Source organism: Gorilla gorilla, chromosome 3 (genome assembly GCF_029281585.2).
Source record: "Gorilla gorilla gorilla isolate KB3781 chromosome 3, NHGRI_mGorGor1-v2.1_pri, whole genome shotgun sequence".
Taxonomy (NCBI): Eukaryota; Metazoa; Chordata; class Mammalia; order Primates; family Hominidae; genus Gorilla; species Gorilla gorilla.
The window spans coordinates 55,470,669-56,009,338 of record NC_073227.2 but is presented as its reverse complement, the minus strand read 5'-3'; the positions used below and the strand labels follow the sequence as shown (position 1 = coordinate 56,009,338).

The 538,670-nt window shown below is 38.1% G+C and overlaps 5 protein-coding genes and 2 long non-coding RNA genes across 21 annotated transcripts; 3 read left to right on the top strand and 4 right to left on the bottom strand.

Annotated features, from left to right (window-relative positions):
- Positions 1-43,203: 43,203 nt before the first annotated feature.
- CNGA1 (cyclic nucleotide gated channel subunit alpha 1) lies at positions 43,204-59,605 on the top strand. Its single transcript, XM_004038638.4, has 8 exons — positions 43,204-43,322; positions 44,437-44,553; positions 46,023-46,085; positions 52,483-52,524; positions 52,607-52,714; positions 53,740-53,847; positions 55,013-55,119; positions 58,082-59,605. Exons 1-8 carry the CDS (start codon positions 43,204-43,206, stop codon positions 59,488-59,490), a joined length of 2,073 nt encoding a protein of 690 aa, XP_004038686.4. The 3' UTR covers positions 59,491-59,605.
- Positions 59,606-81,259: 21,654 nt separating this feature from the next.
- Positions 81,260-149,272, top strand: NFXL1 (nuclear transcription factor, X-box binding like 1). 5 transcript variants are annotated; one of them, XM_019025860.4, is made up of 23 exons: positions 81,260-81,421; positions 81,760-81,996; positions 84,974-85,147; positions 90,571-90,680; positions 92,598-92,728; positions 96,376-96,554; positions 96,796-96,957; positions 97,059-97,159; positions 97,831-97,945; positions 99,260-99,384; positions 101,611-101,733; positions 105,203-105,293; positions 109,918-110,038; positions 110,260-110,419; positions 111,480-111,571; positions 116,788-116,809; positions 117,238-117,378; positions 120,617-120,783; positions 132,997-133,066; positions 140,724-140,828; positions 144,563-144,649; positions 145,357-145,410; positions 148,177-149,272. In XM_019025860.4, the coding sequence occupies exons 2-23, from the start codon at positions 81,762-81,764 to the stop codon at positions 148,348-148,350; spliced, it is 2,739 nt and encodes a 912-aa protein (XP_018881405.2). In that variant the 5' UTR covers positions 81,260-81,421; positions 81,760-81,761; the 3' UTR covers positions 148,351-149,272. The 5 variants fall into 5 exon arrangements, with proteins under 5 accessions (XP_018881405.2, XP_055241543.2, XP_055241539.2 ...); XM_055385564.2 differs by having other exon boundaries at positions 81,387-81,602; XM_063705260.1 differs by having other exon boundaries at positions 81,404-81,421; positions 81,760-82,168.
- LOC134758318 (uncharacterized) lies at positions 99,065-165,068 on the bottom strand. Its single transcript, XR_010133376.1, has 3 exons — positions 164,905-165,068; positions 120,579-120,733; positions 99,065-99,365 (listed from the first exon to the last, which is right to left on the bottom strand). It is a non-coding gene; the product is annotated as an uncharacterized lncRNA (long non-coding RNA).
- Positions 158,043-402,983, top strand: CORIN (corin, serine peptidase). 9 transcript variants are annotated; one of them, XM_004038637.5, is made up of 22 exons: positions 158,044-158,542; positions 189,336-189,480; positions 209,431-209,634; positions 232,485-232,692; positions 251,445-251,626; positions 302,928-303,041; positions 312,184-312,291; positions 315,764-315,874; positions 317,963-318,079; positions 321,520-321,627; positions 330,733-330,964; positions 334,123-334,268; positions 342,322-342,429; positions 350,755-350,868; positions 352,693-352,803; positions 353,898-354,027; positions 369,352-369,468; positions 371,922-371,971; positions 372,125-372,299; positions 392,256-392,527; positions 395,606-395,739; positions 400,061-402,983. In XM_004038637.5, exons 1-22 carry the CDS (start codon positions 158,480-158,482, stop codon positions 400,241-400,243), a joined length of 3,132 nt encoding a protein of 1,043 aa, XP_004038685.4. In that variant the 5' UTR covers positions 158,044-158,479; the 3' UTR covers positions 400,244-402,983. The 9 variants fall into 9 exon arrangements, with proteins under 9 accessions (XP_055241532.2, XP_055241534.2, XP_055241535.2 ...); XM_055385561.2 differs by lacking the exon at positions 158,044-158,542 and adding an exon at positions 158,877-159,054; XM_055385556.2 differs by lacking the exon at positions 158,044-158,542 and adding an exon at positions 184,044-184,149.
- LOC101135508 (large ribosomal subunit protein eL15-like) lies at positions 288,903-289,678 on the bottom strand. The gene has a single exon (XM_063705262.1). The coding sequence runs from the start codon at positions 289,643-289,645 to the stop codon at positions 289,031-289,033; it is 615 nt and encodes a 204-aa protein (XP_063561332.1). The 5' UTR covers positions 289,646-289,678; the 3' UTR covers positions 288,903-289,030.
- On the bottom strand, positions 367,912-376,190 carry LOC129533248 (uncharacterized). The gene is made up of 4 exons (XR_008679323.2): positions 376,076-376,190; positions 375,645-375,748; positions 372,099-372,525; positions 367,912-368,248 (listed from the first exon to the last, which is right to left on the bottom strand). It is a non-coding gene; the product is annotated as an uncharacterized lncRNA (long non-coding RNA).
- Positions 402,984-403,060: 77 nt separating the features above from the next.
- ATP10D (ATPase phospholipid transporting 10D (putative)) lies at positions 403,061-526,877 on the bottom strand. 3 transcript variants are annotated; one of them, XM_063705257.1, is made up of 24 exons: positions 525,513-526,877; positions 524,533-524,712; positions 493,296-493,622; positions 490,456-490,650; positions 482,902-483,106; positions 480,472-480,557; positions 470,545-470,651; positions 470,127-470,258; positions 469,586-469,713; positions 469,211-469,463; positions 459,287-459,525; positions 451,233-451,421; positions 447,867-448,476; positions 447,111-447,217; positions 445,057-445,183; positions 442,370-442,554; positions 436,991-437,300; positions 433,899-433,975; positions 433,147-433,272; positions 418,986-419,186; positions 415,465-415,545; positions 413,880-413,984; positions 408,739-408,926; positions 403,061-404,910 (listed from the first exon to the last, which is right to left on the bottom strand). In XM_063705257.1, the coding sequence occupies exons 2-24, from the start codon at positions 524,559-524,561 to the stop codon at positions 404,571-404,573; spliced, it is 4,347 nt and encodes a 1,448-aa protein (XP_063561327.1). In that variant the 5' UTR covers positions 524,562-524,712; positions 525,513-526,877; the 3' UTR covers positions 403,061-404,570. The 3 variants fall into 3 exon arrangements, with proteins under 3 accessions (XP_063561327.1, XP_063561329.1, XP_063561328.1); XM_063705259.1 differs by having other exon boundaries at positions 436,991-437,186; positions 525,513-526,191; XM_063705258.1 differs by lacking the exon at positions 525,513-526,877 and having other exon boundaries at positions 524,533-524,737.
- Between the last annotated feature and the right edge of the window lie 11,793 nt (positions 526,878-538,670).

Genomic DNA, 538,670 nt, shown 5'->3' with positions numbered 1-538,670 from the left:
TGGTGGAGAGGCAGGACTAGATTGCAGCTCCAACTCAGATAGACAGAGCAGTGTGTGGAGGCTTGCGTCATGAATTTTTGCACCAGAATGACTGTAGGAATAAATCAGGAAACCTGGGAGTACCCAGAGACCTCTCTGAAGGAAGTGGATTGCTCCTGCAGGACCCAGGAAACACTCCAAATACTGTACTGGTATCCCCAGATGAGAGACCCACAGATGGTTTATGTAACAGGACTCTGTGCAGACAACCCCTAGTACCAGCCCAGAGCCTGGTAGACTTGCTGGGTGGCTAGATCCAGAAGAGAGATAATAATCACTACAGCTTGGCTCTCAGGAAGCTACATCCATAGGAAAAGGGGGAGAGTACTACATCAAGGGAACACCCTGTGGGGCAAAAGAATCTGAGCAACAGCCTTCAGCCCTAGACCTTTCCTTTGATAGAGCCAACCTGAATGAGAAGGAACCAGAAAACCAACTCTGGTAATATAACAAAACAATGTTCTTTAACACCCCCCAAAAATCACACTAGCTCACCAGCAATGGATCCAAGCTGAGAAGAAACCCCTGATTTACCTGAAAATGAATTCAGGGGGTTAGTTATTAAGCTAATCAGGGAGGCACCACAGAAACCTGAAGCCCAATGTAAGGAAATAAAAAAAAATTATACAAGAAGTGAAGGGAGAAATAATGAAATAGATAGCAAGAATAAAAAGCAATCAAAACTTCAGGAAACAATGGACACACTTAGAGCAATGCAAAGTGCTCTGGAAAATCTCAGCAACATAATCAAACAAGTAGAAGAAAGAAATTTAGAGCTTGAAGACAGGGTCTTTGCATTAATCCAATCCAACAAAGACAAAAAAGAATAAGAAAATATGAACAAAGCCTCCAACAAGTCTGGCATTATGTTAACCAACCAAATCTAAGAATTCTAAAAGTTTGGAAAACATATTTGGGAGAATAATCTAGGAAAATTTCCATGGCCTTGCTAGAGACCTAGACATCCAAATACAAGAAGCACAAAGAACACCTAGGAAATTCATCACAAAAAGATCATCACCTAGGCACATTGTCATCAGGTTATCTAAAATTAAGACAAAGGAAAGAATCTTAAGAGCTGTGAGACAAAAGCACCAGGTAGCCTATAAAGGAAAGCCTATCAGATTAATAGCAGATTTCTCAGCAGAAACTGTACAAGCTAGAAGGGATTCTATCTATCTTCAGCCTCCTCAAACAAAACAATTGTCAGCCAAGAATTGTGTATCCAGTGAAGCCAAGCTTCATATATGAAGGAAAGATACAGTCTTTTTCAGATAAACAAAAGCTGAAAGAATTCACCACTACCAAGCCACCACTACAAGAACTGCTAAAAAGAGCTCTAAATATTGAAACAAATCCTGGGAACACATCAAACAGAACCTCTTTAAAGCATATATCTCACAGAACCTATAAAACAAAAATACAATTTAAAAAACAAAAAACCAAAGTATATGGGCAACAAGTAGTACAATGAATGGAATGGCACCTCACATCTCAATACTAACATTGAATGTAAATGGCCAAAATGCTCCACTTAAAAGATAAAGAATTACAGAATGGATAAGAATTCACCAACCAACTGTCTGCTGCCTTCAGGAGACTCACCTAACACATAAGGACTCACATAAACTTAAGGTAAAGGGGTGGAAAAAGACATTTCATGCAAAATGACACCAAAAGCAGGCAGGATTCTTACATCAGATAAAACAAACTTTAAAGCAACAGCAGTTAAAAAGACAAAGAGGAGCATTATATAATGATAAAAGGCCTTGTCCAACAGGAAACTATCACAATCCTAAACATATATGCACCTAACACTGGAGCTCCCAAATTTATAAAGCAATTACTAATAGACTTAAGAAATGAGATAGACAGCAACACCATAGTAGTGGGAGACTTCAGTACTCCCCTGACAGCACTAGACAGGTCATCAAGACACAAAGTCAACAAAGAAACAATGGATTTAAACTATACCCTGGCATAAATGGACTTAACAGATATATACAGAACATTCCTTCCAACAACTGCAGAATATACATTCTATTTGACAGTGCATGGAACTTTCTCCAAGATAGACAATATGATAGGCCACAAAATGAGCCTCAATAAATTTAAGAAAATTGAAATTATATCAGGCACTCTCAGACCACAGTGAAACAAAACTGGAAATCAACTCCAAAAGAAACCTTCAAAACCATGCAAATACATGGAAATTAAATAACCTGCTCCTGAATGATCACTGGGTCAAAAATGAAATCAAGATGGAAATTTGAAAATTCTTTGAACTGAATGACAGTAGTGACGCAATCTATCAAAACATCTGGGATACAGCAAAGGTGGTGCTAAGAGGAAATTCAAAGCCCCAAACACATCAGAAAGTCTGAAAGAGCACAAACAGACAATCTAAGGTCACACCTCAAGGAACTAGAGAAATAAGAAAAAAACCAAACCCAAAACCAGCAGAAGTAAGGAAATAAGCAAGATCAGAGCATAAATAAATGAAACTGAACCCCCAATACAAAAGATAAATGAAACAAAAAACTGATTCTTTGAAAAAATAAATAAAATTGGTAGACCATGAGCAAGATTAACCAAGAAAAGAAGAGAGAAAATCCAAAAAAGCTCAATAAGAAATGAAATGAGAGATATTACAACTGACATCACAGAAATACAAAAGATTATTCGAGGCTACTATGAACACCTTTACACACATAAACCAGGATACCTAGAAGAGATGGATAAATTCCTGGAAAGACAGAACCCTGCTAGCTTAAATCAGGAAGAATTAGATAACCTGAACAGACCAATAACAAGCAGTGAGATTGAAATGGTAACTTAAAAATTACCAACAACAAAAAAGTCCAGAACCAGACAGATTCACAGCAGATTCTTACCAAACATTCAAAGAATTGGTACCAATTCTACTGACACTATTCCACAAGATAGAGAATGAGGGAACCCTCCCTAAATCATTCTATGTAGCCAGCATCAACCTAATACCAAAACCAGGAAAGGATATAACCAAAAAAGAAAACTACAGACCAATATCCCTGATGAACGTAGATGCTAAAATTAATAAAATACTAGCTAACCGAATCCAACAACATATGAAAAAGATAATCCACCCTGATCAAGTTGGTTTCATACCAGGGATGCAGGGATGGTTTAACATATGCAAGTCAATAAATGTGATACACCACATAAAGAGAATTAAGAAAAAAAATCACATGATCATCTTAATAGACGCAGAAAAAGCATTCAATAAAATCCAACATCCTTTTACGATTAAAACTCTCAGCAAAATCAGCATACAAGGGAAATACCTCAAAGTAATAAAAGCCATCTATGACAAACCCACAGCCAACATAATACTGAATGGGGAAAAGTTGAAAGTATTCCCTCTGAGAACTGGAACAAGACAAGGATGCCCACTCTCACCACTCCTCTTCAACATAGCACTGGAACTCCTAGCCAGAGCAATCAGACAAAATAAATAAATAAATAAATAAATAATAAATGGCATCCAAATCAGTAAAGATGAAGTCAAACTGTCACTGTTTGCTGATGGTATGATTGTTTACCTAGAAAATCCTAAAGACTCCTCCAGAAAGCTCATAGAACTGATAAAAGAATTCAGCAAAGTTGCCAGATACAAAATCAATGTACACAAGTCAGTAGCTCTGCTATGCACCAACAGCAACCAAGCTGAGAATCAAATCAAGAACTCAACCTTTTTTTTACAATAGCTGCAAAAAACCCAAAATACTTAGGAGTATACCTAACCAAAGAGTTGAAAGAACTCTACAAGGAAAACTACAAAACACTGTTGAAAGAAATCATAGATGACACAAACAAATGGAAACACATCCCATGCTCATGGATGGGTAGAATCAATATTGTGAAAATGACCATACTATCAAAAGCAAGCTATAAATTTAATGCAATTCCCATCAAAATACCACTGTCATTCTTCATAGAACTATAAAAAAATTCTAAAATTCATATGGAACCAAAAAAGAGCCCTTATAGCCAAAGCAAGACTAAGCAAAAAAGAACAAGTCTAGAGGCAGCACATTACCTGATTTCAAACTATACTATAAAGCCATAGTCACCAAAACAGCATGATACTGGCATAAAAATAGGCACATAGACCAATGGAACAGAATAGAAAACCCAGAAATAAGCCTAAATACTTGCAGCCAACTGATCTTCAACAAAGCAAACAAAAACATAAAGTGGGGAAAGGGCATCCTTTTCAACAAATGGTGCTTGGATAATTGGCTAGCCACATGTAGGAGAATAAAAGTTCATCCTCATCTCTCACCTTATATAAAAATCAACTCAAGATGGATTAAAGACTTAAACCTAAGACCTGAAACTATACAAATTCTAGAACATAACATTGAAAAAACCCTTCTAGACATTGGCTTAGGCAGAGATTTCATGACCAAGAACCTAAAAGCAAATGCAATAAAAACAAAGATAAAAAGTTGGGACTTAATTAAACTAAAGTGCTTTTACCTGGCAAAAGGAACAGTCAGCAGAGTAAAGAGACAACCCACAGACTGGGAGGAAATCTTCACAATCTGTACATCTGACAAAGGACTAATATCCAGAATCTACAATGAAGTCAAACAAATCAGCAAGAAAAAAACAAACAATTCCATCAAAAAGTGGGCTAAGAACATGAATAGACAATTCTCAAAAGAAGATATACAAATGGCAAACAAACATATGAAAAAATGCTCAACATCACGAATGATCAGGGAAATGCAAATCAAAACCACAATGCGAAATGCAATACCATCTTACTCCTGCAAGAATGGCCATAATCAAAATATCAGAAAATAGTAGATGTTTGCATGGATGCGGTGAACAGGGAACATTCTACACTGCTGGTGGGAATGTAAATTAGTACAATCACTATGGAAGACAGTGTGGAGGTTCCTTAAAGAAATAAAAGTAGAACTGCCATTTGATCCAGCAATCCCAGTACTGGGTATCTACCCAGGGGAAAAGAAGTTGTTATACAAAAAGGATACTTGCACACTCATGCTTATAGCAGCACAATTTGCAATTGCAAAAAACATGGAATCAGTTCAAATGCCCATTAATCAATGAGTGGATAAAGAGATCATGGTGTATATACATATATATGTATATAATGGAATACTACTCAACCATAAAAAGGAATGAATTAATGACATTCATGGCTACCTAGATGAGATTAGTGACTATTATTCTAAGTGAAGTAACTCAGGAATGGGAAACCAAATATTGTATATTCTCGCTCGTAAGTGGGAGCTAAGCTATGAGGATGCAAAAGCATAAGAATGTTTTGGGGGAACCAGCCCCCAATATTTCAATGTAGGTTCTGTCTATTTTCCCTAAGTGTTGGCCAGTCTGAGAAATAAAGAGAAAGAGTACAAAGAGAGAAATTTTACAGCTGGGCCTCCGGGGGTGCCATCACGTATTGGTAGGACCGTGATGGTGACACCGAGCTGCAAAATCATTAAGTTTTTATTAGGGATTTTAGAAAGGGAGGGGGTGTACAAACAGGGAGTAGGTCACAAGGGTTACATGCTTCAAAGGGCAATAAAGATCACAAGGCAAGGCAAAATTAGAAATACTGATGAAGGTCTATGTCCCACTGTGCATGCATTGTCTTGATAAACATCTTAACAGGAAACAGGGTTCGAAAGCAGAGAACTGGTCTGACTAGAATTTACCAGGCTGGAATTTTCCAATCCCAGTAAGCCTGAGGGTACTGCAGGAGACCAGGGCATATTTCAGCCCTTATCTCAACCGCATAAGACAGACACTCCCAGAGTAGCCATCTGTAGACCTCCCCCCAAGAATGCATTCCTTCCCCAGGTTTATTCCTTGCTGGGAAAAGAATTCAGTGATATTTCTCCTGCTCGCTTTCTGCAGAAAGAAAAATATGGCTGTATTCTGCCCGACCCCACAGGCAGTCAGACCTTTATCCTCCCTCGTTCCCTGAAAATTGCTGTTATTCTGTTCTTTTTCAGGGTGCACTGATTTCATATTGTTCAAACACCCATGTTTTACAATCAGTTTCATATTATTCAAACACATATGTTTTACACACAATCTGTACTGTTAATGCAATCATCACAGGGTCCTGAGGCAACACACATCCTCAGCTTATGAAGATGATGGGATTAAGAGATTAAAGTAAGACAGGCATAAGAAATTATAAAAGTATTAATTCTGGGAACTAATAAATGTCCATGAAATCTTCACAATTTATGTTCTTCTGCTGCAGCTTCAGCTGGTCCCTCCGTTCGGGGTTCTTGACTTCCCGCAATAAGAATGACACAATGGACTTGGGGAATCAGGGGGAAAGGGTGGGAAGGGGGTGAGGGAGCAAAGACTACAAATAGGGTTCAGTGTATACTGCTTGGGTGATGGGTGCAATGAAATCTCACAAATCACCACAAAAGAACTTACTCATGTAACCAAACACCACCTGCTTCCCCAATAACCTACAGAAACAAAAAAAAATTTTTTTTTTAAATCAGGTGCTAAATTTTGATTATTTAACTTTTCCTAGATCTTTAAGACTGACCAAAATTTTATCAGTTTTCAAGGTCATTTAAATTCAGACACAATAATAAATAGTTTACTTATTTTATAATGCTTAGTAATTTATGGGGGGGCTTGAAATTTCAGTTACCGTAGAATGATGGTACCCTGGTAAGTGTACAACTCCCAGAGGTAGAATTGTGTGTGATCAAAATTTTATTTTATTTACTTGTTCAGTGATTAAGGGATTCTGGGGACGGATTTCATATAAAATTAACTTTCAAGGGTCTGGTTTTACAGATTGGATGCTCATGTTCTGTAACTAATGAGTTTCCCTGTAAACAAATCTACCTGAGAAGTTAAATTACAACCAAAGATAGTTTGCTCATTAGCAGGAATCTAACAATAGATGGAACACCTCATTTTTGGCAGTTTACACATTAGATTGATCATTTAATTAAGAAATCATGAAGGACATAACTTGACCTAAGTAACACAGCTAAGCAAGTAGAAAATTTGAGATTTTAACCAAAGTTTGTCTAATGTCCCAAGGTGATACTCTTGACTAGGCAAATTGCTTTTCACAGTAGGGGATCTAATGAATACTCCCTGGCCCAGTGTCTAGCATGTAATATCCTTTTTTTTTTTTTAAACTAAGAACAATAGCATTTTCTTAATCCTGTACATTCTATTTAAAGTTGACCCTTGAACAGCTTGGGCTTGAACTACATGGGTCCACTTATATGTGGATTTTTTTCAACCAAACCGATCACCACGTATACCTAGGGATGACTGTACTGTGGACTCAAATTGAGGTCTTTTAATGGGGAAGAGTTAATAGGTACTAAATAAATGTACACTGAATGAATGAATATATTGACTCACATTAGCTATTTTGAGGAGGCAATTTGATGAATTGTCTCAGAAAAGAACACATTGTATATATTTACTAAATTATGATATTATACTAAATTACAATATTATACTAAATATAATATCATTGAGTCCTGGATCCCCAGACTTTGCCAGTGAAATCTGTATGAGAACTTTTGCACTCAAAGAGCTGTGGAAGGCAGTGTTGTTTATTTCATTATTATTATTTTTTCCTCAACCCATTTAAGGTGGAGTTTATCTCATTATTAATGTTGCTACTCTGAGAGCTGTATAGCCTCCATTTCCTCTTGTTTGGAATCCTAAGTAAAAAAAATACAGAAGTGTTTAATTCATTCATTCCAATGAATATTACTGAGGCACTGACGTGTACAATGCCTTATTTTCCTTTTTCTTTCTTTTCTTGTTTTTTGTGAGAGAAAAAAGCCTACAATGCCTTATTTTTCAAATAGAACTCCTAATTCCCCTCTACCCCAAGCTTGCTTTTCCTTATGTCCTTCCTGTCTCATCAAATTGCAACCTCTTTTTTAGTAGCTTTAAGTAAGAAAATCTACAGTCATCCTTGACTTCACTGTTTCACACACACCCCACAAACAATCAATCACCAAATCTTATTGCCTCTGTCTTAAAAATATATCAAGAATCTGACCTGTTCTCACAGCTTCCACCTGTACCAACCTGGTCTGAACCATGCTCACCTCTCACTGAATGAATTACTACAGTTGCCTCCTGACTGTTCTCTACCTGATCTATCTTCTAAGACCTTAACTCTTTAAATCCCTCTTCCCCTTGCTTCCTCTAACTTAGCCACAGTGGCTTCTCTGCTTTTCATTAAACACACCAACACAGTTCTGTCTTTGCACATGTTGTTTTCTTTCTGGGCAAACTCTTCCCCTGGAAGTGGGCATGGCTACCTCTGTGTCTATATTCAGGTCTCTGCTAAATGAGGCCTTTCCTGAAAACCCCATCTAAGATAGTCCTGCCCCACCCCATATCATTTTCTATTTCTTTCCCTTGTTTTCTTCTTTATCATATCAATAATCAACATCTGAGTGCTTATATATTTATTACTTTATTTATTGTCTTTCCCATCTTATTAGAGTGTATGCTCCACAAGGGCAGAAATTAGTTTTGTTACCTATTGACTCTGCAATGCTTAGAAGAGAGCCTGTCATTTAATATTTACATATTTGTTGAATGAATGACTATGCATAGTATCAAACTGAATGCTAGAGATACGGTAATGGACAAGTAATGGGCAACATAGACACGGTTCCTGATCTCATGACATTTACAGTTCCTACAGGGGAAATAGATATAAACAATTAATTACATAACATTTAATTATTATGGTTATAAACATGAAGGCATCATTGACCACGCTGGCTGAAGGTCTTGGTGTGTAGGAAGACAGACTATCAAATATTTAATAACTTAGGATCAAGAGCCAGAATCCCTCAAATCATATAATTTTTGAAATAAAAATACAGAGAATCAGTGTCATGCAAATGAGCATCTATAGTTAGAGGTAGTTTAAATAGGATTATGAAGATTTAGAGGGAGCTGACAAAGCAAGACAGGGAACAAGATTAAAAGTAGCCTACTAAATAGATAATCCAATGCAGCTATGTTCTTTCTATCAGTCAAGGTTACTGCAGGTACCAGGAAAAGAAATCCAGTGATAGGTATACAGGGTCAAGCTAATCATGCTTTGGAGGGGAAAACACAACACAACACAACTCAACACAACACAACACAATACTCTTACCCTTTTAAACTTGGATAAATCAGAAAAATATTGTAGTATGTAAGTTTTATATATGCACATGAAATTCCAACTTACCTTCAATTTCAGCAAAAAGATAATCTTCCCAAAGCCTTCCGGTTCAGTTCCTTTCCTCCCCAAATTTTTGGGCTCCTTGTATGTAATCTCTCAGCCCTTTATCACACTGTTTTGTAATCATCTCTCTTTCTCTCTCTCTTTTTTTATTTTTTTGTTTGCCTGTGTCCTGCCTCTGTGGAGTCTCTGAGGAAGGAACTTTTCTTTGTGCCTCGTAGAAAAGTGCCCAGCACACCGTAGATACTCAAGAATTATATGTGAAATGAATGTACAAACATTTGAGCAAATTTTATGCCTTTATGAAGGATTATTATTTTGCATTTTTAAACACTCTACACACATGAAAACACAGATTCTCATTAAAAATGAAAATATTGAATGAAAATTGAAAATAAATTGAAATTACCTCACCTGGTTATATTTTGCTAGAATTATATAATAAATTACTTAGAAACAAGGTATAAAAATGGCTTTGTGTCTTTTTTTTTTTTTTTGAACTAGAGTCTCACTCTGTCACCCAGGCTGGCAGTGCTGCAATCTCGGCTTACTGCAACTCCGCCTCCTGGGTTTAAGTCATTCTCCTGCCTCAGCCTCCCAGATAGCTGGGATTATGGGCATGCACCATCATGCCTTGCTCATTTTTGTATTTTAGTAGAGATGGGGTTTCACCATAGTGACCAGGCTGGTCTCGAACTCCTGACCTCAAGTGATCCGCCCACCTCTGCCTCCCAAAGTGATTACAAGCGTGAGCCACTGTACCTGGCACAGGTTAATTACTTAACAGCCACAGATATCTGCTTATGAAAACTCCCATTGCAGCATAATGGGTACAGTTAAGCCCTCAGCAATATGCTGCAAAGCTCCAGTTTAGGTGCTCCACACTTTAGAAGGAAGGAAAAGGAAGAGAGAGCACAATTATGAAGTGTCCTCTTTATATACTGACAGTGTGTGAAATGCTAAATCCATTTAAGTCTCATAAAAACCTAATGAGGTAGGTGTTATTTCCATTTTACAAATAAGGAAATTGAACCTTGAAAAAGCTAAGTAATTTTCTCAAGACCACACAACTAATCCACATGATCCCAGGAATCCGTAATATTTAGTTCATTCTTAAATATGGTTTTTTTTGGGGGGTTGGGGGAAGATAGATGAAGGAAGTGTGAGAGGTAGTAAAGAAAGCAATAATTTGCTTTATTTTTGAGATAAATCAAATCAGTTATTTGGAATATGGAGAGAGAGTGTGTGTGTATGTGAGATTCAGTGTGGAAGAGCTGTTTTATAATGACAAGTTCTATGAAGTTTCATGATATTGACCAAGATTTAAGTTGGCTGGAGGAAGAAAGGTTTACTAGAATCATTACCCTGTTTTATTTAATTCATTAAAATCATTTAAGAAAGTTTCAAGTAACAAGCAAACCATGAAGAAAATAAACATTCATGGCTACCTATGGGAGTGAATTCTGGATCTTGTCATTTTGATTTCTTTTCAGATATGTTTATTATAATTACATCATCTGTGTATGAGGTAGGTAGGACTGCAAGAAGATTGCTCTAATTAACCCTGGTATATTTTCTAACCAGAAAATATATCTTCCACTTTTAAAAAGAAACCATGTAAATTTATTGCAATGCAATTATTGTAAAACAAAGTTTAACTTTGATATTTGTCTTTTTAAAATTGATAGCCTCTTCTCAAGTATTTACAATGCTTTAGGAACAGTAATAAATGCTTCATATTACTATGTCTCATTTAATCCTCACAACAAACCTACTAGATATTATGCTCATTTCATGAAAACTGCAACTGAGACCCAGCAGTTCATTATCATGCTACAAATCCCAGAGCTAGTGAACAGCAGAGCTGAGATTCAAACTCAGTCCTGGGACTACAAAACCCATATATTTAAGCCCAGTGTGATATCGTAGAAAACTCCCCCAAAGTGGATAACAACAGTTGGCATTAGAGAGGCTAAAGTAAAGTGAACACTGAATGTAAGAACAAAAAGGTCTTCCACATTCAACAACAGGCAGTCATTTTCTGAAGATCTTAACTCCCCAAGAAGCAATATTAAGTTGAAAATATTAAGGAGAGCCACAGAGGTCTGGTCTGAGTACTTTCATGAATGCTAGATGCAAATTGGGTAATTAAAAAACATTTCTTAGATGTGAGGGACAATTATATATATTAGATATATATATGTATGTGTGTGTGTGTATGTATATATATATATATTTTTTTATTTGTTTGTTTGTTTTTTTGAGATGGAGTCTCAATGCCTTGCCCAGGCTGGAGTACTGCAGTAGCACTATCTTGGCTCACTGCAACCTCTGCCTCCCGGGTTCAAGCAATTCTCCTGCCTCAGCCTCCCGAGTAGCTGGGATTACAGGCGTGCACCACCATGCCTGCCTAATTTTTGTATTTTTAGTAGAGACGGGGTTTCACCATGTTGGCCAGGCTGGTCTCAAAATTCTGACCTTGTGTGATTCACCTGCCTCCACCTCCCAAAGTGCCGTGATTACAGGTGTGAGCCACCACACCAGGGCTCAAGGGACAAGAATATTATAAAAAGCAATAGTGGGCATTATCAAATTTTGCATTTGTATGCAGGTAAAGTGCTAAGGGGTTTACAGGTGCATTCAATGTAAAGATGAGGAAATTGAATAACAGTTGGTGAAAAACGTTTTTCTGTAGAAGAATTCTTTGCTATCACTGTTAGAGGCAATTTGTTGAAATAGGCGACTTGACTAATTTTCCATGTTTTTACCTTCCAGATGTCAAAAGTACTGTGGTGCTCTGAAGTCAGATAGGCCTAGACATAGAGGTATCAGATAAAACATAGACTACCCAGTTAAATTTGAATTTCAGATTTAAAAAACCCAATTTTTAAAATAAGTTTGTCTCATGCAATATTTGATATATACTTATACTGTACTTTTAGTTGCCAAATCTAGTAACCCTCTCTGGGTGTGAATCACAGCTAACTCTGATATGGTAGCAGCCACTGTGACTCTGGACAAATGACCTCATCTCCCAGCCTTCATTTTCTTCTTCAAAAGATGAAGTAGATACCTTTTCTATTTCACAGAATTGTTTTAGGATTTGAAGAAAGTTAAGTTCATTCTCTTGATAATTTCTTTGTGTGTCTGTTGATTACTTCATGGGTTTCCAAATATTTACCATTAATTTCATAGAGATAGATTTAAGACACTGCCACGGTATTCAAGGCAAGGGGCTTATTCTCTTTTTCTTTTTCTTTTACTTTTTTTTGTTGTCGTTGTTTTTGAGACAAAGTCTCGCTCTGTTGCCCAGGCTGGAGTGCAGTGGCGTGATCTCGGCTCACTGCAACCTCTGCCTCCTGGGTTCAAGTGATTCTCCAACCTCAGCCTCCTGAGTAGCTGGGATTACAGGCACTGTACCACCACGCCCAGCTAGTTTTTGTATTTTTAGTAGAGACAGGGTTTCCTCATGTTGGTCAGGCTGGTCTCAAACTCCTGACTTTGTGATCCACCCGCCTCAGCCTCCCAAAGTGCTGGGATTACAGGCTTGAGCCACCACGCCCCGCCAAGGGGCTTATTTTCTTAAGCAGATTATGTAGTCTAGAGAGAAGCATGATATAAAAGGATGGACACAATAACATTTTAGCATAAAGCTAAATTGTGGCACAAGAGGCCACATGTGTTAATACACTTTTTTAGATTCAGTGATCTAATTCCTAAGTAAACACTAATCACAGAGGTACATAATGAAGAGTAAGAATATTCATTTTGAGGCTGGGCTCAGTGGCTCACGCCTGTAATCCTAACAGTTTGGGAGGCCCAGGTGGGCGGATCATTTGAGGCCAGGAGTTTGAGACCAGCCTGGCCAACATGGCGAAACCCCATCTCTACTAAAAATACAAAAATTTCTGGGCTTGGTAGCACACATCTGTAATCTCAGCTACTTGGGAGGCTGAGGCAGGAGAATTGCTTGAACCTGGGAGATGGAGGCTGCAGTGAGCCACGATGGCACCACTGCACTCCAGCCTGGGCGAAAGAGAGAGACTCCATCTCAAAAAAAAGAATATTCATTTTGAAATGTTTTAGACCAGAGGAAAAAATATCCAATAATAGGAAAATGAATCAATGAATTATGGTATAATGAAATACAATAGAAGATTATGTAATCTTAAAAAGAATGCATTAGATAGATATTTAGCAATATAAATATTATCATATTACATAAAATCAGAATAATTTTAATTTAAAAATATAATGGTAGGTATAAGGAAAATGTTAATATTGGTTATCCCAAAATAGTAAGACTATGTTTCCATTTTCTTTTCTTTCTTTCTTTCTGTAATATCTTTTTATGAAGCATGTTTTATATTAGAAATATGAATTTATTTTTACAATTCTGGAACTCAGAAGTCAATCTTCCTAAGGTACACAGTACTCCTCTAGTTTTCTCTGCTAGGCATCTTGAGGTGCCTCCTCTCTTGAGAGCCTCCTACGCTACTGGAGCTGAAACCATTCAACTGAGGCAATAAGTGTTACTCGGTTGTTCATTGTTCATCAGGAAAAATATTGCAAATACTGGAGAATGCATGATGTATTTTTGGAGCTAATCTATGGAAATAAAGGCAGTTTTGCTAAATGGAAACAGTATTTATTTCATGTCATTCTGATTTTCAGCCATAAGCAAAAGTTTTGTGAGTATGTAGCCTGTCATATATTGCATAAAACAGTTCTTAGGGAAATTTACTTTTAGGTTATTAGAGTAACACTGAGACACTAACTGAAATATTGTGATGATTTTTGTACATCTAAAGTATGAATTTTTCTTTCAGGCAAGCTCAGCTTTATCCTATTTTATTTCTTGACCAGGTATCTGTCAAATATGCAATTCCTCCATAAAATAGACAATTAAAAGATCAATGACTAATGAAGTGCATCCTACTAATATTTTAAGTAACTTTTAATATCATGGCACTATATTTGAAAATGTAATTATACTTTGTAAAAAACCTAGACACTATTTTCAAGATTATAACCCTGGGTGAAGTTGGAGGTATAATTTTAATAAAATTCATCAGGCAATAGTACATTTGGTTTACTTTCAAATTTGTTGAGAGATGTAGCTTTGAGAACCCCTCTTTTATTTCTAACTCTCATTCATATTAATAGGCTCAGACTCAAGCAAAGGATGATGATGTTGCTGTTATTTTCATCCATGTGTAAATCCGCAAATCCAATGCCGAGTCATGAAAATCCTACTTTGACAATGCGACGAACTGTTTATTTCCCTGGGAATAATTTTGGAAACTAGCCATTTGTGTATCTTTGAGGAAAGGGAAAAAATCAGCATGTTTATTATTTTTAAAAAATTAGGGCCTGGATTTTGACAATGTCAAGATTTACCGTATATCCCTGTTTGTTTGGATACACCAGTGACTTCCACTTCTAGAAGACAAAGTTATATTACTTAAACAACCAAAGGTAAGAACCCAGTGATAACGATAATTAGAGTTATATTTTTCACAAATGCTTATACTTCTGTTTTGACTCTTTAAAGTATCAGCTTTTGCTTTGCTTTTCGTGTGATGTGCTCTCTAGATACAGCTATGATTGTATTTTTATTAACTTCGCTGTCTTATTGACAGATAAGTGAATACTCTACCTGGCAATATGATTCTGCTAATCTGAATATCACAAAATAGTAAATGCTACCTGCTTTTCACAGATTTTAGTTTTATTTTTAGAAGTCAAAAACAATACCTTTGACAGGTATGTTTTTCCCCAAAGGAAGTGTCATATACTGATTTTTCTTTCTAAAATATTTGGAGATAGGACACTATCAAACTCATGTAAATCTTAAAGAATTCACTCCTAAAAATAAGAGCTCCAACTCACTGGAAACTTAAGTATCAGATACTTTATCAACATTATTATAACAACCTGCATATCCCCTTTCAGAGATGAATAAGTGGTCTGAAGAGATGAATAAGTGGTCTGAAGAGATTAAGTGCCTCACCCAAGGATACAATACTATTCTATGAAGGAGCTAGAATTTAAATCACCTTGCCTTCTTTTAAGTAACTGTGATAAGCGTGTATATTTTAATCAGAAAAAAACAGTTATTGGCTGGGCCTGGTAGCTCACACCTGTAATCCCAGCACTCTGGGAGGCTGGAGTAGGTAGATCCTTGAGCCCAACAGTTCGAGACCAGCCTGGGCAATATGGCAAAACCTTGTCTCTAAAAAAATGCAAAAATTAGCCCAGGTGTGGTGGCATGTGTTTGTAGTCCCAGCTACTCAGGAGGCTGAGGTGGGAGGATCACTTGAGCCCAGGAGGTTGAGGTTGCAGTGAGCCGAGATCACACCACTGCACTCCAGCCTGAGTGAAAGAGAGAGACGCTGCATCAAAAAAAAAAAAAAAAAAAAAGAAAGAAAGAAAGAAAAAGAAAAAACTGTTATCAATTACTGTCATGTTTTTCTTTAATTAAAAAATGCATACTGCATTCATCATGTAATAAGATTACATGTTTCAAAATATCAGTGATTACATTCTATATTGGAAAGTTGAACAGTCTTAAAACAAGATTTTAAAATGTTTCTATCAATAAAGATACCTCTTAAAACGGGCTTTTTACATTTTGACTTTTTGTTTATATATCCTTTAGTCAGTTTGTTCAATTACACTCATTCTTTCACTTGGCTAACACCCATAAACACCAATCACTCATTTCATTGTCATTTTCCCACTCAGCAAATAAAAGAGGGTGGGGAGTGAAGTATTAGGGTGTCAATGAAATTAAAAGGCCTATTATTTACCTGTTGTACCTTATGTCCCCTAGAGAATATGCCCTCTTTTCTCCATTCTGGAAACATTTACAAACATTGTTAACAAAAATAATCTCAGTAAAGCAAAAAAACTATACAGGCCACAGTCAAAGTTAGAAATTAATGAGGAAAGTGTAAATTACAGACCCTGGTCCTTAGAGAAAAAAATGTTTTCAAAAAGGAAAAGAAACCTCTTTAATTGAAGATATCAACAAAACAGCCATTGCAGATCACTCTGTTTTTCTTGGAGGTAATTTTTTAAGTTAGAAAGTTAATGTGTTGAAAACTAAAAAGTTTGGGTAAAATAAATTATTTTGTAGAAAAACAAATGTCAAATTTAAATTAAGAATCAAGAGTTAAGTTGACTAAAAATCATGAGCAAAATTTTAAAAAGTGTCCAAGAACTACCTCCAAAAAAGCTACTGCACCCTAAATATTTTTTACTTATTAATTTATTCAACAAATATTTATTTAGTTCCTACTCTAATGCTAGGCATTTTCCTAGGCAGAAACTTTCCTTTGTTTTCTACTATATCCCCATCAATAGGTCAAAGGAGTAAATCCATAGGATGCTACAGCCATTTACCTCAGGTGATAGTGTGTGGTATCTGGGCTACTATATTTTATAAGTTTTGGGTGTGGCATTAAGCAAAATTTCCACAGCTGGTCCTTTCTTACATATCCTTAAAGTAGAAATATAATGTCCTTTCCCATGAGCAGACAACCCTTGTGCCAAGATTTTTTTTTTTTTTTTTTTTTTTTTTGAGATGGAGTATTGCTCTGTTGCCCAGGCTGAAGTGCACTGGTGCGATCTTGGCTCACTGCAACCTCTGCCTCTTGGGCTCAAGCGATCCTCCCGCCTCAGCTTCCTGAGTATCTGGGATTACAGGCATGAGCCACCGCACTCAGCGAATTTTTGTATTTTTTGTGGAGACGGGGTTTTGCCATGTTGCCCAGGCTGGTCTCAAACTCCTGAGCTCAAGCTATCCTCCCATGTCTGCCTCCCAAAGTGCTGGGATTACAGGTGTGAGCCACCATGCCCAGCCTGTGCCAAGATTTTGAACAATGCTAATATAGCTACTTGATAGTCTGGGACAAGTGCTTACAGTTATAGGTAATGGTTCTCAAATGTTACCTTTCCAAAGTACAAATCAACTTGAGCTTTAACAATTTTTATAGCTTTAGTTGATAAAAAGGTAATTGATTAAATGCAATGATATAGTCTTGATAAAACAGAAAATTTTTTATAAAGAAATTTCTTTGACAAAATAAGAAAAATTTAACTGAAATTAATGGGCAAAATAGGAGAAATTCTAGAGACTGAAACAAGAAGTCAAGGAGTGCCTGATAGAATATCTATTATTTAACATTGTTCTATAAATTCTACCCAACACAATAAAGCAAGAAAAAAGAATAAGATATATACTTTGAAGAGAGAAAATTATCATTACCTGTGATTAATATGATTGTTTATCCAGAAAACCCAAATGGATCAATTTAAAACTATATTAAAACTGACAAGATACTTAGGAAGATGCTAGGCTACAAAATAAAGATATAAGTAGTTTTCCTCTAGACCAGTAATAATTATTAATAGCTAGACGGTATAATAAAACAGATTTTAGTTAGAAATAACAAATTTAAATACATAGAGTACATTTAATAAGAAATGTACCTAGCTTATTTAATAAAAATTACAAAGACATACAAGGTAAATTTTAAGAAGTAAATTAGTAAATGAGAAGACATCCCTTGTCATGTGATAAAAAAATTTAATATGTTAACATGTCGATTCTCCCAAAATTAATCCAAAAATTAATAAAATCTCTTTAAAGTACATTGTGAGAGTTTATTTTTAGGGGACTTGATAAAATTATTCTAAAGGCAACTGGCAATAATAAATGTATACACTGTACTGTCATAGGAATAAATAATCATTAAATAGGATAAAAATCACTTAGGGCTGGGCGCGGTGGCTCACGCCTGTAATCGCAGCACTTTGGGAGGCTGAGGTGGGCGGATCACCTGAGGTCGGGAGTTCGAGACCAGCCTGACCAACATGGAGAAACCCCATCTCTACTAAAAATACAAAATTAGCCGGGCGTAGTAACATATGCCTGTAATCCCAGCTACTTGGGAGGCTGAGGCAGGAGAATTGCTTGAACCAGGGAGGCAGAGGTTGCAGTGAGCCGAGATCGTGCCATTGCACTCCAGCCTGGGCAACAAGAGTGAAACTCTGTCTCAAGAAAAAAAAAAAAATCACTTAAATGCAGACATTAAAGAGATGAGTGTAGATGTATACTTTTTTATTAGACATGCAAGTAGTGTTTTGTGCAATAAAATACAATAATTAAAAAAATTTTGTTGCTTTTTGTGAACCTGTATAAGGCACTGTATAAAGTTCTGGAGACATTAAATGAACTGTAATAAAAATCAGAGCTCACTGTGACCTGTCCTCAAGTCTGGAGGAGAGACACTGACATAAATGGATCATGATAAAATAATAGGTCAGTGCACTGATGATAAGCTCTCTATATTATGTGAGTGTTGAGGAGAAACCATGAGCACTCAGACATCCTAATTCCAGCTGTATTAGTCTGTTACGGCTGCCATATCAGAATACCGCAGGCTGGTGGTCAATAGAAATTTATTTCTCATGCTTCTGGAGGCTGAAGTCCAAGATCAAGGTGCCAGCAGTTTTGGTTTCTTCTGAGGCCTCCCTCCTTAGCTTGCAGATGGTCATCTTTTCGCTCTGTCCTCCCATAGTCATTCCTTTGTGCATATCATCCTTCCTGTCTCTTTGTATGTCCACGTTTCCTCTTCTTATAAGGACACCAGTCAGATTGGGTTGGGTCCACCCTAATGGCCTCACTTTGACTTAATCATCTCTTTAAAGGCCTTGCCTCCAAAAACCGTCACATTCTGGGGTTAGAGCTTCAATATATGGATTTTGGGGGGACACAATTCAGCCTGTAACACCAGCCATTAGAAATATTTACCCTTTTCTTCATTCTTTACCTTTTACACATGCTGTTTCCTCTGCCAAGAAAGCTCATTTCCTCTACTGTCGCAAACTCCTATTCATCTTTCAAGATCCAATTACATATCCCCTGCTTTGGGAAGCTCTGTGATTCTCCCACCTCTAACAGAGCTGGCCTATGCACACGTGATATTGTCATATCAGATTTTTATCACTTACAGGTTTCTCTTACTAATTTCTCTAGGGCTGGAAGCCTGTCTTAATCAACATTCTATTTTCTTTTCTTTCTCACTTCCATACCTCAGCAACCTACACGATGCTGCTGTCATAGGGAGCGCTCAACAAATGTTGAGAAGCAAAAATATTAATGAAATACAGATTGGATTACATGCTATCTGTAAATTGTTTGCAAGTGAAAATATCAAAACTTTAAATGTACCCTTTTCAGGGAAAAGGTATAAACTTGCGAGAGAAGTAGGAAAAAAAGGTTATACAAAATGCTGAATGCTTACAGTGACTGACAAAATCTCCGTGGAATTACAGTCCAGGGAACCTCCCTTGCTGGGTTCTAAGTATCTGCCTTTTTATATGGTTATTTATCTTTATTGTTATTATCAAGAAATTTGCACTTGCCTTCTCTCAGGGGATATAAAGAGAAACGAAGTAAGTTTCTTGACCTTAAGAAGCTTACAGAATACTGGGAAAGTGAGACATTCACTTGTACCCATAATACAATACATATATATATGTATATATATATATATATATACACACATATGAAAGTAAATGCTTAGGGAGAAAGGAGTGATTTAAGATATAGGAAATGCATGCAATGGATGGTGCCATCACAATTGATTTCATGGACTTTTTTTTAAGACTTTCCAAAACACCTGTCATCAGCATGAATTTCTAGAGAAATTTCATTGTGAAACAGATATTGGGGTGAGGAACCCTAAGATAAAAGTCAGGAACTACTTCAGTTCATCAATATTTAATAATTTTTATAATTAAATATTCAGAATTCTGAATACTTTGTGATTCAATGAAGGTAGAGAAGTGGGAAGGATAACACATTAAGGTCTCCAACCATTGTGCAAAGTCTTTGTTCTTACTCTTGATTGTACAGCATATTGGTTTTAAAGTAAACTTTCTTTGATGATGAAGGATCTTGTGATGCCCCAGGATCATAATTAATATATATGACTTTATAGTTCTAATAACTTTTTAATGCTTATTTAACAAATATTTATTGACAAATATTCCCAGTTCTAGATACTGGGATTATAAAAGGGCACAAAAACAGAATTCTTGCTCTTAATTATGCTTACATGCTCTGGTGTTTAAAACACTCTTATATCACTTTGTGTTCTTATAAAATATTTTGCTTAAAGAAAGGAGTATTGGAAAATAAATTGGGTTATTTGTTTTAGTTAATTGACTTTTGATTAATTGAGCTTTTTATTGTATTGTAGATACTACTTTAACATTTTCTGTGAATTGTGAAGATGATGATAATGATTATGATAACAATGATCTCTTTGGTAAAATTGTTTCTTCCTGAGCAAGTACTGGATTTTCTTTATACGTTGATAACAATTTGACTTACCAAGTGTGGCAGGTCCCTGTGTGTGCTGGGGCAACATAGCAACAGTGTTTTGTCAGCTCTGTTTTAGTTTTTCATGAGAATTACAGCTGGCTTATGAGCCTATAAGGATAATTATTATTTTCTTTAATAGTTGCTTTGACAATTTTAAAGTCTCAAAGTGATATTTCAGGGGAAGAGATTAAAGAAAGATTAATCATTTTAAGTTTCTTTGTCTCTTTAACAAGTTGATGGTTCTCTCTTTCTGAACTTAGAGATCATATAAGAATATTATCAACTAGTATTTGTATAACTTTTCACAAACAGCCTTCAATATTGCCTTATACATGTTTTTCATTACCTCCCCATCGAGACTTATTACAATAGGCAGAGCAGGTATTATTATCTCCACTTTACAGAAGAGAGGACCCTGTAACTCAGAAAGATTTTTTTGTCAGGGTTTCACAGGTAATTTGCTAAAGAGCTAGGGCTAGAAACTAAGCCCTTGTGGAAGAAGCGATTGCTATTTTCAGGCACTGGCTGTTTCTCTTTTGCAGAGCAGGCACAACCCATTCTAGAAGTTACACAACTTGCTGAGCACTGTTAAATGTTAAAAAAAAAAAAACAACTTAGTTCTGCAATTAAATACTGAGATGGAACGAGTGAGATGAAAAACAGTATTATGGAAAATGTTTATTTTAAATTTATTTTTACCATGCTATATAACAGATCTCCAGACCTTATTCCTCCTAACTGAAACATTGTACCCTTTGACCAACATGGACCCTGCCCAATAATGGAAAACATTATTTTAAAGCAAAGGTGCTGACACAAATGATTTTTGATATTAAACAGACTCTTGTTTTAAACATATGACTTTTTTCATTTAGAAATATATTAGGAGAAAATATAGATAAAAACAAAGAAGAAAACAAAAATACCAATGATCCCACCACTAAAAACTTAATGTTTAACATTAAAGTGCTTATTAGTTCTATGGACACACACACAGTTTTAAAATAAAATGGTATGATACTATAAATATTACTTCACAATTTGCTTTTTCTTTTTAAAATTTTATTTTTAAAGTTTTATCTAGCTATCTATCATCTATCTACCTATCTATCTATTATCTATCTATCTATCTATCTATCTATCTATCTATCTATCTATCTATCTATCTAGAGACCAGGTTATGAGACTGACTAATTTTTGCATTTTTTGTATTGATGGGGTTTCGCCATGTTGCCCAGGCTGATCTCGAACTCTTGGGCTCAAAAGATCCGCCTGCCTCAACCACCCAAAGTGCTGGGATTACAGGTGTGAGCCACCACACCCGGCCACAGTTTGCTTTTTCTACTTAGCAATATATCATGAACATTTCTTCAAGTTGTTCAGAAGAATATGAGAAAAAATATTGAAATATTTTATTATAAAATTAATGTGTTCATTCTGTAAAATTGATATAAAACAGAAGTATATAATACTACTGTCCAGAGGTAGCTATGTAGTTTAGTGCCTACTCTTCTGCACTTTTTTTTTTTTTACACATCCAGAAGTTAACTGGTTGGTGGATTAGAATACCTTCTTCAGAAAAAGTTTGAACTAATGAAGAAGAGAGCATCATTTATTTTACAAAGGTATATATTTTATTTTAAATTTCAATATAGCAAATAATATGTAAATAACAAATGCATCATTTGTAATAATCTTTAGGGGCATTCACACAGAATGCTACTCTGGAAACCACTAGCATACAGGAAGCCTTCTACATGTTGAATAATCTTTGGCTGTCTTCAAGTAATACCTCGGTGGTGTGTGAGTGCTCTGAGCTGCATACTATATAACTATCCTTGTTTAAAGATGGTGCTTTAGACCGGGCGCGGTGGTTCACGCCTGTAATCCCAGCACTTTGGGAGGCTGAGGCGGGCGGATCACCTGAGGTCAGGAGTTCAAACCAGCCTGGCCAAAATGGTGAACCATCCCCACACCCCATCTCTACAAAAATATAAAAATTCGCTGGCCATGATGGTGGGTGCCTTTAATCCCAGGTACTCGGGAGGCTGAGGTGGGAGAATTGCTTGAACCGGGGAGGTGGAGGTTGCAGTGAGCTGAGATAGTGCTACTGCACTCCAGCCTGGGCGGCAGAGCAAGACTCCTTCTCAAAAAAAAAAAAAAAAAAAAGATGGTGCTTTAAAGTCTGTGTACTATATCAGCCTTTCAGACTGGATTTCTCAATTCAGCTTGTAATTTTATCCAAAAGTAGTTTACTGCTTGGGTGATGTAATACAACCTATGTGTGAGCCATAAATTGGTAAACAAATATTTGTTGTGAAATGATTGGAGGATTTACAGGTTAGTAAAGTACACAAATGACTTTAGTAGATGGCAAGATTTTATGCTTCAGAAAGGTAAAATTAAATTGTAGTTAATAGTCAGAGGACCATAGTCAGAGGTACATAGTTACTTGTGGGACAATAATAATGCTTGACACCTAGTAGGCATTTCTTAAATATGTGTTAAATGTTGAATGAATTAAAGAACCCAATTCAAAAAAGCAGACCAAGAATATAAACATGTAATTCACAGAGAATAAATCCAAATGATTAATAAACACATGAGAGTTTGTCTAACTTCACTAGTAAATGTGAATCAAAAACTGTAGGGTAAAAAATGCTCACCCATCGGATTGAGGAAAACTTTTAAATCTGACAATATTAAATGTTGGTCAGGGTATGGGAAAAAATGATATACTTCCATAGGTCTAGCAGAATGCAAAATGGTACAGCAACTTTGGGCAGCAATCTGGCTGGCTCTAGTGAACTGAAACTAGAACTAGCAGTTCCACTTCTGGAAACATACATGAGAACCACTCTTGCACATGTGACTAAGGAGACTTAGTCTCCTAAGACTAGGGACTTTTATTGCAGCATTGTTAGTAAGAGCAAAGAAACGGAAACAACCAATCCTTCATTAGTAGGAAAGAAATAAAAATAGAAAAGGGGATCAAAATATTATGTATTTATAGGCTGGAATATTAATAAACAATATTGTAAAATGAAACAGCTCTATGTATATTAGCATAGATAATTTCCAAAATGGTTTCAAGTGAAAAAAGCACAAGTTGCAGAATTATGCATAGAGGAAGACACTGCTTTGCAAACTTAAAATACATGTGCAAAACTATACATTGGTTATGGAAGCTTACATAGGTACGTAAAAGGATGAAGAATTACCCTGAAGGATATACCCCAAACTCACAGTAGTGACTGCTCCTAGGGAAATAGGGAAGGGACTGGGAGGTTACAGCAGTTTTTGTTGTTGTTGTTGTTTGTTTGTTTTTCAGAGAGTCTTGCTATGTTTGCCCAGGCTGGAGTGCAATGGCATGATCTCAGCTCACTGCAACCTCCACCTCCCAGGTTCGAGTGATTCTCCTGTCTCAGCCTCCCCAGTAGCTGGGACTATAGGCGCATGCCACCATGCCCGGCTAATTTTTGTACTTTTAGTAGAGACGGGATTTCACCATGTTGGCCAGGCTGGTCTGAAACTCCTGACCTCAAATGATCCGCCCGCCTTGGCCTCCCAAAGTTTGCTGGGATTGCAAGCGTGAGCCACCTTGCCTGGCCACGGTTTGTTAAAAGAACTTTAAATATAAAGTTTTATTTTTTTCACATGCCATAAAAGGACTGAGAGCCAATTCGACAGAAGTCAACAGTTGTTAATTCCTGGTGGCAGAAATATGAATGATATAATTCATATTTTATAGTTCATATAAAATGAATATATGAATATTTCATAATTCATACATAATGATATGCTGTTTTGCATTTTGAAATGGGGGTCACTATATATATTCACTAAGTAATTAATTTACATGATACAGCATTCAAAATGTATAAAATATATACAGTGAAAGATATTTTCCCTTCCACTCCAATTGCCCAGTCCCATACTTCCCCTTCCTCAGAGGCAATCACTGTTACCACTTTCTTGCTGCATTTTTCCAGAGAGATTCTCCCCACTCCTTTACGCACAGCACACACACACACACACACAAATATAGATATTTACATATATATGTATATTTCCTACAAATGGTAGCATACTGTATTTTTTTTTTAGACGGAGTCTCGCTCTTTGCCCAGGCTGGAGTGCAGTGGCGCGATCTCGGCTCACTGCAGCCTTCACCTCCCAGATTCAAGCGATTTCCAGCTAATTTTTGTATTTTTAGTAGAGATGGGATTTCACCATGTTGGCCAAGCTGGACTTGAACTCCTGATCTCAAGTGATCTGCCCCCCTCAGCCTCCCAAAGTGCTGGTATTACAGGTGTGAGCCACCACACTTGGCCTCATACTGTATTTTTGAAGGATTTCTGATACCTTTTTTTCTTCCAAAAAGAGGTCCCATAGATGAAATACTATATAGTATATAAAATATAAAAATAACAAGGTACCAGAGGTAGGAAGAAAGGCAGAGGGAGGGAGGAAGGGAGATTGAGACTGCGGCAGAAGAAAGGGCAATAATTCAGTAGACAACGGTGAAATCTTGTTTTCTTTTTTTTTTTTTAATGGAGTTTTGCTCTTGTTGCCCAGGCTGGAATGCAATGGCACAATCTCTGCCCACCACAACCTCCACTTCCCTGGTTCAAGCGGTTCTCCTGCCTCAGCCTCCCGAGTAGCTGGGATTACAGGCATGTGCCACCACGCCCGACTAATTTTGTATTTTTTTAGTAGAGACCGGGTTTCACCATGTTGGTCAGGCTGGCCTCGAAATCCCGACCTCAGGTGATCCACCTGCCTCAGTCTCCCAAAGTGCTGGGATTACAGGTGTGAGCAGTAATCCTAGCAGGAGATAATTTTGTCAGTTGTGGAGTTGGGGGAGGTGGTGGTGAGATCAGGGTATTGAGTACCCTAGCTATGCTGTTCCCGTGGGCTTGCCTTGTGCTGGCTGTGTTCTTCAACGTTAAGTCACTGTTCCTCATAGTTATTCTGCATAACTCCCCCTCTATCCAGGGCCACACTAAATTCCTCTTCTTGTCCTTGGATCCCAGTGGTATTAACAGTTTGGCTACTTCTAACCCGAGGTTACTGCACCATCCTTTGTGGTTTCCCTATACTAACATCTTTGTAAATAGTCTCTTTGGAAATAACCTCTTCCAGAATTATTTTGAGTGTGCCTTTCTTTTTGGTTGGGACCCTGACTGAGAACCTCCTTCAAAAGCATTACTTATCTATTACATATCCTTTTTGTCTTATTCACTGTAGTATTAATTTCTTGAAGGCATATATCATATATTTTGTTAATATCTGTATTCATACCATTGAGTACACTTCCTGTGGCTAGTAGGTATTGATAAATATTTTTGTCTTGAGAAGCAAGAATGGAAGGAACGATGGAAGATAGTAGGATTATAGTCACCAAGCAGTTTTTTTAAAATCTCAGTTTTGGCGGGGCGTGGTGGCTTATTCCTGTAATCTCAACACTTTGGGAGGCCAAAGCGGGCAGATCACCTGAGGTCAGGAGTTCAAGACCAGCCTGGCCAACATGGTGAAACCCTGTCTCTACTAAAAATACAAAACTTAGCTGGGCCTGGTGGTGCACACCTGTAATCCCAGCTACTAGGGAGGCTGAGGCAGGAGAATTGCTTGAACCCGGGAGGCGGAGGTTGCAGTGAGCTGAGATTGTGCCACTGAACTCCAGCCTGGGCGACAGAGCAAGACTCCATCTAAAAAAAACCAAAAAAACGAAAAAACAAAAAACAAACAAAAAACTTAGTTTAGTTTCCTAAAATTTTCTCATTTCTCCCAGTCTCCGAATCAGTTCAGTAACCATTTTCTCTGTGTTTCTGCTCTATGGAAATCACTTTACTAGGAGTGGGGTTCTGGCTAGTGATTCGGGCATGGCTCATGCCTCCAGAAATTTGTCTCGGTGAAGGGACCAGTGTGGCTAAAGTTTCTTAAAGCAGGAGGTGTCTGTCTCCTGGGGGTGGGAGATGGAAGTGGGATCTGACACTAATGGAGAAGGCATGGAAAAGCTTCTGTGGCTATAGGAAGAGGATTAACGAGCAGTATTAAGAGCCAAGTTGAAACTCCATAGCAGGAATTTATAGTGCATCTAATCCACTTTACCTTACACAAAAATACTATATTAGTCTTCCTAAAGTAGACATGGGATGATGTCATTCTCTTGCCTTAAAATCTTCAGTGAGTCTTCATTTCATGTAGAAAGAAGAATGAGCCTCTATTTTGATGCAGTGCTCTTACTTTCACAGACCTGTTTCTTACTTTTTCTCTCTGTGTAGAAATTAAACCAGTTTAATTTCTATTCTCCAGATGGGCTTCCACAGGAATTCCATAGAAATATCTCCTGCCTCTATATCTTTACTCATGAATTTCCATTTGCCTAGAATAGGAAGCCTTTCTCCTGCCCCATTTCCACCTGATAAATCCTACTTACCCAGGCCCCTTATTTTCTGTTTGCTCTTGAATTTATTGTTTCAGGAGGTGTCTCCCATGATGATTTCTCTTCCAACAGAGAGACTCTCCCTTTCTAGTCCCAGATCCTGTGGGCCATTCCTAACTTTAAGCAGCCTCTTGCATTTATGTCTCCTGCTCTTGGGGCAGTAGGAGTGTCCTATTATTGTTAATCTCTGGGTTTCCTCACTGTCCTCTGTTTGACATTACTAACACTTTCGTAGCTAATGCTCTGTATTAAATTCCCTCTATTGAACCACCTGATGTTAGCCGTTTTTCTGATTGGCTGATTTCTGATTCACTGTGTTAGATTCACTGTGTTAGCACAGCTGATTGAAAGACTGTGCTTCAATATCTTTGTACAACTCCATCTTCTTCATGGACCTCTTTTCATTATACGGCTGAAAAAGATTAAAAAAAACTCCCCTAGAATATTAAAAACATCTGCTATTTCAACAATCATATTTTTCTTATGACATTGTACAAATATCTACTAATTTCTAAACAAAATATCTCAGAAATTGGAGAAAGGATGATGGATAATTACAAATAATTATCTAAGTTCCCCTTGTAGATGCCAAATACTTGTTCATTTTAGTACTCTTGGCTTGTTCCCCTATAGTCCTCTACTACACTACTAGTTGGGGGGCATACTCATCTTTGGATTTGTTCCTTATCCAACTGGCAGAGAACTCTGTGCATTGTACATGTGTGCTATTTATTAAGTTGGGCACAGACTTATTGCTTGGCATGTGTATTTTTTTTTTTTGAGACGAAGTCTTGCTCTGTCACCGAGGCTGGAGTGCAGTGGTGTGATCTAGGCTCACTGCAACCTCCACCTCCCCGGTTCAAGTGATTTTCCTGCCTCAGCCTCCCAAGTAGCTGGGACCACAGGCACCCACCACCACACCCAGCTAATTTTTTGTATTTTTAGTAGAGACGGGGTTTCACTGTGTTAGCTGGGATGGTCTCAATCTCCTGACCTTGTGATCCGCCCGCCTCGGCCTCCCAAAGTGCTGGGATTACAGGTGTGAGCCACTGCACCCAGCGGTATTTTAAATTTTCATTTTATATTCTAGTTGTTCTTTGCTATTACATATAAGTAAAATTCATTTTTACATTGACTTTACAGTCCTGTGACCTTGCTAAATTCACTTATTTGTTCTAATCATTTTTTTCTAGATGCTGAAGAATTTATTTTATGGTTGACTACATACACTATTATGTCATCTACAAACAAATAGTTTTACTTCTTTTCCAATTCAGATGCTTTGTATTCTTTTTCCTGCCTTATTGCAAGCGCTAGAACCTCCAGTGCAATGTTGACTACTTCTAGAATATCCTTGTCTTATTCTTGACCTTAGGAGGAAAATGTTCAGTCTTTCATTATTAAGTATAATGTCAACTGTAGTTTCTTTTTTTTTGTTTTTTGAGACAGAATCTGGTTCTGTCGCCCAGGCAGGAGTGCAGTGGCAAGATCTTGGCTCATTGCAAACTCTGTCTCCTGGGTTCAAGTGATTCTCCTGCCTCAGCTTTCCAAGTAGCTGGGATTACAGGTGCTCGCCACCAAGCCTGGCTAATTTTTGTATTTTTAGTAGACACAGGGCTTCGCCATGTTGGCCAGGTTGGTCTCCAACTCCTGACCTCAAGTGATCCACCCGCCTCAGCCTCCCAAAGTGCTGGGATTACAGGTGTGAGCCACTACACCTGGCCAATGTTAACTGTAGATTATTTGATACTTGCTGTTTATCGGGTTGAGGAAGTTCCCTTCTATTCCTGGTTTGCTAAGAGTTCTAGTTATAAATGGGTGTTGAATTTTGGAAAATGCATTTTCTACATTTCTGCATTTCTACATTTGTTGAAATCAACATTTGGTTTCTCTCCTTATTTTTTGTCATTATTATTGTGAATCTTATTGATTACTTTTCAAATTTATACCTACATTTCTCATTTTAAGTTCCAAATATACTTATAATAGTTGCTTGTAAGTTTTGTTTGCAAGAATTGATCCTAAAGGTTTCAGATTTGTAGATCTGAAATATCAAGCAGTTAACAGCAACCTTGAAGCCTTTCCTAACCATTATTTTCTGTCTCCCACTTGTGGCATTCAGAAAAGGCCAAAGGCACTAAAGGCAAATAATGCAGAGTAATGTTTCACAAGGTGTGATTCAGGAATCCTTTGCAACAGAATTACTTATAGCGCTTGGTAAAACTGTAGATTTATGTGCCTTACCCATACCTTATTCAGACTCTGCAAATAGGGCCCTGTAATATGCATTTTAAACAAGCTTCACAAGTATATGCATGCTAAATTTAAAGAACCACTAATACATAGTTAATTATGTGTGGGTTTGTGTGTGTAAGTGAGTACACAGCATATCTTCTCTGCCCTTTTATATAAAGAAGGCATTATTATTCTGTTCACAAATGTGTAAACTGAGGTTCCATGAGGTTAAAAAAATCTCACTTGAGTTCATTCAGCTAATAAGTGGCAGAGCCAGGTTTTGAACCCAAGCTAGAGCATGATTTCAATCAGTAGAATATACTGCTTCCATGTATTCACAGTTCATGTTCCATATTTGTTTTGCCTGAATTACCCATAAGATTTTCTCAACCATTGCTTTGGTATATTTTTGTGTACTTTGTTATATCCTCGCTTAAGTGAGGAATTTTTGTGAGTCAGCTAAATATGAGAGCTGAATCTTGCTTTCCAAAGCAATTGTTTCTCTTTGATTCACAAATTTCAATTCAAAGACTCATGCATGGGAAAACCAGTAAAACAACGAAGTCCCTAAAGAATATTTTTTTTCTGTTCTTTTCAGATGTTTTGCCTATGATCCTATGATACCTAAAGAGTTGAAAAGTGTATGAAAAGAATAAGCAATTACTATTAAAATTTTTTTCTCAAACTACAGAGTAATTTTACCTTTAAAAACAGATGGAAAAATCCAAAATAAAATACTAGCAGCTGGGACCCAGTAGCATATAAAAAGAATAACTTATCAGGGCCAGGCATGGTGGCTCACACCTGTAATCCCAGTACTTTGGAAGGCTGAGGTGGGTGGATCACCTGAGGTCAGGAGTTTGAGACCAGCCTGGCCAACATGGTGAAACCTCATCTCTACTAAAAATACAAAAATTAGCCGGGCCTGGTGGCGGGCACCTGTAATCCCAGCTACTCGGGAGGCTGAGGCAGGAGAATCACTTGAACCAAGATGGTGGAGGTTGCAGTGAGCTGAGAACACACCACCGTACTCCAGTCTGGGTGACAGAGTGAGACTCTGTCTCAAAAAAAAAAAAAAAAAAAGAATAACTTATCATAACCAAGAAGTGTTTATCATAGAAGTGTTAAAATTATTTATATAGTTCACCATATTAATATTCACAGGAAAATATGATTATTTCTATGAGAGCAAAGGAGACTTTAATAAAACTCAACATTAATTCCCATTTCTAATATTTTAAAAATTGGCAACATAGGAAACTTCCTAACATGAATAAAACATCTACCTCAAACTAATGGTCAACACCATGCTTAAGAATGAAAATCAAGAGGCATTTTCATAAAGCCAAGGACCATACTGGATATCCGTTAAGATAGTTATAACAGAATATCAACATTATTATGTATTATCTTCTGGAAGTTTTAGTCAAGGCAATTAGACATTAAAACTAAATGCTTCGTAAAAAGAGGAAATAAAATAATTTTGTGTAAATAATATAATTGTATTGAAAAAACAGAAATTAATTAATACAAAAACTATTAGAAAAAAATTTTGTAAAGGCCAGTAAGGTGGTCAGTTTCAAAATAAATAAGAATAAATAATTTCCTGACGTAGCAAAAGTAAAGAGTTAATATACATCAAGGGAAAACCAAGCTAATGACAAAAGGAACACAAATATAAAACATGTAGGAATTAATAAAAATTTAGAATCTATACATTGAAACATTTTTGAAAATGTAAAGGAAAATAATTTCCTAATTTATTCTATGATTTTAATGCAAATTCCATCAAAATCTCTATAGTTGGAAAGGCAGTTTTAGAATAACATTTCAGATCAGTAGGGAAAAGATGGTCTATTGATTATTGATTAAATGCTAATTAGAATATCGACTATCCATTCAGAAAATATAAAGCTAAATCTCTACTGTATACTTTGCACCAAAATTAATTTGAGGTAGATTAAAAAGAAAACCATAAAACAAGTGGGGAAAATATTTATAAATAATTATAAATTTTAAATGTCTTTTTCTGTTTATAATTTCTATTTTTAAAAGTGATTATGTATGTTTAAAAGTGATTAATAAAAAAAATTCCAAGTAGAACACTTAGGCCAACAAGAAATTATAGGACAAGAGAAGGACTCATTTCTCTTTAGGGTTAAGCGAAGCCCAGGCTCAGTTTGTTCTGACAATCAGAATTATATTTTCTGTTCTTATTTAATATTTTACTCATATAATTTTTTCTGTGTATTATGATGAATGAAATAATCACATATTCTCCCTTCCCTAGTCATAAGGCATGAGGTCTCCAAAGAGAGTGTTCATTGATGACAATAGGGAGTTGGCATGTGGGGAAATATACCAGAATAGTCATGTCTTCATTCTGATGCTGAAAAGGAGTCAGCGAAGAATTTCTCATCTTAGAAAGCAGTTGTTTCTCAGTAAAAATTACTTTAATTATATTTTAAAATATATGTACACATTCATTCACAAACATTACAAAAATTCTTTATTTACTATTTATTGGCTACTGCCTGCTAGTTATTTTCATTAATTGTTTGGATACTGGAGTAAGATAGAAAGCATTATTTATTGTTGTCTTCACTTGAACATTTAACATTTTATAAAATTTAAGTCATTATTGATTTTACTTTCAATAATGAGGTATATTTTATACATTTTTCTATATCAAATGATTTTTCTTTCATTTTAATTTACTTAAGAGTCTTATGAATTGGCAAGAAAAGTTCTAAGAACAGATGGGGACAGTCCTGCCTTGGACTCTTTCAGGGCAGAGTATAAATGGGTGGACATGACTGACAGTTCATTGTAACTCAAAAGTATATGCTACCGTGAGGATTATGTTTATTAAACTGATAGAAGAAATTGTCATTTATTGGGCTCTTACTATGTGCCAGGCATAATGCTAAGCACTTAACTCATTTTATCCTCACCACAGTTTGTGAAGCAAATGTTATTCAGGAAAATAAGATGAATTTCCTAAAGAACAAAGTTGTCCAACAATGGAACAGGCTACTCATAAGGCAGGAAGTTCCCACAACCAGAAGTGTTCCAAAAGAGACCAGGTGATCATTTATCAGGAATATGATAGCGGCATTCCTGTTTGAGTGGAAGGTTGGCTCAAGTGACATTTGAAATTATAACTGCTTCTAGGTTTCTATGATTCTGCTTTGCAAAGGCCATCACACCTTGTAATATAAACCAAATAATACCAGCAAAATCACTCAATTTAAAATCCAGTTATTGGCTTGGCGTGATGGCCCATGCCTGTAATTCCAACACTTTGGGAGGCTAAGGTGGGAGGATCATTTGACGTCTGGAGTTCAAGACCAGCCTGAGCAATAAAGTGAGATCCCATTTCTACAAAAAAATTAGCCAAATGTGGTGGTACGTGCCTGTATTCCCACCTACCCAGAAGGTTGAGGCGGGAGGACTGCTTGAGCCCAGGAGTTTGAAGCTGTAGTGAGCCATGATCACACCACCGCATTCCAGCCTGGGTGACAGGGTAAGACCCTGTGTCAAAAAAAAAAAAAAAAATTCAGCTATTACGTTTTAAACATATCAATTCTTTCTGTCAGTCAAGACACAAAATTAGTGTTGTTTGCTTAAACAGATAATACACGTAGTCTTTGGTTTATTTTTTCTCTTTGAGGTTCAGTGGTCCTCAAATTTAAAAGTGGATTATTGAAATGGTATACTAGAATTATGACAACTTTAATATTAAAATTTAAATATGTTTTTGATTTCTCATCTGTAGTGCAAAAATTTGGGGGAAATTAGAAATCAGTGTAACGAGAAGTTAAAAGCATAGAGTTTTGGCATCATATGTACTTTGGTTCACATAACTACTATACTGAGTATATATTCTGGCTATATGTTCTTGGCAAATTAAGTACATTTTCTGAGTTCCAGATTCCTTATCTGTAAGAACCTGAGGAAATACTTACTTCACAGTTTGTAGTGAGAATTACCTGAATAGAGTGCTTTATGTCTGGCATATAGTAAGAACCCAGTAAATTGTCAAGTAAATTATTACATTAAAGAATGGCATCACTAAAAACGTATACTTTTTTTTCATTTTCAACAATATATTTATTCAACCTGGTACTTCCAACATATTATTCCAACATGTAATCAATTTTTTTTTTTTTGAGACAGAGTCTCGCTCTGTTGCCAGGCTGGAGTGCAAGTGGCATGATCTCGGCTCACTGCAACCTCCGACTCCCTGGTTCAAGCTATTCTCCTGTCTCAGCCTCCTGAGTAGCTGGGATTACAGGCACACACCACCACACCCAGCTAATTTTTGTATTTTTAGTAGAGACAGGGTTTCACTATGTTGGCCAGGATGGTCTCAATCTCCTGACCTCGTGATCCACCCGCCTTGGCCTCCCAAAGTTCTGGGATTACAGGCACGAGCCACCGCGCCCGGCCATAATTAATATTTTAAAAATCAGTAATGAGATATCTTGCATTCTTTTTTTACTCAGACACTTCCAGCACATTTCAATTCACATGTTAAATTTCCAAGTAAATGCTCAATCTATATATTTAGATTTATAAAATTCACAATTGAAATTGAAGGTTCACATAGTCAAGTTGTTCCAAACACACTTAAAAGTCTCCTAATAACTTTATTATCACTTCAAATAGTTAAAATTAAATAAAGTTTAAAATCCAGTCCTCAGTCTCACTAGCCACATTTCCAGTGCTCAGTAGCTACAAGAGCTGGTGGCCACCACTTTGGACAGTATTTTTATTTTTATTTTTGAAACAGAATCTTGCTCTGTCACCCAGGCTGGAGTGCACTGCAAACTTCACTCCGCCCCAGGCTCAAGCGATCCTCTCACCTCAGCCTCTTGAATAGCTGAGACCATAGGTATGCACTACCATGCCTGACTAATTTTTGTATTTTTAGTAGAGATGGGGATCTCACTATGTTGCCCAGGCTGGTCTGGAACTCTTGACCTCAAGTGATCTGCCCTCCTTGGCCTCCCAAAGTGCTGAGATTACTGGCATGAGCCATGGCACTTGGCCTGGACAGCATATTTAGTGTCTGATCATTGGTTCTCAGCTCTGACTACTCGGCAGAATCCAGAATCCACAGAAGAGGGTTTTAAAAGCACAGTTCCACAGCCCCCAACCCCAACCTTACTCAATGGGAGGCTAGAAGGGACTCTGGTTCCAAGAGGCAGCCTGTGTTTCTTGATGGAAGGATGTGACAGGGCTGTATCTTTAATGTTTCACCTTGAATGCTGAAGACAGCTTCAAGGAGGAGATAACTCAATGTATCTTAGTCCATTTTCTGTTGCTTAAAAGAAATACCTGAAACTGGGCAATTTACAAAGAAAAGGAATTTCTTTTTTTCCATTCTGGAGTCTGAGAAGTCCAAGGTCAAGGCATTTCTTAATATTTTTGATGCAAATATTTTTGTATTTAAGAATTGAGGTTAAAATTTTCATACTGTAAGTAAAATGCACATATATTAAAGGTACAATTTGATGACTTTTGATCTATGTATACACTCATGTAACCACCTTCCCCAATTTTCATTCCAGAAAGTTCCCTTTTGTCCTTTTCAGTAAATTTCACCCCCCTTAGACAACTACTATTTTTACTTCTATCACCAATGTTTTGCCTGTCCTTAAATTTTATATAAATGTAGTCATGCAGCATATACTCTTATATCTGGCTTCTTTCATGTTTTTGGGATTCATCCATGTTGTTGGAAGTATCAGGAGTTCATTTCTATTTATTGCTGAAAAGTATTTCATTGTTTTTTTAAACCAGATTGTTTATCCATTCCTCTATTGATGAAAATATGGGTTGCTTCCTGTTTGGGACTTCTATAAATATAGCTAATGAAAACATTCTTGTACAAGTGTTTTTATATACATATTATTTCATTTCATCATATGTGTTTTGATAAGCAAAAGATTGGAATTCTAATGATATCCAATGCATCAAAAATTTATTTTAGATTGAGTGTCTTTTTTGTGCCCTCTCTAAGAAGTGTTGCCTATCCCAAGGTCATGAGGATATTTTCCTATGTTTTCATCTAGAAGATTTGTAATTTTAGCTTCTATGTTTAGGTCAGTGATCCATCTTAAATTGAGTAAATACATATAGTGGAATTAGTGAGAAACAGAGTAGTCGTGTGTTTGTAGGTAACTGCCAGACAGTTTGCCAAAGAGGTTGTACAATCTTTTGTCCCACCAGTGACATGCGTGACATTTGGGGTGTTGGCCTTTTAAATTTTAGCCATTGTACTAGGTGTGAAAAAGTATCTTGTGGTTTTAATTTGCATTTATTTGTTGACTGATGAGTTAAGCACATTTTCATGTGCTTATTAGTTATTTTTATATCTTCTTTTAGGAAGGATTTGTTGATGATTTTTGTTTATATTTTTATTGGGTTGTTTTTATGGTTGATTTGCATAAAATTTCATAAATATTATGTATATAAGTCTTGTCAGATAAATGTACTGTGAATATGATTATCTGTGGCTTGCCTTTACATCTTCTTATATGTCTTTTGATAAGCAAAAGTTTATAATTTTTGATGATATCCAATGCATCGCGAATTTCTTTTAGAGCCGGACGTGGTGGCTCACAACTGTAATCCCAGCACTTTGGGAGGCCAAGGCGGGCAGGTCGCTTGAGGTCAGGAGTTTGAGAGCAACCTGGCCAACATGGTGAAACCCCGACTCTACTAAAAATACAAAAAAATTAGCCAGGCATGGTGGCAGGTGGCTGTAATCCCAGCTACTCAGGTGACTGAGGCAAGATAATTGAACTAAGGAAGCAGAGGTTGCAGTTAGCCGAGATGGCGCCACTGCACTCCAGCCTGGGTGACAGAGTGAGACTGTCTAAAAAAATTTTTTTTTCTTTTAGATTGAGTGTCTTTTTTGTGCCCTTTCTAAGAAACTTTGCCTACCTCAAAGTTATGAGACTATTTTCCTATGTTTTATTCTAGAAGCTTTATAATTTTAGCTTTTGTGTTTAGGTCTGTGATCCATATTGAATTAATTTTTGTGGTGGTGTGAGGCGGGGTGGAGTTTTCTTTTTTCCTCCATGTACTTTTAAAATGATAATTTACTTTATTTGCACACTCAGGCCACAAGGCTTTCAAGTTTCCAAAGTGAACATGGAATTAGTGGGACTAATTAAATCTGATATATTTTTGGTGGTCCAAAGGCTCTTAGATGAGTGTGTACCATTGGTTGTTGTTATTGATTTCTCATTTCTTTTGAGTTTCTATAATATTCCCTTTGCCTCTAATTAAGCATGATAGTTTTTGTGAGGCTGTTGGGCACCAGCACCCACATTTGCCACCAACTCTCTCCCCAGTGACTTATACCTGTCTTTCTCTATAGTTTCCTGACCTTTCTCAAAATCTCCATGCTTCATGTCTTTGTTGATTGATCACATAAAATCTTCTTCGCAAACATTTTCTTCTTTATGTTGTTAATTTCTCTATAAACAATCAAAGTAATTCTGTTATGGCAAGTGATTTTATTTCTGTAATAAAAATAAATTTATTTGTAGCTTTAACTTTATTACTTATGTTTCTGCATTACTTAAATGAAAAATGAAATAATTATAATGAATTATGTTTAAGGTACTCAGTTAAAAGTTGGTGCAGAATTGATTCCACTTTAATGCTAAAAAGCTTTAGTAAATATCAGGTATTACGTTCAAGAGCTCCTGTATGAACTTTTCCGAAGAGCTCACAATCTAGCAGGGGAGGTGGATGTATCAGTACCCATGTAGTAGCCAGTGTGTAGAGAGGTAGACGCACAGAACTATGGGAACAAAAAGGAGGGTGTGCTGGATTCTGTGCCCAAGTAATCATCTACGTCTATTTTTTTTTTTTTTTTGAGGCGGAGTCTTGCTTTGTTGCCCAGGTTGGTGCGCAATGGTGCGATCTCGGCTCACTGTAACCTCCACCTTCTGGGTTCCAATGATTCTCCTGCCTCAGTCTCCCAAGTAGCTGGGATTAGTCACCCGCCATCATGCCCTGCTAATTTTTGTATTTTTGTAGAGATGGAGTTTCACCATGTTGGCCAGGCTGCTCTTGAACTCTTGACCTCAGGTGATCAGCCTGCCTCGGCCTCCCAAAGTGCTAGGATTACAGGTGTGAGCCACCATGCCTGGCCTCATTGATGTCTTTACACAGGGAATATATGAACTGATTTTTGAAGGCCAAATAGGATTTTTCCTGGGAGAACAAAAAGGGTCAAGAATTCCATGCAAAATGAACAGCATGAGCAAAGTTATTGTTAAACAGAGGTGTATATAAAAATTACAAACACGGCCAGGCACGGTGGCTCACATCCTAACACTTTGGGAGGCTGAGGTGGGCGGATCACGAGGTCAGGAGATCAAGACCATCCTGACTAACACGGTGAAATATCATCTCTACTAAAAATACAAAAAATTAGCTGGGCACGGTGGCACGCGCCTGTAGTCCCAGCTACTCGGGAGGTTGAGGCAGGAGAATCACTTGAACCCGGGAGATGGAGGTTGCAGTGAGCTGAGATCCCGCCACTGCACTCCATCCTGGGTGACAGAGCAAGACTCCATCTCAAAAAAAAAAAAAAATTACAAACACATCTATCTGATACATTATCAAATGCTTACAACATAGGAGAATGGCCAAAGCTAATCAAGGTTTCTGAATTTTTGAAACCTTAATACTGTTTGTATCTGGTCAGTTCAGTTCTATATCTGGTGGGAGATCTTTTAAATAGCATAAAGATGTTTCTTATCATTGCTAAACTCACCTTTCTTCAAATTTCCTCTAGTGCTTGTGAACTTGAGGCATAAATATCAATGATTTTCTTATTTCCATTTTTAATTTTAATTTTATTTTTAGAGATGAGGTCACTCTCTGTCACCCAGGCTAGAGTGCAGTGGCACAATCACAGCTCACTGCAGCCTCGACCTCCAAAGCTCAAGTGATCCACCTGCCTCAGCCTGCCAAGTAGCTGGGACTACAGGTGCACATCACCACTCTGGGCTAATATTTTATTCTTATTTTTATTTTGTAGAGATGGAGATCTTGCTATGTTGCCCAGTCTTGAACTCCTGGCCTTAAGCAATCCTACCACCTCAGCATCCCAAAGTGCTTGGATTACAGGTTTGAGCCACCATGCTCAGTGTGTGATTTTTGCTCACTTCAGTAAAAGATCCATGAATATATTTAAGGAGACAATATTCTCATCATCTTGAAAGGTTAGACTAATGTAAAAATTTGCAGGCTGGTGGCAGTGGCTCACACCTGTAATCTCAGCACTTTGGGAGACTGAGGTGGGTGGATCACCTGAGGTCAGGAGTTCGAGACCAGCCTGGCCAACATGGTGAAACCTTGTCTCTACTAAAAATACAAAAAAATTAGCCAGGCATGGTGGCATGCACCTGTAATCCCAGCTACTTGGGAGACCGAGGCAGGAGAATCAGTTGAACCCGGGAGGCAGAGGTTGCAGTGAGCCAAGATTGTGCTACTGCACTCCAGCCTGGGTGACAGAGCAAGACTCGGTCTAAAAATAAATAAAAAAATAAAAAAATAAAAATTTGCAGTAAATTCTGGAATTTATTATAATGTAGATATTTAAATGCCAGCAAAAAAAGGCTGTTTGACCATTAATGTTTCTCCTAAATTTTCTTCAAAAAACAACAATAGCAACAAAAAGTCTGGGAATGTGCTCTGCTTTTCTCCTCTCTATCACCTCTCCCACACTCCCTCCTTCCCTTTTCCTTCCTCTTCTTTCACATTTCCCGTTCTGTCCTTTCCTTCCCCTTCCTTTCCCTCATTTTGGCAACCATTTCCAATGTTCTACAGCACTTCATGTATCTAAAATCAGGAAAAGAATGTGTTCATTTGCAGAAACCGAATTGTACACTGGCCTTTTTCAATAGAAAGAGCTTTAATTCTTGGAAATAGATGCAAAGAGTCATTAGAAGGGCTGGGGCTCTAGGCTGAACCATAGGCATAACCCCAGAACAATATCCCAGAATTAGCCAGCAGGGAAGTTTCTTCCTCTCTTGTAACCTGAAAGTGGGCAGTGAGGAAGCTCCCACTGGAACTGTTTATTCAAGAACGCACTTCCTTAGATGGGAGCCACTTCCACTGCACCTGGCACAACAGTCACCCTACTCCTGCTAGATGCATTCCAGCATAAACTGGATGCCCTTCCTTTGGCACCAGGAAAGCTAGTAACCAGACGGGGACAGCCGCCTCAGAATATCCAACGTGTCCCTGCCCGTTCTTGCTGGCAGCCATAGCAGAAATGGAAGATCCATTGTCTTCACCTCACTTCTACCTTCCAAATCTCATACAAATGCATTTAATTGACTAAACCTAAGTGCCGCAAATGCCATCCAGAATCTGAGCTGCAAAGCAGACTCGGTAATGTAGATTTTTAGCTCTTCCAGTTTTTGCAGATCATGAAAGCACACTAGAAGGAGAGAAGAATGGGTTATGTGGGCCAATTCACCATATCTGTCGCCCTAAGAACCATTTCAAAGTCGTTGTAAATTTAGTGAGTTTTCATAACTTCTAATGAAATGTCTCATGAGTATAGCTTTTTAAAACACAAAACAATATTTGTTCATGCCATAAGCATTTCTTGAGTACCTATCATGTGCAAGCACTGCTGTGGTTACAAAAGTCTCCCTTCCAGAGGAGGTTGTAGCCTTGTGAAGATGGTGTGTGTCACAATTTAGCAAGTGGAAAATAATTGAAATATGTACAAAATGCAGTGGCAGAGAAGAGAAGGAAGCAATTACCTAGGTCAAGGGCGAGGAGTCAGTGGCCTGGACTTGAGCAATGGATAACACCTATTTGGACTCAAGAGAAATGGACTTTTGAAGCCCAAGGAGAGCATATGCAAAGGCACAGAGGTGTGAAACAGCATGGCTCAGGCAGGGAACTGCAGCTGGAACACCGCTTTGTACCTTAGTAATAATCTGTTCTCATAGCATAGCCCAATCATTAAAAAAATTGTTATATGGGCCAGGCGTGGTGGCTCACACCTGTAATCCCAGCACTTTGAGAGGCTGAAGGGGGCAGATCACCTGAGGTCAGGAGTTGGAGACCAGCCTGACCAACATGGCGAAACCCTGTCTCTAGTAAAAATACAAAAATTAGCCGGGCGTGGTGGTGGGTGCCTGTAATCCCAGCTACTTGGGAGGCTGAGACAGGAGAACAGCTCAAAACCAGGAGGCAGAGGTTGCAGTGAGCTGATATCGCACCACTGCACTCCAGCCTAGGTGACAGAGTGAGACTCTGTCTCAAAAAAAAAAAAAAAAAAAAAAAAAAAAAAAAAAGAAAAGAAAAGAAAAAAGAAACAAAGAAAAAGAAATTTTATTGGATTCCAAGAATTCATATCCTAATTGAGTCACTGAGGCATGTACACAAAACTGTTAAGTAATAAAATTAGGAAAAAGTGATACTAAAATATTTAACAACTATTACAGTCGTTGAGCACTTAACTATCAGAAAAGGATGGTTATAAAGGATGGTTATAAACAACTGGTCTAGCTGTATCGGTGAGTACCTTTACATAGCAGCCCTGTTTGAATATAGCCTAAAGGTCCCTGGGCACATGGAGTCCTTGGATCCAAATAAATTTGCATAGTCATCAACGGCACAGAATTTCAGCTCCACCTACACCCAGAGGGCCTTCAGCTTTACCCCCCTTCAAAAAGGCTCGTAAGGTTTTCCAGGGAATCCCTGAAGGGGTGCCTCACATGTGCTCGTTTTGAACAGAAGAATGTTCTTTAAGTGGCTGGCTCTTTTAAGGGCAGGTATCAAACTCCACGCCTAGGTGATCAAGGCCAGTAGGGAATTAGGGGGAGGAACATTCACCACTCTGCAGTCAGAACCATTCTGGCACCGAGTATTGGAAGCCATGGAAGATGCAGGCGATGTCATCTTTCATGTGGTTATAAAATGGGAAGGTTTTCTGATTCCCCTTGCAGGACGTGCGGCAGGGGTGTGGCTCACCTGTTTGGTCCCCTCCCCCGCCGCTGCTCAAACCCCTGAGGGAAGGGGGAGCACGCAGACGGAAAGGTGCCAGAGCCCAAGTGGGCATGTGTTATAGTGAGCTCCTTTAGCCTTGCTGTCCGGGGACAGCTGAGTGTTAACCTCCCCACCTCCATTCTTTTCCAGAGTACCGGACAAATCAGATCATATGAACTGTTTGAAAGGTAATAAATGCTGAGACTTTGTTGAACAGTGGAGGTGACTTTCAGCGGGATGGGGAGCTGGAGTTCCGGGAAGGTGGAGGGGTGTGGGGATAATCTTCCCCTGGAGTTCCGCCGTTCTGGACGCAACTCCTCTTGATGTTCAGACGCCTCTTCCCTCCTTCTCTGCCGTGCTGCCCTGCTGCTCTCCACCACTCTCTGCCGCTCTCTGCCATTCTCTGCCACTTTGTTCCTCTCGACATTCAGCCGCTTGTGTGTGTGCCCGCTAAGGTCTCAGGTTTATATGGGCACAGGATGGGGGGGACGTGGCAGCTAGAGTGGTCTCAGAAAATGCAACATTGAGGCGAAAACAGGAGTGCCTGTTTTCACTTAGGTCCGAAGGCATAAGGCCCGAGTGTGGAGCCCTCGCCGGGGACCCCACTCTTCTCTACCCAGCACTTCCCTGTCCCCCTTCCCGTTATCAGTTACTGGCATTCTCAAGGTGGGTTCCCTCAAACTGGAGAGAGGATCCTTCCTGAGGACCATGAACAGAAATCATAGACAAATGGAAGCTGAAGCCAGTGAAGAAGGCAGAGTCTCAGACAGCAACCAAAGGGGCATGGCCTGTGCTGGGAGCAGCTGGAAAGTGAATTGAGATTCCACCCTGCCTCCTCTACCTGAGCTGAGGAAATAATATGTCCTGACTAGAGTTTAGGCCAGTGTTTTCAAAATATGTTGCTTGGGTATATATGCATCTGAATAATTTAGGGGACTTGCTAAAAATGTGATCAATTTTATCTCTATTTCCTCTAAAGTTTGAATACTACTCAAGACCCTTTTTGTCTAAATGCCTATGGAAATTCACAGCAGATTACCTCCATTACATCTACTGCTTTTTACTGTTATTTAATTGCTTGATGGGTATGCGAGGTCCCTATGGTTTTGTTCTACAGTTACATTGCTTGAGTATTTCAAAACTGGGATAAATCCAAATTTATAAATGTTTTATAAGTCTGGTACATTCTTAAATTAAAAAATTTTTTATAAAAAACTGGTCAATGGAAATTAGGGGAATAGGCCATGCCTGCATTCTATTAAAGAATAATTCCTATGTAAAACTGCAAACAGATGGTATTATATAGTCTTAGAAAAATGGTAGGGTTGATATGGTTTGGCTGTGTACCCACCCAAACTTCATCTTAAAGTGCGGCTCCCATAATCCCTATGTGTCATGGGAGGAACTCAGTGGGAGGCAGTGGAATCATGGGAGTGAGTTTTTCCCATGCTAGTCTCATGATAGTGAATAAGTCTTATGAGATCTGATGGTTTTATAAAGGGGAGTTCCGCTGCACAAGCTCTCTTGCCTGCTGCCATGTAAGATGTGCCTTTGCTTCTCCTTTGCTTTCTGCCATGATTGTGAGGCCCCCCCAGCCATGTGGAGCTACAAGTCCATTAAACCTCTTTCCTTTATAAATTACCCAGTCTCAGATATGTCTTTATTAGCAGCATGAGGACAGACTAATACACAGGGTGAAACTTTTGATTATATATGTAAATATATAAAAATAGCCTTTCCACTAATAAGACTTCTTTCTCCTCAGATATGAAACTATCCATGAAGAACAATATTATCAATACACGGCAGTCTTTTGTAACCATGCCCAATGTGATTGTACCAGATATTGAAAAGGAAATACGAAGGATGGAAAATGGAGCATGCAGGTAAATCCAAACATTTTCCCATGCATTTTTATTATTAGCTACAGTTCTTTAATTTAACTAGATTTAATTTCAATTTAGCTTTATAATTTGTAACCTTGAACTTTGTAATGTATTTAGCAAATTTATTTACACTTTGGAACTGCATAACTTGTCTAACAAATGAACATAGATTTTATTTATTTATTTATTTATTTATTTATTTATTTATTTATTTTGAGATGGAGTCTCACTCTGTTGCACAGGCTGGAACACAGTGGCACAATCTCAGCTCACTGCAACCTCTGCCTTCTGGGTTCAAGTGATTCTCTTGCCTCAGCCTCCCAGGTAGCTGGGACTACATGTGTGCACCACCACACCACGCCAATTTTTTTTTTTGTATTTTTAGTAGAGACAGGGTTTTGCCATATTGGCCAGGCTGGTCACGAATCCCTGACCTCAAGTGATCTGCCTGCCTTGGCCTCCCAAAGTGTTGGGATTACAGGCGTGAGCCACCATGCCCAGCCTGAACATAGATATTATTGTGGTCACTTTTTTGGAAGCATCTATTAAGCACCTATGCCAAACATTTCTTTAGTCAATGGCAGGGCTTTTCTTCAAGTGACATTTTGAATCTAAAGAGATGACATTGCCATAGATACATATGAAAAGTACTCAGAGTATGAAATGCTAGCAACGTAATTTAAAAGTATAATTTAAAGTGCTTACCCTATAAATGAATATAATGTATATGAATGTGGTTGAATTTACTTTTAGTGGGACGAAACATTAGTTAGAAAACTAGTTCACACAAAGGTATAATATGATCTTAGTCCCAGATATCACACTTGCTATTTGATAAATATTAACATCAACCAATGCATCAAACAATAGGAATGTGGAAAACCTAGAGACTAGTTTCTTAGTTAAATGCATTTTACTGAATTATGCATATATTTTATATAATTCTATGTATTTTGTATAGTTCTAACTTTATGCTAACTAAAAATTGTTATGTGTGTTAGTTTGAGAGGGAAGGAAAAGAGGTGAGGCAATTGTCCCCCTAGTGAGGAATGTTGCCTCTCTGCAGTGGTTGAAAACATTAACTCATCTCTCTCTGCCTCCTATTGGACTGTAGCTCCTTTTCTGAGGATGATGACAGTGCCTCTATATCTGAAGAATCAGAGAATGAAAACCCTCATGCAAGGGGTTCCTTTAGTTATAAGTCACTCAGAAAGGGAGGACCATCACAGAGGTGAGCAGTATGATCCATCCCTTGGTGCTTGTTTTTAACCATTTATGCTTAAGGTTGCAGTGTTTTGAATTTTTGCAATCAGATCATGGTGATGACCTTGAGCAGTAGGATAGAAATAACTCCCACATGCTTAGCGTTCCAATAATCAAACACTAGGCATAAATGGGTTTGTAAACTGTTGTTTCGGAGCAAGCTTGGCAAATGCCTCTGCTATCTATACACGATGTGGGATCTCAGGAGGAATTACTTCTGTTCCTTACCCATGCCATCTCTTGGGAAATATTGCCACTGCCCGATGATTATTTATGGCCATGGCATTCCAAGTTGTAAACACTCTTGCTTCATTTTCCCTGAGACCCACTGGGGTCTGTCCCTTAAGAAACCCAGTCGTTTCTGATTTCTTGTTTCTCTCTGATCCTTCTTTCAGGGTCCTGAAGCAAGTACATGTGAGAGGGTTGGCTGTTATTCTCTAAAATGCTCCATCCCATTTGGTCCTACTTTTAGGAAATAGAGCACTGGAGAGAGGTGCTAGAAGAGAAAAGCAAAAATATCCTTAGTAGGAAATAAAGAAGTTGTGAAAACTTCAGATACCGGACTTGAGATTGCAGAAGGGGTGTGGTGTGGTATTGGTGTTGGAGCTGGGGTTTCCACCTGTTTTACATAATTACTTGTTCTTTGCTTTTTTCCTCCCCTTTTTTTTCCTTTTTCTTATTTTTCTTCCCATTGACTACCTCCAGCCTTCCCATTGTTTTTATTTAGCTTTTCTCCTCATCTTACTTTCCCTAACAGTCTTAGGTCTCTTGTTGGGAGTTACTGGCATTGAGGTTGGTTCACTTAAGCTAATTCTTGGTATGAACATTGACCGATATGCATTTACTAACCATGTCCATTTTCATAATGTTATAAAGAAATACCCGAGACTGGTTAATTTATGAAGAAAAAGAGGCTTAACGGACTCACAGTTCCACATGGCTGGGGAGGCCTCACAATCATGGCAGAAGGCAAAGGAGGAGCAAAGTCATGTCTTACATGGTGGCAGGCAAGAGAGCATGTGCAGGGGAACTGCCCTTTATAAAACCATCAGATCTTGTGAGACTTATTTACTAGCACGAGAATGGCATGGGCAACACCCACTCCTATGATTCAATTACTTCCCACTGGGTCCCTCCGTGGCATGTGGGGATTATGGGAGCTATAATTCAAGATGAGATTTGGGTGGGGACACAGCCAAACCATATCACTATGTTTGTTCAAGACACTGGCATTTGGCAAGTCACGCTTCATGGAGGCTCAGGATATACTTTTATGCTTTATGCTTCATAATATGTTTTTGAAATATCTATCATCTACATAGTCTTTAGTAATGAGTAGAAACGGAAAAGAATATGTTTTTTCAGACCATTTGCCTACCATGGACATTATACAGATGGTGACTATTGTGATTTCACTGCATGTTTTTCATTTCCCAGGGAGCAGTACCTGCCTGGTGCCATTGCACTTTTTAATGTGAACAACAGCAGCAATAAGGACCAGTAAGTATATTTACAATAGAAAACCAAAGCTTTGGTTTTAAAGAAAACCAGTAAAAATGTAGGAATATATCTGAATCTGTTATAGAGGAAACATTTATTAATCAAATGATCTAATACAATGGCAATGATAGTCTTATCATTTTGTTGAAAAGTAGTGTTTATTCATTCATTTATTTGAATACATGTAGAAAAAATCATGTCTATAGTGTTCATGCAGTTGACTTTCTCTGTGAATAGAGTGACTGACAAAAATAAGTGAATTTTTGTCAGGAAATATTACTCCTTTCCAGTTTGAGCCAATGTGTCTTAGGTGAATTTCCTCAGGAGACAGTTTCTGAGATGGAGGCTTGTATGCAGAAGTTTGTTGGGAATGGTCTTGGGAACAATACCTGGAAGGGAGTTGGGGGTCAGTATTGGGCAGAGGGAGAAGTCGAACTTCAGAGAATAGAGCTGATGTACAATGTGATTCTATGGGGATCCCTGGAACAGGGATGACCTTTTAGAGTTGTCCCTATTTAGGTAATAGACTTGGGCCTTTGTTCCCATGCACAGTTATTGGAAAAAAGTTGGCCCTAGAAGATGGAGCATAACCATCTGGATGGAGCATGGTGGTTTCCTTCAGCCAAGGCCAGCCAAGGGAGAGGAAAAACTGAGCTGACGGCAACCAACACTCTTGGCAAGTGGGGAATGAGTGCCTGAATTTTGTGCACCACCTGCATAGCCACTGTACGGCCCAACCGTGTGCTGCCCAGATCCATTTTGTTTATACAGAAAATTCACCCCATGTGGGAATACCTACTCCAGGATCCTGGTTATTTTTTCCTGAGAAAGCTTATAAGAGTAAAGTTAATGGGATTAAACTAAGGTCTCTGGCAGTTGCAGGTGGTTTTGAGGCCTCAAATGAAACTCTTCACCCTCTCCGCTTCTATTCATTCTAGGGTCCCCTCACCCTTGGCCAGCACATCTGCTGGTCTAGATGACTTAGCTGGTGGAACAATACAGACACTCATCCCTGAAGAACTTGAGCCCTGGGTCACCATGCCCTTCTTGAGTCATGGCTACAGTACTTGCCCATTTACCACCAAAACTGGGCTGGAAAATACCAAAAGACCACCTAGGTGCAAATACATCTCCCCTCCCTGCATTGTATACAGCACTGCCTACTTCTGATGATCACGGTCAATAACTTTTGCCAGTGCGGTGACTCTCTTCCTTGCCTGTTGGGCATGAGGGGACCAAAGTGGCTGGGGAGTAGCCGTAGCTTAATGTTTAATGGAACTCTGGCATTCCCTGGCAGATGCATCACCCCTCTGGAAGCCAGGACCTCTAGATCCATAGATCCTTAAGTTGCAAGAATGGGAAACATACCTTTCCTACATTTGTCACCCCTACTTAGACCCTGTAGTTCCCAGACCAATGCATTCTATACAGGCATAGAGAACCATACAATGATCATTGTTTTAGCATATAGACAGTATCCTAGAGGATGGCACCTTTTCTTCCTAGAGTATAAACTCTGATAGCACTTCAGCTGTGGTTTCAAAAGGTCCCTCCTTAACTATCATGTCAGTAGCTGACAAAGGTGTGCAGCTTATGATAGGACCATTGGATCCCAAACTCAGGTTCCAATGCCACATTTTTTTTTTTTTTGCCTTAAAGTGGGTCCTTGGTCCAAAGTGACGTTAAGCAATATTTCATATTAGTGATCATGCTTCATATGCCCCTAAATAATGGCACTGGTCAAAGCCCTGTGGCAAAAAAGCAAATGAATAGTCATAATATATGTCAGTTCTTATCAATATATTTGATGCCCCTTCCATGGTGTCAGGAGTCCAATTTAGTTAACTTGCCATCAAGTGACTGATTACTTTCCTCAGGAGAAAGCACTGTTTTGGAGTCATAGCATTGGTCTCTGTAACAGGCACGTTCACTACGAGCAAAAAACAAACAAATAAAAACAAAGATTTTCAAACTTTGTGCTCACACTCATAATATGTCCATTCAGTCTGCCTCTTCTGAAATATTTTCCCTGATCTTTCCATCGTTTCCATCCAGGTCCCTGACCAACCAGTCAAGGCATTTGTGACTGCCCATGAGTCTTTTTACACGTGTATATTCTTAATTTGGGCTATTTCTTTTTCCCTTTTTTTTTCTTTTCTTTTTTGAGACAGGTACTCACTCAGTTTCCCGTGCTGGAGTGCAGTGGTGCAATCTCGGCTCACTGCAGCCTCCATCTCCCGGGATCAAATGATCCTCCTGCCTCAGCCTCCCAAGCAGCTGGGGTTACAGGCGTAAGCCACCACGCCTGGCTAATTTTTGTATTTTTAGTGGGGTTTCGCCATGTTGGCCAGGCTGGTCTCTAACTCCTTGGCCTCAAGTGATCCTCCCACCTCAGCGTCCCAAAGTGCTGGGATTACAGGCTTGAGCCATCGGACCCAGTCTGGGCTATTTCTTTTTCCATACAAACTAGATGCCTGTATACTGCTTGAAGCTGTGCCATTGGGGAAATTAACCTCACGCTTTCAAGACCACCTCTAAGTGAGGCTGTGGTGCAGATACAGACCATTTTGGCTTGCATCCACATTCTAAACTGATCCATCTATGCAACATGCTGTATCAGCCCCTTCTAAAGAACCCCACATATGGCCACAGGTGGGGGCTGATAAATAGGTGCTGAGTGGAAAATGACATAGTGGAAAACGAATGGAAATTTCCAACGTGGAAATGACATAAAGAAGGGTACTGAAGGCCAGGCATGGTGGCTCATACCCGTAATCCCAGCACTTTGGGAGGCCGAGGCAGGCAGACCACCTAAGGTCAGGAATCGAGACCAGCCTGGCCAACCTACATGGTGAAACCTCATTTCTACTAAAAATACAAAAATTAACCAGGTGTGGTGGTGCACGCCTTTAGTCCCAGCTACTTGGGAGGCTGAGGCAGGGGAATCACTTGAACCAGGAGGCAGAGGTTGCAGTGAGCCGAGATTGTGCCACCGCACTCCTGCCTGGGTGACAGAGCAAGACTCCTCAAAAAAAAGAAAGAAAGAAAGAAAAAAAAAGATGAAGGGTACCGAACCACCTGCCTGGGCAGCTTACTTATTCGTTCTGATTCGTGCTCAATCCCAGATATCTTACTTCATCATATGACGGATTGATACATTATGAATTGTTGTTTCTGACAGAATCCATCTCATAATGGGCATTCTTTTTATGTCCCATGGTTAGGTAATCCTATTTCAGGGTCTGACTAACAGAATGCCATTGATGCAGATATAGTGGACTAATGTGGTGCTCTGAGAAATGTCCATATGATCCAGGTCCCTCAAGGCTGTCATGACAGTAGGAAAGAAAGTTAATATAGCCTTGGAAAAGAGTGTATGTGTGTACAGTTTGTCATCCCATGTGAGTATGAGCTATGTCTGATCCTCTTTCCTGATAGTAATGAAAAATGACATTCACAATGACTGACCCAGAACCTTAGGTATGCAGTGTATATCAAGTGAATGCATTGTTTTCCACATATGACACAGCAGCTGCAATTGGGGCTACTACTTGGTTGATTTTGCAATTGTCTATTGCTGTCCATTAGGATCCATCTGGTTTTTGCAGGGGTCTGATGATGAATTATGTGGGGAAATGAAGAGCGATCACCACCCCTGCATGCATCAGGTCTTTAAGGATGGCATTTCTTTTTCTCCCCAGGATGCAATGTTGCTTTTGGCCAGAAGGTGGGAAGCAGCTTAAGGGCTTCTCCTCGGTCTTACACCTCTTTCCTCACAAGCCAAGGAACTAGTGGGGTAGGGGTGGGAGTTGTGCCGATGACCAACTATATACATTTCCCTTTTGTATTCAGGAATTATGTACATTTCACTTTTACATTTAGGAACTGGAGAAATGATCACAGAGTGGGTCTCTGTGTTATTTTCCACATAGGACATGTCAGCTGCAATTGGGGCTACTACTTGGTTGATTTTGCAGTAGTCTCTCTGCCATCCACTAGGATCTATTTGGTTTTTGTGGGAGTCAGATGATAAATTACATGGGGAAATTAAGAGAGACCACCACTCCTCCATACATGATTTTATACAATTATATACATTTCTCTTTTATATTCAGGAACTTATATACATTCTACTTTTATATTCAAGAATTACATACATTTCACTTTTACATTTAGGAACTGGAGAAATGATCACATAGTAGTGGGTCTGTGGACCCAGTGGAAACACCATAAGTCATATCTCATCCAGGAATCTATTATTACCAGTCCATCATATGCCCCTCAAGTTTAACAGGGGGCCACGATGATGCTTCAATCCCTAGGTGTCAACATCAACGTGGATCCTGTGCCAAACAGTCTTCAATGTATCTAAGTATTCTTTTTTCCCCCAGAGTATAGTGATCTAAGTAATGGCCATAGGTTCTTTAGGAGAAAGACCAGGGAAATCGTTACTGGAATATGTTTGTCATACTGTTGCAGAGTCTTTCTTCAAGGGTCTTGGCTTCTCCTCTAGTCATTGGTTTTAGGTCTAAGTACTGGCTTAGGTCTGGAACTGTTCAAAGGATTCTGATTTTTTTTTTAAATTTAAATTGTAATGAATCAATTTATTTTTTGAGATGGGGTCTTGCTATGTTGCCCGGGCTGGTCTTGAATTCCTGGGCTCAAGTGATCTTCCTGCCTCAACCTCCCAAAGTGCTGAGATTATAGCCATAAGCCACCATGCCCTACTAGGATTCTGATTTTTTTGGTGGAGTAAGTTGCCCTCAACCTCCTAATTATTCATTCCTGATTCGTTTTGGTTGTATACATTAAATAATACCCTAACTAGCTAACAGGCTTCCCATCTGTCTAGGAATACTATATTCTATTAACCTCCTCCATTAGCTGTCTATGGGTTAAGCCCCTTGGTTACCATCCCAACCTTAATGCTCCTTACAATTACTGGACCAACCTTACTTCTGATGGGTAAGCACTGCCATTAGTCTCAGTTATTTCTAGATCCTATTATCCCTATTGCTCTCAGAGAACTCAGTTCTGTAACGACATTTCCCACCATCAGCCCTGGCCTACAGAGGATAGTACCACTGAACTTCTCAAAGCTGCTAATATCCCTCTCACCAGCCCATTCCACATCACTTTTGCATCCTATGAGCCCTCTTTGGGAACATAATTAGCTGGTAGGCTATCTTCCAAACAGTGTATCCACTTTAAGATGCCACTTTTCTGAGTCTTTTGATACCTTCCTCCACCATCTGCCATGGTGTTAATGTTTATTTCATTTTGTGTGGGCCATTACCTTTTTCCAGGTTCCAAGAGCCATTTGAGTAGTGTGTCGACATCATCCTTCAGGATCCATGCTAGGCTGTCAAATCTTGAATAGAAGTGTACTCCCATAGCAGTAAATTCTTCCTTATCCAACTTTATTGTTCTGTCCCTGTTTGTGCGTGACCATCTTAGATGTTAAGCCTCACCTCACTTGTCAATCTTATCTTCCATTTCTTCTCAACAGAGGCTTTCCACTTCTGCTGGGTCATTCTTACCCAGATTGAGTCCATTGCACTTAGAAATTTTCCTGCTGTAACATCCTCTCTCTTCTTCTGAACTCCAAGTCTTAGTGATACTTTGAGGCCTAGCTTTAGAACTACTTCCCTTTAAAAGCCTTCTCTGACTATCCTAGTGGTAACAAGATGCCTGTTCATTCACGTCTGGCTAATGAAATTTCCTAAGACTTCTGAGCTGACAATGGCAGCCTGCTATAACCCTAGGTCTGTCTGACTTCAGAATCTATTCCCCTGCTGATAGAGAAAGCTAATCATAGAAAGAGGCACTAGCTATACAGTCTCCACTCAAGAACAAATTGTATGTGGAAAAAGGTGGCCTTAAATCTGGTAAATTATCCTAATAACTGAGATTCCACCATATTACCAGACAGCTTGTTGATTACTCATGAAAAATGACTTCAGTCAGGGCTATCCCCTCTAAAGAAAATTGATGGCATTTTCTTAAAATTCTCAATGATTTTATTCAAGGATAAATGTAAATGATGTCAAGAAGCTTAAATTTTAAATATTATTTTTAATACATTAACACTTTCGAAGAACACTCTTGGGGGGCTGTTGTTTCTTAAATTTTTCTCCTTGGTTTTATGCCTTTATTCATCTCCATTTGTTTCTATTTCCCAAATCTATTAGCTTAGAAGTTCCTGTTTATTATCTAGATAATTGTCTGCCCCACCCCCCACTTTTTGGGGTAGAAACCTCCAGTAAGAGACCAGATGGGTTTTGAGCACTGGAGCAGGTCTTTGAATGCAAGGCTGAGATTTTTGCTCAATGAAAAAGAAAGTAAATAAGAGTGGAAGACTGTGATTATGTGACAGATATATTATTTTTTTCTTTAGGGAACCAGAAGAAAAAAAGAAAAAGAAAAAAGAAAAGAAGAGGTAAGACTTTGGCAAGAATTACCCCACATTTTTCTGCCCATAACATTTCTGTATTTTAATATTACTTGCTTAATTTTTTCAGCAAGTCAGATGATAAAAACGAAAATAAAAACGACCCAGAGAAGAAAAAGAAGAAAAAGGACAAAGAGAAGAAAAAGAAAGAGGAGAAAAACAAAGATAAGAAAGAAGAGTAAGCACTTTTAGTGGCATTGAAATAGAAGGAAATTGTGATGGGTTTTAGATGCAGGGATGATTTTCCATAATACAAAGTAGAAAGAAACTTTATAGTAAAGAGCCCTGTGTAAAGACTAAATGTCTTTAAACATTGAAAAATAAACATTTACCATAAATTATCAGAAGTGAATTAAAACTTTTTCCAATTTCCCTAAAATTAGCAATGGTAGCATTATTCTTAATTCTGTCAAGAATTTTCACTGCTAGGGTTAATTCTCTTCCCTAAGCATTGGTGAAGATAACTTATCGCTGAGAAATATTTAGGTTCCAAGGAGGATTAGGTTTCTAGGATCCTACAATCATTTTAAAAACTGAAATAAAAATTTAATTTTTATTTTAATTACATTCTTATAAGGAGTGTGCAACCTAGATCCCTTGCACGCGCAGATCACAATAAGGTTTGTGCTCCTATGAGAATCTAATGCCGCTGCTGATCTGATAGGAGGCCGAGCTCAGGCAGTAAAGCTCCCTCGCCCTGCAGCTCACCTCCTGCTGTGTGGCCCGCTGGGTTCCTAACTGACCACAGACCAGTACCGGCCCACAGCCCGGGGGTTGGGGACCCCAGATCTATGCCACTATTCCCTCTCAGTGGCTGAGGTATACAACTGACTGCAGCATCGCAGTGAAACCAGGGCTTTAGTAAAAACCTAATGTATGCTTTAATATAAGACTGGTCTTAATGAGAAGAGTGGCATTGTTTTACATTTTTACAAATCTCTTTAACATTTAGCTTAATAAAACATAGCTGGCCTCTCAAAAAAAAAAAAAATCTGGTCGTTTTGTTATCTATCCACCCCTCACTAACCACTTTCTTATGACTAGTGCTCTTATGCCATACTAATCTTCACACTGCAGAGTGAGCTTCTCCAGCTTACTTCCATTTCATTAATTGTGGTTGATGGGCATAACGATGTTTAACATGGTAAATAAAAGTGTTCTTGTATCTTGGTAACTATCCCCTTTATTTCTAATTGCCGCTAGGGAGAAGAAAGAAGTTGTGGTTATTGATCCCTCGGGAAACACATATTACAACTGGCTGTTTTGCATCACATTACCTGTTATGTACAACTGGACAATGGTTATTGCCAGGTGTCTATAATTTTTTTGTGTGTGTGTGGATCTCACCCCATTTCTAGTTTCCAAGTTCACTGACTAAACAATTTGACTTAGAGCCCTTTAGGACACACCTCCTTTCTCTACTGCAGGTGGTAAAAAGAGGCTAGATTATTCTCAGTGTGTTTTCCTGGAATCAGGAGGAAGTGCTTCAGTTCTCAATACAATTGGGTCTGCAGTACTGGGATGCATGGAGGGGTCGGGGAAGACTTTTATTTTTTAATTTTTTTAACTTTTATTTTAGGTTCGCGGGTACATGTGCAGGCTTGTTTTATAGGTAAACTCGTGTCACAGGGGTTTGGTGCACAGATTATTTTCTCACCCAGGTGTTAAGCCCAGTACCCAATAGTTATTTTTTCTGCTTCTCTCCCTTTTCCCACCCGCCACTCTCAAATAGACCCCAGTGTCTGTTGTTGGAGGGGAAGACTTTTAAACTTTTCGTTGTATAATAACTTAATTAGAACATCGGGAGAAACCATTTTCTTTGACCTATGAGAAAAAAATGTTGCCAATAGTGGAAAAAGATCAAAGATTTAGTGTCTTTTAGATGGTAAACATCTCACTCATCCAAGACCAAGCACAATTTCCTAAAGCATTTTGGGTACAGATAGTCAATATGAACCTGGTGATCGATGTGTTTCACCCAACATATTTTGATTTTAGTTTTAGGCCATTTATTTTTTTAATTTATTTAAAGATTTTTTGTACAAATTTATGGGGTACATGTGAAATTTTGTTACTTGTATATAATGCATATAGTGATTAAGTCAGGGTATTTAGAGTGTCCATCACCCAAGTTCAATACATTTTTGTTAAGTACAGTCTGCTATCAAACATTGAATTTATTCCTTCTGTCTTACTGTATACTTGTACCCTTCAACCCACTTATTCTTATTGGATGTTTTTACTAAGCTGACTAGTATCATGGAAAGGATGTTGGAATTCAGAAGTGTGAGGATCGAAATCCAACCACTCAGGGAAAATATCGGGAGAGCCATGGTTAATTAAAGGACTCTAAGGACCTCTCCTAGCCTGAGTGTGCTGTGCTTCTCATCATGATAAAGAAAATATACAAAGAGAACTTTTACTTAAATTGGCCCCCATTTCTTTTTTATTTATACAAGTGTTTCTTCTTTTATAGAGCATGTTTTGATGAACTTCAATCTGATTACCTAGAATATTGGCTCATTTTGGATTACGTATCAGACATAGTCTATTTAATCGATATGTTTGTACGAACAAGGACAGGTAAATATGTTCAGTTTTGAATATTTTAAAATTTCATGCTTTTATCTCTAGCATTGTAATTTGACATTTCCTAATCCAAGTATTCTTCAAAGAAAACTCACAAAAATCTGTTCTAGAGAAAAAGGCACAGGTGAAGGCAAGAGTCACGATGTATAAACTTACAGGCTTAGATGACTCCAGCTGATTCAGAGGAAGTTACCAGGCAACTTTTTGACAAGTAGATGTGGCTTTCCTCCATTATCTTGTTCATTGGTTTTGTGCCAGGCGAGAGGAATAGAGAGAGCAGAAATATTCTGCCAGCTATAGGGGGAAGCTAACAGGGAGATAATGTAAAGAGTCGTGGGGAAAAATGTCATTGTCCTCAGCAGAGCCATATTCAAAATTTTATAAGAAGGAGGAAAAATGCACTTAACTCAGCTTGTTGGTTTATGGTGAGATATTATTGAGCAGAGGGGATAGCTTCTGAAGTATTTCTGTTAAGTAGGTAGAAGCTAATTGTTTCTACACCACTCTCACACGCAAATGTAACCGTTATACACAGACTATAACCTTTTAAGAATCATTACGTAAAATTGAACATTCTCTAAATACTAGTATCCTGGAACAATGCCCCACTTGCTCTGTCATATTTGTAGCTTTGGTAGCCAGTTTAGGAGAAGGAGCAAATCCCTTTCCTAGTGTAATGTATGAGAGGGCTGAAATGCTGGGTTTAAAACACACAAGCCCATGGTAACAGCAGAGGAGGGAAGATCCCAAGTGTCTAAGGGAGCAAGAATGAGAGATGAAAATGCAGCCTCAAAGGACACTTATGCTTCACATCGAAGGGGTAAGGCAAGAATATGCAAAATAGACAGCACAGGGCAGGTACCCAAGCGTCCACGATAGGGCTGGGATTCTGACAAGACACTGGCGTGGGCTATTAGGCACATTGCTAGCGTGTTCAGGAAACCTTCCATGAACTGTGTACGGTGGGGAAAAAAAACAACAATCCATTGTATGTTACTACGCTCTCAATACAACACAATTCTGGTGACCAATATGTATATGGCGTTTCCTCTACACACCAAGCAATTCTGTAACACCAGCTGGGTTAAAATTTAACTGAATTCGGACACTAACGGGAGTTAGAACAGGCCCAACAGGTTAAGGGCTCAGTCTCCCAAGATGATCCCCCACTTCAGATGCCAATCGTAAGTCTCAGGTTGTGGCTTGTGCTTCTGACTGACCAGCTATAAACTGGAGTTCCCACAGCTCCCTTGTGGGTCTAGTAATTTGCTAGCACAACTTACAGACCATAGGAAAACACTTATGCTTACTGCGCTATTATATTAATAAAGGGTATGATAATGAATACAGATGAAGAGATACATAGGGCAAAGTCGGGAAGAGTCATGAGAACAGGGGCTTTCGTCCCCATGGAACTGGGGTGTGGCACCCTCCTAGTTCATAGATGTGTTCACTAACCTGATAATGCTCCAACCCCCATAGTTCAGGGATTTTTATAGAGGTTTTATCATGGAGGCATGATGGACTATTAACTCAGTCTCCAGTGCTTCTCCCTTTCCTGGATGAAGGAGGTTGGGGTAAAAGTTCCAAGCTTCTAAACATAACTTAGTCTTCCTGGTGACCAGCCCCATCTTGGACCTCACCAAGGGCTGCTTCATTAGACCAAAAGACACTTTTCTTTTTCTTTCTTTCCTCTTTCTTTCTTTCCTTCTTTCTTTCTTTCTTTCTCTTTCTTTCTTTCTTCTTTCTCTTTCTTTCTTTCTTTCTTTCTTTCTTTCTTTCTTTCTTTCTTTTCTTTCTTTCTTTCTTTTCTTTCTTTCTTTCCCTCCCTCCCTCCCTCCATCCCTCTCTCTCTCTCTTTCTTTCTTTCTTTTTTTCTTTCAAATAATATCATAGAGACTTAAGCTGGTCTCAAACTCCTGCACTCAAGGGATCCTCCTGCCTCAGCCTTCCAAAGTGCTGGGATTACAGGTGTGAGCCACTGCACCTGGCCAGAACAAAAGACATTTCTATCACCCAGGAAATATCAAGGGATAAAGAGCTCTGTTTCAGGAACTGGGGTCAAGAACCAAATACCACAACAAAAGATGGACTTAGGGCCGCGCTCAGTGGCTCATGCCTATAATCCCAGCACTTTGGGAGGCCAAGGCAGGTGGATCACGAGGTCAGGAGATCAAGACCAGCCTGGCCAATATGGTGAAACCCTGTCTCTACTAAAAATACAAAAATTAGCTGGGCGTGGTGGCACGTGCCTATAGTCCTAGCTACTCAGGAGGCTGAGGTGGAAGAATTGCTTGAAGCCAGAGGCGGAGGTTGCAGCAAGACGAGATTGCACCACTGCACTCCAGCCTAGGTGACAGAGCAAGACTCTGACTCAAAAAAAAAAAAAAAAAAATGCACTTAGTAACCATATTGCTTAGGAAATTTCAAGAGTTTTAAGAGTTCTGTGCCAGGGACCAAATATATATATATATCTCACAATATCACAAGAATGCTACTCATGAAAGGAATGGCTTTACCTGGATGGAGATGACAGACCTTGAGAGATTTGTACACTCTCACTTTTGCACTTACAAAATTTTTCTTTTTTTCTTTTTCTTTTTTTTTTTTTGAGACAGGGTCTCGCTGTTGCCCAGGCTGGAATGCAGTAGTGCTATCATGGCTCACTGCAGCCTCGAACTCCCAGGCTCAAGTGATGCTGGGTCTCAGCCTCCCAAAGCACTGGGATTTACAGATGTGAGCTGTCTGGCCAAAATTTTACCTTTTATTTCTACAGCAGAATATTTTCTACAGCCATAGGTTTATTAGTATTTGTATTTTATTACATTGTTAAAGGCATATTTATTGAAAATGAATTTTTCTGTTGACCTCAACAAAGTTAATTGACAGTTATTCACAAAAATTCACAATGACATAAAAAGGAGAAACACTGAATTGATTTTATTTTCTATTTTAGGTTACCTAGAACAAGGACTGCTGGTAAAGGAAGAACTTAAACTCATAAATAAATACAAATCCAACTTGCAATTTAAACTTGATGTTCTGTCACTGATACCAACTGATTTGCTGTATTTTAAGTTAGGGTGGAACTATCCAGAAATTAGATTAAACAGGTTGTTACGGTTCTCTCGTATGTTTGAGTTCTTCCAGAGAACAGAAACAAGGACAAACTATCCAAACATCTTCAGGATTTCCAACCTTGTTATGTATATCGTCATCATTATCCACTGGAATGCATGTGTGTTCTACTCTATTTCTAAAGCTATTGGATTTGGAAATGATACATGGGTCTACCCTGATATTAATGATCCTGAATTTGGCCGTTTGGCTAGAAAATACGTATACAGCCTTTACTGGTCTACACTGACTTTGACTACCATTGGTGAAACACCCCCTCCCGTGAGGGATTCTGAGTATGTCTTTGTGGTGGTTGATTTCCTAATTGGAGTGTTAATTTTTGCTACCATCGTTGGTAACATAGGTTCTATGATTTCCAACATGAATGCAGCCAGAGCAGAATTTCAAGCAAGAATTGATGCTATCAAGCAATATATGCATTTTCGAAATGTAAGCAAAGATATGGAAAAGAGGGTTATTAAATGGTTTGACTACCTGTGGACCAACAAAAAAACAGTTGATGAGAAAGAAGTCTTAAAGTATCTACCTGATAAACTAAGAGCAGAAATTGCCATCAACGTTCACTTAGACACATTAAAAAAGGTACGCATTTTTGCTGATTGTGAAGCTGGTCTGTTGGTGGAGTTGGTCTTGAAATTGCAACCCCAAGTCTACAGTCCTGGAGATTATATTTGCAAGAAAGGGGATATCGGACGAGAGATGTACATTATCAAGGAAGGCAAACTCGCTGTGGTGGCAGATGATGGAGTCACTCAGTTTGTGGTATTGAGCGATGGCAGCTACTTCGGTGAGATCAGCATTCTCAACATTAAAGGGAGCAAAGCTGGCAATCGAAGAACGGCCAATATTAAGAGTATTGGCTACTCAGACCTGTTCTGTCTCTCAAAAGATGACCTCATGGAAGCTCTAACTGAGTACCCAGATGCCAAAACTATGCTGGAAGAGAAAGGGAAGCAGATTTTAATGAAAGATGGTCTGCTGGATCTAAACATTGCAAATGCTGGCAGTGATCCTAAAGATCTTGAAGAGAAGGTTACTCGAATGGAGGGGTCAGTAGACCTCCTGCAAACAAGGTTTGCCCGAATCTTGGCTGAGTATGAGTCCATGCAGCAGAAACTGAAACAAAGATTAACCAAGGTTGAGAAATTTCTGAAACCGCTTATTGACACAGAATTTTCAAGTATTGAGGGACCTGGAGCGGAAAGTGGGCCCATCGACTCTACATAGAACCGAAAAGCTGGTCATTAACAGGGACATGCCTCATGATCCTTTTGATCCTATGACTGACATCAACTAAAATTTAAAAGAAGAGGAAGACTCAGTTGGGAAATTTTTCCATGAGGAAAATGTGCTTTGGTGCAAGGTACAAGGCCCACACCCTCTCTGAGAGATACTATGATTAAAAAAGCTTTATATCTTGGGATTTTTCACAACTGATAATGTGCAAAGATATCAACTGATTAACTTGTCAGTGTCTGTATTTTCTGACTTTTTCACATATGCTCATTTTATGTAATAATCTTCATAAAAATGAATAAGTAGCCCTCACTTTCATGCCATTTCCATTGTTGAGTGAAGCGTATTTGAAGTAACTGAGAATTACCATGTACATCATATTTGGGATAACATTTTTTAAAAATTAGACTGCAATAAAGTAAAATTAATTATGCAACTGTAGTGAAAATGAGTTATTTGATAGTTTAGCAGGCAGTTTAGGATCTTGCAGAACTTCAGGGTCATTTTAAGGAAAATCAATCATTTTTGTAGTCTAGGACTGAGAAAGAGTGGTTGAGAGAAACTTTTTACCAATAAAGCATGATAAATCAGACTTTATGAATATATATATATATACACACACACATAAATATAGAGATATATTACATTGAAAATGATAAAATGTTTTAGGAATCTTTTATATTAAATTTTAATTTTTATCTGATTATTAAGACCTGACAGCAGTGGCTATTTTTTTACTTCTCTGCCTGGCCAGCAGTAAGAAAAAGGGATAAAGTAATAATATTTCTGGATGATTAACAAGGGAAATTGTTATAATGTTAAAAGAGGCGACTTGAAATTTCTGGAGACCAGCATGAGCATCACCAGGGAGCTTCTCAGAAATGCAGAATCCTGGGCTCTACCCCTACCTATTGCATCAGAATCTGCATCTTAGCAAGTGTTTCATATTCACGTTGAAGCTTGAGAAGCATGCATGTAGAGAACCAGGAAGGAGTTAATGAGAGGTTGGTCCTAGAAAAGAAAAGGAAACTATCTGGCAAGTGTGTGGATGTGGAAAACATTGCTGATCAATCAGCCATCTTCTGCCGAACCCAGATGTGGCTCAAAAAATCTTTCTTAACACAGATCACTAGAAGATTTCTATCCCCATCTATAATGACATGACTAAAAACGGCTTCTTGTTAATTTGACATTTCAGATACTTAAACAGACCTTGCTTGGGGTATGCCGATGGCATATTTTATTCTATTGTACCAGTAGAATATCCATTGAACTATACATTATGTCTTTGAAGTCCTGTGTTTCCATTCATCTTGGCTGTTCCTTCAATATCAGCTGGCAAGTATTTCTTCACTACAGAAATGTCTAGTCCTGGAGTGGGTGCGTCGTATATAATACCATAACGTATTTCTCTCTGACACAAGTTCTCCTTTTCCTTTCTTTTTCTTCTTGTTCTTGTTATTACTTCTTCATCTGCGTTTTGTTCTTTTTCTCTGTGCCATTTCTTGCCTGTTATAAAAACCTCTAAGACAGTGTAAAGAGGCTTAGTGGCTACCCATACCAGGTAGATATGGTAAGATAGGGAGAATGAGGGTTACATACCTGGCTTAGAGCTGGCTCCCAAGAAGAAGCACCCCTAATTACAGCATCCAGGACTAGGGTGAACACTTTGACTCTCATCTGGGCTAGAGATACAGCCAAGGATTCTGATTTGGTGACCCCTGGCCCAAGCTCTATAGTCTTGCTGATGCTTACACCGGACAGGTGGCTGATTCTTGGCTCAAAGTCTTGGGGTAAGGCGAATTTAGCCAACTATTCTTTTTTTCATGACTCCTCCATGTAGAGAGGAATCTGATGTGCTGAAATTGCACTGTGGGCTTTAGTTTACAGGCACCTGGGGTGCAACGCAGAGGTTCATAATTGGATTCCAGCTTCATCAGGGAGTTTTTTTTAAGACAGGAAACATATAGCTTTAGGGAAATTCATGATAAGAGTGTTGACTTGGGTACATGTGGATGCTAAAGCAGGAACTCACCTTTTAGCAACCCAGACACCAGCCATATTCCAAGTTGATTCTAGAAGCCAATTGGTCATCCAGAACTAGCATCTTAACATATGAGGACTAGAACAGGTTTGGCATAAGGACAGGAGTGAGGGTGGGGAGGTGGGTAGGATGAAATCTGAAGATCCTTAATACCTGTGTCTGAGAGGAGCTGGGACTCAGAGATGGTAGATCAGTGAGGGAATAGAAATTCAATCTCTAGTCTTGCCAATATGTCTGGTGAGTGTTTACCCTGTTCTTCTGCCAACTCTATTATAATATAGAGTTCTCATAGGAAGAGACTGCTTTAACATTTTGCATACATTAAAAAAAAAAAACCCGTTTCCAACTTAAAATATGGTGTGATTAAGCTTCCTACCATTAGGTGGCGATGTAGGTCTACAATTATAACCTTCAAAGCCCGAAGCTGTTTAGAGATTACAAGCGGTGTAATCAGTGCTCTTTGGCAATAAAGAGTAATATTTCTCTGACACAAATATTTCCAGAAGATTTTAGTATAGCAAACTATATACTAGTTTGAACTGAAAACATAATCAAATAAAATTTAAAATTTAAATTTAATTGATAAAGTAATAAGACACATTGAAGCATTTGAATATTTCTTAATTTCAGGAAGTTCACCAAGGGAATAATAATAATTACATTACAAAAAGCTTACTGATGTTTAAGACATGTACTAGAGATAAACAAAAGGGGACAAAATGGAGCAAACGGTGTTTATATTAAAATTAAGTTTACATTTTTATTTTTAAAAAGTCCATTGCTTTAAAAAGTCTTGAAACTACTGATTTAACAGTATTGGAAATAAGCCTACTTAGGACACTGTAAATTTAGGTAATGTTCTTCCTCGTGTTAACTGAAACTGTGTTATTGGATGCCCAGGTTTATAGACTGTTCAGAATACAAAATATGAATCAACAGGTGTGTGGACTCAAAAGAAATAGTTTGATATCCCCTAAACTAGTTTATCTCTAGGTGAAGAAGAAAGAAAGTGGGGAATTCAAGGAAAGGGAAAGGAGAATGTAGAAAGGCCTCAGAGATCATCTAGTCCATCCCTACCCATTTTACAAATACGAAAATCATGGCCAGGCAATAGTAAGATTGTTGAGAATGTAGAGTATTAGAAACTGAGTGAGAGTGGGAATTTTTTTTTTTAAACTGAGTCTCACTGAGGGAGGCAGGAGGCAGCCACATGCCTAGGCAGATAGGGGCAGGTCCCTGGTGAAACACCACCTCCAAGCTGAAGACAGTTTAAAGCCTGAAAGCCAAGCTACAAGTTAAATTCTCAGACCAGATTGAGAACTTGTCTTTCCGTTTGGCATGCTTTCCTCTGATTGATCCCCACCCTTCACCTACTTTACACATACCTACCCTTTTCTGTTGGTTTTCTACACTGTTGTGCCCACCTTTGAGTGATGTCTTCACTTTAATCTTTTTTGCATACTCACAAACCAATCAGCATGCACTTCCTATTCTGAGCCCATAAAAGGCCCCAAGCTCAGCCATACTGGGGGACTTTTTCCCGCCTTTGGGTAGGGGAACCACCCCCACGATCCCACGTCCCCTCTTTGCTGAGAGCTTTCCTTTTGCTTAATAAATTCTACTCCACTCACTCTCTAGTGTCCATGTGCCTAATTCTTCCTGGTCATGAGACAAGAACTTGGACCAACTTGGACCTACTTGGACCTACTTGGACCTACACACACGTGCCACCACGCCTGGCTAATTTTTGTATTTTTAGTGGAGACGGAGTTTCACCACGTTGGCCAGGCTGGTCTCAATTGCCTGACCTCGTGGTCCGCCCACCTCATCCTCCCAATGTGCTGGGATTACAGGGGTGAGCCACTGCACCCAGCTTTTTTTTTTTTTTTTTTAGTTAGGGTTTACTCCCCTCTCCCAGGCTGTAGTGTAGCGGCTACAATCTTGGCTTATTGCAACCTCTGCCTCCTGGGTTAAAACGATCCTCCTGCCTCAGCCTCCTGAGTAGCTGGGCCTACAGACAGGCATGTGCCACCAGGCCTAGCTACATTTTTTTTTTTTTCAGAGGGAGTCATGCTCTGTCACCCAGGCTGGAGTGCAGTGGCATGATCTCAGCTCATTGCAACCTCTGCCTCCCAGGTTCAAGCAATTCTCCTGCCTCAGCCTCCCAAGTCGCTGGGATTACAGGCATCTGCCACCACGCTGGGTTAATTTTTGTATTTTTTGTAGAGTTGGGGTTTCACAATGTTGCCCAGGCTGGTCTTACTTAACTCCTGAGCTCAAGCGATCTGCCAGCCTCGGCTTCCTAAAGTGCTGGGATTACAGGCATGAGCCACCGCACCTGGTCAGTGCTGACTTTTATGTGTACACACAATATCACCTATACAAAATTTACAAAAAAACACAAAGCATTAAATCGTGTTTATGAATCTGCACATATGATATAGACGTTTAATATCAGCCAGGAGAATGGCAGATGACAGAAATCAGAGTAGTGCTTACTTCTGTGGGGGATGAAGGACAATGAGATGGGAGGGAGGGTGAGAAATACCTAGCACTTCAGCTGTCTGTGCTGTTTCATATCTTTTAAAACAAATGGATCCAAATGTTAAGCAAATGGATCCAAATGTTAAGATTTGATAAAGCTAGCTACAGATATATGTATATTGCTCTCTATAATTTTTGGTATGTTTGAACTATTTCAAAACAATAAAAAGAGAAGAGTTCAGTATAAATTCACACAGCTAGTTCAGTGGCAAAGCCTGGACTTTTGACCCTGGGTTCAGTGCTTACTTCACTATGACATTGGACTTGATTGCTTTCTACACAGACCAAGTTGAATGCCTTATGGGGTTCTACTTGGTGATAACATGCCTGTTATCCATATGTTTCTACTTTAAGCTGGCCAGAGTGCATGTTGAGTGAATTTGGGACAATGCTTTATAGAATTACATTTTATGTCTGTCTTTTGATTTCCTGACTGGTTAGAGATGAACGAATGCATTTTTCATCAATGTATCCCTTTGGGATTCTGAAAATAGCAATTTACCACAAAATTACTCACCAGCCTGACAATGTTCGTTCTTAAAAGAGTTGATATTGGATTTCTTGTCAGATTGCCAATTTCTCCTCTTTCCAATCAGATTCATTTTTGTTTTATCTGGGCTGAGCTTCAGCCAGTCTTGGACTTGGTCCAATGAGCTACTTGGGTTATTTCTTCAGAGAGCAGGGAGCCTGTTTACCTGGGTTTCTCACAAAGATTCCAACTTCTCCTCTTTCCAATCAGGTTCATTTTTGTTTTATCTGGGCTGAGCTTCAGACAACCTTGGACTTGGTCCAAAGAGCTGCTTGAGTTATTTCTTCAGAGAGCAGGGAGCCTGTTTCCTGGATTTGTCACAAAGATTCATGATGCCAAGGAGTGCAGGTACTTTGGTGGCACCAAAGTCCATGGTGTTCCATGATCTCCCCCAGTGGTATCATTGCTTACTCTCCTCGGAAAGAATGATAGATGAGCCACCCAGTGGCACTCAAGGGATGAACATTTGCCCACTGTTATCAGGGGGTCTCTAGGATAGGAATATAATTTTCCCCACTCATTGTAAAATTTAATAAATCACTTCCAGCTCCTCAATTTACAAAAAAACAAAACAAAACAAAACAAAAAACCCTGATAATTAATTGATCTACATTACCAGTATTTCCATTGTTCCATTCACATGTAATTTCACAATGCCTAAAGAGGACAAATACCGGTGGATGGGCTTTACTTAGTATGGATAAACTCCACTGGATAAATTCAGTGTGAATAAATTCCACTGGAGTACACTTAGGGTAGAATAATTCAAATTATACTTTAAAAATGAGTGCAATCATTTTTAAGAATGCAATTCTTAAGAAATCAAATGCAATTGAGACCTACATAAGGAGTTTTGTAGCCAGTAAGGAATTGCAAAAATATGCCAAAGAGGTTTGGTTTCATTAGAAATAACTTTTAAGAAATATTTTCTTGCATTTGTAGAAAATGATGAGGCATCTGAGCATAGATAGTTGAACGAATTTCTGCTTCGTGAACCCTGAATATATTTTATCAGAAGGTCTACAGAATAGTTGCCATATGTGAATAAATAGTGATGGGGAGGGGACATGGGACTCTAGTCCAGAAACACAAAGGCTAAGAGAAATATGGACCCCAGACCTGAAGTTTCCAGTTTCCAAAAGAGTCTCATGCTCAAAACACAGCCCTGAACAAAGAGCCACTGCACCTGAAGGATCCATACCATATGGACATGTGGGCTCTGCACTCTGATGACAATAACTAGAAGCATTCTCCAGTGCAGTGGCGATCACATTAGATCTTAGTGACTTTCCACTACAGTATCCAGGATGGGAGCCTGGCTGAAGAATGTCTGAGATAAGTAAGACACGATGGACAAACACCGCAAGTTCCTATGGAAAGTTTACAACTTTCACTTGTGCACAAGTTTCTAGATCCTCTTTTCTACTACCTTCCACTCCACCTCCCATGTGTTATCACTTTTTCCTTCTCTATGGGATAGTCCCCATAGTGCACAATGCCTCAAATATTAATACCTGATGCTTGACCCCATTTCTGTTTCCTGTTAACACCCTTTTTCTTTGTTCTCCTTTCTTGTAAAACTATTTTGTAGCATTTGTTCTTGTAGAATTTTTTTCTTATTGTTCTTTCTTGAATCTGATAGAATTAAGACTTGCTACTACCACTCCACTGAAACCTCTCATCAAGGTCACCAGTGACCCCTATATGGCTAAATCTAATGGTCAGTTCTCAGTCCAAGACTTATTAGACCACTTGGTAACACTTGACAGCAATGATCACTCCCTCTTTCTTGAAACACTTTCTTCACTTGGCTTTTGGTCAGTTCTCTGCCTGAACTTCCATCTCCCTTGCTTTCTCCTAATCGTCAGGTCTTTAAATATCAAAGTATTGTGTAGCCATGATATTCACTCCATAAGTGAGCTCATATATCTTATGACACTTTATAATGTCTATGTGTTGAAGACTGCCAAATTTATATCTCCACCCTCTCCTCTGAACTCCAGACTTGCATATTCAACTACATACTTGATATATCCTTTGGTGAGAACTTGATGTGCCCTAAACAGAACTCATGATATTGTCCTCAAATCCGTTCCTTCCCTAATATTCTCCATCTTAGTAAATGGCACCTACCACTTCTTCAGGTGAAAAACTTTGGGTCATCTTTTCTTGCCTCTTAGTCTCATACCTAATATCTAATCTGTCAGTAAATGTTGTCAACTCAATCTTCAAAATATAACCTGAATCTGACCGTAACTCACCTTTTCTACTCCTAGTCCAAACCACCACCTTTCACCTAAACAAGTACAGTAGCCTCTTAACAGGTCTCTTTAATTTCACTCTTGCTTCCCTTCCAGCAATGGTCCATTTCCCTGTAGTAACCACTGTGATCATTTAAAAACATTATTAGATCATGTCACTCCCTTGCCTCAGCTTGCTAAAAATTAAATAAAAAATTCCCACCATAGTCCTACCTATTAAAGGACTTTTGATTACCTCTCCAGTTTAATTGCCTACAACTCTTCTGCCTGCTCATTCTCTTTCAGTGAGATCAGCCTGCCTGCTGTTCCTGAAATACACCAAATATATTACTTTTTCTTGGTCCTTATACTTTCCATTTCCTCATCTGGGGAAATTCTTCCCCCAGTGTCCAGTGGCTTATGCTGTCCCTTTATTCAGGTCTCTGTTCAAATGTCACCCTATTACAGTGGTTTCTGGAACTACCTGATATAAATTCAAACCGTCTTCACCTTATCTGCCTGCACAGATCATAATTTGACATTATATGTTTATTATCTGTCTTCTCTACTAAAACGAAAGTTCCATGAGTACAGGTCCTTTATTTTATGTATTGCTCATTTCCAGTGCCTGGAAAGTGCCTGGGATATACTAGGGGATCAATAAACATTTCTTGATTTAATTAATAAACAGGTAAATTTTCCAACCCATCCTGGAAAGATAAAACTCAAGAGCTCAAATTAAGTTGATTGAAAGACTAGAATTACTGAAGCATTATTATTTGCACATCTGAATTTGTAAACCGGGGGTCAGACCTACTACAATTTTAATTCTAGTTGGCCATTCTACCACAAGGCCCTCCGCATCTCAAAGCATCCTATCTCTACATTAGTTTTCCTGAAAAATATTGCTTTTATGATGTTACCTCCCTTCTCTTAAACCTCATAATGGTTATCTACCATCAACATTGAGAGCAAACTTTTCTACTTCTGTTTTCAAGGTCTTTGCTAACCCTATTTATCACCTTGGCTGTGGGATTCAACAGAATTTTCTCCATTCTGATCCCAAGCACGGGCTATGCTTATTTTCATATTTAAACCTTGACTCATGACATCCCTACCACTCAGAATGCCTCCTTCCATTCAAATCTCACCTTTCCCTTAATCATTTTCTTAGTTCTCAGCAACTTCATGACCTCTTTATCCTTACCTTTGTACTTTACATACAGTGAACCCTTCCCATCTCTGAGTATGTCTGTCCAGTGCCTGACAATACTGAATATCTGTTAGACTCCATTACTTATTGATTGACAAATTATTTAGCTGAGTATTTGAAAAAATGTATATTAAATATGGTGAGTGCTTAGTTTATTTTCTCTCTGTTATGAAGGTTATTCTAAAAAAGTAAAATGATAGTCCAGTTTTGTTCAAATTACTTTATTTTAATGAAATTCATATTATACGGTACTTTTTTAATCATTAAATTTGAGTATTACTAAGTAGTGCAAAAAAGGATTCAGTCCCCTAAAGTTAGGGCTGGCTAGGAAAGTCAATGTGATAATTTAATTTTTCTAATTTTCCTCTGCCCTACCCATGGCAGAACAGCTTTCTTATTTTGCCTGGTAAATTTGCACTTCATGATATTTTTTCCTTTTCCTTTTTCTTTTCATTCCTGAAGTTTGGTTGGGTCATATTAGTATTTCAAGTAAAATTGATATAAAATGTATACAGTGCCTGTGTCAGTCAGGGTCCAATTAACAACAAAAAGCACACATTGGGTTAAATTTAATACAAAGATTAATTAAACTTCGATAAAAGAACAACTACAAGGAAACTATGGTATTCTAGACCTGGGGGGGCAGGTACACAAGGAAGGACAATAAGAGTTCAGATCTTATTGGAGAAGGTGTAGTTCAGCACACTGGATAGCAAAGACGCTTGCTGGTCTGTTCTAGTCAGAGCTGGTCTGCAGTCCTGGGCAAGTAGGAAGTAACTCTTTGGAACGCATGTAGAACACAGTAATCAGTGATCAGGGTGCGCTTGCACAGAGAGATTAGGGGCTGGGATACAGGTGAGCTGTGCCTGGATCTGCAATGGGTGGGAGTGGAGGCAGGTGCTGGGACTTGCGGGAGGAAATGTCAGTAGCAAAATGAATGGTGGTTTAGGGCACCTGGGGTGAGCCGGAGGGCTTTGGGGCCCGTTTCCCCGTGCGAAAACTGCTCAGGAATGTTATCGCCAGTCCAGACCGAGGCTGCAAGATCGCAGACATTCTGTGTAGCAGTCAGAAACACTGGGAGACCACGGTCCTTCTCACAGTGCCTCTTCGGCGCCCTCTACTGCAAAAACAGAACATCGTGCTCTGTGGAGATGCTGAAAGGAGTGTCAATTGTTACACAGCATATACGTAAACATGAATTGGAGCAGAGAGGCAATACATTGGTAACTGGCACAATGTTTACCTAAGTATAGATGTACTTATCAAGTACAAGTGTATTTGAGAAGTTGCGTATGAATACTTTGGCAAAAACAATCCATATTAAGACAACATGTCAGTAATGAATAAATAAATACAATGACAGTCGTCCCTTGGTATACTCTGGGGAATGGTTTCAGGATCCCCATGTATACCCAAATCTAAGCATACTCAACTCCTCCAGTTGGCCCTGTGGAACCCGCATCTTTTTGCATAGTATTTTATTAATGTATCACAATTTACTTTTCTATTCTCCTGTTGATGACATTACAGTTGCTTCTGGGTTTTGGCTATCTTGAATATACCTGCTATAAACATGAGTTTCTGTGAAGCTATGCACTCATTTCGTGTGTGTGCATAAAAAGAAGTGGAATTGCTTGGTCATAGTGCTTTAGTAGTGGGCCATGTTTAGCTTTAGTAGATGCTGCTAAACATTTTTTGAGTGTTTGAACCAATATCCGCTCCTACCAGAAAGTATGAGAGTTCTAGTTTCTCCACATTCTTGCAAACAGTTGGTATTGTCAGTCTTTTTGTTTTTAGCTATTCTTGTGGATACTTTTTAAAAAAATTAAATTAAATACAAATGTACAATTGTAGTTCTCAATATTTAACCCGTCTGTTCTGATAAATACAAAAACCTGTTTCTCTCAAATGCTATCTGAAATTTCAAAGTAAAAATAACAGCAATGATATTTTAAAAATTTTTTATTTCCAAAGCTTTCGGGGTACAAGTGGTTTTTTTGTTACATGGATGAATTATATAGTGGTGAATTCTGAGATTTTAGCCCACCCATGGCCAGAGTAGTGTACATTGTTACCTAATGTGTAGTTTTTTTTATCCTCAGCTCCCTCCTGTCCTCCCTCGTCCGATTCTCTAAAGTCGATTGTATCACTCTGTATGTTTTTGCCTACTTGTAACTTAGCTTCCACTTATAAGTGTGAACATACAGTTTTTGGTTTTCCGTTCCTGTGTTACTTAGAGTAACGGCCTCTATCTCCATCCAAGTTTCTGCAAAAGGTATTATTTCATTCCTTTAATGGCTGAGTAGTATTCCATGGTGTATATACACCACATTTTCTTTGTCCACTCGTTAGTTGATGGGCACTTACATTGGTTCCCCATCTTTGCAATTGTGTATTGTGCTGCTGTCAACACACGTGTACAAGGGTCTTTTTCATATGATGATGTCTTTTCCTTTGGGTAGATATCTAGTAGTGGGATTGCTTGATCAAATGGTAGATCTACTTTTAGCTCTTTAAGGAATCTCCATACTGTTTCCCATAAAGGTTGTACTAATTTAAATTCCTACCGGCAGTGTGTAAGCATTCCCTTTCCCCACATCCATATAAACATCTATTGTTTTTTGATGTTTTAATAATGGCCATTCTTGCAGGAGTAGGGTGGTATCTCATTGCAGTTTTAATTTGCTTTTCCATGATGAGTGATGTTGAGCATTTTTTCATGTTTTTTGGCCATTGTAGATCATCTTTTGAGAAATGTCTATTCATGTCCTTTGCCCATTTTGTCCACTTGTTTTGTTTTTTTTTCAGAGGGAGCCTCATTTTGTTGCCCAGGCTGCAGTGCAGTGGTGCAATCTCGGCTCACTACAACCTCTGCCTCCTGGTTTCAAGTGATGCTTAAGCCTCAGTCTCTCAGTTGTAGCTGAGACTACAGGTGTGCACCACTATGCGTGGCTAATTTTTGTATTTTTAGTGGAGATGGGGGGTCTTACTATGTTGTCCAGGCTGGTCTCGAACTCCTGAGCTCAAGCGATTCGCCCACCTCAGCCTCCCAAAGTGCTGGGATTACAGATGTGAGCCACCAGGCCGGGTCTTTGCCAACTTTTTAATGGGATTATTTGTTTTCTTTTTCTTGCTGATTTGTTTGAGTTCCTTGCAGATTCTGGAAACTAGTCCTTTGTTGGATGCATCTTGCAAACATTTTCTCCCCTTCTGTGGGTTGTCTGTTTACTTTGCTGATTATTTCTTTTGCTGCGCAGAAACTTTTAAATTAGGTTCCATTTACTTATCTTTGTTTTTGTTGCATTTGCTTTTGGGGTCTTAGTCATGAATTATTTCCCTAGGCCAATGTCTAGAAGAGTTTTTCCAACGCCGTCTTCTAGAATTTTTAGTTTCAGGTCTTATATTTTAGTCCTCGGTCCATCTCGAAATGATTTTTGGATAGGATGAGAGATAGGGATCCAGTTTCATTCTTCTACATGTGGCTTTCCAGTTTTCTCAGCATCATTTATTAAATAGGGTGTCCATTCCCCAATTTATGTTTTTGTATGCTTTGCTGTAGATCAGTTGGCTGTATGTATTTGGCTTTATATCTGAATTCTCTATTCTGTTCCATTGGTCTATGCATCTACTTTTTTTTTTTCCCAGTACCATGTTGTTTTGATATCTATAGCCTTGTAGCATACTTTGAAGTCCAGTAATAGGATGTCTCCAGATTTGTTCTTTTTGCTTAGGATTGCTTTGGCTGTTCAGGCTCTTTTTGGTTCCACATGAATTTTAGGATTGTTTTTTCTACTTCTGAGAAAAAATGATGCTGGTAGTTTGATGGGAATTGCATTGAATCTGTAGATTGCTTTGGGCAGTATGTTCCTTTTCACAATGTTGATTATTCCAATCTATGAACATGGAATGTGTTTCCATTTGTTTATGTTGTCTATGATGGCTTTCAGCAATGTTTCGTAGCTCTCCTTGTAGAAGCAATGGTAATTTTTGAAAATGTGTTCTCAACTTACATATGCTTCCACTTTATGATATATACTAGCTCTCCCTGCAAAAATTTACAATGATAATACAACAAATGTTTGTTTTCTCACTCAGCGAGCACAAAAGATTATTTCTGATTCCAAAGTGATTATTGTGATTATCACTTTTAATTGTATAATATGGCAGGGGAAAAATCCTGATTATATGAGCCCTTTCCCTGTTTAGGTACTTTAAAAATAACTGGAATTTCTAGGTAAACATTAAATGCATATACACAGTCATCATTTGCCTGGTGGTTAAGAGTATAGGCCAGGAGTCACACTACCCATTTGCAATTCTAGCTCTGCTAGTATGTTGAATAAGAAATTGTTTTGATGGGGGAGTTGCTGAATAGGAACAGCTCTGGTCTACAGCTCCCAGCGAGATCAACACAGAAGGCAGGTGATTTCTGCAGAAAGGTGATTTCTGCAGAAAGGTGATTTCTGCAGAAAGGTGATTTCTGCAGAAAGGTGATTTCTGCAGAAAGGTGATTTCTGCAGAAAGGTGATTTCTGCAGAAAGGTGATTTCTGCAGAAAGGTGATTTCTGCAGAAAGGTGATTTCTGCAGAAAGGTGATTTCTGCAGAAAGGTGATTTCTGCAGAAAGGTGATTTCTGCAGAAAGGTGATTTCTGCAGAAAGGTGATTTCTGCATTTCTGCAGAAAGGTGATTTCTGCATTTCTGCAGAAAGGTGATTTCTGCATTTCTGCAGAAAGGTGATTTCTGCAGAAAGGTGATTTCTGCATTTCTGCAGAAAGGTGATTTCTGCAGGTGATTTCTGCATTTCCAAGTGAGGTACCTGGTTCATCTCGTTGGGACTGGCTGGAAAGTGGGTACAGCTGAAGCAGGGCGGGGCATCATCTCACCCGGGAAGCACAAGGGGTTGGGGGATTTCCCTTTCCTAGCCAAGGGAAGCCGTGAGTGACTGTACCTGGAGGAATGGTACACTGCTGCCCAAATATTGTGCTTTTCCCACAGTCTTCGCAACCGGCAGACCAGGAGATTCCCTCCTGTGCCTGGCTCAAAGGGTCCCATGCCCATGGAGCCTCACTCGCTACTAGTGCAGCAGTCTGAGATCAACCTGGAATGCTGGAGCTTGGTAGGGGAAGGGGCATCCACCATTGCTGAGGCTTGAGTAGGCAGTTCTATGCTCACAGTGTAAACAAAGTGGCAGGGAAGCTCGAACAGGGTGGAGCCCACCACAGCACAGCAAGGCCTACTGCCTCCCTAGATTCCACCTCTGGGGGCAGGGCATATCTGAACAAAAGGCAGCAGATAGCTCCTGCAGACTTAAATGTGACTGCCTGATAGCTCTGAAGAGAGCAGTGGTTCTCCCAGCATGGCGTTCAAGATCCGATAATGGACAGAGTGCCTCCTAAAGTGGGTCCCTGACCCCATGTAGCCTGACTGAGAGACACCTCCCAGTAGGGGCCACAGACACCTCATTCAGGCAGGTGCCCCTCTGGGATGAAGCTTCCAAAGGAAGGATCAGGGAGCAATATTTGCTGTTCTGCAGCCTTCGCTGGTGAAACCCAGGCAAACAGGGTCTGGAGTGGACCTCCAGCAAACTCCAATAGACCTGCAGCTGAGGGTCCTGTCTGTTAGAAGGAAAACTAACAAACAGAAAGGAATAGCATCAACATCAACAAAAAGGACATCCACACCAAAACCCCATCCGTAGGTCACCAACATCGAAGACCAAAGGTAGATTAGACCACAAAGATGGGGAGAAACCAGAGCAGAAAGGCTGAAAATTCCAAAAACCAGAATGCCTCTTCTCCTCCAAAGGAACACAACTCCTCGCCAGCAAGGAAACAAAACTGGATGGAGAATGAGTTTGATGAGTTGACAGAAGTAGGCTTCAGAAGATCAGTAATAACAAACTTCTCCACGCTAAAGGAGCATGTTCTAACCCATCGCAAGGAAGCTAAAAACCTTGAAAAAAGATTAGAGGAATGGCTAACTAGCATAACCAGTGTAGAGAAAAGCTTAAATGACCTGATGGAGCTGAAAACCACAGTACAAGAACTGCGTGAAGCATACACAAGCTTCATGAGTCAATTCGATCAAGCGGAAGAAAGGATATCAGTGATTGAAGATCAAATTAATGAAATAAAGTGAGAAGACAAGATTAGAGAAAAAAGAGTGAAAAGAAACAAACAAAGCCTCCCAGAAATATGGGACTATCTGACAAGACCAAATCTACATTTAATTGGCATACCTGAAAGTGATGGGGAAAATGGAAAGAAGTTAGAAAACATTGTTCAGGATATTATCCAGGAGAACTTCCCCAACCTAGCAAGGCAGGCCAACATTCAAATTCAGGAAATACAGAGAACACTACAAAGATACTCCTCAAGAAGAGCAACCCCAAGACACGTAATTGTCAGATGCACTGAGGTTGAAATGAAGGAAAAAATGTTAAGGGCAGCCAGAGAGAAAGGTCGGGTTACCCACAAAGGGAAGCCCATCAGACTAACAGTGGATCTCTTGGCAGAAACCCTACAAGCCAGAAGAGAGTGGGGGCCAATATTCAACATTCTTAAACAAAAGAATTTTCAATGCAGAATTTCATATCCAGCCAAACTAAGCTTCATAAGTGAAGGAGAAATAAAATCCTTTAGAGACAAGCAAATGCTGAGAGATTTTGTCACCACCAGGCCTACCTTACAACAGCTCCTGAAGGAAGCACTAAACGTGGAAAGGAACAACCAGTACCAGCCAGTGCAAAAACATGCCAAATTGTAAAGACCATCAATGCTATGAAGAAACTGCATCAATTAATGGGCAAAATAACCAGCTAACATCATAACGACAGGATCAAATTCACACATAACAATATCAACCTTAAATGTAAATGGACTAAATGCCCCAATTAAAAGACACAGACTGGCAAGTTGGATAAAGAGTCAAGACCCATCGGGGTGCGGTATTCAGGAGACCCATCTCATGTGCAAAAACACACATAGGCTCAAAATAAAGGGATGGAGGAAGATCTAACAAGCAAATGGAAAGCAAAAAAAAGCAGAGGTTGCAATCCTGGTCTCTGATAAAACAGACTTTAAACCAACAAAGATCAAAAGAGACAAAGAACGCCACTACATAATGGTAAAGGGATCAATTCAACAAGAAGAGCTAACTATCCTAAATATATATGCACCCAATACAGGAACACCCAGATTCATAAAGCAAGTTCTTAGAGACCTACAAAGAGACTTAGACTCCCACACAATAATAATGGGAGACTTTAACACTCCACTGTCAATATTAGACAGATCAACAAGACAGAAAATTAACAAGGATATCCAGGACTTGAACTTAGCTCTGCACCAAGTGGACCTAATAGACATCTACAGAACTCTCCACCCCAAATCAACAGAATATACATTCGTCTCAGCACCACCTCACACTTATTCTAAAATTGACCACATAATTGGAAGTAAAACACCCCTCAGCAATTGTAAAGAACAGAAATCACAACAAACTGTCTCTCAGACCACAGTGCAATCAAATTAGAACTCAGGATTAAGAAATTCACTCAAAACCACACAACTACATGAAAACTAAACAACGTGCTCCTGAATGACTACTGGGTAAATAACAAAATGAAGACAGAAATAAAGATGTTCTTTGAAACCAATGAGAACAAAGACACAACATACCAGAATCTCTGGGACACATTTAAAGCAGTGTGTAGAGGGAAATTTATAGGAGTAAATGCCCACAAGAGAAAGGAGGAAAGATCTAAAATCGACACCCTAACATCACAATTAAAAGAACTAGAGAAGCAAGAGCAAACACATTCAAAAGCTAGCAGAAGACAAGAAATAACTAAGATCAGAGCAGAACTGAAGGAGATAGAGACACAAAAAACCCTTCAAAAAATCAATGAATCCAGGAGCTGGTTTTTTGAAAAGATCAACAAAATAGACAGACTGCTAGCAAGACTAATAAAGAAGAAAAAGAGAAGAATCAAGTAGACACAATAAAAAATGATAAAGGGGATATCACCACTAATCCCACAGAAATACAAACTACCATCAGAGAATACTATAAACACCTCTATGCAAATAAACTAGAAAATCTAGAAGAAATGGATAAATTCCTGGACACATACACCCTCCCAAGACTGAACCAGGAGGAAGTTGAATCTCTGAATAGACCAATAACAGGTTCTGAAATTGAGGCAATAATTAATAGCCTACCAACCAAAAAATGTCCGGGATCAGATGAATTCACAGCTGAAATCTACCAAGGTACAAAAAGGAGCTGGTATCATTCCTTCTGAAACAATTTCAATCAATAGAAAAAGAGGGAATCCTCCCTAACTCATTTTATCAGGCCAGCATCATCCTGATACCAAAGCCTGGCAAAAACACAACAAAAAAAAGAGAATTTTAGGCCAATATCCCTGATGAACATCCATGTGAAAATCCTCAATAAAATACTGGCAAACCAAGTCCAGCAGCACATCAAAAAGCTTATCCACCATGATCAAGTTGGCTTCATCCCTGGAATGCAAGACTGGTTCAACATACGCAAATCAATAAACATATTCCATCACATAAATAGAACCAATGACAAAAACCACATGATTAACTCAATAGATGCAGAAAAGGCCTTCAACAAAATTCTACAGTCTTTCATTCTAAAAGCTTTCAATGAACTAGTTATTGATGGAACGCGTATCAAAATAATAAGAGCTATTTACGACAAACCCACAGCCTATATCATACTGAATGGGCAAAAACTGGAAGCATTCCCTTTGAAAACTGGCACAAGAAAAGGATGCCCTCTCTCACCACTCCTGTTCAATATAGTATTGGAAGTTCTGGCTAGGGCAATCAGGCAAGAGAAAGAAATAAAGGTGGGTATTCAATTAGGAAAAGAGGAAGTCAAATTGTCTCTGTTTGCAGATGGCATGATTGTATATTTACGAAACCCCATTGTCTCAGCCCAAAATTTCCTTAAGCTGATAAGCAACTTCAGGATACAAAATCAATGTGCAAAAATCAAAAGCATTCCTATACACCAAGAACAGACAAACAGAGAGCCAAATCATGAGTGAATTCCCATTCACAATTACTACAAAGAGAATAAAATACCTAGGAATACAACTTACAAGAGATGTGAAGGACCTCTTCAAGGACAACTACAAACCACTGCTCAGCGAAATAAAAGAGGACGCAAACAAATGGAAGAACCTTCCATGCTCATGGATAGGAATAATCAATATCGTGAAAATGGCCATACGGCCTAAGGTAATTTATAGATTCAATGCTATCCCCATCAAGCTACCACTGACTTTCCTCACAGAATTGGAAAAAACTACTTTAAAGTTCATATGGAACCAAAAAAGAGCCCACATAGCCAAGACAATCCTAAGCAAAAAGAACAAAGCTGGAGGCATCAGGCTACCAGACTTCAAACTATACTACAAGGCTACAGTAATCAAAACAGCATGGCATTGGTACCAAAACAGAGAGATAGACCAATAGAACAGAACAGAGGCCTCAGAAACACCACCACACATCTACAACCATCTGATCTTTGACAAACCTGACAAAAACAAGCAATGGGGAAAGGATTCCCTATTTAATAAATGGTGCTGGGAAAACTGGCTAGCCATATATAGAAAATTGAAACTGGATTCCTTCCTTACACCTTACACAAAGATTAACTCAAGATGGATTAAAGACTTAAATGTAAGACCTAAAACCATAAAAAACCCTAAAAGAATACCTAGACAATGCAATTCAGGACACAGGCATGGGCAAAGACTTCATAACTAAAACACCAAAAGCAACGGCAACAAAGGCCAAAATAGACACATGGGATCTAATTAAACTAAAGAGCTTCTGCACAGCAAAATAAACTATCATCGGAGTGAACAGGCAACCTACAGAATGGGCGAAAATTTTTGCAATCCATCCATCTGACAAAGGGCTAATATCCGGAATCTACAAAGAACTTAAACAAAAGTACAAGAAAAAACAACCCCATCAAAAAGTGGGCAAAATATATGGATAGACGCTTCTCAAAAGAAGACATTTATGCAGCCAGCAGACATATGAAAAAATGCTCATCATCACTGGTCATCAGAGAAATGCAAATCAAAACCACAATGAGATACCATCTCATGCCAGTTAGAATGGCAATCATTAAAAAGTCAGGAAACAACAGATGCTGGAGAGGATGTGGAGAAATAGGAATGCTTCCACACTGTTGTTGGGAGTGTAAATGATTTCAACCATTGTGGAAGACAGTGTGGTGATTCCTCAAGGATCTAGAACTAGAAATACCATTTGACCCAGCAATCCCATTACTGGGTATATACCCAAAGGATTATAAATCATGCTACTATAAAGACACATGCACAAGCATGTTTACTGAGGCACTATTCACAATAGCAAAGACTTAGAACCAACCCAAATGTCCATCAATAATAGACTGGATAAAGAAAATGTGCCATATATACACCATGGAATACTATGCAGCCATAAAAAAGGATGAGTTCATGTCCTTTGCAGGGACACGGATGAAGCTGGAAACCATCATTCTCAGCAAAATATCACAAGGACAGAAGACCAAACACCACATGTTCTCACTCATAAGTGGGAGTTGAACACTGAGAACACATGGACACATGGAGGGGAACATCGCACACCAGGGCCTGTTGCAGGGTGGGGGGCTGGTGGAGGGATAGCATTAGGAGAAATACCTAATGTAAATGACAAGTTGATGGGTGCAGCCAACCAACATGGCGCATGTATACCTATGTAAGAAACTTGCACATTGTGCACACGTACCCTAGAACTTAAAGTATAATAAAAAAAATTGTTTTGACGATAACAATACCTACTTCATGGTTGTTGTGAAGATTAGACGAGTAAAAGAAAAAAGGACCTAGAAGAATGCTGGCACACAGAAAGCACTCAAGGATTGCTGATCACTGTTATTAGCTATTGAATATTTGAGGGAACAGAAAAAATTTCTCAAGAAAGTTTGACATGGAAATTTAAATAATATGCTAGTCCAGCTCTCTGGCATATAACATAATTCTAAGAAGGATCTCTCTTTTTAGTAGCCACTCAATACTTCTTGGACATTACTCAGTGATAATTACTATATTCTCTCTCAGAGTATAACAGCTCCTTTCCTGTATGTGAAAACCCCACTGAAGAAAAGTCTCGCTTTAGGGTTTTCAAACTTTGAAAGCTGGTTGCAGCTTTAAACTTACAGTTCTTATACAAGTGCAGCATTAAGAGAGTTGCTGTGCACCTCTTAGTTTCTAGCCAATGAAGTTATATCATTCTCAGAGATGTTATTTCTTTTCTTCTTTTCATTTTTCTGAGACGGAGTTTTGCTCTTTTGCCCAGGCTGGAGTGAAGTGGCGCGATCTTGGCTCATTACAACCTCCGCCCCCTGGGTTCAAACAATTCTCCTGCCTCAGCCTCCCTAGTAGCTGTGATTATAGGCACCCACCACCATGCCCGGCTAATTTTTGTATGTTTAATAGAGACAGGGTTTCGCCATGTTGGCCAGGCTTGCCTCAAACTCCTGACCTAAGGTGATCCACCCGCCTTGGCATCCCAAAGTGCTAGGATTACAGGCGTGAGCCACCATGCCTGGCCATGGGATGTCATTTTTGAGTTTGGTTAATGTACAGGCAATTCTGCAATATCTATGTTTAAGACATTAAAAGCATGGTTTCTAATACTAGACTACTTAGCATTGAATCTTGGCTTCACTACTTCCTAGCTGTATGATCAAAGGCAAATTGCTTAATCTCTCTGTGCCTCAGTGTTCTCAGTTGTAAAACGGGGATAATAAACACGGTTACTGTGAGTACCAAATTAGTTAATACATAACGTAAAACACTTTAAACAGTGCCTGACATCTAATAAATGCTATCTAAATATTATAATAGAAATTTATCATTAAAATAGAAGAATTAACTAAATTGAAGGACTGTACGATAAGCCATCAATATGTTTCTCAATCCCAGACAGACCCCAGAATGAATTTTTGCAATCTACCTATCTGTATATATGCACATGTATCTTATTGGAAAACTCAGCAAAATCAAAAGATTTAGGTCCTGGCCCTCAACTATTTTCCTTAACAAAATCTACTTTAGGGAGATGCTGTGAAGGTAAAAATTAGCATGTTCCAGGGAAAGCTCATTGCACACTATAAAGGACTATGACAATAACAGGCTTTAGATTTATTTTCTACATTGCTCTAGCATTTTAGAAGGGTACTTTTACTATTCAAGCCACTTTCCTGCAACTCTCCCCCAAATTTCCCTCCTTCACACTGGCCAACCTCAAAGCGTTTTCAATGTAAGTGCCTTTCCTGTTAGTGAGACTTCCCTATGAAAATAAATAGTTTAAAGGTTGTTGGAGCCTAAAACTCACTAAGCCTGGAGAGAGATGTGACTGTCATCTGAGTTACACATGGTTACAACTTCTGTTTCTCAGATTATAGATTAACTTGCTTTCTTATTTTTCTTGTTCTATACAATGGCTAGAGAGAATTAAACGAAGTTAAGGACAAAAACTTCCTGCCTTCTTAATGATCCTTATAGATTAACTTCTGCTTTGTTGCCCCGGTTTGCTTAGACCAGATGACAGAAAATCCTTTATGAAAAATGTTAAACGTACACTTCCCAAAAAGAAACACTGTCTATAATCAAATTGTTGTAACTATTCTCTAACCTTGTATGATAAAATGCTGTAATCCTGCTAAAAAACCTCTCAGTTTCTGCCTATATAAATGAAATCTTAAATCTCTACTTCGGAAGGCTGACTCCTTCCTTGGAGTCGGTGTTTCTAGGTAGGCTATCCTCAAACTTCGCGCTTTTGATTATTTTACATTGAAACCTCCTGTCATCCGCAAGCTCAAAGGCAAGGCTAATAAAAGATGGCAGAGAGCCAATTAGGGACAGAGCCATGGAATCCTCATACCCAGGTGAGTTTAGGGCAGTCTTGCAGAAGCAGAAGCAAATTGTGGGGTCACGAAACCCTCCGGACCCGCCCGCCTCCACCACCACGCGCCCCTATGACCTTCGACCCCTCCCTAGCCCCAGAGCACGCCGGGAGTTGTAGTTCCCAAAGGCCTGTGCAGGCTAGCGCAGGCGCTTGGGGTTCCCCTCCCACCCAACCCCCGCACTTTACCGGATAAGGAAGCGGCCCGTGCTGCCACGCAGTCGCCGGAACGCGGGCGGGGTCTTCTGGGAGTTGTAGTCTGTTGGGGCGTGCGCCGTCGGTAAGGAGACGTAGCTTTCCGTGGGGTGTACCACTGCAGTTGGTTCCCGGCGGGAGACGCAGGGTCAGTATGTGACTCTTCCCCTACCACGCTCCCCCAGAGGCTGAGGAGGCGGTTTCGACTTCTCCTCCGGCTGTCTTCGGCACTGTGTGCTTCTTGCTCCGCGGTTTATTTCTGTACCTAGTCCTCCCTCCCGTCTTCGGTCCATCTCCAAAGCCCGGGCTTGGCGGGGACTCGCTCTCCGGTAAAGGCAGGGCCGCGACCTCCTAAAACCCGGCCCCCGCCGTGCAGGAACCTTCCTCACTCGGCCCCTCACACCGGGTTTCCGCACTGACCCTCCTTCGCCTCGGTCCTCGCCGCGCTCACCTCCTTCCACTCTTTTTTTTTTTTCTCCTTTGCAGGGATGGAAGCTTCCTGGCGCCAGGTGGCCGGTGGCCGAGGCCGATCCCGGGGACGGGCCACTGCCGCCCCCTCAGGAAATGGAGTCCATCTCCGCGGCGCCGGAGTAGGGCGAGAGAAGGGGTCGGTGGGCGCGGTTCTTTCTGGCACCAGTCCCGGAGGAGTCGCGACCACGGCGGCTGCAGGGAGCAGGCACAGCCCCGCGGGATCCCAAGCCCTGCAGACTACCGCAGCCAGCGGTGAGATTGGCTCCCGCCCGCGTGCTCACCTGGATGCCTCCTAAGGCAGTTACTAGTCAGGACCGCCTCTGCCCTCGCCTTCTTTCTTTCACTGCTTTTCCCCTCCTTCGGGAGTTTGTTATCGGGCCCACTTCTCCAGCCTTTCGGGTGGCTGCTCTTTTCGGCACTCTAGGTAGATTTCCATCGCACCTCTTTCATCTTAATTTTAGGTGGTATTACCTTTGTTACTTCCCTCCACTCTTGCCTACTTGAATCTCCAGACCATCAGTTGTAAATTGTGGCCCGGTGTTCTGATTTGGTCTAAAATGTTGTTTGGTTAACACAGAGTTTTAAATGTGGATTGATTGTCAGCGTTTGTTTGTCGTTTTTAAAAATCTGGTTAACAACCTTGTGGCTTTAGTTATCTTTGTGCCTGGCAACAGTCAGCTCGGCTGAGTCACAGAAATCCCATTTAGATTGGACTTGGGCATTCCATCTCACATTCTCTCTCATTTCTGGAGCCAGGTGTCATTTGTCATCTTTACCTTTGCCTTTGTTTCTTGACTTGTCTTATTCCTTGTAAGCACTTGAGCTTTTGATACCTTCCTTGACTGTAGTTCCTATTTACAAGTTCCATGTCCTTCTGTGGACATATCTGGTGTTGCCTCCGATATATCAATACTTTTCATCCAAGACCATGTTTTCGTGGAGCCAGGGAGCACTTACACACAATTGTGCATGGGGCCGAGGGAATAATCCCTGAAATCATTTTATTTTTGTGTTTGGAATGCATTTCAGGATACATTTTTTTGGGGGGTGTGGAGCAGAATTGAGTATCTTGAATGATTTTTCTCCTAGGCTAATTTGAAAGGTAGGTGGTATTCTCTTAGCACGCAGTTAATGGCAGTGATGATAAGGCATACAATATGGAGACGTGTGAACAGGTTTGGTAAACTTTTTTTTTTTTTTTTTTTTTTTTTTTTGAGACGGAGTCTCGCTGGTCGCCCAGGCTGGAGTGCAGTGGCGCAATCTCGGCTCACTGCAAGCTCCGCCTCCCGGGTACAGGCCATTATCCGGCCTCAGCCTCCCGAGTAGCTGGGACTACAGGAGCCCGCCACCACGCCTGGCTAATTTTTTGTTTTTTGTTTTTTTTTTTTTAAGTAGAGACGGGGTTTCACCGTGTTAGCCAGGATGGCCTCCATCTCGTGGGTAGAAGGAAAACAAGCATTCTGGCCGGGCGCGGTGGCTCAAGCCTGTAATCCCAGCACTTTGGGAGGCCGAGGCGGGCAGATCATGAGGTCAGGAGATGGAGACCATCCTGGCTAACAGGGTGAAACCCCGTCTCTACTAAAAATACAAAAAATTAGCCGGGCGGGGTGTCGGGCGCCTGTAGTCCCAGCTACTCGGGAGGCTGAGGAAGGAGAATGGCGTGAGCCCGGGAGGCGGAGCTTACGGTAGCCGAGATTGCCCCATTGCACTCCAGCCTGGGCGACAGAGCAAGACTCCGTCTCAAAAAAAAAAAAAAAAAAGAAAAGAAAAGAAAAAGAAAAGCATTCTCTACCTGGACAGTTGAGATTTGGCTGTAAGAAATAATACGTGAGAAGGTTGTCTTGTCATCTTCTCTTTACTTTGAGATGATGTTAGGTGAATACATTTATCAGGTTATGAATGTTCTCATTATCTCTGTCCGGTTCAGCCTTTTTTCTTATGTATCTTTTAAGTGCTAATTTCCCATATATTAATGACATTTATCATCTCTTTTGTGACAAGTTTTGAGTTATATATCTCATAGCCAGTTCTTTTTTCCCAGTACTCAAAGCTTGCTAGGTAAGCATGATACACATTTTCGTCGAGGTTTACTTGAAATACTCAATTTGTTTTGTTAATAACCCCTAACCAAACTGGCTGCAATAAGAAAAGGAAAATGTTTCATGAGGGAACATAATCAAGTACGAATATACCACCCAAGATAAGAGAGCTTATCTTGGTAGTGGCTTATCAGTTTTAAGTATAATGTTAATTTTAAAATAGTCAATCAGTAAATTTAAAATCCTCTCAAGATGGGAATTCATGAACTCAGATAAGTTCTGCAGGTTTGTGGCTCCTTTCTTAAACTATGTTTGCTGTCCATAAGAGCTTATTAACACTTAGTGCTTGAAGAAAATCCCTGTGGTCCTTGCTCTCAAGAAGTTTGAAGTTTCTTTGGGAGTATGTGCAGTGAAGTAATCTAATTTAGTTTTGCATGATTAATCAAGTAACAAAATGAGAATTACAGATAGTGCTAAATAGTGGAAGAACGAATCCAAAATTAACATTCTTTTTGGAATGAAGTTGGAAGAAACATGTTTTCCATGTTAATACTTTGTGTGGATTAATGTAAAATATGTTTTTTTGTGTGACCACAAGAAGTCCATAATAAAGGCAAAAAGTTCTTGACCTAAGAAGCCGATTATAAATATAGTGGGTGCATAGTGAGTACTGTTGGTACAAACTCTTTGGTAGGGCTGGACTGGACTGGACTGGGCTGGGCCGTCGTGTCCTATCCTACCTGTTGTTCAGAAGACGGTAGTTTGAAATACCTACCTTCCCTGATTCTTTATGTGCTCACTGTGGACATGTTCCCTCACTTCTTAAAAATTACTGTGCGCAATGTACTTTAAAACATCTTAATTTTTGTTAGTCCTTATTTTGAAGTTGATCACCAGTATTTTGATAGTTTTATTGTATTTTCGTATTTTTTTCTTGATTTGTTAATCACCGTTATCATAAAAATTTGCTGCATTTTAGCAGGATACTTAGAAAAGTGAAAGTTTTTGTTGTGGTATTCTCTTTAGTTGTGTGTCAAGGAATTTGAAAATACTTTTCTCATGGATTACAGGAAGATAGAATGCTCCAAAGGTGACTTTCAAATGTGTGTTGTAAAATGATATATTAGCACATTATGCTTTTCTTTTTGAGAGATTGTTTTGCAGAAATGAAACTTTTTTCTTTTAAACAGAGCTAATGTCTCAGAAAAAATTTGAAGAAATCAAGAAAGCTAACCAAGCTGCAGCCAGAAAACTTGTTGAAGAACAGTTTAGCTCTTCATCTGAAGAAGAAGGAGGTGAAGATTTTGAAGGAAAACAGGGAAAAATAGTTGCAAATACGTTTATAACATACACTACTCAGACAGGTACTGATCTTTTAAATTTTGACTTTTGACGTCAATGAAACTGTATTCCTGACATTTTTTTGGTAATGCCTTTGTTCTATATGGAATAGATTTTATATCTTAAGATGAGCACTCTATGTTATAGAGTTGAATTTTTGTACACTTTGCTATTTGAGTTGTATATTGTGTAACACTAATTTTTCTATAAAGCAAATAGAATGGCAGTGGCTCTTTTATAGCCTTAGGAGGCCTTTGTGTGTATTTAATTGGCATTTCAGTAGAATGCTTGGATGGGGCTGCTAAAGCTCCTGAGCGGTGGACTGGGGCAAGTTTTTTCTGGTTGTGATGATTTGATTGAACTAGAGTACTTTGTGTACCCCTTTCAATCTATTCATTTTTTTCATCATGTTAAATGCGTCTTGAAGTCTTTTTAATTCTTTATTTCCTTATTTTATATCTTATTTACAATATCTGATTTTCATGTATTTATTTTTAGCATTGGGGTCTTGTTCTGTTGCCCAGGCTGGAGCGCAGTGGTACGTAGTGGTGCGTAGTTCACTGCAACCTTCAACTCCTGGGCTTAAGTGATCCTCCTGCCTCAGCTTCCGGAGTAGCTGAGACTACAGGCATGTGCACTGCACCTAGCCATATTTTTTTTAAAAAACCTAAATTTCCTCAGGTTTGACATGTACATTCGTGTTATCTGTGGTTTATATCTGATTGCTCTAAAGCCACGATTGTTTATGTGAGAGAGGGCGAAAGTGATGTTGCTGTGTACCACTTTAGTATTAAGTGTAAATTAATACTAAATTAAAATTATTATTAGAAATTTTCTTGTATGTAGGCCAGGCATAGTGGCTCACGCCTATAACCCCAGCACTTTGGGAGGCCGAGGCCGGGGGATCACTTGAGGTCAGGAGTTTGAGACCAGCCTGGCCAACATGGTGAAACCCCGTCTCTACTAAAAATACAAAAAAATTAGCTGGGCATGGTGGCACACACCTGTAATCCCAGCTACTCAGGAGGCTGAGGCAGGAGAATTGCTTGAACTTGGGGGGTGAAGGTTGCGGTGAGCTGAGATTGCGCCACTGCACTCCAGCCTGGGAGACAGAGCAAGACTCTGTCTCAATTAAAAAAAAAAAAAAAAAAGAAAAATATTTTTGCATGTAATGTCAACATTTATTGATATATTTGTAGATATGTCATATTGTTTATATACCTTTTATTAGTAATATATATTTATACCCTTGCTTGGTTCTTTTTCTTACTTTAGTATACTGTTAAAACCAGGAAAAACCTTACAAATATTTTGGGAAACAATTCTACAGAGGAGCGGTGACTTTCCTAGAGTTAGACAATTAGTAATTGGCAGAGCTGGGTTTAAACCTCGTTGACTTAGCTTTAGAGTCATTACTGGGCTGATTTCATTTTCTCTGTAAAAGCAGGAAAATTCTGGGGAGATTAGACGGTTACTTTTGTACCTGTTTATGGGGAAAAAGCAGCATTGTGCAGCAGTTAAGAACATTGACACTTGAATCAGATTGCTACGGTTTGATTCTTGGCTTTGTTACTTGGCTGTAGGATGTTTGACATATTGCTTAGCATCTTAGGGGCTCAGTTTCTTTTGTAAAATGGGTATAATGATACTAAATACTGTAGAGTTGTTAGGATGAAATGAATCAGTATGTGTAAGTACTGTAGTGCTTACAGTAGTGCCTGTTGTGTAGTCTGTGCTGTATATCTGTTTGCTGGAATGTTTAATGTATTTTGTGGCTTGATTATTAGAGATTTTCTATCATAACTGGTGCTTTCTTTTAAAAAATTTGTTTCTTTTTTTTTTTGAGATGGAGTCTCACTCTGTCGCCCAGGCTGGAGTGCAGTGGCGCAATCTCAGCTCACTGCAAGCTCCACCTCCCGGGTTCATGCCAATCTCCTGCCTCAGCCTCCCGAGTAGCTGGGACTACAGGCGCCCGCCACCATGCCCGGCTAATTTTTTGTATTTTTAGTAGAGACGGGGTTTTACTGTGTGAGCCAGGATGGTCTTGATCTCCTGACCTCGTGATCCGCCCGCCTCGGCCTCCCAAAGTGCTGGGATTACAGGCGTGAGCCATCGCACCCGGCCAAAAATTTGTTTCTTTTTTCAGTCATGTCTTCCCTTGATCATAAGGCCCCACATCCTAAGCTCTCTCCATCTACACTATACTAATGTGTTCCTTAGTTATTATCTTGTGCTTTCATGAGGAGTATAAGGCCAGTGATGCCAGGATTCAGGTCTGTTAGTACAACAGAATCAGAAGCATAGCAGAGTTTGAGCATTAGTTAGCATAAAGGCAAATAAAGAGCATGAGAGTTAGTCTTTTTTTTTTTTGGAGACAGTCTTCTTCTATTGCCCAGGCTGGAGTGCAGTGATGTGATCATAGCTCCCTACAGTCTTGAACTACTGAGCTCAAGTGACCCTCCTGCTTTAGCCTCCCAAGTAGCTGGTACTGCAAGCACACACCACCATGCCTGGTTAATTTTTTTAGAATTTTTTTGTAGAGACAGTGTTTTCCTGTGTTGTCAAGGCTGGTCTTGAATTCCTGGCTACAGAGAATTCTCCCACCTCAGCTTCCCAAAGTGGCAGGCGTGAGCCACTGTGCCTGGCTGAGAGTTAATCAAGTCTTCAGACAGAAGGATTGATGTATTTCACCCTTCCCTTCCCAACACATAACCTTGGTGATTAGATAGTTGCCTGAGTATATTGATAGGATCATGAAGATAGTTGTACATCATCAAGTAGGTTTCTAAGGAATTTACCATATCTGCTAAGGAATTAAGATTAGGAAGTTTGGCTGAGAAGTCTAGGTCGGCAAGGTAAGAATTGATAAAAGGTAACTCTAAGGTTAGAGGGTTTCTTGTTTCTGAAGGACCTTATAGAAAATAATCTTAAGAAGTTTTCTGCTTTGAGAGGAACTCACTTAAACCATTATAGATAGAGTCATTTTATTTTAAAATAGAAAATGCAATAATGTCTTTCAGTCTAGTATGTAGAAAACATTTGTCATTTGTAAGTTTTATTAATTTTTAATCTGGTTTTAATCTTAAAAGTGTTATGGTAATTTTTTTATGCTGTGTTTTGTATAAAATCCATTAGTATTTGATTCCCATTCCTTTGCCTCTACCAATGTAAGAAAATCTGATCACTTGATTTAAGAACATACATTCCAGAGTAATGGGATGGTTCCCACCTTAACGTTAGTGAATTGAAGACCAGGACTTTACCAAAGGAGTTCATTTTTATTTGAGCACAGCCTTTGCATTTTTGTGATTCTTCTCTCAAATTTCAAACTTGCATGGCCAACTTCCTGATGAGTATCTCTATCTTGCTGGCACATGGACCCATCAAACTGCTGTTGAAAGAGAACTTATTTATTCTTTTGTTTTCTTAATCTTAATAGCACTACAGTTTTCTCAGTCACCCTCCCAAGCCAGACATCTGGGAGCAGAGATGGCATATGCATGTCATTTACTGCAATTCTCCCTCTGCCCATGTTAGCTCAGCAGACACAGCACTCTTTCCTTCTGAATCTTGACATGAACATCAGCTTTTAAAACTGACACAATCTCATTGTCTCCAAGTCCTCCTAAGTTTTACTTCCTAAATTTCTTAAATCTACCCTTACTCTGCCTGTGTACTGTCATTGCCTACTTCAAGCCTTTACAGCTGCTTAACATGTGGATTAAATCCATATGATAATTGTGAGGTAGATAACTGTTACTACTAATTTTACAGATGAGAAAACTGAGACACATTAGGTAACTTGCTCAAAGTCATTTTTTGCTTAATCTGCTGCAACTGTCTCTTAACTGGTACTTCCAACTTTCAGTCTTGGCCTCCACATACTCATTTTTCTTTAGTTGCCAGAGTCATCTTTTTAAAATGCATGACTTGAAATGCCATGCTATCCGCTGTGATGTGCTGGGCAGTACATTTTATTGATGCAGCCAAACTTTAATACATGTTTCAAAGAAATCTTACATAAATTTTTAAAATATAAGGTTAGTTTTTATTTTGTAAAAGCCTGTTCTATCTTCTTCTTAAATTCTGTTTTTTGAGTTAGCTGTTAAATTAGATGAAATTTAAAATGTTTTGTATCTGTTAATGCCAGCTTTGTTGAAAAGCAAAGTAGGCGCCCCATACTATTCTGCTTTTAAGGATTTTTTTAAAAACTTCAGTGTTTGTTTAAAATAAAGCAACTGTCTTTAATAATTTTATAATAATTTATAGTTTTGAGAGTATGTTTGTGTTTATTTTGCTTAATGTTCTAAATCATATTTATTTTATGGTAGGGCAAGCTTTTGTAAGTGCCGTGTTTACTCAGATGATTTTAGAAAGTAAAGAATTAGCCACGTGTCCTATTTATTTAATTTTTCTTTTTGGCAACTTAAATTTTGGCTTGAACCACGTTATTGCCATGGTAAGTTCTGTACTTATGGTAGTTTATGTTTTAATCTACTTTTTTTGAAGACTCAGTTAACCACTATTGAACAATCTTTATTGTTTTAAAGGCATGTAGGCTTATTTCTCTCATACTAAAGTGACTTAGATTATTGTCCTTTTGGTGTCATTTGTGCTTTAGGGGACTCATTCTGTTTTTCATTTTGCTGTTACTTGTTATTTGTTGGACCTTCCTGCAGTAACTGCTCACTGCAGTGCAGCATAGAGGTTAAGAGGGTTCACTTTGTAGGCAAACTGAAGTTAATTCTTTTGTGCCTCAGTTTTCTCATCTGTAAAATGAAGATAATAGCTCATTTAATCCTATTGAAGTACTAATAGTACGGTGTCTAGCAAATAAGCACTCAATAATTACTCAAAGAAAATAATGTCAGGTACTGTTTTTTCTAAAAAGCTTATGCTACCTTCTTAAGCAGAAATAGTGAACATGATTTCATGAGATGTGGCTATTGTACTGTAAAAACCTCAGGGTCTTTTCATTCAACAACTTTTTATTAAGAATACACCTACTAAATTCACACACACACACCCACCCCCACCCCCATTCACTCACATCTATGCTTATATTTATGCTCAGTGGCTCTACTAATTAGTTTAGGCTTTTCCTTTCACACTTTGCTTTTCCTTAAGACTTTACATCTTGCTGCTGTTGCTTATGGCTCTGCCTCCGCCAAATTTGTTGAGAATTCTAACAGCCAAAAAAGCAAGTATAACTGAGAGAGAGAGCTGAGGTACTGATTTCGAACCAAGTACACAAGATTTAATACACAGACTTCGTTACCTCTTGACAGCTCATTGGTTACTTTTTTAAAAAAAACTTCTTGTTTTACAGCTATATTTTGAGCAATTGATATAGCTAGACAGTTCTTACATAATATGGTGCTATTAGTGAGTTTGTGTTATTTTCAGATGTTGTTTAGGGTGAGATTTTCAATCTTTAAATTTCCAGATGGAGATACACGTGAATTAGAGCGAACAAAACAATATGTAAATGAAGCTTTTCAAGCAGCGGCTATGACATGCCTAATTTGTATTGCTTCGGTGAAGAGAAACCAAGCAGTAAGTTTTTCTCCTCATTTATATTAATGTATCTCCCCAAAATACCTTAGTTTGCACTTACAATACTTAACGATTTATTATTCTTTTGTTTACTTATGTTTAAAAATGCTTCATTTGAGAATTTTGTATATGAATTGATCTTCATTTTAAAATCTGTAATTAAAAAAAAATTACCACTAAATGAGTATCCAGTATTTTTAGCACTATTGATATAACTTAGTTGTCTTCAGTTTTAATGCAAATGTTGATTCGATAGAACATTTTTAGCATCTGTACTTTAGAGATTCCCACAAAAGTGAAATGTTAAATGTACTATATTTTATTACTTTTATTGGGTTTGGAAAAAGATACGGTCCCTATCTTCAAGAAAGTAGAACTTGGCAGTAACACGGCTTAATTAGTTAGCGTATCCTGTGTTAAAGGCATTTTGGGAAGTGGTGAGGGTCAGTCGGGAGAGAGATTCAGACAAAACTCATGTCCTTGGAGGAGATATGGCCTAGTGATAAAGATATATATGTGTAAATTTAAAAGGGCGTTAATGAAGCAATTAAGAAGTGATTACTGAATGTGAAAGACTCAACATTTAGACCTTAGATTAATTCACTGCTATTATAGCAGCATTGCCTAGAGAAAGCAAATCAAGTCAGAAGAAATAGTTTGGTCATGTAGAGTGAATCAGAAATTTAACATGCTCTGGTTGGATAGAAGAGTATAGCAGATACAGATGCCTTTTGTGCCTAGAGTCACATCTAGTTGGTTTACTCTGATTTCAGCTGCAGGGAATGCATAGTCTCTGCATGCAGATAGAAACCCACTTTAAACATTTGCTGTGTGTGTGCGTTTTTTCCGCCTCTTAATTTTCTTCTTGGAAATTGACTTAGCTAGTACATGGGTATAGTGCAGAAGCACTGGGGAGTTAAAGCCCCTTGCAGCAACATTGCACCACAGGGAGTTGGTAGGTGAATGCCCCAACCTCCTTTCCATTAGCGAGTGGGGCTGGGCAGTCCAAGGCGTGTTTTACATGCTTTTGCAGAGGGTCCCCTGTAGGATTGAGCTTTTGTGGTGCTTAGTGGTAATCAGCTCAACCATATGCCATTCATTGGTATTTCTTTTTCCCTGTCTAGTCCCCTTACTCTTGCATCCAAGTTCTTAGATACTGCTTTGGGGGTAACCCAAACTAAGAAGTCAGCTGTTTAGTGCTGTTGTTAGCTCATGCAATATGCTACATGTCTGATTTTATCAAACAGTTGTAAAATGTTATAAGGAAAGGGGAACTGATGTTTATCAGTTTTATCAAAGTGTTTGGCAGGTTTTAAAAATTAACTTAGTATTTCTTAAGCTTTTAAATTATGTATATTCTTGTTTTTTGATTACCTAATTTTTAGAATTTAGCATTAGTTAGGTGTTAGACTAATAGGTTTTATATAACAAAAGGGCTATGTAGAGATATATGTACATATTTATGTTTAAAGATTCTTTTGTAGTGTTATTTATACTTGGAAATAATCATCCAACAACAAGAAATTTAAGTACGTAAGTCTTCATGATGTAATGTATAGCTATAAATACGCTTATAGAAAAGACTAAAAAGTTACATTTCAGTTATTATAGTATGACCTCATTTTTTAAAAGTATGAAAAAATATATATATATAAATTTGGAGATTGTCCAGAATGTTAGCAGTAATTATTTCTAGCTGAATGAATCTGTTTGACTAATAATAATTTTCTTCAAAGTATCCTACATTTAAATGCATTTCCCATGAAACAGTTCTTCTGTTATACTGGAAGGAAAGACCTTTTTTCTTTAATCCTTAGGTAGCTCTTGAAAATAGTTTAGTGTGATACTCATTTTAAATTATTTTACAATTAACAAAGAAAAATTAACATATATTAACTTCTGATACATTTGTCTTAGGTTTGGAGCTGTTCGGGATGTTTCTGTATATTTCACATGCCCTGTATCCAGAAGTGGGCTAAAGACAGCCAGTTTCTTGTATCTTCTGTGACTGATGATGATTTTGGAAAGAGAGATTGTCCCTGGCCTTGGTAACTTTTTCTGATTAGTTGGATTATTATTATTATTTTCAGATGGAGTTTCACTCTTGTCACGCAGGCTGGAGTGCAGTGGCGATCTTGGCTCACCGCAACCTCCGCCTCCTGGGTTCAAGAGATTCTCCTGTCTCAGCCTCCTGAGTAGCTGGGATTATAGGCACCTGTCACTATGCCTGGCTAATTTTTTGTATTTTTAGTAGAGACAGGGTTTCACCATGTCTGCCAGGCTGGTCTTGAACTCCTGACCTCAGGTGACCCACCCCAAAAAATCACAAAGTGCCAACTAGGCTGGCACGCCACCGCGCCTGGCCTAATTGGATTATTAAATTGTAGAATAAATGAAGATTGTAGATTCTAAGTTGCTTTATTGGTGGTTTCAATATCCATGTTGGGCTTTTAATTAGTCATTTGGTGTGTGAAGATGTGGAATCTTGATAAAGGCTTGTTTTTTTCAATTTGAATTTCTATAACTACTAGTTCCTTTTGATAACTAATAAATCATCCAGACTTAATTTTTCCTGTGCAAAACAATTCCTTAATTATCCTTTGAAAGGACTTTCAATTTTCTGTAGGACTGAGAATCATTCATAATTTTGATCTTCTTGTCCAGAATTCTATGAGTATGCATTATTATTACATTGTACAAGACTATCATTTAATGTATTTTGATTATAAGATTCCCAGTTTTATCCTCCCAAATCTCAAAACTGCAGGTGTATATTATACAATATCATTTTTTTACATTTATTAGTTTTGCTTATTATTGATGATTATTTGATCTGGAGAACTTTTGTTATATTTCCAGAAAGAGTTGGAGAGTAGAATTTTATATCTCTGCTAAGTAAAGACAATAAGAAATTTATTCATATTGGCTGCCCAGAGAGGTAGATTGACTGTCAAAGTAATGAAGCATAAGCTTCATGGGCTCTGTGTGGTCACATTTTGTAACTTTAGTAACTAATTTTATGTTTAAATTTTTTTTTATTTTAATTTTAATTTTTTTTGAGACAGAGTTTTGCTGTATTGCCCAGGCTGGAGTGCAGTGGTGCGCTCTCGGCTCACTGTAGCCACTGCTTGTCGGGTTCAAGCGATTCTCCCGTCTCAGCCTCCAGAGTAGGTGGGATTACAGGTGCCTGCCACCATGCCTGGCTAAGTTTTGTATTTTTAGTAGAGATGGGGTTTCACCATGTTGGCCAGGCTGGTCTTGAACTTCTGGCCTCAAGTGATCCACCCACCTCGGCCCCTCAAAGTGCTGAGATTACAGGCATGAGCCACTGCGTCTGGCCAGTGGTGTAGTTTTTAAAAACATTTAGATGTGCTAGTTACTTTTAGAAGAGTATGTAAAAATAATTCTCAGCAATCTGTGAGAGATTTTATTCTCCTGTTACCAATGGGGATATTGAAGTTAATTGAAGGGAAATGACTTCTGGCTCCTCACTCTTAAGTAGTGGAGCCAAAATTTGAAACCTAGGATTTCTTACTTTTAAATTCAGTGCTTTTTCTATTCTTCCAGCTGAGTTATGTCTTATGACCTGGCTTTTAGAAATATTATTTTTCTTTTCATTGAATACACACTTTCTGGAAACTGTTTAACATTTCAAAGTATATTTGTTTTGCTCCTGCATATTATTTACTTGTAGTGGAGGAATTTTAGTGTCTAATAGGTACGGAATTAAGCCAGGTTTTAGTTTAGAGATTTAAACCTTATGTATATATTTTTTTACCCTCGCTCTTCTCACTTCTGTTTTAAGTAGTCATTTTGCCACAGAGGAGGAAAGGATCAGTTAAAAAAAATGTACTGTTACTTCTAATTTAAAAGGAACAACAGTTTAATCAGCTGTGCCATATACTTTGCATTCCATATTTCATATTTTTTTAAGAAAATAAATGACCATTCTGGTTAAGAACCCATTTTGTTTAATCCTCATCAAGATAGAGCTAGAACTTGGTAAAATGTTAATAATTTTAAGTTATTTTATGGAAATAAAAAATTTAAAATACAGGTTTCTACTAAGATACTGCTTTTTAATGAAGAAGATCTAGCATAATTACATTTCATTGTTGGCATCCCATTATTTAAAATAAAACTCATGCGTTTGCACATATTACCCTCACTGGGCCAGTTCAGTTTCAATGCTGATGGGCAGTGTTAAGGTATGTTGAGTTGCCTATTACTCATCCATACCCACGCTTCTTAAAAATACATATCCCCCTCCACACTAGCTTTTTCTTTTAATAAAAAAAAATTGAACTCTTCCAACAAAGCGCCAGTTACTTATTCCAGAGGCAGATGAACTTAGTATTTTGTTTTTGATTTTTCATTACAAGAACAAATATCTTTTGGTTATTCTGAGTATTTATGTGGCATTTATTTGGAAACAGAACATGTTCTCGTGACAATGAAAATATTTTGTATATGATACAAAAGAAATTTAAATGTTAATATGAAACTTGTTCTAGCATAATATACTAACTATACTCATTTGTCTGGGAGATAAGGTTAGAGCATCTTTTGAGAATGAACTGATCTATGATGATCTACAAGTACATTTTTGATACAGCTGAAGGTTAACACTTCTACTGCCAAAACTTATGTATTTTAATGATGGAAGTTTAAAGTCTTTCATGGTATTTGCACTTTTCTTTGACTTAGGCACATTTGAATTATATCTTTTTTTGGGCTGGGCACAGTGGCTCACGCCTGTAATCCCAGCACTTTGGGAGGCCAAGGCTGTTGAATCACTTGAGGTCAGGAGTTAAGACCAGCCTGGCCAACATGGCATAACCCCGGATCTACTAAAAATACAAAAAATTAGCTGGGCGTGGTGGCGTGTACCTGTATTCACAGCTACTTGGGACACTGAGGCACGAGAATTTCTTGTACCTAGGAGGCAGAGGTTGCAGTGAGCTGAGATTGCGCCACTATACTCCAGCCTGGGTGACAGAGTGAGACTTTTTCTCAAAAAAGAAAAAAAAAAGAATTATGTCTTTTTGTGCTAGATGTTGAGAATTATGAAATTCTTTATTTTCAAGTTTATTCCCCCTTAATTCTAAATTGTAGTCATGTTTCTTGCGGTATTGCATGTCTATAACCTGACTTCTTTCTTCTGTTTGCTGTTGCTAATATATTTTGTTTATTTGTAAACCACAAAACAAAACTTAAAAAGTTGAGCTTTATGAAAAGCAGAGTGAATTCCTCAATAAAGTTCAGGTGGTTAGTAGAAAACTAATGTTACTTTCTTTTTGTAGCTGTATTCTAGATATGTGCTGTTTAATTCATGGTAACTAGCCGCATGTAGCTGTTTCAATATTTAGAAATTATAAGAAATTTGATTCCTTCCTCAGTTGTAAGCACTAGTGACGTTTCAAGTGCTCACAGTATGTGGCTAATTGCTACTGTATTGGACAATCCCAGTATAAAACTGTTCCATCATCTCAGCACATTGTATTGTGCAGTGCTGTTTTATATGGTTGAAATAGATTTTAATAAGATCTTGTTTTTTCACTAACACAAAGATGGAGCAGAGTTCCTTAACATAAAACTAATTTAACAGAATATACTCTGTTACTAAGTATATTTCTGTCTCTCATGTTGCTTTTAAAGGTGAAGTTAGCTTTAATAATTTTCTTCTTCTTTGTAGTCCAAAATGTAGGTTTGAATACAAACGATCTGAAACACCTAGTAGGTACTATTGCTATTGTGGAAAAGTAGAAGATCCACCTTTAGACCCGTGGCTTGTGCCTCATTCATGTGGCCAAGTATGTGAACGTGAATTTAAACCTCCTTGTGGCCATAAATGTTTACTCCTCTGTCATCCAGGTGAGTTATATATTGCATTTTAAATTGTTTGTGGGTGATTATTTCTTCTTATGTTGAGGCAAAAAAAAATTGTAAAAGTTGAATTCACAGTTTAGTTTGCCATGAGAAAATATTGAAAGTTATTGCCTTTTGTAAAGTATCAGTAAAGAAAGTTCTAGAAATTATTGATAGGTGTAGAAATTGAAAGTTTTAGTTTCTGACTTTAGATTTTTTTTTTTTTTTTGCTTTTACTGAATTCTAGGTCCCTGCCCTCCTTGTCCAAAGATGGTCACAACTACTTGTTACTGTAAGAAAGCAAAACCTATCCCTCGTAGATGCAGTGCCAAGGAATGGTCTTGTCAGCTGCCATGTGGACAGAAGTTGCTTTGTGGGCAACATAAGTGTGAAAATCCTTGTCATGCAGGTAAAAGGCCATACCCATTAGATTTTTCTGACTTTAAGCAAAAGTCAAAGCAATCTTTATTGCTTTTATGTTTCTGTGCTAATTTATCATTCTGGTTTTAGGAAGCTGTCAGCCTTGTCCAAGAGTCAGTAGACAAAAGTGTGTCTGTGGCAAAAAAGTAGCTGAAAGAAGTTGTGCAAGTCCACTATGGCACTGTGATCAAGTAAGTTTATATGCATTTCGAGGGGTGGGTATTAAAGAATACAGAAAGCGTAGACAACCTAGAAAGCAGCAAGGCTAATCAGGTTTAGTTGGATAAAAGGCAAGGAAGAATAGCAACTCAGATGAATTATATCATGTTTTAAGAAACTACTTTTAAATTTAATATCATTTTTAATTATTGGAGGAAAAATTTTTTGCAAAGTAACAGCTATTTGTTGAATTTTGGATTCACTACATTTGTACTCTTTCTTGCTAACTCTTGTCCCCTTCTTCTCTTTCCCCTCTCTTCAACCAGCACCCCTCCCCGCTTCTTGAATTAATCCAATTGAGGAAGTAAGATTGATTTTATAGGTTGCTTGTCCTAGAATTGGCATGGTTTTAATGCCACTTAGAACTCCTTGGTGAATGGCCATATGGAGCTGCGTGTAGTTTTTTTCCATATTGTATTTTTAAAATATACTTTTTGGTGCATAGGAAATATATGTGTGTGTATACATATGTATATATGTATCTATATATACATATGTATGACACCTGTATAAAATATAAAGTAAAATAATATGAGGGACATAAAGCAGTTGTTTATTTGTGATTGAAAAATGTATTGGGTCTTGTATGAAGTCTTTGTTAACTTTTAAATCCTTCATTAGTGTTTATTGCATTTTATTTTAGGTATGTGGAAAAACACTGCCATGTGGTAATCACACATGTGAGCAAGTTTGCCATGTTGGTGCTTGTGGAGAATGTCCTCGATCTGGGAAAAGGTTCTGTCCATGTCAGAAATCAAGTAAGACTTGTTTTTTTTTATATTTATATAGGAAATGATCTGTCAAGCCATGAAAAGACATTCAAAAGACGTCCTCCAGGAAACTTAAGTGCATATTACTAAATGAAAGAAGCCAGTCTGAAAAAGCTACAAAATTTAAGCCCCCAACTATATGACATTCTGGAAGGGTCCAAACTGTGGTGATCAATGGCTTCCAGGGGTTGGGGAGAGAGAGAGAGAGATGAATAGGAGAGACATAGAAGATTTTCAGGGCAGGGAAACTCCTCCGTGTGATACTATAATGGTGGATATATGTCATTATACATTTGTCCAAACCTATAAAATATACAACACCATGAGTGAACCTTTATATAACTATGACCTTTGGGTGATTATGATGTGTCAATGTAAGTACATCAGTTATAACAAATGTACCAGTCTGGTGGGGTTTGATAATAGGGGAGGCTGTGCTATTGTCATTATTATGTAATAGGTTATAGGTGAGTTTATTTTAGGCTGCTTTGAGATAAAGGCATAGTAGGATAGCACTTTGAGTAAGCTTTTTTGACTCTCCACAAATAACAGCATCATATGTATAAGACTACTTCTAATACTTGTCACAATATGTTTATGTTAAAGGTGAGTTTTATAATTTTGTAGTTGTTACAGTTTTTTAAGAGAGGTGGTTTTATCCTGTCGCCCAGGCTGGAGTGCAGTGGTGTGATCCTAGCTCACTGCAGCCTCAGACTCCTGGGCTCAAGTGATCCTCCTGCCTCAGCCGTCTCAGTAGCTGGGAATACAGGCACCTGTCACCATGCCTGGCTCATTTAAAAAAATTTTTTGTAGAGATGGGCTCTCCCTATGTTTCCCAGGCTGGCCTCGAACTCCTGGCCTCAAGTAATCCTCCTGTCTCGGCCTCCCAAAGTGCTGAGATTATAAGTGTCAGCCAGGTGGTGTTTTAAAGACTAAACCTTTCTTTTTGTCTTTGTGAGGTAGTTCAGAGCAAGGTTTTTAAAACAAATTTTTACATTAGGAAAATTCATGAATGGTTTATGTAGTCTTTACTCATTTCTTTAGATAACTATTTCTGAAGTAGATAGCCCATAAAAATGTGTTTCTTGAGGATGGTAACTTGTGTCAAATTTCTTTTTAAGAACCATAAACGTCACAAATATTAGGGATTATTTTCATTAATTTTTCCCAATGATTATGTGGATACAAAAATTTGTAGTCTGAAAGTGCTAGCATTCCTTAGGGAGCCTGAAGAACATGGCACTTTGTTGATGTCTAATAATAATGTCTCATTATTAACATTGACTTTTTGTATGTTTTTAGAGTTTTCTTTGCCTTGTACAGAAGATGTACCAACTTGTGGAGACAGTTGTGACAAAGTACTTGAATGCGGAATCCATAGATGTTCACAGCGTTGTCACCGAGGTCCCTGTGAAACCTGTAGACAAGTTAGTCATCTCCTGTAATAATTACTTTTAAGAGCTACCTATCATAATATATCAAATGAGATTGTCCTGTGGTTGTTTTCTATTACTTATTTTCATATACATCTGTGTCATGATGTATATGAATTTAGTGACCTAATATCAGGATAAGAAGCAGGAGAGTACAGGCATACCACGTTTTATTGCATTTCACTTTATTGTGCTTTGCCAATACTGCGTTTTTAATAAATTGAAGGTTTATGGTAAGCCTTTGTAAAACAAGTCTTTCAGCTCCGTTTTTCCAACAGTATGTGCTCATGTATCTGTCACATTTGGTAATTCTTGCACTATTTCAGACTTTTTCATTATCATTATATCTGTTATGATAACCTGTGATCAGTGATCTTTGATGTTACTATTGTGATTGTTTGGGGGTGCCACAAACCATGCCTCTATTAGACAGTGAATTTAATGGTTAAATGTTGTGCGTGTGTTCTGACTGCTCTACTGACCAGTCGTTCCCCATTCTCTTTCCCTCTCCTTGGGCCTTCCTATTCCCTGAGAGACAACAATATTGAAATTAGGCCAATTGATAACTCTACAATGGCTTTTGTAAATGTTCAAGTGAAAGGAAGAGTCATACATTTCTCATTTAAATCAAAAGCTAGAGATGATTAAGCTAGTGAGGAAGGCAAGTTGAAAGCTGAAATAGGCTGAAAGTTCTCTTGCATCAATTAGCATGTTGTGAATGCAAAGGAAGAGTTCCTGAAGGAAATTAAAATTGCTACTGCAGTGAATACAGGAATGTTAAGAAAGTGAAACAGCCTTATTGATGATAAGGAGGAAGATTTAGAGGTCTGCAAACAAGATCAAAGTAACTATAATATTACCTTAAACCAAACACTCCAAAGCAAGGCCCTAACTTCAATTCTGTGAAGGCTGAGAGAGGCGAGGAAGCTGCACAAGAAAAGTTTGAAACTAGCAGAGGTTGGTTCATGAAGTTTAAGGAAGGAAGCCCTCTTCATAATATAAAGATGCGAGGTGAAACAGCAAGTGTTGATGTAGAAGCTGTTGGGTTATCCAGATGATCTAGCTAAGGTAATTGATGAAGGTGGCTATATTGAACAAAAGATTTTCAACTGAGATGAAATAGCCTTCTACTGGAAGAAGATACAATATAGGACTTTGACAGTTAAAGCTTCAAACCGTCAAAGAATAGGCTGACTTTCTTCTTAAGGGCTAATGTAGCTGATGACTTTAAATCGAAGCCAGTGCTCATTTACCATTTCAAAAATCCTAGGGATCTTATGAATTTTGCTAAATCTAGTCTGCCTATGCTCTGCAAATGGAACAACAAAGCCTAGATGACGGCACATCTATGGACAGCACATCTTTATGGCATGGTTATAAGCCCACTCTTGAGACTGACTGATCAGGAAATATTCCTTTCAAAATATTACTGCTCATTGACAATGCACGTGGTCACCCAAGAGCTCTGATTGAGGTGTACAAAGAGATGAATGTTTTTATGCCGTGTCTGCCAACACAGTATCCATTCTGCAGCCCATGGATCAAGGAATAATTTTGACTTTCAAGTTCTATTTTTTAAGAAATACATTTCCTAAGGCTATAGCTGCCATAGATAGTGATTCCTCTGATGAATCTTGGCAATGTAAATTGAAAACCTTCTGGAAAGGATTCCTCATTTTAGATGCCATTCAGAACATTCATTATAACGAGAGTAGGTCAAAATATCAACATTAACTGGAGTTCATAAGAAGTTGATCCCAGCCCTCATGGGTGACTTCGAGTGTTCAAGACTTCAGTAGAGGCCTAGACTTGAGACTTTAAAGTTGTATGTGTCATTCTGGTTTTGACCACAGTACCAAGTCCACAAGTTAGCTTACTAGATAATCTAGTTTTTTTGGCTTTACTGAGACAAGAGTTGCAGATGTTATGGTTGTAATGAAATGTAAGTGGTTTTATTATGTGATTTTTTTTTTCTTTTTTTTTTTACTATTCAATACAGTTTTCTGAATTTAATAACAAATTTATATGAAGTCCTTTTTGGAACAAAGTAAGATATAAGCAAATGTTTCAGGAAATTCAAATTGGTTTTTGGTAAAGTTTGTTATACAAATTTAGTGTTAAAATTTTTGTTCATTATGTTTTAATAATTGTAGAAGTTGCAATGTGAGGAAAAAATATTAACAAAAATCAATTTTAATAGCATTTCTTTTATTCTTCCAGGAAGTGGAAAAGCATTGTCGCTGTGGAAAGCATACAAAACGAATGCCTTGTCATAAACCTTATCTGTGTGAAACTAAGTGTGTTAAGATGCGTGACTGTCAGAAGCATCAATGTAGAAGAAAGGTTTGTGTATTAACCTTGGAAACCTCTGATTTAAAGACTATATTGAATTTCTCCATTTTGGGCCCAAATAAGTGCTGTCTTGAATTGTTTCTCAAATGTTCAGGCATATGCTTTGCTTTAATATATTAATAAATATTCTAGATTAAGCTTAATCTAGGTAATTTTTGTACTAGTGGGAATTGTACCAATTTTTTCAAATGAGAATAGTTTCTTGTCCTGTGCATTGTCCTCTCAGCTTGATATTTCTGATCACTGACTATTTCTGATCACTGAAATGTATGATTTTCATACATTTTATATTTGTGTATTTTATAAACCCCAAATACATTGTCTTTACTTTTGCTTTAAATAATCAGTTATCTTTTAAAGAGCTTGAAAAAATAAGAAAAAGTAATTTTTGATATTTATCATCATACTTACTTAGGTGCTTTTCATCTTTTTGTATAGATTCACATTTCCATCACGTTTCATTTTTTTTTTTTCTATTCTGAAGGATTTCCTTTAACATTTCTAGTAGTGCTGGCCATGAATTCTTTCAGCTTTGTATGTCTGAATATACCTTGCTTTAGTCTTTGTGAAAAATATTTTTACTTTAGAGTTCTAGTTTGGCAGTTTTTAACCCCCATACTTAAAAGGTATTGCTCTACTATCTTTTAGCTTGCATTTTTTCCAATAAGTAGTATGCTGTGATTGTTGTATCTGTTGCTCTGTACTGATTGTTTCTCTTTTTTTCTGGCTGGTTATTAAGATCTTTCTCTTTATCACCAGTTTACAGCAGTTTGTTTCTGGTGTTCCTTGGTATGGTGTTCTTTATGTTTCTTAACCTAGTTTTCATCGAGCTGCTTAGATCTGTAGGTTTATAGTTTTTATTATATTTGTGAAATTTTTGTTTTTTATTTCTTCAGATTTTTTTTTCTGTTTTCCCCTACCCGTCACCTTCTGAGACTTTGAGGACATGTATGTTATATGCTGCTTGAATTTCTAAGTTCACTGATACTATATTTATTTTTCAGTCTGTTTCTGTTTTAGTTTATATAGTTTTGTCTTCAACATTGCTAATTTTCTTCTGCATTGTCTAATCTGCTTTGTATCCCATCCTGTGTTTTTCATCTGAGAAGTTGTGTATTTTCATCTCTAGAAGTTGGATTTGGGTCTTTTTTATATCTTCCGTGTTTCTCCTTAGCATGTTCATGCTTCCTCTATCTACTTGAATGTGAGATAGGCTATATTTGTAATGTCTGTTTTAATATCCCTGTGTACTAATTCTGTCATCTCTCATTTCTGAGTCTGTTTCTGTTTATTGACTTTTCTGCTTTTTTGGGGTTATGTTTTCCTGCTTCTTTGTCTGCTAGATGATTTTTGATTGTTTCTAGACATGAACTTTACATTTTTGGGTGCTGGTTCTTTTTGTTTGTTTATTTGTATTTCTTTAAATATTTTTAAGCCTTATTCTGGGGCAAAGTTAAGTTACTCACAAACTGTTTGTTCTTTCAGAGGCTTGATATTTTTAAGTGTGACCAGAACACTCTTTTGTTTAGGGCTAATTTGGCCCCATTACTGAGGCAGTAAGTCTTCTAAGTACTCTACTTGATGCCCAGGTATTAGAAGGTCCTTCTATTCTGGCTGTAAGGAACACAGACTTTTTCCCAGCCTTGTGTGATCTCTTGAAATTATTCTGCCTTCTCCTTCCAGTGGTTCTTTCTCAGCTTTTGGATTGTTTCCTCTCACACACATACAGACCAGTACTCAGCCAAAGACCCAAGAAGTTCTTTCTGGAGTTCTTCAGAGCTTTTTCTGTACTGCTGCCTTCTCTGCACAAATTCTAGCCTCACTGGCCTCTCTGAACTACGAATTTTGCCTACTCAACTTTATGAGACAGCCAGATTCTGCTTATGATCTTCCTCCTTGTGCTATAGCCAGAAGTCTTCATGTGTAAGCTGATAGCATTGCAAGACTTACCTAGTTTGTTTCCCTTCTGTTAGGGACTGCCATCTGTGCTGCCTCATTATCTAATACCTGAAAACTGTAGCTTCATATCTTTTATGTGGTTTTCTAGTGGTTTGAGACAGGAGTGTAAATCTGGTTGTTGTTACTCCATCATAACTCAAAACAGAAGTGTCTATTGGCTTATTCAAGTGATGGACCACATAATCTTTTCCCCCACTGGCAAAGTGATAGGATAGGCACATAGTATTACTCAATAAACACTTGTCTAATTGAATAAACTATATTGCCTCTTTTTTTTTTTTGAGATGGAGTTTTGCTCTGTCGTCCAGACTGGAGTGCAGTGGTGTGATCTCGGCTCACTGCAACCTCCGCCTCCCATGTTCAAGCAATTCTCCTGCCTCAGGCTCCGCGAGTAGCTGGGACTACAGGCACGCACTACCATGCCTGGCTAATTTTTGAGAATAAACTATATTGACTTAATTGCTTTTTAATAATGTACATTTTGTTTTTAGCTATTTTTATATAATGAAACTTACTCTTATATACAATCCTGAGTTTCTTTAAGACAATTGTAGTCTGTATTTCCTTTCCAAAGTTAGGTAAGTAAGAAGTTAAGGAAAGAGTTAAGATGGCAATATAGACTTGAAGTAGTTGACTGGTGTCCATGATTGAAAAATTAGGACAGGTCATAGATAGCTATATTTCTCACAGACACGGAAGTGTCTGTGAAACCAGGGAAGTGACAAAGAAAGCTGGATGCAAGTAGCCTATCTCTGCTTCTCTTCTTTAATCTCTTAATCTATGGTTTGAAAATAACTGCCAAACGAAGCCAGGAGCAGTGGCTTATGTCTATAATCCAAGTACTTTGGGAGGCCAAGGCAGGCAGATCGCTTGAGCTCAGGAGTTTGAGAGCAGCCTGGGCAACATGGCAAAACTCCATCTCTACCAAAAATACACAAACTACTGAGGTGTGGTGGGGAGAGCATGTAGAACTAGGTACTCAGGAGACTGAGGTGTGAGGATGGCTTAAGCCTGGGAGGTGGAGGTTGCAGTCAATCAAGACTGTGCCATTACACTCTAACCTGGGCAACAGAGCCAGACTCTGTCTCAAGAAAAAAAAGAAAAAGAAAATAAATAACTGCCAAATGAATCTATACCTTGAATTTGATTTTAATTAAATTTTTTTAAAAACCAGACTAATTGTTTTCCTGAATTGACATTCCTTTGGTTAATGTTGTTAGTCTCTGCATAGATAAAGGAATGAAATTATCTGATGGAAATGTTTTGAATCATAGAATAATTAACTGAAAGTCAGGAAAATTTAGCTTGATTTGTTAAATTAGGTCATCATAAGTTCTTAGTGAAGTATGTTTACTTACCAGAAGAATGTTGATATTCTTGAATACTTCTTTTAGTGAAAAGTGTATCTTTTGCTTTCCATAAGTTCTGTAACTAGTAATGACATGCCTATTATTCATGGGTTTTTGAATTACCTGTTCTTTATATATTGCTTTCTCTTCAGTGTTGCCCTGGAAACTGTCCACCTTGTGATCAAAACTGTGGACGGACTTTAGGATGTAGAAACCATAAGTGTCCATCTGTCTGTCACAGAGGTAAACTTTAATAATAGCTATGATTTTATGTTTGTAGTGATGTAGTGGTTTTTTTTCATTGTCAATATTCAATATAATGTATTGAAATAGTGTTTTATAGTCATTATCTCACTTGACTCTCTTAACCTGGAGAAGAAGGTAAGGCAGTTTGCCAGTGTCTCTATTTTATAGGCAAAGAGGTTGAAGCTTAAGAGGGTTCAGTAACTTACTCAGGGAAATGTCTAGTACATTTGAACCCAGGATTTCTGTATATAAAAGTATTGTCCTTTCTATAACACCATATTGTTTTCCCACTTCCTGACTTTCCCCACATAATTTTTTAATCAATGAAGGTGTTCATAGCGTTTTGAACACCTTATTTATTCTGAATTTTATATACTTATTTGTAGTTAAATCTAGTAAAGGATTAGATATGGCTGAAACTGGTGATTTTTAAACATTTTGATGTCATGACCCCTTTACACTCCTTTGGTCCCCAAAGGGCTTTTGTTAATGTGAGTTTTATTCATTGACATTTATTGTATTTGAAATTAAAATAAAATGTAATAATATTTATTATTTTTTTAAAATAGCAGTAATAAACCCATTATATCTTAATACAAATAATATGTTTTATGAAAAATAACTATTTTCTGAAAAAAGTAGAAAATTTTACATTTTTACAAATGTCTTTAATGTCTAGCTTAACAGAAAATAGCTGGATTCACATATATGCTTCTGTATTCAGTCTGCTATGGATATCACTTTTCACTAGCTTCTGGAAAACTTATGCATGTGAGACCTTGCAGACCTCCTGAAAGGGTCTCAAGAACCACTAGGGTTCCTGGACTATACTTTGAGAATTATGTTATAAGTTATTACTAGACATTAAAAACTGAGTTAACTTCACTCATTTGGATTATGTTGATATGAACTGGAATCTACTGAGATATGGTATACAGTATTGGAAAGATCGTGGACTTAGAGTAAGAAATCCTGGATTTAAGCCTAGACTCTGCCATTTAGTAGTTTAATACCTAGAACAAACTACTGAACTGTTTCTCAGTTGATCTCCCTATCCTTTCAGAAATCCTGCAGCGTATAGGGAACTACTACTATTTTATATGTGGAACAGGCCGGGAGACTATTGGCCCAAGGTTAATAGAACTAGTCACAGAGTCAGGATGTGAACCCAGTGTTTATGTTATTTCCATTATACTACATTCCTTCCCCATTAGGAAAAGTGTCAGATTCTATTTACCCTGTAGACATTTCCTGTAGGTGTTCTTTGATTTGTCAGTGAAGTTTAGAAATAGTTTTTCAGGTATGCTCTCACCAACACTAGAAAGATTTTATTTTCTTTTATAGTCATTACATCACTGACCCATTGAGTTTTTGCAGATTTTTGCAAACTACATCTCTGTGATATAACTGGTTTAACAGTAGTAAATCTAATATTATGTAATTTACCACATTAAAAGACCAAAGGAGGAATGAGATCATCTTGATAAATGTCTAACATCTATATAAGATAAAAATTTAATTGGAAATAGACATATCCTTAACCTGATAAAGAGTATCTGCAAAAAGTTTAGAGCAAATATCATACTTACTGGAGAAGTGTTGGAAGCATTTCCCTGTCTCACATTTTTGTGAAGCAAAGCCCCTAAATATTTCAGTATTTGTCTCTAAAAGATGGATTCTTAACCTAACTGTAGTTAACATATTTCTTCATATCAGCAAATATCTGGTTTTCAAATTTCTTGTTGTCTCATAAGTAACTTCATTTTTTACATCAGTTTATAGACTCAAAAACCTAATAAAATTGACATGTTGTAATTGGTTTTGTCTCTAAAGTCTTTTAGTTTATAATTTCCATCCTCTATCTCCTTTTTTCCCCTTATGACTTATTTGTTGAAGAAACTAGGTTGCATTATTTAGTTTCTCAGAGTCTGGGTTTTGCAGATTGCATCTCTGTGGTATTATTTAACATGTTCCTCTGTCCTCTATATTTTCGATAACCTGTTAATTGGATCTAGAGGTTTGATCGATTCAGGTTTTGATATTTTTTGGTAGAGTGGTGTTTTTTTGTTTTTGTTTTTATAGATTTCTATTAACCCTTAGAAAAGCTTATTAGTCACAACAAAATTTTCCCTGATGTAAAGTATGTGGAAGATGCTGTTGTGCAACTGTCAATATTTGTTTCATCTACAGTTATAAAAGAATGTGGAATCATAATTTCATACCATTTTTCCATCATTCTAGAATCCTTCATAATCAGAATTATACAGTAATTTATAGGGGGAATATACTAACTGCATGTTTGTGTTGTGGGTATATGAAAATTTGATTTATAGTTTTGTTTTGTTTTGTTCTTTGAGACGGAGTCTCTCTCTGTCACCAGGCTGGAGTGCAGTGGCGCAATCCCGGCTCACTGCAACCTCTGACTCCCCATTTCAGGTGATTCTCCTGCCTCAGCCTCCCGAGCAGCTGGGATCACAGGCATATGCCACCATGTCCAGCTAATTTTTGTATTTTTAGTAGAGCCAGGGTTTCACCATGTTGGCTAGGATGGTCTCGATCTCCTGACCTCGCGATCTGCCTGCCTCGGCCTCCCAAAGTGCTGGGATTACAGGCATGAGCCACAGCGCCCAGCCGATTTATAGTTTTTTTTTAAGTTCAGAATCATCTGTGTTTATAGTTTTAGAACTACCTGAATCATGCCTATTTTGGCTATTAACTGGTATTGGTCAGTATAGTTATAGTCTCCCTATGCTATTTTTTCATTTTGCAAGTATTATGGAAGCTCTTTTAATTATAATAAATTCTGTTGGTCAGTAGGGAGACTGTTTAGAGAAATTATCCCTTATTTTCAAGATTTAATTTAAAAAAATGTGATACTGTTGTTTAGAATAACAAAAAGGTTATGTTTGATAACAAAAAGGTTCCTCTGCTGAAGATGAACGAAAAATTGTCATTGTTAAGTATAGAAACTGATATAATATGCCGAATGAGAACCGACTTAAATATCACTATCAACTTTAAAAATACAACTTGTAGTCATTCTTTAGGTAAAATAAAAATAAAACTTGATATGTGGGTTAGGATAACTGGACTTGCATTAACATCAAGAATATATGTGTCAAAACACATTTGGTGTTTTGTATAATAAATGTTATGTTTGACCCTATGATGTTTTACCTCTAATTTTCTCTTTTTCTATGTTCATTATTTGAATTATAATTCTTAATTTTTGTTTTCGGGAACTATTTTGAACTTCTAGAGGCACTTAAGCCAGGATATTGTCCATCTTTAATCTTTTTTTTATCAGGTTAACTCCCGGTCCATGTTTTGCTTGGTCCTGACACCTAGGCAACAGTCTCTTTAAGATATTCATTTCTTTGTTGAAAACTCTTCTTCCTTTATTATTTCATTTCTGATAGAGTTCCTTACTGGGAAAACTAGAGTGGAAGAAAGCCCTTAAGATGATGACAGAACCTCTTGGAGCGAACTTTATAGCCTGCTTTAAAGATTTCTTTGATTTTGTTTTTTTGCCAACCCATAACAAAAGAGTGTAAAAAGCTGAAACCAAAATAACATTTTTTTTTTTATGTTTAGAAGAGATATATTTGGGATTATATCCTAAAATGGTGGCTTAGTACTTAGTCTTTCACAAAGTACAATTAATGGAAAATTGACTGTACTTGCTACTAACCAATATCAGGTCATGAGAAAGAAGTTATGGGAATTCATCTAAAAATTGTGTACTTGGATGGATGTATGAAAGTAGGCCAACGATATTATTGTTAATGTTAAATTTTCCAAAGACTTAAATCCATTTTTGCTTGTTTTAGTTTTGAATGAGTAATGTGTTAAATTTGTTATTTAGAACAGAAGTTTTAGCACATTTTAGAGAAATGTCTAAAACTTTATTGAGGTACCAGTGTACAGAGAAAAAAGTGTTATAAATCAGAGGCTGGGTGCAGTGGCTCACGCCTGTAATCCCAGCATTTGGGAAGCTGAGGTGGGAAGATTGCTTGAGTCCAGGAGTTTGAGACCAGCCTGGACGACATAGTGAGACCCCTCCATCTCTATAAATAATCAAAAATTAGCTGGGCATGGTGGTGTGTGTCTGTAGTCCCAGCTACTTGGAAGGCTGACGTGGGAGGATTGCTTGAGCCCAGAAAGTGGAGGCTGCACTGAGCTGTGATCATGCGACAGCACTCAGCTTGAGCTACAGGTTGAGACCCTGTTACAAAAAAAAAAAAGAGTAAAGTATTACAAATAAAAAGTATACAGCTTGTTGAATTTTTACAAACTGAACATAGCCAGGTAACCAAAACTTACATCATTAAACAGAACATGACCAGAATTTTCAACACCTTCCTTGCATCCTTCATAACTGTCACTCTGATTTTGAACAGTACATTTTTTTCTTGTTTACTTTATATAAATGGAATCATGCACTATGTACTCCTTGTGTCTGGCTCAATGTTTTGTGGTAAGATTCATTCATGTTGTTGTAGTTTCTTCATTCTTGTTGTAGAGTATCCCATTGTGTGAATATACTATATTTATGTATTTTACCATTGATAGGCATTTGGGTAGTTAAGGAAACTTTTTAATTGTCAGACTTTTTTTTCAGGCAGTTGCTATCCCTGCCCAGAAACTGTAGATGTGAAGTGTAATTGTGGCAATACAAAGGTGACAGTGCCCTGTGGCCGAGAACGTACCACGAGACCACCCAAGTGCAAGGAGCAATGCAGGTGAGTTTGAAGCTTTGCACAAGCTTCCATCTGATGTTGTACAAATTTAAATTCATATTGGCTTTTAATAATTTAATTTTGCTTTAGTGTTTTAAAATATTAATATTCACAGTATACTCATTCTATGTGGAATCAGAAGATATGTAAATAGATAATTGTCCTTTAGATGTAATTATTCAATGACTAAAAGTAATTTTTGAAAATTGTACTTTATGATTTAGTCGACCACCAACTTGTCATCATACAAGTCAAGAAAAACATCGCTGTCACTTTGGTTCTTGTCCACCGTGTCATCAACCTTGCCAAAAAGTTCTGGAGAAATGTGGTCACTTGTGTCCCGCTCCGTGTCATGATCAAGCATTAATAAAGCAGACTGGCAGGGTAAGGGAATAATACTATTAGAGAAATAGTGCATTGCTGTGGGTTGTACTTTCTTGCTTTTACTTAGTTTTTCAACGAGCAATGATTAAGCACTTATTGGGAAGCACTGTGCTTGGAGCAGGGTACAAGGTAATCAAGACTTGATTTTGTTTTAAGCAACTCACAGTATAGAAAAGGAGTGAAACCATTGTTTGCAAATACAGTGTGATAGTTACATTATGATCATGATACAGGTGAATTTGGCAGTCCTCCTTCATATATTGTGGTTTAGGGTTATAGATATCTCCTATAACCTTATTTTAAAGATTTGTTCACTTTTTAATATTTTATTTAATATTTATTTATTTTTAGTTATTTAATTTTTTTTTTTTTTGAGACGGAGTCTCACTCTGTTGCCCAGGCTGGAGTGCAGTGGTGTGATCTGGGTCACTGCAACCTCCACCTCCCGGGTTCAGTGATTCTCGTGCCTTAGCCTCCTGAGTAGCTGGGATTATAGGTGCCTGCTACCATGCCCAGCTAATTTTTGTATTTTTAGTAGAGATGGGGTTTCACCTTGTTGATCAGGCTGGTCTCGAACTACTGACCTCAAGTGATCTGCCCACCTCCGCCTCCCAAACTGCTGGGATTACAGGTGTGAGGCACCACGTCCAGCCCAGCCTCATGAACATTTATTGAGCCCTTACTAAATATCAAGCATTTTTTTAGGTGCTGAGGAACAACAGTCAGTAAAATAGTGGAGATTATATTCAATTGCTAGATGTTGGAGTTTCCAGTTGTTCTTCTCATTTCCTTATTGGAAGTAAAGGAGGCGACACTGCCTTTGTTCTACCATTTATAAACTGGATTCTGTCTCAGTTATTAATATCAAATGTCTGTGGAGAGGAACAATTTCATTTAATACAGATAAAATGAAATATTTCAGTAAGCACAATTTATTGATTATTTGAAAAAGTTTCAACCTGCTTGAGCAGAGGATACATGGAACTATTTTCTTAGATTCTTAAAATGGCCATATGATTTAATCCCTCTGACTTAAAATTCTTATGTATTTTATTTGTAGCACCAGCCTACAGGCCCTTGGGAACAGCCTTCTGAGCCAGCATTTATTCAGACTGCATTACCGTGTCCTCCATGTCAAGTTCCTATTCCTACGTAAGTATTAGAATTTCAATTAAAAAAAAAACCAAAAAACTTTTGACATAGCTTAAAGGGTATCTGAAGTCAATCTCCCTTTTTTCTTAGTTCAGTTCGTTATTATTTCAGGCGTAGCCTATCAACTAGTCTGTCTGTCTTAACCTTCATTCTTTTCTAACATGTTTGTCATACTTGCATATAAACCTACTATAGATATCTTTTTTTGAGTCTTTACCCCCAGTTGGAGTTTGATGCCCTTCTTAGCTTTCCATAGCAAGTGCATGCAATTACAAAAACAAATCCAAGGAACATCATTTGTTAGTTTTCCCGATGATTCCCATACTGGATTGTAAGCTCCCTGAAGACAGAAGAAAGCCAGGTTTTAGATAAGGCAAACTTGGGGAATATTTGAAGGAAGCCTTGGAAATGAGAGGAAGTAGTTTCCTGGATGGGCCAGTGAATGACTGGGACTGAGCTCTAAGGAGCTGAATCTACAGTAATACGGAATCCTGGAATTTTTTATACTTCCAGCAGAGGTTATGGAGTATAGGGAAAAAAGTGCAGAATGCTGAGAAGCAACATAAAGTTAGAAAAGGGCCTGTTGTCTACAACTGAGGTGCCAAATTAAACATTGGTATTTCTGGTGTATTGGTCTTTTAAAGAGAGGATTGTTTTTGATTTTTAATTCTAAAAGCTTTCATTTCCACAACATTCCTCCCAGTTGAAATAGCATGTATATTTTTGTGTATTGGTCACACAGTCAAGTTGGGAGGCAAAGTGTTGTTAGGAGATATATGCACAAATGGGGTAATTTTAGTCTGTAGATTTAATGGAGGTGGGCTGTGTAGTTAGCAGAGAGGTTTTTCATGTAGGTATTCAGTTATTTGAGACTATTCTTTTACTGAGGACTTAAGTTATAATCATGAGGAACCAAGTTGTTGCTAATATCTCTAAGTTAGAATTATTAGTGGCCTAAAATTTTTCCTTGAGAGAAACAGAAGAAACATTGATATTATAATTCATAGGCACGAAAATCTTGTCATAATTACCTAAGTAATTAGGTCATAAGTACCTAATTACCATTGAGTTCCTTAGTCTGTTTTTTTTTGTTTTTTTTTTTTTTTTTTGAGACGGAGTCTCCATCACCCAGGCTAGAGTGCAGTGGTTCAATGTCGGCTCACTGCAACCTTCTCTTTCCAGGTTCAAGATGTAGCACAGCATTTGACAGAATCTGACACACTTTCTTGATAAAAACACTCAAAAAACGTGGAAGAAAAGATAATTTTCTTAACCTGATAAAGGGCATCTGTGAAAAGCCCACACAGTTCACATAATACATCGTGGTGAAAGATTAAAAGTTTTCTCCCTAATAACAGGAACAAGACTAGGATGCCTGCTCCTGCCACTTCTTTCAAGATTGTACTAGAATTTTTAGCCAGAACAATTAGGCTAGAAAAAGAAATTAAAAATGTCTTTTTACTTGGAGCAAAGAACTATTTGTATTTTCAGATGACATGATCTTGTGTGTGAAAAGTCTTAAGGAGTCCTCAAAAATGCTATTAGAGTTACTTAATGAGTTCATTACTGTTGTAGAAAACATCACTATACAAAGCCAGTGGAATTTCTGTACGCTGGAAACAATCTGAAAATGAAATTAAGAAAACAATTCCACTTATATAGTCTGAGGAGAACATTTTGTTTAAGAAATTCAATAAAAGAATATAAGATTTGTACAGTAGAAACTACAAAATCTAAATGAAAACCTAAAGAAAAAGTGCATTAACATTTATCCCTCACATAATTAGACTGGAAGTAGAGCAGCTCTATAGTTGTTTAATTTGGTTCATTCAGTCACACATCATCAAGAGCTCAGATTGTCTTTCCATTTTGTTATCCTCAGCGTGTCATCTTTGACCTCAGGCTGTTTGCCTTTCTGTTAACTTCTCAACCCAGACATGAAAGTTTCCAAAGGGAGAAATGGAAATGTGTATGCCTTCTGTGTGTCATCATCATCGCCTTTTCCTTTTCTTCTTTTCTTTTTTTAAAGGGCAAGGAAACTTCTCCGAAGCTCCACAGGAGAACTCTTTTGACATTTCATTAGACCATTTTTAAGCCAGTCCCTGGAAAGGGAAATGATGTGTTTATTTTCTTAAATAGGCTTTATTTTTTAAGAATGTGTTCACATTTACAGAGAAAATTGCACAGAAAGTATAGAGAGTTCCTATGTGTGCCCCCATACCACAGTTTTCTCTATTACCAACTTTCATTAGTGATACAATTTTTATAGTTGAGGAACCAATATTGGTACTTTATTATTAGCTAAAGTCCATAGATTACATTAGGATTTACTTTCTGTGTTGTATGGTTCTGTGGGTTTTAACAAATGCGTAGTGTCATGTATTTACTATTATAGTTTCATACAGAATAGTTTCACTGCCCTAAAAATGCCCTGTGCTATACCTGTTCAACCTTCTTTTCCCCTCCCCGTCTCAAACTCCTAGCAACCATGTATCTTTTTACTATCTCTCTAGTTTTGCCTTTTCCAGAATGTCAATAGTTGGACTTTTACAGTGTATAGCATTTTCAGACTGGCTTCTTCACTTAGCAGTATGGTTTTATGGTTCCTCTGTGTCTTCTCATGGATTGGTAGCTCATTTATTTTTATCATTGAATAATAATACATTGCATAAAGGTACCATGGTTTGTTTATCCATTTACCATAGAAGAACATTTTGGTTGCTTCCAAGTTTGGCAATTAAGAATAAAGCTGCTATAAACATTTATGTGCAGATTTTTGTGTAGACATAAGTTTTCAGCTCATTTGGGTAAATACTTAGGAGTGTAATTGCTGGATCACATGGTAAGACTTTGTTTAGCTTTGTAAGAAGCTGTCAAACAGTTTACTAAAGTGTCTGAATCATTTTGCATTCTCACAACAGTGAGTGAGAATTGTTGTTGGTCTTTATTCTCACCAACATGTGGTATTGTCAGTGTTTTGGATTTTAGCCATTCTATTTTTAATTGATACATAATAATTATACATATTTATAGGAAATGTAATGCTGTTTCAGTACATACAGTGTGATATACAGTGATCAGATCAGGGCAATTAGCGTATCTATTATCTCAGACATCATTTCTTTGTTTTGGGAACATTCAGTATCCTCTTTTCTAGCTATTTGAAAATATATATTATTGTTAACTATCGTTATCTGTAACTATAGTTATAGATATCTAGATCTATAGATATCCATTGTTATAGGTAACTATCGGTATCTATAGTTAACAATAGATAACAATAGTTTTATAGCACTGTAGGATAACTATAAAACACCAGAACTTGTTCTTCCTATCCAACTGTAATTTTGTTTTTTAACAAATCTCTCTTATCCCCTCCTCCCTCTACCTTTTCCATCCTGTAACTATTCTGCTTTTTATTTCTATAAGATCAACTTTTTAGCTTCTACATGTGAGAACATGCAGTGTTTAATTTAACATGCAGTGTTTAATTTCCTGTTCCTTTTTGCCCTTTTTTTTTTTTTTAACTCATTAATTAGGTTTACTGTTTACTATGGGCACAGTTTGTGGCACCCCAAAAGAATCCAATAGTAACATCAAAGATCGCTGATTACAGATCACAATAACAGATATAATAAAAAAGAAAAACTTTGAAATAATGCAAGAATTATATGAAAATTGTCATAGAGACATGAAGTGAGCACATGCTATAGGAAATATGGCACTGATACATGTGTTCCACATAGAGTTTCCACAAATTCTTTTTTTTTCATTTTTTTTCATTTTTATATTGTGTTATTTGCTTTCTTATTGAGTATATTTTGAAGACAAGTCCTTTACCAGCTGTGCATTTTCCAAGTATTTTCTGCCAGTCTGTGGCTTATCTTTTTAACCTTTTTTTTTTTGAGACCAGATCTCAGTTCTGTCACCCAGGCTTTTCATGGAGAAGGAGTGCAGTTGCTTCATCACAGCCCACTGCAGCCTGGACCTCCTGGGCTCAAATGATCCTTCAACCTCAGCCCTACCCCCATCCCCCTAGTAGCTGGGACTGTAGGCGTGCACTATCATGTTCAGCTAATTTTTTTTAATTTTAATTTTTTGTAGAGACAGGGATTCATTATGTTGCTCAGGCTGGTCTTGAAACTCCTGTGCTCAGGTGATCCTCCTGTCTCAGCCTCCTAAAGTGTTGGGATTACAGGTGTGAGCCACTGCACCCAGCCTTTGTGGCTTTTCATTCTCTAAATGTTCTTTGCAGAGCTGTAATTTTTAGTATAATGACGTCTATCATCCATTTTTATTTCATGGATTGTGCTTTTGGTGTTGTATCTAAAAGTCATAATTAAACCCAAATTACCCAGATTGTCTGTGTTTTATAGTTTTGCATTTTACATTTAGAGCTGTGATTCATTTTGAGTTAACTGTTGTGAAAGGCTTAGGGTCTGCCTAGGTTTTTTTTGCAAGCAGGTGTCTATTTGTTCCAGCATGAATCATTTATTGAAAAGAATGTCCTTTCTTCATTCAATTGCCTTTGCTCTTTTGCCAAAGATCAGTAGACTATGATTTGTCTGGTTCCATTTCTGGTCTCTCTGTTCTCTTCCATTCATTTATTTGCCTATTCTTTAATCAGTACCATTCTGTCTTGATCACTGTAGCTTTATAGTAATTCTTGAAGTTGGGTGGTGTCAGTCTTTGGACTTTGCTTTCTTTGGTATTGTGGTGGCTGTTCTGGGTCTGTTATCTTTCTATATAGACTTTAGAATCAGTTTGTTGATATATACAAAATAACTTGCTGGGATTTTGATTGGAATCATGTTGAATCTGGATCAAATTGGAAATAAACTACATCTTAATAATTTTGAGCCTTCATAACTGTGAACATGGAATATTGCTTCATTTATTTAAATCTTTGATTTCTTTCATCAGTATTTTGTAGTTGTCCCATAGAGATCTTGTATATATTTTGTTAAATTCATACCCAAGTATTTCATTTTTTGTGCTAATGTAGTGTTATGTTTTTAACTTCAAATTCTAATTGCTCATTGCTACTATATAGGAAATCAGTTGACCTTTGTATATTAACTTCGTGTCCTGTAACTTTACTATAATTGCTTATTCCATATGTATTTATTTTTTTAATGCTTGTATAGTTAGCATCTTTAGGTATTATTTTTGAATAATTTGTAATGTTTTCATTTTATTTTATTTTTTCCTTGTAGGGAATGTCTTGGGAAACATGAGGTAAGTTACAGGCACAATTTTTAAGTAAAGCTTATAATCTATACTGTTACATACTAGTATAACTTTACTAGAGTTGTTAGAAATAATAAAGTCAAAGTATTGTTATTTTACTGTTATAAAGAGTACAAGAGTTTATCTACTAATTTAAAAAAATATGTAGTGCCTTTATTTGAGAATTAGCCTGTGGATATGCATTCACTACAGAATCATATTGAATTTTTCTTTTAGGAGGAGAACATTTTGCTTCTTGGCATTCATTACTTTGGAATATTTTGATAGGTTACTTTGATTTTGATATTATTATTCGTGCAAACTTATACCTTTCTGAAACTTGTTCTCAAATGATAGCAGAGTAATTTTGGAAACATATAATATGTCCAGAAACGTTTGAGTAATATGTGCTGTGCTGATTTCCTTTATTTTTTAAGGTGAGTCCACTACCATGCCATGCTGTAGGACCCTACTCTTGTAAAAGAGTTTGTGGAAGAATCTTAGATTGTCAGAATCACACATGTATAAAAGAATGCCACAAAGTAACCAAAACTGATGGCTGCACTGGAAAAAACAAGGTAATGTTCTTAGATTGAATGTATATCTGCCCATAGTATTCTTGAAACGTTTTTTCAACAGTTATACCATAAATATTTTTCTGTTTTGCTTTAGCTTCCTGTCTCTTTTTTTGCCCTCATCCCTTTTCCTTCTTTTCCTTTCCTAAGACAGCTGGCCTTAAACAGCTTGGTGTGTATAGTTCTGTGTCTTTATTCCAACTCATAATAATGTGCCTTTTAATGTGGAACCCTTTACATACTGTGCCTGTGTTAATACATAGGATATGGTTTTATGATAAAAATACATAGGTTATGTATCTTCTTAGATAGTAAGTAAGAGTATCACCTCCATTTCTCTCTGTTCATATCTGAGTTTAGAGCATTTACTCTAAGTTAGTTTTCAAACCTGACACACAGGATGGATGATGTTCATAATTTTAATAAATTTAAATAAATTCCCAATCTTTTGTTAAAAGTAAAATAAATGGCATCACAGATGAGCAGTGTTTCTATGTGTATAATTAACTAATAGCATTTTACAAGTGTATGAGAACTCAGCTTTTCAAAGATCTCTGAAAATTGTCATCTTACAAGGAAAAGCAAATGTAGCTAGTGTTAAACTTTAGTTTTAAAATAATTTTTTTCTAGACTTCCGTTCTATAGGGAGTTGTAATACTAGTGTCTAAATGAGAAATAGGCCAGAAAATTTTAAGTGTCACTTTATTATTAACATTAAATTTACAACTATTTAAATTATTAATATGACTTATGTTATTGAAAATTTTAGTTGCATCGTTAGGTTTTTTTTTGTCTTTAATTTATAATACATGACAACATAGGTATTCTTCTTTTTCATGTGCAAACATGTGTAAATGTATTGCTTTTAATTTCTTCATTGATCCATGCCTTGACCCTCAAAAATGTACTCATGATAAAACAAAAAAGATACTAGAATTATAAAATCAAATGAACAAATAATGATACAAAATCATTTTAACTAGTTAGGGTGTAGCTGCTGTATGGCTTCCCTCTTCCAGATTTCCAGAATACGAAGTGAGTCAGAAAAAGCTTATTTTCAAAGCTGATATGACTATTAGAGATTTATTGTGGGTTATCCCCAAATTGCTTCCTGGGTTAAAGCTTCTGTTTTTCTTTTTAAATGAGAACTGCGTATGATATTTGACAGATGGACTTGCTGTATTTCTTAACTAAGATAGTCTTTCCTAGAAGACAGAACTTGATATTGGAAGTGATCCAGGAAGATAATTTAGTAAGTGTAGATTCAGTGATTTTTTTTTGTTTCTCCCATAGCTGGAAGGAGCTCATATTCTAAGTATACTCTTTGTTTTGCAGATAGGGAAACTGAAGCTCTGTGATTTGTCCATGATTCTGCAACAGGAGAGTAGCAAATCAGAAAGTACTGTGCCTGATCTTTTAACTCCCAGCCCAATGTGCTCTTCTACTCATGTTATTTAAATAGAAGATTTTTGTAGGTGTACCACATAGTTAGGAAGAGCAAATGAAATAAACTCTTTATGTTAACTTTGGTTCTTTTTGCATATTTTGTTACTCACTGCCTAATACTTGCTCAGTCTTTCCCATCTCAGAAAGTCATGTTACCATTTTTACCCAGTTGTGCAGATCAAAGACATAGGAATTATGCTTGATTTCTTTCTTGTCTTTGTTGTCCTTTTCCCACAGAAAATCCTGTTAGGTTTGTCATCAATAGATCCTGAATCTGACAGTTTCTCATAACCTGTACCACTACCACCCTCATCTAAGCCACCATTACCTTTGACTTAGATTTCTGCAGTAATTTCCTAACCAACATTTCTACTCACTTTGTTTTACTGCATCAGCCAGATTAATCTTTTAAAAAATTTAAATCAAGTATCATCTTCCTGCTCCATATCCTTTGGTAGTTTTCAGTCACTCTCAGACCAAAATTTAAATCCTTTTCAATGGCCTGTAAAGGCTCAGTAATGATCTAACTCCTGACTATCTTTCCCAACTTTCATCTGACTTCTCATCACTCTCTTGCTTACTCACTTCTGCCTCTGTTCATCCTGTTACTTGAACATTCCACATTTGTTTTTTCTTAGAGCCTTTGTACTTGTTCCTTTCCTCTGGAGCTCTCCTTTCTGGTTGTTCTCTCCCTCATTTAACTCAATTTCTATTCACATGTGATCTTTATCAGTCAGGCTTCCTTCTTGTTGCTGCCATCACTCTTTCTTATCCTGCTTTATCTTTCTTCAGAGTAGTTACGAAGACATTATATTCATGTTCTTTACCTCCTCACATAAATGTAAGTTCCAGGAGCCTATCTCATGTCTTCCCAGTGCCAAGAACAATGCCTGGCACATGTTTTTAAAAAATAATTTATAAAATAATATTTTTATAATTTGAAGCACTATTTCTTTTTAATCCTGTGTGTCAAAAAATAGCTTAGAATTTTATAATAACTGTTGTAATCATAGCTTCTCTTTGGAATGATAATAAAAATGTTTGACTTTTAAGATTTAGTATCCATGTCTATAGCTCTCTTATTTTACCTCAAGTATGACGTGAGAAAACAAACACTATCCTGAAATAAGTATTTTTAACCTTCTTTAGTAGATTGTAATGCTAGTTAATATTATTAAATCACTAGAGAAAAGGGAGGTGCCTTGTTAAGTTACATTGAGGTACATTTATTTGTAAAATGTAATTTAACTTTAATTCATTGATGTGCATTAAAATATAAACTACTGGTCATTCTTTTTTCATTGTGTATGTGTTTCTCTTTGGCAAGATGAGATAATTACCTCCAGACTGTTTACTGCTTTGGAATTTTTATTTATGTGTTAACAGTGTATTGATTTCTTTAGTTCAGTGTTGATTATTGTATAGAAACGAATGAACATTTTTACTCTGTATATTTTATTTCTGTCTTTGACGATTCTTTAGGAAGTAATTTACATTTTTAGTGGGATACTTTATATAGTCCATTTTAAGGTTCGTTTAAAAATGAGGCAGTTTGACTTAATGAGGCTCATAGGCAAAAAAATCTATATGAATAATAGTCATATTGACAATCTTGCTGTTCTTTAGTTTGACTATTTTTAAGATAAGTGAGAGCATGTACCATTTGATTAACTCTGTTTCTAAGAACTGCAGAAGTACTTTATTTTAATGGGATATATAAATTTTATAACTGTAACATATGGAAATGTTAGGCTTACCTTGTACTTAGGTGATTTATTTCCATGCTGTTTTTCAGGCTGGCCCAGAATGCCTTCATTGTGAGGAAGGGTGCTCCAAGTCACGGCCACTAGGTTGTCTTCACCCATGTATTTTGCGATGTCACCCTGGAGAATGTCCACCTTGTGTTCAGATGCTTAGAATAAAATGTCACTGTAAGATCACAAGCCTGTATGTGGAATGTAGGTAAGTAGACTGAAAAAAAAGTCTTATTTTATTACAATTAGTTGAATTGGTATCTTTTTATAATTAAGAACCCTTTATAGTGTACTTTGCTTAAACTCTAGATGCCTAGATTTTCCAGTAGAGACCTGGAAGGAAGACATGTAGAATACTACACTTTCTGGGTACTTCATCCTGAATTCAAACAGGGAAATTGTGCTTTTTTTCCATTTCGGGATTCTGTATAAGATTTTGTTATGAAAAAAATGGTTTCACTGCTTTTAAAAAAAATTTAAATACTCCTATACCTGATAGTTTGACTATGTCAAATTAGAATTTTTTTCAATCAAAATTTGACTTGTACATACAGGCACACCTTGTTTTATTGGACTTCACTTTATTGTACTTGGCAGATACTGAGTTTTTTACAAATTGGAGTTATTTGTCAACCTGCATTGAGCAAGTCTATTGATGCCATTTTTCCAACAGCATATGTTCATTTTGTGTCTCTGTCACATTTCGATAATTCTCACAATATTCAAGCTTTTTCATTTCATATCTGTTATGATAACCTGTGATCAGTGATCTTTGATGTTTCCATTGTAATTGTTTTGGGGTGCCATGAACTGCACTTCTGTGAGACAGTGAATCATTGATAAATATTGTGTGTGATTGAACTGCATCACTAGCAGTTCCCCTATCTCTCTACCTCTTCTTGCGCCTACTTATTCCAAGAAACAACAGTATTGAAATTAGGCCAATTAATAACTCTACAGTGGCCTCTAAGTGTTCAAGTGAAAGGAAGAGTTACATGTCTGAGTTTAAATCAAAAGCTAGAAATGATTAAGCTTAGTTGAGTCATGTCAAAAGCTGAGATAGGCTAAAAGTTAGGTCTCTTGCACCAAACAGTTAGCCATGTTGTGAATGCAAAGGAAAAATTCTTAAAGGAACTTAAAGTTCATTCCAGTGAACACAGAATGATAAGAAAGCAAAGCAGCCTTATTGCTGATATGGAGAAAGTTTTAGTGGTTTGGATAGAAGATCAAAGCAGCCACAACATTTAGAGATGTTCCTAACTCTCTTCAATTCTGTGAAGACTGACAGAGATGAAGAAGCTGCAGAAGAAAAATTTGAAGGCAGCATAGGTTGGTTCATAAGGTTTAGGGAAGAAGCCATCTCCATAACATAAAAGTGGAAGGTGAAGCAGCAAGTGCTGATGCAGAAGCTGCAGCAAGTTATCTAAGAAGGTTTAGATAAGATCATTGATGAAGGTGGCTACACAAAACAACAGATTTCCAATGTAGACAAAACAGCCTTCTGTTGAAAGAAAATGCTATCTAGGACTTTCATAGTTAGAGAGAAGTCAGTGCCTGGCTTTAAAGTGTCAAAGGACAGGCAAACTCTCTTGTTAGGGCCCTAATGCAGCTGGTGACTTTAAATTGAAGCCAGTACTCATTTACCATTCTCACAATTATGCTAAATCTAGTCTGTGCTCTAAGAATGTAACAACAAAGCCTGGATGACAGTATATCTGTTTACAGCATGGTTTACTGAATATTTTAAGCCCACTGTTGAGACCTACTGATCAGAAAGATTCCTTTAAAAATATTACTGCTCATTGACAATGTACCTGGTTACCCAAGAGCTATAATGGAGATATACAAGGAGATGAATGTTGTGTTTGTGCCTGCTAACACAACATCCATTCTGCAGTCCATGGTTCAAGGAGTAATTTCAACTTTCAGGTCTAATTTTTTGAGAAATACATGCCAGATGTAGGTGGTGATTTCTCTGATAGATCTGGGTAAATTGAAAACGTTCTGGAAAGGAGTCAGTCACCATTCTAGATGTCATTAAGAACATTCATGTCAACAGGAACAGGAGTTTGGAAGAAGTTGATTCCAGCCCTAATAGATGACTTTGAGGGGTTCAAGACTTCAGTGCAGAAAGTAACTGCAGATGTGGTGGAAATAGCAAGAGGACTATAATTAAAAGTGGAGCCTGTAGATGGGACTGAATTGTTGCAATCTCATGATAAAACTTGAGCAGATGAGAAGTTGCTTCTAACGGATGAACAAAGAAAGTGGAATCTATTCCTGGTGAGGATACTGTGAACATTGCTGAAATGACAGCAAAGGATTAGGATTTAGAATATTACCCAAACTTAGTTGATAAAGCAGCAGCAGGTTTGGTAGGAATTTTGAAAGAAGTTCTACTGTGGGTAAAATGCTATGAAACACAGCATCACATGCTACAGAGAAATCTTCCTGAAAGGAAGAGTCAATTGATGCAGCAAACTCTATTGTCTTATTTTTTTTAATTGCCATAGCCACCTCAATCTTCAGCAACCACCACCCTGATCAGTCAGCAGCCATAAACATCTAGGCAAGATGCTCCATCTGCGAAAACATTAAGACTGACTGAAGGCTCAGATGAGTGTTAGCAGGTTTTAGTAATAGAGTATTGTTAAGGTATACACATTGTTTTTTATGATGTAATGCTATTGCATACTTAGTATATTGCAGTATTGTGTAAACATAACTTTTATATGCACTGGGAAGCCAAAAAATGTGTGTGACTTGCTTTAGTATGATATTCGCTATATTAAGGTGGTCTGGAACTGAACCTGCAATATCTCTGAGCTATGCCAGTAGTTGACTTAGGCATAATTTTTTTTTTCTTTTTTTTTTTTTGAGACGGAGTCTCGCTCTGTTGCCCAGGCTGGAGTGCAGTGGCACGATCTTGGCTCACTGCAATCTCCGCCTCCTGGGTTCAAGCAATTCTCCTGCCTTGGCCTCCTGAGTAGCTGGGATTACAGGCACGTGCCACCACACCCATCTAATTTTTGTATTTTTAGTAGAGATGGGGTTTCACCTTGTTGGTCAGGCTGGTCTCAAACTCCTGACCTCGTGATCCACCCACCTTGGCTTCCCAAAGCATTGGGATTACAGGCGTGAGCCATCATGCCCAGCCTACTTAGGCATAATTTTTAAGTTACAGATTTAAAAGGTAGGCCTTTATTACAAGCGTTGCTGTTAGAGCACCTATCACACTAGGATATGACCAAACCAGTATGTTTTCTTCATTTAAAAAAATGCCAGTTTTTGCTTATGGATTATTTAGATAGAAGAAAAAAATTTCCCTTTTATTTAATAATGATATAATTTACCACTTAACTCTCCTGGCTGTTTCACTCCAGTCCGTAAAGTGAGCTTTTTGTAAATATATTTTACTCAAGTTTCATTTGGGAATATTACTTTATTTCATATTTTTTAGCATAATTACATTTTGAAAAATTCCTGTTCATATTACCTAACATTTTTGTTCCCTAAACTCTAGACTCATGCTTTGTTAAATTATAGAAGACAAATTTTATTCTTATCTTATATTAAAGTTATTTTGTTGAAATCTCAAAAATAAAGTATTATAATTTTTAGTCTTAGAAGTTTTGTAGGGGGAATTTAGAGGGCAATTTTACATTATTAATGGATGGTAATGAACTTGGGCAGTGTCACACCTGCATTCTGTCTTTATATAGCTTGTTCCTCATCAAACTTTCACCCACGAATTTTAGCATCCATTGATGATTCTGTTGTAAATGAGTTGTTACTACGATAACATTTGAGAAAATAGAAAAAGCTCTCAAGAACAACACACGTGCATGTGTGCCCAGATGCTTCATTAATGAAACCCTTGACCATTTAATCCCAGTGATACTACATAAAGTATTCTAGAGCATAGAAACCCATGGAAATAACCAAGTGTTTTTTTTTTGTTTTGTTTTTTTTTTTTTTTTTTTTTTTTTTGAGACGGAGTCTCGCTCTGTCACCCAGGCTGGAGTGCAGTGGCATAATCCGCTCACTGCAAGCTCCGCCTCCCAGGTTCACGCCATTCTCCTGCCTCAGCCTCCCACGTAGCTGGGACTACAGGCGCCTGCCACCACGCCCAGCTAATTTTTTGTATTTTTTTTTAGTAGAGACAGGGTTTCACCATGTTAGCCAGGATGGTCTCGATCTCCTGACCTCGTGATCCGCCCGCCTCGGCCTCCCAAAGAACCAAGTGTATTTTACAAAACAAATAAAAACTTGCCAAGTGGGAATTTTCTAACTCCATCTTCTACATTTATTAATTGACATTTTACTGTAAGAGCTCTCCCAACCTCATATGTTAATACTGGCATGAACCAGTGGATTCTTTATTTGGTGCTTTGCCATCGTTTTGATGTTTAATTTATTGAACATCAAAGGCCCACGGGAGTGTCTTTAAACTGGTTCTCATGTCCCTTTGGTGTGTTTCTATCTTTGTTTTAGTATTTTCGTTTTTTTTCTGGCTAATAAAAATGTCCCAGGCTCATCTTGTACTTTACATATCCTAGCCCAGGACTTAGACATTTCTCTAAGGGCCTTTTTAATGGGCAGTGATATTTAAAAACCACTTGATGTGCTTTTTGCTCCTTGTGTATCATTACTTCTAGGCTCTCTGTTTTAATAAGGACCATTTTTAAATTTATTTTAGTGAATTGGCTGTTGACGTCCTTCGCATATTTTTTTTTTCCTTGGGGTTTTGGTCTCTTTCTTTACAATACTTTTGCCTCATAATGGATTTCTGTCATCTCCTATCATTGGTTAACATCTCCAGTCCAGTGTTAAATAGTATTGGCCCTGCCTTGTTTCTTTCTTTAGAGGAATTACTTTCTGTATTTCTACATTATGTAAGATGTTGGCTTTGTCACCATGTTAGAGTATCCAACAATTTCTGTTTTCTTGAGTGTGTGTGTATATTTAAATAAGGATTGGATGCTGAATTTGCCAAATGATATTTTAGCATCTGTGGAGATAATCATTAGATCTGTTGATTTGGATTTGCTAATGTTTAGGATTTTAAAAATGTTCATTAATTGTATTAGTCTATCATTTTTAAATTTTGTATTGTCTTTGTCAGATTTGGGTATCAACGTTACGTTTGTTTTATAAAATAAACTTGGCTATTTCCTTGGTTTTCTATGCTTTAGAATATGTAGTATCATTGGGATTAACTGGTCATTGAGGGTTTTATGGAATTCCTCTATGAAACCATCTGGGCCTGATGTGTGTGTGTTGTTTTTGATAACTTTCTCTATTTTTTCTAATGAAAATTTCTCTCTCTTATGGGGTCATTTTTGGAAAACTATTATTTTCCTTAGAAATTATCTATTTCATCTAGATTTTTCAAATTTATTTGTATAAAAGTTTGGAAAGTAGTTGCTTACCATGATTAAAATTTTGTTGTTGTTTTATGATTTCCCCTTGTCATTCTTATTTTGAGTATTTTTGCTTTCTCCCTCTTTCTCGAGTGTTAGGTAGTAAATTTTTTTATTTTAAAAAACTTAGGATTTTGATTAACTGGATTGACTGTTCTTTTATGGTTTACCACATTTTTTCTGCTCTTATTTTATTATTTCCTTTAAAAAGAAATTTCTAAATTTCTTTAAGAAGAATTGAGAATTTAATTCATTTATTTTCATGCTTTCATTTTTATCATAGATGTGCTTAAAGCTTATGGATTATTTATTGCTTTAGGTATATTCCATATATTCATGTATATACTGCTTTCTTTGTATTTGAGAGTTTCTATGTCTTTACATTATATTTCCTCCTATACTCAAGATTTTTAAAATAGAAGATCTAGTTTTATTGCATTGTGATCAGAGCATGTGTTTGTAATATTTTTCTAATTTATGGAACTTAACAGTGCTTCCTTTGTAAAATAAGGTGATTAATTTTTGTGAATGTTCCATGTGCTTGAGAAGATGTAATATCGTAAAAATCAGGATATAAGATTTGGGTTGTGTGTGTGGATCATGTTTTAATACAGTAGCTTTGTCTTATATTGAAAATGCTGTATTACAATTCCATATTATTAGTGTGTTTCTTTTTGTTTGGTTTTTGTGTTTTGAGACACAGTCTTACTCTATTGGCCAAGCTGAAGTACAGTGGCGTGGTCATGGCTCACTGCAGCCTTGAACTCCTGGGCTCAAGTGATCCTCCCGCCTCAGCCTCTCAAGCAGCTGGGGCTACAGGCACATACCACCACGCCTGGATAATTTTTAAGAAACTTTTTGTAGAGTTGTGGTCTCATTGTATTGCCCAGGCTGGTCTCAAAACACCTGGGCTCAAGAGACCCTCCTGCCTCAGCTTCCTAAAATGTTGAGATTACAGGCATGAGCCATCATGCCTAGCCTGTTAGTGTGTTTCTGTATCTCTTTGCAGCTGCTGTAGTTTTTGCTTATAAAGATGATTAAGCTGTTATATGTCGTACAGAATTTTTAATAATTATGGCTTTTAGCGTTGAAAGGTATCCTTTGTTACATTTAATACTTTTGGCTTGAATTCTTATGCATCCCCTTTTTCATTTTAAGAGGCAAGTTAAGTAAGTCCTTTAACAATTTTTAATATCACTAATATCTTTGGTTTAGCTCTGAATTATTACTTTATGATTACTGTTTGTATTATGTCACTTTTTCTTTATGTGATACGTTTTCTTTGCTCTTACAATTTTCTCCTATTAAGGTTTGTTTTCGTTTAGTGGTTGATTACTTTTTTTTTTTGTACATTTTTAATGTCTTTAGACCCTTGTTTCTTTCATCTTTTACTAACTGGTTTGTCAGCTTTTAATTTTATCACCTGGTTCTCATTTAAGACTGTATGACAATCAGTGAGTTTATTTTCTTTGCCTTTTTTTCTCTCCTTCTCTTCTCATTGTTTAGTTGCATGTTTTATTCTTTTTCAGAACATACGACATTTATATATTATTCTACCCCCATTCTGACCTTTTTTTCTTTTTCTTTTCTTTTTTTTTTTTTTTGAGATGGAGTCTCGCTCTGTCACCCAGGCTGGGGTGCAATGGTGCGATCTTGGCTCACTGCAAGCTCCGCCTCCCGGGTTCACGCCATTATCCTGCCTCAGCCTCCCGCGTAGCTGGGACTACAGGTGCCCGCCGCCACACCTGGCTAATTTTGTTTTTGTATTTTTAGTAGAGACGGGGTTTCACCGTGTTAGCCAGGATGGTCTCTATCTCCTGACCTCGTGATCCACCCGCCTCGGCCTCCCAAAGTGCTGAGATTACAGGCGTGAGCCACTGCGCCCAGCCCTTTTTTTCTTAGATTTTCAATTTTAAATTTCAACCATCAGTCTTTTTGCTGAAATTTCCCAATCTTCTCTTGGTTGAATGAAGTGCATCCTCTAGTAGTTTCTCCAAGAGAGCTTGTAGTATAGTATTCCCTGAATGCTTAATTCTTAAACATTCCCTTGCATGTTTTAAGAATGTTTTGCTATAGCATTTACAATTGTATAAAAAGTCTTTTATTGATGCGTTCTTTCCTAGAGTTTCTTGTAAATGTTGCTCTATGCTGCTTTCGTTTATATTTTACTTTTGAGAAATTTGATGCCAGTCTCTTCTCCTTATGAGTTAATTGATCTTTTTTACCTGGGACCCCTAAAGTTGTTTCTTTCTCCTTCACTTCCCCCTCCTCCTCCTCCATCTTTAAAATCTAATGTTTTTATTAAGGTATGACTCAGGGTTAATAATTTTTGATAAATTTTTTCAGGTACCTGATTAGCCCTTTCAACATATTAGTTCAATATTTTTATTTTCCTGGATTATAGTTTTAAATACCAGATCTGTTTCATTTATTTTGTTTTTGTTTTTTAGTGATATCAATTGTGTATATGTTGGGTTTTCTTTTTCTGTCTCCCATTTCACTCAATTACTTCTTTGATACTTTTTTCTACATCTCACTTTTATCATCTAGGATGTTTTGCTGCCTCATTTCAGGGAGCCTTATTAAATTTTGATTCAAGTATGTTCTTCTGTAAATATGTTCTTCCATGAGCACCTTGTAATTTAGTTTTTATTTCTGATGTAATTTTATCTTAACTTTTTTTTTTTTTCCTGAATTCAATCAACCTTTGTTCATTTCTTTTCCATTATGTTCTTAGGTTTTGCTTTTCTGACTTAAGGTGGTAGTGTATTGAAGAGCCCTATACCATGCTCATATTAGGTAATTTGCCAGGACTCACAGGACTCAGCATATAGTTATACCTACTGCTATGAGTTATTACAGCAAAAGGGTAGGAGGCACAGTCAGCAAAGGGAAAAGGCACATGAGGTGAAGTGTAGGGCAAACCAGTCACAAGCGCCCAGAGTCTGCTTCCAGTGGAGCCACATAGTTTGTACTTAATTCTCCCAGCACTGAGTTGTGACAACACTTGTAAAATGTTTCCAACCAGAGAAGTTCATTAGAGACTGAGCACCTAGAGTTTTTATTGGGGGAAGGCTACGTAGGCAGCCTCACCTGGTACATACCAGAGTTCAGGGCTCTCAAGAGGGAAAGCAACTGTTCAGCATAAACCGTTTGATTTATACAGTTTAGACATAGTCAGCTGTTCTTACCAGTTCTGGGAATGGTGGAACCTTCCTGAAATCCAGATTCCCAAGCACCAGCCAAGGGCTAGTCTTACAAGGAGGCTTTTCAAAAGATAGTGGTCAGGTCTGCTAGGTTAACGCTTCTGTATAGGCAGTGTTTCATATAGTTAATTCAGTTTGGAATATTATGTTCCAGTTTTCTTCTTCTTTGTACTTCTTTTTTGGGTGGGAGATACAGGAGGGGATTTTCATCAGCGAAAAGGCTTTGGATGTCATTTTCTGTTTATTTTCTATAGTAGTTTTTTATAGTTGTAAATTACATATCTTTATGTTTTTGGACAGAGTTTAGTATAAGATTTCTAGTTGATGACCACTCTCTTGCCAGTGTGGGAAAATACAATTTTTTAAATGGTTGGCGTTTGAGGGTGGTGCTGAGAAGAGGAAAGGAGTTATGTGTCCTTATTTTACTTTTGTTTTCTTTGGTCTTGCAAAATCCTAAATTTCCCTTCTTCTTTTGCCGGGTCTAAAGAAGTCTGCCTAAAGTCTGCCTTTCCCTTTTTACCTTCTTCCCAGAGTGTTGCCTTTCCAAGATTGGCTACTTGAATCTTGTGTACTTATTTTATTTTATTTTGAAACAAGTCTGAAGTCTAAAGTCTGCCTTTCCCTTTTTACCTTCTTCCCGGAGTGTTGCCTTTCCAAGATTGGCTACTTGAATCTCATATACTTTTTAAATTTATTTTTATTTTTATTTTTTTGAGACAAGGTGTCTCTCTGTCTCCCAGACTGGATGCAGTGGCGCACTCACGGCTCACTGCAGCCTTGACCTCCCAGGCTCAGGTGATCTTCCCACCTCAGCTTTCCTAGTAGCTGGGACTACAGGTGCACACCATCGCACCAGGCTAATTTTGGTGTTTTTTTGTAGAGACGGGGTTTTGCCATGTTGCCAAGGCTGGTCTCGAACTCCTGGGCTCAGGCAGTTCACCTTCCTCGGCCTCCCAAAGTGCTGGGATTAGAGGCATGAGCCACTGCACCCAGCCTTGTGTACTTGTTAAAATCCATTCCCTTTAGTTAGTGCTGTGGTCTACCAGGGTATTTTCAGTATTTTCATATTTAGGGGGACCTTTTTCTGTTGTGATTTTAGCTCAGCCTCCTCTTCTGTTTTTCATTTAGTTTTTTTCAGAACTCCACTAGCTCTATGAAAATACTTGCATTGGGAGCTTGAAAAATAGCTCTCTCAGGAGTTTTTTTTTTTTTTTTTTCCTAGTTATAGGTAATTTGAAGTTTGTAGAAATTTGTGTCTTCTAGTTGTGCTGTGGTCGTGGGATTCAGTGATTTTGTTATTAATGAGCTATATGTTTTTTGAGGGGGACATGTGGATATATTTGGATTAAGGTGGCTTGCATTACCTCAGCACTACCGATTTTTTTTCTTAAATACATATTAAAGTATATGTTTTAATATAGAATTCTATCGCTTCAGTTCTAATAATTTCGTTTGCTTTCAATTCAGTGAATTATTTAAGTCATCTTTTCCTTTTAGTCCTGTGTGGAAAAAAACACAAACTGTTTTTCCTCTGCTCTTAAAACACAACAATCAACACAAAAGACTTTTGTGACCAAATGTGTGGGAGTTTCTTTCAACCAAGAAGAAAACAATCACTTCTGTAGCAGGCACCAGCTGGGTGTCCTCTAATTCATTTCTGAGACTACCTGGAGAAAGTGTCAGATCCTGTAGGTTGAGGGCTCAGTCCCACAAGACAGCCTTGCCTTCAGACACTAGTCTGAAGTTCAGGCCTCTGGAATTTCTGACTGACCGGCTTCAAGTTTAGGTTCACACAGCCCCCTCTTTGGGTTTGATTAATTTGCTAGAGTGCCTCATAAATCTCAGAGAAAAACTTATTTATGTTTACTGGTTTATTATAAAGGATATTGCAAAGTATACACATGAAGAGATACATAGAGTGAGGTATGAAAGAAGGGGTATGGCGATTCCATTCCTACCCCTGCCCCACCATTTGCATACCACCCTCCAGGAACCTCTGTGTTCAGCTATTCATAAGCTTTTCATACCCTATCTTCTTGGGCCTTTATGGAGAATTCATTGGATAGGCATGATTGAAGTATGGACACTCATGTAGAAGTGTGACTGGACAGAGGGTGTGATCTAATAATTATAGACTGAGTGGGGAAACCCAGCAAGGCCTGTTTCAGTTCTTTTTGGCCTGTGTGTACAGCATTCCTTCTTCCAGAGTATGGGACAGGACCCCTTCTGAAATGGGGTCTTATGACCTACAATCAGACAAGGTAGGTCAGAGAATTTCTTTACGGCCTGCTCAAGACAGAAAGGCGGAGGAAGGTTATATTTTTAGTTTTAATGGCATGCCTTGGGGAAAAATAACAGGGGCTGTGGGAGTGATGAGCCAAGAACCGTGGACGAAAACCAATATGTATATATTATTATACCATAGTCTTTTTCTGCTTCATGTTAATTTCTTCTGTAGAATTTGGATGTAAAAGATATAGAACTTGAAAAGTTAATTTATTCCTAAGTATAGAGTAACAGGAATAAAATAATATTAACTCTTTAAGTTCAGAGGTGAACATTATACTTGTAAGAATCTTAAAAATGCAAGTGTTTAATAGAGCCAGCATAAAAACTTTGTGGTATTAAGGGGAACTTTGCCAAGAAATATCTTAGAGTATATTGATAGCCAATTTAGTATGAATATTTAGATAATAGTTTTAATTAACATTAAGGAGACTGAACTTATGGTATATTTTGGCAGTTATGTCTGGTGAAAGCAAGAATAGGAAAAGTAAGAAAATACAGAATAAAGGAAAGGAGAAAAAAGGTATGGGAAACAGAAAAGTGAGATGCAAGTGATAGGGAGTTTTAGATTGTCACTAGTTACTGACTTCAGCAGTGTCTGTTGCAAAGTAGGTTTATTCCTTGGTGTTTGTGACTTTTTTCTGAATTACTCACTGAGATATAAAAGCATTTTAAAGTGCAGACTGTTCTAAAATGATCAGATCTAAAGTGAATTACTATTTTATTTTATTTTTTTGAGACAGAGTCTTGCTCAGTCACCCAGACTGGAGTGCAGTGTCGTGATCTTGACTCACTGCAACCTCCGCCTCCTGAGTTCGAGCGATTCTTATGCCTCAGTCTCCTGAGTAGCCAGGATTACAGGCATGCACCATGACACCTGCCTAATTTTTGTATTTTTAGTGGAAATGGGCTTTCACCATGTTGGCCAGGCTGGTCTCGAACTCCCAGCCTCAAGTGATCCGCCTGCCTTAGTCTCCCAAAGTGCTGGGATTACAGGTTAGAGCGACTGTACCTGGCCTAAAGTGAATTAATTTCTAATATTAATAGCTTACCCAAGCTTTTTAAATAAGTTAATTTTATTTCTCACCAAATAGCCTAAATTCCTCAATTTGAACATATTAAATAATTAGTTTTAAATTTTTTTATGTAGGGGCATTAACAATTGTAATTATGAATTATAATGATTAATCTATAGGGAAAGATAGTTACAGAAACTATTAAAGAGAGGCCAGGCCCAGATGATATTTTGTGTGTGTTTTGTACTTACTTCTTGCAGCGATTACACTTTTGGCATTTGACTTGTTAGTAGTAAAGGGCTGGATGGTTTGAGTTATCAGAACAGTTGAGTAATTTGAAGATAATTGTTACAGATAGAGAAATAATTAAAGTATTCCTTGAGGAAAAAAGATAATTTTATGGATATGCTTGAAATTATGAGTTATTTTTAGAAAAATTATGCTATAAAATGGATTTTTGTTTGAATGTCATCAACTTTCTTATTTTTAGAAAAATAACCACAGCTGATGTAAATGAAAAGAACCTCCTCAGTTGTTGCAAAAATCAGTGCCCTAAAGAGGTAAGCTTTAGTAGAACCTTTTAAATTGTATTCCTTGGGCATTGTTTCTCTTGGATTTTCTTTTTTCTTGTTTGGTCAAATTATTTCAGGTCTTCTCTGTTGTATCTTTTTAAATAAAAACGTAAGACATATAGTTAGGGTAGATGCATCTCATTTTATAAATTTGGTGATATTAGGACCTGAAATGACCCTTTGAAGATTTTTTTTAAGAAAGCAATTTTAAAGATAGCTTACATGATTTATACAATAAAGTATTGACCTAGTGCTTATCCCTCAAAATGTGATTCATACTTAAAGTATGTGGGTCATAGCAGTTAGACAGTAAATCCATAATAGGTTATTTTTAAAAATAGGGGTGCGTGTGTGTATGCATGTGCATGTGTGTGCATCTGTGGTGGAATAATGTGCGAGGATGGCTATTCATATCCACAGCATTTTGAAGATGGTGACGTAGAAGATACCTCTGCATTTTCATTGTGGCCTTTTGTGTTGGTACCATTCAGATCATTGAGTCTTTCAAGTTCATTACTATATTAATATAAAACATTCATCTATCAAGTTGTGTTTTTAAAGATTCTTGTGGTTGTATAAGCATTTTATTCAAATTGAAACTGTCAAAAAGTAGTTAGAAAAAATTGTGCAAAAGTAAAAAGGTAAAGAAACTCACTAGTGATTTATCCTGGTAATAATTTGAGAAACCAAAGCAGTCCTTCTACATTTGGCCAATCTGAAAGGGAAGATGCACTTTTGGATTTGGGAGTGGGACAGTTAAAATTACTTGATTTGGGTAGACATTTAAAAAGGAATCCTTTTGCCTTACAGATGTACTATATAGTATCTTTTTCCTTTAAATTGTCTTTATGCACTTATCTCAGTGTTTCTTACCTTATTTAGAGTCAGAAATAGATGACAACTAAGTGTTAAATATCATAATCAGTCTTTGATTAAGTATAAAACAGGAATCAATACATTACATACCTTTTTAATATTTTCCTTTAACTAAGGCTTTGGACCACTTTTTATGGATTTAAGATCTGTTGGAAATTGAGAGTTTTTAAATTTATGTAAAATTATAAGAAGAGAGGCCATTTGAAGTAATAAATGGTTATTTTAATAATCCTGTCTTTATAAGTGAAACTAGGGCATGGGATATTTCAAATTTAATTTTTTGAATTATTCAAATCCTGAACTTCCCTTGTTAAAATAAATTTTATTCTATCCCAATTCAGATTCCAGGTAATAAGTAGTTGGGAATGTTTTATTTTTAATCTTAGTAACCTGGTATGATTTATTAGGTAGAAATATGGTAATTTAATTTAGGTGTTGCTAATTTATAACTTAGAATTGCCTTAGCTATAAATAAGTTGTGATGCTATGACTTTTGGTGGGACTAGATGGGTCATTTTCATGATTGTGGATTCTAGGTCCTTCTGGAGCCCCTGGTATTGCTAGATCTCCTTGGGCTTTCTTGAAAAATGTATCTGTAGCCTGGGAACAATTCAAATGGCTGTTATAGTTTGGAACAATCTAAGAGTAGACAGGTGAATTTCACTGTGTCTAGTAGAACTCATTTTCGTTTATGGTCTCTTGACGTTGGTGACACCATAACAGTAATTCTGTTGCTTTAACATTCATTAGAATCACTTTAAGGGTTTGTTAAAACACAGATTGCTGGGCCGGGCATGGTGGCTCATGCCTGTAATCCCAGCACTTTGGGAGGCTGAGGCGGCTGGATGACCTGAGGTGAGGAGTTCGAGACCAGCCTGGCTAACATGGTGAAACCCCGTTTCTACTAAAAAATACAAAAAAAAAAAAAAAAAATAGCCCGACTTGGTGGCATGTGCCTGTAATCCCAGCTACTCGGGAGGCTGAGGCAGGAGAATCACTTGAACCCAGGAGGCGGAAGTTGCAGTGAGCCAAGATGGCGCCATTGCACTCCAGCTTGGGCAAAAAGAGCAAAACTCCATCTCAAAAAAAAAAAAACACAGATTGCTGGGCCCCCCTCTAGAGTTTTTGATTTTGTAGGCCTGGAGTAGGGCCTACATTTTGCATTTCTATTAAATAGTAAGCAATAGTGATACTGTTGGTCCAAGAGCACACATTGAGAACCAGTGTCAGCCAAGAAGTATATCACTTTGAATCTTTGTACTTCAAAGTTAAGGTATGGGATTCTGGTAAATTCTGATGTACTGATAAACTCTTATTTATGTTCTCGTTTCTTTCCCATACTGTAGATTGTCACGGGCAGGGGACTATGTCATATTTGTCTTTGTATCCAGTGCCTGTTACACAGGTTGTACACATTAAGCCACTGGTAAATGTTTATTGAATGTGAATAAAAGAATAAATTGTGGGAGTGGCATAAGCATATCCTTCCAGCTCCACTGTGTCTCTGATACACACTCTATGGATTATTAGGTTTGAATTTAACTAAATGAAAACATAAGGATGCCGTTAAGAACATACCTTTAAACTGTGCCCGACATATGCATTTCTGCTCTTTCTTAAAAGAGATATAAAGAGGAACAAAATGGAAGTTTTATTTTATTTTACATGGTATGGGGCTTCAGTTATTTTATTTTTTTTTAAATGTTCAAAGTTTTTAATTGATAAAATTTTGTATATTTATCATAGGCAACATGTTTTGAAATATGTATACATTGTGGAATGACTAAGTTGAGTTAATATATGCATTTTTTTATGGTGAGAACACTTAAAATCTCTCTTGGCAATTTTTAAGAATACAATGTATGTTATTAACTATAGTCATCATTTTGTACAATAGATCTTTTGAGTTTATTCCTCATATCTAACTGAAATTTTGTATACTTTGACCAACATCCCCCCAATCCCCTTCTGTCCTTCAGTCACTGGCAACTACCATTCTGCTCTTTCACTTCTATGAGTTCAGTTTTTTTATATTTCACATATGAGTGAGATCATTTGGTATTTCTACTTTTTTTGTTGTTTGTTTTTTTTTTTTTTTGAGATGGAGTCTCACTCTGTTGCCTGGGTTGGAGTACGGTGGTGCAATCTTGGCTCACTACAACCTCCACCTCCCAGGTTCAAGCGATTCTCCTGCCTCAGCTGCCTGAGTAGCTGAGATTACAGGCGCCCGCCACTACGCCCAGCTAATTTTTTGTATTTTTAGTAGAAACGGGGTTTCACCATGTTGGCTAGGCTGGTCTTGAACCCCAGAACTCGTGGTTCGCCCACATTGGCCTCCCAAAGTGCTGGGATTACAGGCGTGAGACATTGCACCTGGCCGGTATTTCTGCTTTTTAAAATTATTTATGAATTTGGTTGTCTCATTCCCATGCAAGCTTTTCTACTTTTTACTTGGGAAAATTAATTTAACTTCTGTGTAACTGAACTTATTCATATATAAAATGGGGCACTAATAATACCCACTTCAGAGTGCTGAGTATTATATGAGGTAATAACATGTAACGGACTTAGTTAATGGTAAGCGCTATATATGTGGTAGCTATGGTGATTATGATTATTTATCTACAAATAATATTGTTCTACAAGCGTTTCTTAGTTCTTTTGAAAGAGAGCTTTTCCTATTATTGGAATTAAAGTGGAACATTTTGATGCAGACAGTGTTGTTTGTAGGTAAACCATTTGGTATGACTTAACTGAAGTGCTAGCAGAATGATGTTGAGGGCTGAGTAGAGTAGAAAAAACCTGTCCCACTTTGATTGGGAAGGGTAATACATCTCATCTCTAAGTGAATATTTTAGAAAGACCTCTGTTTTTTGCTATGAAATCTGTAGTAAAGATAACCATCATTTTATCTTATGCATTCAAGTCAACTTTCTTTGTAACTACTTTTCAGTTTTTTCAGAATATAACCTGGCTTTTGAGATGACATATACTTACTTACACATCTAACAGGAAAATGATCACGATTTAATTTTTTTAAGCAATGAAATATCACATATATACCTAAAAATACATAATATAAATATGTATAGTTTAACAGTTAAAAAGTGAATACCATGTTAACTCTACCCAGGCCAAAAAATCAAGTAATGCTGGCATACCAGAAGTTTACCAAGGTCCGTGTCTGACTGTAGTTCCCATCCTCTATCCTATAGGGTAACCACCATTGCCTTTTTATAGTAATCCTTTCCTTGCTTTTATTTACAGTTTTTACTACCAGTATGTATATCTGCAAACAATATTGTTTGCCAATGTTAAAAGTTTAAAAGTATGCACTTTTGTGACTTGCTTATATATGTTTGTCATTTTTAATTGCATGTAGCTGTAGTCCACTGATTCCATTGTATAAGTTTGTTTTACTGTGGGTGGACATTTGAATAATTTCCAAATGTGGTTGTTATCAAAAATACTGCTGTGAACATTCTTGCTTTTGCATCCTGGTACATATGTGCACAGATTTCTGTAGGCATGCAGTAGTGTAATTGCTTGGTCATAGGGAATGTTTAATTTCAACTTTAATAATATCAAATTGATTTCCAAAATGGTTGTATCAATTTATAATCAGTAACTTTTCCAGTTACTGAAAAGTATCAGAAAGTTTTTCAACTTCCCATTGATGAAAGTTCTTCCTGTTTAGCATCCCTGCCAACATTTTGTGCGGTCAGCATTTTTTATTTTTGCCAGTCTTTTTGCATCTCATTGTGGTTTTAATTTACATTCTCTGATTACTGGTGAGTTTGAATACGTTTTCAGGATTAGAGGTGTTACTTTTGCCTGTGGGACATATGTTGGATACCAGCACAGTGTACACCTAGATGAGTTTCAGTTTTCCTAGTTGCAAATTGCAGAATCAATTTTGGCTTACTTATGGGGAAAAACGGAGAGAGAAGACGTTGTGGGGAGTATATGGAAGACATTGGGGAGCAATTCACAGATTCTGAAGGAAATGCTATACAGTCAAGCTTTGGGAAAGGCAGGATCTCTGCAGCCTAAGGGGGCTTTACAGTGAGATGACTACTTAAACCACCATCTCGCTCTTTTAAGTTTTTAGATTCCCGAGAGAGAAAACCTAATAGACTCACCATGGATCCAAGGGCTCCTTTTGGCACAGGCAGCCACAGTCAGGGAACTAGAACAGGTAGCATAGCCATGGCTGTGGCTACTGGGGGAATTATGGTGAACCAGGCAGCCATCCCAATGTATGTCTTCTACAAATTTTACCAGTATGTGGCAGGGTCAAATGAAGGGTTTAGAGAAAAAAAGATATATTTATTGAAGGCAGAAGACCTAGCCAGAGAAAAGACAGACTTTGAAGTCGTCAATGAAATTGTGAAGATGAGTATGAGGTCTTTTAGGAGGGAGAAAGATATAACATCAAGACCAGTGATTTTTAACTTTTCATCAACCCCCAGCGCAACAGAATACTGATTACAGTTAAAGGCGACACTATAGCCATGATCCTATGTATTTTCAAAAGGTCTTCCTTTATTGAATCTGATAAGCTTCCCTATTCACTTTCTCCTATAGAATCATTGATTTAAATGATAGATATCAGAGACTGAGAAGGATGGGGGGAAGGGGATGAAGTGATGTTGATTAAGGTATATTTCCAAATAGCTGGAAGAGAGGACTTGAAATGTTTGCAAAACATAGAAGTGATCAATACTCAAGATGATAAATACCCTCAAATACCCTGACTTGATCATTACACATTCTGTGTATGTAAGAAAATTACATGTGCCCTATAAATACATACAAATATTATGTATCAATAAAAATATAATAAATTTGAAGTGGAAGGGTTAGTTACTTTTTAAGAGAAAATGACTAATGTAATTACCTTAGAGATTAATTAAGGAAAGAGGGTATAGAGACGTATTTTGAGAGTAAGAATAAGTGGTGAGCTAATGCCAAATGTTTATGAAGTCTGGCTAGAGGCACTGGCAGGAATGAAGGTAAGAATGAAATTAAGCAATACAAAGGCTTGAAACAACCACTGTGAGGTAAGTGTTTGAAAATGAATAAATATTGAGCTTATTAAGTAGTATTCAGTGTCCAGTATTAGATAAAGGGAAAAACAAAACTGAAATCATTCAGAAATACCTGGACTTATTCTATTAATAGCAGTTCTCTGCCCTATAGTAGGATTAGTGGAAGTGTACAGTGTGAGTGATCTGAATTTAGTTTTAGTATGAATGCCTCAGCTAAAAATTAAAGAACAAAAAACCTAATCACACACTAGAAAGAGACTAAAGACAATGGAAAAGGATTCTAAATTTCTTTGAGTGGAGTCAGTAGTTTGAAAAATCAATCTGGTGAATCATAGAGATCAGTAATTAGAGAATTTAAATGTTTACTGAGGGTTCTACTATTTGGGAGGGATCTTTGTTAGGGATTATGACATGAGAGACAAAGAAATGCAGATGTTCCTCGGTTTATGGTGGGCATATGTCCTGATTAAACCCATTGTAAAACTGAAAAATTGTTTAAGTTACACCACCGTAAGTTGATGACTGTCTAAGACCATTGCCCTCAAGGAACTTATAATAATAACAACTTTTATTATAATAACTAAATATACTGAACTCATTTAATCCTCACAACAGCTTTATAAAGTAGTAATACTCTTTTACATGTGAAATTTTACATGTGAAACACAGAGAAGTCAGGTGACTTGTCTAAGATCCTGCAGTTAGTAAACAGGTAATCTGGGACTCAGTTCCAGGTAGTCTGACTTTGACATTTAACCCCTAACAAATAGTGTATTTTATTTGTTAGGGTTGGAGAGATAGAAATATATGAAGTGCCTAAAAAAAATTGTTTTTTTGCAAAATTTCAAGACACCACAAGCAATGTTACAATAGTTTAGAAACAGATTTCTTAACTACTATTATGTATTTATGTATAGGCAGATTTATATCAGGCCATTGTGGTGATTTAAGTCATGTCTTAAAGTGTGGATAAGATTTGAATAGACAGAGAGACCATGAACATTTCATCTTAACGCTTAACTAGGATAGGAAGACAGTAAACAATTAAAGACACGGAGCATAGACATCATGTCAATTACTGAGTTGTTTTGGCTACCTACATAATATTTTTTTAATATGTAGTAGAAAGGGTAAATGTTGTAGAATAAAAGGCTAAACAGTTATAACACCGTATAAGGACAGGGCATTTTCTTTTTTTTTTTTTTTTTCCCACAATGCAGTACAGGGAAGGTAGGTGTGTCATTGTATTCCATGTGTTCACCCATGAATCCAAGTCAGCTGGCGGCTCTGCTCTCTTTGGCATATGGTTTCCATTACTGCTCCAGCTTTCATCATTTCCAGGACATGGGGAAGAGAAGAACATGGAAGTATACTCTTGAAATGATCTGAAGCATGAATCACCTGTACTTGCTTACATTCCATTGACCAGAACTCAGTTATATGGCTATAACTAGCTACAAGGGGGGCTGTAAGATGTACTGTTGGAATGGAGCTGGGGAGAATAATTAAATATAATTAAATTATATATATAATTAAATTATATAAGTGTAATTAAAATAATTTATATCTAAAAGAAAAATAGTTTACAAATTATCCCATTAGCTAGGATTGGTTGACCCTTTGTGTGATGGACTCTCTTAAAATTGTTGGAGTGTGGGGGAAACTAGAGTATGATCAAGATGTAAGTATGTAATTGCTTTATTTTGATTTTATTTTAGCTTCCTTGTGGTCATAGATGCAAAGAGATGTGTCATCCTGGTGAATGTCCCTTTAATTGCAACCAGAAGGTAAAACTTAGATGTCCTTGTAAAAGAATAAAAAAGGTAAATATTTTAAGTTACTGAAAATACTTTTCTATATAAGTTGTTTTTGTGTGGTTTTCTTGTTCTTGTTTTTTGGTCTATGTGTTTTGTTAGTTGTTTGGCTTTTTTTTTTTTTTTTTGGCCTTTTAATTTTGAGGTTTTACTTCATAGAACCTTTTTATTATTAAAATGAGCCTACTTGTTCTGTAAACATTTATTTTAAACATAAGCTTTGGCGATTTAATTTTCTGCAATTTAACAGTAAAAGGAAAATTATTTTTTATGTTGGAACCAAATTCAATGCCCTGTTTTGGTCAATGTGCTTTAGATTTGAGGTCTTTGAACAAGGAACACAATGTAACAGGTAGAATGTTTCATTGCTTAAGAAATGGCTTGAGATTAACTTTGCTGCTGTTATTTATGAAATTCTTTTTACCATCAGTATTGTCCTTTGAAAATATTGCCATAAAAAGACCTCATATGAATAGCCTTATAAAGTAAAATAACATGTAAACTTGGAAAGAACTAATTTTAAGATAAAATGATGGTAACAGAGGAGTAAATGGGCAAAAACTAATGATTACAAAGCCTGATGGAAACAAACTATATACTGCTCAACAAAACTTATGAAGGAAAATATACTGTCCTAATAGTCTTTTTCTCAATTCTCTGTTTCCTTGATCTTCCCTGTTGGCAGTGCTTACTCCTTTGAAACCAACTTTTTTGACCTCTGATTTACCCTATCTCAGCTATAGTCGTAACTCCTTTTTTTCCTTCATATTCCTATTGTCATTCCCTAAAGCTTGTCTTTTTTGTCTCTTGAAATTCGCTTTTATTCATCCATGTGATGGATATGTATTGAGGATCTTTTATAGGTCCTTTGCCTTTCATTTATGTTCATAGTTTCTGATATGTTTTCCTAGGATAGGGAACTTCTGAATTTAAATTTATACACTTGGCCTTTTAGGGAGTGGAATCTTTAAGTTTTAAATATTTAAATTGACCCCCTGTACCTGAAAATAAATACTTGGTCAAGCCATTTTTAATGTGAGATGTCTCTTAAGTTTTCTTTGAAATCTCATGTCTTGTCCAAGTGCTGTATGCCACCCACCCGTTAGTACTTTGGAACAACTCTTTCCTGGGCTTTGGCCACAACTTCGTGACCCATTTCCTTTTTTTTTTTTTTTTGAGACGGAGTCTCGCCGTTGCCCCAGGCTGGAGTGCAGTGGCGTGATCTCGGCTCACTGCAGGCTCCGTCCCCGGGTTCACGCCATTCTCCTGCCTCAGCCTCCCGAGTAGCTGGGACTACAGGCACCCGCCACCTCGCCCGGCTAATTTTTTGTATTTTTAGTAGAGACAGGGTTTCACCGTGTTAGCCAGGATGATCTCGATCTCCTGACCTCGTGATCCGCCTGCCTCGGCCTCCCAAAGTGCTAGGATTACAGGTGTGAGCCACCGCGCCCAGCCCCATTTCCTTGTCTCTAGTCACACCACTTCCCTGTTCTAAATTCTTCAATGGCTCTTCATCACTTATGGAAAAAGTGCATTGTATAAAAAATGTGTATGTGTAGGTATATGCAGACTCGGCATACCAGGGAGGCTATGATAAGACATTTGCCTGCTTGTTCAGTCTCATCATCTAGCAATCATCTCTGTGAATCTGTTACTTAAGTGCCCTAATACATATATTGTACCCTCGCTTAGCTTAGGCTGTGGCAATGTGTATATATTTTTTTCCTGTGTAAAATACAATATGTTTTTCCTTTAGCTCTCTGCTTACTAGAATCCTGCTAATACTTATTGGAAGCACTTGCTTGTTTGAGAAGGTTTTCCTTCCCCAGGTTCCCTTGGGAAGGCTTAGCTGTTCCTTCCTCTTGACTTTCTTTGTACTGGGTTCATAATGTAGAGCTTTGTGATTCTAGGTATCTGTAACCTTGTTTCCTCATCTGTAAAATAGAGTTTATAGAGATTTATTGAAAGGAATAAAAGAGGTAGTGCTTACATAGCATTTAAAACAATGCTATGTTTAATAAATAGTAGCTGCCATTACTATAAAAGAGGTAGTGCTTACGTAGCATTTAAAACAATGCTACGTGTAATAAATAGTAGCTGCAATTACTATTGTTATTTATTTAGCACTTAACAGATGATTATACTGTTTATTTCTTACTGTGTTCCATTTCCCTGTCATGGTGTTTAGCATGTTATAGGCACTCTGTAAGTATCTTCTGAATGAGAAAAGATAAAATCCTCTTCTAAGCTGATGGACTTAATGTCTATAAACACACGATACTTATTTTTGTCTCCAGTGTTTGTTCATGTTAATTTTCTTTTTTTTTTTTTTTTTGAGACGGAGTCTCGCTCTGTCTCCCAGGCTGGAGTGCAGTGGTGCAATCTCGGCTCACTGCAAGCTCCGCCTCCCGGGTTCAAGCGATTCACCTACCTCAGCCTCCCAAGTAGCTGGGACTACAGGCACCTGCCACCATGCCCGGCTAATTTTATTTTTGTATTTTTAGTAGAGATGGGGTTTCACCGTGTTAGCCAGGATGGTCTCGATCTCCTGACCTCGTGATCCGCCCGCCTCGGCCTCCCAAAGTGCTGGGATTACAGGCGTGAGCCACCGCGCCCGGCCGTTAATTTTCTTATGTCTGGACTGTCTTTGGAGGACAAGACTATGTTTATCACTAAATCGAGCCAAAAATGAAGAACTAAGGAATAAAAAAAAAAAAAACCCCTCCAAGTAATAAAATTCCATGCCATAAAATGCTTTTACTAAATGCACTTTACTCAGGATTTGGTAATCTCATGTCTAAGCTGTGGTGGATTTGAACAAAAAACTAGAGTCTGAGGGTCTGGTGAGACAGGAGAAACTGATACAAATTAAATATAGTGAGAGTAAAAGTGATATTGGCAGCAATAAATGAATGAATAAAAGATAGATATACTACAAAAGGCAGTCTAAAACTAATATAAAGACGACTCTTCAACTCAGTAGGTCATCGTTTTATTCTGTCGTAGTACAGAAATTGGTCATAGTTTTGATGTCAAGACATCAAAAACAGTAGATCAGTGTTCTTTCATTAAGGAGGTAGTGAGGTGCCAACATAAGCTTTAGAACAATTTTCATCTAAACTTAAAAAAAGTTTAACAGTCGAGAGAAAAATTTGTAGCTCCCCAGAAAACTCTCTAGAGCTGCACTATCTGAGATGGTAGCCACTAGTCACATGTGGATATTTAAATGCAAATTGTAATGAATTAGCATAAAACAATATTAAAAATTTGGTTCCTCATTTTCACTACCCACATTTCAAGTGCTCAATAGCCATATGTGGCTAGTGCTACTCGGTGGACTAATGCAGATTTACATTTCCATCCCACGCACATACCAGGAAGCTCTGTTGGACAGCACATTTGTAGAACATTGTATTCCCTGGACACTTTGCAAGAATAACAAACAATAAAGAAAAGTAAAGAATAAAAACAACATGGGAGCTAAGTCCAATAGTGGCACGTAGTAATTATTAAGTTGATTTTTAAAAATTTTATGGTATTCTCTTTTTTAAGTTAAGAGAAAATAAGAAAGTAATCACTATTTGAAGCAGATATTTAATGCTTGCAACTATATCATCATTAAATATTAAGTCACATCAAATAATACTTATAACCTTAAGCTATCAGATGAACTTTGCTTTTTTATGGCAGACAGGTTTTTGAGGGAAAAATCATTTAAAATTTGAAAATTGGGTTGTTTGTAGGAATTGCAGTGCAACAAAGTACGTGAAAATCAGGTTTCAATAGAGTGTGACACAACGTGCAAGGAAATGAAGCAGAAAGCATCTGAGGTAATGTCTCGTTAAATATCATTTTAAAGGCTAGTGGCCTTTCCCTTCTTATTTTGTGCATTTATGTACTTATTAAAAACAACTTGAAATCTCATTTTTTTGCTTTTATAATAAAAGCCTAGTTTTATAGGCTTATTTTGAATGGCAGATTGGGATTTTCATTGCCTAGTGTATATGAAGGCTTTTCATCTTCTATGCCCGTTATAAGATTTTGAGATTCTTTGCTGCTTGGGTTATCTCTAGTGTTACTCTTCCTCGCCATCAACCCAATCAGTGACCTCTTGATTTTGTTTGAAAGTAAGGATTCCCTTCCATGATAGCACATTTAAGATAAATTTAACTCTAGAGAAACAGCAGTATTTAATAATTAATTCTAGATTCTTAATACAGCAACTTAAGAGGAAAAAAGGCAGTTTTAAAATTTGCTGTTACAGTGTTTTAACTCTTTGAATTACGATGTAATACCGATTTTACTTGTTAAGCTGAGATGCTCATATAAGGTATAACACTCCATCCATCACCACCTTCAATTTATTAGATAGTGCCTTGGTAAAACCTTGTCTCAGTATAGCATTTACATTTCTTTAAATGATTTCAAGCTCCTAAAAGTTGATATGGGTTAATAGAACCTGGATGGGTAGATGTTAAAATTCCATATAAAATGTGATGACTAAATTGTAAATTGACTTTTGTATGTGTATAAACAGATAAAAGAAGCAGAAGCCAAAGCTGCTTTTGAAGAAGAAAAACGAAGACAACAGGTAACCGAACAAAATACCCAGATTTATGTCTCTTAGCATCATTGCTAGATTTTGTGCAAACACACGGTATATTCCAAGGTCAAACTAAGGGCTAGTCTCTATTGTGAACTGAAAATAACATAGTTCTTGTAAACAAAAATGAGCCATCTACTAACTTGACTTTAAGTATACTGAAACTCTGAAAAGGTATGAGATCTCATATATTCCCAAATTTTTTTTTTGTATTTCCAATTTACTTTCTTGCCAATATCATCCATACTTCAGCCAGAAGAATTTTAATTCCTCCTTTGGCTGGGGAGTGAGAGTGAGCGAATCATCACCATTGTAAGGCATCTTCTGGAGACCATGACTTTACTTAACTAAAAGTATTTGAGTTCTATTTTACTGAGTTGCAGACCACCTATAACAAATAAGTGCAGTTTACTAATCAGTACATTTGTTTTAATAATACATTCCCATATTTCCCTATTAGATCTTTAAATGTGGGATTATAACCTGTTCTTTGTTGTTACCTAGATAACAAGTACATTCCTGATACTCCCTGTTTAAGTATTTACTTTATTGATCATACACTTGAAAGAGTGACTTGACTTTCTAATAGTGATGTATAACTTTTTATTATTATTTGTCAGTTTGTATCTTGAAATGCTTTATACTTATCAGATTGTATTGTGTGCCAAGCTACTGCCTTTATGAATGATGAGATTGAAACTTGCGTGATTTGCATGAATGAGGAAATTCAAACTTTGGTGAGTTGTAGGAACAATTAGAACAATTAGGAACATTAGAAACAATTCATGTAGTAAATAATGGTTGGCCAAGGTGACCTTTGAGATTTTATGGTTCTGTAAAGTTGATTTGCCTGATATCCCCAAAATAAGTTATCAGAGCTAATACAGTAAAACATAGGTTGGCTGGAATCCTAGGAGATTAAGTTATTAAGAATAGTTTAGTATGTTTTCTCCTTATTCCCTTTGCTATCTTTTTATAAATCATCATGAATGAAAATCTTAGATACATTCCCTGTTTACTGACTCTTTAAACAGAATATAATCAGTCCTTAGTATATGTAGGTTCTGCATCTGTGAATTCAACCAACCACAGATCGAAAATTTGTTTCAAAACAAGTAAAAAATAATAATAATAATAAATAATACACATTTTAAAATACAGTGTAACACCTATTTACATAGCATTTACATTGTTATGAGGTGTTATAGGAAATCTAGAGTGATTTAAAGTATACAGGAAGATGTTTGTGTGTTATTTGCAAATCCTCCACTATTTATGTAGAGACTTGATCATCCTCAGGTTTTTATATCCAAGGGGATCCTAGAACCAACTTCCTACAGATACTGAGGGATCACTGTATACAGCACATAACATATACTTGGTGACTGTGAGTCACCATTTAACTGTCAGTTATTTTACTGTGTCTGTAGTCCTCAAGTTTGCCTGCTTTTAAGATATTTTGACGTTTTTTATATGTCAGAAACTACCCACTTGGGAGTAGTCTGACATTTTGGCTCATTGAAGAATGCCACTTTGTATTAAACTAAGTTTATTATTAGATCTTTTTCAAGTGTGGTTTATGACCACAGTAATGGATATGTGAACTAAAGTTTACATTTTCTCCTGTTAAATAACCATTTACAAAGTTTTAGGTGGATATTATTAAATACATATATATTTTAACTATTGTCTTAATTACCTATGCACTATAGCATATTATATTACTTTATTATGCATAAAAGTTTAATAAGTACTTAGCAGTAGGATAAAAAAATCCCCATTTGATATTGAATGCAATTCAGTTATCGTCTTTTAGTACTAGTTTAAAATTTTTATGTCTAAAATAGTCATTTTGATTTTAAAGCATGAAGAATTTTTTCCTTTGAAGAATTTTTACTATTTTTAAAAAATGTATTTGGTAGAGAAGAAGCGAGTTCTGGCAGCTTTTTTCTCTTTACTCACTTGAATTTCTTTCTTAAAAGCCACTAATGTTTATTGCATGCATTGTAAACAACTAGAATTGTAGGTATCTTCATTCTCACTAGGCATCACAGCACTTGCTAGAAGCTTTATAGAATGCTGGTTCTATAATAATTGGGTTGAAGTATAATGGTGTCAATGTATAAGACCAGTGTCTATATTTTAGAGCACCCTGATTTAATAAGACGTTTTATTTTATTTATTCATTTATTTATTTTTTTTGAGATGGAGTCTCTCTCTGTTGCCCAGGCTGGAGTACAGTGGCGCCATCTTGGCTCACTGCAAGCTCTACCTCCCTGGTTCACGCCATTCTCCTGCCTTAGCCTCCCGAGTAGCTGGGACTACAGGCACCTGCCACCATGCCTGGCTAATTTTTTGTATTTTTAGTATAGATGGGGTTTCACCATGTTAGCCAGGATGGTCTTGATTTCCTCACCTTGTAACCCGCCTGCCTCAGCCTCCAAAAGTGCTGGGATTACAGGCGTGAGCCACCGTGCCCGGCCTAATCAGACATTTTAATATTTAGTATCATAGTCAGCCCTACAGTTTGAAATATTCTCTTCTGTTATCTCCCAGTCTCCTTTCTGCTTACCTAAACCCTGAATTTGTTGAATACAATCAGTAGTGGAGAGTGGTGTTTTAAAAAATCAAATCAATATATTGACTATATATCATTACTATTAAAACATTACCCAAATTGATTTTTATGTAAATGGAAACTTTCAAATCAATGTATGCATTGAATTTAATTAAAATGATGCTGTTTTTATTTAGGCTGAACTAGAAGCTTTTGAAAACAGACTGAAGGGTCGTCGGAAGAAGAACAGGAAAAGAGATGAAGTGGCAGTTGAGCTATCACTATGGCAAAAACATAAATATTATCTCATTTCAGTGTGTGGAGTTGTGGTTGTGGTGTTTGCCTGGTACATCACCCATGATGTCAATTAAAAAAAGTTTTGATCTTTTAATGTAACTCAGATTGGATTTAGATAAGTTGTTAAATTTGAAATATTAGAAAATGTATATTATAGAACATGATATATATTTACATTCATCTCTGTATTCTCTCAGCTGTTGTTAGAAGGACAGAATGTTAAACTTTATCTTAATTAGTATACTAGAAAGGGCAGTATAATACTGTTTAAAGTGAAGGCATGACTGAAACTAAAATATTTCATAAGGCTTAGCTAGAGGCAGAGTAACATGTGTTTTTGTTCATTGGGCTTCCTTGTACTTAGTTTTTTCATTTAATAATTCAAACCAACACTTTAAAAAATAATTCAGATGAGACTGAGCCATATCTGCAGTAAGATAAATATTTCTTAATGTTTTGGTTACTTATGATAGAGTACTTTTCTTGATACTGTTAACTTTGTGCTTTTTTAAAAAAGTGATTCTCTAACAGACCTCTTAAATTGTGACATGAAGGTATGTAATTAGATTTCAGAAGTTGGTTTATTAGTGAGGAATTTTTATCAATAAATGTCATGGGGCGTGTTCTTCAGAATATATAGTTATTTTCAACAAATGCCAGGCTAGATTCCTCACATGTGGCTATTTCTTATGTAAGAAGCTTTTAACTGAAGTTGGCATGTTTCGTAAAACTTGCGTGTCTTTTAAAAATAATAAAAGGAAGATGAGTATTTATGAAGAATATGTGCTGACAACAGGGCTTATGAGCTCTATGTACTTTAATCTCGTTTCTCCTTACCACAATCTTAAATAGATTTCAGCTGAAAATAATCAGTTCTTATGAAAACAAATAGAGAAATATCAGTAAGTCAAATCTGTTTGAATTATAATTCCTTTCAAATAGTTTTGCTATTTAATTTGTATGATTAATGTTTTCATTAAAATTTTTGATACCAAATTTGTAATCTAGAATATTTATTATTAGCTAAAATATTCAGGAGCCTATAATTTTAAGTTAGGCATTAGTGTCAATGTATGAAATTCTAATACTTCATGTGGAAGACAGTCATTGATGGATACCTAAAAGTATCTAAAAAGTAGATATGTTTTTTTTATTATTATATTTTTATTATTATTACACTTCAAGTTTTAGGGTACATGTGCACAACATGCAGGTTTGTTACATATGTATACATGTGCCATGTTGGTGTGCTGCACCCATTAACTTGTCATTTAGCATTAGCTATATCTCCAAATGCTATCCCTCCCCCCTCCCCCCACCCCACAACAGTCCCCGGTGTGTGATGTTTTCCTTCCTGTGTCCATGTGTTCTCATTGTTCAATTCCTACCTATGAGTGAGAACATGCGGTGTTTGGTTTTTTGTCCTTGTGATAGTTTGCTGAGAATGATGGTTTCAGCTTCATCCATGTCCCTACAAAGGACATGAACTCATCGTTTTTTATGGCTGCATAGTATTCCATGGTGTATATGTGCCACATTTTCTTAATCCAGTCTATCATTGTTGGACATTTGGGTTGGTTCCAAGTCTTTGCTATTGAGAATAGTGCCACAATAAACATACGTGTGCATGTGTCTTTATAGCAGCATGATTTATAATCCTTTGGGTGTATACCCAGTAATGGGATGGCTGGGTCAAATGGTATTTCTAGTTCTAGATCCCTGAGGAATCGCCACACCAACTTCCACAATGGTTGAACTAGTTTATAGTCCCACCAACAGTGTAAGAGTGTTCCTCTTTCTGCACATCCTCTCCAGCACCTGTTGTTCCCTGACTTTTTAATGATCGCTATTCTAACTGGTGTGAGATGGTATCTCATTGTGGTTTTGATTTGCATTTCTCTGATGGCCAGTGATGATGAGCATTTTTTCACGTTTTTTGGCTGCATAAATGTCTTCTTTTGAGAAGTGTCTGTTCATGTCCTTCGCCCACTTTTTGATGGGGTTGTTTGTTTTTTTCTTGTAAATTTGTTTGAGTTCTTTTTAGATTCTGGATATTAGCCCTTTGTCAGATGAGTAGGTTGCAAAAATTTTCTCCCATTTTGTAGGTTGCCTGTTCACTGTGATGGTAGTTTCTTTTGCTGTGCAGAAGCTCTTTAGTTTAATGAGATCCCATTTGTCAATTTTGGCTTTTGGTGTTTTAGACATGAAGTCCTTGCCCATGCCTATGTCCTGAATGGTATTGCCTAGGTTTTCTTCTAGGGTTTTTATGGTTTTAGGTCTAACATGTAAGTCTTTAATCCATCTTGAATCAATTTTTGTATAAGGTGTAAGGAAGGGATCCAGTTTTAGCTTTCTACATATGGCTAGCCAGTTTTCCCAGCACTATTTATTAAATAGGGAATCCTTTCCCGATTTCTTGTTTTTGTCAGGTTTGTCAAAGATAAGATAGTTGTAGATATGCGGCATTATTTCTGAGGGCTCTGTTCTGTTCCATTGGTCTATATCTCTGTTTTGGTACCAGTACCATGCTGTTTTGGTTACTGTAGCCTTGTAGTGTAGTTTAAAGTCAGGTAGTGTGATGCCTCCAGCTTTGTTCTTTTGGCTTAGGATTGACTTGGCAATGAGGGCTCTTTTTTGGTTCCATATGAACTTTAAAGTAGTTTTTTCCAATTCTGTGAAGAAAGTCATTGGTAGCTTGATGGGGATGGCATTGAATCTATAAATTACCTTGGGCAGTATGGCCATTTTCACAATATTGATTCTTCCTACCCATGAGCATGGAATGTTCTTCCATTTGTTTGTATCCTCTTTTATTTCAATGAGCAGTGGTTTGTAGTTCTCCTTGGAGAGGTCCTTCACATCCCTTGTAAGTTGGATTCCTAGGTATTTTATTCTCTTTGAAGCAATTGTGAATGGGAGTTCACTCATGTTTTGGCTCTCTGTTTGTCTGTTATTAGTGTATAAGAATGCTTGTGATTTTTGCACATTGATTTTGTATCTGAGACTTTGCTGAAGTTGCTTATCAGCTTAAGGAGATTTTGGGCTGAGATGATGGGGTTTTCTAGATATACAATCATGTCATCTGCAAACAGGGACAATTTGACTTCCTCTTTTCCTAATTGAATGCCCTTTATTTCCTTCTCCTGCCTGATTGCGGAAGTAGGAAGGAGGATTTTAAAATTATGCTGGATCTAATTCAAAATTTAGTGTCATATTCTTTTTTTTTTTTTTTTTTTTTGAGACAGAATCTTGCTCTGTTGCCCAGGCTGGAGTGCAGTGGCGTGATCTCAGTTCACTGCAACCTCTGCCTTCCAGGTTCAAGTGATTCTTGTGCTTCAGCCTCCCAAGTAGCTAGGATTATAGGCATGTGCCACCAAGCCCAGCTAATTTTTTTTGTTGTTGTTGTTTTTGTTTTTTTTTGTATTTTTAGTAGAGATGGGGTTTCACCACGTTGGCCAGGCTGGTCTCGAACTCCTAGCCTCAAGTGGTCTGCTCACTTCATCCTCCCAAAGTGCTGGGATTACAGGCATGAGCCTCTGCGCCTGGCCCTAAGTATTAGCTGGTGTCCAGAATTAAAGGACAGTCATTCCTTTCTTCGTGGGTGTTTTGATTTTAGAATTGTTAACCTTTCCCAGTGGTAGAATTACAGGGTTGGCATTTCAGAAGCTCTAAATCGGATACACTACACTCAAGTTATTACCTGTACTAACTAAAAGTTGAGTGTTAAGGGAACAACCGGGTGTCTACGTGGAAAGTCATTTCCATCTATGTCAGAATCTTGGCCTATTAAGTGAACATGAAACCTAGTTCATATCTGTTGTTTGTAGGGCTTCGGTACTAGCTAAATTGTTTTTCCTAATTTGGGGAAAAGAATTTAGGAGCAGAGGAAGGAGACTGAATGAATGATATATGAAGTTGTTTGTTGTTTTTTCATCTTTTTGGCTAGCTCAGAGTGTAACTTATTTACCCAAAGTCACACAACTATTCCTTCACTTATTCAGTCAACAGATGTGTTTCCTATATGTCAGGAACTTTCTGTGTTCTGGAGATAACGGTGATCTTTCCTCCTATATTGTTGCTAAGGCACAGACAAGCACAGGTAGGTAATAGACATAAAAAAATGAACGTGATTTTATGTGTGGTAAGTGGTATTCAAGAAAATAAGAGGAATGGTATAGAATGTGGTGGAAGTAGGGGATACAAGGACACTGGCTAATTTAAAATGGGAAAATCCCTCTGAGATGAGGATATTAGAGCTGTGACCTGAATGACCTCCATTTGAAGATCAGCGAAAAATCTATATGAGAGAAAGCAGTAAGTACAAAGTCCCCAGTTTGGGAAATGCTTGGCACACCTGAGGAGCAGAAAGAAGGGCTGGTGTGGCTGGAGCCTAATGAAATTTAAATTGAGAGGAGGATGTGTCTAGGCCAGTTTATGTCATGCTTGATAGACCAGGGTAAGAAATTTGAATTGTATTTGAGTTGCAATGGACAGCATTGGAAGGCTTTAAACAAGGAAGAGACTTTTTTTTAAAGACCGCTGGCTACGATATAGAGAAAAGACTGTAATGATGCAGAGACAAGTTAAGTTTTATCTAAGTAGTTATACTGATTTGTTCTGAGGGAAATAAAGTAATGCATATTGTCCTTTTAGCTTCAATCTGAGCGAATTAGAGAAGGAATGGAAAAAGTTACCAAATAGCCACTAACAATGGCCTAAGATTGTGAATGTGGTGGTCTTGTTTTCCTCCTTACTTGTGGCATTAACAAAGTGTATTAGCTTCCTATTTGAAATCTGTGGAATATGTATATTGAAATCTTTAGAGTTTTTTGGTTTAAATGCTTTTCGGAATTGACAAACTGTTTGTTTTTCAGTTAATTTCACATCTAAATTAAATGAAAACAATCCCAAATAAGTATAATTGCTACTGAAATTGTCAAAGGAATTTTACTGAGGCAAAGCAGTGAAAACATTTGCCTTCTATAAAGAAGTAATGATGCTTGAACTTAATGGCTATGAAGGTTAAAAATTTTAAATACAGATTAATCTCTGTGCTAGTGTTTAGAGAGAGATGACATATAAGAATTTTTTGGCTCTTCATGTTATTTTAAATGCTCATGAGTAATACCAGAAACAGGCTTTATATGGAAATAGATATACTATTTAAGACAAAATTTGAAGAGATTTATTTTAAAGTGTTCCATTTCTCTGTGAGAAATATTTTTTTTCTTTGCCTAGATACCTGGCACAGTGATGAACTTAATAGAAGATTCTGTCCTCACTATGCATATGGTCTGTGTTGTGGGTTCTTCCACATAAGCAAACAGGTGAAGATTAAGCCAGGCCACCCACCCATGTGGGGGATCTAGCCCACCGCCAAGGGTGACTTTTAGGGTGCTTGGGCCTCATCCATCCTTTTATAATCAAGATTATTAAAACAATGGGAGATGCTGTATGCTGATCTCCAGAAGAACAAAGAATTAGTTGGGTGTTAAACCAAGAACACTAAAAATGCAGCAGTAGCCAAAATTGCTGTGACCAGGTATAGGACAGTAAAGGGAAGGCTGTAAAAAGAACCTCTGAGGATCCAGGTGACTCTAGCTGTTAATGTCTGTCTGTCCTTGGATATTGGGAACTGAAGCAGATGTCTAAGCTGTAGAGCTAGAGTTGACATGAGATAGCTCTGTCTCTTCTTGGGTCTGTGGAAGTTGCAGTCTTTATCGAGTGGCAGTGATTAGACCACTCTAAGACCCAAGGCTTATGAGGCTGGGGAGCTTCCAGGGTGAGGAAGAAGCAAAGTACTGGCTACTACCTCCTAGAAAAGACGCGAGAATTTGGGAGTGGTGGGAGGAACTGAGAGACCCTGTGATCTCCAGCAACTTAAAGAGACAAGCAAGACCAGGTGTCCACCTGGGAAGCCATTTTTACGTATTTTAGAATCTTGGCTTATTGAACAAGCTCAGGTCTATTGCTTACTAAGCTTCTGTTCTTGCTAAGTTTCCAATTAGTAATTTAAGTCGTGCTGTGAAGGATTGCATGCAGTTTGAAACTCCACAGTCCAGATTCATTTGAGTTAACACCTCTGTATCCCATATATGTATTCTCTTAATACATCACCTAATATTTCCAAAGCCCCCCCGGTCACTTTCATCTGGTCATCCTCTATCTTCTCACAATACTTTTTCCTCATAGCACTAAATAGTACCTGTCCTCATATTAAGTGTCTGTTTATTATCTGCCTCCTTCCCTGGAATGTAAGCTTCATGAGGGCAGGAGTGCAGTTTTGTTTATTACTGTAACCTCAGAGTAGAGAAGCCTGGCCACATAGTAGATGCTAGTATTCGTTTCCTAGGGCTGCTGTAATGGATACCATACATGAGTGACTTAAAACAACAGAAATTTATTCTTTCACAGTTTAGGTGGCCAGAAGTCCCAAACCAAGATATAACAAATTATATCTGCAAAGCCTTTATTTCCACAGAACCACATTCTGAGGTTCTGGGTGGACATTAATTTGGCAGGGAGTAGTGGGGGGACACTAACCTACTACAGTGCTCAGTAAATATTTATTGGGTGAATGAAAATTCAGAGTGTATTCTAAGCTGTAGACCCCTTGGATGTTTTCATCACAGTCTTCTCTTAATAATTGCTACAGAACATAAGGATTAGTTTGTGGTCCCAGATTTTTTGGGCTCCAATTCTGCTTCTACCACTTTCTACTTGTGAGCTCTTAGGCAAGCTATTTAACTTTGTAAGCCTCAGTTTCTTCTGTAAAATGGTGACAATAAGAAATAACAGTAAGTGCCCAATAAGTTTTAACTATTATTATGTGTCTATAGCTATTTTAAAGCACTTTCTATATGTAATCCTCATAACAACATATTAGGTGAGCCTATTACACTTCTCATTTTATGACAAAGGAAACTAGATTTGTTTCAAGAATGAAAAACCTAGAAAATTATATGTCACTTTATGAAGTGCCTGGCACATAGTACATAGAACAGCTTAGCTACAATAATATAGATATGTGACTTTACCTCATAACTTTAAGACATCTCAAATTGATTCACAAATCAGAAAAAAAATCTGAGGCATCAGATGTGAGGTGAGGTGAGGTGAGGCATCTCAGTTTTTGCACATATGGTTACTGTTATTGAGGGAGCTCCATGTCATTGAGGGAGCTCCATGTCATTGAGGGAGGACTGGGTGGGATGCTGGCCAAAGGTAGGGGCATATTTAGGCAGTGAAATTGCAGTTATGGGACCCCTCTGTAGCACTAGATGTGTGAGAGGACTAAAAATAAAATTCCTTTGAAATTTCTTACGGGGTCATATATTACCTCCTTCCCAATGACTACTGTGGTATATTAGAGTAGGGGATTGATGTCCCAGAAATATTGTGTACATCAAACAGAAGATCTACACAAATTGTTTTATCAGATACTGAATATATCAATGGGCTAGAGTGTATTATAGTACATATGGGTATGTTGTTTTCCCCCTTTTGACTAAATAAACTCTCCCCTCTCTGCAACAGGTAAATTTCCAGTTTACCTTTTTCTTGCTGTTTTTAAGTTTTTTTATTTTGAAGGCTTTGCATCTTTATATCTCAGCTGAAAATACTACATTCTAACTCCCCAAAGCTATACTCACATTATTTGCAAGTATTTTTTCATAGTTTACATGTTTGTGTATTTGTTTAATACATTCCACAAGACTGAAAGTCTTGGTGAGGGCAGGAACTCTGTCTAGGTTGTTCATCTGGCAGCCAGCAAACCCAAAATAAGTATTAGTTGAATGAATAGCTAAATAGATGAGCCATGGGGTAGCATATCTGTTTTAGCTACTGCTTGCCTGTTGTCATCCTGTCATGCTGCTTGCTTCTCCGTGATCTCTTCTTGTTCTTAAATTGTCTTCAGTTGTAGTACTAAGTACTAATTTGATCTGTAATGTGATATGTGACTAAACTTTGCTCTGTAAAATCACCGTTTCCTGAGGTATATTCAATACCTTTAATTTTTCCATAAATCTCTTCAAGGTTTGTGTGTGTTTTCTTTTAAATTATCTAACTAGTTGGATGTATGCTTGAAGTGCTAGACAATAAAAGTTTCAATAGGCTAGAAATGTTTCTTTTTGTAAAATTATTTTAAGAAACTAGATGATGGTTGTCACTTGAAGCTGAAATGCAAATGTAGCTAGTTTTTTTTAAAGAATAATTCAAATAGGTCATTAAAGATTACTATGAGCACACTGCATATTCAAATCAGTTTGAATATGTTTTGAGACTTCTAATAGTTTATGATTCTTGACATTTTAAAAGTTTATTATAAAGAATATAAAACATCTTTACCCTCATTTTTTATGTCATTACCTTCATGCAAAGAATACCTCAGGTATTAATTCTGGTGCTGTTGGTAACTAGAACTGGTTGGGTTTTCTTGCTAAAAGGAAGTTTAAAAAATGTTTATTTTACACCATTAATGCAATTAGCTTTAGTTCTCAGAGGAACTAAAAGTGGAAAAGTGAGGGAGACTGATCGACCCTATCTCAAATCCACTGACGTAGCTACTTTAATTTCATAGTCCCTGTAGCACCTCCACCGGAGGGCAGAAAGTGGAAGAGAAAGAAGATGAAATAGAAACTTGTACTTGGCCTCAGAATGCCTGTAGAAACCTTAGCAATTGAATCCAGCCCTTATGTTATAGGCTGAGTTAACTGTGGCCCAGAAAGACTGTGATTTGCTCACAGTTCTTGATTCCCAGACTGGCACTGCGGTGATGGTGTGTGATGAGGTAGTATCTTAGTAAGAACACAATCCAGAAGTCACTGCCTCAGGGGAATCCCAGCTCAGCTTCTTGCTAGCTTGCGTAGGCTGGTTACTTCAGCTCCCTGAATCTGCTTTCTTATGTCTAAAATAAAAATAATAGCTTCTTCCTCAGAGTAGTTGGTGGAACTAAAAGAATACATGTAAAGTGCTTAGTATGACACCTGCCACATAATATGAACTGAATTATTGTGAATTATGATAAATTTGTCAGATACTGGTTTACAAATCGGATGTTAGAATAACATGGAATCAGTGTTTCAGTCATTTTACTATACATATGCAATATTTTCTACATTTGATCTCACTTCAGAAACAAAATACTGCCCCCCCCATTTTACAAATGCATATTTTTTTCTCAGCAATAATGTTCAAGAACAAGTGCTTGGCCCATATTTTGTTGTCTTTACATGGCTTTCTTTAAATAATGGGGATGGATTTATTCAATAACCTCATGAGTAATTTTCAAAATTTCCATTAAGATCTTGATTGAAATTGGATGAAAAATCATTTCTAAGAAAAACCCAATGAAGTGTTTTTCTTTGCCACATTTGACAATTGCCTTGGACTTGGTAAAGTAATCATTACTGTGTTGAGTACCTCCAGTGCCCTCCTTGACGCTGCCTTAGAAAAGGTAGCTGCTTTTGAATGACAGGCAGGAATTTGTTCGCCTTTTAGGTTCAGCCTGTAGGTGCCCTCCGCAGGAAATCAGGAACTAGGGTTTTGGAAGCAGTCAGGGTGGGGTTCTCCCTTGTCCCTGCAGCCTCAGCAAAGACTCAGGCAGTCTGGCAAAAGCAGTTTCTTCAGCATACCTAACAGAACGCAAGTTTCCATATGCATGATGCAAATAATGCCCTCCAAACGTTAAACCTTTTTTGAGATAAACTTGTTCTTTAATTGCCAGCGCCTGCAGTTAATTTTGATTGGCTACACTCTGGTTAAAAGAAAATGCTTTCGATGTGATATGGCAAATTTGGAGAAAAGTAACTCTTTTGCTCCCAACCACTCTTCCACAACTTAATCGTCCTGTCCTTTTCTGCTGCCCTCGTGGAGTGTAAGTTTTTGAGGGAGACCAGCAGAAACTGACTTTCCATATGCCCCTGAAGAATAACTTCTTTGAATGCAAAGAGGTGGGGACACGGAGGATCTGTCATTACGGGTTATTATGGGTGGGACCCAGAGACGGGAGTGAAAGGAGGGTGTGGCCCGCGGGTGGGATCTGTAGAGCAGACAAAATATGGGGCCCCTGGCGCTTAAAGTTCAGTTTGTCTCTCTTGAGCTTGGAGAAAATCATCCGTAGTGCCTTCCCGGGGGGCACGTAGAGGAGAGAAAAGCGACCAAGATAAAAGTGGACAGAAGAATAAGCGAGACTTGTTATCCATGAAACAGTCTCCTGCCCTCGCTCCGGAAGAGCGCTACCGCAGAGCCGGGTCCCCGAAGCCGGTAAGATCGATGATTCGCTGTCCTACCGCAGCCAGGTGTGATGGCCTCTTAGTCCCGGTGAATTCAGGGTCAGCCCCTCCCGCCCCCGTCCTCTCCTCCGCCCGATGGGCTCCTTCCCCAGCCGTCGGTGAGCTCCCGCTCTGACAGTCACGCGCTCAGCGCCCTGCGCCCAGTTCCCAGGCGCACGGCCCTGGTCCCGACCACCACCTGGGTCGCCCGGCGTCCGAGACCCTCCCAGGGTCATAGGCAGGGTTTCCTTCAGTGTTCGAGTCGGCTCGATCCGGAGACCCCGGTCTCCATGCCGGGGGTGATGCTACCTTTCCTGCAGAGTCCCTCCTCCGCACGGTGCCCTCCAAGCATCTAGTGGACTTGGCTGCACACTGGCGGCAGGGGAGGCTGCAGGTGGAGCAGCTGGAGCCAGCCCCTCGGGGATCTACAGCTTCCTGTCTGCGCGGGCGTCGCGGGCGCCGGGTGGCTGGAAGGACTGTGCAGCAGTCTTGCCTGCCCCAGACGTAAGCCCCCCCTTCCCCAGCTGCGAGCGCCTAGGTCTCGGTCCCTCCACAGCCCGGGCTCGCGCTTGGTTCCCCGGTCCCCAGTTGGTGCCTGGGGATCACTCGCCCGTCCGAAGTGCTGGCATCCCAGAACTGGCCCTCTTGCAGAGTGCTGGGAACTTGTAGGTCCCTGCGTGCAAACTTTCTCCGGCGTGAACCTGCCTAGGCACAGGAGCGCTGGCCGCCGGGGGCGCAGGCTCTGCGCTGTAGGATTTGGTTGGCTCCGATCCAGCCCTGGGAAGGGGCAGCGTTGGCTCTCGTTCAGGAGGAGAAAGAAAGGGAAGGGCACCACGGACAGTCCCTGGCCTGAGCCCCCAGGAAGAAGGTCTAATTTGCGGCTGCCCCTCTCCTTCGGTGTCATTAGGGCCCCGGAATCCGCTTGCTACCGCGAGGGTCCCAGCTGCTCCGAATCGGGGACCGACCGGTGACGCTAGCTGCAGGCAGAGAGGGCAGGCTGTGCGGGCGGAAGGGAGGTGGTGTCTTGTCGGATCTTACTGGGACCCAGTTCCTGAGCTCCCGTGGCAGGCGCCCCACTCCTGCTACTACCTGCTCGGAGCCAGTGGATGGCAGTGTACGCGCTTTTTGCACGGCTCCCGGTTCCTGGGACCGAGCCCTGGGAGCTCTGACTATGAATTCAGCAGGGAAGCTTCGGGGCTGGGCATTCCCAGGGAAGCTGTTCGAGTAATTCATAAAGTGGAGCTTTCCTCCCGCGGGAAACTTCTGAGAACGATGCGCTGCGAAGACGGACTCCTGTACAAGACTTCGACGACTGACATAGGCACAATTGTGGCTTCTAGTTTTTATTTTAACTTTTTATTTAAAGTAACTTATCGATGGAAGCGAAACTCTGCAAAGGAACGTCAGACCGCTACCAGAAAGGGGGTGAAATCAGGACTTACTGGTGATTATTGTCCAAGGACACATTTAAGCAGATAGTTTTGAAATTAATTTTGGCATAACCCTGAGACAATGAGAAGAAACAATGCATTTATAAAAAGTTATTAAACCATTTTTTTTGTCACAGTCAAAACATTCATTAGCTTGTTTCTATTATTAGGTGCCCAATAGGTTTGTTGTGTGAGATTGTGCTAAAAATTGGTCCTCAGATCCTGGGGCTTGAGAGGTTAGAGGAGGTTCCTGGGGCTTGCGAGGTTAGAAGAGATGTCTGCATAGACTCACGTGTGGGCTTGGCTGACCAGGCAGGTTTTCCATAGAATGCTTTCCAGGACACCAAGAATTTCAATAGGATGAACTATTTTGGGGTTATTTGGGTGTGGAAACACATCAACCTCAAAACCTCAAGATTCTATAAGGCATTTTTTAAGGAGGAGGGGACTCTTTCCAGAAAGTTCCTTTCAGGGTAGGCTTACAGGACCAACGATGAAAGCCTCTGTTAACCTTCCTGTGGGTTAAAAAGACACACCAAGAATTGCTCTATTAACCTCATCAAGCACATATGCAGGTATAGGGACACTTTCTTAAAAGATGCAAAATTCATTCCATCAGAAACCTTCCTCATAATGCTGCAGAAATCACAATAGCAACAGCATAGAAGGCAGGCATCAGTGCTTCCGCATCTTGCATTCCACAACCAGCTGTGGTTTCCTTTTGGAAGGGTCACATTCTCCACCATAGCTTCATGTGGATTTCAGCAGTTGCTAGTTCTATTGACTGGCCAGCCCCTCCGTTGACCTCCCCCACTGTTGGGGGCAGACAGGAAGTTAGAGGAGAAGCTGAGTGGCCCAGGAGCTTCAGAGAGTCACTTTCAAAAGCCTGTACTTTCAAATCTCCATACTGTTAATGAGGTACTCCTTTCCTTATTTTTCCTCTTTTCCGCACTTCTAGCCTCTTTCAACACAAAGACTTGTGGTCTTAGGGTTTCTGAGTGTCTCCACTGCTGGGGTAATAAGAGCTCTCTGAGGAGCAGGAGAGCCGCAACACTGAATTGTTGCTGAGCGTATCTGAGGGGGAAAGGTTTGTTTGACCTGCTACTTCTACCTAATAAGTTATTCAACAAGTATGCATTCATGCATCCTGTTAGCCCCATCACTATTCTTGGCATTCCATTTTGCTGGACCAAATGGAAAATGAGGCTGGCTGGCTAAAGGGTACTGACCTGATACTGGCTGGCTAAACATACTAGGTTCACACTAAACACTCAAGGGATTCCAAGACTTACCTGTTCCTCAGAGTCTACACACTCACATAAAGACACAGACAGACATAATACACTTGTTTGTTTTATGTCTGTTCAGAGAGGGTGGAAATGGCAGACCCCTTAAGAGTAGAAGGTGCTGTAGATGACCTGCCTTGGTGGGAAGAGTAGGAGCTTTGGTGTCAGACCTCTGACTCTGCCCCTTAAGAACCGCAAGGCTCTGGGCAAGTCAAATAATCTTCTTGCTGGGCCTCAGTTTCCTTGGTCAGAAAATGTAGATGGTACTACTGACCACTGGTAAGGACACTGCAGACTGTGGAATATGTACTAGAAGTACTTTATGTAATAGTGGTATATTCCGGTGAAGGTTCCCTAACCTTTTTTTAAAAAACTACTTTATTGAAGTATTGGCGAGCAAAAACCTGTATATATTTAATGTAAACAATGTGATAGGTTTGGAAACAAGTATACATCTATAAAACCATAACCACAATTAATGTCACAAACCTATCCATCATCTTCAAAAGTTCCCTTCTGCCATCTTTATTATTGTTATTATTATTTTGTTATAAGGACACTTGACATAAGATCTACCCACCTAGCAAATTTTTAAGTATAGAATATAGTATTCTTAACTACAGAAGCCATGCTGTGTAGTAGATTTCTAGGACTTATTTATCTTGCATTACTGAAACTTTATACCCTTGGTCCAATACCTCCCCATTTCCTCCTCCTCTGGGAAACCACCATTCCACTCTCTGCTTCTATGAGTTTGACTGTTTTAAGATTCCTCAATTAAGTGGGATCATGTAGTATTTGTCCTTCTGTGTCTGGCTTATTTCACTTAGCATAGTGTCCTCTAGGTTCATCTCTGTTGTCAGAAATGGTAGGATTTGTTTCTTTGTTAAGGCTGAGTAATATTGTACTGTATGTATATATACATACAGTTTATATATACCCCATTTTTCTTTATCCATTCATCTATCAGTGGACATTAGGCTGCTCCTATGTTTTGGCTATTGTGAATAATGCTGCAATGCACATGGGAATGCAGATGTCTTTTCAAGATCCCAATTTTAAATTCTTTGGTTACATATCTAGAAGTGGGATCATATGGTAGTTCTATACTGTATGCTGGTACCATATGCTGGATCATATGATAGTTCTATTTTTAATTTTTTTGAGGAACTTCCATACTCTTTCCCATAATGGTTGCACCAATTTACATTCCCATGAACCATATACAAGAGATGCATTTTCTTGGCATCCAACACTTGTTATCTTTTGTTTTTTGATCACGTTAACAGTGGCAAAGGGCTGAAATCTCTTTGTGGTTTTGATTTGTAATTCTCTGATGATTAGTGATGTTGAGCATCTTTCATATACTTATTGGCCATTTTTATGTCTTCTTTGGAGTAATGTCTATTTAGGTCTTTTTCCCATTTTAAAATCAGGCTATTAGCTTTTTGGCTACTGAATTGAAGGAGTTCCTTATATATGTTGGATATTAATCCTTTATCAGATATATGATTCACAAATATTTTCTCCCACTTTATAGATTGCCTTTTCATTTTGTTGATCATATCGTTTGCTATGCAGAAGCTTTTTAGTTTAGCATAATCTTATTTGGTTATTATTGCTTTTTTTTTTTTTTTGCCTATGCTTTTGGTGTCGTATCCAAGAAATTATTGCCGAGGTCAATGTCAAGACTTTCCCTTATGTTTTCTTTCAGAAATTTTACAGTTTCAGGTCTTATGGTTAAGTCTTTAATCCATTTTAACTTGATTTTTGTGCATGGCATGAGATAAAGGTCCAATGTTATTCTTTTGCATATGTATAGCCAGTTTTCCCAGCACCATTTGTTGAAGACATATCTTTCCTCCATTGTATATTCTTGGCATCCTTGTCAACCATGTATGTATGAGTTTATTTCTGGGATCTCTCTTCTGTTTGGCCATATGGCTGTTTTCATATGAGTACCATACTGTTTTGATTAGTGTAGCTTTGTAATATATTTTGAAATCATGACATATGATACCTCTAGCTTTTTTTTTTCTTGCTCGTAATTGCTTTGGTGATTTGTTTCCTAATCTGTTTTTACTTGAGGATCCAGTGTCATCCTAGACTTGGTGAGAAATGTCTCAAGACTTTTTCCACAGGCAGCTTTCTGTGACTCTAGAGCCATGTGATGCAATGGAGTAGCTCTTAGCCAATTGTGGTTGTTTAAATTTAATCAACATTAAATCAAATTAAAAATTTATTTCTTCAGTCTCCTTGGGCACATTTTAAGTGCTCAGTTATTTTATAAAGCTGGTGGCAACTGTATTGGGCAGCATAGATACATGATCTCCTTCATTGCAGGCTGTTCTCTCTCAGGCAGTTCTAGAGCTTTCTTTTGCTTGAGTGATGATATAAGATTTTAGGATGATAAAAATTTTCCTAGGCCAAGGCACAGTGGCTCACTGGGATTACTGGAGGCTGAGCCAGATGGATCACCTGAGGTCAGGAGTTCGAGACCAGCTTGGCCAACATGGCAAAACACCATCTCTACTAAAAATACAAAAAAATTACCAGGGCGTGATGGCACCTGCCTGTAGTCCCAGCTACTTGGGAGGCTGAGGCAAGAGAATTGCTTAAATCCGGGAGGCAGAGGCTGCAGTGAGCCGAGATCATCCCAGAGCACTCCGGCCTGGGTGATAGAGCGAGACTCCATCTCAAAAAAAAAAAAAAAAATAAAGAAACAAAAGAAAAGAAAAAGTTTTCCTGTAAAGCACCTCTATGTGCTTCTTTTTCTTTTAAGAAGTGGTTTCCTATAGCAGAATCACTTCCGTTTGTTGAGGTCTCTTACATGGCCTAGGCATTTGTTGAATAGTAAATGGCCAGATTGATGTATAAATCACTGACAAGTGAGTATTAGTCACATAATCCTCTGAGTTCTCCCCTTTAGCCTTGATGATTTTGCTTATGTATTGTTCTTTTCCCTCCCTATGAGCTTTACGGCTGATGATTTTCCTGGCTTTACAGCAGAAACTAATACAACAGAAGGAGGCTCTTCTCCCTCCATATGTACTCCTACATGTTGTACCATTTTTTACAAGAATGAAAGCACTATAATACTAAGTACAATGTTTGGGGGAAAGATCCACCAAGTGTTTAATTTAATCAGGCTTAAAAACTAATACTCCACCTCACTATGTAGGACCCCCTCTTGAACTCATCCTCATTTGACAAACTATATATTTTACTTCCATGGCCTTCCTGGTGTGTGTTTCTGTGTGTTCTCTTATTATAAGAACATCAGTCATATTGGATTTAGGCTTCACCCTAATCCAGTATGACCTTGTCCTAACTAACTTCAACTGCAAAGACCCTATATCCAAAGGAAGGACACATTTTGAGGTTCTCGGTGAACATATATTTTGGAGACACTATTCAACCCATTACAGATGCATAGATAGGTCAGTCTTTTCCCTAGCTGGATTTCTTACCCCATGAAGTATATTCTGTTCCTGAGGCTTTACTAAATCTGCTTTGGTGCAAGCACAATCTGTAATGTTTATTATTCTCATGGACAGACGATCATCATGCAGGTTGGGAGATTATGTTCTGCTAATAAGCGCTTTCTACCTGGGTGTGGAACACATGGGATGACTCACCTTGGGACTGCTGAATCAGCTGTTCTTCCCCAAGCCTCTCACTGTCCCCAGTTCTGTCTTCAGTCTCTACCCTTTCTCTTCACTCATAAAGAGCCACAGTCATCCTGGAGCAGTGGCTAGTCTGTTTGCCTCTTTCTTGAGCCTTCTGCATTGGCGTTTGGTCTGCTCTGAGCTCTGCTGAAGGGTGCCCATTAATTATGCCTTCCCTTCTGCCTGCTGGCAGTTGCCCTGATCAGCTCACCTTACAGCAGCTGTTTGCATATTCTCCTGCAATACATTTCTACATGTCCAAACCATCAGAGCTGGTGGTGACAAATGCAGTGTCAATGCTTGATCAGGCTGGTTGAGAATCCAAGATGGTCCTGTAGGTGATCCATCTTGTCATTAATGTCAGTGCTGAAACTCTGTAAGAGGCTCAAGATGACATCTGTGGAGAAGGGCCAGTCGGCCAACAGGCTGGCTTAGGAGCAGGGCAGAAAATATAGAGGCGAGTTGCGAAGACCATTTTGGTGTCTCCAGCTTGTGCTTCCTTAGCCCAGGGTCCCTTCAACCCGTTAACCTTTAGGTTGACAGCACTTGAAGAGTACTTTTTATTTGTAGCACTTTGGGGGAGTTTTAAAGTCCTATGCAGCTACGAAAGTAGGCGTCAGTGTCTCTGAAGCCACAAAAGTGTCATTCTGCTGAAGTGTCATAGAGATTGACAGTACCAGGAAATCTTAATCTGGGACTCCAAGAACCTCCTGAATGGTGAAAAATCTTTTTATGCATAGTTCTGTTTGAATTTTTCTGGTAATAGCACCACAACTTCCCAAGAAGTGAAAGCCATAGCTAGACCTAAATAGCTTTAATGTATGAGAATTCAACTATACAGCCTGGACAAAAAGAATACATTCATCTCCTTATTTAACAAACATTTATGTGACAGGTATATTATTAGGCACTTAGGAGACATCTATGAACAAAACAGGGATTCATGCACTTGTAAAGCTTAGTTTCTAACTAAGCAATAAACCCTAAACCATGAGTGCAGGGAGGAGAGATGAATGTTTAATTAATATGAGTCATTCTATTCAGTGTCCTGGAGTAAGAGCAAAAGATGAGAGAAAGGAATCTGCCATTAGTTTCAGAACCTGGTGCCTTTTATGTGTATCCTTTTTGCAGTTCCACGTGTGATCCTGGGTTTAAAGATTGTGCCATTTTATTCCTTAACCTCAAGCCAATTAATTAATCTGGTACTCAACCGATGAGCCTGTTCCAGCTCTGAAACAAAAAATAAACAAACACCATGTGGGATTTATTGTTGGAAGTTACATTGGTCTCCAATGTGACACTCTCTTAAGGCTTTTCAGGGATTAGTTTGACAGTACATGATTTTCATCTTCATGTGCCTATTTTAGAGCCTTTTTCTGGGAGCAAGATGCTACTTCTCTGTAGTGTGGTTTGGAAATCAAAGCTATATTGTTTTATTTACTATTTCTCTGTCATCCTTTAAAACAGTTTTGTCCAAGTCAAGCATCATCAGAAAGGGGAGTTCAATAAGAAGTTGGTATTAGGTTGCTGAGATTTTACAGAAGTCAGTTAACCTTTTAGATCCTGGTTTACTTGTGTAAAATGAGGTAGTTGGACTATTTACTCTTTCAGGGCCTTTTTCAATCTAAAGGCTATAATTTTTATGTGGCAGCAGAAAATGAGCAGGACACTGTCCCATTTTACTTTATTGTTTCTCTCTTCCCTTTCTGATAGCTGACAAGCTGGTGTGTTTTTTCCTTCCTGACACCAGATGCATGGTATCTTTCCTGACACCACTGCTGCAACTCTCTGACACCAACTGGGTGTCCAATAATTCAACTCAATTCTGACACTATCTACCTGGAGTTAGTGCCAGATCCCACAAGACTGCCCCCACTTTAGATGACAGTTGCAAGTTCTGGGCCACCTACACTTCTGACTGATTGGCCATGAATCAGGGGTTCCTATAACTCCCTCCCTCTTCAGGTTTGATAATTTGCCCTAATGGCTCACAGAACTCAGGACAACACTTAACTCACATTCACTGGTTTATGATAAAGGATACGAATGAACAGCCAGATGAAGAGGTGCCTAGGCCAAGGTCCAGAAGGTCCAGAAGGTCCAGAAGGGTCCTGCCCCAGTAGACATATAATGTTAGCCACAGATGTAATTTTAGATTGTCTAGTAGCTGCACTGAAAAAGCAAAAAGAAACAGATAAATTTGAACTTAATAAGATAGCTTATTTAACTCAACGTATCCAAAATTTCATAATTTTAATATGTAATCAACATAAAAATTAATGAAATATTTTACCTTTTTTTTTTTTTTTTTTTGAGACGGAGTCTCGCTCTGTCACCCAGGCTGGAGTGCAGTGGCGCGATCTCGGCTCACTGCAAGCTCCGCCTCCCGGGTTCACGCTATTCTCCTGCCTCGGCCTCCTGAGTAGCTGGAACTACAGGCGCCCACCACCATGCCCGGCTAATTTTTTGTATTTTTAGTAGAGACGGGGTTTCACCGTGTTAGCCAGGATGGTCTCGATCTCCTGACCTCGTGATCCGTCCGCCTCGGCCTCCCAAAGTGCTGAGATTACAGGCATGAGCCACCGCGCCCGGCCTACCTTTTTTTTTCATAACAAGTCTTTAAATTTCACTACCCTTACAGCATTTCTCCATTCAAATGAGCTACATTGCACATGCTCAATAACGACATGTAGCAAATGTCTGCGGTATGAGAGAGTACAGGGTTATATGGAGTGAGATGGTCTGAACAATGACCCCCGGAATAAACCCACATCTTAATCCCTGAGACCTGTGAATATTATTTTATATGTCAAAATTGTCAAAAGGGACTTTGCAAATGTAATTAAATTAAGGATTTTCAGATGGGGAGATTATCTTGGATTATCTGGGAGGTCCCGATGTGATCACAATGCCCTTAGAAAGTGCAGGAGCTTCTGTCCCCATGGAGTTGGAGTGCTCCCAGAATGTAGATGTGTTCACCAATTCAGAAACTCTAAGCCCTGACACTTAGGGGTTTTTATGGAGATTTTGTTCATCACACAGGCATGAGTATGTGGTTATTAATTCAATGTCTAGCCCTCTCTCCTCCCAGGAGGTTGGGGAGTAGGACTGAAAACTCTAGGCTTCTAATCAAAGTTTGGTTTTTCTGGAGACCAGCCCCTATCCTGAAGCTAGCTAGGGGTTTTCAAGAATCCAAGAATCACCTCGTTAGAACAAAAGTTAGAACAAAAGGTGCTCTTATCACTCATATCATTCAGGATATTCCAAGGGATTTAAGGAGTCCTGTGTCAGGAATTGGGGAAAAAAACAAACACATATTTCTGATTATGCCATAGGAGTGCTGCCTGGGTAAGGGGCATCCTACATGACCTTAGTGTCCACTTCCCTCTTAGTGGGCATTTGCTAATTCTTCTTACAGTGACCCTCTGCCAAAGTGAAAAATTGCCTGTTCAACCCCAAAAGACTGATCAGAGGAAAGCTGGGAGGCAGTGTAAACCACCATAGCTCTGGTTTCTCTGAGGGTATCTACTCTGGCTAGAGGTCAGATCCGAACATCTTACCTATGTATGCAGCTATGGGTGGTGAACAGAACGAGGAGAGACAGTCATTGGTATCAGGGCTCTTCCACCAGATGGCCCAGGATCAAGCTGGGTGCCAGGTGTGCCTCTGGGTGCTGAGGAAGTGTGACACAGGAGAAAATCTTCTTTAAATAACTAGGTGGGAAATATGCCCCTATGCATTCAAAGTTAAGAAATAATTTTTAAAAAAAACATAATAAAAATGTGCTCAGAATAGCAAAGGAGCAGAACTTTAAGGTAGAAAGGGAAAATCGTGAGATCTCTGAAATTTAGGAGGGTTGAAAGTAAAACCACTCAGGAAGTAGAGTGAGCCTGATTAAACCACTAAACCCAAACCAGGAAATCAGCCAGGCAGCCTTGGGTGCAGAGGTGCATAGACATGGGCTCAAGTTCTAGCTTATCACTTACTGACTGGGTGCTCCTCCAGCAAGTTAATTTCCCTTAGGCTCCATTTTCTTCTCTGAAAAGTTGGAATAGTACATCTCTTACAAGGCTGTAATGAGGACTTAATGAAAGAATGTATTAATGAAAATGCTTTATTAGAGTGCATGTTGCTGGATAAATGTATTTTTTTTATTGTTACGCTTATCTAGTTGTGCATATCCCTAATAAAATATCTCTCTTGAATTGAAATCTTAATTGCAGGAATTTAGTGGCTCTCTCTAGAGAAAGAAGAAATGTTGCTTTCAAAGTCTGGGCTCTCTTATAAGTAAGGCAAAAATAAAACAACTGAAAGTTAATGTCACCCTGCCTCCTTTATGGTCTGTAGTAGGACTGCTCCAATAGAAATATAATGTTAGCCACAGATGTAATTTAAAATTGTCTAGTAGCTGCACTTGAAAAAGCAAAAAGAAACAGATGAATTTAATCTTAATAAGATAGCTTATTTAACTCAATATATCCAAAATTTTATAATTTTAATATGTAATCAACATTAAAATTATTAATGAAATCTTTTACTTTTTTTTTCATAACAAGTCTTTAAATTTCACTACCCTTACAGCATTTCTCAGTTCAAATGAGCTGCATTGCAGGTGCTCAATGACAACACATAGCTAGTGTCTATGGCATTAGAGGGTACAGGGCTTTATGGAGCGAGATGTTCCGAACAATGACCCCCTAGATAAACCCACATACTAATCCCTGAGACCTGTGAGTATTATTTTCTGTGTCAAAAGGGACTTTGCAAATGTAATTAAATAAAGGATTTTGAGATGGGGAGATTATCTTGAATTATGTGGGAGGTCCTGATGTGATCACAAAGCCCTTAGAGAGGCAGAAAGGTCAGAATCACATGTGACAATTAGTGATGGTGGATGTAGAGATTGGAGGAGAAATGTGCTTTGAAGATACAGGAAGGGGCCACAAGCCAGGGAATAGACAGCCACTATAAGCTGAAAAAGACACAGATTTTCCCCTGAGAGCCTTCAGAAGGAAGCAGCCTTGATAACACCTTGACTTTAGTCCAGTGAAACTGATTTCAGACTTCCAACCTCCAGAACTACGAGACAATAAATTTGTGTTGCTTTAAACTACTAAGTGTATGGTAATTTGTTACAGCAGCAAGAAGAAACAACTATATAACTGATACACAAATATTCACATCATTTCCAAGCGTGTTTTGTGAAGGTGTTGCCCTGGCTGCAGAGTCTTAGACAATCACAGTTGTTCATCTCAGCTTGTGCTGGGGTAGGCATTTGCAGTCATTCCTAGGGTTTTTGTGCATTACTGCTATCTTCACTTAGCGCTGGGGTCTATTTCTTTCTCTGACCCAATTGCCGCCTTTGATGGCAAAAACTCAGTTGGTGTCTTATCACTGCCCTTAAGGACGAACAGAGGAAGGAGGTTTTCTTATTAGGGTTCAGTGTGCAGCAGAAAAAAGCAATGGTTGGCTGGATTCAGTGGCTCACACCTGTAATCCTAGCACTTTGAGAGGATGAGGCTGGCAGATTGCTGAGGTCAGGAGTTCGAGACCAGTCCGGACAACATGGTGAATCCCTGTCTCTACTAAAAATACAAAAATTGACCAGACATGGTGGCGGGCACCTGTAATCTATTAAGCTAGTTGGCAGGCTGAGGCAGGAGAATCATTTGAGCCTGGGAGGCAGAGGTTGCAGTGAGCCGAGATCACGCCACTGCACTCCAGCCTGGGTGACAGAGTGAGACTCCATCTAAAAAAAAAAAAAAAAAAAAAAGCAGTGGTTTGAAAAAGTTACTGGTGCTTTTTACTATCTGCTCACTTTTTTTTCTGGTAAGTGTAAAAATGTTCTAAAAATAAAGTTATTCATTTAAAAGAATTACTGCAATGTGGGCTTGGTGGGATTCAAGTGTTACTCTTACATCTTTATCTATGAATGTTAGCGAATGTGTGATTAGGCCAGTGATTCTGGAACTTTAGTGTGCATGAGAATTACCTGGAGGGTCTGATCCAACACGGATTGCTGGGTCCCATTGTCAGTTTCTAATTTAACAGGTCTGGGTTGAGACCCAAGAATTCAAGTGTCTAACAAGTCCCAGGTGATGCTAATCAGCTGCAAATAGGTGTGGTGTGGGAAAGCCCGGCAGAATACCTCGCCTGCAAGGGGGACTCCCAGGCCTCACTTCCATGGGGAGGGGCCACATAATTGCCAGGAAAGACTCTGAGGCTGGCTTTCCATCGCTGATCAGGACACTTACAGAGCCTTCCTCCAGCAACAAGTCCAGCAATTGGTTGCTAAGGAACTGGAGAGTCCGCACACAGCCTCTCTTGCTTGGCTCTGTTTTGTGTCTCGCACCCCGAGGCCTGAAGCAGATGACAATTCTGAGCTTCTCAAGTCTCAGTTAAAAATACCTCATTTGCCACAGGCCAGCGGTGTGCTCACATTTCCCAGCTGGAGTGACTCCCTGGACCTGCGGCTGCCCTGGTGGAAAGTCTGTAAGCAGATAACACCAGGTTAAAAATAGCCCTGGGGAGGCCCCTCAAAGCTGTCAACACCCAGCTGCCCACGTTGGGTAAGCAAGGCAGAGTGGGGAGGGATCTTTCAAGCTAGGAATGACTGAAGGACTGTCTGGCTGTGTCCAGTTTCATTCCCTAAAGAGGTTAGGACAAACTTGAGAGTTTAGCATTCTCTTTCCCCTTGGCCTTTGTGGTTTTTTGAATTCAAAATCTAGACTTGGATATACAGCTCTAATCTGGCCTGTGGTGATTTTTATTCTGCCCTCTTCTGCAGAACAATAGAATCATAACCATAGAATTGAGTTTCCACCCTGTTTGAAATTAAAACAAAGAAGGTGAACCTGGGGCATGGCGGCTCATGGCTGTAATCCCAGCACTTTGGGAGGCTGAAGGGAGAGGACTGCTTGAGGCCAGGAGTTTAAGACCAGCCTGGGCAACATACTGAGACTCTGTCTCTACAAAGCAAAAAAAGAATGAAAGAAAAGCTTTTCCTAAGGCATCCTGGTGAGAACGTGAAGTGGCCCCAACAAAGGACCTGCAAGATCTCACCTGGGTGTGCCTTGGTCAGTGGTCTGAGGTGTTTTATGACAAGCTCAGCTTACCTGTTTGGCCTCCTGGTAGCACTGTGTGTGTATTTTTTTTTTCTGTTGTTGTTTAACACTACCTCTATTAACTGAATGCAAATAAGAGGAACAAAAATGCTCTTTGAATAAGAAACATATATTCCTAACAATATTCTCAAATCATTTCATGTCAGCCACTCCTAAAAGTGCTCTTGTATTGTTATTCTTCTTTATATATGCTTTAGGAGAAAAAAGGAGTAAAAAAAACAAAAAAAGGAATAGCATTGATTGCTTTCCATAGATTTCAAAACTTTGGATTTTCCTATTCCTTGCTCCTTGGTGAACAACTGAGTCCTGAATGTGTTCAGTGGACAGAGTAAGGTGGGTTCTAAAGTGTGGGGAGGGACAGCAGCACGTCAGCCACATCAACAAGGACAGGTGGCCAGCAGAGTATGTTGGTGCCCAAGCAGGGTAAGGATGGTGTGTGTGGAGGTCAACCTAAGATGGGGGTCAGGGTCTGAGTAGGAGGAGGAAGGTGTCCATGCATAGGAGAGCCAGGGCAGAATGAGCACGGCGTCTGGGACAGGGTGAGCATGGCGCCCACATGGCAGCTGGGGCTGGGACATGGGAAATTAGTTACAGACTGGGGGATTGATCAAGCAATTAAATGTATTAACAACAAACCAGCTTTCTCTCTGTTGGAAAAGGGGTTAAAAGTATAGAAAGTATAGTAGATCTGGACCTCTGTGATATGGGATTGAAACTGGAGATATGTGTATAAATGTCTGGTTTTCAATGTGTAAAGATAGATATAGAAATAAATACAGAGGCCTATGTGTATGTGTACATATGTGAATGCACACACAATATAAATACATTTTTCCATATAGCTCTTTCTGCTGAGAGAAACTGGGAACACCACCACCCCAGGAACAATGAGCACATCCTATGCATACCAAGGGGCCCTCAGATCTTGTTTTTTAAATGTCATTTTCTACAAAAAGGAACCAGGATCCTTGGAGAAATGGCTGATTCCAAGGGTGATGCAAGGCTAGTACCAGATGAATTCAAAGCATCTTGTTCCAAAAAGCAAGAAAATGCTCAAAGAATGATGGGGCATGTCACAAGGACACAGCAGCCAGCTTTAATGAACTCCCATTGGCCAAATGGAGGGCAAATTGAGGATCTAAGTAAATTATGATAGTAACAAATTATAAACCATTGAATGAAATAGGAAAACAATAGTCCATGCTTATGTAAGTGAATAAAAAAAGAAATGGGGCCGGGCACGGTGGCTCACGCCTGTAATCCCAGCACTTTGGGAGGCCGAGGCGGACAGATCATGAGGTCAAGAGATTGAGACCATCCTGGCCTATATGGTGAAGCCCGTCTCTACTAAAAATACAGAAATTAGCCGGGCATGTTGGCACGCGCCTGTAGTCCCAGCTACTTAGGAGGCTGAGGCAGGAGAATCGCTTGAACCCGGGAGGCGGAGGTTGCAGTGAGCCAATATCGCACCACTGCACTCCAGCCTGGCATCGGAGAGAGACTGCCTCTCAAAAAAAAAAAAAGAAATGGAAAGTTTGAAGAGATGGTATATTAACATGGTTTCAAAGTACCTCACCACAAAATAATGTTACAATGGGGAGGCTTGACCCATCCCAACAGTATCATGTGATGGTTATGACTGTCATCAATAAAAGGACAAATTGATAGGATTCAATGAGAAAAATGCAACATCGCTTTTGTGTTATTTCTCCCAAAGATGTCTGAATTTAATCCTAAACCACAACTGAAGAACATTCTACAAAACAACTGGCCTGTAATTTACAAAACTGTGAAAGTCATAAAAGATAAGGGAAGACTGAAGAAGACTAAAGAGACATGAAAACCAAATGTAATTGTGATTCTAAATTAGATCCTTTTGGTAGAAGGGGTATTATTGAGACTAATGGAAAAACCAGTGGGGTCTGAGAATTAGGTGGTTGCAATATATCAATGTAATCTTCTCATTTTAATGGCTGTGTTGTGTTTAGGCAGGAGAATGTCGTTGTTTATAGGAAATATCCATTAATATATTCTGGAGCAGTGAGGCATCTGGTTAGCAACTGAGTATCAAACGGGTCAGAAGAAAAATCAGAAGAAAATGGGTCAGTTCCTTATACTGTACCTTCAACTCTTCTGTAAACATGTGTGTTTTAAATTTTTTAAAAAGGAAAAAAGTAAATGCATTTTGTTTAATAATTTCAGGAGATATTTTACTTTTGCATTTTTAAAAAATCTACCCTAAGACAAACTTTATTTGTAGTCATGGACATTTTTTTCTTTTTGAAAGTAGTGAACAATTTAGTATACTGTTAATATACAACTTAATCTTAAATGAAATATTTTTCCCCTAACTTCTTCAATTGAAAATAGGATTATTTATAATCCCTTAATTCACATCCACAATTCTTGTGTTTCCTTTGAAAAGGATAAAAGTTGATACATGAAAGCTAGGCAAGTATTAAACATTTATAGAACTCTTTTAAATTAATTTAGTCTGTTCTCATTTGGATCTTGAGGTTTGTCTTTTCATAAGCAAATTAGGTGCATCTATAATATACATAGTTTAAAACATTTATCATTTCTATGTTTGGTTTTGTCTCAAAGTACAGATAACTTTAGCGCTGGGAAGAAATGAGACAATCATTTAAAAAATATTTTCTTGCTTGGGAATACCAACTGTGGAAAGACGTCAAAACAAAATTTAAAAATGTGATGGATGGAACAATGGGATCTACACTCTCAAAAGCCTTCTTTTCTTTTTATCAACTTCTTATAATTTTAGAAAATGTTACGTAATTCTTAATACCTTGAACTCTGATCATAAATATTAAACATTCAGACAGTTTTTATTATAAGTATGTATTAACATATTATTTAAAATATTTAAAACCATCAGTGGAAAGAAGCGGGGAAGGTAAATTATTTGATTATGACTGAAATAATAATTCTAATATATATATATAAGTACCTATAGTAAATATTAATTAATATTCCTAATCATTGAAGTATTTTCAACATGAGACTGCTCTCTGTTGTAGTTAAATTGAACATATTTTAATAAAAAGGTTGAAGTCAGTTTGTAAGTTCATTTTGTTTTTTTTTGAGATGGGGTCTCACTCTGTCGTCTAGGCTGGAGTGCAGTGGCATGATCTCGGCTCACTGAAACCTCTGCCTCCCGGGTTCAAGCGATTCTTCTGCCTCAGCCTCCCGAGCAGCTGGGACTACAAGCACACGTCACCACATCTGGCTAATTTTTGTATTTTTAGCAGAGACGGGATTTCACCATATTGGCCAGGCTGGGCTTGAACTCCTGACTCCGCCTGCCTCATCCTCCCAAAGCGCTGGGATGACAGGCGTGAGCCACCACACCCAGCCATGAGTTCATTTTTCACATTGCCATAAATTATTTATGCTGTACTTTCTATAGCATTTTTTAATCATAAAAAGTATGACTCAATCTATAGCATTAATCACAATAGTAATTAAATGAATATTTGTGTAACAATTGACTCTATTTTTCCCTTGATAGTTTGTGTATTCCATAAGGACAGGGACTATTGACTTGTCTATATTCTATTTCTACCTCTTAGCACAGTTTATCAGATCACTTTCTCATGTGTTTTACATTTTTTATTGTGAGCTCATTTTTCAGGCAGGGGGCAGTTACAGAAGTGCAGAGTGGTTTTGGTTTGCTTCTGATAGGCACCCTAGTAGAATTACCAGTCTGAGATCTACTTTTATATTAATTTCACAGCTTGGGAATTCTACACTTGCTGTACAATGTAAATTTGTACAGCAAATTTTTCATTTCTCATAAGAGCTTTTTATTGTTTTCACTTTTACAGGGATACTTTTTTTTAGTCCTTTCCTTGGGCTAAGTGGAGCTTTCTAACTTCCCTTTCGCTGACAGTGTAGCATTGTGAAAGTCCTGGATTTATTTAAGGTTCTCATTTCCAGCTCCTAACCTAGTCCTTTTCTCAGGTCTCTTTCTTGGCATTCAAACCCCAGACCCAAGCTCCTAGTCTGACGTCCAAGAAAATTTCTCCCCCTCACCCTAATTATTTCCCTCTAACCCTAATTTCCAGGATGTCTTAGCCTCAACTTTTACTGTTCTGGCTTTCAGTTTTCCTTTCTTTTCTTGCTCCTAGAAATTCCTCTCTCTTTCTTTTGACTGCCACTATGTATTTAAACTGGTATGAACAATAGTTGAAACCATGGATGGTTCCATTTGAAAGAAGAATGTGTCGGGAGGGGAGGAAAGTGACACTTTCCGGAGTCAGGCACTTTTATACTCTGGACATTTCCCAAACCCTGGGAGATGGGGCTGCTTGTCTGGCTTCAGGATTGTAATAGCAGTTTCAATTAGGATCCCCCTGGATGGTCTATAAAATTATTGGGAGCATTCTGTATTTGGTAGCATTCTGATGATTATAGGTTATGAAAACCTCTTAGAACTGGCTAAACTGACGAAGGGGATTTTATCTTTGGCTTATTTGATGTCTCACAGATCCTAAGGGCAGGAAAGCAGGCAGGTACCAGGAGGGACTAGAATTTGGAGGTAGAAGGCTGGTGGGAATTAATGGAATTATGGGCATCAAGGTACACAGATGAGATGCAGGATGCCTCTGATCTTTGATTCTGAATCAGGATCTTGTGAAACCCTTATCCAGTTAAGGCTAATGGGATCATTTCTCCTCTCCCGTTATCCTTCCCATTTTTGGGAGACTCTGATTCCCTTCATGTCTGTCGCTGCTTCTGTCTCCTGCTTTTTTGCATAGGAATGGTTGGTTCCTCATATTAGCCTTTATTACTCCTTGTAAAGAGATTGTCTTTCCCTGGCTATTTTTGTCTCTGTTTGTCCCCTCTTCCTCTAGTAAGGCCCCGTTGAGTTTGCAAGAGTTTAACTTCCTTCTTAATTTAGTCATTTCCTATCTATATTTTCTGTAGGTTCAGTAATTTTTGCTCAGTTTGCTTTTAGTTTCTCTTTGTTTTCTGGCCATGATCTTTTCCAACTTGCTCTTCTAGACTTCCTTTGTGAAGTCTCCCATAGTGAGAAATATGAGTAGATTCTGGGTCTGCTGAGTGCTTTCATGTTCAAGTAAATCTTGTCTACCATTATCCTCCTGAGTTGGCTAATTCCTACCCAGAAGGTGTTCTCCTCTCAAATCCGCATCTAACCTAGGCTTGGACTCAATCTATCATGGGTTGCCCAGCTCCCTTTTAAATATTTTTCATTTTTGCTATGTCTTCTCTTTTTCCTAATTCCATAAATTTTCTATTATATTACACACACAGTACTTATGTACTCACCTATAATAACTGTGTCAGGCTGAAACTTGATACGTAAGAATTATTGGATAATTTTATGTTGATTTTCCAGATCTTACCCTGTTCAATATATCCAGATTTTCAAAAGCTGCTTGGCATAGTTGTCCAATTTTTTTTTTTTTTTTTCTGTTTTTGACAGCGTCTTTCTCTGTCACCTAGGCTGGAGTGCAGTGGTATGATTACATTTCACTGTAGCCTTGACTTCCTGGGCTCCAGTGATCCTCCCACCTCAGCCTCCCAGGTAGCTGGGACCACAGGAGTGCACCACCATGCCTGGCTAATTTTTGCATTTTTGTTAGAGATGGGTTTTTGCCATGTTGCCCAGGGTAGTCTTGAACTCCTGAGCTCAAGTGATCCACATTCCTTGGCCTCCCAAAGTGCTGGGATTACAGGTGTGAGCCACCTTGTCTGGCCAGTTGTCCGATCTTTTAGGCATGGTTCCTCAGTTGTTTTTACAATCAAATGTCTATCTGCAGCTTTTAAAAAACTGCCTTTTAGTAATTTATCATATCCTTGACCTTTTGGGGACAGACAATTCATTTGTTTTCTGAGATCTTGTCCTTCTTCCTCTGTTTGATTTCTTTGGGTTCCAGCCATACTTTATTGTCTAGTAGTTCTCAGAAGCATCTCTCTCTTTCCAATAAACTCTTTAAGCATATTAGACCTGGGTGCAACTCCTTTCTCGTCTATATCTATCCACACAGACCTTCAGAGTCTCACTTTTTCCTTCTTATCTGCTCAGCCTACCTGCTCAAAACTCAACCCTTCTCTTAAGGAAACTTATGTCTTCCTCTAATTTAGTAGTTTAGTCAACACTTTTTCTGAAAGTAAGACTGAACTATGTTTTTCAAACCATTCCAGATATTTTTTTGACCTCCTGAGATAAACATTCTGTAGAGACAGGAGGTTTAATGCACAGGCCTTTGAATTGCCTTTTTAGCCTTTGCATTTGCAAAAGTTTTATTGAGTTGTGTTCCTACTTCACCCCAAGAAGAAGGAATACATGATGATAAAGCCTTGTATATTTTTGTTTTCAAATGAAATCTACCAGCTGTAGAAGGGTAAATCTACCAGCTGTAGAAGGGTAAATCTACAGCTGAATCCATGAATTAGGTCTATGAAATCTAGAGACCGGGTCAGAGATTATTTGTTTAACAAATCCAAAGTGAACTTAGGATCATGTGATGGAGGGTGGCTAGAACCTGTGAACAAATTCTGTGCATCTTAAGGATTGAGATCTCCCCTTGTCTGTTTCTTTCCATGGCCCTGAATGTAGCTTAAAACAACATAAGGAGGAATAGAATTTGGGGCAGCCTTTATTCAGTTTAATACTTATTTTAAGACTGGCACAAATAGTCAAAACTAGAAGCTCACATCTACTTGAGAACCAAAGAATCTCAGCTGTTTTGTAGTTTCCAGGCAGCACCTTTTGTCCTGTTCACCTCCAGAGGCTAAGAACTTGATCCTACCTCAGCCACAGCTGAAACACTGGGAACTGGCATAGGCTGCAGAGACTATCCAAAGTCTAAAGTCCTACATGGACCATGTTTGGTATGGGTCCACCAAGGCTTAAAGCCTCATGCTATGCCAGATCAAGAAATAATCACTCCATGTGTGTTGTTCTACCCTAGTACCACTCCATACTCTCTCAAGACTCCTGGTTCAAGAGTAGTATATGTTAGTTATATATTATATATATATATTTTGTTATATATATATATAGTTAGTAGTATATGTTTTAAAGGACTTAATACATTCTGTCACTTCTTTTTGATTGATATTCGATTGAAGTTGACATTCAAATTCTGTGTTCTTTGTGTTCCAGGTAGGGTGATGATCACACACAATTAAGAGACATAATGATTATTATTTTTTAAATGTACCATACCTCTGTGGAAAAAAGGCATAAGACTTAGTACACCTAAAGAGCTAGTGTTTATTAATGCCTATAGGAAGGGTAACAGTTTGCTTACTTAGGGCTGTGCCTTGTATCCAGAGGGTCAAGCTGACCACACCGTATTGCTCAATAGATGATTGCTGAATGGCCCAAGTGGTTCTCAACTAGGGAAGGCAGTACTCTAAAGAACATTTGGAAATAAAGTAGGAGCTATTTGTTGGTCACAATGAGTGTGTGAGTATGTGTGTGTGTGTGTGCACGTGTGTGTGTGCATGTGCTATGGCTGGCATTTATTAGGTGGTGGCCAGGGATGCCAAATATCCTGCAATATGTGAGAGAGTCCATCAGTGAAAAATTGTCCTTCTCGGAATATCAATTACATTGCTTCTCTTTGGCCCCCCTCCTCCTTCAACCAACAGACATGTGCTTTGAGCCTCATTGGAATGAACGCTCAAGAAATACTGTTGTTACAGTGCAAAAGTTCACACCGCACCTATGGTTGATTTGTTGTTGTACTTTTTACATGTCTGCATTACCCTAGTCATAGGGTATTGAAGTCACCTGTGAAGCTGTATATCTTCTTGGAGGTAGGCTGTTAATTCCTTGAGGACAGGGACTATGTTTTCTTCATCTTTATAGCCCTATAACACAGAATAGATGTTACATAAGCATTTGTGGAATAAACCAAATTACTGGGATTTTAACATGTCACGTAGACGTGTTTTGTAATGGAAAGCTCAACACAGAATTTCTCATTTTTCAACTAGAATATTCATGGAACTATAGCAAAACATATGATGAATGTTAAGTTTGGAATTCATCTTTTGCTTTAGGTATTCAGAAAGAAATTGCTGCTTCATCTAATGCATAACATCATTACTTGTATTTTTTCACTGCAGGATTCCTTTTCAGCAGGTAGGTTCAGTAGGTTAATTGTTTTCAACATCTGTTTATGTTTTACTTTGCATTAAAATGCCTGAAATGAATTGTTGTAGAGCATAAAATCCACTTTGTCTTGTATGCTTTCCCTGATTATTTTCAGCTGTAGAAAGTCAATCTTTTAATTCTCTACTCACTTTGACAATCTGTTTCAATTTTTAAAAGTCACAACATTTCCATTGTTATAGGATTAGTGAGTCAATTAAGTTTCTAAGATTTGCACAAATTCAGGAGCCTCCTTAGCGCTAAATGAAATGTGGGTTTGGCTTTATGTTAACTGTTTGACTCCTTTGGATTTTGCCATAGCTTTCTTAGAGATGTAGTAACAAATAAGATGTGAAATTTAGAACATTTTTATCAATAAGTATCAAATATTTAATTTCCCAAGAAATGGATAACCCAACCCTCTTTCCCCCGTATTCTCTATTGTTTTAAAAAATATAGGCTGAAAAACTGACCTTTAAGACTCTCCAATATATGCAGAAAGAGTTCTGATATTGTATCTACCTAAAAGGAAACTTTATTACTTTAAAGTTTGTGTCTTTCATAAAATGATAGTATTGGCAAGTTTGAGATTGACGGCAAAGTCATCTCCAAAAAGGACACAGGATCCTATTTATCTATCTTGTCTGGATAATGAGAGCCTACTGTTTCTTCCCAAAATCATCTTCTGTAACTATTACAGAAATATGACCCTCCTACAGTGCTCTGAAGAAAATAGGATTTACCTAAAAGGCTAAACTATTCTCCTGTTGCCTCTGAAGATATCTCCTCATTTAAATAAAGATAATAACTTTCCTCCAGGGAAACTAAATTGAGCAAGCTCTGAACTATGTGTTAAAAAAAAATCGGGACTCTTGAGCTTTCTGAACTTGAAAGAAACATTTTTTTTTTCATTTTTCCTTTGCTTTACTAATTTCACTTTACTTTTGGGGTATTCGTGGTTGGAGAAAGACTTTTTATGCCTTATTTGCAGATATGGAGATACGGTTAAGAATGGAGGATGACTTTATAAGGTTACGTAGATTTTCAGTGGCTGAGAAAGTATTGTACAAGTTGCCTTTGAAACATTCCAATCTCGTCTCTCACAGTTCAGACTTCAGCTGAACAATGTATCCTCAAAACAGAAACGATAATGTTATATGGTGCCTGTGTACTGGGTTATTATCTAGTCTCCTTGATAGGATACATATTTTGTTGGTATTTAGTCTCCATATTGAATCTACATTCTGGGATATGTGATTCTGAAATTTGGGAGAGGACTATCTGGTGCTGTTATTTTGTTAATTTTCAAAGGGAAAATGTGGGCAGAGTTGGCTTGCAGTATCATGTGTTCTGGTGTGAACTGAGTAATTTCATTTTGGGAGACTGCATGAGTTATTTAAACTTCATATGCTTCAACTACATGCCAGAAAATGGGTTGAAAAGACTTACTGAAAACCAGATGCGTGTTCTTTATGCTTCCTGGGATATTAAAAACAAACATCATACCAAAAGACATGATGATTTTGGAGGCATTTTGCTTGTTGGTTGAGTGAGAGCTATTATTATTGCAGAGAATTGCAGATGCCTGGCTTGAGAACTATCCATATTATTAATCTGTTACTCAACAAATCTACTTTTAATTCATGTGAGGGTCACTTTCATAATTTCTTAAGAACAGAGTGGGAAGCATCTAGCACTGTCCATTTTTCATCTTAAATGAGGGGGTAACAATTGACTGATTTTTGCTCTACGGACAGAGTGGAGATGGGTTGGAAAAACTCCATCTCTATGACTGAAAAAAGAACACAAATCACATTTTGGCATAATGATTGTGCAGGACAAAGTTCCAAGTTGAATATCTAGCCGCAAGTAGAGTCTCAGTGTCTGCATTTCTATAGATTTGTGAGTATATTAATATGTGACACTGTAATGCCCCCACAGTGTTTAGACGGAGCTTCTGTGTCCTGTTTAGGACACACCAGTAGGAGTCACTTTATTATCCTTGAGGCTGGTCCTTGCTTTGCTGAAATGGAAGAGTATATTTGCAGTTTATCATCTTCCTACCTAAAGAATTAAGGTACTAAATTTGTCTCAAGCCAATACATAGTGTTGATTTTGGATGATTTTTTTCTTTTTAGTTGTTTGTTTTTAACATTGTAAGCAAATATTTTGTGATAAGACAAATGGTCATTGAATTCTGCCATAATTTTGCATACAATCCCATCTATTAAAATGAACATTCTCATTTTGGTTTGAGAACAGTTTGACATTTTGGCTTGGTAATATCAGAAACTTCAAACAATAAATAGAATTTTAGCTAAATCCACCAGATTGGCATATGAATTAGGATAACCTCTAGCAAGTACTGTTTGTACATCTAAATAAGGTTCACAGACTGTGTTGGCTAACCATCTTGTATTAACTAAGTCTACATAGTTTCATAATTTTATTTAAGAACATTTTGGTATTTAATTTTGGTAAGAATAATTTTGGTGTTTAATAAAATCCATGGTATAATGTCACATTAGGCAGGCAGAATTAATCTTCACATTTCAAAATATTCTGCTTATCAGAAACAGTTTAAATGCTGCCTCAAGTTTGCCTGATTTTGATGGCAATTAAACAAATCTTGTTTAAAATAAAAATATCAACATATCTCTATGTCTGATGCTGTACCTTAAGAAATAGCAGGCTGATGTTAATCTCTTTGTAGACAATTTCTCTGAGTGCATATTATTGCTTTCAGAGCTAAAGACAGCATATGTTTGGCAAAACCTTGGAATGGTCAAGGGATAGGTTTTGTTTTGTTTGTTTTTAAATTAGGTATTGGGAGAAATAAATAAGCAAGGACTTGGACTACGGTTTCCAAACTGTGCTGTTGTATTCCAGGTTGCTGCAGTGACTCAAGGGACTTTGCTGGATATTTTTAGTTTTTGAGGCAAATGCAGCGATACTTGACATTTATTGGTCATCACATGAAATACTAGCTTGAGGTAGCTCACAGTTTCAACATTAGATTTTGCTATATTCCTTTTGATATTGTCCTGTCTCCACAAAGCTGGGTTCTTGGTGGTTGCTATAAAAAGTTGTGCTATGAAAGAATCCATGTGGAGCAGGCAATGAGGGGTGGCGGTGTCTGATCTGATTCCAAGGTGTAAGGAGTTGTGCGGTAGTCAACAGGTGCACACATCATATTAGTATGCAATTGTGGTTATTATTTATATTTTTACTTCTTGCCAAATACATTTTCTACTTGAAGGATTTTTGGATGATTTAGGAATAGACTCTGTAAGAAGTAGTTATTTGCATAATTATGTACAAAGTAATTTTTATTTAGGAAATTTAATTAATTCATTTATTCAGTAAGTGTTTATCCACTCACTCCTGACCGTGTTCAGGTACTGTTCTAGATACAGAGCATTCACTGGTGAGAAAAGGGCAATATTTGCATATATAGCAAGAAATAGACTGAGTTGGTATGACTTCTGCTATGACTGTGTTTTTAAAGAAGCAGGAATAAATTTGTACTTTCTAGCTCTAAAATCTTATGAGTATTTGTTGGTTCCTATAGTCTATGATGCATGTTGTGGTATTCTTTCAGCTTGAATGTTTCTGAAACTAGTGCTTTCCTTTCTCCTGATGTAGTGCATATAGTATTTATTTATTTATTTATTGGACCCATGGTCTCGTTCTGTCTCCCAGGCTGCAGTGCAGTGGTACAATCTTAGCTCACTGCAACCTCAGTCTCATGGGTTCAAGCAGTCCTCCCACCTCAGCTTCCTAAGTAGCTGGGACTACAGGCAACCACCACCATGATTGGCTAACATTAATTTTTTTTCTTTTTGTAGAGAATGAAGTCTCACTATATTGTCCAGTTTGACCTTGAACTCCTGGGCTCAAATAATCCTCCTGCCTCAGCCTCCCAAAGTGCTGGTGTTATAGGTATGAGCCATTGTGCCCAGCCACATGTATAGTCTTGATAATTTTTTTTCTACTTTGAAGATTATTTTTATCTTTCAACCTTTTCTGGAGTAACTTTGCACTACAGCAACAAAGAGTTTTGTCTGCTAATTTACCCCCTGTACAATTATATCATATTTCATTAAAAGCCCTGATGAAGAGATTAAAATACAATTTTCTTAAAAGAATTTATATTTTAGTTTGATTATCAAATTAAACATACAAATTTAAAAATACACATATATGCAGATATACACTGATACACTACATCAGGGGCTCACATGCTTTTTCTATAAAGGATCAGATAGTAAAGATTTTAGGCTTTGAGTACCATATGATCTCTGTTGCAACTACTCAATGTTGTTGTAGTAGCAGGAGAGCAGTATAGACAGAATATAAACAAATGAACATGGCTGTATCCAATAAAACTGTATGTACAAAAATACTAGGTGTGCTGAGTTTGGTCCATAGACTAGTTTTCTGATCCCTGTTCTATATATTTAAGATGTAAAATTTATCCCAAAAGATAATCCAACCAATTAGAAAATAATCCTCGGCTGGGCATGGTGGCTCAAGCCTGTGATCCCAGCACTTTAGGAGGCAGGAATATTTGAAAGGACAACCATCCCTGATAGATGAGGACCCACCTTTGGTCAGGGGTATTCAAGTAGGTGCACCCCCCAGCTAGAACCTCCAAACAAGCTCTCAAATATTGTCTGCCATTCGCAGATGTGGATGTGCCCTCAGGAATGCACCATGTGTTGACAAAGTCAAATGCTGCCTGAAGGTAAAAGAGGGTAAAGACGTATGTATTTGAAATGTCAACTATAATCTCCTTGACCTTTGCAAACTTGATAAAATGGACTCAAAACCTCGTACACCCTAATGTAAATCCAAAGCCCTCCCCAGAACCTCTGGGTGCATGGTTCTCATGATCAGCTCTGGTTCCAGGCTCTGCATTCTTGAATTAGTTCAGCTTTGGGGTCATTTTTCATGTTGTTTTTTCTCATCATGCAAAGATAATACAGCCTCTTTCTTACTCTGGCTATAGTGTGGAGAACAGGTTAGGGAGTGCATGGATAAATATAGGTAAACCAGATAGGAGGAGGTATTTGCAGTATTTCAGGAGAGATATGTTTATTTTTACTATAATGTAGCATCTATGAGACTAGAGAGTTTCGTTTTGCATATTAATATATCTCAAGTGCCCAAACAATGCCTGACACATGATAGTTGTGCGATTACCTTTTTTGGGATCGCAAACCCTGGAAGAATACCAGATATGGGGATGAAAATTGTTTATTTGGTTCCAGACTTGTTGAGTTTGAGCTACTTTTACAACCTCCAATGAGGAGATGTCAAGTGGTCAGTTGCATATAATGGTCTGGAGATCAGAGGAAAGATCTATGGTTGTTATTTAAAGATGCGAGTCACCTATGGAGGGCTGCTAATTGAAGTTAAATGTGTGGGTGACATTGCCTGGGGAGCGAGTGAATGTGAGAATTGAGCCTACAGAAAGAGAAGGAATGACCAGAGAGGTAGGAGAAAGAGAAGCCAAAGGAAGAAAGTGCTTCAAGAAGGAGGAACTGGCTATCTGAAATTTTGACCTCTCAAATGATACCAAGATAGCATACACTTGTGGTACAATGGTACACTGTGCCAGTGTACATTATATAAAACAACATGACAGTTTTTAAAATAAATGTAGTTCTTAAGATACAAGAAATGCATTTTCAGTAACAAGATTAGTAAAACATAAGAACATTTGGAAGGTTGAGGTGGGTGGATCACTTGAGCCCAGAAGTTTGAGATCAGCCGGAGCACAATGGTGAAATCCTGTCTCTACAAAAAAATTAGCTGGGCGTGATGGATGGTGCATACCTGTTGTCCCAGTCACTCAGGAGACTGAGGCAGGAGAATCGCTTGAGCCCAGGAGGCAGAGGTTGCAATGAGCCGAGATCATGCCACTGCACTCCAGCCTGGGCGACAGAGTGAGACCCTGTCTCAAAACAAAACAAAACACCAAAAACAAACAAACAAACAAAAGCCCAAAACCAAAACCAAAAATAAAAACAACAAACAAAACACAAAAGAATGACATGCTTTACAAATATGTGCGGGTCCAATCAGATGCATCGTTCCCTACCCTTGCCATGGAATGCTGTGCCTGTGCTCAGCTTAGTTTCAAGGCTGAGGAAGGTGCTTGTGGAAGAGGGATGCCATTTGAAGGGAGGATTGTTTAGAGTCCATTGAAACAAAGCTTAAGGATGATTCTGGTTGTTCATTTCACCTGGCATTTACTCAACAGTGAAGTCTGAGAGTTGCCTTGTGTTCAGAGGAAACTCCAAGGGCCTGTGCACAATGTAGCATTTGCAACAGTCCTAAGTGGCCATGAGTGCAAGAGGAAAGTTATGCAAGTTATTCAAGAAAAAAGTGTTGAAGTGTTGAATTTCTCCTACCTATTTCTTCCTCCTCTCCCTTTGAAAAAAGCAATCAATTCTCTGGCTGGGCGTGGTGGCTTACACCTGTGATCCCAGCACTTTAGGAGGCCGAGGCGGGTGGATCACGGGGTCAGGAGTTCGAGACCAGTCTGGCCAACATGGTGAAACTCTGTCTCTATTAAAAATGCACAAAAAATTAGCCGGGAGTGGTGGTGTGTGCCTATAATCTCAGCTATTCACGAGGCTGAGGTAGGAGAATCGCATGAACCTGGAAGGCGGAGGTTGCAGTGAGCCAAGATTGTGCCACTGCACTCCAGCCTGGGCAACAGAACGAGACTCTATCTCAAAAAAAAAAAAAAAAAAAAAAAAAAAAAGCAATCAATTCTCTTGTCACTGAAGAAAATATTTGGTCTAATCATGAATATCGTTTTTGGAGGTCCAGTACTTGATATCTACTTAGATGACATATTAAAATGGTCCTCTAGCATTTTCTCCACTGACTCTTTACTTATAAATGCTAAATGAGATGTATCTGGCTCCAGGAGTCCAGATGGCAATGAGCCAAGGTTATTCCTATAATGCTTCTGTGATCACCTTAGCAAGGAAGCTTCTTCATTGTTGTAGAAGTTAAATACTTTGCAACTTTTTTTAACTCGTAACAGACTTTTTCAGGGGTACTTTTCTCAGAATTATGGCTGATTCAGGGTTGCTCTCTCTACAATGTCTTATGTGATCTTCCAGCAAGAAATCATATTTCTATCTTTTGAATTCTTATATCACTTTAGCTATAAGTGATATAAGCTATAAGCACCATGAGGTGCTTATCATTTGCTACCTTGCAATATAGTCATGTACATTTCATCTCTCCTACAAGACTGTGAGCTTTTGAGAGACAGTGGTTTGAAGTCATTGTCGTATCCATCACTATTATTATAAGTAAAATAAACAAGTATCAACTTGTTTCTGCCACTAACTTTGTTGGCCTGTAGTCCCACACTTTTATTTATTGATTGATTTTTTTGTAGATAAGTGTTGTACACTTATCTTCTTGTCTTCTTGAAGATCAATTGTCTTCTTGAAGATCAGTTGTAAATTAACTGTAAATTATAACACATTGGCTGGTAGCTTAATCCAGGTACAATGGATCAGTAAGACATTAACCTAGGAAATGAAGTTCTTCTCAAGTTAACAACACAAGTTATTTCAAATAATGTCTCTCATGGAGAATTCTTAAAATTACAGAAGGTGTCATCATATTATGTAGTGAACACTGCTTGCAATATGGGTTAGTGAACCTATATTCCCTTACAGAGAGAATGAAGCAGAAATGGGAATCACATATGCCTTGCAATTCAGAAGAACCCTTCAAAATTGCCTTTGCATCCATGGGAAATAATCAAATACTGGTCAGGAAGTCCTGAGAATATTACAGGGCCATTGTGTTAGAACAACTTCTTGATTATTATAAGGCTCTTTCTCAAAGGTCATTCATTTCTTTAAAAAAAGTTTGGTATTTATTAAGAGGAAGAACCAACAAAACCTGGTGATGTACGGCATAGGGGGATGATGCAATGGGGAGTCTTTGGACTCCACTCCCCATATTGGAATGGAGGAATTTCTGTAAACACAAATATGAAAGTCAGGAGAAGAACTAGTTTGAAGATAGAGAGAGAGAAGGTTTGTCTTAATTTTGGACTTGTTAAAAAGAGATGCTGCTACCCACCAGGCATTGGAAGTATGTAGTGTAACTCTGAAAGGAGTACAGGATGCAAGAGAGATTCAGGAGGTAGTTACACTGAGGTTATAGTTCAAGTTCTGAAACTGTCAGAGGAGAAAATGCAGTCAGAAGTCCAAGAGAGAATCATGAGAAATGCCTTCATTAAGGAGACCTGGAGAGTTTCTTGTAGTTATTCAAAGCCCTTTTAGTACCATCTCAGATGTTTTTTTGAAGTCACTGCTTTAAGCTAGCCATCTGTAATAAACGAATTTCCAGATATCATTTCTGGCAAGAGATTGAACTAAGCAAAATTTGAAGCATTTGAAGACAAGAACTTTATCTGAACCATCGTTGTTGCACTTTGACATCCTATCACACAGGATGGGCTGCACGGGTAGCATGGACAGCCGAGGATGTCCTCAGAGTTGTTAGCGTTTAATTGGCAATCAGGCAGGCTCCTCCTTATATTTCAACTTGTCACTAAATGCATGGTCAGTAACAGTGAGCCTGGCTGAATTATTAATGGCCAAAAACTTATTTTATCCAGATTCATTCACATTTGGTTTAGACTAATGAGACAAAAAAGAATGAAGTCTGGATAATATTCTGTCTACGCCTACTTACCGATTTTTTATCACTGTATTAGGCAGCCTTCACTTCTGTCATAGCTTTGGGCCAGGGTAAGGTTTTGCCATGGTCATTCATAGCCCTTTGGAATCATACCAAATTGACAAATATGTTTTAAAAAAGCAAAATGGGATATTGTTAAAAGCCTATGTACTTCTGAAAAATGTTTCAGAAATAGATAGTTTGCTCTTCCCTGAATGTAGATGTACAGTTATCTGTTCATTTATTGGCATGATTTGGTGACTAAGCTCATTTCATACCCTAAACCACAAACCGTAAAATCTTTTTGGAATGTGCTGTTCTAAATGGATAGCTGTAACCTAAAATTTCATACCATGTATCGTAAAACTAAAACCATGTTGCATTTTCCTCTTTTACTTTAGGTCTTGAGAGCTGATGACAATAACATGGGCAATGGCTGCTCTCAGAAGCTGGCGACTGCTAACCTCCTCCGGTTCCTGTTGCTGGTCCTGATTCCATGTATCTGTGCTCTCGTTCTCTTGCTGGTGATCCTGCTTTCCTATGTTGGTGGGTGAGGCCATTATTAAATAAAAATGAAGTTAAAGTGAAAATTAGCATGATTTAGAAGAGTGATTTCTACTTAGTACTTATTTAACCTAAAGTGTCAGTCAATGAGAGGATTATCTGTTGATGACGTTATGCAAATCTGCAGTTTCAGCTACTGTAACCACTCTACTGGTTATTATTATTAACATTAATGAATGAGTTTATGAATTTAAAACATTTAAGGAATGATTACTAGGTTGCAGGCATTTTGAAAGTTCCTGAGAACTCCAGGATGGTTAAATTAGTCCTTTCTTAGGAGCTCACAGTTGAGAGGAAGTGATGATTATCACACAAGGCAACACGTGTTTAAGATAGAAGTGTATATACAAGGTCCGATGGGCACATTCAAAGAAAGCATCATGGAGAGTTAATGTGTTAACTTCGGAATTAAGTTAATAGAAATTTAGGTTAGAAGACAGTAGTTCAGGAGTCACATTTGGCAGAGAAAATAACTAGTGCAAAACTATAACCCCTTGAAAGATGAACATAGATTTAGAAAACTGGGTGAAAATTTGGCAGTGGTGGGAAATGCAGCTAGATCAATAAAGTCCAAATTAAACAACATCTTACATTTTCATACTAAATACTAAGGGATTTGGGCTTTAGCTTTTAGATCACTGGTTTTCAAACTCTATTCCATGGTAACAAGGTTCTAAGGAGGAGACTTAAGGATTGCACAAATGTTTGCTTTGACTTTCATTAAAAAAAAAAATCTTAAAAACACACTCAAACTAAATATTACATACCACATTTTTAACCAAGTAAAAACCAGAAACCAAGTAATATGTGCTGACAGGTTAACTCATTAGTTAGCTCATTAGTTGCATCTTGCTATCTTTTTCTAAGTGAATGATACTTAAAGTTTGAAAAGTGAACTTTTTGGAAAAAGCAATAAACTATTATCACTGGTAGCTACCTAATGATATGAATCAGGATTTTAAAAAATATGTGCAATCAAATAAAACAGAGAAATAAATATCAAGACGATGCTGATCTAATTGCATTGCCAATGATTTTGAATTTTTAAGTTTTGCCAAACCTCCCTATTATTTTCTTACTGGTTTATAGAAGTTACACACTTAGATCTTATAAAGTAAGTTAACCACAATAAAATTCAGCTCATATCTATTAATAGATATTAGGCTTTTATATGATATTTATTTGAAAATAACATTGATCTGCTATAAAAATGATTACAAAACACTGCTATGGGTGGTGGATTACCGCTGGAGGATCTTTCCAAGAAAGAAGAACTCTGATTATTTTACATTTGCAAAAGGCGGTAGAACTGGATACACTACAGAGTGCTGGAGGCAGAAAGAAATGAAGGCAGAGGGAGACCAGTTCGGGCCTCTGACTCTGGTCTAAGTAAAAGGTGATGAGTGTTTGAAATAAGGCATTGGATGCATTAAAATCAATAGAAATCAAGACTGATTGGATTTTGGTGTGAGGGAGAGAGGAGTCAAGGCTGACTCCTGGATTTCTGGCTTGGGTAACCAGGTTTTTTTAAAAAAAATGTTTGTGGGTACATAGTGGGTGTGTATATTTATGAGGTATGTTACATACTTTCCTACAGGCATGTAAATAAGCAATAACCACATCATGAAAAATGGGCTTTCCATCCCCTCAAGCATTTATACTTTGTTACAATAATCCAATTATACTCTATTTTTTTATAATCCAATTATACTCTATTATTATTATTATTATTATTTTTTTTTGACATGGAGTCTCGCTCTGTTGCCCAGGCTGGAGTGCTGTGGTGCGATCTTGGCTCACTGCAAGCTCTGCCTCCTGGGTTCACGCCATTCTCCTGCCTCAGCCTACCGAGTAGCTGGGACTACAGGCGCCTGCCACCACGCCCGGCTATTCTTTTGTATTTTTAGTAGAAACAGGGTTTCACTGTGTTAGTCAGGATGGTCTCGATCTCCTGACCTCGTGATCCACCCGTCTTGGCCTCCCAAAAATCTTTTATTTTTATAATCCAATTATACTCTATTATTTTTAAATGTACAATTAAACTTCTATTTACTATAGTCTCCCTGTTGTGCAATCAAATAATATCTTATTCATTCTTTCTAACTATACATAATTTTTGTACCCATTAACAACCCCCACTCCTCTCCCCACCCCCCACCATCTTTCCCAGCCTCAGCCTCTGATAACCATCCATCTATTCTCTGTCTCCATGAGTTCAATTGTTTTGATTTTTAGCCCCTAAAATAAGTGAGAACATGTGAAGTTTGTCTTTCTATGTCTGACTTATTTCATTTAACATAATAACCTCCAGTTCCATTCATTTTGTTGCAAAATGACAGTATCTAATCCTTTTTATGGCTGCATAGTACTCCATTGTATATATGCACCATATTTTCTTTATCCAATCATCTGTTGATGGACATTTAGGTTGCTTCCAAATATTGACAAGTGTGATCAGTGCTGCAACAAACATGGAAATGCAGATATCTCTTTGATGTACAGATTTCCTTTCTTTTGGGCGTATACCCAGCAGTGGGATTGCTGGATTATATGATAGCTCAATTTTAGTTTTTTTGAGGAACGTCCAAACTGTTCTTTATAGTGGTTGTACTAATTTACATTCCCATCAACAGTGTACAATGGTTCCCTTTTCTCCATATCCTTACCAGCATTTGTTATTGCCTGTCTTTTGGATATAAACCATTTTAGCTGGGGTGAGGTAATATCTCATTGTAGTTTTGATTTGCATTTCTCTGATGGTCAGTGATGTTGAGCCCCTTTTCATATGCTTATTTGCCATTTGTATGCCTTATTTTGAAAAATGTCTATTCAAATCTTTTGCCCATTTTTAAGTGGGATTATTCGATTTTTTAAAATAAAGTTGTTTGAGCTCCTTATAAATTCTGATTATGAATCTCTTGTCAGATGGGTAGTTTGAAAATATTTTCTCCCATTCTGTGGGTTGTCTCTTCACTTTGTTGACTGTTTCCTTTGCTGTGCAGGAGCTTTGTAAGTTGATGTGATTCCAGCTGTTCATTTTTGCTTTGGTTGCCTGTGCTTGTGTGGTATGACTCAAGAAATTTTTGCTCAGACCAATGTCCTAAAGTTTCCCCAATGTTTTCTTTTAGCATTTTCATAGTTTGAAGTCTTATATTTAAGTCTTTAATCCATTTTGATTTGATTTTTGAATATAGCGAGAGATAGCAGTCTAGTTTTATTCTTCTGCATGTGGAAGAATATCCAGTTTTTTAAGCACAATTTATTGAAGAGACTGTCCTTTCCGCAATGTATATTCTTGGCATCTTTCTTGAAAATGAGGTCTCTGTAGGTGTGTGAATTTGTTTCTGGGTTCTCTATTCTGTTCCATCAGTCTGTGTGTCTGTTTGTATGCCAGTATCATGCTGTTTTGGTTACTATAGCTCTGTAGTATTATTTGCAGTCAGGTAATGTGATTCTTCCAGTTTCATTCCTTTTGCATAGGATAGCTTTGGCTATCCTGGGTCTTTTGTGGTTCCATATAAATTTTAGAATTGTTGTTTCTATTTCTATGAAGAATGTCTTTGGTATTTGGATAGGGATTGCATGGAATCTGCAGATTGCTTTGAGTACTATGGAAATGTTAACAATATTGATTCTTCCAATCCATGAACATCAAATATCTTGCCATTTTTTGGTGTCCTCTTCAGTTTTTTTCATCAGTTTTTAGTTTTCATTATAAAGATCTTTCACTACTTCAGTTACATTAATTTGAAGTCTGGGCCCATTTGTGTCCATTCTTCTTGGGAAGGTGTTTCAGGTCTTCTAAGGGACTTGGGCCTGCGACCCTATAATGCTGCAATTCTTGAAGACTCTAGAGAAAGGTACTGCCTTGGTGGTCCTGGTTAAAGTCTGGAAGAATTCTCTGAATTGCCAGGCTGAGACTCTCGTTCTTTTTCCTTACTTTCTCCCAAACAAACAGAGTCTCTCTCTCTCCCTGTGCTGAGCCTTCTGGAACTGGGGCAGGAACACAACATCCCCGTGGCCACTACCACTGGGACTGTGCTAGTTGAGACTTGAAGCCAGCACAACACTGAGTCTCACTCAAGGCCTGCTATAACCACTACTTGGCTACCACCTAAGTTCACTCAAAGCCTTAGAGTCTACAATCAGCAGGTGGCAAAGCCAGCCAGGTTTGTGTCCCTCCCTTCAGGGCAGTGAGCTCCCCCAGGCCTCAGGTGGGTCCAGAGATGCTGTCTTGGAGCCACGGATTGAAGTAAAAAGCCTTAGAACTTTAGCTGGTGTTCTATTCTACTGCAGCTAAGCTGGTACTCGAACCACAAGACAAAGTCCTTCCCACTCTTCCCTCCCATTTCCATTGGCTAAGGAGTCTCTCCCTGTGGCCACCACAACCACCAACCCATGGGGGCTTTTGCCAGGCCACCACTGATGTTCACTTAGAGCCCAAAGGCCCTTCAGTTGGTTTATGATGCATGCTTCCAGGCCTGGGACTCACTCTTCAGGACAGTGGACTCCTCTCTGGCCCAGGGCAGGTCCAGAAATGCTAACCAAGAGCCTAGGCCTAGACTCAGGGACCCTAAGAGCCTGGTTGGTGCCCTACCCCACCGAGGCCAAGCAGGCACCTAAGGTGCCAGAGAGAGTCCCCTTTACTTTTTCCCCTGCTTTTAATAGAGTCTTTCACCATAGCCACCACAGCTAGGAATGTGCAAGGTCACATCTGAAGCCAGCACATCTCAGAGCCCAAGGCCCACCGCATATAACCTGGGTATTGCTGTTGGGTATTCAGGGCCATGGGGCTCTTTGGTCAGCAAGTGCTGACTCCTGCCAGGTCTCTGCTGTGACAGAGCAGCACTGAGTTCAATGTGAAGTCCCCCAGTTGCTGTGCTCTCCCTTTACCAAGCACACCGATTTCTCCATGCCACACACCCACTGCTGGAGGATGAAGAAGAGGTGGCACAAGCACTCCCTTAGCCACCTAGCTTGTGTCTCAGTAGGTCATGTGTCTCCCAGTCCACCGGCTCTGAACCCAGCTCAGCACTAGGGCTTGCCTAGGAATTGCAGTCCTCGTGGCCTAGGCTGTCCCTCAAGTTCATTTAAAGTCCCAGAGCATTCCAGCCTGCAGTGGTGAGGCTTGCTGGAACTCAAGCTCTCACCACTGGGATGGGCAATTACCCTTTGGCCTGGGCCTGTCCAAATGTTCCCTCTGCTTTCTGCTGTGACAGGGCAGCACTGAGCTCAATGCAAAGCCTCATAATTGCTGCACTCTCCCTCTCCCAAGTGCCCACATTCTCCAAGCTGCATGGCTACTGCTGGGGGATGGGAGAGGTTGGTGTCAGCATTCAAGACTATCTTTCTTGCCCTCTTTACTGTCTTCTTCAGTGATATGAAGTTAAAACCAGGTATTGTGATTGCTCACCTGATTTTTGATTCTTGTGTTAGTGCCTTTTGTGTGTAGTTAATTGTTAAAATTTGCTGTTCCTTTGGGGTAGGGGACCAATGCTATAGACTTCTATCAGGCCTCTTGCTCTGCCTCCTGTATCTAACCAGGTTAGTTTTGATGCTACCTGTTAACATAGGAAGTAAAGGTGCAGAAGTCTGATACAGGCAGATGAAATAAAGATTGGAAGGTTGGTTTGTGTATTAGAGATACTTATGGGACAACCAAATACAATGGAATCATAGTTGAATTCAACAGTGAAAGCAGGTCAAGAAATGGAGAAAAATGAGAAATCCAACATGTTGCTTTCCTAAGGAATTTCAAGAGAAATTGTGACCAAATATGATGTTTGGCTTCTGTGACAGAGCAGCACTGACTTTAAAATTTAACTTCCAAGTCATTGGCATAGGACTGAAGCTAGGGGATCCAGGAGGGAGGTTGAGAAGGGAGTTCTGCCATGCATGCGGCAGTCTCAGTGGCAGTTGAAGCAGCAGGAGTCGATGAACTCTGAAGAGAAAATGCATTAAGCAGAAACTGAGGGCAATGCTCTGGAGGATGCTAGTGTTTAAGGGGCAGACAAACAGGAGGGAAAAAGAGATACAGGAAGAATAGTCAGAGAAGGAAAGGAACCCAGAAATGCTGGCTTTCACAGATGCCACAGGTCAGAGGGTGACCAAGTAAGAGGAAGACAGAAGGAGTGCCCCAGCCCAGGAAGACTGAGGGTTTTCTGTGGGAGATTTAGTCGCTTCTTGCTCTGTGGTGTCAACCGTGGCCTGCTCTCAGGCTAAGACAGTAAACCTTCCTGAAACTCGTCTCTGCCACTCTCTTCTTTTAAGAGTCAACACCCTTCCAGATCTGGCCTGCTTCTCCTCCCTCTCCAGCGCCCTTCAGTAGTTGTCTTTTTGTGTTTTGTCCAGAGTTTATAGTTATTATCCCCAGACAGATCTGTCTGGTAGGAGCTTCCTCAGCTATACCACTGTCATTTTAAAAAGTCTGTCATGAGACTATGTTCATTGGCTCACGTGCTTTGAGGAACACTTCCTTTCATTCTCAGGGTCTAATGCTAATATAAAATGTAAGTACATTTAAGTACATCTGTGCTTAGAGGCCTCTGAGGAGAGGGCAAAGGAGGAATGCTTTGCTTTAAGTGGGTTATTCTTATTAATTTTATTAATTAATTATTAGTTAATTAATAATTTATTCTTATTAATATAATATACCATTCAATCCAACCATTTAAAGTCTACAATTCAGTAGTTTTTAGTATATTCATAGATAATGTAACCATCACTGCAGTCTGTTTTAGGACATTTTTGTCATCTCAAAACAAAACTCTGTACCCTTTAGCTACCACCCAATCTCTCCCCATCTCCTCACCCCAACCCCAAGCAGACACTAATCTATTTTCTTTCACTGTAGATGTACCTATTCTAGACATTTGGTATGACCATATGTGGTATTTTGTGACTGGCTTCTTTCCCTTAGCATATGTTTTTAAGGTTTACTCACATTGTAGCACATATTAATACTTCATTCCTTTTAATGGCTGAACAATATTTCATTGTATGGATATACCATAGTTTATTTACCCATTTGTCAATTGATAGACATTTGGGTTATTTCCACCTTTTGGCTATTATCTATAATCCTGTTATGAATATTTGTGTGTATGTTTTTTTGGGGACATACATTTTCATTTCTCTTGGGTATATACCAAGAGTGGAATTTTGTGTCACTTATGTAACTGCTCCTATATGCTATTTTGTTTATATGTAGGCAAACTGTAGGAAGTGGGGGTTTCCCCACGCATCTTCAAAATCATTCTTTTAACAATTCAAGATGCAGAAAACAAATAACCTCATTATAAAGTGGGCAAAATACATGAACAGATGCTTCTCAAAATAAGCATACAAGTGTCCAACAAACATATGAAAAAATGCTCAACATCACTAATCATCAGAGAGATACAAATCAAAACCACAGTGAGATACCATCTCACACCAATCAGAATGGCTATTATGAAAAAGTCAAAAAACAACAGATGCTGTTGAGAAAAGGTATGCTGTTGGTGGAAATGTAAATTACTTCAGTCACTGTGGAAAAAACTTTTGAGATTTCTCAAAGAACTTCAAATGGAACTACCATTTGACCCAGCAGTCTCATCACTGGGGATATAGCCAAAAGAAAATAAATCATTCCACCAAAAAGACACACACACTCATATATTCATGGCAGCACTATTCACAATAACAAAGACACGGATTCAGCCTAGGTGTCCATCAGTGGTAGATTGGATAAAGAAAACATGGGAGACATATATATATACACACACACACACACACACACACACACACACCATGGGATACTATGCAGCCATAAAAAGAATGAAATCATGTCCTTTGCAGCAAAATGGATGTAGCGGGAGGCCATTAGCTTAAGCAAATTATCACAGGAACAGAGAACCAAATACCACATGTTCTCACTTATAAGAAGGAGCTAAACATTGAGTGCTCATGGTCATAAAGATGGGAACAATAGACAACTGGGGACTATGGAGGAGGGCAAGGGTTGACAAACTGTTGGGTACTATGCTCATTACTTGGGTGATGGGATCATTTGTATCCCAATCCTCAGCATCACATAATATACACATGTTATAACTTGCACATGTACCTGAATCCAAAATAAAAGTTGAAATTTAAAAAAAAGAGAAAAAAATTAAAAAACATTCTTTTAATAAATTCTGTACCAGATGATTTAATATAGCCATATTGAAGTAATATCTGTCCAAATAAATATTCCTTATTTTGTAACTGAGATGTTTGTTGTTGTAATGAGCAATACAAGCATTTTATATAATTGTTTTAAAAACCTCATTAAATTGCTTACTTTAAAAAATGTTCTGTTTGGTTTGAGTTTATAACTTTGTGCTCATACAAAGTTTTGTAGTTATTTCTGTGTACATTAGGGTTGCTAAGGGATGCTGAGATATCAGTGGTGTATAAATAACAGGAGCTCTAGCTTCAAAAGCCAAGGAGATAATAATGAGAAGATTATTGATTAGAAAAGATAAAAGCCTTATGCTAACAAACACAGATGTACTACGTGTCTCTAATTTTGTCTGTTGTGGTTTCCCTCATGCAAAAAGTCAAGATGATAAAACGATTTCTGAAGATACGAGAGTTGGGTTGTCAAATAATTGTTTTAGCAGCAGGCTATAGAAGAAAGCAGTAGTAAATTGTTTTTCAACCCAACCACTAAACTGAAGCTAGAGCTACAAAGGTTGTTTAGTTTTGTATTTCTCAACTCGGCAGATAGTCTGAGTTGTCCATATGGTTCCAAAGATTTGGACTCTAAAACAAGGACTCAGGTTCTTCAAAGAGAAATTGAAAAATAAAGTTAAATTATATGTAGGTTTTTATTTCATTAGTTATAGTCTGATACTGGTGGTCCATATGACAAAGAAGAAACAGCATGCAACTTGGCACTAGAAAGTCTGGCTTTAGGGTTTTACTCTTCCATTTACTAGACATGGGAGTTTAGGTAAGATACTTTATTTTCTACATGAGATAATTCTTTTTTGTATCACAGAATTGTTATGGAAGTCAAATGAAATGTTTGTGAAAGTGTTTTTATAAGTGATAAGTTCATTATAAAAGTAAAGAATTTATTTGATTATGAATAATTATCATCAGATAATTATTTTAATAAATAGTCATATTATACCCAAGTAACAATTAACTAAAGATGCATTTTGTCTCACATTAACTCTGTCCATAAGAATTAAAACCTTTGTGCTATGACCTGTTGTCATAGTAACCCCATGATCCATAACCCCATAGCCCTAGAAACAGGCTGTTGCTGCAAGATATTTGACTTGCCTAAAAGTAGCTAGGAAGAAATAAAGTTGACCAACAGTTGGATTTGTAACGTGATGGCAAGTTTGACAGGCCTTTTATTCTTAGGCCTGAGATTTACTTTCAGAGACTAATTTCTTTCTTATAAGAACTAAACCTGCAATGGTTTGTGCTGTCTTCATGTGACAACAAGTGTCACTTTATGCCATAGAGTACTTTGAGACTGAACTGATACCTTCCTCAAATTTTACATATACATATATAATTATTTACTATATTATAAATTCACAATATTATGTATTATAATTATATATTATATTATAACATATATTATAAATATACATCATCATGCAACATTTAAAGTAAAATTATTTTGATATGTTGAGAAACATTTAAAAGAAACAAAATTAGCTATAATGTAATACTATTCACCCCTTTAACAAATATGTATTGAGTATCTGTTATAGGCAACACAGTGTGCTATAGGTATGGGGGACAGCAGTGAATAAAGCCTACCCTCAGGGACTCCACAGTGAGAGAAGAAGGCATGAAACAAATGATCACTTCATTAATTAATTACAACAGAGTTTACTGCTATGTGGGAAGAGCAAGGTGCTAAGAGAACTTACGACAGGGACAGAAACTGGGCTGAGATGAGGGAAGATTCCCTAGGGAGTAAGTAGTTCTTTAAACATGAAATCCACAATAAGGATGTTGATATAAGAGAGTGACAGGGTCTGGTTGTAGCATTTATTTATTTATTTGTTTATTCATTCATTAAGCCCTTTTAATGAGGTATGATTGGCATACAAAAAGCTGCACATATTTAATGTATCACAACTTGATGAGTTGGAAACAAGTATATACCTGTGAAACCATCACCACAATTTCTGCAATAAACATATCCATCACCTCCAAAAGTTTCCTCACATCTTTATTATTTTTTTCCATGATAAGAACATTTTGCATAAGATCTGCCCTTTTAACAAATGTTTGAGTACCCAAAGAAGTATTAACCATAGTCACTATGCTGTATAGTCATCTCTAGAACTTATTTATCTTACATTACTGAAACTTTATGCCCTTGGATATCGCCTTATTTCCTCTTCCCCTCTGGCAATCGCCATTCTGCTTTCTGCTTCTATGAGTCTCTTTTAGATTTCTCATATGAGTGTGATCATGTAGTATTTGTCCTTAGCATAATGGCCCCCAGGTTCATCCATGTTGCCACAAGTGATAAGATTTTCTTCTTTTTTAAGGCCAAATGATATACCATTGTGTGTATGCCACATTTTAAAAATTTATTCATCTGTCAGTGGACATTTAGGCTGCTTCCATGTCTTGGCTATTGTGAATAATGCTGCATGGAACATGGGAGTGCAGATAGGAGATCCTGATTTCAATTTTTTGGATGTATACCCAGAAGTGGGATTGCTGGATCATGAGATAGTTCTATTTTTAATTTTTTTGAAGGACCTTCCATTCTGTTTTCCATAGTGGCTGCACCAATTTACATTCCTACTAACAGTGTACAAGGGTTTCAATTTCTTCACATTATCACCAACATGTTATCTTTTGTTTTTGATAATAGCCATCATAACAACCATGATGTGACATCTCTTTATCATTTTGATTTGCATTTCGCTAATGACTAGTGATTTGAGCACCATCTCATATACTTACTGGCTACTGGCTCTGTGTATGTGTCTTCTTTGGAGAAATGTCTATTCAGATCCGTTGCCTGTTAAAAAAATCAGGTTACCTTTTTTTTTGCTATTGATTTGTGAGTTTCTTATTTTTACATATTTTGAATATTAACTCTTGATCAAATATGTGGTTTACAAATAATTTCTCTCATTTTTTAGGTCCACTCAACCTCTGTTGATTGTTTTGCTGTGCAAAGTTTTCAGTTTGATGTAACACTGCTGGTCTTTTTTTTTTCTTTGTTGCCAGTGCTTTTTATGTCATGTCTAAGAAATCCTTGTTAATAGGATTAACAAGAATAAGTACTTAGGAATAAACATAACTAAGGAAGGGAAATATTTTTACACTGAAAACTATAAAATGCTGATAAAAGAAATTAAATCAGACAAAATAAATGAAAAGACATTTAATATTCATTGACTGGAGGAATTAATATTGTTAAAATGTCTATACTACCCAGAGTGATCTATAGATTCAATGCAGTCCCTAGCTAAATCCCAGTGGCATTTTTCAGATAAAACAATCCTAAAATTCATTTGGAGCCACAAAAGATCCCAAATACCCAAAGCGATTTTGAGCAGAAACGGCAAAGATAGAGGCATCAAATGTGCTGATTTCAAACTATATTATGAGGCTACAGTAATCAAAGCAGTATAGCACTAGAATAGAAACAGACATATAGACCAATGGAACAGAATATAGAGCCCAGAAATAAATCCACATGTATATGGTCATCGGATCTTCAACAAAGGTGTGAAGAGTACACGAGGGGGAAAGAATAGTCTCTTTGACAAATGGTGTTAGGAAAATTGCATATCCACATCCAAAAGGATGAAATGGGACCCTTATCTTATACCATCATACCAAAATCAAGTCAAAATGGATTAAAGACTAAAACATAAAACTGGAAACCATAAAACTCCTAGAAGAAAACATCAGGAAAAAAAAGCTCTTTCAAGGTCTTGGAAATGATTATCTTGGTTGGGACTTTTAAAAGGTGCCATTGGCAGCTGTATGGAGAAAGCGTTTCAGCTTTAAAAGGTGTCATTGGCAGCTGTATGGAGAAAGGGTTACAGCTGAGTATGAGGCAGGGAGTCCTATAAATGTATGGGGTATGGTCTGAATTAGTTTTTTCAAACTATTCTTCATCTCAATTTATTCACCCAAGTTATGTTCCAAAAATTCTCATTAGAATGCTCCTGACTTTTTCTTTCTCAGCCTGTCGAAGACTTGGTTTTAAATATTCATCTGCTTATTCACTCATCCATATATATCTAAAATAAATTTATTTTAGCCATAAGCTTATGAAAACTAGCTTAAAATTACATTTCTAGTTTTCTTAATATGATGGAAAATGTATGTATGGCTTCTTAATTTTTTGAGTAAATGAGGAAAAAAGAAAAATTATAGTGGTATGTAGACTATAGAAAGTTTAATAAACCATTCATTTTTCTTGAATTCAATAAAAATATTTCTCTTCAGAAATGACCTTTCTCCTCAAAAATGCTAGATGAACTGGAGATCATTGAATTTAAATACAGTTTTCTCTTAGTAAATTTCTCAGCAGTTTGTGGCTTTTACAAGAATTTGGAGTTAAAAGAATCTTAACTTCCTAACTTATAATGTATTCTTAGTATCACTTAAAAATAGAAAACCTCCCAAATTCTTGTTTCTTCACACCCAAAATTTAAGATTCTCTATGATCTTTCATGACCTGACTCCACATTACTTAAGACTTCAAATTATTTGAATAAATCTGGCTTTCTGTTGCAGATTCACCAGTGGAGGATTCTCAAGCATGACAATTTTTTTTCTTTAACTACTGAGGCCCGAGGTTATATGTTATGTCTAAAGCTTTTTGAAATGGTAGTCTAAAGCCTTGTTCTCAAGTGTGGCCCATGGACAAGCAGCATCAGCATCACTTGGAAGTTTGTGTAAAATGCAGAATCCAGAATCTCAGTCCTCACTCCAAACCTGCTGAATTTGAATTCTAACAAGAACCACCCCAGATGATTCCTATACGTCTATCAGTCCCCTTCTGATCATCTCTTTCACTTCTTTTCATACTCCTATATCTATACTTAGCAAGCCCACCAGTGTCTTTTTATCCAATGTGCTGCATTGGAAACCAATGTGTATTTGAACGAGACTTTGAAATGAAGAACCTATGTTTCTCTCTGTGTCTGTGTACATCAATTCATGGTAAGAATGTTCATTGTTAGTTGGTGCCAGCAATGCTTTCTTCTCCCCAGATGTGCTATGCACATATGATCTTCCTCAGTGTTGACTACTACTTTCATCTCATTATGCTCTTCAACTATGCCTTCATATTGTCACCTCTGATTGTCCTTCAGTATCTCTGCCTGCTGTTTCTCATTTTCCTTAAGCTAACCTTTCTTTAACTGTCCATTAAATGGCATTAAAAAGAGCTGTCTGTCCTCAGCTGTCTTCTCACTTTACACTGATACCCCTCTTGGCAATATCAGCCATTTCCATTAGTTCATTCATCATTCATACGTTCAACGAATATTTATGGAGCCCTACACTGGTGCTAGGTGTTCTGCTCGGGGATTGATGTATAGATGCATGGGACAGACAGTTCCACTTGAGTGCATATGCGCTACAATATAACCAGTGCGTGCTCTGGGAACACAAAGGAGGGACAGCATTGTGGGGGAGTCTGGTGAGGTATCTGGAGGAAATCATCAGATTGCTTCAGATTTGGGCTTTTCCTCCCCTGAATGTTTCACAGGCCCTTTATATTCAATAAAGTGTAACAACAACAACAACAACAACAACAACAACAAGCTCCTACAAATCTATTTTTCATTCTCTATTATCTATTGTTTTAGTCAAGATTGGCTAGACTCTGTCATGTAACAACAGCAAATCCCCCAATACTGGTGATTTACAAACAACAATAGTTAATTTATTACAATACTACATGTCCTTTGCAAGATGGCAGGGGGCCTGTGCTCATCGAGGTCCTTCAGGGACCAAATTGATGAACTAGCCACCATCTTGAGCCTTTGTGATGATTGTGTCAGAGCTCTGAAGGCTCTTACATCAGCAATTAAAAGCTTCTGCCTAGAAGCAACACTTTTTAGTTTTGCTTATAGCCTTGAACTTGAAGCAAGGCCTCACTCAAGAGGCCAGAGAATGCAATGCTCAGCTTATGCCCCAGTAGAAGGAGAGAGAACTGGAAATATTTGATGAATAGCACTAACGATATGACACCAACTCAGTTGGGGATATGTTTGTTTACTACATTATTCAAACCAGAGACCTCGAAGGGACCTTTCTCTCATGTTCATATGATTTTGCATCTTTGGAGCTTTCTCCTAATGTTCCCTTTGTCCATAGGGTTTTTGCGTTGGCTAAGGCCTTACTCTTTTCTCACTTGGAGTATTACAATAGCCTTCTAACTATCCTCTAAACTTTTAAATGTCACCCTGCTGCCAAAGTGATCATTCTAATATGTTTCACCCTATTTAAGACCTTTCTAAAATTTTCTATCACAAGGTAAATTCCAAGCCTTGTACAAGACCTATCCTGTCTGGTGTCTCTTCCCTTTTCAGTCTTTTCTCTTACCAGGCTCCTGTGTACTAGCCATGTTTTTAAATTACTTGCTGCTGGGCCTTTTCATATGGTTTCCCCTTGGCTTTATCTAGAAAATGTTTCACTTCCTCTTGCCACACCACTCTCCTCCTCACAAATACTTTGCTTAAACCTAGAAAATCCCTAATCATCTTTTAAGATTCACATTTAGGATACTCGTCTCTAAACAGGCTTTCCTGACTTTTTCAAATGGAATGAGGACTATCTCTCTACTTTTTGCTACCAGATTGTCCTATGCATATCATTCTCAAAGCACTTGTACCATAGTTTATATTAATATTTTTTAGATTGCCTGCCCGTCTCCCTCAACTAATCTATAAACATCTTGATAGTAAGGACCTCTTACTAAATATTGTGTTCTCAGCAGAGTAAGTATGAAGATCTTGGCACATAGAAAATGCAAAGTAAATGTGTTTCACATGGCTAAAGATACAAAGCTAAGAAATTAATTTTAAAATCACATTATAGGAAGATAAATTCTGCAAGCACATAATGGTTGACTTTTAAAACCTGTATGTTTTGTCCAGAATGAAAAGTGTGTGTGTATATGTATATGTCTATTTGTCATGTCCCAACTCAAATCTTGAGCAAGTTAATTCACTCTCATAAACTTCAGTTTCCATCTCTCTAAAACTCTGTCAAACGATTAATTATATTATCTGTTTTATAGGATTATTGGAAGGTTAACTCAGTTGATGCCTATAGTGAGGGAACTTAGCAAGGTGCTTGTATTAATTTTTTATTGCTCCTGTAACAAATTACCACAAACTTGGTAGCTTAAAAAGATAGTACAGATTTATTATCTTAGAGTTAAGAAGTTCAAAATAGGTCTCACTGGGCAAAATTTAGGTGTTCCTTCTGCAGACTCTATGGGACAATCTATTCTCTTGCTTTTTCTAGCTTCTAGGGCTTCCTGCATTCCTTGGCTTGTGGCTCTTTCCATCTTCAAAACAAGCAATGGTCCATTGAGTTTTTCTCACAGTTCATGACCCTGACACATACTCTCTTATCTCCCTCTTCTGCTTATAAAGACCCTTGTGATTACATTGGGCTCACCTGAATAATCCAGGATAGTCTCTTCATCTCAAAATTTTTACTTTAATCACATCTGCAACATCCCTTTTACCACGTAAAGTATGTAAAGCAGAATATTCACAGGTTCTAGGAATTGGGATGTGGCATCTCTGGGGGAGCATTATTCTGTCTACCACAGTGCCCCATCTCTTCATTACAAGGAATCAGTAAAGTTTGATTATTATTATTATTATAATTATATACTATTTCTTAAATATCATTACTTTTTTTTTTGGCTATAGAGCTGAAACACTTTTGAGCCAGACTATCTTAACACAATGTGACTTTCTATTAATAATTTAGCATGAAAAAGCCATAGTTTTCTCGCTCCAAATGTGGGTTAAGTGATTCACTTCTGAAAGTTAGCCATTTTGTGACACTGGGATCCACTTATAGTAAAATGAAATTGATATTTATCTAAAAGTACCTTAGCAGTCCTAAAGAAGACAATTTTATTGTCATTACCATCAATGTGTAGTAATGACTAACAGTTATGGAGAACTTTGTGCCAAAAGCCATTCGAAGTGTTTATATAGGTATTGACTGATTTGATCCCAATGTTGTAGGACTTTCTCCTTAGTTCACCTAAAAGCTGGGCTCTTGTTACACAGCCATGAAAGATTAGGCTCACAGACACTTTGAACGGTGAGAAAACTGGAATTTATCAGGCTAAAAGGGGAAAAAAAAGGGAAACAGGGACTCTCAGCAAAATGAGAGTCCTGCTAGCCAGTTTCCCGCCTCACAAGTTGAGTCCCAAATACCACCCCGGAACAGGAGAGGCCGGGATCCTCACCTCTGCAAACGGTGTGAACCTCCTGAGGCTCCACCCCAGTGCACGCTCCTCCCAGTGCGCAGGCCAGTCGGAGGTTCTGCCGGGGAGCCATTTTTACTTGGCTGTCTCACCACAGCCAGCCCCATGAAGAGGTATTTTATTTTTCCTTCCTTTACGGCAGTTAAGACTGTCCAAAGTTTTAGGGCAAGTAGTAGAGATGGGATTTAAACTCGGGTGGGCTGGCTGTGGAACCTGTACTTTTAACCATAGCACAATAAACATAGAAATGTAGAAAAGAATGAGGCAGTATTAGAAGAATAAATACTCTACTTTGGGCTAATATCTCTTAGCATTATTATTATTATTATTATTATTATTTTTGAGACGGAGTCTCGCTCTGTCTCCCAGGCTGGAGTGCAGTGGGGCGATCTCAGCTCACTGCAACCTCCACCTCCCAGGTTCATGCCATTCTCCTGCCTCAGCCTCCCGAGTAGCTGGGACTACAGGCGCCCGCCACCACACCCGGCTAATTTTTTTTTTTGTATTTTTAGTAGAGACGGGGTTTCACTGTGTTAGCCAGGACGGTCTCGATTTCCTGACCTCATGATCCGCCCGCCTCAGCCTCCCAAAGTGCTGGGATTACAGGCGTGAGCCACCGCGCCCGGCCTCTTAGCATTTTTATAGCTCATCATGATACAGGTTGAAAGCATTTAGTTGTATTGAGTTCTAATTCTTGTGCTTAAAAAAAAATGCATAGTAGACAACCGTGTTGGGAGTTGGTCAGCTTCCAGAGATACTTGAAAACAAGTTGTCCAGTGAGTTCAGGCTTTTAAAGACATGTCCTTTAAGTTTATTCTCTTTCTCTTCCCCCAAAATATACTTTAAAAACATTAACTACAGTACCTCTCAAATATTATCTTTCTGTTTATTCTGCCAAATTGCTTTCAATACATAAAGCCTAAGAGCAATGAAGCTGCGTTTTTAAAAGAAAGTTATTATCCAAGTCAGTGTTTTCTTAAAAATGTCAATGTTTCAGAGGACTTCTTAGGATAAACAGATGTTATGAATACTTTATTTTTATTTATTTATTTATTTTTGAGACAGAATTTCACTCTTGTTGCCTGGGCTGGAGTGCAATGGTGCGATCTCGGCTCACTGCAACCTCTGCCTGCCGGGTTCAAACAATTCTCCTGCCACAGCCTCCCTAGTAGCTGAGATTACAGGTGCCCGCCACCACGCCCAGCTAATTTTTTTTTTTGTATTTTTAGTAGAGACGGGGTTTCACGTGGGTCAGGGTGGTCTGGAACTCCTGACCTCAGGTGATCCACCTGCCTCGGCCTCCCAAAGTGCTGGGATTATAGGCATGAGTCTCTGTGCCCAGCCTGATGTTATGAACATTTTAAACACTGTTTGGTTAAAATGATAAAGGAAAGATTAAAATGACAAAGATTATTAATAAGGCTAATTATTACCAAAAAGTTAGGAACAAGTGTTCAAATATTTTATATGACAAGGAACTCATTTTAAGGGAATTACTCCAGGGTACAACTGTGAACAATTGGCATTTGCTAAAAGTATGTTGACAGAACTGGATGCCTACTCATAGATTCAGCAAGATAAGTAAATCAACTTAATGGGCCTATATATTCATTACAACCACATTAGCATAAATATCACCTTATGGAAAAAATCTCTTTATGCCAAAAATAAGCAAGGAAGAGAGCAATTAACAAATGGATGTAAGGAAAACTATAGGTAATTGATTAATTACTAATTATTCTGTATGGGTGAAATACATTTCCTATAGTAATTAAGCCTATCACATTTATTTTGATTAGGATAAAGTCTAAATCATTTTGAAAATCAATAACAATTAAATGAATTCCTTCATTTTACCTATTGCATTTGACTTTTACTCATGATCACACAGACGGTTTGGAGAGCATGTTACCCGCATTACATGGTCATGATTTAGCTTTTATGCTTCAATGTTTTATTTACAATCTTTTGGCAGATCTGTTGATCTCAGTTAGCTAGAAACAGCTGCTTTTCTATTTTTATTTGCAGTTAATGTTTTCCAAGTGTCAAGCATATGTAGAGAAATTTTTTCCATAGACTGATATTAAACATTTTATTTATGTTTCTTTTATTTTTAATGGTCCTTGGGACTATTTAGAAAAGTGAGAGCCAATTAGAGCATTCACTGTAAATGCTTTTAGAAAAGAAAATCTCCCTTGGCTATTTCTATCGATGGGTCAATATCACATTCATTTATTTTTGTGGCATGCTCAAGTACAATGCGATATTCTGGAAACACAATCTGCTGTCTATTTTGACTGAGTTAAAAATACATGATCTCTTTCAAAGTTTTCAAATGTTTCTTCCTAAAGACAAAGCAAGGTGGTTTTCAATAATCTTAGGTTTGGTTCTTTGTTTTGTCAATGAATGGATACCTTGAGAAAGTGGCCAGTTGATAATCTTAGTTTAATGAGTATGGAAAACCAAACATCGTATGTTCTCACTCATAAGTGGGAGTTAAGCTATGAGGATGCAAAGGCATAAGAATGACACAATGAACTTTGGGGACTCAGGGGGAAAGTGTGGAAAGAGGGTTAGGGATAAAAGTCTACAAGTTAGGTGCAGTGTATACTGCTCTTGGCATGTGCCAAACTTTGCATGGTGCATGGGTGCACCAAAATCTCACAAATCACCACTAAGGAACTTACTCATGTTACCAAACACCACCTGTTCCCCAATAACCTATGGAAATAAATTTTTTAGATGAGTATTTCTTATTTCATATAATTACATTTTTATTTTCTGGTCGAAGATGAAGATAATTTAGTTTCTTCTTTTAGTTTGTGCTTTAGAGGTTTTTTTTTTTGGTTCCTATGATACAAGTTTTGATAAATGTATGAGCCCTCTTATTTTTTATTTGCGTGTGATGCATAGTTTACCGAAAATTAGTGCAAAATGTGGGAAATATAAAGCTGATGGCAAGCACCATTGTGTCCTTTGATGACAGATGCAGAGAGAGGTAGAGCACATGTCCTGGGTCCTGAGTAGCAAACAATGACCGGTGAGATTAAGAAACTAAGGAAGCGAAAGAGAATGCTGCAAGATTCACCACATTTTATTGTGTGGTGAGTCTCAGGTGAGGTAGAATTACCCTACATTTTTGAAGCACCAGGAAACCTTGATAGGATACCCAGTTTCTAAACCGTAAGCTCTTGAGAAAGCCATGTTTCATCACAGGGCTGTGTGATTTGTGGTAGAAGAGAAACTCTTGGTTTTGTGGTTGTTGACCCCAAGAAGGAGGTCACTATTACGGCTTTCATCTTCGTCTTTGTGTTTACCTGGTTAGAATGACATAGGGAAAGTAGCTCTAGAGTTTTCTTAATGTTTTTTAAAATAAACACTTCTAGTAATGTTTCAAAAATAGGTTTTTTTTTGTTTTTGTTTTTGTCTTTCAGGAACATTACAAAAGGTCTATTTTAAATCAAATGGGAGTGAACCTTTGGTCACTGATGGTGAAATCCAAGGGTCCGATGATGTTATTCTTACAAATACAATTTATAACCAGAGCACTGTGGTGTCTACTGCACATCCCGACCAACACGTTCCAGCCTGGACTACGGATGCTTCTCTCCCAGGGGACCAAAGTCACAGGAATACAAGTAAGTCCAAAGGTGATACATGCTAGAGGCTTTTAATGTCCCACAGGTAGGTTTTTAAGTTTGGCAACCAATGCTTTTAGTTCACAGTCACTTGCTGGTCACACAGGAAAATCTCCACTCAGTTACCCGGTAAGCGTAGCTGAGTGCCCTATTTTGTTTTTTGTTGTTGTTGTTTTTCAGGCGGAGTTTTGCTCTTGTCACCCAGGCTGAAGTGCAGTGGTGCAATCTGACCTCACTGCAACCTCCGCCTCCCAGGTTTAAGCAATTCTCCTGCCTCAGCCTCTTGAGTAGCTGGGATTACAGGCGCCCGCCACCATGCCCAGCTAATTTTTTTTTCTGTAGTTTTGGTAGAGATGGGGTTTCACCATATTGGCCAGGCTGGTCTCGAACTCCTGACCTCAAGTGATCCGCCCACCTCGGCCTCCCAAAGTGCCAGGATTACAGGCGTGAGCCACCGCGCCCTGCTGAGTGCCCTATTCTTAAACATGAAATGCCATCAGCCCAGATGTTCAGGTAGGACTGAGTAAGAAATGAAAACGTATCAATGCCATTCAATATTTCTGAGGTCTGAAAATTTATGCTGCTTGCCCCAGTATAGTGGCATTGATTTTGTTGCGGTTCATCTGTGAAAGTTTGCGCTTCAGCTTTGAAGTTTTTGAAGTTTTAAGTTACTTATTTTGAGTTAATAAGTAAGTTAAGTCACTGACTTTGTGGTTGGTCCCTTGCAGGAGGACCAATTCAATAAGAGGATGCTGAGTGATTTAATGGGAGCTATCCCCCTATTTACCTTTTTTTTTTTTTTTGAGATGGAGTCTCTCTGTCTCCCAGTCCTGGAATGCAGTAGCACAATCTCAGCTCACTGCAATCTCTGCCTCCTGGGTTCAAGTGATTCTCTTGCCTCAGCCTCCTGAGTAGCTGGGATTACAGGCATGCGCCACCATGCCTGGCTAATTTTTGTATTTTTAGTAGAGACAGGGTTTCACCATGTTAGTCAGGCTGGTCTTGAACTCCTAACCTCATGATCCACCCGCCTCAGCCTCCCAAAGTGCTGGGATTACAGGCATGAGCCACTGCACCCAGCCCCCTATTTACTTTTGAGACATTCATGTGTCCTTTTTTCATCTTGCTTCCCTTTTCACCTGCTATTATTGGCTGTAAAATTTATTTTACATGTTGGTGAATGACAAAAAAAAAATCACACCTTGAGAAAAATGGCATGTGCCAAACTCTTCTGCATGAGGGCAAAGGGAAGGATTTGTTATTCCAGAAGAGCTGGGAGAGAGAAAAGACAGAAAGTGTGGACATGGGGCGTGATGAGTTGGTGAGAGGTGACAGATGATATGCTCTGGAATGTGACTCTACCTTTTGATAAAGTTACTGCCCTTCCGGAATACAGAATACTCGGTGGGAGTGGATTTGTATGGAAAATGCCAAGAAGCTTTGGGTGTGATACAACCAATGCTAATAAAAAATAATCAGAGCACAGTACAGCCACTGCCAGAATTTTCTCCATAGTTGTCTTGGCTCTTCATTTCTACTTTCTAAAACAAGGTTATGTGATTGAAAATTACACAAAGCCCATCCAACCATGATCATTTTCTTGTGTGTTTCTCTCTCTTTCATGAAAACCCACAAAGGGATATCACATCTTAAGCCTGAGATGGTGTATTTATTTTTATTTTGAGCCAGGAAAGAAAGGATTAAGTTGACTTTTAGCTATCATAGTATATGTTTGCCAGTGTTTGAGGAAAAGCAGGATTATTCTATTTCTCCAACCCAAAAGAGACAGACAGTTTGGATTCCACTGTTTCACAGAGCACCTGTAGGTATTAACTGTTTCTTGTGCATAGTGTTTACCAGTGATTCATATGGATTTGGGTTCATTATCTGACAGTATTTTTGCAAACCAGAATTATGCCAAGTTAAATTTATTTTCCTCATGGGTTTAATTGTGAGGTTTTATTTTCAGTCATGTCTTAAGCACTTCATTATTCTTAAGAACAGTGTTTTTCATCAGAAGTACAGAAGTAATTTAAACAAAAACTCAGTCAAGTTAATGTGGTTGCAATTACAGTAATTGTTATTTTCTTCTACTAAGTGCATTTGTCTTTATTTTGAAAGTTCCATTGTTTGTTAAGATTCAAACAGGATTGACAAATACATGTCCTGAAGAGTAAAGAAACATGTGGCTGTTGTTGCTCAGATAGGAAGTTTGATAGAAGTCTGTCTGACTCATTTGCTCTTCCTATGACTGGAACATTGCTTGTGAATATGAGCATAAATTGACATGTAGAGGAAATCCAGGTCAAATTAGAATGGCTAAATGGAGAAAGGCCAAATCCCTAGCATATGTGTCATTTTATATTGTTAATGTACTTGACAGTTAGCATTAGTCTTTCCTGTCTGGCCACATAGACTCTCAGTATACTGTTAATATCAACTAAAATTATTTATTGCAAGAAATTGGATAGCTTTCCATACATTTCAGTAATAATGCAAGCCTGTGATTATAGAACTTCTAGAGTTTTTAGGGAATGTTTGAATATTTTCTCTGTGATCTTTATAATTAACTGATGAAATACACCAGACAGGTAATAGCATACTCCATTTTTCACGGTGTGAATTTGAGGCTTAGAGAAATTAGTTGATGTATCCAGTATCACTTGCCTAGTAATTAGTAGACATGAAATTTTGATTCAGATCTTATGACTCCAAGATCAGTGCTCTTTCAAGTTTTTCATCATCATTTAATCTTATTGTTTTCTTTGCCGTAACATTATTAAACAAATTTTAAGTTCTTGGAGAGAAGAAAGAGTAGATTATTTTGTTGTTGTTTTTATTGCTGTATAGCCAATGTGTAATAAAATATTAGCTGAATGAATAAATAAATGAACTATAGTCATTTTAAATTTTAATATATGATTTATCACTTTTGCTAGAAGTGCCTGATCACACTTCTACGACTTGATGTTTATTTCACCAATTTTACTTAAAATATCATTTAATGTCTTAGATCTGTATTAACACCAAGCAGAGAGTTTATTTTTATCCTCCTCTTTTATTATGCTGAAATTAAGATGTTATTTTCAATTCCTGGCATATGTAAAAGCTATTTAAATATACTTCAGTCCAAAAATACAATGGCCAGACATTCGTTCTATTCTACCCAAATATCCTGGGTAGGAAAATACCAATAAATAGTCTTTCCCTAAGACATTTTTCTTGGCGGTTCTTCATGTCATGCCAAGACATAGAATCCTGCATTTTGTAAAGCACTATGTAGTACAGTTAGGTTTTGTGAAAGTGAAATAAGCTTTATGTGACATCTGGTACTTCTGGAGTTAACATTAGTTACATTTTGAAAACAAATTATAATGTGAAAAAGGAAAAGGCCCATAGTTAATGTTCATACTATGTTTCAGCAAGGACTTTTTCTAGGTTGTATTCTATATCTGGGTTTTTATTTTCACCATTTTTTCCTTATGTATTTTATAACTATTTAAATATATATTTAACTTTAAGGAAAGGGGAAACTTTTGCCAACCAAGACCTTTTGGGTAAAAGATAATATAGAACACAATAAAATAACCTAGTAACTCTGATGAGGAGTTAAAGTGACAAGAGAGTAAATTGATGTGCTGAAAGCTTAGAGTGTTCTGTTCTCTTATCACATCTTTGATAACCTGATCCTGAATCTTCTATTCAGACCATCACCACTATCTAATTTTAGAATATTCTCATCATTGCAAAAAAAAAGGCATATTCCCTGTTGCTTATTTCCCCTTTCCCTCAGCTCCTGGCCAAAACTAATCTAGTTTCAATCTCTATGGATTTTCTTATTCTGAAACTTTTATATAAAAAGCATCAGACAATATGTGGTCCTTTGTATCTGCCTTCTTTTATTTTGCATGATGTTTTCAGAATGCATCTGTGATATAGCATGTGTCAGTACTTCATTTCTTTTTAGTGCTGAGTAATATTCCGTCATATGGCTCTATCACATTTTCTTTATCCAGTCATCCATTGTTGGAAATTAGGGTTGCATATACATTTTTTAAAAGTATTATCAATAATGCTTCTGTGAATATTCACGTGCAAGTTTTTGTGTGGAAACGTTTCTGGTTCTCTTGGGTTTATACCTAGAAGTGGAATTGTGTTATTTCTCTGTTTCCTTACTTGTCTTCAGTCTAGTTGTTCTATCCATTATTGAGAGTGGGGTATTCAAGTCTCCAACTATTATTGTAGATTTGTCTGTTTCTTTTCTTTTTTCTTTCTTTCTTTTTTTTTTCTTGAGATGGAGTCTTGCTCTGTTGCCCAGGCTGGAGTGCAGTGGCACGATCTCAGTTCACTGCAACCTTCGCCTCCTGGGTTCAGGTGATTCTCCTGACTCAGTCTCCTGAGTAGCTGGGATTACAAGCACACGCCACCATGCCTGGCTAATTTTTGTATTTTTAGTAGAGACAGGGTTTTGCCACGTTGGCCAGGCTGGTCTTGAACTCCTGACCTCAAGTGATCTGCCCACCTTGGCCTCCCAAAGTGCTGAGATTACAGTCATGAGCCACTGCACCTGGCCTTCTTTCAGTTCTATCAATTTTTTGCTTCAGATATTTTGATGGTCTGTCATTAGGTGTGTAAATATTTACAATTGTTATATCTTCTTTTTATATTGAAACTTTTATTAATATATAATGTCCTTCTTTATCTCTTCTAACCATTTTTGATTTATTTTTCTTTTTTTGAGATGGAGTCTTGCTCTGTTGCCCAGGCTGGAGTGCAGTGGCATGATCTCGGCTCACTGCAACCTCTGCCTTCCAGGTTCACGCGATTCTCCTGCCTCAGCCTCCTGAGTAGCTGGGACTACAGGCGCATGCCACCATGCCTGGCTAATTTTTGTATTTTTACTAGAGACAGGGTTTCACCATGTTGGCCAGGATGGTCTTGATCTCCTGACCTCGGCCTCCCAAAGTGCTGGGATCACAGGAGTTAGCCACTGCGCCCAGCCACCGTTGTTGATTTAAAGCCTATTTTGTTGATACTGATTCTCCTCAACTTATTATGGAGTTATAGCCTTATAAACCCATTGTAAGTTGAAACTATTGTAAGTCAAAAATACATTTAATACATCGAACCTATAGAACATTGTAGCTTAGCTTAGCCTTCACCTTAAATGTGCTCAGAACATTTACATTAGCCTACAGTTGGACAAACCATCTAATACAAACCCTATTTTATAGTAACATATTGGACAGCTCGTGTATTTTATTGTACACCTTACTGAAAGTGAAAAACAGAATGGTTATATGAGTACTCAAAATACAGTTTCTATTAAATGTGTGTCACTTTTGCACAATTGTAAAGTTGAAAAATTATAAAAGTCAAACCATCATAAGCGAGTCATCCCACTCTCTTCTTTTGGTTATTATTTGCAGGGAATATTTTTATGTATCCTTTCACTTACAACCTATTTGTGTCTTTGAATCTAAAGTGAGTCTGTGGTAGACAGCATATAGTTGGATTATGGTTTTTTTAATCCATTCTGCCAATCTCTGTCTTTTGATTGAAAAAATTTAATCCATTAATATTTAAAGTAATTACTGATGAAGACCTACTTCTGTCATTTTGCTATTTGTTTTTTATATACCTTGTAGCTTTTTTTAATCCCTCATTTCCTGGATTACTGCCTTCTTTTGTGTTTAGTTTTTTTTTTAATATTGAAACATTTAAATTCCTTTTTCATTTCCTTTGTCATATATATATATATATAAAATCTCAAAGGATGTATATATATTCGATAGCTATTTTATTTATGGTTACCATTGGGATCACATTTAACATCTTAGAGTTATAGCACTCTAACTTGAATTTATACCAGTTAAACTTCAATAACAAACAAAAACTCTGTTCCTTTAACTGCTCTGTCCCACCTCTGAAACTTTCAAACATTCAATAGAATCCAGAGTTCCAAAATAGTTATATCAGACAGATTCTGCCAGTGCAATTGTTGTCTAGGTGGGGAGACAGATTGCTGGTGTTTCCTATCCCACCATCTTTCCAGATGCTCTCTAGTAAAAAAAAATTAACTTTGACAGTTTTTTTTCCCAGTGTTTTCACTGCTTTTGTGGAGGAGTAGATTTTTGGAGGATCTTACTTTGCTATTCTGGGATTATTTCCTACTCCTCAATTGTTTTTACCTTACTTATTCACTCTGATTTCTTCTTTTTCATTTCCTCCAATATGGGGAGTTGATTTTTCTCTTTTATATAATGTATGAATGTGATTATGATATATATGTTATTTGTAATTGAAGTTTTTATTTCCCATTTTTGCATAAATTCCTTCTTCTCCTTTCCTCTGCCTAAGAAGAACCTAATAACAGCCAAATATGTATGATTTTATAGTTTTCTCCATCCTCTTACAATCTTATATGAACATATACACATACATGTACACAGGATAATATTCACATAGAGGATTTGGGTCATTGTTTTTATTACTTTTTTTTTTTTTTTTTTACAAAATATCTTTCCCATCCAAGAATACTTCAAGTTCATATCTTCAAGGCAATAGCTTAATTCTAATCTATTGTTATAATGACTAAATAGTATTCCATGTTGTCATTATACCATAATTTATTTCAGCCATTTCCCCAATAATGGGAATTCACTTTATATCTAGCTTTTTCCCCCTCAGTGAACTACATAGTCTTCTTTCTGAAGAAAAAATGATTTGAATGATGACCATGATGCTGTCTAAATTGCAGTGATTTATTTACATTGATAACTAGACATGGACCGAAATGCCATAAACTCATACCCAAAAGTTACTGGGTGTAGAAAGCTTATGCACCAATTCAAAACCCTTAGGTTGTTCTTTCTTCTTAGTTTTATGTTTTTAACATGAGATGTTTTCATTAGCTTTAACATGAGCTCTACAAGAATATACAGCTGGCCAGGCATGGTGGCTCACACCTGTAATCCTAGCACTTTGGGAGGCTGAGGTAGGTGGATCACCTGAGGTCAAGAGTTCGGGACCATCCTGACCAACATGGTGAAACCTTGTCTCTACTAAAAATACAAAAATTATCCAGGCATGGTGGCAAACACATGTAATCCCAGCTACTCGGGAGGCTGAGGCAGGAGAATCACTTGAACCTGGGGACAGGTTGCAGTGAGCCGAGATCGCACCACTTCACTCCAGCCTGGGTGAAACAGCAAAACTCCATCTAAAAAAGAAAAAAAAAAAAAAGAATATGCAGCTAAGAGGATCAGAGCAGGCCTTGGAGTTTTACCTGGATTACTACTCATCAGGCAACTTATCTTAGAGGAGAGTTTGAGAAAGGGAGTCTAATTAGATATCTGAAATCTGGTAAATCTCTTACCCGTTAAGGATGTTGGCCAGGCTGGTCTCAAACTCCTGACCCTGAGTGATCCGCCTGCCTCAGCCTCCCAAAGTGCTGGGAATACAGGCGTGAGCCTCTGTGCTCGACCTATAACCATAATTTTATAATAGGGACAAGCATAAATAATATCTTGAAATGTTTGTAACAACTCTATATTGATGGAAATATCTGATTTCTAATTTTTTCTATAGTTGTTGCCTACATTGGCAATTTAATTATACTAAATTTCAGTTGGGTGTTATTGGAAATGGAGATGTTATTTTTTCCCCATACAAGTTCATAGACAGCCTAAATTTTATGTAGGGGCCATTGGTTCTTTGGATTCTGATTATGGGCACCTGCTGTAGAGGAAAAAAATATTTTGTTGGTACCTTGGAGGGTCTGAAGTCTGCCTAAGCTGCTTCTCAAGGTCTTAGTGATATTCCAAAAGTCACTGTAGTCATGACCTCTAGACGCCATTCCCATGTGCTCTGGTGGACACTAGTGTTAGACCCCCATTGTTCAGGTCCAGTTGGTTTCTCTCCTCTATATATTAAATCACATCCTTTATTCTTAAAGAACAATTATGAGATTAAGACATGGGCTTCTGGCTAACAGCAACATCTAAGCAAGAATGAGTGCAACATTTAAGTAATTGTTGCATGCTTGTTTGGTTGTTAGCATTCTAGTAAAGACTTGCACAATTCTAGAGAGAGAAAAGTAGCTCGAATATAAGAATGGACTCTCTTCTTCTCTTTTCCCTGATTTCCTTCCCTTCCTCCTCATTCCATCTTTAGATGATTCTTTCCCTAGGATGTATTGGGTTCCTCCCAGAAAGAGCAAACTCAGTCATCTGCAGAACTAGGCTTCTGAAAGCAGTAATGGAACAGTGACTGTTTCACTCTCCTTTGGGTACAGTTCTAGATTTCCTTTTTCGAAGATGTCTTGGCAAGACTCCTGACCCTCTCTCCTAAATGAATCCTGCAATATCCCCCAGGTGACAAATGCCCCCAAAACTTATATGTTTATGTCATATTAATACATACAGCAAGTGAGAGTCAAACAGTCACATCAAAAGGGCTTGTGGCTCAAATTTTTTCTCTCCAGCTTCATTATCACAATTTCCTCTTTAGGAAGAACAGCCTGATAATACCTTTGATTCACAGAGAGAAAAAAAGGAAAACAAGCAAAACAGTAGCATGTTAACAGCATTGTAAAAACAATACTGGTCAAAATGATCTTTTAAAAGTCAAAGGCTCAGATGAAAGTCAAAACAAAAATCAAAAAAACAAAAAAACCCAAACTGTGTAATTTACTTTTTTCCTCTGGTTCTGAAAGAAAATTGGCACTGTATGTAATCTTTTGCCTGAATTATTCAATTTGTTGACTGTCTCAGGTTTTAAGTATTTGTATAATTTTGTGTTGATAACAGAAAACCCATCAGTGGGAATCTGTTTGCTATTACTTGTGCCTTTGGAAAATATGCCTTTTCACTGGTAGCTGAAATGAGTAGGGTAATGAGTTTTCCAAACCAAAAGCTTTACATCTTTTCAATTTGACGCAATCCACTTCTTGTGTTTCAGTGTTAACACATTTTATTCTTCTATTTTGCTGCTCCAGATCATTAATCTAATATTCACATGTGGTGTTTGAATTTTTTTTTTCGAGACGGAGTCTTGCTCTGTCACCCAGGCTGGAGTGCAATGGCGTGATCTTGGCACACTGCAACCTCCACCTCCTGAGTTCAAGCGATTCTCCTGCCTCAGCCTCCCGAGTAGCTGGGATTACAGGTGTGTGCCACCACGCTTAGCTAATTTTTGTATTTTTAGTAGAGATGGGGTTTCACCATATTGGCTAGGCTGGTCTTGAACTCCTGACGTCTTGATCTGCCTGCCTCGGCCTCCCAAAGTGCTGGGATTACAGACGTGAGCCACTGCGCCTGGCCAGTGTTTGAATTAATAAGACTTATGGTATAGTACTTGTTTGTAATTGTATTAAGCTGTGCAAACCCATTCTCATGCCTGTGTACTTTTCTAAATTGTGTGAGATGTCTCAAATTTTGGAGAATCTAGGTTAATATTCTGTGAAGCACCATTTGTTAATCAGTAGCTATTTATTGGATGTCATACTCCAGGTTTTGGCTCTATGGACTATAAAGATGGATAAGACAGAAGTCCTGTCCCCAAGCAGCCAGTTATCTACTAACTGCCTTGCAACATGAACATATTCTTACAACTTGAGAAATAAAGTGAGAAATTCTATAAGACAGGTTCAGAAACAAACATGATCGATTTCAATTCTTTTTATTTTTCTAAAATATAATATTGCTAATTCATACCATTTTAATTCTATAATAAATACAACTTTTTTTGTAAAGTTTTCTTTACAAGGACAAAAATATATTTTATTTTAAAGGTCTATCCTGGAGCTTCTATTTTTAAACAGATTAAACTGCTTCATTTTAAAATTTAATAATTATCTTGAATCAATTGAACAGAGCCTTTAGTTTTCAATTTTGTCTGTAGAGTATGGGAAGGCCAACATTGCTGTTGCAGGTATTAATGGGAATGTTATCACCTCAGGAAGTGGGAGATATAAAATTTTGTAATTTTCTCATTGGAATTGCCTCCAAATTCCTCCATTGTTTTTTAAGTACTCAAGCTCAGAGAGTCTGTTTTGTTGTGGCTATATGTTTATAGATATGCACTCAATATAATCCTCTAGAATGTGCATTTCAGGAGACTGATTTATGATGTCCTGATGGCTGTTAAGCCACAGTAACTATGTTACCATATAATATGTCCTTTAAAGTTAATGAGAAATTTTTTTAAATGAATAATATGGGAGGTTGCTGTGGGAAAGAAATGGAGACCTGGTTGGGTGTGGTGGCTCATACCACATGCAGCAACTTGAGCCTGGGAGGCTGAAGTTCAAGTGAGCCGAGATCTCCCCATTGCACTCCAGTCTGGGCAACAGAGTGAGACCTTGACTCAAAAAAACCCCCAAAAATCCTAGCACTTTGGGAGGCTGAGGTGGGTGGATTGCTTGAATTCAGGAGTTTGAGACCAGCCTGGGCAACATGGCAAAACCATCTCTACAAAAAATACAAATAGCTGGGCATGGTGAGGAGTGCCTGTAGTCCCAGCTACTCGGGAGGCTGAGGTGGGAGAAGCACTTGAGCCTGGGAGGTTGAAGTTGAAATGAGCCGAGATCTTGCCATTGCACTCCAGCCTGGGCAACAGAGTGAAACCTTGACTCAAAAAAAACCCAAAAAACAAAAGACAAAACCCCAAATCCATAGAAATGGAAACCTTAAATCTAAAGTTTTTTCCTAGAGTTTCTCTAGCTTATTCTAGAGTTTGGGTACTGGCCAGTCGTATCACAGCCAATCATGAGAAGCAATGAAGCAGAAAATGCCTGGGGACGCATCAAAGGCCATCAACCTCCCAGTAGAGTTGGCCCTACAGGTGCCAACTTTCTCCCTCTTCAGCTGAGCTTCTGTGTCTTCCCTCCATCCACTCTCAGCACTTTCCCTCTGAAGATCTGTTTAAAGCATGCCAGTCATTAAGAAAATGTGGCACATATACACCATGGAACACTATGCAGCCATAAAAAAGGATGAGTTCATGACTTTGTAGGGACATGGATGAAGCTGGAAACCATTATTCTCAGCAAACTATCGCAAGGACAGAAAACCAAACACCACATGTTCTCACTCATAGGTGGGAATTGAACAATGAGAACACTTGGACACAGGATGGGGAACATCACACACTGGGGCCCGTCGTGGGGTGGGAGGAGGGGGGGAGGGATAGCATTAGGAGATATACCTAATGTAAATGAAGAATTAATGGGTGCAGCACACGAACATGGCACATGTATACATATGTAACAAACCTGCACGTTGTGCACATGTACCCTAGAACTTAAAGTATATATGAAAAAAAAAAGAAAGATAATAAATGAGACAATTATTAAAAAAACAACAACAAAAAAGCATGCCAGTCATCTCAGTCCCTCCAGGGAAGCTGTTCCACTTGTATGCGTCTAGTCGGCCATCTTGTCCTCTCTCTAATTTCTTTATTGTTAAAAAGAAAACATGAAATCTAACTTCTTAACAAAGTTTTGAGTATACATTACACTTGTTAATGTGCCCATTCATCTTGCACGCCTGAAACTCTATAGACATTGGTTAGCAACTCCTCATTTCCCCTTCTGCCCAACCTCTGGCAACCATCATTCCACTTTCTGCTTCTATGAGTTTGACTATGTTTGATACTTTAGATAAGTGGAATCATGCAGTATTTGCCCTTTTGTGACTGGCTTATTTTACTTAGCATAATGTCCTCAAGTTTCATGCATACTGTATCATACGGCAGGATTTCCTTCTTTGTTGAGGTTGCTGCTGCTTTTATAGAAGAAGCCACTGCAAGACTTGTCAATGGGGCTAGTCTTACAGTCTGGCACATGGTAAGAACTCAGAAAATACTAGCCAGAAAGGTCAGGAAGAGTCTACTTGCTCCCTTTTCGTCTTTGCTTTGACCCATGTACTACAATTTCCCTTTCGTGCTGACTCCCACATCCCTCACCAAAAACAAGCCAGACTTATGGCAGAGAAGCTGGTCATATTTTTAAGTTTATTTTAAAAGCTCTTTTAAAAATAATAATTTTATTATTTATCAGAATTATATATCTACTATTTAATTTAAGCAATATAGAAAACTGAAAGCATAAAGCAAGAAGGAAAAAATCATACCAAATTCCCCTACCCAGAAAGAAACCATGTTTAATAATATGAACTAAACATACTTTCACACCCGGGAGTGCAGGGCTCCTACCCTGCCAGCTGAGAAGGGAGTGGGGCTCCCACCTGTTCCTGGCTCCCACCGACTTCGGCCAGTGGAGCATGCAGCCCTGGCCATGCCTCCCGCACTGCAGCTGGCATCTTCTCAGCATCTACAGATGGGCCACCGCTGCCATCATAATCAGTAGTTTTAAAACTACCTATAAAAATCATTCTTACTTTTAAAAATTTATTTTAAAATCCCAGATAGTTTTATAGACAAGTTTTATCACACTTTTAAGGAACAATTAATCACCATTAAATGCAAAATATTTTAGAGAAAATAGAAAATGCCGATAGGTAGTTTTGAATCAAGTAGAAACTAGATATTTAAAGCAAAGACAATATGAAAATGAAAATTATAGATCAATCTTATGGACAGAATGTTTGTCTCCCCAAAAGGTATATAATAAATATACCTTTTATCTTTTAGTAATTAATAATAAATATAAAAGATATACCTTTTATCTTTCAAATCAATGAACCTGGTTTTAATAAATATATATACCTAGGTATACATTTATATACTAAATATATCTAGAAGGTATATTTATTAGAAGATAAAAGGTATATTTATTAAAAGAAAGAAATGACATGTTTTATGTGTATTTTAAGGAGACTAGAAGTTCATTTTAAATGTTTCCTTTTGAGTATGTAGAACATGCCTTTCCTTACGATCTTATTCTCCATAAAATCTTCCTTTGCAGAGTCAGAGAGTAAAAAGGTAAACAATTGCTCAACTTGATTCTGACTTATGATAGATTTTAAGTTTAGAGGATTCTGAATTAGAGAGCGTTATTTAAATGAGCCTTTTACAAATACATTAAGGACCACAATACCCAGCTGGTGTAATCCAGGCTTTGGTATGCAAACCTGCCCTGTTAGTCCTAGAATTCATTACTCCCATACTCAAATCTTAACTATTACTAAATGAGATTCCCAATAAACTACATAGGGCTGAAAGTCGACTGAGATCTCATCACCTTCATGAGTGGTGAAATTTAAAACAAACTACTAGTGAGGTAGTGGATTTTACAATAAATCCTTTCCTTATTGAACATGTTGCTCCAGTAAGTAATTTTTTATACTCTCATCATTATAGAATTTATTTTTACCACTGTTGGCATGAAAAACAAATAATTTCTATATGTGTTAAATTTTGGCTAAATATGTGAAATGTGGTCTAATTCCAAATTCTTTTTTTAAAAAAATTCTATAGCACTAAGTGCCTTTGTATAATAGAGACTCAATACGTATTTTTAAATGACTGTTTTAAAACGCTTACTTTTTTAAAAAAAATTATAACTCCCAGCATTGTTTTATTGTACAAGTAAGCAAAACTAAGTAATTCAACTTTGAATTTTGTTCCTATATAAATGAATAATTATTCCCTTTATAAATGGATACATTATAGAATCCAGAAGAAAAAAGCAGAATGAAAGCTTTCTGCCTCAATTTTCTTACCTATGTAACATGGATACAAATCTCTCCCCTGTCTAGTTCACAGAGTTTTTGTGAGTCACAAATGAGATAATAATAATAGCAAAAACTTCTGTATCACATACTATGTGCTGGACATTGCGTAAGCATTGTTTTATCCTTATAATAAACCTATTACACAGTTATTATTATTTCCATTTTACAGATGAGGAAACTGATAAACAGAGGAGTTCAGTAACTTGCCAAAGGCCACAGAAATATAAAATAGTAAGCCAGGATTTTGAATCAGACTGTGGAACCACCATATTATGTACAGAAAAGTGTATAACAAACTTGAAGACACTATATACATTTTAATTATTGTTATCATTCATTCATAATTCTAGGATGGATGATTTTATGGGGAAAGGTGTAGTTCTTTCAAAATTTATAAAAAATGCCTGACAGATGCTGCTACAGCTGCAATGTTAAATCTCACTTAATTCTATGGAATGTGAATAATTGATTTACAAAGAAATATTGACCCCTCACTGTGTTAAAGCATTGTCACAGTAAGTAGTTTCTTGAATGAATGAATTGCAACAGGTTATGAGCCTTTACTTATGATTTAAACATCTTAAAACCAAGTATAAATGTGCGTTTAGGAATAAGATAGAGACAATTACCTATCTATCTATCTATCTATCTATCTATCTATCTATCTATGTAATGTGAAAGCTTGAAGCTTGGCAAAATACATCACCAAGAGAATCGGGGTGCATTAAAAAGCGTTTAGTCTAGAATATATACAATTATATAGAAAATAAACTCCCAAACCTCGTATTTCTCTTGACAAGAATAGCTAGCTTTTACTTAACTCTGATAACTTACGTGACATTGCACAAAATACTTACATATTTTTGTATAACTTAGCAAGACATTCGCTTAACTGTGCCTTCACTATGTCTGTAAAGATTTTTTGCAAATGTTATAAATCACTCATTAAGAAAATGCATCTTTTGTTTCCTGATTTTCTCTTATGAGAAGTAGAATAGTTACTATGTTTAGGTTTGGTTTACAGTTAGTTAAGTCCTGAATAGAAAACCAAATACCACATGTTTTCACTTATAAGTGGGAGCTAAATGATGAGAACACATGGACACATAGAGGGAAACAATACACACTGGGGTCTATCAGAGGGTGGAGGGTGGGAGGAGGGAGAGAATCAGGAGAAATAACTAATGGGTACTAGGCTTAATACTTGGGTGATGAAATAATCTGTATGACAGCCCCCCATGACACAAGTTTATCTCTGTAATATACCTGCACATGTACCCCTGAACTTAAAATAAAAGTTAAAAAAGGAAGCTTAAATCTTCATGGAGAGACCCTGTCTTCAGTTTTATGTTTTCTCTTAGCTTACTGTAACCCTCTTACAGATCTTCCTAAGTACACGATACCCTTTCAAATTGATTTTTCCCAGAAATCATTCTGGCAAAATGTTTCTTCTTAGGTGAATTATCTAGAATAGAGAATGACCTTCATTATTCCACTCTGCTGATGTAGTCCTGACCTGAGTTGACTTCCTGGTACAGCCAGGAACAGGCACCAAAAATTTCCAGTCTAGTTGGTCCCTCTGTGAGGGCTCATAACCCATTTTTTCCCAATGCAAAATGCTGCCTTTATTTACATGAAATATGAAAAAAGTTGTTGTAACATCACTTGGATCTCTTTTTATTTTTTAACCTCAAATAATTTTGGGGGGTGAGTATACTTAAAATCTACTTTCTTAGCAATTTTCAAAGTGTACAGGGCATTATTATTAACTATAGTCACCATGCTGTACAATAGGTCGCTTGATCTTACTTCTCCTGTCTAACTGAAATTTTGGATCCTTTGACCAACATATTGCAATCCTCACCCTTATACCCCTAGTCCCTGGTAGCCATCATTTTACTCTCTGCTTCTATGAGTTCAACTTTTTAAGATTCCACATATAAGTGAAATCATGTGGTTTTTGTCTTTTTGTGCTTAGTTGATTTCACTTAACATAATGTTCTCTAGGTTCATCCATCTTGTCATAAATGACAAGATTTCCTTCTTTTTAAAGGCCAAATCATATTTCATTGTGTGTATATACTACATGTTCTTTATCCATTCATCCACTGATGGACATTTTTATTGACTCCATATCTTCGCTATTGTGAATAATGCTGCAGTGAACATGGGAGTGTAGATTTCTCTTCAACACACTGATTTTACATCCTTGGAATATACAGCTAGTAGTGGGGTTGTTGGATCGTTTTGTAATTCTATTTTTATTTTTTGGGAGGAATGTCCATACTGTCTTCCATAATGGCTATACTAATTTACAACCCTATCAACAGTGTGCAAATGCTCCCTTTTCTCCACATCCTCACCAGCACTTGTTATTTTCTGTTTTTTCATTTTTTTTGTTTTAGTAATAGCCATCCTAACAGGTATGAGGTAATAGCTCATTATGGTTTTAATTTGCATTTCTCTGATGGCTAGAGATGTTGAACTTTTTTTCATATACCTGTTGGCCATTCGTATGTATTTTTTTGAGAAATGTCTATTTAGGGCCTTTTCCCACTTTTAAATTTAGTTATTGTTTCCTAACTACTAAATAAAATTCCTTTTGTATTTTGGATATTAACCCCTTATCAGGTGTATGGTTTGCAAATATTTTCTCCCATTTTGTAAGTTATTTCTTTGCTGTGTTGACTGTTTCCTGTGAAGAAGCTTTTTAGTTTGATGTAATCCCATTTGTGTATTTATACTTTTGTTGCCCTTGCCTTTGGGATCATATTCAAAAAATTATTAACCAGACCAATGTCACTGAGCTTTCCCCCTATGTATTCTTCTAGTAGTTTTATAGTTTTAGGTTTTACATGTAAGTTTTTAATTCATTTTGAGTTAATTTTGTGTATGGTATAAAAGACTAATCTCATTCTTCTAAATCTTTATATCCAGTTTTTTCAACACTATTTATTGAAGAGACTATTGTTTCCCCATTGTGTATTCTTGGCATCTTTGTTGAAAATCAGTTGATCATCAATGTGTGGATTTATTTCTGGATTCTTCATTCAGTTACATTGGTTTTATGCTTATACCCCAATATCATGCTTTTTTGATTACTATAGCTTTATAGTGTATTTGGAAATCAAGTAGTGTGGAACCTTCAGTTTTCTTTTCACTCAATTTTTTTTGGTTCTTTGTTTTTTGTGTGTTTCCATATGAATTCTAGGATTCTTTGTATTTCTTTGAAAAATGTTATTAGAATTATAATAGGGATTGCACTGAATCTGTAGATCGCTTTGGGTAGTATGAATATTTTAATGAGATTAATCCTTCCAAACCATAAATACAGGATATTTTTCTATTTATTTGTGTTTCCTTTCACTTCTTTCATCAATGCTTCATCATTTTCAGTGTAAGATCTTTCACCTCCTTGGTTAAATTTATTCCTAAGTATTTTTTTTGTAGCTATTGTAAATGTGATTGTTTTCTCGATTTCTTTTTTGTATAGTTTGTTGTTAATGTATAAAAGCAGAACTGGTTTATTTTTATTTTTAATTTAATTTTATTTTTCTCTCCATTTCTGATTGAAACAACTGATTTTTTATGTTGATTTTGAACATACTACTTTTACTACTTTTCTGAATGTGCTTATTCTAACAGGTTTCCTTGTGGAATCTTTAGGTTTTTCTAAACATAAGATCATGTTGTAACAAACAGAGACCGTTTAACTTCTTTCTTTCTGATTTGATTGCCTTTTATTTCTTTCTCTTGCCTAATTGCTCTGGTTAGGACTTCCAGTACTATGTTGATTATTAGTGGCAAGAGCAGGCATCCTTGTTCTCTTCCTGATCTTAGAGGATGGCTTTTCTCTTTTCCCATTGCATATGTTGTTAGCTGTGGGTTTGTTGTAGATGGCCTTTATTGTGTTGAAGTACATTTCTTCTATACCTAATTTGTTGAAGATCTTATCATGAAAGGATGTTTAATTTTCTCAAGTGTTTTTTCTGTCTTTTGAGATGGTCGTATGGTTTTTGTCTTTCGTTCTGTTAAGGTGATGTATCACATTTATTAATTTGTGTATGTTGAAACATCCTTGCATCTCAGGTGTAAATTCCACTTGATCATGGTAAATGATCTTTTTAATGTGCTGTTGAATTTGGTTTGCCAGCATTTTGTTGAGGATTTTTGTATCTATATTCATCAAAGTTATTAAGGTGTAATTTTCTTCTCTTGTAGTGTCCTTGTCTGGCTTTGGTATAAGGGCAATGCTGGCTTTGTAAAATGTGTTTACAAATGTTCACTTTTCTTCAGTTTTTTGGAAGAGTTTGAGAGGAATTGATATTAGTTCTTTAAATGTTTTGTGGAACTAATAGTGAAGACGTCAGGTCCTGGGCTTTTCTGTGATGGAAGACTTTTTGTTACTGGTTCTTTCACTCGAGTCCATGAGAAGAGACCACCGAACAGGCTTTGTGTGAGCAACAAGGCTGTTTCCTTCACCTGGGTGCAGGCGGGCTGAGTCCGAAAAGAGAGTTAGCGAAGGGAGATAGGGGTGGGGCCGTTTTATAAGATTTGGGTGGATAGTGGAAAATTACAGTCAAAGGGGTTGTTCTCCAGAGGGCAGGGATGGGGGTCACAAGGTGCTCAGTGGGGGAGCTTTTGAGCCAGGGTGAGCCAGGAGAAGAATTTCAAAGGTAATGTCATCAGTTACGGCAAGAACAGGCCATTTTCACTTCTTTTGTGATTCTTCAGTTACTTCAGGCCATCTGGATGTATACTTGCAGGTCACAGGGGATATGATGGCTTAGCTTGGGCTCAGAGGCCTGACAGGTTCAATAAAAAAAATTATTGGGCTGTTCAGATTTTCTGATTTTTCGTGAGTCAGTCTTGTTAAGTTGTATGTGCCCAGGAATTTATCCATTTCTTCTAGGTTATCTAATTTGTTGGTGTATAATTATTTATAGTAATCTCTTATGATCCTTTGCATTTATGTGGTGTCGATTGTAAGGTTTTCTCTTCTGAGTTTTCTTTTTCTTAGCATCCTATTCTCATTTATGGATGCAATACCTATTTAAATCTATATATCTTGGCTCATAGGAGACAGTCATGGTTTATATTTATTTTCCTGGCATAGCTATTAATAGCTCATTGTTATCATTCTTTAAATTTTCTCAGGTAGGATGATAAATTACATGGGCACTTTACTCTGAAGTCATTGATGATTTTTTTAAAAGTTCTCTTCTGTCTTGAACTATTTCTATTTTTTCAGAGTGACATTTTCAGTTATTGTTAACCTTATCTGTGGTACCAATAGCCATACCAGCTTTCTCAGTTTTCAGACCATTGTGTAATTTCTTTAGAGATAGATGAATATTTTTCTTTTTTTTTCTTTTTAATGGTGGTAATTTTGTGGCTGTCTTGTACTCTGTGCGTGTGGGTGGAGTGAGGAGCAATTGTTTCATATACAGATCTTTAGTATCTCCCTTTTTTAGTTCCAGTTTTTGTTCTTCTCTGCCTTATCTGACAACTCAAGTCCAGAAGCTCTCCTAGGTTCTGCTGGGCAGATTGACTTCATCCTCTTCCACAAACTTCAAAATTTCTTGCATGCTCTTTTTGGCTGGCAGAAATTTGCTAAAAATATTTGTCTTCTGATGGAAGCCCCTCTCCATGCTCTTTGCTGTTATGAGTTTATGCCTTTTTCCCCTTTACTATTCTTTTTTTGGTGAAATGTCAGGAGGGAGGATATGTGCTTAATCAAACATCTTGAATAGGAAAATAGTTGTACCTTTTTTTTTTTTTTTTTTTTTGAGACAGAGTCTTGCTCTTTTGCTCAGACTGGAGTGCAGTGGCATGATCTCAGCTCACTGCCAACCTCCGCCTCCTGAGTTTAAGCAATTCTTCTGCCTCAGCCTCCCGAGTAGCTGGGATTACAGGCGCCCACCATCACGTCCGGCTAATTTTTGTATTTTTAGTAGAGATGGGGTTTCACCATGTTGGCCAGGGTGGTCTCGAACTCCTGACCTCAGGTGATCCGCCCACCTCAGCCTCCCAAAGTGCTGGGATTACAGGTGTGAGCCACTGCGCCCGGCCTTTGTTTTCTTTTATAATGAGTATAATGATGCCTTCTCTATTTATTTTTCTGGCAAAGGTTTCTGGTTGAACACCAGTATTCATTCTCCTTCATTTGTAATTGATCCCACTCCCCATTTTTATCTGGGCACATGACAAACTGGAATAATCCTAGCCTCTCATGCAACTAGATGTGGCCATGTGATGACATTCTGGATAATAGGATATATGTGGAAGGGTCTTGTAGCAGCTGGAACTGTTCTTAAGAAATAGTAAGAGTGTGTGCCTTTGTCCTCTTTACTACTTCTCCACCCTTCTGTCTGGACTGTAGATTTCACTATCTTGGGCCATGAAGTTAGGGCTACATAAAGAGCCTATGTTTCTGGCACCACGGGATCCAATTCCTGTCCTGGACCACTCATCTAGACTTTTATGGGGCAGAGAAATTTTGTTCTGCTTAGAGCAATGTTATATTCCGTTTTCCTTCACTACAGCCAAACCAAACCTAACTAATACAACCTTAAAAGATAAGGGTAGAAGTGGTTTGTAAACTATAAAGGGGTATTGAAATGTCAGATATTATCATACCTTACTCCAGATTCGATTTTGAGCTTTGCCTCTGAACTGGCTACTTTTCAAAGAAAGCCCCTTTTAAATATTTCAACGGCTGGATTAAAGTAGAATAAAATATATTCATCTATTAAATGATTATATAGTTGTTAGTTCTTTAAAATGATTTCAAAACCACAAAACTAAAGAAAAAGTGTTATAATATTTTCAGTACATTAATCTCCCTAATAAGGAGTTTATAAAAGTAGAAAAAACACCCCTAAAAGTCAGTAGGAAAAATCTTCCAAGCATATGAAACTGAAGACAAAATGCAAATGGTCCTTAAATATATGAAAAGGTGCTCAACTTCACTGGCAACAAGTTAAATGCAAATGAAAAATCACCGTACAATATAATTTCTCACCTATCAGATTAGCAAAAATCCAAAAGTTTGACACTGTTCTCTGTTGGTGAGACTGAGAAAGCAGACATCCTCATACATTGTTGGCGAGAATGCAAAATGGTACTTCTCGATGATGGGGGAATTTGACAATAGCTACCAAAATTCTGAAAGCATTTATCCGTTTACCCAGCAATCCTACTTCTGGGAATCTATTGTACATCTCAGGCATATGTACAGGTTACTTATTACAGCAATATAATAGCAAAAAGTTGAAAACAGTCCAAATATTTATTAAAGGGAGATTGCTTAAATAAATCCCAGTACAACAAACATATAGTGGAATGTTATGCAGCAGTAAAGGAAACAGTGAAGCTCTCCAAATGCTAATATGGGAAAATTCCTAGGATTCTTTTTTTTTTTTTTTTTGGAACGGAGTCTCGCTCTGTCGCCCAGGCTGGGGTGCAGTGGCGCGATCTCAGCTCACTGCAAGCTCCGCCTCCCAGGTTCACACCATTCTCCTGCCTCAGCCTCCCGCCACCACGCCCCCGACAACGCCCGCCACCACGCCCGGCTAATTTTTTGTATTTTTAGTAGAGACGGGGTTTCACTGTGTTAACCAGGATGACCTCAGTCTCCTGACCTCGTGATCTGCCTGCCTCGGCCTCCCAAAGTGCTGGGATTACAGGAGTGAGCCACCGCACCCGGCCCCTAGGATGTTTTCTATCTTGCATTTTTTAAATGATCTCTTAATATTCAGTGGTTTCTTTGGCTGAGTGGAGGGAATGAGCCTTTTAGTATTCTAATTGCTTCAAATATGGGCTTCCATCAAAAGCATAAGCCCAAAAGCTGATAACCCCTAAATAAAATAATGTAATTAAAAGTGATAAAAAGATGTGGTCAAAATATACAGGTGTATTACATATTACTATACATACAGACCTTGAGATATGTCATTATATGCTTTTTAGCCTCTTCCTTTCATGAGCCGTTAAGAATTATCTTAAGAACTATTTTTAATATAACCCTCTACATTAGCTCTAAGTAATGGAAATTACTCAGAAGACATGGGTTTCAGATCTGAAATTTCTACATAATGGCTATGCACCTCTAGGCAAATTTCTTAGCCTTCTAAAAATTGAGTTTTCTCATGTATAATATAGATATGATTTCATGTAACTGGGTCTTGAAACTGAGGTGATTGTGAATAAGAGAATCTTGTTTAAGCAGCAACAATAAAAGCAATGAATCTTTATACAGACAAGAGAATAAGGAATAAAAAAGAAAATGTGGTCGATTCCTAAAATCCCATCATATGAATGCATGTCAACATTTTTGTTTATATCTGGTCAACCAGGCAAATTTCTGGCATGAAGGCATTGGAAAAGCCATGGATATGGTGGTGCCCAAAAGAGCCAACTATGGGAGAAGATAATGTCAGAGGCTCTGAGCTGCTCCTGAACTGTTGACATAGGCGGGATTACAAATCTTTGCATAATTGTCTGTTTTTAAAACAAGATCATTGTATACAAATTGTTTTGTGACTTCCTACTTTTATTTATTATATTATGAGCATCATCCCTTGTGATTAAATAGTCTTCTGAAGCATCTTTCATGTACCTAAATTAAATATTCTATTGTTTGTTCCATATTCTAAAGAACAATTCTTTTTGCTGAATATTTAGATGATTTCTATCTTTTAAAAATTGTAAACTATGCAAAGATCAAGATCCCTGTAGATAAATCCACATTCACAAATATGATTATTTCCTTAGGATAAGTTTCTAGAAATGACTTGACAATGTCAAAGAATATGCATGGTGAAGAGAGTTTTTTGGATACATATTTCCCTGCCCAGCTGTGATCCAAAAGAAAAGGTGATTGCCAGTTTATATGCCTACTAGATATGTATGAAGAGTATGTATTTTCCGCACATTTTCCCAGGACACGAATGCTCTTCCTCTGTAAATATTTGTAGCTTGATTTCATTATCATACACATACACATACTTACATGCACCTATGTGTATGATTGCATATCTAAATTTTTTCTTGTGATAAGTATACTTTATCTTATAAACAAATATTAAATGAGTTTGCAAACATATACTTCTGATGTGTCCACTCTTAAATGTGCATGTCTTTACTTCCCAGGTGCCTGTATGAACATCACCCACAGCCAGTGTCAGATGCTGCCCTACCACGCCACGCTGACACCTCTCCTCTCAGTTGTCAGAAACATGGAAATGGAAAAGTTCCTCAAGTTTTTCACATATCTCCATCGCCTCAGTTGCTATCAACATATCATGCTGTTTGGCTGTAGCCTCGCCTTCCCTGAGTGCGTCATTGATGGCGATGACAGGTATTTCAGAACCCAGATTATTCAGTGATAAGAGTTGGTTATAGCAGAAGTGTCCTAGGAGAAAAAAAATTATCCAAACGACTCCCTTTTATTTTGGTTGTTATTAGACACATAAGTCATGGCTAGTTCTAATTCTTTGAAAATAGAAATGTTTTGAAAATCTGGAATAATTTTATTTATGGGAAAAAATTATTCACAATGTTAGATTGATGCTATCAGAGGAATTCCATAATAGCTGTTCCAGTGAGGATCCAGCATAAGACAGACAACACACTCAAAGGGGTGATAAGAGATTTTCTTGAAGAGACTATTTATGGAGCTGTGGGCAGGGTTAAGAGAACAAATAAGTGATGGGAGGCACCAGGGTCTCATGATACGGGGATACAGTTCCACCACCCAAGATTGAAGGGGAATAATGGCCAGCAGCACCTAGAGAGAGTTAGAGAGAGTTGTATCTATGGGTAAAGGGTCTCAGACAGGCCAGGTGCTATGACCCTAGGCAGAGGAGCACGGCCACTGCCAACCCTTCAGTCTTGCAGTGAGAGAGAAGGAAGGATAAATACCGTGACCTCACTCACCTCCCACCCTCCCATCTGCCAGTGCCTCTCATCAAATGAACTCATCCACAACCGGAGGACAAGGGTGCATAATTCATGTGAGCATGGTGGATGAGATCCAGAATCTCAACTAAATCTCATCAGTTCAAAAGTCCCAAATCTTATACTTTAAAGCAAGTGTGAACCATACATAGATGTTGGGTGGTTCTTCCACTCAACACTGGGAGGCAGAGCAGGGCAAGAAGGGCAAAGTGTAGACACAGAGAGATAAACAGAGGCTATCCAGCACAGTATCAAACAGGATCAGGGATAATTTCAATAAGTACATCAATCAAAAGTATATCATGGAATTTTTGAAATATTAAGTATACACTTAAAAAAATTTCAAAGCATGTATTACTTATTCACATATAACATCAATTATTTTCTGAATTAAAATGTTACAAAGTTTTAGAATAGTAATACAAGAATAAGTTGCATTTTTTCTGTGTGTTTGAATTCCTATTTATGTTAAATTGGCAGATAAAATTGCATGCATTTACTGTGTCAACATGATGTTTTGAAGTATACATACATGATGGAATGGCTAAATCTAGCTGATTAACAAATACATCACATCACATTGTACCATTTTTGTGGTGAGAACACTTTACATCCATCGTTTTAGCATTTTTTAAGAATACTACACATACACATATACATACAAATATACACATATGTGTGTACATATATATACAGACACATACATATATGTATGTGTGCATATATGTGTGTATACATGTGTATATATACATTAATATGTGTATATATATATGTGTGTATATATGTATATATTTGTGTGTGTATATATACACACTTAGAGATGGGGTCTTGCTATATTGTCCAGGCTGGCCTCAAGCTCCTGGGCTCAAGCAGTCCTCCTGCTTCAGCCCCTCAGCTAGCTGGGAGTATAGGCACACACCACCATGACCAGCTAAGAATACAATATGTTATCAATAACTGTAGTCACCATGCTATACAAAAGATCTCTTTAACTTATTCCCCCTAGCTAACTGTAATTTTGTGTCATTTGACCAACATTTCCCCAATCTTCACCCTCGAACTTCCCCAGTCTCTTTTAACCTTTATTCTATTCTCTATTTCAATGAGATCAAATTTTAAATACTCTATATATGAATGAGATCCTGTGGTATTTGTCTTTCTGTGCCTGACTTATGCCACCTAACAAAGTGTCCTCCAGGTTGATCCATGTTGTGGCAAATAACAGGATTTTTTTCTTTTTTATGGCTGAATAGTATTCCATTGTGTATATGTGTGTGTGTGTGTATCACATTTTCTTTATGCATTCATTGGTTAGTGGATACTTAGGTCGATTCCATATATTGACTATTGTTCCATTGTCTCTCTCCCTCGCCTGGGGCCTTCCTATTCTGCGAGACACAGTAATATTCAAATTAGGCCAATTAACAACCCTACAATGGCCTCTAAGTATTCAGGTGAAGGGAAGAGTGTCATATCTCTCACTTTAAATGAAAAGCTAGAGATGATTAAGTTTAGTGAGGAAGACGTGTTGAAAGCCAAGATATGCTGAAAGCTAGGCCTCTTGCACCCAACAGTTAGCCAATTGTGAATGCAAAGCAAAAGTTCTTATAGGCGACAAACAGTGCTACACCCGTGAACACACAAATGATTAGAAGGCAAAACAGCCTTATTGCTGATATGGAGAAAGTTTTTGTGGTCTGGATGGAAGATCAAAACAGCCACAGCATTCTCTTAAGCCAAAGCCTAATCTAGAGCTAGATTGTAACTCTTCAATTTTGTGAAGGCTGGAAGAGGTGAGGAAGCTGGAGAAGAAAAGTGTGATGCTAGCAGAGATTGGTTCATGAGATTTAAGGAAAGAAACCATCTCCATGACATAAATGTGCAAGATGACGTAACAAGTGCTCATTTAGAAGCTGCAGCAAGTCATCTAGAAGATTTAGCTAAGATCATTGATAAAGATGGCTACACTAAACAGCAGATTTTCAGTTTAGGCAAAACAGCTTTGTACTGGAAGAAGATGCCATCTAGGACTTTGCTAGCTAGAGAAGAGAAGTCAGTGCCTGGCTTTAAAACTTCAAAGGACAGACTGACTCTGTTGTTAAGGTCTAATTCAGCTGATGACTGTAAGTTGAAGCCAATGATCTTTTACCATTCCCAAAATCCTAAGGCCGTTAAAAAGTATGCTAAATCTACTCTACTCATACTCTATAAGTGTAACAGAAAAGCCTGGATGACAGCACACCTGTTTACTGATAGACCAATGGAATGGAATGGAGATCCAATAAATAAATCCATGCCTTTACATCAAACTGGTTTTTGACAAAAGCACCAAGAACACTCAATGGAGAAAGGACGGTCATTTCATGCAATGGAGAAAAGACAGTCAATAAATGGCATTAGGGAAACTGCTTACTGATTATTTTGAAGCCCATTTTTGACACCTACTGCTCAGAAAAAAACAGATTTCTTTTAAAATATTACTACTCACTGACAATGCACCTGGTCACCCAAGAGCTCTACGGAGATGTAGGAGGAGATGAATGTTGTTTTCTTGCCTGTTAACAAAATATCTATTCTGCAGCCCATCAATCAGGGAATAATTTTGACTTTCAAGTCTTGTTATTTCAGAAATACATTTCATAAGGCTGTAGCTGCTATAGATAGATTGTGATTTCTCTAATGGATCTGGGCAAAGAAAATCGAAAACCTTTAGGAAATAATTTACCATTCTAGATTCCATTAAGAATGCTTGTGATTCATGACAGGAGGTGAAAACATTAACATTAACAGGAATTTGGAAGAACTTGATTCCAACACTCATGGATGACTTTGAGAAGTTCAGGACTTTAGTGGAGAAAGTAATTGCAGAGGTTGTGAAAATAGCAAGAGAACTATAATTAAAAGTGGAGCCTAAAGATGTGACTGAATTGCTACAATCTCATGATCAAACTTGAATGGATGAGGAGTAGCTTTTTGTGGATGAACAAAGAAAGTGGTTTCTTGAAATGAAGTCTATTCCTGGTGAAGCTGCTGTGAACATTGCTGAAATGACAACAAAAGATTTTGAATATTACCTTAACTTATTTGATAAAGCAGTGGTGGGATTTGAGGTTTTGATTTGCATTGCCCTGATAATTAGTGATGTTTAACATTTTTTCATATACCTGTTGGCCATTTATATGTCTTCTTTTGAGAAATGTCTATTCAGGTTTTTTTGATCATTTTGTCATCAGGTGACTTGTTTTCTTGCTACTGAAGTGTTTGAGTTCCTTATGTATTTTGGATATTAACCCTTTATTAGATGTATAGCTTGCAAATATTTTCTCGCATTCCATAGGTTGTCTCTTCACTCTGTTATTTCCTTTGCTGTGCAGAAGCTTTTAGTTTGATGAAATCTCATTTGTCTACTTTTGCTTTTGATGTTTGAGCTTTTGGGATCATTTCCCAAAAATCATTAACCAGGCTATAGGTTCCCCCTATGTTTTCTTTTAGTAGTTTCATAGTTTGGGCCCTTACATTTAAGTCTTTAACCCATTTTGAGTTCATTTTTGCATATCCTATGCGATAAGAGTCTAATTTCATTCTTCTGCATGTTGATAGGCAGTTTCCCTAATGCGATTTATTGAGTGTCTTTTCTCCATTGCATGAAATGACTGTCTTTTCTCCATTGTGTGTTCTTGGCACCTTGTCAAAAACCAGTTTGCTGTAAATGCATGGATTTATTTATTGGATCTTGGTTCCATTCCATTGGTCTATGTGACTGTTTTTATACCAATACCATACTGTTTCAGTTACTATGTGTTATTATTCCAGTCTCACACTGCTATAAAGGACTGCATGAGACTGGGTAATTTACAAACGAAGGAGATTCAATTGACTCACAGTTCTGCATGGCTGGGAAGACCTCAGGAAACTTATAATGGTAGAAAGGGAAGCAAACACATCCTTCTTCACATGATGGCAGGAAGGAGAAGTGCTGAGCAAAATGGGGAAAGCCCCTTATAAAACCATCAGATCTCATGAGAACTCACTCACTATCACAAGAACAGCAACATGGGGGTAACTGCCCCTATGATTCAATTACCTTCCACTGGGTACTTCCTATGACAAATGAGGATTATGGAAACTACAATTTAAGATGAGATTTGGGTGGGGACACAGCCAGACCATATCATTATGCTTTGTAGTATATTTTGAAGTTAGGTAGTGTGATGCCTCCAGCTTTGTTTTTTTAATAGGCTTGGTTTGGCTATTTTGTCTTTTGTGTTTCCATGCAAATTTGGGGATTATTTTTTCTGTTTCTGTGAAAAATGTCATTGGTATTTTGATAGGAATTGCATTGACTCTAGATCACTTTGGGTAGTACGGACACATTGAAAATATGAATTCTTCCAACCATGAACATCCATTTCTTTCCACTTATTTGTGCCTTCTTCAGTTTTTTTCAATGTTTATAGTTATTTATGTAGAGATCTTTCACTTCCTTGTTTATTCCAAAGTGTTTTTTGTAGCTATTGTAAGCAGGATTGGGTTTTTAAAATATATTTTTCAGGCTGGGTGTGGTGGCTCACATCTGTAATCCCTGCACTTTGGGAGGCCAGGCGAGCAGATCACGAGGTCAGGAGATTGAGACCATTCTGGCTAACATGGTGAAACCCCGTCTCTACTAAAAATACAAAAAAATTAGCAAGGCATAGTGGCAGGTGCCTGTAGTCCCAGCTACTCGGGAGGCTGAGGCAGGAGAATGGCATGAACCCGGGAGGCGGAGCTTGCAGTGAGCTGAGATAGTGCCACTGCACTTCAGCCTGGACGATGGAGTGAGACTCTGTCTCAAATATATATATGTGTATATTTGTATATATATATATACATATATATGTATATATATGTGTAAACTCATTTTGATCATTCTCCTGATTATAATTCAATCTCTACTTGAATACTAGCTGTAAATTTTTAGTTAAGCTGCTTACAGTTTTCAGGGCACTTTTAGGTACAATTTCCTTTTCCCCTGACCTGATAAGTGTGCTAATATGGTAATGTTTTACTTTCTATTTTCATGGATAATGATATCCATTATTATATTAGCTTTCAAGTATCCTTTGGGGACTTATTTTATTTTTTATTGTGGCATTTATTATTATTATTTTTTGAGGCAGAGTCTCGCTCTGCTGCTAAGGCTGGAGTGTAGTAGTGTGATCTCGGCTCACTGCAACCTCCGCCTCTTAGGTTCAAGCAATTCTCCCTGCTTCAGCCTACTGAGTAGCTGGGATTACAGGCGCCCACCATCGCGCCTGGCTAATTTTTGTATTTTTAGTGGAGATGGGGTTTCACCATATTGGCCAGGCTGGTCTCGAACATCTGACCTCAAGTGATACACCCGCCTCAGCCTCCCAAGGTACTGGGATTACAGGTGTGAGCCACCACTCCTGGCCCTGCATTTATTATTATATTTAATTTTATAATTGCACTTTCAGACCAATGCTTCTTGCTGTCACTTAGTGTATGTGTGGGATCTGCAAGCTAAATTTAATAAGCAAAGTGAGTTCAGAGAAGTAAAATGTATTATAAAAAAAATTCTAAAGTCAAATATATTTTTCTTTTATATTTCATTATTTTGGATCATTCATCATACTGATTTCCCCTGCTAACCAAATAATGAAGATTTGCTTGTATTTCATCCTAGAGACAATACCTACATAATACTATTTAAAACTTGATTTAAAAATATTATAATGGTATGTGTAAATGTTATAGTTTTTAACTTGATTCCTTTGAGACCTCAGATCCTGATCAACTATATCATATGTTATAACAATGAACTTTCACAGTTTCTCCTTTAGACTGTGTCTGCTTTTAATAAATGTACATATCATGTACTGCAAAACAGGCTAATTGAAATGGAGGAGACCCAGCAGATTATCTCCAGCTTGCTTATATGTTCCAGTACATTGCAGAGATATTCCATGCTCCTGAAGTGAGATTTTAACTTTAAGAATTTGATGTGTTGGTTATTTGTTTTTCCCTCTGACATATTGATTTGCCATTAGGTCCTAAACAAATATTCTTAATATCTAGAGCAATTATATAAAAAAATTACTTAGCCACATGACTAAGATTAAAAATTACACCTGAAGCATGGGAACTACATGTTTTCTGTCATGTACTCAATTTTCCGTAGTATACTAGTTTTCTTTAGTGTACTTAATCCTTGTAGGTTTGCAGTGAGAACCAAATGAGTTTCCTCAAATGAGCTTCTTGAAAAACACCATGCTGTTACCCAAATTTTATATTATGTGTGTTCACTGAAGATTAAAGAATTTCATCTGGCAACTGCAGAGAATGCGCTTGAAAGTTTGCGGGCAGATTACATTTGATTCAAAGCATAGCTCTGCCCATTGCCAGTTGTAAGTCCCTACCATAGTTTCTGAAGCCCTTTTTGCTTCTCTAGTGTTGTAGACCTGGCTCCAGTTGCACTGACCTTCCTTTCTACCTCTCAAAAATGCCAATCTCTTTCTAGCTTCCTTTGTGTATAATGTTCCTTTTACCTGGTAGTATCTTTCTCCTCACACTAAGCCCTCTTCTCAGAAGACATCTCTGCAGACAAATCTCTGATCACCCTCAATAGGGCCTGTTATCTTTCACCATGGCACAGTTATAACCCCTTTTTCCTGTCTGTTTATTGCCTCTCTTACTTTACAAGCTCCACAGTGGCAGAGAACTTGTTGACTTTGTACATCATTGTATACCCATTGTTCAGAACACTTCCCAACACATAGCAGGTGCTCATTAAATAGCTGAGTAAAGGAATAAATGAACTCTTCAATCAGTGAACCCTCCTAAATGTCTAGGTTAATGAGAGTTCAAAATATGTTGACCATAGTTGTACTACACTTTTTGTATAATTTATATGTTCCTAAAATTTTTGCATAAATCAAATTTTGTGTGTATATTAAGGGAATTGAAACTTTAAGGCGACTTGGATAATATTTCCAGAGATAATTTAGCTTCCTTCTGAAGCTCCTAAGCTTCCCTTTTTAAAATCAGGCAACACTGATGATCTGGTTGGCAGAATAACCAGCTAACAGACACTAAATTAACTCTCACTTCTCCATCACTGTTAAAATCCTGGACCTAATGGATGAGGAATTACTAGATTGTGCCTGAAGACTGGCTTGGCAGCTCTGTGCTTCTTCTTAATATTAACTCATATGCACTCAGTTAAAAAGACTTTCTAATTGAAAATTTTGGCATTAAAGTTTATATAAAGAACAGAAAGAAAACAACAATAAAATATCTAGAGAATACTGATGAGAATAGCAATTGAGAATCTGTTCATGTGAAGAATACTTGAGGGAACTGGGGGTGTGAAACTTTGAGGGCATACCATGGCCGTTCTCAGATGTTTCTGGGCCATGAGATGGAAGGGGGAGCATACTTTTTCTGTGTTCTTCCACAGGGCAAACATATTAATAGAACTAGTAATTGAAAGTCATTGAGAAGTAAATTCCTACTTAGCTAAAGGAAGAATTTTATGGATAATAAACTTGTGTAAATATAGAATTGTTGTCTCAGGAAATGGTGAGTTTGCTATTACTGGAGGTATTTAAACTGACTGATGAGAACTTACTGGAGACACTAGGGTAAGGAATCCAGCATCCTAAGGTTACTTGGTTTTTCACTGGGTTGAGAGGCAGGTCCATTTACAGTGGCCCATGGCACTGATGAAGAAAGAGCTCTAAAAACTCATGAAACAAGATGAAGAAAATTAAATTTAGCATAGGTTTTCTCAAAAACTCTTTTATGTTTGCTTTGGAATACTAATCAGAGAATCTACTTGAAGGTTTTGGGGGGCATTGTGTCGACATATGATGGATCATATCCAGTAGCAGCAACTGGCCACCTAACTGCCTTCAGAAAGAATGGGCTGAGTTAACTGCAGGACTTCTGGTTTACTAAGTTGAGTTTGCAAATTGGGTCCCTGCTACCTAAAGTCCTGTTTCTCTTCAGTGCAAATCTCAGTTTCTCAGCTAAATAAATATTAAACAAATATTTAAAGAGTATCACCCTGGAGAGGAGCCAGGTCATCTGCTTGGACCCCTCTGTGTATTGGATGGATTGGTCTTTGCTTAAACAGTTCATGGTAGAAAATAGAATTTCAGGCTCTAGGTGTTAAGTTACATATGTCCCAAATTGTTTCACATTTGGGAATAAATGGAAACATTAAGGAATTAAATACTTTCATATTTATAATTTTTTAAAATGTATATAGATCAGTAGTCAAACAAAAAAGTTGAGCACTGTTGCTGTTACCAAAGAAATATTCTGAAGTCATTTGCTGCTTACTTTCCTGAATTTATCTGCTAACCTGGAAACAGCAGTCAGCCACATGAGTTCTGGCAACCTGGCTGTTTAGGCAGCTGGTTGTAGCAAAGTTCACTTTTCAACATCAGGCAACACTGGTGACTTAGTTGCTTTTTTGGCATTATACATAAAATATGAAGTGATAGATGAGGTTTCATTTTATGAGCCAAAATAGCTCAAAGCATAGGTAAGATACTGTCATATAATTCCAATTACTTTCATTTTACAAAGATGTAAAGCTAGAGAATCAGGTCATGACAGATCAAATATTTCTAAAAATGCCTTGTCATGTTACTGACAGTGTCACAAGCACACACATTTCATTAAGCTCTGTGCAGGTACTTTTCTCCTCAATAATTCATCGGTATTATGTGTTGAGGAAAGTGAGGGACCCTGAATGGAGGGACCAGCTGGAGCCGTGGCAGAGAAACATAAATTGTGAAGATTTCATGGACATTTATCAGTTCCCAAATAATACTCTTATAATTTGTTATGCCTGTTTTTACTTTAATCTCTTAATCCTGTTATCTTCTTAAGCTGAGAATGTACATCACCTCAGGACCACTATTGTACAAATTGATTGTAAAACGTGTGTTTGAACAATATGAAATCAGTGCACCTTGAAAAAAAACAGAGTAACAGCGATTTTCAGGGAACAAGGGAAGATAACCATAAGGTCTGACTGCCTGTGGGGTCGGGCAGAATAGAGCCATATTTTTCTTCTTGCAGAGAGCCTATAAACGGACGTGCAAGTAGGAAAGAGATCACTGAATTCTTTTCCCAGCAAGGAATATTAATAATTAATACTCTGGGGAAGGAATGCATTCCTGGGGGGAGGTCTATAAATGGCCGCTCTGGGGTTATCTGTCTTATGCGGTTGAGATAAGGACTGAAATACGCCCTGGTCTCCTGCAGTACCCTCAGGCTTATTAAGGTGTGGAAAAGATCCCGCCCTGGTAAAGTTGAGGTCAGACTAGTTCTCTGCTCTCAAACCCTGTTTTCTGTTGTTTAAGATGTTTAACAAGGCAATATGTGCACAGCTGAAAACAGACCCTCATCAGTAATTCTAATTTTGCCCTTTGCCTTGTGATCTTTGCTTTGCCCTTTGCCTTGTGATCTTTGCTTTGCCCTTTGCCTTGTGATCTTTATTGCCCTTTAAAGCATGTGATCTTTGTGACCTACTCCTTGTTCGTACACCCCCACCCCTTTTAAAGTCCTTAATAAAAACCTGCTGGTTTTGCGGCTCAAGGGGACATCACAGATCTACCAATATGTGATGTCACCCCTGGAGGCCCAACAGTAAAATTCCTCTCTTTGTACTCTCTTTATTTCTTAGACTGGCCAACTCTTAGGGAAAATAGAAAGAACCTACATTGAAATATTGGGGGCTGGTTCCCCCGATAATTATGTAGCTCTGACTAGAATGTATAAATAATACTTGTGATTCAATTCATTTGAATATCCATATTTATGGCATCATTTTATAATGTGTAAAAATCAAAACAACTGCAAAATAATTCAACAATTGCACATTTCTTTTGTGATCTGTTAATCTCTCATCCCCTGGGCCCTGGTAAGTATGCCAAATTTTAATGAGAATCAGGAATGTGTTGGTTAAAAGAGTATGGACTTCTATATTCTCTTTCAGAGTGGCTGTGTCATTTTTACATTATTCATGCCCATCTTAATTCAAACTGTGTTTATCTGTTAGTATTTTCTAAGTTTCTGTATTTTAAGAGTGACACACTGCTATTGGCATAACAAACAAGACCCTCAGTCTGTAGGCTTTTCATTTATGACAGTTTTACTGACATTTAACTCTTACATGGGCATTACTTAAATGTTGAATAGTGCACGTAGAACCTGCCGACCTGAAGTGGAGGGCACCTCTTGGGCAGGGTAGTGTGAGCTTTTGTATTCCCCATTAAGTTGGGAGTTAGGTTCTCCTCCCAACTTTGCTACTGACAGCTTTATCTCAGGCAGGAATCACCTCTGCATGTGATTCATTTACTTATTCAACAGATAATTATGGAGTGCTTGACTGTGCACAGGAGGGATAGAGCTGCAGATGAAATAAACAAATATCCCTGGCTTCACAGAGCTTATGTTATGCCGGTGAGAGATAGGCAGTAAGCAAATAAATAGACAGATAATAAATACTCGTTTAGTGGATAGTGATAAGTGCAATGAAAATAGCAAAGCAGGGGAATGGAGAGCTTTGGGAGGGTGGAAGTATGGTGAAAAGAGGTGCAATTTTAGGCAGTGTTTTTCAGGAAAACTCACTGCGAAGCTTACATTTGATCTATGAGGATCTGGAAGTCCGGGAGGTGAGGGAGAGCCGGATATACTGAGCATCCTGTAATTGATTGAAGTGGGAAAAGAGGTCATGATGGGATCAGTCCTGCAAGCAGTTACTGTTGCCAAGGTTGGGAGTGTGGGTCGGGGGGCCTGACATAAGGGAGGGATAGAGGGTCTTTCTAGGAACTAGCGCTATCTCACCTCCTGGCATCAGTTTATTCAACAAAGATACCTGGAAAATTATCAATTTATTCCTTTAGCAAACACTTATTGGTGCCTATAATGTGCCAGGCATGATGCTAGATGCTGGGTTATGCAAATGAATAAAACATACTACTGTCTTCAAGGGACTTAGCGTAATAGAGGACCAGACATAAACACAATTAAATTGCTGTAAAGTGTGATCAGTTTACAAGGCATGGAGGTAACACAGAGAAAGGGGAGGAATTCATTTTATCTGGCATTATTAGGGAAGGGTACTAGCAGGGAGGAGTAACTGCTGAAATTAATTTTGGAGGAAGAAGAAAAATTTGCCGTGTAAACAAGGTGGGGTAAAAAGGCAATTCCGGTGAAGTAACAGCCAGATCTACCATATATTAGAGAGAGTACAGCTGGCTTAATTTTTCTAGAAAATAAAATGGGAGAGAAGGGAAAATGGATTTGAAGGATTTTTAGGAAGTAATATTGGCAGTATTTAGTGATTATTTGCATATGAATGTCTAAGTTGACTGGAAGGCAAAGGCTTTTGGACTTGGAGACTTAGGTAGATGGTATTACCACCAAAAACATAATGTATATGCAGTCAAATGCTCTACCCCTGAGCTATACTCCCCGAAAAAATAATGTATGTGAAGGAGGAGTGGTAGAAGTGGTGGAGAAGGAGTTAATATTGAGATCATTTCTTATGTGGATTCAAGAAGTTCGTGGCAGTAATTTTCTTTTGAGTGGAAATGAAAACAGCTTTCCTTCTGTAGTAGATGACAGGATTTAGACTTTTATTCAGTGGTGTGCTGGTAAATTGGATCCCTGAGGAAGAAAAAAACAAACCAACAACAAAACCATTATTTGTATAATTTGCTAATTCTTGTGGTGTAAACAGTCCCACCAGATGTCAAGCTAATCATAGTTTAACTGTGTGCTCACACATCACTGTGTTTCATCCCTTGACAAGTATTTGCTGAACTTTCACTAGGTGCAAGGCATGCAGCTTTGTGCTGGCTGTTTCTCATTTACTTCTCCATATCTACTTTCCACTCTCCTCCATCCTAACTCTTCCCAGGGGAGGCCACTTCAACAGTGGCTACTTTCTAGCTTCCTGTTGGGTTCAGCCAATGGAAGCCACCAGCATGAGATCATAGTGTGGGAGAATAGACAGTTTGGGTAGTGATCCCCTGGTTTCCTTTCTGCCAGGTTACATGGGTTAACTGCAACCCACTCACTGTAAGAGGCCACGACCCCTATCAAGCAGCCTTCCCCATACAACTCTCTCCAAGTTCCAGAAAATTCTCTTTCCCCTTGTCTCTTAAACCTAGGGTGCTAACAGCTCCCTGCAGCAGCCTACTGTACTACCCCTTGTTGGTTTATCTAAACCCTGCCTGTACCTTTTCCTTCTGTAGGCGATCAGAGCCCTTCATTAAACATTCTGCAGTGAACCTGCTTTAGTGGCTCACCTCTCTCCTGGTAGGATCATGACTATTACAAATGAAGAAAAAGAAAGACACAGTCCTGGATTTTAGAGTCAGACCAATGTGACCAAAAAATACCCCAAATGCTTCCATTATTTATCTTCTGATGGGAGACAATGACACATGTAAAAATTCCCTTGCACAGCTTTCCATCCCCACGTTTAGTGGAGTAGAAACCAAAGAAGCCTCTTTTCTGCTTCTCATACCCCGCTAAGCCTAACCTCTTATATGGTCTCTTGAGGTCGCAGAAGATGCTGACATAGGAAACCAATGCTGTTCGCTTATCATAGGGAGAACAAGCCATCTATTGTTATTTGGGTTTTCCAGTAGTGTTGTCATCTGTTGATTTATGTTCCTGTGTTATCTGTTGCTCATGGATTGTGCAAGGAGGTCAGATAGGCAAGATATTTGGGAGCACTGAACTGGAGTCACAGTATTTGGCTATGAAATCTGTTTAGGCTTCAATTTCCTCATAATGCAAAAGGAGAAAATGGGAGTAGATTATTTTCGAAGATCCTTCCAGCATTAACATTCTCTTCACGACTAAGTAAGTTCTGCAGCTCTGGGAGGTGCCTGTGACTATGATTTTGTGAGCATTTTTCACTGAACAGCTCAGACTAACAAAGACAAACTTAGGAATGTATTTTTAAAAAGATGATTGTGTGAGTCTTGTCAATGAATAGAACATCAAACTCAGTAGCATGCCTCTGACAATGTGATGTGTCAAGAAAAGTGTATTAGTTATATATTGCAAACTACCATAAACCTATCAGCTTAAAGCAACACACATATATTATTATACGGTTGCTATGGGCCAGATATCTGGGAGTGGCCCAGCCAGGTCCTCTGCTTTCGGGTCTGTCACATAGGTGAAATAAAGATGTTGGCAGGGTTGGGGTCTTATCTGAAGGCTTGACTTGGGAAGGATCAACTTCCAAGCTCATGTGATTCTTGGAAGAACTTCAGTTCCTTAAAGGCTTTGGTTGGAGGGTCTTAGTTCCTAGCTGTCTATTAGCCAGTGGCAACCTTCAGATCCTCGCAGTGTGGGTCTCCTCAATATGACAAGTTGCTTCATCAAAGCCAGTAAGGGAGAGAGTCTGTTAGCAATACAGAAGTCACAATCTTATGTAGACTAATGATGAAATTGACATTCCATTACCTTCTGTTGGTTGGGAGCAAATCACTCAGGCAACCTACACTCCAGAGGAGGGGATTAAACAGGGCATGAATACCAGGAAGCAGAGATCATTGCAGGTCATCTTAAAGTCCACCTGTCACAAAGATTCTGTTTGTTTTTTTTTTTCTCATGAAAAAAGAGTTTTAAATTCTGAGTTCTCCTAATAATATTTAAAGATTAGTTTATTTGCCAAAAGTAAAAAGTGACAATTGAATGCAATGTGGGATCCTAAATGGAGATCCTGGCAAAATTCAAATAGGGTCCTTAGTTTTGTTAAAGGTATTGTATCAATGCTAATTTCCTGGTTCTAATAATTATGCTACAGTTATGTAAGATGTTTACCTTAGTGGAGTCTGGATGAAGGATATATGGAAACTTTCTGTACAATTTTTTAACTTTTCTGTAAGTCTAACAGTAGTTCAAAATCAAAAGTTAAGAGAAAAGTGATTTATAAAACTTAAAAATCCATTAACCATATAAGCCTGCTTTGTGGCTATGACTTATTTCATAATTTAAACTTTATGTCCTTATCAGAACTTGTTTTTTGCAGATAAAATCTATATATTAATTTGTATATATACTATAACAAAATTATTTGAAGATAAATTCTCTAACATTTTTATAGATAAACTGTACAAGTTTTGGTAGATAAATAATTTTATAACAGCCTTCCTAGTGAAAACACCATAAAAACTTCACTATCACTATATTGTAGTATTATTTATAAAGCTATCAAATGTTTGAACAAATAATTATAGAGGAGGTATAAAAGCTTTCTGCTTTAACTTTAGTTGAAATGTACTAGGTACTTTTGCACAACACCAAATGCACTTCAGACATCAATTTAAAATAATCACCCTTTCTAAAATAGTTTTTAGATAGCTAAAGTGGTCTCCTTCCCTGTGCAGAGCACTGTTTTAAAGTCATCAATCTGTTTGTTGCTTGGATATAGACACATATTCCAAAATAGTGTGGCCTATCTCACCACGCTGTTCCATGTGATGAAAAGCAAAATGCTTCAACCTTCCATAGGCAGTTGAATTTTATGCAATGTAAGAAAAAATGACTGCACATTTTGCTCACTGTTGGAAAGTGTTGCTAGTTATTAATACCCCATCACTATTTCACATATCCTGGTCCAGCAATTTAAAGCTTATGGGTCTCAGTTGGTTACACCTCTTAAGAGAACTATTTGGAAACACAGTAGACATTTTTCTTAGGCCCTATTTTTAGAATGGAGGGCCTAATGGTATTTTAATGTCTCTATATAGTCCCAGAACAAATCTTGAGGAAAATGCCTGTTACCTTTTGAAATTTAGCAAATCTGGGGGGATTATCAATGCTCCTCTGAGAAACATTGCCTTAAAGAATGAATTTTGACTTACAGAATGTTAGTAGTAAAAGGACTATGAAAAATGGTCCAAACTCCAGCTCTTCCAAAACCTTCATTTTTCAAATGAGGAAACTGAGTTTTGACATGAGTGAGCTATTGCCCAAGATTCAACAGTGGAGGAGTGGCCATGTGAAAGTTGCAGGGTGATAGACTGAGGCTTTCCTGTAGAAAAATGACCACCGTAAGAGTCAATGACAATGATTCCATTTCTGAATTAAAGACTTAACTTTAGAACTTGAAAACAGTCTGCTGGCCTCCTGTGTGAAACTTCATTTTTGTTACCCTAGAAGGTTCTAAGAAAAGATGTAGAATGATAAATAAAATAAAATAAAATAACTCAGTTCAGAAATGAGGAAAGGTCCAGGAACCGCTTGGGAGAGGTGGGCTCCAGAGTGTTGTTCAGTTTGCAGACATCTTTCTCATCTTCAAAAAATGCTGAATTTTTTTTTCCCCTTTAAATGGTATCTGGAATTTCATCAGTTAGAGATTCCATTGCCCCAGTGAGCAGTCTTCTTTTAAAGATGCAAAAATCTCTGGGAGGGTTAAGTGTTCATCTATTATTCTGTGTTTATTTCATCTATTTTCTTATTTAAAAGCTTAATTGAGATCAGCTGCAATTGAGAGTACTGTTTTGATTGTAGGAAGGGAATAATATGTTTCAAGCACTCTGGTAGAGGTGACCATTTAGGTGGGGTGCTGGCATCGGGGTGATCACAATGGCATTGGGACCCTGGGACCTTGGTCAAGAACTAGAAGGCAAAGGAGGAACACCAACGACAAGCCTAGCTTGTTTTATAGCTTTACTGTGGGCTGGCTCACACCTAGAGAAGAAAGCACAAATGTATTTACCCTTTCCTTGTGTTTCTTAGCCCCTTTGACAAATACTGATTCAATGCACATTTGTAGGCTTTTGCAGAATGGAGATCTCACCCATCACGTATATGATGGTGCCACTCACAAAGTGCATATCAAGATTTGCACTCTCGGCTGGGTGCGGTGGCTCAGGCCTGTAATCCCTGCACTTTGGGAGGCTAAGGTGGGCAGATCACCTGCGGTCAGGAGTTTGAGACCAGCCTGGCCAACATGTTGAAACCCTGTCTCTACTAAAAATACAAAATTAGCCGGGCGAGGTGGCGCATGCCTGTAATCCCAGCTACTCGGGAAGCTGTGGCAGGAAAATCGCTTGAAACCAGGAGGCAGAGCTTGCAGTGAGCCTATGGTGCCTCTGCAGTCTAGCCAGGGCAACAAAGCCAGACTCCATTTGAAAAAAAAAAAAAAAGATTTGCGTTGTGCTTGCAAGACATGCATTCATGAAATTAGGACTTACTCGTAGTACAGTAGTAAATAGAATAGGTCCTGGGTCAATCTGCCCGAGTTCTAATCCCGGCTCTGACTCTCATTCCCTCAGTGAACTTGGACAAATGTCTTATTTGTCTGTGCTTCTTTCCTTATTCGTATATTGGGGATTAGTAATAACACCTATTACTCATCCTGTTCTGAGAAATCAGTGAGGTGATGCATGTGTGGTACTAAGAACAGTGCCTGGCAAACATAAGTAACTGCATGTAGTAATTTTATGTTCTCCACCTTCCTTTACTGTGTATCCTAGTTTTATTTGAGAAAATATATTCGCTAACTTCTCTGGGATAAGATTCAGGACAGGCAGGAAATATTGAAAAACAGTGTTATTTAAGTGATCCTTTCTTAGTCCCAGAAATATCTAATATATTTCGGGTGTCTTCTTTATACCAAGAAACTTGCCTGAACCAATTCATATTTTATATGCTGAAGCTAATTCTTTCAAATACAAAACCTCTTATTCAACATCCTCACTATTGAATTTGGTTACATATTAATGTATGTAGACAATTATATGAAGATCAGTATTCTAAAAGATACTCAGTTTTAAGGTGACTTTCTGAGAGGAAGGTAAAATATTTTTATCTGAATGTAATTGTTGAATTCCCTTTTTCCATTTTTATGTACAAAGATATCTGCCCTAAGATTATTTTACAGACCCTATTAGTTTCATTTGATCTCAATGGCTGGCCTATCCCCTTATGTTTTTGTAATCTGTAGAAGTATGAATGGGGTATTGTAAATGTGCTTGTTTGATCAAGGAGTTTTAAAAGCCCAACTATTAGGTCCTTAGAAGAGAAGAGACAGGGAGAGTAGGTAGAATGTGTCCTGAAACTTGAAACACCAGGATTCTATTCCTGCTTCTGCCATTAGGAGCTATTTGACCTCAAGTCTGTCCTAGAATCTCCCTGGAACTATCTCATATGAAGGATTTGAATAAGGTATTGTTTAAGGTTTGTTACATATCTAATATTGTACGATTCTGTGATATCTTATTGGCTCCACATTTGTGAAGTGTATGCTTTGATTTAACTGACATGTCTATTTTCTTTCCCAGTTTCCTTAAAACTATTTGAAATGCTTTTAGCAATTGACCAGCCAGGGTGAGAGATGCAGCCTTCAGCTGTAAAGTAGAAACAATTACCTGGGTCTGCAAGGAAACAAGTCTGTGGCCTTGACTTTGTTAGTATCCCATCTCCATTCGCAGAGCTGTGGATCTAGGACTGTTTCATGGCATGTTAAGTGAATAAAGATAAGCTCTGGGGGCATCATTACTCATACTATTAACAGACAATTGTGTGCATTTTTTTTATTTTGCAGATGACAGACTAGAAATCTGAAAAGATAAATAACTGTACAAGGTCTTCCAAGTTGCCACTCATCTGTATAATGTTCATTTTCCAGGGAGGCTGGGGAAGTTAATAATGGAACAGCTTACTCTCTGCTGCCACTCAGAGATACTTGAATTTCTCAAAGGGAAGATAAAAATACAAGAATAACATATTTTTGACCTACTTCTTCCTTTGCAATCTGAGGGCCTTCATTTCCACGTTAATTTTCCCCTTTGGATATTAAATAGAGCTCTTTTAGGCTGACAACTATATATTTTAGCCCAGTAAATATTAAACAAATTATTGATAAATGTTCCTACAAGAAATAGTTAGATGATGTGGAACTAGCTATTTCTTCTAGAATCAAGATCATAGAATAGCTAAAATCACTGTCATAGGACTGAATGTAAAAATTTAAGTTGCTGACTATAGTAAGTATAAATTAAGATAATATCACAACACAGGGGCTAACTTTAATTTCACTATTATTTCAAAACCTATTCTGTAAAGACACTAATTTTCACCTTTCTCTTTTTTTTTTTTTAGTCATGGACTCCTGCCCTGTAGGTCCTTCTGTGAGGCTGCAAAAGAAGGCTGTGAATCAGTCCTGGGGATGGTGAATTACTCCTGGCCGGATTTCCTCAGATGCTCCCAGTTTAGAAACCAAACTGAAAGCAGCAATGTCAGCAGAATTTGCTTCTCACCTCAGCAGGAAAACGGAAAGCAATGTAGGTGTCTGTGTTTCATTTCATTTTTAGAAGATTTTATTTCAGTATGCCATTTATACAGGAATGGATATAAATAATAAGTGTACAGTCTGATAAATTTTAACCAAGTGACAAGATCCATGTAACCAGAACCCAGATCAAGGAATAGAATATTAACAACATTCCCAGAAATGCCTTCAAGCCCGCTGCCTGTCGTATCTCACCCTTCCAAAAGAAACCTCTATCCTTACTTCTATCACCTTAGTTTTGCTTACTTCTGAACTTCATATAAATGGAATCATACAATATGTAACTTTTTAAAACCTGTCTTCGTTTGCTCAGCATTATTTTCAAGAAATTAATTACATCTTCATATTGTGGTTCATTCATTCTCATTGTTATACAGCATTCTAATATATGATTGAACCAAAATATATTTTTCCATTTCACTGTTGATGGACATTTGCATTGTATCCAATTTTCAGCTATTACAGTGATGCTATTACTATTCTTGTGCATGTCTTTTTTTTTTTTTCTGGAGACAGAGACTTGCTCTGCCACCCAGGCTGGAGTGCAGTGGCATGATCTCAGCTCACTGCAACCTCTGCCTTTCGGGTTCAAGCAATTCTCCTGCCTCAGCCTCCCGAGTAGCTGGGATTATAGGTGCACGCCATCATGCCTGGCTAACTTTTGTATTTTTAGTAGAGACATGGTTTCGCCATGTTGGCCAGGCTGGTCTTGAACTCCTTATCTCGTGATCCACCCACCTTGGCCTCCCAAAGTGTTTGGATTACAGACATGAGTCACCTTTCCCAGCCTCTTGTGCCTGTCTTTAATTGAATATGGTTATATTTATTCAACAAAAAAGTTTTCTAAAGTGGTTGTACCAATTTATGCTCTTACCGGCTCCTTATGAAAGTTGTAGTTGCTCCAAATCCTTCCCAATCTTTAGCATTGTCAGTCTTTTTCATTTTAACAATTTTGATGGGAGTATTGTGAAATGTCTGTCCAAATATTTTGCCTATTTTTTGATGGTCTGTCTTTTTGTTTTCAGTTTATAGTTTTGTATGAATTCTGGATACAAGTCATCTGTTGGATATATGTATTGCAAAGATCTCATGCCCTATGGCTTGCCTTTCTACTCTTATTAGCATCTATGATGGAATAGAAGGTCTTCATTTTAATGGGTCCATAATATCAATCTTTTCTTTTGTGTTTTTTTTTTCTGTGTCTTAAGAAATCTTTGCTCACCCCCAAACATAGAAGTTTTTCTCCTATGTTTCTTCTAGAATCTTTATTGTTTTGACATTCAGTTTTACATCTACTATAATTCTAGAATTAATTTTTGTGCATGGTGAAAGGTAAAAGATAGGAATTAATTTTTTCTATGTGTATATTCAATTGACCCACCATCATTTAATTATTTAGAAGACAATTTTTCCCTCTGCACTGTAATATCACTGCTGCTATCAATCAAGTGAATGATTACATGTATATCTATTTTTGAACCCTCTAATTGACAGAATAGAGACAATACCACACTATCTGGATTACTATAGTTTTATAGCATCTTTATATTGAATATTATATGTCCTCTATCTTTGTTCTTCTTAAAGATTGACTATTTTTGGCCCTTTGCATTTAATGTAAATTTTAAAATCACTATGTAATTTCCACAAATGCTGTTTTTGTTTTTGTTTTGTTTTTAAATTGGGACTGCATTAAATATATAGATCAAATTCAGGAAAATTTCTTTACAACAGTCAGTCTTCCAACCATAACAATTATATACTATGGTAATATTTAAGTAGGTATTTTCAATGAGGCATTTTAAAATTTCTCTCAATTATGTGTTATAGGTTTAACCATAGAGATCTTGCACATCTTCAGATTTATTTGTGGTATCTGGTATTTTTGATGTTATTGTAAATTATATATTTTTAAAACATTTCCTTTATTTTCTGTTTTTATGTATCCAAGAAATTTGATAAATCACTCAACAATTTTTATAATTTGTCTGTAAATTCATTTGAATTTTCTAAGTACACAATCATGTCATCTAAAATAATGACAATTTATTTCCTCCTTTTCAGTCATTCTGCTTTCTGTTTCTTCTATGTCGGAAAGAAGATTTTCAATATGTCACCTTTAATTCTGATGTTTGGTGAAGGGTTTTTAGGATACTCTTGGTCAGATTAAGGAAGCTCTTTCTATTTGTAGTTTGCTAAGACTTTTTTAAAAATCCTGAATGGGTTTTGAATTTTATTATTTTTTTCTATATCTATTAAGATGATGTATTATTTTTTCATATTATGCTAGTTACCTTTTAGAAATGCCAGCTTTACTGAGATCATTCACATACTATAAAATTCATCTGTTTAAAGTATATTATTAAGTGGTTTAGTATACACACAGAATTGTACAACCATCATAATAATCTATAATAATTTCAGAATGTTTTTATCACCCTAGAAAGAAACCTACACGCATTAGCAGTAAATTGCCATCCCTCTCCTCAGCCCCTGGTAAACACTAATTAACTTTCTGTTTCTATAAACATGACTATTTTGGACATTTAATATGAATTAAATCATACAGTATGGGACTCTTGTGACTGACTTCTTTCACATAGCAAAATATTTTCAGGGTTCATATATGCTGTAGCATGTATTATTAGTACTTCATTCATTTTTATTGTCAATTGATACTCCATTGTAGGAATATACCACATTAAAAATCCATACATTAATTGAGGAATATTTGGACTGTTTTCACTTTTGGACTGTTATGAATAATGCTATCTGTATAATATTTGCATATAAGATTTTGTGTTTTTGTGTGGACATACTGTTTTAATTCTCTCAGCTATATACCTAGGAGTAGAATTGCTGTGACTAGTATTAACTCTATGTTTAACATTTTGAGGAAATGCCATTCCTACAAACAATGTATGAGGGCTCCATTGTTTCCACATTTTCACCACACTTGTCTTTTTTGTTTATAGCTGTCCTAGTTGGTGTGAAGTGGTATCCCATTGTGGTTTTGATTTGCAGTTTGCTAATGACTAATTATGTTGAGCAACATGTCATGTGCTTGTTAGTGTTAGCCATTTGTATGCCTTATATTGAGAAATATCTATTCAAATACTTTGCCCATTTTAAAATTAGGTTGCCTCTTTAAATTGTTGAATTGTCAGGTTCTTTATATATTCTGGATGCAAGTGTGCCTTTTAAGCTATATAATCTTCAAATATCTTCCCACATTCTTCGGGGGCTGTTTTCATTTTAACAACAGTTTTTAACTTTGAGGAAGTCCAGTTTATCTGTCTTTTCTTTTGTTGCGTATGCTTCTAGTGTATGTATTTTAAAAATTGGCTAATACAAGGTGACTAATTATTTATTCCTTTGTTTTCTTTTAAGATTTTAATAGATTTAGCTCTTATATTTAAGTCATTGATCCATTTTAAATTAACTTTTCTGTATGTTGTGAAGTAGGAGTCCAACTTCTTTCATTTGCATATGGAAATTCAGTTGTCCTAGTATGTATTGTTGAAGAGCTATTCTTTCCCACTGAATGGACTTGGAGCCCCTTGTTAAAAAACAATTGGCCATAGATGTATGGGTTTATTTCTGGACTTTCAATTATTTTTTATTGATCTATCTATCTTTCTTGATTACCACAGTTTGCAATACATTTTGAAATTATGAAGTGTGCATACTTTAACTTTTTAAGGATTACTTTAGCTATCCTGGGTCCCTTGCCTTTCTGTATAAATTTTAGGATTAACTTGTCAATTTCTGAAAAAAATTCAGCTATAATTTTGATAAAGATTACATATGTAAATATACCATTCAATCTTTGCTAAAAGAGCTGGAATGGCTATACTAATATTTGATCAAATAGATTTTAAAACAAAATTGTTACCAAAAAAGAGGAGGGATTTTTTAATGATAAAGGGTCAATTCATCAGGAAAACATAACACAGAGCCAGAAATACTTAAATCTGACAGAACTGAAGGAAAAATAGACAATTCAACCATAATATTCCACTGTCAATAATGAGTAGAACTAGGTAGAAGATTAAAAGGGAAATACAAGACTTATAAAGCACGATAAACCAATGAGATCTAATAGACATCTGTAGTACACTCCACCCAGCAATAGAAAATATGTGTAAACACATAGGCACCTAAAAATTTCCATTTTTGAGCTTACAACCTATTTGTGTTTCTGAATATAAAGTATGCCTTTTACACACAGTATATAATTGAATCTCATATTTTTATCTATGAGACAAATCTCTGCCTTTTGATTGTAGTGTTTAATTCATTTACACTTAATGTAATTATAAGTATTTGCATATGCTGTTTTGAAATTTGTTTTCTCTATGACTTTTGTATTTCTTGATCTTTCATTACTGACTTTTTTTGTGTTAGATATATTGGGGTGTGCCATTTTAAATTTCTTGTTGCTTGGCTATTTTTTTTAGTTATTCTTATTGGTTGTGCTGGAACTTAAAATTAACGTCTTAAGTTATAACAGTCTAGTTCAGATGAATCCCAACCGAATTTCAACAATATCTACACTTTGCTTCTGTATAGCTTTGTTTCTTTTTCCTTCTTTGTACCATTATGTATACAAATTACATCTTTATATAATATAATCTCAACATAGGTTTACTGATTATGATTATAAATTATTGATTTATGCAGTTGTTTTTAAGAATCAGATAGGATAATAAAAGATTTATAGAAAAATACATTTCTTTTATCTTACTTTTACCTATTTAATTACCTCTACCAATACCTTTTATTTCTTCATATGGATTCAAGTTGCTGTATACTGTCCTTTTATTTTATCCCAAAGGACTTCCTTTAGTACTTCTTACAGGGTGGTTCTGTTAATAGCAAATTCTCTCCACTTTTGTTTATCTGGGAATATCATAATTTGTCTTTCATTTTGAAAGGATATTTTGCTGTACATAGAATTTCTGTTTGACAGTCTTTTATTTTCAGCACTTTGAATATGTTATCCCACTTCCTTTTGGACTCCTCAGTTTGGATGAGAAGTCAGATGTTAACCTTTCTGAAGCTCCATTTTATCAGATGAGTTGCTTATATCCCAGTGTTTTCAAAATTTTCTGTGTCTGATTTTTGATAGATTAATTACAATGTGTCTAAGTGTAGATCCTTTAGAGTTTATTTGAATTTTTGTACTTCTTGGTTATGCAGATGAATGTTTTTCTCCAAATTTGAGAAGTTTTCAGCTATTATATCTTCAAACATTCTTTCTGACTCATTCTTTTATCTCTTTCTGGGACTCCCATTATGAGTATGTTGGTACATCCTCCAAGTCATTAAGGACCTTTTAATTTTTCTTCTTTTTTTTCTTTCTGTTCCTTAGACTAGATAATCTCAGCTTACTTATCTTAAAGTTTGAGGATTTTCTCTTCTGCCTGATCAAGTCTGCTGTTAAGTCTTTCTAGTAAATTTTTAATTTCAGTTATTATATATTTTACTGCATAATTTCTAATATTTTAAAATTATGTATCTTTATTAATATTTTGTATTTTTTGAGCCATTGCTCTTATACTTCCCTTTAGTTCTCTAGAAATGTGTTCCTTAGTTCTTTGAATGAGTTAAAATAACTGATTTAAAAGTCTGTCCAGTAAATTCAATGTCTTAGCTTCCTCAGGAACAGTTTTTGTTGACTGTTTTTTCCCCCTGTATATGGGCATATGTTCCAGTCTCTTTGGACATCTTGTAATTTTTTGTTGAAAGTTGGACATTTAAAATAATATAGTGTTCAACTCTGCAAGTTGAATTCTTCCCCCCAACATTTGTTGCTGTTTCTGTTTCTTGTTGCTTTAATTATTGTTATTTATTTGTTCAATGAGTTCCCTGAAACAAATTATGTTAAGTTTGTTCTTTGTCATGTCTGGCCACTGAAGTTTTTGCCCAGATAGCAGCCTAGTGGTCAACTAATGATTGGACAGAATTTCCTTAAATGCCTTTAACAGGTATATATCCTAGTCTTTGCCAAGGGATTCTGTGCATGTTAGGGTGCATAATCAGTACTGTAGCAGAGTCGACACTATAGCAGAGTCAATGCTATAGCAGTCAATACTATAGCAGAGTTTACAGCTCTGCCTTATCCTTAAATTTCTGCTTGTACAGGGTCTCAATGTCTGCCACAGGTGAGATATTTGGGCCTTTCTGGGTCCTTCTTAGGTATATGCATAGTCCTGCACATTCATGGGATCTTCTAGATTCTCAGCAACGTATTAGAGCTTTTCAAATTTTCCTACAGGAATTCCCCACATTTTTCTTTTAATTTTTCTGGTTAGCTTCTTGTTTGCCCCGAGTGATATCCCCACCTCAGACAGTTACAGTGTTAATCGATTATTAAAATTTTTTTTTAGAAACACCCCGGGGAAAAGGCTTTTGCACTGAGTAAGCTCTTATTCAGGTCAAATAATCACATTTGCTCTGAGGTGAGTTTCCAGGGAGCTAACAGACGAGAAAAATAATGACAATTCTTTGGTAATGGGGCATTGTGGAGAGCTCCAAGCATGTTTTGCCCTTTCTAGTGGCTGCTTGGCTGCTAATTTTCACAGCTGATGTAGTTGTGAGGTTATCTAGATCAATAACCATATCTTATCACCTGCTTTCTGAGACCATGCCTGACACTAGGTGCTAAAAGTTGAGTTTTCTGGAAATAGTAACTGAGATGGAGTTTGGTGTACAGAGTATTTATTAAGCTTCAGCCTTTAAGGGAGGGAGAGAAAGCAGAATTGGGCAGAAGGAGTTGAAATATGATCCAGGCCCATCAAAGCCTCAGCTAAATCCTTGGGGAGTTCTGGAATGTATTAAGCCTACAAGAGTTATCTCATGTTGATCCAAAATAGTCGAGTCTATGTGTCTCCACCTCAATCAGTCATTGGATGTGGTCCTTCCTGGGATGAGTGTGCCACTGAGTGAGGCAGATCTCTTCAGTGTTCCACAGCTGAGGCAAAACCCGAAGGATCTGACAGCTAAAGGCGGTGGGCCAGCAAATGTAGCAATAGATTCTTGAAGGGTAGACATATATGGCCAGATCGTGTATGTGATATGGGCCAGACACATATATGATCACACGTATGTGCCACATATGTGATCACTAGTCACATATGGGGCCAGATAGCCTTAATTTAATCAGAGACTAAGCTGATTTTGCCTCATTGTTATAAGGCTCCGTCTACCTCTGGTTTTTCTCCATTCTGAGAGTGTGGTTCTCCAGTAGTCTCAACTGAGAAACTGGGAGGCTTACTATATTCCCTTCCTCCTTGGGTAGTTCCAAATTTTATTTTATTTTCTGCTCAGAGCAGTATAATTTCTGTGATTTCCATTCTACTTTTCTGAAGTTTTCTGCTTAGTTCTTTAGGCTCCTGCCCTCTGTGGCAAATGCCTTGCAAGGCAACCCTCCCAAGTGGTAGATCTGCTTCTCTATGTCTCCCCTTTCACTGCTTACCTGGCCCCTTAGTATCTGGCTGCTTCACAAAACCAAACTCTAATTTTTATCTCTTTGCCTTTGTGGAATTGCCAAAAGTTCTGCTGGCTTATCTTCTCTTTGCAGTGGTCACATGTGTAGCACCATGCCAAGAACCGGCAAGTTCCATGAAGGACAAGGCATGCACAGATTGTAGACTCTTAGGGCATGTTCTCACTTAGCTAAATGATGAGAATACATAGACACATAGAGGGGAACAACTGATACTGGGGTCTACCAGAAGGTGGAGGGTAGGAGGAGAAAAAGGATCAGGAAAAGTAATTAATGGGTACTAGGCTTAATAAGTGAGTGATCTGTACAACAAACCCCTATGACACAAGTTTACCTATATAACAAACTTGCATATGTACTTTTGAACTTAAAATAAAACTTTAAAAAAGAATGTAGACTCTTTGTTCTACAGTTATCTTCTCTCTGGGACCTTGGCCACTCACATCTTAATTATCTCATCAGCTCTCAGATGCCTTCAAACAGATGTTTCTTGTGTTTTATCTGGCTTTTCTAGTTGTACTTGACAGGGGCATTGATCTGCTGCAAGTTACTACATCATGGCCAGAAATGGAAGTTTGTTTTCTTTTTCACACATTGTTTAGTAGAGGTCTGCTGCTAAATTAGGATTCCCTCCAAAAGATAGTATATAGCTAAAAGCCATTAGAAGGCTGAGTGAGTAAAACTGAAAGAGAAGTCCTTTAAGTCTTTTCTGTTTTAACTGCATTTTCTCCTGTTTTATAAGAATGCTTACAGTCTTCATTAGTGGTCATTTGGAAAATGTAACCCATTGATACAGGATTTAAGAATTCATAGAGAAAACTTGAAAATAAAAAAATCATCAGTGTTATGTAACACTGTTGCTCAAAACATATCAGTTCTTGAAAATCAAAATAACATTATTAGTATCCTTTTTTTTTTTTTTTTTTTTTTTTTTTAAGATGGAGTCTCTGTCGCCCAGGCTGGAGTGCAGTGACGCGATCTCTGCTCACTGCAAGCTTCGCCTCCCGGGTTCACGCCATTCTCAGGAGAATGTCTCAGCCTCCGAAGTAGCTGGGACTACAGGTGCCCACCACCACTTCCGGCTAATTTTTTGTATTTCTAGTAGAGACGTGGTTTCACCGTGTTAGCCAGGATGGTCTTGATCTCCTGACCTCGTGATCCGCCCGCCTTGGCCTTCCAAAGTGCTGGGATTACAGGCGTGAGCCACCATGCCCAGCCCATTATTAGTATTTTTTAATAAAAAACTAAAATGCCACTTAAAACATTGCCTCTCTAATATCAGAGGATATTGCAAATATTCTAATCTTGGAAAAGATTGATGATCTTGGAAAAAATCTTAGAAAGATTGATGAAACATTTATATTTAAAAATGTATGTTTAAAGAGAACAGAAATTTCCAAAGTACACTCATCTGAGATTCTCTACTTGTCAGATAATCTTTTTAGAATTCTTGGTTGTAATATTTTTTTCATGTAGAGATAATTCTCCAAAAATGCATCTGATAGTTGGTGTTTGATGTAATATTTACCTAGAATTTAAAATAAGTATTCTGTCTCTTGCTTTATGGGTAAACAGGATGCTAGACATATTCATAGTTTGTGTGCTATAGAGAAAGTTACTGCCAGCTACAATCTTTGTATATGCATAAGAATGTAATTTCTTGTATACACCGACATAGTTACTAAAAAGTGTAAGAATATATTGTATGCCAACCAGAAAAGTGTTTATTATATAATACAGTCTTAATCATATAAGGGATTATGCTATAGAGCCACTTTGTAAATACAACTAATGTAGTTTTTCTTTCATTTTTTCATTCAATATTGATTGAGCACTTTTTCTTTTCTGCGTATCATTCCAGGTACTCTGAACAAGTAAAAGTAATTATGATGACCATAATTTTAATCTATATCTGTTTAACGCATTGGTTCTTAACTAGGGGTGATTTTGCAGCCCCCATTTGGGAACATTTGGCAATGTCTGTAGACATTTTTGGTTGTCACAACTGTGAGAACAGGGGGAGTTGCTACTAACACCTAGTAGGTAGAGGCAAGATATGCTGCCAAACATCCTACAATGCACATGCAGGACAGCCTCCCACAACAAAAAATTACATGGCCTAAAATGTTAGGAGTGCTGCTTTTGAGAAACCGTGGTCTAGGGCTATATGTTTTGCAAAGTACTTTCTAACAGTAGTAATAATAATAATAGTTTAACATACTGCCTATCTTTAAGGAGTGTTAAACCTAATCTGTGATATCCACGTGTAAGAAACAGAATGTTAAAAGAGCATTAATAACTACATGTAAACATGCTGTGATACAGAAAGTATAAAAGGACACAGGTTAAATGTCAATGGAATAGAGTGAAGTCAATTACATAAATGAATCCTGAATATTTTAAAAGAGAAAGGCTCCTACTTAGCAAAGAGGATGGAAGAAGGTGTTCTGGTGGAGATGTTTGGCACTGTGGATTTGCGTTGGGTGTCAGGTTCCTAATTAGCCAATGAAATGAATGGTGACTAAAAGTTGACTCTTGTCTCAATCGTCTTCTTCTAACTTGTGAAATCATTTGCCCAAGGAAATAGTAATTCCCTCCCTTTACATTATGTACCCCATTCTCCTTTCTGAAGTGCTTTCACAGCTGTTAGTTCAATTTGCTTCCAGAGTAAATCTCCAAGGTATTATCATCTTTATTTTATAAATTAAGAAACTGAGGTTCAGGAGGTCATTCCCAGCTTATTTTAAATCCAGTCCCCCAGGCTCCATCCTCCCCCAAATAGTCCACCATCCTGGGACCATCTTGAGATTTGATTATTAATCCTTATTAATACCCACCACTACAGCCCCCTTCTCACAAGAGCTCTCACGTGTCTTTCCAGAGTGAATCGAGCCAAAACCCACAACTTGTAACAGCTGCTTTTCCCAATGCTTAGCTCTGTAAATTCGATTCATCTTCTCTTAATATCCTTTAAGTCAGTCGTAACTCCTAAGGTATTTTGTTCCCATATAGAAGGACACACAGTTGTCTTATCCTTTCTATCTTATGTTGATGCTAGGTCTTGTAAAGTAAATAGTGTGCTAAAGTGATAATGCTGTGGGAACTGTTCGTCAGAGGTTTTAAAATAAACATTTGTGTGTTTCCATAGTTGAGATGTGAGAACTCAGGGGGCTAAAGTTCAGGACCTATCAATCATGCTGAGCTTTCTGACTAATCCTTTACCTAGTCTGTAATCATATATGGAAAGTTGATTTTAAATCGTATTTCTGTGGGCCTGAAGAGATCTCTCTGCCATGAAAGAACTTCAGTTATTTATTCATTCATTTTCCTCTTCCTTTTCATAGCACCTTATTTGCTCTGCCTAGCTCCGGTTGCTGCTAGCAACTATTTCAGTGCACAAGCAGCAAAATGATAGTTTCAGGATCCTCATAAAACACATAGTCCGAATTTCTCCTATCGAATTGTGGGTTTATTTGGAAGAAATAATTTAATACTATTTCTTTGAGGTACTTACATCAATATTTTGCTAGAGATAGATGAGGTACTTGTATGGATATTTTGCAAATAGCATCGTGAAGGCGCTGAGCATGTCTCTCAAGCCCTTTAAACCTCTATTGCTCCAACTTTACAATAGAAATAATAATACCTAAGTGGTAGAATTGTGTTATGGGCTAAATGGGATAATGTATTTGAGATAACTTTATTTGAGAGAAGCCACATGCCCTGTGCAAATGTAAATCCTTCAATTCAACAGACATGTAGTAAGTATATTCTATGTACCAGGCAGTTTACCAGGAACTGGAGAAGGCATGAAGACAGGCATATTTTTAAAGAGTTCATAGGCCAGTGGAGAGATGGACATGGGACGCACAGACACAGACCTGAGACAAGGAGTTGAGCCATGGTACATTTGGGAGAGACGTGAGACAGTGGTGGGGTGGGGGTCACGGGAGTGGGAAGGGAAACAGGCCAACAAAGATTAGATTACTGGCCAGGCGTGGTGGCTCACACCTGTAATCCCAGCACTTTGGGAGGCCAAGGAGGGTGGATCACTTGAGGTTAAGAGTTCGGAGACCAGCCTGGCCAACATAGTGAAACCGCGTCTCTACTAAAAATATAAAAAAGCCGGGCGTGGTGGCGTATGCCTGTAATCCCAGGCCCTCAGGAGGCTGAGGCAGGAGAATCGCTTGAGCCTGGGAGGCGGAGGTTGCAGTGAGCTGAGGTTGTGCCACTGCACTCCAGCCTGGGAGATGGAGCAAAACTCCATCTCAAAAAAAAAAAAAAAAAAAAGAGTAGATTACTAAACCAGCTACCATAGTGGGCAACTGGAGCAATCCCATGGGAAAATCTGGGAACTAGTGTACAACATATGGTTTAGAATTAGTCTACTAGAGGGGTGAGGGAGCTGGGGTATGCACTTCCTTTAGTCTTTGAAACTGACAGTATCTGTTACAGCCCATAAGGACAATGTCCTGTAGGAGAAGAGATGTGGGGTTGTGAAGGAGGGAGTATAAACTTGGCTGCCCCCTGCAATGGAAGACTTTTGTCTCTGTTGGTTTCTTCTTCATTCGTAGCACTCTTTGCCTTTGGTTTCTAGCACATTGCTATTCTGATCTGCCTGTCACTGCCCTGGCCACCCTCTAGTCTCCTTTCTTTTTCTACTGGCCCCTTAAATGTTGATATTCCACAGGATACTATTTTCAACCTTCTTTTCTCAACATCTTATATATCTTCTCTGGGAAATCTAATATTTGCTTATAGCCAAATATGCACTGATGATTCTTAAATCTATCTATCATCCCCAATTTTATTCCACTTCCCTAAGCTTCAAACCTCCATTCCACTGTCCTTGCTTACACCTCTCAAGAAAAACTCCTTTGTCCCCACATCTCCAAGGGTCTCTACCTGTGTGGCTATATCCCACAGTAGTTCTCAGTAGTTTTTGACCTCCAACAACATTTGCTAATTTTTTTTTCTTTTTTTTTTTGAGATGGAGTCTTGCTCTGTCACCCACGCTGGAGTGCAGTGGTGCAATCTTGGCTCACTGCAACCTCCACCTCCCGGGTTCAAGCAATTCTTCTGCCTCAGCCTCCCAAGTAGCTGAGACTACAGGTGTGTGCCACCACACCCAGGTAATTTTTGTATTATTGGTAGAGATGGGGTTTCACCATGTTGGCCAGGCTAGTCTCGAACTCCTGACCTTGTGATCCACCTGTCTCAGCCTCCCAAAGTACTGGGTTTACAGGCGTGAGCCACCGTGCCCGGCCAGCATTTGCTACATTTAATCACTCCCTCCTACCTGATAAACTCTTCACCTGACTTCCAATTGGGTTTTCCTCTTTCTTTGGCCACTTATTCTAGTGTCCTTTGTGTTTTCTCTTCATTTCTCTCACCTGTAGACACTGGAGTGCCTCAGGCCTTGGATCTCTCTCCTTTTGGTGATCTAATTCAGGCTCATGGCTTTAAATACCACTGGTACACTGACAACTACAAATGCGGATCTCTAGCCCACATCCCTCCTCTGACCTCTGGACCTGCATGCATATGTATGCTTGCAGCATGCAGACACACACACACACACACACACACACACACACACAAATTTGCCTTCTATTTGTTTCTATTTGAGTTTCTAAAAGGCATGTCAAACGAAACAGATACAAAACCAATCTGATATTGCCCATGCACTTTCTCTTCTCCCAGCTTTTCCCTCCTTAGTCAGTAACAATGTAGTTCTTTCAGTTGTTCTAGTTAAAAACTTGGGGTCATCCTTGACTCTTCTTTTTCTCTTTCACGCCATACCTGATTTGTCTGCAAATTTTAGTGGTTCAACTGTCAAAATGTATGCGTGATCCAACCAGTGCTCACTATCTCCACAACCACCGGGCCCAGCTCACTTCGACTTGTGCCTGGATTATCCTTCCAGCCTCATTATTGGCTTTCTTGCTCCCTCCCTCTGCCCCTTTGGGCTATTACTGCCTCTTCCTTGATACCTCCCTATGCACATAGCAGAGAAAGGGATCTTTTAAACTTTCACATCTATTCTCTCTAAGTTTCCTAAGGCTTTCCCTCTCACTCAGTATAAAAGCCCTTGGTCTTTACAACTGTCAGGCCTTCATCAGTATTGCTGCATTGCACAACTGCGGGAGAATACCAGTCATATAGAAAGCAATGTGAATAGTAAAACGGGAGAGTTCCCTGATTCCCCTCTCAGCACATGCAACAGGGGTGTCTCCTGTGTGGTCACCCTGCAGCTCAAACCCCTAGGGGGAGCATGCAGATGGGCAGGTGCAGAGGCCTGCAAGAGTGCTTTTGGGCTCCAGCCCCACCGCAGGGTCTGGGGGTGGGTGTCTGTGGCTCCTGAAGCCCAAGTGGGCAAGCTCTTTTTTTTTTTTTTTTTTTTTTTTTTTTGAGATGGAGTCTCACTTTGTAGCCCAGGCTGGAGTGCAGTGGCACAATCTCAGTTCACTGCAACCTCTGCCTTCTGGGTTCACGCAATTCTCCTGCCTCAGCCTCCCGAGTAGCTGGGATTACAGGCAGCCGCCACCACGCCCGGCTAATTTTTGTATTTTTAGTAGAGATGGGGTTTCACCATATTGGCCAGGCTGGTCTCGAACTTCTGACCTCGTGATCCGCCCGCCTCAGCCTCCCAAAGGGCTGGGATTACAGGCGTGAGCCACCGCGCCCGGCCTGCAAGCTCTTTTAAATTTGCCTTCTGCGGACAGCTTGTGTGTTAATCAACTCAATGGACCCTCTGCCTTATCGCAAGGGCAGGGAGCCAGTGTGACAGCCTTCTGTACCCCAAGTTCTTGCCCAGTGTACTGGAAGAATTAGATCACAAGTGAGCTCCAAGGATGAGTGCAAGGTTTTATTGAGTGGTGGAGGTGGCTCTCAGCGAGGTGGATGGGGAGCCGGAAGCAGGGGAATGGAGTGGGAAGGTGGTCTTTCCCTGGAGCCGGAGCATCCAGCGGCCAGACTTCTCTGCTGAACTCCCCTCTGTGGCCGAACCTCTCTCTTCTTTCTCTGCCAAGTTGTTCCGTTTTCGCTGGTCTGCTGGTTCCGATATTCAGCCGCTCCGTGTGTGTGCGCGCTAAGGTCTTGGGTTTATATGAGGGCAGGATGAGGGGTGTGGTGGGCCAAAAGGCAACTTTTTGGGTGTGAAAACAGAAATGCCTGTCCTCACTTAGAGCTGCGGGTCTTCCAGCTTAAGGATGGGGCCTTTGTTGGGGAACCGCCCTCTTCTACCCAGCATTTCCGCCTCCCGTCTGTATCATTTGTGCCTCCTAGAGTTGTGCAACATAGACATCCCACTCTACATTATCTGGCCCTGATTGCCTCTCTGACTTTTCTCCTAATGTTTTTGTTTTTGCTCTCTAGGCTGTAGCTACTCTGTTCCATCTGCCTGCGACGTTCTTGCCCCAGATATCTCCCCTCAGTCTTTTAATCAGCTGTCAGAAACTGTCTGTAGGGCTGTTACATAGAACATGCTAGGGAGAGTGGTGAAAAATGAGATGAAGAAGAGAAGCTATGTAAGGAACAGCTGTCATTATTGTTGTTATTTGGGTAGTGATAGAGCTAAGGATATGCCAGAATTCTTATGAAGAAACTTCATGATCAACTTTTCTGGTATTTAACATTTCATTTTGCTGTAACTTGAAGCTTTAAAAATACTTTTAAGTCCCTAACAACTTATTTTGATCTGTGACCACGAGAAATGCTCATCCTGTGGATTTCCACTGTTTTTCTGGGAGAATTACAGGCTTGTTTTGACTTTGCTATGCCACATACCCAGGATAAAGAAGCAGTGCCAGATAAAATCGATTTCTTGTTGAGCCTAAATACTACCTGTTCTCTACGGGCTTTGTAATTCTTGTTTATAGATCATTTGAGATTAGGTTTCTATTCTCTGCCAAATATTGCTTTGCTTGAAGTGGCACAGTGGTTCCTAAAACAGAAATATAGAGGTTTTCTTTCCTCATCTGCATTCATTCTTCTCACTCTCTTGCCAAGCTAGCTGCTTGGCTTACAGGTTGATAGCTCAGAAGCTCAAGATCATAGGTTGATCCTTGGGCTTCTTACAGAATATTATTTTGTTCAGTGGCTGGAGACCAAGACCATCTTCATTTTGTCAATATTATGCCTCTGAATCAGAAATCAGAATCACATTTCAGAATCACAATCAGAAATCCACATTTGTGGTCTTACAGATTACAGTAGAATATGGAAATTTTTAGCAACAAGTCAAAAGTCTGATATTATTTAATATGTATGATCATAAGTGCACATCCCTGAGTCTATTTTGGTCAATAATCAGTTCTGATTACTCTAACAAGAATACTGCTCATTTGCAATTCAAAATATCATCTATTTTAATTCTGTATTCAGCTTTGTATGCCCCATCATGGTCAATTTAATCATAGCCGATAGATCTTTACAGAACGAGGTAAATGAAAAACAAAATGCTGTTTTTTTTTCTTTCACATAGCAGAAATATTAGCTCAGTTCTAAGTTTCATATTTGTTTCCCAAAATTCCTGGGAAAGGATACTATCTATGTCTTTTAGGTGAACATTATTCTTTAAGCTTAATCAGTTCTTTTTGATATTCTCAACAGTAATGTGGCAGTTATCTAGTAATTCAGACATCCTAGAGTTTGAACTGTAAACTCTGGGCCACCCGCTGAAAATAATGCATGATTCAGAATCATCACATGAAAATCTATGAATCTCTTTTGAAATTGTGACTTCATTCTGCTAAATAGCCTTGTGAGCTTCATAACTGCAATTCCATTGAGCTCAGCAATTGGGAAGTAATTTGAAGTCTCCATTCTCACCTGCTCTATCCATATGTTTATTTTGTGTCTGAAACCCTGCACACATTTAAACAAAAAGTTAAGTTCTTATCGAGGAGGCAGTGCAACATAGTGTTTTAGATATGTGGTCTTCCAAATATTTTTGCTGTGTACCCTCAAAGGATTTTGACAAAGTACACAGCCCTTGTACAATTTTAAATTAATATCTACAAAATTTTAACTGTGAATGTAAATAGTGTCAGATAATAGAATTTAAAGAATATTATAATAATTGACATATAACTATTTTAAATGTGTCTAGTGAAACCTAAATCCCATAGTGCCTTCACATTCACCAAACATTAAAAAATTATAAGCTCCTCTTGTAACATTCAGCAAATTTTACTTTGCTCCTTTTTCTCTCTGAAGTCATTTCTGTTTCCTTTCAGCTACAGAATTTCATTACAGTGTAATATCTTTTTAATGCTTAGATTATTTTTATCCCCCTACCATGCATCTCTAGAACAAAACTGTGCATAAAATGGAAATTATTACTTTAAAAAACTTTCCTTCAGTCATAAGACTCTGTCAACAGTTTATTTTCTGATTAATTTATCAAAAAGTTGTACTTTCAATCTATTATAAATGTTTATAAATAATTACTAACCTTAAATGTGACACATATTAGAATTCCATATCTTGATGTATTAGATGCAGTTTATTTTCTTTGAACACTGGTTTGTGTAGACTGTATCAGAGTTTGGCATCAATTGTGTTCCTACTTTTTTCTTCTAGATGGTAGTGCTTTGAAAACTTATTCATATGATTAAACACATGGGCATAGAAAGAGTTTTATTGAATAATGGCATTCAATTATTTGAGAAGCTTCCCACTGTACTGTCAAAAAGCAAATAGTAATGATTTATCATTAAAATGATTTGTAATGATTAGATGACAACTTGATTAGATTCTCCTTCCATTTTTGAAAGCACAGACTTGGAAAGCACCTTACTTGCAAATGAATTTGTTACCCAGTCAGTAAAGCCATTCACGGTCTCTACTTCTGAGAATATTGCCAGGATTTATCAAATATCTGTTTATTACTCTTTCACTTTGAGGCACTTTGTTTAGCTCTATATATTCAGAAAAATTTATAAAAAATGGAAATATTGGTTAATTTCAATTAATCTTTTCTAATACAATATTTTAATAAAATGCTTTTTATATTATTACATGCTTTAAATATGTATTTATCAAAACTTGGAGCTGTCAGTTTTGTTCATCCAGTTTATGTAAAATTTATCTAACTGGTAATGCCAGTCTTCAATGTCAAACTTATTCATCAAATCAGAGTTACTTTCTGAAAGAAATAGGCTGACTTTAGTTTTTATGTTTAAATTTCCATACAATGAAATTCACTGTATGTGTGTGTATATATAGTTCTGAGTTTTAACACATGCATAGATATTTGTAACCACCACAAAATTAGATTACTGAACAGTTCTATTATCCTACATATATCATCTTTGTCTTGTCCTTTATGGCCAAAACCACACTCCAAACCTCTGGAAACTGCTGATCTGTTCTCCACATCTCTGGTTTGGCTTTTCTAGAATGTCATACATGGAATCATACAGTATATTCCCTTTTGAAACCTGTTTCTTTCACTTAGGATAATGCCTTTAATATTCATCCATGTTGTTACATGTATCAGTGGTTATTTTTAATGCTTACTAGTATTCCATTGTATGGCTGTACCTCAATTTGTTTATTTGCTCATTGAAAGGAATTTGATTGTTTCCAGTTTTTTGGTAATTGTGAAAATTACTGCTATAAACATTCACTTACAGTTTTTATAGGCAAATTTCTCTAAGATGAATACCTAGATTGGTATCTGTCAACAGTTTTTCCAGAGTGGCTGTATCATTTTGCATACCCATCAATAACAATGTATGCAACTTCCAGCTGCTTCACATCTTCACCAGTACTTGGTATTGTCAGATTGACTTTTGTTGTTTCTGTTTTGACCATTCTAATAGGTGTGTAGAAGCATCTCACTGTGGTTAAATTGGCCTAACAATGAATATCTTTTAATATGCTTACTTGCCATCAGAATATCACCTTTATGAAGTGTCTGTTCGTATCTTTTGCTCATTTTATGGCAGGAGTGGGGGGTTGTTTGATTTCTTACTGTTGGGTTTTGAGAGTTCTTTATATATTCTGGGTACAAGTCTTTTGTTCAATATATGATTTGGGAATATTTTCCCACTCTCTGTACCTTGTCTTTTCATTCTCTTCACAGTGTCTTTCACAGAACAAATGATTTTATTTACCAATTTTTTAATGCAACATACTTTTGTATCATATAAGAACTATTTACTTATCTCAACTGCATAAAGATTTTCCTTCATAATTTCTCCCAAGCCTTTTTCAGTTTTCATTTTATATGACCTGCATTGAGTTACTTTTTGCCTAAGGTATGAGGTATAGGTCAAGTGGTATTTTTTTCCTTTTCCAAATGGATGTCCATTTGTTCCAGACACATTTGTTAAAAGGCCTATATTTCTCCTATTAAATTGCTTTTGCACCTCCATCAAAAATTAATTGACCTTATTCTAGTGGGTCTATTTCTGGACTGTTCATTCTGTTTCATTAATTTATGTGCTCATTCCTTAACCAAACCACATTGTTTTGATTAGTATGGCTTGATATTAAGACTTAACAACTAATAGTATGAGTTTTTCCACTGTGTTATGTCTCAAAATTTATTTTTCAGTTGTAGTTCTTTGCCTTTCTATGTAAGTGTTAGAATTAGCTTGTCTATGTCTACAAAAAAAAAAGTGTTCCAAAGATCTTGATTGGATTTGTATTAAAGCTGTGGATCAATTTGGGGAGACTTGGCATCTTAAACATATTCTTTCAAACCATGAACTTGGTTTATCATTTATTTAGGTCTTTCTTGATTCTTCTATTGGCATTTATAATTTGCTCATATAGGTCTTGCACATATTTTGTTAGATACTTTGAGAGCTATTGTAAAAGGTACTGATTTTAAAACATTGAGTTCCCATTGTTCATTGCTTGTTATGGTAAAGATGGTTCCCAGGGTTCCAGTTCTGTGGTTCACTCACCCTGTATAATCCCCTCACCTCTGAATGTGGGGATGAACTGAATATGATGTTGCAGTCACTCCTATAATTAGATTATGTTATTTGGCACAGCTGACTTTAAGAAAGGTAGAATACCCTCAGTAGACCTAATCAGGTAATCCCATAAACTAAATCTCATTTTCTAGGAGTTTTTATTATGAAAGATGTTGAATTTTATCAAATGCTTTTTCTGTATGAGTTGGCATGATCACGTAGTTTTTCTTTAGCTTATTAATGTAGAGATTACATTTATTACTTTTTGACTGTTACATTAGCCTTGCATTCCTGAATAAATTCCAGTCCTGAATAAATTCCTGATTATTTTGATTTTATTTTCTTAGTTTATCTTATCTGGGTTCTGCTGAGATTCTTGAGTTCCAAAAAAATTCCAAAGATTTAGATTCTTGAGTCTAAATTTATATCTTTCATTTGATTTAGAAAACTTCAGCCATTAAATTTTCAAACTTTTCTTCTGTACAAATCTCATTCTCCTTCCTTTCCCTCCTAGATTTTTAATGACATCAATATTGGACCTTTTGATAATATACAGCAGGTACCTGAAGTTATGTTCATTTTTTGAAAACTTTTCTCTCTTTTGCTCATATTAGATAATATCTATTAATTTAGCTATAAGTTCACTTACTCTGTCTTGTCATCTTCACTCTGCAATTTCAGTGTCTTTTAAAAATATTTTAGTTATTTTATTTTTCAGTTCTGAGCTTCCATAGCTGCTATTTCCTTACTGATAACTTCTATCCTTCATTCACTTCAAATTTGTTGACCCTTACTTCATGGAGTATGGTTATTACAGCTGCTTTAAAGTAAGTCTTTGTTGAATAATTTCAACATCTAGGTCACTTCAGGGGTGGTGCCTATTAATTATCTTTTCACTTAGGGGTTGCTGAGAATGCCCTGCTTCTTTTTTTTTTTTTTTTTTTTTTTTGAGATGGAGTCTCACTCTGTCACCCAGGCTGGAGTGCTGTGGCGCAATCTCAGCTCATTGCAAGCTCCCTCTTTCAGGTTCACGCCATTCTCCTGCCTCAGCCTCCCTAGTAGGTGGGACTACAGGCGCCCGCCACCATGCCCGGCTAATTTTTTGTATTTTTAGTAGAGACAGGGTTTCACCGTGTTAGCCAGGATGGTCTCGATTTCCTGACCTTGTGATCCCCCCCTCGGCCTCCCAAAGTGCTGGGATTACAGGCGTGAGCCACCGTGCCTGGCCTTGCCCTGCTTCTTTGTATGTTAATTAATTTTAACTTATATCCTGGGCATTTTGAAAATATTATGATATTCTGGGGCCTGTTAGAATTCTCTGGAAAATGCTAATTTTGTTTGTGTGTTTGTTTCTTTTCATAGTCAGTTGACCCAGTTAAGTTCCGGTCACAAGTCACATTATGCCTTCTAAGGGCTTTGTTTCCAATGTCAGTTCAGTTTTCAAAGCCTTTGTAGTGCTCTCTGGATCCTCCCCATGAGTGTATTTCCCAGGGATCAGTCTGATATCTGGGCCATGGATTACATTGTTGCTTACTTCTCAAAGCTTTTGGTATTCTATTACAAATCATTTTCATGCATGGAGACCTGAGGGATAAACCCAGGCAGGACTTTATACATAGCTCTGTGGGATCTTTCTTCTCAAGCTCCCTCTTCTCTGTGATCTCCCTGAAACTCTCTGACTTCCAGGGACCATTTGCCCTGGTCCTCTGTCAAAAAAGCTCTAGTTTTAGCCTTTTGCACTGTTGTAGCGAACTCTGGGGCAAATAGGCAACCTTGGCTGCTGCTGCCACTGTTGCATGAGTACAGCTTCCATGAGCACAGCTTCTAGGGCCCCCTCCAAGGGACGGTCAGGAGAGGAGATGTCTCAGGGGACTCCCCGTCCTTTGGTTTTGCAGGGCCCCTCCTGCTTATTCCTCTGACCAAGGAGAGAGTTTCTCTTGGTCAAGACTGCTGCACAGTTCCATGATTTTGTTGCATTCATTCTATGTTGGGAAATACGAGTAGAAAAAGAAAAACACCAGAAAGCTCACCTCCTTATTACTCTTTTTTTAAGTTTTTATTTCCCTTCCTAGTCCGCTTACTGGTCTTTACTGTTTGGATACCACAGACAATTGCTTTGTGTATTCTGTCCACAACTTTTAGTTACAATCACAGGGGGAGGTAAGGTGGGACATTTTTACTCCATTTTAACTGGACCTAGAATCTTAGAATCCCACGTTTCACTTCAAATTTTAAGATACGTATTTCGGTAGACAGATGGACAGACAAAATAAAATAAGTTTGTTGCCTGAAATGAGCCTCCGGTCCTCTGCTTTTGGGGTTTATTTGTGCTCTTTTAACTTTGTCTTTCAAAGATTTTCCTTCAGGAACAACATCTTCTCTGACAACATTTGGAGAATGAGGAGGCAGGATAGCAAAATGGAAGATATTTTAAATTGTCTGTGTGTTTGGAACTCCAGATGTTTTTATACCCAGGAGCATGTGCCATAGCAGGTTTGAAATGTTTAAAAAGTGTCTTTCTTTTGTCAGATGAAAAAAAGGAACATTGCGAAAAGGGCGGTAAGAAAGGAAATACTTAATGACGTTATCCTGCATGTGCCCTCAGATAGGCAATGATAGAAAAGAGGGAATTTAAGGGTGTGGAAATTGATTCCTTTAAAACTATCTCTGCCTGTAATATACCCTTGGAAAGCCCTTGTATATCTCTAAGGAAACACCTTCCACAGTTAGAAGATGGCTGTTGTAGGATCAAGCAGACCTGGCTATTATCCTGGTTCCACTTCTCCAGTGATAACTTATGTGTGAAAACAGGCAAACATTGGATGAAAATGGAGCGTGAGTGATGGGAATACATGTACTCATATGCAAGTGATTGCATCAGTATGTGTGATGAATACTAAGCTCAGAAAAATGCTGAAATTGTGAAGATGGAATAGCTAAATGTTAGAAGCTTGTGGGGTCTGTGGAAATAGTGTTTGGATTAAAGATTTGTAGAATAAAAAATCAATTAATTTTAAGCCATGCTGCACTCTGGTGAATATGGTTAAGGTAGTAACAGAATAAAACAAACAAAATGAAGAAACGATGGCCAGACTTCGCAATTCAAATAATGGTGTTTTCCTAATAGTGTTTAATAATAACTGTTATCATAATAGTATGTATCTTGCTGAGCATTTATTATGTACTAAGTGCTGTGCTAAGCCCTTTAGATACGTGTTCTTATTTACTCCTCCCAGCAGCACTGTGAGGATTATGGTTATTCTTCCTGTGATGAACTGCGTGTTTGCATCCCCCACCCACAAATTTACATGCTGAAACCGTAACCCCAAGAGGATGGTATTAGAAGGTGGAGACTTTGGGAGATAATTAGGTTTAGACGAGGTTATGGGCTGGGTGCAGTGGCTCACGCCTGTAATCCCAGCACTTTGGGAGGCCAAGGTGGGCAGATCACCTGAGGTCAGGAGTTCAAGACCAGCCTGGCCAACATGGCAAAACCCCATCTCTTCTAAAAATACAAAAATTAACTGGTGTGGTGACACACACCTGTAATCACAGCTACTCGGGTGTCTGAGGCAGGAGAATCACTTGAACCCAGGAGGTGGAGGTTGCAGTGAGCTGAGATCGCACCATTGCACTCTAGCCTGGGTGACAGAGCAAGACTCTGTCTCAAAGAAAAAAAAAAAAAAAGAAAAAATGAGGTTATGGGGGTGGGGCCCCCGTGATGGGATTAGAAGTGCTCCTAGAAGAAGAATAAGAGATAGAGCGCTCTTGTGTGCTCTCTCTCTCTCTCTCTGTCTGTACAGGCATCAAGAGAGGCCACGTGAGGACTAAACCAGGAAGAGGGCCCTCACTAAGAATGCCACTGTGCACCCTGATCCTGGACTTCTACCTTCCAGAACTGTGAAAAATAAATGTTTCTTGTTTAAGCCACCCGGTCTGTGGTAGTCTGTTTTAGCAGCCTGAATGGACTGAGGCACTTCCCATTTTATAGATGACAGAACTGACAGGGAGATTAAGTGATTTGCTCAAGATCATAGAGGTGGAACTTGACTGAGCTGTGATCTGAACCTCTTTGAATCTGGGCCTGTTAGTGTTTCAAAGACCTAGGACTTCACTGTCATAAACATAGTGTACACATCTTAAAAGGAGTAAAAAGGATTTCTGTGTACATTTAGCTTAATAGCATTCAAAGTTGGAATCAAATGGTGGTTCTGTATGCAAAACTACTTATTTAAAAATCATCTCTTGCAGGCACTTAATAGCATAAATTAAAGGTAGACCTATAGCATTCAGCCCACGAAAGAAGGGATGAGTTCGTCTCATGCAAGAAGTAGATGTGTAGGGGTAGCTCTATGTAGATGTATATAAAAATAGCACATGATTGCATATAAAAGCAAATACTACTCACTAACCTTATAATTTGTGATGGATAACGAATAGTTATCTGCGTGTACCCCACTCTTTTTCCTGGGAATGTTCCTATTTTTCTTTTCATGGTTGGCAGTTTGAATAAATCTCAACACAGTACCAAAAAGAAGTGGTTATTTAGTTTAGAACTGCGAATATTGACCTGGAGAAAAAGAAATTTAGAGGTTTGGTCTCAGTCATCTTGAACAAGATGTAAGAAATATATGGCTTAATCTTGGCTAAGACTTTGCACTGAAAATAAGTCCACCTGTTGGATGACTTCTAATTGAAGAAAAGATGTAGTGTTCAGATCTGCCCAGTACAGAATAAGTAGTGATAAAAATAAAAGAGCCTCAAAATATTTTTATTTCATGAAGTCTTTTATTTTGCAAGTCAAACACAGATGCAGGCATGAATGTACTTTCCTTTTATTTATTTGTAGCACATTTTATGCTATTTTTATGAAGCAAAGCAATGCAAGTTGATTTGACTATAGACTTGATACAAAGAAAAAGGCCAGGCCACATACTTTCTAGCAAGAATGCACATCTATCCTTTAGAACCCTATACTACTACAACTAATTCAAATAAAAACGTTTTAAATGAAAAGTGAGGCTAACCACTCAAAAGTCGTGGGCAACATATGACAAGTTACTTCTGTCCACCAAATAGCATATAGAATATTTGAAAAAATTTTCTGAAAATGTTTTCTGAAATTGCCTAACATGCCCAGTGAGTGGCCCCACAGGATCTGACTTTTTACTCCATAGGATATTATGAAATATTATTCTTTTCAGTTGCTAAGCTGTTTCCAATTTTCTCAACCCCTTGCTAAGTATAACTTGAATAGAGGGTTTTTACAGATTTTTACAAAGTCTGAAGACTGAAAAACTTCTTGTTTAGCTATGAAACTCAACCGCCAGAGGACTAACATTTGAACATTGTAACAAAACACATAATGTCTTGTTGTTCTGATAGAAAACAAACCTGCATAATATGGTTTAATATTCTTATTTATAAGAAGAAATTATTAGAAACATTTAAGTAAAGGAGAATAATTTGTATGTTGTTCCTGTTTTGTGAGAATGCAGCTTAAAGCATCCAGTCCTTCATATAGCAGATGGTTATGGAGCGGTAACTATGCACTATTCATTTATATAACAAATATGTACGGAGTGCCTGCTATGTGCTGGGGATTGTTTTAGTCACTGGGGTTGAGGAACAAATAAGGCAAAATCCCTGTTCTCAAGGACTCACATATGGAGAATTTGGTGGTTCACTGGGAAGAGCAAAAGGTAGAAGGAAGGATGACCACCAGGTGGTTGGTTGGGAAAAGGTGAAACATGTTTGTCATACTACTTGCCAAAGTAGAGACCACAAGGAAAAGAATAGTTTATGATAAAGAATAATTTGGAGATGTAAATTTCCTGGCATAACAGTTGGTTGTAGGTCCCTGAAATTCAGGAGAGAGGCTTGAGCTGCAGAGACAAGAGCTTGGGAGTTATTCATGTTATGTGTTGGGCTAAAATCAAAGGAGTGAATGAGCTCATGGTGGGGGCAAGTGAAGTGCAAAGCAAAAAGTCAAGAAGAAAGAGGACAAATATCTCAGAACATTTAAAAGGGCAGGTTGCAAAAGCAGTTCTGATGACAACTGTCCTCTGTTGGGACCCATAGGAGTTGTGGGTAATGACTCAACAGACTCATCTTTTAGCTACAACACGGACTAAGGAATAGACATCCTCTGCTTTAGTACTTTTCCTTCCCCACTCATGTTTTTCCTCTGTAGTGTTGATTAGGAAACAGGCCAGCAACCTGTTGGATTCAGAATTGGAAGGGAGTTGCATGAATTCAGGAAAACTGAAAAACAGTGGGATTCATTGTATTCGATAGGAAGATAGAAAAGGCATATAAATATTGTTTAGTCTAAAAATTAAATTTTCTAGTTTAAAGCTCACGTTAGGTTACAATGACAACTGTCATCTGCTAAAATCAAGGTTCTTATAGTAATAACAATGACAATAATCATAGCTAACTTTTATTGCACGCATGCTGGATGCCAGTGACTGCTAAGTGGTTTACGTGCCCTGTCTCATTTAATTTTCATTACTACCTAATAGTTACATAATTATTATCCTTATTTTACAGATGAAGAAACTAGGGCTCATCATTTCAGGATATTCTCTGACAAGATAACCTTGATACTCAGTGTATTTTTGAATGAGAGAATGTATAAAGGTGCTCTTAGCAATGAAGAAAATAGGGTCATTGAATTAATCCAACCTTTCACATGGTAACTGGGAGTTTCATTGGAATTAGTGTTGGGAGCAACAGAATAAGTAGGCTAATCCTAATGTTTATTGGAGGAAACAAAATAGACTTTTGGAAACTAAGTCTAATGAGATAGTGCTTTGTGTTGCTAATGTTGTGTGTCCATTTCAGCACTTGGCACATAGCCAGATGGCTTGTGTTCTGCCTGGCAGGAAGAACTCTGGTGACTTGTATTCCTACTGGGAATACTGCGCCCATTTGCTTCCCAGTTTCCCCTCCCTCCTGTATCCATCTCTGTTCCTCCTTCTCACTTCTCATTGCCAGTTTATCACTTCGGTGGTGTGATATGGGGTTGTGTGTGTCTTTGTTCATCTTGTATCTAGTGCTTAACATTCCCACTATCTTCTGCTTCTGTCATGGTCCCTAAAGCAATATCAATGGACATTCCTACAACCTGCAATCATAAAATATACTACAGTGCCTCTCTTTTTTTCGGTCTTTAAATGTAATGCAGATACTTTTCTTTCATTCTGTGCTATGCCCTTTAGAGGTCTAACAGATTGAACATGAAAGACTAAAATACTTGAGAAATTTGATGCAGGGGGCCTGGTCCTATCTCATAATCTCTTTTGTACAGAGCAAATAGCATTAGATTTAAAAATAGAAAGAAGCAAACAAAAGCAGTTGGATATTTAACCTAATAAGTTGAGGTTGAATCCCATTTCAGGGGCGAAGTCACTGTTGAATGTGGTCTGAGCCAGTGTTGGAAGTGTAAGAAAAAGGATGGATGAAGGATTGGGGACAGTGAATCAAAGGGCTGAATGAAGGATTTCTTGGCTGGAAGATTACAGACTGGTTAGAGAGGAAATGAAAGCTGAGAAAACTAGAGGAGGCCTTTGAAGCTGAGATCCCGGGAGTCTGCATTTGATAAGAACAATAGAGAAGCCACAGTGGGGGCAGGGGTGACCTGGTCAAAGCTGTGGGTGAGAGAAAACAATTTTTACCAATTGGTAAAATTGAGTGTGTACTGGTTCGTATACGTGAGTTGTCTATTAGATCCATGTGGTTGCTTGAAAAAGCCTGGAGGATGTTACATTGGAAAATAAAAGAGAAAAATCTATGGTTCTGAGATTTTTGAGTTTTAACATAAAAAGTGACTTTTCCTTTAAAGAAATTAAATATAATTTCTCTTGTTCAAGGGGTAGGTATTTTTTTGGATCCTGCCAATTGAACTTTTAAAAATATGCTTTAGTTCTAATTTTCATAGTATTCTTTCTATAGAAATTTTGTTTGTAACATCAGTTACAACTAACAGGTATTTCTCTACTTTCCATTGTAATGAATGTGGTATATACATGTCTTCCAACAGTATTTTTTTTTTTAGTTAACATGTTATTTTTAACAGTATGAAAGTGGCTTCATTTTTATTGACTTTGTACTAATATTTATAAAGTGTCAACATTATTATGTGATAGTTGAAGCTGGCTTTTTAAAAGTTGATGCACAGAAATAAAATGCCTATGATCTATATTGAAGAAATTAAAATTTTCTCATAGCTGGATTTAGCTATAAATTTTAAAAGCATTCTAAGTGAACATATACAAGTAGAAAAAGTCATCTATATGTATCATATATTTGAACAACATTATTCTGTGTGCTTTAATATTGTATTGGATCGTTATATAATCCTTTAAATATTAAGTGAAAAATTTCCTTTACTATGTAAATAGAAAAGTTAAAAACAGACAATGATACTGTGATATTAAAGAAACAGCTCTTATTGTGTCCTGACAGAGGGCAAGGGTGTTTACACAGTTTTTTGCTAACACCATCAGAGAGCCCTTTGAGTTGCAGAAGTTGTATACACAAAACTTTCATAGTTATCACTCAATCTCTCATTCATTGGTATAGCTTTATTTTATGCCCTTTTTTCTTCCAAAAATCATTCAGTGAAACCAAAGCTGAGGTGTGTGAAAGCCCAAGGAGAAATCAAATATTGGAAGATCATAGTTGTTTGCACTAAGCACTGAATACTCTGAATGCGTCATTGTGTAAACAGAACAGATGTTGGGAGCAAGTTAGTACAATGTAATGAACCCAATTCCAATCATAGATCATCCTGTTACTCTTTAGTGCCTCCAAGGTAGATGTTCAAAAGTAAACAACCAATTTACTACTAGGGAGCAACACAAGTGTTAGGGAAAATAGAGTACTACATTTAGTTCAATTGAGTATGTCAAATTACAATTTGAACAGCTCCCTTAAAATTCAGATGTTGAAAATTCTTCTACTTCCCTTTCTCTTGGGGAGGAAACCTCAGGCCAAACAGATGCAAAGTTTAGACTCTCTCAAAGCCTCTCTAGAGGAAGCTTGAACACTATTCCTTTGCCAACCCGTTCCAATATGTCATACTTCTTAGGAACAATAAATTTATCTCTGCCTCATATTGCAGCATAGTTATTTCTTCACATTCATCCTCAGTGCAAAGGAAAAAGCATATGGTCACCTTCCTCCATGAGATCTTTCTTTATGTGTCTGAAGAATATTATGACGATTATGATCATGGGGCCAATGTTATCAGGAGGTCCTGACACAAACCAGAAAGCCACATTTTTGGAGGTGTTCTTATTTCTGGTAGATTATTCCTGGTTCCAATATCATGCTCCATTTTTTTTTTTTTTTGGAGACAGAGTCTTGCTCTTTCACCCAGGATGGAGTGCTGTGGCATGATCTCAGCTCACCTCCGTCTCCTGGATTCAAGCAATTCTCATGCCTCAGCCTCCCGAGTAGCTGGGACTACAGGCATCTGCCACCACACTTGGCTAATTTTTTGCATTTTAGTAGAGACGAGGTTTCGCCATGTTGCCCAGGGTGGGTCTTAAACTCCTGAGCTTAGGCAATCCGCCTGCCTCTGCCTCCCAAAATGCTAGGATTACAGATGTGAGCCACTGGGCCTGGCCCCAACATCATGCTCTTTGATTCTGACTTTAAGGATGATCTCTTGGAGAGATAGGTTCTAATGTAAAAGTACTACTTGGATAGATAAGACATGTTTTCAGTTGTAATCAGTAAATTTTGATGGCAGTATTTACTTATTTCTTTAGGTTAGAACACTTTTATCTTTTCCATAGTATTTTCTGTTTTAGTTTTTGCTTCATTTTATGTGTACTACTATTTTAGTTCTCTTCACTGTTATTATTTAGCCAAGATAATTTTGAATTCCAATTCTTTGAGTCTCCTCCTGCTTTCTTAGAGCTTCTTTTTTAGATTATCCTAATTGCTACTAAGTAATAAAATAATCTTGAGGTCAAGATTTATGTTTATTAAACACTATTTTAAGATGTTAGTCATAATAGCAACATTTAAGTCTCATTCTTCTGAGTTCTTTCATTGTCACACAGCTTTTCTAGTGCATTGGCAATAGAAAGCAGAAAGATATGTTGATTTGGAATTATGTCCATCATGTTTCCTCTAGCTAAAAAATCTGTTAACTTCTTCTGGATCAGGGGTCAGCAAACTATAGCCTGTGAGCCAAAGACAGCCTGCAGCCTGTTTTTCTGAATAAAATATTATTGACACCCAACCACACTCATTCTCTTACATATTGCCTATGGCTGCTTTTGCTCCACATTGGTGTAGTTGAACAGTTGTAACAGAAACTGTATGCATCACAAAGTCTAACAATTTACTATCTGGCCCTTTACAGAAAATGTTTGTCAGTCTCTGTTCTAGGTTAACTCTGAATTGGACATTAGAAAATCGTAGTTCCAGTTCTACCTCTAGTTTCTAATTAGCTTTATGACATTGGCCAAGTCATGTTTACTCTCCAGCATTGGTTTCCTCATTTCTGGGATTGGAAGCAGGACTGTGTGATTGATTGCCAGTCTCTTCTAGCTGTAAAATTCCAGAAATCTAATGAATCTTATTTTACCTAAAATAATCTAAAGTAGATTTTTTTTCTTACAGATTAAATTTTGGGTTTGTGTTAATCACTTTTGAGTATATTAGACATACATACAAATGTCCATACATATTCAAAGATATAAAAATAATACTAAAGTTTGTCTACGTAAGCTCTATATGTGCCAAGTATAAAGGCAGGCACAATACTGTATTTCTTTTAATCTTTAAAATAACTCTGCATCGTGGGTGTGTATGTTCACTTTTTAAAGAGTAAGGTGTTGAGACTCAGAGACAGCTGGTAAGAGGCAGAGCTGGGGCTTGAACCCAGTTCCATTGGTAAAACCCCGTGTCCTTTCCACTATAGCAACTGTCTCCTTTCATGAGGTACCTCTATTTTAATTCAGTCATTTGAATATATGGCCACACCTCACTTCTCCAGAGATTGCTACCCAAATTACTCAGAATATAAGTAATTATTAAAAAGCAAAAAAACAAAAGTGGTTATGATCTAAATAGATGTTCATTTATGCCATTAAAAAAAAAAGATTCCCTGAGGCCCTCTTTTGGAGCTTGTTCACTTTTCTTTAAAAAAAAAATTAAAAATTTGCTTTTTTGGGTTTCCTAGATCTCTGTAATTAATGGGAAATAGATTGGAAATGTGGAGGGGTACAGTCACTGGTGCAGGGATATGGGCACTGGTAGAGATCGGGACTGCTGTGATTACATCATGGAGAAGAGCGACACACTCTAAATAGCAAGAAAGTCTTAGGCAGGTTAGCACGGGGACAAATTCACCCCAGGAGCCTCCACGCAGGGCTGAGAAGTTTTTGCTGTTCACCAAAAGTACCCTGGAGCATTAAGAAAGTGGTTAAAATTAACACACTACATTTCAGAAAGTAGAGAACAGGTTTTCCCTTTAACAGAGTTTTAATAAAATCATGAAAGAATTTACAACTCTTAAGTAGATAAGCTTCAGTTGTTTGAATGTTTCCCTGCATGGGATATTTTCTTCCTTAAAAATGCTGAGTGGATGAAATACTTCCAAGTCTAGGTTATTTAAGAAATCTTTCCCCAGATGTTCAACTACTTCTTACTTTTCTGTTGTTTGTTACTGTCTTATTCATTATTCACGTTCTGATGACGGTGCTCTAGAGATAAATAAGCAATTAACAGTCTGACTTCTTGGCTTCATCTCTTCGCAGATTTTTCTCCACACCTAATTAAGTCTTAAGATTTTTCCATTATCTCTTTTTATTCCCTATAGCTTTGAAGAAAGTTTTATTGTTTTCTTTCTATTCTTCTAATTTTTTTCAGAGTAGAAGCCCATTTTTCCCCTCAGTTTTTAAAAACTGCCTTACCCTGATCTATGCGTATTATCTACTATAAAGTTAATCCTGTAAAAGCAAAACTTATTTCTTCTATTGTCTTTCAGGGAAACCTTACAGTGATCTCCAGAATGAATCATGCCCACTCTCCACTTTTGGCAGCTCTTCCTTTTACGTTTCTCTCATGTACTGAATTCTTGGTTTCTTCTTTCTGATGCACAGGCATTTCTTTCCTTGGCGATTTCTTAACCCATTACTTCTAATTGACTAGTTTGAGTAATATTTTAACACCTCATGTATTTTTGAGGTAATATTTTATGCAGTTTGTTTTGAAAAGACTTGCTAAAACTTCTTGTGGAAACTAAGAGATTTGTAAACATTTAAGTAATTTATCTCTTATCCCTCTCTGTGTGGCAGTCAGGAGAGGAAAGATTGTTGCCCCAAGCCTGCTGCCATATACTTCCTTAAAATAAATGATATCAGCCGGGTGCAGTGGCTCACCCCTGAAATCATAGCACTTTGGGAGGCCAAGGAGAGTGGACTGTTTGAGCCCAGGAGTTCAAGACCAGCCTGGGCAACATGGGGAAACCCTGTCTCTACAAAAAATACAAAAATTAACCAGGCATGGTGATGCACACCTGTAGTCCTAACTACTTGGGAAACTGAGGCAGGAGGATCACTTGAGCCTGGGAGGCAGAGTTTGCAGTGAGTGGAGAGTGTCCCACTTAACTCCAGGCTGGGCTACAGAGCGTGTTCCTGTCTCGAAATAAAAATAATTAAATGATGTCAATATATATGACATATTATCATATATATCATGATAATGTGTCATATTATGACTATATTATGATGCCAGTTTAATAATGTCAGTAATAATAAAAAGATCAAATTGATTGAAAGCTCATTTGGTATCAGATGCTATGCTTAATTGTTCACATATATTATCTCAATTAATCTTCACTACAGTTCTATGATGTAGGTACAGAATTCCAGGAAGATTTCAGCTAATAAATTGGTTGCATTTCAAAGTTATATTTACAAATTGGTTATTTCAGATATGAAAGCTGTTTTCTCATAGAAGCAATGTTGTAGGTACAGCCCTAGGCTGGACTGGATTGCCGAAGTCTGTCACATTTATAGCTAACATGAGTAAATGAATGCCTTTGTGGGAAAGTACTTTCAGAGTTCTCATTGTGATGTGAAGAACCCACCCACCTTCTTCCCAGGGACCTTACTCTCATACCAGGGACTTGATCTTATTTTCAGACCTGCTCAATGAATAGATCAACAATGGGAATGAACCCTCTCCAGATTCAAATTATGCAAATACTAAGCTGCCATAACAATAGAGATCCCAAAATAGAGTGGCTTAAATAAAACTTTTTTTTCTCTGTTAAGCAAGAGATCCAAGGTGAGCTTTTCAGTTTGCCAAGTCAGGCTTACCCCATGAAATTATCCAAAGACTTGGGCTCCATCTATTTCTTGCTTCACCAATCCCTAGACTATGGTCTTCACCTGTGTGGTTGCAGCTGGCTGAGCCCTGTATCTGTGTTCCAGCTTGTGGAATGGTACAGAGAGGAAGTACATGGCAGCACGTCTCTTTGAAGGAGGTGAAGTAGAAGAATGACTTGCTCCCATTCTGTAGGAGAGACCTTAGTAACATGGCTGCACCTATCACAAAGGGAACTGGGAAATGTAGTCTTTGGCTGGGTACATGGAGGCATCTTAAACTCCATTACTGTGAAAAACGTGGGGAGTGCATTCTGATGACAACCGGCAGTCCCTGCCACATTATAGTCATGGTTCCCTTGTCTATAGAGTGACTCCTGCAGGATGGACTTTGGTGGGTGTGGCAGGAGAGATGTGGGTGGAAGATGGGTACAGTGATCAAGGGGTCAGGTTTGAGGGGTACTGGGATGCTGAGACCCCTGCCAGTGGGACTTCTTAGGGGACTTCTCTCAAGCTTTCATCCCACTACCCTCCTTGACATTCTTTTTTCTTCAAAGTCTGAGGGCAGGGCTGCCTTCATGGGTGGGTGACTTCTGCAGGGGCACAGGATGCTACTCTCAGAAGGGATCAGCATTTGGTTTAATGCTCTGTTGTCACTGCCTTAAAATTCTTAATAACTTTATCCTTAAACTTGCATTTTGCAGGTAAGTTTGATGGGTAATAGATCATGCATGTGAGCAGTAGGGATAGACTAGATGGTATAGTGTGTGCATCAGGGGCACATAGGCAGCATGCATGTGGGATAATTAGCCTGGCTACCCAAAGCCCATGCTTGTGCCACACCTAGTTACAAACAGGACTGGGAAATGGAGTCTTCAGCTGGTAATCACAGGGCAACAAGGTGGCCGGGCCAGTGCCTGGGCACAGATTGGCAACAGCAGAAGCAGCAGGTATGGTAGCAGCGGCCAAGGACAAGCGGGGAAGGAGGAACTCTATAGGGGGACAGCACTGGTACCCCTGTGAGGCCAGCCTGGCTGTTTGTCCCCAAAGTCCGTCTCTGTGGCATCTACACAAATATTAACTCTTTAGCCTGAACCTTGGGACAGAAACTGCTTGGCAACATCAGGAAATAGACGTTATTAGCAAATTATTACAAAATAAAGTCATACACATGAACATTGCAATAAAGCATTTATCAAGGAATTATTAGAGCTCTTTAAAGATTTTAGAATCTTTGGATTTAAATGCTGAAACATTGCAAAATGAATATCCACAAGCTTAGAAACAAGTTACATTTTACATTCTCAGTGGAAAAGAACGTTATTTTCACATGAACTTCAGATGGACCAATTATTAATGAGGAAGATAAAATAAAATGAAAATTTCCCTTGAAGTTGAAAATAGAGTTACAGAATGTATAAATAGGCACTTAAAATTATATACAAATCATGAGGCTACTTTCAATTTCTTGTACAATCTCCACAATTTTCAGCAAATGTCAGAAGAAACATCAAAATGTCATTGTATAAATTTACACTTAAAATTCAGACTTACACAAAACTGACTCATATGAAGAGTTAAGTCTTTGTATTAAAATTGTTCCATGAGACTCAACTCTAGACATACTAAAATTTGTATTTTGAAATAATTTATTGAAATTTATCCCAAATGTTGTCATAGCTTCTAAAATATTCTTAACAGCTCCAGTAACAGTTGCATAAGAAGAAAAATCCTTTTCAAACTTAAAAGTTAACAAAAATTGCTTGCAACCTTGTCTGTGTGTAGAGCTACTAATGCCATTTACAGCTATTCAGAATGAAAATAATTTTGCTACAGTACAATTTTGATGGCCTAAAAAATAAATTTTCAAAACATTGAGTAAGAAAAAAAACCTTATAATCAATTGTGATGTCACATTAATAATGTATTGGTATTTATTTTATTTATTATTTTTAAAGGAAAAACATATTTATATTTTAGTATCTTTAAAGCACTTCTGGCCAGGTGCAGTGGTTCATGCCTGTAATTCTAGTACTTTGAGAGGCTGAGATGGGTGAATCGCTTGAGCTCAGGAGTTTGAGACTAGCCTGGGCAACATGGCAAAACCCGTTTTTACAAAAAATACAAAAATTAGCCAGGTGTGGTGGTGGGTGCCTGTCGTCCCAGCTACTTGGGGACTGAGGTAGGAAGATTGCTTGAGCCTGGGAGATCGAGGCTGCAGTAAGCCAAGATTGTGCCACTGCACTCAAGCATGGGCAACAGAGGGAGACCTTGTGTCTAAATAAATAAATAAATAAATAAATAAATAAATAAATAAAGTACTGCAAATTATGTAGCCAGCCCTGGCTGAAGGATTTATCTATCTGTTCAGCTTTCTGCAACTGCCTCTTTGCTGTCTTTTCTATGTCTGCTGCAGAACAATATGACATCTCCTACCTTATTTTTTTGTCCTGAAATATATTGCTCTTTTGGGGTTTCAAAGGGATTTGGGTTGTTAACGACAAATGGAAAGGGAGGGAAGTCAAGGCTAAGCTCCTCCTCAGGCCATTGCCCTCTTCTGTTTCTTGCTCAGCTTTTGCTTCCTGGGAAAGTCACAAGCACTTGTAGCTGATAGCTACAAAAGCACGGGGAACACTTAGTTGAACCAAGGCCTGATGTCAGATTTATTTACATTTTAGAGTATTATTCCCCAGTCTTTTGAACATTCTCATTACAGGAGTAGGATCTAACAGCAGTTCTCCTCCCACTGATCTTGCATGGCCAAGATGGCTGCCACCCTGGCTCCTCGCTGTAGGAGAAATGAGCGAAATAAGACCAGAGGCAAAGATTTCGACTAGAGAAAGATTCCAGGCTGCAGCATTTCTGACAAAAGCAATAGGAGGGAAGAAGAGGGCAGTCAGCAGATGGGAGAGAAGGCACACTTGCTTGAGTCAGCCATTTGCAGGTGGTTGTTGGTATGGAACCCAGAGGCACATAAAAAATGAATAAGATATTAAGGCACCTGTGGTAGGGAGAATAATGACCCCCCAAAGATGTCCATGTCCTAAATCCTGGGACCTGTAATTAGGTTATGTGGCAATGGAAATTGAAGTTGAAGATGGAAATAAGGGTGCTCCTCATCTGACCTTCAAATAGGGGAATTCTGAATTATCTCATTAGGCTCAATGCAGTCACAGGCATCTTTAAAAAGGTAGGCAGAAGAGGAGAGTCAGAGAAGGAGATGTGATGACAGCCCTAAGATAATACAACTGCCATGTTACTGGCTTTGAAGACAAAGGGGATCCCTGTGCCAAGAAATGAGGGATGCCTCTAGAAGACAGCTTTGCCAACACCTTGATTTTATCCCATTGAGACCCCTGTTGGACTTTTGACTTCCAGGATTGTGGGAGAATAAATTTCTGTCGTTTTCAGCCACCCAATTTGTGGCAAATTTTTATGGCAGCAATAGGAAACTAATACGGCCCTCTTGAGCATTGATATTAACAGCATGAACTCTGGAGTCAAACTGCTTAGATTCTGATATGTAGCTCCACTACCTATTAGCTATTTTATGGGGAAAGTAACTGGAGCTTTAGTTTCATCCTCTAATCAATGAGGTTATCACCTCTTGAATGTGTTCTATGGAAAAATGAAGGTAAAGTCTTTAAGACATATACTGTGAAGAGAAAGCACCAGATAAGTATTAGCTTTAAAAGGATCATGGATGCCTGGCTCTTAGCATGGCAAAGGACTTCCCTCCACTCTTACTCCCTTGTAATTTACTACTCCCCTCTTCTTTAGCCCCTGCTAACCCCACACTGACCCCTGGTCCTGTAGGGTCAGTACCTACCCAGGTATATTCTCACCAGGGCCCCATTCTTTAGATGCCACCCTTTCCTATTTTCTCATCTAAATTCTCTAATGTCTTTTAAAAAGTAGAAATAAAGAAGATGAATATATTAAGTGCTATCTGCTGAGGTATTAATCACTGATAATGGCTTCATCTCTTAAGGTCCTGTAGTTTTGCCATGTCCAGGACTGTGCCTTTTGTGGCGAGCCTCTGGAAATCTTGGTTAGTTGCAAGATAGAGGAGTCCTTAGGAATTGGCTTTTAATTGAGGACTTTTGGCTTAAGTTAAACGAGTGGGATTCACAGTGAGGAATTTCAGCTGGGAAATATTTTAAGCAGAGAGACCTCCCAGGATTCCTTCAAATTATACCACATTTTATGAAGTTTTTGGCCTCCTGTTTTGTCTACTTTTAAGCAGTCTTGAAATGACTGTCACAAAATTTTCATAGGATAGTTGCTGAGAAAAGTTGGTAGTTTTCTTTTTTTCTCTTCTTTTAAGAATTTATTAAGCCTATTATACCACGCAGTATGTTTTATACACTAACATACAACTCCCTAATAAGATAAAGCAAAGATAAAAAAGTTTATCTTATTAGAAACAAGATACAACACCACTTATTGTCTTCAAACATTATTGCACTTTAACTTTCTTAATTTGACAAAGCATTCAAGAAACATCTGCAGACTAGTTTTAACAGACAAATAACACCTGTAAGCAGACATGACTGTCCTAAATTGTTTATTAGGTATGAATTTTACAAACTTTACTTGTATTAGCGGTAACGGTGGAGCTGGAGAGTATTGCGCCTTCTCCAAGCTGCCCGGCGAGAACCACAAATAGTGTGGTGGAACTTATGGCCCTTTCCAAGGCCACGTCTCTTTCGGCCTGCAGATGTCAGCCCACGCATCTCCCTGTGCTTGTGGACTGGTTTGGTGATCCATGGGGTGTCAGGATTTCTTCTGATAGCTTTATGGAATGGATCAATGAGGATAACCTCAAAAAATTTGTATGTGGAATCTTCACCAACCCAGTAAGAATTCAGGACTCCCAGAGCCCCACAGTGGCGTCCAGCTCGCTCCTCCGCAACAGACTGAAGGCTTCGAGCAAATTTTAGCTGGTTAACACCATGATGGACAGGCTTGCCGTAAGTTGCACCCTTAGGAACTGGGCGTTTTCGGCCACCACGGCGAACACAAATCCTATGTATAACGTAACCTTGCTTGGCCTTGTAGCCCAGTTGGCGCGCTTTATCAGGCCGGGTGGGGCGGGGAGCCCTGTGAAGAGCAGAGAGCTGGCGGTACTGCCAGCAGGGGACCCTCAGAAGAAAGCGCGTGACATCAGACTGCTTCTTTCTCCATAGCTCCTGGATATACTTGTATGCACCCATCTTGGCTTACCTGATGGCTGCCGCCAGACGGAAAGGCAAAAGTTGGTAGTTTTCTTGAAAGTCCATAGAGTAGAGCAGTTTAGAGCTTATGATACCAACAAATTTCGGAAGAACTTTTCTACAGCTGTGAAGAATTTCATTTCAATCTGGATACCACGGTGAGAAATTCTAACAGGGATTTGTAATGAGATTATCTTGTAATGAGATCACCTGCTGAAAAATCCATTCAGCATCCACAGAAATCACATTGCGTACAAATTACAGTTGTAAAAATGTATAAAAAGCCATTTGAAACAAAACTGGCTGAGTAAAAACTGAATTTCTGAAGTTATTGTTTATTATGAGAATGTAAAAGGCAAATTCTAAAATAAATGCACAAAGAACATAGTTATTGGTTTATGAGGATTCATATTTTTGTGTTGGCATGTAAAATGCAAAATGATTTTTAAAAGAGCTATTATTTTGTTTTAAAATAAATACTGAAAACACATGAAATAGGATGGTTTTCAAATACTGTTACACACGGTGACACTTCACAAATATTTTAACGGGCCATGTGCTTGAGTTTATGATGTGGTCTCCCTCTTGTGGTAGGTGTTAAGAAAGGTACTGGCTTCAAAGCAGTTAATAAATTTCTTTCCCTTTTGCTGAAATTTGAATCTGGAAAGCATTTTGAGAGGTCAGGCTACGTATTTTACATTTTGACTATGGCTTTTGGGAAGCTTGATTATTTTAACAAAAATCAACCGATCGATCAATCTGTCTCCTCCCCCTATGGCCATGTCGAAATCAGTTTTGACTATTAGGAAATCTGACCTAGTTTCTCTATCTTGTGGCCTGTTTTTGGTGTATTGTGGCCAGAATGTGTCTCTTAATTTTGGCAGTAGTATTTTCCATCTGCTTTAGAAAGGCTCTAGGTGAATGCAAAGTTTATTTAGTTCATGCTCTACACTTGTCACTCTTCTGGGTCCTTCAGCCACAGCAAGAAACCAAACAGGTAAAAATCACTGCCCTCACAGAGTTTTTGTTCTATCACAAATATAAGCATGGTTTATGAAGACATAAACCATAAAGACTGACATGTTAGACTTCACATGTTTGCAAAACTTTCGTGTAGCTGAAGAAGCTATAGATTTAAAAGACAAATACATGAAACGCTGGGAGAAAATAATTGCAACACAAGGAGCTCTGATAAACCAGTGAGGGGGAAAAAAAAGCAATAGAAATGTGTGCAAACAGTAGGAGTAGGCATAAACTGTGAAGGGTTTTCACTTACCTTAAGTAATCATTGGTAGAAGTGGGATTTCATTATTTCCGATTTACTCAGTCGCAATCACAAGCCAAGTATGCCCTTCAGAAAAGATATCTCTTAGCTGAAATCCACTGGGTCACCATACCTCTCACCTGGTGAGGGGATTAGGCTGAATTCTTCCCTGTGTGTGCCTCATACGTGCTGAGTATGGCTGCCATCGTGTGATACGGCTTGGAAACTGCATGTGTCCTACCATTTTGTCAAGTGGAAAAAAATGAACCTTCTCTCAGAAGTATCACGTGTATTCTGAGTTCAGCCCCTCTTCCCAAACCCTCCACCACTGACATATCTTCATGTTATGAAACCTCTCGGGGTTAAGCATATTCAGTTGATCAATAGCGTGTTTTTAGAGGAGACTGTATCTGCTCAAATTGCAGCAATGAGAGTTCATAGGAATAGGAGCACAGTTTTTGACTTCCTGTTATCTGCTCAATGCATTCCCTCTTTATGGATAAAGTAGACCATTCTCTGCTTGACTCAGGGCTAATCTTAAGGCCAGATATTTTCTGTACATTTCTTCCCCTGTAGTCTCTCCTGAAACTTCAACCTCTTTGAACCTCTTACCCCTTATTGCCCTGGCTCATTCTGTCCCCTTGATTGGATGGCTATAGATTGCTCACAGGGGCCATCATTCCTGTTTACCAGTATAAAAGAACATGTGAGTCCTGTGAAGATTCTAGAAACATTTTAGCAGTTTTTCTCCCCTCCCTGCTGAGTGTTTGGTTGTTGTGTAACCAATCCTCTAGACTTAGCAAATTGGGAGCTATGACTCTGGAATGTGAGTTAATTAAATTGTGCTTGTATTTAGTTTTACGCAAGGTTAATTTTTTCCCCCCCTGTTAGGTTTAGTCTGTGTGGCTTTGTTATATGCAATCCTGGTAACTAGGGATACTGAGAGCGATTTTATGTAGTGTGCTGTGAAAGGCATGTGGTAGTAGAAAAGCGGAGGAGCCTGGGAGAAAGAATCCAGAGACCTCTGTGTTCCACCAGTGTGTAAATCATTTAACAGGACACAAACGATTAAACAGTGAAAATCAACTTTCCTGAAGCAATTGACTTCCTTTTCTGTTTATGAGCCAAAGAGAAATTAGTATTAAATAATTCTGTTCCTAGATGTTGTTGTATTAATGCCTGTGTGTGTTGATCACTTGAGACCACTTTCTCCTCCAGTTATCTGGGTTGTTTCAAAGAACCCAGGTGCCCCTACCTTCCAAGTCTAAGTAGGTATGCTATATCCGTAAGTTTGGGGGTTAGGACCTCAGCTTAACTGCAGGTTAACCCTTTAAGCAAAAGGCGTTTTTCAATAGTTTGAGAGGGCCATCTTTCAGAGGTGAGTTGTACACTTCCCAGCCTTAGTAAGCAGAACATACTGGGCCTTACCTGATTTGGTGCTCGGCACTTTATGTCCATTACTGATTAATATACTCAGAGACAATCCCAAAGTAGGTGGGATTCAGGTAAGGAAACTGAAGCTCAGAAAAGTTAAGTAATTCGCCAAAGCAGCGCAGATAGTGTAAGTTTAAATACCAATCTCCGCTTTTCTACAAGATTACCTTTATTTTGCTATCTCAGGTCATGATTGTGAATAGTTTCTTTTCTGGTCTGTAGATTCAGTATTAGTGTGGATATCAGGGTGTTTATGAACTCATTTCCTCACCATTAACTTTTTCTCTTAATTATGGTAGTGTTCAGAATAGAAGTTATCTGATTATTCTAGGGTAGTTTAAGCATGAAGGGTGAGATGTTCAGAAGTAGCTAGGTTTTCCCAATTCTACCTTGACCCAATGAATATGTGCTGTCACTACCGGCTGCTGCATGGGAGCTGGTGGGTGGGGTTTGTGTGGTGAGTGAAGGGAATGGAGAGTATAGGAGGGGCTCCAGCGGAGTGCTGACCTAGGGCTTCAGAATCTTGGCATCCAACCGCTGGTTATCCAATCCGGAAGATAGTTGAGGTCCTACAGTACCAATATCCTGAAGATCAGTGGATTTTTAAAAATGCTAATGCTGAGAAATACCTAATGTAGATGACGGGTTGATGGCTGCAGCACACCACCATGGCATGTGTATACCTATCTAACAAACCTGCACGTTCTGCACATGTATCCCAGAACTTAAAATATAATAAAAAAAAGAAAAAAAAGAATGCTAATGCTTTGAAATAGTCAAGTTATAGTAATCAACAATAGAGAGTAGGTAGGAAAGTGATGCAATACATTCTTCATGGGATTGGAAGTGAATTTTTAGACATTAGGGTAGAACCGTAATCTGTTTTTGAAAGATATTTTTCAAAGTTCTTTTCACTGTAAATTTGAAAGAAGCATGTTTTTTTTTCTATTTCTGGTTCTCAGGATACATAATATTGTAAAGTCATAGGCAATTTATTTTAGCTTTTAAATAGCCAATGCATAAAATGGACTAAAAGAAACTGTGATTAAAAATAAGTTTGGTTAGAGTTGAAATGAAGTCCACAAATTGTTAACTTGTAAAATGAAATTTGTTCAATTTGTACAGTATAGCCCAACAAATAAGAAAAATACCATGGGATGGCTCTTCAAACTGATGATTTTTCTTTGTTTATGTTTGTCCTAAGTCTTTCCATAAACATTGTGACTGAGTTACACATTTAAAAAAGGTCTAGAAAAAATACTGATATATATATAGTTTTTCAGATACTACCATATGTATGCAAGAGACTATTTTCTTTCCAAATAAAATATATCTCCTTTATTTTTCTTAGATTTATATGCAATCATTTAACTCTTTTATAGAAACCATCCTGTATTTGTTTAAAATTTGTCAGAAGTAGTTTATATGTTGTTCCATTGTTATCATTTTATGATTCATAGTGAATAAATGCAAAATGTCACTTGAAACAGCCTTATAATTGGAGAAAAGTCTCAAAAATATATTAAAGTATTATTAAACACAATTTTTTTAAGAAACTAAGTGTTTATTTCCTAAAACAAATTCAGAAGGTAGCATCTCCCAAGAAACCTAAATGAGAAATTATCTTTGAATTTAGAAACATCTGTCTGTCTCATTGAGAGGCAGATAATAAGCAAAAAAGTTTAAAAATTGTCCATGTTCTTTAGAAATTTGAAATTATGTTACTGCACTTCTGTTCAGGAAATGATAAATAACAGAATCATGATGTACATCTTGTTTTCCAACGATTTAAAAAAAAATGCTTCCAGGTCATATTTAGGACTTCTCCCTCACCCCTCCCTCCCTCCCTTCCTTCCTTCCTTCCAAAATTGAAATGTAATTAAGATTCTTTAGATTTCTGCTTGGCCGTCAGTTTCTGGCAGTCTCTGATCATAAAGCTTAGCTTCCTGCTTTTTACTCTGCCTTTTAAAAAAAACTTTCTACTTTGTTTAATTAGATTTAAAATCTACGGGGTAGGATTTTTTACTGTGACTGTACTTGAAATGTTGAATGATGACATGGAAATGCTTTCTAAATTCTATTTACATTCTCTCTCCTATCAAAGTGCCACCAGTTACAGATCTATTCTGTTGTTTCTTGACAATGTTTTAGAAAATGTTATGATGACTAATTTTTTTTTTATAGAGTAATAGCTCTTCTGTCATGCTATCAGGCAGGCAATAAGTATACTTAGCTCTTATTTTTAGGAATTTAAGCTGAAGGCCAGATGGCAAAGTTTTCATTGAATCAAAGCATAGCTTTATTTCAAAGGAAAAAAATGAACCAATGAGTTGACTTAATTTCAGGAATTGTTTGGGATTTTCTCTGAACATTTGTTTGACAGAGACAGTTTCTCACTAATTAAAAGATATATAAATGACACCAAGGGACGTTGAATGAAAGAGTTGTATTGTTGTCAAGGGGCTGATTTTACCTTGTCTTTGCAGCAAGGTGAAGCCTACAGCCCATAAAAGAAGATGTCACCATGACATTGCCTTTTTTAGAATATTGATGTTAAGAGCTCCTTAAGTGCATTTATTCAGCAGGCATTTACCAACCACCTATGATATGCTACTTTTCAACAAAAATGTGTAAGTTAAAAGGTACTAATGGAGACCTTTGCATTCTCAGTAATGAAGGAAACATTAGTATAATAGCACCATCTACTAAGAAGACAAAACAAAAAAAAGTGTGTTTTCATCTCTGCAGCCTCCGGAAAGGGAAAGCACCATTGAGGAGGGAAGGACTGAGCAGAGATTGTGTTGGGTCACCCAGGTTGAGTGGCATGGAGAGAAATGTCTGGAGGGTGGCGGAGGAAGCAGGGGGATGTAGGAGACATACCCTAAGGCTTTGGCCTTCCCATTATATAGCAGAGACCAGTGCTCACGTGCTTGTAGAAGAGGCTGGACCTCCAAAAGGAATGGCTGTGTGGGGCAGCCAGGAAAGCTGGACCCTGGGGACCATGGCCCTGTACCCTGGCTTGGCACAGACACAATGGTGCGTTCTGTCTAGCACTCACTTGAGGACTTAGAGGCCATGAGCCTCTGGCAGTTCTCTGAGGAATGAAAGCTAGAAGTCCTTCCTTCGTTCTTCCAGGTTCCATGTAAGCCCCTTGCATCCTTGTACCATCCTAAGGAGGGAGAGATCCCTGCAAAATATGCCTGAAAGATCTTTCTCATCAGCTTTTTGAGTGGGGAAGTATGAATTTACTTTAAGAAAATATTGTGGCTTTTCTTGTACCCTGATGTAATAGCGTTGAATCCACACACTGTACACCTTCAAGCAGGGCTATTCTGAGCTCATTTGTGGGTCCAGGTGTCACTTCTTACTCTGAGTCTTCATGTTCTATACCTTTCCTGAGTCCCCCTCTACCCCTAAAAGTCACTCATTCTATGTTTCATTTCTCAAGTCTAAGTACAATGAAAAGCTAATGATAACATAAAGCTAAACAGTCTATAATTACATTCAGAACTAAGTGTTCAACTGAACACAAAATCTTAAGGGTGAAGGAGTTTTCAAACTTGTTTTTGACAACAAAAGCCCATTTTCAAAGAAAATTTTCCATGGACTCATGTGTATAAAGCAGCCAACAGTAGAGCTCTTTGGTTGAAATGGAGTAGGAAACTGAATACACCCCTTTAATCCATGATGTGGCCCCAAAGCCCCTTTCCTTGCTAACCTAGAGTTCTTCTAAAACCTACCATTTTAACCCAAAGTGTGGGTAATGTGGGTGTCAGGGGTGGAATGTTGACACATCATCGCAGGCCAGTGGGGAAGATTATTTTCCGTAGAAGGGCCATCTGTTGTCCTACTAAGAGCAAATGCCACTCATAAACCAGATGTGTCTGCAGGCTTGAGTGAGCATCACACTATAACACAAAGGGATTTTTATTCCTGCATCAGTAGTTTATTCTCCTAGCAATGTAAATAATAAGTTGTAAGATATTCATTGCCATTGAGAGCCAATAAATAGGAACGATCATTTAGTCATGCTCCATAGACACCTCGTATTCTCAGTCTTCATTTATTTATCCAACAGATATCTAACTTGCACGTATAATGTGTCAGTTCTATTCTAGACTCAGGGTATAGCAGTAAGAAAAACTGATAAAATGCCTTTCTTCAAGGAAATTGCATTCTAGAAGGGAGAGAGAGACAATCAGCAAACAGAAATCTTCTGTGAATATAAATTATGTGAGCTATAATAAAACAGTTTTTTTAAAGAAGACTGCAATTTTGATGGTCTTGGGCACTGGCACTATTAGGAGTGGTTAGTGTAGTGCCTGCCCTGCATTTAATAGATGTCTAAGAAGAGAGTGAGAAGGATTGCTTAGCTTGGAACACAGATACTTCTGAGGAAGCCACATTTAATGATGGGATTAGAGGGACAGAAAGACATAGATTGAATTAATTTTTAGATCATAAGTATATTCTTGATGTGGATGATACTCTGTTTTCAAAAGAAAGTTTGAAATTTCCCAAGCTCCTAGATATTCAAGGATGGTCATTGTTTATTTGACCTGAGCCAACCTATAGTCAGAAGTTAGTACTGTCAGTCATATATTGCCTAACGATGGGTATACATTCTAAGAAGTGTGTTGGTAGGTGATTTCATCATGTGCAAACATCAGAGTGTACTCACACGAACCTAGATGTAGAGCCTACTACACGTCCAGGCTATGCAGTCTGGCCTATGGCTTTTAGGCTACAAACCTATACAGTATGTTACTGTACTGAATACTCTAGGCAGTTGTAATACAATAAGCATTTATGTATGTAAACATATCTGCACATAGAAAAGGTACAGTAAAAATTTGGTATTGTAATCCTATGGGGCCACTGTTGTATATGTAGTCCATTGTTAAGAAAAATGTTGTTACGTGGTACATGACTTGTACATCCAGCATCCACTCATGTCGCAGTACCTCCACAGCTACTCAATAAATAGACTCCCAGCTGCTATCCCTACTTCTTCCCTTGTCCCCCTAGAGTCTATTTCCAACACAATAGGCAGAGCAATCCTTTAAGAATTTCAGTCAGATCATGCCACTCTTTACCGAAAACCATGTAATGACTCTTGTGTTAAAGTTACAAAGTCCTTACAAGGGCCTGCAGAGCCTTGTGTGTTTGGACCCTCCCTTCTGCTTGGCCTCATTCTTGTGCTTGGTCCCTGCTCATGCTACTCTAGCCACACAGGTCTTTTTGCTGATCCTGACACCTGCCGGGCAGACTCTTGCCCGAGGAACTTTGCACTAGCTCTTCCTTGAATCTTCCTGAGACTCCCTCACCTCTTTCAAGTTGTTGCTCAAATGTCAGGTTTGAGTGAGGCCTGCCCTGGCACCCTAATTAATATTGGGTGCCAATATTAATAATATTAATGTTATTACCCCACTCCTATACCCTATATCTCCCTTACCCTGCAGTACTCTCTTCTTCATAGCATTTATTAACATCTTGTGTGTTATATAAGAATTTTAAAATTATGCTTATTGATATAGTTTGTCATTCTAGACTACAAGCTTCCCAAGGCAAGGGAGCTATTCTGTATTCAAAAATACATAATACAGAATAGTATTAATTATTCTATAATAATTAATTATTATAGAATATACAGAATAATAGTTATTCTGTAATAATACAGAATGTTAAAGAAATGAGTGCATAAATCAGAGGGCAACACAAGCCTTGCAGATGGAGGAAGGCGTGTGTTATATCTCCAGTTCCTCATGAAATAACTTAAAATATGTCATTAGATATTTCTATTTTCCAAAAAATGGAAATACTGTACTTCTAATGGAGACTCAGCCACCTTTTCAAATTTCTCTCTCCCCCAGCACAGTGCCCAGCAGCACCAGCTCCTCTTTCTCCTCATGGGAATTCTCACTCCTCTTATTTTTTATTTTCATTTTTATTTTATTTTATTTTTTGAGACAGAGTCTCCCTCTGTTGTCTAGGCTGGAGCACAGTGGCATGATCTTGGCTCACTGCAACCTCCGCCTCCCAGGTTCAAGCGATTGATTCTCCTGCCTCGCCTCCTGAGTAGCTGAGATTACAGGTACATGTCTCCATGCCCAGCTAATTTTTGTATTTTTAGTAGAGATGGGGTTTCACCATGTTGGCCAGGCTGGTCTTGAACCCCTGACCTCAGGCAATCTGCCCGCCTCGGCCTTCTAAAGTGCTGGGATTACAGGCATGCGGCACTGCACCTGGCCCCTCACTCCTTTTGTACTCAGAGCTTCCAGACCCTCATCCATACCTACTGAAAATATCTTAATTTCAGCAGAATGAAGGGCCTTCCATCTAATATGACTCACCTCCTCAGAAGGCAGGGTAAAGTCCATGTTGGGTTGGTTGAGCACACCCTTAGATTTTCTCTCCCCTTTCTCACCTCTTGTCTTTTACCCCAATCCTTTTACCAATCTATTGTGCCTACAGATACAGTGCTCTCCCCAAGAAGTATTCTTGTATCAGCTGCTGAAAGATTACACTCAGCCTTTTTCATCTAATGACATAACCTTGTAAAAGGTAAGGGCAATAGTGGTTTATAGTACTTGATTTCGAGCAGCATGGAGAATGCAGTGCTGACAGGCTCTCAGCACGGGCCCATGTGATGTGCAGAGCTGTGTCAGCTTTCTCTTCCGAGGTGGAGTTGAAACTGAGCTTTTGACTTTCAGCAAGGACTCAAAGACAGGGCAAGTAAGGGCACCATACAGTCCATGGCAGGCTGGTGGATAATTTTTGAAAAGGACTCTAAAAGTTAACAACCAGAATAATGAGAGCATTTGCCAATTAATATTGATACACAGACAGAGAGAGCCTAGGAAGCTGGAAGCAATTGCAGAAAATCTCAAGGTGATTTCAGGCTAGGGATTATTATTTTAGCAGTCTGTTGTCAGAGACAAGAATACTAAAAAGAGCTGATCATCCTTTGGGTATGTACTCTTCAAGATCCATGTCATTCTGAAGTCCAGGGGATCCATAATTGTCCCCATCATCTGGACATGTAAACTAGCTTTTTAGGCAGTATAACTTTATATACTGCTATTTTTGTAGTAGTATTAATTAACTGTCCCGTGTGTAATGGAAGTCAGCTTTGGCAGTGAAGTATCTTTACTTGGTAAAATTATCTTCATCAGATGATGATCAATAGAATATATGCTCTATTTGGGGATTTTTTTTTTGTTTTCTTCTCTGCTATATTACCAGAGGCTAGAGTAGTACTTTGCACATAGTAGACACTCAGTAAATATATATTCAATGAATGAATGAATGTTCCAGTTATCAGTCTGCCATTGATTTAAATTCCAACATATACCTCTTAGAATTATAGTTAGTGGAAATAGTTTCAAGATTGTATAGCATGACTTCTCGTGGAATCTCCCTTTGTCATCCTAAGGGGCCACTCAAAAGCCTGTTGGAAAATGATCGTTATAAGACAGTGATATTTATGGTAGAAAAATCTCTACAGAAACCTGATAAGAGCTCTCTCAGGGTGTTCAAAAAAAGTAGAACTGACATGGAATGTCATCTCATCTGGATCCAATTCACTGCAAGACAGGCATTTGTGTTTTGTTTAGAGAGAAAAAGACAATGTTGAAGTTTTACTCAAACCTAGTGCCCTTAAACTGGCCGAGTATCAGCCGACTACACTATTGCACAAGTACCAGGAACAGGGGAGTGGGTGTGGCATGGAGGATTGGGCCCGGATCATAGACCTTGGGATTTGGGGTGTTTTTCATCTTTCCTTAATTATGTGGCTTTGGCCCATTTCAATGTTGACCTCATGACACTTCATTTCCTTCATTTGTAAACTACCAAATAAAATATGTTTGTAGTACTTTAATAATTGAACAGTTTTATACAAGTAAAGTGGAAATTCTGAATACAGGTTAAGAAGAAATCAAACAGAAAGATTATACGAAAGTTATTCTAGTTTTATAAAAGTAATATTAACTACCAAAACTGTGAACTTTCAAAAAAGAACAAGAATACAGTAACAATTTATGTCACCCTAAAACCAAGGACAGCCACACTTCCAGATGAGGAAACACACAAAAGAAGTCAGTTTCTGCTGAATCAGCCAAGACAGGGGCTATCAATAATCAAAACAAATGCAAGCTGTGCTGGGTTTTAAATTTGATCCAGATTTGAGATGACCATATGCAAGAAATGGCTTTACTGGAGTCAAATATGTAGGGTCTTAAAGATAAAATCTAGAGGTTAGGAGCTATTGAATGTTGAGCTTTCAGTTCCATTTCCTGAGGAATCATCGGAGCCATAGGTGGGGAATGCAATAATTCTTGTGAGGCATTGCAGCTGCTAAAATGCAAACATATGGAATTTTTGCACTCTCTAGTATAATACAGAAACAATCTCACAATAAGATAAACCCTCCTTTAAAACTTTCTCTTAACCCTAGAGAGAGGATATTGTACAGACTGGATAGGTAAAATCTTAGTATTTTGGTTTTTCATTTTTAGATCTGGTTTTCTATGAATCGTTTAGGAGTCTGTATTTGTAGCTATAGGAGTGCACTCCTGTGCGGAATCTTCTGACACCATACTAAACATGTTGGATATTTTGGCAGTTGAAATCCATAGATGTAATTTGTATTGATACTGAAATTATGGACTATAATGGAAAACTGGGCTTTTGTTGTTGATATTGTGAAGATGTTACATGAAGTAGCATCATAAGAAACTTACCAGATCAACTAATGCTTAATGTTCAATGAGTTGTAATGCTGATTTCCTTGATAGCATTGGGAAATAATTCATTAATTTTGTTTTTTTCTGCTTTATGGAAATATATTGTTCTATTAAGGATTTAGGTAACTTTTTCCATTGAATCGAGAACCTCCTGAGTGCCAGCCACTGGTTGGGTCCCAGGAACATGGGTGGGAAATATATTAATCGAGAACCTCCTGAGTGCCAGGCACTCCGCTGGGTCCTAGGAACATGATGGGAACTATAACAGACATGGGCTTCATTGACTGGAGCTTTCAGCCTGTACTTTTCTCTATTTCTATTGCTGAGTTAAAATGTTCCATATTCCTGGATTCCATGTAACTAGTCAACAAGGTTCATCTTATCAAGGAATACATACTGCAGGGAATGGTGGCAGTGACCAGGCAACTGACCACACAGTCAACACACACACACACACACACACACACAAGCTTTGGTGGAAGGTGAGAGAGAGACAGAAGGAGATTTTTGAAGGTTCTACTTAACTTTTTTTTTAATCTGAAACTAGAGCTCATAAAAAAGTTATTTTTTCCCAGCTAAAAAGATAAAACATCATCATTGTAAGAAAATTTGTAAAATGCAGAATACAATACAGTAAAAAGTAAACTTACTTTAATCCTAATACCAAAGATAATATACCTCTCCCGATGCCAAACTGTATTTTGTTTTCTAGGACCAGTTGGTGTTTTCTCATCTAAAGTAGCTTGAACTTTGTCCTAGGACATTAAGTATTTTCTACAATGTAGTTTTCAATGGCTGTAACAGTATTCCTCATTATGGTGGTATCAAAATTTATTTAACTAGCCCCTGAATATTGCATAGTGGTTATTTCATAGTTTCCTCATTTTAAACAATGATGGTATGAATATCATTAAACATAAAACATAAATTCATAATGATTTCCTTTTTGTGAAGTCTAAGAAATAAGATGATTCCTGAGTCAAAGATTATGCACACTTAAAAGGCATTTGATGCACATTACCAAATATTTTTTATCTTAACATCCACTTTGTTGAGCTGATTTATCCTTTTATTAATGGTCTTCCTGAAAAATTTTGTATCTTTTTGTCTTAAATTTATTGTCTACTGTAATTTTGAAGCAGTGGAATACTTATTGCATTTTGAAGAGAAAAAGAACACCAAAATATTAAAAGCAAAAATATAAAAATGTAACTGTGTTAAGGAAAAAGAAATGAAAATTTTATTAGTGAATACCATTTCCCGTTCCTTATGCCAAAATAGACGCTGACATTTTAACTGGCATTTTCATTAAGGCAAGTAAATACATTTCAAATACAGGGCACTGGGTCTCTATGCTATGTTCAAACACACATCCACTTACTGACTCTGTTTTTACTGGAACTTTCTCTGTGGTACATAGAGAGCTTTTTAGAAAGGTAGACTTTTTAAATGTTGGTTCAACTAGTAGCACTTTACTTGGACATAATTTTCAATTATTTAGAAAGATACACCCATTGGGTATTCTCCCCACATAAATTGTGCAAATGATGAAGCTACCCTCTTGCTCTCTGAACATGGATGCCTCACTCTGCAAGCCCACTGGTGAACTATCTCCTGCTTTCCTCAGACAAGCAATCACTCTTTGTATTATTTCCAGGTAATTTTTCAATTAATGTGCTAGGATGCCAAAGAAAAATTGATGACAATAAAACTGAGGGAATTTGGAAACAAATCTGTTGAATAGCAAAAGAAGATTTTCTATGTATTTATCTTTTGTAATCTTAAAAGAAAAAAACCCCATCTTATTCTGACATTATTTCCTGCCCTTTTTTTTTAGTGCTCTGTGGAACGGGTGAGAACTTTCTGTGTGCCAGTGGAATCTGCATCCCCAGGAAACTGCAATGTAATGGCTACAACGACTGTGACGACTGGAGTGACGAGGCTCATTGCAGTATGTGACAAGCTGTTTAGGGTTTGTCTGAGTGGACAGGGATTCTCAAATCCTGACAATCATCAGCATTTGTGTAGACTGCTTTTTGTTTGCCTTTCTAAAGCGAGCAAACATGTTTATCTTCCCCCAGAATGACAGCAGCATGTTTGCACACCTTTCAAAGGCATGGTTTATTAGGAGCTCAACAGGTAGAGGCTGCATTGGAACAGATGAGGGATTGCAGCGTTTTTGCACAAAGTGGTTTAAATTGGGAGAAGGCTTTGGTTTATTTTGAGTGGGTGAGAATTTTCATTTTTGTTTATGAGTATAAAGGTCAATTTTTTTTAAAAAAGGACATTTTTATAGCAACATTTTCACCCTAATGATTCTTAACTTTCATGACACAGTAAATACAAAGCCTCTTGTTTTTTTTTTTATGCTTCTTCCAAACCTGGAGATAGTCAATGGCACTAACTGTTTAAAATCCACTAATCAGTAGATTCAGCCTTATGTGTCCTCAATTTATTCCCCATTGATTGGTTAGTCATTTTGACTGAATTGGCCAGTGGTTTGTCCAATATAGATTCAGATTTCAAGTTGTTTTGCACTTACAAACTGGAAAGAAGGGGAAAACCATCCTGAGGAAGTACATTGTAATAAGCAAAGCTAGTGTCCTATTTGTTCACCCCTAGTAGGTTAAAAAAAGAAAACAATTACACTGAGTAATCTGTATTCAAAACAGAAGTATCTGCAATTAGAACACTATATGCAAGAGTTCTAATTGTTCTTTAAGGGTTATATAAACAGCCACAGTTAGTATGGCAAGAGCTGTGTTTCACTCCTTATGGGAATTGCCAAGATGTAATAAGTGCTTGAGAATACTGATCTTAATCAAAAAATTCTTCTGGTCTGTTTGCCAAATGGACCAACTCATCTTTCATCTGAGTTCTAATTGTTCTTTAAGGGTTATATAAACAGCCACAGTTAGTATGGCAAGAGCTGTGTTTCACTCCTCATGGGAATTGCCAAGATGTAATAAGTGCTTGAGAATACTGGTCTTAATCAAAAAATTCTTCTGGTCTGTTTGCCAAATGGACCAACTCATCTTTCATCTGATGGGCTAGGACGCTCCTTTGTCCTGCTGAATGGCAGAACTACTGAATGGCAGTTTATCATGGTAACATTTCAGGTCAATGTTTCCAAAACTGATGTTTCATATAGTATCTGAGTCTGGAATAATGCTTGAAAAAAAAAAACTTTGGGAAATACTATCAGATCTACTTCTTAGAGGGTTAGAATACACATTTGTATATTAGAGGTTCTGAGAAATCCTGTAGTTTTAAAAAAAGACATTTGCCTAACTTTTTATTTCATCAGAATTCTCATGTGAATCTTCACCTTTATTTATTCATTTATTCATGCATTTTTTATTCTGCCTACTATCTAGCATCCCGTGGAACTTCAATTATGCCACGCATATTTCAGGAAACGTTCTTTTCAGTAAGACATTTGTGTTTTACGACTTGGAATTTTCTTTTCAAAACAACGCATGGCACACAATTTTACATAAAAACATTTTTATAGGCTGTGTATTTACACTGGGAAGTGTTGCTGTGGGCTTAGCAGAAGATGCTGTGCAAAGCAGCCAAAATAGGGAACTTTAAATAATTCAATGTAACCATATCCAATTTATGGGAATTTGGTAGAATCTCTAGCTATTCTCCCATTGTGGCCCACGTTATGGCATTGTTCAAATTCTGCATGTGCCTGTATCTCCTGTGGTGGGCCAACTATGGTTTTTATCATATGTTCCTCAATAGTACTGAGCATTGCACTCCAAACCCTGCAAGTGCTTTCTGCTGCATTTGTTAACATTAAATTTGAAGGGGCTAATTTTCCTTGTCAACAACGTGTTACTGTTCTGCAAGGCATTTGCCAATGTCTGAGGAGCTGAAGCATTTATTAAGGAAAATAGATATGGCCCTTTCCCATGAACATATCACAAAAATGATCTATTTGGTCCATTGGGGAAATACATCCCTTCAGAAAACTTCTGTATGAAAACACAGACATTGAAGGCTTCATATGCAATTGTTTTTGACCTTACAAGAACATCTGCTTTTGAGCTTTAAGGTTGAGTGCTTGTGGTGTTTCCGCATGAGTGTTTATGGAGGGTGCCATACTCCTTTTGTCACCACCCTGTGGTGAAGGAATAGTGTAAGTCTGAATTAGGCCTTGGATGTGAACCAGAGTGTGAATGCAACCCACAGATACTCATGAGAGGAGAAGGAAGTTTTGCTGTGCGTTCTCAGTGAGGAACAGAAGAAAATGCCTAGTTCCTAAGGTTCTCGCAAGTAGGCAAGAAGGAGGACTGTCAGAGGAGATTATGCTTCTATGGATTAGATGCAAAAATGATCTCTAGCTAAGCACTTGCCTGCTTTTATAAAACATGGGTCATATTAGGTGGCCTGTGTAGTTCATTGAGTTATTAATTTCCTTTTTAGTCAGGTTCAAAGGAAGGGAGAAAAGGGACTTATTATTTGTGAGTTACCTCATAAACTATGCTAGAAGCATTTACCTACATACTTTGATTTAATTATCAGCATAGGAAGTGTTATCTACCGCCTTTTGTACAGGTGCAGAGACAGAGCTTAGGGCAATGAATAAATTTGCCCATGATTCGCTAAATTTGAACCCAGTCTTAAATGGTTCAAAATCTAATGCTTTTTCTTTCAGCTCGTCTGCCTTTGACTTGTCCTTGTCCATAAAAAAGTTCAGATTTAGTGAGATTATACTCTGATCATTCATATTGCAGGAAAATGTTTTAACTGATTTTGATGTATTACGGCTTTCAGAGGTAATTGTTTATTAAAGAGCACTCCAGGTATCTGTGACTTTCTGACTTTCTCCCCTAACTGGTTTTGTCTTGTCAATCTCTTCTTAAGTATTTGTTGGATGAAAAGATTTCCAAACACCTGAAACAATTTTAGTGGTGCAGTAGAAAAATTTTCAAAAACCAGGAAAATTTTAGAAATGTCTACCTCTGTGGCTTTAGGCAGGACACTTCTGTAACCCTGGCTTTCGGTATCATCATGGATGGCTGCATGCTGGCCTCCTCAGGAAGCCCCATCTGCAGAGATTTTGATTCAGTTTGTCTGCAGTGGGGACCAGGCAGCAGTACTTTTGTAACGCTCTCCAGGTAATTCTAATGGACAGCCAGACTTGGAAGCACTGGGCTAGAAGGTGCTTGGTGTCTCTTTTGTTGTTAAGATTCTATAATCTTTTGAGTCTATAACCGGCTCCTAGAATAGTGCCTAGGACGTAGCAAGTGCTTAGTAGATGAATACTTCTTAATTTTAAATTAGAAACTCAAGGAAAACGTTTTCACAGCGAAATAGCTGCCACAAAGTTCACACACTTTATGACACATAAAAACCACTATCAAATATTTTTGAAAATCATTTTCTGTGAATTTTGGGTAAAATTGGTTGACTTATTTTTGAGGATGGTGGCTATCTAATTATACACCGAGTGTAATACGGTGTAGTAATGACTACTATAAGTTCTTGAGTCAGGCTGCTTAGGTTTCAATCTTACCATTTCCTGCCTCTGATAACTTAGGCAAGTTACTCAACCTCTCTGTGCCTCAGTTTCTTCAGTAGTACAATGGAAACAATAAATCGTGAATATCTCTCAAATTGTTCAGAATAATGATTCACTGAATATAAAGCATATAGACCAATGTCTTGCATGCAGTAAGTCTCAAAGAGCACTAGGATTTGTGGTCGTGACTGTTGTTGTCACTGTTGTTATCTTATTGTTCCTCCACTCCCACCCAGCACCTCTTGTTACTAGGTGCAGAGAATGACCACTGGAAGTCGTGGGGACAGCTGATAATGTCAGCTGATACATGTAAGGAGGAGAGAAACACTAAAATATGCACAACAATTTTAAAAGCAGCACCACGTGAAGCTATTTTAGAATGGAGGCAGCCTAAACAGCACAAAATAAAAATTGATATTCCAAATGATGTTTGAATCATCAAAAATGACTGTATCTATAATAATCTTTCTACTAAGATGTAGCTGCAAGTAAATACTAGAAATAGTTTCATCAAAATTATAAAAATAAAAAAACTCACTCTATGCTTATGGAAGAAGTACTAAATGTTTGCAAATTTTACTTTTTTGTATAGTGGCAATCTGATTATACTGAATCAATCAAAGTATTGAATATTCTTTAATTCCAACTATGTGTGAATCATGTTTTAGCTACCTAGTAAATAGAAAGATACTGTTAAGCCATGGTTTCTTTCTTTACGAGTCTTTTAATCAAATCAGGGAACTAACATATACACATAGAAACTATTAAATATGTTTTTAAAAATTTTTTTTGAGATGGAGTCTCACTCTGTCACTCAGGCTGGAGTGCAGAGGTGTGATCTCAGCTCATTGCAGCCTCCACTACCCGAGCTCAAGCAATTCTCCAGGCTCAGCCTCCTGAGTAACTGGAACTACAGGCGTGAGCCACCACGCCAGGCCTGATTTTTGTATTTTTTGTAGAAACAAGGTTTTGCCATGTTGCCCAGGCTAGTCTCAAACTCCTGAGCTCAAAGCGATCAGCCTGCCTCAGCTTCCCAAAGTGCTAGGATTACCGGCGTGAACCACTGTGCCCAGCCTAAATATGGTATTTTAAAACAGTATAACACAAGCAATATCACAAAGTCAAAAAAATTGAGGTAAACAAGCAAACAAAAAAAGGCAGCAGCAGGGAGTCCTAGTAAAAAAAGAGTAAGATTACTAGAAGCTGGATTGCACAGAGAGCTGTTGGAAAAGATGGGATTAAAGCTAGGCCTTGCACTCAGGTGATGTTTGTATACTGTGCAACATGATTTTCAATTCTCTAGGTGACATTTTGCAATGCATGGAGACTTTTTTTTATTGTCACAACTGTGGGAGTGGAGGGAGGTGCTACTGGCATCTAGTGGGTAGAGGCCAGAGATGCTGCTAAACAAACTATCCTGCACAGGGCAGCCCCCAACAACAAAGAATTACCCAGTCCAAAACGTCAAATGATACTGCCGTTGAGAAACCCTTTTCTAGAGCTGGAAGCCAATAGTAGAAAGAACTCAGAGAGTCAAGAAGCCTGATTCTTCTCATGGTTCTGCTGTAAATGAGCTGAGCAACAGTGGACAGACCGTCTAACTCCTCTGGTCATTTCAGAATCAGAGGGTTGGATGAAATAACCTCTGGTCCTTTCCATATTTAATCTTCTGTGGGTGGAAACTGAGCATCCGTACTTGCATCTTGAGTTGAGGCAACACATTCATGTTTATAGTCATAGAGACTGTACAGTTGAAAGAAGCCCTTGAGAAAAAGCCTTTCTGTGTGTTAGTTTTCTGCTCTAATTTAACGATAATTTTGAGAGACAAGAATTAATAGTGTGCGTATGAGATGCCAAACTGAAATCAATATTAACATGCAAGAATTTCAGAAGAAACATTTTGTATCAAGCTCTCCTTAAGAAAAAAAAAGGTGTGTCTAGAAAAACATCTACCTTAGGTCATGCAAAATTATGCTTGTTATTGAGCAAGAAAATCACAGCAAGCAGCTTTTTCAAATTTTGATTTGCTGGCCCCAAATTGCACTGACAACATCTCTTTCCCGGTCAAATAAACATTTATTTCAGTAAAAGGAGACACTGTGATCTTTGCCATTTGCTACTGTATTTGCATTTGCCATTTGTATTTCTGGCTTTGCAGTGCCTCTGGTTAAGATTTTGCGTGTTTACTAATCACACAGACCTTAGGGAAGTAACAGATTGTTTTCCAAATGCAGCTCATTTTGTATCTCACTTCTAAAAATGGCTTCTAACCAAGCAAGTTATAATAGTAGAAAGTTGAATCCACACCTGGGACAACAAGGAGGATTTTTAAAAAATGCCTGAATCCTCTCCATTTATGAAGTAATTTAATAAATGAGGACATCAATTTTTAAAATATCTCCAATGCAGTGTTTTAGTATGAATTACCAGGGGTCCTAGAATGGGCCTCATAGAAGACAAATAAACTTTTGGAAATTTTTGGTGTGTTCTTAGGTTAATCAGATTCTGAAAGGGGTATTTGATTCCCTAGTAGTCCTACCGTCAAAAAAAGTGAGTGTAGTGCTTACAAAGAAATTAACTCCTAGGGTTTAAAATGTGCTGAAACACTGTCCCCCATCCTCTGGGTGAATGCATGCGTGTACTTTGCACTGATCGTCAAGTTGAGAAGCCTTATTTCCCTGGCTATTGCTGATTCTAGCATGTTGACTCAAAACTTCCCACAAGAGTAATTTAGATTAAGACAAAAAAACATCAAAAAGATCTTTTAGAATTTCACAAGGTAGTGTATATATCTTGATGCACGAATTCCCCAGATCTGCCCTGTGGGCAGGAGAACCAGTGTCATAACCTTTCCACTCAGCTGTCACATGTGTGATAGCCTCATTCAGCAGTGGGGGTGCAGGGTGGGGAAATAGCGCCCTCTGCTGAGTGGGATAAAATACCGTTGTCAAGGTGATCGCTAGGACTTCTTAGTTCTTATATTTTCCCCTATGGTGGCTGTCCTTATTGGAAAATTATTCAGGCTGGGGGAAGTGAAAAATAAAAAGTACTTACAAAGTTCTGTATGCTTATTAAGTATGGACTTACGTGTATATATGCGTGTGTGTGTCTGTGCACATACACACCTTCCTAATGAAGACACTGAACAGGTGATTTCTAAGGCCCATTCCATTCCTAAAATGATGTGATTCTAAAAACTTTAAGTTGTTTTTTTTTGTTTTAGAAGAGTGCTTTTTTGAAACAGAAATTTATGATTCATGTATATGTAAGTGTCATATTTTGGCATGCCTAATGTTTTAACTGATCAATGCCAAAGGCTTTGGATAACGAATCGTCATCTAGTATGGGACGTTTACAGTAAAGTGGTGGCTGCTACTTGTATGAGATACAGGCTTCTGCTTGAGGAGAAACAATCAGCTGGAATTCAGGAGATTGAACCATTGACTGCTTGATTTCTGGCTTTCATCAGTCAAGTAGACTGATCTTCAAACGTGCCCTATTTTTTTGCCTCTTTCCTTTGTTCTTGCTATTTCATCTGCTTGAAATATGCTAAACTTTTCATTACATCCACCCTATTGAAATTCCGCCTATTTTCTATATTCCTTCTCCAGCCTTAAGCAAACTGTTTTGCACTTAATTTACTTTAAATAAGGGAAATAAAAACTCCTATATTTAAGAAATCTAGTTTCTGTAAAATGCAGATTTCTTTACATATATTGATTTTAAACATTTTTACAGCTTTATTGAGGTATAATTTACATCCTATAAATTTCATCTATTGATTTTTAGTAAACTTATAGAGTTATGCGACTAACCTCACAATACAGTTCTAGAATGTTTGCATCTCCCCCAAAATTTATCTCCCACACATTTGTAGTCAGTCACCAATTCTAATCCCTCAGCTACTGTAACTACTTCTCAGGTTTCTGTTTCTATAAATTTGTTTTTTCTGGGAATTCCATAAACGAGTCATATAATATGTAATTTTTGGATCTGATTTCTTTCACACAGCGTAACTTTTTGGGGTTCATCCATACTGTCACATATATTGGTAGTTTCATCCTTTTAATCACCGAGTAGTATTTCACTGCATGAGTATTACGTTTTGTTCGTCCATTCCAGTTAGTGAGTAGTTGGATTTTTTTCCAGTGTTTGGCTTATGAATAATGCTGCTGTGAACATCTATATATAAATCTTCGTGTGGATATATGTTTAATTTATCTTGGGTAGATTCCTAAGAGTGGAATTCACAAATTAATTGTATGGTAAGGTTACAGTTACCTTCATAAGAAACTGCCAGTTTTCCAAGGTGGCATTATTATTTTATAGTCTCACCAGAGATCCATGAGATTCATTTTCTCAAAATCCTTGCCAATACTTGCTATTATCCATCTTTTCCATTGTAGCCATTTTAAGGGATGTGTAGTTATATCTTCTTGTGGTTTTAATTTGCCTTAGCTTATTTTTTTTCTTTTGTTTTGTCCTGCCCTCTCACCCCCCGCTGCCTTTGCTTAATGACTAATAACGTTGAGCACCTTTTCATGTGTTTTTATGTCTTTCATGAAGACTTTCTATTCAAGTCTTTTGACCATTTATAATTGAATTCTTTTTCGTCTTATTATTGAATGTAAGAGTTCTATAGAGACTCTGGATATCCAAATTTCTTTATCATACATATAATTTGCAAATATTATTCTAGTATTGTCCCAATACCATTTGTTGAAAAGAACATTCTCTTTCCATGGAATTGCCTTACACACACTATTTCATTAAACTCTTCTTTCAAACCCTATTAAGTGGCTGATTTTGTCCCAATTTCATACATCAGTTCACAGACTCCTAGACTTGAACTAACAATAACACACTAAAAGTCCCATAGCTAGTAGGTGGCAGAACCAGGATAGGAGTTCTGGTTTACCCAAGGACAAGACTTTATTTTCCTATTAAAATCAGGAAACCATTTGCCCTGGATGTTGTTTATTTCAACATTAAACTATAAGCATCCTGAGATTACATAGCACTTCTCATCTTGCCACCATAGTCTTTGGACAGTACTTGCTTATTTGAGGATCACATTATGAAGCACTCAATTGGCTTAAGCAGTAATGTTTATGTGAAAGGAAATAATAACTCCATAATCTAAATGACTTATTTTGTTATGTTTATGCTTTCTACTGACAAACCTAGACTTCAACTCTAAAGAAAACATAAGAGTTACTAAAGTCTATTCTGCATGAACAAGAACTTCATTAGGAATGATGGTGAACTGAGACTGTCTTTTCTCATCTTTAACAATCAAGGATCGTTCAGGTGACATAAAATGGAAGTCAGAGAAACACATCAGAAAGTGATAAAATCACCTGGCTTGGGAGCCACTTGTTCAAGTGGCCTTGAACAGGTCATTGTATCTCTGTGTGCCACCTTCTCACCTATAAAACAATAGGTGTGGACCAGGTTACCATTAGGGAGTCCCTTCCATGATTGGCTTTTGTTAAATATCGTACTACAATAGCATTCTGTATGGCTCTGATGACACACTGGTGGCTTCTTTCATTTGCAGACTGCAGCGAGAATCTGTTTCACTGTCACACAGGCAAGTGCCTTAATTACAGCCTTGTGTGTGATGGATATGATGACTGTGGGGATTTGAGTGATGAGCAAAACTGTGGTAAGTAGCATTGTTTCCCCAAAGGTTTTAATTTAAAACCACAGGAATTTATAACCAAAAACTTATAGTTCATTATGTGTTAATATGATTAGCAGTTTAAATTACAAAATGATTGGTTTCTTGTTTTTTAGAAGGAGGAAGTTTGTTCAATCACTGTCCTCAGTAATGTCTTATGTGTAAATGTAATACATAAAAAATCATATTAGTAAAATGTTTAAGAAGTGGGATGGGAAGACTGGTAAAGGTTGTTAATGCATTAATAGTTTTTTTCCTCTCCTCAAATGTGTTCTGTTTCTCCTCTGGTTAGAGCCAGTGGCTTACGTTAGATTTGGGCTTTTGAGCAAACTTTGAGGGCAGATATATTGTCTGTGCCTGATTCCCTTGGTACATGCGACTGAAGTCCCCTCCTTTATTTAATCCTCAGATAGTACAGGGACCACCTGTTCAGCAGCTACACCCAGGGTTAGGATGATGCATTTGTTTTGTGTACACATGCTGATCTTATCTTTTAAAGAATAACCCCACTTTTTAAAGAGTCATGTCCAATTCTGAATGCCATCTCATGAATTAAAATCAGCAAAATTCCTCTTGCTCATTTACTTTTTTGGCTTTGTGACTAGCTTCAGAATTTTTAGGTAGCATATTATTGAGTGACGTAGGAACTTTGCAACATGAACAAAAGGGCAAACTGGGATGAGGATACACCCTGGACAAATGATATGAGACAATGTCCAGCATTAGATAACATCAAAATGAGTGTTTGGGAAGGATCAGCGGTATGGTCAGAGGAAGGCATTGGAATCGTGAATGTTAGGAATAACCCCATGCTGGGAAACCTGGTGGTTTCTAGGAGCGCTGTCTAGCTGCCACTTGCTGTATCTGTAAAAATATTTGAAAATGTATGTGTACAAACCATTCCTGTGTGACTAGATAGAGGTGGGTTATTGTTTTTTTCTGATAATAGTTTATTTTTATTTTATTTTGACTAATAATAGTTGTACATATGTATTGAATACAGCATGATATTTTAATACATGTATACAATATGTAATGATCAAATCAGGGTAATTAGTGTATCCATCACCTCAAACATTTATCATTTCTTTGTATTAGGAACATTCAAAATCTTCTCATTTAGTTATTTGAAAATATGCAATAAATTATCATTAACTATAGTCACCATCCAGTGCTATAAAAACCTGCAACTTGTTCCTCCTATCTAGCTGTAATTTTGTATCAGTTAAACAATCTCTGTCTCTCTCTCTTTTTTTTTTTTTTTTTGAGATGGAGTCTTGCTCCGTCACCCAGGCTGGAGTGCAGTGGCGCTATCCCGGCTCACTGCAATCTCCGCCTCCCGGGCTCAAGTGATTCTCCTGCCTCAGCCTCCTGAGTACCTGGGACTACAGGTGTGTGCCACCACGCTCAGCTAATTTTTGTATTTTTAGTAGAGATGGGGTTTCATCATGTTGGTCAGGCTGGTCTCTCACTCCTGAGCTCATGATTTGCCTACCTCGGCCTCCCAAAGTGCTAGGATTACAGGCATGAGCCACCGCACCTGGCAGCAATCTCTCTTTGTCCCTCCTCCTCCATACCCTTCTGGCCTCTAGTAACCACTGTTCTACTCTCTATTTCCATGAGATCAACTGTGCATATGAGTGAGGGCATGCGGTATTTCTGTTTCTATGCCTGGCTTATTTCACTTAACAGAATGTCCTCCAGGCTCATCCATGTTGCTACAAATAACAGGATTTTATTCTTTCAGCATGGCTGAATAGTATTCCATTGTGTAGATGTACCATATTTTCTTCTCCACTCATTTTTTGATGGCATAAATTGATTCCATATCATGGTTATTGTGAGTAGTGCTGCAGTGAATGTGGGGGTGCAGATGTCTGTTTGATATACTGATTTCCTTTCCTTTGGGTATATGCCCAGTAGTGGGATTGCTGGGTTATATGGAAGTTCTGTTTGTAGTTTTCTCAAGAACCTCCATATTGTTTTCCATAATGACTGTACTAACTTACATTTAGATGTGGGTTATATCCTGGGACTGACTAGTCTTGAGAAAAAGGATGAGAGGAAATTGTAATTATATAGATCACAGAAATTATAGTTGCAGGAGGCCTTGGAGATCATCAGATTCAACCCTTCCCTTTACCAGTGAGATAATTAGGAAATGCAGGGGATTGAAAATGAGTGAGTGTCGTTTGGTAGTTGGATAGGTTAGTGGAGAGGGCCAGCATGCAGGTAGCATGTGAGAAAAAAATGGTCTTAACAGGCAACATAATTCCTCTGAAGATAGCAGGCTATCGTGAAGTTTGTGTGTCTGGATGCCAGTTGTCTCCATCTAATAGCAATAATTATCACTTTCCTTCAGACTAGCCTCTGCCCTGGCTCCCTGTGCTCTTCTGGTTCCTGCCTAAGCACCTCTTGTGCTTTTCTTCTTTTCTCAAACCTGTGTCCTCCCTATACTTTCCTCTGTTGATCCAAAATACGCTTTAAGATCCATGGTCACTCCGGAAGTCTGTCTATGACCATGGCACTGTTACTAGACTCATCATACTTTCTCATGGAATCTATTATTCATGAATCCACATACATCTTCTAAAACACGGCTTATATTCAGGGTATAGCACCTCTCATGGCAAAGCATCCTATGGATTCTGCCCTTTGTGAGAGCAAACTTATCACTTAGTTCTTTTTCACTAATATATAAATTGGGACAAAGTTGAAGTCCAGGCTAAAAAGAATCATGAATATAACATAAATATTTTGCATGGCTTACCTAGCAGTTCTTTTGGATATAAGGCCAGGCATGCTGGCATATTCCTTGTAGTCCCAACTACTTGGAGGCTGGGGTGGGAGGATCACCTGATCCTAGGAGGTTGAGGCTGCAGTGAGCTATGATCACACCACTGCACTCCAGCCTGGGAGAAAGAGAGAGACCTTGTCTCAAAAAAAAGATAATCAATTAAAAACTTAAGCTTAGCATCAGGAGAGATGACAAGGAGATACTTGCCTTCCCAATTTGCCAGACAGGTAAGTTATAATTCCTAGAAACGTGAGAGAGCTGTTACAGATACATCAAATCCGCTAGCTGCATTGTGAAACACAAATCACAGTTCTGTTTTTTGAACCAGGGTAGAAATCATAAATTTTTCATAAGGAAAGAAAATGACAACTAAAGAAAACAAAAGCCAACAACAATAAGAACAAACTACGGGTCCTGGGGCAGCTAGAGTAGTTTCTTATCTGAAAAACAGACCCATCTTACCCCACAGTGATGGTGGTCAGTGGGGCACATGAGTGGGGAGGGCGTGGCATTTTAATTGGGCCAGACCTATTGTAGAAATGTTATTGAAAGTATTGGAGCCATTGGAACAGACTCTCTTCGATGGGAACTGGGAGCCATAGAATCCTGCCTGTTTGTCATGCTGGTTCTCTGCATGCTCGTGAGTTTTCATTTCTCCAGATTGCAATCCCACAACAGAGCATCGCTGCGGGGACGGGCGCTGCATCGCCATGGAGTGGGTGTGTGATGGTGACCACGACTGTGTGGATAAGTCCGACGAGGTCAACTGCTGTGAGTGCTCTGAGGACGTTTGTTTTGCTTATTTTTCCATTTCTGGTTCTTTAGGCTGTACTCAAGGTTGAGACTGTACTTAAGACTCACTATATACACAGCATTCCAAGGGAAAGATTCTTATGCTTTGGTTCTAGCCTGTAAAGATCACTGAGTCGTGGGATGACAATAGCAATGGAGTGTATCTGACTTCCACACCTCTCCCTACAAAACTCCAAGCTTCATTTGGCTGATCTAGCCAAGTGGGTGTCTGTTTTCTCTCTCATTGCTCCATATGTCTCTTTTATGCTTCTGTGACTTTGTCAAAGGTGATGCTCTGCCCACAGAATGGGGAACCTTTCTTCTGCACACAATATATGAGTAGTTAAGCTTCCCTGCAGGAGTGCCCTAACATGTTTTCAGGGGCCATTTGTGGAAGAACATGGAAAGAATCGTCAGAGAGAAGAGAGCCTTTAATGTTCATATGATGATACAAAGAGAGCATAATAGGCCGGGCATGGTGGCTCATGCCTGTAGTCCCAGCACTTTGGGAGGCAGAGATGGGTAGATGACCTGAGGTCAGGAGTTTGAGACCAGCCTGGCCAACAGTCTCTAGTAAAAATACAAAAATTAGCTGGGTGTGGTGGCAGGTGCCTGTAGTCCCAGCTATTCAGGAGGCTGAGGCAGGAGACTGGCGTGAACCAGGGAGGTGGAGATTACAGTGAGCCAAGATCAAGCCATTGCCCTCTAGCCTGGGCAACAGAGTGAAACTCCATCTTTAAAAAAAAAAAAGAGAGAGAGAACGTAGTAATAATATAAATTTATAGACTGTTGTGTTTCTGAGTGAATGAAAATCTTCAGACAGTTGTTATACTTCAAACTAATAACAAGTATGGCTATTAACACTTTTTCCCCCTGGAAAATATACTATACCCATTAGAGGATAATATACATGATTGAATAGAAGCTGTCAGGTGTTAAGAGAGAGTGCAGTTGACCTGAAAGAGTTAACGTGATACGTTCTTTTGCATGTTTGAATTAATTATACTTTTCATTTCATCTTTTTGTGTCTAGTAAAAGTAAGAAAGTTGATTATATATATGAGATTGAATATTTAATTGGCTTATAATTTGAGGCAAAAATAGAAATGTGGATTACATAGTTTTTATTTTGACATAAGAAAAGTCATATAAAAAGTCACAATGCGTAGCTCTCCTCTTCCCTGAAATGGATTTGAAGTGGAATGTCCTCCGAGTCCTTGCCTAGTGGACACAGTGGAACAGAGTGGACTGTATCTCACTAGATCTTGGAGAAGCAAGGACATGGTGCTCAGGTAGAACACTTCTGGTGTGGAGTCTTGACTCAAGAACAGAGAGGTCATAATATTAGTAATTCAGTGAAGGCTGAGGTCACATGATCCATGGGTTTCCGATACTCTAAAAGACAATAGGTATAGAATTTAGAGAACCAATAGGCATTAGAAGGTTAATGGATATTAGGCCATCCCTTTCAAATATCAGTTGTCATAAACAAGTGTTGAAATAAAGTGTTTATTATGTGTTAGTTACTATGCAAGTTCTTTCCCATATACTATTTTGTTGGCTTATGAGGTCAAGTAGATAAATAATGAAATATTGGGGCTGAGAGTCCAAAAAGCTTGCCTTCACATTCTGGCTGTAGCTCTTAGCCATGGGACTTTGAGCAAGTACCATGCTCTGTAAACTTTAGTTTCTCATCTGTAAAACAAAGATGATAGTATCTACTTTACAAGATTTATATGAGAATTTGAGATTATATATACAATGCAGTTAGCACAGCTCTTGCCATATAATGAACCCTTTACAAATGGTCATTTTTATTAGTAAGTAGGATCATGATACTTCTATCACTAAAAACAATCACACAGTTCTCAAGAAAAAGTTAATCTTGGTAAGTGCTGTTCAATAAGGCAGGAAAAATTCTAGAAATAAAATCAATGATATGTTCATTTGTGTGTGCAGAACACCTTGTTTCTTAGCGATGCTTGATAAATGGCTGTTGCTTATTTGATGTGCAGATTGAGAGAGAAGAATTAATAAATAAAGTGAATATTGTTCTGGCCCTTCCTAGCCTGTCACAGCCAGGGTCTGGTGGAATGCAGAAATGGACAATGTATCCCCAGCACATTTCAATGTGATGGCGACGAGGACTGCAAGGATGGGAGTGATGAGGAGAACTGCAGCGTCAGTAAGTGTGTCCCACCACCCCAGAACATTCCTTTACTGGTGGTCCTCTCCTTGGGAACAAAGGAACACATTTGAAGTTGCTTAAGTAGGATTCCCATGTAAATAATCCCAGATTGCCTAACATAGTGGTCCTCACAGCCCTAGTCAGCCAGGAAACACTTTCTTGTGCTAAACGTAATTCTCAAGCAACTTACACTGAAAACCATTCCTCAGGTGAGACACCTGAACAGCATGGTCAGATTCACTTAACTGTTCGATGGTGAAAGCCGTGATAAAGAGAGAAGTTTAGTGTATAGCATCCAATTAAATCAGATTAGATTCCCGTGAGAAGAAATTGGCTTCTGAAAGGAAACGTAATGTCTTCCTAAAATAATCATGTTCAGAGAAGCAGTTTAATGCCTCTTATTACCAAGCAATACACTTTAAAAGGATTTGATATCTGCATGTGAATCTCAAAAAGAAAAACTAGATCCAATAAATTGTTTTTTAAATGTAACTATTTCTGTCAGAAAAGAAAGTTCTATGCAGCTCCAGTGTGTGTGGAAGCCTCTCAGTAGGGTCCAGGGAAGAATATGCCTAGACTCAAAAATCACATTTGTTTATACTACACGGGCATAGCCTAGTTGTTAACAACATGATTGTTGCAGCCCTGATACCCAGGATCAAGCCTCGGTCTGCTACTTACTATATGGTGACTTTTGGCAAAATACTTACATCCCTTTTAGGTCTCAGTTTGTGTGTCTGTACACTCAGAATAGTGATAACTACTTCATAGTGTTGGCATATGGCAAAAACTCAATATATGTGAGCTTTTATTACATGGCTACTACATTAAAGCATATCTTGGGCTGTGCATATTCATAATCAGCCAATGAGACTGGTCACCTATAGATAAATTAGTTTTGTCGTAATGCATATTGATCATTAGAATAACTTTAATGGAAAAATGCCAAAGACCTAAAGGGAGAGCTTTTCAGTCACAGACTTATTACATAAAAATAATATACAAAGAGTGCTTTGTTTTACCAGTTTTTAAATTCAGAATGAAATCCTTTATTAAACATAATTTATTGTGTGCATATCAACCGAGCACTTCTGTTTGCATCAAACTCTTCTTTCTTTCTGTATAATTCAACTCTGAAATAATTTTGGATTTTTCATGATGAAATGGCAGGCTTTGTAGATTATTTCCTTACATGTGTGAGATGTAAGAAAGTCATATGATAAAACAGATTTAAAAGTAAAATTTTAGTATTTTTATATTGTTCACTTTAATGGATTCAACTCAAAAAATGTATATTGTGGTGTTTATATGTGGCCATCCCCTGGGAATTCAATGGTAAGCAAAACAGCTGATGGAGCTTGCAGACTCCTGGGGGACATAGGCATGCTACGAATTATTAGGCAAGTCAATGCCTAACCATGCAGCAACAGAGGCTAAGAAGGGAAATTCAGGGTGCTTGGATGCCCTTAATAGGGTGCATGCCCTGGTAAAGCGCCTCAGACAAAGCTTCCCTGAGGAAGAGATACTGGAGCTCAGGCCTGAAGGATGAGTGGGGTTAACCATAAAGAACGGGGCTTGAAAGAGCAATTGAGACACAAGGCACCGCTTGACCAAAATTCCTGTGGTGGGAAGGTGCAAGGCATGTGTAGGAGGACCATGAGAGAAGGCAGACCATTGTGATTAGAGAGCTGAGAACGAAAGGGGGCCTGGTACTAAATACTACATAATTGTCAGCACGGGTTGCAGGTTTGTTCTTCTGCTAGACAGAGCTGGAAAGGGAAGCAGGGGCCGCTTCTCTGGAGACTTTGGGTCTTGCTGAAGAGCCAGGCCTTTGAAACTCTTCAGGCTCTGTCCTTGCCTACCTGTCTAGCCTCTCTCAGCCCCTTTCTCAGTGGTTGAAGCTCCAGTTACTTTGACCTGTGCACTTCCCTATTCTAGGCCTTTGCATGTGCTGTTTCTTGGCTTGGGAAACCCAATCTTTCCTCTTACCATGACTTGGAAAAGTCCTTTGAGAAACTTCCCCATGCTGGTCTCATTGGCTTCTACTGCTCTTTAAATGTATTTTAGCTGGGTGTGGTAGCACATGCCTGTAATCCCAGCACTTTGGGTGGCCGAGGCAGGAGAATTACTTGAGACCAGGAGTTTGAGACTAGCCTGGGCAATATAGCAAGACCTCCATCTCTATGAAACAATAAATAAGTAAAAATAAATATGTCTTCCATAAAGCAGTGATCACACAGCATCAGAAGGTTTTGTTCAGGATGATACCTCTATCAGAGCACAAGCCACTTCCCAGGGGGTATTATGCCCTTTTATCTTTTAATGCTCAGTGCCTAGCTTGTCACATAGATTGTCACATGGCATGCACTTAATATTTGCCAAAATAATGAATGCATGATGTCAATAAAATCTCCTCAAGAGCCTAAACTCACAGAAATTGTTTAGGTTTGCTTTGAGAAAAAATTTTGACCCTGCTGACATAAAAAAAGAGCGACATCTCCTTTCTGCAAGGCTTTGTGTATTAATTTGCACATTAGTGGTACTGGAAAGGATAAATATTTCAGTATAATAAACATCATCTTAGAATTATAGGTAAGAATGATTATATATACCCACATACTATTATTTATACTTAAAAGTGCCTTGCAAGGTTGACTAGATTCCAGATGACATGCCTGAAGGTAATTGATTGTAATGGGGGAGAGAGTGAATGGGCAGTAATTTATTACCTTCTCCATTTAATCTACAAATGACCAGGGAATCAATGGGAAAAGCAGTTTCCTCTCTACCTACCTTAAGGAAAAATCATTAGGGCAAACACTGATATTACTGCTGTCATTCACTTAGAAACAAGAAACCCAGTTCTCAAGTCATCATAGCTAGGCTGATGACACTTTCCAAGGACATATTGAAAATATGGATAACAGCTGCATAACACTTGTATTATGATAAAGTATCCTTATTGTATTGGTGTTGATGCCCTATTTATTACTAGAGAAAGCATTTTCCTTAGAGGGAGACTAGAACTGGGAGCAAATGAGTCTTAAAAAAGTGTCACTTCATATTCAGAATTTCAAGATTTTTATAACGTTCTCTGTCCCTCAAATCTCTTGAATTTTATTTTGTAATCAAGTGTCAGCACCCATGTAAAAAGAAAACACTATTTTTTTCCATTAAATGCAACAACCACCTGTTTTTAGTGTAGTTTGTCTCTTATTTCTTCATTCCTATTTTGGAATACCTGGATTGTATTTAATTACCAGGAAAATGAATCCAGAAAGCACCTATTCAACGTATGTTCAATACTTTTGGAGAAATTGGAAGGAAATTAAAGTTGTGTTATTCCTCAGCTCCATCAGACATTCCTGATCTTTTAGATCCTTAGGTAAGGAATTTGTAGATGATGAAAGCCAATGTGCCTTTTCCTCCCTCTGTAGTTCAGACTTCATGTCAAGAAGGAGACCAAAGATGCCTCTACAATCCCTGCCTTGATTCATGTGGTGGTAGCTCTCTCTGTGACCCGAACAACAGTCTGAATAACTGTAGTAAGTACAACAGCTGACAAATGCAATAGCCATGTCAGGGCATGCATTCAGCATTTTTCTTCTGCGTTGACATTCAAATACTGAAGTCTGGAATCCCTCCAAAAAAGGCTACCTATTTTCTTTTTCTTTTTAAAAGGTCGCATGTGGTAGTAGTAAAGAAACCAAATGGTCTTAATTAACTTCAATCAGAAACAAATGTGTCATTGCGAACGACTCTAAGTCCACATTGCTTAATATCATTACCATTACTTTCAGCTCAGCATTAGTTCTCTGTATTATTTTCTTGGCTCCATCTGTAGGCAGATGCTATCTTTCTTCCTTTCTAAAGCACAGCTTCAAAAATGGAAACTTTAACCAAGAAGCAAATATGAAGTTCATAGAAATAGCCACATACAACTTTGGCAATCTGTTCTTTTTTTTTTGAGACACAGTCTCACTCTGTCGCCGAGGCTGGAGTGCAGTGGCACCATCTTGGCTCACTGCAACCTCTGCCTTCCGAATTCAAGTGATTCTTCTGCCTCAGCCTCCACAGTAGCTAGGATTACAGGCGCTAAACACCCTCAGTGATCCATCTGCCTGGGCCTCCCAAAGTGCTGGGATTACAGGCAGTCGGTTCTTTTAGTGAAATTTATTCTCGCCTTTCCAGGAACTCTGATGACCTGTAATGGTTTTGGAACCATTAGGCTAATTTGTTTCGGTGACAGTGTAACAGCTCCAAATGGTGTAAGCAGGTGGCTCTAAAATGACTTTCAGGAGGAGGAGTTATTTGGGGAAGACAGAATGGGTGGAAGTGAAAGAGCACCCTGTGGACTCTCATGGAAAATTGAATCAGAAAATCCCCAGCGACTGATTTCTAGTAATGATTTCTGACTCCTGGGCTCTGTTTTCATGTTATACTCGCTTCTTTCACTTTTTCTAATGAACTTTTTGCTGCATTTTCAGGTTGGGATTAGAAATTTAGAAGCAGGTCAGTCAGTTTTCAGTTGGCAAGAGGGTATTCCTTTTTTTTTTTTTTTTTTTTTCTGAGACAGAGTCTGTCTCTGTCACCCAGGCCGGAGTGCAGTGGCACGATATCGGCTCACTGCAACCTCCGCCTCCCACGTTCAAGCGATTCTCCTGCCTCAGCCTCCCAAGTAGCTGGGATTATAGGCACACACCACCACGCCCAGCTAATTTATTTATTTATTTATGTATTTATTTATTCATTTATTTATTTATTTTTTGGTAAAGATGGAGTTTCACCATGTTGGTCAGGCAGGTCTCAAACTCCTGACCTCAAGTAATCCACTGGGCTTACAGGCGCGAGCCACTGCACCCAGCCAGGGTATTACTTCTTAACACATGTCCTCTCAGTCTAAGGCCCTTGGAAGCTGGGATGCTGAAAGTCTCCGGCCTTGCATTTGCTGCAGTTTTGCAGTCCTAATTTTACTTGGTGACCTTTCTGGGTCACTGTAGAGCTTATAGTGAGCACCTCTGTAACTGTTACAGAGTCTCAAGGGGGTGAAAAAAGGAGGCTGGGAAGGGGGTGTAGGCAGGCAGCTAATTAAAAACCCAGACTGACAGGATTGACTGTGGCATTTAATAACTCTTTGCCTGGAAGCACATGCCCACCCCTCCTCCATTTCCCATATGAGAGAACAGTAGATATTAGTCAAGCCACAAAGTCGACACACTCAAACTGCCATTTTACTTCCTCTAAACTGATTTAAATAGAACATATCTGTAGATATGCATATATATGTGTATATATGTGTGTATATATATATACACACACACACACGTATAACATATTTGGGCCACTGTTTCCATTGTTTCATTTTACTCATCTCTCAATCTGCCGTGGAAATTTTTCAGAGTGATTTCTTTACTTCACCTTCAATTTGAATAGTGACAGTGTCATCTCAAAGACATGTGTTTATTATTAAAGTTTTGGGGGTTGTTTGACATGGAATGACACTTACTATTAGACTCAAAAATGTAGAAAAGGCAATGTTAGCCTGTGTCAAATTTGGGTAGGAAGTAACTGGGTGTATGTTATCCTATTTTCTCTATATTTGAAATATTTCAAATTTTAAATATTTAAAATATGTTGTCTCCTGTCAAAAGAATAAATTATAGGAAAGGCAACTGGATAACTCTTGGCTCATAGAGCTGACCAATATTTGTAGTGTGTACATGATATTCCAAGCATCGGGATGGGCGCTGGGCTTTCTAGTGGTGGAGAAAGGTGACAGGCTTCTAGCTTCCTAGAAGTCACTTTTCAGTGCGGGAGAACATATTGTCATCTTCCCACTGATAAATACACTCAGTTTACCTAGTGTCTCACTGTGTCACCAGCTTCCTCATTCATCATGTATATTCTTGCCAACTTCTCTCCACATATATTCAGCAAACGTTTGCACATGCTGTTTTCTGAGTAAAAGGCACGAGGCTAGCCACTTGCCCCCATTACTCCTGTGTTATTAAAAATGGCACATAGGCCGGGCACGGTGGCTCACGCCTGTAATCCCAGCACTTTGGGAGGCCGAGGCAGGTGGATCATGAGGTCAGGAGATTGAGACCATCCTGGCTAACATGGTGATACCCCGTCTGTACTAAAAATACAAAAAAAAAAAATTAGCCGGGCATGGTGGCGGGCGCCTGTAGTCCCAGCTACTCAAGAGGCTGAGGCAGGAGAATGGCATGAACCCAGGAGGCGGAGGTTGCAGTGAGCCAAGACTGTGCCACTGCACTCCAGCCTGGGTGACAGAGCGAGACTCCGTCTCAATAAAAAAATAAATAAATAAAAAATAAGGCATATGTGCCTAACTTGCAGTTGAAAGTCAAGATGTTATTCCTGATCTTTCAAAGAACTTCAAGATGATATATGCGTACTTAGGTCTCTGTAAGGACAAACAAGTGGCATCTCAGAAAATCCTTCATACACTTGAAAATATGGTTCATTACTTGAAGATGTTTACCACTATCAGAGACTAGTATTACTCAGCTTCTGAGGCACAAATGAACAGTAATTTCTGAGTCTGCTTGATGCCAAAGGAAAACGTGAGTTTGGAGAATGTAGTAGATATTCTGTCTGGTGGAGACAGCCTCTCACTGGAGTTGCCGGGATTCTTGTCCTTGAAGACTCTGATTCTTGCCATCCCATAAAATATTATGTGATTTTCTAATGGTCCCTAAAGATATACTGGGTGGGACCCAGTCATCAGTATTTTTTAATTCTACAGATGACTTCAATGTATAGCCAAGGTTGAGAATGTATTGCTCTAGTGCCTATTTATGACTGTGTTGCAGGGGTATGTGAGAACTTTGAAATAGAATATGAAAAGGTTTGTGTATTCCCATGTGCATTTTTCAGTGGAGAAGCTTATTTTAAATTCACAGAAGTGCCTACAGCTTTTTTAAAAAGCCTAAAAACCACATTTCTTATGATACATAGTTTTTTCAAGAGATAGCTTTTAGCAGCCTGTGTTGCCATGTCCAGTCACAACCCTGCATCTTTAACATTTCTGTGCCATGTTGGGAGGCAAAATACAGATGTGTCCTTGCCTTTGAGGGTAGGAGCAGGAATGCTATTCTCCTCATTCCAGTGTGGAGGGACTAATCCATCACTTCTCCCTTGTGGTATGCAATCCAGACAATGGGGAGAACCTGCAAAAGCGACTCCTGGGCATGTCTCTCCTGCCTCCCTGTGCCCATGCTGACCATGGCTGTGAAATCCAGGCATGGCTGTCATGTCCCAGGCCCTCTCTCAAGCCTCCCACAGTGTTCGTCAACCTTTAGTTTTATGCTTACTTGTGCATTTTCCCCTCTTATTCAACACCAAGGAAGAAATGAACAGGTTTGCTTTTTGAATAATTCCCTAAGGGTCTGGCAATTTCCTGCTCTCTCTTTGCAAGCTTCAGTTGGTAGGAGTAAATGGTGTAGTCATGTGGTAGAGAAGCCAATTGCTATAATGGTTACAGACTTCTGTCCTTAGGAGCAAATAGTAGAAGAGAGGAATGATGTATTTACAAAAGCATTTCCATGTGCATTTTCTAATAAGTGAAAAAAAGATTGAATACAATATTACCATTTGGTAACACATTGAATTAATGAATGGAGACATGGAGCATCTACAGCTGCTAACATCACAAAAAGAGGTAAATCAGAATGATGTGGCTTCTGGTGAAAGAACAGCTTAGCCACTTCTAGTCTTGTGAATGGAATGAAGCCCAGCCCACTCTTGTTGATTCAGCTGCCGAGGTTCGGAAATAGAAAGAATGGGGAACGTGTTTAACTTCACCAGGAGTGTGCGATAAGCAAGATTCAAAAGCTGGTATACCCTACAAGTCAAATGTCTGGGTTCTTCCATAGTTAAATTATAAAGAAAAACAAAAGAATGGAGGAGGAACCCAAAGACTACGAGAGACTTAAAAGACAGGACAAGTTTCAAAAAATGGGCAAGCCTAAATTACAATATCCAGGGGTGGTACACACTTAGGTAATAAAATTGTAAAGAAGCTGGGTGCGGTGGCTCACGCCTGTAATCCCAGCGCTTTGGGAGGCCGAGGTGGGCAGATCACAAGGTCAGGAAATTGAGACCATCCTGGCTAACATGGTGAAACCCCATCTCTACTAAAAATACAAAAAAATTAGCTGGACGTGGTGGTGGGCACCTGTAGTCCCAGCTACTTGGGAAGCTGAGGCAGGAGAATGGTGCGAACCCAGGAGGCAGAGCTTGCAGTGAGCCCAGATCGCGCCACTGCACTCCAGCCTGGGTGACAGAGCGAGACTCTCTCTCAAAAAAAAAAAAAAAAAGTATATATATATAGAAGAGCAAGGAAGTGAGACAGTTGAGATAAGACAAGATATATGGAAGGTTTCTGCGGTGTCTGTCTGAGTTCAGTTTCTTGACCTGAGAGGTAGTTATAAGGATGTTCACCTTAAAATAATATCAAACTATTAAAAATAATAATGTTAAAGAGGGATTTAGAGTTTGAGGCAAAGATGAATTTTTGAATATTATTATATACGCAGCTAGATGTAGAAAAGTCACATTTTTCATGTAAATGACCATCGCTTAATACATGATTTCTAGTAACTTCAGAGTATCACATCATAAGGATATAACACCATTGAGTTAACGATCCCATCTTTAGGTTGAATTGAACGAATCTTGTTACAGACTTTGAAAGGTGGAATACCATTGAGATTCCATCAGGATTTTTTTTTTTTTTGACAGATCTTTATTAAACCTCATCTGTGTTCGGGACACTGTACTGGGTACTACATCAAACTTACATCGGAAGCACAGTTCTGCAGCCCTAAAATATCCTCACATGTTTGTGATGCGATCTCCCTCTAGTGGCAATTTTTAAATCAGGCTCACACATGAGCCTAATGCTTAAGATAAAAAAGCTTATTGATATCATAAATCATAGAATTTGGGGTTGACAGGTATTTTGAGAGTTTATCTTGCTTAGCATTCTGTGAAGAATGCCTTTGAAGGAATAAAACTCGAGATCCAATAAACCTTACCGAATTCAATAAAGATCTACAGAATAATATATGATCATTACTTAATCCTTTCCTTTTCCTTGGCTCCTAAACACTTAAAAGTTATATCTTAACCCAAATCAAAAGTGATACATTCTCCACATATAAAAAAGAGAAAAATTATTCATGTGATATGTTCTATTAATCATCTTCAGTGAAATACATCAATAAAAAGTTAAACTTTGATGGGGTGGTAGAAAGAAAGAAACGGAGGGTATGCACAAGGAAAGAAAGGACTGCATCAAAAATATCTGTAAGTGAACCAATTGTGTAAAATTTTAAGTATATTAAAGATATCAGGAAAAAAGCATAGAGTTAGAGCTGCATGTGCTGACTTGTAAGATGGTCATGACAAATAAGCAACAAAAGCAAATTGAAGGGTGATAGGAATGGTATGCTTCTGCTTTGGCAAAAGCAAACAGAAATCCCTGTCTAAGTGTGCAAAGGCATGTATGGATAAATGTGAGCAGGGGAAAGGCATGGAAGCATTCAAAGCCTTCTGTTGGCTTGCAGGGAAGGTAACAGAAAGGGGAGTGGAGAGATGTTGAACTTTTTCTTTCTGCATCTTTGTAGTGTTTTTACTGTTATGAAAAACATGCATTTTTAAATCTTGTAACAAAATATTTAAATGTTACTTCTTGTCTTAGTTCAGACTGCTATAACAAATCATTATTGCTTATAAACAACAGACATTTATTTCTCACAGTTCTGGAAGCTGGAAATCTGAGATGAGGTTGCCAGCATGGTCAGGTTCTGGTGAGGACCCTCTTCTGGGCTGCAGATGGCTGACTTTTCACTGTATTCTCACACTGTGAAAATAGGGCGAGAGAGATCTCTGTGGTCCCTTTTATAAGGGCACTAATCCCATTCTTGGGGGCTGTACCCTTATAACTCAATCACCTCCCAAAGCCTCCACCTCCTAATACCACCACATTGGAGGTTAGGATTTCAACATATGAATTTTGGGGGAACACAAACATTTAGTCCATAATGTCCAACCCCTCCTTCACAAATCACAGGAAAGGATAAACTGAACCGACCAACCCCAAACCTCTTCCGTCTAGTCTTCTCTCCACTCTGACTCACCCTCAAGATTATGCCAACCTTTCAGTGTTGTGTCTTCTTCAGGAAACTGAGAGTCATATTGCACTTCATGCATCATTTTTTTTTATCAGGCCAACATCAGCCTCCTTATAAATATAATATCTGTGATACCCTCGGATTCTTTAAATTAAGAATTAGTCCTGGAGATGTTTTAATATTTCAGCCCAGTCCTCATTGCACATCTATTTGCATGGATACCACTTCTTAGTCAAATAATTAAATTTAATTTGAATAAGCACTCTCAGTAAGGCATGGAGTCTTTGGTCTGCCTGGGCGAATTTTACCAGAACACTTGCTTGCCTGCCTCTCCACACAGGGAATGTGGCATATCTACTGCAAACAGAGAGAGAGAGCTGGGAGCCTCTCTGCTGTATTCCCCCGAAGCTGCCCAAACCACATTTATCACTGGAAGGAGTGTTAGTCTGTTTTCATGCTGCTGATAAAGCCATACCTGAGACTGGGCAATTTACAAAAGAAAGAGGTTTAATGGACTTACAGTTCCACATGGCTGGGGAGGCCTCACAATAATGGTGGAAGGTAAAAGTCACGTCTCACATGGTGGAAGACAAGAGAAGAATGAGAGCCAAGTGAAAGGGGAAACCCCTTATAAAATCATCAGATTTTGTGAGATTTATTCACTACCATGAGAACAGTATGGGGAAAACTGCCCCATTATTCAATGATCTCCCACTGGCTCTCTCCCACAACAAGTGGGGATTATGGGAGCTACAATTCAAGATGAGATTTGGGTGGGACACAGCCAGACCATATCAGAGGGCTTCCCAGTTCACTCTTGCACTACCTTTTCCCTTTGGACTCTAGCATTTTGTTCAATATGTCTGTCTTAGTATGTTCAAGCTGCTACAATAAAATGCCATGGATTGGGTGGCTTAAATGACAAGCATTTATTTCTCACAGTTCTGAAGGCTGGAAGTGCAGGATCAGGATGCTGGCAGACTTGGTCTCTGGTAACAGGCTGCTTCCTGGTTTGCAGACAGTTGCCCTCTTGCGTTTCCTCACATGGCTGAGAGAGCGAGAGCTTTAGTCTCTCCTCCTTCTTATAAGGACTTTAATCCCATATAAATGCCACCCTCATCTAGACCTCATTGAAACCTCATCACCTCCCAAAGGCCCCACCTCCAAATACTATCACATTGCAGGTTAGAGTTTCAGCGTATGAATGGAGATACACAAATGTTCAGTTCATACAAACTCTATCCTACCCTGTTCACATTCTACTACAGCTACCAGCACATGCATCCTTTTTCCTATCGAGATTGTGGAGTTCCTCAGTGGCAGAGACAATATTTCTCATTACTCTTACATTTACAGTGCCTAGGATAGTCCCTGATACATTTTCCTCCCTTCATTCTGGCACTGTGCTAGGTGTAGACTTTGAGATCAAGAGATAAAGTCTCATTTCACAAAAATCTCAGGATTGTGTAGGGGAGGCAAGTAGGTAAATAAAGAATATGGCAGAATGCAATGAGCATATGGTGGGTATGTGCCTAAGATGCTATTGCACTCACAAAAGACTCATTTTGGAAGTACTAATGGGAAGAGCGGTTGGCCAGGAAAGTTTCCTGGAAGAGGTATTTGTGCTGAGTCTTCCAGACCACAGAGGAGTTAGCTTGGTGGGGAAGATGGGAAAGGGTTAATCCAGGCAGCAGGTGCCATATGCACCTGGCAGCTAGAACCATGACCACCTTTGGGGAGATAATTATGAGCATGTTATAAAAGAGGAGGTAAGAGAGAGCAAACAGGGTGCATAAAGACATACAATTCTTAAAATATCTGGTGTCATAAGGGAATAGAATTTATTACAGCAGAGATACTGTTGATGGGATAATCACAGGCAATGAAGCTGAAAAGTTAGGCTAGGGTTGAAGTATAAAATAGCCTCAGACTTCAAGCTAAGGGGTTTGGATTTTGTCTTATTAGCAAGAAGTATCCAACAGATCTGAGCCTCCTCTTGCCCTGAAATCTTGTAGCCTTATATTTAAACACATTAATCAACAATAAAACATATAGACAGAAGTTATCTACTTGCCTATTTGATCAAAATCATTAATTAGTTTAGTGACAGTGAAGATGATGGGGCTATCCTATTTTAGTAGTAATAAGTAAATCAGAAGAAGAAGATGAATTGGAGTCAATAAAAGGAATGATGAAAGAGAGTCATCTTTAGATAAGTTGAGCCAAGGGAAAAAATGCGGAAGGACTTTCTAAAGCATGATGTTGTCACAGTGCTAGCAACTACATATACAGAAATGAATCTTAGTTGCCAGGGCACTTCACAATCAACTTACTTATTTTCAGTATCCATAAAAAATGTTATATACTACTGGCATTCTAGTCTTAGCTACTCTAAAGAAAGAATAAAATAGACTTCAAGTTTGTAAAACTTAAAGAAGTTGTTTTTATATGTGAAATTTAAAAATATTTGTGTGTATGTTTCTTTGTTAGGTCAATGTGAACCAATTACATTGGAACTCTGCATGAATTTGCCCTACAACAGTACAAGTTATCCAAATTACTTTGGCCACAGGACTCAAAAGGAAGCATCCATCAGCTGGGAGTCTTCTCTTTTCCCTGCACTTGTTCAAACCAACTGTTATAAATACCTCATGTTCTTTTCTTGCACCATTTTGGTACCAAAATGTGATGTGAATACAGGCCAGCGTATCCCTCCTTGCAGGTAATATGATGGGATCTACCCCAGTCCCTTATTTTGCCTCAGAGAGAACCAAGGGGTGAAGACTTAGTTGAGTTTGGACAAAGTAAATTTCCCTAAGGAGCTCTGCATTTATCAAATACTTTATATTTAACAAGTGAGACGAAGAAGTAGAAGGTTGTAAAATGAATATTTGAGTCAGAATTCATTAATGAAGTACCAAACAAGGGAGCTGTGAATGTCCTTTGATGATAGTTTATGTGTTTTAATCAAATAAATTCACAGGTATTTCATTCTGTTGTATTAAAAAGCCATTTTTTAAAAAAAGTATGATAGTATAAAAGGGATATATCTGCCTCTTTTTCTGGCAACACTGATGTGTTTAAAATGCTGCACTCTGACAGCACTTGTTAGAGATATGACATAAGAAGACATAGTGCCAGACTCACAGATTGGACAGCGATGGACATTGCTGACATTTCTCTGCCTGTTTGAATGAAATAAGATGTGCCATTTCAAGAGCGTAGCTTGGACTTTGAATATGAGTGATATTCTAGTGTCAAGAGTATTGTTCCAGAGTCCATGTTTGGGTTAAAATCTTGACCCTTCTCTAGTTTCTAGGTAGCCCTTAGACAAAATCCTGAGTCTCTCTCAGCCTCAGTTCCTTTACATGTAGAATAAGGGTAGTAATGGTTGTTGGGTTGTATTGTTTTGAGATCAAATGAATGTAAAGTGCTTCTGATTCATTGTAATGAACGCTGAATGGACAATAGCTATGATGATAGCACAGGAACACAATAGCTTCTTGGCAGTCTGTCCCTTTGCTGCGCCATGTGTTAGGCATTGTAGTCAGAGGGTTTGCATATACAAGATGCCCCTCAGAAGTGAGTTGCTACTCTCTTCAGTGCTGTTTTCCCTCAAGGGGTAGGTATACAAATGTGCTGGCCTAAATGCGAGTAGCAACTGCAGAAACCATATGTTGGGATCAGAAGTCACGCAGAGTTTTTTAAAAAAGCAGTACTATTACTATAGTGGACAGAAGAGAAAACAATAAATTATATGCTGAATACCAAATGGATAACAAAGTAAGGGCATCTATAGAGACAGGACAGGAAATAATAAAATTTCAAAATGACTTGGGGAACTGAACAAATTATACCAATAGAGAGAATAAAACTAAATGTTAGCTTGTGTAGAAAAATATCTGAAAATTTCTGCTAAGTATCTCTAATACCAATTTTATGTTAAAAAGCTGTTTTTAAATCTTACTTCACTTTTGCAAAGCAAGGTCAGTGATAGTGAATAATTTCTTTTAATAGTACTTAACAATTTCTGGCATTTGACTTTCTTTTCATATGTAGATAAAAATTTCCCTGAAGCAGCATTTTCTGCTGTAAATATAAATGTGAATTTACATCCAGATATAATTTATAATTTCAGGGCTTAAGTTCCATATTAAAATGCATAAGACCAAGGATGATCCTGAAGTGTTGTTCAATCAAAATTTTGGTAAATTTCTTTTAGATAAATTTATTTCTTTTTTTCAGGTTTACCCATACATCTTTCATTTTCAGTGTCTATCACTACGAATTTTATATTTTGATATTTGTTTATCAGAAATTTTTGAATAATATGCTAATAAGTTCATAAAGCAATGCATAGTTGCTTTTGCTAGGTGTGTTTATTAATTTTAACTTGAATTTTTTAGCTATGAGACTGAAAAATCTAACATCGAGGCCTTACAATGGGCTAAATACTTGAGGATGTTATGCTGTAGCATACTCAAAATAACCTTTTGAGGTGTGTATCATCAGAGGTGCTACCTATGGCTGAACACTACAAGGACTATGATAAGAACAGCACCCCCTGGACTTGTGCTGCTGCATATTGTAATTTCCATTTTACAGAAAAAAAATTGGAAGTGGTAGAGTCAGGCACTATATAGTCTTTTGTACAAATAAGTATCATATGACTAATTTAAAATAGCAGTTGCAATTGAGTTATATACATTTTTTATAAATCTGCAACAAAACTAGTTAGTTCAACAGACAGTTATCAACTATTGAACTTTCCATCTTTCCTGACCTAATATAGAAATACCATGGCTTTATCTTTACCACAAATTCCTGGGCTAAACCAGTGTTGAGTTATGCTGAGCTTTGTCCAGACTTAAACCTAGACAGAACTTTCTCCAAAATTTCCTCTTTTGATTATTACACTTTCTCTACCAGTTTTGGGCAAGACTGGAGCTGGCCTTTCTGGAAGATCTGTCTCCCATTTTATCTTAAAAATGAGAACTTGGTTGAATTAGTGTATAAAATTTGAAACTTTTGATAAGTAAGCGTTTATTTGAGTCCATTAAGAGTATATTGGCCTAGGAACTTACTTTGGTTAGGTTTTTTTTTTTAACTATGTAACTAATTTCTTAGTAATATATTGAGACAAAAATCATATTTTTTTCCATAAGAAGTAAAAAAAGAAGTAAAGAAATCTTCTGTGAGGCACGCTGATACTTTAACTTAAAAATATTCTGGAGACAAAAGACATAATACGCACGAAACCACGTGATACAATAGTATATCATTTCTTTAAAACAAAAAACAAACATTTTAACTAACTCGAGCTCAACGTAAGTGGGTTTGGAAGGAGTCCTAAGCTTTTCACCAATATTGATGGAAGCTGAAGTAAGGGAGGCCATGCCTTAGGCAAGCTAAGGTGGCACATGAGATGGCTCACAGGGCTGGTCTGCAGAGGGGGAGATCTCTGAGGATGAGGGTGTTGTATAATACGATTCAATGACTTTGGTGGCAAACTATCCAAAGTGATGTTGGAGACTTCCCTGTTTGGAACAAAAGGTTGGAGAATGTGTCTCCTTCAAAGACAGAAGACAGAATGAGAAAGGCAATGTAGAGAAGGGAATCTGTGTCCTGGAAACATCTTTAGACCTATTTCTGCAATAAAGTTTCTTTTGGTGAAAGTGTGGTGCTGGAATGTGTACTCTTTGCAGAGATATTACTCATTTTGGTTTCCCAAATACCTATCATATATATGTGCATCTTTTATATCCACACACCCACAATACATGCCACATACACAGAATTAAAACTTGACATAAATTTATAACATCTGTCTCAGATGGAGCTATTTCTGCTTCTAATGTTTTGTCTTTCTTGTTCATCTAGGGCATTGTGTGAACACTCTAAAGAACGCTGTGAGTCTGTTCTTGGGATTGTGGGCCTACAGTGGCCTGAAGACACAGATTGCAGTCAATTTCCAGAGGAAAATTCAGACAATCGAACGTGCCTGATGCCTGATGAATATGTGGAAGGTTAATTTTAAAATTAATTACAGCAGGGTATCTAACATGGATGAACATGTTAGCTACCTTTTGAATTTCTTCTGTTTATGGCTTCTTGTTTGTTTGTTTTCTATTTAGTTTCCAATCAGGCTGCTTAGGTGAGTGAATTTGTGAACTTGATTGCATTGAAGAATTTGGCAGTCATCTGTTAGATATTGCATTCATTTTAAAAATAAAGAAGTCATTTTCTATTTCTATTCTTTTATTTTTGTGGGTATATAGGTGTATATATGTATGGGGTACCTAAAATATTTTGATACAGGCATACAGCACATAATAATCACATCAAGTAGATGAGATATCCATCACCCCAAGCATTTATCCTTTCTTTATGTTACAAACAATCCAGTTATACTCCTTTAGTTATCTTTAAATGTACAATAAATTATTGTTGACTGTAGTCACTCTGTTGTGCTATCAAATACTAGATCTTATTCATTCTATCTAACTATATTTCTGTACCAATTAACCAACCCTGCTTTCCCCCACCACTACCCTTCGCAGACACTGGCAACCATTGCTCTACTTTCTATCACCATGACTTCAATTGTTTTAATTTTCAGCTCCCACAAATAAGTGAGAACATAAGAAGTTTGTATTTCTGTGCCTGGCTTATTTCAGGTAACATAATGACGTCTTCTTTTATCCATGTTGTTGCAAACGACAGGATCTCATTCTTTTTTAAGGCTGAATAATAATCCATTGCATATATGTACCACATTTTCTTTAACCATTCATCTTTTGGTGGACACTTAGGTTGCTTCCAAATCTTGGCTATTGTGAATAGTGCTGCAACAAACATGGGAGTGCAGATATCTCTTCTATATACTGGTTTCCTTTCTTTTAGGTATATACCTAGCAGTGGGATTGCTGGGTCATGTATTAGGTCTACTTTTAGTTTTTTGAGAAGCCTCCAAATTGTTCTCCCTAGTGGTTGTACTAATTTGCATTCTCACCAATAGTGGGTGAGGATCCCCTTTTCTCCACATCCTTGCTAGCATTTGTTATTGTCTGTCTTTTGGATATAAGACATTTTAATTTGGGTGAGATGATACTTCATTGTAGTTTTGATTTGCATTTATCTGATAGTCAGTGATGTTGAGCACCTTTTCATATACCTGTTTGTCATTTGTATGTCTTCTTTTGAGATATGTTTATTCAGCTCTTTTGTCCATTTTTAAATCAGATTATTAGTTTTTTTTTGTATAGAGTTGTTTGAGCATTTTATATATTCTGGTTATTAATCCCTTATCATATGGATATTTTGCAAATATTTTCTCCCATTCTGTGAGTTGTCTCTTCACTTTCCTTTGCTTTGCAGAAGCTTTTTAACTTTATGTAATCGCATTTGTCCATTTTTGCTTTGGTTGTCTGTGTTCATGTGATATTACATAAGAAATCTTTGTGCAGTCCAGTGTACTGGAAAGTTTCCCTAATGTTTTCTTCTAGTAGTTTCATAGTTTGAAGTCATAGGTTTAAGTCTTTATTCATTTTGATTTGATTTTTGTCTATGATGAGAGATAGGGGTCTAATTTCATTCTTCTGCATGTGAATATCCAGTTTTCTCAGCACCATTCACTGAAGAGACTGTCCTTTCCCCAGTGTGTGTTCTTGAAACCTTTGTTGAAAATGAGTTCACTGTAGATGTATGAGTTCTTTTCTCTGTTTTCTGTTCCCTTAGCCTATGTGTCTGTTTTTATGCTAGTACCATTCTGTTTTTGCTATTATAGCTCTGTAGTGTAATTTGAAGTCAGGTAATGTGATTCCTCTGGTTCTTTTTGCTCGGGATAGCTTTGGCTGTTCTGAGTCTTTTGTGATTCCATATGAATTTTAGGACTTTTTTCCCATTTCTGTGAAGAATGTCATTGGGATTATATTTAATCTATAGATTGCTTTACATAGTGATATAGTTTGGATATTTGTCCCTGCTCAAATCTCATGTTGAGATGTAATCCCCAGTGTTGGAGATGGGGCCTGATGTGAGGTGTTTGGATCATGGGGGCAGATCCCTCGTGATTGGTTTGGGTCATCTCCTTGGTGACAAGTGAGCTCTTGCTCTGCATTCACATGACATCTGGTCATTTAAAAGTGCTGTGGCATCTCTTCCCCTACTCTCTCTCTTGCTCCTTCTTTACCATGTGATGTGCCTACTTCCCTTTTGCTTTTCACTGTGACTGTAAGCTTCTTGGGGCCTTCATAGAAGCTGAGCAGATGTCTTCACCATGGTTCCTGTAAAGGCTGCAGAACCATGAGTCAATTAAACCTCTTTTCTTTATAAATTACCTAGTCTCAGATATTTCTTTATAGCAACACAAGAACAGCCTAACACAGAAAATTGGTACTAGAAGTTCAGCATTGCTATAAAGATACCTGAAAATGTGGAAGCAACTTTGGAACTGGGTAACAGGCAGGGGTTGGAAGAGTTTGGAGAGCTCAGAAGAAGACAGGAAGATGAGGGAAAGTTTGGAACTTCTTAAAAATTGGTTAAGTGATTGTGACCAAAATTCTGATAGGGATATGGATAGTGAAGGCCAGGCTGATGAGATCTCAGATGGAAATGTGGAACTAATTGGGAACTGGGGCAAAGGTTCACCCATATCTTGTGTTAGAAAAGAGTTTGGCTGCATTCTGTTTATGCCCTAAGGATCTGTTGAAGTTGGAACTTCAGAGTGAAAATTTAGGGTATCTGATGAAAGAAATTTCTAAGCAACAAAGTGTTCAAGACATAGCCTGGCTGCTTCTAACAGCCTGTGCTCAGATATAGGAGCAAAGAAATAACTTAAAGTTGGAACTTATAGTTAAAAGGGAAGCAGAGCATAAAAGTGTGAAAAATTTGCAGCCTACCAATGTGGTAAAGAAACAAAAAGCTTTTTCAGTAGAGGAATTCAAGCAGGCTGAATTGCTGGAGAAATTTGTATAACCAAAAGGGAGCAAAGAGCTCATAACTAAGACAATGGGAAAAATGCCTTGAAGGCATTTCAGAGATCTCCCAGGCAGCCCCTCCCATCACAGACCCTAAGGCCTAGGAGGACTGAATGGTTTTATGGGCCAGGCCCAGGTCCCCACTGCCCTTTGCAGCCTTGGGACACCGCTCCCTGCATCCAGGCTGCTCTACCTTTAGCCATGGCTCAGAGAACATCTGTCAGAACAGTGCAGAGGGGAAACATGGGGCTGGAGCCCCCACACAGAGTTCCCAATGGGTCACTGTTTCATGGAGCTGTGGGAAGTAGGCTTCTGCCCTCCAGACTCCAGAATGGTAGATCCACTGGCAGCTTGCACCCTTTGCCTGGAAAAGCTGTTGGCACTCAACAACCTGTGAAAGTAGCCATGGGGACTGAACTCTGGAAAGCCACAGGGGCAGAGCTGCCCAAGGCCTTAGGAGCCCACCCCTGTACCAGTGTGCCATGTATGCAGGATATGGAGTCTAAGGAGATTATTTTGGAGCTTTAAGATTTAATGACTGCCCTGCTGGGTTTTGGGCTTGCATGGGGTCTGTAGCCTCTTTCTTTTAGCCAATTTCTCCGTTTTGAAATAAGAATGTTTACCCAATGCCTGTACAGCCATTGTATCCTGGAAGTAAATACCTTCATTTGATTTTACAGGCTCATAGGTAGAAGGAACTTTTTTGGATTTGGGATAAGGCTTTGAATTTGGGACTTGGGACTTTTGAGTTAATGCTGGAATTAGTGAAGACTTTTGGGGAGCAATTGAGAAGAGATACTATATTTTGAAATGTGAGAAAGACATGAGATTTGGGAAGGGGCAGAGCAGAATGATGTAGTTTGGATATTTTTCCCCACCCAAATCTCATGTTGAGATGTAATCCCTAGTGTTGGAGGTGGGGTCTGGTGGGAGGTGTTTGGATCATGGGGGCAGATCCTTCATAAATGGCTTGAACCATCTCTCACTCTGAGTTCACAGGAGATCTGGTCATGGTGCCTCCTTCCAACTCTCTCTCCCTCTTGTTCCTGCTTTTGCCATGTGACGTGCCTGCTCCCCCTTCACCTTCTGCCATGATTGTAAGCTTCGTGAGGCCTCCCTAGAAACCAAGCAGACTCTAGGCCTCCTTTAAAGCCTGCAGAACCATGAGCCAAATAAACCTCTTTATAAATTATGCAGTATCAGGTATTTCTTTTTCTTTTTCTTTTTTTTTTTGAGACGGAGTTTCTCTCTGTCGCCCAGGCTGGAGTGCAGTGGCATGATCTCTGCTCACTGCAAGCTCCGCCTCATGGGTTCTTGCCATTCTCCTGCCTCAGCCTCCCGAGTAGCTGGGACTATAGGTGCTCGCCACCATGCCCGGCTAATTTTTTTTGTATTTTTAGTAGAGATGGGGTTTTACTGTGTTAGCCAGGATGGTCTCAATCTCCTGACCTCATGATCCACCCACCTCGGCCTCCCAAAGTGCTGGGATTACAGGCATGAGCCACCACGCCTGGCTGGTATCAGGTATTTCTTTATAGCAGTGCAAGAATGGCCTAATACACATAATATGGAAAGTTTAACAATATTGATTCTTCCAATCCATGAACATGGAATATCTTTCCATTCTTTATGTCCTCTTTAATTTGTTTCATCAGTGTTTTATGGTTTTTATCACAGAGACCTTTCATTTCTTTGATTAAGTTAATTTCCAGGTATTTTATTTGTGGCTTTTGTAAATGAGGTTACTTTCTTGGTTTCTCTTTCACATTTTTTGTTGTTGGTATATAGAAATGCTACTAATTTTTGTATGTTGATTTTGTATCTTGCAACTTTACTGAATTTGTTTATCAGTTCTGTAGCTTTTTGGCAGAGTTTTTAAGTTTTTCCAAACATAAGATCATATCATTTGCAATCAAGAATAATTTGACTTCTTCATTTCCAATTTGGATGCCCTTTATTTCTTTCTCTTTTATGACTGCTTCAGCTAGGACTTCTATTACTATGTTGAATAACAGTGGTGAGAGTGGGTATCCTTGTCATGTTCCAGATCTTGGAGATAAGGCTTTCAGTTTTTCCCCATTTAGTTTGATACTAACTGTGGGTCTGTGAAATATGGCTTTTATTTTGCTGAGGTATGTTCCTTCTTACCCAGTTTTTTGAGGGATTTTTTTTCAGGAAGGGATGTTGAATTTTATCAAATGCATCAACTGAAATGATCATATGATTTTTGTCCTTCATTCTGTTGATATGATGTATCACATTGATTGATTTGCATATGTTACATCACTCCTGTAAATCCTAAATGGTCACTGGGAGCGGTGGCTCATGCCTGTCTTGCCAGCACTTTGGGAGGCTGAGGTGGGTGGATCACCTGAGGTTGGGAGTTCAAGACCAGCCTTGCCAACATGGTGAAAACCTGTCTCTACTAAAAATACAAAAATTAGCTGGGCATGGTGGCAGGCGCCTGTAATCCCAGCTACTCGGAAGGCTGAGGCATGAGAATCACTCGAACCTGGGAGATGGAGGCTGCAGTGAGCCAAGATCGTGCCATTGCACTCCAGCCTGGGCGACAAGAGAGAAACTCCATCTCAAAAAAAAAAAAAAATCCTAAATGGTCATGATGAATGACCTTTTAATGTGTTGTTGAATTCAGTTTGCTGGTATTTTCTTGAGGACTTTTACGTCAATGTTCATCAAGGAAATCGGTGTGTAGTTTTCTTTTTTTTGATGTATCTTTGTCTAGCTTTGGTTTCAGGGTAATACTGGCTTTGTAGAATGAATTTGGATGTATTCCTTCCTCCTCTATTGTTTGGAGTAGTTTGAGCAGAATTGGTACTAGTTCTTCTTTAAATATTTGGCAAAGTTCAGCAGTGAAACCACTGGGCTCCAGGCTTTTTTTTTTTTTTTTTTCCTGCTGAAAGACTTTTAATTATTACTTAAATAGCATTACTTGTTATTGTTCTGTTCAGATTTTGGATTTCTTTATGGTTCAATCTTAGTAGGTTGTATATTTCTAAGAATATATTCATCTCTCATAGGCTTTCCAATTTATTGGTATATAGTTGCTCATAGTAGACTCTGATGATCCTTTGAATTTCTGCAGTATTGGTGCCCAAGCCACAAGTCAAAGTTCTTCTCACTCTTCCCCTTTCCACAGACAGGTAATGGAAGAGTGCTAGTGGTCTCTCCTCATGATCACTACCACCCCAGGTCTATGACAAGTACTACCAAACCACAAGTGTTCACTCAAGGCCCAAGGGTTCTTCAGTCAGTCTGTGGTGAATGCTGCCAGGCCTGGGACTCTCACTTCAGGACCAGTGGGCTCCCCTCTGACTCAGGGCACATCCAGAAATGTCATCCAAGAGCCAGGGCTTAGAATTAGGGACCCCAAGAGTTCACTTGATGTTCTACCCCGCTGTGGCCAAGCCTGGTACCTAAGCTGCGAGACAAAATCCCTTTTACTCTTCCCTCTCCTGTTCTCAAGCAGGTGTTTCTCCCTGTAGCCATCACAGCTGGGAATGTGCTGAGTTATACCTGAAGCCAGCCCATCTCAGAGTCTCACCGAAGGCTCATGAGAAGTACTGCCTGAGTACTGCTACTGATTATTCAGGGCCCAAGGGCTCTTTAGTCAGCTGGTAACTAATGCTGCCAGGGCTGGGCCCTTTTCTTCAAGGCAGTGGGTTCCCTTTTGGTTGAAGATATGTCTAGGAATGCCTGGAAGCTAGGGCCTGGAATGGGAGCCTTAGGACAGGACTCTGTCTGGTGCCCTATTCTACTGTGGCTAAGCTGATATCCAAGTTGCAAGACAAAGTCCTCTTTACTCTCCCCTGTCCTGTCCTCAAGCAGAAGAAAGGAGTCTCTTTCTGAGCTGCGAGCTGTGCCTGCCTGGGGTTGGGGAAGGGGTGGCACAAGCACTCTCTTGGCCACTCTGTGGCATGCACTAGGTTGCATGCCGCCAAGTCCACTGTCTCCAAGCCCAGCACAGCATCAGGACTTGCCCAAGAATTGCAGTCCTTGTGGGCTAGACTGCCTTTCAAGTTTATTAAGGACCCCAAAACACTTTAGCCTGTGGTGGTAAGGCTTGCCAGAACTTAAATTCTGACCACTGGGATGGGTGATTCCCCTTTGCCTGGGGTTCATCTAAATGCTCCCTCCATGCATGGGCACTGGCTGAGCTCTGCCTGGTGTTGCTTTCTGCTGTGATAGGACAGCACTGAGTTCCAATGCAAAGTCCCACAATCGCTCCACAAGTGCACAGATTCTCTGTACTATGCAGCTCTTGCTGGGGAATGGGGGAGGGGTGGTGTTGGTGATTCAAGACTGTCTTTCCTACCCTTTTCAGTGCCTTTTTCAGTGATCTGAATTTAAAACCAGGTACTATGATTGCTTATATGATTTTTAGTTCTTATGAAGGTGCTTTTTTGTGTGGATGTTGTTCAGGTTGGTGTTCCTGCAGAAAGGACAATTAGTGGAGGCTTCTATTTGGCCATCTTGCTCCATCTTCCCTCCAAAAAATCATTTTAAAATTAAAAATGATGAACTCAGAGATGAGTTTAATTAGTACTCTAGGTGTTTTTTAAACTGTACTTTACTCACAGAGCCCATTATGTATGGATGCTTTTATACTAGTGATCCTGAAGGCAAAGGTGAACATCAAACCTTGGTTCCTTCAAGTAAAAAACATTTGGGGACTATGGCAACATAGGATCATTAAGTACAGAAATGGAATTGTGGACCAGGTGGAAAGATGGGGGTGTGGAAATGATTTTGACACATTGAGAGCCGCTAGGTAGTCAGGAGCACTGACTCCACAAGGCATATCAGGCTCTGGCAATTGTTGGGTTGTCCCATTTGGAAAGAAAATTAATCATTGGAATACATAGACGTTAAACCGCGTATCTAGAGGGATGAGGCCAAGAATGAAGGAGAAAGATGCTGATTGGCAGGCAGAAGAATGCCAAAGCAAAATGGCTATTTCACTTTGCAAGAGACCACCCTTATCTTCAGTAAAAGCTCCTTGACAACATCCTACATGTAAATACATAAATTAGCTGATGTTTCTAGGTTTTCAGCCCTTTAACAGTAATATTGTTTTTAATAGAATGCTCACCTAGTCATTTCAAGTGCCGCTCAGGACGGTGTGTTCTGGCTTCCAGAAGATGTGATGGCCAGGCCGACTGTGACGATGACAGTGATGAGGAAAACTGTGGTATGTATGTGCAATGGTACTTTTCTTGAATGTACAGTAATAACTAGAATAGAATAAGAAACTGTGTTAAAAATGGAAACTATTCACTGATAGTAGGACTAGGATTCAATGCTAATGTCTTTACTTCTTAAATTATTGAACAGTATGGCATATGTTTTAAGTGTTTTTTCTGACTCTTGATTTCCTCTAAATTACACTTCTATATAACCCTGATACATACAGTACCCCTCCCCCTTATCCGTGGGGATATGTTCCAGGACCCCCAGTGGATGCCTGAAACCATAGATTGTATGGAACCCCATATATGCAGTAGTATGCTTTTTCCTACACATATGTACCTATGATAGAGTTTAATTTATAAATTAGGCACAATGAGAGATTAACAACAATAATAAAATAGATCAATTATAACAATGTACTGAAAGAAAAGTAATGAGAATGCAGTTTCTCTCTCTCTGTCTCAAAATATCTTATTGTATTGTGCCAACATTTTTGGACCATGCTTAACCAGGGATAACTGAAACTGTGGAAACTGAAACTTCAGATAAGGGTGGAGGGGCACTACTATATTTGCAAACACTTATTAAAAGGAGAAGCACCTCACAAATGTAAAGAATTATTTTTATTATTAAATTATAAAGCCATTGTTATCAGTTTTAAAGTCAGAATAATAGTGTCTTTGCGTATGCTTCCCATGTTGCTAAATAGACATCTAGATGCATGAAGGCAGAGTTCATACTCCAACATTCAGAGTTCAGACTCCATCATTCCCAGTTTAACTGGGACTCATTTTCATGTCCTCTCATATTTTTTCTCTTTCGGCAAAGGATAAAACTCTTCTTGACATTTCTGCCATTGAGTTCCAAAATCGCCAGTGGAAAAGCCATAAATGCCAATGGTAATTTGAGTGGACTTAGTTCTCATTATATTTCCCTGCAAATCTTTGTACTTGTAACCACAATGTATTAGGGAATAGAAGTCAGACAATGGTCTTCAATAAACAGTGTTTTTGAGGAAAGCAAAATGATTGAAGATCTATCCACAGAATTGTTTGGTTATGATTATTTAGCCTTTCCTGTTTAAGAAGAATTAACACTTTCATGACAAGCACATAAGGCAGTACATCTTTTGAAATAATTTCATTCTTTTGGCCTTTGAAGTATGAAATATTGCGTTGCTCCATTAAGTGAATTTTAGGTAGTAAACATTGCCCTTCTGGTCTAGACAAAAATGTCACAAGCAATCAACTGAAATCCTGTCAGCTCCTATAAATATGGACTAATGCATCTTCTGGAAAACTTCAGCTGTCAGAATGATGGTACAATGTCTGGGGTAATTTTGTTACGGAGAAATGTACAGTGTTTTTAGAAGCTACTGTTGTTTGCTTGTTTGTGGTTTTTTGTTTTGTAAAGAAATAAATCAAAATTCATTGAATATACCTTATATAAGTGATTTATTGAGAATGTATTAGATTTGTTCACTGAACTATGACTTTGATGGGTCATGGTATTTGAGATGCAATTTAAAATAGATTATCTTAGATGGTTCAAAGAGGTTGCATGATACTTTGTTGGGGTTGTTGTAGGGGACTAAATATTTGAGAAATACAAAAGCTTAGTTAAAAACAAAACAAAACAACTTTACCAAGACAAAAAGTTCTGAGTTCTAGAACATATTCTGCAAAAAATAAACTTAAAGTACTATCATATTGGTATAGGGTTTAAACGACCCTAAAATATCAGGTTTCTAGTTAAGTAATTGGTTTTCACCAGTATTTTAATCACACAATTAAAGGCACACCAAAATAATAGAATATATTGTCTAATCTCTATCAAAAATTAAAAATAATTGACAGCACTATTGAGAGCTCTAGTTAAGGAAAGTTAAAAGTGGGTAAGAAATAATACATTTGGAGTTCAATTAATTGCTCCAGCAGTACTAATTTATGAGAAGTTTTCCAAAGTGACTAGCAATAGAAAACTTTACATACTTCGTTCCCCTTTGATACTTCTGCATGCATTTGAATGGGCTTGTTCGGTGATTTGGGAGGACACACCACTTCAAATCAAATAAGGAAGTCAGGTTGATGAAGTCTCAACAGAGGATTAATAGGAAGTCATCTGTTTCCATTTGCCTCCTTGCTGTTTGCCTTTCTGTTTTCGTATGTGCATAGGCACACCATCTGGTAATGCAAGCACCAGCTCCAGCAAAGCTGGGTTTCACCCCAAGCTTCTTGCCTTTCTGACTTATTCTGTCCGTTGTGTTATTAAGTGTTTGAGCTTTACTCAATAATTGGACAATTAACTATTCATTGTCATGAATCTGCAGCTCCCTCAGAATTTCTAACAAGGTTATTGAGTTTCCCCTCAAAACGATACTTATTTAACTCAGTTATAAAATAAATATTGTGTGAGAAATTACTTCTTGTTTCTTTGGCACTTTTGTAATGGAGAAACATGATAGCCAAAGCACTTAACTTATAAATACACTTTTAAAATATATGCATTAGAATTTAGCAATCAGTAATATTGTTCTTAAATGTCTCCAGCTCTTGTGGTAGATTTTCGCTGTTGAGGCTGCTTTGATTGTGTAATTGCCAATGTAAACAAGAGCTGAAAATGTCAGTACTAGAAAAGTTTTCAGCAAGTGTTGGGATGAATTATGCAAATCCGATATGGGAAGGAAGTCTAAGAGACAGGGAAATGCTGAGCAGAATCTGCACTGTGTCAGTACAGAAGTACTGCATTGTCTTAAGGATTGATGGTATGTCAGTAATTGAGCATACATGATATAGATGGAGCTGCCTGTAAAACTAGCAACTTGATAAATGAGTTTATTTTCAACGTAACATTTTCCAAGCATTGATAGCCATGCAGTGGAGCATGAGGGAAAGACATGGGAAAATAAATGATCAAGAATGACATCAAAGAAAGGAGAGCTAAGGAAAACAACAAAGGGATTGTATGTTTCAGCTTTTCTATCACTCTATAGATCTGAGTGTGTGAGGCTGAGGTTATCTCTTGCTAGGCTTTACCTCCACGATTTGGGTCAGCTACAAGAGCAGGTGGTACCTGGGCTGTGATGCAAGCAAGCAGAAACTCCCAGTGGAGCAGTCACATGAAAATATAGCTACAACAGGTGCTTTATATCGACTTTCAAAATAAAATCCTTTATTACATGAACAGAATCAAAATTACTAATTGATTACTATTCTAAGTAAAATGGTATACATCACATGGAGAAAAGATTGACAGCAATGCAAATGTCTGAGTGTCATTAAGTGACTTTCTGTTTATCTTCAGATGACCAAAAATCAGTTCTTCACCTATCTTTGGTCTCCTCTTGATCTTAAATAAAATAAAACCTTTAAATATAACCTGAGCCATTTCTCCAAGTCAGAATCCCCTTAGGTTGTATTAGAAGATCTGACTCTGATATTTACGGGTTTTACAGCTTGATTTCAAAGAGTTTCCAAAAGGCATGTTTTCTTTTTGGATTCTTGGATAGCATTTCTATGAGTTATCTCACAGAAGGGCTTAACTGGCTTTCTTAACACTCCAAATACTACCAGTCTCTATGCTTTTGTGTCTCTTTGTTTGGGGAGGAGACCACTCTGCTCTGTAGCTAGCAGAAGAGTGAGAGTCATTATGTCCATAGCTTTGGCATATCCACAAATGTGCTTTCAGGATGAATTTTCAGGATTGATTTCTCATCACTCAGTAGGGTTTAATTTTCCATGTTAAGGGGGAAATTTTCTCCTTCCCTTTAAATACTTAGTTAACTGTTTCATTGTCTTCTGTGGTGTCTTGGGAAGGCAGACTGGAATGGCAGAGTGTCCTGCGTAGACTTAGACTTGAATTTACATTCTGACTTAGCCTTAGAGGCTGTGTGACGTTTGGCCAGTCACTTTACTTCTCTGGGTAAGATGCAGAGAACACCCACATTATCTCTCACAGCTGGAATGCTTATAACATGCCCTGTTCATCCTCAGAAGCTAATAACTGGGAACTCACCTGCTGTGGTGGTGGAAAATCAGGAGGCGATTCCTTTCAAAGGCTGCCCCAGCCATCTCCCTTGAGGGAAGGAGTCCTGTCTAGCATAGTCTTGTTTCTGACAGCTGTTTATGGCAAAAGAGAGTGGGCTGGTCTGTCAGGCTAAAGCATGGGCTGGGGGAGGTCTCTGGCTCACATAGTAAACTCAGGTAGATGGATGGTGTCTTTTCCTGGAGATAGTGTTCGTTTTGGGTTGGATGTTCTCTCTTTTTAGGATTAGAGCCATGCAGTTTAAAGTCCCATCCATTCCTTCATCCTGCCTCTTTCACGGGAGACTGGGCTACCCATATGTGAAGAGCATGCCATAAAAATGGCACTGCTAAAAGTGGGAAGTGACTCAGGAATTGGGTAGGCTGCTGCGACTTTCCAGCTGGATGGTGGCTGGATGGCCTGTGCTGGTATGGCTGCCCTGATAATCAGGCCTAGACCACAGTGGGAAGCAGGTCCTCTGTTCCAGCTGCTACAGCAGGTGCAGAGGCAGAGCCCTTTGCAGCCATGCTTTGAGGGAAGGGGCTCTGTTGTCCAGGATCCTGCATGCTGTAGAAGGCTCTTCACACCTGTTAGGCCTGTACTCTGGCTGCTACAGCTCCTCATAGGTCACATCCACAGCCACTTCCTGGGGCAGACACTGGTCCAGGATGGCTGGATCCAGACTGTTCCAGCCTTTGCCAGCTCAATAATGCAGTATTACCTTGTCTCCTTCCTCCTTGTGAGCGGCTCCACTCCAAAGGGTGAGAATTTAAAAATTTCATGCAGCTCAACTCAAGACGATGAGTGGACCTACTTACTCTATAGTTGCATAGCTAAGAGATTCTTACAGAACAAAAAGCATCTGCTTTAAGGTGATTTGCTGACTTTATTTGTAATGACAACTGTTTTTATAGAGAAACAAGGTATTCCATTTGGGGGCGGGTGGGTACTGCCTCTGTCAGGGCAGCCTGTTTCACAGAGTTTTTGTGAAAATGAGAGATAGAGTAAGCAAAAAACCCAGATGAATGCTTAGCACACTTAGTGTGACCAGTCAACCTGATCTGCCTGGGACTGATGGGGATCTTTTGGAACAAGGGACACTTCACGCTCAAATCAATTAAATCCCTGGCAAACTGGGATGAGTTGGTCACTTTTTTGGAACACTGTATCCTCAATTATTGGTTGTTGCTATTGTCTCTGTGCTGGAGAGGTTATTATTCTGACATCAACAATTATTTGGTTTCATAACCTACAGCTGCATTAAACAGCCCATCCCATCCATGCCTGTTTTTAATTTTTGATGGAAGCATATCCTTTTCCTGTTAGAATATACATTTAAAACATAATTGCACCAAAATGTCACTTTACAAAGAAAGTGGTTTCTTCTCAAAATAATACTATCTCCTATGTACCTAATGTCTCTCTCTTTTTATCCTACTTCTTTTGTGCTCACTGTAACTCCACAAAGGAGGTATTATGCTATGCAAACTTTTATGAGAAAAGAGAAGACATGGAGAGGTGAAAAGCTAATGCTTATGGAGTATTCCTTTAATGTTTATAGCAACCTTATGAAGCAGGCATTATTATTTGTATTTTAGATGTATGGAAACCAAGGTTTGGAGAAGTTAAGTAACTTACCCAAGCTCACACAGCTAGTGAGATTTGGAACTAGGATTCAAATCCAGTTGTCTGACTCTAAAGCTGTGCTTCCACTGCTCCTACCCCTTACGCATACTTCATGTTTGCATCTTACAAAGGACTGCAATTGATGACTTGTACCTGGATCCCATCCAGATCTTTCTCCGTGGAGCTGTGATGTGGAGGGATTCAATTTCTCTAAATGTTAGTTTCCTCACTTATAAAATGGTGAGCATAATACTGACATTATAGTGTTATTTTAAGAATTAAAGCTAATATCTAGAATGTGGATACATAGTGGATAATACATGTTATCTCATTATCATCATTATTATTATTATTTGTGAGGATGCACTTTAGGCGGCCTTCTGTCCCAGATGATCTATTTCTGTGGTATTTCATCATCTCATTCCAAATGTCGAAGTTCTTCCTTGTAGTCTTAAGAAGAATGTGCCTTGGGAATCGTCAGGAAAAACTCATGCTATTTTATTTCATTCTCTATTAGCAAGTGGTATGTTTTGTGAGCAGAGGAGCAGCCCTGGAGAAGGGTCGGCACCATGCATGGGGTGTTGAGCCTCTTTATTGATGTCTTTTGCTCTCTGGTAGAATGAGCAGACTGTACCATTTGGCAGGAGCTGGGTCACAGAGGACAGACTTCAGGCTCTTTCTCAAATCTCAAAAGACTCTTATTGTCAGAACTTTTCAGATGCTGTCTGGATCCTCTACTAGCTGAAAACGCTAAATAATGTCCCTGTGAGTTCTTGGAATGGATGTCCCTGGGCCTAAGACCCCCCCCCCCCCGATTATCAGCCAGTGAAAGACTCTCACTATTTATTTCCTATATCTTTGGATGATGAAACACACTAAATCTAATTTTAGCTTATAGTAAGCATTTTGGGTCACTTATTTTTATAATTGTTTTTAATGAAAAGTTTGAAAACCAATTTTTTTTCTCATAATGGATTCCAAGAAACCTGAGTCAGTCATCTACATAATTTATCCGACTTATTTATAGTAGGTTAGATGAACAATAACATTCTTTAAGAAACTTCTTATTTGATCACTGCTTTGCATTTCACTGACCTTAAAATAAATTATATTTTCCCGAGAGCCAGAGACATTTTGTTCCTTACATGAAATGAAGTTCTACTTAAAACACATACATGTTAAGGGCCTGCTACATGCTAGCCATTGTTCTAGCCAGGGGGGTGGAAGGTACTCAAATTTTTTTTGCCATGTAGTCTCTTCCTTCATGTACTTCACAGCCTGGCCGGGGCCAGGGATCTGACCGGAATGACATAAACATATTAGACTCTTGTCAAACTTTAGCAGGCATATGAAATGCACTGCACATGAATCATCAATGACATTTATTAAATACATCACAAGTGCTTGCTATTTCATAGGCAAATTACAGTTCAAGTTATTACATTAATGTTGCACAAATTATATTCATTTCTCTTATTAATTGATGAAGTTTCCAACTTTAGATCTCTGACTACCATAAAGTAATAGCTTTTGCACCTGGCTCTTAAACTAGTTTTGTTTGGCATAGAAGGAGCCTCTTTTGCTAAAAAAACAGATGGCCTCCTGATTTGTAGAATGAAATTACATTTTAAGGTGATATGCATTTAGATCACTAGACTTTGGCATATTTGCTTAAAAGCATAACATTATTTTATAGATAAGTCTTATGCATTGACAGCAATTTCACTCAGAAAGAAAAGGGAACAGTTAAAGATGAATGTTAATGTATGCTTTTAAATTTTTTCTCCATGTCCCCATGTCACTTTTTTTTTTTTTTTTTTTTTTTTTGGGACAGGTGGAGGCTGCAGTGAGCCAAGAATGTGCCACTTCATTCCAGCCTGGGTGACAGAGTGAGACTTGGTCTCGAAAAAGAAAAGAATAGAAAATACATGAGAAAAGTGACTAGGGTTCTAATCCTGATTCAGTTATTAATTATATGGTTTTAAAAGGCAGAGTCTTGCTCTGTCACCCAGGCTGGAGTGCAGTTGTGCAATCTCGGCTTACTGCAACCTCCACCTCCTGAGTTCAAATGATTCTCCTGCCTTAGCCTCCCAAGTAGCTGGGATTACAGGCACGCACTACCATGCAGTTTTTTGTATTTTTTAGTAGAGATGGGGTTTCACCATCTTGGCCAGGCTGGTCTCCAACTCCTGAGCTCGAGTGATCTGCCCACCTCAGCCTCCCAAAGTGCTGGGATTACAGGCGTGAGTCACCGTGCCTGGCCCCATATGTCACTTTTGATCTTCTGTTAGGAGAGCTGTACAATTTATATCACAATATGAATATTATTGGTTATTTCTACTTTCAAAATTATATTATTCATGGTATGCAGAGGTCAAAACTTTTTAAGAAAAAAGACATTATGCCTTTTTTTTTTTTTTTGAGACAAAGTCTCGCTCTGTTGCCCAGACTGTAGTGCAGTGGCGTGATCTTGGCTCACTGCAACCTCTGCCTCCTGGGTTCAAGTGATTCCTTGTGATCCGCCCGCCTCAGCCTCCCAAAGTGCTGGGATTACAGGCATGAGCCACTGTGCCCTGCCAACATCATGCCTTTATAGCGTAATTTTTCTACATTGATTGAATTTATCATTATTTTCAATTCCACGTCTATTGCAAATAACCTTTTCTTCTGTCTCTAGGTTGTAAAGAGAGAGATCTTTGGGAATGTCCATCCAATAAACAATGTTTGAAGCACACAGTGATCTGCGATGGGTTCCCAGACTGCCCTGATTACATGGACGAGAAAAACTGCTGTAAGTACTTATGCGAATTTGTCAACAGAGCATTTTTATTTTAAACACCAGTTAAGTCTCATTTTGAATACAAGCTAAAAGTGTGTAAATATGCATACAAATCTTTTAGTATTTTCACATCTTTTGATCAAACTCCACTTGTAAAGACATATTCTAAGAAGCCAACTAAATATGTGTAAAATATATACACTATAATATTCTTCTGGCATTATTTATAATATGAGAAAATCAAAATACCTCCAAATATCCAATAATAGGGAACATAAACTACAACCATAAAAGAAAATAATATACAAATATTAAAATTAAATTAGAGAAGAAAAATTTCTCTTGGATTCATTATATGTCATTAGTTGAGTAAAACAGAATATTCAGTATTATGTGCACTATTGTCCTGAGTTTTGAAAGTGCATATATCCACACATAGAAGAAGATCAGAAAGTCATATTTAAAAGTTTACAGTTATAGCTTTGGGTGGTATAATTATTAAATTTTTGTGCTTTTCTATCTTTTCTACATTTTCTAAGTGAATGGCCATTGCTTTTAGAGCCAGAAAATAATTATGTCTCTTAAGATGTTTTACCTACAAATAACAGAAAAGCCCACATCAAAAATGACAAATAATGAAGACATTTATCTTTTATGATCATATACATATCACATGTTTTATATTATCATATAGAGTCAAGTAGGTGGACTCTTGAGGCTGTATGCGGCAGTTTAGCACTTTGTCTGTGATTTTTTCAGTTCAGCTTCAACTCAGGCTGGCTCCCACAATGGTGAAAATATGACATTACCAAGGGCATCTGGGGCACCATGCTTCCTTGATCATGTCCAGCTGGAAGGAGGAAGAACTGTGTTCATATCTCCAAGATATCATTAAGGGATTCGCTCAGGTCAACTTTGGGCGGAGTCACAGCTAGCCGTCAGGAGTCTTTGTGTAGTTAGAAAAGACACTTCCTACAAACAGCTGAACTGCAAAAAGAAGCACCACGCAGGGAGAACCAATCAAAAAAAAGGTGCTGTTTTCTCCAGGTTGTTCCTGTCCCAGGCTAGGGCACATGGCACAGCAGCAGTGTTTGGGCAGGAGCTGTCCTGTGAAGCACAATCACACAACCGTAGGTCAAGGCCCTGATGTCGGAGCACATGTTTACTCCTGGACTACTAATTGTATTCAGAAACAAACAAACAAAAAAACTGTAGACAGAAAAATGCCATGCCCAGCTTAAACTAATCAGGATCTTCCTTTGGAAGTGGGGATGGCTGGTGTAGGGGCCTGAACAGAATCGGGCTCCCTTAAAGAAAGGAGGGAGAAAGGAAATGGTTGTTAAGTAGGCAATCAAGGAGATTTACTATAATTTTTAAAACCCAAAAGAGAACTATGTATGACTCAGAGAGTCATTTAATAATAGAGATGGAAAAAAAAACTTATTATGCATCTCAGTGGACAGAGATTGTTTTCTTTCTAAGGCGGCTTCAGTCTGTTCATCCCTCATGCTCTGCTCATGCAGATTTTAACCCCATTCTCTGATCTTTGGTATTTCTGCTGCTGTGAGTACTGTTTATTCAGTCTGATTGTTAGAACCAGAACATTGAGTCACTTGAACATAGTAATTCTGTTTAAATGCTCTTTGTATGTATGGATGTCTATTAAATGATATTTTACAAATTCTGTTATTCTGTTTTTATGCCCGTTTGGAAGCCTCAGTGATCACATATTTTCTTCTTTCCATGCTCCTGCTGGCACATGAAGATGTGCATGTTAGTGATAATCGCATTTATTTCTAAAATGTTTTCCTTCTCACTTTCTGTTCCCCTTGCCAGCATTTTGCCAAGATGATGAGCTGGAATGTGCAAACCATGCGTGTGTGTCACGTGACCTGTGGTGTGATGGCGAAGCCGACTGCTCAGACAGTTCAGATGAATGGGACTGTGGTGAGCTACTTGTTTCTGCCATCTGTTGTACTCTCTCATGCCTGTCAGCCACTGAAGCTGAATGAATCCTAAATTACTTCCTGGATTTTACTGACCAAGTTCATCTATTTTGTTTTACTGTTATAAAAGCTGATAGTGCTGATCTATGTGTGTTATTTCCAACTCACAGAAAATTTCCCCACCAAGCTACTTCTCTATTTGAAATATCTATATTGTATGGAAAAACGTTTGGGTTCAAAATGTTGTAATCATATAATTGCTGGGAGAGGATTTAAAAACTCTTCATTAAAACCCAACTTCAATAAATTTAATGATAGTCTGCCATTCTTTTGTCACCTCTACCTGCTAGAATAGAATAGTCAAGTGGCCCCTCTGCCTTCCCTACACTCTTCAGGTCCAAGACTTCTAACTATCTAGCTCTTTACGCAGACAAGAAGTAAAGACATCTCCTACCAGCACCTCCAGTGTTGCAGTTTGTGATCTTGAGTTTGATTAATTTCCTCATCCCACACTCATCACTCCTTCCATTCACTCAGCTCTTTCTCAGTCCTTTGCATCATCCAGCCAAATCATGATTCTCATGTGTGTTGTGATCAATTGTGCAGCGTTTCCTAAGTGCTCTGAGGCTGGTTAAGTACAGAGGATTCTCCTTTATATAACAGGAATTAACACATATACCAAATTAATCCTAAATTTGCATCCCTCTCACGTACTTGCATTCTCGTATACTTTCTTGAAGGAAATGATAGAAATAGATTTACAACTCGCTTCTTGTAATTATGCAAATCCTGGTTAACTCATGGGATGAGGCCTGGCTCTGGCTTCTTCTAACTCATTAAGAAAAGTTAAGAACTGCCTGTCTCTTTCATTAGAGTCTATGGTTCTTTGAGGGTAGAGAACATTTCTAATTCATTTTTTTTTAGCCCTCTAGCACACTGAAGGCAGTGATTTGCACAGGGTAGGTACACACCAAATGATTAACTAAAATAAATGAAAATGAATGTATGCCAATGAAGCAGAGGCATGTAAAGTTATGTGCTTTCATGGGAAGAAATGTTTTTAATTAGGGTTTCCCTTGTCTTTTCTTTCCCTAGTGACCCTCTCTATGAATGTGAACTCCTCTTCCTTTCTGATGGTTCACAGAGCTGCCACAGAACACCATGTGTGTGCAGATGGCTGGCAGGAGATGTTGAGTCAGCTGGCCTGCAAGCAGATGGGTTTAGGGTAAGGTCAGTAGTTTGTAGCACTGATGAATTTCTCAGAAGGCTTCGTGGAACTTGGCAGTAATATCTTCCTTAGGATGCACAGAGAGTTAGTGCTCTCAAACAAAGAGTCCTTCAAAACCCGGGAAATGAATCAGGTGAGAGGACCATACTTAATTATAGGCACCTGCCCTGAAGAGTGTGTGCTGGAAATGTACTTTGATGAAGCCTCTAAAAGTAAATGAAGTAATTGTATTTTAAGTACTTGTGCACTGAAATGCTTTCATTATTTATAAAAGCATTACGATCATTTCCTTTGAGGAATCTGGATGAAAATACCTTGTAATTTCCCCCCAAGAGGTTATTGAAAATTTCTTCTTAAGCAACACACATTTTTAAATAAGCTGAAGTTGCTGGCATTTCTGTTTACTCTAAGTAAGGCAGTAAATGTTAATCAAGAAATAGTTCAGTATATTTGCTTCTTAGTAGAATGAAAAGATTCACCCTGGCTTTGATACAGATATACTGAAATGGATCCTTTGAAAGTTAGATACTTGCTATTTTGTGAGGTTTTTCTTTTTCAATTCCATTGGGGGTGGAAAGCAATAATTTTCAGGGTCTTAGAATGTGTAAGTATTTCTTTTACCATTGATGTATTTGAGATTTGGGGGAAATGTAGAAATTAGAGAAATTGAAGACAAAGGAGTTCTAAAATTCTAGACTAAATAAAAAATTGAGTAAATGCCATTTCCTAAGATCCATTGAACAAACTTGAAACAATTTTACAATAATGAGTCATTCAGTTATGGGATAGCAACTAGCAGCACATTTTTTTATCCTAGTTTAAAGAATTACTAATATGTAGCTCCCAACATCTTGAGTCCATTTCTCCCGTGTAAAGACCAACGTCTTTAAGAATTGAATAACTAATGCTCATCTATAATAAAGGAACTTTAAACTTTGTGAGAGTGGAAAAATTATATTTGCCAAGATCTATTAAATTAGACTTCATTCTCACAACTTCCTTATTGTGTCTAAATGAAATAGGTTATGATTGTGTTCAGAGATAAATGAAAAATCTTTTGAATATGGTTATTTTTATTTTTCTTCTCGATAAAACCTTATCGGTATAAGGTTGAAACTGCAAAGATTTTACAACCAGAAAGTCCTTTTGACAAGCCACCCTGAACATAGCTGTTCTATTGTAAATAGAAAGGTTCCTGTTTTTAAATATGCTTCTTTATGTTTCTTCTAAATATTTGCATATTGGGATTTTTATTGTGTTAAAATACACATCCATAAAATTCACCATTTAACCAGTTTAAAGTGTATAATTCAGTGGCATTTACTTTATTCACAATGTTGTGCAACCATCGCCACTATTTGTTTTAGAACACTTTTATTATCCCAAAAGGAAACTATGTACTCACTAGGCAGTTACTCTCCATTTTCTCGTACCCACTGGCCCAGGTAACAACTAATCTGCTTTCTCCCTCTATAAATTGGCCTATTCTGGATATTTCAATATAAATGGAAATATACAACATGAGGCCTCTTCATCTGGTTTCTTTTACTTAGCACGTTTTCAATCATCTGTCTTGTAGCATGTACCAGTACTTCTTTCCTGCTTGTGACTGAATAATATGACATTAAATGGATATATATTTTGTTTATCCATTCAGACATTTGGATTATTCCCACCTTTGGCTATTGTGTGCACAGTGGATTTTTAAAAACTTATGTACTCCATTTGCTCCATTTTCTCAACATAGCTGGAAAATGAAACTTCAGTATTTTAGATAACTTTAGATATATAAAATTCAAATAGACATACAGATACTTTTTATTTTAGATTATTTTATTTCACAGAAGGACTAGGAAAATCTGAGATAGAGGTGTGGTTGGAAAACCATATCCATTATTTAACTGATTTAATGGGAAAAATGGGTAAGTGGTGATAAGTCCTCCAAAGAAATGAGTACTAGTAGTTTTTGAAATTTTTAGTTGCCTTGAAGTTTACTCTTTAGTTGACTTGAGTGGCTCATGAATTGACAGAAATCTGGAGAGCCAGGCTATGCCAGGAATGATGGTAATGGTCAAGATGAGGCTATCTTCCTGCTGAGGGAACAGGCTCAGGCAGCTGCCATGTGACCACTGTCTCTCGAGACCAGCTGCTGTGCTGCAAATTCATGATTCTGCCACCGATGCCTCAAATAAACTCTAAGTCACCCTGCACCTTTGTGTCATTTCCTCCAGATCAAAGCCCTTGCTAGAAGGGTTTGTCTGGCCATGATTGGCCTATGCTGCACAAGGAGGGAAGTGGGAATGGTGTTCCTTCTTAGCTTCTGGAGTGGAGTTTATGCCAGCCTGCCTTTGTACATTCATACATATTCTGCATCAAAAACTTGAAGTTTAAAAAGCAACTCCCAACTAATTCCATTCAGCATTCCCCTTCCCTTTTTATTTTTGAGTATCTGCTTATGGGCCTTGTACTGGACTAGGCATTGAGTCGAGGATGCAAAAGTGAATAACATCATCAGAGTTTATAATGGAGTGGGGAAGACATGTAGGTAAACAGCCAAGAACACAAAGTTAGAAAAAAGTCCAGATATTTTGCCATCAGAGAATGGTGTAGACTTATTGCATAGAACATGGCATTTCTATTAAAATTATACAAGAAAAACATAAAACTTTAATCTTATCTTGATAGTATAAATTTGTTGTATCATTCATTCATTCATCAGTTCATTCAGTAAACATTTATAGAGAATGGCATTGTAGTGTATGTAGGGTCTGGAACCAGCATACCCTAATTCCAAGTGGATCATTCTTCTACTTCAGGGGGTATATTTTGGAGGGAATTTATCAAGAATGCAGGTCTCCCAAATTTCATGTGTTGCAGGGATTCTACTGAAATGCTTTCATGATAGAGGCAGTTGATTTAAAATACCTGCACTTAGGATGTTTTAGACCCAAATTATGCCTTTCATGTGTTACTGCTCAAATGCTAGGCTCTCAACTCAGTGCTTGTCTAGATGAGAAGATTTAGAGTTCTTTGTTGAATTTGAAAACTTTTTGCTTTCTTCTGTTGCTATATGAAGAGTTCAGCCCAGATTGGAAGTATGATGGCTCTCTGATTAGAAGAATGCATAAATCAAGCCCCTAAATTCTCATGGCAGCTGTATTAGTCCATTTTTATGCTGCTAATAAAGACATACCCGAGACTGGGAAGAAAAAGAGGCCCCACAATCATGGTGGAAGGCAAGGAGGAGCAAGTCACATCTCACATGTATGGTGGCACACAAAAAAGAGAGAGCTTGTGTGGGGAAACTCCCATTTTTAAAACCATATGATCTTGTGAAACTTATTCACTATCATGAAGACAGTACAGGAAAGACTTGCCCCCATAATTGAATCACCTCCCATTGGTTTCCTCCCATGATATGTGGGAATTATGGGAGTTACAATTCAAGATGAGATTTGGGTGGAGACACAGCCAAACCATATCATTCTGCCCCTGGCCCCTCCCAAATCTCATGTCCTCACATTTCAAACCCAATCATTCCTTCCCAGTAGTCCCCCAAAGTCTTAACTCATTTCAGCATTACCTCAAGAGTCCACAGTCCAACGTCTCATCTAAGACAAGGCAAGTCCCTTCCATCTTATAAGCCTGTAAAATCAAAAGCAAATTAGTTTCCTAGATACAATGGGGGTACAGGCATTGGGTAAATACAGCCATTCCAAATGGGAGAAATTGGCCAAAACAAAGGGGCTACAGGCCCCATGCAAGTCTGAAATCCAGCAGGGCAGTCAAATCTTAACATTCCAAAATGATCTCCTTTGACTCCATGTCTTGCATCTAGGTCACACTGATGCAAAAAGTGGGTTCCCATGGGTCTTGGGCAGCTCTGCCCCTGTGGCTTTGCAGGGTACAGCCTCCCTCCTAGCTGCTTTCATGAGCTGGCATAGAGTGTCTGCGGCTTTTCCAGGCATATGGTGCAAGCTACCAGTGGATCTACCATTCTGGGGTCTTGAGGATGGTGGCCCTCTTCTCACAGCTCCACTAGGCAATGCCCTAGTAGGGATTTTTTGTGGGGGTCTCTGACCCCACATTTCCCTTCCACACTGCCTAGCAGAGGTTCTCCATGAGGGCCCCACCCCTGCAGCAAACTTCTGCCTAGGCATCCAGGCATTTCCACACATCCTCTGAAATCTAGGCAGAGGTTCCCAAATCCCAATTCTTGACAAGCTTCTGTGCACTCACAGGCTCAACACCATGTGGAAGCTGCCAATGCTTGGGGCTTCCACCCTCTGAAGCAACAGCCTGAGCTGTACCTTGGCCCCTTTTAGTCATAGCTGTCACGGCTGGGACACAGGGCACCAAGTCCCTAGGCTGCACACAGCACAAGGACCCTGGTCCCAGCCCATGAAACCACTTTTTCCTCCTAGGCCTCTGGGCCTGTGATGGGAGGGGCTGCCATGAAGACCTCTGACATGTCCTGGAGACATTTCCCCATTGTCTTGGGGATTAACATTCTGCTCCTCGTTACTTCTGCAGCCAGCTTGAATTTCTCCTCAGAAAATGGTATTTTCTTTTCTATTGCATTGTCAGGCTGCAAATTTTCCTAACTTTTATGCTCTACTTCCCTTATGAAAATGAATGCCTTTAACAGCACCCAAGTCACCTCTTGAATGCTTTGCTGCTTAGAAATGTCTTCTACCAGATATCCTAAATCATCTGTCAAGTTAAAAGTTCCACAAATCTCTAGGGCAGGGGCAAAATACCACCACTCTCTTTGGTAAAACATAACAAGAGTCACCTTTGCTCCGGTTCCCAACAAGTTCCTCATTTCCATCTGAGACCACCTCAGCATGGACTTTATTGTCCATATCACTATCAGCATTTTGATCAAAGCAATTCAACTAGTTTCTAGGGAGTTCCAAACTTTCCTACATTTTCCTGTCTTCTTCTCAGCCCTCCAAACTTTTCCAAATTCTGCCTGTTACCCACTTCCAAAGTTGCTCCCACACTTTTGGGTATCTACAGCAGCACCCCACTCTACTGGTACCAATTTACTGTATTAGTCCATTTTCACACTGCTGATAAAGACATTCCTGAGACTGGGAAGAAAAAAAGAGGTTTAATGGACTTACAGTTCCATATGGCTGTGGAGGCCTCACAATCATGGCAGAAGGTGAGAAGGAGCAAGTCACATCTCATGTGGATGGCAGCACACAAAAAAGAGAGAGCTTGTGCAAAGAAACTCCCATTTTAAAAACTGTCAGATCTCCTAAAACTCATTCACTATCATGAGAACAGCACAGGAAGACCCACCCCCATAATTCTATCACCTCCTACCAGTTTCCTCACATGACATATGGGAATTGTGGGAGTTACAGTTCAAGATGAGATTTGGGTGGGGATACAGCCAAACCATGTCAACAGCATATTGACTTTGCTACTTGCATGTTCAGTATCAAAAAACCTATGGACATTTATTTAATTGATGATACAAATCAGAGTTTAGACTGCCTTCTAATATTTGCCAAATGCTCAGTTGAAACATCTGGTATTTGAGTGAGTTAGTCTAAGGGAAAGGTGACTCTTTATATCTCTGGGCTCCGCAAGCTTTATCTAAAGTTAGATAATCGGGAAACAGTGTGTCTGGGCCATATGATTTTGGCAAAAATGCTTTTATGGAGTTAGTTGCAATTTGATTTTATGCCCTAATCTTTTAGTGTTGGTCAATAGAAGTTGGTCAAACATTCTTTTCAAAGAATATTTCTGTATCTGGGCAAAACCACAAAGACAACATCTATTATATTACCTACTAGTCCCTAATAATCCCTGGTATAAGGGTTTACACTTTAACTTCCTCCTAAAATTTACTCCCAGTCATCACCATGGTTGCAGCATTGTCTTGGACATGATATGATGAATGGATCCTGGGTAAATAAGAACATGATTTATAACTTGAATAATCCATCAGGAGTTGACCAAAGAGGACTTGTATTATTTCTGTTAGAAGCCCTTGTAAGGAAGAGTCTGCTTTTGAAGCTAGATATGCCAGGAGACCCTTAGTGATGACTTAACTTCTGATAAGGTGTCTTTTTCATGTTGTCTTCAAAACCTACTGCAATCTGGCTTTTACCTGAAAGACAGGACTGACAGCAACAATATTACCGACATGCAAAAGCCTTTGGTCTTCTTTTCTTACTATTTTACAGTTTGAACTGAAAATCTGATTTCTTACTCTGACCTGTCAGACACTGCATAATTTGGCCCCTGCCTTCCTCTCTGACCCAATACATATCCTAGTATTCTCCACTTGCCCACTAAACTTTAGACACATTGACCTTAATATTGATGTTAAAACATTTCAAGCGTAAAACATTTCAAACTTTCCTTCACCGTTATTTTTGCATAGAATGCAGAACTCTAGGGCTTCATCATTCATGTCTCAGCTCATACATCTGTGACTTAGGCTTTCCTTGACAATCCTACTTGAGGCAGCTTTCAGTCTCAGCATGTAACTCTATCATATTTGGTTATTTTGTCTTATTCCAACAACTTATCAGTATCCAAAATAGTTTTTTACATGTTTGTAATTTGTTCCTCTAACTAAAATAATAGCTCCTCAGAGAGGGACTCCATCTGATACAACACCAATCTGTTGTCTCCATTTCTGTCCCACCTCATTAACCTGTAAGCATCAGTTTTAACCCTTGTCTATCTGGCTCTGTCACTTGTTTAAAGTGTCACTATAATGTTTCTTCTGAGCTCCAACTCACTTTATATCAGCTTGAACACTCATTGATTAACCCATTGTATCATTAATAAACATGTCAAATCTAATTTCAACCTAATCTTTTACATTTCCTATGTCTTCTTAAAACTAACATACAAACTGAAGAACATGTAGAATCTTGACTCTCAAGAACAATGAACTAACACATTTCAATTAAGATCACATGCAGCGGGCACATATTGTGTTGCTTCTCTGCATTCCTCCCTTCCTTTGCGACCTACATCCCTTCCTTCTCGATATTTACTTCACTTCCCATTTTATCCTTGGGCTCCAAATGGGAGCAACCTTCTTTGTACGTGACTTTCTCTTTTGGGTCTGGGATTGGTTGAGGGGTAGGTACCTATCCCAAGATGGACCAATCAAAGTGTCTTACTGCCAGGCCACAGTAATTGGTTTTGGGATACTTGTTTCTTCAACAAGATTTTTATTTGTATATTCAACAAGGTTTTTATTTGTTTATTTATTTAAGACAGAGTTTCGCTTTTGTCACCCAGGCTGGAGTGCAATGGTGTGATCTTGGCTCACTGCAGCCTCCACCTCCCAGGTTTAAATGATTCTCCTGCCTCAGACTCCTGAGTAGCTGGGATTACAGGCACTCACCACCATGCCTGGCTAATTTTTGTATTTTTAGTAGAGATGGGGTTTCGCCATGTAGACCAGGCTGATCTTGAACTCCTGACCTCACGTGATCCACCTGCTTTGGCCTCCCAAAGTGCTGGGATTACAGGTGTCAGCCACACCCGGCCCAAGATTTATTTTGATTGGACCTGGGAGAGATTACTTCTTTCTTTTTTGGTTATAAAGACGAATGCCTGTGAGTTTAGAGCTGTAGGCAACCAGTCCTTTGGCTTATAGAAAAGTTACTTTAAGCCAATCAAGCTGCCATCCCCTTTGCCCTCCTCCCCACAACACAGAAGGAAGTGGAGACGAGCTGAAGAGCCCTGAGGGTACTGGTTCCCTGGCATCAGTCATCCTGAAGGCCATCCACATCTCTTTAGTAATCGATTACATTTCCACTTTTTGATACTCATATATTCCAGCACAATTTTAGGCATTTTTAAAATGCCGATTTTTTAGTTAATTCAATATTTGTTTAATTTTTTTTGAATTTTGAATTAATTTATCTTGTAATGGATCCATAGAGTTATATATTGACTTAAAACTTTGAAGTGAAAAGTGATGCACGTATTTTTAGAAAGCATTTTTATATTCCTGTTATACTCAAGAAGAAGAAAAGAGCAGCCAACAAAGCAAGACTTGTGTTAGAAAAATACATTCTACTCTGGTTCACAGTCTTTCTGAAGAACTGGAATTTAAAAAGTCATGTTGAAATTGAAACTGATAATCTCTAGCTTTACATGATGAAACAAAATATGTGAAGATAAACAAGAAATATTTTCTTTGAAACTAAAATTAAATTGTCAATAAAATGTTGCATTTCTGTCTCTCAAAAAAAAGTGTTGTCCCAAAAGGTCAAGTTCTCGAAAAAAGCAGATTAGATTTTTGAAAATAAAATAGCCAGAAGGAAATAGCTGGACTGGCATAGATTCCAAAAGAGGTAGACACTTCTGCTCAAAAATATTCTTACAACATGTTTATTTTATAAGACTGAATTTTATATATGTTCAAATGATATTTTAATTCAAAATGTTTATGATTGATTATTTTTACACTTTTAATAAGATGTTTATTTTAAATGGTGCTTTATTTTATTAATTTTGTTTTCTAATTTATAGTAGAATGATAATGTATATTTAACAGTCATATTTTATAAATTTAAATTTTAGTTCACATTACAATTTTGTAATTTTTATATTGGAAATGGATTAAATATTTAGTTTTGTTGATTAGTTTATTTTATGAAATATAAATACTCTGCAAGTTAATTTTATGATCCATTAACCTCCCCCCTTTGCTTTGAGATAGTTTTGTCATTTGTACCTATAGATCCTTGCCTAATACAGTTACTATACTCCATCTCTGAGATAGACAAATACACAGTGAAATAATAAAATTATAGGCTGGGCGCAGTGGCTCACGCCTATAATCCTAGCACTCTGGGAGGCTGAGGCATGTGGATCACTTGAGGTCAGGAGTTCGAGACCAGCCTGGGCAACATAATGAAACCCCATCTCCACCAAAAAGTACAAAAATTAGCCGGGCGTGGTGGCATGAGCCTGTAGTCCCCAGCTACCCAGGAGGCTGAGGCAGAAGAATTGCTTGAACCTGGAAAGTGGAGGTTGCAGTAAGCTGAGATCACGCCACTGCACTCCAGCCTGGGCGACAGAGCGAGACTCCATCTCAAAAAAAAAAAATCTATCTAACTCTATCTATCTATCTATCTATCTATCTATCTATCTATCTATCTATCTATCATCTATTGTCAGTTAGGATTGCAATAAAAAGTGTTTTTAAAATACTGAGTTAACTAGAAAAATAAGCTCAGAACTTATGCTCTGCTTTAAGCATTTCTATTGATGGAAGTTTTGCTGTAGAAACTCCCATTGAACTGAGCTATCCAGCCTGAGAAATGTTTCTGTAGCAGAGTTCATTCATGTTTTGTTTGAAACCTATTAGTACCTGCCTGTTAAAATTTCTACTTGACACAATAACTACCTTTCAGTATTAGTATGTCAAATCTATGGGACCCAAACAGGGAGAATATGACAAGATTCAAGAAGAGATTTTTGAAATCAGATACAAAATGTTTAGTGTAAATGTTTCAAGTTTGGAACAGGATATTTAGAATTGCAAAAAATTTATCTTATCCACTGTGAAAGGCATTTATATGTCAAGATGAACTGTCAAGGACTGAGGCTGGATGCTTAGATTATTTTCCCCCATCAATAGATGCAAGAGGACAAAGCTTATCCTTCAACTGAAGTGTGTTACATGTCTAGGTAATTCCTGCACTTCTGTCTTGTTGTTAGAGGTAAGAAAAAAGCCCTGGTTTTGGGGGAATTTGTGATGACCTTCGTTTTTTAAGTAAGCAGCCCCAACATAATCATAATTCAAACATGGGATATTTATTACTAAACGAAGTGACTTGAGGATGGGAGAGTAGGCCAAATTGTCTAGGGATCTGGCTGTTCTCCTAAGCCTTGAAATATTTAATCCCTCTCATAATGTCAGGATGTTCCAGAACTCCTAATGAGCTCTGTTCTCTCATTTCAGCATCAGAAAAGTGATATATTTGTATGTGTGTCTTATGACTACACAATTCCTCAAGAAGCAAATATAAGGCAAATCCTTCTGCTTCTCTGTATAGCACTGCCTTCAGGCCCAGAGCAGAGGGGCCTTGCCCTGGGCTCTGTGATTTAGAGCAGTGGTTCTCAACCAGGGGTGACTTTGCCCCTAGGGTAGCAATCCCCAACCTTTTTGGCACCAGGGACTGGTTTTGTGGAAGACAATTTTTCCACAGACTGGGATGGGATGGGGGGAACAGTTTTGGCATGATTCAAGCACGTTACATTTACTGTGCACTTTATTTCTATTATTATTACATTATAATATATAATGAAATCATTATACTACTCACCATAATGTTGAATCAGTGGGAAACCTGAGCTTGTTTTCCTGCAACTAGATGGTCCCATCTGAGGGTGATGGGAGACAGTGACAGATCATCAGGCATTTGATTCCCATAAGAAGCACGCAACCTAGATCCCTCGCATGCGCAGTTCACAATAGGATTCACACTCCTGGGAGAATCTAAGGCCACTAATTGGACAGGAGGTGGAGCTCAGGCAGTAATGCCTGTGATGGTGAGCAGCTGTAAACACAGATGAAGCTTTGCTGGCTTGCCCCGCACTCACCTCCTGCTGTGTGGCCTGGTTCCTAACAGGGGCCCTGGGGCTGGGGACCCCTGTCCTACGGGACATTTGGAATGTCTGTAGACATTATTTTTTAAATTGTAAATCCAGGGTTGATGGGGTCTTACTTGCAGCTAGTGGGTAGAAGCCAGGGATGTTACAAAACATCCAGCAGTGCACAGGAATCACTCTACACAGCAATTAAGTAACTGGTATAACTTGTCAATAGCATCTAGGGTGAGAAACCCTGATTTAGAGGCACCCTCCGGCCCTCCTCCTCTAGCTCACCCCACGGGGTAAGGACTCTGTTAGCCAAGGAGTTCTGCTCACATGGAGCCTCATCCCTTTTCTAGAGTGATGCTTTCAAAGTGCGGTCTCAGACCATCATCATCATCATCACCTGTGATCTTGGTAGAGAGACAGATTTTGGGTCCCATCTGAGACTTAACTGAATCAGAAAATCTGGGGATGAGGCCAACAAATCTGTGTTGTAACAGGTCCTCCAGGTGATTCTGATGAATGCTAAAGTTTGAAACCCACTGTTCTCAGGAGTCCAAGAGTTCTGTATTTGAACCTAACAGATATGTTTGTCAAGAGAGGAGGAGAGATATTTTCTTTAACAGCTTGATAACTTGATTTATAACTTCTAAATATGTAGACAAATGGCAATTGGGCCTCCACGTGTACTCTTGCCCTAGCTGCTGGATTAGATCATTGCTAAAATTTCCTTCTCCGTGTATGAATCCATAGATGCTATGGAAGCATTTTGAGTCTGTATTACCTGCACAGACTCAGTTAGGATACAGTGACTTTGATGCTTAAATTTTCTCTTTTGCTTTCTACACAACAGGACTTTTTTGTCTTTTCATATAATATAAAAGGTTTCAATTATTTAAGTCAAAAGCAATCCCAATCATCAAACAAAATTTGAGCAGCTCTTAAGTTCCAGCCACCTTTTACGTAAGATGATTTACATAGTTTTAAAAATGGAGAAGTACAGGCACACATATTCTTGATGTGCATGTATATTACTATTATTCTTTGAAATGGAAGTTCATAATACCAATCAAAAATTCAAATTTTGATTCAATGATTTTATTTCTAGGAATTTATTCCAAAATCATACTTTTGCATGTAGGCGAAGGTGAATGTTTACGATATTAACTGCTGCTATTTTGTCATACCCCCAAATAGAACAAAACCTATGTGTGCAGAGATTAGTTAAGTAAATGTATGAACATCCATGTAACAAACACTATGCAGCTATCAAAAGAACATGGTGTGCTGTCAATGGTGGAGAACTGTGTAGGGTTCACAGTTTAAGAACTGTACTCTGACATGAGACCATAGGGATTAAATTACCAGCTTTGCCGTATGCTTGTTTTGTGCCTTGGGCATGTTACTTGTTTTCTCTACCTCAATTTTTTCATCTCCAAAATGGGAAATAATTATAAAGTCTACGTCACAGAGTTGTTGAGATGATTAAATAAAACAAGTTAGTCTTTTAGTGCTTGTCATATAGAAAACAGTTAACACCTGTTAGCTGTTATGGTGGAAAGACTTCTAAGATAAGTCGCTAAGTGAAAGTATCAAGACCACACAGAACAACGTGTGTAGCAAAGGAGGGATATGTATACATGAATTGTAGAAAAAGCTTGACAAAGATACTCAAACACTATTTACAGTGGTTGTTTCTATGCATCTAAGATAGGAAGAAGACAACTTTTTCATTTTATAATTGTCGATATGTTTTTTCTATGTACAGGTATTACTTTTATAATTTTCAAAGTTATTTAAAGAAACCATATATCCGATGAGGTTAGTATCCAAAATACATAAGGACCTAAAAGAATTCAACAGCAAAAAGCCAAATAACCTGATTGAAAAGTGGACTAAGGACCTGAACAGACATTTCTAAAAGGAAGACATAGAATGGCCAACAAATATAAGAAAAGGTGCTCAGCATTACTAATCATCAGGGAAATGCAAATTAAAATCACAATGAAATGTCACCTCATATCTGTTAAAATGGTTATCATCAAAAAGAGAAAACATAAAAAATGTTGGGGAGATGTGGAGAAGGGGAAACCCTATATATTCTTGGTAGAAATGTTAATTGGTACAGCACTTATGAAAAACAGTATGGAGATTCCTCAAAAAATTTAAAATAGAACTACCTACCATATGATCCATCAATCCCACTTCTGGGTATATATCTAAAGGAAATGAAATAATTATCTCAAAAAGAGATCTGCACTCTCATGTTACTTGCAGCACTCTTCATAATACCCAAGATATGAAAACAACTTCAGTGTTTGCTGATGAGTGAATGGATAAAGAAAATGTGATGTCAGATTTTCTTTACACAATAGAATATATATTTCTTTATACAATAGAAATTTTATGCAAAGAATACACATACACACGCCACATTTTCTTTACACAATAGAACACTACTCAGTATTCTTAGAAGGAAATTCTGCCATTTGAGACAACATGGATAAACTTGGAGGACATGTTAAGTGAAATACGCCAAGCACAGAAAGACAAACACTGCATGATCTCATTTATATGTGGCATCTAAAAAAGTCAACTCGTAAATGCAGAGAGTAGAATGTTAGTTGCCAAAAACTAGGGGATGGAGAAAATGGGGAGATGGTCAAAGGGTACAAAGATTCGGTAATGTGGAATGAATAAGTTCTGGAGATCTCATGTACAACATGGTGACTATAGTTAACGATGCTAAATTGTATACTTGAAATTTGCTAAGGTTCTTGGCCTTAGTGTTCTTAACACACACACACACACACACACACACACACACACATAACTATGTGGTGATAGATATGCTTCTTAGCTTGATTGTGGTGGCCATTTCACAAGGTATACATATATCAAACATTACATTACACCCCTTAAATATGTACAATTTTTATTTGTTAAGAATGCCTCAATAAAGCTGGAAAAAAAAGAAAGGGAAATTGAAGTTATGGAGATGCTTAGATTCTGTACAATGGCAGAAATACAAGCAAACAAATTCACTGACTTTTAAAAATGGGCCATTGGATGACATTTCTGGTGCTGAAAGTTTATGTTTGTGCATGAGAAACATGCCAGTGTTCAAGAATTTTACGGAAACCTAATTTTCATAATGATACTCCCATATCCTTGATGATTAATTTCTTAAATTTTCCACTTATAACTGAGAAATTCCGTCTAAATTGCCTTTCTTCTTGGAAGCTAATGAATGAAATGCAAAAACATCCTGTGGATGTCTGTGGAGCCCTTCCTCAGGGCAGCTGGGGGCCTTTTGAGTTGAAAGGCTGGTGTTCCTTGCAATGATTTTCCTATCCAGCATCAGTGCACACTCTCTCCTAATTGCACTCCCCATGCAAGTATCTTGTTGCCCTATGAATACCTGATTTAAGAATGACCTGATTAAATAACAAAATTTAAAAGTTTATCTTCTTTTGGCTTTACCTGGATTTAGGAGGTCCATAGGTAGTTCTATTGCAGAAGGGAATTCTCAGGATGCAGGTTATCAGGAGAAACACCATGACCAGTATGTGTGGCTTCTGACTTTTATACTTTCCATCTCACTTTGCCTCTGCATTCAGAACTTCTGGAATTGATGGAGAGCCAGATTCATTTTGGCCAAGAAAAAGAAAAATTCTTATTTTTGTAAGAGGTTTTTTTGATATCTTCAGTAATCTAACAGTCAATTCAAATTTCTAAATAAATTTATATCTTATGCCACTCTTCTTCATTGTGGCTAGGATGTATGACATTTGTTTTAAAATCAAATGTTTATAATTCATTCATTATGAAATACTCTTGTGTTTTTAATCTTTGGCTCTTATTCTATCATCAAGTATTCCCTTTAGAGGGTTCTTCCTTGCCTTTTTAAAAGTATGAGTTGGGGGAAGTTTTTGTCCATTTTCTATTATGTGATTACAATAGTTTAAAAATAATAATCAGATGAGGCCAGGTGCCATGGTTCGTGCCTGTAATCCCAGCAGTTTGGGATGCTGAGGTGGGCAGACAACTTGAGGTCAGGAGTTTAAGACCACCCTGGACAACATGGTGAAACCTCATCTCTACTAAAAATATAAAAATTAGCTGGGCATGATTGCATGTACCTGTGATCCCAGCTACTTGGGAGGCTGAGGCAGGAGAAGCACTTGAACCCTGAGGCAGAGGTTGCAGTGAGCCAAGATTGCACCACTGTACTCCAGCCTGGTCAACAGAGCAAGACTTCCTCAAAAAAAAAAAAACCTACAAACATAGAAATATTACAATTCTTACAACTTTTATGCTGTCTAAATAGATGCTAAATGGCCACTGATTCTCTTTATGTGTTGTTTATTTTATTTTATATTGCTATATTGCAGAATTACAATGGACAAGAAAAGAGGAGGAAAAAAACCCAGCTAGATACATTTTATTTTACTTTTGATCTCTGCCTAAAGTTATTGTTATGTTTTACCTGTTGGAACTTTTGTATCATACACATTATAATCCTAACACCTCATGCAGTTCAAACACAGGTCAGCAGGGAGAATAACTAAAACAGCTCTAACAATTTGTAACAGTCCAAATTCTCCTCTTGAAATGTTGACATGATTTAGTGCTTCTTTTTGAAAGGGAATGAGTGCTAAATAATGATAATGCCTGTTCAAAGATCATTGTACTTTGAATTCTTATCCAGTATTTGCCTTGTATCAGAGAACCATCTGTGACCAAATTGATACAGGAACAGGAGAAAGAGCCACGGTGGCTGACATTACACTCCAACTGGGAGAGCCTCAATGGGACCACTTTACATGAATTTCTAGTAAATGGGTAAGAATGCATTCATAAGAGCTGTATAGAGTCAGATTACAGAGCAAGAGTTTATCATTGGGCTTTTCTTCCATTTTTTAACTTAAGGTAATCCAAATTTGTCATATCAGTAAAGAGTTTCCATAGATTCACTATTGCCTTTACATTTCAACATTGGTTGCTTTTATTTCTTCTTTCTAGACATAGATTTTTTTTTCTCTTTTATTCACGATTACAGAAACTATCATGGCGAGGAGAGAGGAACTTGGGTTCTAATCTTGGATTTCTTTTAATATCTTATTCAAAATAAACCCTCATGTCTGCATTTCCTGCAGATGCTACATAGAACTAGTTAACAGAGGGAATTGAAGTAATGATAACTAAGAAAACTTGGAATGTCTAAGAGAGGAATAGACACAAAATGAAATTATAATCAAGTTGAATTGAAAGTACACTTAAGTTTACCCTAAAAAATCATTGCATCTTAAACAGGGCTGCTTCCCTTGTCTATGGGTGGGGTGTAGGAGGAAGATAAATTGAGGAAATTTACACTTACTAAGTTCTTGTTACTTTATAGGCACACAGCTAGGTAATCTTATATACACTGACTCATTTAAACCTCATAATAGATTTGTGAACCATGGATGATTATCCAATATTTTACAGCTTGAATATTTAAATAACTTGCTCAAATCTCACAGCCCACAGATGCTAAGTGATAGTGTCTGAACTCTAAATAAATATGTCTGACTCTGAAGCTCATAAATGTTGCTACTTCTTAAGAATTTTAAAGAGGAAAACTAAAAATGGACCATTTCCTCTTAAAAAGTTCTTGACATTTTCCTCATAGAACAAACTCTGCAGACAAATTTCTGAATATTTGTCAATTGAAGTACTTCCTCTGAAACAATGACCTAAATCTTTTAACCAAGTGATTTGTTTCCTCAAACCTGTAATTCCAGAAAAAACCTTTCAGGTCAAGTAAATAAATAAATAAATAACTCATTCTAGATTGGGAGTTGGTAAACTTGGTTCTAGTCCTGGTTTACTAACTACAAGTGTTATCTTATATAACTGCAATTTCCACTAAGAAGTTGGATGAATAGTCTTTGATGACTTTTCCTATTCCTAAGAGCTATGTGTTTTCAGTCTAACAAATAACAACTAATTATTAAGTATTTCTTTAATGCCAAGTTCAGTATTAGGCTTTGAGGGGATGTAGAAGTGAATGAGGGGAAATGAAGGCCCTCATCTCAGGGAACATACACTATATGGGGGTGAAAATAAAGATTATAAATTAGTAAAAATAATTTTAGACTTTGGTAAGTGCTGCAAATAAATTTAGAATAATGTAATACAGAGTAAGGAAGAGAGGATTTTAGACTGTGGGAGGGTAGAAAGCAAATGAGCTTTTCCTGTATTACATAATTTATTGTATGCAAATAATTACACATGCCCCTACATAAATTTAGCAAGAAATGAAAATACAGTAAATCTTCAGAAAGGAATGTGGAAATTATATATTTAGGGTTGGATTTTTTTTCAATTTGAGAGATCTAGGATTCTAAGTACATCATAGTATTTTTGAAAGTCCCAGTATGGATTTTTATTGTCCTTTTTCATTTACATTGAGGTTGTAATGTAAATGTTTCATGGTTGGAAGAGAACTTAGTGATTAAAATTTCTACCCCAAACTGAATTATCTTGTGCCATCACATTGAAAGATCCTTTAACAGGGACCATGTTCTTGCATTCAAAGTTGAATTTAGATTTTAGAAAATTCTTTTCCTGAACCCACAGTTCTTGTAAATTGCACCTACTAGTTCTGATCATGTTGTCTAAAGTTATATGAAACAAATTTAAGCTACTTTTCCTCTTGTCAACTTCTCATATAGCAGAAATTTAACCTTGAGAGTCTTGGTAAGACTCCTCTCCAGTCTAAATATTCCATTTCTTAATCTGTTCTTCAAATTTCTGAAGTCATATTTTACTCATCTTGGAGTATTTCTCAACTTGTTTTGAGCACACACCACTTTGTATAAGCATAAAAATCTGACATGCTGCCTCCTCACCACTGATTCTAAAAAGTACTCCCATCTCCCCTTGAGAACTGTAGTTTGAATTTACATTGTGGTGGTTCCACCAGCCAAAATGATGTGGGAAATTTTGTTAAAATAGTTTCTTTTCCCACAAATGTGAAATTAAATTATGATGACATTAAATAAACTAAAAAAAGAAGTATATATATTCCATATACTCCTGCCTACATCATGATTAATATCTGACCACACTCCTGCCTTGAGAATTCCTGCACCAAGAGGAATGTGCTTTCCTGTGGTAACACAGGAAATGCTCAGAGAATGTGATTTCTGGTGGTAACAGTTGGAGCTGTCTTGTATGTCACTGGTGAAGTGTTTGAATTGAACAAGAAATATGTAACTTAATGTTATACCATTTTATGTTTCCAAATCCAGGCAGTCTTGTGAGAGCAGAAGTAAAATTTCTCTTCTGTGTACTAAACAAGGTGAGAGAATTAGAGGTGTGGCAATGGGATATGAACTTAATTGAACTGGATTGGCTCAGGGGAAGAGTGATCGCTTGTAAGTGACAGCAAAGAGCTAAGCATTTAGCAAGGTTTGGCATCAACTCACAAACTGTGTCTTCTGCTCCTTGGTAGACTGTGGGCGCCGCCCTGCTGCCCGAATGAACAAAAGGATCCTTGGAGGTCGGACGAGTCGCCCTGGAAGGTGGCCATGGCAGTGTTCTCTGCAGAGTGAACCCAGTGGACATATCTGTGGCTGTGTCCTCATTGCCAAGAAGTGGGTTCTGACAGTTGCCCACTGCTTCGAGGGGTAAGCTGCACCTTTCCTTTTTTCCTTTGCCTGGATTTGATCACTTTGTCACTCGGGAATTCTCAGTGGCATATGTAACTCCATGAAGCCACATCCAGGCGAAAGCCACAGCTAATCTACTTCCCAGGCCTTTATCTTCCTAAAGTTTTCTATCCTTGATGTTGCCATCTAATATGTGGGCTGCTCATTTGTTGGAAATGGCTGCATATTGCTTCCAATTTTTGTCCTAAGGAGGGAGAGAGAGAAAGAAGTTTAGAAGACTGACTCTATGCTACTATTAGTCTCTTTTCTAGACCTCTTAAATATATCACATATATAATAACTTAAACAGAAGTGATTTATTTGGATACTACAATGAGATTTGGATGCAGGCGCAACTGGTGAGTAGTTTGGGAAGCAGAGTTAAAGGTATAATGTGTGTAATATGTGTGCTATTCAGAGAGTGTGTGTGTGTGTATATATATATATATATATATATATATATATATATATACACACACACATAAAGAGAGAGAGGTTATGTTATGCCATTTTATGTTTCCAAATCTAGGCAGCCTTGTCATAGCAGAAGTAAGATTTCTCTTCTGTGTGCTGAACAAGGTGAGAAAATTAGAGGGGTAGCAATGGGATATGAACTTAATTGAACTGGATTGGCTCAGAGGAAGAGTGATCACTTGAGCCCATCCAAACCAAACCAAACCAAAACACAGACAAAACAATGATGACAAACAAAAGTTTGTTTTGACATAATTGGCTTATGTGATTCTGGAGGCTTGGTGAATCCGAAACCTGATGAGGTAGGTGGCAGGCAGGAAGATCGGGCAAGAGTTGCAGTTCAATCTGCTGGCAGAATTCCTTCTTGCTGGAGAGGTCAGTCCTTGTTCTATTCAACCCCATCAAAAAGTGGGCGAAGGACATGAACAGACACTTCTCAAAAGAAGACATTTATGCAGCCAAAAAACACATGAAAAAATGCTCATCGTCACTGGCCATCAGAGAAATGCAAATCAAAACCACTATGAGATACCATCTCACACCAGTTAGAATGGCAATCATTAAAAAGTCAGGAAACAACAGGTGCTGGAGAGGATGTGGAGAAATAGGAACACTTTGACACTGTTGGTGGGACTGTAAACTAGTTCAACCATTGTGGAAGTCAGTGTGGCGATTCCTCAGGGATCTAGAACTAGAAATACCATTTGACCCAGCCATCCCATTACTGGGTATATACCCAAAGGACTATAAATCATGCTGCTATAAAGACACATGCACACGTATGTTTATTGCGGCATTATTCACAATAGCAAAGACTTGGAACCAACACAAATGTCCAACAATGATAGACTGGATTAAGAAAATGTGGCACATACACACCATGGAATACTATGCAGCCATAAAAAATGATGAGTTCATGTCCTTTGTAGGGACATGGATGAAATTGGAAATCATCATTCTCAGTAAACTATCGCAAGAACAAAAAACCAAACACCGCATATTCTCACTCATAGGTGGGAATTGAACAATGAGATCACATGGACACAGGAAGGGGAATATCACACTCTGGGGACTGTTGTGGGGTGGGGGGGAGGGGGAGGGATAGCATTGGGAGATATACCTAATGTTAGATGACGAGATAGTGGGTGCAGCGCACCAGAATGGCACATGTATACGTATGTAACTAACCTGCACAATGTGCACATGTACCCTAAAACTTAAAGTATAATAAAAAAAAAAAAGATTTTTATCTGAATGGGTAAGGCCCATCCACATCATGGAGTGTCATCGGCTTTACTCAAAGTCCGCTGATTTAAATATTAATCTCATAAAAAAAATGCCTTCACAGAAACATATAGAATAATGTTTGGCCAAATATTTGGGTGCTGTGGCCCAGCCAAATTGATACATAAAATTAACCACCACAATATGCCTAAAGAGAGCAGAAGAATAAAACTAAGGGAAAACCTACCCCAAACTGACGAACATCACTGCAGAATCTCTTCCAGCTATCTGTTGCTATGTAATTTGTAGCAAAACAAAACAAAACAAACAAAACCAAACATAAACAAAACAATAACAACAAACAAAAACTCAGACATTTATTATGCTCACTGAAGATTCAGACAAAGTGTAGTTGGCGTAATTTGTCTCTGCTCTGTGATTTCTGGGGCCTCAGCTAGAAGATTCCAAAGCTAGGGAGAGGCTGGCACCATCTGAAGTCTGACAGTAGATGCTGCCTGTTGGCTGGGGCCTCAGTTCCTCCCTGTATGAGACTCACTTCATGGTGGCTGGCATCCTCCAAAGCAAGCTTCCCAAAAAGGAAGCCAGGAAGAAGCTGTATTACCTTTTTTGACTAAGCATCCAAAAGCACAAAATGTTGCTTCTCCTATGTGGTTGCCCAGAGCCATCAGTCACAGGCCCCACCTGATTCAAAGGGAAGAAACAGACCTCCCACATCAAAGGACTTGAGGACAGGTTTTGAAAACCACCATACTAGCCATTTTATTGTATTTATTTTTAGTAATTTTACTTTATTTAAATGAAGTAATATTAAATAATAGCAAAAATTCGAGGCAAAAAATAATCCACAGGTCTATTACTTAATTAAATGGATACTTTTCATTTGATCTGATTAGTTTCTAGGAAAAAAATGCAATTTCATTTTTTGCCTATTTGCCTGTTATTATTTTGTCTTAGCTTAGCCAATTATTGTGTGACCACTGGCCAGTTCAGTAACTTCTATGGACCACACTTTTCTGTTATGTGAAATTAAAGAAATAATAATCCCTACCTCACAGAGTTGGTGCGGGCAGGAAGTGAAACAGTCTATGTAGAGCTTTAAGAACTATGCCTGGCATCAACCAGTAAGACACCGAAAGGTAAACTTTTCTTTTAAAAAAACTATTGCTAAAATCATGCATTCTGCATTTTCCCTTAGCATTATGGCATGAGTATTTTTGCATTTTGCTAGCACTATTCTCCCACACTCATTTACCTTAATTCCTGATCATCCTTAAGGTAACCCCTGTTAGTGCATTATGAATATTCTCCCACAACCGTAAACACCTATCTTTTTCACAAGCCGTCATTGTTTACTTTTACAATTTGGAATAACACTCTGTAATTCCGTTTGTTAGTTGATTTTCTCATGTAGCAATATATCATGGACATCTCTCCAGGTCAACTGATGCAGCTCTAACTCATTTTTTTTAAAGCCAAATAATATTCTATCTATAGATTTACTATAACTTTTAAAATTATTCCCCACTTGATGGACATTTGGTTTAGTTCCAGTTTGCTGCCATTTTAACAATACTGCAATAAATGTTCTTAAAGAAAGCTACTCACCTATTAGTACTCTTGTTTGTAGAAGATACAGTTCCAGCACATACCTGTAGTTTCATAAGGAAGTTACACAGATGGATACATGTTGTGCTCTCTAAGGGGCTAATCTAGTGAGGAGACAGACATTTAAACAAGTAATTAGATTACAGTGTGATAGTGATTATAAAATGGAAATGTGTATATCCAGTTACTTGATTGCTATTTTGGGGGAAATAAAACATTAAAAAAACTAACTAGCACCTTCGCTTGAGAGCTTTTAATGTGTAAGATCCAGAATTATTGGAAGAGTCTGCATAGTATGTCAAAAAACACTGGAATGTTATTGCTTTAGAAGGGGCTAGATGTTTCCAGATGTCTTTTGCAGACCTAATTTGTAACTCCATGGTAATAAGAAGGTTATACTAGCAAGAGTACATTCATCAAGAGATGATTACCTAAATGAATCCAACAGTTTTTTTCAGGGAACAGCACTCTTTATGTGCTAGTTAATCGAGGTTCATATCCCACTTTTGTCATTTCCACATGTGGTATCCAAGTTTCCTCTTTCACTGACAGATCTGTAAAGTTCAGGAGAAATCTTGCAATAGAGAAGAAATATGTGCTTATAATTAAAGGCATGTACATAATATTAAAGGCCTTGGTAAGTTTCATGAAACACTAAATTTAACAAAACTGTGAAGAGAGGCCCAGTCTATCCAGAAGAAGTTAGAAAATGCCCCACTTTAAACAAGCTTTTGCTTGAATGTGGGCTAATAACCCTGATTCTATTTTATAACATCTCCAGGGGAGCTGCAAACTTTTGGGAACTTCTAATTGTATGCCATACTCCCTTTTGGAGCTATCAATTACAGCAATTAATGGGATTTACTTCATATCCTGATCCCATACTTTGACAAGGCCTAGAGTGACCCATTGGTAGGTATCCTCAGCCTGTCTCTTTTTTAATTATATTTATGGGAAAAAGACAAGTTTGTTTTGCTCTGCTATGAAGAGGTAGATAAAAATCCCAAATGAAAATTTAAAATCATGAGATGGTTGACCAGATCAAGCCCCATATGTCCTAGTGACAATTCGCTTTCAAAAGTTCTAAGGAAGAAAGGTTTTGACTTTCATGGGTAATTTAGCAAGCAATTTTCCTGCTTTCTTCCACTTCTGAAAGACTTAAGAATGAACTTCCTAGGCTGGCACACAGCTAGTAATGGTCAGAAACATCTGATTCCTCTCCAGGAAACCCACGTGAAAAACTGTCCTCCCACTATATGACCACAACCCATACTCCTGCCATGTCACCCATGTCTTGATTCCCTTCACACCAGCTCTTCAATCCAACAAGATTTTTGGTTGGTGGCTGCACTTTCTGCCCTAGTATCTCAGTCCAAAGAGTCTCCTTCTTGCCTCCTTTCTTTTTCTTTCTTTCTTTTTTTTTTTTTTTTGTGAGACAGAGTCTCCCTCTGTGCCCAAGCTAGAGTGCAGCCACGCAATCTCGGCTCACTGCAAGCTCCGCCTCCTGGGTTCATGCCATTCTCCTGCCTCAGCCTCCTGAGTAGCTGGGACTGCAGGTGCCCACCACCATGCCCGGCTAATTTTTTGTATTTTTAGTAAAGACGGGGTTTCACCATGTTAGCCAGGATGGTCTCGATCTCCTGACCTTGTGATCCGCCCTCCTCGGCCTCCCAAAGTGCTGGGATTACAGGCGTGAACCACTGCGCCCAGCCCTCGCCTCCTTTCCTTCCCTCAACTTACCTCGTTCCCTGGGTTCATCACTTCTCACTTCAGTCTTTTCACTAGGACCTTGGACTTCTTCCTCCCTAGATTTTTCCAACACACTGGGCAGACCTCCAAAGTCAAGATCACATTTTTCCTTTCCTTTCCCTTCCTTTCCCTTCCCTTCCCTTTCCTTTCCTTTTTTTTTTTTTTTTTTTTTTTTTGATGGAGTTTCACTCCTGTTGCCCAAGCTGGAGTGAAGTGGCATGATCTCGTCTCACTGCAACCTCTGCCTCCCGAGTTCAAGCCATTCTCCTGCCTCAGCCTCCCAAGTAGCTGGGATTACAGGTGCCCGCCACCATGCTCAGCTAATTTTGTATTTTTAGTAGAGACGGGATTTCACCATGTTGGTCAGGCTGGTCTCGAACTCCTGACCTCAAGTGATCCACCCACCTCGGCCTCCCAAAGTACTGGGATTACAGGCATGAGCCACTGCGCTCAGCCCACATTTTCTAATCCTATGTCTATGCTCTTCAGGACTGAGGGAGAGCATTACTGAAGAATGCAGATTACTGACATGCCTGACTTTCAACATCAGTTGGACCCTTAATATTACTCAATAATCTTCCACCTATTTCTAAACATCTCCCTCTCCTATTCCCAAGAACAAAATCTTTGTTCTTGCTTGCCCACCTGCGCTGCTCTGGCAGTCTTTTAATGCACTGAGAAAAGGAAGTGAGAAGTTTGGTTTGACTTTTTATTACTGAGCTCATGCTGTGTCCTTCTGCCTACTTCTTTATCTTCTAGGAGTGCATGAACTGTGCCAGTCACTCACAATCTGTTTTTCTATTCCATCTACTCTAAGGATTTGGCCCATTCCCATCAATAGTAATGTCCACTAAAAGAAAAATTTTCCATTTTAGCTCCATACCTCCCATGGGGTGCTGTTTCTCAGCATCACTGGGGAGTGAGCAAGTGTGGCTTTAAAAATCCCTAGGTGACTCTGACATTACCTCATACTCCCCACTGCCCTGCCCTCTATGGAAATGTTTTCCGTCACCCTCTCCTCTCCACTGGAAAACATCTGGGTCTAGGATATAGCTAGCAGGTGGCCTAACATGCAATCCCATTGTTTTGGGGGGCTTTCAGAAACTTGGAGCTGTCTCATTTTAAATTGTTGTGGTTACTTGCCTGTGTCTTTCAGTCTTGTCACTCCCTAGTCATGTATGTTGCATCTGCACCTGAACACCTGACCCACTTTGGAGAATATCATACACCTGTCTGCTAACTGAGGTCACATAAAATATATGATCATAAACCCCAAATGAGCATCTAACACAATCAGACACTTTCAATATACTTCCACAGTAAAGTCACTTTTCTACTCTGATTGTGAATAGACAACTATTTGACAGCTTATTCTCTGTCTCCAAATCTTTGTCATCCTTTACTGATCTCACCTTATACTTCATGAATAAAATAGATGCCATCATGTCTTTCACCTTGTCTCACCCCCAATTCCAACAAATCACCTGCCTCTTTGGCCACATTCACTGCTTTCCCTTGAGTATGGTGGAGGACATGTCTTTGCTCCCATTTTAAAACAAGCATATCCCCTTTCATCTTTTCAAAGACTTTACTCCTAAAGTTATCATTTTTATTTTGCATCATTAATTTATCTTTTTTTGTTGGATCACTCCCTTCAGCAACCATGCCATGTCTTAATATCACAAACTTGAGCTCCATTCTTTTGAATTCATATCCCTCTTCATCTGTTGCTCCATTCCAGCTACTGTTCACAGAAAAATTCCTAAAAGAGTTTCCTACAGTCACTGTCTACACCTCTCCATGTCCCACATTCTCTTCAACCCACTCTGGTTGTGTTCTTATCAAGATCATTACAGAAGTGACACTTGCTAAAATCTCTAATGACTTCCATCTTGCAGTCCAATGATGTATTTTCAGTTTTCAACCCACTGGAACCCTCTCCAGTATTTTATCACTACATCCTTCTTGAAATACTTTCATTTTCTTCTAAAATAACACAAAAACTCCTTGTTTTCTTCATATGTCAGAGACTAACTCTTTTTCTCTTTTTTCAGCTCATTTTTAGGCTACTGAATGCTTTAGTTCCTAGGGACAAAATTCTTGGCTTTCTTGTATGTCTACACTCACTCATCTCATCACATGGTTTATATACCTGTCCTGATTTGAACAAATACTTGTTCATATTTGAAAAATATGAATATAAAGTGTGTGAATATTAATATGAATATACTTGAATATCAAATATATGAAATATTTCTTCATAACTTTTAAATTTATATCTCCAGCCCAGCCCAGATTTCCACCCAATCACCACAACCCACCAACTTCACATGAATACATTTAACTGTGAAGATAAGATGTTCATTTGAACATGTAATAAACATCTTACTTTACGTGACCTAAACAAATCTATTGATTTCTCACTTCTCCCACTGAGCAAATAATTGTTGCTTCACAAACTTGCCCCATCTCAGTAAAAGGCATCATCCATCGGTTCGCTAATATACCAAACCTAGGAGTCATCCTTAATTCTTCTCAGATTTACTTATCAGTAAATCCTGTAGAATCTTCTTCCGAAAAAGTGGAAGCCAAGCATCTCTCCCATCCTAATGCTATAATCCTACTCCAAGCCACCATCATCTCACTTCTGGACTATTTATTTCCTAGGGCTGCCATAACAAAATATCACAAGCTGGGTGATTTGAACCATACAGTTCCGGAGGCTAGAAGTTCAGGATCAAGGTGCTGGCAGGGTTTCTTCCTTCTGAGTGCTGTGAGAGAGAATGCCTGTTGCCTAGATCCCGGTGGTTTCCTGGCAATTTTTGGTATTCCTTGGCCTGTAGAAGCAGGACCCTAATGTCTGCCTTCCTCTTCAGACAGCGTTCTCCTTGTGTGCCTGCCGGCATTATACTGGATGTGGATTAGTCATATTGGATTCAAGCCCATCCTAATGAGGTCATTTTAACTTGATTACCTCCATAAAGTCCCTATTTCCTAATAAAGTTATAATATACTAGGAGTTACAACTTCAACATATAGATTTTAGAGGGACACGACCGATCCATAATGACTACTGAAACAGTTTCCTATTTGGCTTTTTTTGACTACTCTCTTGTTCCCTTATTACCTATTATCCACACAGTAAGATAGTGAACTTTCTAAAATGTAAATCACACCATGTCACTCCTCTGCTTAAAACCCTACATTGGCTTCCCATTATAACAAGAATAAAATCTTTTCATTGGAGCCTATTAAGATCTAGTCCCAGCACTTTGACTGCGTCTCCTTCTAGTCTCCCATCACTCACTGGGCTCCAGCCATGCTAGCTTTCATTCAGCTCCTGAAATCCTCCAAGCTCATTCCTGCCTCAGGACTTTTGTATTTGCTGTTTCTGCAGTTTGGAATACTTTCATAGAGTCATAAAACTACTTCCTTTTCATTGTTCAAGTCTCAATTTGTGTGTCACTTTCTCAAAGACCTTCCCTAACCAACCTAGCCAAAGTGATTGCCCCGTCAAATCTTCTATTACATTACCATAAATATATTTTTTTACTTCTAAGTGCCCGAGATAATCTTATTTGTTTATGTACTTTTTTTTTTTTACTATCTAGTTTAGTGGAATGAAAACTCTATGAAGACATGAACTCCATCTGCCTTCCTCACTCTCGAGTTTTTATTTCTTTCAGCATGGCATACAGCAGCCACTCAATAAATACTTGTTAGTTGACAAGTCAGCCTCTTCTTGGTGTTTCTTAGTAATCATATCTGTAGTCATTTCAGTATGTAGGGCTGTAATTTGTCTCAAACTAGAAATGTTAACTCTTCTACAGAGAGTCAGTGATCTCACCAGCTCCTCCCATGCCTTGGACCTCACATCAATTCACCATTTCCAATGTATTAAGCACCTGTATGTTTTCATCACATAGATTAATCATCTGGGTATTGTCTGAAGATTATTCTCCTTGAATATAGAAATTGGAGGTAAAGGGCTGAGTATGGTGGCTCACGCCTCTAATCCCAGCACTTTGGGAGGCTGAGGCGGGTGGATCACCTGAGGTCAGGAGTTCGAGACCAGCCTGGCTAAAATATGGTGAAACTGCATCTCTACTGAAAATAGAAAAAATTAGCCAGGCATGGTGGTGGGCGCCTGTAATCCCAGCTACTCTGGAGGCTGAGGCAGGCGAATCACTTGAACCCAGGATGTGGAGGTGGTTGCAGTGAGCTGAGATCATGCCATTGCACTCCAGCCTGGGCAACAAGAGCGAAACTGTCTCAAAACAACAACAACAAAAAAAAGAAATTGGGGGTAAAGTAAGCTTCAAATCATTCTGCTTTGTCTTACTTATCTACAAACATTTAAATTATCTGCTACAGACAACAATTTTCCTCTTTTCTTGTTCTATTTTGCACATCATTTTGCCAAGAAGCCATTTTTATTTTTCCCACTTTGTTTCTTTTTAGATAAAGCCTTGCTCATTCAATAAGTAAGACTTTTGGACAATTACTTTGATTTCTTTTTTTTTTATTATTATTATACTTTAAGTTTTAGGGTACATGTGCACATTGTGCAGGTTAGTTACATACGTGTACATGTGCCATGCTGGTGCGCTGCACCCACTAACTCGTCATCTAACATTAGGTATATCTCCCAATGCTATCCCTCCCCCCTCCCCCCACCCCACAACTGTCCCCAGAGTGTGATGTTCCCCTTCCTGTGTCCATGTGATCTCATTGTTCAATTCCCACCTATGAGTGAGAATATGCGGTGTTTGGTTTTTTGTTCTTGCGATAGTTTACTGAGAATGATGATTTCCAATTTCATCCATGTCCCTACAAAGGACATGAACTCATCATTTTTTATGGCTGCATAGTATTCCATGGTGTGTATGTGCCACATTTTCTTAATCCAGTCTATCATTGTTGGACATTTGGGTTGGTTCCAAGTCTTTGCTATTGTGAATAATGCCGCGATTACTTTGATTTCATGCCTTTCTTTTATGATAGACTTCAAAGCTCTGAGTTTTTTTTCTTTTTTTGAGATGGAGTCTCGCTCTGTTGCTCAGGCTGGAGTGCAATGGCACGGTCTCGGCTCACTGAAACCTCTGCCTCCTAGGTTCAAGTGATTCTCCTGCCTCAGCCTCCCAAGTAGCTGGGACTACAGGCATGTGCCACCACACTCAACTAATTTTTGCATTTTTAGTAGACATGGGGTTTCACTATGTTGGCCAGTCTGGTCTCGTACTCCTGACCTCGTGATCTGCCCGCTTTAGCCTCCCAAAGTGCTGGGATTACAGGTGTAAGCCACTGCACTCGCCTGCTCTGAGATCTTTATGTAGTCACATTTACTGTTCAATTGATTCTTCATTTTCTTACATACTGCAATTATTTGTGATGGTAGTGTCAGAATTTGGCACTTAAACTCTCCCAACTTTGTTGAGCCATGACTGCTTTAAGAATCTCTGGACATATTATCATAGCTTTTTCCCCCTGAAACATTCTGAAACTTGATTCTTGAAGGTCTAGAATATGCATGTGACTAAACCCTTCTCTTGCATTTTTTGGAACCTAGCATAATAGAATTGTTCATTTCCTATAATTTTATCACTGATGGCTAGCTTTCTATCATATTTGAGGGATACATTCAGGAAAGAGCACACATCTTCCTGCTATCTGTCACCTTATGACTCACAAGAGTCTCCATCCATCCTACATGCTTTCCCTCCTGTGCCCAGTACCTAAATCCTTTTTGATGCCTGCGGACCCTTGTCTTTGTTTCAGAGAAGTTTAGTTGTAAGGATGTGGTGTAGCAGGTTCAAAGGACCAGAAAATTAGTCTGTTACCATCACTTGCTGTCTTTGTGACTTTAGATGAATTGCTCATCTCCTCTGAGTCACTGATTTCTCTTCTCTAAAATGGAACAATGAATCCCTATTTACATCTCACAGTTGGTGTGAGGATCATTTGGAATAAAGTGTGTAGAAACACTTGGAAAACTATTGAGATTGTACACTAATGAGACATCCAGGCTGCCAATCTAGTTTGCTTGTTGTATCCATTTTTAAATTTTTAGGTAGCATTTAAAACCACAGATACTTTGCATAAAATCCAGAACTTTGGCTTTCCTTAGACAATTGGAAGGTCAGATTCCACTGAGCATCCCAACATGACAACAATTTTCTGGAGCTGAGAAGCGAATGGCCCTCAGGATGGGCAGGGCTTGTGATGTGACACAGTCTGTACTTACTGAATTTACCCCAGCCACTTCATATATTTACTTTGAAGTCTCTATTCTAAAGTCTATTCACCAGATTTATAGCTGAAATCTACCAAAGGTACAAAGAGGAGCTGGTACCATATCTACCAAAACTATTCCAAAAAATTGAAAAGGAGGTACTCCTCTCTCACTCATTTTATGAGGCTAGCATCATCCTGATACCAAAATGTGGCAGAAACACAACAAAAGAATAAAACTTCAGGCCAATATCCCTGATAAACATTGATGTCGAAATCCTCAATAAAATACTGGCAAACCAAATCCAGCAGCACATCAAAAAGCTTTTCTACCACGATCAAGTCAGCTTCATCCCCAGGATGCAATGCTGGTTCAATACAAAAAGAACTAGGCAAAAACCACATGATTATCTCAATAGACACACAAAACGCCTTTGATAAAATTCAACATCCCTTCATATTAAAAAACTCTCAATAAACTAGGTATTGAAGGAACATCCCTTAAATAATAACAGCCACTTATGACAAACTCACAGCCAATATCATGCGGAATAGGCAAAAACTGGAAGCATTCCCCTTGGAAACCAGCACAAGACAAGGATGCCCTCTCTTACCACTCCTATTCAACACAATATTGGAAGTTTTGTCCAGGGCAATCAGCCAAGAGAAAGAAAGAAAGGATATTCAAATAGGAAGAGAGGAAATCAAATTATCTTTGTTTGCAGATGACATGATCCTATATCTAGAAAACCCCATTGTCTTGACCCAAAAGCTTCTTAAACTGATAAGCAACTTTAGCAAAGTCTCAGGATACAAAATCAATGTGCAAAAATTGCTAGCATTTTTATACACCACAACAGGCAAGCACAGAGCCAAATCATGAATGAACTCCCATTCACAATTGCTACAAACAGAATAAAATACCTAAGAATACAGCTAACAAGGGAAGTGAAGACCTCTTCAAGGAGAACTACAAACCGCTGTTTAAGGAAATCAGAGAGGACACAAACAAATGGAAAAAAATTCCATGCTCATGGATAGGAAGAATCAATATTGTGAAAATGGCCATACTGCTCAAAGTAATTTATAGATTCAATGCTATTTCCATTAAACTGCCATTGACATTCTTCACAGAATTAGAAAAAACTATTTTAAAATTCATATGAAACCAAAAAAGAGCCCATATAGCCAAGACAATCCTAAGCAAAAAGAACAAAGCTAGAGGCATCACCCTACCCAACTTCAAACTATACTACAAGACTACAGTAACCGAAACAGCATGGTACTACTGTACAAGAACAGACACATAGACCAATGGAACAGAATAGAGAACCCAGAAATAAGGCCACACACCTACAACCATCTGATCTTCAACAAACATGACAAAAACAAGCAATGGGGAAAAGATTTCCTATTTAATAAATGGTGCTGGGAGAACTGGCTAGCCATATGCAGAAATTGGAAACTGGACCCCTTCCTTACACCTTACACAAAAATTAACTCAAGATGGATTAAAGACTTAGATGTAAAACCCGAAACTACAAAAACCCTAGAAGAAAACCTAGGGAATACCATTCAGGACATAGGCACAGGGAAAGATTACATGACGAAAATATTAAAAGCAATTGCAACGAAAGGAAAAATTGACAAATGGGATCTAATTAAACTAAACAGTTTCTGCACAGCAAAAGAAGCTATCATCATATTGAATAGACAACCTACAGAATGAGAAAAATAATTGCAATTTATTTATCTGACAAAGGTTTAGTATCTGGAGTCTATAAGGAACTTAAATTTACAAGAAAAAAAACAACCCCATTAAAAAGTGGGCAAAAGACATGTACAGACACTTCTCAAAAGAAGACATTCATGTGGCCAATAAACATACGAGAAAAAGCTCAACATCACTGATCATTACAGAAATGTAAATCAAAACCACAATGAGATACCATTTCACACCAGTCAGAATGGCAATTATTAAAAAGCCAAGAAACAACAGATGCTGGCAAGACTGTGAAGAAAAAGGGATGCTTTTACACCATTGGTGGGAGTGTAAATTAATTCAACCATTGTGGAAGATAGTGTGGCAATTTCTCAAAGATCTAGAAGCAAAAATACCATTTGACCCAGCAATCCCATTACTGGGTATATACCCAAAGGAATATAAGTCATTCTATTATGAAGATACATGCATGCATATGTTCATTGCAGCACTATTCACAATAGCAATGACATAGAATCAACCCAAATGCCCATCGATGATAGACTGGATAAAGAAAATGTGGTACATATACACCATGGAATCCTATGCAGCCATAAAATGGAATGAGATCATGTCATTTGCAGGGACACAGATGAAGCTGGAAGGCTTATCCTCAGCAGACTAACACAGGAACAGAAAATCAAATACCACATGTTCTCACTGATAAGTGGGAGCTGAATGATGAGAACACATGGACACATAGTGGGAGATAACACACACTGGGGCCTGTTGGGGGTAGGGGTGGGTGAGGAAGAGCATCACGGAGAATAGCTAATGGATGCTGGGCTTAATACCTAGGTGATGGGTTGATCTGTGCAGCAAACCACCACGGCACACGTTTACCTATGTAACAAACCTGCACTTCCTGCACATGTATCCTGGAACTTAAAATAACAGTTGAAGAAAAAAAAATCCGTTTACCTTGCCTGTTACAGATAATTTTTTAAAAATACCAAGGATAGCCGGGTGCGGTGGCTCACACCTATAATCCCAGCACTTTGGAAGGCCGAAGTGGGTGGATCACCTGAGGTCAGGAGTTCAAGACCAGATTGGCCAACATGGTGAAACCCTGTCTCTACTAAAAATACAAAAATTAGCCAGGCATGGTGGCGGGTGCCTGTAATCCCAGCTACTTAGGAGGCTGAGGCAGGAGAATCGCTTGAACCTCTGAGGCAAAGGTTGCAGTGAGCTGAGATTGCGCCATTGCACTTCAGCCTGGGTGACAAGTGAAACTCCATCTCAAAAAAATAAATAAATAATAAAAATGAAATGCCAAGGACAGAGCACAATATTAAAAGTAAGAGATTCCTAAGATTTGTAGAACAGCAATGATGCCATAGTGTGGTATTTCTTTATTTAGTGCAGATTTAGTAACCTTCAGATTATCTCCAAATCACCACTTAGCTATGCTATGTCTGGAGTAAGTCTTGTAAAATAGATACATTTCTATCATAGTTGTTAATTATAATATTAACTTTATTAAACAGGAAAAAAATTAAATATAAGATATTCTAAGCAAAGTCAGAGAGGGTGAGAGAAGGGAAATTTTTCACTCCTAAGAAAAGATAAAGATAGAAATCTTTAAATTTGACTAGCTGAATTGAGTGAAAAATTTCATGTCTAAACTAGAGCTGAGTGTGGCAAATTGCAAACCAGAGACTGATTGTTGCCTCCAGAGACATTGTGCCTGCAATTCTGTATAAATTCCTCTGGATGGTATAGTGTATCTGACATATGTAAGTGGCTGAGTTTTTTTTTTTTCTCTAGAGTTAATAATTGAAGAATTGTAAGTTGAAATCATACAAGGTCAATATTATCTATGAAGTACATTTATTATTAAAACAATAGTGTAAACATGAAGCAAATTAGACTCTAAATGTGATTTCAAGGAATAAAATACTAACACAGTGAGGACAAAGAAGAATAAGGTGTTTTAACATCTTCCTCAGTTGTTTTCCCTGGGATTGGTGGATTCTCACCTGGCTTCACCTCGGCCTGCTTCCTTCCTCTCACAGTCTGAAGTTCTGTGCACAAACTTCTTTAAGGATGTGCCAGCTCTCCTTGCTGCTGCTTTGAGGCTTGACAGCCAAATGGCAAGTAATTCCCTTTAAACTGAAGATTTTCAGCTGCTATACTTGGCTTTCTTTTCTTGGTAGCCTAATTTAGCTCTTTTTTTTTTCTTTGGCGATGGAGTTTTGCTCTTGTCGCCCAGGCTGGAGTGCAGTGGCCGATCTCAGCTCACTACAGCCTCCAGCTCCCAGGTTCAAGCGATTCTTATGCCTCAGCCTCCTGAGTAGCTGGGGTTACAGGTGCCTGCCATCACACCTAGCTAATTTTTGTATTTTTTGTAGAAACGGGGTTTTGCCATGCTGGCCAGGCTGGCCTTGAACTCCTGACCTCAGGTGAGTCGCCCGCCTCAGCCTCCCAAAATGCTGTTATTACAGGTGTGAACCACTGCACCTGGCCATAATTTAACGGTTTTTACTAAAATAGTCATAAGATCAGAGTCTGTTTCCATGTGTTTCTCCAATGGTACTTTTTTTTTTTTCTGTTTTTTTGAGATGGAGTCTAGCCCTGTAGCCCAGGCTGGAGTGCAGTGGCATGATCTTGGCTCACTGCAACCTCCGCTTCCAGGGTTTAAGTGATTCTCCTGCCTCAGCCTCCTGAGTAGCTGGGACTATAGGTGCACGCCACCGCATCCGGTTAATTCGTACTTTAGAACTGATACTAAACTCATGTGGCATTCATGTAGCCTGAAATTGTCCTCCTTCTTTTTGCTTCTACCCAGACACAGGGCTGTCTTTGCCATTACTCCTGACTCCTTCTTTTTAGCATTTGCTTGATGTAACAATCACCATGTATGTACATCTCCTTCACCCCAGGAGACTCTTTCAAACAACAGGTTGGGTTTTTTCTTGTTCTGTTTTTGGTTTCTGCCATACCCGGGGTGACAGGAGGGAAGACATCAAAAGAGACATTATTTTTCACAATATACTCATAACAAAAAGAAGAAAAGAACGCTGTCATCACTGAATAAAAAAATTATGTGAATTTCCTGTGTACATTTTTTTTCTTTTGGTGGAATTTTTTTTTTTTTTTTTTGAGATGGAGTCTCACTCTGTCGCCCAGGCTGGAGTGCAGTGGCGCCATCTCGGCTCACTGCAAGTTCTGCCTCCCAGGTTCACGCCATTCTCCTGCCTCAGCCTCCCGAATAGCTGGGACTACAGGCACCCGCCACCATGCCCGGCTAATTTTTTGTATTTTTAGTAGAGACGGGGTTTCACCGCGTTAGCCAGGATGGTCTCGGTCTCCTGACCTTGTGATCCGCCTGTCTATACCATAAGGCCAGTAGCTTATGTAACAAGAGACTACTGGGTACAAATTAATGTTTAGCAGTTTTATTGACCTAATTTTTTATAATTAGAATTACATTAATCTCAATACAGTAATTAAGTCCAGAATTTTGACGTTATTCAATTTTGTTACAAATAATTTGGAATGTTCGATTACTCAAAATACTGCTTATGATTTAAGCATGTGGATGAATGTTTTTCACAGCCAAAACTTAGTAACGCTATTCAAGGGCAAGAAGCTGTTAAGTAGTCAGAAATTTGAAATAAATTATTGCTTGATTTCAGGTGTCTGAAACAATAGAATCACAAATACATATTGAACTTCTCAGATGGTAATGCACTTATTACTGTGGAGTGAAAAAGGAAAGAACGAGAGAAAGAAGAAAGGAGAGAAGGGAGGAAGGGAAGGAAGAAATAAGGAAAAGAAAGAAGGAAAAAAGGAAAGGAAGAAAGAAGTAAAAGAAAGAAGGAAAAAAGGAAAGAAAAAGAAAGGAAGGAAGGAAGGAGGGAAGAAAGGAAGGAGGGAAAGAAGGTAGGAAGGAAGGAAGGAAGGATAAGAAAAGCATGTTCTTTTAGTGACAGCTTTATGTAATGAAAAATAATTCTTCTGGGCTGGGCTTGGTGGCTTACACCTGCAATCCTAGCACTTTGGGAGGCCCAAGGCGGGAGGATTGCTTGAGCTCAGGAGTTCAAGACCAGCTTGGGCAACACAGCAAAACCTTATCTCTACTAAAATTCCAAAAAAAATTAGTCAGATATGGTGGTGTGTGTCTGTAGTCTCAGCTACTTGGTGGGGGGCTGAGGCCAGTGGATCGCTTGAGCCTGGGAGGTTGAGACTGCAGTGAGCTATCATCATGCCACTGCACTCCAACCTGGGTGACAGAGCGAGACCCTGACTCAAGAAAAGAAAAAAAAGAAATTATTCTGTTACATTATCTTGTAATGCTCATGTGATAGTACTACCTGCATTTTAATCTAATTGTTTATTTAATTGTCTACCTTCACTCAATTACAATGTTTGTATAGGCAGGGAATCATGCTTTTCTTGCTTATTCTTGTAATCCCTAACACAGTGCTTGGCATAGAGAAAATTGCTATATATCTCTATCTCTCTATTCACTGAATGATGTCCGTTCCTCTGATATCCCTGAAATTACTGTTTGTTGAATGGAAAAAGGACAACATGCATGACTATATGGAGGGGTCTGTTAGTAGAGTCTGCCCCAAGTATCCAACAATACTAAAAACCAAGTGAGTGCCTACCTTGGCTCCTCCTTCCTAACTCCCTTGAAATCTCAGCCTTTCGAATCTTTGCCATGCTGATGGTAAAGAAAGGCGTGCCAAGAAAAGAAGGGTTGTGGGTGGGGTTTTGCCTAAGATTCCCTAGAGAGCTCTTAAAAATACAGACTCCCAGGCCCCAGTTCATGAGCTTCTGTTTAGATTGATATGGGGTGATGCCCAGAGAATCACTATTTTAAAGGCTCCCAGAGGATTCAGTGTTCAGCCTGGGTTGAAAAACAATTGGTCTAGCTGGTCAAATCAACCTACTTTAGTTGATTTGATCACAAGCTCCCAAGCAGGAACAGTGGTAGTGTGGCTGACTCACATTACCAGAGTATAAGGAAATGCCCACAATTAAAGCTCTACCCTTGCCCCAACACTGTGGTCCAATAAATGTCCACATTTTTGATCCTGACCACTCTGGTGAAGGAGAGACTGGGAGTGAAGGAAGGGATGGAGGGAGTGATGAAGAACAGACCTTGACTTTGTGGTTAGAGTCAAAAACATTCATTGAGCCATCATTAAATAGGTACTTGTTGAGGACCTACTGTAGGCCAGGTACCAAGCCCTGTGAATAAAGCAGTGAAAAAGACCAGCCAAATCCCTGCCTTCACAGAGATAACTATATTCTAGGGGCCAAGACAGAGAATAGACAAATGGTTATATCAATGTCATTGATATCAATGGATAGTATGAGAAGAAAAGTAAAGCAGTGTCAAGTAGAGTGAAGGGGGCAGAGTAAGGGTGAGACAGGTTGGCTGGGGAAACAGCTCTGAGCAGATGATGTTTGAGTTGAGACCTGGATGAAGAGAAGGAGTAATGGTAGGACCCATGTGAGAGCTGGGGGAACATCAAGGGAAATAGCTCCTGAGTTGAGGATGCTCTTGGCATGTTCAAAATTAGCAAGAAAGTCCTTGGGTTGAGAATGAGCATATGGTGTAGGGCCTTAGAGGCCAGGGATAGGAGTCTAGGATTTGTCTCAAGTGTGATACAAAGCTTTTGGAGAATAGTGAGCAGAAGATGGATTGATCTAATTTTTTTTTTAATATTGCTCTGACTAATATAGAGGATATAGTCAATATATATCGTGATAGTAAGGAAAATGGACTACAGGGACTAAGATTAGAAGAAGGACCATGATTTGGGAGGCCATCGCATGGTCCATGTAGTTGAGAGTAGCTTAGATTAGGATTATAGCCATGGAGGAGGGAGAAACAGTAAGATGTGGGATATATTTGAAAGCAGGATTGGCAAAGACTTGCTGATGCATTCAGTGTTGGGTGTAAGAAAAAGAGAAGATTCACCTGGGTTGATTATAGTATTAAGTTCCTGTAAACTGAATCCTGAATGCTTAAATACAGTGGCATATATGGTGAGCCCTCAATAAATGTTGGCTGAAACATCCAACTGAGAGTGTTAAATAGACCGTTGAACATTAAGTTTGCAGCTCAGGGAAAGGATAGAGCTGGAGATATACATTTGGGGTCACCAGGGTATGGTGGGATTTAAAACCATTGGACTAGATGAAATCAAGGGAGTATGGAGTGAGAATAGACAGCTGAGAGTGAAATTCCAGAGCATTTCAACATGGAGACTGAGAGCCAAAGAGGAGAACCCAGAAGAAAAGACTGAGAGGGAAAGGTCCATGAGATTGGAAGAAATTTTGGAGCATGGCAAGACCTGGAAGCCAAGTGAAGAAAGTGTTTTAAGGCGGGAATCGACTAAAATATTGTTGACAAGTATTCAAAAACAGTGGAGTATGAGAATGACCATTGGAGGTTGTGGGTGACCTTTTTAAGCCCTGAGCTGGAAATCTGTAGGAGGTTCCCCTGGCATTTCTTCAAGTCACTTGCTCTTTCTTGGAGGAATCTCTTAGTCTTGGCTTCCTCTTCTTCTTTTTCACTTTTCCTCTTGCTCCTCTCTCTTCTTCATAGCTTTTCATTATCTTGCTCATTCTGTGAAGCAAGTAACTAACTCTGCCTGCCTTTAAAACTGAAGAAGTTTTATGTTAAAGACTAGCCCCATTCAGGAATCATGAGCTATGCTTTCTGCAACAATAATACTTATTTGCTAATCACTCAAGCTATTATATAAATGCCACTTATATGAATACATTGAGAGGTGGGCATGAAAATGGCCATTATTTACATAAATAAAATGTTTTAAAATTACATGCGAATTTCACACGATAAACTAGAGTTTAAGATGCCAATAGCTCTTGAATTATAATTTTAGGAGAGAGAATGCTGCAGTTTGGAAAGTGGTGCTTGGCATCAACAATCTAGACCATCCATCAGTGTTCATGCAGACACGCTTTGTGAAGACCATCATCCTGCATCCCCGCTACAGTCGAGCAGTGGTGGACTATGACATCAGCATCGTTGAGCTGAGTGAAGACATCAATGAGACTGGCTACGTCCGGCCTGTCTGCTTGCCCAACCCGGAGCAGTGGCTACAGCCTGACACGTACTGCTATATCACAGGCTGGGGCCACATGGGCAATAAAAGTAAGCCAGTGTATTAGTCCATTCTCATGCTGCTATAAGCACATACCTGAGATTGGGTAATTTATAAAGGAAAGAAGTTTAATTGATTCACAGTTCTGCAGGGATGGGGAGGCCTCAGGAAACCTACAATCATGGTGGAAGGGGAAGCAAACATGTCCTTCTTCACATGGCAGCAGCAAGGAGAAGTACTGAGCAAAAGGGGGAAAAGCCCCTTATAAAACCATCAGACCTCGTGAGAACTCACTATCAAGAGGGTAACTGCCCCCCATGTTTCAATTAACTCGTACCAGATCCCTCCCATTACACGTGGAGATTATGGGAACTACAATTCAAGATGAGAGATTTGGGTGGGAACACAGCCAACCATATCAGCCAGGATCTTCAGGAGCCTGAGAAACATTGTGTTCCTCAGTTGGGAGGCTGAGGTGGGAGGATTTCTTGAGCCTGGAAGGTGGAGGCTGCAGTGAGCCAAGATCTCACCACTGCCTGGGTAACAGAATGAGACCCAGTACCCAGACCCAAAAGCTAGGTAGCTTTTAGCCATAATTTCCCATTTTCTCTTACAAAAATATAGCCACAAATGGTAAATACTTAGCGATGTGTCACACTTCATCTGCTGTGCAAATTGTAGACATTAATAATGAACCATGGCATTTAAATTGGCCAAGCTCAGATGCAATCTCAAAAATCCCTCTCCACACTTCAGAATCTCTCTCCGGGAGCTACTATTAATGTTTTGGAGCTTCCTTGTGGCAGGAGGAGACCTGTCACTGAACTGTGCTTTGGACTCTCTCTATCTGCCTGCAGATAGCCCAATGATAGAGACAGTCACTAGGAATCTCTGCAGTCAAGCTGCATGGTCATATTTCCAATTCTATGTTATGATTTGGTCTTATCAACATCTGTAGTACAAACTATAAGTCCTTCAAGAAAGTATATTGATTTGCTATTTGACTATTTAAATTGATTAAAATAGTTTGGCTCTGTAGATGACTTAACATATAAAACACATAGAAATTTAAAATGTGTACTCTGTATTTACTCTAAACCCCTACAATGGACTCTCTCATTCAGTTTGACCTAATTTAGAAATAATAATTGTTTGTTTGTTTATTTGTTTGTTTTTGAGATGGAGTCTCACTCTGTCACCCAGGCTGGAATGCAGTGGCACAATCTCGGCTCACTGCAACCTCCACCTCCCAGATTCAAGTGATTCTCCTGCCTCAGCCTCCCGAGTAGCTGGGATTACAGACATGTGCCATGACGCCTGGCTAATTTTTTTATTTTTTATTTTTAGTGAGACGGGGTTTCACCACGTTGGCCAAGCTAGTTTCCAACTCCTGACCTCAGGTGATCCACCCACCTGAAACTTAAAAAAAAAAAACTGTAAGTGCTGCCTACTCTGTCCATATCAAGTATAATGCCATGGCTTTCAAGAATAATAATGTATATTGGCATTCTGTTATTGGCCTTAAAAACTGTATATTTGAAGGAATTTTTTCTTAAAATTTAGTCAGATAAGGTTTGACTTACGTTGAGTTTCTTTTCTGTTTCATCAATTACAGAATAGAAAGGAAATTCAATAGGCAGAAGTCAATGACTTTTTCAAAAAAACTCACATGTAACAATTTTGAAGGCAATGTTAGACATGCTGTCACCATTCCTATGCATCTGTTTTTTTTCAAAGCTATGATTAATTCTGTAATTTAAGAGCAGACTATGCTTGATATTGTTTCTGCTTATATTCCTCCTACAATATCCATACTGAACTCAGAACAATAGTGCAACATAATGCACACTCCACACATGTAGTATAGCATGAATTGAGCCCAGGAGTTCAAGACCAGCCTGGGCAACATGGTGGAACTCTGTCTCTACAAAAAAAAAATTAGCTTGGCATGGGGGTGTGTGCCTGTAGTCCCAGCTACTTGGGAGGCTGAGGTGGGAGGATTTCTTGAGCCTGGAAGGTGGAGGCTGCAGTGAGCCAAGGATTTCTTGAGCCAAGGTGGAGGCTGCAGTGAGCAAGTGACCACTGCCTGGGTGACAGAATGAGACCCTGTCTCAAAAAAAAAAAAAAAAAAAAAAGCAAAGATCTGCTGAATTCAGTCAGAAAGACCTGATTGATCTGACTGTATAACTTTCAAGCTTACTATAAAATGGAAAAAAATAGCAACTACCTAACTCACAGGAGTATTGTAAAGATTAAAGGCAATGAGATCCACTAGTGCCCAATAAATGTTAGCTATTGTTCTTATTCTTTTGACAGTCTGTGAAACATCCACTGTCTGCATCACATTGATTTTCCTAAAAATGGCTCTTTCTTCCAATAAGGTACCCAGTAGTGCTTCACCATCACTGTTTAAAAGAAGAACAGTCTGTATAATTTTGCAGAATGGCTAAACAGTGAAAGATTCATGCTGTCTTGCTTCAAGAAATCCATTGTCATTCTTCAAGAACTTTTAAGCAAGATGGAATTCACATATTCTCTCTGTCAATACCAAGGGATGGCTTTGTGCTTTTCGATATCTCTCTGTCATATCCTCTAGGATTAGAGGTTCTTACATCAAGTAATGGCTGCTGGGGCACATATTGAGGCATATTCTTTTCATCAAGAATAGGACAACCCTTCCCTGTTAGATTAAACAGGTTTTCTCTACTTTAGCAGAGCAGGACTATCATGCTGAGTTGACGCCAAGCTGGCAGCCTCCTATCTGGCAGCCTCCTATCTGGCAGCCAGCAGAGCTCTGGCTTGATTTTTTTCTTTTCTTTGTAGTAGCTATTGTTTTGGTTGTAGCATATGGTAAGGATGAACCAACTTACTTAACCAGTCTAGGCCTTGGTTTCCTCATTAATAAAATAAAGGAGTTTCACCGGATAATTGCTATGAACGCTTCTAACTAGAAAATTCTGATTCCAAACCAGCCATGTCTTTAAAATGACATTTCAAGTAAAGAATATGCCTCTCTTGGTATAAAAATATTTATATTATATTTGCATTTCATATTTGGCTAGCCTCACTAGCCTCACTTTTGAGTCATTTTATCATCATATATATATTCTTATTTTTTAAAAATTCAGTGCCATTTAAGCTGCAAGAGGGAGAGGTCCGCATTATTTCTCTGGAACATTGTCAGTCCTACTTTGACGTGAAGACCATCACCACTCGGATGATATGTGCTGGCTATGAGTCTGGCACAGTTGATTCATGCATGGTAAGTTGCTTTCTGGTTACCAAGGAGATTCAGTTCAACAATAACTTCAGTGGATTCCTATAAACTCATTATTATGTATGGCCCTTTGGAAACATTTTTTGAAAATCATTTGTTGCCAAATGTTTAATTATTAACAGCACATTTTCCTGCAGCTGGTACACAAGCAATCCCCACAATTACACCCATCCTCTTTATTCAGGTGCCTTCTACTGTCTCATCTACTATATGGGGAACATCACCCTTGTTCAGCAACAGGAGAAAAACAATTTTTCCTGTTCATCTCATTCAACCATTTTAGTGGCTAGGATACATGAGGTTCTAAGAGGAGCTAGTAGTAACCATGGCTTCCACCTGGCTGCCCTAGGGAAGCAGGGAAGGCATGAAAGGACATTGTCAGCCATTAGGGTGATGGCAGGAAGCCACACATCAACACCCCAACTTCCAGGGTGTGAGACAGGACTACCTCTGTCTCAGGGGTCATCACACTGGTGTTGTCTGGGCCCTCACTTGATTGCCAGCATGTCCTCAAATGTCACTGAACTCAACCTTTAGATACTCAGGATTCATGGCCATGAGAGTTTGTAGAACATATTAACATAATAGTGTAGAGGTGCCGTTTTATTTTTGCTTAATAGACACACATCGAACATTATACTGGACTGGCTCCCAGGAAAGGAGGGAAAAGTGCAAGTGCTCAAATAAGCTTGTAACAAAAACTGGGGAAGACAGTTATTATACTATGCTGCTGTGAAGCACCTTTGTTATTTTACTGCTTTGGAGTAAATTACCCCCTACAGTTTAGTAATGAAGAAAAGATACAACAGTGCTCTTAAATACTAACTCAATTTAAAGAAACTATATTTTTGATGATCCATTTTAGAATGGAAAAATCAGGGTATTGAAAATGGCCCTGTGGTGATTCCTTAGATAGTTGTCATGGGAAAGAGGGAGGCAGGCAGCTCCCTTGGCATTTCGCTGAGACCATCCTCCTTTCTGCCTCATGGCCACAAGTCATCCTGCTGACGTGGATGGTGGTAAAGGAATCCCTCCCTTCTCTACGGGAGGACTGGGTTTGATTTCCCAGGCCCAAAATAAAGTGTTGTAGGAGGCAGCATGATGTGGGTGTGGGGCACAGGATTTGAAGCCTGAACTATCTGGGTTGGAACTCATCTCTGCCAGTAAGACCAGTATAACCCGGGGAGGTTATCTAACCTCTCTAGATAGCTTTCTCATGAGTAAAATGGGACTAATTCTGCCCATGAGGATTAACTAAGTGAATGTATTTGGAAGCCCATATCTTTCACATATCTGTATATGATATCTGGCACATACTTAGACATTCGATGAACAGTAATTACGCCAATATTAACATCTATTAATTTAGTGCTTATGATGTTTCGGGCTCTCTGCAAAACGCTTTCTAATGACTCATTTAATTATCACAATCAACCCATATGGCAGTGTCTTTATTTTCCCTAAACAGATCAAGAATACAGGAGGTTAAGTAATTTGCCCCAAATCAGCCAGCATGAAGGTGGTAGATTGAGGATATGAAACCAGTCAGTCTGGCAGCAATGATTAATATAACTACATTTCTTCCTCTCTCCAGTGTCATTTGGGGGTTTACCAAAAACTAGCACCTCTTGGCACATGTTCAAGATCATCTCTTGGCAGTTGCTAAAGGAGGGGAAGGGAGATGATTCCTTGACAGAGAGCTGAAGGCCCACAGACACAGGCATGGGCATGTTCTTATCATGATGCCTAATAGGAACCAGGTCTTGCCGACTTCTTTAGTAGTGGGAGTTCAGTGGTGTATACTGAGTTCAGTGGGAGTTCATTTAGTACTGGGTATACTAAATGCATACCAGATATTCTCTAACACAACTTCAGGTAGAAAACAAAACAAACAAAACCTACTTTTTACTATATCAGAAGCAAATTTTTCTACTTAGACCTCTATTATGTGACATATATTATTTTCCTTAATTGTATCAACAGGACATAATGAAGCGTGAGTTACTCCGTGACAATCTATAAACCTGAATACTGAATACTGAAGCCAAATATAAATGTTGGTTTCAAGCCCAATATTACAAAGAGGACCAAAAGAACAGACCAGATCAGTTGTGCCTTTAGCTGTAGTCTCCCTTTCATTTTTAATTGCTTGCTTTTCACCTTTCATTTTGCACTTAATGGAGTGCCTACCTGACTCACTAAGCCTAACTCAAAACCCACATCTCAGGAAGGCATTTTTTATTCCTCTCCACCTGGAAGTCATCACTCATTCCTTTGACCTCCTCTTTCTAGCCATTAGATTTTGCTTTCATGTGAAGTTATCCTTGTTACCCAAGCTGACTTTTGGCTGCTCTGGGACAAAAACAGTGCCTTATTCGTTTGCTTATACACTAGCACAGAACTTTGCAAAGAGTAGATGCTAAATAATTATTTTATTAAATGTCTTATCTGGAAGTGAAAATGTGCTGACATTCTAAACACGTTCCATTTTAATCACCCTCTGACATAACAGTTCCACTTCAATAGCCGAGCATCTTATTTATTTTATATAAGGAGAGATCAAGAATGAAATACCCTATGTATATGAAATGTGTGAAAACAAATTTGTGAAAATAATTTGTGAAATGTTTCCAGGAAATTTTTCTTTTTCGTCTAAGCATTATATACCTGTAACAAAGAAATTTTGCTTTAAAAAAATTCAATTAGGCTCTTAGGCAGAAAAATTCAGCTCCTTGCAAGTTCTATGCTTATGATTTTGGCTTAGGGTATTGGAAAGTTACAAATTTAAAGATCATCACTTACACAAAAGCATACAGCACAATCAAAATTTTAATCTCTTTTTTCTTCTTTTTTTTTTTTTTTTGAGATGGAGTTTCACTCTGTCTCCCAGGCTGGAGTGCAGTGGCGTGATCTCAGCTCACTGCAACCTCCAACTCCTGGGTTCAAGGGGTTCTCCTGCCTCAGCCTCCAGAGTAGTTGGGATTACAGGTTTCCACCACCACACCTGGCTAATTTTTGTATTTTGAGTAGAGACAGGGTTTCACCATGTTGATCAAGTTGGTCTGGAACTCCTGACCTCAAGTCATCTGCCTGCCTCGGCCTCCCAAAGTGCTGGGATTACAGGCGTGAGCCAGCACGCCGGGCATAATTTCTCTTTCATAGCAATAATATTCACTAATATTCCTAAGAAGCAGGGTAGCCTAGTAGTTATAGAGTTGGAATCCTGTTACCAGACTGCCTGGATTCAAATCCAGCCTCTGCCAATGAATAAGTTATTTAACCTGTGCTTCTGTTTCATCATCTCCAAAACAGATATAATAAATAATATAAACTCTTAGGTATTTTGTAAAGATTAAATGAGCTAATATGTGGAAAATGTTTAGAAGAGGATCAAGAAACATTAGTCCTATGTTCTTCAACAATACCACGTAGGAAGACCATAGATATGCTTCTAATTTTGAAAGTCTTGTAGGTCAAGAAGTATTTGTAATCTTCCACAATGAATTCACATATTTACTCTTTTATTTTCCATGATATCAGCTCTTCTTTTTTGAGGCAGTGCAGAATACACCTTTGTTTTCAGATGTAGCAAGTATTGCTATCTCTAATGCCATAGCATTTTATCATTAACTATATTTGGGGGAAAAACTGAATATAATTCAACTGGAATCCTTAAATATCATGAATGAAAATCCCTATATATGTGAAATAAAATACAGGCTATTAATGATTCATTATAATTTTAAGTGGTCTTATTTTGTATTCAACTATGCCAAATTAAAAAGTCCTAAGAACTATTAAGAAGTGTAGTAAGGGACCCCAAATTGTGTTATACTTAATGTATTCATTCACAAAGCAAGAATCTTGAAAATAGATAGTTTAGAATATGTTTGCAGTACTGGGGGGGGGGGGATCTTTATTCCCTTTTGGGTACTTTCCACAGTCATAAGTCAAGCTTAAATTAGAATGAGGTCAATTTTGAGGTAGTTCTGATACTTTTTAAAAACTTTATGACATATTTTTATAAGTGCAGAAAGTGCCTGAAAAAGGTAATTTCCTGGGGGAAAAATATAATTTCTTCCCAAGCCACTCCACCCTTTTAATGATCAGAGTTTAAGATGTTTATTTGAAAGTTCTATTTCTACAGTGGAAAGCACAACTCCTCCACAGGCTGACAAGGAAAGCTTTGTTGAAACTTTCCAAGTTGGTTAACCTGGGTTTAGCTTTATTGTATCCTCAGGATAGCATCGACACACATTACTGCCCAGAAATGCCAGTTCCTAACTCCCATCGTTACTTATTGCAGGGTGACAGCGGTGGGCCTCTTGTTTGTGAGAAGCCTGGAGGACGGTGGACATTATTTGGATTAACTTCATGGGGCTCCGTCTGCTTTTCCAAAGTCCTGGGGCCTGGCGTTTATAGTAATGTGTCATATTTCGTCGAATGGATTAAAAGACAGATTTACATCCAGACCTTTCTCCTAAACTAATTATAAGGATGATCAGAGACTTTTGCCAGCTACACTAAAAGAAAATGGCCTTCTTGACTGTGAAGAGCTGCCTGCAGAGAGCTGTACAGAAGCACTTTTCATGGACAGAAATGCTCAATCGTGCACTGCAAATTTGCATGTTTGTTTTGGACTAATTTTTTTCAATTTATTTTTTCACCTTCATTTTTCTCTTATTTCAAGTTCAGTGAAAGACTTTACAAAAGCAAACAAAGCAGACTTTGTCCTTTTGCCAGGCCTAACCATGACTGCAGCACAAAATTATCGACTCTGGAGAGATTTAAAATCATGCAGGTGCTACAGTAACAGGTTATGGAATGTTCTCTTTTATCCTATCACAAAAAAAGACATAGAGATTTAGGCTGATTAATTATCTCTACCAGTTTTTGTTTCTCAAGCTCAGTGCGTAGTGGTAAATTTCAGTGTTAACATTGGAGACTTGCTTTTCTTTTTCTTTTTTTATACCCCACAATTTTTTTTTATTACACTTCGAATTTTAGCGTACATGTGCACAACGTGCAGGTTAGTTACATATGTATACATGTGCCATGTTGGTGTGCTGAACCCAGTAACTCGTCATTTGATTTATTAAAAGCCAAGATAATTTACATGTTTAAAGTATTTACTATTACCCTTCTAATGTTTGCATAATTCTGAGAACTGATAAAAGACAGCAATAAAAGACCAATGTCATCCATTTAGGTAGCAAGACATATTGAATGCAAAGTTCTTTAGATATCAATATTAACACTTGACATTATTGGACCCCCATTCTGGATGTATATCAAGATCATAATTTTATAGAAGAGTCTCTATAGAACTGTCCTCATAGCTGGGTTTGTTCAGGATATATGAGTTGGCTGATTGAGACTGCAACAACTACATCTATATTTATGGGCAATATTTTGTTTTACTTATGTGGCAAAGAACTGGATATTAAACTTTGCAAAAGAGAATTTAGATGAGAGATGCAATTTTTTAAAAAGAAAATTAATTTGCATCCCTTGTTTAATTAAATTTATTTTTCAGTTTTCTTGCGTTCATCCATACCAACAAAGTCATAAACAGCAAACTTTGCATGGAGTAAAACATTTTGTAATTTTCCTCAAAAGATGTTTAATATCTGGTTTCTTCTCATTGGTAATTAAAATTTTAGAAATGATTTTTAGCTCTAGGCCACTTTACGCAACTCAATTTCTGAAGCAATTTGGTAAAAAGTATTTTTCCCCTCTAAAAAACTTTAAAACACAAATCTTCATATATACTTAATTTAATTAGTCAGGCATCCATTTTGCCTTTTAAACAACTAGGATTCCCTACTAACCTCCACCAGCAACCTGGACTGCCTCAGCATTCCAAATAGATACTACCTGCAATTTTATACATGTATTTTTGTATCTTTTCTGTGTGTAAACATAGTTGAAATTCAAAAAGTTGTAGCAATTTCTATACTATTCATCTCCCGTCCTTCAGTCTGTATAAACCTAAGGAGACTGTGAAATCCAGCAACTGAATTGTGGTCACGATTGTATGAAAGTTCAAGAACATATGTCAGTTTTGTTACAGTTGTAGCTATATACTCAATGTATCAACTTTTAGCCTGCTCAACTTAGGCTCAGTGAAATATATATATTATACTTATTTTAAATAATTCTTAATACAAATAAAATGGTAATGGTCTAATCACCTTTTTTTTTTTGGATGGATATGGGTGGCAAGTCCTAAGAAATTGTTTCTGTCTCTATAACAGCATGCTGGCACCCTGCTTACCAATCACAATTCACCTCCCTTATATCTCACTCTCACAGGTACATGCTCTTTTATTTTAGAGGATCAATGGCTCCTTGACTGGTCTGAAATTAGAGGTTGCTAATAGTCTCAAATTGCCCATTAAGTGTCCAGTGGGAACTTTAGTCCTGGTAAGGGCACACAGATCTTTAACGTCTAGAGTACATTTTGGGAACCCAATACAATTATTTTATACACGTTTTGTAATAAGATTATATCCCAAAATGTATATATTAATCAATGTTCTTATCTACTGAGAGCAATGATATAACCCTTGGTCCCTCCCAAATTTGGTGAAATACACTGAACACCAGATCACATCAACCTGGGTAACTTTATGTAAAAGAGTTATTGACTTGTAAATGTGACCCTTTAAAGGCTTCATACAGATCCCAACCTCTTTAGCCTAAGGTCTAGATTGTGTTTCAGAATTAAAAATTTTCCAAATTTTAAAAAGAAATACAGTTTAGCATTCAGTAATGAAATATATTAATATTTTTGTAGCAAAGTATATGAATGATTACATTAAGCAAAGTATATAAATAGCTTTACATTTGTTCAGGGCATAGAATTTACGCCTAATTTATGAAAAATATTTCAGTTTTCAGAGGTTTGGAGATTTTGGAATTGTGGATACGAGATTGTGGCCCTGTAACATTAGCACTCAGTATTTTCCTCTATTCATATGTACAGATAATTTAATTCTGAAAATTGAAAATTGTTCTTTTTCCTTAGTATTTTTGGATCATTCTTTGTCCTTAGATTCTAACCTTTTTATTTACAAGTGAACATATCTCTAAATTATTGTTTATCAGGAGACGACGATTTCAGGGAATGAATGCCAGCTGCTGTGAGGATAATAAATGATATGACATCAGTGATTTTCCATATAAGAAAAGGCAAAGCAATATTCTGGTAAAAGGCATGCTTTGTGACTTTCCTTCTAAGTTCTGGTCCTAATTACAGTTGGATTTGGCAAATGTTTACAAGAGTGATGACAATTTTCCAGTATACATTATTTATGAAACAGTTTATTTATAAAAACAGTCATAAGAAAGCAGAAAGCAACTTCCATTAGCTATGTGAGATTTTGAAAGTTCTCGAAATCAGCTTATGTAAAAGACTATTTGCAATAATAACAGAAGGCTACAAAAATGTCAGACCAAAATAGTAGGCAGAAGGTAGAAAACTAAACCCTGAGAATAATAGTCATTAAGAAGACCTTGATGTAGACATTGCATATGAGCATGGAGATTCAGGAAGGAAATTCTGGATGACTGTTGGCTGACAACTTTCAAATATAATAAATAGAGATAGGATTTCAAAAGAACTTCAACAGGAATATATGATTTTATAGTAGCACCTGGCCTTACTTAGAATAAAATCGTTTCTTTGTTACAACTAAAGCCAGCATACATGATTTGCAATAGCAGTAAACTTGCTATAGACATTCCTGTCCTCAAATGTATTTTAAAACCAAATTTTTCTAAGAACCTCATAGAAACCTCCAGAGAACAACTTGTATTAGTTTCTGTTTATATCTCATATTTTAGAGGCTCCAACACCTGAAAAGTCTCAGGGTATTGTAAAAACTATGAACCTTCAAGTGGTCTCTGGAAGATTGTTTTGAAATTGATTGTATCACTTTGATCAGGCTACTGTCAGTTTTAAAATACAGGAAATCACCCAATGGGCCACAGGCTGAGCTGATGTCTGCCTGACCTATGGCTTCAGTTTCCTAACTTACAACATCTATACAGAGGCAGATCTCATAAAAGGTCTTCTCTTGATTGGAACCTGACAGAGGAATGCATTCCTGGTCCCTGATGAAACCCTAGAATCCCTCTTTCCCCTTTCCAATGAAGGCTCCACCTCAGGAAAACATTGAAATGAGCAGAGAGGTATGCCTACATCTTCAGCCAGAAGACCAAAAGCATCTTCCCATAGGAAATAAAAAGCTATTAATAGGCACTAACTGTATTTTAAGCAGTATAATTATACCCTATTTTAGGTACCTTGTTGTTTAAAAGGCTCTTGGGATTTTATCTGTAAATTAACCATCTACAATGTTTTTTCCATATTTCCTCTGAGTCCTAACCAATGTATTAAAAACTACTTTTTTCTTAATAAAAAAAATTCCGATTGGAGCCTGACCATTTAAAGCATTTCCCTAGAATATAAGATCTCCTAGTAAAATAAATATATCTCAAATGACTCCCCTTGAAAATACTTGAATTTCTAAGAGAATGAAAATGCTTTTACAAAATCCAAAAAGTTTTACAAAAGCATTTGGTTCTGAATTAAATATTTCACTTCCTTAAACTCTGTCTAGGTCAAACTCTAGCCCTCTATCACAAATGTATATACAAACATACAATAATGCTCATCATGTCAGCTCTTCCAAGCCTAGTAAAATGCTCATGTCCCTTATGGAAAAACAAGTCATTCTTGCTTGGAGAGATACCTCTTCAAAATCCCTCTTCCAACCTTGAAAGAATACTGGCAACTCCAAGGAGGGTATCTAGCTTTCTTTACCTTTGGAGGGTCCAGCCATCTCAAAGGCCTTAGTTTCAGAGTAGCCTTGATCTAAAGAAGTTTCACACAGAGATAAGTTTCCTTGCTCAATAGCACATGAAGTTGCTGACTTCATTGCAAATACAGCAGAAGGGCCAGGCATGGGTCTTCTTCCTGACTTGCCAGCTGATTGGTTAGCATACTTTGATGTCACTTGATTCCTCTTTCCAGCCCCTCTCCACTTCTTGAGAGCTTTAGTCCTCTCCTCTGGAGTTAGTCTGTCAAAGTGCTTAGCTCTCAGAATTGGAGATGGAAACAGGGATCCCTGAAGAACTCTGTATACAAACCTAGGTGACAAGGAACATCATTAGAATTAAATTCATCTCAAATGCATTACGGAAAACCCCCCCAAATACTAACGAATTAAAAAAGTAAAAGGGTCTGGTGGCCACTTGGCTCCTGAAATAAAGGGGGAGGGTAACCGAACTCTAATACAAAATGGAGATAAAACAATATTAAATAAATTAATATTTGTAAAGCAATTAGAAAATAGTAATTGCCATATAAGTGTTTATTAAAAAACATAACTAAATATAAATAGTTGCTACATAGGCTTAATGTTAGGTTAAATGAGACAATACATACAAAGCAGGCAGAGTGTTGACACATAGTAAGTGTTAAAAATGCTATTTGTACCAGTTTCCTATGGCTATTGTAACAAAGTACCACAAACGTGTCCCTTTCTAGACTAAGCTGGCAGTGTTTCTTCTGGTATAACATTCTCAAAAGTCTTGTGACTCTCCTATGTATGTCACTTGGATTTATGCCACTAGATAAGAGGGGCCACCACAGATCTTTCCTGTATAATCTCATTTCTTTTCCTGGTTACTACTGCAATGGTTGAGGAGATCTAGGAATCACATAACTAATCTCTTCAGCACTAGCAGAAAGGTTGTCCAGCTATGCTCTCAGACTTCTCTCCAGAGCATACTACTAACAGTCAATCTCCTAATTTTAGCAACTTTTGCAATCTGGATAGACTGAGAATTTCCTAAACCAAGTTCCTTGTGGCTTAGCAGTTTTCCCTTCAGTCTCTTTCCTCTCACATTTTACTATAAGCAGTAAATCAGGACACACCTTTGACACTTTGCTTAGAAACCTCCTCCGCCAAATATCCAAGTTCATTCCTTACAAATTCTGCTTTCCATATTACTGTAGAACACAATTTAGCTGATTTTTCTGCCAGTATTTGACAGATCCACTTCCCTCAAATTCCCAAGCATGTTCCTCATTTTCTTCCAAGTCCTCATCAATGTACTTGAAAATTCATATTTCTAGCAACTTTCTGTGTATGATGATATATGTATTCTCTGCATCTGATGATACAGGCTTTCTCTGACTTCTTAATCTTCTTCTGAAACCTCACCAACAGTAACTTAATTTTTCAGGAATGCAAGATTGTTTTCATATTATAAAAGCAATTAATGTAATTTACTACACTAACAGTGTGACAAAGAAAATCTTATCTCAATGGATACACAAATTTATATATGTTTTAAATGTGAAAATAAGGAATAGAATGGAACTTCTTTAATCTGGTTAATGGTATAGTCATAAAATTCTATATAAAACATCATAATTAACAGGGAAATATGGAAACCTTTCCTTCTGGGATCAGAAACAAGACAAGCTTCCCTAGCCAGGTCAATGAGAAAAATTAAGTGCCTATGTATTGGAAAGAAAGAAACACACTGGTCATTATTTGCTAATGGCATTACTGTATATGTAGAAAATCTAAAATAAAATACTGGAACTAATAAGTAAATGTAGCTATCAAGATCACTGGTTACAACTTAAATGTCCATATTTCTACCAAGAGCCTGTGTAAGGAAGTCTAGGAGGATTTTTCTATTATGTGCCAAAATTCATCCTGCCTCTGCCCATTATCCAGTTTCAAAGCCACTTCCACAGTTTTAGGCATTTGTTATAGCAGAAACCTATTCTGAGTACCCAAATCTGTATTAGTTTCCTATGACTGCTATACCACATTATTACAAACTTGGTAGCTTAGAATTACAAAAATTATTCTCTCAATGTTTTCAAGGCAAAAATTATGAAATTAGCTTCACTGGGCCAAAATCAAGGTATTGGAAAGGGCATGCTCCCTCTGGACCCTCTAGTAGAGAATCTATTCCTTGCCTCTTCCAGCTTCTGGTGGCTTCTGACATTTCTTGGCTTGTGGCTAAGGAATCCATGATCCCATAGTCATAGTGCCTTCTCCTCTTCTGTGTCAAATCTCCCTCTGCCTCTTTCTTATAAGGACACTTGTGGTTACATTTAGGATCCACCTGGATAACTAATCTCTTTGTCTCAAGATCCATAATGTAATCACTTATGCAAAGTTCTTTTCTTGCCACATAAGATAAAATTTACAGGTTACAGGGATTAGGACATGGAAATCTTTTAGGGAGTCATTTTTTAGCATACCACGATAATATTAGAACTATACTGTTAAAGGCCCAGAATTTTTAAAGCTAAAACCTTTAAGTAATTGTTTTTTCAGAAATTCTGTAAGTTCATCTTGTCAGTTTTTAATCTGGAAGCTGGCAATAGCAGTGAGCACTATAGAAGTATCTTAGTTTCACAGTGATATTGTTATATAATAAGTACCATTGAGTAACTCAGGTGGGTTTTCTTATGCATTTCTGGAAGAGACATTCATCAGCAACAACGGATTGTGTCCACTGTGCCGTATGATACAGTTACAGATCAGAGCGGGCAAGCTTTTTCTGTAAAGGGCTGGATAGTAATATTTTAGGCACTGGGAGCCAGACAAACTTTGTTGGAACTATTCAGTTCTGCTGTTGTATTGCAAAAGCAGCCATAGATCATATATAAGTGAGGATGGCTATATTCTAACAAAGCTTTATTTACAAAATCAGACAGTAGGCCAAATTTGGCCTGTTTGCCACAGTTTGTTGACGCTGTTATAGAATAACATGCATGAACTTACCATTATGACTCTCATTTATGTTTAAAAAAGCAGAACAACTATTTGTTATAATATTTTCAACTAAACAGATTTTGTGAAACTGCAGAGATGATGAGTTCTGAGTTCCAAGAATCTATATATTAAAAACCCATGTATTCTTCTTAGTCATTTCCATCCCATAGAACACTATAAATCAGATTAAACTAGAACTGGGGGAATAACTGAACTCAGATAAGGGAGGAAATCTGAAAAGTGTTCAGTGCTTACAGATTGTAGTAGAGACTGCTACTTGTCCCTCAACACCCAGCCTCCCTTTCTTCCTTTTAGAAACTCCAAGATTTTAGCCACTCAGTTACAATGTACATATGTAGGTTCATGCCACTACATGAAAAACAAACAAACAAACAAAAATATAAAAACAAAGCTGCTTGCCCTCTACTTTCCCATTCCTGTATACAGGGGCAAGCAGGGCTGAGGATCAGCTGAGGAGTCACCTTCCGTCATGAGATGAGGGCTGCTATGGTTGGAATGTTTATTCCCTCCAAAACTCATGTTGAAATTTAGCGGCTGTTTTTACAATATTAAGAGATAGGACCTTTAAGAGGTGATAAGGCAGAGCCCTCCTGAGTGAGATTAATGCCATTATAACAGGGCGAGTTTGATCCCCTTTTGCCTCTTTGCCCTTCCACCATCTGAAGGTGCAGTGTTCAAGGTGCCATCTTGGAGCTGGGATCGTCAAATCTTCTGGTGGCTTGACGTTAGACTTTTCAGCCTCCAAAACTGTGAGCCAATAAATTTCTGTGTATAAGTTACCTGTGGTATTCCACTGTGGCAGCACGAAATGGACCCAAACAAGGGCCTGACCCTTGGGAGACAGCAAAGTAAAAAGATAGAGAAAAGGATCTAGGTCCTTAGATAACCCTGTGAAGCAAAGCTACCCTATCCCTGTAAACTGTCAACCAGATAAACTTTTTCATGAGAGATAAATCCGTCTCTCGGTTTGCTTAAGCCACTTTCGTTCTCTGATAAAAGAGTTAAAAACCAATATTTTAACTAGGACACAAATGGACTTTCTCACTACTAAACAGGGTGGCCTGCCAACCATTCTTAGTAGTGTAGTTGCTTGAAGGATTCTTAGCCTATGATTCCATTTATTCTCTCAATGATAAAATAAATACCATACCTGGGCAGAAGAGCAATGGACGTCGTGAGGATACAAACTAAGTAGAATACTGGATCCAGCATGTGCTCCTGCATAATCCAGTAAGGGTTGGATGGTGGGTTGCAAGTTACACACATGGCTCCAAAAACTATGGCAAATAAAAAATAAGACAAGATGCTACCAATGATGACCAGCAAGTGAATCCAAGTCTGTAAGACAAGAAGAGCAGAGGAAATGAGTGCTCTGTCACTGATACAGTATTGCCACCTGGACAAATCTGCTCCATTAAAGAGACAATACATCTAAGCACTGGGTGAACGGTGTAACAAACCTTAATAAACAAAATATAAGATATCAAGGAGATGGGAGTATTTTTTGTGAATGAATTACATCACCGTTTGAATTCTGTAAAACTAAATTAAATCAAATGCCAAAAGGGAATTCTGTTGACTAGTTTATTCTGTACTATCCATGCACCAAGAGGTGTCTGGATTTTCTCCTTAATTTTCTTCATGTAGTCACTCATTGGTCTGTTTCCTTGTTAACTGGAAACAGGTTCCTCCCAGTGAACCTCAAACTTAAGCCATTCAAATAGGTGTTAGACAGTACTGTTGATCACGAATACTGTCATTCTCCTCCCTGAGTAAGCGTTCAGGTGGATCACATTTCCACACTCCCTTGAAATTAAGCATGGCCATATGTCTTGCTTTGACTAATAAAATGTGAGTACAAGGGGTATGTAAAACTTTCCGGTTAGAAGTATGTAAGAGCTGGTCTGCAATTTTCCATGCTGTCTCCTTTCCTTCCATACTGACCAAGAAGTTCTCTGAGAGGATGGTTGCTTCTAGAGCTGTCTGGAATATCAGCCAACTTTATATGAGCAAGAAATAAATGTTTGCGTGTCATACTACAGCCTAGCTACTTTCATATTCATGTATATCTTGCCATATTATTTTTCTTAACATTGGTTCACTAATTAAGTAACTTTATCTAGAAAGAAAAGTACAATGAGATATCATCTCAATCTCATCCCAGTTAAAATGGCTTGTATCCAAAAGACAGGCAATGTCAAACATTGGTTAGAAAGTGGATAAAAGGGAACCCTTGTACATTGTTGGTGGGAATGTAAATTAGTACAGCCACTATGGAGAACAGTTTGGAGGTTCCTCAAAAAACTAAAAATTAAGCTACTATATGATCCAGCAATCCCACTGCTGGTTGTACACCCAAAAGAAAGGAAATCAGTATATCAAAGAGATATCTGCACTCCTATGCTTGCTGCAGCACTGTTTACAATAGCCAAGGTTTGGAAGCAACCTAAGTGTTCATCAACAGATGAATGGATAAAGAAACTGTGGTATATCTACACGATGGAGTACTATTTGGCCATAAAAAAAGAATGAGATTCTGTCACTTACAACAACATGGATGGAACTAGAGGTCATTATGTTAAATGAAATAAGGCAGGCACAGAAAGACAAATACTGCATGTTCTCACTTATTTGTGGGATCTAAAAATCAAATCAATTGAACTCATGGACATAGAAAGTAGAAGGATGGTTATCAGAGCCTGGGAAGGGTAGTGGAGGTATCAGGGGAGGTGGGGATGGTTAATGGGTACAAAAGAAAAATAGAAAGAATGACTAAGACCTACTATTTGATAGCATAATAGGATGACTATAGTCAATAATAATTGTATATTTTAAAATAACTTAAAGGATCTATTTGGATTGTTTGTAACTCAAAGGATAAATGCTTGAAGGGATGGATACCCCATTCTCCATGATGTGCTTATTTCACATTGCATCCCTGTATCAAAACATCTCATGTACATAATAAATATATACACCTACTATGTACCCACAAAAATTTTAGAAATAAAAAAAAATTTAAATTCAAAAAGGAAGAAAAGTATATGCCTACTTTAAATGTATGAGGTTGGTGCAAAAATAATTGCGTTTTTTTTGGCACCAACTTCATAATATTAATATTCTCTGTTATAAAAGAGCTGAGTCTAGGGTTTGATTAATCTTTGTTATAAAGAGAAATTAGCAAGAATTACTGTGATAAAACATAATAGCATCAAATGAGATACCTCTTTGATATAATCGGAAGTATGAAAACAGAATTACCTTCACATTATGAGTATTTAGTGTTATTTAGTGCAGTATACAGTACTACCTAAAATCATGGTGTGTACTATTGGTGGCACATATGCTTTTTAGGGAAACAGTGCTTTATTAATCTCTTTTATTTTCTAGGGCTATAATTTTCAAATAAGATTAGATTTTCTTCTTTTCTCTCCTAATCTTGCAAAGTATTTCCTCATGGCAGATACCTTCACAAGAGTCACACAGACTGCTTATTTTTAAATAAAATGTACAAACAACTAGAAAAATGTTAGCTAACTCCTGGATTAAGATCTTCATGCTGCTAAAACAATAATTCCTTTTTTTTCTTTCTCAAATGTCTTTCCTTCTATTTGAGCCATTTTGCTCCATTTTTTTATCTCTTAAAACATGCTTTGGCCAGGCACAGTGGCTCATGCCTGTAATCCCAGCACTTTGGGAGGCTGAGGCAGGTGGATCACGAGACCAGGAGATCGAGACCATCCTGGCTAAGATGGTGAAACCCTGTCTCTATTAAAAATACAAAAACAAAATTAGCGGGGCGTGGTGGTGGGCGCCTGTAGTCCTAGCTACTCGGGAGGCTGAGGCAGAAGAATGGCGTGAACCCAGGAGGCGGGGCTTGCAGTGAGCAGAGATAGTGCCACTGCACTCCAGCCTGGGCGACAGAGCAAGACTCTGTCTCAAAAACAACAATAATAACAAAAACAAACAAAAAACAACAACAACAAAAAACATGCTTTTGGCAAGTGAGATAGTGACTTCATAGAGTTTACACATTTAAGTTAATTGATACAAAGAAGTGAAAGTCAAAGAATACTGGGTAAAAACCAACAGGGAAGTGGGAGGTGGCGATAAGATGGTGAATAAGAGCATGAAGGGAAAGAGTTTTATACTTTCAGAATGGCTGGCTTTTATTAACAAGAGACCTGCAGGGCCAGGATCTCTAGCCATGCATCCTCCAGCATAAGAAACAATTCTCTGATGATGCATCCTTTAAACAGCAGTCTCTGTTTATCTTTGACTCTAGCTTTCACAATGCTGCACTCCAGCATTGTGTGCAGTCTCGGCAAAATATTCCTCCCCTAGCCAAAGCCTGTGACTGAAGCTAGGGAAATAGGATTCCATCACAAGAGAGTAGACTTGGAGCACAATGGGGCAAGTGCAGAAAGAAAATAAATGGAGCCAGTTCAGACCAGAGGACCATCCTGACAAGCCTGACCATTAGTTTCTGCTCTGTGCATCTCCAGAGTCACTCTGGTTTCTCAGATATTTTTGCTTTTCTTTATTTTGTTTTATCATGGTTCTTCATTATATTTTTTAATAACTTTTCTATTTGTTCAGGTTATTCAGATGATGTTGCTCATAATCCGTGAACCCAAACTGATACACTTTATGTGTTAAATCCTCTGGCACACTAATAAATGTCAGAACCTTTGGCATTTTCTCAGGTGGCCACCAAAAGTACCAATGCAATTGCTTAAAAATTGAATAGGTATAAAAACAATCCCAAATATTTCAGTTCTAGAATTTCCTTTAATCTACCCATCTGGTATTTGCAGATATTAACCTTTTACTACATTTTAGCTTGTAATATTTTGTTATAGATGATTATAAGCAAAGCAAATAATGTCCAAAATAATCAGCCCTACTTTAGAAATTGTTATAAATAATTTTGTAATATAACTTCATATATTTTAAACTATAACCTTATTCAGCTATTTCCTATTTAAAATTCATATGTTATCAGGACGGTAAACATAACCCAAAAACTGGTTATTTAATCATTTATTTATCCATTCAAATATTTTTTGAGCACCTGCTGTGTGCCAGTCTTGTCCTTTAACACTGGTATACAGTGGTGAACAAAATAGGCATGAACCCTACCCTCGCAGAGAGCACAGTCTAATGCGGAAGATAAACATGAATAAGATAATCACATTTTTTTGTTTTTAGAGATGGTTTTTCTCTGTTTCCCAAGCTGGAGTGCAGTGGCATGATCATAGCTTACTGCAGCCTCCAACTGTTGGGCTCAAGTGAGCCTCCTCCTCAGTCTCCCAAGTGGCCGAGACTGCTGGCAGGTGCCATGACACACAGTTAGTTTTGTTATTTTTTTTAGAGACAGGGTCTCACTATGTTGCCCAGGCTGGTCTTGAACTCTTAGCTCCATGTGATCCTCCATCTCAGCCTCCCAAAGCTCTGGAATTGCAGGTGTGAGTCACTGCACCTGGTCTGAGATCATCACATAATTAAATAAATAATTATAAATTAAGATTAGTGTTATGAGTAAAAGCAAGAGAATGGTATCAGAGAATGGATGGTTAGGGAAAGGCTGTTGGGGGAAATTATATTTTTGATGAAATTTAAAAAAACATTTGCATTGGGTGAAGTGCAGGGATGCAAGGGGGAATGCAAATTACCTCCGTTAAAAGATATGCTAAGTGCCAAGATCCTGATGTGGTAATCAGTTCAATGTATTGAAGAAACTGAAAGAGGGATAAGGTGGTTCCAGCCCACAAATATGTGGAAATGAGGTTGAAGAGAGAAGTGCAGCGTCACTGCACCATCTTAGGGCTTTCATATTTTATTCCAAGTACAATGGGAAACCACTGAAGGGTTTTACCCAAAGGAGAGCCAAAAAAGATTTTTTCTATTATAAGGAAGGCATAAAATCATCCCTAAAGTCACTGTACCAGGATTATGATACAACACCTTTTTTCATTTTAACTAAAAGTAATCAGCTTGGTCTTGAAGAATGAAGGTTAAATATCCCTCCAGTCTTTCTCACATCTCCATGAACCCTCCACCACTGATACTACCAAAGGGAGCAAGGCAGGTGTTTTCCACTGTCCCCAGCTACACATCAACCTCAGCATAATGGCATTCAATGATCATCCAGAGTAGCTGTGATCACCCTTCTCCCATAGATTCATTACTCTTCTCATTATCACTTATCTTCAGGGTCACTGCTAATAGAAGACATATCCCCAAGCATAAAAGATTTTAGGCTACTTCAGAGGCAAGAAAACCACTCACCAAACTCTTGCTTTCAATGACCAGATGGAGGAGAATGATGAACAGAGCAGCTGTGTTCAGGGGGTTTCCAAATGCAAAGATGTCAATATCTGAGCCCTGGTAGGTCTACAAAGAGGGGACATTAGATGATCCTGGAGAGTTGTGCAACTTGGTGTGGGTAACATCACTTTATCTACAGCTCAACCAAGGCTTGAATCCCTTCTGCAAGGTCCCTGTGAACTGGCCATTTGAAATAAACTTGAACATTTCCACAAGTAAGAGACTGACTCTCTCCCAGACAGGGCATCTAATCTTCAGTTTTTTTCAACTGGAATTCCTCTTTATTCTGAATCATAATTGATCCTCTTGGAACCTTTTACTCACACTTCTAGCTTCTTAAGGTATAGATAAATTTGTTCTATTTAATAGAGCTACAAATCTTTGAGGCAGCTATTATAACTATCTTTCCTAGGAAAATATACCCTCCTTTCCTATATGTCTTCAAGTCCTTATGCTATTCCTCTAATGACACAATTTTCTCATGTTTCAGCATCATCTTCATTCTATTCTGAATATACTTCAGATTGTCTTGTTTATATTTCTCCTGAAGTGCAGTATAGCTAGAAAACTCTAGCAAGGCTAATTCAAATGATTTTATTTGAATAAAGAATAAAAATTGTCAATTTAGAAATGATCATCTTTTTCATTCTTAATACTGTGCTTCTATTAACACCACCCATGATAAAACAGGTGTTTTCTTTAGGAGAAGGGTATATGTGGATGAGCAGCTATATAATGCTGCTTTGTGTATTGTGTTAGCCTAAATTTTCTAAAATTAAAGTTTATACTTTTTTTGCTTTGTTACATTTCTTCCATTCTTTACCTGTAAAACAGATTTTACAGTTTTAAAGACATTACTTATGGAATCTTAAATTTAATGCTTTGAATATCATTCGAGTCGAATTAGCCCAGCACTCACTAATAAAAGCTTTCATATTCTGGCATTGCCTCTCTGATTTTTTTAGACAGGGTCTCACTCTGTTGTCTAGGCTGGAGTGCAGTGGCGCAATCACAGTTCACTGCAGCCTAGACCTCCTGGCCTCAAGCAATCCTCCTACCTCAGCCTCCCAAATAGCTGGGGCCACAGGTCCACACCACTACACTCAGCTAATTTTTAAATTTTTTGTAGAGATGGTGGCCTCACTATGTTGTGCAAGCTGGTTTCAAACTCCTCAACTCAAGCAATCCAACTGCCTCAGCCTCCCAAAATGCTGAGATTACAGGTGTGAGCCACTGTGCCCAGCCTGTCTGATTTTTGACTAATCTAATTATATAGCCAGACATCCAATTTTGTTCAAGTCGTTGATAAAAATTTTTAAGCAGTACAGAGTTAACAAGAGGCCTAAGAGGACGCAAACTATGTATGTCTATCTAAATTTAATCCATTACCTAACATATATTTTTGGGGAGATTATAATTTAGTCAGTTAATAATCAACCTGATTATATGAGCAATCTGCCCTCCTTTATGCTGAAATTGGTGGCAAAGTACAAAGAAGCATCATTGATTCATTAATAACAAATATACTGAGTGAACAAAGACTCACAAAATAAGGCACAAAGAAGCAGACCAGGCTTTGATAAAAAGCATCCAATAAGGTGATCCAGAAGGTATGGGGTAAGTATGCCTAGAAATGAAGCAGATAACGGGGAGGGAGTAAGATTAACAAGGGTCCAAGAAAAAAACAACACAAGCCAGTACTTACATTTGTTTCTCTGAGAGAAAGCTCCATTTCTTCAAGTGGTATTTGTCAACAGAGGTAAAGATAAGGGTAACTGAATGTGATGGGTTCACAAGTAAACATGATGAAAAAAATCCTTGAAGGAACATTTATTCAACTCATGTTGCCTTTATTACAGGATAAACTTTAAATCTAGCTGAAATACAGCCAGTAGTACTAACTTCTCCTTTCCCACTGATCAGAAAGTACTGTTTCAAAACTTCTCCAACTCTATCCATTTCTCTTTCTCTAAATTACTCCCTTCATTCCAATTCACCATCAACTGTCTCTATGAATGGCTGGATAGCCATCTAACTGCCCTCTCTGCTTCCTCCCCTATTCTCAATCCAATCTTCCAAAATCAGCCAGATGGTTTTAAACCCATTTCCCATTTAGAAAAAAAAGGCAGCTTGCTGCCAGCGCAGTATTCCTAAGGCAAATTGGAAATGGACTTAAAAAATGTAAACCAGGTCATGCCATCTCTCTAATTGATCAAACTGACTCCTTCCACTCCCTCCAATGACTTCCCACTGCATTTCCAACACAATCTATGTTTCTTCTCATGACCTATAAGGTCCTACATGGTTTGCCCACTCAATAGTTCTCCAGGGTTACTTCTTGCCATTTTGATTCTGCAACATGGACCTTCTTCATTCTTTTCCTCAAATGTGCCAAATCCATTCTTTCCTCAGGGATTCACCTGTGCTAGTCTCTCGGCCAGGAATTCTTTTCCTGGACCTCCTACATGAGCATTTCCTCATTACTTGTGTCCTAGCTCAAATACCACTTCCTCATACAGGCACACCGAACCAGTCTAAAAGCTGTGCCCACTCAGGCACTTACTACCATGGAAACCTGAGAAGTATCTCATCACCATCAGGAATAATTCTCTCTGTTTAATAAATGCTCTAGTTCTCTCAGTGGAATGCAAGCTCATAGAATAGAATGTTGACTCTTTTACTCAAGTGACTAAAGCAGTGTCTTGTACATACCAGGTGCCCAACAAATATTTATTGGGTTAATAAAGTATTCATATACAAGTTTTCATGTACTAAACTGCTTCCTACACAAATCTTAGAGAAAAAAAGAAAGAGTAAGAGACAATAGTCAAATGATTGAAAATGACTTTTCAAACAAGAGCCAACTCTGGAGTTGGATTCTGAGGCTGTGTGAAGGATTCTGAGGCTGCATTCAGATCCAGCAGGAAAGAGTGCTATCACTTATTAGTGATATCTGCCATGAACAAAATTGGAAAAACATGTGTCACATCCCTGAGCTAGTCTTTTCCTAACATGTTCTCAGTCTTGTTTTCTTCCAAATGCAGAGGCTGAAACTTCCTTGAAAATGTCTCACTGTCTCTTAAAGAACAAAGCTTTATAAATATACAAATTCTCCATATACATTCTTCCATTCTTTAGAAGAATATACTTGGAATTTTTACATCTATCCTTTTTTATCCCTTTGTTCTCTGGAAAATCAAAGCAATGAAGATTCATTGTTTCCAGTCCACTTTTCTCTGTATCTTCTTCTATTATTTCCTCATTGGATATGAAGGATATTCTGCCTGCCTTTCTTCCATAAAATCTCAGCAGAAGCCCAATCCAATGGTGGAAGAGAATGTGCCAGAGACAAAGGGGCAAGCAAAATGCCATTGGACAAGAGAGAACCACTTAGGGATAAGTTAAAATATAACTTCATGCATCTGGGGAAATAGAGGTTGCTCAAAGAACCTAGAGTAAAAGGAAAGAAATACAATTTCCCACAGTCACATGAGGAATAGGACTCACAAAAGTAAAGAGAGAAGGATCATGGTTAAGATAAATGAGAGGCTGGAGGGATTAACTCACGGGGTCCACTGGAAACTGAAAGGGGAAAGTCTGGACGTGAAGCCAAAGCCAAAAAAGAAGATTGTGGGTGAGGAGAGATGTGGGTGAGGAGAGATGTGGGTGAGGCTTTGTGGAAGGGAAGCTTCTGACTGCAGACTTCCAGACTCATCTTTAGAGGAGAGAGATTCTGTAGCTCTGGAGAGTATATTTCATGACACTGAACACAGGAAAACGACCCAAGCATAAAACATAATTTTGTTGGAGGCCAAGTTCAAAGAAAGGACAAATTTTAGAAGGTAAAGTCAATGAAATCAGTTACCTTTTATCAATAGCTACATGCTGGGAAAATCTGCCTGCTGTGATCATGTTTTATATAACTGGCCAGCTCACTAGAACAATGTGTACAAGGATTGGTGAGAGGATTCAACAACAGGAAACAATGATCTCACGTCTCCCAAGGATAAGGACAAATAACAATCTTTAGTCCATACAAATGGGCTTTTAAAACACAGGCTATAAAAACTTTGACTGAAAATCTCCCTCAACCCTCCTTTCCTCAGTGGATTTGGAATTTCAATTATGCCTGGGGCGTGGGACAAGCTTCTCTGACATCAACCACATGTTCTTGCATCCTGGCTTGAACTTTAAGTCAGACTGGACTCCTTTAGGAAAACCCATGTAGTTCCTTGGTCTGAATGGATTGGATGATATTAGAGGATTATAAGAACCCTTTCTTTCCTGAAAGCTGGATCTGTGATTTCTCTGTTGGTTGTTCTAGGTAGTGTAAGGACACTAAATGACTCTCCATTCCAGAAAGGCATTTCAAGTCAGAATAGTTAGACCGATGAAAATAAATGCATTATTTTAAATTTGGGATTTCCTCAAACTTCTGGTTAATTCTGGAGGGTAAAAATGACAACATTGAGAGCTTGCTATGGCTGGAAGTTGTACCTGTATTATCTTCCTTAATCCTCACTTCATTCCCATAAAGAACCTGCAGCACAGGCAAGTTAAAAAATTTACCAAGGTCACATACCGCAGAACCAGAATTTAAACTCAGAGTAAACATAACCTGTTTTTTCTAACGTATACCAAACCACTTTTTAGTGGTGGGATTTCTTGAAAAATTACTTAACCCCTTTGAGGTTCAGATTCTTTATCTTAGAATGGGACCAACACTAGGTTCTGTCTCAACGTGTTTTCATGAAGATAAATCAGACGGGGGATGTTAAGTAGGTAGCACAATAGATGGCAATGGGGTTTAGTAAATGTTAGATATTATTGGTTGTAAGATTCAAACTTTAGATTTCTTCTTCTAAGCACATAAGGCCCTTCATAGATTAATCTGTATTTACCTCAAAGTTAAGTAAGTGAATATCTGCCACATAAGTAGAGATCTTTTAAGACAATCAGATATTTCAAACAGTTCTGAGTAGACTGCAATATTTGGCTAACTAAGAAAACACACTGGCTTTGACAATGGATATGTATCCATCCAAGCACTCTTGCTTTAACACCTACCTCTGATTTCTGACCACTTTTGTAAAGTTCAGGCAGTTGCATGAGGGTCTCTGCAGACATATCTTTCTCCAAAACACCATAAATGACAGGAGGGGCAGATGTGAAGAGGAGGTTGAAGAAGATCAAAACCCAGTAATCAGTCATGGATGTTCCTGAAAATCCACAAAAGAACTGGTACCAGAAAAGGAGGTTCACATAGGCCTAGAGACACAAAGAAGGACATTCAGATCTTAGAATCAGTAATGTGTGCTATGATTACACATTCCAAATGCTGCCATTTTGAGCTGGGTGACCTCAGCCTCTCTGCAGTTTTCTTATATAAGATAGGACCAGAATTTACCTTGCAGCTTTTTTTGGTAAATATTTTATTAAATTAAAGTGCACACATGTATGTACACACACTCACACCCCACTTATTATGTGGTGCTAGCACTGTTCTAAGTGCTTTAGGAATAATTCATTTAATCATCATAACAACCTGGGAATTACATTGTTGTTGCCATTTTACAGGTCAGGAAATTAAGTGTAATTAACTGAATGTTAATTTAATTAAGTGTAATTAACTGAATGTTAATCCCAAAATTTATATGAAATCCTCTTGAAACAAAACTCCCTCTATCTAAGACCAGTGTCCTTTCCTGTGGTCTGCCCTACTTGAGAGCACAGAGCACTATCCCCACTGTGACAGTGTTAGGAGGTGGTACCTTTGGGAGGTGATTAGGCCATGACATTGGAGACCTCATGAATGGAATCAGTTTCTTTATAAAAGGGACCCCGGTGAGCTCTCATCATCTCATCTCTTTTTATGTAAGGATATAATGAGAAATCTACAATCCAGAAGAAAACCCGCACCAGAACCTGACCATTCTGGTACCCTCATCTGGATTTCCAGCCTCCAGAATAGTGGGGAAGAAATGTTGTTTACAAGCCACCTGTCTGTGGTACTTTGTTACAGCAGCCTGAACAGACTAAGATACTGAGGCACAGAGAGACTAAGAAACTTGCCCAAAGCCACATGTCTAATAAGTAGCAGAACCAGTATTCAAACTGAAGGATTCAACACTAGATGAAGAGAATCTAGCCCAGTGCCTGGCACAGACATGGAGTAGGCACAGCACAAATGTCCATTTTCTTGCCTTCTGGGTTCATAAATACGTAGTGGTGAAATGGAATGGTGCCAGCAGAGTGGTCAGCCATCCCAGTTTGCTTTGGACTGAGGGGTTTCCCAGGCCTTGGGATGCCCAGTGCTAAAACCAGGACACTCTCAGGAAAACCAGGATAGTTGGTGACCCTAGAGTCCAGGCACAGGCATTCTAAATGGTTTCCTGTAGTATTTTGTCTCAGACAAACTAAGTTCACTATAAAAAGCTCTGTGCTCTCGAGGAGGGCAGGCCACAGGAATGGACATTGGACTTAGAGAGAGTTTTGTCTCAAGGCTGGGGGATACTTCCAATTGATTCTTTGCCTTTAGGTCATTTCCCTAAACACCCTGAATTATTATTTCCTCCTCTGTAAAACGAGAGTTATACTACCTGAGGGCTTAGTATCAAGATCAAGTTAGAAAATGGTCATCATCGGCCGGATGCAGTGGCTTATGCCTGTAATCCCAGCACTTTGGGAGGCCAAGGCGGGCAGATCACTTGAGGTCAGGAGTTCAAGACCATCCTGGCCAACATGGTGAAATCCTGTCTCTCCCCGCGGCAAAAAAAAAAACCAAACCAAACAGAAATTAGCTAAGTATGGTGGTGTGTGCCTTTAGGCCCAGCTTCTCAGGAGGCTGAGGTGGGAGGTTAGCTTGAACTCGGGAGGCAGAGGTTGCAGTGAGCCGATATCATGCCACTGCACTCCAGCCTGGGGGACAGAGTGAGATCCTGTCTCAAAAATCAAACACACAAACAAGAAAGTAGTCATGATCTGTAAAGTGTCTCATTAAAAAAAAAATTATTGTCATCATTGATACACCAGAACCTCAGGACAAGGGCCACATTCCTTAGACTAGATTTTGAATTTCTTGATCTCTTGACCTCGTGATCTATCTGCTTGGGCCTCCCAAAGTGCTGGGATTACAGGCGTGAGCCACCGCACCTGGCCAGAATAGATTTTCTTAGTCTAGCGTCTATGGACATGGATCAGGACCAGTTTCTGAAAATGTATTGTTTGTGGTTTGGGATGCTATTCTGGGGGAATGAATCCATAGTCTTCACTGGCACCTCAAAGGTTGTCCAACATCCAAGAACCATGGTCTCAGAAAGATAAGCTAACTCTAATGGCTTCTGGTCCAAGACCTTTGCATAGCACATAAAATATGCATTGTTTAGCTAGGTAAATAAGAGATATCAATTAAGTCTGGAGATTATCAGTATGAATGGCCACTCAAGGATTACGGAGCAGGAAGACCACCGAGGTCCTGATTCTCTCTACTAACCAACACTCCCTCTCTTCGAGAGTGTATACCATATCCTCCTAATACTAGTATTTCTTTACTGTTGGATTCAATCTGGAGTTAAAAGGAGGTGAGGAGGTGAATGGATATTGCCACAATAGGGGAGAAGGTGAACAAATGCAAAGGTTTAAAATAAAAACTTGGGAGAGGGGCTCCTCTTTAAAAGCCATTGACCACTAAGTTCTGGAATTGTAAATGACAAGCTGCAGTTTTCCCCAGAAGCACATACTCAGGCAGAGATTTTATACATTTCAAATATTTTCCTAAAGTATCTGAGTTTTACTAAACTTTGACTAACTGCGCTAATTCTAATCAGTAAAGTCTTGAGAGATTCCTGAAAAGTGTATTGTGCTGCAGGAAAAAAAAAAATGTTCCCACTGATGGACATACACGTGCACACAGAGTTCTAAATTACACATTTGGGATCTCCTAAAAATGACTTTTTTCCCCCTAAAAATGGTATTTTAATAGAGTGACATCAACCCATGTCTACTACTAACATACTACATATGGACTTTAAAGACTAAGAGTGAATTTGGCCTAAAATTCACCATATTTACATAATTACCCCACTTAGAAAATACTTAAGGCCATTACATAATGGTAAAGGGATCAATTCAACAAGAAGAGCTAACTATCCTAAATATATATACACCCAATATAGCAGCACCCAGATTCATAAAGCAAGTCCTTAGAGACCTACAAAGAAACTTAGACTCCCACACAATAATAATGGGAGACTTTAACACCCCACTGTCAATATTAGACAGATCAATGAGACAGAAGGTTAACAAGGACATCCAGGTCTTCAGCTCAGCTCTGCACCAAGTGGACGTAATAGACATCTACAGAACTCTCCACCCCAAATCAACAGAATATACATTCTTCTCAGCACCGCATCGCACTTATTCTAAAATTGACCACATAATTGGAAGTAAAGCTCTCGTCAGCAAATGTAAAAGAACAGAAATCACAACAAACTGTCTCTCAGACCACAGTGCAATGAAATTAGAACTCAGGACTAAGAAACTCACTGAAAACTGCACAACTACATGGAAACTGAACAACCTGCTCCTGAATGACTACTGGGTAAATAACGAAATGAAGGCAGAAATAAAGATGTTCTTTGAAATCAATGAGAACAAAGACACAGTGTACCAGAATCTCTGGGACACATTTAAAGCAATGTGTAGAGGGAAATTTATAGCACTAAATGACCACAAGAGAAAGCAGGAAAGATCTAAAATCAACACCCTAACATCACAATTAAAAGAACTAGAGAAGCAAGAGCAAACACATTCAAATGCTAACAGAAGGCAAGAAATAACTAAGATCAGAGCAGAACTGAAAGAGATAGAGACACAAAAAACCCTTCAAAAAATCAATGAATCCAGGAGCTGGTTTTTTGAAAAGATCAACACAAAGATTAGACCGCTAGCAAGACGGATAAAGAAGAAAAGAGAGAAGAATCAAATAGATGCAATAAAAAATGATAAAGGGGATATCACCACCAATGCCACAGCAATATAAACTACCATCACAGAATACTATAAACACCCTATGCAAATAAACTAGAAAATCTAGAAGAAATGGATAAATTCCTGAACACATACACCCCCCACAAGACAAAACCAGGAAGAAGGTGAATCTCTCAATAGACCGATAACAGGCTCTGAAATTGTGGCAATAATTAATAGCCTACCAACCAAAAAACGTCCAGGACCAGATGGATTCACAGCCGAATTCTACCAGAGGTACAAGGAGGAGCTAGTACCATTCCTTCTGAAACTGTTTCAATCAATAGAAAAAGAGGGAATCCTTCGTACCTCATTTTATGAGGCCAGCATCATCCTGATACCAAAGCCTGGCAGAGACACAACGAGAAAAGAAAATTTTAGACCAATATCCCTGATGAACACCGACACGAAAATCCTCAATAAAATACTGGCAAACTGAATCCAGCAGCACATCAAAAAGCTTATCCACCACGATCAGGTCGGCTTCATCCCTGGGAGGCAAGACTGGTTCAGCATACACAAATCAATAAACATAATCCATCACACAAACAGAACCAATGACAAAAACCACATGATTATCCCAATAGATGCAGAAAAGGCCTTTGACAAAATTCAACAGCCCTCCGTGCTAAAAATTCTCAATAAAGTAGGTATTGATGGAACATATCTCAAAATAATAAGAGCTATTTATGACAAACCCACAGCCAATATCACACTGAATGGGCAAAACCTGGAAGCATTCCCTTTGAAAACTGGTGCAAGGCAAGGATGCCTTCTCTCACCACCCCTATTCAACATAGTGTTGGAAGTTTTGGCCAGGGCAATCAGGCAGGAGAAAGAAATAAAGGGTATTCGATTAGGAAAAGAGGAAGTCAAATTGTCCCTGTTTGCAGATGACATGATTGTGGATTTAGAAAACCCCACTGTCTCAGCCCAAAATCTCCTTAAGCTGATAAGCAATTTCAGCAAAGTCTCAGGATACAAAATCGATGTGCAAAAATCACAAGCATTCCTATACACCAATAACAGACAAACAGAGATCCAAATCATGGGTGAACTCCCATTTACAATTGCTACAAAGAGAATAAAATACCTAGGAATCCAACTTACAAGGGATGTGAAGGACCTCTTCAAGGAGAACTATAAACAACTGCTCAAGGAAATAAAAGAGGATACAAACAAATGGAAGAACATTCCATGCTCATGGGTAGGAAGAATCAATATCGTGAAAATGGCCATACTGCCCAAGGTAATTTACAGATTCAATGCCTTCCCCATCAAGCTACCAATGACTTTCTTCACAGAATTGGAAAAAACTACTTTAAAGTTTATATGGAACCAAAAAAGAGCCCGCATCGCCAAGTCAATCCTAAGCCAAAAGAACAAAGCTGGAGGCATCACGCTACCTGACTTCAAACTATAGTACAAGGCTACAGTAACCAAAACAGCATGGTACTGGTATCAAAACAGAGAGATAGATCAATGGAACAGAACAGAGGCCTCAGAAATAACACCACACATCTACAACCATCTGATCTTTGACAAACCTGAGAAAAACAAGCAATGGGGAAACGATTCCCTATTTAATAAATGGTGCTGGGAAAACTGGCTAGCCATATGAAGAAAGCTGAAACTGGATCCTTTCCTTACACCTTATACAAAAATTAATTCAAGATGGATTAAAAACTTAAATGTTAGGAGGAGCCAAGATGGCCGAATAGGAACAGCTCCGGTCTACAGCTCCCAGCATGAGCGACGCAGAAGACGGGTGATTTCTGCATTTCCATCTGAGGTACTGGGTTCATCTCACTAGGGAGTGCCAGACAGTGGGCGCAGGCCAGTGGGTGCGCGCACCGTGCGCAAGCCGAAGCAGGGCGAGGCATTGCCTCACCTGGGAAGCGCAAGGGGTCAGGGAGTTCCCTTTCGGAGTCAAAGAAAGGGGTGACAGATGCACCTGGAAAATCGGGTCACTCCCGCCCGAATATTGTGCTTTTCTGACCGGCTTAAAAAACGGCGCACCACGAGATTATATCCCACACATGGCTCGGAGGGTCCTACGTCCATGGAGTCTCGCTGATTGCTAGCACAGCAGTCTGAGATCAAACTGCAAGGCGGCAGCGAGGCTGGGGGAGGGGCGCCCGCCATTGCCTAGGCTTGCTTAGGTAAACAAAGCAGCCAGGAAGCTCGAACTGGGTGGAGCCCACCACAGCTCCAGGAGGCCTGCCTGCCACTGTAGGCTCCACCTCTGGGGGCAGGGCACAGACAAACAAAAAGACAGCAGTAACCTCTGCAGACTTAAATGTCCCTGCCTGACAGCTTTGAAGAGAGCAGTGGTTCTCCCAGCACGCAGCTGGAGATCTGAGAACGGGCAGACTGCCTCCTCAAGTGGGTCCCTGACCCTTGACCCCCAAGCAGCCTAACTGGGAGGCAACCCCCAGCAGGGGCACACTGACATCTCACACGGCAGGGTATTCCAACAGACCTGCAGCTGAGGGTCCTGTCTGTTAGAAGGAAAACTAACAAACAGAAAGGACATCCACACCGAAAACCCATCTGTACATCACCATCATCAAAGACCAAAAGTAGATAAAACCACAAAGATGGGGAAAAAACAGAACAGAAAAACTGGAAACTCTAAAACGCAGAGCGTCTCTCCTCCTCCAAAGGAATGTAGTTCCTCACCAGCAACGGAACAAAGCTGGATGGAGAATGACTTTGACGAGCTGAGAGAAGAAGGCTTCAGACGATCAAATTACTCTGAGCTACGGGAGGACATTCAAACCAAAGGCAAAGAAGTTGAAAACTTTGAAAAAAATTTAGAAGAATGTATAACTAGAATAACCAATACAGAGAAGTGCTTAAAGGAGCTGATGGAGCTGAAAACCAAGGCTCGAGAACTACGTGAAGAATGCAGAAGCCTCAGGAGCCGATGTGATCAACTGGAAGAAAGGGTATCAGCAATGGAAGATGAAATGAATGAAATGAAGTGAGAAGGGAAGTTTAGAGAAAAAAGAATAAAAAGAAATGAGCAAAGCCTCCAAGAAATATGGGACTATGTGAAAAGACCAAATCTACGTCTGATTGGTGTACCTGAAAGTGATGGGGAGAATGGAACCAAGTTGGAAAACACTCTGCAGGATATTATCCAGTAGAACTTCCCCAATCTAGCAAGGCAGGCCAATGTTCAGATTCAGGAAATACAGAGAACGCCACAAAGATACTCCTCGAGAAGAGCAACTCCAAAACACATAATTGTCAGATTCACCAAAGTTGAAATGAAGGAAAAAATGTTAAGGGCAGCCAGAGAGAAAGGTCGGGTTACCCTCAAAGGGAAGCCCATCAGACTAACAGCGGATCTCTCGGCAGAAACCCTACAAGCCAGAAGAGAGTGGGGGCCAATATTCAACATTCTTAAAGAAAAGAATTTTCAACCCAGAATTTCATATCCAGCCAAACTAAGCTTCATAAGTGAAGGAGAAATAAAATACTTTACAGACAAGCAAATGCTGAGAGATTTTGTCACCACCAGGCCTGCCCTAAAAGAGCTCCTGAAGGAAGCGCTAAACATGGAAAGGAACAACCGGTGCCAGCCGCTGCAAACTCATGCCAAAATGTAAAGACCGTCGAGACTAGGAAGAAACTGCATCAACTAACGAGCAAAATCACCAGCTAACATCATAATGACAGGATCAAATTCACACATAACAATATTAACTTTAAGTGTAAATGGACTAAATTCTCCAATTAAAAGGCACAGACTGGCAAGTTGGATAAACAGTCAAGACCCATCAGTGTGCTGTATTCAGGAAACCCATCTCATGTGCAGAGACACACATAGGCTCAAAATAAAAGGATGGAGGAAGATCTACCAAGCAAATGGAAAACAAAAAAAGGCAGGGGTTGCAATCCTAGTCTCTGATAAAACAGACTTTAAACCAACAAAGATCAAAAGAGACAAAGAAGGCCATTACATAATGGTAAAGGGATCAATTCAACAAGAAGAGCTAACTATCCTAAATATATATGCACCCAATACAGGAGCACCCAGATTCATAAAGCAAGTCCTGAGTGACCTGCAAAGAGACTTAGACTCCCACACATTAATAATGGGAGACTTTAACACCCCACTGTCAACATTAGACAGATCAACGAGACAGAAAGTCAACAAGGATACTCAGGAATTGAACTCAGCTCTGCACCAAGCGGACCTAACAGACATCTGCAGAACTCTCCACCCCAAATCAACAGAATATACATTTTTTTCAGCACCACACCACACCTATTCCAAAATTGACCACATACTTGGAAGTAAAGCTCTCCTCAGCAAATGTAAAAGAACAGAAATTATAACAAACTATCTCTCAGACCACAGTGCAATCAAACTAGAACTCAGGATTAAGAATCTCACTCAAAGCCACTCAACTACATGGAAACTGAACAACCTGCTCCTGAATGACTACTGGGTACATAACGAAATGAAGGCAGAAATAAAGATGTTCTTTGAAACCAATGAGAACAAAGACACAACATACCAGAATCTCTGGGACGCATTCAAAGCAGTGTGTAGAGGGAAATTTATAGCACTAAATGACCACAAGAGAAAGCAGGAAAGATCCAAAATTGACACCCTAACATCACAATTAAAACAACTAGAAAAGCAAGAGCAAACACATTCAAAAGCTAGCAGAAGGCAAGAAATAACTAAAATCAGAGAAGAACTGAAGGAAATAGAGACACAAAAAACCCTTCAAAAAATCAATGAATCCAGGAGCTGGTTTTTTGAAAGGATCAACAAAATTGATAGACCACTAGCAAGACTAGTAAAGAAAAAAAGAGAGAAGAATCAAATAGACACAATAAAAAATGATAAAGGGGATATCACCACCGATCCCACAGAAATACAAACTACCATCAGAGAATACTACGAACACCTCTACGCAAATAAACTAGAAAATCTAGAAGAAATGGATAAATTCCTCGACACATACACTCTCCCAAGACTAAACCAGGAAGAAGTTGAATCTCTGAATAGACCAATAACAGGAGCTGAAATTGTGGCAATAATCAATAGTTTACCAACCAAAAAGAGTCCAGGACCAGATGGACTCACAGCCGAATTCTACCAGAGGTACAAGGAGGAACTGGTACCATTCCTTCTGAAACTATTCCAATCAATAGAAAAAGAGGGAATCCTCCCTAACTCATTTTATGAGGCCAGCATCATTCTGATACCAAAGCCGGGCAGAGACACAACCAAAAAAGAGAATTTTAGACCAATATCCTTGATGAACATTGATGCAAAAATCCTCAATAAAATACTGGCAAACCGAATCCAGCAGCACATCAAAAAGCTTATCCACCATGATCAAGTGGGCTTCATCCCTGGGATGCAAGGCTGGTTCAATATACGCAAATCAATAAATGTAATCCAGCATATAAACAGAGCCAAAGACAAAAACCACATGATTATCTCAATAGATGCAGAAAAAGCCTTTGACAAAATTCAACAACCCTTCATGCTAAAAACTCTCAATAAATTAGGTATTGATGGGAAGTATTTCAAAATAATAAGAGCTATCTATGACAATCCCACAGCCAATATCATACTGAATGGGCAAAAACTGGAAGCATTCCCTTTGAAAACTGGCACAAGACAGGGATGCCCTCTCTCACCACTCCTATTCAACATAGTGTTGGAAGTCCTGGCCAGGGCAATTAGGCAGGAGAAGGAAATAAAGGGTATTCAATTAGGAAAAGAGGAAGTCAAATTGTCCCTGTTTGCAGACGACATGATTGTATATCTAGAAAACCCCATTGTCTCAGCCCAAAATCTCCTTAAGCTGATAAGCAACTTCAGCAAAGTCTCAGGATACAAAATCAATGTACAAAAATCACAAGCATTCTTATACACCAATAACAGACAAACAGAGAGCCAAATCATGAGTGAACTCCCATTCATAATTGCTTCAAAGAGAATAAAATACCTAGGAATCCAACTTACAAGGGATGTAAAGGACCTCTTCAAGGAGAACTACAAACCACTGCTCAAGGAAATAAAAGAGGATACAAACAAATGGAAGAACATTCCATGCTCATGGGTAGGAAGAATCAATATCGTGAAAATGGCCATACTGCCCAAGGTAATTTACAGATTCAATGCCATCCCCATCAAGCTACCAATGACTTTCTTCACAGAATTGGAAAAAACTACTTTAAAGTTTATATGGAACCAAAAAAGAGCCTGCATCGCCAAGTCAATCCTAAGCCAAAAGAACAAAGCTGGAGGCTTCACACTACCTGACTTCAAACTATACTACAAGGCTACAGTAACCAAAACAGCATGGTACTGGTACCAAAACAGAGATATAGATCAATGGAACAGAACAGAGCCCTCAGAAATAACGCCGCATACCTACAACTATCTGATCTTTGACAAACCTGAGAAAAACAAGCAATGGGGAAAGGATTCCCTATTTAATAAATGGTGCTGGGAAAACTGGCTAGCCATATGTAGAAAGCTGAAACTGGATCCCTTCCTTACACCTTATACAAAAATCAATTCAAGATGGATTAAAGATTTAAACGTTAGACCTAAAACCATAAAAACCCTAGAAGAAAACCTAGGCATTACCATTCAGGACATAGGCATGGGCAAGGACTTCATGTCCAGAACACCAAAAGCAATGGCAACAAAAGACAAAATTGACAAATGGGATCTAATTAAACTAAAGAGCTTCTGCACAGCAAAAGAAACTACCATCAGAGTGAACAGGCAACCTACAAAATGGGAGAAAATTTTTGTAACCTACTCATCTGACAAAGGGCTAATATCCAGAATCTACAATGAACTCAAACAAATTTACAAGAAAAAAAACAAACAACCCCATCAAAACGTGGGCGAAGGACATGAACAGACACTTCTCAAAAGAAGACATTTATGCAGCCAAAAAACACATGAAAAAATGCTCATCATCACTGGCCATCAGAGAAATGCAAATCAAAACCACTATGAGATACCATCTCACACCAGTTAGAATGGCAATCATTAAAAAGTCAGGAAACAACAGGTGCTGGAGAGGATGTGGAGAAATAGGAACACTTTTACACTGTTGTTGGGACTGTAAACTAGTTCAACCATTGTGGAAGTCAGTGTGGTGATTCCTCAGGGATCTAGAACTAGAAATACCATTTGACCCAGCCATCCCATTACTGGGTATATACCCAAAGGATTATAAATCATGCTGCTATAAAGACACATGCACACGTATGTTTATTGCGGCATTATTCACAATAGCAAAGACTTGGAACCAACCCAAATGTCCAACGATAATAGACCGGATTAAGAAAATGTGGCACATATACACCATGGAATACTATGCAGCCATAAAAAATGATGAGTTCATGTCCTTTGTAGGGACATGGATGAAATTGGAAATCATCATTCTCAGTAAACTATCGCAAGAACAAAAAACCAAACACCGCATATTCTCACTCATAGGTGGGAACTGAACAATGAGATCACATGGACACAGGAAGGGGAATATCGCACTCTGGGGACTGTGGTGGGGTGGGAGGAGGGGGGAGGGATAGCATTGGGAGATATACCTAATGCTAGATGACGAGTTAGTGGGTGCAGCGCACCAGCATGGCACATGTATACATATGTAACTAACCTGCACATTGTGCACATGTACCCTAAAACTTAAAGTATAATAAAAAAAAAAAAAACTTAAATGTTAGACCTAAAATCATAAAAACTCTAGAAGAAAACCTAGGCAATACCATTCAGGACATAGGCACGGGCAAGGACTTCATGACTAAAATACCAAAAGCAATGGCAACAAAAGCCAAAATAGACAAATAGATCTAATTAAACTAGAGAGCTTCTATCATCAGAGTGAACAGGCAACCTACAGAATGGGAGAAAATTTTTGCAATCAACCCATCTGACAAAAGGCTAATATCCAGAATCTACAATGAACTCAAACAAATTTAAAAGAAAACAAACAACCCCATCAAAAAGTGGGAAAAGGATAAGGATAGACACTTCTCAAAAGAAGACATCTATGCAACCAACAGACACATCAAAAAATGTTCATCATCACTGGTCATCAGAGAAATGCAAATCAAAACAACAATGAAATACCATCTCATGCCAGTTAGAATGGCAATCATTAAAAAGTCAGGAAACAACAGATGCTGGAGAGCACATGGAGAAATAGGAATGCTTTTACACTGTTGGTGGGAGTGTAAATTAGTTCAACCATTGTGGAAGACAGTGTGGCAATCCCTCAAGGATCTAGAACTAGAAATACCATTTGACCCAGCAATCCAATTACTGGGTATATCGCCAAAGGATTATAAATCATGCTACTATAAAGACACATACACACGTATGTTTATTGCGGCACTATTCACAATAGCAAAGACTTGGAACCAACCGAAATGTCCATCAATAATAGACTGGATTAAGAAAATGTGGCACATATACACCATGGAATACTATGCAGCCATAAAAAAGGATGAGTTCATTTCCTTTGCAGGTACATGGATGAACCTGGAAACCATCATTCTCAGCAAACTATCACAAGGACAGAAAACCAAACATTGCATGTTCTCACTCATAGGTGGGAATTGAACAACGAGATCACTTGGAGACAGGGCGGGGAACATCACATACTGGGGCCTGCTTGGGGGTAGGGGCCTGGGGGAGGGATAGCATTAGGAGAAATACCTAATGTAAATGACGAGTTGATGGGTGCAGCACACCAACATGGCACATGTACACCTATGTATCAGACCTGCACGTTGTGCACATGTACCCTAGAACTTAAAGTATAATTTTTTAAAAAGTCAAAAAAAAAAAAAAGGATTATGGAGCAGGAAGACCACCAAGGTCCTGATTCTCTTTACTAATGATCACTCCCTCTCTTCGAGAGTGTATACCATATCCTCCTAATACTAGTATTTCTTCACTGTTGGATTCAATCCGGAGTTAAAAGGAGGTGAGGAGGTGAATGGATATTGCCACAATAGGGGAGAAGGTGAACAAATGCAAAGGTTTAAAATAAAAACTTGGGAGAGGGGCTCCTCTTTAAAAGCCATTGACCACTAAGTTCTGGAATTGTAAATGACAAGCTGCAGTTTTTCCCTAGAAGCACATACTCAGGCAGAGATTTTATACATTTCAAATATTTTCCTAAAGTATCTGAGTTTTACTAAACTTTGACTAACTGCACTAATTCTAATTAGTAAAGTCTTGAGAGATTCCTGAAAAGTGTATTGTGCTGCAGGAAAAAAAAAAAAAAGTTCCTACTGATGGACATACACACACACGCACACAGAGTTCTAAATTACACATTTGGGATGTCCTAAAAATGACTTTTTTTCCCTAAAAATGGTATTTTAATAGAGTGACATCAACCCATGTCTACTACTAACATACTACATATGGACTTTAAAAACTAAGAGTGAATTTGGCCTAAAATTCACGATATTTACATAATTACCCCACTTAGAAGATACTTATGTCTGATTACCTATGATTTTATAAAAAAAGGAAACTGAAATTGAAATAGCAGGCTGAAGATTAGAGGCCTGGATTTCTAATCAAATTCTGCCCTTTTAGGAATTATAGAATCAAAATATAGTTCCTTTATCATTAAATAACTACTGAGCACAAATACATTTTATAGGTTGGCTAGAGAATTCTTGCATCTGTGAGCAACAGCCAGCTACACGCTAAGACACACTAGGTTTTCATCTGTATCTGTGTCTTTATTATAACACATGGGGCATTAATTTGGAAGAGCTGATATTTTTTGGTATTTCCAGCAAAACGGATGCAAACCTTTTCTTTCTGTACTGACAGATAGCATTAAACATTTCATAATTCTTCTTGTCACAGCCTTTTTTATGGAAGGTCAAAAACTGGATTTTAAATGAAACAGACAGGACTTAATTTAAATGCACAGGGAGTAGAAAATGTTAGCAGATGGACAAGGCTGGCAATTTGCTGTCAGCAGCTGAAACATAGCACATTCCCAGCTTAGTTCTGGAAAGACAGCAAGATCAGTCCTGGCTGTTCCCAATACATCAATAAGGAAAGTAAGCTTAGCATAGGACACTTCGTCTTCATCCCTGATGCAACAGTCTTGAAAGGTACGAAGGGAAAAGGGACAAATTCTCTGGGGTTACATACCACATTCTTATAGAAAAAATAGAGAATCATGTTGGAAAGCCGTGTATAACACCAGTGTCCATGGACAAGAAGGAGCTTGCTGAGATGTTTGAACTGAGAAACGGCAAAGTCACTGGCCATCACAGCCTGCAGATGCAATGGGGAGAGAATGCCATCCTGAGTGATCAAACATGTTAGAACAGACACAGCACAATTCTTGGGAAACCCTAGGCCTCATATTCTACCTTCTTCTGACCGCATTTGTTCCATACATGAATGAAAATCAGTTTTTTGGATTATGAGCTTTTATCTGAATTTTGTGCCTAAAATACCATCCAACACACATACACACACACACACGTGCGCACAAATAGGACACTCCCACTTCCTTCCTTCTCCTCTCATATCCTCTTCTTTCCCTTTTCTTCTCTCCGTCTCCTGCCTCAAGATCTTTAGGTCCTTCATTCAAATCCTTAGTAGCTTCTTCAGAGTCAGAATTTACGCAGCCATTGCAGGACTAAAATATATATTCCTGTGATTTTAGATAAGCTCTATTTTTAACAAGTGAATAATACAGCTAAAATTACCCAGGAAAATGCCATAATACTCACCTAGTAAAAAAAATCAATGAATAGATAGGTAAACTTCCTGTCTCCCACTCCTCAGCTAGCCACACACAGCCTCACTCTGCCACAGAGAATTTACCATGGAGAATGCTGCCTTTGGATGGGCAGGTCAAGACTACAGAACTTGGGTGCACAATATCCACTCACCTGCATGCCTTCTTGACCTGAGACCCCTATCCCAATGTCTGCCACTTGTATCATGCTAACATCATTGGCACCATCACCTTCATGAGGCAGAAAAAAAGGAGAGAAACATATGAGGAGTAAAGAAAGGGTGTAAATGTTGCACATCAATAGGGGCAGCTCAAGTGAACAAATAAATCCTTCAAAGTTCATCCCGTTCTCCAAGTTTCCTGGAAGTAAGTGAAACAGAAATGAAGTGGCATCCCACTGCCATCAGGAAGAGTTCTAAACTCAACACCGCTTTAAACTCCTTCACGCTATGGCACCTACCCAGACTGATCTTGTTTTTCATGTCACTCATGCTACTTTCAACTCTCCAGATACACCCTTCTCCCTGTAGCCACGCACATGATAACAACACTGTCCCGATCACCCCCAGCTCACTTTTCTGGATTTCAATTTTTCTTGCTCTCAGCTTAGATGTCATTTCCTCTGGGAAATCCTTCTCATACTTTTTTTAAAGATCAGATGCCCTTTCATAAGGCTTCAGCACCACCCTATGTATCTCTAGCACACCTATCACAGAGTATCATGGTTGCATACAGACTTACTGGTCTCCCCCAACACAGGAAGCTTCTTAGGAGGAGGTACCACATTCCTGCTGGTAATGAACAATTGATCACCAACAATTCACCTGTTTTTCAGTAACGGTATACTGGTTTTCCTTGGAAATTCTTAGTTTATGTGGTTCGTTAGGGTGAACCCAAACCTCCATATTTATAGGTAAGCAAGTGACCCAGATCTGTACAATCAGCATCTTCTATTCCCTGGCCTCAGTAATTGGTTCAGAAATGGACATACGACTCCAATTAATTAATATTATTATAAGTTATAATATAATTGTTATATATTATATAATGCATGATATAAATTATAAGTATTATATATAACATATGATAAATATAATTATAATGTAATAAATTATAATATAATTATGTTATCTATAATTATAAATCTGGGAGTTTTCGCTTTGGAAACATCTGGATCCATAAGCTTGAATAATTCATTTATTTATCTGTTTATTCAACAAGATAATTGAACAAAATTCCACCTTAATCCTGAAACTTTACTGCAGCAATCTGAAAAGTGATGCTATCTTTTCACCCAAGTTGTTAATAGGATAGGATGGAAACCCAGGAGTTTTAGTGGCTACATCACCACCCTGAGGGGAAAATTTACCTGAGACTGGAAGCAGTCCAGAGGGAAAACAGACATAGAAAGAGAGAGCTGATATGCCAAGTCCTCAGCTTAACACTGGAGTCTCTGAGATCTTAATCTCATACAACAATTCTCTTCGGTTATACTCACTCTTTGGTGTCAAGGCTTTGATATCCACTAGACTCTTTTTTTCTTTTCTTTTATTTATTTATTTATTTATTTTTTTTGAGACAGAATCTTGCTCTGTCTCCTAGGCTGTAATGCAGTGGCATAATCTCAGCTCACTGCAACCTCCGCTTCCCAGGTGCAAGTGACTATTTGCCTCAGCTTCCCTAGCAGCTGGGATTACAGGATCCCACCACCATGCCTGGCCAAGTTTCGTGTTTGTAGTAGAGGTGGAGTTTCACCATGTTGGCCAGGCTGATCTCGAACTCCTGACCTCAAGTGATCCACCCACCTCAGCCTCCCAAAGTGCTGGGATTACAGGCGTGAGCCACTGTACCCGGCCTGATATCCACTAGACTTCTGATTCTCAAATTTATATCTCTAGCCAATTTCTTATTCCTAAATTCCAGACTCTTATTCTCACTTCCTACCTGACATCACTGCTTAGATATTTAATGGCCTTTTCAAACTTCACATGAGTAAGACCCAATTCCCAATTTCCCCTGCCTCTATCTCAGTAAATGGCAGCTCTGTTCTTTCTGTTCTTAGACATACCTTTGGCATTCCCTATGACAATTCTTTCTCTCATATAACATATCCAATATGCCAGCAAATGTCTCTGAGTCTTTTTTCAGACCATGCCCATTTTTCAGACCATGCCCATTATCTGACCACGTCCCAACCATTCCTTTGCTCCCAGCAGTCCCCAAGCTGCCATCATCTTTTGCTGAATTATTCCAACTGATTTCGTATGTCTTTGCAGTCCAACAATTACTCTGACAGAACAGCCAACATGATCATTTTAAATTTTAAGGCAAATCATGTCCCACTTCAGCTCAAAATCCTTCAATGGCTCCCTAATTTTATACTGTCCTCTAAGACCCTATGTGATCTGGCCCTCTGCTGCTTCTCTGACCTTTAATAACCTGCAGAAAACACCTCCCTTTGCTTAATCAGCTTTGTCCTCCGACACACCAAACACGGTTCCCCTCATGGCTTTCATTTTCACTGTCTTCTCTTCCAGAAATGTTCTTCTCCATGTCTCCCACGGCCCCTTTATGATTTCCTTCACATCTCTGCTCACAGTCAACCTTAGCAGTGAGACCTTCTTTGAAAATCGTATTTAAAAGAGCAGCCCCAGCCCATCTCCGGTGCTCTACATCTCCTCATTCCACTTTATTTTTTCAATAGTACTTATCACTACCTGATACCTTACAGATTTATGCTTTGTTTTACTGTATGCCTTCCTACCAGATGTAAGTTCCTTGTAAAAAGGTAGTTTGTCAATTTTATATACTCTTGTATCTCCATTCCTTAGAAAAATGCCTGGTACACAAAAGGCACTTGATAAATATTTGTGGAATGGATAAATAAAGGAATTCTCATGTCCTTGAATTTAGCTTTCCTGAAGGTAGAACACATGGATTTTTCAGTTCTGTGATTCAGTTTATTACTTGATTTAAGCTTGTTGATTTGGGGGTCTGACACTAAACTGAGAAGTCTGGACTATTGTATTGTTTACCATGTCATATCCCTATTACCTGGTTCACAGAAGGTGCTCAAATAGGTGATGGAGGAAGGTGCTCAAATAGGTGATGGGAAGGCGTGAATGTGGTAGAGAAAAAGGGAGGAGGAAAATGGAAGGAACAGTGGGAGAAGAAAGAGACAGAAGGATCGGTGTCTGGTGTGGTGTGAAAGGGAGAAGAGCAGGACTCAGATTCATCCTCACTCACCAATAGCAAGGGTCATCACCTGGAGATGGCTGCGGACCAATTTCACCACTTCACTTTTCTGCAGCGGTGTGGCTCGGCAGCAGACCACAGCTTGACACCAAGATGTCAGTTCCAGGAACTGCTTTTGTAGACTTTCTTGCAGGGCAAACTCCAGGGTCTTCCCAGTGATAATGAGTCCAGCTCGTAACCCTGAGTCCTGGGGGACAGGAGACTGAAGTAAATCTTCACTTAATGACACTTGCTCTGGCAGGGCTTGAGTTTTCTTCTGAAGTTCTTTCAAAATTGTGCTCATCAGCATCCCACAGGCATCCTTGAAACAAGAGGCAAAGGTGGTTAGCCTCCAGGCTCCCTCGGTGCCAGAACCAGTTACATTTTTTTATTGTCATTTTTAGCAATTGCTGAATCAAGAAAACCTCAAATAATGAATAACTGATTATTTTCAAAGATTTTACGAGTCTTCCACAGAGAGTTCTGTGTGTATGTGGGGATGTGTTAAAAGGAGGGGGAACATCTCACCAGTATTTCTTATAAAGAAATAGCTGTGAAATTTCTTCATGTGTGCAATTTGCCTTCTTGAACAGTGAATCCCAAGAGTCCTCTGGTCTCATTCTGCCAATGCTAATGCTGCTTGACCTTGGGCAAACTATGTAACCTCTCTAAGCCTTAACTTTCTCATTAAAAATATGCAAATATTATTTCCATCATAATCTTGTTGTGAGGATCAAGCCAAATAATACATGCAAAACTCCTAGCATAAGGCATGACACATGGCAGGCATTTGAAATAGTAATTATTGCTTTTATCTTCTTTTTGATTCAACGTATTCATTCACTCACTAAGTATTTAATGAGAAACTATATATTAGAAAACATTCTAAGAGCTGGAGCTACACCAATAAACATGAAAATTCCTGCCCTCATGGCACTTGCATTCTGGCCAGGATGTTCTTTGTGGTACTTATCACGTCTCGTCTGCATACATCCTCACTCCACACTAGTTAGGAAGTTCTTTAAAGGCAGGTATCACTTTTAATTTACTTTTGAAGCCTTTATGAGGCTTAAAAGAGGACCACATCAGGTACTCAGTAAACATTCACTGAATGAATTCTACTCAAGAAGATGAACAATAAGCTTATCCAGAAATTATTGTGTCAAGTGACCACTAAGAACAAATTCCAAATCCAGAGCAGTGAATTTAAGTTTAGTTTATACACTAAGTCTGAAATAGTTTATTCGTGAAAGAGCTCTCACTCAGAGCCGTTTTTAAATGCTGTTTTATCAAGCATTTCTCAACCTACAACAAAATAAGAAAAGCAAGGAAGAAGTAGATATGGATATGTGCACATGAAACAGCACAAAAACTATAAACACTCTTGTGGAGTGTTCACAGGGCTCCATTTTAGGAATGAATTTGATCCCATACACCTCCAAAGCCCTTAAGGAAAAGTATACAAAGATGAATCAGATATGCTCATACAGCTCATTACATCATAGTAAAAATTATTTTTAAAACTCTTTTGGAGTTGGGTTAAATTAAAATGGCACATTTAGAAAGTAACATGCCTCGCAATCATTGAAAACATTAACATCAGATTGTGTTTAAGGTATTGTAATTGAAAGAATACAGCTGCAATACCATACAATAATATAAATATAGTCTTTGTGGCATCAATATGCTTACAGTATACAGAATACAGTCTGTGTGGATATTCTCCAAAATATGATTTTAAATTGTAGTTTTATGATTATAACTTGATTATAAAGGGTTTTGTACTCTTCTATTTATTTGAGTATATGTTTAGGTTTTACAAATTAACTATTTTTTTCATTATAAAAATGACTGAAGTATGCATACACACACACACACAGCTAATCTTCATTATCTGTGGATTCCACATTTGTGAATTCTCCTGCTTGATAAAATTTATCTGTAATTTCACAATACTTGAGATGTTTTTGTGGTTACATGTCATAGAGTGACATTTGAGTGTCACATGCATAGAGTGACATTTAAGTCATGTGATATGCCCATTCCCAGCTGAAGCTGAACACCATGATGCCTTCTTTTGCCAGTTCTCAAACTGTAGCAAAGTCTTCTTTTCATGGGCTATTTGGTGCCATATTTTTTGCATCTTTCTGCTTTTTGTCAGTGATTTTGCTGTTTAAAATGACTCCCAATCATGGGCTGCAGTGTTTCCAAGCAAAAAAGGCTGTGATGTGTCCTATGGGGGGAACTTACTCATGTTAGATAAGCTTTATTTGGGTATAAGTTACAGTCTGTTGGCAATGCATTTAACGTTAATTAATCATTAATATGCATATTAAATAAGGTACATTTCAGAAGAAACAAGGTCATGTATTGATTGTTGACAGTATGTTGTAATCAGAGGAAGCTAACTTTGTATCTCCTCTAAAAGCAGTGGTCAGTGTTTGCTAATTCAGAGCTCGAGGCAACTACATAAACTATAACTCTACAAATAAGGAGAATCAACTGTATATATGTAATATGTAATATATAATTAGAAAATATACTGAAATAGGAATCAGAAAATTTAAAGTTTAGTAATCAGCTGTACTTAGAGAAATCACAAGCATTTGGAGTCTCAGGTTATAAAACAGATAATTTATCTTCCATGTCTATTTGTTGTAATTGTCAAATGAGATCAGGTATGGAAAGCCTTTTTGTAGATTCTAATATAAATTATGAAGATAGAAAGTTACCAATCTGAGGAGAAAAATTTAAATGAAATTACAAAAATAAAACTTAAAAAATTAAATGACCAATCCTGAAAGGCCTTTGTATATTCCAATGCAGTAACTAGTTACAAACAGGATATGACTATATTAAAACAAATGAAGAAAAAAACTTTTATGGGAGTAAAAGGTAAAGTTTGTAACTGGCAACACTTATAATCTAATTTGTAAATCGAAGAACAACGTTGATGGAAATTTGTAAAGATGACACAAAAGTAACTTCAGACATTCCACTGGCTGCCACATTGCCTGCTTAGAATGTTATAGGAGCAATTCCTTCACTAAGTGACACACTGGGCTCCATGATCTTCAAGTCCTTTTAAACTCTTAGTGATTCCTGAGGGACTAGGAGTGTGAGGTGGAAAGAAAAGAGTTAAATACTAGTGACTGAGCCCATACTATGTGCCTGGCTTTTTATCCTGAGTAGTGATAAAACTAAATTATGTTTGTTGTATTCTGTTTAGTTATTTGGAAAATTCACACACGTGGAATAGCTATCGATAGCAAAAAAATTATAGGTACTCAGTAAATACTTCTTGAATCGATAGTTTTAAATGCCTTTAAACATAAGATAAATTGTGTATTTATAAATAATTTTTTTATTTATATAAATTTAAGGGTATAAGTGTAATTTTTTTATATGGATATATTGCATTATAAATGAATTTCACAGTCCTAAAGATTTTACTGCTCACAACAATCTCTATTTTTCTTTTTTAATGCTTACTGAACCCCTCTCATCTCATAGGCACCGCATTAAACAATTTATATTTTTTCATTTAATGCTCACAAAAACCCCATTAAACAGTCATTACTCTCCCATTACGAGTAAAGAAAAAGCGGCACAGGAGGGTAAGTAACTCCCTAAGGCCACATACTCGGTCAGCGGCAGGCCAAGCATTTGATCCCTAGTCTTACCAGCCACCTAGGCTACATTCTTTTGGTGACTGAAATGACTAAGCATTTTCTTGTGTTCTGCCCCCTGCAGCTACTGGGAGTTGGCTGGTGGTTGTGGTTATGGGTCACTGGGCCACCGTAAAGGGGAACCCACTCTATTTTTCCCTTTTCTCAAAATGTACCATTTAGCTGAGTGCTGGTTGAGGTCTGACCATAAAAACATGCTAACCAGGCCGGGCGCGGTGGCTCACGCCTGTAATCCCAGCACTTTGGGAGGCCGAGGCGGGCGGATCACGAGGTCAGGAGGTCGAGACCATCCTGGCTAACACGGTGAAACCCCGTCTCTACTAAAAATACACAAAAAATTAGCCGGGCGTGGTGTCGGGAGCCTGTAGTCCCAGCTACTCGGGAGGCTGAGACAGGAGAATGGAGTGAACCCGGGAGGCGGAGCTTGCAGTGAGCCGAGATCGCGCCATAGCCCTCCAGCCTGGGCTGCCTCAAAACAAACAAACAAACAAACAAACAAACAAACACACACATGTTAACCAATCATGGCAGCCTTGAGCAGGCAAAGCTCAAGAAGTGATCCTGAAGAAAAGCTCCACAAGATTTCAAAGAAGGCAGACTGCAGTGATGGCATTGATATCACTGGTTAAGTCTGACTGCTGAAGAAGAATGGGAGGAAGTTTTTCAAGAAAAATAAACAATGTGCACAAATCTTGGAGGGGATCACTATACTGGAAGGCTTCTGAGAAAAATAAAACCCTTATTTATCTGATTAAACATTGGTGTTAGAGATTAGCAGGAGGCAAAAATAGAAAAAACTGGGCTGAGTCTAAGCCTCTTAAATTTCCTTCTTTTTTAAAAAATGACATTTTCCTCTTCCCTTAAACAGTTCTTCAAACTTATGATATTCTCGGGAGCACTACCTAGGAATTACCACAAGAGGGCACGAGTTCCCTAAGAGTCTATTTTTAGAATTGCCATAAAATATTTAATAATTTATTCACCTGATTTCAATAAAAACTATCACTTTTTCTTATCTTAAAAGGGAGGTAGATTCCTGTATCAGGACTTGATATATTTTCTCAATCTGGGCTAAGTCCTGTCAGATCCCTGGTAATCCAGTGTGGAGGGGGGAAAGCAAATAAAAAAAAAAACTTTCTTCTAATGCCTTTATTCAGCAATGATTCCTCTGAATCATTATAATTTTCCGTCAAGCCTTTAGAAGAACTATGACACCCTTCCAAGCACAAGGTAGGTTTCTGGATAGAAAAAATTATCAAGAAGCTAATGGTTGCTGGCCAGGGCACAGTGGCTCACCCCATAATCCCAGCACTTTGGGAGGCCAAAGCTGGCGGATCACTTGAGGTCAAGAGTTCAAGATCAGCCTGGCCAACATGGTGAAACCCCGTCTCTACTAAAAATACAAAAATTAGCCAGGCGTGGTGGCAGATGCCTGTAATCCCAGCTACTTGAGAGGCTGAAGCAGAATTGCTTCAATCTGGGAGGTGGAGGTTGCAGTGAGCCAAGATATCACACCACTGCACTCCAGCCTGGGTGACAGAGCAAGATTCCGTCTCAAAAAAACCAAAACAAACAAACAAACAACAAAAAAAGCTAATGGTTGCTGTTTTGTTTTGTTTTTTTATCCTTGCATACATCAAATCTCAAATGTTCAAATGCCTTTGAAAATACAGAAGAACAGATTTAATCTCAATATACGCACTTTACTTTGGGTATTGAGGATAAAAAGCTTGTCATCTGGCTCTAGTAGTTTGCATGCATAAGCTATGTTGACAGCTGTCTCCTGCTTGTCCCCTGTCAGCATCCAGATCTTGATGCCCGCTTTGTGAAGAGCTTCTATAGATTCAGGGACTCCCTCCTGCAGACGGTCTTCAATGCCAGTAGCACCTAAAAAATAACCAAAGTGCAATAGGACTTGTAAGAAACCAAAGCCAGCTGAAGCTCAGCTAGTCTACAGTTGAATCATATCTGTTAGCCAACTCAACCCTACACTACATAAACTGCCCAGCTGCTCAGGAGAGTCAAAGGAGGTTTGACGACCCAGACCAAAATTATATGCAATGTAATATTTTGGGAAGGAAGCCTCAGGGATCAATGGATTTATCAAACTTACACATTCTCCTTTTGGCTAGATTTCTTATCTGTAAATTGAAGGGATTTGAGTCAATTATTTATGCAACCTTACACTACAATTTTATAATTCTATGATATTCCCAAGGATAAGGGCGGGATTTTATTTTTATTTTTATAGATTTAGGGGGCACAAACGCAGTTTTGTTACACTGATATATTGTGTAGGGGTGAAATCTGGGCTCTCAGTGTAACCATCATGCAAATAGTGTAAATTGTACCTGTTAGGTAATTTCTCATCCCTTGCTCCCTGACCTATCCTCCCACTTTTCTGAGTCTCCAATGTCTACTATTTCATTTTCCATGTCCATGTGTACATGTTATTTAGCTCTCACTTATAAGTGAGAACATGTGGTACTTGACTTTCTGTTTCTGGGTTATTTCACTTAAGATAATGGCATCCAGTTTCATCCATGTTGCTGCAAAAGACACAATTTCATTCTTTTTTATGGCTGAGTGGGATTCCATTGTGTATATATATGTGTGTGTGTGTGTATATATATATTATATCACATTTTCTTTAATCGTTTGTTGGTGGACACTTAGATATCTGATTCTGTGACTTTGCTATTGTGAACAGTGCTGTGATAAGCCTATGATTGCAGGTATTTTTTTGATATAATGATTTCTTTTCCTTTGGGTAGATACCCAGTAGTGGGATTGTTGGATTGAACGGTAATTCCATTTTCAGTTCTTTGAGAATCTCCACACTGTTTTCCATAGAGGTTGTGCTAATTTACATTCCAACCAGCAGTATATAAGCGTTCCCTTTTCTCTGCATCCTTGCCCACATCTGCTGTCTTCTGATGTTTTAACAGCCATTCTGACTGGTGTAAGATGGTATCTCATTGTGGTTTTAATTTGCATTTGTCTGCATCTGATAACTAGTGATGTTGAGCATTTTTTCATGTTTGTTGGCCACTTGTTGTTGTCTTCTTTAGAAAAATGTCTGTTCATGTCCTTTAAAGGGCAGGCTTTTAAAGAATGCTCCTGCCAGTAAGATACAATGTCTATTTGCAGTGTTCTTTCATGAGTCTACAGTTCCCTTTTCTGAAACAATTGGGGCCATATGTGTTTTGGAATTTAAACATTTTTCAGATATTAAAAAAGTAATATGGTGCATATACCATATTCTATAATACTTGTTAATCAAGCATATTAATATTTCTGCAGGAAAACTGACAAATGTTCACCTAAATTAGGATAATAACTATAAATAGTCTTATATCAAATCAGGCATGATTTTTCTGCCAAATGAGTTTTGGCACTAAACCCATGGAGCATTTTTGATTTTGGAATCGCAGATGAGGAAATGTGGACCTATACTACTTACACTGTCACAGAGAAATCACTTAGGGTAGGCATCATTGCTCTATTTGCTAGATACTAAGTTAGGTCAATGTTTTCCTCCTAAATAGAGGAATGGAGCTCAGAAGCTGGTATCTTGGTATATCAGAGCTTATATTAGAATCTAGATCTCCAGACTCTAAGACAGTGGTTCTCAAACTTGACCGCCTTTAGCATCACTTTAGGGAGCTTTAAAAAATTCCAATGCCCAAGCCACACAACAGATCACTTGAATCAGGATCTCAGGGGATAGGATGCAGGCATCAATATTTTTTAAAGTGCTTCAGATAATTCTAAGATGCAGTTTAATCCAAGACAAGAGGGGTCAGTTGTGCAATTTTAGTTGAAATCAGGAAGAGAAGAAAAATAAATTTCCTTTGTCCAGTAGCAGGTGCAGGATAAAAAGCTTGGAGCCAGGCAAACGAGCTCCATGCTTGGTTAATGAGTAACTGTCAGCTACTGGCATGTGACCTTGAACAAGTCATTGAACTGCTCTGTGCCCCAAATTTCCTCTACCTAAGATAGAGATTTGTTGTGAGAATTCAAAAAAAAGATAACACGTATTAAGCACCTTATCCAATGCCTGACAAGAAACTCTATTCTTGATATTTATCTTGATTTGAACCAAGATATTTATTGGAACATTTACTTGGCTTTGTAGTCTATGTTAAGTGTTGGATTTTACATGATCTTCTTGGGGTGACCATCCTGACCCCATCACAAGTGAAGTCTAGTTCACTGCAGTGGACAACAGAATAGAATGGATTGGAAGTTGGATAGAGATCAGACTGGACAGGGTAGGCAGAGCCATATATGTTTATTAGATAACAGTGGAAGAAAATAACCCTTATTCAAAGATATCCAGTGTTTTTCAAAATCCTCCATTCAGGTAATACAACATAATTCACCTACCAAGTAATGTAAGTTTGTTCTCCAACCTCATGGCAGATTCAAGTAGTAATTCTTCCCTGTTGTCAATGCTGGTTTCAGCTAAAAAATGATTCCTCAGCCACTCTGCATATTCAGTGTCACTCATGACCTATGGGAAGAATTAAAAGAGAGGTATGAAGCAAGCCATATGATCTTGTGGGAATACCAGGACTGACCTCTGGCAAAATATCAAACCATCAACTTGTTTTACATATTCCTCCCTCTGGGCACAGCCATGTCAGATCCATATCCTCACACCACCTGGACACTAGCTTCCCAAACTCTGTGGTCAGACTAGTGCAACACTGATGATGGATGACCCTTTAACTCAGCATCTCTGGAAATTCTAGGCACCATATATGATGACAGTGGGTTAATGTCTTTAATTAAATCAGAAAGTATGCAGTTGGGAGTGGTCTCCAATTGACAGTTAAATCCAGTTTGATTCTAATGGTGCAGTTGAGAAAGTGGTATCAGGACTGTTTAGTTCGAAGCATTCTGTAACCAGCAGCACCTTTCATACCTTTTGATGTTTTGTTTGTTTGTTTGTTTTGTTTTGTTTTTGTTTTTGAGACAGAGTCTCGCTCTGGCCCAGGCTGGAGTGCAGTGGCCTGATCTCGGCTCACTACAAGCTCCGCCTCCCAGGTTCACGCCATTCTCCTTTGATGGTTATTTTATGTGGTTAATGAATGGTAAAAAGAGAAGGGCCCTATGGGTGAAACAAGTCTTATTCCAAAGAAAAATTAAATGAAATTCCTGGGGAAGTGATCAATGATATATTTTCCTTTGTCTTTAGGTTGCCACAGAAGGAGAAATCTACATTTCAGTTTTTATAAAGCAGAGTGGAGTAAAGCAGGTGAGGCAATTCCCCTCTCTGTCTACTTATTCTTGCCCACAGGTCATTCGATTTGAGAGAATCTGACACCTGTTGGGCTACATTTTAATCAAGGGTAGGATCATTCAATTGAAAAGGCAGAGTTGGTTTGATCTTGAACTCTCCATTCTTCCTTTAACTATGTGTGGGGCAGGCTTTTTGTTTTTGGTTTTGTTTTTGTTTTGAGATGGAGTTTTGCTCTGTCGTCCAGGCTGGAGTGCAGTGGCGCAATCTCAGTTCACTGCAACCTCTGCCTCCCAGGTTCAAGCAATTCTCCTGTCTTAGCCTCCTGAGTAGCTGGGATTACAGGCATGCACCACCAGATCCGGCTAATTTTTGTGTTTTTAGTAGAGACGGGGTTTCACCATGTTAGCCAGGCTGATCTTGAACTCCTGACCTCAGGTGATCCACCTGCCTCAGCCTCCTGATTACAGGCGTGAGCTACTGTGCCCAGCCATCAGACTTTTGATTGCAGCTGGTTGACTGAGTTCCTTGGGGTCTACAACAGATCCCACTTTCCCTAATGCAGCTCCCACGAACTAAACCTTGGGTAAGAAATGAAAAGTTCCGGTGAGAACATCTCTCAAATAATTTATTGGAGCTCCATCTTCTTTCTTGCTAAACTTTTGTTTAGAAAGGATATGCTATGTACCAAAATCATTCTCAATAAAGAATAATCAATACTGAGATAATATCTAGGATATTTACCTGGATTTACATATAAATACTTACGGGCACATAAGAAAAGAGTATTAAGAACTTATTATGAAAAAATTAAGGCTCATCTGTGCCCTCATTCTTTCCAAAGCAGATTTAATACTGTAAGACAGAGAGATCAATATTTTCAAAGTCCTGGGGGAAAGAAAGTAAGATCTAGAGATTTTTATTCCCAGCCAAACAACTGTTTACATATAAAGTCACTCACGGACATATTGAAACATACAAGAACTTAAAGACTATAAGTTTTAGGGATCCTTGTAGCAAAATACTTTGAACAAACTTCAGCCAACCAATATATGGAATAGAGAAGGTAAAAAGAGAGCCAGTGTCCAGGGGACTTTCCCCAGTATCTGGATTAGGGTTTGCTACACGCCGGTTTTCAGTCAGTGATAGCTAAACAAGGGAAAAAACAAAAAAGATGGAGCGCACTAAGCAGTCTCACCTTCTTTGCTATACATAAAGTACGAAGGCCTTGTTTGGCATAGTCATCCAAGTGCTTCTGGGTTTTCTCCCTTATTATCATCTGTTGTTTCTCCAGACTTGCTCCATCTGAAATAATGGACAAGATGCTTGAGTTCCTACCAGTCTGCCAAATTACAGAAATACTTTTTAAAACAATAGTAGTTTTATCCACACTAAATAAACAAATAAAAAAGCCTTCTGGTTTTGAATCCCAAATGGGTATCTGTAAAAGGGACCACTCAGAATAAATCTTTCCCTCGTTTCTTTCCCCTTGGGCAGAGGAAAGTACAAGAACCGGATACAAACACTGTTCCCAAATCATCAATAACAACAGTAACATAACTATAATGCTGCTAGCTGACATTTATTGGGCACTTTCCATTTGCTAGGCACTTGGCCAAAGGCTCTTCATACATTGCATATAGTATGTCATTAAACCTTTCAGGAACCTATAAAGGAGGTACTCTAAGACCCATTGAGTTGAAGACTTAGGCACAGAATAGTTAGCTAACTTTATCAAGACCCACCTAATGATGGAGTTCACATTTGAACTCAGATCTGGGTAGCCCCAAAACTTACTTGCTTTCCCATCAAATCCTAGGCAGCTTACCCCTACTTCACCAAATGTGATTAGTCCCCAAATATCTGTTTCTTTGCCTTTATAAAGCCATCAAGTATGGTCTTTTAATCTCCGAGCTTTTCAAATCACTACTATTTCACTTTTGTATAAACTTACCTGGGGAAGCCACTGACAGTAACTCCATGATCACAGAATCAGCGCCTTTCGTATACACCACAACTTGATTGGAAAGAGGGTGTCGGACCACAACAGACATTCTTTTTCTTACTGAGTCAAAGGGCAGGATGTGTAGGAGTTGAAATGTTAATGGTCCCAAAGCAGCAAAGTCCACCATGACCTGCTCTGGTGTCCGAGACCGTAAAGTGCATTGGTAAGCCCTGGCGGCATACACTAAGGCCGCTTCATCTGGGCTCTCGGCCTCATAACACAGGTTGCAGGCCAATGGCTGTCCAGGGAGGGACTCTGTCTTGCCATTCAGGAGGCCTGCATCACCGTGTTGTTTCTCTGTTTCTGTGCAGCAAGCTGAGCTACTGGAGCACTGGGGGCTCTCACACACCTGGGAGACCTCTTCCTCCACAGGTGAAGCTGGTTTCATTCGACTAAAGAGAGGGAGTCTGCTCACAAAGGCGTTTGGAACTCCAGAAGATGGCTCTTTCCCACTGTTAAGCGATGGAGAACTTGATCTTCGGACAGACCATCTCTGGAAAAGACTTTTAATCTCTTCCAAAGACTTAATGGGCAACCCCCCCAGTGAAGGGTGTCTGATCTATGAAAGACAATTTAGAAAGGTCTCAATACAGTCAAAAGCAGTTTCTAACAACTTTGAAGGCAAACTGGAAATAAATTAGATATAAAAAGAGTTACCACTCACTTAAATGGCTAGCAGCCCATTCTCTACTTACGACCGCCATGGAAAATATTAATACAAATAAAAATTTGTTTTTTAATAAATATTCAGATAATTTGATTTTTATTAATATTTTTAATATTTATGTAATACTTTGCTAATATTTTAATAATATTAAAATTAATGACATACATTTCTACAACCATTTAGAAAGAAATTTGACAACTGATAATAAAAGACATAAAATGTTAATATTGCTAGCAGTGGGCATCCTTCAGCAATTTTTTTTCTAAAGAAATAACTTGAAATACAGGAATTCCATGATCTTAATTGTGTGTATCCTAACCATAACAATTTTAAAGTTATAAGCAAATTAAGTATTCAGTAACAGCAAAATAGACACATCTTGAAATGTTATATAATATTTAAAAATAAAGCTTATAAAGTCTATAGGGCAATACTGAAAAAGCTATGAGACTAGTGTAAAAAAAGTAACAAGTAATAACATACATAACAAAAACACCAGAAGAAAGCAAATCAAAAGATTAACAAAATGTATTTTTCTCTTTTATTTTCCAGATTCTACAAAAGTTTGTTACTTTGAATTTTCTTTTAAATGGACCAGTAAGCAAAGCAGCTTCATCAAGAAGAGTTTTCAATATCATAATGTGGATTTGAATTTCTATTTTCATAGAACTTTTTCTTATTTGTACCCTGGTTTCTCTTAAATCTTAACTTTTATCAGTGACTAAACTGAAAAATTCACATTAATCATGGAAGGCCAATTAATTGGATGGAAAAATTTTCTCATTCAGAATGCTCAATAAATGAAAAAGTTTTCCCCTAAAAATAACTAATTTTATAATAATTTGAAGGTCTTATGCTGGTTGATTTTCAAACTTATCAGCAACTCAGAAATGAAGAGTAAAACACAATCACAGATGAGGTTTCTGTATCTCACATGAATGCTGATTAGCTACTTATTCACTGCCCTTCTATCATTACTTTGAAATACCATGAGGCTTAGACTCTTATATGCTTCAGAGATTTTCTTTCAAGCAGTAGAATATTATATTCTTTAAGAATAACCAATAATATTTCTTAAAAGGAAAACACCAAAAGATGCTTACTTTGGGAACAGATTTATTAGAAAAATATTTTTTGGGGAAAAGAACAGCCTTTATTCTGTAACTGCATAATCACGTTTTCAAAGAGCAACTTCCTAGGCAAAGCCTTGTAAAAATACAGATCCTGATGAAGCTCAACTTAATTGGAAGGAAATTGTTTTTATGTTAAAGTTGACCACCTCTGAAGCTGCCAAAAGAAAATGATCTGATGGAAAATGAAATTGAATTGGGTTGTGCTGCAAACTGAATTTTAAGTGAGTAAAAGGTGAGATAGTTACACACAAGGAGGCTAGCACAGCAAATGGTGAATCACCAACCCGTTAAACAAGTTTTCCTCCGCATTGAAAATGAATTTTCCATGAATTCTAAGCTACAAATAGACTTTAAAAATCTAGCTTTTTTTGGCCAGGTGTGGTGGCTCACGCCTGTAATCCCAGCACTCTGGGAGGCCAAGGCAGGGGAATCGCCTGAGGTCAGGAGTTTGAGACCAGCCTGGCCAACATGGTGAAACCCTGTCTCTACTAAAACTACAAAAATTAGCCAGGTGTGGTTGTGGGTGCCTATAATCCCAGCTACTCAGGAGGCTGAGGCAGGAGAATTGCTTGAACCTGGGAGGCGGAGGTTGCAGTGAGCTGAGATCACGCCACTGCACTCCAGCCTGGGAGACAGGGTAAGACTGTCTCCAAGAAAAAAAAAAAAAAACAGAAAGAAAAAAATATTATTAAACATGATATTGAATCCAATACTGTATATTTTGCCTGATACAGTACATACGATGTTGGAGGTCTCAGAAGTATCAAAGAAAGCTTCAATTTGGCAAATAAACTAAAGCAAAATGAACTGCTCTCATCACTACCCTCTTAGAGGCAAATAATATAGTAGCACTGAGCTGTATTTCCTAGGTTCAAATCCCACCTCCCCAACAAACCAGTTTTGTGACCCTGGGTAAATTACTTAGCCTCATCTGTAAAATGGAGAATAGTAGGGTAATAGCATCTAACTCATAGGGTTGTTAGGAGGATTCAACTTGTTAATACCAATAAATCACTTAGATCAGCAGTCCTCAACCTTTTTGGCACCAAGGACCAGTTTTGTGAAGACAATTTTCCACAGACGGGTTGGGTGGGACCTCAGATCATCAGGTATTAGATTCTCTGGGTATTAGATTCTCATACGGAGGGCACAACCTAGATCCCTTGCATATGCAGTTCATAATAGGGTTCGCGTTCCTATGAGAATCTAATGCTGCCCCTGATCTGACAGGAGGCGGGGCTCAGGCAGTAATGCTCACTGGCCCTCTCCTCCCCTCCTGCTGTGCAGACTGGTTCCTAACAGGCCACAGACTGTTACCGGTCTGCAACCAAGGGGGTTGGGGACCCATGACATAGACCATGGTAAGTGCAGAGCACAGAACAAATGCTGAATCAATGTTATACAGCTACTATTATTTATCATTTTTATCCACATATCAAGCTCAGTACAGATACATTTAAACCCAAAATTCTCTTCTGGAAAGTGACCCTTGTTTGCATTAGAGAACTTACTCACCTTTTGTCGGGGTTGGTTAGGAGCAGAAACCACTACTGTGTTGCAAATTGCCAATGCAATGAAGAAGTCGATGATGTACAAAGTTTCCAGTGGTGGATTTTGGATGGTCTCATCTAGTGGCATAAAGAGCCGAGGTGTAATCTGACTAAATTTGTCTAAAAGCCTGGTGTCTGGTACCACGTCTGTTTCCTGAAGATCCAATAAGACAGTGTGTTGTTATAAGAAGTATATAAAAATTAGTTTTAAATCAACAAGAGAAATAACTTGTATAGCCAGGATCTAAATGAATCATGAGATGGTAAACTTTATTTTTCTAAAAACAATTGTGATGTATATCATGTCATGGGAAGTGAGAATAGGAAAATAAAAGATATAAAAACAAATGGATAATCCAGAATGCACCTCATCGATGGAGACTCTCTTAACTATTAAACTAAACAGGAGTTTAGTTTTCACCAAATCTAGTTGAGTGTTTTCTCATTTTGAAATACATAATAGCAGAGGTAGATTTTGTTGAGCCCAGAATTCTACCTCGGTCATAGATTTATTCACCATCACTTGATGAATACTAACTCTTAAACTTTGGGCATTATTCATACCATGTTATTGCAACAAAATATTTTATGGCTCAAGTTTCTGCTATTGTAAAAAACAACTCTCCAAAAATAAAAATGATTATAAGCAGGCTAACATATTTTATCAGCATTTTCAAGTAATACAAGACATTAATAAGGGTTCTTCCAGATTTCTGATCACCACATACATTTGGCAACTATACTTTCTTCTCAGTACAGGTTTGCTCTAAGAAGTTGTTATTGAAAAAATGTACTCCATTTTGTTTGACACAATGCTTCTCACACGTGAGAGTACGAGTTTTGACAAAATAATGTTGTAGTAGAAATCTAAGTATAATCCAGTAACATATAGTTAACTGCTTTAGAAATTTTTCAGCTGAGTCAAAGGAGGAACCACATGCTCAGAATCAAGGTTGTACAAAAGCACCGTTGTATTCTAAGAGTCCTAGAGGCAGCTGGCCTGCAAAGCACAGTGACTGCAGGAAAGCCAGGAGAGGAGATTTAGAGAAAAGAGTAAAATATAAGGATGTATGACATGGACTCAGAAGATTATGGTTTGCACTTATGCTTAAAAGTTTGGTGAGAGTTAGCATAGGTTTAGTAAGAAGACAGCATGGGATGGAAACCATATAGGTTCTAAACCCATATAGGATAGGTTCAGGTCTTAGCTCCACTGCATACTAACTGGAGGTCTTGGGCAGCTTACTTAACCTCCTTTTCCTCTTCTGTATAATGGGAAAAATAACACTTACCTCCCAGGTGGCTGTATAAAGTAAATGAGATAATGACTAAGATGAGACCAGTAGAACAGGAACCTAAGACATTTAATGTTCCTTTTCCTTCTTTCTTTCTCAAATGACACACTCACCTTCAGACAGGTTAGCAGTCTCACCTGGCTTCCAGACTCACCAAGTTACCTGCTGTCAAAAAGCATTGCTAAGTTTCTATCTAAATTCATTAATTCTGCTGGCTTGTGCTATTTAACTTAGCAAAATTTGAATCTTGTTCAGTTTGATGGAGTTCGTAGCCATTCATGAGCTGATGGCTGTTAACTAGTAAGTTGGTCACATTCTCTCATGAGTCTCACATATATAGTAGCTCTGAGCTGGCACTTGTGCTAGACCCTCAGTTACTCAGGGAACAACCCTGGCCTTAAGGACCTCCTTGCCAAAGTCAGTAGAAGAAAGTGGTAAAGTTGGAGAGACTTTTTTATTTGGTCAATGAAGAGATGCCTGGGAAATTTGTTGCATGGTATTTTACCAAGGCCTATGATTATGCTCTTGTCTAGTGCTTATGAGATTCTACAGGTCAGGGCAATATTTCCAATGGCATCCTTCTCTGAATGTTAACATGGAATAAGCAAAAAATTAACAGAGTTCTATACTGAAATAAGTTTAAGAAATGTTTAAACAAGCTTTTTAATTTCAGCATTTCTCAGAGAGTTTAATGGGTATTAGGAATCTCCAAGAAGAGGCTAGTATGTGCAGGCTTTCCAAATTCTATTTTTTAGAGACTTCTTTTATAGAAGACATTTGGGACTGAGTCAGAGACCATAGAAGCTAATAGTGATTTCATTGTATCAATGATCTCAGCAATTATTTGACTAATAATTGGTTCAGAACATAAGGATTATCTTGCATTCTGAAGTCAATCTAACATTGATGAAAGGTTTGCAACTTCTGCATTTGTGACAAATGCTATTTACTATGGTCTAAATGTTTGTGTCTCCCCAAAATTTGTATGCTGAAATCCTAACCTGCAAGGTGACGGTATTAGGAAGTAGGGCTCTTTGGGGATAATTAGGTTAAGAGGGCAGTGACTTCATGAATGAGATTAAAGTCCTTATAAAACAGGTCCAAGGGAGCTTGTCCACCATATGAAGACACAGTAAAGAAGGTAATGTTTTTATGAACCAGGAAGCAGGCCCTCACCAGACCCCAAATCTGCTGGCTCCTTGAACTTGGACTTTCCAGCCTCCAGATCTGTGAAAAATAAATTTCTGTTGTTTCTAAGCTACCCAGTTTATGGTATTTTGTTCCGGCAGCCTGAATGGACTAAGACACTATTTATGTAGTCAACGTAATATGCCGTTCAGGGAATCCGATGGCTGCCTGACTGAAAGGCTGTGCTGTGGCCACGAGAACAGAAGTAATACTGAAGTTGGCCCAAGCTGGAGGTGAGTGGGAACAGTGTGTAAAAGTGGGGTTGTGTGGCTTTGGTCAGCAAAACTGTGCTGAGAAGTATTGTCAAAATAAAGTGGGAAAAATCTAGAAAGTCAGGACCATAGAAGACCTTGAAAAGCACTATAAAACAATATACATAAAAGAGCCCAGAAGATTTAAGGAAAGGTCTACATACAAAGAAGCTTCAGGCATGGCTCATTCTTCTACTTTAGTTGGTCCCACTAAAATAAGTTAATTTCTAGTGACTAAGAAGTTAGTCACTGAATTAAGGTGAAGATATAGAGTCACCACATGCAATTCTTATCTCCATGACTGTATCCGTAGCTGTTTCTCCCAAGATCCAAATCTTCCTTATTGAGACCCAGGATTACATTATTAACTTTTGCTCTCTTGTCAGTGATAGGTGGCTTCTGCCTTCTCTGGATGCCTGCTAACTTCAGAACCAGACTCAAACCATCTTGCTTTAAATAATTCCTTACATAGGTATGGAATCTCTCCCCAGAGAATTTGGAAGGCCCATTAAAGTAAGGACCATATCTTATTGATCTTTGGATCCCTAACTCAGTACTTGACACATGGGTAAGCAATAAAAGTGTATTGTCATATGTTACTACAATTTGCTAATCTCATATCCCATAAGGAAAGAGAGGGAGAAACAACCAGATGAAAAAGATGTCACTCTTTGGGAAATAAACACATATTACCTCCCACTGGGCTCAAGTAGATACCTTTTTAAAATTCAAGAAAATTTTTACTTCACATGAGAGCACAGATTACAGAGTATGATGTAGACAGCTTCCTATAATGTAAACAAAGCCTTATTTGGTTTCCTGGTGAGAGTCTAGTATCTTTGTCCTAATCTTGCATGGTATCTGCCTATCTCAAATTTTAGATTTACCCTCATAATTCCTATTATGCCTTCCTACTGAGAGACAGGACTAGCTGGATTTCCTAGGCCGACTAAGAATCCCTAAGCCTAGCTGGGAAGGTGACTGCTTCCACCTTTAAACACGGGGCTTGCAACTTAGCTCAGACCCGACCAATCAGATAGTAAGGAGAGCTCACTAAAATGCGAATTAGGCAAAAACAGGAGGTAAACAAATAGCCAATCATCTGTTGCCTGAGAGCACAGCGGGAGGGACAATGATAGGGATATAAACCCAGGCACTGGAGCCGGCAATGGCTACCCTCTTTGGGTTCCCTCCCTTTGTATGGGAGCTCTATCTCACTGTATTAAATCTTGCAACTGCACTCTTCTGGTCCGTGTTTGTTATGGCTCGAGCTGAGCTTTCGCTCGCTGTCCACCACTGCTGCTTGCCACCATCGCAGACCCGCCGCTGACTTCCACCCCTGCGGATCTGGCAGGGTGTCAGCTGTGCTCCTGATCCAGTGAGGCACCCATTGCCACTTGCCATTGTTCCTGCATGGCTAAGTGCCTGGGTTCATCCTAATTGAGTTGAACACTAGTCAGGGGTTCCATGGTTCTCTTCTGTGACCCATGGCTTCTAATAGAGCTATAACACTCACTGCATGGCCCAAGATTCCATTCCTTGGAATCCGTGAGGCCAAGAACCCCAGGTCAGAGAACACGAGGCTTGCCACCATCTTGGAAGTGGCCCGCCACCATTTTGGAAGCCACACGCCACCATCTTGGGAGCTCTGGGAGCAAGGACCCCCGCCCCCCCAACCCCATGACATTACTAAGTTGTAGATTTCACATTCAGGTTTACTCCTTTCTTTTTTTTCTCTCTTTCCTCTATTTAAATTCAAATTAACAAGTAAAAACTGGCCAAAACTCCCTTTGCCCTCTAATAGTGTTGGTTGGATCTTTTGAATGGCTTTCATATAATTTAAATGTTAAATTTGTTTTAAATTTCATATAATTTAAATGTTAAATTTGTTTTAAAACAGAAGCAGCAGCCCACTATAATTGTTTATGCAAAACTTTAAAAACCCATGGTTTAGTAGTGGACAAAGACACTCTAGATGGGACATAAAGTTGACCAAGGAGCTCTAATACTGTTCTTCACTCCTCCCCTAGTTCCACCTGTACCCAAGGTTTTTCATTTCATTGCTGGATGCCACTCTACTCATTTTAAGGGTTCACCACTCCACCACTGCAACTTTGGCTTAAGAGTGGACACAAATATCTTCTATTGCCACCACCCCCTCCCCACTGATTCCTAAACAACACAGTCCTGAAAAAAAAAAAAAGACAAAGGTGAATAACCACATGCTGACAATTCCTCCTGCATACCACATTCTCCCTTGGCCCTGTGGTTCTGAATGTCTGCATATACCATGTGCTGTCAGCTCCAAATGCCTTTCCTTCCTTTTCCAATCTGTGAACCTCTCTCTACTCATTAGTTTAATCCTAACTCAAGTTGTAGCTCTTCTGGGCAGCCTTTCTTGATCCTTCTTCACTCCCTTAGAGGTGATCACTCCCTTCTTTGTGACCTTACTATACTTTGGATTAAGTACTATGACTACATCTTTAATACAGGTTTATAATTATTCATTTATATGTCTCTCTTCTCTATCTAGAATAAAACTGAAGGCTGAGGGCATGTCTTATTCACTTTATATCCCCATGTCCAGTATTGTGCCATGCCTTCCATTAATTCATTAATAAATTCATTATCCCATAAATATTTATTGCTAATCTATGGTGCCAGGCACCCCTGAAGGTAAGACGAGTGCATAGAACAGACAGGATCCTGGCTTACAGGGAACTCACATTCTACCTGGGGGAGACAGCAGATCCAAAACTATCCCAACAGCAAATAAATAAGATGCCTTTATACTGAGACAGAGAGAGACAAGGGAGAGATGGAATGTACTTGGAACTGGGTGACAGAGAAAGCTTCACTGAGAAGGTATTTGAGCTGAGGCTCAATGACAGAAAGGAGACAGCTATACAAAGATCTAAGAGAAGAGCATTTCATGTAGAATAAACAGTATGCTTGTTGAATGAAAAACTCCAGAAGATTAAAGATGCATAAACATACTGGCTTACAAAGTAAAGGTTTCTATTTCTAAAATAGGTACTATGAACCCAGGACTCACGGGCCTCAGTGACATTCTAATGCCCAAAGGCTAGTACATCTTCATCAGCACCCTGCCTAGCATCCTCACTTGCTGGCTCATAACTCGTCTCCTTTGAAGGGTGCCATCTTACAACCTTCCACTTTTAGACATCACAACTCTCAGAATGCCCTCAAGCTGGCGTTCTTAACCTGGGCTCCACAGATGGGCTTTTAGAATTTTATATGATATATTTGCAGATGCTCATTTTTCAGATCAAATATTATGTAGTTTTCTCAAAATAATCTTTAGTCTTCAAAAAGATAAAATCAACTTGCTTAGACCAAGACTGAGAAATAATCTTATACATTGAGGAAGACCATGACCTAGTTATTCTATATATTAGGGGTATGGTTTTGCAAAACACAAACAAAACAAGGACAACAGTAACAGCAGCACAAGAGCATCCACATAATCAGCAATGACATTGGAGTATAAGGCAAATGAAAAGAAAATGGCCCAGATGAAAAGACAGCCTGGTAAGTAGCTTCCTTCAACAACCTTTAAAAATGCTTTACTGAGAATGGACGTGCCAGCCTTTGTGCTAGATGTTGATTCAAGATGGATAAATCCTTCTCTCAGGGAGTTAATGGTGGATTGCCAGAGGCAGAAATAAGACCAATGCCATGTGGATGAAGGGACGGGGGGACGGTGTAAACAGAGCTCGGATGCTGAAAGAAGAGAATCTGAGAGGTCTTCAGAAAAAGGTGATATTTTTAATTTAGTTCTTAAAGAAATAAATATTTCACCAGATTTGATGGATAGAGGTAGTATATGAAGAGAGAATATATTTTAGACAAGGTAAATTTATCTATAAAGGGACAAAGACTTTAAACTAAGAAATAACCAATCATTTGTTCCACGAATAGGGTGAGGTTTGATCAAGAAACCAATAAGGTGTGGCACAGATCCACCTTATTACCAAACTGTGCTGCTTCTGTCTAAACAGGAGCCAACATGTTCTTACTTTCAGGTGGATGGAAAATGAAAAGTTCAATACAAGGATAGATAAAAAGATAAAATAGAAGAAAATATATCGATAGAAAAATAGAAGAAAAATATATTTCCGATATGGGCTTATAATGAGTATACAGAACGAACTGTGTACATTCTTCTTCCATTTCAAAAGTTGGAGAAATATTAAGTCTTGGAATCACTTGACATATGGCTAAGATATAATACAATAGTTTTTATATTAGTGCCACAGAAATGAGCTGGACTGAAATGATCACTCCAGTTGCTGTAATTATGCATTTGTTGACAATTTGAGAAGAGCCAGGATCCTGGGAAGCTCGAGGCCTTCCCAGGACAAATGAGACCCCAGGAGTCTACTCATATCATGTCTCTACTGTGAAAACCATATGATAAATTCAATGTAGAAACACAAAGCTTCCCCAAAGCTGGTTTATTCTTGTTATGTCACCTATTTTGTAGGTATTATCAGTCTGATGGCTGGGAAATCCTCATTTTGGTAAAACACAAGACTTAATAAAATGTAAAAGGCAAAGAAGGAAATTGAACTTTTATACAGGTAGTTTTAAATACAGCAAAAATTTCTAATTTTTTTCACACAGCACCTTTCCCTCTTTTCCCCATCATCTACATGGTCCTCTAGTTTTTCTGGAGTAAAATGGATTTGTTAATGGATGTGACTAGACAGTTCCTGACACTTCCCACTGGAACTCATGAACACATTCTGTTGAGCTCTGAAATTGATATATTAGAAAATGACCTTCTGGAGCCAGGAATAGGGAAAAACCACAAGTTTGGTGGGACTTGGGAGATTACAGAGCAATAAAAAGGCCTTCAATGTACCACATGGCCTATGAATGTCCCTATAAATTACACTTGCTTATCTGACTATGAGATAACTCTGGTAAGCTTTGCTGGTTCTAAGAGTGAGCCATGATTCTTAAACCAAGGCAGCCTTCTTCAGGCTCACACATAATCAGCCCTGGCCAGAAATATTCTACTTTTTTTTTTTCAGAAATGGTATACTACCTCTCAACATTGAGTTATTTTTTAAAAGTAGACTAGTGTGATATTGTTTGTTTATACTTCTAATTACGTGTGGTGATCTTGCTGAGCTGCAATCATGTAGTCTCTTCTAAGGTAGAAAAGACAACAGAGTTTGACTCTATCATAATTACAAGGCTGTTCTCTCATCATACATTGTGGATGTGCAGGACTCTAGTCATGCATTCATACTCACAATGGGGCTACTGAAAGCAGCCTGTCTGGAATGAGGCACTTCACTGGCTCCTTCTCCACTTCCTAGAGTAAAAGAGCTCCCAGCAAGATGATTTGAGGGCTTATTTCCCAAAGGCCCATTATGAACTGTCCTGCAGCTGGGGGCTCTCGGTTTTGCCATATTGCTGAGGGAACCGCTGACTGTGTCTATAAAATCTTCATCTTCAGAGACAGCTTCCTGATAGGACTCCAACCTCCTGGCTGTGGGATAAAAAGCACACTGAGTCAATGTTTGAGAAGAGCCACTTGTAAGTTGAATATATCAGGCAGTTACTTAAGCAGCTATTTCACACCATCTCCTCCCCTTTCAAACCTGGCTGCCAAGGCCTACCTCCCATAGCCTTGGTCAATGAACTTACCTTATACCTCATTGAGAAGCAATCAGATCAAAATTCCCTTCTTTTTCCATCATCAAATCTACCTACTTATCTGCATTGGTACTCATACTCTCGGCCTTTCCTCCTCCTACTGTGGACAAAGCATCTGTCTTTGTTTCAGACACCAAATTCTCCACTTGTCATCTGAATCTCACCTCCCTGAACTCAATGACTTCACCCTTACAATTCTTCCCTCTTTCACTGACACCAATCTCTCTTTAAGTAATTTCATGGCTTTCTGTCCCCATCTCTCCACTGACATTGCTCTTGTCAAGGTCACCAATGAGCGCCATGTTGTCAAATCCAATGATCATGTCCATCCTTATCTTATGTGAACCCTTAGTAATATCCAACAGACTTGACCATTCTTTCCTTCTTGAAATGTCTCTTTTGGTTTCTCTAACATCACACTTAACTGTTTTTCCTCCTACTTCAATGACTGTTTCTTCTTAGTTTCTCCTGCTGTCTCTTCTTTTTAGTCCTCAAATACTGGAGAGCTGCAGAAGCGCCTTCCTTCTCTACCTGCATCTTCCTTGATGATCTCAACTGGTCCCATCTTTGAAATGACCTCACTGGGAAGTGAAGACTTCCCAGATCTGACCACACAATTTATAATAGATCCTATGCCAAGACCTACCACCATCTACACATATATATCTTATTTATTTTATTTTTTGAATCATCCAGTAGAATACAATCTCCAAAAGGTCAGAGAATTCTGTCTGTTTTGCCAATATGATAATCTCAGACTTCAAAGCAGCAGCTGATAGGTACTATCTTTGTAAATGAAACTTAACGACTTACACAGTTACTTAAGCCAGAAATCTAGAATCCTCCTAATTTCCTATCTTCTTTCTTATTTTCAAAGTATAACTAACATCTGTCCTCCATACATCCAAAAAATATCTCAAATAACTCTACTTCTCTCCATATCCATTACCTTAGTCCAAGCCACCATCATCTCTCAACTGGACCAGTGCAATAGTCTCATAACTGGTCTCCTTGCCCCTCTGCAATCCATTTTTCAAATAGTAGCTAGAGTGATCTTCCTAAAAGATAAAGCAGATCAGATCACTTCCTGCATAAAACACTCCAGTAGCTTTACAATTCACTTAGAATAAAATCTGGACTCCCTATCCTGGCTTAAATAACTCAAGATGATCAGAGCCCTGCTGACCTATCTAACTTCGCTTCTCTTTCTACATGCCCACTAAAATCCAGACTCACTGGCCTTCTTTCTTTACTTTGAAAAGTAATAAGCTCACCCTTGCCTGAGGGCTTCTTTACTAGATGTTCCTTCTGACTGGAAGCCTTTCCTACGGAATTTCAAGATCATGTCATTCAGATCTAAGCCCCATGTCCCACTTAGAGAGGCCTTGCCTGACCCTCCAGTTTAAAGTGGCCATCCAATCATTTTATATCATACCACCTTATTTTAATTTTCTACCAAGTACTTATCACTAATTTTTTTCTTGATTTAAAAAAGTAATATATTTGTGAATATTTTCTCTAATAGAAACTCTATGAGAGCAGGGGCCTTATGTGAATTGTTCAGCATTGTATCCAGTGTCTGGAATATAGAACATCGATAAACATGTGCTTGTTGGATTGCCAGTCTTCTCTATTCAGCCTAACTCTAGCTACAGGATAAAGTATGGCTTTGGGTAAGTTATTCTATGAAGTGAAGAATGTTTGCACATTCTATTTTTTTATAATAGTTTTTGTCTGTATTCTTTAAGGACAAGGAGAAGCTAAGGGTCTATGTGGTGATCCTAGGTTCCAGTATCAACTCTTTCAAAGACTAAGTGGCTTTCAGCAAATCACTTGCTGTTTCTGGGCCTTTGTTTTCAGAATGAAACATTTCAGAATGAACGATTTGGATTCGGTGACTTTAAGATCTTTCCCAGCTCTGCAAGTCTCATCATATAATCTGCCTAAACAACACGGAATGTTTCCCAGTATGACCTTCCAGCTTCAAAAACTGGTTTACGTATTGTGTCCCAGAGATTCTGATCTCCTCCATTTTCATCTATGCCTTTGCTTGAAATATTCATTTGTGTCCTTTCTATTTACATAAATACTGAACATCTTTAGAAGTTTAGTTCAAATGCCAGCTCCTCCACAAAGACCTCTGTAACTATACTGACTCTTACTCATACCACTCATTGGGAATTTATAGATTACATGTGCAGAATGTACCAGGCATTTGTTTATGTACCAGGCACTTGCCTCATTTAATCATTATATCTCAGCAGATACTATTAATACCAGCATTTTACAAATAAATAAACTTAAGTAATTTGCCCCATCTCACAAAAATGGTACAAATTAGTCTTAAAATCAGTTCTATTAGACTCCACAGCCCCATGCTTTACTGTTTCTGAATCTACCTATATATGTTAACAGGGCCAATTTTTAACACATGGCCAATATCCCCTGCTTAATTTCAATGAGTCCACGTTTTGTCATTTAAATAAAAATTTATTAAATGAATAATAAATGAATGAATCAATAGACATGTCAATGAAATATCCCTAGTATTAACGGAAAGTTGTGGGGTAGGAAGTTAATATTTTTTGAGATCCTCCTTTTTTCATGCATATATATATATGTGTGTGTGTGTGTGTGTGTGTATAATATATATGTATACCTATTTCCTTTTTATCTTCAAAATAATGCCATCAGGTAGAAACTATCACTGCCTACTCTGCAGCTGAGGAGATTAAGACCCAGAGAGATTAAGCAGTTCAACCATGATTAAACAGCTAGTTGTGGGTGGAGCTGGAAATTCGATTTAGGTCTTCTGCCTCCAAAGCCAGCACACTACCCACTATCTTATAGCTCCTCAGCAGTGATTTGTATATAATATGTTGGCTCAGTGGTTCTCCACATGGGGTGAATTTGTCCCCTGGGGGTTTGGCAATGGCTGTAGACACTTTTGCTTGTTATAACTGGGAGAAGTGTGCTGCTGGCATTCAGTGGGTGGAGGCCAAGGATACTTCTAAACATCTTACAATGCTCAGGACAGCCCCCAACAACAAAGATTAATCTAGCCCAAATAGTGCTGAGACTGATAAATCCTTGAGTAGCTCAAGGAATTTATTGATGATGTAACACCATTTAAAAAATATTTTAAAAATACAGAAGTTTCCCCTTTTTCACAGGGGATATGTTCCAAGACCCCCAGTGGATGTCTGAAACCATGGATAGTATTGAACCCTAAATATACTATGTTTATTCATATACATACATACCTATGATAAATGTTAACTTATAAATTAGGCATAGTAAAAGATTAACAATAATAATAAAATAGAATAATTATAACAATATACTGTAGTAAAACTTATGTGAATGTGATCTCTCTTTTTCTCTCTCAAAATATTTTACTATACCAAAGGTAATTGAAACTGTGGAAAGTAAAACCACAGATAAGGGGGTAATACTGTACTTCAAAACACATATAAACATGGAGGCTATATTTAATGATCGTGTAACTTCTAGCCATCATTAGGGAAATCAGTCATCATGCAACTATATAATTAGTATAGTTCCAGGTAGCTCAGCTATTACTGTAGGGAAAACTTGTTCAGTCAGTACAATTGCAAAAGTGGAATCAAGAAGATATGAAGTGACTCAACCTTTAATCATTTTGTGGAAGCTATGAAAAGGAAATAGGCCAGGCCCGGTGGCTCAGGCCTGCAATCCCAGCACTTTGGGAGGCCGAGGTGGGTGGATCACCTGAGGTCAGGAGTTTGAGACCAGCCTGGCCAACATGGCAAAACCCCATCTCTACTAAAAATACAAAAAATTAGCTGGGTGTGGTGGCGGTCGCCTGTAATCCCAGCTACTAGGGAGGCTGAGGCAGGAGAGCTGCTTAAACCCAAGGGGCAGGGGTTGCAGTGAGCCAAGATCGCGCCACTTCACTGCAACCTGGCAAGACTAGACTCCTTCTCAAAAAAGGAAATAGACTGGTAAAGTTACGATGTGATTCAGAAAACAAAGCTACTGGAGCTATAATTCCAGGCTCAGTGAGAATTTTATAAAAATTAGGTGTGAAGCCAGGTGTGGTGGCTCACACCTGTAGTCCCAGCACTTTGGGAGGCTGAGGCTGGCAGATAGCTTGAGCCCAGAAGTTCGAGACCAGCCTGGGAAACATGGCGAAATCCTGCCTCTACAAAAAATACAAAAATTAGCCATGTGTGGTGGCATGTGCCCATAGTCCCAACTACTTGTGAGGCTAAGGTGGTAGGATCACTTAAGCCCAGAGGGTTGAGGCTGCAGTGAGCTGAGATCATGCCACTGCACTCCAGCCTGGGTAACAGAGTGAGACCCTGTGTTAAAAAAACATATTGCATGAGAAACAAAGTTTTATTATAATATTGATAAAACTTATCCAAATCGTTATGACTTTTAATATTTCTTAGTATTTCTTTAATATTTCTTAATACTTACCTTAAAGTAGACTCCAAAATAGTTACATGAATGCCTCAAAGCAGGGCAGGAATTCTTACTTTTTGCTTCATAAGAAAAAACTTACAAAGTCTATTCTTTCCTTTAAGGTAGGTATTGAAATAGGTACCAAATTGTCTACTTTATTTCTCTTCATTATTTAATCCCCGATCTGTCTTTTCTTCCCATTCCCCTCTTCAAATACCCAGTAATCTTCCTATAGCCTGTTACTTGCATCAATTTGATATATGGAAGAAGTGGGCATGAGTCTACAGAACAAAAAGTGTATCATACTTTCAATGTGCTCTCCAAAGGGCCCGAAACAAAGGTGAACAGCATTCAGATGAGTTTCCTTCAGTTGTATCATCAATCCTCCATCAACCCTTTCACTATGAACTAAATCTGCAAACATTTCCAGCATTCCAACTTTTGCCTGCTTGTAAATAACACACTCAGCTAAACCTCCTCCAACTGTATCACCCATATATCCTTGATATATAAACCTTTGTTCTAAACTAATTCCCCATACATTTCCAGCATCGTAAGAACATCCAGTATCTTGGCTTCAACATCCCAAGCCTTAATCAGTGCAAAATCCACCTCCAATACTGACTGCCTGAAAATCAAAACAAGATGGAACAAGAACACTGACTTTATATCTTATGACAATGAACATGATAATTTATGTTTACATATCTGCCTCCCACATCGGACCATGAGCTCCTTAAGAGATAGGCCTATTTCTTATTTTAACAATATTTACAACAACAACAACAACAACAGTAACAACAGCTATATTTATAGAGAACTCATTTTGTGCCATTTGCTGTTCTAAATTCTTTATGTGAATTATCTTCTCTCATTCTCTTAACCATCCAATGAGATAGATAGTGTCATTGATCCTTTTTATTGAGGCACAGAGAAATTAGATAGTTGTTAAGGGCCACATGGCTTGTAGGTAGTGGAAATGGGATGCAGACTCAGGAGGCCTGATTCCAAAATCCTTGTTCTTGAAAAGTGTTCAATGCTACTGCCTCCATGTAAATCAGATTCACAAATTGTGCATCATAAAGGTATACTCTGGATAAGCCCAAATTGATGGACATTCTACAAAATCCCAGAATAATGCCACTCAAAACTGCTAAGTTTATCGAAAGGAAAGAAAATCTGAGAAACTGTCACCTAGAGAAACCAAAATGATGACTGTTATGCAGCATCCTAGCTAGGATCCTGGGACAGAGAAAGAACATTAGGTAAAAATGAAGGAAGTCCAAATAAAATATGGGTTTCAATTAATAATAATGTATCAGCATTTGTTCATTACTTATCTCAAATATATCATATGACTAATGCAAGATGATAACAGCAGGGAAAACGGCATGAGGGCATGCTGGAACCCTCCAGGATATTTTTGTAACTTTTCTGTAAATCTAAAATTATCCTAAATTTAAAAGTTTATTTTTAAGAAAGCATTCTCTTTAAAGTCTTTTAAAGGAGTGGCTTGTTAAAATTTTAATATGCATATTAATCACCCGGGGATATTATTAAAATGCATTTAATTGAAGCTCTGAAGAGGGGGTCTGAGTTTCTGCAATTTAAAAGCATGCCCGGGTGTTGCTGATGCTGCCAGTACATGGAACACATTTCGAAGCTAGAAGGTTTAAAATATACAATGGTGTTGTCAGGTGTGTTTAGTGCAATTCCATGTGTAAGAGGTTGTTTCCAAGCAGCAATATTCTTCACCAAATTATCTCCTAGGCAACACTTCTGCAGAAAACCCTAAAGGACTAGCCATTAAAACACAGATACACTGTTAAAATAGTTTTCACTTCAGTGAAAATATGCCTCAGAATTAATTTCTAGAGAGAACTGGTCTCCACTAGTTTGTGTGTGTGTGTATACACATGTGTTTAATTTTAAACCACTGCATAAAAAAGACCAGAAGCTCTAGGTGTGTCTATGGTAGAGAAGTGGTCAAAGGCAAAGTTAGCACCTCTAGAACTTTGGTTCCCAAACAGGTAGCTTATCAGTTACAGTTCAGTCAGGATAGCATTTGATTCCCAGTCACTTAATATCTTTTCTGTGTGAGGAGGCATAAACGAAAAATACTCACTTGGGCAGGGATATGTATGTTCAGTGACCAGAGTGGAGGAGGGCTAGTATTAGCTCTTTGAAATGTTATGAACACAAAATTTTGTGTTATAAATACAAAAAAAAAGCAGTGCTTCTCACTGTATATTTTATGAAACATTGTTGCTGCAAGGCAGTTCCTAAAAATGGGGATCTATGGTCAAATAATTCAGGAAAACACTAACCTCACAAATGTACTACAGAGGTTTAGCATAGCATTATTAATGTGGTTCCATTTTATTGAAAATGAATGATGAAGTCTTAAGAAAAATGGTTATAAAAGTAAAATCACACTGCGATGCCATTTCTGTTTTAAAAACAAAAACATAAATGTGTGTGCGTGCAAATGCATATCTTAAAAACAAAAACATATACATATGTGTTAAAAAAAAGACCCCAAAAGTGCATTAAAATGCTAACAGTGATCTATTCTGTTTGATGGGGGTTAGTGATGGCTTTTAAATTTTACTATAAGATGAAACATAATGCAGTGTCATCATATTCAATATGATTAGCTATATTTTACATTTGCATGGTGATTACATAATAAACACTTAACATTTTACCCCTTACACTCACAGGTTACCAAAGTTGACTTAAAAATACATGTACCTAGAAGAAAATATAGTATATTTTTTAACAATACCAGGTATGATGGGTTGTCTGAGCTCAACACTACCATCAGAAATCATAATATTCATAATAATTGACAAATTTATATAACAAACATATAAACCTTTTGATGAGAAGAGACACTGGAAGCACAGTTTAGAGACTGTGGTAGGCAGAATTCTAAGATGGCCCTGAAGAGTCCTGTCCCCCGTGGTAGATGCACCTTGTGACTATGCTATGATTAAATTATGCTATGTGGCAAAAGTGGAAGGATTTTGCAGATGTAATTAATCAGCTGACTTCGAGTAATTTGAAAGAAGACTATCCTCGGTGGACATGATCTCATTAGGTTAGTCCTTTAAAAAGGATTCAGGACTTCCCTGATGTCAGAAAGATTCAAAATGAGAAATTCTGTTGCTGGCCTTGAAGAAGCAAACTGCTCTGCTGTGGTGAGGCTGTTTGGCAGGAAACAGCAAGCAACCTCTTGGAGCTGCGAATAGTCAGGGATGACAGCAGCAAGAATGCAAGGACCTCAGTCCCAAAACTTCAGTACACTGAATTCTGCGAAATACCAGTGAGCTAAGCATAGGATGAGGTCATCAATAAGATCACAGTCTCAGCAGACACCTCTATTTCAACCTGGTGGGAGACCCTGAGCAGAGGAGGCACTTATCCTATACCCAGAGTCCTGACTTAGAGATACCGTGAGACAGCATATTTGTGTTGGTTTAAGCCATTATGGTTTGTGGTGATTTGTTATGCAGTGATAGAAAACTAATAAGTGATAAATAATGAAACAGAAAAATATTTGTCACATATAGAAGAAAAGGATAATATAACATCAGGGTTGATATCCTAAGTATTTAAGAACTTGTTTTAAATGAGTGCACAAATGAACATCGGCGCTGGCCACAAACAATCTAGACTAAGCATACAAGCTGAACATTAACCCTGACCTTACATAAAAGCTCTCCCACAGACTAACAAGAACAAAGAAACCCCATTTAAAAAACAGGGAAATAATTCAATTAATTTACCAAGGAAATTCAAATGACTGAAAAACATATAAAAAGTTAAAAAGCTCATTACTAAGCAGAGACAAATTAAGACAATGAAGTGCTAACTTGTCTTTAAAAATCACACAGATTAAAAAGTGTAACTTCATTACATTATGGCTGGGTGTGAAAAACAAGCATTATTTTTCTGGGTTGTAGGAATGTAAATTAGCATGATATTTTAGAGGAAAATGTATCTTGTAAAAACAATTGAATAAATATATATGTACCAAGATGCATAATGCATGCTGAATTTTATTTATCATAATTTTAATCTTGTTTATCTATCTTCTTGTCATAAATCTAAATTACATGCAATCAGGGACTCATGCCACATATTGGGAGCTCACAAAATGTTTGGTGAATGAATAAGTGATGTTAACTACAAGTGCTTTTATATTAACAAACTAAGTGGCCACCATTAAGCATAGCAAACTAAGTTTGACCACATATAGTAGAAAACTATATTCTTAATTTTAAGTTACGAACTGACTTAGGAAAAATTTCATAAGACATTGTTGAATAAAATAAACAATTTACAAAAATAGTACTATTACATGTTCTAACTAATAAAAGGGAAAATGTGTAAATATATGTTCACATATAGAGAACTATGCATAAAGAAATAGCTGGTTACATATTCACCAAATTGTTAATGGTGGTTAACCTTGGGAGAGTAGGGCTTTTAATTTGTTTTGTTCACTTCAATGAATTATCTTCAAAGGAGCACATATTTCTTTTATAAACTGCAAAATTAATAAAGTTCAACTTTTTAAAGAATTTTGTAAACTTGGAATTTACAGATTTATTTCTTTAGAGTCAGAAGTTCAGCTCATTTTGCTTAAACTAGTTATTCTTAATCAAGCACCAATGGATACCTAGGGGTCAAACAATGAGGCTAGAAGGAGCCTGTAATGCCTTTGGAATTATTTCCAAAATATTTTTCAAAGAAATGGCCCATAGTTTCATTAGCTTTTCAAAAGTATTTATAGTACAGTATTGTCATCCCTCCAATTCCCACCATTTACTTCCACTAGTAATTTACTTCACTTTTAAAGAAACCATGGCAGTAGTCTCCTTGACTTTAACCTACTAGCTTTTGAAGGAACAACAATGAAGTTTAAAGGCCATCTGGAAGCATAAAGTACTCAATGATTAAATAAACCACTTCTATGTCAGAATTGTCAGACATGCAACACTTAAGTGGTTTCAAAAAAAGACCAATGCTAAGGTTGGTTTTCACAGAAATCCAGCACTCACCATTTTCTTCATGGCAGTAATCAAATCCTGCCACACTACATCTTCGAAAAACCATCTTATTCTCAGTGAGGGTTCCTGTCTTATCGGAAAAGAGGTACTGAATCTGTCCCAGATCCTCGGCGATGTTCAGGGCTCGGCACTGAACAATAGAATCCGTTTTCTCATTGTAGAAATCCACATCACTTTGAATGAAATATATTTGTCCAAGCTTCACAATTTCGATGGAAACATAGAGAGAAATAGGAATCAAGACCTAAGAAGATCCAAACAAGTTTTAAAATGTTAACGTAGGTTAAAAAAAGGATGTGAAACTGAACATAGCTGGATAAGCAGCAAAGATGTTAAAATTCTACCATAAGCTTAATAAAAAATTACCTGTAACAAAATGATCATGGTCCAAAACATATAAAATCCTGCCAACAGTGGTGATATGATATGTCCATCAGGCTCGGGAATATTGAAAAAATGCATCTTTTCATACCTGCTCAACCAGATTCCATGACCTTTCAAAAAATACACAGACATCAAAAGGATGCTAAATATATAGCATGCAAACAAAAAATTTTTTTCCTAAAGGAGAAGGAATGAGAGTATTCATTTTGGTTGGACATCAACTGTTTGTTTTTGGAAACAAAATTCAAATTCAAAAGGCTATACATTATCTCTCTCTCTCTCTCTCTCTCTCTCTTTCTTTAAGTCACTCTCCAGGTTTCTTCAGTACTATGGCAAAATGTAAATGGATAGAGTCAATATTAATATTTTTCAGGCTAAAGGATGAAAGAGACAAGGATATGAGGTAAAACATTACTGACAAAATCCACCTTACCAAAGTCAAATATTCACAGATATAATTTTGAAATAAAATACTTTAATATTTTGCTGAAAAGATGTCAGCAAATAATCAAATTTTACCTACCCACTGCGCCAGTTAAGCACATTATGACCAGAAGCATGACACACCAGAGGACATCTGTGTTTGCTCTTCTTTCTAATTTGCTGCGCTTATACCGCGGCCCACTGTTGTTCAGCATTGCTTTGGTTTCATGGCCTATGAAGGATGTGCAGTATGATAGAAAATGTACAAATTAAAGCCAAGAAGCGAATACCATATTTAAAAATCTCTCTCGCAGACAATTTAATAAAACACAGTTACATGATCTATTTTGTCAGTTTAATCTGCTTTTGTGATCCATTTAGAAAAACAGAGACCAATAATTAAGTTTATCAGGCAAAATTTCCTTTCTGCTTCAACAGATTGCATTTTTGAGTAAATGAAAAATGTTAACTTGTAGAAAAGCACAGAGTAGACAATGAAAATTAGACACATAACCGACCTGCATAAACCACAATGCCCACAACAGCCTCTGTGTTTCTAATGGTGCATCCTCTAAGCAACAAATTCTCTTTACTGAGACCCACGCGTTCTTTGTTGGAATGTTCTCTATAAGAAAGACAGCATATAAATTCACTTTTAAACAGCAAAAGTGGGGATATAAAAATAAATCTCATGGCCCTTGAATGTTTTTGACTTGGAGTAAAAAGGCATTTCACAAGAAAGTTTTCAAATCTCTGGCCCATTTACTTTGGTTATTGCAGTTACTTGCTTTGTTTTTTGTTTCTTTTTTTTTTTTTTTAGATTTTAGGTTCAGGGGGTACACGTGCAGGTTTACTATGTAGGTAAATTGTGTGTTGCAGGGCTTTGGTGTACAGATTTCTTTACCCAGGTGATAAGCATCATGCTTAAGAGGTGGTTTTTTGAACCTCATGCTCCTCTTACCATCCACCTTCAGTTAGGCCCTGGTGTCTATTATTCTTATCTTTGTGTCTATATGTACTAAATGTTTAGCTCCCACTTATAAGTGAGAACATGTCATATTTGGTTCTTTTCCAGCACGAGTTCATTTAGGATAATGGCCTTCAGCTCCATCCACATTGCTACAAAGGACACGATCTCATTCCTTTTTATGGCTGCATAGTATTCAATGGTGTGTATATAAGTCACATTTTCTTTATCCATTCTACCGCTCATGGGGATTTGGGTTGATTCTGTGTCTTTGCTATTGTGAATCAGTTACTACTTTGTCTAGGAAAAGATGCAACAAGTTTCCAACTATCATTATTTTCAATGGTAGTCATTGTTTGACAACTTCTATTACTATAAAAAAAATTCCAAGCAAGAATCCTGCTTTTCTAGTATAAACTGTATTTAGGATAACTTAGTAATTGATGAGGGAAAAAATCCTGATAGAATTTAAAAATTATCATTTTCGACTTGGATGAAATCAAGAATCATTCTAGGCAATGATAAGCGATGGCTGCTAAAATCAATGGTTAAAAAGGCTGATGGGAACTTTATAATAATAGGATAAGGCTTATAACACTAATCTTACAATGGGACAAGGAGACATCGTGGGCCTCATGATTCATGGGAAAGAAAGTCATGGCCCTACAGGCGCTTAATCAAACCTCTATTAGGCATTTCAGTCTGGGGTCTGTGGCTTCAGAGGATCTGTGAAGCCTTTGAAATTGTATGCAATATTTTGTGTGTGTATGTATGTATGTGTGTATACATGTTTGCTATTTTCCAGGGAGAGACTCTGTTTCTTTCATCAGATTCTTTAAATGTCCCTTGATGGTTTACAGAGAATAAGATGGCCAGAGAAACATGTTAAACATCATCACAAGAATGCAGTTGGCCAGTTCTAAAACGTGGTAAATTCTGCAGGCAAAATGACCTGGTTTATTCAGAAAATGAATGATGTAGGGGAACAGAAGGGGGAAGGAGGGGAAGCCCAACCCAAGGAGGGGGCAGTCACCTCAATCTAGAATGTGATCAATTCTGTAAGCTCAATGACTCAATTTATTGGGAGAGGAAATGTAGAGACATACCAACCAGATGCAAAGTGTAGACCTTGTTTTGATCCTGGTTAGAATAAGACAACTATTAGAAAACATTTTTCAGACAATTGTAGATATTTGAACAAAAGCTTGGTATTACATGATATTATGGAATGGTTAAGTTTTGTCAGGTGTGATAATGGTATTGTGGTTGTGACTCATTTAAGTCCTTATCTGCTGTAAGTATATAGTAAAGTATTTACAGTGAAATTACACAGTGGAGGGGTAGGAAAGGAAGTGGAAGTGGAAACAAAGATGGAAAAACTGAAATAGCTCAGGCTGAGTGACGCCACATGGGTGTTCGTTATACTTTTCTTTCTACTTTTTTGTGTGTGAAAATTTCTGTAATAAATAATTTAAAAACTATTCAAGTAATTACTTGACTAAATTGCTACAGTGGCAAAAATACAAAGCAACAGTAATGGTTTTCACATATTTTGAAACTGTCCTTTTAATTTCAGTATGAAAATTAGGTTGTTTTCTAGCAATAAACTTCAATTTACAAGTCACTGCTTGTTCCTTACATATAAAAAAGTTGTTAATATAATCTTGCTATATGAAATTACAATTAAAATAAAAAATTATTCAAATAAGGTTTCATACTACAAAGAAAGAGAAAGACAGATTTATCATTTCACTCCCATACATTGTAAAGCACTTTCTTCTAACAGGTATATGTTTATATTCCTGCACATGCACAGGCCTGTGTATGAAGAGATGGTAAAAGCCAGATGCATCCTTGAGTTTAAGCTAATTCAGCTTTTTCGTTTTACAGATGAGGAAATGAAGTCCCAACATTCACATTTGCATATTAGCATTCCCAAGTAAGCACCAGCCAGTCCTCAGCAATGTGGCATTTTTTTTTTCTTATCCCTAGAGTCCTTATAGGAAAGAATTTAACACATAAAATCATCAATTCCAAAGTTCCTCGGAAAGTATTACGATTTTTTTCCCCTGAAATCCTTATTTTTCACCATTAAATCACTTTGAGGTACCACCATTAGACAAAGTTCAGCTTCTATATTAATTGCACTTACTGCAAATTCCAAAAATGTCCTGTATTTTACATGTGTCTGATAATTGGCACTTACGGTATGGTACCTTCAGGGTTTTGTATGAGGCACTGGCTGTCACATACAACTTCCATGAAACATCTATCTACTATGTGCCCAGCACTCCAACCCAGATGCTAGAAATAGAAAAACAAACATGCAGTCTGGACTCCCGTGGTCTAAGAGGAGGTAATACAGGTAGAAACATGTAAGAGTAGTAAAAATATGATAGTATGATACGAATCTGATATTCAGCATACAGTGTAGTCACAAATAGGGAGGATGTCAGTTCTACCTTAGAGCATGAAGATCAAAGAAGGTGTCATATAGACAGGTAGCTTAAGCATCTCAATTTGTGCTTAATTTTTGAAAACAGGCCACAAAGCAGGAAAAGAATAACGAGCCAGTTTAGTGTATTAAAATAATTCCACAGAAAATCACTGTATCTACCTAGGCTGATTCTCTTATTAAATGCTTCCCTGCCAATGGCTGAGGCCAGCTCTCAGGATGGACATGAACAGAATAGACAAAAGCCCCTCCAATCACTAGTGAAGGCAGAATCTGAGGATTCCAGAAGGGAGACCACTTTGGCAGTCAGGTCATGATAATCAGAAAATAAAGCAGCAAATTTCAAAGCAAACGGATATCAGAGAAGCCATCACAAATGGGAATCAAAGGGCAGGGAAACATGTTGCCCAGAAACCTAGGGAAAAGTGACAATTTGGATAGGCAGAAAGCTAATAGGGCCTTGGAACTAGGTAAGTGCTCTGAACAAGACTCAGTGCCCAGCACAGCAAATGATGCTCGAATGTGTCTATTAAGAAGAACCATATCCAAAGGGTGAAAAGAGAGGCTGACAAAAGTAGGCCATGGCTCCACTCCCAGAAATTTTGAACTACTTGTCAAGATGATACAGGAGCAAACAGTTCTGAGGTAGCAAGAGCCGGAGTCTCAGACACTAGACAAACTATCAGAATTGGGACACAGGATCAGAATTTCTGTGGCAACAGTGTTCTCATACATTTTTTAAAAAATCTAACTACATGCACTGGGCCAGATTCTTTGCAGAGTGCTATATGCTCCAGACCACAGAGTGTAGACTAGAGTTCCTTCCTGTTCTCTCCACCGCATAAACCAAATACATCCTGCTAGGGGCAAGTCTGAGCTCGTCAGGGAGTCAGCGTGCCCAGCTGTGGGAAGAGGACAGCTGAATAGGCTGCACCCTAAGACAGATCTGACCTCAGGTGAAAAAATGGCAGCCCCTGATTCTGACATTTACAAGAGGAAACTTTATTCACAGTCAGCAGCTAGAGGAAATGATCCTTGAAAAGGACTCATCCTAAGAGATGGCTTATGAGAATATTTCTGATGAGAGAGGGGCAGCTGCCTAACTTCTTTTCATGAAGACCATCTAAAATTTCCATGGAAGGATTTTTCTAATACTAACCCCAATAACTTCAGGATAAATGTTTCTTTTTAACAAAATACACAAGGCCCTTCAGGCTCTGGCCTCTTCATGATCTGCCTTATTGCTCACCTACATTCCAGACATACTTAGCCACATAGAACAATACAAATACACTGTAGTCTTGGGCCTCTGTGCTCTTGCCTATGTTGCTCCCTCAGCCTGAAATGCCAGCCATTCTTTTCGCTTTATTGTTTGCCTGGCATCTTCTCATTCTTGAAGATTTAATTCCAGCATTATCTCCTGACTAAGACTAAGCCTTTCCCTCTTTCCACTGCATGGCTCCCTCCCTGTCCCTACCCTATCAGATGTCTGTATCCAGTGCTACTTACAGATGCTATGGAATCCTGAACAGACCAATAACAAGAAATGAAATTGAATCATTAATAAAAGACCTGCCAACAACAAAAAGCCCAGGGCCAGATGGATTTATAGTCAAATTTTCTCATCAGTGCAAAAAAAATAGCTGATACCCATCTTACGGAAACTATTCCAACAAGTCAGAGGAGTCAGATTAGGGGCTCCCTAACTCATTCCATGAAGCCAGCATCACCATGATACCCAAATCTGGCAAGGACACAACAACAAAAAAGAAAGCTTCAGGCTAATATCCCTGATGAACACAGATGCAAAAATCCTCAATAAAATATTAGCAAACCAAAGCCAATAGCACATCAAAAAGATAATCCATCATGATCACATGGTTTTATTCCAGAGATAGAAGGATAGTTTAACATATACAAATCAATAAATGTGATTCATCACATAGACAGAATGAAAAACTAAAACTAGGCTGGGTGCAGTGGCTCATGCCTGTAATACCAGCACTTTGGGAGGCCAAGGCAGGCAGATCACCTGAGGCCAGGAGTTAGAGACCAGACTGGTCAACATGGCATAACCTCATCTCTACTAAAAATACAAAAATTACCCAGGCATGGTGGCAGGTGTCTATAATCCCAGCTACTCAGGAGGCTGAGGCACAACAGTTGCTTGAACCAGGAGGTGGAGGTTGCAGTGAACTGAGATCGCACCACTGTGCTCTAGCCTGGGAAATAGAGTGAGACTGTCTCGAAAAACAAACAAACAAACAAACAAAAAGAACAACAGCAACAACAACAAAAACCCACATAATCATTTCAATAGATGTAGAAAAAACACTCGATAAAAACCAATATCCTTTCATGATAAAAATCCTCAACAAACTAGGTGTCAAAGGAACAAACCTCAAAATAACAAGAATCATGTATGACAAATTCACAGCCAATATCACAAAAAAAGGGGGAAAGTTGAAAGCATTCCCCCTAATAACCGGAACAAGACAAAGAGGCCTACTCTCACCACTTTTGTTCAACATAGTACTTGGAGTCCCAACCAGAGCAATCAGGCAAGAGGAAAAAAAATAAAAGGCATTCAAATTGGAAAATAGGAAGTCAAATTATCTTTGTTCACTGATGACATGTTCTTATACCTAGAAAACCCTAAAGAGTCCTCCAAAAGACTCCTATACTTGATAAGCAACTTTGGTAAAGTTTCAAAACACAAAATCAATGCACAAAATCAGTAGCATTTCTATATACCAATAACATTCTAACTGAGAACCAAATAAAGAACTCAATCTCATTTATAGTAGCCACACACACACAAAATAAAATACTTAGAAATACGTTTAACCAAGGAGGTGAAAGAGCTCTACAAGGAGAAGTACAAAACACTGATTAAAGAAGCTGTAGATGACACAAATAAATGAAAAAAGATCCCATGCTCATGGATTGGAAGAATCAATATTGTTAAAAATGTCCACACTGCCCAAAGAAATCTACAGATTCAATGTAATTCCTATAAAATATCAACGTCATTTTTCACAGAATTAGAAAAAAGAATTCTAAAATCATACGGAACCAAAAAAAAGTCAAAATAGCCAAAACAATCCAGAACAACAACAAAAAAAGCTGGAGGTACCACATGACCTGACTTCAAACTATACTACAAGGCTACAGTAACCAAAACAGCATGGTACTGCTACAAAAACATAGACACATAGATCAGTGGAAAAGAATAGAGCACCCAGAATTGAAGCCACATGTCTACAACCAACTGATCTTTGACAAAGTTGACAAAAATAAGCAATGGGGAAAGGACAACCTACTCAATAAATGGCGCTGGGAAAATTGGCTAGGCATATGTAGAAGAATAAACTAAATCCCTACCTCTCACCATCTACAAAAATTAACTCAAGATGGATTAAAGACTCAAATGTAAGACCTGAAACTATGAAAATCTTAGAAGAAAACCCAGAAAAAAACTCTTCTGGACATTGGCCTAACCAAAGAATTTATGATTAAGACTTTGAAAGCAAATGCAACAAAACAAAAATAGATAAATCATATTTAATTGAAATAAATGGCTTCTACATAGCAAAAGAAACAATCAAGAGAGTAAACAGACAACGTACAGAATGGGAGGAAATATTTGCAAACTATGCATCTAGCAAAGAACCAATATCCAGAATCTACAAGGAACTCAAACAAATCAACAACTACAAAACAGTAGACAAAAGACATCAACAGACATTTCTCAAAAGAACACATACAAGAGGCCAACAAGCATAAGAAAAAATGGTCAGCAGCACGAGTCATCAGAGAAATGCCAATTAAAACCACAATGAGATACCATCTCACACCAGTCAGAATGACTATTACTAAAAAGTCAAAAAATAACAGATGTTGGCAAGGATGCAGAGAAAAAGGAATGCTTATACACTGTTGGTGTGTATGTAAATTAGTATAACCCCTGTGGATAACAGTATGAAGACCTCTCAACGAACTAAAAATAGAACTACCATTTGTCCCAGCAATCCCACTACTGGGTATCTACCCAAAGGAAAAGAAAATGTTATATTAAGAACACACCCACACTTATGTGTTTCTTATCATGCTATTCACAACAGTGAAGTAATGAAATCAACCTAAGTGTCCATCAATGGATGATTAAGGACAATGTGGTATATATATATATATACACACACACACACACACCATGGACTACTATTCAGCTATAAAAAACGATGAAATCATGTCTTTTGCAGCAACATGGATGGAGCTTGAGACCATTGTCCTAAGTGAACTAACTCAAAACCAGAAAATCAATACTGCATGTTCTCACTCATAAGTGAGAGCTAAAGAATGGGTATACATAGACACATGGAGGGAAATAATAGACACTGGAGACTCCAAAAGAAAGGAGGGTGGGAGGGGCGTGAGGGTTGAAAAATTACCTATTAGAAACAACGTTCACCATTCGGGAGACGGGTACGCTAGGCGCCCAAACCTCACCATTGCACAACATATCCATGTAATAAATCTGCACAAAGACCATTGAACCTATAAAAATAAAATTAAAAGATGCTACTATTATATTCTACATTTCCTTCCACCGCACTGTTACTTTTCCTAGAATTTTAACAAACTTCATTGAGTTGTTTATCCATTTATCTGTTGATGAACATTTGGGTTTCTGCCAGTTTTTGGCTATTACAAATAAAGCTGCTATGAGCATTGTATACAGGTCATAGAATGGACAAATATTTTCATTTTTCTTGGGTAATTGTCTAGGAGTGGGATGGCCATATTATATAATGGGCATATGCTTAGCTTTTTCCAAAATTTCCAAATTGTTTTCCAAAGTGGTTGTACTATTTTACATTCCCACCAGTAGCATGTGAGTGTTCAAGTTCCTCTACATCCTTGCCAACACTTGGTACACTTGATCTTTTTAATTGTAGCAGGTAAAGCTCTGTGGTTTAACCTGTATCTTTTCACAAAATTATTTGCCATTCATATGTCAAATACATCAGTTCAAAGTCTTTTGACCATTTTTAAAGTTGTATTGTTTATTACTGGGTTTCGAGATTCCTTTATATATTATGAATATAAGTCCTATAGGAAATACATGGATTGCAAATATTTTCTTCCTGTCTGTGACTTGTCTTTTCATTGTAAAAACAGTATCATTGGAGGAGCAAAATTTTAAATTTTGATGAGTTCTTTTATTTGTCTTTAATGGATTGTGGTTTTGATGTTGTATCTAAGAAATCTTTGCATAATACAAAGTAAAAAGATTTCCACCACTTTTTTTCTGAAAGTTTTCATAACTGTAGATGTACATTTAAGTCTAGGATTCACTTTCAGTTAATTTTTGTAAATGGTGAGAGGTATGGATTGGAGTTCACGTTTGAAAATATAAATACCCCATTGTTGCAGTACTGTTTGTTGAAAAGATAACCTTTCTCCATCTATGTGTCTTTGCACCTTTGTTAAAAACCAGTTGTCCATAAATGCGTCAGTCTATTTCTAGACTCTATAATCTCTTCCATTGATCTCCTGGTCTATCTTTATGCCAAAATGACACTGGCCTGATTATTATACCTTTCTGATAAATCTTGCAATCATGTGGTTTTAGCCTTCTAGCTTTTTTCTTGTTTTTTCAAAATTGCTTTAGTTATTTCGCATCTCCACTTAAATTTTAAAATAAGATTGTCAATTTCTTAAAGACCTTGCTGAGATTTTGATTGGGATTTCACTGACTCTATAGATAAATCTGGGGGAAAACTGATTTCCAATTAAGTAGCTCTTCAATTTTGTTTCACTAGTGTTTAGTGGTCCAGTGTACAGGTAGTTCACATTTTTTGTCAGATTTATACTTAAGCATTCCATTTTTCTGATGCTATAATAAACTGTATTTTTAAAAATTTCAATATCTGCTAATTATTAGCATATTAAAATACCATCGATTTTTGTATCTGGATCTTGTTTTCTACAACATTGCTAAACTCATTATTTCTAGTAGTTTTTTGGAGATTTCATCAGATTTTCTACAAAGAACATTATACCATCTGTGAATAAAAGATAGTTTTACTTCTTTCTTGTTTGATATCTTTCATTTCCTTTTCTTGCCTGACTACACTAGCTAGACCTTCCGGTGTAAGCTTGTCTTGTTCCTGATCTCAGGGGAGAAGTATTTCATGACTAAATATGCTGCTGGCTCTAGGTTTTTCATGGGTGCCTTTTATCAGATTAAGTTCCCTTCTACTTCTAGTTTGCAGGAATGGAAGTTAGACTTTGTAAGATGCTTTTTCTACATCTATGAGATGACCACCTGGTTTTTCCCTTTTGATTTGTTTAATATGGTTTGTTAATACAGTACTAGAATGGTGAATTACATTGTATTATTTTCTAATGTTAAACCAAACCTGATTTTTGGGGAATAAGTCCCACTGGGTCATAATATATTATCATTTTCATACATAGTTGGATTTGATTTGTTATAATTTTGTGTGGAATTTTTGCATCTATGCTCATGTAGGATATTGGTCTTCTATTAAATGACTTTATATGCTTTTGGTATCAAGGTAATAGTATCAGGATAATTCTCATTTCAAAAAATGATTTGGGAACTTTGCTCTTCTCACACTGTGAAGTAGGTCTAATTGTCTTCTCTTAAAAATCAGGAAACTGAGGATCAAAGCGGGTAGATAACTTGGCTCAAGGCCATAGAGCATTCATGGGCTGATGCCTGAAATTAGGTAAGGACCCCAAATTCTAGCTGCCCTGGCAAAGGGGATATGGATGCCACAAGATACCTCCAGAATGAATATTATATGTGTATGTGTGTGTGTATAAATACTTATTAAATAATTAAAATAAGCCAAACTATTTTAGTAGGTGGCTGAAGTTACGACCTTTAGTGATTTAACAAGGGTATAAGCACAGAAACACTTTATCAAATTAAGTACGATTGCAACACAGAATTCCACTCACACCCACAAATGTTCGTCATGTATTACTCACAGGAAGCCTCGGAATCTGCTGAGGTCATTGTTTGGGCTTTCACATTCTATCCTACTGGAAAACTTCTCAGGATCAACTTCAGAGTCCTAAAAATATTTTTTGAATCACAAAATAAGAATTCAAGGTTAAACCCTTAATATTGAAGTGTTTTATCACTTTCACCAATTCTTAAAATAATGCTAAGCCTTTTTGCAATGAAGTTCATATCATGAATTTCCCAAAGGAAGGAAAGTAGAGGCATAATTATGTGATCCATATTTGGGATCGGAATGGTCCTAGGGCATTAATAAACATCTGCAGGTGATGGGAATGACTGAGTCATTTACCGAAATCCACACAGGACTCCCCAGAAGAGAGCTTATACTTATAAACACCTTTTTATCAATAAAGCACTGAAAAACTGAAAATACTCTTGTTGTTGGTCTTTAATCACATAAGTGGTTTTTGAGATTAAATGTATATGTGAACACTCTGAGAATATATGCATTTGATCTCAGCCAAATTTTATAAATAAAACATTTAAAAATAAACTAGACATCAATATCTATAATATTTTCTAATGGATCAGACAGATAATTTCAGAATTCTTTATGAAAACAATGAACAAATAAGCAAAGTGCCTTTGTAGGACACAGCTCCTTTAAGGTATGGATTCCCCTAAAACAAGCCACATCAACCTTATTTCATTACTTTTATTTTCATATCCATTTGACCAGTAAGATAAATGCTATTGATATTGATATATCATAATTAATAAGTATATAATAGGAAACATGAAAATGTGAATTATATGATATGATTTATTTTCTAATGAGTAATATCCATGGAGTTCTTTTGACGCACTAAAATCTGTTATGCACGTTAAATATATTAGCTAATTTCTTCTTCACAACTCCATGAGGTAGGTACTAAAACAATTGGGTCTAATTAACAGATGAGGAAAGAGACACAAAGAGGATCAGTAATTTGCCAAAGTTCTCAGAACAAGAAAGTGTTTAGAGCAGGATTACAATCGAGGTCACCAGATTCACCCTTAATGAACCCACAGCGTGCTGATTAGTATTAGACTGGTGCAAAAGTAATCATGCTTTTTGCCATTACTTTTAATGCAAATATTAACTGCTGATTAATACTCACAGTGGGTGTGTAGTGGTACAACAGAACGTTAAGTAGTGCAGGATTTTTACCAATGTCTTTGGTACCAGACTACTTACAGAAGTGACAATGACAGTAGTCTAAGAGGCATATCAATCACAGAGGATCTAAATGAAATCCATAGGTAGAGAGGTGGGCCTAATATGACAAGATGAAATTTACCAAAGATAAAGGTATTAGTAGGCTAAAACACTTTTTTTTTTGGTTTCTAAGTGTAAGACGGAGTAACCCTGACTTAACAGTAGTTTGGGTTAAAAAAAAAAATAGACCGAGCGCAGTGGCTCACTCCTGTAACCCCAGCACTTTGGGAGGCCGAGGCACGTGGATCACGAGGTGAGGAGATCAAGACCATCCTGGCTAACATGGTCAAACCGTGTCTCTACTAAAAATACAAAAAATTAGCCGGGCATGGTGGCACGTGCCTGCAGTCTCAGCTACTCAGGAGGCTGAGGCAGGAGAATCATTTGAACACAGGAGGCGGTGGTTGCAGTGAGCAGAGATTGCGCCACTGCACTCAAGCCTGGGCTATAGAGCGAGACTCTGTCTCAAAACAACAACAACAACAAAAATCATTAAATTGTAAAATACTTCATCTCAAATGCTTCCAGAGAAAGGGGAGGGAAACTATGTAGACACTATATATGATGTTTTCATACATAGTGAAATTCAAATAATACATATGAAAACATATGTATTATTTCATTTGAATCCTACAACAATGCTATAGAGTAGATACCATCATTTTCATTTTAAGATAAAAAAACTGAGGCATAAACTGAGGCATAAAATGACTTGTCCAAAGTCTCACAGTAAATTAATAGCAGAGTTGTGATTCATTTAAATCCATGTCAATATAACTTCAAGGTTTCTGTTTCCCTCTGCACAATACTGAGAAGCGTCTAAAAGCTATGTAGCATGAAAAGCTGCTAAAGTTTTAAGCTTTGGTATATAATTACAGATTTTACAAATAATGATAACTAAAAATAAGATACAAAGTCTAAGTTTAAGAAAAATAATTCTGTTAGGTTCCTTTAATTCCATTCTCAAAAATATGAGTGCTACACTAAAGTGTGTAAATTCTGAAGTCATTTTATCCTCTTATCTAGAAAAGAGTATACTTCCACTCATATCTGGAAGTGAATGAAACCTTCTGGGATTCTATTTCATCCTGGTAAAAATGAATTAAAAATCTCTTTATCTGTAATGTGAAAATGAGCTCAGTCATCTTCTGAAAAAAAATGTTAATAAGCCACTAACTGAGAACATATGACTTACCTGTTCTGCATATCCCCGAACCACCTGCCTCTGTTTTAAATTGCTCTCTCCATCAAGACCAGAAGTCTCAATGTGACAGATTCCATCTGGATCAGTGGAAAAGAGTAGTACCATGTCTGCAGGGATGACCTCGTTACAGGAGAGGCGAATAAAGTCCCCAACAGTAACGTCTTTCCAGCATCGGTCAGTGTATTTTTTCTCTTTCCTGTAATTAAAAAAAAGTTTTAAAAAAAGAATATCAAGTGAAAAATACATACAATTTTTTTTAAATTTTTTTTAGTGTATAATTTAAAGTATATATTAAGTATTGGGGTAAATTTTAATCTATTAAATGCTCAAAGGGGCCAGGCAAGTTGGCTCACACCTGTAATCCCAGAACTTTGGAAGGCCGAGATGGGTGGATTGCCTGAGGTCAGGAGTTCCAGACCAGCCTGGCCAACATGGTGAAACCCTGTCTCTACTAAAAATACAAAAATTAGCTGGGCGTGGTGGCACGCACTTGCAATCCCAGCTACTTGGGAGGCTGAGATGGGAGAATTGCTTGAACCCAGGAGGTGGAGGCTCCAGTGAGCCTAGATCACACCACTGCACTCCAGCTTGGGTGACAGAGCTGTCTCAAACAAACAAAAACAAACAAACAAAACGCTAAAAGGGAAGCCGCAGAATTGACAACCCCTAAATTCCAGAAATGCTTCACCTGAAAATTTAGTTACTGAGCCACTGAAACATATTTCTCAGCTCTTTCTTCCTGTGGGATTTTGAACCATTATGCTGTTTGAGTCTAACTCTGGAATAAAATTACAATCAACATTTGATGGGCTCATTCAGATACAAAGTAATTCCTTCATGCTGCTCTGTGGTCAGATACCAATGATCTGAAGGTGCATAAGACACATCATCTGCTCTCAGCACTTCCCATCAGGCAGATAGGATGGGTTACCATTATGCTCCACGATGCATTTTCGTTAGGGTAGAATGAGGACATTTGTGTAGCAGAATGTCATTTTCCCTAGGGTAAAATGAGGACATTTGTATAGTAGAATGTCATGTGTCATGTTAGCTAGTTAGGTGGCATTTCACATATGATGCCACCAACAAAAGTTAACAAGGTCTGTCTTATTCCTTCATTGTCTCCCAAATATCCATAAAAAAACTAATATTTGTGATAAATATAACAAAATACACTTATTTTATTTCATCAGATTAAATAGCAATCACACCTTACACAAATACTTTAACAAATTCTGCCATACAGAATTATATCAGCTCTTTCAAGAAATATTTAGCTTAAAAGGCTATCTAAGAAGTACATTTTCAGGACATACCAAATGCACAAGGTTGAAACCAACAAAGGAGATCTTTGATTATCTGAAGGGTTTATTGGTCCAGGGAGAAAGGCAAATCAACAGTTTATTTTGTCTTTACCAAACTTTTCCCTAGTGTCTGTGCGTATCAGTTCATTCTTCCATAGAGGCAGGTAACAGAGCAAAGATAAAAAAGGTAGGCAGGGGTATTATTTTGACAGTTCGGTCCTCCATGCCATATCTAGGAGTAGGAATTTCATTCCGTAGGAAATGGAGAGTAACTAAAGGTCCAGACAAAGAAGGATGTGACCATACTTCTGTTTGCCAACTCCTGAGACAGAATAATGAATGGATTTTTGGATGGCAGTTTATTTAGGAGTATGGCCAAAAGACCAACGGTAAGTTATTGAAATAATTCAGGGGAGGAATGAGGATGGTCAGAATTAAGGCAGTAGCAACACATACATAAAAGATGAAATCAAGAAATATTAGGTACCGGAAACAAGTTTTTGGACTTACTACAGGTAAAGGAATTAGCCAGGGTGACACTATGGTTCCTAACGTGTACGATGAGGTGATGGATGGTGCTGTCATAGGTCTCAGATATTAGAAGCAACTGGTTGTATTACAGGTGAGATAACTTCAGTTTGAAAAGTTTTTATTTGAGGTATCTGCCCAGCAGTTTGAGGGTCCTGATCTGGAGATCATGAGTAAAGATGTAGATCTGGAAGTCCTAGGAACATAGATGGCAGTTGATTCCAGGTAAAGATAAGGTTTCTCAGGGAGTCTTCAAAGTGATAGTAAGGTGAAAGAAGACCTGAGATAAGTGGTGTCTCAGAAATCAAGGAAGAAGGAAATTTATAAGAGGGAGTCACAATAGTTGAAAGCCACAGAGAAGTCCTGTATAATAAAGACCCGACTGCCTACAGTATTTGGCTGTTAGGTCTGGTGGCCTTGGAGAAAGTTGATAACGTGAAATTGTTGATTGGAAGAGTGAAGAAGAAAGTGTAATCTCTGTGAATCAGGGAGTAATTAGAAGTTACGGAGGCCGGGCACGGTGGCTCATGCCTGTAACCCCAGCACTTTGGGAGGCTGAGGCGGGCAGATCACAGGGTCAGGAGATTGAGACCATTCTGGCCAATATGGTGAAACCCTGTCTCTACTAAAATACAAAAAATTAGCCGGGTGTGGTGGTGCATGCCTGTAATACCAGCTACTCGGGAGGCTGAGGCAGGGGAATTGCTTGAACCCGGGAGGTGGAGGTTGCAGTGAGCCAAGGTTGCGCCACTGCACTCCAACCTGTTTTTGAGACAGAGCAAGACTCTGTCTCAAAAAACAAAACAAAACAAAAAAGAAGTTACCGAAGTAGAATATTTCCTGAAGGTTACCTATGAAAAGAATAAGGGGTGAAGGTAGCCACTGCCAGGGAAGGTAAGTCAAAGGACAGTAAAGACGAGTGAACTGGGCATGCACATTGGATGCAGGGGAGAAGCCAATGCAGAAGGCAAGGTGGAAGAAAAAGGAGGGAGAGGAGATGCTGGTTGAAGCTACAGAGAAGCAACAGGAATGAGATGAAAAATACAGATGGAAGGATTACTGTTACAAGAAAGGGAATTCCCTCTTCATCTAAGGTCAGAAGAAAGTAGGTAAAGACATAGATGGTATAATTTGAGATACATAATTCATGCTTACTGCTCTCTACTTTCTATCTGAAGAAAGCCAGGAGGAAATTTGCTGAGAACTTGTGAAGGCCCAAAGAGAAACAGACTTTGACATTTGGGTTAAGAATTTCATATTCTTTCAAATATAAGAAGTAACATTGCTCTAAGGAACAAGTTTCTTTCTCTATATTAGAAGAAAACTCAAATGAAGTCACTTTCACATTCGAATTCACTTCATTTTTCCCCATTTGTAGCATGTACCAAGATTTAAACAAAACAAAACACTAGCTAATTTTCCCAATCTCTGGCTAGCTCAGGTCTAGAAACATATACTGATATTAATATCCCAGTTACCATGTTAGGTGCATAGCACAAAATACACAAAAATGATTAACATAGGGTCCCCACTCTAGAGAGGTTATGGTCAAAATTTGAAACAGAGACACAAACAGCAATTTCCTAAAAGGGAGCTGTCTACAGGCTACTATGGGGGCAAACAGGAAGGGCACTGGGCCTTGGAGGAAGTGACACCCGAACTGAGTCTTAAAGGGCGTTCAAGAATGAATCAGGCAAAGAAAGGTGAGACAGCACATCAGTCCCAGTGGAGGAATAAAGGAGGCTTCAGAGAGCACGGTGGGAAAGCAACCACAGGTTAAACCACAATGCTCACAGCCACATTTAAATAGCCTGGAACATTTACAGTGTTGAGAGATGGAAACATAAGGCTAAATTTCCTTTCCTGATATATAATTAAAACTAGTAAGAGGACTTTCTTCTTTCCCCAGAGCCTAAATGCACAACTAGAACTTCTTGCATCTCCTTGGTGGTTTGTGCTTGTGTGTGACTCTCAATGACCAGGACACAGCATCCACAATCCCTCCTTTAGGAAAGCTTCTAGGCCCATTTTGTTTCTTATAAGTTCAGTAGCAAACAGCTCTGCTACACAAGCATTGGGAAAAGTTGGGACTAATACACACTGAACGATTAACAGTGATTCCACTAGGATGGGAGCTGGTAAGGGACAAAAGGGAGAAGTAAGAATGAAGGGTGGGGAATGTGGATGCCTACTTCACTTTATATTTAAAGAGAGAAAGGGTAGGACTACGAATTAATTATTCTTTTTGGTATTTTTAGTGTGTTTCCAATAAAACACTGAATTATTTATAATAAGCAAATAATGAATTATCATTGGGCACAAAATCAGCTAAGATTTATTAGATGCTTTACATATATCAACTTATTTTTGAATCAATGTTGTGGTTGGTATCATGAAAACAGGACAGCCCCACTTTTACAAATTAGAAAAAATTGGCCTTGACAAGTTAAGTAACTTGTTCAATGTTACGCGGCTCTTAAGTGGCCCTGTAAATTGAAACAAGGCAGGTATATCCAGAGTCTACCCTCTCAAATACTAGAGTTTACTACCAGCTACAGTCACTTCTGATAACCACCAAATAAAATGTGGTTTAATTGTGTATTTTCAAGAAAATTTGAAGAATCTAAAATTTTTGTTTCGTAAAATGTGTTACTAAGGTTAATTATCTTAGATGGCTACTGAAGTTCTCATTTTACAAATCATGAAATTCTATGGATTTATAAGATAATCCTAAAATGTTAACTAATATTTTGAAACTTCTAACATCAACAACATGGTGATTTTTAAAGGTCAGAAAATAATGTACATTCCTTGATGGCAGACATTGTATCTATTTTTAGTTTAAATCCTCTAAGTCTCTTAGTGCTTACCACATAGCAGGCACTCAAATTTGTTGAATGATTAATAGTCTTATTTTCAAGACAGTTTCATTATGTTAAAACAGATTTCAAAACCTTATAAGTGGCCCCTATTTCAAGGGCAATCTTAAGAAAGTCAGGTTTTCTATAATAGCTTATTCTAACATAATTGGGGGTATAATAGAGTTTAAATGATTAATTTCTAGACTCGTCTTTGTTATTCCAAATGATACTTTTCTATAGAAAATTAAGCGCCTTGTGAAACACCACCTATTACAAAAAAGAACCAAATTATCTGCTTAGAAATGTTAATATGCTTCTTCCAAAAACTTGCTAAATAGCCCCCATAATTTCACCCTAAATTTGTGGAGAAATAATTTGTTTGTAAGTTGATTTCTTTGTATTTCATATACATTTACATTAGCATATTTAAATCAACAAGGCATGGTTTTATATCCCATCTTTATTTCTTTATAACCTTATAATAATTGTTCCAGAAATGATCTGGGGGAAAAACATAAGCACTATTTCTTCTACAATACCAAACAAAAGCAAATTATATTATACACAGTTAAAAACACATAAAATTACCTGAGCCTATTAAGAAACACAAACATAAAGGAACATCTTAGAATGGATATTAAATAACTGACTATAATACTGCATTTCATCTTTAAGTTTATATGAAAATCAATCTGGACTATGTCTAAAAGGACACCTGAGAAAAAAGTTATACCAGGTCTTCCACTGGGTAATTTTAATATTTTAAAAATTGTGCAGTGTTTTCAGGAGTTCTCAAATGTTAATGAAATGACTCGATGTGACAAACATAAACTCTAGCAAATAGTCATTATTAACCTATAATAATAATCATAATGGCTTTTACCTAGCACTTGGAAAAGACTAGGTGCTATGAAGTAAGTTTTATTATTACATTCATAATACAGGAAACTGGGTGTTTAGCTGCTTTTTGTAAATTGCCCAAGGTTGCACAGCTAAGTGAGAGAATCAGATTAAATGTTGTAGAACAACCTAGAAAAGCAAATAAACACACACTATCAACTCCAAATTGCAATTAAGATCTGTAATTATTTCATTCATTTGAGACAGGGTCTCTCTCTTTTGCCGGGATTGGAGTGTAGTGGCCCAATGTTGGCTCACTGCAACCTCCACCTCCCGGGCTCAGGCGATCCTCCCACCTCAGCCTCCCAATATCTGGGACTACACGCACACCCCACCATGCCTGTCTAATTTTTTGTTGTTTTTTGGTAGAGACAGGATTTTGCCATGTTGCCCAGGCTGGTCTCAAACTCCTGAACTCATGCAATCCAACCACCTCAGCCTCCCAAAGTGCTGGGATTACACATGTGAACCACTGCACCTGGCCTGAAATTATTTATATATTTGCATTTGTATTCAAAAATATATATAATAAGCATTCTTTCCATTTGCTAAATTTGGCATTCACTGGGTAATCTTAAAACTGGCCAAATTCTGGACTTTGTTCATCATATAATCATTGTAAAGTATTGTTTCTTATAGCTATTTTTTGAGACTAGAGACTGTACCGATATTTTAGTTCTCTATCTCTGGTATATAATAAGCATTCAAATGTTACTAAATTATTAATAGAACTGTTTTAGTCAAATGCTCTATGCCTTTAAATGAAAACCAATGACTTATACCATTATTTCATTTTAAAATACAACACATGTGTTTTTCTGGTTTCGTTTAGACTGGACATGAGTGTAAGAGAAAAAACAGAAATAATTTCTCATTATCCAAGAAATCTCAAATCATCTTACAAAAGATAAATAAAGTTCTTTTCCTTGTTTTCTTGATAGATCATGAAAACAAACATTGTGAAAGTCACTGAAGAATTCTAATAATGAACAAAATACGAATTCTGCAGCTTTCAGATTAAATATCACTTCTTCAGAGAAGCCTTTCCTAACATTTTCCTCTTTGGATCACATAAGATTGAAGACAAGTTATATTTGTCTATACAGTTTACTAAGTATTAACTTACATCTAAGAATAAAAACCCAGGAGCTGCAAATAATATATACTACAGTTTAAGACTCACCTTCACTGAGTTTATTCTTGGCTACATAGACTCTCTATTTCATAAATACTGAAAATACAAGTCTCCAACACAGCAAATATGCCCCTAAAAAGACCTCCTCCTATGAATGCTCTCTGTTGTTGCTGTGATGGAATGCTCTAGTTTTGTGCACACCAAAAAAGAATATTCTCCTCCTGTTTTTTTTTTTTTTTTTTTTGAGATAGAGTCTCACTCTGTCACCCAGGATGGAATGCAGTGGCTGGAGTGCAGTGGCGTGATCTCGGCTCATTGCAACCTCCCCCTCCTGGGTTCAAGAGATTCTCCTGCCTCAGCCTCCTGAGTAGCTGGGATTACAGGCGCCTGCCACCACGTCCGGATAATTTTTGTATTTTTAGTAGAGACAGGGTTTCATCATGTTGGTCAGGCTGGTCTTGAACTCCTGACCTCAGGCGATCCACCCGCCTCAGCCTCCCAAAGTACTGGGATTACAGGCGTGAGCCACCACGCCCGGCCCTGAAGTTTAATTCTTTTAATTCCACTTATACATGAGTTACAGAAGCTTTTGCTTTGTCGGCTCCTGGGTTGACAATGGCTTATACGTTTTTGTTTTCCTCTGACACTTGAATTAAATTCACCATAGGACTTTACGAAATATTAGTTGAAAACAATAGCAACAAAACCAACACCACCACAAAAGGGTCCTGGTCACACCTAAGGAGAAAAAAGTAACATTCTGCATATTTCTCAATGATACATACATAGTCCTTAGCAAAGGTCCCATTACACTTACCTACTATAAACTTTAGTTATTAAATTATTGATCTGTTTGTCAATTTTGTATTTCCGATAATCTTCCAGGCCATCTTTAATTGCGATAATTGTAAGGACCACCACCAGAGGCAACATAGTGATTTCCTTTTGGAAGGCTTCTACCAAAGGTACCCAGTTCAGGACAACTAGGAACAGGAAATATAAATTGGCAGCTCTGCAACCCAAACACACAAAGGGAGGTGTTAAGAAGTTACTTCAAGGACTGATGTCAGAGGCAAAGTACTATATTGTTTTTCTGTAAGTTTCTATTAGTAGATTTTGTATGTTACAGAATATAGAACTAGCAGAATACAATGAATCTTAATGAACTATTTATTACCCTGCTAGACATCTGGCTTGTGTCATTCTTTAATAAATGTGAGATATCAGGGCTGGGTGCGGTGGCTCACGGCTATAATCTTAGCACTTTGGGAGGCCGAGGTGGGCAGATCACTTGAGGTCAGGAGTTCGAGACTAGCCTGGGCAACACGGTAAAACCCCGTCTCTACTAAAAATACAAAAATTAGCTGGGTGTAGTGGCCTACGCTTGTGGTCCCAGCTACTCAGGAGGCTGAGGCACAAGAATCACTTGAACCCAGAAGTCAGAGGTTGCAGTGAGCCGGGATCACACTACTGCACTCCAGCCTGGGTAGAGTAATCAATCAATCAATAAATAATGTGAGATATTATTTATTAAATATAAAATAGTAAATATTTGAGTGGGACGGTCTTGAGCACAATAAAAAAATAGAAAAAAAGCACAAGAGAAAATACTATTTTCTTTTTAAAAGTTCATAAAAATTTAGAAGAAATTCAGAGTTCATGTGGTATAAAAATTAATTAACAAAACAAAGATCAACCCTCTAGCCTTTTGTACATCCAAACATTAGATTTAAACAAGCCTCAAAATTGAGTAGAAAAGCCGATTTCTTTTCTCTTGTGACTAACTCTTCTATTTCTTCTTTTATGCTATTCAGAACCACCTTCTTCAGGAACTTCTTCCATTCTTCTACTTTATGTATTCAAATACTTCTCCATGGGTCCCTAATTTTGGGCCATATGGTAAGTTCAAGACACCCTTTTCCTTAAAGGAGAAACAAAATCTCAATCCTGCCATTACATTTTGATAACATATTTTTCCATTGACCATGAAACTTCTCAAAAGAATAATCTATATATACTTCTTTTTTGTCACCTCCAAATCTTTTTACTCTGAAAATTTCTTTCTTAACCCTTTCTGCTACTCTGTGGCTTCAATTCTTTCCAGGTGGACCACATCTAAACCTATAGCTCTAACCTTGAACTCTGTTTCAGGTTTTTATTCCACTGGGAACACTAGATTCCAAACTCCATAAAAGAATGAAACACACATAGGGCTACATAGCCATTAATTCAACAAATTCACATCTGTCCTTTAAACATAGCCACTGTTTAATAAATGCATATGGAACATATATAGAATGAATAATGAGAATGAATGTACGTGGAATGACTAAAGAATATGGAGAATCTCTTTACTTGCATTGGCGTCTTGAATACATTTACAAAAACAAAATACTCTTCCAGCCAAGGTTCTTTTTACTCTTGTTTTTCATTTTTCTGTTAGTACTTCTGGTCATCACAGCTCAACATGTTCACATCATCTTTTTACTCCTTTCACTGAATGTCTTACATTAAATCCACAGTATCTGTAAGAGGTCACCCTTCTTTTCATTCCCACATTGCTCCAAGGTCAGGTCTTCATTACAATCCACTGGGATATATACAACGTCTTCCTAAATGTTTTCTCTGCCATCATCTCTAAGTCCTTTCATCTACCCACCACACTGCTTCCATAGTGAAATACTGACGTAAGCATGGTAATTGTGCCTGCAGACTCGGCCCTCAACTCTTTATCCTGATAGCAAGACCTCTTTCCTGGGTCACATCTACCTTTCTGACTTTACTTCCTGTTGCTCCTCAGCACAGATGCTACATGTAAGTCAGAGAACACTATTTTCCAGGCTTCAAGCAAGCCTTTTATGCTACTGACTTTATGCCATTATTCATACTCCTTTCTCCATCTGAAATATGCTTTGCTCACACCTCTGCTTTGAATATCTCACCCACCCTCTGTTATTAAGTCAAATGTCACTTCCCCTTCTATTGCTCCAGTTAGCATTATTATTTCTCTTTTTGAGGCTTTCATTCTATTTGACAGCCCTTTATAACACTCATTGCATTCACTATGTCTTTTTGTTTTATATATGTACATATTGTGTTTCCCTAGCACAACTGCAAACTCCACAAGGAGAGGAGTGGCACTCACACTTCCATTTCCTTCAGTGCCTAAACTCACAGGAGATTGTCCATGAATGAGATATTAAGTTGAATTAGGTCACTGTTTCACCTAAACATCTGACATCTGCACTGGCTTCAGAGCTCTATTTCCTCCTATTTTCAGTAAGAAAAATTTGAAATTAAAATGCACGTGGTTTCATGGAAAGAACACTAAAGCAAGAGTAAGAAGACCCCCAGAGGCAGCTCCTGGTCTGCTACTTGACATTGGCATGACATTGGCTAAACCACAGTCAAGTCATTTCCTAACCTATAATATGTGAATTACGATATCTTTTCTGGTAAAGAGAAAACACCTTTCCAATTGGAAAGTGCTACGTGAATGGGAGGAGTCATCATTCCACAACAGATTCGTATCAAAATTGTCAAGGATGATGTCACATGTCTTAGGTTTAAGTAACATACAGGGTTATGAAAATGAAAAATATGTTATATATCAACTAGAATGATATTCTAAGGTTTTCTTCAAAAATAAAACAGTACCTGTGAAATTGTTCAAATAAATTTCTTGGCACAAAATTCAGAAGCGTGTACTTTGTTGTTCGTATTCGATTGTTCACATAGGCTCTGGAGAACTTCTCATACTCATCCTTGAAGGGCTGGATGTGGGGAACAACAATCCGGTGCCTTCCTGCCAGTTTAGGGGTCTGAGAGGACTTGCGCCCACAGGCGAGCAACGAGGAATAGTTGTATGGCCCTGAATCATCATCCCTGGTTGCACCTCTGATCAGCCGTCGCCAGTGATATCTGGCCCATTGGAGAGCCTCAGTCATATCCAAACTGTGCTGAGATCCAGGTTGTGTAGCTGACCTGGCAAACAAACAAAAACCACACTTCCATGAGCTTCTGAAACGTCTCAAAGATATTGAAATTTTAATATTTTTTCTATACCAAATAAATATATGACCCAATGGTTCAACATGTAAGGGAGAAAGTAAAAGTAGTCTTTAGAACTCCATTTTAACCAAATAAAGCATACATCTTCTGCCTCATGGGCTAAGCATCTGATCATGTTGCTTAACAAGAGACAGCACCTAAAAGGCCATTCCATAACTTGAAGCAAACAATTTGGGCTTAATTTGTGCAAGTCTCTTAACTTCTCTGATCATCAGTTTTATCATCTTTGCAATGGGCATAATGCCAGGCATGTCAGGAAATTGTTTTGAGGACTAAATGAATAACAGGTAAGTCACATAGCATAAAGTCTGATAAATCATAGGACATCAATAAAACCCATTCTATGTGGATTACAAAAATGCCCACAAATTCTTCCTATCTCTGCAAGCATAACTTTCTGCCAATCAAGAGGTAGAGTCTTTCTCTACCTGTGGTGTCTGGGCTTGGCCATGTGCCTTGCTTCAGCTAATGTAACACTAGCAAACAAGACAGCAAGTAGAGCTTGAAAAGCGCTTGTTCATTGGAGCTTATTCTCTCTCACTGTTCTAGGAACCACTGTAGCCCACACCACATGCCTCAGTTGCCCCATTTACCACCATAGCCTCTATAAATACATAAATAACACCACTGACTGCCAACTGACCACTAACAACCGAGTGTGCCCAGAAGACACAAATTAGAATAAAGATGTCTCAGCTGAGCTCAGCCCGACTTGCCCACCCACCAAATTATGAATCAATAAATGTTATGTCATTAAGTTTTGGGGTGCTTTGCTACAAAACAAAAATCAAACTGATAACATATTCCCTTATTTTCCTTATTTCTAAGGTTTCCTTATTTTCCAAGAAATGCAGCCCTACCTGGAGTTTGTTAATCAAAACAAAATGTGAGTTTGTTAATCAAAACAAAAATAGGAAAGAAAGGGGTTCAAGCAATTCTCATGCCTCAGCCTCCTGAATAGCTGGGATTACAGGCAGACAATCACTTTTGATGGGAACAACAGCCTCTGAGTATATGTAGTTGTGCCTGGATATTGGACCCACAATAGATAGCCCGTCTTATCATGAGAGAAAATATTCATGTCAGCCTCATTGGTTTTATACCAATAATAGGAACAAGAAAAAAAACAGTTCTTTTGGATTTTGGCCTCTAAAATATTTATTTATAGATAACTAAATCAATGAAGATTGACCGGTCAAAATAACATTTACTATCTCTTCAATATAATTTTTTAAAAGCCTGCCTCCGAAGTATATTTGAAAAGCTGGTTTTTACTTCACCAAGCATACAAAAGTGGCTTAGTTCTTTTAACCTGCTGCTCACAATGGCAGCTTGAGTTATTAATGTAGTTCATAACATATCTAGAACTCTCCCCCAGAATAAGAACATAAGATAGTGCTTTATAAGTGAATCAATAGATAACAGAAAATACTGAACATAAATACTAAGTGCTTTTCATTAGTTTCACATAATGCTCATTAGGTTACCATTATGACAAATGTGACTTTTTTTAAAAGGTTGAAATCAGCACAATTTGATTTATTTCTGGAAACCTTAAAAGGAAGCATTCACTTGCCATTAAATTCTTACTAAGACATAAGAATGTTTATCCCTCTAGTGTCCACAATCTCATACAACAATCTAAATCTCACTTCCCTTTTTAAATTCTGAAATACAATTTCTTGAGAGTCCAAACAGGAATAACTGAACAAACATGAAACAAATACAGGAGGTGTTAACTTCTGCTAATTTGTGGTGTGTCTGACTAATAACCTCACGCTAGCAAACATACTTACTGGTTCACAGAAACAATCGGCTTTTTATTCCACAACCCAGACAAGAACTACATCTTTCCCCAAGTCACTCAGTTCCTAAGAAACAAGCCCATAACGACTGAAAAACATTTCATTGCAAAAGTATTTCTAGGTCTCCTTCTCTTTAGGACTTTTCAATATCTTTAAATGTACATGAGATTCTCTATTTACTCCCACATTGCCTTTCTCCTTTATTCCTTCTTTTCATTTTCAAGGAATTTTGGTGAAGATAGAATTAGGGCCGGCTCACTGCCCTCCATGGCCTCCTTCTAGAGCCTACAAGAGTCTCTCTCCTACTCTCCAAGGCTGAGCAACTCATCATTTTGTAAGAACTCTCTCTTCAGCACTGTCATTCTCCTGAAAAGTGACCCTTGGATCAGAGGACAGATTTAAGCTAGACAGAGAAGTGATTTGAAAGGACTGAGGAGAAAAGCCTAGGCTTGGAGGTAATTAACATATGATGAAAATCCTTTCAAATTTCTAGTTTAAAATTTAAACTCTTATACTAGGCAGGAATGACCAAGGATCTATTTAGTCATCCTAGATCAGAGGCTTTTGAAATGCGTTAACTGCTCTCCCAGTAAGAAATACATTCTATGATGCAAAGTAGAATTTACACACACACACACACACACACACACACACACACACACCCCTGAAACAAAAGTTCTATGAAATATTTCTTACCCTTACCACCTGCAATGCATACAGGGATCTTCTTTCTTCTCTCTCTCATATTAGTACTAGTTAGGATGCATTGAATTAGTTTCAAGATCCACTAATGTTAGTGTACATGTTGGTAAAAAGATACTGATTGTGTGTGGCTTCACATGAAGCTGAAATTATACATGGAAATGGATAGATCCATGTTCCTAAATAGATCCACAACCCCAAATGCAGAAAACAGACTATTACGGAATACAAAATTTCAGCTACAAAGGAGTAATAAGTTCAAGAGATCTATTGTATATTACGATGACTATGGTTAATACAGTAACAATATATTGTACACTTGAAAATTGTTAAGAGAGTAGACTTGAAGTGTTCTCACCACAATAAAAAGTATGTGAGGTAATACATATGTTAATTACCTTGAGCTAGCCATTCCACAATACATCCACATATCAAAACATCACATTCTTCACCATAAATACATACAATTTTTATTTGTCAATTCAAAAGTTTTTAAAACAAAATTTTCCCCTTACAACCCTTTCTCCCTCAGTCAATAATGTTACACACAGAAAGCTTTTCCTATAGAAATAGGTATTTGTTCTACAGAGAGCTAAAGATAAAATATTTATAAAGATCTTTTAAATTATTTTATTTCAGTGGATGTTTTTGTAAAATGAATAAAAAGAAATAATATTTTCAATGTTTGAAAATATCAGATTTAAAAAAGAAGAAGAAAACAGAATCTTATGGTAGAAAATTACTGAAAGACAGCAGTTGGAGAAGGCTCAGGGGAGGGCAGCACTGTGCCCACAGTAGTCAGGAAAGAGCCTTTCACTCTTTCTCTGTCACTTCCAACAAAGTTAAAAGTATGCTAGTACTTGGAGAAGCCTCTGTTATTAATAACGCTCCACATAAATGTTGAGGAAAATTTCTTTAAGATATGATAGGAAAGCAAATCAGTAAGTCATACCTCATCAAGCGCCATCACAAATCATAATATCTTAAGGCTTAGACTTCAGAGATGATTTAACACAGTGGTCACAAACCATTAGTCCTACAGCAAAATTCTACCCAATGACTTATTTTGTATCAGAGTGTCGGCAAGCACATGGTTTTGTTTTATAAACATAAATACATATATACACACACACATATAAAAGCAAGATTTTAAAATAGAGATAAATTCACATAAAATATTGATAATTGGTTTTTCTTAAAAGAATCAAGGGAATGGTGGGCACACATCTTCATATGGTAACAGAGGTTACTATGGACCTTGACTCCAACCCTGCATTTTGCAGTTCACCCGTTTTAAATGAAGGAACGAGCACTTTGCTCACCACTTTTTGACAAATCACATTTCTTCTACTCTGTAAGTCCAGGCTCGAATATTAGCTGTACTACTTAGCAGCTACTCAGTCTTCTAACAAATAAAATGAAACACGATTAATAGTCAAGGGACACGCTATAAATAAACAATGCTCATCCTCTTCCCCACTCTCCTGTTTAAGTGTTTCTCAAGCCATAGATAAGTCAAGGGTGGGAATCTTATACATTGGGCTTAGGTCCAAAGCTTTCAATTTAAAGTTGTCCAAGTAAATGCTCAGTTCAATGTACCTATTAATGCCTGAGAAGTAGCAGCATTAGGTAGGATACAAACAGAAAACCGAACAATCAAAAAGACAGGTATGACATAAAGTGACCTTCATACTACCTAATCTCATTCTTCACCATTCTCTCCAAAACTCATCCCAACAACGTTCATGAACAAACTGTATTCCACTTGTCCTGTGTTGCCCAAGACCCCCTGATAAGAATCACTTGGGGCCCCTGTTAGTCACAGTCTCCAAAGCCTCTCCCCTGGAGATTCTGATTTAGAGGATCTGGAATGGGGTCTATGAATATGTAATTTAGTTAGTACTCCCAATGAGTTAAGGAGGTTGCAAAGCATAGTGTACACTTTGCACCTCTCCAAATGCTGCCCTCTCTGGAGGGCTGGTTAACCATATCACCCACTCACCACACCAGCCTCTATTCATCCTCGAGACTGTTTTAGCTTGACCACGGAATGAGTGAGATTGGGAGGGATCCACACAACAGACACCATAAGGTGTTCTCTGCTCTGCTCCCATTAGAACCCTGAGCATGGCTCATATGCACTTGCCATAGTGTGTTACAGATGGCTTTATTCTTCAAAGTCAGGGAACATACCTAATTCCTCTCCATGTGTCTGTCCAGTGCTTGGCCAAAGTTAGATGATATATAAATGTCTGTTGATCACTGAATTTTATAGAAAAGAACATAAAGATATCCCATTTCCTTTTGCATGGCTCAACCTGGCTTTTCTGCCATTAGAAGTAGGAGTGTAAGATCTAATTTTGAGAAAACAGAAGCATTCACTTTTAGCTTGTGATTATATCATTCACCTTTATTAAGAGCAGGAATCTGCTTCTCCAGGCCTGAAAGACTCTTTCAAGAGGGCATTATTTTCTCTTCTAGTGTATTTCTAAAACCTGTAAGCAGCATAGAGTGATAAAGAGCACAGGTTCTGGAGCCAGAGGCCAATGTCAATTTCTGACACCCCAATTTGCCAGCTTAACTTGCTCAAAGGGTTGCTATGAGGATTCAGTGAGTTAATATATAAAAAGCACTTAGCACTTGTTTGACCCATAGTAAGTCCTAAGTAAGGGTTAACTACCATTGTGACTTTTTACAAAGTGTTCTCTCTATAATATTTTATCATAAATATTAGCTGAGAATTTGTGTGCACAGTATTGATACTAACAACTGTATCAATTATTCATCTATGTTTAATTTCTTAAACTGCACCTCATACTGCACCACCTGGTCACACTCTGCTTTAGTAAGTCTGCTCTTCATTTAATGGGGGAGGCTTCTAGGCAACTAACTAACTGAGGATAGCAATACTCTCTTCTCAACTGTTACTAAGAGAAAGTCCAGCAATCTAGTAGACAAAAGCTCTAATAAAGAACATGATGGGCAGCATTTTTAGAAACATCATTCATAATTCTAAGATTTAGCTCATTCCTCAAAGAGATAATTTTTCAGAGTTTTCTGCTAATAAACCAACTGGTCTCATGTTTTTTTGACCTGATGCTCTGCCAACCATAGGAACCCTGTCTTGAGAATTAACAAAAACAAACTTTGTAAAACCATATAAACAACCAGGTGCTTGAAGTTCAATGATGATCACATAACCCAAGAAAGAATGTTTTAGATCTAGATACTCTACTATCCTCAGTAATCTGCTGTCCTTAGAGGTATTGATTTACAATCTTAAAAAATTAAGTTAAAGTTTTGGAAGGAAAATGTATTAATTGTATGTAATACTGTGGAATACTCTAGTGCTTCCATAAAGCAGGCCTGCATGATGCTAGATATTAATTTTCCCATCCAATATTTCATTTACTCACAGATTATAAAACCTGTAATTAAAGTTCTAAAATCTACAAGCTTTCAATTTTAGGTATGAAATCAACTAAGATCAGAATTGAAGAAATATAAATCAAGCATTGCTTGGTAAGTACTAACACTTTAATAATAATTACTGTTTACAAAATACTTCCACATGCCATTTAATTTAGTTTTCACTTGATGTGGAATTTCATTTCATTTTTCAGAGAAAAAAGTAAAGTTCAAAGAATGTTTTAAAAGTTTCTCAACATGTCCAATCATTGGCTCCAACTATGTAATGCGATTAATATATAAAATTTTAAATAATCAAATATTCTCATGTAAAATTACATTATTTCTAATTATAGTATTTTTTCTAGAATATATTAAAAACTACACTCCATCACTAACAGAATGTATCTTAAATATACTAAGTTCCTTACTATACACAAATGTACTTGAAGGCAGATTTAGTTCTCAAAAGTCCTATTTCCCTTAATGAATGCTTAATGAAAAGTTTGCAGTAGGGCAGATTACCAAAGGTAAATACAGGATAATGAATTCTCTTGGCCTCAGTTAGCATGTTTAAATTCCTGAGGTCATCACCAGCCAACAATTCGAAAAATACACAAGTTCACTGGTCTAAAAGAAAAAAAAAATCTATAATCATTTCAAGATGCCCTATGTTTGTTTTGCATCAGAATCTCCTGAACCTCACCCCCTAGGTTTCTTTTTTTTTTTTTTTTTCTTTTTCTTTTGGAGACGGAGTCTTGCTCTGTCGCCCATGCTGGAGTGTAGTGGTGGGGTGGCTCGATCTCAGCTCACTGCAATCTCTGCCTCCCTCATTCAAGCGATCCTTCCACCACAGCTTCACAAGTAGCTGGGACTATAGGCATGCACCACCATGCCCAGCTAATTTTTTTGTTGTTTCCTGTATTTTTAGTAGAGATGGGGTTTCACCATGTCGGCCAGGCAGGTCTCAAACTCTTGACCTCAGGTGATCCACCTGCCTCGGCCTCCCAAAGTGCTAGGATTATAGGTGTGAGCCACCACACCTGGCCATGAACCTCACCCTGCTAGGTTTCTGATCCAGCAGGTCCGGGATGGGGCTCAGGAGTCTGCATGTCTAACACACTTGCAGATAGTACTGATGCTGCTGGTCCTGGGGACCACACCCTGAGAATCACTACTCTATGCTAAGTAACTTTATTGCAAAATGCACAGTTGGAATTAAGACTGAGCAATTTATTAGATATCACTCATGTTATTGGGAAGCCCTTTTTCTTTGAATGTGTAACCTCCGCTATGCACTAATGGCTTGACAGCAGATACAAGAAGATCCTCATGTCTAAGGCTAGAATTAACTAAAAGAGAGAAGTCTAGTTTATACAAAAGATTGTTGATGAGGTCTTAAGGATTAATTCTTTCTGCAGATTTAATACAGTTAGAATTAGTTTCAACCAACATTTCGAAAAGTTGACCAAGAAAGAACAATGAATCCTGGCCTTGATAGACTTATAACCTTCTTCTCAACCAAGATGAGAAAACACAAACAAAACGTCAAAGTTCTTATATGTTGTAAACCATGGAAGACACAAGAGTTCTCTATCATAGTCAATAAAAGGCACAGAGAAATTTCGTATCTATGGATTTCTAAGAATAAGATAGGAATTGTTTCACAATAGACTTATGATATGAAAGTCTCCTTGACCTAGATCGAGACCATCCCGGCTAACACGGTGAAACCCCGTCTCTACTAAAAATGCAAAAAAATTAGCCAGGTGTGGTGGCGGGTGCCTGTAGTCCCAGCTACTTGGGAGGCTGAGGCAGCAGAATGGCGTGAACCCGGGAGGCGGAGCTTGCAGTGAGCTGAGATCACACCACTGCACACCAGCCTGGGCCACAGAGTGAGACTCCATCTCAAAAAAAAAAAAAAGTCTCCTTGACCTACACATCAGAGGTAGCCAGCCCTGCCTGAAGCACAGCGAGCCCTGATAAAACTTGGTCTTGCTCCAATCTGTGTTATCTGTGACCCACTTGTTCAACACTCTCTATAGAAGCTTATTACTGCAGGGAGACTGATTCCTTATCTCATAGGTCATGACAAAAGCATCAAGATGGTTTGATATCTTTGGTGGTTTCTTTGCTGCCCCGGGTGCCAATATGACATGTTGGTATGGCTCCCTTGGTAACTACTATCCTCTATCTACAAAAAAAGGTTTTTCTTCACCTCACATAATCTTTGGAAAAGAAGGTAAGTATGAACCGTCTATGGATATATCTAATATGGGCTTTTGTGATGACAAGGGTCAATTTATTTTGTGGCAAAACTGTGGATCTTGAATAATGAAGTTACATAATCCTTTATATTCTCCATTGGGTGGAATGAATCAGATTTGCTGAATAAAATCACCTTGGAGTTCTTAGTGCCATTCAATATTTTCTGTTAAGTGACCTTGAACTAAATCCCCAGTAGGAGTACATATTCCATATTTTAGATATATACAAAAAGTCAGGCAAGGGTAATATGTCACCCATAACATTGAATTAAAGTAATTATTATTATTATTATTTTTTTTTTAAGACAGGTCTTGCTCTGATGCCCAGGCTGGAGTGCAGTGGTGCAATCACAGCTCACTGCAGCCATGACTTTCTGGGCTCAAGCTATCCTCCTACCTCAGCTTCCCAAGTAGCTGGGATGACAGGCATGAGCCACCACATCTAGCTAATTTTTTATTTTCTTTTGTAGAGACAGGGTCTTTCTATACTGCCCAGGTTGGTCTCAAACTTCTGGGCTCAAGCAATCCTCCCACCTTGGCCTCCCAAAGCACTGGGATTACAGGGGAGAGCCACTGCCCTCGGCCCTATAAGAAATTACTTTTGATAACTAGTGATTATTATCATGGGAGGAAGCGCTATATAAGTTCATAAAAAGCTAAGTCATACTACTTTTCACTTTTACCACTAATAAAGAAATATTTGTAATAGTTTTGTCATTTTTAAGGACCCTAAATGGAAAAAGGTCAACTGTACTGAAGCACATAGCCCTTACATATCTTCAGAAAAGAGTGCTTAAATTAAGTTCATTCATTTTCAATTTACTCAGCAAACATGACCTGAAAACCTACCATATGCCAGACACTGTGGTTGACGTTGGGGAAACAGAAGATGCTGTTCTACATCACAGAAGCAGCCTCTCACTCAGACTGAGGGAAGGAATCTTCCACAGCAATAAGTGATATGTTTTATTTTATTTTATTTTTATTTATTTATTTTTTAAGATGGAGTCTCACTCTGTCACCCAGGCTGGAGTGCAGTGGTCCAGTCTCGGCTCACTGCAAACTCTGCCTCCCAGGTTCAAGTGATCCTCCTGCCTCAGCCTCCTGAGTAGCTGGGATTACAGGCATGCGCCAGCATGCCCAGCTAAGTTTTGTCTTTTTAGTAGAGATGCGTTTTCATCATGATGGCCAGGCTGGTCTCAAACTCCTGACCTCAAGTGATCTGCCTGCCTCAGCCTCCCAAAGTACTGGGATTACAGGCGTAAGCCACTGCATCCGAGTGACATGTTTTATATAATTGCTGATGGAGAGTCAAATTAGAATTTTCACATATGACATGTTTATTTTGAAAGCCATATAAAAGTAGAATGTGGTATCTAGATGCATTGTTTCATACTAGAACCAGTTACCCGTTCTTATTGTTTCCAAGCACGCACTCAGTAAGAATTTCTTCAGTTCTCTCATGTGAGAATAAAGCTTTTATATATTTATATATAATATCACATACATATATGTATATTTAATATATATTTATATGTGTAATATTACATGCATACACATATTATTACATACATACGTATATGTATATTGTATATAAAAGAAAAACATGTATAATTAAAAACATATATAATCATATATATATTATCAAATATATATATATTTTACGGATGGTCCATTCAGACATTGAAAGCGATAATGCTTCTCTTCTTCAATACACTTCAGAATTTTTTTTTTTTTTTTTGAGACCTAGTCTCACTCTAACGCCCAGGCTGGAGTGCAGTGGCGCTATCTCGGGTCACTGCAAGCTCCGCCTCCTGGGTTCACGCCATTCTCCTGCCTCAGCCCCCGAGTAGCTGGAACTACAGGCGCCCGCCACCACGCCCAGCTAATTTTTTGCATTTTTAGTAGAGACGGGGTTTCACCGTGTTAGCCAGGATGGTCTCGATCTGACCTCGTGATCCGCCCGCCTCGGCCTCCCAAAGTGCTGGGATTACAGGCACAAACCACCGTGCCCGGCCCAGATTTCTTTTTGAAGGGATCACATGTCCAATTATTCACTGTTTGTGAACAATTAGGCTCAAAGCTGGTTTAGGCTAGCAAAAGGCAGGTAAAATGTTGTAGTTGTATATGTGTTTCTCTATGTTATTGGGAACTAAAAGAAATCTTACTCATATTTATGGTGAGTTCCTAATATGTCTTAATCTCTTTTTAAAGCTGAAAAAAACATAAACATATATGAAAATATTGATGGCAGCAATACTGTGTTTTGACCTTAGTGATCCTACATGCTTCTAAAATAATACGTTATTGAAATGACAAGATAGCATTTTTTGAGATTTGGTTATTCAACATTAACAAATATTATTAATTTAATAGACCTAAGATCATAACAATAGCTACCATTTATAGACATATAACAGGTTATATGCAAAGGATAAACATGCATTCATTAACTTTAATCCTTACAATAAAGTACATATTATTATCTCCACTTAGTAATGAGGAAACAGAGTGCGAAACTCACCCAAGTGGCACAGCTTAGTAAGTAGTTACTTAAGCTTAATCCAGATATCTCATATGGAATGAGAGCCTTGGTGGCTATCAGAGGGCTCTGATACAGGGCAGTAACACTTGAATAAGAGCTGGCAGAAGGCATATAGCTCTGGCAACCCATCAAGGAATGTGAGGGTTGGGAGAGAGAATAGGAGAAGAGTGGTATTAAAAAATTAAATTTAAGTTATTCAGAGAAAAACGCTAAAGGCATGCTTCACTTGAAAAAATAAAGTTAAATAAATTTAAATATTTGCATTTATTTACTTTTAAAACATTCATTTTGTACTAGGTGAGGTTACCCATTTTTACTGCTTACTGTGCCTTATAGAGGATTTCATATGTGTTTGAACTATAATTCAATGCATGCAAATAAAATTTACTTTCAAATAAATGACTCACTTTTAACCCAACTCCAATATCACTGATCCTACCCATAAACAACCACCAACCATCTTTTCACTGCCCCATATTCTCAAGTGGTCTTATTTCCTTACTTACTTTAAATTTTATGGTTAATACTGTAATCACTTCCTCGTGTATTCTCTCAACCAGTGAACTCCTCTCTCACTTCTTTCTTGGCAAAACCCTCACCCTGCTTACATTCACATGTAAAGCTCTGTGTACTCTGTTCCAGTACCTACAGGTTGAAAGTGGCTGGAAAGAAACGCACAACGCCTTGTCGGAGTCACTTTAACGTCCTGACCGCAAACTCTTAAGTTGGCCATTCACACTGACTGCAATCATACTGCATTTCCAGGCCATGTATTCTCCCACTCTCATACACAACTGTTTCATACCCTTTCCTTTCTCCTCTTAACATCCAATATCTCCCTCCTGACTTTCTGCCTGGTGATGACCTTGTTTCTATTTTACTGAGAATACCAAAGCTGTCCAAAGAGAACTTCCACAAGTTTCCCTAGCATAGACCTCTTTCCAAAACTCCAGACTGATGCCCAAGAGGCAGCCCATCTCCAGACAGTAACAAGTGCAAATGGAGGTCCAAGCACTCTCCCCCAAACTGCTTCTCCCCTAGATTAGCCCTGTCAGCTAATGGCAGCTCCCTTCTTCTAGATGCTCAGCCCAAAAACTTTTGAGTCATCCTTGGTTTCTTTCACTTACAACTCACATCATGTCAGTCCGCAAATTCTGCTGACTCTTCCCTTAAACTATATCCAGAATCTTACCACTTCTCAGCACCTTTATTACAATCAACCTGATCCACCATTATCAGTCTAGTCCTGGTATAACCTAATTTAGATCCTGACAATTTCACAACTTAAAACTCTCTAAAGGCTCCCATATAATTACAGTAGCCACCTCCAGTGCTCCATATGATCTGCCTCTTGTTATTCTCCTTTTCTGCTTTACTTTTCATAAAACCTTTATGTCACTTTCTAACAATGCATAATTTACTTTGGTATTTTAGCTTTTGTCTGTCTCCCTCCTCCATCAGCATAGAAATTTCTGTCTTTTTGGTTCACTGATATGGCCTAGGCCTAGAAGAGTATAATATCAGGCAATGAGTAGATTTTCAATGAATATTTGTGGAATGAACCCAAGAATGAATGAGTAAAATAACACCCCTCTTATATGCAGCAAAGACTAGAATATCTTTAACAATCTTATACACACTGCCTCTAAATGTGATATAATAACAGGCATTTCATGGTATGTAGCTCACTATAGCTCTTATTATGCATGCTGAAGTTATTACAGTTCACATTAAGATCTAGAGCATGTAGTCCTAAAATGGACACTAACGAAACTCTGCAACAGGAAGACATAAAAAAGGAAATAAAACAAGTAGGACTTATTATTAGAAATAGCTGAAGTATTTAAATTTTATCGTTCTAAAACTCTCCAGGAGGAAGTTATTCTGAGTAACCTTTTTTAAGACAATTTAAGGTTTATCCTTTAAAGTATCAAAACAATTTCATCCAGGATAGAAATCATTATACAATGTGTACCCAATTTTCCTATATTTGACACAGCATTTTAAATAAATTTTCTTCTCTGAGAATTCAGCACCAATGCTCTGAGCACAAGCGTATTCTTTATAGTGATGCCTTCAGGGTCTTCAAAGCATTTCCATAAGGTTTTCTTCCAGTACTTGAAAATCTCCTTGTTTTGAATAATTTTACAGGCTTTTTCCCCATCAGCTGTCCAAATCTGTCTTTATGAAGATTTAAGTTTTACTTCCAACTACCTTACAATAATTAAGAAATGTAAATAAATGACCCCAGTGGTCTTCAGGAAGTAGAAGATAAAAATTCAGCAAGATTTATTTAGTGAAATCTATTTTCACTATTTAGAGATTTCTTTTCCTTATATTTGTTAGAAAATAGGTACTGAAAGGCTACCATTGCCAACCAGGTACTTTTCCAGGCATTGAAACCAACGTAATGGGAATTCCCATGTGAACTCCATGGTTTCTGTCCTCCAGAAGTACAGAGTCTAGTAAACGGATCAGGCACGAACCTCATGAGATTCCCTCATTACCTGAAATACTTCAGAGATTAATTCCCATAAGACAAACTTTGATATGTATGTGGCCAAGCTTCAGACCACAAAATGGTAAGAGCGTTAAAAAACTAACCGATAGATAAACAGTTAAGTTTCAAAATGAAGCTAGCACACAGATACGTGCTCATTTAAAAACCAGAGCCAAAATATATATTTGAACTGGCAGAAGAACACAAATTTCCCGGTGTGTGATCTTTACTCATTCACACTACGGAAGGCAAACTCCAGCTTCATGTGATCAGTTGTGTATGTATGTAAAACATGATAAACACACTGGATTGTGGTTCTAAACAGAATCTTTACAAGATTATTAGGAAGATAAAGGAGAATGAGCTAAAATGATTTAATACCTGTTTCTCCTACAAGGCCATCTTGTTTACTGTTTTAACCAATAACTGGACAATGCCTGGCATATAACATGCCCTCAACGAATACTTTTCAGTGAATTAACAAACATTAATCAGGTTCTTGTTGCTATACCATGCATCCCAAAAAATGCTCTTCAAATGGGATGCATCTTAAGAGAATAAGTGACAATCAATGTATAATAAGTATTATTGCATGAAGGAGTAGGTAGGTTCCTTTGCTGGAGATACACTTGGTTAATTCCATCTTGACCCTTAAAATGGCCTAAAGATTTTGCTGGAGAAAGTAACTATGTTTGTCCTCAGACTACTGATGGCTTAAGTTGTATTAGAGCAGTGGTCCTCAAATGGGGCCAATTGTACCTCCCCTTCCAGCCCCCTAGGACATTTGCTAATATCTGGAGATATTTTTGGTTGTGGAAAGAAGCCAGAGATGCTGTTAAATATGCAGCAATACACAGGACAATCCTTCACAACAAATAATTATCTAGTCCCAAATGTCAAGAAATGCTGCTGCTGAGAAACTCTGGGTTAAAAGAAGCCATCACATTTGTCCAAGGGAGAGGTAAGTAGCACAGTGGAAAGAACAGAGTATATCCGAGTCATGGGTTCAAATTCTGGCTCTCCCACTCAGCCCTAGTGGGACTTCTTATGACCCTCAGTTTTCCAGTGAGGAAAATGGCAATTATATCATCTGCTCTGTAGGGTTGTTGTGAGGAGTTAATGGGAATGTATGTAAGACATCTGACATACAATAGATTAACAAATGGTAGCTATTCTTGCTTTTATAAGAATACGTATGAATTGTTTGATGCCAACATTTCTTCAAAGTAGGAAAAGCATTTTAAAGATGCTTAACAGCTTAAACAAAAAACTCAGAATGTTAAAGCCAGAAAGAATGTTAATATCCAACTAAATACTTCATTTTACACAGAAGAACAGAGGTTTGGAAAGAATGACTTACCCAAGATTACACAGCAAGTTAGTGGCAATTCACATACAATAATCCTGCTGTTTGCTCCACTACCATTTTCTTATTCATGCATATATAGATAGGCTTTTATTAATTCCTAAACTATGTCATTATTTATGAATGTCATAAATTATTTAAGTCAATTTGAATACAATATTATTATGTTTGCCAGAATTTTATACACTAGTATGATTCAACTATAAAATAAGCTAAGACTTCTACAGATAGGTACTTATCCTAACATTTTCACGGCCTATTTGAGCTGATCTGTGGAATCTGCCCCATTGTTTCAGTATCACCCTAACAAGTTCCATTATTACTCACAATGATCTATTTTTTTTTTTTATTTGAGATGGAGTTTCGCTCTTGTTGTCCAGGCTGGAGTGCAACGGCGCAATCTCAGCTCACTGCAACGTTGGCCTCCCCGGTTCAAGCGATTCTCCTGCCTCAGCCTCCTGAGTAGCTGGGATTACAGGCATGTGCCACCACGCCCGGCTAATTCTGTATTTTTAGTAGAGACGGGATTTCTCCACGTTGGTCAGGCTGGTCTCGAACTCCTGACTTCAGGTAATCTGCCCACTTCAGCCTCCTAAAGTGCTGGGATTACAGGCATGAGCCACCGTGCCCGGCTACAATGGTCTATTTTTTAAATTAATATCTTATAGGCCAGGTGCGGTGGCTCACGCCTGTAATCCCAGCAATTCGGGAGGCCGAGGTGGGAGGATCACCTGAGGTCAGAAGTTTGAGACACAAGCCTGGCCGATGTGGTGAAACCTGCTTCTACTAAAAATACAAAAATTAGCCGGTTGTGGTAGCGGGCAACTGTAATCACAGCTACTCAGGAGGCTGAGGCATGAGAATCACTCGAACCCAGGAGGCAGAGGTTACAGTGAGCCGAGATCACACCACTGCACTCCAGCCTGGGCAGTAGAGTGGAACTCAATCTCAAAAATTAATTAATTAATTAATTAATATCTTATAAGATAAATATTAAAAATTATTCATTTCTGGTTTAATAGTCACATGAATAGCACAGTTGGAAAAAAAGCCTGAACAAACACAGAAGCCACATACTATAAATATATAGGAAAAAAATATTTTCAACTTCAGTAGTAACCTAAAAAAAGAATTTAAGACAGTTAGCATTTTTTTGACTCTGAATGTAGAATGTAGCAAAGGGTTTCTTTATTCATAATGCTCAATGAAGGCATACATTCATATAGTTTTGGGGGACTTTAACCTGCTCTTACTTGTCTTACTTCTCTAGACCCATAGGATAATATGCCCTAAAAATGTCCTCTCTGGCCCTCAGTAGAAATATACTCAACTCAGCCTTAGAAAGTCACTACACAGCCGGGCGGGGTGGCTCACGCCTGTAATCCCAGCACTTTGGGAGGCTGAGGCGGGCAGATCACCAGAGGTCAGGAGTTCAAGACCAGCCTGACCAACATGGAGAAACACCATCTCTACTAAAAATACAAAATTAGCCGGGCGTGGTGGCCCATGCCGGTAATCCCAGCTACTCTGGAGGCTGAGGCAGGAGAATGGCTTGAACCTGGGAGGCGGAGGTTGCTGTGAGCTGAGATCATGCCATTGCACTCCAGCCTGGGCCACAAGAGTGAAACTCCGTCTCAAAAAAAAAAAAAAAAAAAAAAAAGGAAAGTCACTACACAAATCTTGAGAAATAGAGAAATTGTTGATTGCATTATATCTAATTGTGTTAAATCTATTTCTAATGGAAATATAAGACAGCTGTTAAAAATGATGTTTAGGATTGAGGAGGAGCCAAGATGGCCGAATAGGAACAGCTCCGGTCTACAGCTCCCAGCGTGAGCGACGCAGAAGACGGGTGATTTCTGCGTTTCCATCTGAGGTACCGGGTTCATCTCACTAGGGAGTGCCAGACAGTGGGCGCAGGCCAGTGGGTGCGCGCACCGTGCGCGAGCCGAAGCAGGGCAAGGCATTGCCTCACCTGGGAAGCACAAGGGGTCAGGGAGTTCCCTTTCCTAGTCAAAGAAAGGGGTGACGGACGCACCTGGAAAATCGGGTCACTCCCACCTGAATATTGCGCTTTTCAGACCGGCTTAAAAAACGGCGCACCACGAGACTATATCCCACACCTGGCTCGGAGGGTCCTACGCCCACGGAATCTCGCTGATTGCTAGCACAGCAGTCTGAGATCAAACTGCAAGGCAGCAGCGAGGCTGGGGGAGGGGCGCCCGCCATTGCCCAGGCTTGCTTAGGTAAACAAAGCAGCCAGGAAGCTCGAACTGGGTGGAGCCCACCACAGCTCAAGGAGGCTTGCCTGCCTCTGTAGGCTCCACCTCTGGGGGCAGGGCACAGACAAACAAAAAGACAGCAGTAACCTCTGCAGACTTAAATGTCCCTGACAGCTTTGAAGAGAGCAGTGGTTCTCCCAGCACGCAGCTGGAGATCTGAGAACGGGCAGACCGCCTCCTCAAGTGGGTCCCTGACCCCTGACCCCTGAGCAGCCTAACTGGGAGGCACCCTTCAGCAGGGGCACACTGACACCTCACACGGCAGGGTATTCCAACAGACCTGCAGTGGAGGGTCCTGTCTGTTAGAAGGAAAACTAACAAACAGAAAGGACATCCACACCGAAAACCCATCTGTACATCACCATCATCAAAGACCAAAAGTAGATAAAACCACAAAGATGGGGAAAAAACAGAACAGAAAAACTGGAAACTCTAAAACGCAGAGCACCTCTCCTCCTCCAAAGGAACGCAGTTCCTCACCAGCAACGGAACAAAGCTGGATGGAGAATGATTTTGACGAGCTGAGAGAAGAAGGCTTCAGACGATCAAATTACTCTGAGCTACGGGAGGACATTCAAACCAAAGGCAAAGAAGTTGAAAACTTTGAAAAAAATTTAGAAGAATGTATAACTAGAATAACCAATACAGAGAAGTGCTTAAAGGAGCTGATGGAGCTGAAAACCAAGGCTCGAGAACTACGTGAAGAATGCAGAAGCCTCAGGAGCCGATGCGATCAACTGGAAGAAAGGGTATCAGTGATGGAAGATGAAATGAATGAAATGAAGCGAGAAGGGAAGTCTAGAGAAAAAAGAATAAAAAGAAATGAGCAAAGCCTCCAAGAAATATGGGACTATGTGAAAAGACCAAATCTACGTCTGATTGGTGTACCTGAAAGTGATGGGGAGAATGGAACCAAGTTGGAAAACACTCTGCAGGATATTATCCAGGAGAACTTCCCCAATCTAGCAAGGCAGGCCAACATTCAGATTCAGGAAATACAGAGAACGCCACAAAGATACTCCTCGAGAAGAGCAACTCCAAGACACATAATTGTCAGATTCACCAAAGTTGAAATGAAGGAAAAAATGTTAAGGGCAGCCAGAGAGAAAGGTCGGGTTACCCACAAAGGGAAGCCCATCAGACTAACAGCGGATTTCTCAGCAGAAACCCTACAAGCCAGAAGAGAGTGGGGGCCAATATTCAACATTCTTAAAGAAAAGAATTTTCAACCCAGAATTTCATATCCAGCCAAACTAAGCTTCATAAGTGAAGGAGGAATAAAATACTTTACAGACAAGCAAATGCTGAGAGGTTTTGTCACCACCAGGCCTGCCCTAAAAGAGCTCCTGAAGGAAGCGCTAAACATGGAAAGGAACAACCGGTACCAGCTGCTGCAAACTCATGCCAAAATGTAAAGACCATCGAGACTAGGAAGAAACTGCATCAACTAATGAGCAAAATCACCAGCTAACATCATAATGACAGGATCAAATTCACACATAACAATATTAACTTTAAATGTAAATGGACTAAATTCTCCAATTAAAAGACACAGACTGGCAAGTTGGATAAAGAGTCAAGACCCATCAGTGTGCTGTATTCAGGAAACCCATCTCATGTGCAGAGACACGCATAGGCTCAAAATAAAAGGATGGAGGAAGATCTACCAAGCAAATGGAAAACAAAAAAAGGCAGGGGTTGCAATCCTAGTCTCTAATAAAACAGACTTTAAACCAACAAAGATCAAAAGAGACAAAGAAGGCCATTACATAATGATAAAGGGATCAATTCAACAAGAGGAGCTAACTATCCTAAATATATATGCACCCAATACAGGAGCACCCAGATTCATAAAGCAAGTCCTGAGTGACCTACAAAGAGACTTAGACTCCCACACATTAATAATGGGAGACTTTAACACCCCACTGTCAACATTAGACAGATCAACGAGACAGAAAGTCAACAAGGATACCCAGGAATTGAACTCAGCTCTGCACCAAGCAGACCTAAAAGACATGTACAGAACTCTCCACCCCAAATCAACAGAATATACATTTTTCTCAGCACCACACCACACCTATTCCAAAATTGACCACATAGTTGGAAGTAAAGCTCTCCTCAGCAAATGTAAAAGAACAGAAATTATAACAAACTATCTCTCAGACCACAGTGCAATCAAACTAGAACTCAGGATTAAAAATCTCACTCAAAGCCGCTCAACTACATGGAAACTGAACAACCTGCTCCTGAATGACTACTGGGTACATAACGAAATGAAGGCAGAAATAAAGATGTTCTTTGAAACCAACGAGAACAAAGACACAACATACCAGAATCTCTGGGATGCATTCAAAGCAGTGTGTAGAGGGAAATTTATAGCACTAAATGCCCACAAGAGAAAGCAGGAAAGATCCAAAATTGACACCCTAACATCACAATTAAAAGAACTAGAAAAGCAAGAGCAAACACATTCAAAAGCTAGCAGAAGGCAAGAAATAACTAAAATCAGAGAAGAACTGAAGGAAATAGAGACACAAAAAACCCTTAAAAAAAATCAATGAATCCAGGAGCTGGTTTTTTGAAAGGATCAACAAAATTGATAGACCGCTAGCAAGACTAATAAAGAAAAAAAGAGAGAAGAATCAAATAGACACAATAAAAAATGATAAAGGGGATATCACCACCGATCCCACAGAAATACAAACTACCATCAGAGAATACTACAAACACCTCTACACAAATAAACTAGAAAATCTAGAAGAAATGGATACATTCCTCGACACATACACTCTCCCAAGACTAAACCAGGAAGAAGTTGAATCTCTGAATAGACCAATAACAGGAGCTGAAATTGTGGCAATAATCAATAGTTTACCAACCAAAAAGAGTCCAGGACCAGATGGATTCACAGCCGAATTCTACCAGAGGTACAAGGAGGAACTGGTACCATTCCTTCTGAAACTATTCCAATCAATAGAAAAAGAGGGAATCCTCCCTAACTCATTTTATGAGGCCAGCATCATTCTGATACCAAAGCCGGGCAGAGACACAACCAAAAAAGAGAATTTTAGACCAATATCCTTGATGAACATTGATGCAAAAATCCTCAATAAAATACTGGCAAACCGAATCCAGCAGCACATCAAAAAGCTTATCCACCATGATCAAGTGGGCTTCATCCCTGGGATGCAAGGCTGGTTCAATATACGCAAATCAATAAATGTAATCCAGCATATAAACAGAGCCAAAGACAAAAACCACATGATTATCTCAATAGATGCAGAAAAAGCCTTTGACAAAATTCAACAACCCTTCATGCTAAAAACTCTCAATAAATTAGGTATTGATGGGACGTATTTCAAAATAATAAAAGCTATCTATGACAAACCCACAGCCAATATCATACTGAATGGGCAAAAACTGGAAGCATTCCCTTTGAAAACTGGCACAAGACAGGGATGCCCTCTCTCACCGCTCCTATTCAACATAGTGTTGGAAGTTCTGGCCAGGGCAATCAGGCAGGAGAAGGAAATAAAGGGTATTCAATTAGGAAAAGAGGAAGTCAAATTGTCCCTGTTTGCAGATGACATGATTGTTTATCTAGAAAACCCCATTGTCTCAGCCCAAAATCTCCTTAAGCTGATAAGCAACTTCAGCAAAGTCTCAGGATACAAAATCAATGTACAAAAATCACAAGCATTCTTATACACAAACAACAGACAAACAGAGAGCCAAATCATGAGTGAACTCCCATTCACAATTGCTTCAAAGAGAATAAAATACCTAGGAATCCAACTTACAAGGGATGTAAAGGACCTCTTCAAGGAGAACTACAAACCACTGCTGAAGGAAATAAAAGAGGATACAAACAAATGGAAGAACATTCCATGCTCATGGGTAGGAAGAATCAATATCGTGAAAATGGCCATACTGCTCAAGGTAATTTACAGATTCAATGCCATCCCCATCAAGCTAACAATGACTTTCTTCACAGAATTGGAAAAAACTACTTTAAAGTTCATATGGAACCAAAAAAGAGCCCGCATCGCCAAGTCAATCCTAAGCCAAAAGAACAAAGCTGGAGGCATCACACTACCTGACTTCAAACTATACTACAAGGCTACAGTAACCAAAACAGCATGGTACTGGTACCAAAACAGAGATATAGATCAATGGAACAGAACAGAGCCCTCAGAAATAACGCCGCATACCTACAACTATCTGATCTTTGACAAACCTGAGAAAAACAAGCAATGGGGAAAGGATTCCCTATTTAATAAATGGTGCTGGGAAAACTGGCTAGCCATATGTAGAAAGCTGAAACTGGATCCCTTCCTTACACCTTATACAAAAATCAATTCAAGATGGATTAAAGATTTAAACGTTAGACCTAAAACCATAAAAACCCTAGAAGAAAACCTAGGCATTACCATTCAGGACATAGGCATGGGCAAGGACTTCATGTCCAAAACACCAAAAGCAATGGCAACAAAAGACAAAATTGACAAATGGGATCTAATTAAACTAAAGAGCTTCTGCACAGCAAAAGGAACTACCATCAGAGTGAACAGGCAACCTACAACATGGGAGAAAATTTTCGCAACCTACTCATCTGACAAAGGGCTAATATCCAGAATCTACAATGAACTCAAACAAATTTACAAGAAAAAAACAAACAACCTCATCAAAAAGTGGGCGAAGGACATGAACAGACACTTCTCAAAAGAAGACATTTATGCAGCCAAAAAACACATGAAAAAATGCTCATCATCACTGGCCATCAGAGAAATGCAAATCAAAACCACTGTGAGATATCATCTCACACCACTTAGAATGGCAATCATTAAAAAGTCAGGAAACAACAGGTGCTGGAGAGGATGTGGAGAAATAGGAACACTTTGACACTGTTGGTGGGACTGTAAACTAGTTCAAGCATTGTGGAAGTCAGTGTGGCGATTCCTCAGGGATCTAGAACTAGAAATACCATTTGACCCAGCCATCCCATTACTGGGTATATACCCAAAGGACTATAAATCATGCTGCTATAAAGACACATGCACACGTATGTTTATTGCTGCATTATTCACAATAGCAAAGACTTGGAACCAACCCAAATGTCCAACAATGATAGACTGGATTAAGAAAATGTGGCACATATACACCATGGAATACTATGCAGCCATACAAAATGATGAGTTCATGTCCTTTGTAGGGACATGGATGAAATTGGAAACCATCATTCTCAGTAAACTATCGCAAGAACAACAAACCAAACACCGCATGTTCTCACTCATAGGTGGGAATTGAACAATGAGATCACATGGACACAGGAAGGGGAACATCACACTCTGGGGACTGTTGTGGGGTGGGGGGAGGGGGGAGGGATAGCATTGGGAGATATACCTAATGCTAGATGACGAGTTAGTGGGTGCAGCGCACCAGCATGGCACATGTATACATATGTAACTAACCTGCACAATGTGCACATGTACCCTAAAACTTAAAGTATAATAAAAAAAAAAAAAGAATTCAAAAAAAAAAATGATGTTTAGGCTGGGCATGGTGGCTCACACCTGTAATTCTAACACTTTAGGAGGCCGAGATGGGCAGATCACCTCAGGTCAGGAGTTCGCGACCAGCCTGACCAACATGGAGAAACCCCATCTCTACTTAAAATACAAAATTAGCCAGGCGCGGTGGTGCATGCCGGTAATCCCAGCTGCTGGGGAGGCTGAGGCAGAAGAATTGCTTGAACACGGGAGATGGAAGTTGCAGTGAGCTGAGATTGCACCATTGCACTCCAGCCTGAGCAACAAGAGCGAAACTGCGTTTCAAAAAAAAAAAAAAAAAAGTTGCTTAAAAGAATTTTTAATGACTCATAAAATGCTTAAAGTTTATAAAGTTTTAAAGCATGATTTAGACCTGTATACAAGTATAATTTCAACTATGAATATATACAATATATAAACATGGAAGAATTTCAAATAAAATATTTTTAAAAACATTAACAGTGGTTATTTTGGGATAGTCTATTAATAGCAGATTTTAATTTTTTCAGTGTTTTTATACTCTCCATTTTTTTTTTAACATTAACATACATACTTATTTTGGAATTAGAAAACAGATCTTCATTTTAATCAAAAAGTTAAATTTTGATGAAACTTCATATAATCATGAGGCCTATACACAGAACTTAATGTATTGCTTTTACATTTAAGATGTGGGAAAGAGGTGCATTCCTTTAAGTCTTTTTTTTTCTTTCCTTTTTTTTGTAAAGCACAACTTCATAAAATGCAAGCCAAGCGTGCTGCTTCAATACTGAAAATGAATGGTCACACATAAGGCCATGGGTAACATGTGTACATACTAATAATGCTATACTCAATATTAAACCAGAAATTATGTTTAACTTAGTATATAAGTTTCTTGACCTATAAGTTCAACATAGTTTAGTGTATAAGCTTCTTGATAAAGGCAAATATGTGTGTTCCTGCAAAGAAGCATTACATGTAATTATAAATGTTGCAAAGCTAATTAATTAAAGCATTCAGTTTTGGGGTTTTTGTTTTTTGTTTTTACCAAAAGATAATTACTAAAAGTTACCTTATAAATGTCTGGCTAAATTGCAATAAATAGCATACTTAAATGTCAATATAGTTTTGGGAGACTCTTCTTTCTGAAAATTAGCTGTGAAAACAGAATTTAAATGGTAGTCTGCGAAAGAAAGCTCAGATAATTGTTTCAATAAAACATTTTTACACCTATACTTATGTAGGGCATATAGAGTTTTTGATGTGAAAGTAATACAAAAATCTCAAAAATAAGTCAGTTATACTTTTCAAATATCACCTTCATTGCTCTTTAGAAAATTAAAGTCAGTGGGAAAATAAAAGTTTGTAGGTAAGAAAATTTTCAATTCCTAATTAAGAGCCTATTTCAAAATTCTTTCTGCTTATTTCTAATATCTTCATAACATGACCAATCTACAACATTCCAAAATGACCATATTCAACATCACATGGGCCCATTAAGATAAAGTGAGCTGGGATATAGAATTTCCAGCAATAAATGAGGTATTTAATCTAACTTTATTAGATCCAAAGTATATTAAAAGAATACAGCCTATGTTGTTTACAGATGCACTATGAAAATATTTTTATGCTTGGATTTTAATTTTACAGAGTTAATTAATTACAACTTTAATGGTCACAGTAGGCGTATCATTCCTTACCACTTCAAAAGCATGCAGGATCGCTAAGAAAACTTGATTCCCTAGGCACAAACTCTCTACTGAAAGTCATAAGATTCACATTTGCTTCTTTCAATCATTATCCCCAAATACAGCCAAGATCAAAGAACTGGGGGGAAAAAGTCTTACTCTTTTTCCCTTATGAAACATTTGCACAAAAGTTTAGTTTAATTCTGTTTTTTTAAAGGGAATCTGTTGCCAAGAAGCAAATAATAACAAAACCTATCCAGCACAAACCTTTAAGTGTTGAACATTGTGTTTCTGACTGTCGTTTTCAGTTTCATGTGTTAAATTAATGACTTTTGCAGCCAGCTTAGTAATAACACAGAGGTATCTGAAACAGCATACAGGAAAGTAAATGAAATCCCCTTTCCCAGAGACCTTTTAAGTCAGGTACCTACCTGTCAAAGCCCAGTGAATATACTGGGCTGCTCACCTGAGGATCTTACTCCAAGCCTGTGGTCTCCAGCTTTATCGCAGATCAGAATCACATAGAGAGCTTGTTAAAACACAGATTCTGCCCTCCCTGCTGCCCCCTCCCCAACCCAAGCACACAATCACACCAGTTTCTCTGATTCAGTAGCTCTGCAGTGGCCTGATAATTTGCATTCTAACAAGCTCAAGTGATACTGATGGGGCCTACTCTGGGGGCCACACTTTGAAAATCATAGACCTAGGCAGCTCAAATCTACTCTGGACTTATTTTTAATTAATGAATGCAGATGCTCATTCATAAACCCATGGTAAATGAAAATATCATAAGTCAAAAGTGCATGTCATACACTAACCTACTGAACATCACAGCTTAGCTGAGCTTACTTTAAATGTGCTCAGAACACTTATATTAGCATACAGTTGGACAAAGTCATCTAACACAAAGCCTACTTTATAATCAAGTGTTAAATATCTCATGTACTTTACCGAATACTATACTGGAAGCGAAAGACAGAATGGTTGTGTGGGAATTGAAGTATGGTTTCTACTAAATGTGTATCTCTTTTGCATCATCATAAACTGGAAAAATCATAAGTTGAACCATCATAAGTCAGGGACTGTGTATTTTCCCCATGAAGTCATTACCATTAAATATGATTTTTATGCAGCTAATCTTTCCCATACCAATGATGTATATATTATTGTTTAAATAATCAGTGAAACTACTTTTCTTATATACAAGAAATAGGGCAATTACTTTCTGTTTGGATAACTACAGAAGTTTTTAAAAAGCAAAGGAAAATAACATGCTTAAAAGAAAGATAAATGGTAAGAGATAAAAAGAATAATGAATAGGAAAGTAGAGTTATTTGTAGCTGAAATGGAAAGAATTTAGCCCCTGAAAAATTGTAAGATCAAAAGGTTATATCAATAGACTACATCAAAGGTTTTCTAAAGGTCTCCCACAGATTATTAGCTCAAGCTATACAGATGAGGCAAATAAGCACATTAGAGACTAAAATTCTGAATTATATTCTGTTATTTTCTTTAAAGAATATAGCATATTACTGGATATGTGATGAAGATAGATAGGTGGTAACATTAGTTATTTTGTTTAAACTATAAAAAGGAAAATTCAGTCTGATAGATGAAAGATTTAATTAATTTCAAAAATGTATTAAAGATTTGCTTTTGGAAGCTAGTGGATGAATTAATATTAATATAATTATTACATAGAGAAGCATTATTTCACAGTGGCTAAAAATTACTTCAGCACATGACTTAATGCAATGAAAGCATGGATTACACATGTCAATTACTTAAACTGTCTCAACACATATATTTAAACTGTACCTGAGGCCTATAAGTATTACTAAGAATAGTATATAAACACAAATAAGAGGCAGATCAAAACTACAAATGGTATTAAAAACAAGTTGATCTTCACTGGAATTATAAAATAGATTCATGATATATACCCGATCCCAATAATTTACTCAATGGTACCTACACATCACACTACATTTATTTTGAATAAGTACTGATAATATAATTAGCTATTTTCAAAACTGCAACAAATTGCTAATAGCAATTAGCAGAATGAACACAAGTTTGGCAAACAGATTCACAGTTGTCCCTTTACCACAAGCTTTTAGCCTTTCTGAGCATCAGTTTCCAAATCTGTAAAATGGAAATAATATCACCACCTCACACAATTTTGTAAAGAGATTTATTAAACAATGCACTGTGCCTAACACACTGAAGGTGCTCAGTAATTTCAATCTTTCAACTAATATTTTTGGCACTCCTACTATATGCCAGGCATTGTTATTGATACTGGAAATAAACCAGGGAACAAAACGGACAAAATTATCTGCCTTCTAGGAGTTTATTTTCTAAGGTACATTTATTTTACCTTCTCCTAGGCACGGTGCTGAGTGCTTTGGGAATGAATAAACTAGCCCCAGAACAGGTCAGGTATTTAGTTCAATAAAAAAGATAAAATTAGGATAATTGTGCAGTATATGAATTTAGGGAAACCAGAAAGTCTTATGAGAAAGCATGGTACGAGGTCAGAGGATAGAAAGGGAGAAGAGGAAAGGCTTCCCAGAAAAGAAGGTATTATAAGCGAGCCTGGTTTAGAATCCTGACAGAAGAGATTTATAGATTTTAGAAAAGGCAAGGAGGCAAGGAGGGTGGAGACTGTTTATTTAAGTAACAATGAGTAGTTCAATATGGCAGCAGTTTCAAGTACAAATTAAGAAGTGATGGGAAATTAAATGAAAATCTAGTTTGGGACCAAACTGAAGCCCTGACTTGCTAAGATGAAGAATATGGGAAATTGCCAAAGATATCTGAGAAGACTGTGATATGATACGGACATTTATAAGATTTATTTGCACTTCCTTTCGGCCAGAACCACCATCTTCCAGTAATTCGCCAAAATGACAAACACAAAGGGAAAGAGGAGGGGCACCCCATACATGTTCTCTAGGCCTTTTAGAAAACATGGAGTTGTTCCTTTGGCCACATACCTGTGAATCTATAAGAGATGCGATATTGGAGATTTCAAGGGAATGGGTACTGTTCAAAAAGGAATGCCCCACCAGTGTTACCATGGCAAAACTGGAAGAGTCTACAACGTTCCCCAGTGTGCTGTTGGCATTGTTGTAAACAAGTTAAGGGCAAGATTCTTGCCAAGAGAATTAATGTGCACATTGAGCACATTAAGCACTCTAATAGGCGAGATACCTTCCTGAAACGCATGAAGGAAAATGATCAGTAAAAGAAAAAAGCCAAAGAGAAAAGTACCTGGGTTCAACTGAAGCACCAGCCTGCTCCACCCAGAGAAGCACACTTTGTGAGAGCCAATGGGAAGGAACCTGAGCTGCTGGAACCTCTTCCCTATGAACACATGGCATCAGAGGTGTTAACAAAATAAATAAAAGACTTCTGACTGAAAAAAAAAAAAGATGTATTTGCAAGAAGTGTGAACAATACATTGAAATGAGGGAGAAAAGGAAGGACGACTCATCTGGAAAATCTGAATAATGTGCTTCACAAGACAGTTTGCCAATTACCTAACAAGGAGTAGGATCATTAGAGACTTCCTAAGGCATCTCTGAGCACACATCTGTGACAACAGCAATCCTACTGGCTGACAAGGGCAACACAACAATCTGGCATGAGCCACACTCTCGTGTTCTTCACTTGCCCTATACCACCCGTGCTGGCTCCACTCCTGTCCTCTGCCCGTTACCAATCCTACATCCTAATACTACATATCCACATATTCCTATCATCAACCCATCCATCCTGACCATGACCCAAATCAAGCAGGCAAAGAAGATGTGATAAATTAGGCATTTGGGACCACCATACTTCTTCTCATGCACTAGCCTGATTCAAATGAAGTAAGACAATCTGGGAGGAGAAAGCCAGTCTGGGACTCAAAGTAAAAATTACCTTTCAGAGTTTCCATATCCCATTGAAAGCATTTCACTTTTTTCTTAGTCCTTGGCTTAGGGATATTAAAAGTATAATAATGCTTCAGATTCAGGCAATTATTTTTCGACCTTGGCAAGGCAGAAATGTTGATTTCTAGCTAAAGGACATCACAGATAAATAGAATATTTGTGAAGAAAATATCTGAGGACATCTCTCTAGGAAAGAATTTAGTAAAGAAGAAGGGATGTTATAATTTAAAATGTTAACTAAAACCTTCTAACTATATTATTATAGTCTAATTAAGGGGAAATGAAAGTTTAAAAACACAAGCTAAGTAGTTATGAATCCTATAAATCGAAGAAAAAGATTTCACAACATTTTGAGACAGGTCAAAACTGATTTTCACTTTCCTTCTCATAACCAAGAAAATTATGATTTGTATTACCTAGCCTACCTAAAGAGTTAAAACCTTGTAAGTTTTACTAAGTGGAATGTAGTAGTACCCATCTTCCTCATTCAAAAAGGCCTTAAGCTGAATAAGCAGACTTTAGAAAAAGAAATTAAGGAGTATTTAATTAAAACCTATCAGCTGTAGGCCCTGGCAAATGAAATCAACAGGAAATTAAAGGGAAGTAAAGCTCAAATCTGTTCAACACTGCTTATTATTTTAGAAAATAGGTGGAGGCGAAACAGTGAATGTGAGCAGAATAGCTTTGTTTTGTGATTTCCCTTATAATCCAAATGTTCTCATCAGAGAAATAATTCAGAAATAATGATACCTAACAAAAAGTACACACAATAAGGGAGACGGGGGACTTTGTGAAAGAGGGGATATATAATATCATATATGTGCTCTTTATACTAGGACTAATTGCTTCATTAGGATAGTGACTTGTTTTCTCTGATAACAAATATAATTCACTGCAGAAATTTTAGAACTATATATTAACACCATGAGAAAAATACAAATCAACTATAATCCTACCACCCAAATGCAAATACTATTAATCTTCGGTTTATTCCCCACCAATAAATTGGGTTCAGTGCATAGGTTGATTTTTTTTCAAAACTAGGATATCATTTTGTAACTTGCTTTTATCCACTTCTCATACCATAAACATTTTTCCATATCATGAATATTTTCTCATATTACTGAATAATTTTCCCAACAAAATGATACATTTTGATTTGTTGTCCACGTTTGTTAATGTGATGTGTGAAAATGTGGTAATTTATCGCTATGCTGGGATTCTTTGATTATTGGGAGGTTAACATCCCCTCTACCCTAACCTTAGACAATTAAAATTTTTTGTCTTTTGCGAATTGCTCATTTATATCTATTTCTCATTGGGGATCATTTGTATAGCAGTATTCATCTGTCTCTGCCTTAGTCCATTTGGGCTGCTATACAAATTACCATAAACTAGGTGATTAAACAATCAAAAGTTATTTCCTAAAGTTCTAGAGGCTGGGAAATCCAAAATCAAGGTGCCAGCAGATACTGTGTCTGGTGAGAGCTCACTTTCTGATTCATAGGTGGCACCTTCTCACTGCATCCTCCCATGGTGGAAGGGGCAAGGCAGCTCTTTGTGGCCTCTTTTATGAGGGCACTAATCCCATTCATGAGGAATCCTTTCTCATAATCTAATCGTATTCCAAAGGCTGTACCTCCTACTACCCTCACACTGGGGATTGGGAATCAACATATGAATTCAGAAAGGGAGGGAACAAACATTTAAACCATAGCAATCTCGCACTGCTTTTATAATATCTTTTTAAAGGGAGCATGTAAAATACAGAGCTTACCATTTATCTTTTTTTTTTTTTTTGCTTATTATATTTCTCGGTGATATTTCTGAAAGTGGTATTTTGTCGTTATAAAAATAACAGTTGCTTTAAAAGATTTTGGAATATTAGGAAAAACATAAAAAAGAAAATCAAGCTGTAACTTTACCACCTACGAATACATTTTCTAGGGGGTGGGGGAAATATGATATTTTAATGGATATGCCTATTGATGCAAAAGAAACTTGTATGCAAACAGGAACTGCATTAATCTTTTTCAATCCTTATTAATTTAGGACATTGTCTTAGAGTAACAGCTTAATAAATATTTTTGATTAAATGAATTTTATATATTTATTTCAAAATTATATTTTACACATAAGATAATATATTAAATTTCACTTTTTTACGGAATACATTGCAAGTATATTTCCAAGTCATTAAATTTTTAAAAAACTTTTGTAACTGAGTTTTATCAATATAGATATATAAACTACACTAATTTATTTAAATATTTTGTTATTGGGGCTTTGTTTCCATTTTTTTGTATTACAGATAAGATGGTAATAAACATTTATAAATCTTCATATGCGATTCATATTATTTCCTTAGGCTATATTTTTAGACCCAAGATCACTTAGTCAAAGGCTATGAACATTCACAGGTTTGGTTTTGTTTTTGTAGAGATGGGAGCAAAATGGGACCAGGCAGGTATTTGAACCCTTGAGCTTAAGGGATCTTTCTGCCTCAGCCTCCCAAAGTGCTAGGATTACAAGCATGAGCCACTGTGCCTGGCCCAACATTCACAGGTTTTAATACATAATACCACGTAATTGCCTCAAATAGTTGTATTGATATACCTTTTATTGAGTAGCATTAAAAAAATTCCATTAAGGCCACAACTCTTTTACAAAACTAGCATCACTGTTAGTCCTTATTCTGCAAAGTGATAAAAAAGTATTGTTTCTATGGCTAAAATGATTTCTGAAATGAAATAAATTTATCTAAGAAAATATCGAAGGAATAACTGACCAGGAATAGCGATAGCATCCAGCACACATATATTTGTTCCTAGAGTTGATAAATCAATTCTCCTTTTCTTCAAGCACTATTAAATTTATATTTATCAATGCATTGTTCTGTGAGAATTCTCAAACAATCTTACTTGTAGCATTTTCTTTGATTCTTCTTCATTAGAAGAACTACTTCCAACTATATCAGACAATAAAGAAAACATGTAATGAAGGCTTGAATATGTGTACATTTTTTTAACCCTTAATTTAAAAAGTCAATTACAGGAAGCACATTTGTCTGACAGGTGAGTCACCTCTGTTCTATTATAAATTGTAATCATATTTGAGCATTTCCCTTCGTTTTACTGACAATAGCAAAACAAATGAGATCCTATTTTTTTTGGGGGGGTGAACGGAGTTTTGCTCTTGTTGCCCAGGCTGGAGTGCAATGGCCCGATCTCGACTCACAGCAACCTCCGCCTTCCGGGCTCAAGCAATTCTCCTGCCTCAGCCTCCCGAGTAGCTGGGATTACAGGCATGCACCACCACGCCCAGCCAATTGTATATTTTTAGTAGAGACGGGTTTCACCATGTTGGTCAGGCTGGTCTCGAACTCCTGACCTCAGGTGATCCGCCTGCCTCGGCCTCCCAAAGTGTTGGGATTACAGGCGTGAGCCACTGCGCCCGGCCCTATTCAATTCTATTTAGTCACTAAGTATGAAAAGTATTCAGGTTTTGCTAAGCCAGGGTCAAACACTCCCCCCATCCTAGTTTAGAGTGCTTAGATTTTCCCTCTTTTTCATGCAATTTAATGAACGTTAAATTAGCATGAAAATTAAATGTTATTTTTAAACTCCCTAAAACTTTAAAATGTTGCTAAGTTATTTTTCCAAATGCATAAAATGACCTCATTTTAATAAAAATAAACTATCTCAATGTATGTATATGATACGTATTTGTAGTGAGAATAGAAAACAGTCCAGAAGAAGCAGTTATTACTTTTTGAGGTGGATCGGAGTGGGAGGTTCTTGCTGCGGACACTGAATGAACTACTCCGTTGCAATGATTTTTGCTCTTCACAAGTCAGCAAGGGTTTTCGATGATGCTATTCTTCACAGAAATGTGACCTACATGATTTAAAGGCTGATAGAAGTAAATATTGGTGGATGAGGAGCCCCTGTCTTTGTTGATGCATCTTTCAAGGTTGATTTTGAGTTAGAGGTTTGCTCTGTCCATACAGACTTGTTTTTCTCCCTGCTTAGAACCAGCATGAAAAGAATGCAAGAAGAAACTTTGGTCTTATTCAGATCACATTTTAAAAACCTGAGCTAGCACGATAAGAGCAGTTAAAACATATTCTTTCTAAAGGCACAGGGTCCCAGACACCAAAATAACCATCCATTCCCTAACCAACTGATGTCTCTCTGCTGTACGTGGTAAATTAAAACTACATGTTTTATAACGTAAAATAAAGGGTGCCCCGAATAACAACTAGGTTCTTTAAAGTTAGGGTTTTGGGGGAAGCATGGGGGCTTCTTTGTAGCACTCCTTTGAAAACTATTTCTGAGAAAGCTCCAATACAAACATCTTTTTCTTCCTAAGGAATCAACCTTAGGGAATCAACCTTAAGGAATCAATCTGCTGGGCTAAATCTTCAACACCTTCCCTTTTCATCACCTTTGAGGCAGATAACCAAAATTTCTTTCAACTGCTTATTTCACAACGGGATGACAAAGGAGTGTGTGTGTGTGAATGCGTGTGTGTGCGTGCCCGTGTATGCCAGCGTGTACAAAGGTGTGTGTGTGAGAATGCGTGTATGTACGTGCCCGTGTGCGCCCGCGTGTGCACAGTTTACCTTTTTACAAAATCCAGCATTTAAAATAGATTTTTAAATTCCCCTTCAACAATCAAATGATTGAAAATGGTGTAATCATTTTATCTTTTGTTGTTTTTTTTTTTAAGTTCAGTAACAGCCCAGAACTGTAGTTTTGAGCCATGTCATCAAATCTAAACACGACTAGGGAAGTGGAGCGGGGAGAAACAGGAGAGAGAAACAGAAAGGAAAAGCGGGTGGGCGGTGAAGCAGAAGTCTGGGACAGTCAGAGGGATTCGCCGTCTCACTCTTACCAATTCCTCCCTCGGCACACATCACAGCATGTTGGTCACGAGTCGCAAGGTACAAGAAAAGACCTAAGCACAAATTCGAAGAGTGAAAGCGGGTTGTGCTTCCACGCCAGCCATTTGCCTTCCGGGAAAAAAAAAAAATCACTTAGACATCTCCCAAACTCATCTGCGGGAGCCAGCGCCGGAGCCTGTGCTGAGCTCGCAACCTACTTCTCCCTCCGCTCCTCCTCCCGTCTCCGCCAGGCTGCAGAGCAGCCCGAGCTGCAGTGCACCGCCAATCGCCCACCGCCCCGCCCTCCGTGACGTAGCAGCGGCAGGGCCTGGCAACTGCCGGGCTCCCAGCTCCAGCTGTATGACCGAGCTGCCCTTCTGCCCAGCGCAGATGCCCCAGTGACCCAGAGCCCTTACAATCTCACCTCTGACTTTCACCTCCCAAGTACAGGTTGCTCGCGGTTGACGGTTTGGTTCATTGTTTTGCTGCAATTCTAACAATTCACTGCTTTAGCTAAACGTGGAACACTGGACAATTATTTTTTGGAGGGTAAAAGAGATCAAATCTAAAAATGTCGCGCCACTGCATTCCAGCCTGGGCGACAGAGTGAGACCCTACCACAAAATAAATAAATAAATAATATGTAATGTTACTGTTTTTATGACTAGAAAAGAAATAAGGAAAAATATTACAATTCTGATTTGGTCGTTTTCCTCACACCTTGCCCTTCCGTTCCCTTACTCAGGATAATGTGGCTTTGTCCATACACCTGCCAAGGTCCGTTTGCTTAAAATTCACAACTTTTTTTTAAACTTCTAAATAAGTTTCAACAACCTGTCTGGTTTCTCAAAATGTCTAATATGGAAAGAGGAAAAGCCATTTAGTGAAGGCCGAACCAATAACTCAGAACAAAACCTAATAATCCTGGCTGCCTGTTTTATCCCATTGAAACAAATATAAAAAGTGGGGCCAAACTCTCCACAGCTCTCCTATATTGTGCCTCTCTCTTCCATTCTCTCAAGTGTTTCTCAGATGTGCAACAAGAGTGAAGAAAACTAAATAAGCATGCAAATGTTTGACTATTAGTAAAGAGCTCACCAGTACAGACACAGGGAGCTGGTTGGTCGGCTTGAAAATTCTCTCAGACCAACAGAAGCCAAACAAGTTTCTGCACCCACTGAGAACGTGCTTCTGCCAGACGAGGAGAAACAAGTTCTGGGTGTGGCTTCCTGTGATGCTCCATTAGGGAAGCCTCCATCTGCAGGTAAGGACAAATCTCTAGAACTTAGTCAAACTTAATCCCCAGAATTAACCCAGCCTAGTAGAACACACTGTCATTTACATGGCCTCTGAAATTCCTGGCCCTAGTAGCACTTTTTGCAGTCATATGACTGTCTCTAACATCCTTTAAGATGAAACACATTTCCTATCTGAGAGTCAACCTTACAGAGGAGACTTAAAACTGTAGCTGGGCCCCCCTGAGCTCTCCCAATCAAACACTGGTGTTGTTACCTCAGCAGAGGGCCTTCCTGGGAACGTACATACCAGGACAATTCAGGCATGTAGCCTGTTTGCATTGCTTAAATCAGTGGTTCTAACTAGCTACACATCAGAGTGAACCGGGGAGCTTGATGCCAAGGCCCCACCCAGGCCAATTAAACCAGAATCTCTGGGGTGGCGCTCTGGCAGTGTCTTTTTTTCAAGCTCCTCTAGAAATTCTAATGTGCACAAGGGTTGAGAATCACTGACTAAGATTTGAATTATTGTCTTAGAAGAAAATCTATTATATTTAAGTCTAAAGAGCATAGTAGTAAAATAATGGAAAACATTATGTAATACAACTTAGCCTTATACATATTCTTTATATATTTGTTTATTTTAATATAAATATAAAAACATGTGAAGATACACCTCAAAATTGTTTACTCAGGGAAGGATAGTGAGGGGAGATTACTAGCTTTCTATTTGTGTCTGTCATTTGAATGAAATTTGTATCATTTTGATAATTTAAATATTTCTAATCAAATTTTTAAAAATCAATACTCATAAATACCATGAAGGTCATTGGAATAACCACTATTAAGGTGGGTTTCTGTCAATTTATTAGGTTTTGTTGTGTTTGGTGTTTTCTTTTTGCAGTGCTTCTGTAATATCCAATTTTCTCCTCAGAGTGATTCCTATTTTGAAAAAGACAAAATACGATTCTTAATTTAAGACATTAGCTACTTTAAATCTATACAGTAATTTTTAATTTAAAAGGTACTTTCTTGTAATTTCAGAAAGGTATTCTTTTTTGCACTTCTCAGGAAGTTTTTTAAAAAACCAATATTTCAACTATATAATATAGAAGTGAGGGAACTTCATCTTTTCCAGCTAGAAAATTATTTGGACTCTCAACACTAATAACTCTCAATACTTCATAATTAATTGTCAATGCAAAATATATGGCACAGTAGTCAAATGCCTAGGTTTGACCTGGTTTTAAATCTTGGCTCTGCAAATTTTTAGATATGTGATCTTGGGTACCAACACTAAGCTCTGTAGGTAAAATGGATCTAATAATATCTTCCTCTGTGTTATTAAGACTATATGAAGTTAGGTAGCTGAAGTGCTTATCACTGTGTAAAACACTTAATAGGTGCTTAATAAATGATAATTATCAATTTACTAACTTCTATTTTTCCCTTTCTTAAACATACTCAAGGATTAGTATGGCACCAGAAGACAGAGTTATCAGAAAACATTTTTCTAAAACAGTAAACAGGGTTCTTCCTAGAACCTATTACATTTGTTATACAGTTATATGTAAAAGAGAGACATATTCATTATTTCGGGCTACTGCTTTAACATGTAACGTGTAAAGCAGCGTGGTTTACTTTTGTTTACCTCAAAATATTTCGCGTTTCCTAAAGTGGCACACAGGCTGATTTCTTATGATTCATAATCAACCACTGCTTTTTCTTTGTACTTGTTATGAGTCGAGCACAGATTAGGACATTTCCCACGATCAGTTTTCTGACTGACTTTTGGAGAAGGAGAAGGAGGAGGAGGAGAAGAAGAAGAAGAAGAAGAAGAGGAAGAGGAAGAGGAAGAAGAAGAAGAAGATCAATGCTGCAGGCAATTAAACTTGTCCCTTGTAGATGAGCCCTGATTTTCACAACATAGTCACAGGATTTTATCTCTTTTTTTCTTTCCTCAATATTCATTGAGTGCTAGTGAACCATTTCTGTTAGATACTGTACTAAGAAGTTTACAGCTATGACTTCGTGTATTCCTCTTATCATCCCTATGAGGTCATTCTTCATTTAGAGATGAGACATCTGAGGCACAAAGAGTTAGAGCAACTTATCCAAGATGGCAAGACAGCAGGTGAAAGAGCTGGCTTGAGAACACACATTCTTAACGGAGCTCTCTACTGTGGGCTAAGCAGCACAGCTTTCAATAAATTAGGGAAGTGAATAGTAAATGATTTTTGTTGGGATAGGGTAAAACCATGCTATGACTATAACTGCCTTGTTGACAGTAGAAATTCTTTATTTCTAGAAACAACAAGAATATCTACATTATTATTACTAGTTGTAAACACAGATCTTAATTTTATGTGTGCGTTTTTTTTTTAAAGAGGAAATACATTTCCTTCCCTTTGTATCAGGTGAGTCCCTTTCGTCCATAGGAGAACAAATTGGCTTTTAACCTTGTAAAAACCTTTAACATGCAATGATTACACAGGATATCAGAAAGGGAAACTCCAGATTAGCAGAGATCCAGGCTGGCCCCGGAGTTCTGGATAAGTTCGTCAACCATTTATTGATTCTGTTTATAATATCAAGAACACTGGTAATAGGACAGTAGCACAATTCCTTGTATGAAATGATGGCCCTTTAGTCTAGGAAAGATAATTAGTTTCTTATTTAGACAAAGATAGGTACCAGAGCTTTTTCTGAATAAATGTAGTTAAGAAAAAGAAGTATACATTTCTCTGGATAATGTGTATTTCCCCTAGTGACCAGAGAAGGCAGGAGTTTGGAAACTTTGGAGAGGTGAAAGGATGGGAGATAGTTCTACCTAGAGATAAGATGGAATTCAGCTTCTAAGGAATGATATGTAATCTTGCACCAAATGTGGAATAAGACCCATGACCAATTCCCTGAATAGGTATTGGCTGAGTGACTTTCAGAAAGTAATATCTTAAAAGTTTCACTTTTAAGCTATTTTCTCTTTCTATGGTGCTGTATTCCTCACAAATCAGAGCTCAGGCAACAGGCTATGGTTACAGTGCAAGATAACACTATCGGCCTCTGCGACAGCTGCATGGGACCTGGGGTGTCTGGAGCCCACCACGGATAAGAAACGCATGGATCTGATGAAGAAGCCTGTGTTCCAGGCTCTCGAAGAGCACAACAAGTGGCCGAGAGAATGTTCGGTGGGGTTGGCGAGGAGACTGGGCCAGCACAGCTCTAGACACCCCAGGTTCCATGCAGCTGTCTTAATTTTCACATATCTTTATTCTTTATTTTCACAGTATGTTCTGCAAATAAAAGCTTGGCATGAAAAACTGAACTGGATTCAAAATCCATTCACATTATCACAAGGAATTCCAGTATTACATTACCCAGTAAAATATTAGTTGGAATATTGTGACTGCCAATATTCAACCAGTTTTGACATAAAAATGATAGCTTTATGTGGTTCAACTAATAAAAGAAAGGACTATTAGCATCTTTAGGTATAATGTCAATTATTGCACAGTCTGGTATGGTTGCAAAAGTCATTCATAAGCTTTTGTCACATATTTGAGTGAACATAATTTCTCATTGATAGTAACTGTCAAGAATTTGAATGAATCATTATAAAGTATCAAAAATTGTAACTAGCTGTTTTAAGCATAAAACCTCATATAAAAATGCACCCAAAAAGAAGCTAGACACAAAAGTCTACATATTGTTTGATTCCATTTCTATGAAATTCCCAGAATAGATAAAGCCATAGAGATAGAAAGTAGAGTAGTAGTTGCCAGGAGCTGGGGGAAGAGAGGAATGGAGCATGACTGCGAAGGGGTACAGGGTTTCTATTTGGTGTGATGAAAATGTTCTGAAATTAAACCACTTAAAAGGGGTGATTTTTATGGTATGTAAGTTATATCTCAATTAGAAAATATATAAGAAAAAATGTTCACTGAAGCAAGCAAAAGATAAGAATTTTTAAATGTTTTATGAGGATATTGTATATGAACTCAAAGTTTAATATTTTTCTCAATACTTCGAATTTTAGTTTTTAACAATTCTGTAATACAAGGAAAACACAATGAAACTTTATATCAAGCCCCATAGAGATCAGTTTACTTCATGAGGCTGTACAGGTATCATCATTTTTCATGAGTGCTAGCACATGAAAAAGTACTAAAATCTCTGTGCTGTATTATCCTCCAACCTGTAATGAAGTCTGCTCTGACCACTGCCCCTATCAATTGGGTTGGGAAAGTTGGGAAGGAATGTCTGCCTGAGAGGAAGAGGCCAGAGAAAAGATGGCAAACTTGGAGGCTATATGACCAGTTAGGATTAAAAATTCATGGGAAGGTCGGGCGCGGTAGTTCACACCTGTAATCCTAGCACTTTGAGAGGCTGAGGCGAGCAGATCACTTGAGGTCAGGAGTTCGAAACCAGCCTGGTCAACATGGCGAAACCCTGTCTCTACTAAAAATACAAAAAAATTAGCCATGTATGGTGGTGGGCACCTGTAATCCCAGCTACTTGGGAGGCCGAGGCAGGAGAATTGCTTGAATCCGGGAGGCGGAGGTTGCGGCGAGCCGAGATTGCGACACTCCAGCCTGGGCGACAGAGCAAGACTCCGTCTCAAAAAAAAAAACCAAAACAACAACAACAACAACAACAACAACAACAAAAATTCACAAGAAGCACAAATTCTGGCTAGGAAATGATTAACCCCTCCTTTCTCTGTGAATCTTGTAATCAGGAGGAAGTTCTAGCTATTTTATTTGAATTTTGAGGGATAAAGCGACCTTAGAAGGCAGAAAGAATTTGAAATATGTGGATTAAAAATCAATTCTACAATCACTAGAAAAAGTTGGACCAAAATGAATTAAGTCTTCAGTTTCAACCCCTCTGTACCCAGAACTTTGTATATTTTGTTCATTCACTTATTCATTGAACAAATATTAATAGAGCACTGAATATGTGGCAGGCACCATTTCGGGTGCAGGGAATATACAAAACAAACAAAAAGCCTTGCCCCTTATTGGATGGATGTAAAATATTTAATATAACAAATGGCAATGTGTGCTATGAAGAGCACTGCAAGGTGAGGAGGAGAGAGAGTGCCAGAGTAGGGGAGAGGGATAGCTTTTGATTTGGGGAAGGTCTTACCAAGAATGTGACATTTAAGCAAAGATCTGAAGTAGGTGAGCGAGAGAGCCATAAGGGTGTCTGGGGATGGAGCATTTCAGGGAAAGAGAACATGCAGTGCCTTGAGGCAAGGGTGTGCCAGCTATGCTGGAGAGGCAGTAAAGCACTGGCGTGCCCAGGGCACTGTGATGGGGGTACAATGTGGAGGTGTCAGTGGGAAGTAGTAAAAGTGACATCAGAGCCATAAAGTCATGGAAGACTTTGGATGTTACCCTGTGTATACTGCAAATATGTAGATAGGTTTTGAGTAGAGGACTGATACCGTCTGGCCTATGTTCCAACAGGATCCCTCTAGCTTTTTTTGTTGCAAATAAACTATAGGGAGCATGGTTGATGCTGGGAGACTAGTCAAGAGGTGATTTTAACAATCCCGGGGAGAGGCGATTTTGGCCTAGGTTAGAATTGTAACTGTGAGGGTGGTGGTCAGCTTCTGGATATATTTTGAAGGTAGAGCTAATAGGATTGTTTGTAAATTGTGTGTGAGTTATAAGAGAAAGAAAGGAATCAGGGATAATTCCAAGGTTTGGGGTGGAACAACTGGAAGACAGAAGTTTTTTAATTGTCCTGGTTATTGCTTACTTGCAGAATAATTTATTGCTAACATTCCCTGGATCTGACCCTGATGGGGATAGTAAAGAGTATGTGTGTGTCGGGGTGGTAAGGTTTTTTATTTTGTTTTCATAAGTGCCTCAGTATCTGATAATTGGCCACTTGGAATCAACAGTTATGAAGCATGATATTCCTTTAAGGAGAAGTCTAGCTGGGCACTTTGATCCCCTGATAGTATTACTGCTAAAAGCCAATTATATAGCAATACATTTTTTCTTTACTTATTTGTTTCCCATTTAGATACATTTTTTGAAATATTTCACTCTTCAGTTCAGTATCTTTAACAGAATCTTGCAAAAATTTCAAAAGAGAAACTAATGATTTCAAAGTTCAAAGTGAAGTTTCAGAGGGGCTAGCAGAAGTTTTATATAGGATTTGTCATTTCAGTGGGCCTTAAAATGTGAGCAAGAATATCCTGATGGAGAAATCGAGGAAAAGCTTCTGGCTAAAAACAAGAAACAAGAAGAAAAACACAAAGATGTTAGAGTATATGGCATATCTGGGAATTTTAAAAATATTTATGTGGCCAGAATATTGTAGAGAAGGAAAGAACGAAAATTAAGGCTCCACTGTGAAGGTTTTCAAGAAGGAGAGTTGTGGTCCGACCGGGGCTGTAATAAAGTAACCTAAAATAATGGGTAGTGCGGCACTGCAGTGTGAGTGAAATGAAACGAAGGCCTGAAACAAGAAACTGGCAGTGAGTGTGGAAAGGATGGTATATATTCAAGAGTTTGTGCAAGGCCAAGTCTTCCCTGTTATGACAAGAAAAATGAGAAGGAACAGAGCTCCATCCAACAATTTAGGTTGTGTGCTGGCAGGAATGTTACTGCTCTGCAGGAATGGGGTCAGTCAGCGGGTCCTGAGCTCTTCAGAAGATCCCTGACCTGGACAGGCTATACTACCTGATGTATTTTTGGTCTGACAGATGAAACAGCACTTAAATTGCAATAGGAAGTGACATTACTCCGTTCATTTAGTTGCCTTATAAAAAGTCTAGTGCAAGTTTCCATGCTGAATGTAGTGATATCCCTGCCATCTACTAGGTGAAGTGTCAAATCTCCTTTTTGAGTGATTTTGCTGATCAAGTTCCATTATCAGGATGTTCATTCATGGAAATATCACAATAGAAAGTCACTAGGGCCATGGAATTCATACTGATCTCCTGTGTGCCATGGAGGGGCACACAGTGAACTTCAAAGGTGCTGGTCATGTTCTACCATTTCTTTTTTTTTTTCTTTTGAGACGGAGTCTTGCTCTGTTGCCAGGCTGGAGTGCAGTGGTGTGATCTTGGCTCATTGCAACCTCCGCCTCCTGTGTTCAAGTGGTTCTCCTGCCTTAGCCTCCTGAGTAGCTGGGACTACAGGCACGCGCCACCACACCCAGCTAATTTTTCTATTTTTCACAGGGACGGGGTTTCACCATATTGGCCAGGATTGTCTCTATCTCTTGACCTTGTGATCCACCTGCCTCGGTCTCCCAAAGTGCTGGGATTACAGGCATAAGCCACCATGCCTGGCCAATGTTCTACCATTTCTTAAACTCAGTGGTGGTGTATTAGGGTTCTCCAGAGAAACAGAAGGAACAGGATGTGTGTGAATGTGTGCGTGTGTGTATGTGTCAGTATAGGAGAAGAAAGAGAGAAATATTTATTTTTAGGTTAGCTCGCAACACTGTGGGGCTATTAAATCTAAAGTCTGCAGAGTAGGCCAGCAGGCTGGAGACCCAGGGAAGAGTTGATGTGGCAGTTCCAATTAGAAGGCAGTCAGCCAGCAGGATTCTCCCTTTCGTGGGTGGGGCCGGGGGGGGCGGATAGGAGGAGGGGAAGATCAGTCTTTGTTTATTAAGGTCTTTAGCTGGTTGGATGAGGCCCACCCACATTATAGAGGATAATCTACTTTCTAAAAGTCTTCTGATGTAACTGTTAATCTCATCTAAAAAATACCTTCGCAGACATATCTAGAATAATGTTTGACCAAATATCTGGTACTGTGGCCCAGCCAAGTTGATACATAAAATTAACCATGACAAGCGTGTACATGAGTCTTCCTTTAAACTATAACTACACATTAAAAATAAAAACAGGCCAGGTGTGGTGGCTCATGCCTATAATCTTAGCACTTTGGGAAGCTGAGGCAGGAGGATTGCTTGAGCCTAGGAGTCTGAGACCAGCCTGGGCAAAATTGTGAGACTCCGTCTGTACAAAAAATTAAAAATTAGCAAGGTGTGGTGGCACTTGCCTATAGTCTCAGCTACTGGGAAGGCTGAGGCTGGAGGATCACTTGAGCCCAGGGAGTTTGAGGCTGAAGTGAGCAGTGATCACAACACTGCATTCCAGCCTGGCTGACAGAGCTAGACCCTGGGTCAAAAAAACAAAACCAAACCAAAAACAAAGTAAAGGGAAGAATCTAGAAAACATCCTAACTATTGCCGTTGTCAGCCAGGCAGGCAGAGTTGAGAGGCGGAAAGGAGGGCTGCCCAGACCCCCCAAGAGGCTGACTCCCTTGCTGTATCTGAAACTGCTTCTGCTGGCACCTGCTGGCATTGACTATTGCTATTATTTAAATCCACCCAGGCTATTATGTTTCATGTTCAGACTAATTTGAATCATTTGTCATGTAGAAGACACAATTCCTGAACTCACAGTAAGCGCAGAGCAAGGCAAATATGTATTACTCTGTTCATCAAAATGATGTTTCTTAAAAATGATGTGTTTATTGAAGTTCCATAAATCAAAGTTTATTTCAAATGACTTAGAGAAGCTTATTGTTAAAGAAGGCTGGTGATGAATTACTTTACAATTTCAAATTTTGCTATGTTCCTTTTCTTATAAAAGGGCAATTATTATGTGCAGTGTACTCTACCTGCCTGCTAGATTCTGAGTGGTTCTTTACATTGTCCCTTGATAGGCTATTATTTTGTACAAAATCCATTTGCCATCATTAGCATATGCCCTTTGTAAGAATTCTTGACAATGTTTTCATGTGTGTGTACCTTTTATTAAACCAGCTTTTACAAATGCTAACAGAGACGCCTTATATTATCCTTTTAAATGCTCTTGATTTACATAGTTTAATCTGTGCTAAAATTCATTTGATATTTTGGAAAATATTTCTCTGCATAAAAACAGGTTAAAATAAAATGAGTTTAACAAAAATGAATTTACACAAGTGTCTGTGTTCTTTTTGTGTTAATTTTTAAGATGTACTATCTCCAGCATATAATTTTTACTCCCCATTCTCCCTACGTTCCAGCATGTCAAGTGGACACTCTGTTTTACTATCAAAGAAAGTCAACACTTGATTAGCTCTATTGAATTGTGTTCTGATGATGTCGATGCGGTAGCCAGTGCTTGAGTCTGGATTGGACTTGACCACTGGTGACTTCAAATTCTGAGGACGTCTGTTTCCTCTTCTGTAATAGGAAGTCTGATTAGATGCCTTTTGAGGTTAGTTTGGCTTCTAAGATGGTAATTATCTGTCCAAGTTTTTGTTTCCTATAATTTAGCAACAATATCAACAGAAGGGCTATATTAGAAAATTCTACCTGCATCCCCCTGGATCTGAACATTCTTCATGATACTATAAATAGAAATGTCTTTATTCTTGGCATCAAATTTTGATTTAGAAATTTACTCATTTTTGGATACATACTGACATTGGGTTTTATTATCTGTCTTTTTGATTTGGGTGATTCCTTCCAACTAAATTGCCGTGCTTATCCATTTCTGCCTATGGATATTGAACCCATCTCCCAAATCCTGCTTCTTCCTTTACCTGAAGGTCTTTGATCACCCTGACAGTGAGTTCTCCTTCTTTTAAACTCCTGGCTTAGACCCACCATGTGACATTTGTCTTTATTTTTATTTTGTTTTTGGAATTTAACTAATCTAGAAAAATACAAAGTCCATAAAACAAATTCATATTATCTTACCATTCAGAAATTCAGAATGAATTACAGTTACCATTTTGGATTTTATGCCTCTAATCTCTTGTTTCTTGTTTTTTTTGTTTTTTGTTTTGTTTTGTTTTGAGACTGGGTCTCGCTCTGTCACCCAGGCTGGAGTGCAGTGGTGAGATTTTGGCTCACTGCAACTTCCTCCTCCTGGGCTCAAGCTGTCCTCCCACCTCAGCCTCCCCAGTAGTTGGAACTACAGGTGCACACCACCATGCCCGGCTAATTTTTTTTTTTTTTTTTTTTGGTATTTTTTGTACAGATAGGTTTTGCCATGTTGCCCAGACTGGGCCTTAACTCCTGAACTCAAGCAATCTGCCCACCTCAGCCTCCCAAAGTGCCGGGATTACAGGTGTGAGCCACCACTCCCGGCCTCTCTTGTTTCTTTGATGAAATACTATAGATATCACTAAAGTCCTCTTCAACACCAGTCCAAGTCTCATTGCCAGAAGCTACATGTACATATGTAAACTTCCAGATTATTTTAAAAATACAGATATATATGCTTGTAATTTTTTTGCATTTTAACTTATGTGCATGGTTGTTATATGATATGACAATATATAGTTCCACATCTTATGTAGGAATGTGGATCTGAGAGTTCCTTTAGGAGGAAGAAAGTACAGAAAGAAATGTTTCCTTTTTAATTTCCTGATATAAACCAGACTATGCAAGGAAAATCTGCAAAATACTTTAATTATCTCCAGGCCTTTTCTAACTTTCCTCTTCAGTTCTCTCAAGGATTGAATATTCTCATGCTAAACTTTGCTGCTCCAAGCTCATTGTTGAGGAATTTCTCTGATAGCCCTTCTGGCCATCTACATTCTTCAAAATTACCTATTTATTTGACTTTGACCAAGGCTGCCTTAACATTCCCCAGCTTGACTAAACTTTAGATCAGCTTCTTCCCTGACACTAGACCCCTAACCTCCATTTTTGTACAGCATATTTAGAAAACCTGTAACATATTTTCTCTGCCCCTTTGAAATATAAATCTTTAAATCAGTCTCTTGTCAGTTTTACAACTTACGAATGTATTTCTCAAGAACCTTTGAGCCA

Excerpts from the sequence above, each read along its gene's own strand:
- CNGA1 (XM_004038638.4), top strand. The coding sequence starts at position 43,204 with ATGAAACTATCCATGAAGAACAATATTATCAATACACGGCAGTCTTTT. Across the intron at positions 43,323-44,436 it reads ATGGAAAATGGAGCATGCAG|CTCCTTTTCTGAGGATGATG; the intron begins GTAAATCCAAAC and ends ATTGGACTGTAG. Across the intron at positions 52,525-52,606 it reads AAGAAAAAAGAAAAGAAGAG|CAAGTCAGATGATAAAAACG; the intron begins GTAAGACTTTGG and ends TAATTTTTTCAG.
- NFXL1 (XM_019025860.4), top strand. The coding sequence starts at position 81,762 with ATGGAAGCTTCCTGGCGCCAGGTGGCCGGTGGCCGAGGCCGATCCCGG. Across the intron at positions 97,160-97,830 it reads CACTATGGCACTGTGATCAA|GTATGTGGAAAAACACTGCC; the intron begins GTAAGTTTATAT and ends ATTTTATTTTAG. Across the intron at positions 145,411-148,176 it reads AAGAAAAACGAAGACAACAG|GCTGAACTAGAAGCTTTTGA; the intron begins GTAACCGAACAA and ends GTTTTTATTTAG.
- CORIN (XM_004038637.5), top strand. The coding sequence starts at position 158,480 with ATGAAACAGTCTCCTGCCCTCGCTCCGGAAGAGCGCTACCGCAGAGCC. Across the intron at positions 189,481-209,430 it reads GATCCTGCTTTCCTATGTTG|GAACATTACAAAAGGTCTAT; the intron begins GTGGGTGAGGCC and ends TTTGTCTTTCAG. Across the intron at positions 369,469-371,921 it reads CATGAATTTCTAGTAAATGG|GCAGTCTTGTGAGAGCAGAA; the intron begins GTAAGAATGCAT and ends TTCCAAATCCAG.
- LOC101135508 (XM_063705262.1), bottom strand. The coding sequence starts at position 289,645 with ATGGGTGCATACAAGTATATCCAGGAGCTATGGAGAAAGAAGCAGTCT.
- ATP10D (XM_063705257.1), bottom strand. The coding sequence starts at position 524,561 with ATGTGTGCTGGATGCTATCGCTATTCCTG. Across the intron at positions 493,623-524,532 it reads GGATGCTATCGCTATTCCTG|GTCAGCTACACAACCTGGAT; the intron begins GTCAGTTATTCC and ends TTTGTTTGCCAG. Across the intron at positions 415,546-418,985 it reads AAAGTGGTCAGAAATCAGAG|GCATACTTACCCCATACCTT; the intron begins GTAGGTGTTAAA and ends CTTCATTTCTAG.